Source organism: Cetorhinus maximus, chromosome 1 (assembly GCF_964194155.1).
Source record: "Cetorhinus maximus chromosome 1, sCetMax3.hap1.1, whole genome shotgun sequence".
In the NCBI taxonomy this organism is placed as follows: domain Eukaryota; kingdom Metazoa; phylum Chordata; class Chondrichthyes; order Lamniformes; family Cetorhinidae; genus Cetorhinus; species Cetorhinus maximus.
This window is the reverse complement of record NC_135879.1, coordinates 128907101-129483816: the sequence shown is the minus strand read 5'-3', so window position 1 is coordinate 129483816 and position 576716 is coordinate 128907101. Positions and strand designations below refer to the sequence as shown.

The 576716-nt window shown below is 43.4% G+C and overlaps 2 protein-coding genes across 7 annotated transcripts; both read right to left on the bottom strand.

The window, feature by feature from the left end:
* Positions 1–201589: 201589 nt before the first annotated feature.
* On the bottom strand, positions 201590–476496 carry tbc1d1 (TBC1 (tre-2/USP6, BUB2, cdc16) domain family, member 1). 6 transcript variants are annotated; one of them, XM_078546134.1, is made up of 21 exons: positions 475880–476496; positions 377000–377521; positions 361725–361814; positions 356013–356117; positions 347608–347740; positions 343698–343789; positions 342523–342633; positions 342087–342218; positions 335652–335741; positions 331330–331592; positions 328725–328883; positions 325195–325299; positions 319214–319353; positions 282273–282455; positions 271019–271180; positions 257477–257635; positions 219746–219990; positions 216998–217157; positions 216460–216629; positions 206472–206645; positions 201590–205164 (listed from the first exon to the last, which is right to left on the bottom strand). In XM_078546134.1, the coding sequence occupies exons 1-21, from the start codon at positions 476294–476296 to the stop codon at positions 204955–204957; spliced, it is 3822 nt and encodes a 1273-aa protein (XP_078402260.1). In that variant the 5' UTR covers positions 476297–476496; the 3' UTR covers positions 201590–204954. The 6 variants fall into 6 exon arrangements, with proteins under 6 accessions (XP_078402260.1, XP_078402263.1, XP_078402267.1 ...); XM_078546137.1 differs by lacking the exon at positions 475880–476496 and adding an exon at positions 427525–427694; XM_078546141.1 differs by lacking the exon at positions 475880–476496 and adding an exon at positions 398332–398689.
* A 20022-nt stretch (positions 476497–496518) lies between these two features.
* pgm2 (phosphoglucomutase 2) lies at positions 496519–576508 on the bottom strand. The gene is made up of 14 exons (XM_078546133.1): positions 576404–576508; positions 563203–563370; positions 559724–559830; positions 556523–556607; positions 542290–542373; positions 537575–537768; positions 534863–535052; positions 531073–531170; positions 525280–525460; positions 518040–518133; positions 516949–517078; positions 514123–514312; positions 512196–512329; positions 496519–498546 (listed from the first exon to the last, which is right to left on the bottom strand). The coding sequence occupies exons 1-14, from the start codon at positions 576458–576460 to the stop codon at positions 498444–498446; spliced, it is 1815 nt and encodes a 604-aa protein (XP_078402259.1). The 5' UTR covers positions 576461–576508; the 3' UTR covers positions 496519–498443.
* Positions 576509–576716: the final 208 nt, after the last annotated feature.

Below are 576716 nucleotides of genomic sequence, written 5' to 3'. Positions count from 1 at the left end.
GAAATGAAACCATGGTGAACCTATCAGTGATTGAGGCGACATAGCGCCCTCTGCTCACGAACGCTCCTACATAGTCCCTCACTGTGTTGCCTCAGAGGAAGTGGAGGCAGACTGCTCACCTCTGCTGCTATATGGCATTGAGGAGTGTGGTGGCTTGCCTCATTGTGCACGAATCCAATGAGGGACATCTCAGGCTCCATTTCTGCAGGGGCAACTGTTGTCACTGGGACACGTACAGCAGATGGGGGCTCTGGCGCAGCAGTCACCCATTCCAGAAACCATTGTGCCACCAGTGTGTCCTGTTAGGGGAATGCAGCTCCTCATGTATTCCATGGATGTCAGTGCTCATACTCTGAGTGGACTGCTTCAGGCTACTGAGTGAATCTTGTACCCTTTGCAGGGAGTTGCCTTGCTCTTGTCTCCACTCCGAGTGATGCTGCATGTGTCTCTCCATAAAATTGGCCATTCTCCAGTGGCTGGGGTTCATGCATTCAAGCCCCCAAGACAAGATCAAGCTCATCGCCGCAATGGACATCCAGCATTCGCCACCTGATGGACAACTCCAGAAGCTTGCCATCTGCCTCGGACTCAACATGGTCCTGGTCTCCAGCAGTCCCCCAACTGCCGGCGTCCTGGCACTCTCTGCCTCTGCCAGCTCCTCATGTGAGTGTGATGTGCCCTCATTACTGTGCACTAGCAACTGATCCGACACACTATTGCCCATCGATGTGCCTGTGTCTGCTCTGGTGCTTGGTTCAGAGAGAGGATGTGACGCAGGTGCCTCTGTCGGCGGCTCCTCCTCAGAAGCCAAAGGAGGGTCCTCGGGGTCTCTCTGGCGTCATGAGGATGTCATTTCTGAGGGAGGAAGAGACTATGTCAGTTGATTACATTATAACAAAATGACTGTGCAAGCACGACGGTTGCTTGCCACAATGGAGAACTGCCTCACCTAGGCATTGTGATTGGGCGAGCAATGTGGACTCTTGGTTTGAACTTCTAATTGGAGATGGCACAACCCTTCATCATTTACACACGCCCCCAGTCCCTCACCTGTTCACTGGATTCTCACCTTCCTCTGAGACCCCTGCCTCTCTGCGACCTGTATACCTTGCTCCATGCTTGCATTCCATGTCCAGGGCATCCATCTCAAACTTGGAAAGTATGAGCAGGCTGGGCAACCCACCACCCATTCATATGTGCTCCAGCTCTTGAAAAAAGTGAATTCATTAGTGCACCCTTTACCTGCTACATCATACCAGCCTCACCCTCCACCCCACCCCAAGGACAGCCAACTTGAGTTGCCTGTTAGATGGGCACACCTCACCCTTCTACACATCCAAGGCAAGTGGGCACATCTCCCAGCCTTGGCATGCACAGGGATATGTGCCATTTGACACTCTGGTCTGTAAGGAGCTGAACAGCTTCCTCCTCATGCGCATTGAATGATTAAATTGCACTTGCTTTCTGTCTCTACCCCACCCTCCCCATGATACTTCTTTGCTGCTGATTTGTAGATGCCCCCCTCCTTTTGCTGGGAGAGCACAGATGCAACAAGTCATCTGACTGATTCAATTTTTAATTTCATCCACGTGATTTCAGGCATTTTATGGTGAGAAGGCTCTCGTGTGCAGAATGTGCAGTATTCTTTTCTCTTTTCAGTCCAACACCACCACTGTATTTTAAGGCATGGTATAATGCGAGGGTTTGTGTGGAGCAAGAGGCATTTTGGGAATAGGCCTGAACTTCCTCGGCGTGGTAATCGGAGTCAGATTGCCACTCCATTCCTACTGTCTTACCCCAAATTTTTTGGATCCAGTCTTCCCGACCATTCCGGCTCAGGTCATGCAAGATCCGGGTAGCACAGTGTGTCCCTGGGGCCCGGCGTTAAGGACAGCTCCCTCAGGTGCAAGGAGTCCTGTCCCCTTTTTTATGGCACTAGCTGCTGTCAAACAGGTAAGTTAAAGGTCCAGCCAAGCTTAAAGGTCATTAACAGGCCAGGGATAAGGTAAGTGTATAAGACAAGTGGATAGGAATAGAGGCGAGGGAGTGGATTTGGGGGGGGGGGGGGGGCGTGGTTTATGGGGTGTGGGTCGGGTTGGGCTGTGTCTCAGGGTGGGAGGTCTTGTTGGGTCGGGTCTTGGGGGGAGGGTTGGGTCGGGTCAGGCCAGGTTGGTTCTCTGGGGCTGGGGGTGGGCGGCGCGGTCAGGCCTCAGCGGTGGGTTGGGGGGGATTCGTAGGCTCAGGTCAGGCCTCGGGGGCAGGTGGTGGTTGGGTCAGGTCTGATCAACTATGGGGTGGGGTGGGCAGTCAGGTCGGGTTGGGGCAGAGGGTTAGGTCATTCCTTGGTGGGGTGGGGGGGTGAATGTGGTGAAAGTTGGGAATTGGGAGTCGGGCCTTGATGTGGAATCCCAATGAGGGGGGAGTCCTGATTGGCGGGGGGTGGGGGGGTGGAGGAGGAGTCCTTTGGATGCGGAGAATCCCTTTGGGGGGGATTCCCATGAGGAGGGGGGTGGAGCCTGCAAACCATGGGGAGAGGGGATTCCTGTTCTGGGGGTGAGATTCGCGGGTGGAATCTCATGGGGGAGGGGGTCCTGTGGGGGTTGGGTGTCTTCGTGGGGGTGGGGGAGTCCATGGTGGGGTATCGGTCCTGTCTGTACAATAGTTACTCAGAAGTTAGAAGTGGTTTTAATCCTTCTAACTTTTTCTGGGTAATCATTGATGTAACACAGTCAGAACCATCCGAAGTTTGTGATTTAAATCATATTTTCAGATGGTTCCCAGTTCAGGACAATTTCCCAGGGCAAGTTTTGCACTTCTCAGGCAATTGCCATGCAACCCTTCCCTGGGAACCTCCGGGGTTGGGAGGATTCTCCGCACATCTTTGGGCCACCCCCCAGATACAGCACCCTGGAGCTCGGAAGTTACGGCTCTTACTAAATGCCACATTCATCTCATTATTTACACTGTGAAGGGATTGCAGATATGGAAGTGAGTAATGCTTCAAGCATTCCTACAGGAATAAGTACACCATTGGTGAGTTCGCTGACTTTGGTCAACATAGTCAAATTATTGCCCTAAACCACAGAGTGGTTGGCTGCCTGAACCATCTCCTGCTTGCATCACCCCTCTACTGGTGTACCTTCCCTTCCATGAAGAAGCATCAGCCCCTCTTTGCCTTTATCTCAATCAATAGAACATCCGCGGAAGTGTCTGGAAAACCCAGGGGCTCCTGCCACAGTGGAAGCATCTGCTGCCCCTCCTTCCACCATTTCAAACCTCCAGCTCACTCTCTCTCCTGGAGGTGCTTCTTGTTTTTTGTAAATGCTGGAGTAAAATTGCATTTCCCCTTCCTCCCAATCCCAGCAGCGATAAGGAACTCGGGGGCAGAAAAACCATGTCAGACCCATCCTGTAGGCCAAATGAGGCCCAGCCAGGAAGATTCAGTTGGTTTCTGGCTGTCATGTGGGCAGGTGGAGGAAAAGCCAGCGCAGATTTTAAAATTGACCCAGAACTTCTTCACTGTAAAAATTCCAGCTGAGTCCCTGAACTATGCTGTTTGTGAACAGGGACTTTGAACTTCCAAGCCTGATAACACTGTTATCCATTAAAAATAGATTAAAGGCCATTGTAACTTAATGGTTAAATACTATGAGTGATGAGCAATTATCCATAGATCACACTGGTACCTTGTATCTCTTTATTTATCTGTTTAATTTTTCCCTTTTACATCTTTTCTCCTAGAGATGTTACACTTGTTGGGCATGTGTCCACAGGCCATTTGCTGATATTTTGCAAAAGGTACCCCTCCCTCTCTGTTACCCAAGGGACTAAGTTATACTGCAGGGAACATCAGAGCTGGATTGTTTGTGTCCTTTCCAATGACCATATCTGTAGGGTCCATGGACAGTAACTTGAACGCTATCTAATGTTCCACTTCCTAACTCAGTGTTGTTGGCATCACTGACAGTGCTAGATGCCAACCCAGCTGATGTTAGTTGATGCAGCACAGACTATGGACCTGTAAACTTTGATCTTGCTGCTCTGTTTAATTCAGTGACTTATTGCCTTCATTAGCTGCGCTATTGTCGCAGCATAGTGGGGATAATTTTAACCTAAAACACCAGTGAGTTGGGGTAGAATGCCAGTTTTACAACTGCCTGATATTAGCCTCCATTCATTTCAATGGGGGGTGAAATTGGACAGGGTATGAAACCAGGTCTGCACCCAGACTTATCAGTTTCCCGACAAGCTGATAAGTTAAAATTGGCCCCATTCTTCAGGGGCTGACATAATGGCGTGAAAATTCCTATAGACCCATATTTGGTGGGAGGCCCCCAGCCTGTCTGCAATTTGGCCTCGTTTATAATATTTGGGGCAAGCCTTGCACAGGGCAGTTTCCATTTTAAGAGGATGAATGTTAATCCGTTTGCCTCACTGGTAATGACCCAAAGGTAAGTCCCTGGAGAGGAAGTGGTGTGGCAATCGGCAAGAGTGACCAGGAGTACGGTGGAGTTGGTGGAACTCCCCTGTTCTTCTTGGCTGCGCAGCACGACTTTTACAATTTCAGAGAGAAACTTAGGTGCCAACACAAGCTCCACTAGTCGCTATCTAATTTCCCAGATGGTGCACAGGCATTTGACACCTCATTTACATATGTAAGGGGCCTACTGCCTGTTTCAGGTGGCCCTGGAAAAATAACTGCAGCCAATGGTGGCATAGCAGTATTGTCACTGGACTAGTAATCCAGAGACCCAGAGTAATGCTCTGCGGACTGGGGTTGAAATCCCACCATGCCAGATCTGGAATTAATGCTTGATAATGACCTTGAAACTATTGCCAATTGTCATAAAAGCCCATCTGGTTCACTAATGTCCTTTAGGGAAGGAAATCTGCTGTCCTTACCTGGTCTGGCCTACATGTGACTCCAGATCCACAGCAATGTGGTTGACTCTTAAATGCCCTCTGAACAAGGGCAATTAGGGATTGGCAATAAATGCTGGTCTAGCCAGCAACACCCACATCCCATGAACAATAAAACATAATATCGAGGCGGAAGCCTTGCACATGAAATGTTTGGTTGCCAAAATTGGTCCTTGTTGCACCCCATTTTGGGGGTGGGTGGTGCAAATAATTGTACTGCCTTGTGGATTCCTCAGGAGAATTGAAGTCTAAGGGAGCAAACCTTGTCAAAAATTCTGGAATGGAGCCCAAAGGCAGACTGATATCTAAATATGTCATCTTTCTGGGAAATCCTGCAACCAAGCTGGTTCCAAACATAATGCTTTGCAATACCTTTGAACTAACCTGGGGGTTCCTGATTTTTGGGCAGCCTGGGTTTCACTCTTTTTTGCCAAGGGCTGCGCCCTGGAGAGGACACCCCAATTTAACTACAGAGCACTAACACCACACAGGGGCACAGCAGTTACTAGTGATAAGCCCAGCTCAGCTGGTGTGGGGAACCAGTGCTATGGGCAGACTCCGATGCTGGATTATACTGGTCAGCCACAGCCCACCTCAAGATGAGCAACCCCCGACTAATAAGGTGCTGACCTACCACAGTTCGTCTGCGTCAATGGGTGTTTGGAACTTAGAGTCTCTGCTCAACAAGCAGACAAAATCGATTGCACCAGGCAAACAAACAAAAGGAAAGAAAGATGCCAACACTTTGATTGCCAAGCTGGGACATCAGGACCACGTGCATGGGACTGACAGATGACTTGAAACTGGTTAATAACAGGGACAAGACTGCTGTGATCAACATGGAACTTGATAGGCTGACCATTGACACAGCTTCGCTACATGAGACTAGGCTCGCTGAGCATGGATTACATAAAGAAAAATGTTACATGTTCATCTGGCAGGGGAAGCGTTCAGAGGAAGCACGTGAGCAACTCGCTGTTCTCAATGGTAGGATCCACCCCCCCAACAAATGGTTTAGAATGTGTCTCTCTACTCACCTCTCAACCCAAACAGGGTTAGTTAACCTCATGAGTATCTATGCTCCAATGCTGTTCTCCGCTACAGAGACGAAAGACCAGTTCTATGAGGAGCTTGACACTGCTACCAGCAGAATCCCTAGGTCAGACCATCTTTACCTACTGGGGGATTTCAATGCAAGAGTGGGTATGGACCATGAGGTATGACCATTCTGCATTGGGCATCATGGCTGGCAATGATAAACGAGGTTGGACAGAGACTACTTGAGCTTTTCTGCTGCTAGGAGCTTTATTTAACTAACGCCTTCTTTCAGAACAAACCATGCCACAAGGTGTCCTGGAGACATCCAGGATCAGGCCATCAGCACCAGCTGGATCTGATCATTGACATGACTGTCTGAGCAGCATTCTCCACACATGCAGCTACCATAGCACTGGCTGTGTTACAGATCACTCCCTGGTGTGCACCTTTGAACCTTTGAAGTTTTTTATTCAAAGGAGAAATGCCATTCTGATATCAATGTCAGCCATAATGCCTGCCCAGATAAAAACCAATTGCTCCTTGACTTGATTGAACAGGCACTCTCCGCCATACCCACACAGAGTGCAGAAATGAAATGTAACATGCTTTGAGACACCATCTACAAATCCGCACCCTCAACATATGGGGAACAAGAGCGGAGAAATGCTGGCTGGTTCACAGCTGACATCACTGCAATGGAACCTGTCATTGAAGCTAAGCAGTCCACTCTCGTTAATTACAGGAGAGATCCGAGCAAGAAAACTCTGAATGCACTAAGAGTCACTCAAAGTAAAGTCTAACAGACTGCTCGGTGATGCACCGATGACTACTGGGTACAACTCTGCCAGAATATCCAGATGTCCTTCAGCACAGGGATTGCTAGGGGCATTTGTGAAGGGATCAAAAAGTTCCATCAACAGGTCTATCAGCAAAGAAAATGGCTCCACTGAAAACAAAGGCAGGGGAGGTCACACCCGACTATAAAAACAGCTACAGACATGGGTGAAACACCACTTTGAATTGTACTCTAGGAAGAACACTGTCACCGAGGAAGGTTTAGACACCACAGAAAACCTGCCTGTCATGGCAGAGCTAGATTGAGAACTCACAGTGCAGGAGCTTAGCAAAGCTATTGACTCACTTGCCATGAGCAAAACTCCAGGTCCTGAAGCTGTACTGCCCGAACTCATCAAGCATGATGCTCGTGCAGCACCTGCATGGACTGGTGCAGGTTCACCTCTGCTGGAGGGAGGGAACAATGCCCAGGGTACGCGTGGGGCAAAAACTGTGACCCTGTACAAGAACAAGGATGACCCCAGTGATTGCAACAATATCCAGGCATCCCTGTTGAGCAGCATGGGTAAAGTGTTTGCCCATGTTACTCTTGTCAGACTCCAGATCCTGGCTGAACATATCTATCCTGAATCCCAGTGTAGTTTCATAATTGGAAGATCTATAACTGATATGATCTTCTCAGTTACAAGAGCTACAAGTGAATGTGTGAACAAAGGAGACCAGTATATATGGTCTTCATCAATCTCGCCAATGCATTTGGACATGTGAGCAGAGACACTCTATTTGAGCTGCTGCAGAAAATTGGCTGTCCTCCAAAGCTGCTCAATGTGGCCTTCACTTTCCGCTGCTCAATGTGGCCTTCTCTTTCTATGACAACATGATGGGTAAGGTCAGCTATGATGGGGCAACATTGGAGATTGTAAACAGTGTGAGTGGAGAGGCAATCGGGAGTGTGAAAACAGCGTGGGAGGAGAGGCAGTCGGGAGATTGAAAACAGCATGAGAGGAGGGGCAGTCGGGAGTGTGAAAACCGTGTGAGAGGAGAGGCAGTGTTACCTTCCGGGGCAAGAGGAGTTGGACCTGTGTGGGAGCACCCTTCCTGAGCTGCTCGGTGGGTTTGATAAAAGTGTGAGAGTGACATCATAGGAAAGTTGTGAGTTGATTGGTTCTTGAGCAGCTTCTGTAGGGACTGTTTCAACCCCAGTAATTTTGAAAAATGTAAATTTCTAAACAAGCACGTTGAATGTAAGCATTTATAGACATAGGAGAGGGAGCTGACTTGTGAGTAAGGGTGAAGAATTTCTACTTTCTACTAATCTCCAGTTTATAGTTAATAGTACATGAGTAAGTTTAAAGTAAGTTAAAGTAAGTAAAAGTAACTAAAGTCATTTAAAAGTTTAAGGTTAAGGCATGGCAGGACAGCTTAGCCAAGCGGAATGCCCGTCCTGTGGCATGTGGGGAGTTGTGGACACTTCTCGTGACCCAGACAAGCCCATGTGAGGGAAGTGTTACCGGCTGCACAAGCTTGAGTTCTGCGTTTCAGAGCTTGAGCAGCAGCTGGAGTCACTGAGGTGCATCCATGAGGCAGAGAATTACGTGAATAGCACGTTCAAAGAGTTGGTCACACTAGGCCAAGCAGGCAGATAGGGAAATGGTGACTGCCAGGCAGTCTAAGAGAAACAGGCAGGTAGTGCAGGAGCCCCCAGAGGTCCCGCTCACTAACCAGTTTTCCATTCTGGATATCGGTGAGGGCGATGGATCCTTGGAGGAGTGCAGCAAGAGCCAAGCCCATGGCACCACAGGAGGGGAGGAAGAAGAGCAGAAGGGCAGCAGTAATAGGGGATTCTTTAGTTAGGGGGGCAGAAAGGCGATTCTGTGGCTGTCAACATGACTCCAGGGTGGCTTGTTGCCTCCCTGGTGCCAAGGTCAAGGATGTCACAGAACGGCTGCAGGACATTTTTGTGGGGGAGGGCGAACAGCCAAAGGTCGTGGTTCACATTGGTACTAATGACAAAGGTAGGAAGGAGGATGTGGTCCTGCAATCGGAATTTAGAGAGCTAGGTAGTAAATTAGCAAGCAGGACCTCTAAAGTAGTAATCTCCAAATTAATCCCAGTGCCATGTACAAGTGAGTACAGAAATAGGAAGATAAAACAGATGAATGCATGGCTGGAAAGATGGTGCAGGAGGGCTTTAGATTCCTGGGGCACTGGGGCTGGCTCTGGGGGAGATGGCATCTGTACAAGCAGGACGGGTTGCATCTGAACAGAGACAGGACTGAGTTCCTTGCGGGTCATTTCGCTAGTGCTAGGGTTTAAACTAACTCAGCAGGGTGCATGGAATGCTTGGAGAGGCAGATAGCACTAAAATAAAGAATAGTAAGTTAATAGATGGAGCCAGAGTGAGGGAGCAAGCAATGAAGTCTAAATCAGGGTTACACTGCATGCATGTGAATGCATGGAGTATAGTTAATAAAATTGAGGAGTTACAGGCATAGGTTGCCTTGTCGGATTATGATGTTGTGGTGATAATGGAGACCTGGCTTAAGGAAGGGCAGACCTGGGTATTAAATATTCCTGGTTACAAGATATTCAGAAAATATAGGAAAGGGAAAAAAGGAGGCGGGGTGGCGTTTTTGGTTAAGGGCAGTATTGCAATACTGGAGAAAGAGGATGTGTCAGAGGATTCAATGACAGAATCAATTTGACTAGGGCTAAGGAATAAGATGGGTGCAATTACATTGCTCTGTGTAATATATAGACCACCAGCTAGTGGGAAGGATATAGAGGAACAAATCTACAAGGAAATTATAGAGAGGTATAAACATTGTAGGACAACATTTTTAGCTCGGTGAGCAGGCGCGCGCCCGACCTTCTCGAGCGTAAAATGACACATGTTGGTGTCAGGCGATTGCCTGACGTCAACGTGCAGTTGCACGATATTTCGTTAAGCAAATGCGCGCTGGAGTTGGCAGTGTGCCCTCCAACAATTAAAAGGCCTGTTAAGGACATTACCAAGGTTATTAAATTAAATTTTTCGCTGCCCGTCCAACCTTATGGTTGGCAGGCAGGCAAAAAGGCCAAGCGGCCTTTGCACTTTTTAGGAAACCTCATCCAAGGGCGGGAAAATCGTGTATAATTATGTAGTAATTATGGGTTTATTTAGTGTGTAATAATGATACTTGTCAGGAAAGATCACATGAGAGTACTATAAGAGAGTACCTGTGCCAAAGAACGCCTCAGAGCTCAAATCATTCCTAGGAATGATCAACTATTATAGGCAGTTCTTACCCAATTTCTCTACAGTGCTGGCCCCCCTATATTCTCTACTCAAAAAGAACCAACATTGGTCTTGGGAGGTATCATGAAGAGATATTAATGCCTATAGTGTCATTAGAAATTATTTTTAAAATGGAATTGTAGTGGTGTAGTGACAGTGTGTGTCTTAATTGAATTAAAGCCAGCTAGTCTGGGTGCTTTGATGTATAGAAAGAAGTGGGTTTGAAATGGTAATTAGCTAAACACAGGGAAGTTTAGAAATGTAGGTGTCAAGGGGGAAATTTGCATTTTTAAATAAACCATTCAAAAGAATGTGTGAAACTTTGCACCTAGCTAGAAGACGCCAAGGAATGTGTTTATTTTTTTCAGTTTACTAATAAAATTGGCAGAATAGGAAGATATTATTATTAAGAGAGGTAAAATTAAAACACCTAGTAATACAATGGAAAATTTACATTCAAAGGAAAAGCTAGGAATAAACAAAAAGGAGTTTGTGTGTAAGTCAGAGGCATTGAAGGTCTAACCAGCTTGTAAACCTACAACTGTGTCTGCAAAGGAACCAAATTGCAAGGAACCTCATTTTGAATTCATAAGGTCGAATGTCTTTGCCCGGTGTCTGTTTAAAGTCTATGGGTTACTGTTGCCTTGGTGGGGATTTACCTGGAGTGATTAAATTTGGGGATTTGTTTAAAAGTTATTATGGTAGCAATTTTTAGACATATGTATGTGTTTAATTTGTTGTAAATTAATAAATGTTTAATTTAGTTTAATATAAAAAACCTCTTGAGGCTCAGTGGTCTTATTCCTGAAATCAGAGCTGCATCTCAAACATACCAATTGAAAATGAAGGTTATGACAGTTATTTCAAGCTTCCCTCTGAGATTTAAACAACTCAGCCTTTACCAACAACTGTGTCATAACAGAGCTGCCCCAGAATGAAGCTTTCTTACAGGTGAAATCATTGTTGCACTCTATTAGTGCATTATGACCAGACTCAAGATTGGTGCCAACATGTGACGCATCTCCCTACAGAGTGGGCGCAGTGCTCTCCCATTGGATGGACGACGGGATGGAATGGCCAATAGGTTATATATAATGGACACTCACCACAGTGGACAAAGGATACTTGTCTGTCCATCATTATTGGTGTCAAGAAATTTCACCAGTACGTACAGGGCTGCCATTTTACAATCGTTTCAGGCCACAAACCACGGTTAGGTTTGTTTAGTGAGGAAAAGGCTACACCACCCATAGCCTCAGCAAGAATACAATGATGGGTCTTAATTATGGCAGCATATGGATACACTTTTGTACCTAGGCCTGGCAACCAAATCACAAACGCCGATGCCCTTAGTTGTTTGCCTTCACTAGAAAATGATGAGCACATCCCGGTTCCACAGGGACTTGTTTTACTGTTAAATCTCTTAGGGCAGGATTTTGCCCTTGGTGGGGATACTTGGCAAGGGCAGGTGGGGGCAGTCGGGAAACCAACCACCACCCGCGATCAGCGCACTGCGATTTTATGCGGGTGGGCCAGTTAAGGCTCGCCCTGCATGGATCACGAGCAGCAGCGCTGAGTGCTGCCTGTGAGGCTGGGGGAAAGAGGGCAAGCTGAGCCTAGTGTGCAGTTTGCACATGCGTGAGAAAGAACGTTTCAATCTCCCTGATGCTAAGAGCTGCATCAGGGAAATTGAAGTGCTGTGTAATAAAAAATGAAGAGAATAAAAAGTTAATAAAACATGTCTCCTCTTGTGACTCTGTCACATGAGCTGGGGCATATTTTTAATTCAAAAATAAAGTTTTTATTTAATGCTTATTTGCTTTAGGAAACCTCATCCTGCTCGTGGATGAGATTTCCTAAAAAATGTAAAGGCTGCTCAGCCTTTTCGCCTGCCCACCGCAAGGTTGGACGGGCAGCGTAAATTTGAATTTAATTATATTGTTAATGGCCTTAATAGGCCTTTTAATTATCAGGAAAGGGAAGGGAGCCACTTTAAGTTGAACAACAAAGTGCCCACCCTGGAATTTCCTGAACGAAGATCATAGCGTGCAGCTATCTATGGTGGCCAAGGATGGACAGAGAGTATGATAAAGCATTGTGGGCAATGTCAGCAACTACAAATGTTGCCAGTGACAGCTCTGTTATACCCATGGGAGTAGCCAGGTAGATCCTGGGTACAGTTACACATTGACTACATTGGACTTTTCCTGGGAACAATGTTTCTGCTCATTGTTGATGCCCATTCAAAATGGTTGGGAATATATGAGGTGACGTCACCAACATCGGGCACTACAATTGAGAAATTACGTCAAAGTTTTGTCATTCACGGACTACCAGAAGTAATTGTTTCTACTAATGGCATGGCATTTACGAGTGCTGAGTTTCAATGGTTTATCAACCTCAACGGTATCACTCATGTGAAAACTGCACCATATCACCCTTCCTCAAACGGACTGGCCAAAAGGACGGTTCAAATGTTCAAGACAGGCATGAAAAAGCTAACTGGCAACCAAGCTAGCACACTTTCTTTTTCATTATAGGACTACCCCACATGCAACAACAGGTGTCACACCTGCGGAGTTATTGATGAAATACCGTCTCAGGATGAGATTGAGCTTAATAAAGCTGAATTTAGAGAGGAAGGTGGAAAGGAATCAGGGAAGCCAGAAAACCAGACATGACTGCCATAGTCGTGAGAGGAAATTTACTGTGGGAGAGCTGGTATACGTGCAAAACTTCGGGGAAGGACCAAAGTGTTTATCGGGTGAAATAAGTGCAGTGACTGGACCTCTATCTTACCACGTAGAGGTGAAGGCCAGATTATCCATAAACATGTGGACCATTTAAGGAAGAGAAAGACAAATCATCAAAATATGGTTCCACCAGTGACCATGACCGGGTCTGCCTTTTCTGTTGAAAATACTCAACCCAGGACTGACATGTCTGAAGTTCCTGTAAGAGTTGAGGGTACAGAAATGCAAGTGCCCACCGAAGCACCTGGTATTCAGGCAACTCTGGAAAAGGAGGTTCCTGACAAAGAATCTGAAGTGATAGAGCTGCGACGTTCCACACGTACCAGGGAACCACCTGAAAGATTGAGCTTGTAAATTCCTTACCCTGTGTAAATATTATGTTGTCTTGAAAAATATGTATTTGTAAATATGATATGTTTATATATGAAATGATAGCCAAGTTAATGGGGGAGGAATGTATTAATTATGGGTTTATTTAGTGTGTAATGTACCTTTAAGAATAATACTTGTTAGGAAAGATCACATGATCAGTAGTAACCAATAGGAGAGTAGCGTGGGCTACCTCAGCAGACAGTGTAGAGATAGAGTTGGAGTTGAAAGCACACGTGTAATTGCTGCTGAGTATATTGTAAATAAACTTAACGTTTCCACTTAAGAAGTGTCTGCAGTTCAACTCTATTACTAATAGTACAACTTGGCCACACTACAACACCAACTAACTTGCTGGAGTTTTTTGAAGAGGTAACAGAGATTCTTGGTGAGGGCAAGGCCATTGATGTGGTGTATATGGACTTCCAAAAGGCACTCAATACAGTGCCACAGAACAGACCTGTGGGGTAAGTTATAGATCATGGAATAAAAGGGACAGTAGCAACATGGATACAAAATTGGCTGAGGGATAGGAAAGAGAAAGTAATGGTTAATGGGTATTTTTTGGGCTGGAAGAAGGTTTGTAGTGGAGTTCCCCAGAGGTCAGTATTGGGACACTTGCTTTTCTAGATCTAGATCTTGGTGTGCAGAGGACAATTTCAAAGATTGCGGATGACACAAAACTTGGGAGAATTGTAAACTGTGAGGAGGACAGTGTAGAACTTCAAAAGGACATTGACACATTGATGGAGTGGGCAGATAGGTGGCAGATTAAGTTCATTGCAGAGAAGTGTGAGGTGGTACACTTTTGGTGCAAAAAACATGGAGAGACAGTATAAAATAAAGGATTCATTTCTAAAGGGTGTGCAGGAGCAGAGAGACCTGGGTGTATATGTACATAAGTCATTAATGGTGGCAGGGCAGGTAGAGAGCTGTTTCTAAAGCATACAGTATTCTAGGCCTCATTAATAGGGGCATAGAATACAAGAGCAAGGAGGTTATGATGAACTTATATAGGACACAGGTTAAACCTCAGTTGGAGTATTGTGTACAGTTCTGGGCCCCACGTTATAGGAAGGATATGAACGCATTGGAGAGAGTGCAGAAGAGGTTTACGAGAATGGCTCCAGGGATGAGACATTTCAGTTATGAGGAAAGGTTAGAGAAGCTGGGACTGTTTTCCCTGGAGAGGAGGAGGCTAAGTTGATAGAAGTTTTCAAAATAATGAGAGGTCTGGACAGAGTAGATAGGGAGAAAGTGTTCCCACTCGTAAATGGATCGAGAACCAGAGGGCACAGTTTTAAAGTGTTTTGCAAAAGAAGCAAATGTGAGGTGAGAAAAAACTTTTTCACACAGCGAGTAATCAGAGTTTGGAATGCACTGCCTGGAAGTGTGGTGGAGGCAGGTTCAATGGAAACATTCATGAGGGCATTGGATGATTATTTAAATAGAAACAACGTGCAGGGTTACAGGGAAAAGGCAGGAGATTGGCATTAAGTTAAAATGCTCAGAGAGCGGGTGCAGACACGATGGGCTGAATGGCCTCCTTCTACACCGTAACGATTCTGTGAAACCTTTGAAATCTGCAGTGGGGTCACACATGGTGGTGGTCTGACACCAACACATTTTGGCATATTCTTCTCTTTGCTGCTGTAACATGCCTTAAGGTCATCAACAGAGAGTGTCTATTTACATACCAGAACTGACCGAGAAGCTGTTTAGCCCTTGTTCACCTGAGATCCAAGACAAGCATGTGGCAAGTCCTCATCAGAGAGTTGCTCTATGCTGATGTTGCTGCATTAACATTCCATACCGAGAAACACCTGCAGTGGCAAATGAACAGACTCTGTCCCTCGAGTAAAGAGTTTGGTTAGACCATCATCAGCAGGAAGACAAAGATCATGGTCCAAGATGTTGCCATACTGCAATCTCTCAGCAATGACAATATAGCGCTGGAGGTTGTTGATAGCTTCACATATCTGGGCTCCACAATCACCTGCAATCTGTCACTTGATGCTGAAATCAATGCACATATCACAAATACTGCAGCTGGTATATCCAAGCAAGAGTTTAGAACAACAGCAACTTGACTGAGGACACCAAGCTGTGAGTTTACCAAGCCCACATCCTCAGTGCTCTCCTCTACAGTGGTGAGACCTGGACAAGATATGCTAGGCAGGAGAAAAGGATGAACGGTTTCCACCTTTGCTTACTCAGACATATCCTTGGCATCTCTTGGTCACCAACTCAGGGTTCCTGGAGCATGCTAATTCCATCAACGTACACCCATTGCCAACAGTGTCTGCGATGGCTCGGCCATGTTCATTGGATGGATGATGACTCATGTGAAAATGTCACACGAGATGGGACATGTTAATGAAATACACAAAAACTTTATTACACATTTTAATTCTGATATCAAACCTCATCCTGCCACTGGATGAGGTTTGTCAAAAAATCACTTACCTGCCTGCTTGTTGGGCCCATGCGCCGACCCGAAGTTCGCACGGGCCCCTCAAAATCCTGGTCGATTGGTGAGTTAATAGCCTTAACGAGGCCTTTAATTAATGGTGGGCGCGCGTCCCGCTGCATAGCGCGCCCGCCAACCTAACTATGGCGATGCCGTGCGCTAACGTCGGGACACTCGCGCGACCTCAGCGTGCGACATTTTCAGTGCTGGCGTGCGGGCTCCGCCACCCGCACGCCAGCCAGAAGATTCTGCCCTATGGGTTATTGTTGCCTTGGGGAATATTACCTGGGAGTGATTAATTTGGGGATTTGTTTAATAGTTATTATGGTAGTAATTTGTAGACATGTGTATGTGTTTAATCTCTTGTTAAATTAATAAATGTTTATTTTAATTTATATAAAAACCTTTGGAGGCTTGGTGGTTTCATTTCTAATTCAAAACTGCATCTCATTCACCAATTGAAAATATAGGTTATGACAATTGTTTAAAGTTTCTCTCTGGGATTTTAAATAACTCAGCCTTTACCAACTGCTGTGTCATAACAGTTCTCAATTTCTGTTGTTTTGTTTCTTTTTGTTGGCTTTCTGACTTTGAAGACGTGTCCATACGGTTTGTAACTAATCTCCATTCTCTGGGCTAACTCTGGACACCTTCTTGTTAACAAATCCAGGAATGCACTATAACTGCTAACCGCTCAGCAGTCCGACCACATACCATGCTCCAGGTGAGCCCAATTCATCATTGTAAATGCTTTCTTAACATTACACCTTAACTGCTTGGGTCACTCTCAATAGGCTTCACCTAACATATGGATAAACAGAGTAACTTGATTCAAATACATATTGCTGCTTCATGTACATCCTAACTAAGTTCTGTTGAAGGATCATGAGGACTTGAAACGTTAACTGTACTCTTCTCCGCCGATGCTGCCAAATCTGCTGAGTTTTTCCAGGTATTTCTGTTTCTGTTTTTGTTTTGGATTTCCAGCATCCGCAGTTTTTTGTTTTTATATTTTATATATATATATATATATATTTTTCCATATATTGCTGCATCGAGATGGGGGCAGCTTACCTTGAAGAGATTGTTGTAGCAGACAGTCTCTTCATTTTGTACAATGTTTCTTTTACCGCAGTAGGTATCCTTAAAGGAAATGTTTAATCTGCACATGTGCAATTAAATGAAAATCAGGAGAAATAAATAAAATGCAACAGAATCAATATTGCCAAATTCAAAATGACCCTTGTTAGTTTCTCCAGAGTCTATACAGATCACTGATAGGAAAACCACTTTGCTGATGTATTGTGGAGTCAGATTAGAATAAATGGCTTTCCATGAAGATGAAAACCATGGCCATTTCCACCTGCAAGTTAATGTGCCTTGATTTGTGGTGTGCACTGCCTCTGCTGGCATAAATGCCACTTTCTCTTTAGGTAAAATTCACTGATCCTGGGTTAACAGTGAGAAGGGCCACGTCCAAAGAGAGCACAGGTTGGAATTAGGGCTACAATATTACAGCACTGAGTCTCCAACCCGCATTCTCTTTCACCATGACTCCCCACTGGAGCGCAGTGTCAGAGAGCTTGCCAATATATTCACATTTTGCCATTGATTTTGGAGATGTTGGGAATGGCAAATTGAAAATGAAGCAGGTTTTAGCCTGGCAGTTAATAGCACTGGGAGACCAGCATTCATGGATTGACTTGCGTGTGGACAGTGTTTAATTAGAAAGCAAATTCACAGATCCAATTTGTTGTGGGTCTATAGGCCCGATTTTAACTTTCCCTGCCAGTGAAAACCAGAGTTGGGAGATGGGAGGGGCTTAGTTAAAAAGAGAGTAGTGTCTTATTCCTATAGTCTCACTTACTTCCTACCATGCCTAATGTTAACCTGCTCTTTTGTGTAGATGGTCAAGCAGGACACCTGCAGGAAAGCACCAGGATTTTGCTTTAAATATGCAGATATCATTGGGACCAGACCTGAGGTATTAGTTGGAGACTGCCAGGGCCACTCAGCTCCTGACCTCATTACAACCTTGGTTCAAGCATGGACAAAAGAGCTGACCTCCCGAGGTGAGGTGAGAGTGACTGTCCTTGACATCAAGACCGCATTTGACCAAGTGTGGCATCAAGGAGCCCTAGCAAAACTGGAGTCAATGGGAATCAGGGGGAAAACTCCCTGCTGGTTGGAGTCATTCCTAGCACAAAGGAAGATGGTTGTGGTTGTTGGAGGTCAGTCAACTCCTGGACATCACTGCAGCAGTTCCTCTGGGTAGTGTCCTAGGCCCAACCATCTTCAGCTGCTTCATCAATGACCTTCGATCCATCATAAGGTCAGAAGTGGGGATGTTCACTGATGAATGCACAATGTTCAGCACCATTTGCAACTCCTCAGATATTGAAGCAGTCCATGTCCAAACGGAACAAGACCTGGACAATATCCAAGAGAGCTAAGAGGATGGATCATGAGCCAGAAGGGGCCTAGGCAGGTATGTTTTACAATGTTATCTTAGTTTTCCTTTAAGATGAAGTGAAGGCAAAATGCTCCTGCAGGCCTTACATGGAAACCTTGAGCTCCCTGCCATGGAGTCCTTCCTCCACCTTCTCCTAATCATGTTGGAAACCCTGTTCCCCACTTCCCTGGGCCCCTGGCTGCGGCCTGGTGCTGCTGATTTCCCTCTCCGCCTATTGGCCAGATAGTGGAATGAGCTGGACCCAGAGATTTATGAAAGTGAGGCCCAGCCATTGAGATCTTGCTCCCGGACCTAGCTGGTGAATCATCCACTTGAGGATTAGCTGGCATAAACCATACCAACCCTCCCTTAAAAAATTGGAACCAATTATTCTGTCACTGAGATAAGGGAGCTTGATTAATTATTTCACATGGGGCGAAGTCTTGACAATTGCTGCTTAGTGTGGTATCAAATCAGATAGAAAGAATGAGGGAGAGAAAAAGTAAACAAAACTCCAGCTGGCTAGCCTGTTTCTTTCTTCAGAAAATTATTGTGGAATTTGCTAATCAAATTCTACTGAAACAACTCTCCAAAACAATGGTAGGAGGGAGACATGGAACAGCCAGCACCATTAGCATAACAAATGTAAGAACTAAAACCATCTTTAGAACTTCAATCATCTGCTCTTGACCATAAAACTAGAGGGGTAACAGCTAATGAAAGCTCTTGCTTCAGATTGAATAAGACTTAATGCACCCCTGCCATCCCCTAAAGCCTATCCACAATCTACAAGGCACAAGTCAGGAGTGTGATGGAATACCCTTCACCTGCCTGGATGAGTGCAGCTCCCACAACACTCAAGTAGCTTAACATCATCCAGGACAAAGCAGCCTGCTTGATTGGCACCACATCCACAAATATTCACTCCCTCCACCAGCGGCACACAGTAGCAGTAGTGTGTACCATCTACAAGATGCACCACAGGAATTCACCTTGGACAGTACCTTCCAAACCCACAATCACTACCATCTAGAAGGACAAGGGCAGCAGTTAGATGGGAACACCACCAACTGGAAGTTCCTCTCCAAGTCACTCACCATCCTGACTTGGAAATATATCACCGTTCCTTACTGTAGCTGGGTCAAAATCCTGTCTCTCCCTTCTTAACAGCACATGGTTGAAGAAGGCAGCTCACCACCATCTTCTCAAGGGCAACTAGGGGCGCACAATAAATTCTGACCCAGCCAGCGAAGCCTACATCCCGCGAATGAATAAAAAAAAGTGTTTAGGGGTCTCGCAGGATGCCAAGCTGGCCCTGGCGAAGCGGGTGCTGGGGATTGAAAGGCCAATGGGGGGAGGGTACCTGAGGGGTTAAAACCTCTGATGGGCCTATGGGAACCCGTTAAGGAGGGACAGCCAGTCCTCAGCTGGCCGCTTGGCATGGGCCTCTCCTGGGATGAGGCCTTTAAGTGGAAATTAATTGCCCAGTTAAGGGCCTCAATTGGCCCACTGGCAGGCTGGCCACCGTACGCACTGGCCCCCCCTCCCACCCCACCGCCACTAGTAGAGTTGCAGGGGTGGGCCGCGAGCTAAGCCACCTGCTGGATTTAACAAGTCCTACCTGCCTTCAAACACGCAGGCAGGGGAGCATAACTTTCAGCCTATTATCTGGTCAGTATCACATTGTTGTTTTGGGGATCTTGCTGTGTGAAAATTGGCTGCCACATTTCCTACATCATGCCAGTGACTGCATTTCAAAAGTACCTGATTGCCTTTGAGATGTTTGAGAGGTGCCATGCAAATACAAATCTCTAAGTCTCTCTGGGGAAATGATTTGTATTTTTACCTCAGAACTTTATCACTTTGAAATTTACCTTTCTCTCTAAGCTATTATACGGACATCTTTCATGGCCAGGCTGGATAATTGGTTTGTCTCTCTCTCTCTCTCTCTCTCTTTGCTTCTGGTGTGGAGGCACCTTTCACTCAGCATACCCCTAACACCAGAGTTCAGGACACCATTTAGTCTTTCTCCAGGGCTGTGAATTCCTGATGTCAAGTGTAGTTGATTGCCAAACTTAAACTTACTGCCCTGCACAAGGTTTATCGCTGTAGAGACTTGGGGTGGGGGGCAGGGGCCAAAATTTAATAAGACCTACTGGTGGATCAGGATAATCCCGATTACCCTGATGGAAGTGATACAGACAGCAGGCAAACTTCATGCTGCCTGCTCATCTCCATGATTATGGTTTGCAGGTGGGCAGTAAATGCGCTGCTGTGTACAGGCCAGGTTCATGTGAACCGACACTTCTTAAAGTCAACCTGCACCTTTAAAGCGGAGGTGATTTGTCTGCAGCGGGAGCTGGAAGTGGCTGGAAAGGACTTTCTGAGAATAAATGGAGCAGCAGGAAGGGCTCATATCTTCCCAGATGCCACACTGGAGGTCTTAGTGCTGGAGATGGAAAGGAGGAGATGAGGGATCAACTTTCCACAGGGGACCTGGAGGCCTTGCAGCCAGACATTGTGAAGGTAATGGGAGCAGGTAGCCACAGTGTCCAATGCCAGAAGTCTGGCCCTGAGGTCCTGGATATATTGACAGGAAATGTTCAATGACCTCACATGAGTAGTCACGGTCAGTGAATGCATCTTCAAAAGTCATATCGTACTAACCACACCACAAAACTCACATATTGCTCAGAGCACAACATCCTCATTACTCACTTATCAGCCATCTCTAGCAATCACAACTTATGCCTAACATTCATATGCTCCCACCTCACTCCCACACTCTTACCACTGCTGCAAACCTCACATTCATATGACAGCTTCTACATATTTCCAGCTATTCAACTATGACAGGCACATTACCCAAACACGTTGCAACATACTCATTGACACACCTCCCTCTCTCTTGCAGGACAAGGCAACATATAACAGGATGAGACAGTGACGAATTAGCCTGTCCTGACCACCTTGGAGCAGACAATGCTCAGCATTATTAGCTAAGCCGTCAATGAGCCCATGGCAACCAGGGTCATTTAAGACATCCTGAGGGATCTTATCTTGACAGGGTGGATGTGGAGAGGATGTTTCCTCTAGAACGAGGGGTCGCTGTTTAAAAGTAAGGGGTCACCCATTTAATACGGAGATGAGACAAATTTTTTTCTCTCAGAGGGTCATGAGTCTTTGGAATCCTCTTCCTGAAAAGGTGGTGGAAGTAGAACCTTTGAATAATTTTAAGGTAGAGGTGGATAAATTTTTGGTAAGCAAGGGGGTGATAGGTTATCGGGGGTGGGCAGGATGCAGATTTGAGATTACTATCAGATCAGCCAAGATCTTATTGAATGGTGGACAGACTCGAAGGGCCAAATGGTCTCCCCCTGCTCCGAGTTCATATGTCTGTATGCTTGTATGGTGGTATGTTTCTACCTTATGCACCTTCTGAAATCCCACTTCGACCTCATCTCACAATCTGGTATGATGTACAAACTGTAGATGGTGTGACCAAGTATTTCTTGCTTTCCCCCACAACCCGTCCCTCAGCCTTTGGGTATATATACTTTCAGATACCGCCCGGCCAGCCAGTACGTCTGAGGATGAAGGCCCGGGCAGACCTCTGAGGTAAAAACACCAACATTTCAGTCACAACCTCCAGCTTTAACACTGAACTTAGAGAGGAGTAAAGAAGCAGGACCTGCATGTGATGACTTACTGAGCACAAGTGGGCAAAATCACAGATTAGTTCTGCTGCACTCAGATGATGGGGCAGAGTAGAGGAAAAGCATGTTGAAATACTGAACGCACGGTCAGCTGTGCATGTTTATGAGAAGGTGTTTTGACGAGGTCAAAATAGGCAGGCTTAGATGCTGACTGATGTCACAATCTGCCCACTCTACATACATGCAGTGCACACAGAGAACGCTCGCACTATTGCCCTTCAAAATTCAGCGATTAGTGCAGACTGCACTAGAAATGGGCGTCAGCAGAATCCCTGCTGTTTTTATCACCATTCCACCTCCATGGAGTTGGAACTTGATTGAAACCTATAAAATCCTGAGGGACATCGATGGGGTGAGAGTGAAGAGGATGTTTCCTTTTGTGGGTGAATCTAGAACCAGGGGTCACTGTTTAAAAATAAGAGGCCACTCATTTAAGACGGAGATGAGGAGAATTTTTTTCTCTCAGAGGGTAGTGAGTCTTTGGAACTCTCTTCCTCAAAAGGTGGTAGAAGCAGAGTCTTTGAATATTTTAAGGCAGAGGGAGATAGATTCATGAGTAACATGTGGGTTAACGGTTATTGGGGGTAGGCAGGAATGTGGGGTTGAGATTATAATCAGATCAGCCATGATCCTATTGAATGGCAGTGCAGGCTCAAGGGCTGAGTGGTCTACTCCTGCTCCTAATTTGTATGTTCGTATGTAACCAGCAGCTCTAAGGAACCACACTTCACGGCCTTACTTTTGCATGGGACACAGATCAGCTGCTAGAACTAATATCTTCCTGATGGTTTTCTGAATTCACTAAGCTGGATTCAGTTCAGCGACATGACTGGTGCAAGCACACATGAAGCAAGATCATCATTCCGCCAGCACAATGACACACAGATATGCCATGAGTCAGTGCAATGACTTCCTCATATGCATAAAGCAGCAGATTGGTAGCACCATTTTATGGTTTCAGAGCCAATCAGTGCGGAGGTTGGAACCAGTTGACTGTAAAAATGAAACACTCACTCAGACCCAAACAGAAGGTAAAGATGTTGAATAACTCAGTGTCAGGAGCCAGGATTGAGGCTGCACCATCCAGACTGTGTCACATTGCGCTGCTACTAAAAGATTCTTTGTAAACCATGCTATCACTTCCAAAACAAAACTTGGAGGAGATCAACATGCCAAAATACTTTAATGGTTTCTAAGGAAAAGGCTATTAGTTAGGATTAGATTTTCCCATTAGCTGCGGGACCCTGAGTAAGGACCAAATGGGGGTCTCAAACCAGCACTTGCCAGCGGTGAGACCAGGGTCGCAATCTTCTAATTGGCCACTTCTGCGCTCAAGGCTGTCAATGTTGCCAGGCCAGTCAGAGGGAGATGTGGGTGTGGCTGAGGCAGGTTGGAGAACCATGAGGGCACCACAACATGGAGGCACCCTCGTACGTGTGCATTTAAAGGTAAAGTTATTATGGACAAGGCTGTTAGTGGAGGGGAAACTCCTCCAGTTGCATCATTTGGGCCGGAGGCTCTGCCTTTCCTCCGGTCGACCCCTCTCTTTGGAGGATGACCCTGCAGGGAGGCCACCTCCATGGAGATGGTGCCCTCTGCATATGGCTGAGGGGCTGCTCCACCGGTGGGAATATGGCAGTGTGCCAACAAATTCAGACCTAATTGGGTTTGTAATTAGCTTAATTGGCTGCCTGCCTTCATGGTGCGGGCGGCCGATCCTGGTTCCATGAAAACTTCCATGGTGATGTGAAGGCTTCAGGGAGAGATCCCAACTCGGCTCCCCCTATTTTCCTGGCCAACCCCCACCTCCAAGCTTGCCACCAAGAGGCTGGGAAATTCAGCCCTTTTTGTCAGAAGTACTTGTAGATGCCAAAACTATATTAAAAAATTGTTGGATCCAGTGCCCTGGTTTGGACTGGTAATCATTCTTTCATGAGGTTCACTGAGTCATCAAAACTTCAAATCTGGAGCACTGGGTGCTGACAAATTTCAAATTAATCCATATGTCTTACTCCCACATGTTGATGAAAGGATCGCGCGCTTCTTCTCCTCCCCCGCGATGTCGCTCGTCCGGAAGAAGAACACGAGGCTTTCAACATAATGAGACCAGTTGTCCGAGGTTGGATCGAAAGACTCAACTCTTCCAAATTGCGGCATGCTCTGAGGGGATTGCTTCAACGACTAGGAAGGAAATTTGTCTTTACTTACAACTTCTGTGCAAGTACAGCCCGATTTCGGTTCTTCTGATTTCCTTCATTCTTTCCTGCTTTTTACCTCATCCTTTCATGTCTTTTCTTGCTTTTTACTCTCATCACCAGTTTGTTGGATCCAGTGCCCTGGTTTGTTTCAGGGCTAAAGGATCCGGGTTACACACTTGTTTCAGGGTGACCGAGTTGGTACAGAGATAGAGAAGATCAGTAAATCGTTCTTAGAAGAAACACATTCTGTTTATTTACAAAAGGAACTCAGCAGCTACACTTGTGTGCTTACAACTCAAAACTCTGTCGTTACTCTTCAGGCTGTACACAATATTACTGACTACAGAGGTAACCTGCGCTACTTTACCATTGGGTTTCAAGATCATGTGATCTTACATTACAGCCTTTGTCTAAAAGATATATTACACAACAGATTACAACAAAAAATCATTTGATTTGGTGTTCAGAGTGAGGACAGAGGGCGTCACTTCATACATCACATATTATCCCCCAGATAATTTACTGCACATTTATAGAATCCCCTCCAACCAGAAGTCAGTCCATTGAAACCAAAGAAGTGAAAACCATGTGCATTCACCAATGGGCAGACAATCCATTCCTCTAGATGAAATTTTGAAGAAGTCATTCTTGGATGTGGATGTTGCTGGCATGCCCAGCATTTATTACCCATCCCTAATTGTGTTTGAGAAGATGGTGGTGAACTGTGGTCTTGAATCACCATTGTCCATTAGGTAGAAGTACACCCACAGTGCTGCTAGGTAGGGAGTCCCAGAATTTTAACCCAGCAATGATGGAGGAACAATTTATCCCATTGTGTTCATTTCTTGTGGTGGTGATGGTGACATGGGCTCTGGCTACCTGGAATATGGTTTTTAAAAAATATCTCCTACTTTTTAAGTATGTAGATAGTAGCTTTGAGGGTCCACCTAAAAATTAGTGAGCAGGTTGTCCATAGAAAAGGTTTTGATCAGTCTAAGCTTCAGCTTCAATGTAGACAAAACACTGCATTTCATTATATTGATAATGTTTCATATATGGCTGCAGGACAAGATTTATAAAAACATGTGGCTTGTGTAAGGAGTAATATGAAAGGTGTTTCATCATACCAAACAAAAGATGCATTACATGCAAAGTGACCTCACAAAGAAGTTTCAGGATTTATTCCACCTGTAAAAGCGCAGTTGTCTTGGAGTATTCCTTGCCTCAAGGAACTTTTGACTTCAAACTGTAAATGTAAGCCAGCAACTCATGAACAGGATTGTGGCTTGGTTGGTAGGCCCTTGGCAGAACCCAAACTGAACGTCAGTGAGCAGCTTGATAGCACTGTCGATGACAATTTCCATTGCTTTGCTGATGACGGAGAGTAGACCGATGGGGTGATAACTGACCGGGTTGGATTTGTCCTGCTTTTTGTGAACAGGGCATACCTGGGCAATTTCCCACATTACTGGGTAGATGCCAGTGTTGTAGCTGTACTGGAACATCTTGGTTAGGGGCACAGCTAGTTCTGGTGCACAATTCTTCAGTATATAGCCAGAAGTTGTCAGGGCCCATAGTCTTTGCAGTAACCAATGCTTTCAGCCATTTCTTGACATTATGTTTTGAAGAAGAATTATCGCTGGAGTCCTGGCCAATATCAATCCCTCATTTCAACATCATAAAAAAGAAAGAGATTATCTCATTATCAAATTGCTGGTTGTAGAAGTTTGCTGTGTGAAAACTGGCTGACGTTTGCCTGCAGCACAACAATAACTACACCTCAAAAGTCATTGACCTGAAACTTTGGGTGGAATTTTCCATTTTGGAGACTAAGCGCATGGTGGGCAGGTTACCCGGGCTGTTCGGAATGCCAGGAACTCGTACCTGATTTCACTCTTGGAGGCTCATTAATTATGCACTGGCGACTAGCTCTCCGAATCACATGAAGGGGCGGGGACTGATTCATCTGCCCTGTTGTTCCTAATGGGGTCGAAGGTCTTGGTGCAAGATTTAAATTCTCCCTAGCCCAGCTATGTGGAGGCAACGTTTTGATATGGCTACGCCCAAGAAAAAAGCTGCACCAAGGTTCAGCAATGACTCCCTTGAGGCCCATGCAGTCCGCTAGCACTGGGATGTCCTCTACCCGAGGAATGGTTCCAGGAGGCCATCAGCCTCACCTTGCCGGCCTGGGAGGTGGTTGTAAGGGAGGTCAACTCGTCAGGCACCCGCCCAAGAAATGCCATCCAGTGCAGGAAGAGGATGAATGACCTTATCTGCTAAGCCAGGGTAAGTCAACCTTCTCCTCACTCCAATCTCACACCCTCATAATGGCATCATGCACTCAAAGGATTACACTGCTCAGGGCTCCCACACAATATTTGCAGGGGAAATATCAGCACTGATTGTCTCACGGACACTTTAACATCACCAGCATCTCCTCTATCATGCAGCACTGACTCCATCCTCAGCCCTTTCTGGGGAGGGCTCACCACACACAACAGATATGCCTGCTTCCCAACCTCTGCTCCCTATCCCTTCTCATCACGTTCCATCCATTTGTCTTCATGCAGGCCAAACTAGCCCAGAACAAGAGGGAAAGATCCCAGAGGGGAGGAAGGATGACCAATATCCAGGAGCTCTCCAAATTCAAGGTGGATGCCGCTGAGCTGGTAGGGGAGGACAGGGATTGCTCCTGTGGGGGAGGCGAGATTGACTTCTCCCAGCAAGCTAGTATGAATGACCCCTCCATAAATTGGTCACATCCTGACATTCACAGTGAGCGACATGCGATGTTGTATTCAGCCTGTTCATGAACTAAATCTATCGTCTCTCTCCTCTTACTGACAGACCAGCGCAGTCAACATAAGCCCCAGCACCCAGGCCATCTCAAAGGTGGATGATGAGGATCCATTTGGAGAATACCCGTTACTGCATTCACCTGCACCCTCTACCAGCTCAGAGCCACACACCTCGGTGGCTCATTGTCCTAGGTTAGGCTCAGGGCCACTTTCTGGAGAAGAATTCACTGACCCATCTCGATAGCAGTCGGACACAGTGACAGCCCAGGTCTCTGGCACTCGGAGAACTGCTGGAGATCAGGCACCCGCTGAGTCCGGGTCAGATGATGAGCCTTTGGAAGTAGCCATCTCTCACGTGCTGGAGATGCAAAGACAGATGGCAGAAAATCAGGTAGAATTGCGAGAGGCAGTCAGCAGACCAGAGCAAAGGATGGAGGAGTCGGTCTGCATTCTGTCTGATGTCATTGCTCCGACATGCAACTGCCTCGTGGCCTCCATGGGAAGGGTGGCGACCGCAATGGAAGCCTTGGTCCAGAAGATCCTGCCGCATTTGTGCTCAGACCTTCACTCCATTGCTATAGGCATTAGTGGGATCCATCAGTGGCTAGGTGAGGGGTGGAGGTTGTACTTTGACCTCCCCCCAGGAGGCCCTTCTCCTCAGGGAGTCAGGCAGGGGTCTTCAGGCACTAATAGGCAGTAGGACCAGCAGCTGGAGACCATGGAGCCATCCACCCAGGTGACTCCTAGAGTGTCCAGCCGACTCCAGTCCCCTCTGCCTGTGAATTCATCAGCTCCAGCTATACAGGTCAAGGAGGGTGCACCTGCCCCATAGAGGGAGACCCAAAGCAAGCTGGAGCCCTCCAGGTCTCGGCACTCTAGAGGACGCCTGCCAAAGTCATCAAAAACAATAGGCTGTAGCAGTCAGCAGGCTGCCTCCACCTCTGCTGCGGATGTCAGGGATGCACCAAGATGTAGCGGTAGGGTTAGAAAAATTAAGACACTTTGACATCTCTTCTGGGTCACAGGTGTTCAATCACTGTATATGTCATGCACCTTTGTAAATAGATTTGGCGTTCATGAGAATGGTCTTGTTAAATGAAAACATTGTGCATTTGCAGCTATGTGCCCTCTGATTGTGAGGGTGAGTGTGGTGACTTGACGGAGCAGGCAGGTTTCATCAAGAAACAATTAACTTTATTACAGAAAGATTTACAGGTGCTTTCACCTCGATCAGGACTCTGGTCCGCGACTCCGGACTGCCCGTGCTAAATGCTCACTGGTTGGATCCCCCACAGTACATCACATGACCTCCGATTGACAGAAGGGAGGGACTATACCCCCAGTTACCACATTTCCTCCCCCTTTAGTTTTTTACAATTTCTATTTGCAAGAAAACATTTGAACAATCCAACAACATGTATACAATTTCAGGTGATTATAAATCCAGTCTCTGAGGTGCTCTTCTTATGTGGCTAGAGCAGCGTAGCTCTACCACTGGAGGTTCCTGAACGGGATGAACAGGGTCTGGAACTGCACTATGAGACACATCATCAGAACTTGGCAGTTCAGGGTTTAACAATTCTTCAGAGACATTTGGCATGTCTATTCTAGGTCGATCAGACACCTCAGGAATTGATGGTTCGACATTAATCGCAGGTGGATCAGTTAATTGTTGGAATGTCTCTCTGGCACGAACATGATCTATGTGCTTTCGGAGTATTCTATCTCCCAATTGTACTTGGTAAGATAGTGGACCAGTCTCTGAGACAATGGCTCCAGGAGCCCACTGGGTCTACTGCCGAAATTCCGTACATATATCATGTCGCCTATGCTGAAAGTGAGAGCTCTACAGTATATGTCATGTTTAAATTTCTGATTACTCTGGTTCTGCGCCACCTTCCCTGTAAGTTTGGAAACATGAACCAATAGTCAAATGTGGCGATGTATGATAACTGAAAAGAAACCAGGAAAGTCAAGATTCCAGAGTGCCTTCCGATAGATTTTTCATACCAGGCTTAAGAGTTAGCACTGCCCACTGTTATGGCCCAGAGGTTGGTAAAGCTGTGTTGTTTAAAAACCCCAGAGAGAAGCTTAAAACAACTATATTTCATAACCTATATTTTAAGTGGTATGTTTGAGATGCAACTCTAAATTCAGGAATCAGACCACCAGTTCTCGAGAGGTTTTATATTAAACTAAATGAAACATTTTATTAAGTTACAACATATTAAACACATACACATGGCTACAAATTACTACTAACAAATCCCTAAACTCATCTCCATTAAGGCAACAGCAACCCATAGACTTAACCAGACACCAGGCAAAGCATTTTCACCTTACGGATTCAAAATGAGGTTCTTTTCACTTTGGTTCCTTTGGAGACAGTTGGAGGCTTACAGCTGCTTTGATATTACATTGCCTCTGCCCTGCACACACAAAAACTGCTATTGGTTATATCCAGCACATCTCATTGAATGTAAATTATCATTGTATCACCAGCCTCTTTGAACTTCACCTCTTCTAACAATAAAAATCCTTTCATAGTACCAGTTTTATTAGGAATATAAACATTGATTGGTCTCTGCTAGCTAGGTGCCAAATTTTACCCCACTTCTTGAATACTCTGTTTAAAAAGTGCAAATGTACTCTACCTCTCTTACATCTCAAAACTAGTACACATCAAAGCACCCAGACTAGCTGGCTTTAATCCAATTAAGACACACCCACAGACTAAACCTCTATTTTGAAAGAAAAATATTTTCCAATAATATTATATACATTAATATCTTCATGACACCCACTCAGCTAGGCCATTCAGAGGAGGATGGTAAGGGGTTATTTTAATATGTTGGATTCCATTCAGATCCATAAATTTCTGAAACTCTGATAGAAATTGTGCCATTATCTGAAACAACAACTTCAGGTATGCCATGTATGTTGAAACTGTGACATAGCTTTTCTGTAGTTGCATTTGACTATTATAGTTGGTGAGTTGACTTCATATACATCCATCCATTTGAAATGTGCAACTATAATTAGCAAGAACATGGTACCCAAGAATGGTCCTATGTAATCGATATGTAATTGAATTCAGGATCGACCAGGCCACCCCCACGGATGCAGGGGAGCCGGAACAGGCAACCTTTGTTGTTGCTGACAGTGGAGACAGTGCTTGACCAAGTTTACAATATCTCCATCAATGCCTGGCCACTAAAAATAGCTTCACGTAAGTATTTTCATTTTTGATATGCCTGGATGGGCACTATGGAGTTCTTTCTAGAGCGGCTCTCTGCCTTGTGGTGGGACCACCACTCTTGACCCCCCACAACAAAATCATGCCTTGGCAGCTCAATTCTTGACAATGTCTGACATGGAATTCTTCAGATACAGGCAAGTTTGGCCATCCTTTTAAGATTCTGACTTTCGATAATGTTGGATCTCTTTTCATCCAATTTCTAATTTGTTTCACACACACAGAGAAAGAATCTAAGAAATTCAATAATAACAGTACTTCCTGTGGAATGGTGATATGCACAATACTGTCTGGCAACGGGACATGACTTAATGCATCTGCATTTGCAATGTGTAGGCCAGTACGGTACGTAAAGGTAAACTCATATGCAGATAATGTCGAAGCCTATCATTGTACCCTTGCTGATGCTATTGGTGGGATGGCCTTATCCTTGCTGAATGAAATCATTGGTGGTTTATGTTCTGACACAATGGTGAAATGTCATCCATGTAGGTACTGGTGGAATTTCTTCACCCTGAGTACCACTGATAAATCTTTCTTTTCTAGCTGGGAATAACCCTTCTCAGCTGTGGAGAGGATTCTCGAGACATAGCCAATGGGCCTTTCTGATCCATTTTCCATTCTGTGTGATAACACAGCTGCCACTCCATAGGAAGAAGCGTCACACATTAATACCAGCTCTTTCGACAGGTCGTAGTGTACCAACAGACATGATGAATACAGCAATTCTTTTGCTTTCATGAAGGCTTCTTCCTGTTGTGACCCCAAGACCAACAGTGGTTCTTTTTCAATAACGACTGTAAGGGTGCCAACACAGTCAATAGATTTGGTAAGAAGCGGCTATAGTAATTGATCATGCCCAAGAAGGACTTGAGTTCTGTTACATTGGATGGTGATGGCGCATCTTTTATTGCCCAAACTTTATCTTCTACTAGATGCAGTCCCATTGCATCCACCCAGTGGCCTAGATAAGTCATTTCTGGTGCCTGAAATGTGCACTTGTCCTTCTTTAACCATATGGCTTTCATGAACCTTCTTAGCACCTCCTCCAGGTTGGTCAAGTGTTCTCTCTCGGTTAACCCTGTGGTGAGGACATCATATAGATATACAATTACTCATGGGAGTCCTTGCAAAAGGCTCTCCATTGTTCTCTGGAAGATAGTGCATGCCGACAAGACCCCAAAGGGTAGACGGGACCGTTCCCTCTGTACACCTTGTTTCACTCCTCCATCACCCCCAACACCTCATCCCCCTCCCACAGCACCTTCCCATGCAATCGCAGAAGGTGCAACACCTGTCCCTTTACCTCCTCCCTCCTCACCGTCCAAGGCCCCAAACACTCCTTTCAGGTGAAGCAGCATTTCACTTGCACCTCCTTCAATTTAGTCTACTGCATTTGCTGCTCCCAATGCGGTCTCCTCTACATTGGAGAGACCAAACGCAGACTGGATGACCACTTTGCAGAACAACTTCTGTCCGCAAGCATGACCCAGACCTTCCTGTCGCTTGCCATTTCAACACACCACCCTGCTCTTATGCCCACATGTCCATCCTTGGCCTGCTGCAATGTTCCAGTGAAGCCCAGTACGAACTGGAGGAACAGCACCTGTCCAGTAAGGCACTTTACAGCCTTCTGGGCTTACATTGAGTTCAACAACTTCAGACCATGAACGCTCTCTTCCATCTTTACTCCTTTTTTAATCCAATTTTTATTTGTTTACGTTTATTAAATTTTATTTAATTTTTTATTTATTTGTTCATTTTTATAATCGTTTTTCCCCAACCACCCCTCCGCCCCAAAGGGCCACCTGTCACTTGTTTCTATGTTGTGCTTTCACAAAGTGCTGCCCCTTGTTCTGCTATTAACACCTTCTGTTTACCTTTATGCCACTACTAGCACCTTCTTCACTCTCTACTGTAACATTAACTTCGTTTGTCGTGTGTCCATGACGTCTTTGTCAATCTTTCCTTAGCTGTCACTTATCCCTGACCTTCTATCTTGCTCCACCTTTTTTTAAATAGTATAAAATCCATCAAATTTCCACTTCACTTCAGCTCTGAAGAAGAGTCATATGGACTCGAAATATTAACTCTGTTTCTCGCTCCACAGATGCTGCCAGACCTGCTGAGTTTTTCCAGCATTTTCTGTTTTTATTTCAGATTTCCAACATCCGCAGTATTTTGTTTTTATATTATATTAGTACTAATAAAGACACTTGTGTGTATTAATGGTTATGTTCTCCCTCGGTGTGCTATCCAGCTCTAGTTGCTGGTAAACGTGGCTCATATCCAATTTCGTATAGGACTTACCTCCAGCCAGTTTGGCATATAAGTCATCTATCCTTGGGATAGGGCACTTGTCTAGTTTGGCTGCCTTATTTACGGTCAATTTTTAGTCTCCACAGATACATATGGTGCAGTCGGGCTTAACCATTAGAACTATGGGCGCAGCCCATTCCAAGAATTGAACAGGTTGGATAATGGCTGGGCTTTTCTAGCCGGCACAGCTCCGCATCAACCTTTCCTTTCATGTATAAGGCACAGGTCTTGCCTTAAAGAAGTGAGGTGTCGCCTATGGCTCCACCTGTATCTTGGCCTGCATGCCTTTTAACTTCCCTTGTTCATCCCGAAAAACCACATTGTATTTTCTTAGAAGTTCCGGAACTCCATCTGATTTGAGGTGAAATGCCTCAGACCAGTTGGGTTTAATTTTCTGTAGCCACTCTCGGCCTGAAAGACTGGGTCCTTCCCCTTTCACAATTATTACAGGCAGCTGAGCTGTCTGTCGCTTGTAAGAGACTGGGACTGTGGCAATGCTCTTTATCTGAATGGATTCTCCCGTGTGTGTCCTTAATTTAGCGATTGTCCGCTTCAGGCTTATTGGCTGCCTTCCTACATTAAGGTACCTGAAGGTGTGCTCTCCACTATTGTGGTCAAGGCACCCATGTCCACTTCCATTTTCAGTGGCTTCTCATTAACTTGTAATGTTACAGTAATAGGTTTGGTCTTCCCTGCAGTCACATTATTTATATAAGGAGTAAATGTCAGGAGCAGCAGATTCAGCCATTGTTGTACCCATCACTCCTATCCTGTTTGTTTGTTGTTTTGCAGATTGCTTTCACTTTGTCCAGTGTTGCCTAGCCACATGACCCTTTTTATGACAGTAACGGCATTCTGCCTCTATGAATTTACAGGTATCTGCTCCGTGGTCACCCCCACATCTATAGCAATTTTGTCTTGAAGTGACTCCTGAAGCGTTTCTGCTGGGCTTTTTCATGTTTCTCAAGCGGACATTGAATCACGCTTCACAGGTCTGGCTTTTGCGCCATGCTTTGTGGCAGGTTCCCGCCCAACATGAAGTACGGCACCATTATCCATGTGTTGCAAAGCCTGCGAGTCTTTCGCAGCACATTCCATTGTGAGGGAGATTTCTAGGATGCGCTTAAAGTTGATGTCGACCTCGGCGAGTAAGCGGCACTGAATGGCGTCGTCCTTAATTCCACAAATCAATCGGACCCGCAGTAAATCATTTTAAGTGTCCCCAAAGTCGCAGTACCTGTTAACTGCTTGAGGTTCGCACCATAATTTGCAATGGACTCCCCGGGGCCCTAACTCTTGAACTGAATTTAAAACACTGCATTATTATGGATGCCGTCGGCTGGTAGTGTGCTTTCAAGAAGTCCACTAATTCATGATAGGACTTAGAATTGGGCACATTCAGGGCCATCAGGTTACGAATGAGGTTGTGTGTTTTACTGATAGATACACTCAAGGGGATTGCTTTCTGCTTTTCTTTCACTGTAATCTTGTTTGCTACGGAGTAAAATCCGAGGCGCTCTACATACTGGCTCCAGTCTTCCACAGTCACATCATAAGGCTCAATTCAGCTGAAGTGTGGGTCGACTGGTGGGTAGTTTCTTTTTCAAAATTCGATGTACTCACAGTAACAGGGCAAGGCGTAGAGTCAGAGCTGATTTTACCATCGTCACCAATTGTGTTGACTCGACAGAGCAGACAGGTTTCATCAAGAAACGGTTAACTTAATTACAGAGAGATTTACAGGTGCCTTTACCTCAACCAGGACTCTTGTCAGGAAACTCCATTTCCTCCCCCCCCACCGCCACTGGATTGCCCGCGCTAAGTGCTCACTGGTTGCAGCCCTGCAGTACATCACGTGAGCCCCGATTGACAGAATAGAGGGACTATACCCTCAGTTACCACAGTGAACCATGCTCCCACTCAGTGATCTCCTCCCTTTGTGAATCTTACATTCATGTGATGTGCAGCTAACTTATTGTAGTTACTTGACCCTTGTGCTATGTCAGGGAGATGTGTCAAACTCTTTAGTGGAAGTGTTTGCAAAATGCTCCTTACAAGACAGCATGGAGTTGGGTGTGCTCACTAGCCTTGGAGGGTTAGCTGGTAATTGCTGTCTTCATTGGAAGTGCCAAAGCACAAGACCTGCAGTCATGATGCTCTCTCCAACCATGTGTGCATCTCAGTGTCTGTTAAACATTTCTCATTGAGGTGGCAACAAATGCATACTTTGATGCAGCATTTACATTATTGTGCTGACTTTCGCTCTCCAGAACACACAGATACGGGGTTCGCCGCTGACTTTTCCAAAGATTAGGGCCTGGTGAATCATGAGGGTTAATGGTGCAAGTCCAAATGCTGAACTTGCTCACGATGATACTGGTTGTAAAGGCCTTTCAGTGCACTGGCATTGCACTAAGGGACAGAAAGAATGTGGCCATGTCCTGTTGCCTGGACCTTACTCCTCCTGGAATCTTGTGGCTCTAAGTGTGGCATGGGCACGTCTTCCACATTGTGCTTCTTCGATGGCGTCCTCACCTGGAAGCTGACCCTTATCTCCGTCTTCAGGTATCTGCCCTTCCTGCTCTTTCCTGCTGTTTCTCTATCAGTCAGCTGCTGTCAGACCTGCTGAGTATTCACAACAACAACAATTTGTTTTTATATAGCATCTTTAACGTACCTGCAGAGGCTGCGGCTGATGAAACCTGTGAGGCGGCCTCGGACTGCAGCAGAGTGATGATATAATGAAGCTCATGCAGCAGCTCGCAACTTGGTGGAGCAGACAATCAAGATACTGAGGATGTGGTTCCGGTACTTGGACTGGTCTGGCGGTGCCCTGCAGTACAGTCGGCAGAGAGTGTCACGCATCATTGTCATCTGCTGCACCCTTTACAACCTGGTGCTCCAACGGGGAGACAAGCTGACTGAGCAGGAGATGGATGAGCTGGAGGTCTCCTTGATGAGAAGGACAGCAGCGGGGGTGAGGGTGAGGGGGTCCTTGGTGGTGGCGATGACGGAGATGAGGCTCTCGCACTGGCCAGACGAGGCAGGCAGGCTTGGGAGGCCCTCATAGCTGCCAGATTTGTGGAGGATGATGACGAAATGCAGTGAGGTGTCTCCATAGATCCTCACATCGCAGTTGTGAATGTTTGACTCCAGTCTGGCTTATGGCAGCGCCAAAAGCTTCTGTGATAATGCTCCTGTCATGGAGATGCAGTGGAGGCCCTAATTGTCACTCGACTGCAGGAGGATGATGACAACATGCAGTGATGATACTCCATGAATTTTCACATAGCCCCTGAGGATATCTGACTCCTCTCTGGCCGAGGGCAGATCGCTTGCGCTCCATGATCAGGGCCATCTCAGAGACGCAGCCATGAAACATCAGATGCATCTGATGCTGTGTCCGCCTTCAGCACCTCAGCCCTTCAAGAGCTGGTGCACAGCATCACTGGTCGCAGATGCTGAAGAGATGGGGGCTGAGAGCACACAGAGAGTATGAGAGAACTTTGTGAAGCCTGCCCACTACATTCTAGCAGAAATGACCAGCACCACGGAGGTGCAGGTATCAGTAATGTGTCCAGTGTGTGTGAGGCTGGACCATCAATTTGGTCTGAAGGCTGCACAGAGCACAGGGAAGAGGCCCTGGACTGAGACACCTGCCTTTATCTTGTGCAGAAAGGTTCCACATCTGAGTGACAAGAACACTGCTCATCAGAACAAGGAGCCGTAGGCAGGGAGACATTCTTAGGAGTTTATTGACGATAGTGGCCAGTATGTACAGTGATCAACACAAGTGTCCAGACTGTGCAAATACTTTTCCTTAACTGCCCTAACCCTGGTGCTCCCCAGGCATCTGCAACGGAGGTGGAGGTAGCCTGCTGACTGTGACACCCTGTCTGTGATGACTTTGGCGGGCGTCCTTAGCAGGGCCGAGACTTGGAGGGCCCTGGCCTGCTTTCGGGGTCCTGCTGTGTGGCAGTGGCGCCCACCTCAGCCTGTGAAACTGAATCTGCGGAGGTCACAGGAAGAGGGGATTCAGATGAGCCAGCACTCCCAGAGTCACCTGGATAGATGGCCCCGGAGTGTGCACCTGCTGATCCTCCTCCCTGTGGGTGCCCGAGGGCCCCTGGCTGACCCCATGAGCGGAAGGGGTAGCTGGAGTGAGATCGAGCTGCCCAACACCCATCTCGCATACACACTGTTGGAGGCCAAATATGGCATCAGCGATGGAGTTGAGCCCGGGCAGCAGTACAGGGGTGACATCCTGGACCGTGGTCTCCATGGATGCCACCATCCTACCAGTGTTGGTAGGTACATTGCAACGCCAGGCGCTATCACCTCAGAGTGAAGGCAGACAGACTCCTCCATCATGCCTTGCAATCTGAGGAGTGCAGAGGACATCCCTTCCTGATGTTCCCGAGCTTGCCTTTGCAGCTCCAGCAACTGTGACATGACCGAGTCCAGAGGTTCGTCATCTGACTCGGACTCAACATGTTCCTGGTCTCCAGCAGCCCTCCGAGTGCCAGGGACCTGGGAAGACCCTGCCGCTGCCTGCTGTGGATCAGACTGTGCATTGTGCTCACCAGCATGTGATCCTGTGCCTATTCTAGAGCTAGGTCCCACCGAGATGTGTGTCACTGCACTGGTGGAAGCACTGTGACAGGACTTCAGGGAGGGTGCCTTCAGATTCCTCTTCAAAGGTTTCCTCGGGGCTTGATTGGAGGCCCTGGGTCATGGGCTCTGTCGGCTGTTTGGCAGATGTGCCTGCAAAAGCAAGGGGAGATAATTAGTGCATGGCAGTAGCCTGTGAAAGAGGACACATCACTCATAGCATGGTTGTCTGATGGACATTGCACTGCTGGATCCTCACATGGTAGAGCAGAGCTGTCACCGTCAGCACAGGACCGATCCAGATTGTGGCCATCCAGCCTGATGGCTCTGTTTTCAAAGTCTGCGAGGACCTTGATTTCAGGCATTCCGGCCTGTGACCTCTCCCACTTGTAGTGTGCCAGGTAGTCCTGCATGGATAGAGATGGAGAAAGTGTAAGCAGGACACCTGCCGGACAAGATGATAGATGTGCCTGGCCTGGCGGGTGGTGAGTGGTCCCATGGACGGGATGAGGACAATGACGGTGAGTGTGAGAGAGTGAAAGTTGATGTCCCTTGAACTGGTAGCAAGTGAGTGTGGGCCCTGTGGATGTGTGATGGGTTTGGGAGTGTGTGAGTTGAGAGTGATGAAAAGAGTGACTCACCCTAGCGGAACGGAGGAGATCATCTATCCTTTTGCAGCAGTGGGTGGCAGTCCTCTTCTGAAGGGCATTGGCACTGGCCATCACTGCCACTACCCCCCAAGTCAGATTGGACACATTGCTGCCCATCCTGCGGCCGGAGTAGAGGTACAGGACATCCTGGCGGGCCTCCACATTGTCCAGCAGTCACTCGAGGGACCCGTCTTTAAACCGGGGCACTGTGGTCTATTTTTCTTTGCTGGCCATGTCTCCCAGGCAGTGGTGGTGAGCTGGTAGCGATGAGCGGTGTGCTGGTGGCTGCATTTTAAACATGGTGGCCGGTGTGATGCAATGGTGGGGTGATGGCAGGAGGGCGAATGAGAGCCCTTCTGCCATGGAAACAGCGTGTTTCCCGGGAATACATAAATAATGAGGTGGGACAATACAGCATGAAAACCCACCATCACAGCCAGCCTACCACACTTCGTGCAAATCTGGGAAAATTCCACCCGATATCTCCTTTGCTCTTTCTGACAATAATACTTGCCAATATCCTTTTAGCAAGTCAACCTTTGTGATAAATTTTGGTTGTTCCATTTTCTCAATACAATCTTCCAACTGTGGTTTAGTATAGGAATATGCTTTTGTCACCGCATTCAACTTGTGATAGCCCACACACTATCTTTGTGTTCAATCCAGTTTGGGTACCAGTACAATAGATGAGCTCCAGTTACTGCAACTAGGCTCAATGACATCATTTTGAAGCATGAAATCAATTTCTTTCTGTACTTATGATAATTTTGCCAGATTTGATCTATAAGAATGTTCCCTTATTGAAGATGAAACTTGTACAGACACATCATGTGTAGCTAAATCTGTCTTTCCCAACCTATTCACACAAATAGGTTTGTGTGACTGCAATAGCTTTTCCAAAACACTTTGACACTTGTTTGGAACTCAATATTTCATTTACATTTTCAAGCACCCCCTCATTATCCAATTTGATTAGAGGAAAATCAATTTCAGGGTCCTGCACTTCTACCTCTTTCTCATCATCCACCATCACTAATATCTCTTTTTGTTCCTATTCCTGTCAAAGTACTTTTTAAGCATATTGACATGACACACCCTCTGCTTCTTTCTTCTACCTGGAGTATTTATTAAATAATTTACTTCACTTAATTTCTTTTCAACCCTGTAAGGTCCACTAAACCTTGCATTTAATGAATCACCTAGTACTGGTAACAAAACTGGCACTGTCTCTCCAGAAACAAAACTGTGAGCTGTCGCTTTCTTGTCTGCCTTCATTTTCATTACTTGCTGTGATATCTTTAAATGTTCCCTAGGTAACTCATATGCTCTGTTCAATCCTTCCCTGAAATTTGATAATTCAGGAGAGTAGATTCTGAATTTTGACCCACCAATTTCTCATAAATCAATTTCAGTGGTCTCCTTACCTCATGACCGTAAACTAATTCAAAAGGACTAAAACCAGTCAATACATTAGCAGTATCTCTAATAGCAAATAACAAGAATGGAATTCCTCCATCCCAATCCTGTGGATAACCCTGACAGTATGCTGTCATCATAGTTTTTAAAATTTGATGCCATCTTTCCAAAGCCCCTTGTGACTCAGAATAATAAGCTGTTGACTTAAACTGTTTTATCCCCAAACTGTTCATTACTTCCTTAAACAGCTGTGATAGGAAATTTGACCCCTAATCTGATTGTATTTCCTTAGGTAAACCATATCTTGTAAAAAAATTTAGTGAACTCCTCCACAATCTTCTTAGTTGTAGTAATTCTTAAAGGTATCACTTCAGGAAACCTGGTAGGCACAACCATTGTTGTCAGTAAGTACTGATTTCCACTTTTAGTCTGAGGGAGGTATCCTACACAAGCAGTCATGGCCATTAATATTAGGGGCATCAAGGAATATGGAGAGAAAGCGGAAATGTGGCTTTGAGAGAGAGAACCAGCCATGATCATATTGAATGGTGGAGCAGGCTCGAAGGTCTGAATGGCCTACTCCTGCTCCTAGTTTCTATGTTTCTATCTTTCTAGTAAAAGGTTCTTCAAATGCTGGTATTGGGGGTCAAAGGTACCAGCTTAATGATTGCTTGTTCTTTTCCTGTTACCTGAAATGTGTGACATGTCTTACGGAATTCGACTACATCCCTATGCAATCCTGGTCAAAAAAAAATACCTCTGTATCTTTTCCTGTGTTATGTACCTCCCTCCAGCATCTATTTGCTGAAACATGATCTGGCCTCCATTTTCTCATTAAAATACCAACCTTAAAGTAATAACACACTGTAATACATTTTGCTTCTGTTCCTGAATAAGCTTTCTGATATAACTGTTTTAATTGCAAATCATTTTTCTGTAACTCCACTAAGCTCCTTGAGTTAAGCACTTCAGCTGAATTGTAGTGGAGTATTTCCTCCTGAGCAATGTTATCAAACACAATGCCAGCTAATTAGATTTTGACACCTTCTTCTTGCCTTTGAACTGCCTGCTCTTCTTGTTTTTCTTGTTTTAACCTATGTGCCTGTGGTCTCGTTACCACACAATCTGGAAACAATCCAGGATGCTCCTTTTGTAACACCTGTGTTGAAAACACTTCTACAGGCTGGTCAACTACCCTAGGCATCAGCCAAATCTGTGACACAGCTATATCATTACCCAAAATAAATTGAACCCTTGCAATGGGCAATTTTTCTGCTAATCCAACAATAAGTTCACCTGTCCTCCATTTGCTCTTTAAGTTTACCTTCTACAATGAAATATGTTTAGCATCTCCATGAACCTCACTTATTATCACCAGTTCCTGCAATACTCCCTTTGAACAACAAATATCACTATCCCACAACATTAAGGATTGACTAGCCCTATGATAAAAACAAAAAACTACTGTGGATGCTGGAAATCCAGAACAAAAACAGAATTACCTGGAAAAACTCAGCAGGTCTGGCAGCATCGGCAGAGAAGAAAAGAGTTGACGTTTCGAGTCCTCATGACCCTTCAGCAGAACTGAGTAAAGTTAGGAGAGGGGTGAAATATAAGCTGGTTTAAGGTGGGGGGAGAGAAGTTGGGGGGGCGGGGTGGTAGTAGGGACAAGCAAGCAGTGATAGGAGCAGATAATCAAAAGATGTCACAGACAAAAGAACAAAGATGTGTTAAAGGTGATGATATTATCTAAGAGAATGTGCTAATTAAGAATGGATGGCAGGACACTCAGGTACAGCTCTAGTGGGGGTGGGGTGGAAAGACTGACAGGGCATTACAGATTTAAAAATAATGGAAATAGGTGGGAAAAGAAAAATCTATATAAATTATTGGAAAAAACAAAAGGGAGGGAGAAGAAACGGAAAGGGGGTGGGGATGGGGGAGGGAGTTCAAGATCTTGTTCCTTTGTCTGTGACATCTTTTGATTATCTGCTCCTATCACTGTTTGCTTGTCCCTACTATCACCCCGCCCCCCCAACTTCTCTCCCCCCACCTTAAACCAGCTTATATTTCACCCCTCTCCTAACTTTACTCAGTTCTGCTGAAGGGTCATGAGGACTCGAAACGTCAACTCTTTTCTTCTCCGCCGATGCTGCCAGACCTGCTGAGTTTTTCCAGGTAATTCTGTTTTTTTTGACTAGCCCTATGTCTCTTAAAATTCTAACATCTTTACCTACTCCACCCTATACACATAGAAAGACTTTCCCATCACACACAAAGTCTTTAAACATTTCTGCAGCCTGGTCATTAGAATTCTCTTGGGTAAACTGTGAACACATTCCCACTTCTTTATCTATCACTGATTCTCCCCATTTTACTTGTACACAAACCACTGGTTTCTCCTGTGCTTGAACCTCAGAACCCAAATACTTTTACTTCCAGGACTTATCTGCATCCAATAATTCCAACAGATTTTGCCTGCAACTTCCAACACACTGACTTTGTGTGCCCCACTTTATTGCAATGAAAACACCTCAATTTTCAAATGTAACTCCTACCCTCAGCACCTTCCTTTTCAGTCTGAGAAAAAAAAGGTTTAGCTCTAAGAACTAACTCATAATCATCAGCTATCTCTGCTGCTTGCCTTACAGAATCAACCTTCTGTTCCACTACATCAGTTTCCATGACCGAAGGGATTGAGTCTTTAAACTCTTCCAAACGAATTACTTCCCTAAGAGCTGCATATGTTGTCTCAATTTTATTGCCCGTATCCACCGGTCTCTCAAATTTAATATAAGTTTGCCCAGGCTGTTTTGTCATGTTCCTAAATTTCTGACTTTATCCTTCAGGAACCACCTCATATGCACTCAAAATAGCCTTTTTCATCACATCATAATTCACCAATACCTCTTCAGATAGCGAAGCATATTTCATGTGTTCTACCCACCAACTTAAACTGTAACAAGAATATCCAATACTCCTGTGGCCATTTCAACTGTTTAGCTATCTTCACAGATGAAATAAAGAATGCTTCAATATCTTTTCCCTCAAACTTTGGAACAGCTTGTACAAATTTAAACATTTCTCCACTGGGTTCTATATTGGGGATAAGTCCTTCCTCATCTCCTGGCATCTCTTTTTTAGCTGCCAACATTTTCAGTTGAAATTCTTTCATTCTCTTTCCTCCTTCTCGATCTCCACAATTTCTAACTCCTTTTCCTGTTTTCTTTCTCACTCCTGACTTTCTGCCTGTTCCCTTTTGAATGCCCTGTCTCTTTCCTTTGCTTCTAATTCCAGTTTTCTCTCTTCCTTGCTTGTTGAAGTTCAAGCTTCTTCATTTCTAACAGAAGTCTCACTACCTCCAGCTGTGACTCACTAGTGTCAGGTAGCACTTCCAACTTTAAATGCTGTGCTATACCTTTAATTATATCTGATTTCCTAGCCCCACAGGTAACCCCAATTATAAATTACCTGCTAAGTCTGTTAATTTACTCTTGGTTTCTTTTTGTAACCCAACCAGAATTATATCTTCTACTTCCAAAAAAGATTTAGCCATGGATACAGCCATTTTTGCAGTCTCAACACCTCTAAAATACCTCACCAACTCCTGAATTCAAAGTGCTTCTCATACTCATAACCTTAAGATTCAACAATTCCAATCCAATCATGGAATTACAAATATTATCCCACCACCAGCCCCAGTTGTTGTGACACAGCAGTTAGTAAAAGCTGAGTTGTTTAAATCCCAGAGGTAAACGTGAACAACTACCATAGCCTATATTTCAGTTGGTATGCTTGAGATGCAGCTCTGAATTCAGGAATAAGACCACCAAGCCTTGAAAGGTTTTTTTATACAAAACTAAATTAAACAGATGTAGCAACTCAAGCCTGGATATCTATGAGGCGTTGTGGGCCATCAGCAGCAGCAGAATTGTATTCAAACATAACCTGTAACCTTATTGCCCAGCATATCCCCCACTCTAACATTACCATCAAGCCAGGGGATCAACCCTGGTTCAATGAAGTGTGCAGGAGGGCATATCAGGAGCAGTACCAGATATACCTAAAAACGAGGTGTCAACCTAGTGAAGCTATAACACAGGACTACTTGCAGCCAAACAGCAAGTGATAGACAGAGCTAAGCAATCCCACAACAAATGGATCAGATCTAAGCTCTGCAATCCTGCCGCAATCAGTCATGGTGGTGGACAATTAAACAACTCACCGGAGGAGGAGGCTCCACAAACATCCGCATCCTCAATGGTGGAGGAGCCCAGCAAATCCATGCAAAAGATAAGGCTGAAGCATTTGCTACAATCTTCAGCCAGAAGTGCCAAGTAGATGATCCATCTCGGCTTCCTCCGGAGGTTCCCAGCATCTCAGATGCATAGTCTTCAGCCAATTCAATTCACCTCATGTGATATCAAGAAACTGCTGAAGGCACTGGATACTGCAAAGGCTATGGGCTGTGAGAATACTCGGCAATAGTAGTGAAGAATTGTGCTCTAGAAATTGCCGCATCCCTAGCCAAGCTGTTCCAGTACAGCTACAATATTGGCATCTACCCGGATATGTGTGAAATTGCCCAGGTATGTCCTGTACACAAAAAAATGCAGGACAAATCCAACCAGGCCAATTACTGCCCCATCAGTCTACTCTCCATCATCAGTAAAGTAATGGAAGGCGCCATCAACAGTGCTATCAAGTGGCACTTGCTTAGCAATAACCTGCTCACTGATGCCCAGTTTGGGTTCCGCCAGGGCCACTCAACTCCTGACCTTATTACAGTCTTGGTTCAAACACAGACAAAAGAGCTGTACTCCCGAGGTGAGGTGAGAGTGACTGCCAGCGAAGCTCACCTCCGATGAATGAATAAAAAAAAGATCCCTGAAGAGAGTAGCCTTTTGAGTGCATGATGCCATAATGACAGTTAAATATTGGAGGGTTTTGAAGGATGACTGACCCTGGAGGAACAGATGAGATCATTCATCCTCTTCCTACACTGGATGAGACTTCGGGTGCGGTTGCCAGGTGGGCTGACCTGCTCCGTGACGGCCTCCCAAGCCGGAGAGGTGAAGCTGCTGTGCTTCCTGCAGCCATCCCTGGGATAGGGCACTTGCCTGGACCCCTCTGATCAAGGCCTGGAAGCCTGGTGCGTGAAGCGGGCACTGCCTTCTTGTTCAGGCTCTCGGCCTTCCTCTTCTGGCTGCCAGACATCCCTGGTTGGCTGGAGAGAGTGAGATTGTTTGTTGGACTGACCTTTAAATATGGTGCCCAGCCCTCACCATCTTGAGGCCACCTGCACAGATCAACATGTATCGCCACGCACACCCTGGGACACCCTCCTTCTCCAGCACAGCTCTCATCCTGCAGGCTCTACCTTTGCCTGAGGCCACTTCTCCCGCTTCCCCAAGAAAGACCTTGCTCTGCAGCCATTGAAAAACCACCCACATATGGCCGATCTGGTAGGTAGAGACCTACCTGTGTGCCCCCCTAAAAGTGATGTGGTGCTGTCGGTGAAGCCTGGCACTGATGACTGCGAGGGCTGACCGAAACAGGGTAGGCAAACAAACCATGAAGCACCCAGCAAAGTGCAGCCAGCCAGGTCGCTATGTGCCGTTGGGAAAACAGGCCGACGTGGGCAGACGATCCAATGGAGGAGTGGTGGGGATGGGTCCGGTGGGCTGGCCTTATAATGACATGTTGATGTATTACAATGAGGCTCCCGATGTCCGATGGCAGGAAATGTGGCCCACCATCAGAGGACTGGGTGAACGATCGCAAACTGCTCGTGAAACCAATTGTGCCATATTGTCGCCTCACGCTACCGAACACGCCCGACACCGGCAGGCACGGTAAATCCCGGTTATTGAAGCTGTTTGTAAACTGACTGCGCTTTCCACTCAAAAGCAGGTTGAAGTGCAGGAAGCTCAAAAGGTGTGAAGGTCTGAGAACTAGTACAGCAAGGAATTAACTGCAGCAATGCAATTTGGCAACCAGATTGAGGTTAATTACTTCTTGCTTGTGAAACCATCTGGGGTGGGGTCAATCACACAATAGCAATTTTCAGACTTGATCCTCCAAATAAACATTTTTACTTGTGTTTAAACATTGTATTTAACAGTTGTATTTCAGTCAAAATAAATCCACAACACACATCTTCAATTTAAAATGTAAAACGCTAATTTTCATTGTTTTCCTAACATTATTACTTTAACCTTCTCATATCCTGGGGGTAAAATCTTATATTGAAATGAACATTAAACTACTGATCTTATTTTCATGCACATTCAAAATATTGATTCATGTAATTGGTTATGAACTCTGAAATGCCAATGTTTTTCTTGATAATCCCAAATATCCAGAAATATTCTCATCCTCAATAATGGGGGAGCCCAGCACGTCAGTGCAAAAGACAAGGCTGAAGCATTTGCTACAATCTTCAGCCAGAGGTGCTGAGTGGTTGATCCATCTCGGCCTCCTCTGGAAGTCCCCAGCATCACAGATGCCAGTCTTCAGCCAATTCGATTCACTCCACCTGATATCAAGAAACAGCTGAAGGCACTGGATACTGCAAAGGCTATGGGCCCTGACAATATTCCGGCAATACTACTGAAGACTTGTGCTCTAGAACATGCCGCGCCCCTAGCCAAGCTGTTCCTGTACAGCTACAACACTGGCATCTACCCAGATATGTGGAAAATTGCCCAGGTGTGCCCTGTACACAAAAAGCAGGATAAATCCAACCCGGCCAATTACCGCCCCATCAGCCTAATCTTGTTCATCAGTGAAGTAATGGAAGGGATCATCAACAGTGCTGTCAAGCTGCACTTGCTTAGCAACAACCTGCTCACTGATGCCCAGTTTGGATTCCGCCAGGGCCACTCAGCTCCAGTCCTCATTACAGTCTTGGTTCAAACATGGACAAAAGAGCTGAACTTCCGAGGTGAGGTGAGACTGACTGCCCTTGACATCGAGGCAGCATTTGACCGAGTGTGACATCAAGGAGATCTAGCAAAACTGGAGTCAATGGGGATCAGAGGGAAAACTCTCTGCTGGTTGGATACAAACCTAGCACAAAGGAAGATGGTTGTGGTTGTTGGAGGCCAGTCATCTCAGCTCCAGGACATCACTGCAGGAGTTCTTCAGGGTAGTGCCCTCAGCCCAACCATCTTCAACTGCTTCACCAATGACCTTCCTTCCATCATAAGATCAGAAGTGGGGTTTTTCACTGATGATTGCACAATGTTCAGCACCATTCTTGACTCCTCAGATACTGAAGCAGTCTATTTCCAAATGCAGCAAGACCTGGACAATACCCAGGCTTGGGCTGACAAGTGGCAAGTAACATTCATGTCAGACAATGGCCATCTCCAACAAGAGAGAATCTAACCATCGCCCCTTGATGTTTAATGGCATTACCATCACTGAATCCCCCACTATCAACATCCTGGGGGTTACCATTGACCAGAAACTGAACTGCACTAGCCATATAAATACTGTGGCTACAAGAGCAGGCCAGAGTCCAGGAATCGTGCGACAAGTAACTCAGCTCCTGACTCCCCAAGGCCTGTCCACCATTTACAAGGCAAAAGTAAGGAGTGTGATGGAATACTCCCCACTTGCCTGGATGAGTGCAGCTCCCACAACACTCAAGAAGCTTGACAGCGTCCAGGACAAAGAAGCCCGCTGGATTGACACCACATCCACAAACATTCACTCCCTCCACCACTGATGCACAGTAGCAGCAGTGTATACCATCTACAAGATGCATTGCAGGAATTCACCAAGGAGTCCTTCAACAGCACCTTCCAAACCCACAACCATTTAGAAGGACAAGGTCAGCAGATAGATGGGAACACCACCACCTGCACGTTCCCTTCCAAGACACACACCATCCTGACTTGGAAATATATTGCCGTTCCTTCACTGTCGCTGGGTCAAAATCCTGGAACTCCCTTCCTAACAGCACTGTGGGTGTACCTACACCACATGGACTGCGACGGTTCAAGAAGGCAGCTCACCACCACCACCTTCTCAAGGGCAACTAGGGATGGGCAATAAATGCTGGCCCAGCCAGCGAAGCCTACAATCTGTGAGTGACTGAAAATAGAAATAAGTAACTAGGGAGTGTCCTCATAATTTGCATTACCAATTCTCTGCAGTCTGAGCTGGCACATTGGAGACGATGATGAATTTGTTTGAATATATAATATATCTGATCTTATCAGTAAGGGAATCAAGGTTATGGGGAAAAGGCAGGAATGTGGAGTTGAGGATAATCAGTTCAGCCATGATCTCATTGAATGGTGGAGCAGGCTCAATGGGCGGAATGGTCTACTTCTGCTCCTACATCTTATGGTTTTATGGTCTTATATGTCTGTCTTTGTCGAGAGGAGGCTAAATATGGAAAATGGTTCCTTTTTTCAAGGATCTCGCTGTCAATTTTAATCAACAGGGAGAATTGTGTGTTTTACTATTGGCTTGGAAGAAGAACTTCGTTTTCTGCGTGTGTAAGACTCATTTTCTCATCACTTCAGAGAAGGAGTCAACAATACCTGGAGCTCAGTTTCTGAGTGAGTCATCTGTATACTGAAGCTCTTTGACTGAGGCTTTTGTTTCTGGATTGAAGGCGGAGTAGGCTGAACAGTTTTCTGTCCATTTTATAATTTGTTTCGACCGGCGCCCCGGGATAGGTTCACCCAACTTGTTGTGATCCTGGACGAGGTACCCCAAATTCTTACGCTCCCGGCTGAGGAGGGATGAACTGGCTCCCTTCTTTATTCAAGCCCCTCGGTTGGTCACAACAAGGTTAATTTAAAAAGGATCCATTCCATCATGGATACCTTTTTCCAGTCCAAATGTATTTATGTTTTAAAAGATGCCAATTTAACTAGGCTTTCTTGAGTCAAAGAAAGAGTGAGTTTATTCGTTACTAAACGCGAGAAAAAATAATAACAATGCAACACATATACACACAGATTAGAAATGAGAAATTGAGTCCTAAAATAAAAGTTAAAAAGATATACAAATCAGTCTTTGGCATCATGAAGAGATATTAATGTCTATAATTTTATTGGAAATTATTTTTAAATTGGAATTGTAGTAGGGTCTGTGTCCATGTGTGCGTCTGTGTGTGTCTTAATTAGATTAAAGCCAACTAGTCTGGGTGCTTTGAAGTATAGTAGTTTTCAGATGTTAATTAGATAAACATAAGGAAGTTAAAAGGCAAAGTGTAAATTTGCATTTGTTGAATAAAGCATTCAAGAGTAGGAGTAAAATCTTGCACCTGGTTGGGAGATGCCAAGCAGTGTGTTTATATTACTAACATAATTAATGGGATGAAAATGTTACTAGAATATATGACGTTAAAAGCCTAGGATACCATGGAACATTTACATTCAAAGGAAAAGCTGGGTATAAACAGAAAACAGTTTGTGTGTGAGTCAGAGGCATTTAAGATCTAACCAGCCTGTAAGGCTACAACTGTGTCTGCAAAGGAAGCAAATTGAAAAGAACCTCATTTTGAATTCTTAAGGTCAAATTTACTTTGCCTGGTGTCTGTTTAAAGTTTATGGGTTACTATTGCCTGGGTGGAGATTTACCTGGGAGTGATTAATTTGGGGATTTGTTTAAAAGTTACAATGGTAGTAATTTGTAGACAAGTATGTGTCCAATTTGTTGTAAATTAATACATTTTTAAAATATACATTTCATGGGATGTGGGCTTTGATGGCTGAGCCAGCATTTATTGCCCATCCATAATTGCCCTTGAGAAGGTGGTAGTGAGCTGCCTTCTTGAACTGCTGCAGTCCATGCGGTGTAGGTACACACACAGTGCTGTTAGGGAGGGAGTTCCATGATTTTGACCCAGCGACAGGGAAGGAACAGCAATATATTTCCAAGTCAGGATGATGAGTGACTTGGAGGGGAACTTCAAGGTGGTGGTATTCCCATCTATCTGCTGCCTTTGTCCTTCTAGATGGTAGTGGTTGTGGACGGTGCTGTTGAAGGAGCCTTGGTGAATTCCTACAGTGCATCTTGTAGATCTTGTAGATGGTATACACTGCTGCTACTGTGCTTGGTGGTGGAGGGAGTGGATATTTGTGGATGTGGTGCCAGTTAAGCAGGCTTCTTTGTTCTGGACGGTGTCAAGCTTCTTGAGTGTTGTGGGAGATGCACTCATCCAGGCTAGTATTCCATCACACTCCTGACTTGTGCCTTGTAGATGATGGACAGGCTTTGGGGAGTCAGGAGGTGAGCTACTTGTTGCAGGATTCCTAGCCTCTGACCTGCTCTTCCAGCCACAGTATTTCTATGGCTAGTCCAGTTCAGTTTCCGGTCAATGGTAACCCCCAGGGTGATAGTAGGGGATTCAGTGAGGGTAATGCCATTGAACATCAAGGGGCGATGATTGGATTCTCTCTTGTTGGAGATGGTCATTTCCTGGCACTTGTGTGGCACGAATGTTACTTGCCACTTGTCAGCCCAAGCCTGGATATTGTCCAGATCTTGCTTCATTTGGACATAGACTGCTTCACTATATGAGGAGTCACGAATGGTGCTGAGCATTGCGCAATCATTTAGTGAACATCCCTACTTCTGACCTTTCTGACCTTATGATAGAAAGAAGGTCATTGATGAAGCAACTGAAGATGTTTGGGCCGAGGACATTACCCTGAGGAACTCCTGCAGTGATGTCCTGGAGCTGAGATGACTGACCTCCAACAATCACAACCATCTTACTTTGTGTTAGGTATGACTCCAACCAGTAGAAAGCTTTCCCCCTGAATCCCATTGACTCCAGTTTTGCCAGGGCTCCTTGATGCCACACTCGGTCAAATGTTGCTTTGATGTCAAAGGCAGTCACTCTCACCTCACCTCGGGAGTTCAGCTTTTTTGTCCATGTTTGGACCAAGGCTGTAATGAGATCAGGAGCTGAGTGGACCTGGTGGAACCCAAAGTGGGCATCAGTGAGCAGGTTATTGCTAAGCAGGTGCTGCTTGATAGCACTGTTGATGATCTCTTCCATTACTTCACTGATGAACAAGATTAGGCTGATGGGGCGGCAATTGGCCGGGTTGGATTTGTCCTGTTTTTTGTGTACAGGGCACACCTGGGCAATTTTCCACATATCTGGGTAGATGCCAGTGTTGTAGCTGTACAGGAACAGCTTGGCTAGGGGCGCGGCATGTTCTAGAGCACAAGTCTTCAGTAGTATTGCCGGAATATTGTCAGGGCCCATAGCCTTTGCAGTATCCAGTGCCTTCAGCTGTTTCTTGATATCAGGTGGAGTGAATCGAATTGGCTGAAGACTGGCATCTGTGATGCTGGGGACTTCCAGAGGAGGCCGAGATGGATCATCCACTCAGCACCTCTGGCTGAAGATTGTAGCAAATGCTTCAGCCTTGTCTTTTGCACTGATGTGCTGGGCTCCCCCATTATTGAGGATGAGGATATTTCTGGATATTTGGGATTATCAAGAAAAACATTGGAATTTTCAGAGTTCATAACCAATTACATGAATCAATATTTTGAATGTGCATGAAAATAAGAACAGTAGTTTAATGTTCATTTCAATATAAGATTTTACCCTCAGGATATGAGAAGGTTAAAGTAATAATGTTAGGAAAACAATGAAAATTAGCGTTATACATTTCAAATTGAAGATGTGTGTTGTGGATTTATTTTGACTGAAATACAACTGTTAAATACAATGTTTAAACACAAGTAAAAATGTTTATTTGGAGGATCAAGTCTGAAAACTGCTATTGTGTGATTGACCCCACCCCAGATGGTTTCACAAGCAAGAAGTAATTAACCTCAATCTGGTTGCCAAATTGCATTGCTGCAGTTAATTCCTTGCTGTACTAGTTCTCAGACCTTCACACCTTTTGAGCTTCCTGCACTTCAACCTGCTTTTGAGTGGAAAGCGCAGTCAGTTTACAAACAGCTTCAATAACCGGGATTTACCGTGCCTGCCAGTGTCAGGCGTGTTCGGTGGCGTGAGACGACAATATGGCGCAATCGGTTTCACGAGCAGTTTGCGATCGTTCACCCAGTCCTCTGATGGTGGGCCACATTTCCTGCCATCGGACATCGGGAGCCTCATTGTAATACATCAGCATGTCATTATAAGGCCAGCCCACCGGACCCATCCCCACCACCCCACCACTGGATCGTCTGCCCAAGTCGGACTGTTTTCCTAACGGCACATAGCGACCTGGCTGGCTGCACTTTGCTGGGTGCTTCATTATTTGTTTGCCTACCCTGTTTCGGTCAGCACTCGCAGTCATCAGCGCCAGGCTTCACCGACAGCACCACATCAATTTTAGGGGGGCACACGGGTAGGTCTCTACCTACCAGATCGGCCATATGTGGGTGGCTATTCAATGGCTGCAGAGCAAGGTCTTTCTTGGGGAAGCGGGAGAAGTGGCCTCAGGCAAAGGTAGAGCCTGCAGGATGAGAGCTGTGCTGGGGAAGGAGGGTGTCCCAGGGTGTGTGGGAGGGGGTGGATACATGTTGATCTGTGCAAGTGGCCTCAAGTTGGCGAGTGCTGAGGAGGCAGTCTCCAGAGGAGATAAGGCCAGATGGACATGTTAGGGTATGTATGTGAGAATGGGTGGTGAATGGGTGAGTTGGCAGTGAATGAGGTGTCAGTGAATGTGTGATGGGCTTGAGTGTGTGAGGTTAGAGTGATGAAATGGTTGCCATACCCTGGCTGCATGGATGAGATCATTCATCCTCTATCCGCATTGGATGGCCAACCTCTTCTGTACAGCATTGGCACTGATCACCACTGCCATTGTCGAGCAAGCCAGAGTGGTAATGTAGCATCCCTTTCTGCGGCCAGAGAGAGGGTGGAGGGCATCACAGCGGGCTTCCATGGCATCCAAAAGGCATTCAAGGACTGCAATGTCTTGCCTTTTAGGGCTATGTCTTCTTTGCTGCAGTCCTGGGCTGGAAGCACTCTGCCCGACTGTACTTTAAATGTGGTGCCTGGAGTGATGAAGCGGTGAGGTGATGGCGTGGTGGGCGAATGACAGCCTGCCCACCATAGAAAGAGCATGGTTCCTGGGAATGCATAAGTAATGAGGCGGATTTGGGGTGACACGGCATGAAAACCCACCATTGCGGCCAACGGGTAAAACCTAATTTTACCAGCTCGCCACCGCACTTAGTGCAAATCTGGGCTGATTCTGCCATTGTTCCTTCATAGGTACAATGACATTGACGGTGGCCTTCTGCTTTTGGTAATGCCTACACTCCTTTTTACAAACGAGTTCAGGCAGTCCATGATATTATTAGATAATGAAAATCAGGCAGACATCAATATTGCTAAGTGACAATTTTAAGCATTTAAGAATATGCTTGACCAAATTCATCACAGGCTGCTAGAACCATGAATGGTAATATTCTGTTTTCAGAGGTGTGATGCCTCTCAGCCTGCTGATGGGGACCAAATGTAGCAGGCACTGTACTTAATCAGAAGATCCAGGGTGTTGTTTCTAATGACCTGGAATTTGTGGTTAGAAGTGAAGTGACGGTGCTCATTACCAACCTTGAAAGAAGCTGCCCACAAAGATCTAGCGAGCGATGTGGGGCGGATTTCACCTTGTTCTCCATTAATTTCATTCTGGGATCAGCTTTAGGGGATCTCTGGCATTCAGCAACAGTGATGTCAGGCTAAGCAGTCAAACACAGAGATAAAAACAAAAAGCTAAAAGCTACTGCGGATGCTGGAAATCCAAAACAAAAACAGAATTACCTGGAAAAACTCAGCAGGTCTGGCAGCATCGGTGGAGAAGAAATCAGTTAACGTTTCGAGTCCTCATGACCCTTCGGCAGAACTGAGTATAGTTAGGAGAGGGGTGAAATATAAGCTGGTCTAAGGTTGGGGGGCGGGGGGAGAGAGAAGTTGTGGGTGGGGTGATTGTGGGGATAAGCAAGCAGTGATAGGAGCAGATAATTAAAAGATGTCACAGACAAAAGGATCAAAGAGGTGTTGAAGGTGGTGATATTATCTAAGAAAAGTGCTAATTAAGAATGGAAGGCAGGATACTCAAGGTACAGCTCTAGTGGGGGTGGGGTGGAAAGACTAACAAAGTTTTAGTTTTAGATTTAAAAATAATGGAAATAGGTGGGAAAAGAAGAATCTATATAAATTATTGAAAAAAAAAAGGGAGGGAGGAAAAACGGGGTGGGGATGGGGGGAGGGGGAGTTTAAGAGCTAAAGTTGTTGAATTCAATATTCAGCCCAGAAGGCTGTAAAGTGCCTAGTTGGAAGATGAGGTGCTGTTCCTCCAGTTTGCGTTGGGCTTCACTGGAACAATGCAGCAAGCCAAGGACAGACATGTGGGCAAAAGAACAGGGTGGAGTGTTAAAATGGCAAGCGACAGGGAGGTTTGGGTCTTTCTTGCGGACAGACCGCAGGTGTTCTGCAAAGCGGTCACCCAGTTTGCGTTTGGTCTCTCCAATGTAGAGGAGACCGCATTGGGAGCAACAAATGCAGTAGACTAAGTTAGGGGAAATGCAAGTGAAATGCTGCTTCACTTGAAAGGAGTGTTTGGGCCCTTGGACGGTGAGGAGAGAGGAAGTGAAGGGGCAGGTGTTGCATCTTCTGCGTGGGCATGGGGAGGTGCCATAAGTGGGGGTTGAGGAGTAGGGGGTGATGGAGGAGTGGACCAGGGTGTCCCGGAAGGAACGATCCCTATGGAATGCCGCCAGGGGGGGTGAAGGGAAGATGTGTTTGGTGGTGGCATCATGCTGGAGTTGGTGGAAATGGCGGAGGATGATCCTTTGAATGCGGAGGCTGGTGGGGTGATAAGTGAGGACAAGGGGGACCCTATCATGTTTCTGGGAAGGAGGAGAAGGCATGAGGGCGGATGCGCGGGATATGGGCCGGACACAATTGAGGGCCCTGTCAACGACTGTGGGTGGAAAACCTCGGTTAAGGAAGAAGGAGGACATGTCAGAGGAGCTGTTTTTGAAGGTAGCGTCATCAGAACAGATGCGACGGAGGTGAAGGAACTGAGAGAATGGGATGGAGTCCTTACAGGAAGCGGGGTGTGAGGAGCTGTAGTCGAGGTAGCTATGGGAGTCGGTAGGCTTGTAATGGATATTGGTGGACAGTCTATCATCAGAAATTGAGACAGAGAGGTCAAGGAAGGGAAGAGAAGTGTCAGAGATGGACCATGTGAAAATGATGGAGGGGTGGAGATTGGAAGCAAAATTTCCAGGAAGCAAAATTAATAAATTTTTCCAGGTCCCGATGAGAGCATGAAGCAGCACCGAAGTAATCATCGATGTACCGGAGAAAGAGTTGTGGGAAGGGGCCGGAGTAGGACTGGAACAAAGAATGTTCCAGATACCCCATAAAGAGACAGGCATAGCTGGGGCCCATGCGGGTACCCATAGCCACACCTTTTATTTGGAGGAAGTGAGAGGAGTTAAAGGAGAAATTGTTCAGTGTGAGAACAAGTTCAGCCAGACGGAGGAGAGTAGTGGTGCATGGGGATTGTTCGGGCCTCTGTTCAAGGAAGAAGCTAAGGGCCCTCAGACCATCCTGGTGGGGAATGGAGGTGTAGAGGGATTGGACATCGATAGTGAAGAGGAAGCGGTTGGGGCCAGGGAACTGGAAATTGTTGATGTGACGTAAGGTGTCAGAGGATGTAGGTGGGAAGGGACTGGACAAGGGGAGAGAGAAGGGCGTCAAGATAACGAGAAATGAGTTCCGTGGGGCAGGAACAGGCTGACACGATCGGTCTGCCAGGACAGTTCTGTTTGTGGATTTTGGGTACGAGGTAGAAGCGGGCCGTCCGAGGTTGGGCGACTATCAAGTTGTAAGCTGTGGGAGGAAGATCTCCAGAGGAGATGAGGTCAGTGACAGCCCTGGAAACAATGGCTTGATGTTCTGTGGTGGGGTCATGGTCCAGGGAGAGGTAGGAGGAAATGTCTGCGAGTCGACGCTTAGCCTCCATGAGGTAGAGGTCAATGCGCCAGACAACAACAGTACCACCCTTGTCAGCGGGTTTGATGACAATGTTGGGGTTGGACCTGAGAGAACGGAGTGCAGTAAGTTCAGAGAGAGACAGATTAGAATGGGTGAGAGGAGCAGAGAAATTGAGATGGCTAATGTCACGCCGACAGTTCTCAATGAAAAGATCAAGAGAAGGTAAGAATCCAGAGGGAGGGGTCCAGGTGGAGGGAGAATATTGGAGGTGGGTAAAAGGATCCGTTGAACGGGGAGAGGACTCCTGCCCAAAGAAGTGAGCATGGTGAACACAGTGAAGCCCAACGCAAACTGGAGGAACAGCACCTCATCTTCCGACTAGGCACTTTACAGCCTTCCGGGCTGAATATTGAATTCAACAACTTTAGATCTTAAACTCCCCCTCCCCCCATCCCCACCCCGTTTTTCCCCCCTCCCTTTTTTTTTTCAATAATTTATATAGATTCTTCTTTTCCCACCTATTTCCATTATTTTTAAATCTAAAACTAAAACTTTGTTAGTCTTTCCACCCCACCCCCACTAGAGCTGTACCTTGAGTATCCTGCCTTCCATTCTTAATTAGCACTTTTCTTAGATAATATCACCACCTTCAACACCTCTTTGATCCTTTTGTCTGTGACATCTTTTAATTATCTGCTCCTATCACTGCTTGCTTATCCCCACAATCACCCCACCCTCAACTTCTCTCCCCCCCCGCCCCCCAACCTTAGACCAGCTTATATTTCACCCCTCTCCTAACTATACTCAGTTCTGCCGAAGGGTCATGAGGACTCGAAACGTTAACTGATTTCTTCTCCACCGATGCTGCCAGACCTGCTGAGTTTTTCCAGGTAATTCTGTTTTTGTTAAGCAGTCAAACACATGATTGAATTCTGACAGGCAGCACAGCAGGAAGTAGCAAGCTGATTTTATTGTTATGGTGAATGTGATTGTGCTATTGTTCACTTTTTATAATGTTACAGAAAGCGAAATAATGATTTGAACATGCACATGGGATTCAGGTAGAAACTGAAATATCATAAAGAAGCTTAAAAAAAAATTACTATTTTAAAAATCTATGGACTTTTTATCACGAAATGGAGAAATTTGACATTCCACAAATGTAAACTAGTTTTTCAGGCCCAGAGAAGTTGGTTGGAATTTCACATTACTGGGAGCAGCCTGGGAGGTGGAGGGGTGTAAAATTGAATAGAATGGCAGCAGCAGCCAAAAGTTGCTGTCAGATTCACAAAATCAACTTCCACCACCATCTCAGGTAGAGCATTCTAATTCCTAATCACTCTCTGGGGAGAATTCTCCATAAATGTGACTGTGCGTTGGCAGGAAGTGCCCAATCCACCAACCAAAATGGCAGTAACTCACACTTGACTCTACACTTGGAGGCTCATTAATTATGCTGAGGTGCGTATTGGCCTGAATCATTCGGCAGGTCGGGAGTTGATTCTTGCGGCTGCTGTCAACTGGTGGGTTTGCAGGTCCGGGCACCATATTTACAGGTCAGTCCAACAAACAATCTCACTCTCTCCAGCCAACCAGGGATGTCTGGCAGCCAGAAGAGGAAGGCCGAGAGCCTGAACAGAAAGGCAGTGCCCGCTTCACGTACCAGGCCTTCCAGGCCTTGATCAGAGGGGTCCAGGTGCACAGGCAAGTGCCCTATCCCAGGGATGGCTGCAGGAAGCACAGCAGCTTCACCTCTCCGGCTTGGGAGGCCATCACGGAGCAGGTCAGCCCACCTGGCAACCGCACCCGAAGTCTCATCCAGTGTAAGAAGCAGATGAATGATCTCATCTGTTCCTCCAGGGTCAGTCATCCTTCAAAACCCTCCAATATTTAACTCTCATTATGGCATCCTGCAGTCAAAAGGCTAGTCTCTTCAGGGATCTTTTTTTTATTCATTCATGGGAGGTGAGTTTTGTTGGCTGGGCCAGCATTTATTGCCCATTCCTAATTGCCCTTGAGAAGGTGGCGGTGCGCTACCTTCTTGAACTACTACAGTCCATGTGGTGTGGGTACACCCACAAGTGCTGTTAGGAAGGGAGTTCCAGGATTTTGACCCAGTGACAGTGAAGGAATGGTGATATATTTCCAAGTCAGTGTGGTGAGTGACTTGGAGGGGAATTTCGAGGTGGTGGTGTTCCCATCTACTGCTGCCCTTTCCCTTCTAGATGGTAATGGTCGTGGGTTTGGAAGGTGCTGCTGATGGAGCCATGGTGAATTCCTGCCATGCATCTTGTAGATGGCACACACTACTGTTACTGTGTGTCGGTGGTGGAGGGAGTGAATGTTTGTGGATGTGGTGCCAATCAAGCGGACTGCTTTGTCCTGGATGGTGTCAAGCTTCCTGAGTGTTGTTGGAGCTGCACTCATCCAGATAAGTGGGGAATATTCCATCACACTCCTGACTTATGCCTTGTAGATGGTGGATAAGCTTTGGGGAGTCAGGAGGTGAGTTACTTGTCACACGATTCCAAGCCTCTGACCTGCTCTTGTAGCCACAGTATTTATATGACTAGTCCAGTTCAGTTTCTGGTCAATGGTAACCCCCAGGATGTTGATAGTGGGGGATTCAGTGATGGTAATGCCATTGATCATCAAGGGACGACGGTTAGATTCTCTCTTGTTGGAGATGGTCATTGCCTGACACTTGTGTGGTGCAAATGTTATTTGCCACTTGTCAGCCCAAGCCTGGATATTGTCCAGATCTTGCTTCATTTAGACATGGACTGCTTCAGTATCTGAGGAGTCATAAATGGTGCTGAACATTGTGCAATCATCAGCGAACATCCCCACTTCTGACCTTATGATGGAAGGAAGGTCATTGATGAAGCAGCTGAAATGGTTGGACCTAGGACACTACCCTGAGGGTCTCGCGCAACCATTAACAGGGGACACATATCAACACTCGTTCTCTCACCGAGACTTTCACATCACCACCATCCCGTCTGTCATGCTTCTCACATTCCATCCTCTGGCCCTCTGGGGAGGGCTCACCACACACAGGAGACATACATCTCACCCAACCTCTGCTCCATCCCTTCTCATCATGTGCCTTTCTTTCTTCTTCAGACAGGCCCAAGCTAGCGCACAACAGGCACTAGAGAGCACAGACCAGGGGAGGGATAGCCAACACCATCGTCCTCACTGAGTTCTGAGTCACCCTTTAATAGTGCTAATGAAGCCATTGATGACTTTCATCACAAGGAGGTATTTCAACAGAGCAGTGTTCATCACAACAAGACTGTTGCAGTGCTATGGCGGGTATGTTCCAGTCACCTCAAAGTTACCAGTGAACTGAGGTCCGACTTGTGCATGCCACCCTTTTTCAAACAGGTTTGGGACCGACGTGATTTCCCGCTGGCGTGACGGAAGATTGGAAGGCGTGGCAAGATTCCGGCATGCAGCTGTTTTAATGAGCATTCATGACATGTTAATGAATGCAAATGGGATTCGCGTCACTAGTCGGCGGGATAACCAATCTGTCAGGAGAATTGCAACTTATTTCTATGATGGCAGGTTAGCTGCTTTTTGCCTGTTGCTGGATTCTGCATTCCCACCTGCCATGAAGCCTGCTGTGGCTGGGCTGGGAGAATTCCGGCCTCTGAGTAGGAAATAAAGTTCTCAGCTCCTCTCTAGGTCTTTTGCCAATGATTTCAAACCAGGATCTCATGTCATAGGCCCATTCACCAGAGGGAAAGGATTTTCCATACCTGGCCTCTTCCTTTCTCTGTAATCTGCCCTTGGCCTACAATCCCCTGAGTTCTCTGCACTTCAATTCTGCGCTCTTGGGCATTCCAAATTTCAATTGCTCCATCATTGGCAACCATGCCTTCAGCTGCCTAGGTATAAAGCTCTGGAATTACCTCACTAAATCTCTCCCCCCTCAATCTCTCTCTCTTCCTTTATGATGCTTCATAAAACCTACCTCTGTGGCTAGGGTTTTGACCACCTGTCCTAATATCTCCTTATGTGGCACGGTCTTGAATTTTGTTTGATAATGCTCCTATAAAGCACCTTGGGATGTTTTATGATATTAAAGGTTCTATATAAATACAAGTTGTTGCTCAAAATTATGTTTTTGAAGACTTTCCCTAAACTACCAAAATGCAACACCCTGCTTCTACCACACCATGAGAAAGATTTTGTAGGATTTTTGTTACTTTTTACAAGGCAAAAACAAATTGAATTTATTGTAGTAAATGTGAAATGTCCCAAGGTGCTCCACAGGAATATAATTAGACAGAAATTGTCACCGAGCCAAGGAAGGCTAAAGACACTGGATGCTGCAAAAGTTATGGACCCTGACAATATCCCGGCAGTAGTGCTGAAGACAACTGCTCCAGAACTAGCTGTATCCCTATAGCTAAGCTGTTCCAATACAGCTACAACACTAGCATCTACTTGACAAAGTGGAAAATTGCTCAGGCATGTCTTGTCCACAAAAAGCAGGACAAATCCAATCCAGTCAATAACCATCTCATCAGTTTACTCTTGATAGTCACAGGAAAGAGATGGTAGATATGATCAACAGTACTATCAAGTGGTACTTACCCAGCAATAACCTGCTCACTGACACTCAGCTTGGGTTTCGCCAGGGCCATTCAGCTCCTGACCTCATTACAGCCTTGGTCCAAACATGGACAAAAGAGCTGAACTCAAGAGGCAAGGTGAGAGTGACTGTCCTTAACATCAAGGCAGCATTTGACCGAGTGTGACATCAAGGAGCCCTAGCAAATTTGAAGTCAATGAGAATCAGTGGGGAATGTCTCCACTGGATGGAGCCATACCTAGCACAAAGGAAGATGGTTGTGGTTGTTGGAGGCCAATCATCTCAATGCCAGGACATCACCGCAGGAGTTCCTCAGGGTAGTGTCCTAGGCACAACCATCTTCAGCTGCTTCATCAATGACCTTCCTCCACCATAAGGTCAGAAGTGGGGATGTTCGCTGATGATTGCACAATGTTCAGCACCATTTGCAACTCCTCAGGTACTGAAGCAGCCCATGCCCATATGCAGCAAGGCCTGGACAATACACAGGCTTGGGCTGATAAGTGGCAAGTAACATTCATGCCATCCTTTTTCCCATATACAAGATGCACTACAGCAACTCACCAAGGCTCCTTAGACAGCACCTTGCAAGCCTGCAACCTCTACCACCTAGAAGGACAAGGACAGCAGACACATGGGAACACCATCACCTGCAAGCTCCCCTCCAAGCCACACACCATCCTGACTTGGAATTATATCATCATTTCTTCATTCTCACTGGGATAAGATCCTGGAATTCCCTTCCTAACATGCACTGTAGGTCTAACTTCACCCGATGAATTGCAGAGGTTCACAAAGATGGCTGAGCACCACCTCCTCAAGGGTAATTAGAGATGGGTAACAAATGCTGGCCTAGCCAGCGATGCCCACATCCTATGAAAGAGAAAGGAATTAAGACAGATGGCTAAAAGCTTGTTTAAAGCAAGATTGAGATAGAGGGAGAGAGATGAAAGGATGAGGAGCAAACCTTATCAAGAGTCTATTTTCTTGGTTGTACATGTCATTCCAGGTCAGGTAATAAGAAGCTTGACTAGTGTGGGATTTTTCTGTTCATAATTTGAAATGAGCAAACGTGCCAAAAATTATCACAACCTTGATGTCTGGAAAAAGGATGAACAACGATGATGCAAATGATTCAGTTTAAAACAGGAGAATTAAACATAACAATAGTCTACTAGCTAGACTTTAGCGATGTAACAGATTACAAAGTACCAGAATTACAATCCTGTCAGATATCTCTTTCTTCTCCAGGCCTCTCAGTTTCGATAATGCAACCTGATGCATTCAAACCAGTATCTCCACAAACTGGAAATGACATGAAGGGCAGGACTGGGCGCATTTCTCATGCCCTATCACTGCATTCCAAACTCTCTTAAGTGTCTGTTTATGCTGCATGCAATTCAATTTAAGCAAGCTTTTGTTAGCTACAGCATAACCTTGCATAATACACTTTAGGATCTGGTGTCACCTTATTCAGCATATGTTCATTTCCATAGGCCAAGAAGATCTACAGTTGTGATAAAATACCTTATCAAAATTTATAGAAACAAAGAAAAAACCATTTTGTCTTACTATATAAAATGGTAAATTCAGAATAAGTAGAAACTGGGATTAGAACTGTTGGTGGGGGGTGGGGTGGGGGGGGTCATGTAAATAAAAAGGAGGATTGCCAAGTAATTTCAGTAAATAATCAAGAGTTTCAACTCTCATGCAATCAATTTTATAGCCCTTCAAGGAGGATTATTTTGGAGTAATTAGGTGTGCTTCTGAGCAGGGAGATCTTCTAAGAATTGGTAGACAAGCTTCATTTTGTAGATAAAGTAGAGAACACATTCCAAAAAAAGCATGGGATGGAAAAATCAATAGGATCTGGAGATCGGCGCAAAAAAGGTATAGGTTCCAAAAGCTTAAGGATTATAACCTGTGCAGCCAGAAAATCCAGTGCCTGGCTCCATGGGGATAGGCATTTACTCTAGTCATTCCCATCCCACCCCAACCCCTCAGTGTTGTTCCTCTTTGTTGTATCAAAAATGTTTTGTTACACATTTTGTCCAAGTCCAGGCTGTTTGCCTGACCTGGACTCTCCTTTCCCACCTACCACCAGTGGAGCCCACTTATGCCCATCTGCTACTCCCCGTCTCACAAAATACACCGCTGCCATCAGTGTGCTGGGTTCCAACTGTACCACAACTATGGGACATCCAGTGTAGGGAGGCCCTGATGGCATTTGCTTTGCAAGGGGCAGACAGAGGTTCTGCCCCTTAGGCCTGTCAAAACAGTGGAGTACCTGTTATTTTCTAGTGGGTTCAGTTTATCTGTCGCTACATTTAGAGCAAATAAATTGGTGGAACCATTGTGCGCTTGCAAGACCTCAGGAACAAAAAAGTGAAAATACTGTTTTGGCAAAAAGGGAGCAGGTAGCTCTGTCAAAGAACCAGGCACGATGAGCTGAATGGCTTCCTCTTGTGTTGTCAGATTCTATGTCATATTGAAAACCTCCATTCCCCAGCTTCTGATTGTCCATCTATTAAAAATCATGAACAGAAAATCAGAACTAGGATGGGAGTGCGCAATTTCTTGATAAGTGGGCCAGCAGCACTGAGGCAGAAAATCTCTCCCAAAAATTCCACAGCTCCAATGTAAAACAGCCTGTCTGAATGATTATCCACCACCTGGCAGCATGGGAATATAACCTGCCTAGTATCACATGGCTATCATTACCGTCAAATAGGCCTATGAAATGTAAAACAAAATAAAAACAGAATTACCTGGAAAAACTCAGCAAGTCTGGCAGCATCGGCGGAGAAGAAATCAGTCAACGTTTCGAGCCCTCATGGCCCTTCAGCAGAACTGAAGCATAGTTTCAACAAGGGAGAAATATAAATTGGTTTAAGGTGGGTGGGGGGGGAAGAGACACATTGAGGGTGTGGTGTGAGCAGATAATCAAAAGATGTCAGAGACAAAAGGGTCAAAGAGGTGTTGAAGGTGGTGGTCTTTGTCTGAGAAAAGTGCTAATTAAGAATGCAAGACAGGATATTCAAAGTACAGCTCTAGTGGGGGTGGGGTGGAAAGACTAAAGGTTTTAGTTTTAGATTTAAAAATAATGGAAATAGGTGGGGAAAGAAGAATCTATATAAATTATTGAAAAAAAAGGCGGGTGGGGGGGGGAAAAGAAACGGGGTGGGGATGGGGGGAGGGGGAGTTTAAGATCTAAAGTTGTTGAATTCAATATTCAGCCCGGAAGGCTGTAAAGTGCCTAGTCGGAAGATGAGGTGCTGTTCCTCCAGTTTGCGTTGGGCTTCACTGGAACAATGCAGCAAGCCAAGGACAGACATGTGGGCAAGAGAACAGGGTGGAGTGTTAAAATGGCAAGCGACAGGGAGGTTTGGGTTTTTCTTGCGGACAGACCGCAGGTGTTCCGCAAAATGGTCGCCCAGTTTGCGTTTGGTCTCTCCAATGTAGAGGAGACCGCATTGGCAGCAACGAATGCAGTAGACTAAGTTAGGGGAAATGCAAGTGAAATGCTGCTTCACTTGAAAGGAGTGTTTGGGCCCTTGGACGGTGAGGAGAGAGGAAGTGAAGGGGCAGGTGTTGCATCTTCTACGTGGGCATGGGGAGGTGCCATAAGTGGGGGTTGAGGAGTAGGGGGTGATGGAGGAGTGGACCAGGGTGTCCCGGAGGGAACGATCCCTATGGAATGCCGTCAAGGGGGGTGAAGGGAAGATGTGTTTGGTGGTGGCATCATGCTGGAGTTGGTGGAAATGGCGGAGGATGATCCTTTGAATGCGGAGGCTGGTGGGGTGATAAGTGAGGACAAGGGGGACCCTATCATGTTTCTGGGAAGGAGGAGAAGGCGTGAGGGAGGATGCGCGGGATATGGGCCGGACACGGTTGAGGGCCCTGTCAACGACCGTGGATGGAAAACCTCGGTTAAGGAAGAAGGAGGACATGTCAGAGGAGCTGTTTTTGAAGGTAGCGTCATCAGAACAGATGCGACGGAGGCGAAGGAACTGAGAGAATGGGATGGAGTCTTTACAGGAAGCGGGGTGTGAGGAGCTGTAGTCGAGGTAGCTGTGGGAGTCGGTAGGCTTGTAATGGATATTGGTGGACAGTCTATCATCAGAAATTGAGACAGAGAGGTCAAGGAAGGGAAGAGAAGTGTCAGAGATGGACCATGTGAAGATGATGGAGGGGTGGAGATTGGAAGCAAAATTAATAAATTTTTCCAGGTCCCGATGAGAGCATGAAGCAGCACCGAAGTAATCATCGATGTACCGGAGAAAGAGTTGTGGGAGGGGGCCGGAGTAGGACTGGAACAAGGAATGTTCCACATACCCCATAAAGAGATAGGCATAGCTGGGGCCCATGCGGGTACCCATAGCCACACCTTTTATTTGGAGGAAGTGAGAGGAGTTAAAGGAGAAATTGTTCAGCGTGTCTACTGCATTCGTTGCTCCCAATGCGGTCTCCTCTACATTGGAGAGACCAAACGCAAACTGGGCGACCGTTTTGCGGAACACCTGCGGTCTGTCCGCAAGAAAGACCCAAACCTCCCTGTCGCTTGCCATTTTAACACTCCACCCTGTTCTCTTGCCCACATGTCTGTCCTTGGCTTGCTGCATTGTTCCAGTGAAGCCCAACGCAAACTGGAGGAACAGCACCTCATCTTCCGACTAGGCACTTTACAGCCTTCTGGGCTGAATATTGAATTCAACAACTTTAGATCTTAAACTCCCCCTCCCCCCATCCCCACCCCGTTTCTTTTCCCCCCCCCACCCGCCTTTTTTTTCAATAATTTATATAGATTCTTCTTTCCCCACCTATTTCCATTATTTTTAAATCTAAAACTAAAACCTTTAGTCTTTCCACCCCACCCCCACTAGAGCTGTACTTTGAATATCCTGTCTTGCATTCTTAATTAGCACTTTTCTCAGACAAAGACCACCACCTTCAACACCTCTTTGACCCTTTTGTCTCTGACATCTTTTGATTATCTGCTCACACCACACCCTCAATGTGTCTCTTCCCCCCCACCCACCTTAAACCAATTTATATTTCTCCCTTGTTGAAACTATGCTTCAGTTCTGCTGAAGGGCCATGAGGGCTCGAAACGTTGACTGATTTCTTCTCCACCGATGCTGCCAGACTTGCTGAGTTTTTCCAGGTAATTCTGTTTTTATTTTGTTTTGGTTTTCCAGCATCCGCAGTAGCTTTTAGCTTTTTGTTTTTATCTATGAAATGTAGAAGGCTGATTCTATACCACACCCCCCTCGACCCCCCACCCATTGGTGTTTATAGGAAAGGCATGGTAAGAGTTTGTGGGTTGTACATCCATGGTTCTCCTTTGTGTGTTTCCTGAGAGCTTTAGTCCCAACTGGGTATTTGGGAGAATATTATTAGCACTGGGATGTCTGAAGGAGGGAAATTGAGGGAGATGTATTTTAAATGGTGCAAATTTGTGATACCCAGGTGTTGAATAACTCCAAGGGTCCCCACAATTGTCCACTGTAACTTCAGCATTTATGACATTTCGCTGGATTTCTGTGGATCATACAAAAAGTTATGTCATACATTGGGGAGAAATCCCCATTGAAATTCAACCCTATTGTTTGGCACAATTCCAGGACTGCTTCCTAATGCAGGGCAGCATCAGGTCCAGGGTGCCATAGGAGGACTGACCTTTTGACATTCGAGCTCTAAAGGATATTCTGGCTCATATTTCAGCATTTGTTACCTTTGTCTTTGCTGTCTTTTTCATTCTCGCAATTAGGTATAGGACTCAGCCACATGTGGTTAAAAACAACCTTTATTTATCACGAAGTCATTTCATTTTGAGTTGATTCCATTACAAAAGTTCAAAAAGTGGCATACAAAATAGGAACATAGGAACAGGAATTGACCATTCAACTCCCCAAATCTGCTCCACCATTCAATTAGATCAAGCAGATCTCTACCTCAATTCCATTTACCCATCTTTACTGCATACCATAAGTGCCGAGTTCAAACAGACCTCATTTTTGCATTTTTGTAGTAAGGGCCTTACCCTGCAGTGTGGGGGCCATGAATTTATGGAGGAGATGTAAATGCTCATAAAGGTGGATAGGATATGTGTAACAATCAAAATTTCAATTTATTCAAATCACAAACCCTTTAAAAATTAAAAAACCTGCCTGTGTCAGTGAAAATTTAAAAAGCACAATCTATGAAATTATTTAAATTCTCAGCCTTTTAAAATTTGACAAAATATAGCCTACCTGTGTCAGTAACAGTTGAAACTAATCTGTTTTAGCAGTTACAATAGCTATTTGTTGACATTACCCCAAAGGTTATGACTATGTCATTATTAATGGTTGGCTGCTTTCCACAGCCTACAATTATCCCAGCAGGGAGTTTAAATTCATGGTTTGATTGACAGCTCAAAGAGGTTATTAAAGGATTAGCTGTCTTTAACGTGGGGTTACGAATATAAGACTTTTTGTGTTGAATAAAGGATTAAGTACTTGAGGGGCTTTCAAAGTTTGAATGAGCTTTCATGAATTGGAGTGTTTGTTGATTATGGTGAAAGCTTTAATGGATATTTAGATTTTTATGTTATTTCAACATGGCTCCTGAGGTCTGACCATGATGGATACTGGGTGAGTTGGCATGGATGCTGTCAGGGCAAAGGACAGTGAGTGGGGGGGAATGAGCTGGCATTAAGTTGGCATGGAGGCTATTAGGAGCAATGTGGGGTGAGTGGGAGGAATGAGTAGGCATTTATGGTATGAGAGGCCATGGTGTGGGTAGGGGCCCATGGGTTGGCATGAAGACTATAAGGGCCCATGGGGGTTGGGTGGGGAGCATGAGTTGGCATGGGTAGGACATGGGGAGTGAGTAGGGCAGTGATGGGGTGTAAGGAATGATGGCTAGAGGGCCTAATATTTAACAAAGCAACCAGGCTGAAGTCCCAACGAACTGAGGTGGGCCTTTGAACTAGCCCACCTTAGCACTGGGGAGCCCAAATGGATGCTTCAAATCTGCGTCCGTGGGTGGTGGGCCCAACTCCATCCCACATGCCCTCCCACCCAACCCCCCACCCCGCACCTATCAAAAAGTGCGCCATTTGGGACACTTCCTCCCAGGAATTTTCACAACTCAAGCTACCCGCCTCAGGAGTGAAAATGCGGCCTTTTGTGTCCTCTTCACCACTTGCTTTCCTACCTATCTTTGTGACATCAGCAAATTTAGCAACCACGCTCTCGGTCCCTTCATCAAATTCATTAATATAGGTTGTAAATAGTAGAGGTCCCTGTGGCACTCCACTGGTTACAGCTTGCCAACCTGAAAAGGACCACTTTAAACTGAGACTCTCCATCCTGTTAGCCAACCAAACCTCTATCCATGTTAATATGTTGATGCCAGAACACGATGAACTGTAGTAACCTTTAATGTGACACCTTATCAAATGTCATTTAGAAATCCAAATACACCACATCTACTTGTTTCCCATTATCCACCCTGCTTGTTACTTCCTCAAAGAACTAGTCAAACATGACTTCAAACTGCTTCTATGGGCAGCGGACATATGACTGCAGAGCATACTGCCCCTCCTACCCCTCCCCAGAATGAAAATTTGGCCATTTGGGACTGTTTCTCCCTAAGAAGGTGCAGCAAAACAGGAAATTTTCTGACTCTGCACGTCTGCCTCAGGAGCAAAGATCCGGGCCTTACTGTCTGTTTTCATATTTCTAGTTAGCTGTCTCTCATACTCTAATTTCTCCCTCTTTTATTTTAAGTCATTCCTTGTTGGTACCTAAAATTTGTCCAATGTTAAGACCTACCACTACTCTTGCATTTTCCTTCAATTTGATACTATCCTTAACATCCTTAGTTACCCACAGAGTCTTCTTTTCTCAATGGAATATATATCTCTTCCTTAACCAGAATCTATCAATCTCAGTCTTGACAGATCTAATTGTCCCAGTATCCAAAATGTCTTGCCTCATATTGTGGTTTGCTTTGGGAAGAATCCCAGCAGATTGAGGCAAACTAGTGTCAACCACCATGGCTGCCAGCAAGGAAATTATAGGGGGCAGGAGGATTGCCATTGTGGAGGGTGAGGATCCCGGGATGGTAGTTGTCCAGATTATTTTTTGTGAGGCCCAGATGAACACTATATGGTGGTAATGAGGAAGGTTTTAAACCTTATTTTTTCTATCATCTCCCTAGTGCCAATGTAGGAATTTTACAACAGGGTTTTAGCCCTGGTGGAGTGAAGGGGGCCATTGAATGAACAATATGTTTAAATTTCCAATACGCACTGGCATCAGGTGCAGTCGGGAAGCTCTCCTCTGGGAGTGTTAACTTGCAAAATTGGGAAGCTCAATCTGGCAAGGTACATTGCAACATATCAACTCACTGGTTTGATGTTAATGAGGATGTCTGTTCGCAGCCGGTGTGGAATATCTGCTGGCTAGCTCCACTGGTCAATCTCCCAGAAGTCAAAATCATGCCACATCTCTCTATGTATACATTTGTGTAATTTTTTGCTTTAGTTTTAGATGATCAGCTTTCACAGTTATATTTTATTTGTAAGGAGAGACACACGGATAACAGTGAGACAAAATATACAAGTTATGAAATGGAGGCTGTACAAATGTTGCAAGTAGGTGAAAAGAGATTAATGGATTAATTGAAGTTGCAAATTCATCACATAATAATGATTTCATGGGGCTGTTTTGGTGGTTACTATTGGATGCAACATAACACAACAGAGAACAACACAATACAATATATAATTAGGCCTACTTTAACCGACTTATCTCCTAATTTAGCTAGCCTCCACGTTGAATTAGGAACGGTCATTATTTCACAGGCAGAATCAGCTCAGGCACTGCCCTTTTGAGGGATGTAGTTATCCACAAATTCAAGCAGGTGGTGTTTTTTATCCTGCCATTGGTGGCAGACTTTGCCCAATTGTTGATCACATCAATGAAAAATGCAATCACTGTTCATTGGTTTCTGTTTATTAATGAGCAGTTATAAGTTCCTGTCCTTATTTGGGACATGCTGGAGGAGATAGCCAACTGTGAGCAAAATAGATATGAAATGGGCAGGATATCAATAACACCTACATAATGCAGTAGATGAGATACCTGCGCCATTTTTGGATTTGTGCCTCATTACCATAAGATGGAAATGCTATCAGTGCTATTCACATTGGTTGTTGCTAATTTGTTCATTTCTGGAGAGTGGGTGGATGGGAATTCAGGCAATGACGATGCCATTTAAAGGCAAACTGCAATACTTAAAGGCAGGTGGGGGGGGTGCCCCTTTATTGTCCTGTATGCTTCTGAATCAAAACCTGAACTTGGAACAGACAACTCTCAATTTGAGTTCTGCAAGAGTTTTTTTGATTTTTGGACAACCCAGTGTTAGTCCTTGTTGTCCTGAGACCCTGTTTCTGGTTGATGGAAGAAAGCAAAGAGCTGCCTCAGGGAGATGAACGGTTTTCAAAATGAAAAATAAAGATGTTAAAAATGTCATAAAACATGTCTCCTCATGTGACTCTGTCACATGAGCAAGGACATGTTATTAGATAAATTTAAAAATTTTTATTTTATTTTTATTTGCTGTTGGAAACCTCATCCCGCACGTGGATGAGGTTTCCAAAAAAATGCAAAGGCCGCTTGGCCTTTTCGCCTGCCCGTCAACCATAAAGTTGGATGGGCAGCAAAAAGTTTCTTCTAATGACCAAAATATCGCGTGAATGCATGATGACATCAGGACGCTCGTCCGACATCATTGCATATCAATTTACGTTTGGCCAGGTCAGGCACCCGCCCACCGAACTAAAAATTCAGTTCCATGTTACATCCATCTTCTTACTTGATGTAATTATACACAAAGATTGGTAAAATAATAATGTGGGTTCTTTATTCGAGGATAAGACTATATACATATAGATTTACTAGTAAGCTTAGTATAGTACATCTGATCTCTCCCCTGCTGGTTGCAGTCTGACTACAAATCATGGAACTACTACATCATAATCATATCCTGTAGATGTGGCATTGGCTGACAGTGGTTAAGATACACTCCTTTAAAGGTATTTGTACATCATATCACACCACCACCACCTTTTTTCTTAACTAAAGGTTTTGCTTTAAAGAATCAAACTATTTAAATGACACAAAACAAAATAACATTGTGTCTGAGTGTACTTTAACATCAAGGAATACATTTACAAGTCCCTGAAATGTATCAGTGGTTTGCTTATCCATCCAGCTTTAGTTATGGTGATCTTTGCTGGAGGCTTCCGTACATTTTCAGAATGTTGGTTAGGGATGCTTTGTTTGTGTTGTGTCTGGTTCGCAATAGGACTACTTGATGTTTTTGGCGATGGTGTTGTTCTGATTTTGCATTTGTTTTGTCACACTCTCATGCTGATTGATGTTCATACTTGATACAACCTTGGTTCTGGGCATATGCTGATGATTTCTGCTGGATGCCAGATGCCATCAGTTGCGTGTTGTATTTGAACTTTCTGTCCAGTGTCCAAGTTGGGTAATTCGTTACCCGCACGCTGGTCAGAGACAACTTTCATCTTCCCCTGTTTTTCAATTAATGCATCACATACTCCTTGGGGCATCAATGAGTGATGACTGGAGGGGTTTTTCTGCACTTGTCTACTGAATAGTAATTACTTATTGGTTCCACAGTATGAAGTTTACAAGTTTGCAATGGGTATATGTATACAGTTCAAATTGTGCTACCCAGGCTGCTGGTTGATGATCTGCATTGCAAAGTTAGGTGATCTCCTTCCTGTGTAAGCACAAGGTTTTCAATGGTTCTCCTTGTGGTCTCTGGTGCTTGCCATTGTCTTGACAATACCATGAAAGGTCACGAGGGATAGATCCTTGCACGCCAATAGGCCTGCAATCAGTGGACCTGTGGTGTCCACAGTACAAAACATCTGAGGTGAACAGGGTGAGATTTTGTAGCGACACTTGAGTGTAATGGATCCCAGGGACAGAATCTCAGAGCCATTGTATGTGGTGAGTTTGGTGTTCGTTGGTCGAATCATCACTTACCACTCCTGTGGGTACATACAATTCAGTGTACGAAGTGGAAGGATGTTTGCACTTTTAATGGTGTCCAGTTTTTTGCATATATGTTATGCTGACCCTTCATCTATGGGCATATAATCTGGACAGTGGCAAAGGCTTCTCTTGGTGCCACTGTGCCAATACATTGCTTGATGTTCACCATATTGAATGTCTGCATCTTTGTGTGTTGATGGTCTGGTCATCCTCATCATCTGACCATGTAGCTTAGTTAGACATTTCGTGGATCTTTTCTTGATGCTGTCTGGTAGGTGCTCTTGGTTGTTTGGAATGTTGTACCTGTCTGGCCTCTGGTGTCCCGTGATGTTGAACCACTTGTTTTGGCCTTTGCTTTCTGCCTTGGTGCTTCCAATGTTTTCTGGTGCCACATGCCTTGCATACAGCATTAAAAGGTTGGCAATTTCTGGTAGCATGCATGAAGCCGCATTGCTTACTAGGCTTGCCTGTGTTGGCTTTCGGACGATGGTAGATGAATTGCACATAGCCTGTAGACTCTGTCTACCCAGTCGTATGGCTTCATACTTGCATCTGCTTTGTAGTAGTGCTTCCACAGTGTAACCTTTGGGTTGGTCATGATGTCTTTTTGGAACACTTCCATTGGGGTAGATGCTATCACAAGCTCAATTATTCTGTGGGCAAGCTCAGCTGCAATTGCGATCACACCCCTTGTCTCTGCATCTACTTATGAATTGATCAATGCTCTCTGTCAATTGTTGCCTAAAAGACACAAATTCCAGTTAGTGTATTCTGAAGTTGGGCTTTACTCATTATTGATCTTCAAGTGTTGACCATATTTTATCTGGATTTTTAAGATGGCTGTCGTACAGACCTGATGTGTTCAGTCTGTGGAAGCCTTCGTTGCCTATAGTAATTTTACTTTTATGGTTTGTTTATCTGGTTTGAAAATATTGAGGTCCAGAAAACACAGTTCATTGCCGGAACAAAGTAAACTCAGATAGGAGATCCGTTGCCTTCCAATTGAGTGGTGGAAAATTTGTGGCGAGCTTATTGTTTTTTCCAGGATTTTTAATGCTATCTAAAGCTTTTGACAGCAATGCAAGTTTCCTCCAGCTCTTTTAGAATTAATCTAACTCTGAGTTGCAGTACCTTAAGTGGCCCCTGCCTTAGCTGGTCATAGGCTGCTGCTTCACTGCAATGGTGAAGCTGTTCAGCTTTTTCTTATTTTTCCTGGGTTTAGCTCTGGCAGAAAAACAGTTCTGATTGTAATTCTCCCCTACATCAGTGTTCAGTTTCCTGACAAGTGTCATGAATCATGTGTTCAGCTCCTCAAGCAGCCAGTCTGATACCTGATGGTCAGAGGGGGTGTATTGAAGGCTGGCACAGGATAAAAACATTATGACAACTGCCAGGAAACTGGGCACTTACCTTGTGCCTGTCATTCATCAACTGCAGATTCAGTGAATGGAAGTCTTTCCAGTTCATGTGCACTCTGTTGTCTCTGTGGAACTGCATGGGTGCAGTTTATTACGGCCTATGGCCCTGGAGGAAGCCTGACATCCTGTTTTCCTGTGTTGCAGCCTTCACAAGGAAAGAAATGAAGTTGTTTGCTTTGGTAAAATGCCCATCCGTGACCTGCTTGATGCAGAAATGCACTGCAAATTGACTATTGTTTACTATCTCACCTGTTGCAGCCTGAAATGTTCCTGAGGTATAGAAATTCAGGAAGACAGTCATCTTGAGAGTCAGTGAAATTTGTTACCTGACGCTGGGCTGCAATTGGTGCTGGAACAGGTGACATAACTCAGTCACAGCCTTCCTCATAAAGCAGAACCACCGGACCCATGGTTCCTCAAATGACTGGAGGTTAGATGTTTTGGTCCTGTAAACTCATGTGGGGTAAGGCCTCCTACAGCCTCCCTTCCTTTGCCATCTGCTCCCTGCAGCCTCAGGTCTCAGCACTCTGTTTTGCTGCTCTTCCTCTTCATCGTCTTCCAGCCCATGATGGCAGACTGAGCAAAACACTTGTGATTCCAGGGGAAGATTATGTCGAGGTTGTCCCTAGATCCGAACTATAATTGGACACAATTATTTTAATCAATTGCAGTGTCCAACACAACCTGAAATGAGTATATAAGTCCATTAATAGTCTAAAATGACTAGGACTTACCTAACTGTGACAGAAAACCGCTTTAAAGAATATTGCATAGGAACCGTCCTGATGGTTCCTGTCCAGGATGCAGGTTTTAGAATGAGAAAAATCTAATGCTCAGAGAGTCGAATGAAGCAGAGGGACCCTTAACTAGGTAGAGGAATGTCATTCACTTATATTTATTAGGTACGCTTATGTTTTGGCTGGGCACCCTGGGTAACTAAAACATATCCAACTCAAAATGACATCAGCTCCACACATCAGTTGCTGAAATCACCATACAAATTGCAGAGGCATAACACCCCTTTAGTAATGGTAAATGTGTGGCTTTCAGTTGAGAACCACCCAGCCCTGGCACTGTGAAGAAGCATTGTTGATATACTTGAGTTTTACTGAGGTTTCAGATCAAAAAAGTTCAAGTTCCATTTGCTTTCAAAATTTGTGCTGACCCACTTGATCCTTATCAATGACTGAAGCCACAATGTCTGTCACATGCTATAGATCTGAAGGCTACAGGCTCAACATGCAAGTTCAATATGATTGACTAAATAATTGGAAAGAAATTTCCATCATCATCATGTTAAAGATTAGTATGGCTTTGCACATTGAGACCTTGAGATCCAGCTTAATAAATCAATCTTCCTCTTCCAGATCTGAGACTTTCCCCCTGTATACAATCTCCTTCAGAATTAGCTTTTATTTTGATTCTTTTGTCTACTGCAAACTGTCTTCTTAAAACACTCTCCCATCACCTTCACACTCACCTCCATCAAGTGCAAGGAGAACAGAGAATCCGTTGTCATAAAGGTTGAGACCACCCAATCAGCTGTTAATTTTTCTCTCTGCTCAGGTCCTGTCCTCCTCTCCTTCAAGTCTGCTGACATCACCCCTCTCCACAAAAAACAATTGTTGACTCCTCTATTCCTGCAAACTACAGCCACATCTCCAACCTTCCATTCCTCTCCAAGGTCCTTGAATATGCCCAACTTTCCCAAAACTCCAATTTTGAATCTCTCCAATCATTTCTCTGCCCCTATCACAGTGCTAAAATGACTCTTATTAAAGTCACAAATGACATCCTATGCGACTGTGATAAAGTTAACCTTTCCCTCCTCACCCTTCTCAACCTGTCTGCAGCCTTTAACATAATTGACCACAGCATCCTCATCCAATGGCTCTCCAATGCCATTCAGTTGGACGGGGCTGCTTTCACCTGGTTCCATTCTTATCTATTTGTAGCCAGCGAATCCCCTGTAATGGTTTCTCTTCCTGCTCTCACACCTCTAGCGTCCTCCAAGAATCTATCCTTAATCCCCTCCTATTTCTCATCTACGGGTTTGGCAACATCATCCTAGAACACAGCATCAGTTTCCTTATGTGCGCTGATGACACCCAGTTCAACTCCACCACAACCTCTCTTGACCCCTTTGCTGTCTCTAAATTGTCACACTGCCTGTCCAACATACAGAAGCGGCAAGCATTTCCTCCACTACATATTGGGATGACCGGAGCCCCACTCCAAACACTGTTCCCTAGGCACCAATTCTATTCTTCTCCCTGGCTACTATCTGAGACTGAATCAGACTATTTGACACTTTGGTATCACTTTTGACCCCAAAGTGAGCTTCCAAACACATTTCCATGCCATCATGAAGACCACTTATTCCCACCTATGAGGATGATGGAGGTGGAGGCGAAGAATGTTTTCAAAAGGAAATTGAATGGGCACCTGGGTTGCACACTACGTTGCAGTGAAAGAGTCAGGAAATGAGACTTACTGGACTGCTCCACAGGGAGTTGACATGGACTCATTGGGCCGAATGGCCTTCTTCTGTGCATAATGACTCTGACTCACTATGACTCTAGATAGACATATCTGCCAGCTAGTGAGTTTCAGTGGTTCCTATTAGCATCTTTTCTAAGATTTGTAACAAGTCTAAGCAATCTCTTTTAGAGAGTTGTGGTATTATTTTATTTAGATAAGATTTATTATTTCCTGGATGAACCCAAAAGAAGCTGAATTATGCACAAGGTGATGACTTGTGATTAATGTGATCTTGTGCTAACATAGGTTCCTTTTTAAGCTCTTGGATTTTCTTACTGTCACTACTGCCATGCCCATCAAACTCTAATTCAGAAAAGAACTTCTGACAGAGTTAACCAACCAAAGCTGACATGCACCTTTACTGTTTGGCATGACTCTTGAACAAGAGTCAAGGTTCTGGCAGTCACTTTCAAACAATATTACTGGTCTTCAGGAAAGCCTCAATATTTACTGGGTCATAATGTGAGCAGATTGTTTTTCCACACAGTCATCACCTCAAGTCATGAAGCTAATATGGTAAATAAATACTGCTGGGTAAAAGGCCCTCTCTAAGTTAATTGCGAGTTCACATAGCTACTATTTCTGCCTATTATCCAACATTTGGTGCTAGCAAGTACACTTAGACCTCAGGCTTTGCTTTTGAACTTATAGATTGTGTAACCTTAACCTACTTATCATTTCACTTGCCATTGTTTAACATAAAGGGTTAATGAAACAATGCATTCATACCAGACCCACCTCATTTGGAATGAAAACAGCATCGTTCATAAGCCCCATCTTTGTTTTGTCTCCAACGCATCTCACATTTCTTCCACTGAAAATGTTCCTCATAATTGTAAAAGTATCGGTTGCGTGAATTGGAAATTAATCTTTTATGTAAATAGCATGAAGGAGCTTTGTGAATAGAGACAATTGTTTTTTCCCCCTAGAAACAACGCTTTAGGTAAAACTATCACCAAGCATTAATTAGCAAACTGTGTGGCAATCTATTTCCTTACAATACTTCCTGGCAGAACAATATTTTTAAAAATTCATTCTGGGGATATGGGTGCTTCCAGCAAGGTCAGCAGTTATTTCCCATTCTGAGGTCCCCTTGAGAAGGTGGCAGTGAGCCATTTTTTTGCACTGTTGCAGCCCATGTTGTGAATGTGCTCCCACAATGTTGTTAGGCAGCGTATCCCAGAATTTGACACAGCAATGGTGAAGGAATGCTGATTTAAAAAGAAGTAGGGATGGTTTGTGAATTGAAGAGGAACTTGGAAATGATGATGTTCCCAACACCTGCTGCCTTTGTCCTGCTAGGTCAGGGGTTGGCAACTTGTGCCTCTTTAAGAACTCGTGTGTGGCTCAAGATCTTGTGCAATTTGTGAACTTCTTAAAGAGGTTAACTGTCAATGTTTGGAGTGGCATGCAAAAATGAAAGATGTTAACATTTATGAGCCTAAGTAAACGTTGTTTAATTATCTCAGTAAACCTGAATGAGTTGATGATTATTAAATAATTTGTTTTGTTTTTTTAACTCTTTCAGAGTCGACCAATTAAGCTAAACTAGCAAAATGAGGGATAAAATAAACACAGGCCCTAAATTAGGCAAAACCAAAGACAAAATTTAAAGGAAACTTACAAACATCAAACCAAAATGCGATTAGGGGGTCGATAAAACACCCCAGTCCCCGTGGTGCCCACCGAGCACGGAAAGCACCGCGTGCTCCCTCTCCAGGGACACCCGGCCACAAACGTACCTGCGGAAGAGGGGCAGATGTTTTGTTTTTTTACATTCTGTTAGTAGCAGAAGTGTTAACCAGTCTTTAATTCAAAGTAGGAAAAGATTCAATGATTTCATATTTTTTATCAAGATGAATGTTACCACCAACCCTTAGGTCAGCCCTCTGGGTATTCACCCTTCAGGTGACACACCATCTGAAGAGACTCACGGTGCATGCTGCTCCTGAACATGTGAGGGGTTTATGCCTAGGGCACTTACTGACCCCTCAGAATGATGCAGAGCCCTGGTGCTGCTGGGGACATGTAACCAATGAAACAAGCAGCTTCTAATTAATTGGAACAGATGCGATTGACCACAGAGGCCGACAAATCCTTATATCACTCTTTGATGCCCATGCAGGAGAAATGGACATTTAAAAAATTCATTTACAGGATGTGGGCATCGCTAGCTAGGCCAGCATTTATTGCCCATCCCTAATTGCCCTTGAGAAGGTGGTGGTGAGCTGCCTCCTTGAACCGCTGCAATCCATGTGGTGTAGGTACACCCACAGTGCTGTTAGGATGGGAGTTCCAGCATTTTGACCCAGCGTCACTGAAGGAACGGCAATATATTTCCAAGTCAGGATGGCAAGTGGTTTGGAGGGGAACTTGCAGATGGTGGTGTTCCCATCTATCTGCTGCCCTTGCCCTTCTAGATGGTAGCGGTTGTGGGTTTAGAAGGTGCAATGTGAGGAGCCTTGGTGAAGTCCTGCAGTGCATCTTATAGATGGTACACACTGCTGCTACTGTGCATTGGTGGTGGAACAAATTAATGTTTGTGGAAGGAATGCCAATCAATCCGGCTGCTTTGTCCTGTTAGATATAATCCCCAGGAAAGGGTGCTGATGGAGAGGTGCTGTGCTTTGAAATGATCACACCAATGGGGGAATCAGGTAATGGAAATAATTAGGTTATCATGGACGAGGAGGAAATTGGCTCTGGTGAAATGGGCACTCATGGTGGAAATAGTGATTACAGAGGGAAATGCATTGCTTAAGCAGGTGCAGTGTACTCCATCCTATCTGATAGCATGTCAAACACTGAGTTGCATTGAGCACTGCTGGGTCTCCTACATTCCTACATTAGCTCTCATTCTGTCTTCTTGTGTCTCCTCCAGGTGCAGACGTCCATCCCACAGCACCATCTTCTTCTCCCTCCACCACCCCAGAAGACCAGCACAGACCCAAAGAACATCATCACATATTACAAGCGCACTGCTCATCAGCACAGATACTCTCACCTCGGTGGGTCCTGGCGCAAGTTTATATAGGGTGGCACTGGGTGAAACATGGCACTAGCATGCAGGAGGAGGTGCCAGAGGCAGCCATGTTGGTTTCACACAGAGGAGGGAGAACAGATAAATCTGCTCAGTTGGGCACAGATGCAGGGGCAAAGATGTCACTGGAATGGAGCCTGTACCTATAACAGCCACAGGAGATGTGCTCCCACATTCGGAGCCCCTTAGATTCAGAACTGGGAATGCCATTGAACATCAAGAGGCAATGGGTAGGTTGTCTCTTGTTGAAGATGCTCATTGCAATTCAATTCAATTCAATCTCAATTCATCGTCTGAATGAAAATTAATTTTGGGTATAATTGTTCATTCATTTAAAAATTACATAAAAATGAATAATAATAATCAAAAGAAAGAAAATTACCCTACTTTAATTTTAATTAAAAAATGTTATAAAATATTGCGCTGCATTTAAATAATCAGTCAGTGAGTCCCACCCTGAGTTCACATCCTCATCCATACATCAAACTCCTTTTAAGAGCTTTTACAGAGAAGGGCACAAACAAGTTCAGAAGCTGACTTGTCCTGCACCAGGGGATTGTGGCCTTTTCCCTGGATGTATCCAACAGTAATACTGAGACAAGGGTGATTCTCATTGTTCATGAGACTTTACTTTCATCAAAATTCTTCAAGAGCAGATTTCATGAAGAAAGATCTACTCATCAATACCCTTCCTGCCTGGTTCAATAATCTCTGTACACATAAAGAAGCTGCTTTCCTAAGACAACAGCACCAGGCAAGGTATCCAAAAAGGGTAGCACTCTCAACTCCAGCCGTACATAAGAGTTTCATGGTTGTGGGGTCTACCCAAAAGGATTTTATCTTTCTGAGATAGTATAATCATGTTTGTCTTTGACCACCACATCTCTACACTGTTATCACAATTCAACTTATCATCTACTTTGATACTTAGATACTTGTAGCTGGTGGCTTTTTCAATATCTATATCATGAATCTTAACTGGAGCAATATCATTAACTGTTTCTTATAGTCAATAACTAGCTCTTTCATCTTGTTTTCATTCAGTTTAACAGAATTGTCATTGCACCATTTTATGAACCTCACCACCAAGTTCCTATAGTTTCCTTCATTATTCCTGATGAGACCCACAAGTGCCGTATCATGAGCATACTTCAGGATCATTATGTCATCATACTCTGATCCACAATCATTCTTAACCAGGATGAAAAGTAAAGCTGACAGTACACAGCCCTGAGGAAATCCAGCAGTTGTTAACACGAGCTCTGAGTAGATCCCAGAAACGAACACCCGTTGTGTCCTTTTGTGAAGGAAATCACTCATCCAAAGTAGGAGAGTAAGATTAATGTCAAAGTCTTTCAATTTCTCAATAAGTTTGAACAGTTGCATGGCATTAAAAGCTGAAGAGAAATCAACAAAGGTAACACAAGCATAGTTGCCTAATCTATCCATGTGCTGTTGGGTCATATGGACCAAGGTCAGAACAGCATCGTCCATTTACTTATGAGGTTGATAGGAAAACTGTAACTGATCTAGAGAGAATCTAAAAGACGCTTCGACACAATGAGCTCAAAACGCTTTTTGACTATCAATGTAAGGTAATCATTCAGCTTAGCAGGCCGTGACTTCTTAGCAACTAGAACAATGATGGCTGATTTCCAAAAGCAAGGAAGAGTCTGCACATCAAACAAGTTATGAAAGAGAGCAAGGAACTGCCAACTGATGAGCACATTCCTTAAGAATTTTTCCACTGATTTGATCTGGACGTATGCTTTTTGTGGATTCACTCACTTGAATTGCTTCTCTACCTCACATTTGTTGATAGTGATTCATGAAGACTGTGGCAGAATCAGAGTTCCTCAAATTCATCATTTTCAAACCAGCTAAAAATGTTCAATTCATTTGCAACTTCACCATGATTGTTTGTGGACAAAAAGGGGTTATTTCTTTCATTCGATGTGAAGCCTGATATTTTATGCATAAACTTCCATCTCTGGGACTATTGGTCCTAAAACAATTATTCAGCTTGTCTCAATACACTTCTTTTGCATTTTAACTTCATTTCTCAACTTGATTTTTAGTTCACCAAGTTTGTCTTTCTCCCCAACACTAAATGCAATTTGTCTTTCCTTCGTTATTATTTTCAAGTCCTTTGTAATGCATGGTTTCTCTTTCGGATAGATCTTAAATTGTTTTAGTTTGGACATGAAGCTGTTCACAAAAGATAATATGATAATTTATAGTATCTGTGGTCCTATTTATATCATCATCTTCCATAAAAATATCCCAATTCGTGTTATCAAAGCAAGTTTGCAGACCTTGAATGGTCACCTTATTCCCAAACTTTAACAACATTCCTGACAGGTTTGATTGTTTTCGGTTTTTGTCAGTATTTAGGGAAAAGATGCACAACATTATGATCTGAATCTCCAATCCTTGGTCAAATCAGAGACTTGTAAGAGTCAGGAATGGAGCAAAAATATTGATCCAGTATCTTGTCCATACGAGTTGGCTTGTCAACATGCCTAGGGCAGAATTTCACCCTTGTCAGGCAGGGTTGGCAGGGGTGGTCGGGAAGTCGATCGCTGCCCGTGATCAGGGCCGGGAGGCAATTTCACGCTGTCGGGCCAATTAAGGCCTGCCCAGCATGAAACACGAGTGGCAGTGCTTAGTGATGCCTGTGTGGGGTGAGGGTGGGGGGAGTGCAAGCCTGGCGAGTGTGACATTCGTGCATGCACACAGCACGTGCTTCATAACCGGCCTCAGGGAGATGAAGTGTTATAAAACAAAATAATAAAGAAAATAAAAATGTAATGAAACATGTCTGCTCATGTGACTCTGTCACATGAGCAGGGACATATTATTAATTAAATTTTAAAACTTTTATTTTTATTTGCTTTTGGAAACTCATACCACCCGAGGATGAGGTTTCCAAAAAATTGGCCTCTTTGTCTGCCCGCCAACCGTAAGGTTGGATGGGCAGCGAAAAATTTAAGTCAACTGATTATTTAGTGGCCTTAACAGGCCTTTTAATTGTCCACGGGTGCATACCGAAGTTGAAGCAAGCCGACCGACAATTAATATGACTGAGCTATCGCGCAACTGCGCATTGACATCGGCACGCTTGGCCAATGTCAACTCGCGACATTTCACGTTCAAGCGGGTCGGGTGTGCGCCCGCCCACTGAGGTAAAAATGTTGTCCCTAGTGCAGTTACAGAGAGTGTCCCTCAAATCCAAGTCACGGTGATTAATATCACCTAGGATGACCTTCGATGAATCTGGAAAGGGAGCAGCCTTTCTTTGGACTGTTTCATAAATGACTCCTGTCACCTCCTTCGCTTTAGTATCTGGTGGAATATATGACAGAATAATGTGTAGTTGATTGAATTCAATGCGGCAGAAGGGTCTAAAAGCCACACACAGTAGTTCAAGTTAGCAAGGCAAATACGTTTCTTAACCTGAAAATTTCAGCACCTACGTTTATTCACAAACATACATACCCACTCCCCATTATTTATTTGTAGTAGCAGAGGATCCGTCCTTGTGTACTAGATCAAATCTATCAATATCAATTGCATTGCCTGGAACGTCCGAAGTTAACCAGGTTTTGGTGAAACAGAGCGCACTTGACTCCCTGAATTCTGACAAAAATCTTGTGCGGGTCTGAATCATCAGCCTTATTTCTCATTGACCTTACGTGACTAAGGGATTTTACCAAACAATATTATCTTTATCTGAAAGCGCAAGATGATAAACACTTTACTGCTGCCAGTTTGAAGATATACGTTCTCAACTATTCCTTAGTATACCTCCTAGTTGAAAGCAAAGGTTGAATAATGCAGATGAAATGGCATTACTAACTGTAGCAGAACATTCTTCATTCTTGAAATGAAATTCAGCCCTCATTCACAAAGATCCATCCTCGTCTTTATTTATATATTTGTTCATGGGATGTGGGCTTTGCTGACTAGGCCAGCATTATTGCCCATCACTAATTGCCCTTGAAAAGGTGGTGGCCAGCCACTGTTTTGAACTGCTGCAGCCCAGGTGTTGTAGGAACACTCCCAGTGCTGTTAGGGAGGGAGTTCCAGGATTTTGACCCAGCAACAGTGATGAAACAGCGACATGCTTCCATGTCAGGATGATCAGTGGCTTTGAGGGGAACTTCCAAGTGGTGGTGTGCCCATGTATCTGTTGCCCTTGTCCTTCTAGGTGGTAGAGGTCGCGAGTTTGGAAGGTGCTGTCTAAGGAGCCTACGTGGGTGCTGCAGTGAATCTTATAGCTAGATGGTACACACTGCTGCCACTGTGCTTTGGTGGTGGAGGGAGTGAATGTTTATGGTGGTGGATGGGGTGCCAATCAAGCTGCTGCATTGTCCTGAATGGTGTTGAGCCATCACACTCCTGACTTGTGTCTTGTGGACAGGCTTTGAGGAATCAGGAGGTGAGTTACTCTCTGCAGGATTCCCAGTCTCTGACCTGTTCTTGTAGTAACAGCGTTTATATGGCTGGCCCAGTTCAGTTTCTATTCAGTGGTAACCCCCAGGATGTTGATAGTGGGGGATTCAGCAATGGTAATGCTGTTAAATGTCAAGGGGAGATGGCTTAATTCACTCTTGTTGGAGATTGTCATTGCCCAGCACTTGTGTGGTGTGAATGTTACTTGCCACTTGTCAGCCCAAGCCTGAACATTGTCCAGGTATTGCTGCATATGGACATGGACTACTTCAGTATCTGAGGAATCGTGAATGGTGCTGATCATTAAGCAATCATCTGCGAACTTTCCACTTTTGACCTTATGACAGAAGGAAGGTTGTTGATGAAACAGCTGAAGATGGTTGAGTCTAACAAAGATATATCCCAGTGAGGAAAAAGGATTCAAGGAGGGGATAAACCAACCATGGTTAACCAAGAAAGGTAAGGATAGTATCAAATTAAAAGAAAAGACATACAATGTGGCGAAGATTAGTGGCAAGCCAGCGGATTTGGAAAGTTTTAAAACTAACAAAGGATGACCAAAAAAAAATGAAGAGGGAGAAAATAAACTTTGAGGGTAAACTAGCAAGTAATATAAAAATGGACAGTAAGAATTTCTTTAAATATATAAAAAGGAAGAGAGAGACCAAAGTGAACATAGGCCCCTTAGAGAATGAGGCTGGGGAAATAATAATGGGGAACCAGGAAATGGAAGAGGAGTTGAATAAATAGTTTGCTTCAGTCTTCACAGTGGAAGACACTAATAGCATTCCAAAAATACTAAATAATCAAGGGGGAAAAGAGGGGGAGGAAATAAATACAATAACTATCACTAGAGAAAAAGTACCAAGGAAATTAATGGCGTTAAAGGACAATAAGTCCCCTGGGCATGATGGATTGCATCCTAGGATATTAAAGGGTATAGCCACAGAGGTAATGGATGCGCTGATAGTAATCTTCCAAGAATCCTTAGATTCTGGAAAAGTCCCAGTGGATTAGAAAACTGTCCCTATTCAAAAAGGGAGGGAGACAAAAAACAGGTAACTATAGGCCAGTTAACTAACATCCGTCATTGGGAAAATGTTAGCATCTATTATAAAGGATGTAATAGCAGAACATTTAGAATTACATAATCAATCAGAGTCAGCATGGTTTCATGAAGGGGAATCATGCCTGACAAATTTATTAGAATTCTTTGAGGAGGTAACTAGCAGGATAGATAAAGGGGAACCAGTAGATGTAATATATTTGGATTTCCAAAAGGCTATCTATAAGGTACCGAACATAAGACTACTTAATAAGATAAGAGCCCATGGTGTTGGGGGTACTACATTAGCATGGATAGAGGATAGGCTAACTAATAGAAGACAAAGAGTTGAGATATGGAGGGCATTTTCAGGATAGCAACCTGTAACTAGTGGAGTGTCACGGGGATCAATGCTAGGGCCACAATTATTTACAATATATATTAATGACTTGGATGAGGGAAGTGAATCTACTATCGCCAAATTTGCAGATGATACAAAAATAGGTGGGAAGGCAAGTGGTGCGGATGACACAAGGAGTCTACAGGGGGATATAGTCAGGTTAAGTGAGGGGGCAAAAAAGTGGCAGATGGAATAGAATGTGGGAAAATGTGAGTTTATGCAATTTGGCGGAAGGATTGAGGAGCTGAATATTATTTAAATAAAGAAAGACTGCAGAATGCTGTAGCACAGAGAGACTTGGGAGTTCTTGTGGATTAATCCCAAAAAGCTAACATACAAGTTCAACAGGGAATAGGGAAGGCAAATGGGATGTTGGCCTTTATTTCAAAGGGAATGGAATATGGAAGTCATGCTAAAACTATACAAGGCACTAGATAGACCACACCTAGAATACTGTGAACAGTCTGGTCCCCTTATCTAAGGAAAGATATACTAGCCTTGGAGGCAGTCCAGAGAAGGTTCACTAGGTTGATGCCAGGTATGGAGGGATTTTCGTATGAGGAGAGGTTGAGTAGGTTGGGCCTGTACTCATTGGAATTTAGAAGAATGCAAGGTGACCTTATTGAGACATATAAGATTCTTAGGGAGCTTGACAGGGTTGATGCTGAGAGGTTGTTTCTCCTTGTGGGAGAGTCTAGGACCAGAGGGCATAATCTCTGAGTAAGAGGTCATCCATTTAAAACAGAGATGAGGAGGAATTTCTTCTCTCAGAGGGTAGTTAATCTGAGGAATTCTTTACTGCAGAGGGCTGTAGAAGCTGGGTTATTAGCTACATTCAAGGTGGAGATGGACAGATTTTTAATCAGTAAGGGAATCAAGTTATGGGGAAAAGGCAGGAAAGTGGAGTTGAGAATTATCAGATCAGCCATGATCTCATTGAATGGCGGAGCAGACTCGATGGGCCAAATGGCCTACTTCTGCTCCTATGCCTTATGGACTTATGATCTTAGAACAGTACCCTCAGGAACTCTTGCAGTGATATACTGGAACTAAGATGATTGGCCTCCAACAAACACAACCATCTTCCTTTGTGCTAGGCATGACTCCAACCAGTGGAGAGTTTTCCCCCTGATTTCCATTGGCTTCAGTTTTGCTAAGGCTCCTTGATGCCACACTCGGTCAAAAACTCCTTTGATGTCAAGGGCAGTCACTCTCACCTCACCTAGGAAGTTCAGCTCTTTTGTTCGTGCTTGGACCAAGGCTGTAATGAGGTCAGGAGCTGAATGTTCCTGGCGTAATCAAAACTGGGCATCAGTGAGCAGATTATTGCTGAATAAGTGCCGCTTGATGGCACTGTTAATGACACCTTCCATCGCTTTACTGATGATTGAGAGTAGACTGATAGGGCGGTAATTGGCCTGGTTGGATTTGTCCTGCTTTTTGTGTACAGGACATACCTGACAATTTTCCACATTGCTGGTATATGCCAGTGTTGTAGCGGTACTGGAACAGCTTGACTAGGGGCACGGCAAGTTCTGGAGGAAAAATCTTCCGTACTATTGCTGGAATGTTGTCAGGGCCAATAACCTTTGCAGTATACAGTGCCTTCAACTGTTTCTTGATATCATGTGGAGTGAATTGAATTGGCTGAAGACTGACATCTGTGATGCTGTAGACCTCAGGAGAGCCTGAGGTGGATCATCCACTCGGCACTTCTGGCTGAAGATAGCTGAAAATGCTTTAGCCTTATCTTTTGCACTGATGTGCTGTGTTCCCTCATTGCAGAGGCTGGGATATTTGTGGAGGCTCCTCCTCCTATTAGTCTACCACCATTGACAACTGGGTTTGGCATGATAGTAGAGCTTAGATCTGAGCTGTTCGCTGTGGAATTGCTTAGCTCTGTCTATCACATGCTGCTTCCACTGTTTGGCACGCTAGTAGTCCTGTGTTGTAACTTCACCAGGTTGACACCTCATTTTTGGGTATGCCTGGTGCTGCTAATGACATACCCTCCTGCACTTTTCTTTGAACCAGTGTTTATCCTCCATCTTAAAAGCAAAATACTGCAGATGCTGGAAATCTGATTATGGAGTTCTGATGAAGAGTCATACAGACTCGAAACGTTAACTCTGTCTTCCCCTCCACAGATGCTGTCAGACCTGCTGAGCTTTTCCAGCTATTTTTGTTTTTATTTGTCCTCCATCTTGATGGTAATAGTAGAGTGGGGGATATACTGGGCCATGAGGCTACAGATTATGGCTGATGACAATTCTACTGCTGCTAATGGCCCAATGCGTCTCATGGATGCCCAGTTTTGAACTGCGAGATTTGTTTGCAATCTATCCCATCTAGCACATTGGTAATGCCACACAAAATGATGGAGGGTATCCTCAATGCAAAGACAGGACTTCATCTCCACAAGGACTGTGTGGTGGTCACGCCTACCAAGACTTTCATGGAGAGATGCATTTGTGACGGACAGATTGGTCAGGATGAGGTCAAGTAGTTTTGTCCCTGTTGTTGGTTCCTTCATCACCTGCCACAAACCCAGCCTAGCAGCTATGTCCTTTAGGACTCAGCCAGATTGGTCAATAGTGGTGCTACCGAGCCACTCTTGGTGATGGACATTGAATTCCCCACACAGAGTGCTATCAGTGTTATCACTTTAGTAGGAAAAACAGAAATGCAGAGTATTTTTTAAATGGGGAGAGATTGGGGAGTTTTGATGGCCAAAGGGACCTGGGTGTTCTTGTTCACTGAGTCATGAAAGCTAATATGCAGGTGCAACTAGCAATTAGGAAAGCAAATGGTATGTTAGCCTTTATTGTAAATATAAGAAACACAAGAAATAGGAACAGGAGTAGGCCATTCGGCCCCTCGAGCCTGCCCCGCCATTCAATAAGATCATGGCTGATCTGCGTGTGTTTCGAATTCCACATTCCCATCTAACTTGATGAAACCATACCTGGAGTATTGTGTTCAGTTTTGGTCTCCTTACTTGAGGAATGTCACAAAGCTATCAGATTTTTTGTAATATTATTGTGGGATATTGTAAAGTAGGCTTTTAGGTGTGCGTGTGGTTCTGCCTGTGCGACTGATTTAATTAAATTAGAGATGGATAGACTGCAAGGTTGAAATTATCAAAAGAGTTAGGTGAAGAAAGGGCATTTTAAATGCAAATGAGTGAGCTAGGGTAAAGTCTCAGCAGATAGGGTGTGAATGAAATTTGTATTTTAAGATAAGTGTAGAGGTGTTTGGTTTTCAAAGAGACATGATAAGGTTTTTACGACTGGCAAGATAAATAAGGTAAGGTTATTATGTTGATTTTTCCCAAAAGTGCTGGTCATAATGACACCATTAAAGATTTTTATATTTCAGAAAAGTAAGGTCCAAAGACATGAGGGAACAATGGGATTTACAGACTTTAGAGGAAGAAATATATTTAAAGAAGGATGGAAGGCTGTATGAGGTGTGGCCGTGTGAGATCTGAGAGGTACACTGTGTGAAACAGTCTTGTGGAAAAGCCACTAGCCACTTTGCAGAAGTCTGCAGTTCCAGTAATCAAAGTTGTGTTAAAAGCCTCTGGAATTCTACTATCAAGTGGATGCCTGTGGTAACCTTTCTCGATTGTTTCTATAAATTTAAAATCTACTTTGGACTGTTGCCTTAAAGAGGGTGTGTTGTTGGGAACCTGGTTACTTAGGAATTTTGGTAATTGTTATAATATTAAGTAACTGTGTAACTATAATCTTGTGTATGTGTTTTATTCTTTTCTTTTGTTAATAAATGTTTTAATTTAACTTTTAAAATCTCTAAAGGTGTTAGTGGACTCACTACTTCTGAATTCAGTGTGCAATCCTTCTCGAAATAAATACAAATTGCAAATCCATTGGGATAGCGTGGCTAAATTAACCTTGTGGATTTGGTCAGCTTGGCAAATACCACCTGCCATATCATAAGAGGGAGGATATACTGGCCATAGAGGGAGTGTAACGAAAGTTCACCAGATTACTCCCTGGGATAGTGGAATTGTCCTTGGACGTGAGATTGAGGAGACTGGGCCTGTATTCTCTAGAGTTTAGAAGAATGAGAGATGATCTCAATAAAGGGTACAAAATTCTTACAGGGCTCAACATGGTAAATGCAGGAAGGATATTTCTCCCGGTTGGGGCATCTAGAACCAGGGCACACAGTCTCAGAATAAGAGGTAGGCCATTTAGGTCTGAGATGAGGAGGAATCTCTTCAGTCAGAAGGTGGTGAAACTTTGGAATTCTCTACCCCAGAGGGCTGCGGAAGCTCAGTCATTGAGTATTTCCAAAGCAGAGGTTGATAGACTTCTAGATACCAATGACATCAAGGGATGCTAGTCAGTGACAATGCCACAATGCCACCATACCCCATTATAAGAGTTGAAGAACAAATTTGGTAGTGAAGTGCTGTAAATTTAAAACAATTTAGCTCACTCTGGACACCAAGAGGTCGTAAAGAAGCAGTCATTGTCAGCAACAGAATGAGAAGCGAAAATATCGAGTTAGAAATATTGGACATTAATGAATAGACAAATACCATCCCAGACACCTTTACCTTACAGTTACACATAAACTCCTTTTAAATTTCCCAGTGAGGTTTAATAAGAATTGTCTTACCTTCTGTGGTTAAGGAATGTTGGCAAAACGCCCCCTTAAATTTGGCAATGTATGAATGCTTCAGGAGTGATCTGTTCAATTAGTGTAACCAAATAAAGAATGAATTAAATAAAGGATATGTCAATGCTTTGAAGTTAGCAATGACAGCTGTTTTGAAAGTCTGAAAGACTCATAACTCAAGGTCATTTCAGGTATATGGAAGTCGATTTATGCCTTCACAGCCTGGGTGGTAATCCCGGGGGTCTGCCTAAGAAGAAGAAAAGTTATCTGGTGGAACAGATCACTCAAACATTGTAAAACACGCCTGATTTTCATTGTAGGTGGTGAAGATGAAAATGTACACAGTAGTCTGACCCATGGATTCCATATTGCCACCTAGCAACCAGCAATGCCTCCATTTTATTCAGGTGCTGACTATGTGAGGCAGAACACAGTCAATCCAGCAGCTGACAATGGGGTCTATCACCCACTGCGCCTCAACATCTCGGAATTCCCTTCCAAAATCCCTCCATCTTGCCATAATGTGTAGAAATTTGACTTGATACCAGAAATGCATTACTATAATTAATAATATTAAAAAGTGAATTAGTTGACCCTGCCAGTTCTCTCTGGACGTATTGTTTCTTCATGTTTTTCTTATTAGTCTCAGCAGTAAATAGACATTGGCTATCCCAAACAACCTTAGAGGGATCTAGTTTGAAATAATTAGTAACAATAAATAACAAATAATGACAAGAACAATTGAGATTTTTAAAATTCTCATCTTTGTTTTCAAATTGCTTCATTCCTCCCTAACTATGTAATCTCCACTAGCCCTACAACCCTCTGAGGTATTAGCACTCCTCTACTTCTGGACACTTGAGATCCTCGATTTTAATTGCTCCACCAATGGTGGCCATGTCTTCGGCTGCCAATGCCCTAAGCTTTGGAATTCCCTCATTAAACCTTTCCACCCCAATACTTCTCTTAATCACACCCTCCATGGCCCAGCATCTGTTCCCTTGCTCTCTGTGACATATGGGCATAGAGTACAAAGGCAAAGAAGTTAAGATAAACCTGTATAAAACATTGGTTCACTCTCAACTGGAGTATTGAGTCCAGTTTGAGACACCAATTTTAGGAAGGATGTGAAGGCATTAAAGAAGGAGCAGAAAAGGTTCATGAAAATTGTTCCAGGAATGAGGAACTCCTGTTACTTAGAAAGATTGGAGAAGGAGATTTAGCCAAGGTATTCAAATCATGAGGGGACTGGACAGAGTAGATAGGGAGAAACTGTTCCAATTGGTGGAAGGGTTGAGAACTAAAGGTCACAGATTTAAGGTAATTGGTAAAAGAAGCAATGATGACATGAGGTAACCTTTTTACCCAGGGAGAGGTTAGGACCTGCGCTGCCTGAGAGTGTGGTGGACGCAGATTCAATCATGGCATTCAAGAGGGAATTTGATCATTGGGCGGAATTTCCCATGCCCATTGGCGCCGGGCATGTTCAGTGGCGTGAGCGGACAATATGGTGAGGAGGCGAAAAGTCGGTTTCACGACGTCGTGAAACCAGTTTGCAACCATCTGCTCAGCCCGTCGATGGTGGGCTGCGTTTCCTGCCTTTGGACATCGGGAACCTCATTGTGATACATCTGCATATTATTATAAGGTTAGCCCACATAAGTTGATCTGTGCAAGTGGCCTGAAGATGGGGAGAGCTGAGGAAACAGCCTCCAGAGGAGATGAGAGGGTGTGTGTGAAAGAGTGAGTGTTGACGTCCCTTGATCTGGCAGTGAGTGAAAGGCCAGTGCATGTGTGATGGGCTTGAGTGTCTGAGTTTAGAGTTATGAGATGGTTGCCTTAACCTGGTGGCATGGCTGAGATCATTCGTCCTCCATCTGCATTGGATGGCCAACCACCTCTGTGCAGCATTGGCACTGATTACCACTGCCATCGCCTACCAAGCCAGAGTACTAATGCTGCTGTTCCTCCTGTGCCCAGAGCGGGGGTAGAGGGCATCACAACGGACCTCCACAACATCCAAAAGGCGCTTGACGGATGCATCACTAAACCTGGGGCCCATGTCTTATTTGCAGAAGTCCTGGGCTGGAAGCACTGAGAGGTGTGTGCGCATCTGGACTTCAAATATGGCACCTGGTGTGATGAAGCGGTGAGGTGATAGCATGGCGGGCGAATCGGAGCCTCCCCACATCGAAACGGCAGGATTAGGACGATTTGGCATGAGAAGCATCCACTACCACACTTAGTGCAAATCTGGGACAGTTCCACCCATTATCTGAAAAGGAAACATTTTCAAAGCTGGGGGTAAAGGCAGGGGAGTGGCACTAGGCGAATTGTTGCTGCAGACAGCCTGCACAGACACAGTGGGCTGAATGGCCTCCTTGTGGGTTGTAACCATTCTAAGATTCTATGATTCTTTCTGATTTGTATGCAGCTCCTTTGGGTGTTGCTGACAGCAATCAGCCTGTCACCTATCTCCTTGCAGACATTTTGGACCACTCTTTTCTGAAAAGGCTCCCATACTGTAAAAGAGAACTACCTGAGGAAGCACTCCTTTATTGTGCTGGAAACAGTCTGAGTTGCAGCCTAGAATGTGGAAATCTGGGCATGCATGGACAAGAACCTTTGGAATACTTAAGACTTAATCCCTTTCCCTTGGCTTGTAGGTAAGGTTGCAGTCATTAAATTTCTGTCAGTATTGAGCCCTCCTGCAGGCAGTCCACTCCGCTGAAGGATTCTGCACAAATTAACTACTTGATGCTACTACTGATTATGAAAGAAAATTGGGTGGGATCTCTCATGTCTAAGAAATTGCAAATACCTGCTAAAGCTTTGGCAATTTGCAATTTAACTCACACACAGAACAAAGCCCACATCCAGTTCTTATCATCCAAGATACTCCTCTCGGACTTGAAGCATTGTGAGATAGCACCTGGCAGTCTACCTGGCTCAACGTTGACCCAAATGAATTTCGAGGTCAACCTCGTGTAAGTATTTTTGCTGGTGTCCTGATGGTGCTTTGGCAGCTCAGCACAAGGCAGAGAAATGGGTTGGATTAGGCGGCAATTGGCTGTTGTTGCAACATTGCAATGCCTACAGCAGCTCAATGGGGCAGGTTTCACTCTCACTCTTTCCCAGAGAAAGATTTCGATTAGCGATATTATGTAGGTCATTGCTCACTACGATCAGGTATTTTCAGCAGCCTTTTAAATTTTCTTGTAACGTTGCCTAGCAAAACTAGTTGTCTGTTAGTTGATGGTGTAAATAATGTCCAGCAAGGCTGATAATGATGTGAAATGTGAAATTAGATGTTGCCCTGTCATTATGGTCTCCTTTCAAGGCACTTGCTCAGATGTCAGCAATTACTTCTTGTGTCCAGTAAAAGTGATGTCCAAAACCAAAATGGATATGAAGGTGATTAGGATTGTTGCCAAATTCTTCACTTCACAATTCCAGTGTTGCTGGGACACAAAGGAAATAAACCTGCCTCCTGTCCCCTCTCGTCCTCTTTGAAACCTATTGAGGGAAGTGAGTTATTCTAAATGGTGAAAAGCTAGAAACAGTGGTGGTCCAAAGAGATATGTGGGTCTATGTACTTAGATTATTAAAATGTCATGAACAGGTACAGAAAATAATCAAAAAGGCAAATGGAATACTGGCCTTTATATCTGAAGACTCAAGGGGAGTCATGCTTCACTTATACAAAATCCTGGTTAGACCATACCTGGAGTACTGGGAGCTCTGGGCACCTCACATTAGGAAGGATTTATTGGCCTTGGAGGGAGTGCAGCATAGATTTACCAGAATGACACCTGACTTCCAAGGGTTAAATTACAGGAGAGATTACATAAACTAAGGTGTGTTCCTTGGAATTTAGAAGGTTGAATGGTGATTTGATCAAAGTTTTCAAGATATTAAAGGGAACAGACAGGGTAGATAAAGAGAAACTATTTCTGCTGGTTGGGGAGACTCGAACTTGGGGGGCATAGTCTAAAAATTAGAGCCAGACTTTTCAGGAGTGAAATTAGGAAACACTTGTACCTACAAAGGGTGGTAAAAATTGGAACTCTCTTCCACAAATAGCAACTGATGCTATGGATTTAGGTTACGGATCAGCCATGACCTCATTGAATGGACCAGGATCGAGGGATTAAATGACCTACTCCTGTTATGTTTCTATGTTGGCCTAGGAAAGGTGCCTCGGGTCTGTATAGCCTATGAGGTGGGCATAGCTTTTTTATAGGATTACATGCTGTCTTCTGAGAGTCACTGATCCCTGAGGCCCCGACGTTACTTTTACTGCTATTCCTCTTCGGCCACCCAGAAAAGACTGGCAATAATCACACCTATTATTGGAGAAAATTGAGGGTTGGATGATTGGAGAAAGGTTTCTGAGGTAAAGTGAGGTAAAAAGTATCTGAGAAATAATGTGGAAGTTGGAGGTGGAAGGGATGGAAGTTATGTTAAACCTTCTCAGGGCCCTAGGCCCCATCTGGAGTACTGCATTAAGTCCTAGGCACTGCATCAAAAAGAAGAGGGCTTCTAGCACAAATTCACCAGAACGATACTGAAGTTAAAAGGTTTAAATTATGAGGAGAGGTTTCACAGGCTTGTATTCCCTTGAATGTAGAAGATTAGGAGGTGATGTAATTGAGATTTTAAGGTGACCAAAGGAGTTCATAAAAAAACAAAAAATGCTGGAAAAACTCAACAGGTCTGGCAGCATCTGTGGAGAGAAAGGCAAGGTTCACGTTTCAAGTATCTCAAAACGTTAACTCTGTCTTTCCCTCCACAGATGCTGTCAGACCTGCTGAGTTTTTCCAGCATTTTTTGTTTTTGTTTCAGATTTCCAGCCTCTGCAGTATTTTGCCTTTATTATAAAGGAGTTGATAGGGTGGATAGAGAGAAAATATTTCCCCTTGGTGGGTGTGTCCAGCACCAGGGGGCATAATCTTAAAATTAGAGCGTATACAATATCAGTGAGTCTGTGAGTCATCAACAATGTTTCCTCTAAACTGTGCATGTGCAGAGCCATTAAGGTACTGTGCAGGTCACTCACAATCCATCCTTTTTAAGATGCTGTATGTACACGATGCCATAATAAAAATTTAAAGGCACAGCACATCAAAATAAATAGACTATGTAACAAAGAACATTTAGAGATTATTGGTCACCAATCCTACCAGGCTTTGCTGGTGGTTCAAGCTGGTTGTGTCATTCATTTCCACTTGTTAAAATCATGTTGCAGGGCTGATTACATCATTGTACCATGACTTCTGAACATAAAGTAGGTCCCGGCCGCCTGGAGGGGATCCCCTCTCTTCTGACTTTTCTGAGAAGTAAAAGTGCCGATAGGTGGTAACATGCTGAGAATGCAATGTCAATGACCTCCATCCAGCATTTCTATCACCTTCCTACTATGTTCACAAATGCATGATCTATATTGGAATCCATTCTACCATTGAAAGCCATTTTCCAAATTTTTTGGCACTCAAGCTCAAATTTTAACCCAGTCTGCTCAGTCAACTGAACCTACGTCAAGAAAGCTGATCCTTGGAAATTGGCTAGTGCAGTCATGGGATGGGCAAGAGTCCAAGAGGAATAACCCACTCCCTACATCTAATTCAGAAGATCATCAAATACTCAAAGCAAAGGTTTCACGCTGTCTCAGGTCTCTATCCCAGGCAGCTCTAGATAGAAGGCTTAAGTTCCCTAGAACTTGTATCAATTGCACACAAAACTCCTAAAGCCTGAACTGGCATAGCTGAAGAATGTCCAAATTCTTGGAGATCTGTGACTTGTCTATAGGCATCCCAATTCAATTTCCACCAAATGTTTCTTCACACCCAACAGCCAGTAGACTTAGCTTTTGATTTGGGGAATGCCTGATAATGTTACCTTGCCTTTGGTTCTCCCTTTAGGCATTCATTACGCAAAACAAAACAGAAACATTTCACAAAAGGATGTGATGTATTAATTGAGCTTTTAATTAGGTGAAATGGCCCGTATATGATGCATGGCTTTTGAATACACTCACAAAGAGCAGTTAATGAAGTTTCATAAAGTTATGACTGTTTTTTTCAGGAATTTGTACCTGATTTGCATATTTATGTGTTTTCTATTGCTTAATTATGTGGCAGAGCAGTTTCAACATGCACACTGTGATATTCAGATATGCACTTAACAGATGCCTTTTTGGAGTAGAAGCAGCTCAAATTGTTGTTCTTGCTCTACAAGAAATGGGTAATGGTCCTGACTGTTTATTTGATGCCACCCACAAGCATTCCTTTGCTAGAAGCTGACTTGCCTGCCTGGTGTTTCCAACTTTTCTCTGTTTCTGGTTTCAGATTTCCAGCGCTTCCATCTTTTGCTTTCTATTTCAAAAATTATTCCTTGCCTGCCCCTGCTGCTGTTGCTCTCAGACTTGGAGTGGTTCAGACAGCGTTAATTGGTGACCAATGATCTCTTGAGCAAACGTGACACCTGTTAGCTGTTGTGTACAATTGTGGCTGATTTTGCTGATGCCTCCTGGAAATATTGTTTCTTTCTATGAGCAGTAAGCTGCATTTGTCTGCATTAAATTTGATCTACAATTCTGCTCACACACTTATTTTGTAGCCCATTTTGTAAATTCCTGAACAAAAACAAAAATACCTGGAAAAACTCAGCAGGTCTGGCAGCATCTGTGGAAGGGAGCACAGTTAACGTTTCGGCTCCGCATGACTCTTCAACAGAACTAAGGAAAAATAGAAAAGGGGTGAAATATAAGCTGGTTTAAGGGATGGTGGGGTGGGGGGGAGGGGGTGGGACAAGAAGAGCTGGATAGAGGGCCAGTGATAGGTGGAGATAGCCAAAAGATGTCACAGACAAAAGGTCAAAGAGGTGTTGAAGGTGGTGATATTATCTAAAGGAATGTGCTAATTAAGGGTGGAAAGCAGGACGAGCAAGGTACAGATAGTCCTTGTGCGGGTGGGGTAGGGTGGGGTGGGGTGAAGGAATCGAAAAAGGCTGAAAGGTAGAGATAAAACAATCGATGGAAATACATTTAAAAATAATGGAAATAGGTGGGAAAAGAAAAATCTATATAAATTATTGGAAAAAACAAAAAGGAGGGGGAAAATCAGAAAGGGGGTGGGGATGGAGGAGAGAGTTCATGATCTAAAATTGTTGAATTCAATATTCAGTCCGGAAGGCTGTAAAGCGCCTAGTCGGAAGATGAGGTGCTATTCCTCCAGGTTGCGTTGAGCTTCACTCAAATAATGCAGCAAGCCAAGGACGGACATGTGGGCATGAGAGCAGGGTGGAGTGTTGAAATGGCAAGCGACAGGGAGGTCTGGGTAATGCTTGTGGACAGACCGAAGGTGTTCTGCAAAGCGGTCACCCAGGCTGCGTTTGGTCTCTCCGATGTAGAGGAAACCGCATTGGGAGCAACGAATGCAGTAGACTAAGTTGAGGGAAGTGCAAGTGAAATGCTGCTTCACTTGAAATGAGTGTTTGGGCCCTTGGGTGGTGAGGAAAGGAGAAGTAAAGGGGCAGGTGTTGCATCTTCTGCGGTTGCATGGGAAGGTACCATGGCGGGGGGTTGAGGTGTAGGGGGTGATGGACGAGTGGACCAGGGTGTCACAGAGGGAACGATCCCTATGGAATGCCGCCAGGGGGGGTGAAGGGAAGATGTGTTTGGTGGTGGCATCATGCTGGAGTTGGCGGAAATGGCGGAGGATGATCCTTTGAATGCAGAGGCTGGTGGGGTGATAAGTGAGCTGATAAATGATAACTGAACTCCCTCTTGCAAATCTACAGTATTTCAAATTTGACCACTTTGCAGTGAGTTTCTGAATCCCAGGTCATTAATGTAAAATAGAAAGAGTGTGGTTGTGAAGATGGCAATCAGTACTTCATCCCATCCCCGACATAACTCTTCCTAATGAGCACAAATTGCTTTCAACCCTTCAGCCAGTTATTTATTCATTTCCGGAGTTTGCCCTGAATTTCCACAGTTCTTGAATTAAATTAGTCGTTTATGTGAAACTTTGTCCTTTTGGAAGTCTAAATATATAGGGGCCTGAATTTAATAGTGCCCTATAGCAGGGGCAGAATAGTAGGCAGCAATGTTCAATCTAAGTTGCGTTGGTGTGCAGCCTTGCAGGGAATAACAGACTGTGTACAAGCAACACTCACTTCAAAATGCAGGCATGCACAGCAATATTAAAGGGAATGTGCAGTATAACAGGCAGGGCACGCACAGCAAGCAAAAATTAGAAAGAACATTGTTTGGCAGGTTTACTCCAGGAGATGACCTTCCTAAATTAATCTTGGGTCCCATTGGAATAAATCTGGCAAGTTGTGGGCACCAATTGGTGTCCTGGCTCAGATCACCCATTCATTATCCCCTTTGGGTATAGGCCGAGCTGGCTTGTGGGTTAATTCATTGACAAGAAATGGAAGGAGAAATGGGCCAGCAGCAACCCAGTAGTGTTTCTGTGGAGGCATACCTGCTCCTCTGGGTCCCACATTAAAGTACCTTTTAAAAACTTTTGGGGGGTCATTTTCCCAGCATCCTGGATGCAGGTTTGGAGACGAGGCGGCCAGAAAAATGGCGAAAAAATATGTCAGACTGTCTCTGACTGTTCCCGTCTTCTTGCACTTCTACCAGAGAAGGCTTCTGCGCAGTGGTGGCAACCTGTCGGGCAGCAGCAGAAAGCAAAATAAGGTCACCAAGGAGGTAATCAATGGGAATTTTCGCTACCTTTCCAATCTTCCCAGAGGGAAATAGGACCCTCCTCCCATTGTGCAGGGCTCAGCAGCTCACTGGATGAGAGTCCAAAGTGGGAGGTCCCAGCTGCTTGGTATTTTCATACAATCAGACCTTTGCTTGCTGAAAGTAGAAAGGCAGTGATGATCCCCAGGCACAGGCCTGTCATTGCAGCATCTCTCTGGATTCTGCTGCCAATCGGTGTGATCTGGTCAAAGAAAAGCCATGAGGTGCTTTTGCCTCCCTTTCCTCATGTTGCTCCCACTTGTCTCAGTCACTGTAGCTGCACTCCCACTGCAGCTACAGTGAAGGCTGCCAGCCTTTCTCGCATCTCGGTTCCAGATTGGCACTCCCACCTCCCCATCCTGCCTGCTGTCCCAGAGTTCTCCTGCTACAGTGAATGGGATGGGGACCTGAAAATGGTCCTGACACCGGAATATTAAAAATGAGACAGAGTTCAGGTAAAATAGAGGAAAGTTGAATGGCGTGGAGTGGGATATTTAGCACAGGGCTGGGACATAAGTCCTGCGGCCCATACAAAAAATTCTGAAGTAGGGCCAGGATGGAAGGCCTGAGGCAGAACCTTTATTGTGTGTTCAAGCAGTCCATGCCCAAATGCAGCAAGACCTGGACAATATCCAGGCTTGGGCTGACAAGTGGCAAGTAACATTCATGCCACACAAATGTCAGGCGGTGACCATCTCCAACAAAAGGGAATATAACCATTGCTCCTTGATGTTCAATGGCATTACCATCACTGAATCCCCCACTATCAACATCCTGGGGGTTATCATTGACCAGAACAGAACTGGACCAGCCATATAAATACTGTGGCTATAAGAGCAGGTCAGAGGCTGGGAATCGTGTGACGGGTAACTCACCTCCAGACACCCCAAAGCCTGTCCACCATCTACAAGGCTCAAGTAAGGAGTATGATAGATACCCTCACTTGCCTGAATGAGTGCAGCTGCAACACACTCAAGAAACTTGACACTATTCAGCACAAAGCAGCCCGCTTGATTGGCACCACATCCACAAACATTCACTCCCTCCACCACCGATGCACAGTGGCAGCTGTATGTACCATCTACAAGATGCACTACAGAAACTCACCAAGGCTCCTTAGACATCATCTTCTAAACCCATGACCACTACCATCTAGAAGATCATGGGCAGCAGAGGCATGGGAACACCACCACCTGGAAGTTCCCCTCCAAGCTACTGGCCATCCTGACTTGGCAATATATCGCCGTTCCTTCACTGTCACTGGGTCAAAGCCCTGGACTCCCTCCCTAACAGCACTGTGGGTGCACCTACACCACATGGACTGCAGCGGTTCAAGAAAGCAGCTCACCACCACCTTCTCAAGGGCAATTAAGGATGGGCAATAAATGCTGGCCCAGCCAGCGAAGCCCACATCTCATGAATGAACGAAAAAAAATCACAAGCATGGTGGGGGAAAGTTTGGAGCGGAGCCAGGTGGGGCAGTGATGTAACTCGAAAGCAGAAACTGGAGCAACAAACTGGTCGGGATGCAAAATGTGAGATGGTGATGGCAAAACTGCTGGAGCCAGGACAAGGCCTACAATCCAAGGCAGCATCAGAGGGACAGAAAAGTTGATTGTATGAGTCTGAGGAACGAACTGCTGCCAATTGAAAGAGAATAATAGAAATGCGGGAAGAAATTTTAAAAAACTTAGAATCATGTGAAGATTAAATTTGCAGGAAATTCCAAAGCAGAGTCTGCAGCAGCTACAGAAAAAACATAATATTGGCTAAACAGCTGACAGGTGAAAGCAGGAACTATATATCACTATAATAATAATAATAATACCACTGCCTGCTGGATGGAGTCCCAGAACTGCATTGTAGTGGGTGGGTGCTGGAGTGTTTCATCAATTGTATTTTAATTTGGTTTAAGTCTCCTTTAAATTTGCAGTTGAAGTTGCAGATTATTGGTGATGCCCCTTTAAGAAGGGGCACTTGTTGCATTTTTAATTGATAACGTCTGTCAAGCATTAAAATAAAAGAGGTAGAAACCAATCCGGTTGGAAACCGTCCCCCTAGTTTACATTTTCCTATCAAGTTTTGTTTTGGTGCTGTACATTAGTGGTGCCTCAGTGGCAAATTAAGCCAGAGAGTTGAAATATTAGGTTGTTATGGAGAGACCTGTTTATTTTTCCTCACTACACCTTTTGATAGTGGCTAATGGTGGAGGTGCATTCCAAACAAAGAACCAAGTAATGTCAGTTTGCACATGAACTAAACCAGAATATTGAAACCTTTGGTATTTCACATTAGAATCTGTAAATAGAGCCATTAAGAATCACAGCCTTGCCTCTTGCAATTTTTTTTTATTATTCATTCACGGATGTGGGCTTCACTGGCTGGGCCAGCATTTTTATTGCCCATCCCTAGTTGCCCATGAGAAGGTGGTGGTGAGCTGCCTTCTTGAACCGCTGCAGTCCATGTGCTGTAGGTACACCCACAGTGCTGTTAGGAAGGGGATTCCTGGATTTTGACCCAGTGACAGTGAAGGAATGGTGATATATTTCCAAGTCAGGATGGTGAGTGACTTGGAGGGGAACCTCCAGGTGGTGGTGTTCCCATCTAACTGCTGCCCTTGTCCTTCTAGATGGTAGTGGTTGTGGGTTTGGAAGGTTCTGTCTAAGGAGCCTTGGTGAGTTCCTGAAGAGCATCTTGTAGATGGCACACACTGCTGCTACTGTTCGCCAGTGGTGGAGGGAGTGAATGTTTGTGGATGTGGTGCCAATCAAGCGGGCTGCTTTGTCCTGGACAGTGTCAAGCTTTTGTAGCCACAGTATTTATATGACTAGTCCAGTTCAGTTTCTGGTCAATGGTAACCCCAGGATCTTGATAGTGAGGGATTCAGTAATGGTAATGCCATTGCATATCAAGGGGTGATGGTTGGAATCTCTCTTGTTGAAGATGGTCATTGCCTGACACTTGTGTTGCGTGAATGTTACTTACCACTTGTCAGCCCAAGCCTGGATATTGTCCAGGTCTTGCTGCATTAGGACATGGACTGCTTCAGTATCTGAGAGTCGCGAATGGTGCTGAACATCGTGCAATCATCAGTGAACATCCCCGCTTCTGACCTTATGATGGAAGGAAGGTCATTGATGAAACAGGTGAAGATGGTTGGGCCTAGGACACTACCCTGAGGAACTCTTGCAGTGATGTCCTGGAGCTGAGATGACTGTCCTCCAACAACCACAACTACCTTCCTTTGTGCTAGGTATGACTCCAATCTCCCTGATTCCCATTGACTCCAGTTTTGCTAGGGCTCCTTGATGCTACAGTCTGTCAAATGCTGCCTTGCTGTCAAGGGCAGTCACTCTCACCTTGCCTCGGGAGTTCAGCTCTTTTGTCCATGTTTGAACCAAGGCTGTAATGAGGCCAGGGGCTGAGTGGCCCTGGCAGAACCCAAACTGGGCATCAGTGAGCAGGTTATTGCTAAGCAAGTGCCGCTTGATAGCACTGTTGATGACACCTTCCATTACTTTACTGATGATGGAGAGTAGGCTGATGGGGCAGTAATTGGCCGGGTTGGATTTGTCCTGCTTTTTGTGTACAGGACATGCCTGGGCATTTTTCAATATTGCTGTAAATGAATAAATTTTTAAAAAACTCATGAAGCAAAGTTTTTGCCCCTAACTATTTTGGATTCCTGGCCACATGCAATGCAATTTATTACTCAGTCATTTGCAGGTAATTAAGGGAACTTTCTAGTCACACAAGTTCTGGAAAACCTCATTGTATTTCCGTTGTTGAATGGCCTTTTCAACTTCGCTCAGGACCGGGGTAGCGCCAAGGCTGAGCCAGACAGGCTATCAAGGAATGGAATTGAGGGCAAAAAGCCATCTGACAGCTAAAAGACAATAAAGCAGATGGAATCGCTCCCAAAATTCTGAAACACAGCAGAGATACACTCCTGACATGGCCACATTGCCTCATATTCCTCATGCAGGAAGAGAAGTGCATGTCAGGGGACCACAGGGACCCTGTGATCATGTCTATATTCAAGAAGGGAATCAAGCCTGATTGCAGTAACCACAGAGGAGTGTTCCTACTGTCTGCCACAGGGAAGATCATTGCAAGGATACATCTCAATCGCCTTATCTCAGTGGCTGAAGAAGCCCTTCTAGACTGCCAATGTAGTTTGCCCCCAATTGAGAGGCAACATGGACATGATCTTCACTATGCAGCAAATTCAAGTTAAGTGCAAGAAACAGCACCAACTGTTGTATCTGGCTTTCTTCAACCTTGTGAAAGCTTTTGACTGTCGAACGTGGTGGCTTATGGAGTATCCTCCTCAAATTTGGCTGCCCTCAGAAATTTGTCACTAACCTCTGCATACTTTACAATGGCATGCAAGCCAAGACCCTCACAAATGGAACCCCACAGATCATACCTCTGTGAAGACTGGCGTCAAACAAGGCTGCCTCATTGCACCAAACCTCATCTTTATCTTCCTCACTGCAATACTGCACCTCACTTCCAGCAAATTATCCAGAGGCATGGAGGTAATCTAAGAACAGATGGGAAACTGTTCAACCTACTCTGCCTTCAACCCAAAACCAAAATCGCTCCAACCTCAGTCATTGAGCTTCAGTGTGCAGGTGACACTTGTTTGTGCACTCACTCAGAAACTGAGGCCCGGGTCATTGTCGACTCCTTCTCAAAGCCATTGAGAAAATGGATCTTTCACTGAACATCCAGAAAACTAAGGTCTTCTTCCAACCAGCTCCCACATCACAACACCTCCCCTTGTTGATTTAGATCAATGGCAAGATCCTGGACAAAGTGTACCATTTTCCATATCTTGGTAACTTCCTCTCAAAGCAGGCAGATGTGGGCAACAAAATTCATCATCACCTCTAATGTGCCAGCTCAGCATTAGGCTAACTGAGGAAAAGAATATTTGAGGACAAGGATCTTAAACCTCAGCTTAAGTCCACAGTTTACTGGACCCTAGGAATCGCTGCGCTCCTATATGCTTTGGAGACTTGGACAACCTCCAAGCACTGGAGAGGCACCATTAACAGAGCCTTCACAAGATTCTCCAAATCTACTGACAAGAAAGGTGGAACAACTGCAGCGTCCACTTCCCACATGCCTACCATCGGGACACTAATCACACAAAAGCAGCTCCACTGGGTGGGGCATGTTGTTTGTATGCCTGAAGCCAAACTCCCAAAGTAACTGTTCTAACCGGGACTTGGTCGCAGCAGGAGATTCCTAGGACGACAGCTGAAAAGCTTTAGGGATGTCCTCAAAGCATCCCTAAAGAGATCAAACATTCCCGCTGACTGATGGGAGTCCCTGGTTTGTGACCAATCAAAATGGAGAAGGTATATTCCAGTAGGCATCGAACACATCAAGAGACTTTGTTGGGAGCACACAGAAGCCGAGGGGCATCGGAGGGAGCACACAAACCTCCAAACACCTCCCCTCAAGCACCACCAGCCCCACATGTGGCAGAGTCTGTAGATCACATATTGGATTTATCAGCATCTCAGAACCCATCGAACTGGAGTGGAAGCAAATCACCCTCATACCCAAGGGACTGCTTAAGAAGAGACCTCATTGTAATTGGGATAGAGATGTATGGGTGAGAATGGGGAAGTGACGAGAAGAAGGATTGGTTTGTACACTGAAGTTGATACAAGAGGCTGACAATTCTTACCCTGAGGTCACTCAACAAATTAACTCCATACCCACTTGATTCAAATCTTACAATTTGTCTCAATTACCCTGGATTTCAACAAAACAGACTTATATATTTCAGTCCACCAGCATAGACAAGGTTTGGAGTGACTTAGCAAAGCATCTCTTGAGAATCTTGCCCTCTTTGAAATGTCCAGTGACTAAGTTCTGAGAATGTACTTTCCCCGGCCTCTTTTTCACTACGTCCTGAAACCAGAGATCTCTTCACTCCCTGTGAGCATCAACCATTTAAGTTCAACCAAAATAAATAGAATTAAAATCTGGTCTTAAGTTCTAAAGCATCCCTGGAATCATCTTGGAATAATAATGGATGTAAGTGAATATTTGAAATCTGGTGATCATAATGTTCTGACATTCAGGATAGAAATGCGGGAAGAACCAAAAAGAAGGCAATTAAAATACAAAGGTAACAAAATTCAGGGTAATGTGGTGCCCTTATTTTCAGTGTTCAAGGTGTTATTTCAGGTCTAAAATGGGGTTCGTGTTGTGTGCACACACTGCTGGTACAGGGGCTGGGAGTGTGTGCTGGGGGTAAGCAGAGTAGGCCGATTGTGACATCAGTCAGCGTGTAATGCTAATTAGACACGTACTAGCGGTGCTATTTTCATCATCTGCAATAGATTGACTGAAATATTTCTGTCTGCTGGTGAAAAGAACCCTCATACTCGAATGAATTTACAAAGAAACTTTGACATTTTGCCAAGGATTTTCCTGATAGCATTGTTAAATGGCAGGGTGGGTTTTTCACCTGGCCTCATGATATTGCAGGCATCTGACAGCACTTCTCCTTGCAAGAGCGTCATTCAATAAAAGAAAGACTTGTATTTATCTTACACCTTTCATGACCACAGGACACCCCAAAGAGCTTTAAAGCCATTGAAGTACTTTTGAAGTGTAGCCACAGTTGTAGGAAATGCAATAGCCAATTTTTGTACAGCAAGCTCCCATAAACAGCAATATGATACTGACCAGCTAATCTGTTTTTGTGATGTTGATTGAGGGATAAATATTGTCCAGGACACCAGGGAGAGCTCCTCTGTCAGCCTCTCAGAAGGATGTAAAAGATCCCATGACACCATATTAAAGAAGAGCAGAGTCTCTGAAAGGCTGACAGGGCCTTAGTTTGATATCTCCTCTGAAGGACAGCATCTCCAACAGTGCAGCACTAATTAGTACTGCACTGGAGAGAACTTAGATTTGTGTGCTCAAGTTTTGTGTGGGACTTGAACCCCAAAGCTTCTGACTCAGAGGTGAGAGTGCTAGCAACATAGCCACAGTTGAGAGGAAACTATTTCAGTGAGCATCACATTCCTGACTGGGCTTCTTCCCAATTGCAATTGAAACTGGGGCAAGGTGCCAGGAGTTAAAAGACTACAATAACTAAAATAGCTATATGTGCTGCAGGTGACTCAGAACAGGGGAAGAGAGAGAGCGACAGCTGGAGGTATAAGTAAACATTGAAAAGCAATGGCAGGAGGAGAAGCACCATCGGGAATCCTATAATGATCAGGGCCTCAAGAATCTCAGGAGCAGTGAAGATAGTGCTGACGGCAGTAACAACCAGAATGCAAATGCCATTTGCCATCCAGACAGTTATGCTCCAGAATAGGATCTTTGTGCTGTCCTGGAGGGAATAGGTGCTGGTGGTCAGTTCCAACTCTACAATCCTACAGCTTCTTAGTGCCAGAAAACATTTTAATGATCTCACCAGGCTAGCCAAGGGAATGAAGGCATAAAATAAAAACAGAAAATTTTGGAAATATCTGCAGCTCTGGCAACATTGTGGAAAGAAAAACAGAGGGCAGAATTTTACAGTCCCCCGTTGGTGGGTTCACAGGTCGGGGGGGCCTAAAATTCTTCAGATGGCCTTCCCACTGCCCTCCCAGCCACCTCAACCTGTCCATAATTTTACAGGGGAATGGGTATGGCCTAGGCTGGCCCATCCACCCTTGCCCCAACTAAGGTCATGGGCAATTAATGACCACTTATGGGCCATTTTCTGTGTTGTGGTGTGGGAGTCCCTTGACGGGTCTCACTTAGGCTCGGAGCCATACTCTGGACGTAACAGGAATGAGTGACTCAATACAAAATAATGCGTGAAAATAACAATTTTTATTAAACAATTATTAGTGATAAATAAAGGAAAGAAAGATAACTTTATTAAAAAGAAAGAAAGGAAGAAAAAACACTTTGTATATATATTAAAAGAAAGGAAGAAGACAACTTTATTGTAGTACAAATAGTAACCCCAAATTGGTCCATTCAAGACAGTTCGGCAAAATGGTAAAACCCCAAATTAGCCTGTTCAAGACTAATCCTACAATCCCTTAAATCCTACAATTCCCCTTGGTTCATCCATCACCAAGTCTCAGAATAACTTTGCATGACAGTGGGCTCTTCAGTCAGTCACTCTGTCGACATCCCTTCCTCCGTAGGCTTCAGCGGGTGACAATTCCACTCCAGCTGCAGCCTCGAACATTGGATGCTGTGCCCCTTTAAGTCCAATTTCAGGCTCCATTCCAGTCTTCCAATGCTTCCATCCAGACTTTCTCAAAACAAGAGTCTGGCAACAATGAATCCTTATCAAACTCTTCTCACAGGCATTGCAAGACTTTGCAGTATTCAGGCTGTTTACTTATCTCTTTGATGGTGTCTTCCACCTGCTATCAATCAGGTTACACTGTCCATCAATCAAATTCCATCTCCTGATACCACACTATAGTTTGTCATGAAGAGATATTAATGTATATAATGTTATTGGAAATTATTTTTTTGAAAATAGAGGTTTAGTCTGAGTGTGAGTTAATTAGATTAAAGCCAGCTAGTCTGGGTATAGTATAGTGATGTATAGTAGTTTAGAGATGTAAGCAGTAAGGTAAAGGATACCTTTGCATTTTGTTGAATAGAGTATTCAAGAGTGGGAATAAAATCTTGCAGCTAGCTAGGAGACACCAAGCAATGTTTATATTACTAATAAAATTGGTACAATGAAAGGGGTTCAAAGGGCCTGGTGAAAATGAGAATTTACATTCAAAGGGGAAGACTGGGTATAACAGAAAAGAGTTTGTGTATCGTCAGAGGTATGTAAGATCTAAGAATCTGTAAGCCTACAACTGTCTGTAAATGAACCAAGTTGAAAGGAACCTCATTTTGAATGCGTAAGGTGAAAATCCTTTGCCTGGTGTCTGTTTAAGCCTATTAGTTATTGTTGCCTTAGTGGAGATTAATTTGGGAAATTGTAAAAACTAATGATAGTAGTAATTTGTAGCCATGTGTATGTGTTTAATTTGTTGTAAATTAATAAATGTTTCATTTAGTTTGATATAAAACCTCTCGAGAACTGGTGATCTTATTCCTGAATTTAGAGCTGCAACTCAAAACATACCAATTGAAAATATAGTTTATGACAGTTGTTTAAAACTTTCCTCTGGGATTTTAAATAACTCAGCCTTTATCAGCTGCTGTGTCATGACAGTTTACCACCCCATGTGCAAGGTTATCCATTGTCCTGGCTTGTAGTTCAGGGGTCATCAAATGCAGTCAGAATTGATTCCTGTTAAACAATAGAAAACAACTTTTATTTTAGCAAATTTAGCACAAAAAGGAAAAAAAAACAGTGGTTTAGACAAAACTGATGGATGAGTAACTTGCATCAGGCCCCTGAGTAGGAATAAGGAAGAAACTCTGCAGCCCCCAGGCAAACAGTTTGGTGGAGGCAGTGGGAGATGGCAAAGCTGGAAGTGAGGAAATTTATTGGGTTTTTTTGTATAATGATGGGTGCTTTGAAGACATTAAGTCTTTCCAGTCTGCAGCATTCTGAGGGTTTGAAAGACCTCCTGCTATTGCTAACTTCTAATTCACAAATGTCAATATTGAAATGGAGCCTGTGTTCATTTCAGTCAACCTCCAAGGACATGTAAAAAAAGGCAGCAACCAATTTAGCAGTGGCCCAGATGCACATACTTCGAGCAAGGACCTGTGCCCTTCTAAATTGGTTACCATTATGCCTGTCTTACATTTGGAATTACATTTGTAATGATGTTGAATTTACACCCCATAGATATTTATAGCAAAGACAAAGCGCATTTATAGCCTATCGCTTTAATCTTTGCTAGATTTTTGATCGAGGAAAACCCACAGCCCTAGCCTCGCATAACTCCTGCTTCAAATATTTAACTACTATTCCTTTAGAAGGTGCAATGGTCTTTGCCTTAACCATTCTCTGTGGCAAAGACTCCCATGTTCTAATAAGCCACTGCATAAAGGAATTACATCTAGCCTCTCTACTCACTCCCTTTGTGATAATTTTTAATTTGTTACTAAAATCTCAAATGGAGAAAATAGTATTTCCCTGATCATTCTATCAAAACCCTTCATAATTTTTAAAACCTCTATTAAACTCTACACAAAAATGGTTGCAGTATCTCAAATGGTTCCTCACAATAGAATTGGTCATTGCTGGTGTCATCCTATTAATCATTCAATGTCTTTGCTAAAATGGCGTCCAAAGAAATTTCTTATGAATACAATTAATGTCTTTAACACACATACTGCACAGCATGATTTCAACTCCTTCAACATGCCTTCCTCTTTAACCAACTGTATATTAAAGAGAATCTGTCTTCTTGAAGAAAGTGGAAAACTTTTGCCATATGGCAATCCATGTTAGAGTATGCTATCACGTTACAAAAACATTGTTGCATTCTTTGGGTATGATTGTAATACCAGTGAAAATTATCAGAAGCTATTTGGCACAAAAACAAAAACTGCTGGAAAAACTCAGCAGGTTTCACAGCATCTGTGGAGAGGAAGACAGGGTTAACGTTTCGAGTCCGTATGACTGTTCATCAGAAGCTATTTGGCTCTTCATTCTGAAATCAAACATTTAAAATCCTTTTGAAAATACAGGCATTTTCCAATAAAGTTTAATAAACATCAAATTCTTAGTCTCTTTTTTAGAAGCCTGTGGGGACTGCAATAACAAAGCACTATAGACCCAATCTTTGTTCAGTTGGATCCGTTCTTCCTTCTCCAAAGGAATGGAGAAGTTGTTTGATTATTCATTGTATGTGGGTATCACTGGCTAGGCCAGCATTTATTGCCTACCTCTTATTGCCCTTGTTCAGAGGGCATTTAAGAGTCAACCACATTGCTGTGGGCCTGGAGTCACATGTAGACCAGAACAGGTAAGGATGGCAGATTTCCTTCCCTAAAGGACATTAGTGAACCCATTGGTTTTTGTGACAATCAACAATTATTTCATGGTTGTCATTAGACCTTTAATTCCGTCTGCTGTGGTGGGATCATTACTCTGGGCCACCTGGTATACTAGTGCAGTGACAATACCACTATGCCACTGCCTTCCACTTCCCTGTTGCTTTTGCTTTAATCCAGTCTTTTCCAAAGAATCAAACCTTGATCTTATTTGCTTTTGTTTCCCTAGCAACTTGGAAACGGTACAACAGTACTTGACGGTTAGGTGCCTCTCATTCATTAATAGCCTAATAAGTGAATGTACATTACATTTGTGCCAGCATTGCACAAGACTTATCTTGCTTACTCCCTCTTACCTGAAAAAATGCAATCTTCTTCATAATGTTGCATTAATTTGCACTAGAAAAAAGCATTTGATATCACATAAAAGCTCATTTTAGTGGCTTATTTTATTGAACTTGTCATTATGAAAACTGGTATTATGGGCACAATCCATGTTCGGGGTGGTGTACAGTTCAAGGGATCTATTGAAGCAATGGTTGCTGTCACTCTGGGCCCTTGTTGCTGGTGTAAGCAGATGGCAATTGCTATGTTATTTCTCCTGGATTCTGCCAATCTATTTATGTTTAAAATACAATGTTGAAAGGTCCTGGACCTGAAATATAAACTCTGTTTTTTTTCTCCACAACGCTGTCTAACCTGCAGAGTATTTCCAGCATTTTCTGCTTTTAGTTCAGGGGCAGAATTTTGCCCTCGTCAGGTTGGCTCGGCAGGGGCGGGCGGGAGCGGTTGGGAAGCCGACCTCCAATCAGGGCTGGACCATGATTTCACACTGGTGAGCCAATTAAGGCCTGCTCAGCGTGAAACGTGCGCGGCAGCGTTCAGCACTGCCCGAGTGAGGAGGAGGGGAGGAGGATGAGCGCACGAGTTCGTGCATGCACACTAATGCACGCAAGAAAATCTCTCTGAGCACAGAGCTGCCTCAGGGAGATGAAGATATTTTTAAAAATAAAGAATTTTAAGGTGTTAAAAAACATGCCCCCTCATGTGACTCAATTGTGGACTCTGTCACATGAGCAGGGATATGTTAGAGATAAGTATGAAAATGGATTTTTTTTAATGATGGATCGAAACCTCATCCTGCCCGTGGATGAGGTTTTGCTAAAAATGCAAAGGCCGCTTGGCCTTTTCGCCTGCATTCATTAATAATAATAAATGAATGTACATTACATTTGTGCCAGCATTGCACAAGACTTATCTTGCTTACTCCCTCTTACCCGAAAAAATGCAATCTTCTTTATAATGTTGCATTAATTTGCACTAGAAAAAAGCATTTGATATCACATAAAAGCTCATTTTAGTGGCTTATTTTAATGAACTTGTCATTATGAAAACTGGTATCATGGGCACAATCCATGTTCGGGGTGGTGCACAGTTCAAGGGATCTATTGAAGCAATGGTTGCTGTCACTCTGGGCCCTTGTTGCCCAAAATATCGCGCAAGTGTGCGATGACGTCGGGACGCTCGCCTGACGTCGTCACGCGTCATTTTACGTTCGTTCAGGTCAGGTACGCGCTCGCCCAACAAGCTAAAAATTCTGGCCCAGGTTTCCAGCATCCACAGTATTTTGCATTTACATTATGGTTTCATTCACTGCCACTTCCCTTCCAGAAATGCCCACCTTGAAGAAGTTCTGCTCTACTCTCCAATAGGTCTCTTCTACCTGGTTCACTTTCATTACTTTCTAGTTTCCTTCTCATATTTGATCAGATATCTGTAAAAATCTGCTTTCACAGCCACATCTCCCTCCAGTTCCAACATTTTTTCCAACTGAAATTTCACCCTTCATATTTCAGATCCGCCCAGGATTACAGATAAATGAATAAACGAATATACAAATTAGGAGCAGGAGTAGGCATTCGGCCCCTGGCGCCTGTTCCATCATTCAATAAGGGCATGACTGGCCCAATTGTGGCCTCAGTGCCGCTTTTCTGCATAGCCCCTATACCTTTTGACTCACTTGTTAGTGAACAGGGGATGGAGGTGTAGAGGGAGTTGGTGTCCATGATGAAGAAGGATGGTTTGGGCCAAGAAAGGGAAACTGTTGAAGTGGTGTTGGGCATCAGGAGAGTCATGAATGGAGGATGGAAGACACTGGACAAGGGGAGAAAAAAATAGAGCTGAGATAGAAAGAAATTAGTTCAGTTGGGCAGGAACAGGCCAAAACAATGTGTCTGCTAGGTCAGTCCTGTTTGTGGATTTTGAGAAGAAGCTAGAAGCCATTTGGGTTTGGAGACGATGAGGTTGGAGGCTGCGGAGGGAAGATCCTCAGCGAAGGTGAAGTCAGTGACACCCTGGAAATGATGGCTTAATGCTTGGTAATGGGGTCATGTTCCAAGAGGAGGTAGGAGGAAGTATCAGAGAGTTGGCATTTGGCCTCTACTAAACCAGACAACAACGCCCCTACCCTTGTCAGCAGGTTTAATTATAATGTTAGTGTTGAGTCTGAAAGAACAGAATGTTGCCAGTTCAGAGAGAGACAGGTTAGAATGAGTGAGGGGAGCAGAAAAATTGAGACTGCTGATGTTGTACCAGCAGTTCTCAATGAAAAGACCATGCGAAGGTAAGAGGTGAGAGGGCGGGGTTCAGGTGGGGGAAGAGTATTGGAGGCAGGGAAAAGAGTACACTGAGCAGACAGGAGACTCCTGACCTAAGAAATGGATGTGGAGACGGAGGCAACTGAAGGGAATGCTCAGTGTTGTGCTGAACTTGACATTCATTGAGGTGGGGATGTAACAGGATGAAGCTGAGAGCTTTGTTGAGGATTGTCATTCAGAGTCAGAGAGGTCAGAGGGCATTGTGAACACACGGCAAGAGATGAGATTGGAAGGTGTGATGTCAGAGGGAAAAGGGGAAGAAGGATCCAGTGGTGCATTGGTAACCATTAATTGCTTAAGACTGCAATCCTTCACCCCTGAAAGGAAGATAAAAAGCTCGAAAGGCAAAAAGACTGCAGTCCCCAGGTTTACTGACACATCCCTCAAGCACTTTTTGGACACCGTGGAGGCCCACTGTGATGTCCTCTACCTCCGCTCTGGGCACAGGAGGGGCAGCTACATTACCACTCCAGCTTGGTAGGCGATGGCAGTGGTGATCAGTACCAATGCTACACTGAAGAGGTTGGCCATCCAATGCAGATGGGGGGTGAATGATCTTATCCATGCAGCCAGGGTATGGCAACCACCTCATCACTCTAAACTCACACACTCAAGTCCAACACACATGCATTGGCATCTCACTCACTGCCAGCTCAAGGGACATCACCACTCACTCTTTCGCACACGCTCTCACATCTCCATCTGGCCTCATCTGCTCTGGAGACTGCTTCCTCAGCCCTCACCATCTTGAGGCCACTTGCACCGATCAACTTGTGCCCCCACACAGACACTGGGATACCCTCCGTCCCCAGTACATCCCTCACCCCGCAGCCTCTTCCCTTGCCTGAGGCCACTTCTCCCCCTTCCCCAGACAAGCCCTAGCCCTGCAGCCATCCAAAGCCTTATGGCTGGTCTGGTAACTGAGCCCCCCTAAAAGTGATGTGGTGCTGTTTGCGAAGCCTAGCGCTGATGACTGCAAGTGCTGCCCGAAGCAAGGTAGGCAAACAAATCTCAAAGTCCCGAGCAAAGTGCAGCCTGCCAATTGCATGTCACTTACACGCTGTTGTGAAACGTTGGCATGATGGCAGATGATCCAATGTGAGGGATGTATTACAATAAGGTTCCTGACATCCGATGGCGGGAGACACGACCTGCCATTGTCAGACTGAGCGGACGATCGCAAACTGGTTTCATGACATTGTGAAACTGATTTTTGGCCTGCTCGCCATATTGCTGGCTCATGCCATCGAATATGCTCGACACTGGCGGGCACAGAAAATTTCACCCAAAGCGTACCATTCCGCAAAGATTAGCAACTGGTCAGAAGATTGGAGAGAATATGAAAAACAGGAAAGAATGACTAAAAGAATGGTAAAGAGGGCAAAATTAGAGTATGAGGGGAAGCTAGCTAGAAATATAAAAACAGATAGTAAGAGTTTCTACAGGTATTTTAAAGGAAAGGAGTAACTAAGGTCCTCCAGAGGGTGGGTTTCGGGAATTAATAATGGAAAATAAGGAAATGACAGATGAATTGAACAGGTATTTATCATCTGTCTTCACTGTATAAAACATCCCAGAAATAATTGTGAATAAGGAGGTGAAAGGGAGAGAGGAACATAGAACAATTACAATCACCAGGGAAAGGGTACTGAGGAAGCTGACAAGATCATTATTACTTCTAAAAGATAATAAAGGATGAGAAAAGTTTTATTGACATGTCCCCTCATGTGGCACTGTCACATGAGCTGGGACATGTCAATTACTTTTATTAAAAACGTAATACAAATTTTAAATCCCTCATGTAACCTTATCCCACCCATGGATGAGGTTCCATGTTTTTTCTGAAGGCTGCCTGGGCTCTTCACCTGCCTGCCAACCTTAAGGTTGGACGGGGCAGGTCCATTAATCATTTTAATTACTTTTTTAATGGCCTTAATAGGCCATTGATAGGTCGGCGGGGGCACAGCCAGGTCGGTTGCATGCCCACCGAACTGAAAATCTAAATGACGTGGGGTGAGATTGGGACGCACGCCTGATGTCACCCCGCGTCATTTTACACGTTGGCGAGTGGGCCCCACCTGTGCTCGCCGCCCGGAACATGCTGCCCCTAGATTCTGGAAAGATCTTATCAGATTGGAAAAAGCAAATGTAACCCCTTTGTTCAAGAAAGGAGGAAGACAGAAAACAAGAAACAATAGGCCAGTTAGCTTAATATCTGTCATAGGGAAAATGCTGGAAGCTATTATTAAGGAGGTTATAGTTGGGCACTTAGAAAATCTCAAAGCATTCAGGTAGCGTCAATATGGTTTCGTGAAAGACAAATGGGATTTGACTAATTTATTAGAGTTCCTTGAGGAGGTAACATGCAACATGGTTCAAGGGGAATCTTTAGATGTGGTGTACTATGATTTCTAAAACGCATTTGACAAGGTGCCACGTCAAACATTACTGCACAAAATAAGTGCACATGGTGTAGGTGGTAACATATTATCATGGGTAGAGGATTGGTCAGCTCACAGGAAATAGGGTTGGAATAAATGGGTCAGTTTTGAGTTGGCAGAATGTAATGAGTGGAGTGCCACAGGGATCAGTGCTGCGGCCTCAACTATTTACCTTCTATATCAATGATTTGGATGTAGGGACCGAATGAATAGTTACTAAATTTGCTGATGATAGGTAGGAAAGTAAGTTTGAAGAGAGCATAAGGAGTTTGCAAAGGGACATAGATAGGTTAAGTGAGTGGGCAAATATTGGCAGATGGAGGAGTATCATGTGAAATTTGTCCACTTTAGCAGGAAAAATAGAAAAGCAGCATATTCTCTAAATGGAGAGAGATTGCAGAACTAAGGTACAGAGTGATTTGAGTATACTGGTACATGAATCACAAAATGTTAGTATGCAGGTACAGTAAATGACTAGGAAGGCAAATGGAGTGTTGTTTAATTTTATATTCCTTTCCACTTGCAATAAACAAGTTTTGTTACAGTTATGTAGGGCATTGGAGTGACCACATCTAGATTACTGTGTACTGTTTTGGTCACCATGTTGCATTAGAAGTAGTTCAGAGGAGGTTCACTCAACTGATTCCTGGGATGAGGGAGTTATCTTATGAGGAAAGGTTGGACAGGTTGGGCCTGTGTCCATTGGAGTTTAGAAGAATGAGAGGCAATTATATTGAAACATGTAAGATCATGAAGGGGCTTGACAGTGTTGGTGCTGAGAACTAGGGAACACAGTTTAAAAATAAGGGATCTCCCATTTAAGACGGAGATGAGGAGAATTTTTTTCTCTCAGAGGGTCGTTAGTATGTGGAACACGCCTCTCCAAGACAGAAATGGAGGTAGAGTCTTTGAATATTTTTAGGGCAGAAGTAGATAGATTCTTGACGAACAAGGGAGTCAAAGGGTATCGGCAGTTGGGCAGGAAAGTGGCATTTAGGCCACAATCAGATCAGCCATGATCTTATTCAATGGTGAAGCAGGCTCAAGGGACTGAATGGCCTACTCCTGTTCCTAATTCATATGTTCGTAGGTGTATACAACAAACAATTCCATACAAACAAGGAGTAAAATATCTGCAGATACTGGCTATCCAAAGCAGAAACAAAAATTGCCATAAGCATTCGGTCAGCCTAACAGTGTCTGTGGTGAGAGAATGATGAGTTAACAAAGGGCGTGGGCCCTCCTTCGAAAGTGAAAAGTATGAAGAGCACAGGTACATTATTACATTCAGAAAAAGAGAGGGGAATATATATATATATGTGTGTGTGAAATATAAAAAGAAGAACCATCATGGAATAGTGTAACAGAATGCAATAATCTCAGTAAAACCTTAAAGAAACAGGCAAAATATAGTGAAACAGTATTGAAAAAAACAAAGATACATAAGATAAAAGAAAACACAAATAAATAAATAAAATGAGTTATAAAGTGCTAAATTGAAAAATGGGAAGTAGTTAAAAGGCAGAAGTGATAGTAGCTCATGATAATGAAGCAATAAAGAAAAGAGATAAAAACAAATAACAGAGATTGAGACATAAAGAGTTTGTAAATAGCTGAAGGAGGTGTTGAATGCGAGGCAGGTAGAAATGGAGAATGAAGAATTGACAAGTAAGGGCAGACTCCAGCATGTCAAGAGCATAGGAGATTAAAAAAAGAGCAGGTCAATACCAAGGGCATAGACTGCCTTAGGGCATGGAGTTCCAATGGATTTCCATCACAATATCTCCCAACCCCCAGCAAAACTGGTACACTCACCCCTACATCACTCAGCACATGAAAATGGGACATGGACTTGAAGTGGCATGAGGCAGGAAGCTGGGGTTGCATTTGTGGCCAGAAGAGAGGGACTTTGCCCAATATTATGTAAACATTTTGTCACCCTGCCAGAAAGGAGACTTTACTGTAAACAGCAAATTCAGTATACTGAGCTGGAACAGACGAACAAGGAGAAAGAGTAGGCCACAAACAAAAACAGGAAATGCTGGAAAGACTCAGCAGGTCGAGCAGCATCTGTGGAGAGAGAAACAGAGTTAACGTTTCGAGTCCGTATGACCCTTCTTCAGAGCTGAAGAGAAGGCCATTCGGCCCCTTGAGCCTGCTCCGCCATTCAATAAAATCATGGCTGATCTGCTAGTGACCTCAAATCTGCACCCCGCCTACCCCCGATAACCTATCACCCCCTTGCTTACCAAGAATCTATCCACCTCTGCCTTAAAAATGTTCAAAGGCTCTGCTTCCACCACCTTTTGAGGAAGAGAGTTCCAAAGAATCACGGCCCTCTGAGAGTATCACTAAGGCCCCTGGAAGGAGTGCTTGGATAGTGGTGTGGGTGGAGTTGAATAGGCTAGTGTACTGTGCAATGCACCACAGGCTGCTGGATAATCACAGGGAGGAGGATGGCACTATAGGTGAGAATAGGGTTGCCAACCCTCCCAGAAAGATTGGGGGTCTACTGGAATCGGTAGCAATCTCCCAGTGGCCAAAGAAAGCATTCAGTGAGATTGGAATGCTGTTTTCTCAGCAAAAATGTTGTGTCTTTCCAGGATTCTCTGTTCCTGATAAGAGTATCACATGGACAAATCCTCCAGCTCAATTTGCAGCACGCTGCATATACTGCAGTTGTGCACAGAAACACACAACATTCCCTCCCAAGTAGGAATGATTTCTTCAATGAGTCTCAGTTACAGGTGTGCATGTGCCTTGATTGCATATTGGGGAGTTCTGTCTGTATTACAAAACAGACAGGTTTTAGTTTTGGCTATTTTAGATTTACTGTGCAAAAAATAAAATCTTTGCCACCCATTTTTTACTTTCCACTTTTAATGTTTTCGGGGAGCTTTGACTTTAGCAAGGTTCCTTTGCGTGCAGATGTGAAGGACTTAAGAGAGGAAGTAAAAAAAAACAGAATCACATAAAAAATGTTCAAAAAAACGACTCCCTGTTTTAGTTTTGTAGCCCTGGACATACTAGAGAGGTGAAGTACAGGAAAAAAAGGCCATTTTTCTGGCAAGGGGCAGGAAGTCCTCAAGTATGAGCCACCATAGGGAATGGGAGAATGTGACAAGGAGGATCAATACTCAGAATGTGGCTCCCAGGACATGACAATGGCGCCAGGAGAAATTTAATGGCCTTACGCGGATGATCAAAGAGAGTGAATGCATCCATACATTACATCTCAGACCAATCACACACCTATCTCTCACACTGCTCAATGCATCACATCACTCTCATCACTCACCCAGGAACAGTCCCTGACACTCACTGCCCACCCCTAACGTATTATAACTTACGCACACACATCTTCCAATCATGTTAGCCATGCACACTCCTTTTCACGTCTCTGCAAACTTACAGCTATTCAGTTATGGCAGACACATCACATGACCACATTGACACTCGGTGCTGAAAATTCCCTGCCTACGAATTGGAGAAGGGGGAGTTGGTAAATCGTGGGAAACCGGTTCGGTATTGCTCCCTGAAATCTTTCCAATGTCCGAGTGAATTACCCAAGAGCAGTCTGGCAGCAAGGACGGGAACCTGCTGGCTGGCAGTTAAGGGGGGGACCATTAACAGTGATTTTGCAAGGGGAATTGAAATTCACTGAAGTTGCGGGAGTCCCAAAAAGCTTCAACAGCTCAAAGGAGGCGAGAGCACAGCAGGAGATCATTGTTACCTGAAACTGATAGACATTTAGTTGTACAGGGTCTCCAAGCAGCAAGGCTCAGCTGGCTGCCATTGGAAGGCAGTCCAAAGGACCAGCAGTGGAGCCCTTTTTTTTCATTCATTCAAGGGAAGTGGGTGTCGCTGGCTAGGCCAGCATTTATTGCCCATCCCTAATTGCCCTTCAGAAGGTGGTTATGAGCTGCCTTCTTGATCCGCTGCAGTCCATGTGGTGTAGGCACACCCACAGTGCTGTTAGGAAGGGAGTTTCAGGATTTTGACCCAGCGACAGTGAAGGAACAGCTATATATTTCCAAGTCAGGATTGTGAGTGGCTTGGAGGGAAACTTGCAGTTGGTGGTGTCCCCATACATCTGCTGCCCTTATCCTTCTAGGTGGTAGTGGTTGTGGGTTTAGAAGGTACTGTCTAAGGAGCCTTGGTGAGTTCCTGCAGTGCATCTTGTAGATGGTACACACTGCTGCTACTGTGTGTCGGTGGTGGAGGAAGTGAATGTTTGTGGATGTGGTGCCAGTCAAGTGGACTGCTTTGTCCTGGACAGCATCCAGCTTCTTCAGTGTTGTAGGAACCGCACTCATCCAAGCAAGTGGAGAGTATTCCATCACACTCCTGACTTGAGCCTTGTAGATTGTGGACAGGCTTTGGGGAGTCAGGAGGTGAATTACTCATTGCAGGATTCCTAGCCTCTGACCCTCTCTTGTAGCCACAGTATTTATATGACTAGGCCAGTTCAGTTTCTGATCAATGGTAACCCCCAGGATGTGTAGTGAGGAATTCAGTGATGGTAATGCCATTGAATGTCAAGGGACAATAGTTAGATTCTCTCTTGCTGGAGCTGGTCATTGCCTGGCACTTGTATGGCGCGAATGTTATTTGCCATTTGTCAGTCCAAGCCTGGATGTTGCCCATTTGGAAATGGACTGCTTCAGTATCTGAGGAGTCGCAAATGGTAATGAACATTGTGCAATCATCACATCCCCACTTCTGACCTTGTGATGGAAGGAAGGTCATTGATGAAGTAGCTGAAGATGGTTGGGCTGAGGACACTACCCTGAGGAACTCCTGGAACTGTGTTCTGGAGCTGAGATGACTGACTTCCAACAACGACAACCATCTTCCTTTGTGCTAGGTATGACTCTGACCAGCAGAGACTTTGCCGCCTGATTCCCATTGGCTCCAGTTTTGCTAGGGCGCCTTGATGCCATACTTGGTCAAATGCAGTTTTAATGTCAAGGGCAGTCACTCTCAGCTCACCTCTGCACCATTTCCCACAGTGGCCTCAAGGAGATCGTCCACAGGATAAAGGGTACCTAAGCCATCGAGCCAGTGGCACCCAGTGATGCTGAGGCCATCCTGGATGCTGGTAAGTTGCTGCCATATGCATCTTCTCCACTTACTCCACACCCTCATCCGGAAAGGTGGCAAGAGATGGTAACTACCAATGGAGTGTCCATGGACCTTTTGCTTTCCTTCCATCATCACTCTTCTGTCACCTCTACCACCCTCTTATGCTTTTGTGTTTGGATAGTCAATAACTGTCAGTTGCTCAGCCACTGCAGCCTCAAGCAGAAAGGCAGGGGGAAGAAGAGACCTCTGAGGAAGGAGTACCGTCATTTGGTTTTGCCTTGCGGCCACCAGCTCAGATATTGACACTGCACGAACGTTGGAGGCGAGTTTAGAGTCAGGACCCTCTGCATGTTGGGGAAGGTCATTTCAACTGATGCAACCTCTCAAAATAGGGCCCGTCCCACTTTTTCCAGTTGTATGCGGTGGATGTGGTCTCCTCCCTTCCTCCTTCTCTGCCATCTTCCTCCTTCCAAGGTGGCCTCTGTGCTCAGGGCTCTCAGAATTGCAAAGTACAACCATTAACAAGGACACCTTCTTGGATGCATACTGCAGAGATTCTCCTGGGCGTCCTAAGCAGTGAAATCTTTGCTTTAGGAAACCATTGCCTTGCTCCACAGTGCTGGGTGGCTTCATGATTTTCACTGAATGCCCTCTGACCTCCCGTAGTGAGGCATGTGTGGAGTGGGTAGCCCTTATCACCAAGCTACCATCCTGTGGCGTGCCTTGCAAGCCGAAGGATGTTCGGTAATGTCAACTGTAGCAGGATAAAAACATGGTGCTTGCTGCCAGAATAGCAAGCATTCATTGAAAGGAATTTCTTGGTGTGGCCATGCCTCAATTGTTCATTGAGTGATTATCCTTGTAGTTGTGGTGTTGCTCCCTGTTGACGCGGGGAGCATATTGCACCATCTGGAAGTCACCATCCTGGAGAATCCATGCGTCCTTTCATCTTGATCTTCCCTCATCAGGGAGATGAGAATGAAGACCCATCTCTTCCTGTCAAGTACTTCTGCCACCTCTCTGATACTTCTGTGAATGGCAAACTGACACACGTTGCTGATATCACCTGCTCCCACCTAGATGGATCCCTTTACATTGGAAGAAAGGTGAAGGTGATTTGCACAGCCAGAGAGAGTCATCTTCACCTTGGTTTAAGGCTCCAGGTCTTCATGAAGGAGGTGACATAACTCCATCAGTATATCCTTTGTGAAGCACAGTCTCCTCAGGCACTGCTACTGATTCTCCCAATCTAAACTGGTGCTCCCAGAAAAGCCTCTTGGGACAGGGCCACCTGCCCCTCCCTCACGGAGAGATTCCTCTCTCTGCCTCCTCCTCTTCATGTCTTGCTCATGTTGCAGAGCAAGGGACACTGTTACTAATGCTTGCATACTTCTGTAAAGATAATGTTAGTTCTTCCCTCTTGTGGTCAGCAAATACCTCCATATTGCTCTAGCAACTCACTACAGTGTTCCCACAAACTTTGCCTCAGCACAAGTAAGACAAAAGCACTAATAAAGCAAAATACTCAGAGAATCTGGCATATCTGTGGAGAGAGAAACAAAGTTAATGGCTGGAATTCTCAGGGTAGCTTGAGGATGGCCATGGAAGCAGGAAGGCTCACAAAATGGTGTGGGAAGGTATCAGGAGTGTCTAATGCCATTTTGTCAATGGCAGGAAAGTTTGTTGATTGGCTGCCCACTGGAAGCCTAATTGAGCCAGTTAAATGACCAATTAAAAGCCACTTCTTACCACTGTGGGCATTTTGCCCACATCAGGAAGGCCCATTGTCATGTGGGGTGATCGCTGGGTGAAACCTGGAGGCCTCCCAGCAGGCTCTGGGCTGGCCCTCCTTTGTGAGCACTCCATGGCCCACTGAGGGGTCCCCCGGTGGCAATGGCAGCCCCTGTACCTAAGTCTCCTAGCACAGGACATACCCACACCTTCCTCTATCTTAATTTCAACATTTGTAGAGCACCTTCATCAGCGCTTTCCCACATCAGTGATACTTATGAGCTCTGTAATAAGGTTAGTTATTTGTACTTGTATAGCTACACTCACAGGAGGTTCTGCTAACATTCATTTCATTCCAGTCTGGGTTTGCATCTGAGAGAACAGGGTGCCAACCCACTGTATGAGACAATTGCTACAATTGGTGCATTTTTATACTTAGCATTTGCACTTTCTGTGAATTTTTTCTTGAGAACACTTCAACAACAACAGTTTATTCCTAACTAAGGCAAGTCTCAGTGGGTGCTATGGCAGATCATTAAAGATTTCTGTCACTTGCAGTTAGTTACAAAAAGGGACAGTTTATATTTTATAGACCTAGTCACTCATCAGGTTGGATGTAGAGCAACGCTCCATTTGTGTCTCTGCACCAGAGTAGAAGTAAGTCCTAGGCCAGGATTTCCCAGTCATTGGGCGGGCTCGATGGGGGCGAGTGGGAGTGGCCACAAATCAGGCCACCGCCCACGATCGGGCTGCGACTGCCATTTCACTCTGGTTGGCCAATTAATGGCCAGTCAGTGTGAAACGCATGCTGCAGCACTCAGCGCTGCCTGGGGTGGGTGGGGGGTTGGCGGAGGAGGGTGAGCGCGGAACTTCTCACATGCGGCGGGTGTGCGCAGTAAAAGCTCCCTGAGGAGACAGAGCTGCCTCAGGCAGCTGAAAATAAAAAATTAAGAATTTAAAAATGTTAATAACATGTCCCCTCATGTGACATTAGTTTGAAAGATTTTTACTTTTTTAAATCACTGATCGAAACCTCATCCCGCTCGTGGATGAGGTTTTGCAAAAAAATCCAAAGGCCGCTTGGCCTTTTCTCCTGCCCGCCAACCATAAGGTCGGGACGCTCGCCCGACGTGATCGCGTGTCATTTTATGCTCATTCAGGTCTGATGCACGACCACCCAATGAGCGCAATATTCTACCCCTAATGTTTCAGTCTGAAATTTTAACATTTTCCCTACTTTCTTTTCATTTATTCATGGGATTTGAGCATTGCTGGCAAGGCCCATATATGTTGCCCATCCTTAATTGCCCTTGAGAAGGTGGTGGTAAGTTTTCATCTTGAGCTACTGCAGTCTATGTGGTGTCGGTATACCCACAATGCTGTTAGAAAGAGAGTTCCAGGTTTTTGACCCAACAACAGTGAAAGAGCAGTGATATATTTCCAAGTCAGGCTGTGTGACTTGGAAGGGAAGTTGCAGGTGTTGGCGTTTCCATCCGTCTGGTACACTTGTTCTTTTAAGTAGTAGAGATCATGGCTATCAAAGGTGCCTTGGCTTTTGAACAACTTGGCTAAGAGCATGGCTAGTTTTATGCCTTGGACATATGCAAAGATGATACACCAGGTTCTATGTATGCCAGAGTTTTATTCAATGCTTTAAAATGTCTGTTCTCATGCCTTCAACAGCTTGCTTCAATTTTGTTTCTTTTTCTCAGTTCTCACACCCAGGTTTAACTAACCATACACAGAGAACAGGCAGCAGATGCCAGGCACACATAATCAAGCACCGAGCAATTGAATACTACATCTTTTCTCCCTTGTAAAACTAAAGACCTTATTTTAAATTAAACCATCCTAGACAACAACCATATGTTCATCAAATCATTTCTTAGAGTTCAGATTGCCCATTTTCTCAGAAATAACCTTTGAGGTTTGAAGGTCTCTGGTGACAGACGATGCTGAGATCTACGAATTTGTGGCTGTGGTTCTGCTTATCGACTCGATATGATGGATGATCAACATCACAGTCACTCATCAGAAAAGGGAATGTATCCCTCTGTCCTCAAAGTATCCTGGTCCACTCTCTACAAGTGTCTCACATTCCACTTTGTGTTGTCATCCAACAGGTAAGCGTTAGTACCGAGCAACCATTTGATCTGTTTTGGTCCTGATACAGATGATGTAAGTTTGTGGTCATGATCTGGTCGCTTGATGCAAAGCAAATCTCTAACTTCAAATTGTGGTTCTCTTGCACGTGTTCACTTGTCAAAATAGGCTTTTGCTTTACTTTGCCACGTTGCGATTTCTTCTGCTTTCACTCTGATTTTCTTGTTGGTTGGCAGTGATGGCTTAAGGATGATCAGCTGCATGCGAAAGTTATCACCTTTCGTAAGTTCAGCCAGTGTCTTTCCAGTCAGAGAGTATGGGATGGATCGATATGTGTGAAGGAGGATGTGAATGGATTGTTAAACGTTTTCCCTTCTGACATACTAGCATTCAGACTGCCCTTTATCACCCTGCTGTATCATTCAACACCACCATTTGATTGTGGTGATGGTGGTGATGGTGATGAATTCTATAGCTTGCTATGAACTGATTAGAAACAAACTGCGGTTTGTTTCTGTCTATAGCGATATACCTGTCTATAGCGATAGTCTCCGGAAAAACCCATTTGGTGAATAATTTGTCTAAAATGTCAATGAATGAAGTGGTGGTTTTGGAACGCATGGTAGCAATTTCCGGTCATTTGCTGTATAGATCATGAACAGCGAGTGAAAACATTGACTGCTAGGGACTGCTTGCATTTCTCCAAAAATATCAACTTGGAGTTAAAGCCATGGTTTTGTTGGCCATGGGGCTGGTTGTAGAGGTGTGGGACACAGTTTAACAGATTTTTCACTGAGTATAGAAGCAACAAAGTTTCCAACAAACTCTTCTGTGCGGCAATCTATTGCTGGCCACCAGACTGCTTCACAAGATCATTGTTTTTTCTTAAAAACACCAAGATGTCCTTCATGGCCAAGATACAATGCATGTTGCTGTAGCATTTCGGGATAACCACTCGAATTATGCATGCAATACAGTCAGCAAACAATGCAAATTCATTGCATACTCAGTACTATGGTACCAATTCTTTCTCTATTTTGCGAGGCCACTCAGTTCCAAGGTACAAGCTTCCTTTCTGCAGTACGCTGTCTGTCACCGATTCTGCCTTCAACTCCTCTTGCATAACAAGATTCATGATCACGTGTGAAATCACCATGATCACATAGTCTTCGATGTCACAAGTTGCTTTGTTATGGCTAACATTGTCTGCCATAGTAGTATGGCTAAACATGTCACTACTCGGTTGTGTGAATCTGCAAGATTCTCGACCTCGAAGTTGTATTGATGAAGACGATCTGACCATCTCTAGATGTGTAGAGGTTGATGATCATATTCTGACATGGTTAACAATGTAGTCAGTGTTTGCTGATCGGTGCAGAGAGTGAACTTTCTACCATAGAGATACATGTGCCAGTGTTCATGTGCGTAGATGCAGGCTAGTGCTTCCCACTCTCCAGTAGGTTATTTGCGTTCAGTTTCTGACAATGGGTGTGATACATAAGCGATTGGCTGTTTCCTACCTTCAATGTACTGAGTGTTCAGCTCCAATTGCATTTCCTGATGCATCTATTGTGATAGACATTTCCATGCAAGGACTGGCGGAGATGCTATCTTCAACTTTAACATATCAAACACTGTTTACTGTGCCATTATCCATTCCCATTGTGCATCTTTGCACAGGAGCTTCCAAAGAGTGATTTCTGCATCCTTATGGATGAATTTGTGATAAAAGTTGGTAGTACCGAGGAACAATGCTGACTCTTTCAAGTAGACGGAGTCAGAAGCAGATGAATGGCTTTGATATTGTTGTGTGTAGGCTTTACTCCAGCTGCTGTCACTCTGCATCCTAGAAAGTCAATCTTGCATGCTGTGAACATGCATTTGTCCTTGTTGAGCATCAAATTCTGTCATATGCGAGTTAAGTGAGCACCACTGATAACTGCTGATCATCTTCTGCTTTGTCCCTTCCATGGACAATGATGTCATCAAGTAAGTTGCGGTCCCCTCAATGTCTGACAAGACTGAAGGAATGATTTTCTAGAAGGTACTAGATGAACTTAGTCCATAGGGCATTCTTAGGTACTGAAACACACCATCCAGAGTAACAAAATCTGTAAGATATCAGCTTTTGTCTGCTAGTAATATCTGTTGATAGCTTCATCTTATTTCGAACTTCATGAAGACTGTGGAGTCATGAAATGACACTGATAGTTCTAATATCATAGAAAATGGACACTTTTCTGGATCTATTGACCACTTTAAGATCAATGCATTAAGTTCACCATTCATGAGTCACGCAATGACTAGGTTCAATATCCATGGCGATGAGTCAATTCACTCAATCATACTGTCTGTTTCTAATCATTTCAGCTCCTGGGACACTTTGGCACAGATTGCAACCATCTCAAATTTTGCCAAACTGGTGGAATTAATGTGTCGATGCAAAGAGTATGGCAGTACCTCTTAATCTCCCCAAATCCATTAAATAAGAAAGTGTATGTATAAGGATGTTTGCCTAGCGAACTGGAACTGTGATCATTCCCATAACTGGAATAATTGAATTGTCATAAGCTTGAAGGGTGCCTGTTGCAGGAATGAGAGAAAGTTGCAAAAAAAAAGAACTGATGTCGTGTTTGTCACCCATTATAGATACTTTCATGTTAACATCGATGAGAAGCAACACTGAGATGTCTGCAATCTCGACTGAGCATTCCTTAAAATGACCTAGTGCTATACTACACTTTACTGTGCCACACCTCTCAGGAAAGGGTCCTCCTTGTGTTGAACTGATGAAGTCTTCTTCTTCAGCCTGCACATCTTTGCAAAATGATTCTACTTTAAGCACGAGTTACAGTTTTTCCGTCGAGCCTCCCATGGTGTTATGCATCCACCACTGACGCACAGTGGCAGGAGTGTGTATAATCCAGAAGACGCACTGCAGGAATTCACCAAGGCTCTTTAGACATCACCTTCCAAACCCGTGACCAGCCATCTAGAAGGACAAGGGCAGCAGACAGATGTGAACACCACCATCTGGAAGTTCCCCTGCAAGCCACTCACCATCCTGCCTTGGAAATATATCGCCATTTCTTCACTGTCACTGGGCCAAAATCCTGGAACCCCCTCCCTGTCAGGAAGATATAATAATTCTCATAATATTATTGGAGTTTATTGCAAAATAGAGTAATAGTGGGATGTGTCTATATATGTGTGTGTGTGTGTGTGTCTGTCTGTGTGTGTGTCTGTGTGTCATAGTTGAATTAGTCTTGGTGCTTTGATGTAAGAAGAGAAGTTAGGTTTGAAATGTTAATTAGGTAAACATGGGGAAGTTTAGAAACGTAGGCGTCAAGGGAACATTTGCATTTTTAAATAAACCAGACTAAATTGTTTTCAAAAGAGGGAGTGAAATAAGTCACCAGGTGAAGTTTAGAAACAGTGGTCAGGATTTTTCAGTTGGCGTGTGGGGACAGGTCCAATACAGCAGCACATAAAATGATAAGCGATGACATCGGGTGTGCGTCCTGACATCATCGCGCTGTCTCGCGATGTTTCGTTTGGCAGGCGTGCACCGGAGTCGGCTTGACGCCCGCCGATAACTGATAGGCCTATTATGGCCATTAACAAATTAATTAATGTCATTGTTTATGCTGCCCGTCCAACCTTAAGGCTGGCGGGCAGGTGAAAAGGCCCAGCAGCCTTCGCGTTTTTAGGAAACCTCATCCATGAGTAGGATCAGGTTTCCTAAAGCTTTTACTACTTAAATAATAATTTTATATGAAGAATGAAAACACGTCTCACCTCATGTGATACAGTCACATGAGGGGACATGTCTCATTAAATTTTTAATTTCTGTAAAAATGTTTTCACAAACCACTTCAGTCTCCCTGAGGCAGCTCCGTGCCTGAGGGAGATTGAAACACTCTTTCACGCACATGCACGAAAGAGCGCTGGCCACGACTCTCCCTCCTCTCTTTGCTCGCACAGGTAGTGCTAAGCGCTAAGGATTGTGTCTTACCCTGGGCGGACATTAATTGGCCCACCCGCATAAAATGGCGGCAAAGAACCAATCGCGGGCAGCAGTTGGCTCGATGACTGCCCCCGCCCGCTCCCACTGAGCCTGCCCGACGTGGGAAAAATTCAGGCCAGTGTGTTTATTTTTCCCAAAGATTACAGGTAAAAATGAGTGCTATGAGAGAGTCTTATTATCAGGAAGATAAAGTCCAAAATACATAGTGAAACAATGTGCATTGAAAGAGGGAAATATGTATAAAGGAGAGAAGACTGTTTGTAAGGGAAGGCATTTTTTAAGATCTTACAAGTGTGCAAAAGCCTTCAGCATCTATGCCTCAAGCTGCTGTCCTCAAGGACTGAAGTTAAGAAAGCTTACTTTGAATTTGACTTGTTCAGGGTATCATGTTTATTTGCCTGGGTCTTTTAAAATTTAAGTGTCTTACTGTTGCCTTAACGAAAGTGTAACTGTGAGTTATATTGATTAGGGGATTTAGAAATTATCATTGTAGTAATTTGTGGATCTATGTATGTATTTAAAATCATTTCTCTTATTCATAAATGTTTAATCCAGTTTTGTAAAAACCGATAAGACTTGGTGGTCTTATTCCTACTGAATTCAAGGCATGCATCTCGGAATTTATATAAATTGAAAATTAGTTGTGACCGTTGTTTCAAGTTTCCCTCTGGGATTTGAACAGGCCAGCATTTACCATCTGCTGTGCCATAACATTCCCTAACAGCATGGTGGGTATACCTACACCACATGGATTGCAGCAGTTCAAGAAGGCAGCTCACCACCACCTTCTCAAGGGCAATTAGGGATGGGCAATAAATGCTGGCCTAGCCAGCAATATTCACATCTCATGAACAAATAAAAAAATCCACAATTTGGGTACAGCTTTAAGGGTATCTGACTATGATGGGCTCTCTGGCATACCTGGTGGAACGTATATCATTAAGTCATCACACTTTTCTTTAGCCTGAAGTATTTTTCAAGGGCACTCACCATGCAAACATGTCATCTGTGAACTGCTCGGATACTCCCTGGATTTTTGCTCTGAGACTAGGTATGAGTATTATCTCCTTGTGCATCACTGCTACCTGAGGACCATCCATACCTGTTATAACCAAATAGATCTTTGAACGCCAAAATTCATCAATTCCAAGGCTTGGGTGGATCTTCCAGTGAAAAGGAAATGTGCTGAAGCTGGTAAATTTAATTAATCTCCACCATCCTCATTGCCTGTTGCTGTGTTTTATGCCCTGGGGATTTATCTAATGCTTATTCAATGTTTTAAAATATCTGTTCTCATGCTTCTGTCTGCTTGCTTCAGTTTTGTTTCTTTTTCTCAGTCCACCACACCCTGGCTTAACTAATCCCATACAGGGAACCAAGAGCAGATACCAGACACACATATTCAAACACCGAACAATTCAACAACAAACACTACAACTAGTTCTGGAGAACATTTCTTCAGCACTACAGCCAGGGTGTTGTTGGGACCCATAGCCTTTGCTGTATCCTGTGTACTCAGCCATTTCCTGATATCATCTAGAGATTACACATTGTGGTGGAATATTTTTCGTTACTTGGTAGTACAGAACTTGAACATTGCCGAAAAAAGGGATACTTTTTGTTAAAGCTTTTCATCTTACACTCATCAGGACAATTCACAAGAAAATACCAATGTCAGCAGAAACAACATATTTATGCTGTATGAGAAGATAGTGCTGATTGGTAGAGATGTTGCCATGGAGAATGCACCAGTTGATGGTGACTGACAGTTAACTGCCAAGCATTGTTTTGAGTTTAAACCAGGCAGCTTGACTCTAATTGGTCAAGAACATTGCCCTGGGGAATGAACCAGCAAATAGCTGTCACTTATTTTGCTTAGCTGAAACAGGCACAATGTGTGTACATGTTCTTCCTGTCTACGAAGAACAGGGCCCTGTGTGTTAACATATGTAGCTTCCAGTACACACAAATGCATCACACTGCAAGCCTGACTGACAATCTTAAATTGGTTGCCAGCATACAACACACTGTCCAACATTAGGTGTGATTCCGCGATTGGACAATATTTGACAAATAATCCTCAGTGTGCTAAGAATTACGTTCACAACCAATTTAACATTGTCAGTTGGGCTTGCAGTGTGACACTGTTCTTTGCAGACAGAAGAACACGTACACACATTGCGCCTGTTTCAGCTAAACAAAATAAGTGACAGCCATTTGCTGGTTCATTCCCCAGGGCAATGTCTCAACCAATCAAAGTCAAGCTGCCTGGTTTAAATTTTAAACAATGCTTTGCAGTTAACTGTTAGTCACCATAAACTGGTGCATTCTCCATGACAATGCTTCTACTAATCAGAATCCACTTGCCAAACAATCATCACCCTCTTCTCATACAGTATAAATATGTTGTTTCCCCTGACATTGGTATTTTGTTGTGCTTTGTCCTAATGAGTGCAAGACAAAAATTTTCGACAAAAAATGCCTCTTTTTACAGGAATATAATTCTGCTGCTGCTGATAGCCCACAGTGCCTCACAGATGCTCATTTTTGAGCTGCTAGATCTGTTCTGATTCTATCCCATTTAGCACAATGGTAGTGCCACACAACATGATGGCGCATGTGCTCAGTTTGAGGGCGATGCTTCATATCCACAAGTATTGTGTATTGGCCAGTCCTACCAATACTGTCATGGACAGATACATGTACAACAGGTAGAGTGGTGAGGACAAGGTCAGGTAGATGTTTCCTTTGCGCTGGTTCTCTCTCCGCCTGCCGCAGGCCCAATCTGGCAGGTATGACCTTCAGGACTCGGCCAGCTCAGTCAGTGGTACTGCTGAGTCACTCTTGATGATAGGCATTGAAGTCCCCCAACCAGAGTACTTTTGGTGCCTCACTACCTTCAATGCTTCTCCCAAGTGGTGTTCAACATGGAACAGCCCTGATTCATCTGTTGACAGAGGGCGGTAGGTGGTAATCAACAAGAGGTTTCCTTGTCCATGTTTGACCTGATGCCATGAGACTTCATGGGGTCTGGAGTCAATATTGATGACTCCTAGGGGCACTCTCTTATGACTGTATACCACTGTGCTGCCACTTCTGGACATACCTAGGGTTGGTGATGGATGAGTCTGGAATATTGACTGTAGGGTATGATTCAGCAAGTAAGACTATGTTAGGCTGAAGCTTGACTAGTTTATAGGACAGCTGTCCCAATTTTGGCACACGGCCTCAGATGTTAGCAAGGAAGACTTTACAGTGTTGACTGGACATGGTGTGTTTTTGTTGTTCCTGGTGCCTAGGTCAATGCCACGTGGTCTGTCTGTTTTTATTCTTATTCAACTTTTCTGTAGGGGATTGGTACAGCTGACTGGCTTGCTAGGCCATTTCAGAGGGCAATTAAGGGCCATTTATATTGCCATCGTCTGGAGTCAATAAGTAGACCAGACCAGGTAATAATGGCAGATTACCTTCCATGTAGGGCACTAGTTTTTATGAAAATCCAGTGGTCACCATTACTGAGACTAGCTTTTCACTCTAGATTTATTAAGTTTAAATTGCCCCAGCTGCCAGGGTAGTATTTGAGCTCATGTCTCCAGCCGATTAGTCCAAGCCTCTGGATTACTAGTTCAGTAACAGTACTATGATGCTACCATTCCCATTTGCCATCCTGTGAACTTTCAAAGTCACATTGCCAATTTAGTGCCAGTTAATACATTTGTGGCAGTTTTATGCTTTGGATAAATTTGGACTTGGGATTTTTTATTTTAAATGGGCACTTACATGAAGCAAGCATGGGTAATCAGCATCTCTTCAGTTTGGGCAGAATACAGTTCCCAGCTCCAATATCAAACTGCTTGTCTCAAGAATTCAGAGATCATGTCTTCACTTGTTCTTCAAATATTTGCACTTGTCTTGCAACTTTTTTTGAGCAATGGGGTGTTTGCACATACATTCAGGCTATTATTGTTTTCAGAGAAGACCACATTGTGAAAAGGTCAGCTTATATGCCTCACTTAGCAAAACAAATGCTTGCCACATTATTTTCCATTGAGAAATTGAGACGTTGTACCAAAGGTTGCAATGCAAGGCTGTACTGGAAAGAAAATAACATTACAGAAGAGAATCATAGAACCATAGAACCATAGAAAAGTTACAGCACAGAAGGAGGCCATTCAGCCCATATTGTCCATGCAAGCCCGAGGACACCCAGGCGCCCTTTCTAATCCCACCTTCCTGCACCCAGCCCATAGCCCTGCAGCTTACAGAACTTAAGTGCAGATACAGGTACTTTTTAAAAGAGTTTAAAGTTTCTGCCTCTACCACCAACTTGGGCAGCGAATTCCAGACACCCACTACCCTCTGCGTAAAAAAGTTCTTCCTCATGTCCCCCCTGCACCTTCAAATCAGGGAGTAGTGATCAGGTAACTCAAAATTGAATTTAAAGCCCCAAACGCTTAGGAAAAAGAGAAACCTGAGGAAAGCCATAAGCTCCATACTTGTGAAGGAGTACTATACAGTCATGTGCATCAGGACAGAATGCAATTGTGTGCAACACCATGATGACAAAAGTTGTACGTTTAAGTCCTAACTTGCACCAAATCCTGTTACTCCATCTCGCCTCTCCTCACAGACCTACATTGGGTCTTGGTTAAGCAATGCCTCAATTTTAAACTCTCATCCTTGTTTTTAAATCCCTCCAATGCCTCTCCCCATCCCACCTCTGTAACCTCCTCCAGCTGCACAACCCACTGTGATTTTATGCTCATGTAAGTCTGGTCTCTTGAACATCCCTGATCTTATTTGCTCCACCAGGGCCAGAATTCTATGTCCCACGGGCGGGCGCGCGCCTGATCTGTCCAGTTCCAACGTCATCGCACACTCGCGCGTGATATCTCACTAGGCGGGCACACGCGGCAATTGGAAGCGTGCCCACCAACAATTACGCGGGCAATTAAGCCCATTAAGGAGGCAATTGAAAGCAAGTTTTTGCAGCCCGTCCACTTTTACAGTTGGTGGACGGGCCAATTGGCCAGGCGGCCTTTACATTTTCACTCAAATCTCGATCCAGGGCGGGATGAAATCTCCAAGGGTAAATAAAATAAAAAGAGACATCTGGGGATTGTTTTTTTATGAGGTATGCTTTTAGGTACTTGATTGTGCTGCATGGACTTATTTTGCAGCATTTTTGTTGTTTCATTTATTCTGTGGAGGTCTGCATCTGTCTCACTGGAAGCGTTCACCAGCACCCGCAGTGACACTGGTGCCCGCCCTCTTCCCACCCCCACCAACAGTGCTGGGCCTTTCTCAGTGTGCGTTTCACCCTGGCTGGCCGGTATTTGGCCAGCCAGCGTGAAATCGCGGTCACGGGTCGATCACGGTTGGGGGCTCATTTTCCCGGACCCACCAATCGCACGCGCCCAACAAGTGAAAAATTCAGGCCCAGAGTTCAGCTGCCAAGGCCCTGTACTTTGGAATTCCCTCCCTAATTTCTCTGTCTTTCTACCTTTCTTTCCTCCTTTAAGACACTCCTTGAAACCTACTTCTTTGACTAAGCTTTTGGTCATCTGGCCTAATATCTCCTTATGGACTCAGTGTAATATTTTGTTATTAATGCCACTGTGAAGTGCCTTGAAGGGCTTTATTACCTTAAAGGTGTTAAATGAATATGACTTGTTGCTGTTGCTCTTCTTCTGTTAGAGCGAACAAATGCCTGGCCTTCTCCCAAAGAGATAATCCCTTCTAGCAAAACCTTCAACCTGATTTACAGGTACTCCATCAACATTCTGGCAGTCACATACAGACCCCAAGCCCTGACAACCTGCCATAAATTGTCCAGGCAAATCAGTTTTATGTGTTCTTAAAATTTCCCCTTGCTGGTTTGTCCTGTTTGGATCTTGTTCTCCTTTGTCCTGGAAAGGGCTATGCTTATTTTTTTTTTAGCTCCATGTTAAATAAATCTTAAACCAGAAAATCAGGACCTGATGATACCAACAACTGAAGATGTATGCAAGTTAACAGGGATGTGGGCAAGGTGGGGATAATGTGAAGAATGCCGAGTTTTGAAGGTCATTTTACTTCAGGTTACTATCAAAGATATTGAGGAGATGGCAATGCCTACCTGTCTACCTGCACCTGTCTACCTTGACGATCCTCTTGAGGTCATTCCATTTCTTCTGGCACTGCTGCTGCTGGTACTACTTCTGTCAAGCACCCTCTGCCCTGTTTATCCACCCACAGACTTACAACCACATCGGGGAGGCAACATCTTTCTCCTGCGCTTCCTACAGCCAATATTTCCACATACTTCTTGGCCAAGCAGCTTGCACTGCTTCTTCCAGCTGTACAGCCAGGAACAGTTCTAGTCATGAAAAGCCCGCCAGCAATGATTGCTGTAATTTCCAATACACAGATACATTTGCACCCAGCAGATAGAACAATTGCCGCCACTGAAAAAAACAGAGGGAGGCAATCAGCAACCTCCAAAAAAACCAGCCAGCCAAAAAAACAGTGAGATTGTTTTTCAACCACTTTTAATCCTTCCAGGAAATAGGCAGGCCGATTTTTAAAAAAAACATCTGCCTGTGGCCATCTAAACCCACCTGATGTGATTTTTAGGTGAGCCCATTAAAGTGCTGCCGACATTTCCCTGAAACAGTGGTGAGTCTAATAATTTGTGTCTGAGTGCTCGAAGTCCTCTTTGCAATTTTCAGTACCATCGAGTGCACATTCTTCCCATTGGTGCTAAACCTTGAGTGGCCTAACCAGCATGTTATAAACCGGTCAACAGATGATGCTCGCACAATGGTCATTAAAAGTTTTGCTTTGCATTTTGGTGGAGCCAGAAGGGGCTCCGGAGGCATCACTTCCCCACCACAACCCACGCACCCCACCCCCCAAAACCCCCCTAAGCACCTCCCACCATCCCACCACCAAGATTGGCAAACAGGCTTTCACTGCGCCCTCAGCAGCTCGGCAACCTAATACAAACAAGGCCTGAAACTGAGAATAGTTCTGGCCTCGCGCTACTGGTACCTGGCAAATGTCGAAAATCACCCCTGTTGCTTCAAGCCTGCAAAATTTGGAGCAGTGCAAACATTTCCTCAGCAGAGGGGAGTGTAATCAGTGACAGGACATCATTGTAGATCGCCCACTTCTAGGAACTTCCTGAAGCTAGAAATAGGACCCATGAGAGTGTTTCCAGCAGATTGTACTTTTACTCTGCTTCACTTGCCGTCTGCTTGGCTGCAAAGGCCTGACCATTATTAACTTTGAGCTCTCAGGGCAGATGAAAAACATTCAGCCATTAGTCTCAGGCACATGTTTCTGTTGACAGGCCCAAAATTTGTGGCTCCCTGTGGCATGGGGAACATGCCAGTTGCCTGGAGGCAGCCTCCCAGTGGCAGATTGGGAAGCCAGTGCTGCATGCAGGCTTTGAGGCCCTCCGTGTCTGCCTGGTCACAGGCTGCCCACTGGACGAGTTTCTCCTTCATGATGGTGGCACAGCAGCATAATTTAATCGTCTTAAATGTTGTCAGAGGGCACATCACGATGGAGGCACCCTCCCTTTTCCTTACCTGAAATGGCAGGCTGCAGCTCCTTCTGTGCTGGAGAGTCTCCTATTGGCCTCTTAAATCTTCAAGAGCCTCCCCCTCCCCGGCCAGCAACTGATTAATTTAGGGAAAATCACTACCAGGTATTGCATAATATAGGGTACTCTACCCATTTGGCCACAACGTCAAGTCCCAACTCAAAACCAAAAATCCTGCGGCTGATAATTATCCAATGATCTCTGCTGGACATGAGCATGTGCGAGTATTAAATAAGAGATAAATCAGACTTGGCTGTAGTCACATAGCCTACCAACATTCACTATTAATTCTTGCGTAGATACTTGGGTTGAGAGCAGAAAGTGAACACTTTCAATGATAAAGGATCAACTCTTTTAGAAGAAGAGATCAGGGAAGAAAATTGTCAAGAAAAAGAGGTAGATTTGCAAAGAGTTTAGCCTGTGTTCAGCTCAAACCATCAGGAATACCATATAGGCATTTTTGCCTGTTGTGTATTTCAGATAATTTCCCAAATTATGAGGTCCTGACCCTCTATGGGATCTCTCCTGATCTCCTAGCCTGACTTGGGTGGAACACCCAGAGAAACAGAGCAAACAGGCATTTACATCATTTCTCTATGGATCTCCCTCCGGAGCTCTGGTGGGAGATCAGGAAAACTCCAGGGACATTCAGTGCACAAATCTACATAAGTTTAATTATTCCACCAAAGAAAACTGGTTTCTTTCACCTACAAATAAAGAAAACAATTGTCAGGATGCCACATGTTGGCTCTGAGACAATCAGTTGTGAAGCAAGATAAATTGTTAGTGTTTTGGATATTAGTTCTTGTTTTGAAGTCACGCCTAGCAACTAGATTTATGTAATATCAACTACCGATATTATTTAAAACGCTTATAATGTAAATTCTTCATTATGCATTTTTGCCTTATCCATGAACATGAAAGTCATCCAAGGTATGCACATGGTCCCCTGAGAGTCTTAAAGCTTCTCATAGATACCTTGAACCCTAGGAATCATATTACTTAGTTCAAGATTATGTTGGAAGAAATATACAGGTGAAATGTTGTTACACTTGTGCTTGAGCTTATGTTCGCTATCTTCTTAGGATGTTAGTTCTCGACACCAAAAATCCACAGGCGAGGATCATAGTAACAATTCACTGGTTTCCACCATCCTGGCTGGACCATTGCCAAGGTTCCATCTTCCCCTCTGGTTCAGCTGGCGCACTTGGTCACACAAGGCATACCTGCGCTAGCCATACACCTGGTCCTATTGAAGGTCAAAGGTGTGAGAATTCTGATGTTAAAGACCCCCAGCCTTTGCTTGTCCTATTCCCTTATGGCAGTTACCTCATAAGGGAAGGGTAGAGGCTCAACCTCTACAAGGCCATACTGGAAATTTTCCTGCAAGGTTGGTACCCAATGTATTCAGGTGTTGACCTAGAAATTAATTGGCTGGAGTACACTGGAACAGCCGTGGATATTTGAAGCTCCTGTCGAAGACCTGTTGTCGCAACCAGACATTGCTTGCAGACAAGGAAAAATCGTCTATCTCTTTAAACTTTTTTCCATCTTTTTCCATTCTCTCATTCTTTCTATGTCTTTCTCTATCATTTTGTTTTGAGTTTTAAATCAGTGCTGGATGAATGGGATGATCAGGTTGTCCACCCAGGGAAATGTGCGAGAATGCACATTAATATGGTCAGGCTCCACTAGCCTCTGATTAGGTGAACTATCCACAAGTGTTTGAGTGTGACCGAGCATCTCCCAAAGTCTGTCCACCGTCTACAAGGCACAAGTCAGGAGTGTGATGGAATGCTCTCCACTTGCCTGGATGAATGCAGCTCCAACAACACTTAAGACACTTGGCACAATCCAGGGCAAAGCAGCCTGCTTGATTGGCACCACATCCACCATCTCAATATTCACTCACTCCAGCACCGATGCACAGTGGCAGCATATATACCATCTACAAGATGCACTGCATCAACTCAACAAAACTCCTTTGACAGCACCTTCCAAACCTGCGACATTTACCACCTAGAAGGACAAGGGCAGCAGATACATGGGAACTTCAACTACATATCACTCCACCTGGTATTCTAATTAGCAACGTACATAAAACCTGCCCTCCACCTCACTGCACTATTACCAGCTGCTATTACTCTTACAGAAAGCACATACAACATATTGTCCTCAGTTGGTTGCAGTGGAAATGCATGCTGTCTTCCTGTAATTTGCTGCTACTTTCCTACTTTATAACACCTCCCGATCCACAGCATGTTTCTTGGTTCACATTATACATACCACACAGCAACATCATAATGCCAAACACAAATGCTTAAACACCCATACACCAATTAGCTACTTTTCTTGCTGCAAGTCAGGAAGATGCACAATAACCCAGAAAGGAGGAGGAGGGGGGCCAGGTGGATTCCCATTTACCTTCAGATCTCAATAGCCATGGAACAGAAAGCTCTTTCCTTCTTTCTGTCCTCAGTGGGAAGGACCTTCAGGTGCTCAGCAAACTGATGACACGTTGCCAATCCATTGGCCTAAGGTTCCTAAACCACTGCTACCTAATCCTATAACTATTGCAACAATTCATTGGCCAGTCTGAAGACAGATTTCCATGGGAGGGCCCAAACTATATACTGAAACACTTGCATTTATACAGCACCTTTCACCTTCAGGATGTCCCAAAGCACTTCACTGCCAATGAGGAACTGTTTGAAATGTAGTCACTGTTATAATTTAGGAAATGTAACAGCCAAGTTGCACCCAGCAAGCTCCCACAAATAGTAGTGTGATAATCAACCACATGATTGGTTTTTTGATGTTTATTGAGGGTTAAATATTGGGGCAGAGTACCAAGGATAACTCCCCTGCTCTTCATCAAAATAGTGCCATTGAACATTTTATGTCCAGCTGAGAGGAAAGTTGGGCCTCGCTTTTCACTACTTCCAGGCTCCAATATCCCCATATCCGCAGTATTCTCCTAAACCCTAAAAATACCCAAGAGTTTGTGTGTTATGCGTTATCGTGAGTTATGGATTTAACTTGCGCTCCAGAGCAAGCCAAGCCCTTGCCAAGCTGTACCAGTACAGCTACAAAGCTTGCATCTACCCGACAAGGTGGAATATTGCCCAGGTATTTCTTGTCCACAAGAAGCAGGATAGATCTAACCCGCCAATTACTGCCGCATCAGTCTACTCTCAATAATCAGCAAAGTGATAGAAAGTGTCATCGACTGTGCTATCAAGCAGTACTTACTCAGCAATAACCTGCTTACTGATGCTCAGTTTGAGTTTTGGCAGGGCCACTCAGCTCCTGACTTCATTATGGTCTTCATCCAAACATGGACAAAAGATTTGAGGTGAGAGTGACTGCCCTTGACCTCAAGGCAGCATTTGACTGTGTGTGGCATCAAGAAGCCCTAGAAAAATTGAAGTCAATGGGTATCAGGGAGAAAAGTCTCCACGTGGTTGCAGTCATACCTAGCGCAAAGGAAGATGGTTGTGGTTGTTGGAGATCAAACATCTCAGTCCCGGAACATCATTGCAGGAGTTCCTCAGGGTCGTGCCCTATAGGCCCAACCATTTTCAGATGCTTCATCAATGATCTTCCCTCCATCATAAGGTCAGAAATGGAGGTGTTCAGCACCATTAGTGAGTCCTCAGATACTGAAGCAGTCCATGTCCATATGCAGCAAGACCTGGACAACATTCAGGCTTAAGCTGATAAGTGGCGAGTAACATTAACACCACACAAGTTCCAGGCAATGACCATCTCAAACAAGACAGAATATAATCATCTCCCCTCAACATTCAATGACATTACTATCACTGATACCCCCAATATAACTATCCTGGGGGCTACCATTGATCAGAAACTTAACTGGACCAGCATTGTAAATACTGTGGCTACAAAAGCAGGTCAGATGCTAGGAATCCTGTGGCAAGTAACTCACCTCCTGGCACCCCAAAGGCTGTCCGCCATCTACAAGGCACAAGTCAGGAGTGTGATGGAATACTCTCCACTTACCTGGAAAAGTGCAGCTCCAACGAAACTCCAGAAGCTCAACAACATTCAGACAAAGTAGCCTGCTTAACCAGCATCACCAATTTAAACTTTCAATCCCTCCACCACCAGTGCACAGTGGCAGCATGTGCACTATATACAAGATGCACTGCAGCAACTCACCATAGCTCTTCCGATTGCATCTTCATAACCTCTACCACCTAGAAGGACAACGGCAGCAGGTGCATGGGAATGCCACCACCCGCAAGTTCCCCTCCAAGCCACACACCATCCTGACTTGGAATTATATCACTATTCCTTAACTGTCTCTGGGTCACTGGAACTCCCTCCCTAACAACACTGTGGATGTACCTACTCCACATGGACTGCAGCGGTTCAAGAAGGCAGCTCACCATCACCTTCTAAAAGGGCAAATAGGGATGGGCAATAAATGCTGGCCCAGCCAGCAAAACCCACACTCTATGAAAGAATAAAAAAACATTCAATACATCTTGCAATTTATGGGTTAAGACCAGAAAATGTAACCATAAAAGCTGTTGGACAGATGTGTAAAGAAAAATCAACAGTTTCACTTTTGTCCTTCAGTCAAGTGGACCTGTCAGCTGTGTCTAGTCTGATTTGCATATGGGTCCCACATTTTGCGGTTGAGTCTTTAAGGCCCTCAGAAATACTAAGAATAGCTAAGCAGAGTCATACAAAACGTTCAGGAGCTGTTCGCTGTTACTCAGTTGCTACTGTTCAAAATGCAGCAGGCTGCTACCATGCATAACAGTCCCTATATTGCAGGACACCCGCACCCTTTGCCAACTAGTCCCTGCATCTGAAGGACTGTTCAAAATTAGGTCAGAGTTGCGGTGATCAGCAGGAGAGTACGGGTGGCAGCATTAGTCAGGTAACTAATGGACACCCCTTATTGGCAAGCAGCCATCCAGGCACTGACTGGTCCTGCTGGAAGAGCAGACCATTGCAGCATGGTAACATCATGGCACATCCCCAGAAACATGCATACATCCACATGATTCCCATGACATGATCATTGGTGTTCTGATGGTTTATAGAACTAAATCCCTTCTTGTGTAGGAATTAAGTGCAGGGGAAGGAAGCACTAAATAAATTAACCAAAGGATGAAAGCAAAGGAGCAATAAGAGAAAATGTGGGAATCCAAGGAGTTTAATTCAAGGGGGCTTGTCTTTGTCTTTTTTTTGCACCTGAGGTCTTTTTTTCTTATTTCAAACAACATTTAAATGTTAAAGTTACATGAGGATGGACCTCGTGCATTCTAGAAGCTGTAAAATGTTTGCCTTACTGGTCCAGGTTCTAGGTGGTTTTCACCTGTAACCTGGCCAATACGCCCAAGGTTGAAGCGGTTAGCCTTTGTGAGCAGTTTGCTGTGCATCAAAACATTATGGCGGAGAAAGTTTTCTAGCTGAGTTAATAGAGAAGCCCATGCTGGGGTTTGGAGTAGGAGAGGAGATCTATCTAGAGGAGGAGGAAGCTCTCTGTTCAAAAGAGAGCTGAGAATTGGGGGTCAATTAATTGGGCAGGAGCATTCATCACTGGTATTCACCAAGTTTCTCTCCTTTGGAAAGAGATGGTGTGAAGACTCAAGGGGTGGCTGCAATGGGTGAGGATGTGCCATGTTATGGATATTATATGTGGAATTAGATCACTGGTTAGGCACAATCTGATTGAATGGTGTGGAATAGGCTCAAGGGGCAGTGCATGTTTCCATGCACTGAAGCAGAGAAAAAGAGAAAGAATATCAGGCAAGTTATGGCATTAGGGGATTCGATCATTTGGCCTACAGAAAGAACTCTAAGCAACACAGGACACAGAAAATTAATGGTATATTGCCACCCAGATGAGGATCTGATGTCTCAGGTTGACAGGGGGAGCAGGTGAGGAATCAATTGTCATACATGTGGGAACGAATAACATAGATAGAAATAGAGCAGAGGACATTTGTGTTTCATTTTGGGCAGTAGGAGCAAAATTAAGAGAAAAAAACTCAAGTTTAGTATTTTTGGAAATGCTACCCAGCCATGCACTCGTGAAGAGTGACAGAGGCTAATTAGACAATCCAACATGTGGCTAAAGCTTTGGTATATGGGCTGAATTTTCACCTCAGCATGCAGGCGCGTGTCTGGCACACCCAAGTGTGAAATAGCGTGCAATGATGTTGGGCGAGTGTCCCAACGTCATTGTGTACTCGCGTGATATTTCGATCAGAGGGCGCATACTGGAGTCGGCAGCGTGCCCACCAACAATTAAGAGGGCTGTTAAGCCATGAATAAATTATTTAAAGTGAATTTTTCCCTGCCCGTCCAGCCTTACGGTTGGCAGGTGGGCGAAAAGGCCAAGCAGCCTTTGCTGGATTGTGGATTTTTGAGGAAACCTCATCCACAGGTGGGATGAGGTTTCCAATATTAATTAAAAATAAAAAAGAAAATTTTAAATCTCATTTCTAGCATGTCCCTGTTCAGAGCCACATGAGGGGATATGTTTTCCTCTTTATTAAAAACTTTATTTTTCATGTGAAAAATCTTCAGCTCCCTGAGGCAGCTCTGTGCCTTTTGGGAGCTTTCTGCGAGTACACACGTGCACACGCACTGACTTACATGCTCCCCCTCCTCCCACCCCCCACCCAGGCAGCGCTCAGTGTTGCAGCATGCGATTCACGCTGGCTGGCCGTTAATTGGGCCGCGGGCGGCGGACAGTTGTGCGGCCGCTCCCGGGCCCACCTTCCGTGCCCGCCCAACAAGGAGAAAATCGACCCCATGGAGTCAGAGTTCCAGTTTCTCAAACAATGGAACACCTTCTGCCTAAGCGGAATGAAAAGGCTGCATCTCAGTAAATGGGTGGGGAGGGGGGGATGCAGTGGGGTGGAGCTATTGACGCAGAAATAGAGCCCATCAAGGCTATCCTACTGGACAATGGCTATCCTGATCAGATCATTGTTCACTCAGTATCGTGCAAACTTGCAAATGGGCCAAAGATCACCACTTTCGGGCATGAAAAGTGCCTGGAAAGATGAAGTATTTCAAAAATTTGAACAAGTTAAGCAAGCCGTTCCACGGTCCTACTATGCAATGCTATGTGAGTGATCCTTTCCATTAGTAGAATGCTGCCGTCAGTCCAAAAAGATGTTCTGTCTACCACACAATTGAGCAACATAATGTATGAATTTCAGTGTCAGTGCAATGCCAGGTAGGTAGGCCATACATCCCAATGATTGGCTAATCAAATCAAATAGCATGTTCCTTTGGTTGTTCATAATAGGCAGAGTACAGACCGTACTCAACTAGCTAGCACTTGCAAAGCCCAAAACAAAACGTCTATTGTTAGATGTAATTCCAGGAATCCTGAGTGCGATAATAGCTACACTAACAATCAATTTAAGATGATCAGTCGAGATTGTAACGTGACTTATTTTCACTTGCTAGAAGCAACATACATTAATATGCAGTGACTCGTTCTCTGCAAAACAAAAGGAATATATTCAAGACTTGCGCCTTTTTTGAATTACTTGGGAGCTTGGTGAGCCAAAATATCCCTGTTGCTTTTTCCATGGCCATGCCTCGGCAAATCAGAGTCAACTTGCCAACCAATCAGCATCCTTTTCTCCTATAGTATAAATTGTTGTGATTGTTTAAAATTTGGCATTCTTGCATTTGTCCTCATAAATGCAAGATGATAAGTTTCAGCAACATGTCTCTCTTTTCAGCAAAACAAAGTTTAATAAGTCTAATTTAAGTGAATAAATGAGATAAATAAAGCAATGACATTAATAAGATAAATACAACAGGTAAAATTAAATTGGAACCGTGCTTGCATTGATACAAGAATCTGACAAATACGATGTGCGATCTGGAATGCCTAGCAGGTGTTGATAAATTGGACATCATTAACAACATAGACACATGCTGGAATACTTCCAGTCAATGAGATACATGTCTCATATGGAGAAAAGGAGGTGGTGCGGCAGAATATATAAATGAGACATAAGTAAGGGAGGACATCAAAATAGGGCAGACACTTTGGCTAGAATTGATAGATGTTGATAGATAATAATAGAGTTGAACTATTACTGGGATTATTCTGTAGACTCCCAGGCCAGGGCGATAGCCTCAGTTTGGAACTGAAGGATGAAATAAGGAAGGTGACAGGTAAAAAATTTAAACCTATCAGAAACTGACCAGAACAATAATGTTTCTACAGATAAGACATGAAAAGGATTTTGAGAGTTAATGGAAGACTGTTTTATGACTCAGTTTATAAAAGAGCCAACAAATTGAAAAATATCCCCTTAGCTATAAGCAATCTGGACATTCAAAACTCCAACATAAAGATGAGTAAGGTTTTAAGTACCAGTGACCAAAATATAATTCTTATGTTACTGAAGCCCAAATGAAACTGTCAAATTTTATGGGTCCAATTTTATGCACTTGAGAAGTCTTGTGAAAGTGAACCTAAAAGGTGTAAATATGGCCAAGAGAATGAACATACGAACATACAAATTAGAAGCAGGAGTAGGCCACTTGGACCCTTGAGCCTGCTCTGCCATTCAATAAGATCATGGCTGATCTGATTGTAACCTCAACCCCACATTCCTGCCTACCCCTGATAACCTTTCAACCCCTTGTTGTATCTAGCTGTGCCTTAAAAATATTCAAAGACTCTGCTTCCACTGCCTTTCGAGAAAGAGGTTACCAAAAACTCACAACCCTCTGAAAGAAAAAAAATTATCCTCATCTCTGTCTTAATTGAGCGACCTCTTATTTTTAAACAAAATGGAGGAACTAGTGCCTTCAAAGAGGTGATTCTGAATGCAATGGCTAATGTGCAACCTTAGGGACCAAGGGACCAAGCTTAAAGACACTTCTGTCTAGTTGGACGGAGCAACTAAGCAACTCAAAGAGGAAAAAATGCAATTAAGGCCATGAAGAAAAATGGCACCAAATTAAGATGGATTCAATACCAAAGAATGCTTGGAATGTAAAAACAGCATCAAAATGGTAAATAAAATTTTCAAATTGCACCTATTGATGAGGGTAATCAGAATAATTGAGGAAATGGAGATCTTGGTTTCTGAAGTTTGATTATATAAGTTGAGAGGTGATATGATTGCTTTTTTAGGCTTCTAAAGGGACTAGATAATGTAGACCATGATAAGTTGCTTCACATTTTCCAGAACAGTAGAACCAGAACACAAGAATGCAAAATATAACAGCAGGAGTAGACCATTTGGCCCATCAAGCCTCCTTCACCATTCAATACGATCATGGCTGATCTTGGGCTCCAACTTCACTTTTCTGCCCGCCCCCATAACCCTTGATTCCCTGAGAGACCAAAAATCTGTCTGTCCCAGCCTTAAATATAGTCAATGATGGAGCATTCACAACCCTCTGGGGCAGAGAATTCCAAAGAATTCCTAAATGATCAACTCCTTTTTCTGAGACTGTGCCCCCGTGATCTAGATTCCCCAACCGGAGGCAACAACCTCCGAGTGTTTACCTGAGAAATCCCTTCAGAATCTTATTTGTTTCAATGAGATCACCTCTCATCCTTCCCTGCTAGAAGCAGGTAAATTCAAAACTATTTTGCGGAAGCCCTGTGAGTAAATGTAACTTAACTTTCTGGTCAGGAAACCCAGGAAATCGGGTGCAATGCTGTTTTTCCACCTCATCCAATATAATTCTTCATTGATTTAAATAGACAGCAAAATCAGGACAGGCATAAAATCAGCATTTCAACCGGTGTCATCACTTTCCTGATGCTGTGTTAGGTTAAAATTGCCCCTTTTATCTCAGTGAGTGAATGGCAAACCTATGAGTGAGGCTTCCTAGACAAATAATGGAAACATAGGAGTTGATTTATTCAAATGCAAATTAGGCATATTTCTTTCAGAAAGTGAAATTTGAGATACAATGTATAGGTAATTTGAGAGGGTTGTGGATGATCCATTGATAATTTGAGACATGATATATTGTAAGTTCAGCATCTTTAGGAGGAACAGGTAACTTTGGACTGATGTTTTCCAAAATTTCCACCACTGGAAGATTCATTGCCTTAAGCCTGGGTCTGTTGCAGAGCAATTAATAGACATTGATTACCATGATTAGTCAACAACTCCAATATCGTTTTATCGTATGGCTATCAGGGAGGTAGAAAATTAACTAAATGGACCTCGGTCTTTCTCGTCTGGCAATTCCTATGTAAAAACATAAGAAATAGGGGTAAGAATAGACCAAATGGCCCGTTGAGCCTGCCCCACCATTCAATATGATATGGCTGATCTTGGGCTTCAACTCCATTTTCCAGCCTGCTCCCCATACCCCTTAATTCCCTGGCAGACCAAAAATCTGTATGCCCCAGCCTTAAATGTATTCAACAATGGATCATCCACAACCCTCTGGGGTAGAGAATTCCAAAAATTTACAACCCGTTGAGTGAAGTAATTTCTCCTCATCTCAGTCCTAAATGATCAGCCCCTAATCCTGAGACAGAGCTCCTGTGTTTTAGGTTCCCCGACCAGAGGAAACATTTTTTCTCAGCGTCCAACCAATCAAGCCCCTTCAGAATTTTGCAGGTTACAATGAGATCGCCTCTCATTTTTCTAAATTCCAGAGAATATAAGCCCAAGTTACTCAGCCTCTCATCATAGGGCAACCCCCCTCATCCCAGGGGCCAATTTAGTGAACCTTCGCTGCACTGCCTCCAATGCAAGTATATCCTTCCTTTAATATGGAGACCGAAACTGTACACAGTACTCCAGATGCGGTCTCACCAAAACCCCATACAACTTAGCAAGGCTTCTTTATTCTTGTACTCCAATCACATTGCAACATACTATTTGCCTTCCTGATTGTTTGCTGCACCTGAATGCTAACTTTCTGTGTTCCTTGTACAAGCATACCCAGGTCTCTTTGAAAACCAACACTTACAAGTTTCTCACAGTTTAAAAATCGTTCTGCTCTTTTATTCATACGAACAACGTGAATAATTTCACGCTTCCCTATATTTTCTTCCCTATACTTCCCTATATTTCACACTTCACCCCATCTGCCATCTTGTTGCCCAGTCACTTAATCTGTCTATATCTCTTTGCAGCTTTTTCATGTGCTCCCCACAGCTTACCTTTCCAACTATCTTGGTATCATCAGCAAACATAGATACATTACTCTCTGGGCGGAATCATCCCTGATTTGCACTAAGTGCAGTAGCGGGCAGGTAAAATGACGTTTACCCGCCCGCTACCTAGTTTTCATTCCAAACCCACCACATTATGCATTCCCGGGAAACACGCCATTTCCATGGCGGGTGGGCTCTCATTCTCCCACCACACCATCACCTTGCTGCTTCATCAAGCTGGGCGCCATATTTAAAGTCCAGCCACGCGCACACTTCTTAGTCCTTCCTGCCCATGACTACAGTGAGGAAGATGTCCACGAAAGGCAAAAAGACTGTAGCCCCCAGGTTTAATGATGCATCACTGGAAGCCAGTTGGAGACCATGGAGGCTCACCGTGATGTCCTCTACCATCTCGCTGACCGCAGAATGGGCAGCGACATCACCAATCCAGCATGACAGGCGATGATTAGTGCCAATGCTGCACGGAAGAGGGTGGCCATCCATTGCAGATAGAGGATAAATGATCCTATCCATGCAGCCAGGGTGAGGCAAACATCTAATCACTCTTAACTCACACACTTAAGCTCATCACACATTCACTGGCATCTCACTCACTGCCAGCTCAAGGGACATCACCACCCATTCTCACACACATGCCCCAACATGTCCATCGGGCCTCATCTCCTCTGGAGACTGCCTTCTCAGCACTCACCATCTTGAGGCCACTTGCACAGATCAGCATGTGCCCCCACACACACCCACACACACACACACCCACACTCCTTCCCCAGTACAGCTGTCGTCCTGCAGCCTCTTCCCTTGCCTGAGGCCACTTCTCCCCCTTCCCCAAGCAAGACCTAGCCCTGCAGCCATTGAAAAGCCACCCGAATTTGACTGATCTGGTAGGTAGAGACCTACCTGTAAGCCCCCCTAAAAGTGATGTGGTGCTGTCTGTGAAGCCTGGCGCTGGTGACAGCGAGTGCTGACTGAAACAAAGTAGGGAAACAAATCTTGAAGTCCCGAGCGAAGTGCAGCCCACCAGGTGCATGTCATTTATGTACTGCTGTGAAACACATCGGCATGTTTTCCCACCGGCGTGGGCAGACGATCCAGCTGGGGGGGATGCATCTGGCCAGTTAGCCTTATAATGATATGCTGATATATTACAATGAGGTTCCCAACGTCCGGTGGCGGGAAATGTGGCCCACCATTAGCAGGCAGAGCGGACGATCACAAACTGGTTTCACATGAAGCTGATCGCGCAATATTGTCCGCTCACACCACCAAACACACCCGACGCTGGCGGGCACAGAATGTATTGCCCAGGTGAGATTTACCCAACAATGTCCTGTACATGTATGCCCATATTCATCACTATAATTAAATTTGTTGCAACGCGAAAAGATAAAGAAAGATATGTGTAGTGGACAATAAAAATGAGGGTTTGAAGAAAAGCCCAATTAATAACTTTGACCTACCTGAGTGTTCACATCTGCTGACTGGCTTGGTTTGTGCTTCCAGCATTTTCTGCTTTTGTTTAATAAACACTAGTTGTTTTTGATACATTATATTCCTTATTGCTGCTGTCCTTGAAATGACAACAGGATTCCATAATTCATGGCGTAGATATCCTAAGAAGATAAGCCCTCGTTATTTAAATTTTTCTTTGCGCCCTTTCATATTAAAAAAAATCAGGCACTTGACATCTTGTTACTGAATTTTAGAATGTATATGTTAAGTGATTCATTATTCCATGGGCCACATTAAAGGATTTGCTACTATATCATATTTGATTGGCATCTCTTCATTGCCATCAATAAAACTGTGTATTGAGAAATGACACATTTTAAAACTGTCTATTCCAACAATTTTACCAGCAATTTGTACATTACAAATAAAAATGGTAATTTTAAAAAGGGAATTCTCAACAAATAAAGCACTGTATCTTATGGTCATTTCTGAAATGTTTCAAATTCACAGTTTTCCCTAACTCAGGCTGCAGGGTAGACCATTTAGGACTGAGATGAAGAGAAACTTCTTCACTCAGGGGGTGGTGAACCTATGAAATTCTCCACCACAGAAGGCTGTGCAGGCCAAGTCCCTGAATATTTTTAGGAAGGAAATGGATCTCTGGACTCTAAAGGCGTGAATGGGTATCGGAAGAGAGCAGGAGTGCAGCATTGAGATAGAGGATCAGCCATGATCATATTGAATGGCAGAGCAAGCTTGAAGGGCTGAATGACCTACTCCTGCTCCTATTTTCCATGTTTCTGTGTTTAGAGATGATAAAATTAAACAAACTGGTTATACTGTGGAACAAGTTGTTTTGATTCACAGTAGTTTTTTGCAAAGAGATATTTGCCTCAGGTACCAATTGGTTTTAATGATACATTCTCATACTTATGCTGCTATTGACTGACAGCATGTAATGATGAGTAATAACTAAAAACAAAATGTATATTAATAATACACCAGGTATACCTAAAAATGCGGTGACAACCTGGTGAAGCATAAACAGCAAGTGATAGACAGAGCTAAGTGATCCCACAACCAATGGATCAGATCTAAGTTCTGCTGTCCTGTCACATCCAGTTGTGAATGGTGGTGGACAATTAAACAACTCACTGGAGGAGGAGGCTCCATAAATACCCCCATTCTCAATGATGGAAACATAGAAGCTAGGAGCAGGAGTAGGCCATTCAGCCCTTCGAGCCTGCTCCACCATTCATTATGATCATGGCTGATCAAACAACTCCATAGCCTGCTCCCGCTTTCTCCCCCTATCCTTTGATCCCTTTTGCCCCAAGAGCTATATCTAATCCCGTCTTGAAAACACATAATGTTTTGGCCTCAACTACTTTCTGTGGTAGTGAATTCCACAGGCTCACCACTCTCTGGGTGAAGAAATTTCTTCTCATCTCAGTCCTAAATGGTCTACCCCGTATCCTCAAACTGTGACCCCTGGTTCTGGACTCCCCCACCATCGGGAACATCCTTCCTGCATCTACCCTGTCTAGTCCTGTTAGAATTTTATAGGTTTCTATGACATCCCCACTCATTCTTCTGAACTCCAGCGCATATAATCTTAACCGACTCAATCTCTCTTCATATGTCAGTCCCACCATCCCAGGAATCAGTCTGGTAAGCCTTCGCTGCACTCCATCTATAGCAAGAACATCCTTCCTCAGATAAGGAGACTAAAACTGCACAAAATATTCCAGGTGTAGGCTTACCAAGGCCCTGTTTAATTGCAGCAAGACATCCTTGCTCCTGTACTCGAATCCTCTCGCTATGAAGGCCAACATACTATTTGCCTTCTTTACCACCTGCTGCACCTGCATGCTTACCTTCAGCGACTGGTGTATGAGGACATCCAGGTCTCATTGCACATTCCCCTCTCTCAATTTATAGCCTTTCAGATAATAATCTGCCTTCCTATTTTTGCTACCAATGCGGATAACCTCAAATTTATCCACATTATGCTGCATCTGCCATGTATTTGCCCACTCACTCAGCTTTTCCAAATCACACTGAAGCATCTCTGCATCCTCCTCACAGTTCACCCTCCCACCCAGCTTTGTGTCATCTGCAAATTTGGAGATATTACATTTAGTTCCCTCATCTAAATCATTAATATATATTGTGAATAGCTGGGGTCCCAGCACCAATCCCTGCGGTATCCCACTAGTCACTGCCTGCCATTCGGAAAAAGTCCCGTTTATTCCTACTCTTTGTTTCCTGTCTGCCAACCAATTTTCTATCCATCTCAATACACTACCCCCAATCCCATACACTTTAATTTTACACGCCAATCTCTTATGTGGGACTTTGTCGAAAGCCTTCTGAAAGTCCAAATAAACCACATCCACTGGCTCCCCCTCATCAACTCTACTAGTTATATCCTCGAAAAATCCCAGTAGATTTGTCAAGCATGATTTTCCTTTCGTAAATCCATGCTGACCCTGTCTGATTCTGCCACTGTTTTCCAAGTGCTCAGCTATTAAATCTTTTATAATGGACTCTAGAATTTTCCCCACTACCGACGTCAGGCTGACTGGTCAATAATTCCCTGTTTCTCTCTACCTCCCTTTTTAAATAGTGGGGTTACATTAGCTACCCTCCAATCTGAAGGAACTGTTCCAGAGTCTATAGAATCTCGGAAGATGACCAGCAAAGCATCCACTATTTCTAGGGCCACTTCCTTATGTACTCTGGGATGTAGATTATCAGGCCCCGGGGATTTATTGGCCTTCAATCCCATCAATTTCCCCAACACCATTTCCCTATTAATACTGATTTCTTTCAGTTCCACCCTCTCACTAAACACTGTGTTCCCCAACATTTCTGGGATGTTATTTGTGTCTTCCTTTGTGAGGACAGAACCAAAGTATGCATTTAGTTGGTCAGCCATTTCTTTGTTCCCCATTATAAATTCCCCTGTTTCTGATTGTAAGGAACCTACATTTGTCCTCACCAATCTTTTTCTCTTCACATACCTACAGAAACTTTTACAGTCAATTTTTATGCTCCCCACAAGTTTACTCTCGTATTCAATTTTCCCCTTCTTAATCAATCCCTAGGTCCTCCTTTGCTGAATTCTAAACTGATCCCAATCCTCAGGTCTGTTGTTTTTTTCTGGCCAATTTGTATGCCTCTTCCTTGGATCTAATATTATCTCTAATTTCCCTTGTAAACCATGGTTTGGTCACCTTTCCTGTTTTACTTTTGTGCCAGACAGGAATAAACAATTGTTGCAGTTCATCCATGCGCTCTTTGAATGTTTGCCATTGCCTATCCACCGTCATCCCTTTAAGTAACGTTTCTCAATCCATCATAGCTAACTCGCGCCTCATACCATCGTAGTTTCCTTTATTAAGATTCAGGGCCCTGGTCTCAAAATCAACTATGTCACTTTCCATCTTGATGAAGAATTCTATCATATTATGGTGACTCATCCCCAAGGGGCCTCACACAACTAAGTTGCCAATTGTTCCTTTCACAATACCCAGTCTAGGATGGCCTGTTCTCTAGTTGGTTCCTCAACGTATTGGTCCAGAAAACCATCCCGTATACACTCCAGGAATTCCTCCTCTATGGTATTGTTACTAATTTGATTTGCCCAATCTATATGCAGGTTAAAGTCATCCATAATTACAGATGTTCCTTTATTGCATGCATCTCTAATTTCCTGTTTAATGCCATTCCCAACATCACCACTACAGTTTGGGGGTCTATATACAACCCCCACTAACGTTTTTTGCCCCTTAGTGTTTCTCAGCGCTACCCATACAGATTCCACATCGTCGGAGCTAATATCTTTCCTAACTATTGCCTTAATTTCCTCTTTAACCAGCAATGCAACTCCACCACCTTTTCCTTTTTGTCTGTCCTTCATAAATACTGAATACCCCTGGATGTTCAGTTCCCATCCCTGGTCACCCTGCAGCCATGTCTCCGTAATCCCAACTATATCATGCCTGTTTACATCTATTTGCATGATTAATTCATCCACTTCATTGCAAATGCTCCTCGCATTAAGGCACAAAGCCTTAAGGCTTGTCTTTTTAACATTACTTGTCCCGTTCCCTCTATTTTTCACTGAGGCCCTGTTTGATGCTTGCCCTTGATTTCTCTGCCTATCACTTTTCTTATTCCCCTTTCTGTCTTGTTCTTGTCCCTGATTCCCCCTCCTCTGACTCCTTGCATAGGTTCCCATCCCCCTGCCATTTTAGTTTAAACCGTCCCCAACCACTCTAGCAAATATTCCCCCTAGGACATCAGTCCCGGTCCTGCCCAGGTGTAACCCGTCCAGTTTGTACTGGTCCCCCCTCCCCCAGAACTGGTCCCAGTGTCCCAGGAATCTGAAACCCTCCCCCTCACACCATCACTTCAGCCACGTATTCATCCGATATATCCTGCGATTTCTACTCTGACTAGCATTTGGCACTGGTAGTAATCCTGAGATCACTACCTTTGAGGTCCTATTTTTCAACTTATTTCCTAACTCCCTATATTCTGCTTTTAGGATCTTTTTTTACCTATGTCGTTTGTACCAATATGTACCACGACCACTGGCTGTTCACCCTCCCCCTTCAGAATGTCCTGTAGCCGCTCTGAGACATCCTTGACCCTAGCACCAGGGAGGCAACATACCATCCTGGAGTCTCGTTTGCAGCCACAGAAATGCCTATCTATTCCCCTTACAATTAAATCCCCTATAACTATTGTATTTCCATACTTTTTACTCCTCCCCTGTGCAGCAGGGCCAACTGTGGTGCAACGAATTTGGCTGTTGCTGCTTTCCCTGAGAGGCCATTCCCCTCAACAGTATCCAAAGCGGTATATCTGTTTTGCAGGGGAATAGCCACAAGAGATTCCTGCACTGCCTGCCTAGTCCTCTTGCTCTACCTGGTGGTCACCCGTTCCCTTCCTGCCTGTGGACTCTTAGCCTGCGGTGTGACCACCTCTCTATACATGCTATCCACGATATTCTCCGCCTTGCAGATGCTCCACAGTGTCCCCAACCGCCGCTCCAGCTCCGAAACCCGGGCTTCCAGGAGCTGCAGCTGGAGACACTTCCCACACACATGCTGGCCCTGGGCACTGGAAATGTTCACAGCTTCCCACATAGAGCAGGAGGAGCACACTATGGCTTTGAGCTCTCCTGTCGTGACTTACCCCTTTAAATTAAATTAAACCTTTTGGAAGATACTTAACATCAGATAATATCAATTACTCTAGGGTCCTTCTTCCCTGCTCCTCCTTGTTACAGAATATAGCCCTTACAAACGATGAACCACAAAATAAGACCTTAAAAACTATAAGTGATAAAAGTAGTAAATACTTACCCGACCATACTCACGGTACTCAAAGGATCACCTCATTCCCTCCTCACCGAACTCCCTCAGTCACCAAATTCCAACTTAAGCACTCTACTGCAGCCCAAAGCAACACTCTAGTGCAGAAAAAGTCAGCACTATAAGATGGCCTGTTTTTATACTCTCTGAATCTAGCCTCTGAAAACCTGATTAAACCAGTTACCTAATTGACTAGTTGTAGCTGCAAGCAGAGCCTGTATGAACCCTGTTTTAAAGCTGGCCTAAAACTCATCTTCTTCTAACCAAAACGGCAAATTTGAGTTAATTACTAAATTAAAGAAAGACTAGACTTTAGAAAGAAATTAACCCTTAAATTCTCTCAGTCACCAAGCTCCAAATTAAGAACTCTGCTGCAGCCTAAAGCAGCACTCTAGTGCAGACAAAGGAGTGCAGTGCATAGAGGAGCCCAGCATAGCAGTGCTAAAGATAAGGCTGAAGCATTCGCAACAATCTTCAGCCAGAAGTGCCGAGGGGATGATCCATCTCGGCTTCCTCCGGTGGTGCCCAGCATCACAGATGCCAGTCTTCAGCCAATTCGATTCACTCCATGCGATAGCAAGAAACGGCTGAAGGCACTGGATATTGCAAAGGCTAAAGGCACTGACAATATTCCGGCAATACTACTGAAGACTTGTGCTCCAGAACTTGCCACACCCCTAGCTAAGCTGTTCCAGTACAACTACAATACTGGCATCTACCTGGCTATGTGGAAAATTGCCAAGGCATGTCCTGTACACAGAAAGCAGGACAAATCCAACCTGGCCAATTACCGCCCCATCAGTCTATTTTCGATCATCAATAAAGTAATGGAAGGGATCATCAACAGTGCTATCAAGCGGCACTTGCTTAGCAATAACCTGCTCACTGATGCCCAGTTTGGGTTCCACCAGGGCCACTCAGCTCCTGACCTCATTACAACCTTGGTTCAAACATGGACAAAAGAGCTGAACTCCCGAGGTGAGGTGAGAGTGACTGCCCTTGACTTCAAGGCAGCATTTGACTGAGTGTGGCATCATGGAGCCCTAGCAAAACTGGAGTCAATGGGAATCAGGGAGAAAACTCTCCACTGATTGGAGTCATCCCTAGCACAAAGGAAGATTGTTGTGGTTGTTGGAGGTCAGTCATCTCAGCTCCAGGACATCAATGGTGGAGTTCCTCAGGGTAGTGTCCTAAGCCCAACCATCTTCAGCTACTTCATCAATGGCCTCCTTTCCATTATAAGGTCAGAAGTGGGGATGTTCGCTGATGATTGGACAATGTTCAACACCATTCACAACTCCTCAGATACTGAAGCAGTCCATGTCCAAATGCAGCAAAATCTGGACAATATCCAGGCTTGGGCTGACAAGTGGCAAGTAACATTCCCACCACACACGTGTCAGGCAATGACCATCTCCAACATGAGAGAATCCAACCATCACCCCTTGATGTTCAATAGTATTACCATCACTGAGTCCCCCACTATCAGCATCCTGGGGCTTACCATTGATCAGAAACTGAACTGGACTAGCCATATAAATACTATGGCTACAAAAGTAGGTCAGAGGCTAGGAATCGTGGAACAAGTAACTCACTTCCTGACTCCTCAAAGCCTATCCACCATCTACAAGGCATAAGTCAGGAATGTGATGGAATACTCCCCACTTGTCTGGATGAGTGCAGCTCCTACAACACTGAAGAAGCTGGACACTGTCCAGGACAAAGCAGTCCACTTGATTGGCACCACATCCACAAACTTTCACTCCCTCCACCACTGACGCACAGTAGCAGCAGTGTGTACCATCTACAAGGTGCACTGCAGGAATTCACCAAGGTTCCTTAGACAGCACCTTCCAAACCCATGACCACTGCCACCTAGAAGGACATGGGAAGCAGATAGATGGGAACACCACCACCTGGAAATTCCCCTCCAAGTCACTCACCATCCTGACTTGGGACTATATCGCCATTCCTTCACTTTTGCTGAGTCTAAATCCTGGAACTCACTCCCTAACAGCACTGTGGCTATACCTACACCACATGGACTGCAGCAGTTTAAGAAGGCAGTTCAACACCACCTTCTCAAGGACAATTAGGGATGGACAATAAATTCTGGCCTAGCCAGCAATGCCTACATCCTGTGAACGAATTTTTAAAAAATCACAACTCATACCTAACATTCATAGCTTCACCTCACCCTTACACACTGAGCACAGCTGCTAGCCTCTCAGCCACATCTCACAGCTTGCACACACTTCTTGCAATTGAACCATGACAGTCACATCAGCCAAACTGTTTGCACCACACTCATCGATACACTTCCCTCCTACTTGCAGGGTAAAGTAACATGCAAACCTGCATGTCCTTACCCCCATGAATAAGACAGTGCTGTAATCATGCTATGACTCCATGAGGATGGGTTGTGCACCAGAGTCATGTGCTAGATGTTCAGCGGATATCCCTTGTTACCCAGTAGCTACCATCTGGTTTCTTGTGGTAGCTCAAATACTAATGGTACTACGCACGGGCGCATAATAAAGGATTCATGACTGCTACCAGGACATTCACCTGCATGTCGCATTGAGTGCATATCCAGGAAATGGAAACCTTTCTGTTTGAGGTATATCTCTGCATTTAGCCCCCAAACTCATGTGTGTGTAGTCAATAGCATCTTGCACCACAGGAACATAGAATGATTACGGCACAGAAAGAGGCTATTTGGCCTATCGTGTCTCTGCTAGCTCACTGCTGGAGCAATTCACCTAGTGCCACTCCCTTGCTTTTCCCTCTTACCTTGCACATTTTACTTCTTCAGTTAATGAATTCCCTCCTGAATGCCTTTATTGAACCTGCCTCCACTACACTCTCAGGCAGCATATTCCAGATCCTAACCACTCGCTGCACCAAAAAGTTTTTCCTCATGTCGCCGTTGCTTCTTTTGCCAATTACCTTAAATCAGTGTCCTCTTGTTCTCAATCCTTCTGCCAGTGGGAATAGATTCTCCCTATCTACGCTGTCTAGGCTCCTCACAATTTTGAATACCTCTGTCAAATCTCCTCTCCACTTCTCTTCTCCAAGGAAAACAGTCCCAACTTCTCCAGTCTATCTTCATAACTGAAGTTCCTTTTCCCTGGAAACCTTCTCATGAATCTTTTCTGCACGCTCTCTAATGCTTTCACATCTTTCCTAGAGTGTAGCGCCCAGAACTGGACGCAATACTTCAATTGAGGTTGACCTCACATAACCTCCTTGCTCTTGCACTCTATGCCCCTATTAATAAAGCCTAGGTAAAGATACTGTATACTTTATTAACTGTGCCCTCAACCTGCCTGCCAACTTCAAATATGTACATAAATACCCAGAATTGTGCCCTTTATTTTATATTGTCTCTCTGAGCAGGATTTTCCCTTCGTTGGGCAGGCAAGGCGGGCGGGCACAGGAACAGCCACGAAATGAACCACTGGCTGCAATCGGGCCAAAATGCGATTTCACACTGGCTGGACAATTAACCAACCCAAGGACCTGGCATCAGTGCCACAAGATGTCTAATGGCCTCACACGGTAGCAAAAGTTAGCGGTGCATCTTCACCTGACATCTCCTGCCCACCACAACACCAGCCTCTTAAAGTGCTCAATAGGGGAGGTGATGACATAGTGGTATTGTCACTGACTAGAATTCCAGAGACCCAGGGTAATGCTCTGGGGAACCAGGTTCGAATCCCACCACGACAGATGGTGAAATTTGAATCCAATAAAAATCTGGAATTATAAGTCTGATGATGACCATGAAACCATTGCTGATTGTCACAAAAGCCCATCTGCTGTCCTTACCTGGCCAACATCTGACCATAGCAAAGTGGTTGACTCTTAAATGCTCTGGGAAAGGCAATAAATGCTGGCCTAACCAGTGGCACCCATATCCCATGAACAAATAATAAAACAAATGCACCAATGTTAATTGGCCAGCAAGTGTGAAATTGCAGGCAGTGGTCTGTTTTGCAGCCACTCCCACTCACCTCTGCTGAGCCTGCCCGGCAACCAGAAAATACTGGCTCATGTTAATAGATAACATCACTTAGAAGTAAACTGTTGATAAGTGAAAGAAGTGGGTTAGAGAGGTGGTCCCGCTGAGGTGGATGAAAGAATTAAGGACTTGCATTTATACAGCGTGACCTCAGAATGTCCCAAAACACTTTTCATCCAATGTGAATTATGCTGTTATTGTACTAATGAGCACACACATATTTCCTTGATGGTCGAGAGACATACATACATAATAAAGGCCCAAAACTTGCAATCAGATTTGTGTCCACTCTGACCAGACAGAAAAGACCCACTTAACCTGTATACCTTGAAAAGGCTCCGACTTCCAATGAAAGATCCTGCAAAACTCACTCAGCGCAGGAATCACCTCAGATGGCAGCAGAGAGAATCTGCACAGAAGCCATGCCCCCTTTTTACAGCACTAGCTGTCATATTCTGATAAGTACTTTAAGGTCTCCAAGCTTCTCAGTGCATTAGTGAATGAGTATGTGAGTGAAATTGTGAGTGAAAGTGTGAGTGAAATTGTGAGAGAAAGTGTGAGTGAATGGGTGAGTGAAAGGGTGAGTGAATGGCTATGTAATTTGGGTGGGAAAGTTGGTAAGAGGTTAAGGTGGAAGCTGGGTAGGGTGGCAGCTTGGTAGGTGGCAGCTGGGTAGGTTGTCAGCTGGGTGAGGTGGATGAGGTTGGTAAGGTGGGTGAATGAGTAGGTGGGTCAGGGAGTAGTCTGGTCGGTTCGGGATTTTGGTGGGAGAGTTGGGTGGCGGGAGCTAGTCAGGTCAGGAGGTTGGTGGGAAGTCACATGGTGGGGCTATTCAGGTTGGGTTGGTAGTATTGGAGTGGAGTTGGGTGGTGGGGGCTAGTCAGGTTGGGTCAGGGGGAATCAGGCAATTCGACGGAGTTGGGACTAGTCAGGTCAGGACTGGGGGGAATTGTGGGGATCAGGGGGGTCAAGGGAGAGTCAGGGGTGTCATTTATATAGTTACCTAGGAGTTAGACTAGGACTTTTCTGTCTAACATTTCCTGAGTAACTATCGAGGTAAGTAAATTGGAACTGTCTGGTCTCCAACTCCAACTCAGATTTGGAGAGTCTCTCGGAGGATCCCAGGGGGAAGGGGAATTGCCCATTGGAAGTTCAAACTTCCCAGGCAATTCCTATGGAATCAATGCGTTGGAGCTTCTGCAGGGTCCCGAAGTGCATCTAAGGGATACGTCTGGTCTCCAATGATCCGGAGACTAGAAAACCTGGGCCAAAAACAGGAATACTAGAAATTATCAGCAGGTCAGTCAGCACCTGTGGAGAGAGAAACAGACCTGTAACATTAACTCTGTTTTTCTCTCTCTGCTGTCATACATTGAGTGAACCAAATGCTGCTCCTCCCTTACCTTATCGCACCCACCCCACCACCCCAGTCCGTTTCTGAAGTATGTAGACTGAACTGTCTTTCTATCAGATAACATTGGGCATGTCTCATCAATCTTGTTAACATACTTCTTGAAAAATTTCTACAGTAGGACCATCTGTAGCAAGCAACCAGACCAGGCTGCAAGAAAGGAAGACTTTATGCTCCAAGACATCCTGGAAGAAATTGAACCAAAAATGTACAGTCTCCTGGGCCTGTCAGTAATTCAGTCAGGAAGATCACTCATGCCACCTCAAGAGAGTCGGCACTGGCACTGAGTGCCATCTGCCCCAATAATGGGATTACCAACCATTGCTGAAAGAAACAAAAACAGAAAATGCTGGAAAAATTCAGTAGGTCTAACAGTATCTGTGGAGGGAGAAACAGAGTTAATGTTTCGAGTCCATATGACTCTTCTTCAGAGCTCTGAAGAAGAATCATATGGACTAGAAACGTTAACTCTGGGTTAGACCTGCTGAGTTTTTCTGGCATTTTTTGTTTTTGTTGCAGATTTCCAGCATCCGCAGCATTTTGCTGAAAGGTCAACAGCCCCACCCTTGGTTCAGCAGACCTTTCATCCTCTTAAAGAAAGAAAGACAGGGTGGGCTGGGGGAGAGAGGGTAAGATAAAGAGAGGGGGAACAGACTGGAGTGATATGTGCTACTTTTCAATTATCTGCATTAAATCTCATCTGCCACGTACTTTTCTGTCCACTTATTATTTTATCCAACTCACTCTGTGCTTTCTGAGTTGCATCCTTTAATTCCACTGCCTCTTGTAATTTGGTATCACTGGCAGAGCTAGCTACTTTGCATTGATTTTCTGATTCCAAGGTATCGTGCAAATTAAAAACATTCGTGGTACCAGCACCAAACTGTGAGGTACCCCACTCAAACCTTCCCCCACACATACTTTCCTCACTTCAACTTAACTCCTTTTCTGAGTAGCTGCTTTCTACCCTTCAGCAATTTCCTACACACACCATGAATCCCTAACACTATGGGGCTGGTTTTTAACTTGGGTCCAGGCAGATCAGCCATTTGATGTAGTATCCACTAGATTTTCAATTCAATTAATACCCATCAAAATTGAAAATCAGGCGTCTTTGATAATGGGTGGTGATTGGCAACGCCATTTCACACCGGGTCGACAAATTGAGAATGTACCTTTGGAGCTTAACTAACAGCCTTTTATGTTAAACTTTGTCAAATGCCTTTTGGACATCTCAAAACATTATGTCATAGGGCTTTCTATAATCCACCTAGATTATCATTTCCTCAAAGAAGTCAAGGATGTTGGCCAGGCATCATTCCATGCTGATTGCTGTTAACAAGATTATTATTGTAGAGATAAACCTAAACTTTACTCCTGAAATTACCATAGATTGCAGCATAAAAGTCAACCTTTGAAGCATCAAAATATCCTTCCAAAAACGGGGATCAACTAATACACCGAGTATAAAATGTGAACTGCCGGTATTGGCATAGGTCGCTGCCGTTTTGAAATTTGAAAAGAAAACATAGGACCAGTAATTCAGATTAAATGAATGTGCCATGTTTCATTGAATTAATTCATTCTACAAAGATACCTTTAACTACAATCAAAACAATTTAAAAACTGTCAAGTTTCCAACACAAAGAATTCATCGAATTCATTCTGAGTCATTTTGGCTATGACACCATTATAAGGATCCCATTATGGATCAGTGCTGCAGCAAGGTAATTTGGTGTTAGTGAGAAAACTGATGCGAGAATGGAAGAAGAAGGAATCCACCCTGAAGAAGATGTCCAAGGTCAAAGGCGCCATGAAAACAGGAAGCAGCCACTGGCCGGACCTTGAGGAGCGTGTATTGGAATGGGTCCTCGAAAATTGTCAGAATTGTTAAATTGCCACCAGAAATGCAATGCCTAATTAATCATTTAAGAAATCAAACCCTAAGTCCAAGATTTCAGAACAACACCTAGTTGGTGTAGCCACTTTATGGGACAAAAATGTCTCGTGTTGTGGCAGAAGACCAAGATTGCTCAGAGACTACCAAAGGACCTCTGCCAAAATTACCAGTTTGCAGCAATTCACCATCAGACAGCAGCAAAAACAGCAGTGCCTATTATGTCACATAAGCAAAATGGATGAAACACCAATGAATTTCAATATGCCCAGCAGCCAAACTGTGAAAGCAGTTCTACTGAACATCACAGGACAGGAGAAGACAAGATTCACGATGGTATTGGCCTGCATGGCCGAGGGAATAGAATTAAAGCCTATGGTAATTTTCAAAAATAAAACCATACCAAACATCAAGTTCCCTGTGGGAGTTTTTGTGCATTACCATGCCAACGGTTGGATGGATGAGGATGGAGTGAAGTTGTGGATTGATAATGTGTTTAATAGGTGTCCCAATGGACTACGCAGAGAATGCAGCTCATTAGTATGGGACATGTTCAGATCTCATACAACTGATGAGATCAAGAGGTATCTGCAAAGAAATAACGCCTAAACTGCAGTTATACCAGGTGATCTCATGTCCATAATTCAACCTTTGGGTGTTTGCCTTAACAATTCAAGGATCATGTTCATGCCAAATGCAATAGGTGGATGGTTGATGGGGAAACAACCTTCAGAAAGAGAGGAAATATGTGTGTTGCCGCACCACTCCCCACCCCCCCCACCCCCACCACCCCCCCCCCCCCCCACCCCCCACCCACCCTCCTGTGATTTCATCATCAAATTATGGGATGCTATTGATGCACAAACTGTCATCAGGTCATCCAAAAAGTGCGGAATATCCAATTTAATGGATGGAGAGGATGATGATTTGCTATGGAGGGATGATTCTGTCCTGTGATGTTCAGTAGAACTGCTTTCACAGCTTGGCTGCTGAGCATATTGAAATTCATTGGTGTTTCATCCATTTTGCCGATGTGACATAATAGGCACTGCTGTTTTTGCCGCTGTCTGATGGTGAATTGCTGCAAACTGGTAATTTTGGCAGAGGTCCTTTGGTAGTCTCCGAGCAATCTTGATCTTCTGCCACAACACGAGACATTTCTGTCTCATAAAGTGGCTACACCAACTAGGCGTTGCTCTGAAATCTTGGACTCAGGGTTTGATTTCTTAAGTGATTAACAAATGTTATGACTTTTAGCTCGAAACCAGCTTTGTACTTCAGTCTTTTCACCAGAGGACCCATTTCTGTTCGTTGTTTGTCATGTGCAATCTGCTCTGTGTGGCCAAGTCTTGAATTCCCGCTCACCTCCTTGACAACACAGCCTGTATTGCCTGCTGGATTCCGTGCGTCGACTTATAAGGTAAGTAGAACGTGCATTTCTGAAGTGTAAAACTGAGGTCGACTCCAAATGCGAATATAGCATTTCTTAGCAGAAAAGGGGGTCAACTTACATGCTGAGTGTTAGTCTAAAGATGATTTTTGGCACCGATAAAGTGGGATCGTCAAATGCCAGGCAGACTTGTATGACGCGTAATTCCATTATTTTACATGAAATTGAGGTAAAACAATGTGTTGTCTTTGCCAGTGTCTGTTTTGTCTCCCTTTTGAATATGGGCATCACATTAGCCTGTTTTGGACTCATTAGTGTCCACTGATTCATTGAAATGATTGTCAGTGTCTCACCAATCTCTTCCTTAATGTCTCTCAACATGCTGAGGTAAAAGCCATCTGTCACCTAGGACTTAGTTTTGAGCCCTTTTAGCCCATCTAGTACAGGGAATGGTGGCATCATGGCTATATTACTGGACTAATTATCCAGAAAAATGAATTCAAATCTCACCATGGCATGGGACTTAAACTTCAATTAATTAGTAAATCTGGAATTAAAAGCTAGTATCCATGTAACTACCAGTTGTTCTGAAAACCCATCTGATTCACTATGTACTTTATGGAAGAAAATCTGTCATCATCCTTACCTGGTCTGGCCCATATGTGACCCACAGCAATGTTGTTGACTCTAAACTGCTCTCTGAAATGGCCTCAGAGGCAATAAATGCAGTCCTAACCAGCAATGCCCACAACCCATGAACAAATAGAGAAAATCTTCATCTCATTTTTACTGACGTTGCTGGTTTTGCTTAAGTTGTCTTCATCTGAAAAGAGCACATCCCTTGTGAATACTTGGAGGAAGTAATCATTCAGAATGTTTATTTGGTTTCAAGCCTGTTTGCATCTTTTAATGTTTCCAGCTCTTCCCTGACATCTCTCTTGTAGTACTGAATCATGCTCTGCTATTGAATTATGCCAGAGCTGCGTTTCTCTATATTCCTCTTTGGACCCTTGATCAAGCTTTTAACATGTTTCTGTGTTTGCTTATTGTCATCTCAGTGAACCCATTCACTTTATACCTGCAGGATTTGTAGAGGTTGTTTTCCCTCTTTATTTTACTTTTAATTTGTTCTGTTAACTTGTTTGCTTTCGCATGCTATTTGCTTCTGTCTCCTCACCCTCTACTAGCCACTCCACCCCACCCCACCCCACTCCACTCCATCTTAAAATAGGGCTATTTTTGTTCTATTCATTTAGGAGTACAAATTACTTCAGATATTATACAATGATATCTCGAAATGAAGTTATTTCCTAAAGGCACACATTGTTCGGTATATACTTTTTTGCTGTTCTTTCATATTTGGAGAAAATTGTTGTTCTTAGATGCAAAAATGTCAGCATGCCTTTTGTAATATTCTCCTCATTGTTTCTGAGGGATATGCAGGCCTAGATTTTTGAATTGGCTTTAATATATTGCTGGTATTAACTCGTTTGAAATTATTTTGTCAATGCCAGCATTAAACATAACACTATCAGATTTAAGTAATATTAAAAAATTGGTTGAAATTTCTTTCTTAACACACTGATTAATGTTCTCCCATCCAATTCTTGTGTATGTTAAGTTAACAAAGCATTAACATGTCTATAATAAATGGATTACAACTTGAAATACTGCACAATTGAATGTCAACCTTATTTAAAGACTGGTGCGAAGATTAATAGAGGTAAGAAACAACTCTTAAATCAACAAGGTTTATAATTTTTTTGACACTAAGCCAATGTTTCCATAGAAATACATTATATTTTGTCAGTATTCCTCAGTCGTGCCAATTTTTTTTATAACAGCAGCTTCTATAATCTTGTCTGTGTTCTATAAAGAACCTACTAATAGGTTGCCAGGAATTTCTATACAGATGTGAAAGGTAGCACATTTTGCTGTTAAGTTGAAACTAAATCAAATTAATGAGACAGAAGTTAATTACATTGCACGCTTTATGACAACAACAAACAATAACAATTTGTATTTATATGGCACCTTTAACATAGTAAAATGTTCCAAGGTGCTTCACAGGAGGGTTATCAAACAAAATTTGACACCAAACCACATCAGGAGATATTAGGCCAGATGGTCAAAGAGGTATGGTTTAAGGAACATTATAAAGATTTTTTTTATGCCTGCTACAGCAGCTTAACAATGGATTCCTGTTTTAAAGGGATATTTTTATGAACAGCTCAGATGTGGAATGAAGGCTGGAAAACACAATATCTATCTGGCGTGTCTTCTCCCAAATTAAAATATTGGTTTTGGCAGGTGACCTGAAAGTCAGCCTAGTATTCCTTCAGAGGGACAGAGTCCAGGAAATGGGAAATGGGCCCAGGAGAGCATGAGGGCCCATATTGAGCTGAAGAGCAGCCATTGCAGTATTAAAAACAAAATATATCCAAAATCCTCATTCTCCCTGAGGGTCACGAGGCTCTCAGCACTGAATCAGAATAAGAGGAAGCAGAGCATTCATGATTGCCATTGAGCAATTACATTTCTAAAGGAATGTAGCAGCTGAGATCATATGATTCTCAAGGACTATTCAGATTTAATTGCAAAGGCAACTAAAATGCAACATTTCTTCAAATCTCAAAATTTTCAATAATAGTGATTGCATAAATATATGCTACCATAGATTTTAATGTGAAAGCATCAAATTAGAACAAATTACGTGGATAACTTTAGATTTAAACATATCTGGTTCTATATTAATAATATAGAAATTATTCATCATAAACATATCCAATTGTAAATATAATAATGTGTGTAGCATTTTCATATTTCACCTACTTGGGCTGGAAGGGATCTACATTTAATTTGTATTATGCTGTTGTTATGAAGTTAGACTCAGTTCACAAAGTATTAGCTCCCCCACAGTGACAGAAGCTATGTGGGATAGCTTTTAGGAAAATTGTTTGAATACTAACCATCCCAAAATTGTGTTTTCTTGTATACCATATCAATTTGAGATGAAGGAAGTTGTTCACAATTTCCACCTAAGTTACTCAGAGTGCCTTAAGAGTGTAAACCCATGAAACCGGGAGGTATCACACCATTAATCTTCAGATTGAGATCTCAAAATGAGGGCGCTAGTTGAATTTCGGTGGGCGAATTCCAAGAAGTTTCAAAAGATCTGAGGTAAGTCCGGGGGGGGGGGGGGGGGTAAAACTCCAAGAAGTATGACTAATGGGAAACAAAGCAGCAGATTAGCGTGTGGGGGGTTGGTTTCAAATTCATAGAAAATTATGAAAAAACTGAAAAGAAAGGAGAGCCCAGGAGAGGCTATTAAAGCCCCCAGAACACAAAATAGGACAGAGTGTTTGGAAAGGGCTAGGAATCTAACTTCAAGCACATCAGATAAAGGGACGACAATGAGAAAGGGGACGGGAAATACAGGACTGAAGGTTTTGTATCTGAATGCACGCAGTATACGAAATAAGGTAAATGAGCTTGTGGCGCAGATTGAAATTGGCAAGTATGATGTGGTGGGCATCACGGAGACATGGCTGCAAGGGGATCAGGACTGGGAGCTAAATATCCAAGGATGTACATCCTATCGAAAAGATAGGCAGGTTGGCAGAGGAGGTGGGGTTGCTTTGTTAGTAAGAAATGAAATTAAATCGATAGCAAGAAATGACGTAGGGTCAGATGATGTAGAATCTGTGTGGGTAGAGTTGAGGAACCGCAAAGGTAAAAAAACCATAATGGGAGTTATGTACAGGCCTCCGAACAGTAGTCAGGATGTGGGGCACAAGATACACCAGGAGATAGAAAAGGTGTGTAAATAAGTCAAGGTTACAGTGATCATGGGGGATTTCAATATGCAGGTAGACTGGGAAAATCAGGTTGGTAGTAGATCCCAAGAAAAGGAATTTGTGGAATGTCTACGAGATGGCTTTTTGGAGCAGCTTGCGGTGGAGCCCACTAGGGAACAGGCAATTCTAGATTTAGTGATGTGCAATGAGGCAAATTTGATAAGGGAGCTTAAGTTGAAGGAACCTTTAGGAGGAAATGACCATAATTTGATAGAATTTACCCTGCAATTTGAGAGGAAAAAGCTGGAATCAGATGTAACGGTATTACAGTTGAATAAAGGCAGCTACAGAGGCATGAGGGAGGAGCTGGCCAAAATTGACTGGGAGATGAGCCTAGCAGGAAAGACAGTGGAACACCAATGGCAGGAGTTTCTGGGAGTAATTTGGGAAACACAGCAAAAATTTATCCCTAGGAAGAAGAAGCATGCTAAAGGAAGGACGAGGCAACCATGGCTGACAAGGGAAGTCAGGGACAGCATAAAAGCTAAAGAGAAAGCATACAATGCGGCGAAGAGCAGTGGGAAACCAGGGGATTGGGAAGCCTACAAAGACCAACAGAGGACAACTAAAAAAGAAATAAGGAAGGAGAAGATTAAATATGAGGGTAAACTAGCCAGTAATATAAAAGAAGATTGCAAGAGTTTTTTTAGATATATAAAGGGTAAGAGAGAGGCAAAAGTGGACATTGGGCTGCTGGAAAATGACGCTGGAGAAGTAGTAGTGGGGAACAAAGAAATGGCAGAGGAACTGAATAGGTACTTTGTGTCAGTCTTCACGGTGGAAGACACGAGTAACATCCCCAAAGTTCAAGAGAGTCGGGGGGCAGAGGTGAGTATGGTGGCCATTACCAAGGAGAAGGGGCTAGGAAAACTGAAAGGTCTGAAGGTGGATAAATCACTTGGACCAGATGGATTACACCCCAGAGTTCTGAAGGAGATAGCTGAAGAGATAGTGGAGGCATTAGTGGTGATCTTTCAGGAATCACTGGAGTCAGGGAGGGTCCCAGAGGACTGGAAAATCGCTAATGTAACCCCCCTGTTTAAGAAAGGAGTGAGGCAAAAGACAGGAAATTACAGGCCAATTAGCCTGACCTTGGTCGTTGGTAAGATTTTAGAGTCCATTATTAAGGATGAGATTTCAGAATACTTGGAAATGCATGATAAAATAGGGCAAAGTCAGCATGGTTTCATCAAGGGGAGGTCATGCCTGACAAATCTGTTAGAATTCTTTGAGGAGGTAATGAGTAGGTTAGACAAAGGAGAGCCAATGGATGTTATCTACTTGGACTTCCAGAAGGCCTTTGACAAGGTGCCACACAGGAGGCTGCTCAGTAAGATAAGAGCCCATGGTTTTAGTGGCAAGGTACTAGCATGGATTGAAGATTGGCTGTCTGGCAGGAGGCAGAGAGTGGGGATAAGGGGGTCCTTCTCAGGATGGCGGCCAGTGACTAGTGGAGTTCCACAGGGGTCAGTGTTGGGACCACAACTTTTCACTTTATACATTAATGATCTAGATGAAGGAACAGAGGGCATCCTGGCTAAGTTTGCAGATGATACAAAGATAGGTGGAGGGACAGGTAGTATTGAGGAGGCGGGGAGGCTGCAGAAGGATTTGGACAGGTTAGGAGAATGGGCAAAGAAGTGGCAGATGGAATACAACGTGGGGAAGTGTGAGGTTATGCACTTTGGTAGGAAGAATAGAGGCATAGACTATTTACTAAATGGGGAGATAATTCAGAAATCTGGAGTGCAAAGGGACTTGGGAGTCCTAGTCCAGGATTCTCTTAAGGTTAACTTGCAGGTTGAGTCGGTAGTTAGGAAGGCAAATGCAATGTTGGCATTTATTTCGAGAGGACTAGAATATAAAAGCAGGGATGTGCTGCTGAGGCTTTATAAGGCTCTGGTCAGACCACATTTAGAATATTGTGAGCAATTTTGGGCCCCGTATCTCAGGAAGGATGTGCTGTCCCTGGAGAAGGTTCAGAGGACGTTCACGAGAACGATCTTAGGGATGAAAGGCTTAACATATGAGGAACGTTTGAGGACTCTGGGTCTATATTCGATGGAGTTTAGAAGGATGAGGGCGGATCTGATTGAAACTTACAGAATACTGAAAGGCCTGGATAGAGTGACGTGGGGAAGATGTTTCCATTAGTAGGAGAGACTAGGAACCAAGAGCACAGCCTCAGAATAAAGGGAAGACCTTTTAGAACAGAGATGAGGAGAAACTTCTTTAGCCAGAGAGTGGTGAATCTATGGAATTCATTGCCACAGAAGGCTGTGGAGGCCAGGTCATTGAGTGTATTTAAGACCGAGATAGATAGGTTCTTGATTGGTAAGGGGGTCAAAGGTTACGGGGAGAAGGCGGGAGGATGGGATTGAGAAACATATCAGCCATGATTTAATGGTGGAGCAGACTCGATGGGCCGAATGGCCTAATTTCTGCTCCTATGTCTTATGGTCTGCTGATAAGTATTTTAATAGATTTTCATCAAATTTTCCTGCACTGTTTATACACCACTAGTGCACTGAAAACAGTGAGGAAACTCATCCTTAATGGGTTGGATGGAATGCACAAAGTGGTAATAAAGGAAATTCTGGGACTGAAATTGGATAAGATCCAAAAATAAGCATGGGGATCGAGATGTGCAATTAACATGCTTCCATTCAATGCGATGCAGGCAGCAAGCAAATGTTATGCTCCATACACATAGCATTCATTGCAGTATGCAGCCAGCATGAAGCGCATTGTTAAGTGCTTGCACACCTGAGGAGGGGGCACCAGCTCTTGAGAGGCTAGCATAAGTTCAAACTAGCCTGTGTTACTTAAAGGGGTGCAGCATTTTGGCTGGAGCAGGTGCTGGAATTGATTGCAGAAGTGACTGGGACCTGGGAAAGACAATGGAATGGCACAACATTGCAGAGAGTGAGCTCCAAGGCTCTCCTACATAAGGCTGGTGCAGGAGGTTAATGGGAGGGCACAGATCCTCTATCCACAGTGGACCTCCTGGCCCTCCAGACAAATTCTGATTGGAATGTCAGGAGCGTAGCCATGAGGGCCTGGATGTAGCGTCAAAATTTCAATGACCTCACATGAGTGATCAAGGGTTAGCGAATGTATCTTCAAATGCCATATTCCACCAAATGCACCACTAGCCTCACATGCTCACACCCACACTCCCATCACTCATCTACCAACAATGAGGCGCGAGTGACTGCCTTTGACATCAAGGCACCATTTGACCAAGGTGTGGCATCAAGGAATCCTAGCAAAACTGGAGTCAAAGGGAGTCAGGGAGAAAACTCTCCGCTGTTTGGAGTCATACCCAGCACAAAGGAAGATGGTTGTGGTTGTTGGAGGTCAGTCATCTCAGTTCCAGGACATCACCACAGGAGTTCCTCAGGGCCCAACCATCTTCATCTGATTCATCAATGATCTTCCTTCCATCATAAAGTCAGAAGTGGGGATGTTCACTGATGATTGCTCAATGTTCAGGACCATTCGTGACTCCTCAGATACTGAAACAATTCATGTCCAAATGCAGCAATATCCCGGTTTGGGCTGACAAGTGGCAAGTAACATACATGCCACACAAGTGTCAGGCAGTGACCATCTCCAAAAAGAGAGATTCCAACCATTGTCCCTTGACATTCAATGGCATTACCATTGCTGAATCCCCCACTATCAACATCCTAGGGGTTACCATTGACCAAAAACTGAACTGGACTAGCCATATAAATACTGTGGCTACAAGAGCAGGTCAGAGGCTAGGAATCCTGCGGCAAGTAACCCATCTCCTGACTCCACAAATCATGTCCACCATCTACAAGGCACAAGTCAGGAGTGCGTTGGAATACTCCCCACTTGCCTGAATGAGTGCAGCTCCAACAACACAGAAGAAGCTGGGACACCATGCAGGACAAAGCAGCTGCTTGATTGGCACCAGGTCCACAAATATCCACTCCCTCGACGCAGAATAGCAGCAGTGTGTACCATTACAAGATGTACTGCAGGAATTCACCAAGGCTCCTTAGACAGCGCCTTCTAAACCCACGACCACTACCATCTAGAAGGACAAAGGCAGCAGATAGATGGGAACACCACCACCTTCCAAGTCACTCACTATCCTGAATTGGAAATATATCGCCATTCCTTCACTGTCGCTGGGTCAAAATCCTGGAACTCCCTCCCTAACAGCACTGTGGATGTACCTACACCACATGGACTGCAGCAGTTCAAGAAGGCAGCTCACTACCACCTTCTCAACAGCAACTAGGGATGGCAACAAATGCTGGCCTAGCCAGCGATGCCTACATCCTGTGAATTAATTTTTTAAAAGTCACAACTCATACCTAACATTCATAGCTTCACCTCACCCTCACACACCGAGCACAGCTTCTCAACTCCCAGCAGATCCTCAGCCTGCTATCTGACATAATGATGGTGTGACCATGAACCGCTTGCTTTCCACTCCATCCCCTTTTCCCCCACATCACCTTTCTGAATTCCTCTGTTTTTAGACGCCCAAGAACTTCCACTTGCCCATCTACAGCCGCCCCAGGAAGAGGAGAGGTCTCCACTTGATCTGACATCCAGTGAGCTCAGATACTGGTACTGCACCTATCTTGGAGCTAATACAGAGCTGAAGTCTGCGCATGGTGAGCAATTTGGGCACAAGTGGCCTATAGCCAGGCTAGGGTTAAAGAATCGTTCGACTGCGCATTGACGTCGGGACGCTCGCCTGACGTCAACAAGTGTCATTTTACACTCAAGCTGGATGCCCTCCCATTTGACCAAGGTGGCCTGGATGGAGGTCGCAGTGTAGGTTAGCACCCAAGGGGCCCAGCACAAAAATGCCCAACAGTTCAGGGAGAGGACGAATCATCTGCTGCGCTCCACCAGGGTACGTGGCACCATCTACTCACTGCAAAATGACACTTATCAGGGCGTCAGGCAGTGTAAGTGTGTGAGTGCACAGGGATGTCAAACAGAAGTTTGGGTTGCAGCACTCAGCAGCAGATGGGACACCTGCACTGAACATGTGTCAGCCACTTCATGATCTCAATCGTATATGAGTTGCAGGAAAACCTGCTTCTTAAACACTTAATGGGGAGGGCCAGCAGCTGCTCCTCAACTGTTCATGCACCCAGTTGGATGACAATTAATCCTTCTGTCTTTCTGCAGGAGAAGAACGCCCACAAAAACGGGGAGTGATTCCAGACCGGAGGCAGAATTCCAGACATTGGCGTCCTCACCCTGTATGAGGAGCAGGCCATCGAGCTAGCTGGACAGAAGAAGGAATGTACGTGTGCTGAAGGCGAGATAGGACTGCCCCAGGAAGCCAGTGAAGATGCCTCCAGTCTGCAGTTGCCAGCTGCGTCCACAGATTGCAGATTGAGGCATTTAATTAAGGAGCCTGATTTGTCTATCACCGAATCTTTCTTGGCTCTATTCCAGGAGCAAGAAAGGGGGTGGGGATGTCGGAGGGGGAGGAGAGGACACCAACCCAAATCACCCACCAAATCAGCCCCAACCCCATCTCTGAGGATGTTGCCTCAGAAGCCTCAGAGGATGCACCGTCATGGCATTCACCTGCACCCTCCACCACTGCAGTTACACTCGCCTCGGTGGGTGCACATTCTACAGTAGGCTCAGGGTCACAATCTGGTGAGCACATCACTGAAATGGGCCCACAGCTGTCGGAGGCAGTGACAGATGAGGTCTCTGACACTCAGAGCGCTGCTGGAGGCCAGGCCCCTGCCCAGCCCCATTCAGGTGACGAGCCTCTGGAGTCAGCCCTAAGAGACATGTTGGAGATACAGAGACAGGCAGGAGAGCATCAAGCTGAGTTGCTAGAGGCCATGTGCAGACTGGACCCAAGGCTGGAGGAGTCCGTCCACATTCTGCCTGCTGTCATGGCTCCGACATGTGAGTGCTTGGCTGCCTCCATGGAAAGGGGACACTACAAAAGCTTCCATTGTGCCTAACAAGGGAATTTCTAACCCTGTTTATATTTTGTGTCAACTTCTACTCACCTACTGCAGAGTAATGTCACTGCTGGTGAAAAGAATAGTTGTCCACTTTTTGCATCCAATGCACTCCATCAAGCATCATGACACAGAACAAGACATACCATTGTCTTGCACAAGCAGGAAAACCCACCCTGTGAAAAATTGCGTTGGGTATGTGAAAACTTTTAAAACAACTGATAAAGGACATTAAAGTCCATCTGCAGCACTGTGTGTACTCTTTGAATAAACATGAATGTTTGACAGAAAAACATAAACAAGTCTTGTGCTGCTGCTGCTATAATTCTGCTCAAGAATAATGTGCTGTTCTTCAGCTTTGCATTATTGTTACTTTATTTGTTTTGCCTACTTTACTTCTATAGCGAAAAATGTAGTTTTTCTTTGGAATCATTTGCATATCGGTGTTTAGTTAAGAGATCAACTTTCTGCCTGAGCAAATCTTGAATTCCAAGAATAAATCAAAAGCCAAGTAACTAATCGCACGCAAACTATTGAAACTGATAGAATAGTAGATGAAAAGCAGAAGCCATAAAATTGGACCTTATAGTACTGGTGCATAGACTCTTAAATGGCACTCCCAATAGGAACAATGTCCTGAAACAATTCATCTTGAGAAAATGTTGGTCCATAATCAGTAATTTTCCATTCATTTTTAATTGTTTCAATTACAAAACATTCTGTGATGATACTTTAAAAGAAGTTCTTCAGCTGCAAAGTGCTTTGGCACATCTTGCAATTTCTTTCTTCCTGTAATTCAGCATTTACCTTCAGCATCACCGCTTCCTGTGCCAATTTCACATTATTGACCACAGCTGCATATAAGTAGAAACCTAGAAACCAATTAACTTAATAATTCAAACTAGTTAAATTAATTAGTTTTAAAAAATTAACAATGGACTCAGTGAACTAATTACTGGCGCATTCTCCATGGCTATGCCTCTACCAATCAAAGTCCACTTGCCAACCAATCAGCACTCTCTTCTCATACCCTATAACGTTGTTGCTTCCCCTGACATTGGTATTCTTGCAATTGTCCTGATGAGTGCAAGATGAAAAGCTTCAACAAAACATCTTTTTTCAGCAAGACTCAAGTTCTGGACTACCAAACAACTATTTGTAAAACAAGGTTGCATGTTTGTGGTCGACTTCTTGCTACTTGAGTTATGTCCAAGCTGTCAGTGACTTCATTGTCTTCGTGGGTCCTCTCATTACTGGAGAGCCTGATGTGGGATCATCATGGATTTTCATCGAACTGGCACTTCATGTTGCCATTATTGGGGGAACTTCTGCAGCTGCCTCACCTCTGGCCTTTCTCTGTGCACATTGGATGTTGGGGAGTTTGACCGCGATGGTCCTCGAAATATACTGAACCAAATTTCAGCACTTGCCTCTACATGGATTGGACGGCTGCAGTGTTTCCCCAAGAAAGATAATCTGCAAAGCAGAAGGTTGCAAGGCTTTTTGAGACTGACCTTGCATTGTTTGTACTGACCACCTTGATGTAGTTTACACTGACACAGTTCCCCATAGAAGGACCATCACCTACGATCAATCCCTAAAGATAACAAAATTATCATTATGGGAGATTTCAATGCCAGAGTTGAACATGTCCACATCACACTGGGCAGGCTCCTTGGTTAACATGGAGTTTTAAAGGAAAACTCAACTGTAACTCTCCTCCTTCTGTTGTGTGCCAAGCACGACCTTATCATAACCAATACCATGTTCAGCTTGAAAGGAAAATACAAGAGAGCTGGGCAACGCCCATGATTTAAGGACTGGCATCTCCTTGACTATGGCTTATCAGGCAGAAGGAAAAGGCTGGCATAAAGTTAACTCGTGCTATGTGAAGAGGCGTCTGCTGGACAGACGACTACCTGATCCGCACCAAAGTCAATCTAAAGATCCAGCCAAAGCATTGTAATTCAACTTGTCAGGTGTGGCCAAAGTTAGATGTCAAACTCTTCAAGAACCCTACCATTGCCTTAGATTTTGCTACAGCTTGACATCACTCTGCAGTTTGATCTTACTCCCCAATTGACGTAGAAGATGAATTGAAAACAGCTCCAGTACTCAAGACTTCAGTAGCTGTCCTGGGATACTGCAAGAGCAAGCACAAAGGCTGGTTTGATGAGGATGATGAAAACATTTCCCATCTTCTCAAACTGAAACAACTCACACACGCGAGTCTTCTAGCAGCCCCACAGTCAACAACCAAACATCAAGTCTATAAAAATTTAAACACAAGCTCCAGCATGCTTTAAAAGAAATGCAGAATGACTGGTGGAATGTTGTTTTTTTTTAGTTCATTCATGGGATGTGGGCATACCTGCCTAGGTCAGCATTTATTGCCCATCCCTAATTGCCCTTGTTCAGGGGGCAGTTACGAGTCAACCACATTGCTGTGGGTCTGGAGTCACATGCAGGCCAGACCATGTAAGGACGGCAGATTTCCTTCCCTAAAGGACATTAGTGAACCAGATGGGTTTTTACAATAATCGACAATGATTTCATGGTCATCATTAGACTTCTAATTCCAGATTTTTATTAAATTCAAATTCCACCATCTGCTGTGGCGGGATTCAAACCCAGGTCCCCAGAGTCTCTGGATTATTAGCCTAGTGACAATATCCTTGACTATGGCAGAAGGAAAAGGCTGGCATCAAGATAACTTGTGCTAAAAGCTGATGAACTACAACATCTCACTGAGAGGCATGATCCATGTTTTTACAATGTGCTGCAGACTTTATATGGCCCATAAACCACAACATTTGCTCTTATCTTAACAACTGATGGAAATGAGCCAATCGCTGATAAGTCAGCTGTAACGGAAAGGTGACGTGAGCACATTGCCCAATTCCTCAACAGAGAAAACGAGGTTACATAGAGTTGGCAGTGCAGGAGGCATGCTGTACCTACAGTACGTTTGTGAGAGCTGTATGACTCCAGGCAACCACATTTAAAATAGGTCTCTGTAATTAGATGAATTGTGACTCCGAGTTGTTGAGCTGGACTCTGAAATGCAGACATTGAGATGCATCAGAGCGGGAGAATTATTTGGACAAGGAAACCTCCTGCTGAATACTCTCAATCATCAGCAAAGTGATGGAAGGCAACATAGGCAATGCGATCAAGCTGAACTTAATCACCAATAATCTGCTAAGCAATGATCAGTTTGGGTTCCACCAGGGACAGTCGGCTCCAGATCTCAATACAGATCTCATGTTGGTCCGAACAGGAACAAAACAGCTGTATTTCAGAGGTGAGGTTAGAGTGACTTCTCTTTACATCAAGGCAGCATCTGACCAGGCGTGTCATCAAGAAGTCCTATTGAAATTGAAGTCAATGGGAATCAGAAGGAAAACTCTCTACTGGATGGTACGGAACAAGAAAGATGGCTGTTGTTCTGAGATTGGGTCCTCCTATCTTGGACTCTAGGCATGTTAGTTGGTTAGTCGACGGACTGCAGTCATACTCTGGTATCTGCTTAACACTTGTTTATTAGTACTACATCTAAACAGGTTACAGAGGAGGCATGTTGCTCCTAGGCATGGTGTTCCAGAGTCTTTCTTGAGAGTCTAACAAATGACTGACTGATGTCAGTGGTACGTCAACATCTACATCATATATTAGCATATCCCATCTGTTAACGCTTTATACGACATGTCCCCCAAATATACTATCCTACTTTCAACAACAGCATGGAAATATGAGAGGAATTGTCCCAGATTTGCACTAAGTGCAGTAGCAGGCATGGAATCATTTACCCGCCAGCCGCAATGGCGGATTTTCACTCCATACTGTCCCCTCCCCAGCATGTCCCACCTCATTAATAATACATTCACAGGAAACACACTGGATTGCTGGTGGGCTTGGATTTTCCCACCACACCATTACCTCAGCGCTTCCTTGCTCTGGGCACCATCTTTAAAGCACATCAGAGCGCAGCCTACTTCATGTCTACAGACCAGGGTTGCTCCAGGCAACAGATGACCCTGAAAGCAAATGTGACGGCAGCCCTTTCTCTGGGGTGCCTGCTGGATGTGGTGGAAAGCCAAGGTGAGCTCCTCTACCCCAGCTCTGGCCCCAAGAGGTCTACCAGAGTCATCAATCCAGCCTGAGAGGTGGTGACAGTGGCGGTCAGTGCCAAAGGGGCACAGAGGAGGTCCAGCATCCAGTGTAGGAAGAGGGTGAATGCTCTCACCCATTCCACCAGGGTAAGTTAACCACCTCATCACTCTCAACACACACTTCCAAAACCATAACACATCCACAGGCATCTCACACCTCAAGACACAACACAATTAACTCTCATAAATACCCTCACATCTCCATCAGACTCATATCCTCTGGAGCTCATGTCCTCATCCTGTCCATGGCTCCACTCAACACACAAACATTGCACGCAGTGCCATGGGCCTGCTCACACTCTCTCCATCTGTTTTCATGCAGGAGAAGCTAGCTCACAGCAGGATGGAGAGGTCGCAGACCAGGGGTCTAGTGGCCCACATTGGGCCCCTCACTCACTCTGAGGAGCGTGCCATTGTACTGTCTGGTGAGGATGTGGACCGTGCCTGCGGTGACAGTGAGGTCAGCAGCGAACATCCCCGTGAGAACTCTGCACCAGATCACCCCACTCTCAACAAAATGAGAGTGCTCTCTCTTTTATTTTTGACTCTGCTGCCATGCACTAATTATCTCTATTTCGGTTCACAGGGAGATCTCCCAAATGATCGAGACCCTCAGCCAGCCAATCCCTCAGCTCCATTCAGGTCTTCACCTTCAGCGAAGAGGACACCTCCTCCATTGAAGAGCTAAAAATAAGCAGCCTCGAAGACCCATCACAGCGCTTACCCACATCCTCCTCCAGTGCAGAGGTGGGACCTAGGCCTAGAGCAGGCTCAGGTTCGCAATCTGGTGGTCACCGCATGGAGACATGTCCGCAGCAGGAGGAGGCAGGTTCAGCCAAGATCCCCAGCATGCGGAGGACAGCTGGGGAAGAGGAATCTATGAGGTCCGAGTCTCTGGATTTGGACTTCCAACTTTTCATGGAGAGTCAGCCAATGGTGGGGAACGTCATGAAGGGCTGTTGGAAATCCTCAACAGGGTGGTACGCGAGTCAGAAGAGTGTGTCCACTTGCTCTCTGATGAAGTGGTGCCCATATCTGTGGGCATGGAGGTCTCCAGCGGAAGGATGGTGGATGCCATGGAGACCTTGGTCCAGCAAAGCGCGGAGGTGTGCGCAGACCTGCACTCGGGCCCTCGGATACCCAAAGGGAGGAGGAGTGGCAGCTGGACACCCCTGGATCATCCACTCAGGAATCTCAGAGGTTGTCTGCTACCTCTGAGTCCCCTTTGCCTGTGACCCCCTCAACTTCATTCTCTGTCACCGCAGAGGGAGCAGCTGCCCCACAGGAGGACAGCTAAAGCAAGCTGGGGCCCACAATGCCTTGGGTTTCCTGAGGACCCAGGCCAAAGTCATAAGAGGCAACATGGCCAACCATTGCACAGGCTGTCTCCACCTCTGCGGATGTCAGGGCAGCACCTAGAAGAAGTGATAGGCCTCGAAAAGTTAAGAAATTCCGATCAAAAGTGGTTGCACGGTTGACATCTTGTCACTTTATAACCAGAAAATACATTCAATTTCACTGAAAATTTGTCATGTTGTCTTTCAGCTTCATTTACAGGCTTCACGCAGCCAGACCACAAGTGATTCTAGAGGAAGAAGTGTGTTTGTGGCAGGGCCTTTCGGAGCCTCGTGCAAGCACTCTCCCACGCACACGGAGCCTTCATCCATCACACTCATCTCACTGTTCCGAGCATTTTCAATGCTGCCTGCTGGGGTTCTCTTTCAGTTGTCCATCTGAGCTGACCTGCATCTCCGCCCACCCACTGAGCACACTCCCATACAGCACCTGTGCCTGTCTAACACGAGGCGCCGCCCACTTTTGATTTGCACAGCTTGGTATTCGTAAAGCTTTTGATTACCTCTCCCATCCTATCCCCTCCTCCAGTCACCCATGTCCTTTCCCCCATCATAGTTGACCCCTCCCATCATCACTTTTGACCTCCCCACCGTTACTCTACAACCCGATCCCTTGTCATTCTAGGATGTCCAGGCGAAAGTATAAGTTCCCTACCTTCCTGAAAATCCCACCCCCATCTACATTGACCTCTCTGACCTCCTCCTTCCCACCCCCAGGGTCCATGTTTGCCTCCATGTCCCCACCATCCACCCTCGCTGCCAGTACCAAGGCACCCTCACCCTCCCACCCTACCAGCTTCCTCTATCCCCTCTCAGACTCACCGTTCCCTCCTATTACGCCCACCCTCAGTTCACTCCCCAGGAAGCAGTCATTGACTCCACAGACCCCTCCCTTGCACATTCACCTGGACATTCCACCCCCACTTTACTCCTTCCTCCACATTTACTCCTTCCTCCACATTTACTCCCTCCTCCCTCTGACCACCCTCCTCTCCCAAATACCTTCCCCCCCTCCAAACTCCCTCCTCTCCCCTCCACCCCCCCAGCACCCCCTCCCCAGCCAGACACTTTCCTCCCTCTGAACTTCCTCCTCCACCCGGGCACCTTTCCCCCTCCAAACTCCCTCCTTCCCTGGGGCATCTTACCGCTTTTGAACTCCCTCCCTTGCACCTTCCTCCCCCTTACACCTATCTCCCCACTTGCACCATTCTCCGCCGCTACTCCCTCCTCTGCCCAGACACCCTCTTTTCCCCTCCTAACCTCATCCCGCCAACACCTTTGGCCCCTCCCCCATCAAACTCACTGCCCACACCTTCCTCCCCACCCTCTCCTGGCCTCACCCCCTTCCCCTGATACACCTTCTTCTCCACTCACACCGAGATCTTCCTCTCCCCCCGGCCTTCACCGATTATCCGTACCAGCTCATGGCAAAGTCCGTGAAGTTCCAAAGCCTCAGCGAAATTGAAGCTCCCGCATGAACACCTCCCACCTTCTGAGAGCTGCTTCACAGCTGAGCCATGTGCTTGAGGCTCCACCCATCATGCGATGCATGTGTTCCTCGAGGGGCCGGTAGCTGTAGATCTCCAGCATCTTCTTCTCCTCGGATGTCCACGATCTGAGCAAGGCCCTGAATGTAAGTTCCAACTTCTGCACGTCACGCTTGTCCAGACGTGTTCTGGGCTGGCATAACAGTAAATCAGGTGTTGCAGGATGATTCCAGTCAGGCCTTACTTTGCATCTCATAAGCGGGAAGCAAATTGGGATAACGCCAGCCTCCAATGCGATTTGCGATCCGCCATGGTAGACAGCATCGGATGATCCCACTGTAATTTCACACTGGCGTGAAACTGATTTCTGCCCCTCCCGCCAAATTCTACCCCCCCCACACCCCCCCGCCACCCGACATGATGCCTGCCGCCAACAGGAGCGGAAAATTCTGGCCTTATGTCTTTAACTATTTATATTATATTTCTGTAACTTCCCTTCTACAACTACAGATTCTACCCAACTCCAACCCCTACTCGTCCCCTCCCCAAGTCACAGTCCTGGGGGATTCAATCTCCCTCAGTATTCTCAGCCCTTAGGGAAGACGCCCTGGAGACATGAGAGCTTCCTTCTGCATCTGGTTGGACATCATCATGTGCAGAATAGGAGAGCACTTTATCAGCATTGCTGTCAGCATAGCTAGGAAGCTGAGTGTAGGTTTCAGGATGACTGAACTGCAAGGACAACAAGGACTTTTCAACAAAAGATTGATCCAAGCGAGTAGACTGAAGAGAATTGATCTTTGGACCCTCTGGGATTAGGAGAGAAGAACTCAGGACTTCCTGAAGAAGCTGTTGCTCCATCGAAGCACATAGGGAAAGACCTTCAGAAGAGGAATGATCTTCAAATTCAGGGAAGACTGTCACAGCTGCATCACCCGCTGCTATAACGATGACTGAAAAGGCATTGAAGATCTGAGATTTCAATGAACTTACGCGATGAAGGAGAAAAAACAATATACTTCAATACTGTCAGGAAATGAAGGAGAGATGATTTCTGAATGATTTTTCAGGAGAACTGTCTACTTTCTGTAAGCAGTGGTAAGAGAGTCGCACCTCCCTGTACGAGGTCGCTCCACTATGGGTAACGGGGAGAATTGCTGTGAGTCTGGAGACAAGACAGCATCACCTACTGTAATGAGAGGAATTTTCTGCAGACAATTAACTCTGGGACAAGGTTGCTGTTTGAGATTCTGCAGCTTCAGAAGTGTTGAAGATTCTGCTGCAGCCTCTGTGCTGACCTCCAGCTCTGGAGGGAAGAAGTCTTTCAACTGGGACTGAAGTATGGGTGACAATTGATTTTCACCCTTTAGCAGTGTGATTCTCTATGGACTCTAACCTGGACTCAGGCAAAGCATTCCCTCTGGAAGACTCTTCAGGACAACTGGAGATAGGCTAGGGAATACATTGGTAGGTTCAATGGGACAAAGCTCTGAATGCTGCTTAGCCACTAGGATCAAGCTGACTCCTCTAAAAAGACAACAGAGACTTCATAGAGTGCATTTATCAACTGGAAAGACAAATCATCCTCTAGGACCTCAACCTCCAATAGCTCACTCAGTGCTGCTGGGGCTTCTTCCTCATCACTTCCTTCTAAGATGAGCCAATTCAAGTCCAGCAGGTCTTCATGGGGATGGTCACCGTCTGCTGCAGTGCCTTCTGTATCCACCGCCTCTGGCCTAACTTGACAAAGAACTGAGACATCCATAACTTCAATCTCTGCCTGGGGTCTAGTGGATAATTACTCTATGAAAGAAAGGAACTTACAACAGTTTGTATAAACTTCCTCAGCGTCTGAAGGCTGAAGTTCCACTACTTCTAAATAAAAGGTTGAAGGTTGTTGCATGAAAGAACATAAGGAATAGGAGCAGGAGTAGGCCATTCAGCCCTTCGGGCCTGCTCCGCCATTCAATGAGTCATGGCTGATCCTCTACTTCAACACCATTTTGCTCTACTCTCCTTGTATCCTGTGATGTTTTTAATATGCACACATCTTTCGATCTCTGTCTTGAACATTCTCAATGACTGAGCCTCCACAGCCCTCTGGGGTAGAGAATTCTAAAGATTCACCACCCTCTGAGTGAAGAAACTCCTCCTCATCTTAGTCCTGAATGGCCTATCCCTTATTCTGAGACGGTGTCCCCTAGCTGTGGTTGTTGGAGGTCAGTCATCTCAGCTCCAGGACATCACTGCAGGGGTTCCACAGAGTAGTGTCCTAGGCCCAGCCATCTTCAGCTGCTTCATCAATGACCTTCCTTCCATCATAAGGTCAGAAGTGGGGATGTTCGCTGATGATTGCACAATGTTCAGCACCATTCGCGACTCCTCAGATACTGAAGCAGTCCATGTCTAAATGCAGCAAGACCTGGACAATATCCAGGCTTGGGCTGACAAGTGAAAAGTAACTCTTGCACCACACAAGTGCCAGGCAGTGGCCATCTCCAATAAGAGAGAATCTAACCATCGTCCCTTGACGTTTAATGGGATTACCATCACTGAATCCCCCACTATCAACATCCTGGGGGTTACCATTGACTGGAAACTGAACGGCACTGGCCATATAGTTACTGTAGCTACAAGAGCAGGTCAGAGGCTGGGAATCCTGTAAAAGGTAACTCACCTCCTGACTCCCCAAAGCCTGTCCACCATCTACAAGGCACAAGTCAGGAGTGTGATGGAATACTCCCCACTTGCCTGGATGAATGTAGCTTCCACAACACTCAAGAAGCTGGATACCATCCAGGACAAAGCAGCCCACTTTATTGGCACCACATTCACAAACATTCATCCCTTCCACCACCGACAGACAGTAACAGTAGTGTGTGCCATCTACAAGATGCACTGCAGGAATTCACCAAGGCTCCTTAGACAGCACCTTCCAAGCCCACAACCACTACCATCTAGAAGGACAAGGGCAGCAGATAGATGGGAACACCACCACCTGGAAGTTCCCCTCCAAGTCACACACCATCCTGACTTGGAAATATATCATCGTTCCTTCACTGTCGCTGGGTCAAAATCCTGGAACTCCCTTCCTAACAGCACTGTGGGTGTACCTACACCACATGGACTGCAGCGGTTCAAGAAGGCAGCTCACCACCACCTTCTCAAGAGCAACTCTGGATGGGCAATAAATGCTGGCCTAGCCAACGAAGCCCACATCCCATGAATGAAAATTCCAGACACCCCAGCCAGGCAAAGCATCCTTCCTGCACCTAACCTGTCGAGCCCTGTAAGAATTTTGTATGTTTGAATGCAATCACTTCTCATTCTTCTAAACTTCAGAGATTAAAGACACAGGCTGGGGCTGGGGTTTTCTGCTGCCGTTTGTGGCAGACAGGAGCGGAAAATATCACAAGAAGGCCAAAAACCATTTTTGTGGCATTGTAAAACCAGTTTGCAATTGTGCAATGCAGCCTTCAATGGCGGGACGCATTTCCCACAATCACACGTCCGGTACATGATTTCAATATATTTGCATCTCATGATAAGGACTCCTCATCGGAATCATCTCCGCACAATGGATCACCAGGGCACGTCGGCTTGCAATTAGAACGACGTGTTTCACAACAGTATATAAGTGTCATGTACTTGGCGACCTGCACTTCTGTCATGACTTCAAGGTTCGTTTGCCTACCTTGTATTGCACAGTGCTCCTGGTATTCAGCGCCAGGCTTCACAGGCAGCATCACAGCTTTCAGGGAGGTATCACAGGCAAGTCCAGACTAGCAATAAGGCTTTTAATGGGCTGCAGGGTTAGTACTGCAATGGGGAAGGTGGGGTGGGAAACTGGCCTGAGGCATGGGAAGAGGCTGCAGGGTTAGGGCTGTACCGGGGGGGTACGAGTGGGGAAGGTTGCACTCAGACACATGACTGGGGGAAGGATGCAGGGGGATTGTTCGTGTCCTCAGTGTCAGGATGGAGAGAAAGTCTGTTACAGAATGACTGAAGCCGCTTGGTGCCAGAATGGGAGGAGTGCTGAATGGGGAAGCGTTTCAGTTTACACTGTTGAGTTTGCAAAGACTGTCCTTGTCCCAGTCCAGGGATGGGGAGGGCAAGTTAGTCCAGTCTGAGTCGTTTGCAGCATGTTGTGCACCAGGCATTGTGGTAACATCACGCGCCATGGTCAGTGGGGTTTCTGGCATCATACTGGGCAAGCTCAGTCAGGCGAGGCAATTGCAGCCTACAGATGGGGAAAAGGCATTGTGGGGGGATCCGAGGGTGTGGGGGTGGGGGTGTACATTTTTAACTGTGCAAGTGGCCTCAAGATGGGGAAGAGTGAGGTCCACACAGGGCATCGGCACATCCACTTCAAAATGTTCAGGGGATAACAATTACAATGGGACCAAGTAATAGAGGGGAGGATGGAGTGGTCTGGAGAGGGAAACCTGAACATTAAACTCCTCTGGGATGATGGGAGGGGTTTCCACTCTCTCACAGGGAGGGTCAAAGCTGGTCTGGCAGTGAGAGCTCAGCACCACCATCTTCCAACCTGCAGCGACGGCGCAGTACAAAATTCAAATGTGGAAAAACTCTGCTGGTGAGAGCTCTGAGGGCAGATTGGAGGGTAGGTACATACACTGGGTGGGGAAGGGGGGCTGATTAAAGGGGCACCCAACTGAACTGTTAATTCCCAAATGAGAGAGGCACAACTGAGACATGTTAGGAGCCTTTCAATAACAATGCAAGGAATCAAGAAAGTAAAACAATGATACGCATTCATACGAGACTAATCCTGCAAAGTGGCACTAATCAATCTCCTTGTTTTAACCCATTGTTCACAGAGGGGAAATTCCCTAGAGCAATAGCCAACTCCAGAGCAATCAGGCGACTAGACAAGCTTCAGAAGCATGTTAGAATCGTGGCGCTGTAAGGTTCACAGAAGAGAAGCCTCCAGAACTCACTTAACTGAGTTACCTGGACAACCTTGGTGGGCAGGCGAAGAGCCCAGGCGGCCTTTGCAATTTTCATGAAACCTCATCCATGGGCGGGATGAGGTTTCATGAAGGGTTTATTAATTAAATAAAAATTTTTGAAAAAATTCATTGACATGTCCCAGCTCATGTGACACTATCACACGAAGGGACATGTTTTAAAAGTTTTTTTTCCTTTATTTAAAATTTGAAACCTTAAACTGATCTCCCTGAGACACCGCCGTGCCTCAGGGAGATTTCTGTGCTCTTTCGCGCGCATGCACGAAAGAACGCAGGGAACCACTCAGGGAATCACCCCCCTGCCCACACAGGGAGCGCTCAGCGCTTCCGGGTGCATGTCACAATGGGCAGGCATTAATTAGCCCGTAAAATGGCGGCGCATCCCCAATCAGGGCGCAGATTGGGTTCACGCCCGCCCCCGCACAAGCTCCCCAACAGGGGGAAATTTCTGCCCATAGGAACATAGGAGCAGTAGGCCATTCAGCCCCCCGAACCTGCTCCGACATTCAACCAGATCATGGCTGATCTTCTATCTCAACAGCATTTCCCTGCACTATCCCTGTGTCTCTTGATGTCATTGGTCTAGAAATCTATCGATCTCTGTTTTGAATATGCTCAACGAATGAACCTCCACAGCCCTCTGGAGTAGGGAATTCCAAAGATTCACCAGCCTCTGAGTGAAGAAAATACTCTTCATCTCGGTCCTAAATGGCCTACCTCTTATTCTGAGACTGTGTTCCCTGGTTTTAGACCCCCCAGCCAGAGGAAACATCCTTCCTGCATCTACCCTTCCGAGCCCTGTAAGAATTTTGTATGTCTCAATGAGGGTGTCTATGACTGAGACGAGGAGAAATTTCTTCGTTTAGTGGATTGTGAATCTTAGGAATTCTCTAGCCCAGAGGGCTGTGGATGGTCAGATGATCAGTATATTCAAGACTGAGATTGTTTATGAGTTTTGGGCACTAAGGGAATGAGGGTATATGGGGATAGGGTAGGAAAGTGGACTTGAGGTAGAAGTTTAGCCATGATCTTATTGAATGGTGGAGCAGGCTTGAGGTGTCATTTAGTCTACTCTACTTTCTTATATTCCTATGTTCTTAATGATATCAGCGCAGATCAGCAGTAGCACTCCTGTTTCTGTTGAAAAGCTTTGAGCTTGATCCCCCTTAGAAAGACTTGCATGTATAATTTAAAGTGACACTCCAGTGCAGTACAAAGGGTTGCTGTATCGTTCAGCTCTGCCTTTTGGCTTAATGGGCTAATTACACAGATAGACTGATGTATTGATTTTGGTTCTGGCGACCCAGGGGTTGCGAGGTCCAATTCTACCGTTTAGTCAATTTAGTAACTTGTACGCTACCTCCAGGTAAATAACTATGAAAGCTGCAGGATATCCATAAAAACCCAACTGGTTCCCTCAGGTTGCTAAAGGAAGGGAGTTTGCCACCCTATCTGGTCTGAACTATGTGTGATTCTACTCCCATATTATCTGGTTAACTGTAGGCTCTGAAGTGACCTAACAAGTCATAGCAATAGTTGACATTGCTATATGCACATGATATATCAGCCGACATCCCAACCCCTTTGATCACCTATCCTGTTCAGGATAGATCCAACGGAGATGGGGTTTGATGGCAGTGACCTTCAGCATTAACCCTGGACCCCGTGAGTCTTTTGGTTTTTAAGTCAAAGTCCATGAAACTGCCTATTTTCCCCCACTCCCAACTCAACTGACATCCCTTGAACGAAGGTCTCAGGGAATCAAGATACAGATTGCACTCTCAGCGACCACACCAAGATTGGCTCAGGAGTAGCACAACAGGATGAATCCTGAAGACATAGCCTGGGTCTTGTAAGTTGGTAACTGATTCTGATACGTAGGAGTGACCATGAAGTGTTTCTATGAAGACAAAACCTCATTTCCTCCATCAGGGAATGTGGTCGTATTACTGTGCAAAGTGGGAGAGGCTGGGACAGGTCCGGTAGTCCAAAACCCTGACTACTAGCAGTAGCAACAGATGTACATATTGTCACAATCTGCAGTCTTATGATCCAGCACAAGCATCACTCCTCAATTCCCATCAGGTCAGGAGATCAACCTTGATTTAATAGCAAGTGTCGAAGGGCATTCCAGAAAGAACACATTAGAATGAAGTACCAGGCTAGCGAGGTTACAATATAAGGCTATCTTCCTGGTGTCAAGAGCAGCAGACTATAAACAGCACAAACAAACAATGGATCAGAGTAAAACACTGTCGCCATACTATAGCCAGCTGAGAATTTTTTATTTTTTAAAATTCATTCACGGGATGTGGGCTTCGCTGGCTGGGCCAGCATTTATTGCCCATCCAGAGTTGCCCATGAGGAGGTGGTGGTGAGCTGCCTTCTTGAACCGCTGCAGTCCATGTGGCATAGGTAGACCCACAGTGCTGTTAGGGAGTTCCAGGATTTTGACCCAGCGACAGTGAAGGAACGGCAATATATTTCTAAGTCTGCATGGTGAGTGACTTGGAAAGGAACTTCCAGGTGGTGGTGTTCCCATCTATCTGCTGCCCTTGTCCTTCTAGATGGTAGTGGTCATGGGTTTGGAAGGTGCTGTCGAAAGAGCCTTGGTGAATTCCTGCAGGGTATCTTGTAGATGGAACACACTGCTGCTACTGTGCATCGGTGATGGATGAAGTGAATGTTTGTGGATGTGGTGCCAATCAAGTGGGCTGCTTTGTCCTGGATGGTGTCAAGCTTCTTGAATGTTGTGGGTGCTCCACTAATCCATGCCATTCCATCACACTCCTGACTTGTGCCTTGTAGATGGTGGACAGGCTTTGGAGAGTCAGGAGGTGAGTTACTCGTCGCAGGATCCCTAGTCTCTGACCTGCTCTTGTAGCCACAGTATTTATATGGCTAGTCCAGTTCAGTTTCTGGTCAATGGTAACCCCCAGAATGTTGATAGTGGGGGATTCAGTGATAGAAATCCCACTGAAAGTCATGGGGTGATGGTTAGATTCTCTCTTGTTGGAGATGGTCATTGCCTGACACTTGTGCGGTGTGAATGTTACTTGCCACTTGTCAGCCCAAGTCTGGATATTGTCCAGGTCTTGCTGCATTTGGTCATGGACTGCTTCAGTATCTGAGGAGTCACAAATGGTGCTGAACATTGTGCAATCATCAGCGAACATCCCCACTTCTGACCTTATGATGGAAGGAAGGTCATCAATGAAGCAGCTGAAGATGGCTGGGCCTAGGACACTGCCCAGAAGAACTCCTGCAGTGATGTCCTGGAGCTGAGATGACTGACCTTCAACAACCATAACCATCTTCCTTTGTGCTATGTATGACTCCAACCAGTGGAGAGTTTTCCTCCGAGTCCCACTGACTCCAGTTTTTCTAGGGCTCCGTGGTGCCACAATCAGTCAAATGCAGCCTTGATTTCAAGGGCAGTCACTCTCATCTCATCTCGGGAGTTCAGCTGTTTTGTCCATGTTTGATAAAAGGCTGTAATGAAGTCAGGAGCTGAGTGGCCCTGGCGGAACCCAACCTGGCAGTGTACAATGAGGTAAGTAAAAGGAAAAGGCTCCATGAACATCAGTGACTATAGAGCGTACTACTTTAGTGCAGGAGACAAGGTTAAAGACTTTGCAAGTGTCTTCAGCCAACAGGACCAAGGAGGCAGTTCTGATTGGCTTCCTTCCAAGTTAATTATCATAAATGTCAATGTTCAATCAATTTGGTTCACTTCATGGTGAGATTAAGAAGCAGGTGAATTCACTGGACACAATGGAGTCACCATCTTGGTTATGGTGTTGAGGATTTCTAAGCTAGCTGCATTCCTAATCACACTATTCCAGTACCACTTTGACACTGATATTTTACTCCGTTGTCACTTTATCATAGCAAAACATCCCCATGCCATGCACCTCGGTTGCAGATCCGACTGCAACAGCGAACAAAGCTTCTCCAGTGGTTCCTGACTGAAGTGGAGTTTCCTGAGACAGAGCTTCTGAGAAAGGTCTCCAAAAGTGTAGCTGGATCTACAGATCCTGCTGGCTGACTAGTGATGCAATGGTCTGGGCTCTCCCCTGGTGCTGTAAAGGTAAGAGACTTTCTTTATTTCCTCCCATTGCTCCTCTCTCTAATTCAAATAGAATGATCTTCAAAAGCAATACAGAATGTCGTGGAAGTTTCCTGAGAATAATAGTGACCTTGTTATTTCAGTATTTGAAATAAGTCCCAAGATATAGCCAAGAGTCTCCACAAGCCATCTGGGTCAAGCAGCATCCCATCAAATACTTCCACCTTGTTGAACAGGTCTAGGTTTTGCACACTAAAGCTGACCTTCGAGTGTTGATGGGGAAGTTGAAGTCTCAGAATATGATGGTGGTGTCATCCAGGCCCAACTCCGTCATTTGAATCTGGCTACCACTGAAGCAGCCGCCGCTTCTTCAGCAGAAACCCAGTCGACATTGGGCTCATCAAAAACTCTGGGTCCTTCAAAGGCATTATTACCAAATTACACCCTCCCTCCATCCAGGAACTGCAGGCCCTTTGCAGTAGTTCTTGAAGCTTTTGAAAAAAGAACCACGAGAACTCTACAATAAAACAATGCAGATTGAAATCTGTTGAACATCTGTCTCGCTAAATTTTCTCTCGTGGGAATCATTCCATTCTGTAAATGAAAATCACTTTTTGACACTTATTCCATGAACAGATTGTTCCATGAGTTTGCGAGTGAACAACAACTGTTCTTTAAGGAATGTATTTCCAAGCGGTGCGCAGCAGTTCTGACAGTTCTGATTCATTCTGATTGGATAGCCCGGTTGCAATTGTGCTGAATGGATTGCTAAGCAAACAAAGGCTCCTTTACTTTACATACAGATGATTGGTTAGATTGGTTTCCCCCTTTTATAAATGGTTTATAAACTGATCCAAATTACCTGGTGGTTAACACATTTCCCAAAGTTTTGTACCAGATTAGGCAGAATGAAATTGCAATAAGAAGTAAACCTCTAATTACCTTTAGTATTTATCTCTGTCAGGAAAGTCATAGATCACTTTCAGTCGCTTACAATATAAGTGACAGAGTAGAAATTCTGATCCATGTTGTTCCTGTATGAATGTTTAGTACGCACTGAATTTCTCTCTATTATTCTCGGGTAACTGATTAGACAACACAGACCAGAGTTTGGTATGCATTTGGATTGTGTTCTGTATTCTGCTCAATTGCCGTTAAATCACCTTTGCTCTGTCACTTCCGCTTAATTCCCATTCTCGATGACCCTATTCATCCTTCTGCAGGTATACTGAATCTGTTGGCGTGCACAAATGAGACCACTGTTCACTTCTGCTGGACATTTGGGTTAAGTAATGGTGTCTCACATTGGGTTCCCCATGACCCCTTAGCTCTCTATTTTCCACAGGGATTCCTTTAGCAGCGTGGTTACTGATACCTCCTCAAACTCCTCCTGGAGTCACTCGCCCTCCACACCAGCAGTAACTTTGCGGCTTTGTCAATTTTACTATGATAGCTAGCGACAATAAACAACTACTATCGGCAATAATTTCAAAAACATTATTTTGAGATAATATTGTTTGCAAAACTCAGCTACCTACAGCTGGTGGAATGCATCAGGCTTGGAGGATTGTTTTCCTGGTGTCAGCTAACTAAATTGAAATGTAATAAATATGCGAATAACTGAAAAACCACAAAATCTTAGTGTCACAGAATGAATATATACATTTTGATAAGATTTGTAACCGTTACTAAGATTCGATGGTCTCCGACTCTCATTGTTGGAATGGGTTATCTAAATTTAAAATCTCAGTTCGAACAGACGTTAGGTGAAAAATAACAGTAAAAAAATAACTACAGAAACAAAATATTCTGCCATAAAAATCAGTACAAATCAACCACATAGGCCTGTTTATGAACTGGTTACTATTAATCCAACTCGTTTCAAGTTTATTTACTTTTAAATGTTGTACCTTTGAGCGGGAGACTCAGACATTGAAATCATGATTATTTAAACCACTTGGGAGGGAAATTGAAGAAATAGATATATTTTTTAAAAGAAAAGCAAGTGTTGAAAATATACAGCAGGTCTACAAACATCTGAAAAGGCAAAAGGCATGTTACTATCTAGCGTTGACATTCAATGGCATTACTATTGCTGAATCCTCTGCTTTCAGCATCCTGGGGGTTACCATTGACTTGAAACTGAACTGGACTAGCCATATAAATACTGTGGTTACAAGAGCAGGTCAGAGGCTAGGAATCCTGTGGCAAATAACTCCTCTTCAAAGCCTGTCCACCATCTACAAGGCACAAGTCAGGAATGTGATGGAATATTCCCCACTTGCATGGATGAGTGCAACTCCCATTACACTCAAGAAGCTTGACATCATCCAGGACAAAGCTTGATTGGCACCCCATCCACAAACATTCACTCCCTCCATCACTGATGAACAGTGGCAGCAGTGTGTACCATCTACAAAATGCACTGCAGGAACTCACCATGGATCCTTAGACTGCACCTTCCAAACCCATGACCACTACCATCTAGGACAGGGCAGCAAACATAGGGGAACACCACCGCCTGCCTGTAAGTTCCCCTCCAAGTCACACACCTTGCTGACTTGGAAACATATCGCCATTCCTTCACTATCGCTGGGTCAAAATCCTGGAACTCTCCCTAACAGCACTGTGGGTGTACATGCACTGGTAGTAATCTTTCAAGAATCCTTAGATTCTGGATAAGTCCCAGAGGATTTGAAAACTACCAATGTAACACTCTTATTCAAAAAGGGAGGGAGACAAAAAACAGGTAATTACAGGCCAGTCAGCTTAACATCCTTCATTGGGAAAATGTTACAGTCTATTATAAAGGATACAATAGCAGAGCATTTAGAAATGCATAATATAATCAAGCAGAGTCAGCACGGCTTCATGAAGGGGAAATCAAGACTGACAAATTTATTAGAATTGTTTGAGGAGGTAACAAGCAAGATAGATAAAGAGGAACCAGTAGTTGTAATATATTTGGATTTCGAAAAGGCTTTCGATAAGGTACCGCACATAAGGCTACTTAACAAGAGCCCATGATATTGGAGGTAGTATATTAGCATGGATAGAGGATTGGCTAACGCTTAGAAGACAGAGAGTTGGGATACGGGGAGGGGGGGCATTTTCAGGATGGTAACCTGTAACTAGTGGAATGCCACAGGGATCAGTGCTGGGGCCACAATTATTGACAATATATATTAATGACTTAGATGAGGGAAATTAATGTAGTATTGCCAAGTTTGCAGATGACACAAAAATAGGTGGAAAGGCAAGTGGTGAGGATGACACGAAAAGCCTACAGAGGGATAAAGACAGGTTAAGTGAGTGGGCGAAAACTTGGTAGATGGAATGTAATGTGGGAAAATGTGAGGTTATGCACTTTGGCAGGAAGAATAGAGAAGCTGAATATTATTTAAATGGAGAAAGACTGAAGAAAGCTGCAGCACAAAGGGATTTGGGGGTCCTCATGCATGAATCTCAAAAGGCTAACATACAAGTTTAGTAGGTAACAGGGAAGGCGAATGGAATGTTGGCCTTTATTTCAAAGGGAATGGAGTATAAACATAGGGAAGTCTTGCTAAAACTATACAAGGCACTAGTTAGACCACACCCAGAATACTGTGAATAATTTTAGTCCCCTTATCTAAGGAAAGATATACTGGCATTGGAGGCAGTCCAGAGAAGGTTCACTAGGTTGATCCTGGGTATGGAAGGATTTTCTTTTGAGGAGAGGTTGAGTAGATTGGGCCTGTACTCATTGGAGTTTAGAAGAATGAGAGGCGGCCTTATTGAAACATATAAGATTCTTAGGGGTCTTGACAGGGTAGATGCTGAGAGGTTGTTTCCCCTTGTGGGACCATCTAGGATCAGAGGGCATAATCTCAGAGTAAGGGGTTGCCCATTTAAAACAGAGATGAGGAGGAATTTCTTCTCTCAGAGGGTTGTTAATCTGTGGAATTCTTTACCACAGAGGGCTGTAGAGTCTGGGTCATTAAGTATATTCAAGGCTGAGATAGACAGATTTTTAATCAATAAGGGAATTAAGGGTTATGGAGAAAAGGCAGGAAAGTGGAGTTGAGGATTATCAGATCAGCCATGATCTCATTGAATGGCGGAGCTGACTCGATGGGCCGAATGGCCTACTTTTGCTCCTACGTCTTATGGTCTTATCCAGCAGTTCAAGAAGACAGCTCACCATCATCTTTTCAAGGGCAGTTAGGGAAGGGCAATAAATGCTTGCCTAGCCAGCGAGGCCCAAATCCCATGTATGAATAAAGAACAATATTTACGTGACTGGTCCAATTAAGTTCCTGACGAATGGTAAAGCTCCCAGATGTTGATAGTGGGGGATTCAGCAATAGTAAAGCCATTGAATGATGAGGGGAGGTGGTTAGATGCTCTCTTGTTGTAGATGATCACTGCCCGGCACTTGTGCAGCCTGAATGTTACATATTAGCCCAAGGCTGAATGCTGTCCAGATCTTCCTGCATACAGACACAGACTGCTTCAGTATCTGAGGAGTTACAAAAGCATTGAGTGTCCATCCTGCTGGGACTGGTGGCTGGACAAGGGAGGATGCTTCCTTTGCCAATTAGAGGTCCCAGCCCCCTCCCTCTGTGCACCCCAAGTTATTCGTCCCCTTGTTTTCCCTCCCCCAGTGGCCTCTCCTCCCCAGCCTCCACTCCCTTCCTCAGGGCCTGCCATCCTGGCCCTGGCGAGAACCTGAGTCACTTTACACTCCAGTTTCCTGTTGCAGCCCCAGTAATGGTCACTGCTCGATGGCCATTAAATAGCTGTGAGGTGAAGCAGCCAAGCGGAGACAAACTTGCCCTTAACATTTACACTGGAGGGGGGTGAGAAGCAGGCACCCTGGCCCAGAGTAAAATTCAGTCCCACCTCTGGAATAAAGGAATTCAGCTCCTTTATCCATATTTTGACCATTTTAGAGAATGGTGCTGTAAAGGTGCTGATACACGTGGTAAGACAATAGAGGGTTGCTGTGCATCCTCCCATGAGAAAAACCATTGAAGAAGCAAGATAGGAAACAGCTGACAGAATTATTTACTCATTGCAATGGCCACACCTGACTGCAGAAATGAAGACAACGCCTCTGAGGAATGATGCCTCATCATACTATTCCACTATCCGGAGAGCTGTTTACTAGGCATGCCTGAAAAAAGGGATTGAAATTTTCCTCTGGCATTATCTCCCCTTCAGGCCTGTGGCCAACACAGCCAATGGGGGTGAGGTTGGTCTTGGGTTTTAGTGATAAACAGATGATAATAATTGGCAGCTTATTTTATACCCCACCTATTTTTTATAAAACACCATTAGAGTCAATGAAAAAACTGTTTTTTCACCTGGTAACTTCTGTGTGACCACATTGCAAAATAGCATGCAATCATTTCCACAAATTGAAATAATAACCAAAGAACTACAACCTGATTAGATTTTGCTTATAAACAAACCCCTTAATCAAAAATAGGTCACCTCTTTTTGAAACCAGCAGCTAGCTATAGGAAGATTTGAGTATTTGTCTCACTTTACTCCACGCAAAGACAAAACAACTCTTTTCTTCTAGAGTTTCATTTTAATTTCAATATATATTCATCTATATAAAATTCATATAAAAGTATAATAAAAATGTTATGGTTTGAAAAAAAAATGAAGCTTTGCTGTGCTCCAGCCCTACAACTCAGACACGATAGAGTAGGAGATAAAAAATGAGGGGGTGGGGTAGCACTAATGGTTAAATAATCAATTCCAGTTGTGAGAAGGGATGATATATTAAATGGGTCAACAAACGAGGCTTTATGGATTGAGCTTAGAAATAAAAAAGGGGCAGTCACACTACTGGGAGTATACTACAGACCCCCAAATAGTGAAAGGGAGATAGAAGAACAAATATGTAGGCAAATTTCTGCTTGTAAGAACAAGAGGGCAATAATAGTAGGAGACTTCAACTATCCTAATATCAACTGGGATTCAACAATATAAGGGGCACTGAGGGAGAAAAATTCATGCAGTGTGTCCAGGAAAATATTTTCAACCAATTAGTGACAAACTCAACGAGAGGAGATGCAATTCTAGACCTAGTCTTGGGGAACAAAGAAGGGCAAGTGGGTGAAGTGAACAGTTGGCGACCATATTGGGGATAGTGATCACAAATCAGTCAGATTTAGAATTACCATGGAAAAGGACTGAGATAAGGCTGGAATAAAAGTCTTGAACTGGGGGAAGGCAAATTTTGCAGAAATGAGAGGGGACTTGGCTGTGGTGGACTGGACAGCACTGCTGGAGGATAAAACAGTGGAAAACCAGTGGGAAGCACTAAAAATCAAGATCCTAATTGTACAAAGTAGACATGTCCCCTACAAAAATAAGAGTGGTACTGCCAAATCTAGACCTCCCTGGTTGTCTAGAGGAATACGGGGGAAGATCAAACAGAAAAAGAAAGCGTACGATAGGCATAAAGAACTAAGCACTGCAGATAGCCTAGATGAATATAGGAAGTGCAGGGACGAAGTAAAAAAGGAAATAAGGAAATCAAAGAGAGGGCATGAAAAAAGATTAGCAAGTAAAGTTAAAGATAACCCAGAGATGTTTTACCAATACATTAATGCTAAAAGGTTAGTTAAGGAAAAAGTGGGACATATCAGAGATGAAGATGGAAACTTGTGTGTAGATGCAGGGGCTGTGGGAAGGGTTTTGAATTAATATTTTGTCTCCATGTTTACAAAGGAAAGGAAAGGGAGGATGTAGGTATAGAAGTCCAGGAGGAACACTGCGAGATATTGGATGGGATAGTCATAAAGAGAGAGGAAGTACTCGAAGGGTTGAAATCCTTGAAAGTTGATAAGTCACCAGGGCCAGATGGATTGTTTCTGAGGCTGCTGAAGGAAGTCAGGGAGGAGATAGCAGATGCTCTGAGGATGATTTTCTAATATTCACTAGATACAGGGGAGGTACCGGAGGACTGGAGAAACGCAAATGTAGTTCCATTGTTTAAAAAGGGATCAAAGGAAATGCTAAACAATTATAGGCCAGTTAGTCTTACATAGGTGGTGAGCAAATTAGTAGAATCAACCCTGAGAGATAGGATTAACTGTCATGTGGAAAGGCATGGACTAGTCAGGGATGGTCAGCATGGATTTGTTAAAGGAAGGTCTTGCCTCACAAATTTGATTAAATTCTTTGAGAAAGTGACAAGAAGGGTTGATGAAGGTAGTGCAGTGGATGTTGTGTACATGGATTTTAGCAAGGCATTTGACAAGGTTCCACATGGTAGATTGGTCAGGAAAATAAAAGCCCATGGGATTCAGGGTAATGTGGCAAACTGGATAAAAGGTTGGCTTTGTAACAGGAAACAAAGGGTAATGGTCGATGGATGCCTTTGTGAATGGAAAGTTGTCTCAAGTGGTGTTCCACAGGGCTCAGTGTTGGGACCCTTGCTGTTTGTGTTATATATTAACGATTGGGACGTGAACGTGGGGGGCACGATTGGGAAATTTGCAGATGACACAAAGATTGGCCGAATAGTGGATAGTGTAGAGGATAGCCATAACCTCCAAAACGATATAGATGGGTTGGTGGAGTGGGTGGTAAAGTGGCAGATGGATTTTAACATAGAGAAGTGTGAGGTCATACATTTAGGGAGGTCAAACAGTTACAGGGATTACAAAATAAATGGGAATATACTAAGAGGGGTAGATGAAGTGAGAGATCTTGGCGTACAAGTACACAGGTCCCTGAAGGCAGCAGTTCAAGTGGACAAGGTTGTAAAGAAGGCATATGGAATGCTCTCTTTCACTGGCAAAGGTATAGAATATAAAAGTAAGGATATAATGTTGGAATTGTATAAAACACTGGTGAGGCCACAACTGGAGTATTGTGTGCAGTTCTGGTCACCACATTACAGGAAGGATGTAATAGCTCTGGAGAGAGTGCAGAGGAGGTTTACAAGAATGTTGCCAGGGTTAGAAAAGTGTAACTACGAGGAGAGATTGGATAGGTTGGGGTTATTTTCCTTAGAACAAAGAAGGCTGAGAGGTGACTTGATTGAGGTGTACAAAATTATGAGGGGAATAGATAGAGTGGACAGGATAAAATTGTTTCCCTTGATGGAGAATTCTAGAACGAGGTGACATAGATTCAAGATAAGTGGCAGAAGGTGTAGGGGGAACATGAGGAAGAACTTTTTTACGCAGAGGGTAATGGGTGTCTGGAATTCACTGCCCAAGTTGGTGGTAGAGGCAGAAACTTTAAACTCTTTTAAAAAGTACCTGGATCTGCACCTAAAGTGCTGTAAGCTGCAGGGCTATGGGCCAGGTGCAGGAAGGTGGGATTGGAAAGGGCACCTGGGTGTCCTCAAGTTGGCATGGACAATATGGGCTGAATGGCCTCCTTCTGTGCTGTAACTTTTCAATGGTTCTATGGTTCTAACTCTCCAAGATCTCTGCACTCCTCCAATTCTGCCCACTTATGCATTTCCAATTTTAATTGCGTCACCATGCCGTTAACTGCCTAGGCCCTAAGCTTTGGAATTCCCTCCATAAGCCTGTGTTCTCTCTACCTCTCTCTTCATTAAACCCTTCCTCTTTAACCAAGCTTTTGGCCTCTAGTCCCAACATTACCCCTTGTGGCTTGGTATCAGATTTGGTTTGATAAGGCTCCTCTAAAGTACCTTGGGCCATTTTACTATGTTAAAAGTGCTATATAAATGCAAGTTATTGTTATGTTACACTCTCATTTACTTGGGTTAAGTATGCTTAATGAAGGTTGTAATTCTGTGTAAACAAGAATGGAAACTGGGAACTAACAATGTGCAGATTTATGCGATGACCTGGGATCTTTGTAATGAAATTATTTTTCAGCCTCTTCTCACATGATGATTGTTGGCATGACAGAACAGTTCCCATCCATCAAAATCTACAGGCTTAGTTTCATAATATATAAAAATATGATAAACAACACCCACGAAATCAACACGAGCTCTTGGCAAATCTAGAATTGCATAAGCATCTCCATCAAGGAAGAATTAACTTTCTTTCATGTGACTTACCTGAAGCGAAAATGCTAATCCTAACACAAAACATAGTTTGTTGGCATAGCAACTTCTATGCAATAACATTATACAAAATGAGAAATTATTGTTGTTGAATATTGTGAGATATTATCTGCATATTTAGGAGCACAGAAACAGATTCCATAACAACAAATCAGCTTATAAGTGTGCCCCACCCTCCTTCACCTAATGCTCCACCATCAGCTACAGAACATTTGGTCATTACAACCCTGCACTCCTTAAATAAAAACAGAAAATGCAGGAAAAACTCAGCAGGTCTGGCAGCATTTGTGGAGAGAGAAATAGAGTTAATGTTTCAAGTCCGCATGACCCTTCTTCAGAAGAAGCGTCTGAAAAAGATTCATACGGACTCGAAATGTTAATTCTGTTTCTCTCTCCACAGATGTGGCCAGACCTGCTGAGTTTTTCCAGCCTTTTCTGCTTTTATTTCAGATTTCCAGCATCCGCAGTATTTTGCTTTTACCTGCACTCCTTAAACGCCTTTGCCCTGCTTCTTCATTCTCCACCTTTAGGAGCCTCCTTACAATCTATTTGCTTTGACCTCACCTTTAGTCATCTCCTCTAACTTTTATCTTGATTTCTATGTAGCATCTGATTTCCTCCTTTCTCATGAAGTACAGTGGGATGCTATCGCTGTGTTAGAAGGATCACACAAGTTACTTGTTCCATTTGCAGTCCAGGCACATATCAGACGCTGGCCATAAAGGATAGCCATACAAATGTGCTGAATTTACTGTCCATTTGAATTAGTAGATGGAAATCAGGTGGATGATATAATGGGCATGAAATCTTTCATACTCAATATTTCAATACAGTATGCACTTTTGTGATGTTCCATACTCTGAGTGCAAGAGCAGAAACTCTACTATAAGTATGAGCTGCTGTTAATTAATAAAACTCTTTGTCTGTCTCAAATGGGCATTGGTGTTTTCACATTAGCTGAGAACTGCGACTCCAATGGAGAAAGCTGGGTTGTCAGATGGCAAGATGCACATTGCATGTGAGCAGGTTATGGAGGTTGGCACAGCAGTGGACAGTCCGCATCAGAGGATACAGGACCTTCCAAGCTCTGCTCTGCAGGATGCATGTATTAAGCCTGCAGGGGTCATCCACAAAGAGGACAATTCTGGAGAAGCAACAGGAAATGTGTGAGGTTCTGTTGGCATTTCCAAAGGTAGTACACACCATTGGAAAGAAATTGGAGGAATCCATCACTACCATGAGTGCCATGGTGTCTCAGGCATTTACATTGTTAATCTTCATAGAAAGAGTGAAAAGGGTGACGATGTAATGAAAGGATTTTGACTCTAGGAATGATTCGTGTCATGGTTGGGGGTGGGGGCAGGAGGTTTAGCAGTGGCGTGCCATATGCATTCATATGCTCAGGTTACCTGAAGGGTGGCTGTATGTGGACGTTGTGAGCTTCTCTTTGAGCCAGATGAGAAGCTAGAGGGACCTGGCCTCCTTCTCTTCCAAGAATACAGTGTGGTCTGCACCTTGCTCTTCCTGTAGTTCCAGTCCACTCCGCAGCAGCATGTTGTGCGAAGCACAGCATACCAGTATCATTCTGGACACACTTGCATAACATACTGAAGGGTGTCCCTAGATCTGTCCAGGCACCCGATTCAGATTTACAACAACCAATGGCTTGCTCAATGACCACACTTGTGTTCATCTGACTCATTATATCTTTTCTCTACATCAATGATGGATTTCTCCCAGATATCATCAGAAAGGCTCTTAGAGGATATCCCATGTCACCAAGAAGCCAGCTGCTAATTCTGTGTTGAGGTGCAACAATCTGTGGGAGATATGATTGGCACATTATATAGGAATCATGGCAGCTTCCTACGTATTTTGTACAGACATGCATGAAAACCTTTTGGTGGTCACATACCAGTTGAATATTAATTGAGTGGAATCCCCTCTGATTGACAAAGACTGCTGGTTGGTGTGAGGCAACTCGTGTGCAGTCTAACTCCCTGAGCTTGTGAGAATCGATTCTAGAACCAGCGATTCTATCCCCCTTCCTGGCGACAGTTTCAAGTTGAACAAGACTGCTCACGCTCCTGTGCTATTTGACCTTGAACTGACCTATCAACCCCATATCCTGTCCATCATCTTCTACCTCTGTAATAACACCCCTCTCTGTTCCTGCCTCAATCCACTTGTTCTTCATCCTCAACAATTGGTAATTATATGCTTCTAGCCTATCCCATCCTTTCATAACCTTAAACATTTCTATTATACCACCCTACAAACTGCATTATTTTAACTATAAACCAACTTATTTTTTAAAGTCTTCATACTTGTATTTCTTCATACCTGGCAGCATCCTACTGAATGGGGTACTATATATTCCCAAAAGTCCAAACATAATTCCTATAGTGTGGAAACCAGGAATGCAGCCTCAGTGAGGTCCCTATGGTTTTACAGAGGCTCATCATTTTCTCTTGACTTTTATATCCTATACCTAGAGATAAAATTCAGCATTTAAGAAAAGATTCAAATCTGTGAGATACTGCTTTTAATGTTATTAGCCTGTACCCCAAGTACCTCTACTCTTTCACAAGATCAAGCCTAGCTCCATTCAAAGTATAATCAAAGTGCATCACCTCACATTTACTGAAGGTCTCATCTGGTCCTTCCCTGCATTTCCTAGAAGCCCTGCGTTGCTCAAGGTCAGTGTTATAGTTCAGCCTCTTCATAGAATGCCCTTCTCAGCCAGTCATGTGGAACATGCAACTATTTTACTGGTAATCTTAGGAGGAGATTATATTCGAGTCAAGTACAGCAGATTAATCTTGCCTAACCTTATCCTTATCTGAATCCATCCCTCCCCTTGGCTGTCTGAAATCCTCACCTATGCTATTGCTACCTCACGCTATGACTATTTCAGCGCATTCCTTGGCTGATCTCCCACATTTTACCCATTGTAAACTTGAGGTCATCCAAAACTCTGTTGTCCTTGCCTTTACTCAAGTCCTGTTCTCCCATCACCCCTACTCTCAATGATCTACATTGGTTCCCGGTCAATCAATGTCTTGAGTTTAAAATTCTCATCCTTTCTTTTGAATCGCTCCATGGCCTAGACACCTCCATATCTCTGTAACCTCCTCCAGCCCCACAACCCTCCGAGATATCTGTACTTTTCCAATTCTGGCCTCTTGAGCATCCCCAATCATCATTACTCCACCATTGTGGCCATGCCTTCAGTTACCTATACCTCAAGTTCTGGAATTCACTCCCTACTTCTCTCCATATCCTTTCAGATATTACTTAAAACCTATTCCTGTGACCAAACTTTTGGCCACCTGACCTAATATCTTACGTGGCCCAGAGTCATACTTAGTTGTAAAATTCCTATGAAGCACTGTGGGATGCTTTATTACATTAAAGGCGCTATATAATTATAAGTTTTGTTGCTACATGGCTCAGTGGCAAATTTGAAGTGCCCTGTGACTTTTCATTATGCTTAAGATGCCATATAAATACAAGTTATTGTTGTTGTTAATGTGCATTTTTGTCAGTAATGGGAGAACATTAGTTATAACTAATGCAGAATTTAAAATCTTTCAAAAAATTTACCATTGCGGGATGAAAATTCACAAACGTGCAGTCTTGTTAAGAAAGTTCTTTGAAGTGTTAATTACAAAGTTACATTTAATGTAGGGAGAAGAAAAGAGTTCGGTTGCCAGGCATATCTTTACAAAAAGCCGAATGGGACAGCATCAGTTTAATTCAGAATTCATTTAAAAACTGCAGATTTTTAATATCGTTTTAAGAAATGTATGACAAGCTAGATAATACAGCAAGTGAAAAATGACTTCGTGTTGGGACTATGGTGACCCTTAGTTTAAGGTAATAACTTGTGGTTTCTCACATTTGAAACAATGTTTATCTTGTTGAAATCAAGATTAAATACTAAAAGCACCAACTATCAATAAAGAGCTGAAGTAGACTGAATTGAGCTGAATTTAAAATATTAGAAACTGGACTACTTTTGGTTCAAATTCAACTACTCCCCTTTTGAAAAAAATACAGCTGTGCAGAACCACAAAACATTCCACTACACACAGGTAATGCAATGTTACGTGCCCTAACATTATGCCATCTATGACTCAAGAAACAATGAATTAATTGGAGTGGGAAAAGCAATGTGCAATTATTTAATGGATCCCAGGTGATTAGGGGAGATCAAAAGGGAAAGCTGAAAAGTTTTCTTGCATGTATAATGGATCTGACACCTAGGGATCTAGTTTCAAAGGGAGATGGAACATTAATCAAGCAACTGATAACTGGCGAGACGCACACAAGAAGCACAGACAACACATCTATGTGAACATATTAAATATTACCATTCAGAATTTCGAGGGACCCCCCCCACCCACCCCCAAGAAGCTACTAGATCCGTTCTTAATGGTTTAAACGAGTACAACACAGTTAAAACAAACTTCGCAAAATTACAGAGGAAACCCCCCATTTTGGGGAAGTTCCCAAAAGGTTGCTTCCATCAGCTCTTTTTAAAATCAGTAAAAGCAGGTACAGAAGTTGATCACTTCTCCACACCTTGGAGATGTTGGCGGTCAAATTGGTGTACATCAGTAACACAAAAGGAATAGCAGAATCTGTTAATAGAGTGAGATGATGTAAGGTGGGAGGAGGCTCACGTGGAGCATTAACACTAGTACAGATTTGTTGAGCTGAATGGACTGTTTCTATGCAGTTCACTGTGAATCAGCAGCCCACTGCACTCCATTTTCTATTCTGTTCACTCAATAGTTGCTGGTTCACTATGAGCGAATTTTAGCTCCATTTATTTTATTGTTCAGTAGCAGTAGGGGACACTCCAAAGAAAGAAACTTTCAAAGCACCAAGTAGAGAATTTAGCCTACCTTCCCTCTCCAATAGGATTGCTGCTAGAAGAGGGAAAGGACTTCTCCCTATCCAACTGACACAGCACCGAGCCCAGGGAAACTTCCTCACACAACTTAATTTAAATCTATGAAGTGAGCTTCCTGCTGTATTATCACCTCTGACTGGAAGCTCACTATTAGGATGCAACAGAGATCATGGCGGGGAGGAAAGAGTGGGGGAAGGATGGTTTTTGGGTGATAGCAAATCTTAAAAGGGCCAGAGTTCAGAAGTGATTTTGTGAAGAAGAAATGGAAATCATTGTAATAACATATCAGAGGCCTGCTGCAAGTTATTTGAACTCCCAGGCCTTTGAAGATGACAGTGGAAGCAGTGAGGACCCAAATTAGACTGAGGAGGGTGCCCTGTGTGGGATGGAGTGTAAGAAGGCTGCCCAAAGGTCATACCCTGGCACTGTGGGAAGAGGTAAGGATCACCTCCAGGACTGCTCATGCACAGCAACTCATTGTGGCAACACATTTCATGACCTTATTAGTTCAGGCAAGAAAAGCCAGCCATATACAACGATATACTCTACTAAACATTTGTCATTAATATGCAGGAGATACCGGAAGTCCTCAACAGCCTCAGCTTTTATCTGCAAGCACTCCTAACATTTTCAGCCTCTGACATATGGACCTTACTAAATACCTCACATAATACATAATTCCTTGCTTCATATACTTATCTTCATCCCTCCTTTTGGTCTATCTGTTGATATGTGTGTTTGACTGCATCTCATGGCAAAAAGGGGCATTCTCATTCTTTCCATTATTCTTAAAGAACACAGCCCAACATGTGAGAGATTGGCCACAGATGGTAGACCCACAAGCTCCATACTCTTATTTCGATGAGAAGGAAGCATTAGAGTTCCCTCGGGAAGCAGACAGGGAGGGCTCTTGGTAACAGGAAGCTGCAAGGATTCGTTATGACATTCTGCTTTTCTCATTCCTATGCAATTGGGCCACACATAAGTCAGGAAGAATGGGTGCAAATGAGGCAAGGATCAATTTGTGGCTCTAGACCGAGGTTTCTTCTTTTGGACTTTTGGGGTGAAGCTTCCACCCATCCTTGAAGCAGGAAGAGGCAGGGGCCTTTTAACAAATCTATAGCTTATTTCTAGAGTGGAAAGGGGAGTTCCAACGCCCACCTTACACAGCAACCTCCACCAGATCTGTCAAAATGCTTCCTTAGGTGTACTCCATGAACATGGGCAACTTCCACTGGCTGGCTAACAAGGGCTAAACGGCTAACCCCAGCTCCCAGATCACACACTGTCTATTGGGATCAGCAGCAGAGATTCACTGTGAATACATCCCAGTCCTTATGCAGCGTCTATTTTGGGGATCCAAGACTTACGAATGAAACAAAAAACAAAAAATTTACAGTGATTCAAATCAGTTTATTGATTAAATTTTCAAACTTGAAAACAGGAACAGTGTTTCATTACAGTTCTGCACATGCCCAGTTCCTTTAGTGCATCCTTTTTTCCACCTGCCCTACCCATAGAATTTCGCACAGGGACATGTTTGCCACGATTCACAGACATAATGTAATAATAATTACTACTAAAAAATCAGCAGCAATATTCCACTCTTAAATGCTGTAGCCCAAACAGACATACTATACAAAAGGAGCAAGTGTTGGTAAATTTGAAATGGCAGTGTAAACATTCTGTAATTGTCAAGCTCTTTCGCTAGATCTGTACCAGGGTAGAAACAGAGGACTATTCTCAACGTTGAACTACAGTTAAATTTAAGCATGGCACTGCAGACCCAGCAGTGGGAGAGATGCACATACCAGCCATTTCTGAATTTCACAGTTGCATCACTTGACCCGTTATCAATCGATCCAAATCAGACCCAAATCAATTTTATTCAGAGACCAGCGGGCACCTTCACGTTACATTTAAAGTCTCACACTACTGCTCGTGATTTAACTGCTGATAAACAGCAACAGTCCTCGACTAGCTTACGGCACATAGCTAGTGATAAAGAAACTGGATCAAGTCTGAACATGAACTGTTGTGAGCCATCAACAAAGAAACTCACTGAAGGGATAAATATAAAAAAAAAAACACTTTTGTGGCAACCTGTTTAATGTGCACCATACATCTTGGCTCACTCTCATTATGTAACATTACAACTGAGGAATCAGAATTATATGAAGAAGGCACATGGACATGTAAAACACAATTAATTACGCTGGTGTTCAAATACATCACAATCACAAAATCGGAATGCTGTCCAACACCTGTATTGCCCCTTGCTTTTAGGGAGCTGGTTCAGGTAATGATAGTAATAATTTTTATAATCTCTGGTCTATTTTCCAATTTTAATGTTATATATCTCCTCTGAAGACCCATTCTTAGTTGAAAAATAAAACTATGCAGGTGGGTTCCGTACCAGCTCAATTGATATAATTGATTGGCTAGATTGCGACATTATTCACCTTTTATCTGGAACAGTTCAAAAGAGTGTTAAAATGATGAATAGACAAGAAAATGTGACTTGACATTTCCCTCTTTAATTCTGGAGTTCTTTAGTGAAGGGTGAAAAAAAATTGCAAGAAGGACAGACATCAATCCATTTCAACATATTTAAGCTGGCACAGTTTTATTTAATGTTGAGTATCCTCGCCAAAGGCTTCTTATCCATTTTGTTATGTGTCTCCAATACAAGTAATTGGGCTTAAATGCATTGAAATGATGGTTTTAAATTCATGAAATACATCAGCTGATGGATACAGTGTTGTTCAATTGGATTCCCAAATCTATTGAGCAAACCTTCTGTTGGTGTGTATTTTCATTCTCTTCACATTCACTGGTTATCCACAGTGTACCTTCGACATTTAATCAATTGTCAAGCACTGTTAAACTGCATCAATGTAATTATGCACTTCACTGTTAACTGAAATTCCCAATAAATGGCAAGTCAATTAAAAAATACTGTCACCTTTGGTGTTTTGCACTGGGTACAAGAATGTCACAGGATGTAAATGCTAATGCAGGTTTTTGTTGTAAGCAAGACAAAAGTAAAAGGCTCTAGTTTCCATACAACTATGGTTAACATTTTCTCCATTTACCTAGCCACTTTCTATTCACATAATGGTGATATATTGACACTGTCAAAACATGGATAATAAGCCGCTTTCCATAATACTACACATTATCAACTGTGGTATACAATTATCATAAAAATACTACTTAATTTGAATTGCAATTTTTACTTGCCCATATTCTTATTTTTGTATTAACATTTGTCACTGCCTTTGGAGGTACTTCAAGTTCTTTTTGTAACAGAATGCATTTAATATTAATTTAACTAGAAATACAAAAATCAGCTAATAATGCCCATTTGACATGTCTCACTTTTACTAATTCCCTTTATCTTCCTGACCTCTTTACTGGTAAACTAGAAATGTGTATTTCAATGATTCACCAAGAATACTATTTTACTTAGAACCATACAGTGCTGTGTAATTGTTTTGTGGAGTGGTGTTCAGAGGTGTGTGGAAAGAGCATAAATGCCAACAGCTTTTGTTTGAATTATTAATTTCTTTTATTCCTTCATTACGTTTCTGTCCAGCCATACCATGCAAATTTGGGAATGATGCAAGTGAGAGATGAGAAACCAAAGCACCGTGATCCTAACAATTCTTTTTGGTAGATTCTTTAAAATGGTTTAAAAAAAGGGTGTAATTTTTTCCTGTGAGATACAAAGATTTAAAGTGAAGCCAGCAGCTGTAACATGATGGGTGATATAATCGTCATTACACACATGCGCGTTGACATTTACACCCCAGACTCATGGGGGTAGCAGAGCTGTAAAAGGGAGAAAATGAACAATTTGCAGTGATAATAAAACACTAATACTGGAGTAGAACTGCTGGGCACACTACTATACAAGCTGTTTAATGGCTCCAGAAACAAGTTCGCATAGTACCCTATTAGCACAAATTCAAATACCCCGTCTCCACACTTTTAATTTCTTCGCAATGCAATATTTGCACAATAGCAGAAATCCGATCTCTCCTTGCTTCTCAGTTTTTTTCTGTCTTCTGCCCTGTGATGTGATTGTTCTACATTAATTGAGCCACAGTAGGTTAGGCCAACGCACTTTGTTATTTGTCCAAATGTTTATCTATCTAGCTTAATTACAAATAATACAAACCAAAAGTACAGAAATGCTTTTGTACGGAAGGTAAAAATGAAATACTGCTCGCCTATGAAAACACTGCTTGCAGAAAGTGAATTATGGAAAGAAAACCACAATGCCCAATTAATGGCAAAAGAAACTTTAGAGTAGATTTGTTAAACCATTATCACCTGAAATGTTGAAATGGAGTGAACACCTAGGAAGTAATCCTCTAGTTCAAAAGGTTCAAACATTAACAAGACACTGCAAGTATATGGTTCCCTCTAAACTGTGGCTGTATACAACATACTATGGATACTATAACTTCAAACACTGTATCCAAATCCCGTGGTTAAGAATTGGTCTATATAAAAACCAGAGCGTAACCATTAGATATAAATAAATTCACATGATTCTTGGAGAAAGGAATCTTCTGTTGATCTGTCTTTGACAGTAGGTGATAATGCAGTAATTCATTTTAGAACCACATTGCTGGACACTGTTGTGCCTTTGACTAGACCCAAATAAGGATATTTTGCTTGGTGCGATACAACCAGAGAATTCCACTGGTTTAACTAATTACATTTTTTTTCTCTTTATGTAAAGTGCATCAAATTTTACAATCATTTTCTTGTGCTTCAGAAAATGTTCTGTTATCAGCATGTTCAGTACTGGGAACCTGCTTTTGAAATTCTTTGACTGTAGCCAGAAGTGCAGCTCTTTCCAGCTCGAGTGTACAGATGGCTTGCTTTAACTTCCCTTCATTGGACAGCAAGGTTTTAACTGTGGCTTCCAGGCTCTCAATTTTTGTATGAGCGACCTTTATAAAAAAAAGAAAGGCTTGCATTTGTATAATAGCTTTCAAAACCTCTGGACATCCAAAAGCATTTTACAGCCAAAAAAAATAGTTTTTGAATAACAGTAACTACTGTAATGTAGGGAAACGTGACAGCTGATTTATAGACTTGGTCCCACAAATGACAAGATAAATGACCAGATAATCCACTAGTGAGGGACAATCCACTAGTGAGGGACAATCCGCTAGTGAGGGATAAGTGTTGGTCAGGGAACCTGGAACAACAGTTCTGTTTAAGGGTCATGAGGACTCGAAACATCAACTCTTTTCTTCTCCGCCAATGCTGTCAGACCTGCTGAGTTTTTCCAGGTAATTCTGTTTTTGAACCAGGAACACTTCTCTGCTCTGCTTTGAAATGGTGTCTTGGATATTTTACAGGCACAGGAGAGGGAAGACAGGGCCTCAGTTTCAAATCTCACCAAAATGTCAGCATGTGCTTAGGTTTCTAGCATGAGACTTGAATATAGGAACGAACAATAGTAGGTTATTCACCTCCATAAGTTGTTACACCATGCAATGGTGGTCAGTATCAGAACTTTATTTACCTTTAAAAAAAAAATTCATTCACAGGATGTGGGCTTTGCCTTCTTGAATACAATTTGAGTGCCTTGCTAGACCACTTCCGAGGGCAGTTAAGTGTCAACCACACTACTGTGGGTTTGGAGTTGCGTAAGGACGGCAGATTTCCTTCCCAAAATGACATTAGTGAAACAGGTGCGTTTTCACAACAATCCAGTAGTTCTGTGGTCCCCATTACTGATTTTGGCTTTTTATCCCAGGTTTAATTAATTAACTGAATTAAAATTCCTCATCTGCCATTGTGGGATTTGATAATGCTTCTTGATCATTAGTCCAGGCCTCTAGATTACTAGTCTAGCTACCATCCCCTAGCAATGTTACTTGACCCGTGATACTAATACCCAACAAAAATCTATTGATTGCAGTACTGAAAATTTCCATTGGCCGTGTATCCACAGCCTATTGATTCCTAGAATCATTCAGAATCCCCAGAGAAGGCAGGCACATAAGTCTTCTACAGCTAGCCATTAGAATGTATACAACAGCAACCAGATGCAATCTCTCCAGCTCTCCCTGCAGATAATTGCATCACCAGCTTGTATCTTTTCAAATGACAGGGTTGAAACTGGGAATTTAAGATGTGCAGGAAAGCATCCTATTTTTCAGTATATTGCACTACTGGACTGCCACAGTATTAATAATATTAGAACTGCACATTTATTAACAATTTGTTCAAAGTCCACACTTCATACCTCAAGTTCCTCCAATAGATCACTGTTTTGCTTGCGTAAGCTGTTATTGTTTTTTTCTAATTTTTCTAATCGCTCATTTTCACTCATGGCAGAAGAGTCCATTAGCTCATCCTGAAGAACGTGGTACTCAACCTCATAGGCCTGCAATTGTTTGGAGAGGTCCATCTCAAACACCTAGACACATCATCAATGGTTAACTTTTAATATATTAATGAAGATTCCTTTACAGTGCTCTTTTATTGAGCTACCCACTTAACAAATTGTTTCATTTCTTTTGTACCTTTCACCCCTAACTTACACAAACATACAGCTGAAATATTCAGACATAACTCCAATTAATATTCAAAGTGACTCTTATGCAAAAAGGTTTGGATAATTAAAGCACTGGTTATATATTCTTTATATGCAAATAATTTGAACTGAGCCAGAGACATTGAATGTGAGACTCCCATTTAATAACCTTATTAAAATAATTAAAAATGAAAACCCCCAAATAAGCAACATAAATGTCACTGTAAAATCAGTTTCTTTCCAATCTAATGTCCCAAAGGTTAGGAATTGATTCAGAGGAAGGCAACAGATCACCTGATGACAGAAACTTGTACTGGAAAACTCATCCCTTAATTTCCCTTTCCCCATTAGTTTTACAAAAAGAAGTTTGGTTCAAAAAGACCTGACCTGTTTCCATGCTTAAAGGTAAATTTGCAACAAAAGAGACATAACTTTTAAATCAGATTCATTACCTCTGCCATTGAAGGTGGGCGGCGGTAATATTTTCGCCCTTATTTGTTCATCTGTTTGTAAACAATATATCTCAAAACCTAATAGGCAGGTTCAGCAAAATTTGGTGCCCAAGGAAGGACCAATTAGTTTTTGGCAAAGGTACAGATCCAGATCCTGGAATTTTTTTAAAGGATCTGTCAACATTGGGAGATAGGGTGAGTTAACGTTTTTTTAGAATGTTGTGAGCTGTGATTATTTAGAATGTTGTGGATTGTCTCAACTGCTGTGGTGCAATTTGTCACAGCTGTCAAAATGTGAGCAGAGCTTTCAGAGCAGGTTGTTGGATATGGATTGGCAGTTCATGAGAAGATGGCTGATGGAGCCCGGACTTAAAGGGAAGTCTGGGATTTTGGATGGGCCTGGCTGGTAGACCCCATGGAGAGGTGTGTGTATGATCTTGGGTGGGGGAGGGGGTGCTGCCAATGGACACAGGCGACCCCTAAAGGAGGTACCCCCCAACCTCCTGCCCGGCAGCAGCTGGCACAGTGAAAGGATCGCCAGCCTTGCCTCTTAAATTTGGATCTTATCTGAAAAATGTTTGGGGTAATTTTAATTAAGCTTCTAGCAGACACAAGCCCCATAAATAGCAATTTCAGTCAAAGAACGCAAATGGGTGTAGGAAATGGAAAAAAATCAATGTGGAAACAACAGCGCTCCTCTTATGTTGAGGGCAATTGACATTATTGGGATAAGTAAAGAGAAATTTGAGCGATATCTAACCAACCAGGTGTGAAAAGCAGAAAGGCCACAGAAAGTGCTGTCAAAATAACAGTGAGACTGATGGCACTTGCTATTATTTAAATAAACATGCCACAGCAACTTCAGGTGAAGGCAAATTTGTGATTAAATAAAAGATCAAAAAGTTGCTGTCAGAGATGCACCACTCCACCATCACAAAAGCAGTATCTTGCTATCTAACTCCCCATTCCAATGCACTGAGGGGCATGAAGTTCCTGTACTTGCATAATAGATATGAAATTTGATAAAATTAACAAGTTAATTTAAAGTCACATCAAATCTAAGTGCTCTATTAATGATGTGATACTGTTAATTACTACAGTCAGCCTCTCTGGCACTGAAAATTAACTATTACAAAATGTGGAGGTCTCATTCCTTCAAGTTTTAATTAATGTTGGAGATTTTAAAAGTAATGGCATAAATCTTCCGATCAGCATCGGAACCCCTGTTTCCAATCCTGATCAAACAAAAATCTACCCACTTACCTTCCTCTAATTTTTATGGCTAATCTTCCGAAGGAGAATCCTGCAAAACTCACTCAGTGCAGGAAACCTCAGAGGGAGTAGCGAAGAGAATCTGTACAGAAGCCATGCCCATTTTGGCACTGGCTGGTGATTTCTGGTAAGTGAGAATTTAAATGTCCCCAAGCTTCTCATTGTATGAGTGAATGGGTGAATGTGTAGGTATGCATGTTGGTAGGGTGGGTGAGGGCACAGGGTGATAGCTGGGGCAGGTGGTAAGATCAGATCAGGGAGGAGTTGGGGACTCAGGTGGTGGAGGCCAGTCAGGTTGGGTCGGGCGGAAGTCAGTCGGGGGGGGGGGGGGGGGGGGGGGGGGGTGAGACACAGTGGTCAAGGGGAGCATGGGGGGCAGTCAGGTAGTGGGGGCTTGTCAGATTGGGTCAGGGAGGGGACAGGGGTGAGGTGTGGGTGGGGAGTCGGTTTTATAATTACCCAGGAGCTAGACTAGGATTTTTCTGTCTAACATTTCTTGGATGACTATCCAGGTAAGTAAATCAGAACGGTCCTCAGTCTTCGACCCTACCTCAGAGTTGAAGACCTTTTTGGAGAGTCCCGGGCAGCAGGGAAATTGCCCATTGGAAGTTCAAACATCTCAGGCAATTCCCACGGGGTCAGTGCATCAGGGGCTTCTGAGGAGTCCTGAAGTGCATCTCTGCTTTTATGTTCAGTCTCCGATGATCTGGGAACCGGAAGATCAAGGCCATTTTTTCCTACTTTTTCTCTGTCTTATTTCTAATCTCTTTAGCCGATTTTTTTTCCTTCTCTTTATTCTCGTTCTGTGCCTTATCTGACATTGAATGCACCCAGTCTAAGGGCAGAATTTAATCCATGGCATGCAATTCCCAAAGGTGGATCTGAAGTGGGCACCATTTCTGCTTTCTTGTCAGGGGCCTGTGCCCACGTGATTTATGTGAAAATTTAAAGGGATGGCGGTGGGCACAGGAAACACATGCAATTACATGGCATGTGCCCACAATCCAGACTCCAGGTCTCAGCAACTCCTGGAGACTCCACCTCTGGGGACAATGACACCAGTGTCCCAGAGGACGCACCCTCATCTGCCTCTCCTGCACCCTCCACCACCTGGATCGCAGAGGGGCTGTGTTCAGAGTTGGGTCCACATTCTTACGAGCATGGCACAGACACATTCCAGCAGCTGAGGGAGGGTGTGGCAGCAGATGTCCCAGTCACTCCGAGGAGGAACAGGCCTCCGCTGACCTTCATGCTGATGGAAGAGCCTCTGGTCACAGCCAAAGAAGCCTGCCGGAAATGCAGGTTAGGAGGACATATGGGCAGGCGGAGATGATAGGAGTTATGCATAACTTTGCACAGATTATGGAGGAATCCACGCACACCATGAGTTCTGCCATGTCTCAAGCATATGAGGATACGAGTTCCTCCATGGAGAGGCTGGTGACCACCAGAGAGCCAGGTCAAGCAACTGACCCCTATGCGCCCTGACCTGAACTCTGTCACTCTAGCCCAGAGCACAAAAACAGTAAAAACTGGGAAATAAGAGTACTGGTCCAAACTGTTTTTTTCTTCTAGGAGCTCTGGGCTCAGCAGCTAGGCGAGAGGGAGACGAGGCACCTTGACCTCCATCCAGCTGCCCCTTCCCCTCAGGAAGGTAGGTGCCACTGTGCACACAGATGAAGGAGGAGCATGTGCCAATTGCCCGGGGGCTTCCTCCCAGAACAGCCACAGGGTGAGTGGCCTCTTCTCATCCTCTCTGCCATTGAGCCCATTGCCTCCAGTAGGCATGTTTGAGGAGGTTTCCCCTGCATCTGTGTAGAATTGTTCCATTAGGATGGAGCTCTCACCAAGTCCCAGACCTCCAGAGGATACATGCCCAAGTCATTGCAGGCAATGATGCATCACACTGCAGCCTGCCTCCACCTCAGCTACTGATGTTGGGGTCACACCAAGATGGAGTGATAGGAAAAGAAAAGTTAAGAATTTATGAGAGCACCACAGTGGCACAGGTGTTTTTATAAAATTCACTGTCACATGTAAACTTTGCACAATGTATTCTTTTCACATCATTCATGTGCACCTCATTTTTTTTGGATTTGCTTAGTCACAGACACAGCTATACAGTCATGCCCCATGGTTGGCATTCACTGAAGACTGCAGGGGAATGTTAGCTATCCCCTCTATTGTGGTAGAGGCTATGGTGTGTTTTTACAACCAGTCTTTACTTAATGGTCATGTGCATGTCCATTTTGATGTTCACCAGTTTCCGGGATGTAGAGGAACATGCGGGCTCTGCAGACAATTCAATATATACAGTGTCAAGGAGACTGTTTGAGATTATGTTCCACAGGGACAACTGAACTGCTTTGTGTGAAGTCAACAACCTGTAACGATGGAGCAGGTTCTGAGATCTTGGTCATGACAGGCCGCTTTATGTATGCCTACTGGCACATCAGTTTTCCTGGGTAACAGCCTTCCATAGCGAGTGCGTGTAACAGAGATCCACTCCACTTGCTACTCTAGGCGGTAGACAACATAGTTTCAGGGTAGCACCTTGAGTGGGGTGAGGGGGGTAGGCTGGCAGCGGTTGGTAGATATCCTGAGCAGGCAAACCTGTGTCAGCAATGGGAGAATTGTCATGCAGGTCCTTCAATCTTGGGCGAATCTCCCATATATGAGATTGCACCTGGCATCCCTAGCATGTCTTTCCATGGCCCTAGCATTTAGTAGAGGTTCATACACATACATGTCCTCTTCCTGAGGCTCATCCAACTCATCCTCATCTGAGGAGGCGCGTTGCCAACATTTGATGATGCCTCTGGTGGAGCTGCAGGCTGCATTCTAGCACTCTTCTGCTGCGCTGTGGGAAAACCTCACTGGTGTCATCAGTCAGGCCTGGAGGGGACAGCCCTTATCACCCAGGATCCAGTTGTGAATGTGGACAGGGGCTTCGAAAAGCTCAGCAAGCTATGAGCTCTGCAAATGTCTGAGTCATGAAAGCTCCCTGGGAGACAAGCACGGACCTGCATGATTCTTCGCCTGTGGCTGCAAACTGGCAGGACGTAAGCAAGTGGGTGATAGGTTATCGGGGGTAGGCAGGATGCAGATTTGAGGCTACCATCACGATCTTATCGAATGGCACAGCAAGCTCGAGGGGCAGAATGGCCTACTCCTGCTCCTTGTTTGTATGTTTAGAGTGGAATCCCTTGTGCTTCACATGCGCTGCTGGCAGTTCCCAGGGAGCTCTAATGGCTACTTAAGTGCAGTCAACTACCCTTGCGTGATAGAAAAATGAGCGATAGCCTCGATGCCCACTGTCCTGGCTGCTTGTCTGCTATCATCTGTGGTGAACCTGATGAACTCATTGGCATGATGGAAGAGGGCACTGGTCACCTCTTTGATGCACCTGTGTGGCAGCCTAAGAAATGCCACACATGTCGCTGTGGAGCCCTGGAAGGAGCTGGTGGCAAAAACGCTCAGCGCCGCAGTCATTTTAAGGACCGCAGGTGTGGGGTTGCCACCAAATTCACATGGCTGCAGGTCTTGGCAAACTTTGGTGACCACTTCCTGGAACAGCCTTGGGTGTCTCTGGCATTGCCACTCTGGCATCTGGAGGTAGTTTGTCCATGTCCTGAAAACATGCTGCCATGCCAGTGGCCTCCTTCTTTGATATCTCCTGACCACCCTCCCCCTCTGGCGCTGCCTGTTACTGGCCTTGCAGCCTCAGTTGTTGACCGGCGAGAGCCCTTCTTTGTTGCATCCTCTCCTCCTGCCACTGAGGTTATAGGGATATTGGGTGTATGAGACTTATAGGTATTCAACCAAGTAAACAGTGTGAAGAAGGCAGACAGTGATATGAGAACCTACATCGCCATAGGTTTCATCCATACAGCTGCTGAGCGGTGAGATTTTCTACTCCTTTTTAAAATTAAAAAAAAACGTATTCCTTTATGGGATATGGGCATCGCTGGCCAGGCATTTATTGCCCATCCCTAATTGCCCTTGAGGAGGTAGTGGTGAGCTGCCTTCATGAACCGCTGCAGTCCATGTGGTGTAGGTACACCCACAGTGCTGTTAGGCAGGGAGTTCCAGGGTTTTAACCCAGCAACAGTGAAGGAACGGCGATAAATTTCCAAGTCAGGATGGTGAGTGACTTGGAGGGGAACCCTCAGGTGGTGGTGTTCCCACCTATCTGCTGCCCTTATCATTCTAGATGGTAGTGGTCATGGGTTTGGAAGGTGTTGTCTAAGCAGCCTTGGTCAGTTCCTGCACTGCATTTTCTGTGTCCACACCCAAAACTCCACCCACCTCACACTGGCTTTCTTCCACTTAGATCTATAATGCTGCCAGCTACAAGTGAGTTTTTGGACATGGCCAGTAATTATGTGCAAGTGATCCTCACATTGCAACCCATGACCCTCCCAACATCACTGTGTACCTTCCCTCTAAAACCCTTGATCCCACCCCCCATTACACTGGATCCTGTCATCTTGGAAGTAGACTTACCATCCTCCCCCCTGAGCCTAGCCCCATTCCCATCAAGTTTACTCCTCTGTTCCTGGACCCTCCCTGTATCATCCTTAGAGTTAGATCCCGTGACCCTACCCTATGAGATCTTTGAATATTTCTACCTCAGACTGGATCCACATCGCCACCACATCGAAATCTCTGTGACTGTGAATGTGCCTCTGCCAGCCAGCACCCTGAGTTTCACCCACACGATCTAACTTTGGACAGTACAGAGCCTGACCTTTAGGCCCCTCATTCCACTTATTCTTCACACTCTGCCTCCGCCAGCACCCCCGACCACACCCAAGAAACCAGGCTCTTCCCATTGCACAATTCCATGCCAACCTCATCCTCTGTCCTCCCTCGAAGGTCCCTTCCAGTTCTCCACAACCCTGCCAGAAACCCCAGCTGTACAAAGCTGACTGGTACACGCTACTTTTAAACAAATGGAAACTGGGTGCCACCAGTTTCACGTGTGTTGCTGACAAACTTGAAGGCAGGGCTTATTATCCTAAAACCTTTTGAAATTCGTGACATGCAAATGTCTTACAAGTAGAAACCCGCCAGGGGACAGAGACCCGAGACGCCACTGCCACATCACCGACTTAATTTTTCAGTCTGAACTCACTATCGGAATTTTGAAATTTCAGCTCCCACATAACTAATTTCCCCCCGTCGCCACGTTTGCTGTTCCTGGATTCATCATTAAATTTGGCCCTTCCGTGTTCAGACCATGGGCTGTTAATTTCAGAACACTTCAATCTGCTTGGTTAAAGGAGGTACACAGTTGTTTCCCCAGCAGAGGGCACCATGCCAGTGTCAACTTCCACTTCCAGCAACTTCCAGGGAAAAATATCATGGCATCAAGCAGGGCAAGGAAAAGTCTATTTAATGGCAGGTGCCTTTCACTGACTGGTTGAAGGAAGTTTTGGGCCATTATAGTTCGTTCTCCAAGACTAATTTTCGTCACAGGAGTAAAAAAATATTCACACTTTACTTTTGAACTCTCTAAGTTACTATTAATAAACAATGTGCCTCACCTCCAAGCAACCCATGGCAATATACAGAACTGTGAAACCTGAGCTGCAAGTTTCATGTAGTCCAGAACACAGCATGTTCTCATCAAACCATGGTTGAAAAGAGTACGTAAAATTATACAATAAGTTGCAGGAGTATTGGGACTGGGGGAGAAATGAGTAAAAATACAGCCAACACAAAGCTACAATAGCAAATTATAAACAAGTATTTGTGTTTTTATAAACAAAACTTGGGAAGAAATCTATGAAATGTTCAGAAAGGATATACAGCTTTAAATCAGGCTGCCTCCTACAACTAGCAGTGTTTTGCAGAAGAACAGATCTGAAGGTTGCAATCACACTGAATGCCACACCCCAATGCTCTAAAGTAAAAGCAGACCACCCTGTACATGCTGATCGGGCAATCAATTGCTTGTGGTACAAATGTTTTTTCCTGCTCCTTCTTAAATATGTTTGTTGTATTTATTTTCACTAATGTTCAACCCTGTGTAACTAGCAAACTCACAGGATGTTAGATACATGCCACTTGGTTTAACATTTTTTCACTGAATGCAGGACTTCCTTTCCAGCAGGGACACCAAAGGCCAAATGCCTTCCATCTATGATGTAAACTCCTGTCATTCTCCCATTTAGTTAGGCATGACATTTCTCTTCCCCTCCCTGCTTTTAGGCCCCTAGTAATGTTACCCTCAAACCAGAACCTGGAAGGTGAAGAACAAAAGGTTAAGGTGACTTTCCTTATGATTTTCCCTACTTCCCTACGGTAAAGCAGTCAGCCACCACCTACTGCTTCCACATAGAAAGGGTGAATTCAGGAACTGCCCACATCACAAAGCTAACCCAGTTCTTACCAGTCTATTGCTGCACATGCTGCTGCACTTAATCAAAAGCAAAAAATATTTTAAAATCAAGAACGGTTCTTTCATCAGGCAAGTAGCACTGTTTCAAGAGGATATATCAGTAGCCAGGGATGACAGGAAGTCCCTTCCTGGATTCTTTCTAACCAATGTGGAATAAATGTCGATTAAGCTGCAACATGTTCCTACTGATGCTAGCATTACATTGACTCATACCATACAACCTTGGGAGAAATAAACAACTTTCCAGTGCAGTACTGAGGGAATGCTGCATTATCAGAGGTGCAGTATTTCAGATGAGACATTTAAACCGAGGTCCTGTCTGCCCTCTCAGGTGGTTGTAAAAAATCCTATGGCACTATTTCAAAGGAGAGCAGAGCAGTTATCCCTGGTGCCCTGGCCAATATTTATCCCTCAATCAACATCACAAAAACAGATTATCTGATCATTATCATATTGCTTTTTTTAGGAGCTTGCTGTGTGCAACTTGGCTGCTGTGTTTCCTACATTACAACAGTGACTACACATCAAAAGTACTTCATTAGTTCTAAAGCATCTTGAGACATCAAGTGGTCATGAAAGACGCTAAATAAATGCAAGTCTTTCTTTTCAGGTCTGAGGAGCAGCAGGCCCTTGATGCCTCCTACAGCTTGTTGCTAATGCCAGTCTAGCCTGATTCTCCAGCAGAAGCTGGGAACCTGCCTTCAGTATGCAAATAGCCTTGGGGTCAGAAATTCAGTAATCTCTGTAGCAGATGGAAGTTTTACCCCACCAGAAATGGCCCCAACCCCACCCCACCCCCGCTGTCAGATAGCTGAGACCAGAGAGTCAGAGAAAGAGAGACTGTTTTATGTGGGAATTTTATTCTTGTTGCATTCCCTACTCCTGCTAATAATACCTGGCCAGCCTGACACAGGAGAGCAGGATTTTCCCCGTAAGCTTCGAGACCCAGCATATGGTTCAAATGAGGGTCAGGAGCTGCACTATGGGGAAAACAGTTAGACGAGTGATTTTCCCCAAATTGGCCAATTAGTGACCAGGCAGCAGGCTCACCAGCCTAGGCCCATGAAGCTGGAGGGTCAATAGAAGGCCAATAATTGGTCAGTCGAACAGCTTTTCTTCTCCTTTCCTCCACATCTCCAATATTTTTATAACTAGCAAACAGACTTGTTCAAAGAAAATGGAAAAACTGTTTTAAAAAAAATATACCCGTGTGATTTTTCTCCTGGGTTGTTGACAGCAGTGTCCCAGGGATTGATCTTTAATTCCTTGAGACTCAGGGACAATCCTGAAACATTGTTAACCTGATGCTAACGTTAACTGGACTTGACATTTTTTTTACCCAAAAGGAGGCATCCTGAGAGTTTACAAGTTACACAGAATTGAACTCATAGCCATTTGATCGAGGTATTATCTGCTGTTGGCTGCTAGTGGATCCCACAACCAACTGCATCTCTTAACTGTACACTGCACATACTCTCTGGGGAAGGGTGGAGTGCGAGAGAATCTAGAACAAAATGCACAAAACAAGAATTACATTATAGCATCATCCAAGTAATTAAGTCGATACCTGATTAATAGTTTTTTCCATCTGCACTAGTCCAAGGTTGGGTAGAGTGCACTTTATAAAGTCAATTATTGATTCCAGACTCTCATGTTGTAGAATTAGTGGCTTGTGGCTTCTCAGTAGGCTCAGGGCTACCTTAAAGATGACCTCTGACCCTTGAAGGAAGATCATATCTACAAAGCAAACATGAAAACGTGCTCAAAAAAAGCAATTAGGATAGAAATTGTTCTATTTTTCTATGACATTCTGCTTAAGGCTTCCTACTTGAAACAATTAGGGAGAGTGAAATTAAAGAATTAAAAAGGGTGTTACAAATCTTTTACTCTAAAGTAAAGGTGAAGAACAATAGTCTACATGAAATCACTTGGCTCAGATTATTGCTCAAGATTGACAGCTTCACACCAGCACCACTTCACATTTTGGCAGAATTTAATTAGGGCTGTGACTTTTTTTCTTGTTTAAACCACTAAATTCCAGAAACAGCCACGTGTTTTGCCTTTTAATACAGTAAGTTGCAACAAAAATGAACAATAACATTTACCAAAGACTCGGGCCACAAAACCCAAAGGAAACTGAGAAGCAAACACTGTGAGAAACCATGGGGCAGCATAAAGGCTGGGGCTAATTTCATTCTCCTCAAAGTGGCAGTAGAGATCTCGGTGATAGTCGTGGAGGAGTCGTGAAAGTTGGTACATCTGTATCTGTAAATCCCAAATAAGAACATTTTAATGAATGATAATACATAGTAAATGCACTTTTAAGTAGCTTATCTAACTCTGTGAAAGGTACAGTGAAGTTAAAGGCCTTGAAAATGCACAAAAGTTCTACTAGTCTCCTGCTCCGCCTCCTTCACTGGCAGAGGTCCGAGGTAAAGTATTTAGGCCTTGTCAGTGGTTTCTCAGGAGAGTCCACCGACCTCTCCCTGGAGATTTAGTAGAAGACTGCTAGACCCACAGAATTTCAGAGCCAAATTTGGTTCGATACCAGGTACAAACTGCGACGCAGACCTGAACTTCCCTTTCCTCCGCTATTTAATCAAGGATGCATGATTATTAGCGCTATCAGCTCCCACACCCCACGCACACATGCTCACTACTTTGATAATATGTAACACTGTTTACCGTCAAAGGTTCATGAACATGGCCAGAATTATCGGGTCGGCAAGCGGTGGCGGGGCCCACTCGCCAACACGTAAAATGATGCGGGGTGATGTCGGGCGGCCATCCCAACACCACCGCGCGTCATTTAGATTTTCAGTTCGGCGGGCGCGCAGCCGAGTCGGTGCACACCTACCAAACTGTCAAAGGCCTGTTAAAAACTAATTGAACTAATAAAATGAGCTGCCTGTCCAAACTTAAGGTTGGCGGGCAGGTGAAGAGCCCATGCAGCCTTCGCATTTTTCATGGAACCTCATCCATGGGCAGGTTTCATGAAGTGTTCATAAATTGAATAAAAATTTTTATAAAAATTCATTGACATGTTCCAGCTCATGTGGCACTGTCACATGGGGGGACATGTTTTAAATTTTTTTCTTTTCTTTATTTAAACTTTTAAAACTTAAACTAATCTCCCTGAGGCACCTCTGTGCCTCAGGGAGATTTCTGTGCTCTTTCGCGCAAGAGCGCAGGCACCGACTAAGGGAACCCCCCCCCCTCTGCCTGCACAGGGAACGCTCAGCGCTTCTGGGCGCGCCTTAATTGGCCCGTCCACATAGAGTGGCGGCGTGGACCTGATCGGGGGTGATCGCTCCTGCACAAACCCCCCAACGGGGGGAAAATTCTCCCCATGGTGTTGCCTGTTGTTAGGGATAGCAGCATGACATCATGAGAAGGGGAGTGTGTCATGTGATCCTGGGTGGCGGGGGGGGTTACCATTGACCAGGAACTGAACTGAACTAGCCATATAAATACTATGGTTACAACAGCAGGTCAGAGGGTAGGAATCCTGCAGTGAGTAACCCACCCCCTGACTCCCCAAAGCCTGTCCACCATCTACAAAGCACAAGTCAGGAGTGTGATGGAATACTCCCCACTTGCCTGGATGAGTGCAGCTCCCACAACACTCAAGAAGCTGGACACCGTCCAGGACAAAGAAGCCTGTTTGATTGACACCCCATCCACAAACATTCACTCCCTCCACCGCCGACGCACGGTAGCAGCAGTGTGCACCATCTACAAGATGCACTGCAGGAACTCACGTAGTCTCCTTAGATAGCACCTTCCAAACCTATGACCACTATCATCTGGAAGGACAAGGGCAGGAAACAGCATCACCTGGACGTTCCCCACCAAGCCACTCACCAAACTATATTGCTGTTCCTTCACTATTGTTGGGTCAAATTCCTGGAATTCCCTTCCTAACAGACTGTGGATGTACCTACACCACATGGACTGCAGCAGTTCAAGGCGGCAGCTCACCACCACCTTTTGTACACTACCCAAAACTATACACAATACTCCAGGTGCGGTGTCACCAATGCCCTGTGCAGCTGGAGGAAGACTTCCTTACTTTTATACTCCATGCTCTTGTAATAAAGGCCAACATTCCACTTGCCTTCCTAATTGCTTGCTGTACCTGCACGCTAACTTCTTGAGATTCATGTACAAGGGCACAATGTCCAGGACATAGCAGCTCATTTGATTAGCACCCCATCCACCACCTTAAACATTCACTCCCTCCACCACCAATGCACAGTGGCAGCAGTGTGTACCACCTACAAGCATCCAAGGCACCTTCGACAACAGCTTCTAAAACCGCGACCTTCACCACCAAGAAGGACAAGGACAGCAGATGCACTGGGAACATCACCTGCCAGTTTCCCTTCAATTCACACAGCATCCAAACTTGTAACTATATCGCTGTTCCTTCACTGTCGCTGGGTCAAAATCCTAGAACTCCCTCCCTAACAGCACTGTGGGTGTACCTACACCACATGGACTGCAACGGTGCAAGAAGGCAGCTCACCACCACCTTCTCAGGAGCAACTAGGGATGGGCAATAAATGCTGGCCTAGCCAGCAACGCCCACATCCCTTGAAAGAAGTTTTAAAAATCCCTTACCAAAGTTACAAATGTCATTCTCTGTAACTGTTGTGCGTTATCTATCCTGATTGTGAGAATTTGATGATCTAACTAAATGTTAGAATGTAAAATGATCAACTTGAACCGATTTATTAAAATTAAACAGTTATACAGTTATCTATAAAACAGAGAGCAACTTTCAGTCTCTCAATTATTAAAATATTAATTCAGACTAGTATTCAAGAATTATTACAATGTAACATCTGTACCTGTAGAATAATCATGTCTGGTCGATATTGCTTCCTCAAGCCCATATCATACATGAGAAACTTCAGCATATGAAAAGCATCTTCTTCACTCATGTGTAGCAGTAAGATTCCTGCTACAAAGCTAAGGCCCTGGCAATAGCCCACCTCCTGATCCAGCAGAGAGTAGGCTTTCAAGAGATTATAGAGAGAGAGCTGGCCAGCACCCAATGGAGTAGTAAAATAGGGATGTGTCGGAAATGTACGACCTGTAAAACAAGACAGTTTAATATGTAAAGAAAAGAATATTTTCCATAACCTTGCAATCACTACACTGAGAAATTATATTCGCTTTAAAAGAATGAGAATTATTTAACATGACACATCTGAAAAAAAAAACTAGTGAAATTGATCAAACAAACGCATAATTTACACAAATATTGCATTGCTGCTCTTCTTATTCTTTCATGGGATGTGGGCATTGCTGGCAATGCCAGTATATGTTGCCCATCCCTAATTGCCCTTGAACAGAACGCCTTGCTAGGCCATTTCAGAAAGGGTAGTTAAGAGTCAAGCACACTGCTGTGGATCTGCAGTCACATGTAGGCCAGGCCAGGTAATGATGGCAAATTTCCCTCCCTAAAGGGCATTATTGAACCAGATTGGTTTTATGGCAATCAATGATAGTTTCATGGTCACTAGCTTTCAATTCCAGAGTTGTTATTGATGAATTTAAATTCCACCAGCTGCCACGATGGGATTTGAACCCATGCCCCCAAAGCATTAGCCTGGACCTCTGGATTACACCATTGTCTCCCCTTAGCTGCATTAAGTGTTACATTAGTAGAATATTTCATAATTTCATTAATTGATTTATGTTAACTGTTTGGCGACAGAACACACAAGTCGGTAAAAATTCCTACATCTTTCCAGTCAAAACTTAGGGTTAGCCTTCTCAAAACATTAGGAAGGCTTCTTTAACAATTGTAGGCTCTTCCCAAGGTCAAAAAGTTATTAAGGAACATTTACCCTCTCAAATCACATTGGCAGTCGATACTCCCACTACTCAGCACTGCCCAAAATAAAACCCTGTGCCGCACTGTCCGACATAAAACCCTGTACCGCCCTGTCCAGCATAAAACCCTGTACCGCCCTGTCCAGCATAAAACCCTGTACCGCCCTGTCCAGCATAAAACCCTGTACCACCCTGTCCAACATAAAACCCCGTACCGCCCTGTCCAACATAAAACCCCGTACCGCCCTGTCCAACATAAAACCCCGTACCGCCCTGTCCAACATAAAACCCCGTACCGCCCTGTCCAACATAAAACCCCGTACCGCCCTGTCCAACATAAAACCCCGTACCATTTCAGCCCTGCTGAAAAATACCCATTACAGATCTGCCGAAATAATGCCCATTACAGCCCTGCCCAAAATAAAATCCATTACACCATCCAAATTAAGGGAATTGACTTTCATTGACTTGCTCAGCACAGACCTTTTTATTGGTCATGTGTTTTGCTGTTGGATCAACTTGTTCCTTCTCGAGGCCTGTTTTTATGCGTTGAGGCAGTTCAGCGAATCAGTGTAACCCGAGTATGCTGACACCTGGTGCTGGAAGTTCCAATCTATTCACACTGTGCAGCTCCTGTTATTGGTAATCTAGTTTCATTTTACATTTCAGCAGATGTATTATTAGATTGGTGGTGTTGATGGGAAATACAGCAGTACCACTGGACAAATTAAATGTTTATATTTTGTCCCCCTTTCTTAACCCCATACAGCAGAATAGAAATTATGCATTGTCAGCAGCCAACATTCCTAATGTTGATGAACTGTGAAGCCAACGATGTACTAACCCATGATTATGGAATCAGCGTTTAACAGGCAGAAAGTTTAGAACTTAGTGGCAGTGTAAATGCACAGTGTGTAAAACAAACTGGTTGGTCAGTTTGTTGTTGCTTTCCACCCAAGCTAAAAGCTTCTGAGTTATTCAGCTCATACTGTAAACAAGCTTTCATTCTGGATTCACATCTGAGTTCTTTGGTGAAGTTGACAACACAAGAGAACATGTTAAACAAAGATAATTATATACTCAAAAGCTTAAATGCAAAACCTCCTGGCACTCCACACGAGAGACAAAGAGGGAGGAGTAGGAACAAGGAATTTCTTTAAGTAGTTCAAAAAAGGAAGGTAACACCAAAGGTAATTAAACACCTTTCAATTGTTCATTCTCAACATACAAATCATCTATATAGCAGAGGGAAGCAGATTCGATTTTATGGTGACCTTCAATAACGAAAAGAAACAAGATTTTCTCACAATCCCATCAGAGAAGATCAAGATGTAATGATTCAGCTATTGCATTACAAGGGGAGTGAAGGGTGTGAACAATAAATGGGTACATCTGAAAGGAGTTGACGAATGTAGTTTGCAATTATGAGCAAAAGAGTGGATAGTGTTAGATGGTGAGGGTAAGAGGTCATTGGAATGAAAGAGAAATAAAAGAGACTGGATGTTGCCGGGTCTTAAGGAGTTGAGTTACAGGGAAAGATTAAACAGGTTAGGACTTTATTCCTTGGAGCATAGAAGAATGAGGGGAGATTTGATAGAAGTTTACAAAATTATGACAGAGTAAATGCGAGTAGGCTCTTTCCACTTAGATTAGGAGAGATAAACACGAGAGGCTTTAGGGTGAAAGGGAAAGGTTTAGGGGGAATATTAGGGGGAACTTCTTCACTCAGAGAGTGGTGAGAGTGTGGAACGAGCTACCATCTGACGTGGTAAATGCGGGCTCACTCTTAAGTTTTAAGAATAAATTGGATAGACACATGGATGGGAGAGGTCTGGAGGGTTATGGACTAGGTGCAGGTCAATGGGACTAGCGGAATAATATTTCGGCACAGACTAGACGGGCCGAATGGCCTGTTTTCTGTGCTGTAGTGTTCTATGGTTCTAATAGCATCCTTGTGAACCCAAGTTAATGGAAAAATTCAAAAAATGAAACATCACCTAAGATACAGTAACTGGAAGGTAATTAGACAGCTATAAGCATAGCTTTTGCTGTAAGGCCGTTGTACGATCTTCAATTTTTCAGTACCTAGATTACATTGCCATTAACTCAACTAAAAGGAAAGACTTACATTTATATCGTGCTTTTCACATCACTTTAAAGTCAATTAAGTACTTTTGAAGTGTAGTCACCGTTGAAATGTAGGACTACTTATGTGACTATATTGTCCCACCACTGTCTTTACAAGTCTTTTGAATCTGATTTCCAACCAACTCACCCACAGTACTCTGGTCAAAGTAATCAACTTTCTGCATGACAGTGATAGTAGTCCTTCATTCTTCTGCAACATCTTTGTTACCTTTAACACTATTGACCACTCATTATCTTCACTGCCTCTCCTCCATGGTGGAGCTCTATGGCACTTTTGGATGAGATGTTAAACAAGTCCGATCGCCCTCTCAAGTGGACCTAAAAGATCCCAGGGCATCATTTCAAAGAAGATTAGGGGAGTTATCTTTGCTTTCCTAACAAGTATTTCTCCCTCAAGCAACACTACCAAAGCAGTTTATTCTAGTCATTATAAAAATGCCAGTTTGAGAGAGTTTGCTGTGCGCAACCTGGCTGCCTTGTTACCTACATTACAAGTGATGACACTTCACAAATACTTCATTGTTGTAAAGCACTATGGGGTGCTTGATGGTCATCAAAGGCATTGTATAAATGCAAGCTTTTCTTTTACTTTGCTTTTCTGGGGCTCTATCTCTAACTGCCCAAATGCAGCCAATACATCTTAATCTCCCTCCAAACCACACATCATCCTGACTTGGAAATATATCACCGTTCCTTCACTGCTGCTGGGTCAAAATTCTGGAAGTCCCTCCCTAACAGCACTGTGGGTGTACCTACACTACATGGACTGCAGCAGTTCAAGAAGGCAGCTCACCGTCACCTTCTCAAGGGCAATTAGGTATTGATAATAACTGCTGGCCCAGCAAGCGACACCCACATCCCATGAAGGAATAAATAGAAAAACAGTTTCCTCTGGCTGAGGAATCTAAAACACAGGGTCACAATCTCAGAATAAGAAGGCTGGCCATTGAGGACTGAGAGGAGGAGAAATTTCTTCAGAGGACTGTGAATTTTTGGAATTCTCTACCCCAGAGAGCTGTGGATGCTTAGTAATTGAGTATATTCAAGACACAGGTCAACAGATGTTTGGGTAGGAAGAGAATTAAGAGATATGGGGATAAAGCGGGAAAGTGGAATTCAGGCAGATCAGCCATGATCTTGTGAATGGCATGGCAGGCTTGAAGAGCCAAATGACCTGAGTCAGTTCCTATTTCTTATGTTCCTATATTCTGGAACCAACATGACTTAGTTAATAACCTGATGGTGCATGAACACTTATCAAATATTTATCTACCAAAACTTGATCAAGTTCAATAGAGTGTTTGGAAGGGAGAAATGTAAAACAGTTGCTAAGATTCTAGATTTAGGAAAAGCTGACTTCAATAGGATGAGCCAGACTGTCCAGACTAACTGGGCCAAACTGTTAATGGGTAAAATGACAGTGGGAGGTGTTCAAAAAAAAAATCTTAACATGATACAAAGCCAGTTCAGAACACTAAAGGGCAACAGTTCTACATGCCAAAAAAAAAGCCATGGACAACTAAAAAGAGGTAAGAGATAACATAAAATCAAAAGAGAACACAAAAAATGCAAGAAGTAGCAGAGATTCTGGGAAATGTGAAAGATACAAAATGCAACAAAGGATGAAAAAACAGATAGCAAGAGCTACAAAAATGGAGTATGGAAAGAAGTTTGCAAGGGATATTAAAATCAACACAAACATTTTTACAATTACATTAGGAAAAGGAGAGTGGTCTGAAGAAAAGTGCCCCCTTGAAAACTGATAACAACGATGGTATCAATGAAAATAAGGAAATGGTGGGCATGCTGAATAATTACTTTGCAGCAGTATTCACCATAGAGGAAGAGGATAGCATGCTAAGAAACTACTATTAAATCAAAGGCAGGGACTCCACAAAATTAATGCAGGCAAGATAATAGTAATGGAGAAATTAATGGCATTAAAGAGCAACATATCCTCAGCACCAGATGATTTCCATTCCAGGGTTTTTAAAGCAGTACTGTAGAATCGAAATCCCCTCCAACTGGGAAATTTATGGAACATAATTTCAAATCCACGGACATGTTTTGACCTCATGATTGGAACTAAAAGATAAGCTGCAGTCAGCAGTACAGGACTCAGCAGCAAGGGGTTAATTTGGACATTTAGTGAAAACACAGTGATTCATCAAAAGGGTTTGGACATTAAATAATGCGATCAAGAAGTCACAAAAGACATATCATCAAGACAATACATTCAAGGAATTAGTCCACCACCGCAGACAGTAATACTGGAAAAGGGTCATTCAAACCTTCATTAACTTTGGAGCCAGGTGCTGTTACTGTGCCACCTCAAACAGCAGGAGAATTGCTCATACAATGAGAACTGATAATATCTGCCTGGATACATCTTCCATGGCAAACCCTGTATTGTTTCAACCAGCTGGAACTGATGACCTTTGTCTGGACTTTGCATGGAATCAACTAAATGGACATTGGAACAACACAAAATATGTTTGGACATGTCTGAGTTAAATTACTATAAAAGCAGAGCAGATCTGAGCATCTGGACTGCAGTTGGAAGAAGGGTCAAGTTTGGTCACCTTGACTCAGGCCAACAGTCAAACACCGGACAGACCAGTCATGTTGGGGATTGTAAGTTTCAGCCAAATCATAGTGATATTGATCTGAGAGTTTTGTGAAGGTTTGGGGTGAAAACTTGGTGTTTTTTTTGCTGGTACTTTGTAACTTGTTTCAGCCATATCTTGGTGATATTGGTCTGAGTTTTTTTCCTTAAGGTTTCAGGACAGGACGTGGTGTTTTGCCTTTGGTTTTGTAAGTTTTAACCGAGATGTGGTGAATTTGTGTTGGGGACTGGGAATAGGTTGTTTTAAATTTTGGGTTTTGTACTGTGGGGTTGTGGGTGATTCAATAAATCAGTTGTGAATTATCAGAAGAAACTTGTCTCACTGGTCATTCTGTTCAAGCCATACACTTGTGAATCTGGTGTCACAAACTTGAGTGTGGGGAGGGTCTCTGAGGGAAAAGGGGAACACCTACAGTACCTATAAATTCCAAAGTTCCCTCGATGCAGGAATTATTCCTCTAGATCAGAAAATTGTAGTTGTCACTCAGCTATTTAAGAAAGGAGCAGAGGGAAACCAGGGAATTATGGGCCAGTTAACCTGACATCTGCAGTCAGGTATTTAGGTCCCGATTAGGGACCTAAAAGGGAATTTACACATGGACGAAGGGGCAATGACTGAGATATTAAATGAATACTTTACATCCATCTTTACCAAGGAGGTAGATGCTATCCAGGCCATGGTGTCAGACAAGGAAACTCTGTCAATAAAAAGGTTCAAGATTGACAAAGAGGAAGTGTTGAATAGGCTGTTAGTTCTTAAAGTTGTCAAGGCACCTGAACCGGATGAGATGCATCCAAGGATATTGAAAGAAGTAAGAGTAGAAATTGCAGGGGCACTGGCTATAATCTTTCAGACTTTCCTAGACTCAGGGGAGGTGCCAGAGGACTGAAGAATTGCAAACATTATACCCTTGTTCAAAAAAGGTTGTAAGGATAAGCCCAGCAATTACAGACCAGTCAGTTTAACATCAGTGGTGGGCAAGATTCTAGAAATAATTATTTGGGAATAGAATTAATAGTCACATAGAAAAATATGGGTTGATAAGGAAGAGCCAGCATGGGATTCTAAAGGGGAAATCATGTTTAACTAACTTGCTGGAGTTTTTTGAAGAGGTAACAGAAAAGGTCGATGGAGTAGTGCTGTTGATGTAGTGTACATGGACTTTCAAAAGGTATTTGACACAGGGCCACACAACAGACTTGAGAAAGGTTATTGCTCATGGAATAAAAGGGACAATATCAATGTGGATACAAACTTGGCTGAAAAATGGGAAGCAGAGAGTAATGGTCAATGGATATTTCTCGGGCTGGAGGAAGGTTTGTAGTGGAGCTCCCCAGGGGTCAGTATTGGGACCCTTGCTTTTCCTGATATATATTAATGATCTAGATCTTGGTGTGCAGGGGACAATTTCAAAGTTTGCGGATGATACGAAGCTTGGGAGTGTTGCGAACTGCAAGGAGGACGGTGTGGAACTTCAAAAGGACATAGACAACTTGGTGGAGTGGGCAGATAGGTGGCAGATGAAGTTCAATGTAGAGAAGTGTGAAGTAATGCATTTTGGTAGGAAGAACATGGGCAGGCAATATAAAAGAAGGGGTGAAATTTTGAAGGGGGTGCAGGAGCAGAAAGACTTGGGTGTATAAATGCATAGATCATTGAAGGTGGCAGGACAGGTGGAGAGAGCAGTTAATAAAGCAGAGTGTCCTGGGCTTTATTAATAAGGGCATAGAATACAAGAGCAGGGAGGTTATGCTGAATTTATATATGACACTCGTTAGACCTCAGCTGGAATATTGTGCACAGTTCTGGGCACCATATTATAGGAAGGGTGTGAACACATTGGAGAGAGTGCAGGAGAGGTTTACAAGAATGGTTCTAGGGATGAGAAACTTCAGCTATGAAGATAGATTGGAGAGTTTGGGACTGTTCTCCTTGGAGGGAAGAAGGCTAAGAGGAGATTTGATAGAGATGTTTAAAATCATGAGGGGGCTGGGCAGAGCAGATAGGGAGAAGCTGTTCCCACTTGTAAAAGGATCAAGAATGAGAGGGCACAAATTTAAAGTGATTTGCAAAAGAAGCAAATATGACATGAGAAAAAACTTTTTCACACAACGAGTGGCTCGGGTCTGGAATACACTGCCTGGAAATGGTGTGGAGGCAGGTTCAATCGAGGCATTCAGGAGGGCATTAGATGATTGTTTCTATTCAAATAATGTGCAAGGGTGTGGGGAAAAGGCAGGGCAATGGGCACTAGGTCATAATGCTCATTTGGAGAGCCGGTGCAGACATGATGGGCCCAATGGCCTCCTTCTGTGCCGTTAAAATTCTGTGATTCTGTGATAGTCTGTCTATAATTAAAGATTGGGTGACTGAACACCTTGAAAATTTTCATCTGATCAAAAACAACAAGCTTGGATTTGTAAAGGGCAAGTCATGCTCAACAAGCCTGATTGAATTTTTTGAAGAGGTGACTAAAGGTGGTGGTCAGGGAATGTCTATGTATGATATTTATATGGACTTCCAGAAGACATTTGATAAAGACTCTCATAAGAGACCGTTAGCTAAAGTTGAAGCTCATGGAATTGAAGGAAAGTTGCTGATGTAATTAGGAAATTGATTGAGCAGAGGAAGACTAAGAGTAGGGGTAATGGGCAGGTACTCTAGTTGGCAAGATGTGACTGGTGATGTCTCGCAGGATCTATGTTGGGGTTTCAAATATTCACCGTGTTAATGAATAACTTAGATGATGAAAAAGAAAGCCACATATTGAAATCTGCTGATGACACAAGGTGGGTTGGGGGTGGTGGGGGGGTGCAGATTGTAAGCAGTGTGTAGGGAAGTGTAAAATTACTAAGAGAATAGCATAAATGCATTTAAGGGGAAACTGGACAAGCATAGGAGAGAGGAAGGAATAGATTTATGATGGTAGATTTAGTTGAAAAAAGATGGAAGGAGGCTCAAGTAGAGCATAAACATCTGCACGGACTAGTTGGAGGAAGTGGTGGTGGCGCAGTTGTCACTTGTAACCCAGAGACCTAGGGTAATGCTCAGGGTGAAATTTTGAATTCAATAAAAAATCTCATGATGACCATTGTTGATTGCCGTAAAAACCCATCTGGTTCACTGAGGCCTTTTAGGGAAGGAAATCTACTGTCATAACCTGTCACACTCTTAAATGCCTCTGAAATGGCCTAGAAAGCCACTCAGTTCTGAAGGGCAATTAGGAATTAGCAATAAATGCTGGTCTAGCCAGTGACAGCCCCATCCCATGAATGAATAATATGGAATATTGACTGGTTAAGTGAATGGGCAAAACAATGGGTTTCAATGTAGACAAATGCGAGGTCATCCACTTTGGAACTATAAAGGTTGGCACAGAGTGCAAAAGGCTAGAAACAGTGGAGGTATAATGAATGGCCCAGGCTAATGCTCTGGGGACACATCTATGAATCCCAGCACACCAGCTAGTGGAATTTAAATTCTCAGTAATAGTGACCATGAAACCTTTGTTGATTGTCATAAAAACTCATTTGGTTCACTAATCTCCTTTAGGGAAGGAAATCTGCCCTGACATGTGACTCCAGACACACAGTAATGTTGCTGACTCTTAAATGCCCTCTGAAATACGTACATACGTACCTATATATGCAATAGAAGAAGTAGGCTATTCGGTCCCTAGAGCCTGCTCTAACATTCAATAAAATCATGGCTGATCTGTTTGTGCTTTGAATTCCACATTTCCATCTACCCCTGATAACTTTTGATTCCCTTGCCTAACAAGAATCTATCTAGCTTTGCCTTAAAAATATTCAATGACCCTGCCTCCACTGTCTTCGGGAGCAGAGAATTCCAAAGTTGCACAACCCTCAGAAAAAAATTTCTCATCTCTGTCCTATAAGGGCAACTCCTAATTTTAAAACAGTGCTCCCTTGTTCTGGACTCACCCACAAGAGGAAACATCCTTTTCGTGTCCACCTTGTCAATACTATTCAGGATCTTATATACTTCAATCAAATCACCCCTCACTCCTATAAACTCCAGTGAACTAGCCCAGTCTGTCCAACCTTTCCTCATAAGACAACCCACTCATTCCAGGTATTAATCTAGCAAACCTCCTCTGAACTGCCACCAACGCATTTACATCCTGCCTTAAATAAGGAGACCAAAACTGCACACAGTGTTCAAGATGCAGTCTCATCAATGCTCTGTATAAATGAAGCATAACATCCTTACTTAGGGCCATCTGCCACCAGCTTGTTTCCCTTAATGTCCCCATTAGCACATCCTTTAGATAATATCACCACCATCAACACCCCTTTGTCCTTTTGTCTATGACATCTTTGGCAGTCTCTTCTTGGCCTCCACCTATGACTGGCCCCCTATCGAGCTCTCCTGTCCCACCCACTTCTACCAGCTTATATTTCATCTCATTTCTTTATGTCTTAGTTCTGATGAAGGGTCATACAGACTCGAAACGTCAACTGTATCCCTCTCTGCAGATGCTGTCAGACCTACTGAGTTTTTCCAGGTATTTTTGTTTTTGTTCTAAGATTTCCAGCATCTGCAGTATTTTGCTTTTATCCTTACTTTTCTGTTCAATTCCTCTCATAATAAAGGATAACATTCCATTAGCCTTCTTAATTATACGCTGTGCCTGTATACTAACTTTTTGTGGCTCATGCACCAGAACACCTAGATCCCTCTGCACCTCGGAATTCTACAGCCATTCTCCATTTAAGTAATACTCTGCTTTTTTGTTCTTTCTGCCAAAGTGAACAAATTAACATTTTCCTCCATTTGCCAGATCTTTGCTCACTCACTCAATCTATCTCTATCCATCTGCAAGCTCCTTATGTCCTCATCACAACATACTTTCCTACCCATCTTTCTGTCATCTTCAAATTCAGCTATCATGCCTTCACTCCCCTCATCTAAGTGATTGATATAAATTGTAAAAAGTTGAGGTCCCAGCACAAGCCACTGTGGGACTTCACTCATCACATCCTGCCAATCAGAAAAAGGCCCATTTATGCATGCTTTCTGTTTTCTGCCAGCCAGGCAATCTTCTATCCATGCTAATATGTCACCCCCTACACCATGAGCTTTTATTTTCCACAATAACCGTTGATGAGGCACATTATCAAATGCCTTCTGGAAATCCAAGTACAGTATGTCTACAGGCTCCCCTTTATCCATCGGTGCAGTGTTACTCCTTCAAAGAACTCCAATAAATTGGTTAAACATGATTTCCCTTTCACAAAACCATGCTGACTCTTCCCAATTACCTTGAGTTTTTCCAAGTGCCCAGCTATAGCCCACTTAATGTCCGATTCTAACAATTTCATCATGACAGACGTCAAACTAGCTGGCCTATAGTTTCCTGTTTTCTGCCTCCCTCCCTTCTTGAATGGAGGGGTTATATTTGCCACTTTGCAGTCTGATGAAACCTTTCCAGAATCTAGCCAATTTTAGAAAATTAACACTGGTAGGAGTGAACCTCACTAGCCATCTCTTTTAAGACCTTAGAATGAAGTCCACCAGGACCCGGAGACTTGTCAGCTGCAGCTCCATCAGTTTGCTCAGTACCGCTTCCCAGTGATTGTAATTTCACCAAGTTCCTCTCTCCCTTCTATCTCTTGATTTACAGCTATTTCTGGAATGTTTTTTGCCTATGAAATGGCCTAGCAAGTCACTCAGTTGTACCAAACCGATATAAAGACTACAAAATGCAATGAAGCCAGACGGATCACGCGGTATCAGGAACGACAACAGCAACCCAGCCCTGTCAATCCTCCTTACTAATAGCTCTTCCAAATTTGGTTTGTGCCAAATTTGGGAGCGCTGTCCCACAGACTGGTGAAGCAACAGCCTGACATTGTCTACATGGCATGATTCCGTGAGTATGACTATGTCCCAGACTTCACCATCACTATCCCTGGATGTGTCCTGTCCCACCGACAGGACAGGCCCAACAGAGTGGCTGCACAGTGGTGTACAGTCGAGAAGGAGTTGCCCTGGGAGTTCTCAACATCAATTCTGGAACCCATTAAGTCACATGGCATCAGGCTAAACAATGGCAAGGAAACCTCCTGCTGACTGCCACCTACTGCCCACCCCGCCACCCCCACCTCAGTTGATGAATCAGTACTCCTCCATGTTGAACACCATGTGGAGGAAATACTCCTAAAGGACATAGCTGTTAGACTGAGTCTGTGGTGGGTGGTGAGGGAACCAACGAGAGGGGAAAAATATACTTGACCTCGTCCTCACCAATCTATCTGCTGCAGATACATCTGCCCATGACAGTATTGGTAGGAGTGAACCACATTGTGGAGACGAAGTCCCATCTTCACATTGAGGATACCCTCCATCGTGTTGTGTGGCACTACCACCCTGCTAAATGGGATAGATTTCGAGCAGATCTAGCAACTCAAAACTGGGCATCCATGAGATGCTGTGGGCCATCAGCAGCAGCAGAATTGTATACAACCACAATCTGCAACCTCATGGTCTGGCATATCCCCCACTCTGCCATTACCTCTGAGCTGGGAACATCCTGTTTCAATGAAGATTGCAGAAGGGTATGCCAGGAGCAGCACCAGGCCTACCTAAAAATGAGGTGTCAGCCTGGTGAAGCTACAACACAGGACTACATGCTTGCCAAACAGTGAAAGCAGTGAACGATAGACAGAGCTAAGCGATCCCATAGCCAATGGATCAGATCTAAACTCTGCAGTACTGCCACATCCAGTCATGAATGGTGGTGGACAATTAAACAACTCACAGGAAGAGGGGGCTCCACAAATATGATGGGGGAGTCCAGCACATCAGTTCAAAAGAAAAGACTGAAGCATTTGCAACAATCTTCAGCCAGAAGTGCTGAGCGAATGATCCATCTCAGCCTCTCCTGAGGTCCCCAGTATCACAGGTGCCAGTCTTCCGCCAATTCGATCCACTCCACGTGATATCAAGAAACGGCTGAAGGCACTGGATACTGCAAAGGTTATGGGCCCTGACAACATTCCAACAATAGTACTGAAGACTTGTGCTCCTGAACTAGATGTACCCTTCCCAATGCTGTCCCAGTACAGCTATAATATGGGCATATACCCGGCAATGTGGAAAACTGCCCAGCTATGTCCTGTACACAAAAAGCAGAACAAATCCAATTACCACCCTATCAGTCTACTCTCAACTACCAGCAAAGTGATGTAAGGGATCGTCGACACTGCTATGAAGTGGCACTTACCCAGCAATAACCTGGGCCAGGATTTTCCGCCTACCGCGGGACCAGAAATTCCCGCCTGAAGTCAGCAGTCCTTTTGCTGGTCTGTCAAATCTTCCGTTCCGCCCTAGACGATTCCCAACATGGGTGGGACTGGAAAATCTTGGCCCTGCTCACTGACACTAAGTTTGGGTTCCGCCAGGGCCACTCAGCTTCTTACCTTATTAAGGCCTTGGGCCAAACATTGACAAAAGAGCATAACTCAAGAGGTGAGGTGACAGTGACAGCCTTTGCCGTCAAGGCTGCATTTGACCAAGTGTGGCATTTTATTTATTCATGCAGGGGATGTGGGCTTCACTGGCTGGGCCAGCATTTATTGCCCGTCCCTGGTTGCCCTTGAGAACATGATGGTGGGCTGCCTTCTTGAACCACTGCAGTCCATGTCATGTAGATACACCCACAGTGTTGTTAGGAATGGTTCCAGGATTTTGACCCAGCAACAGTGAAGGAATGGCGATATATTTCCAAGTCAGGATGGTGAGTGACTTGGAGGGGAACTTCCAGGCGGTGGTGTTCCCACCTATCTGCTGCCCTTGTCCTTCTAGATAGTAGTGGTTATGGGTTTGGAAGTTGCTGTCTAAGGAGCCTTGGTGAGTTCCTGCAGTGCATCTTGTAGATGGTACACACTGCTGCTAGTGTGTGTCAGCATTGGAGGGAGTGAATGTTTGTAGTTGTGGTGTCAATCAAGCACGCTGCTTGATTGGCACAAATCCACATGTCCTGGGCGGTATCAAGCTTCTCGAGTGTTGTGGGAGCTGCACTCATCCAGGCCAGTGGGGAGTATTGCATTACACTCCTGACTTGTGCCTTGTAGATGGTGGACAGGCATCAAGGCACCCCAGCAAAACTGGAGTCAATGGGTATCAGGGAGAAAACCCTCCATTGTTTGGAGTCATACCTAGCACAAAGGAAGATGGTTGTGGTTATTGGAGGTCAATCATCTCAGCTCCAGGACATCATTGCAGGAGTTCCTCAGGGTCGTGTCCTCGGCCTAACCATCTTCAGCTGCTTCATCAATGACCTTCCTTCCATCGTAAGGTCAGAAGTGGGAACAATCGCTGATGACTGCACAATGTTCAGCACCATTTGTGACTCCTCAGATTCTGAAGCAGTTCGTGCCCATGTGTAGTAAGACTTGTCAGCCCAAGCCTCAATATTGTACAAATGGCAAGGAGCATTCATGTCATACAAGTACTAGGCAATTGACCATCGCCAGCGAGAGAATCCAACCATCTCCCCTTGACATTCGATGGCATTGTCATCGCTGAATCCCCCACTATCAACATCCTGGATATTACCATTGACCAGAAACTGAACTGGACAATCCATATAACTATGGCTATAAGAGCAGGTCAGAGACTGGGAATACTGCAGAGTGTAACTCACCTCCTGACTCCCCAAAGCCTGTCTACCATCTACAAGGCACAAGTCAGGAGTCTGATGGAATAATCCCCACTTGCCTGGATGAGTGCAGCTCCAACAGCACTCAAAAAGCTTACACCATCCAGGACAAAGCAACCCTCTCGATTGGCACCCTATCCACCACCTTCAACATCTATCCCCTCCACCATCGACACACAGTGGCAGCAGTGTCTTACCATCACCAAGGTTCCTTCAACAGCACCTTTTAAACCCACAACCTCTGTCACAAATGGACAGCAAATGCATGGGCACACCACCACCTGCAAATTCCCCTCCAAGCTACACACCATCCTGACTTGGAACTATATCACCATTCCTCCACTGACCCTGAAACTCCCTTCCTAACAGCACTGTGGGTGTACCTACACCACATGGACTGCAGTGGTTCAAGAAGGCAGCTCACCACCACTTTCTCAAAATAAATGCTGGCCAAACCATGCGACGCCCACATCCCTTGAAAGAATAAAGAAAAAGGTTAAGTGGCGGCCTGATCTATGTTTTCAGAACATTAAGGGGAACAGACAGTGTAGATAGAGAGAAACCTTTTCTGTAGTGGCTTGGGGGTGGTAGCTGGAAGTCTAGGACTAGGGGTTTTAATCAAAAAATTTGAGCCAGGCCTTTAAAAACAAATGTGACAATGGATAAAAAAAAAGGATTATTTACAGCTTTTATGTCCCCTGCATTGAATACCCAACTCACTCGTGAGATTTATGAAGGTCCACTTAAGTAAGATATAGGAATGGCAAAAATATCCACCACGAATCAACACCTTCAGGGCAGTAAAGGAACAAGTGGGGAAAGAATGTTGTTCACATTGATGATTCAAACTGAAAATGTTCTACGTTTCAATAAATCTCATTTCTTAACCAATATATCAATTAACTCATTACAATATAACACATTTATTGTCAAGGCTGCACCCACTCAGTTGAAATACATCTCACCAGCAGCTTAAAATGAAAATAGCATCAAATGGTGGGCACTAATTTGGAAAAGACCCTAAACTCGTCATGGCTTTCATTCTAAAGATGTCCTTGGAAGTTAAGCAACGTGTGTGTCACTAACAAGTAACATGCATGAATATTTGGGATAGGTGTAGAAAGACAGAGAGAGAGAGACAGACAGATGGAATATACATGGAAATAGTGTGGAGCAAACGTAAATAAAAGAGTAAGTGTGACAAATTAGTCTTAACAAAGGTGCAAACACATTCAGTTGTTTCTGTACTGGTGTGAACTCCACCTTAACCACGAAATACCAAATGTACAGAGGGTCGTGACAAATGACTTATACAAAAGGGCTCTTTTAAAGCAGCAGCCTCATGAGATAAGCCCAGGTTTAACTGTTCAACAATTTTCTCTCCTCTCCAAAAAAAAACACATGTAGTTAAAACATTGACCTGTGGTCAGTCTCTGAGCTTATTTAAGAATCAGCTTACAACTTTGGGAAGTCTTTGAGGGAACTTCACTTCAGGAATAAAATTTAGTTAAAAATGATAAATGCACTTTAAAGTGAACATGTTAATTATAGTCTATTCCGATCTTTCAAACTAGCGCTATTACCAATCTACTGTGCACCTGTCGATGACAGCACTGGCAGGAATGATCAGACAGTCCTTGTAGAAACCAAATGCCCGGTGCAGGCATGTTTTCAAAATCCTAGTTCCGGATGTTGTCTCAGGATCCCAATGCCTTCAGGACAGTTTGAAATTTTCAAAGTGCTGGCAGGGGGGAAGAAGCAGGGAAACCTATTCACCTCCAGTTAATGTCCCATTAAGTTCCTCCAGGAGAAAGGGTGGAGAGGGAAATGGAGAGGTTAAAGGATGGCGCTCTAGAGAGTAGAGCTGAGATTAATTTTGACTCTACTGTCTACAAAGGGAAGGGTGTGCACATGAAGCCAGAATTAGTGTGTCAAAGAGTTCAAAGGTAATGCAAGGCTGGAGGAGGTTACACAGATCGAGTGGGACCAAGCATTTCAAGATGTTTTGAAAACTTGCTGCGTCGGAGTAGAAAGATTCAATGTAGGTCATGCAACTGATGGGCGGATAAGGATATGGCAGCTGAGCTTTATATAGGTGGGGAGACAGGAAAGGTAAAATGATAGCATTAGGGAAATCAGACATACAGGTGATAAAGGCAGAGATATTGTGGAGGCGTAAGACAGCCAACTTGGTGATGGATAGGAATTTGAAGCTCAGTTCCAGGTTGAACAGCTGATTAATATTTCAAACAAACTGGTATAGTCTGTGCAGGAACAGAATCACATAAGGTCAGTAGCCGAATAGAAGGGATGAAACCGCAAGGACCAGCTGGCAACAACCTAGGCACCAGAAACAGCAATGGCAAACTCAGTCCCGTTGACCCTGCAAAGTCCTCCTTACTAACATCTGGGGTCTAGTGCCAAAATTGGGAGAACTGTCTCATAGACTAGTCAAGCAACAGCCTGACATAGTCATCCTCACAGAATCACACCTTACAGATCATGTCCCAAGCGCCACCATTACCATCCCTGGGTATGTCCTGTTCCACTGGCAGGAGACACCCAGCAGGGGTGTCAACACATTGGTATCAAGTCGGGAGGGAGTTGCCCTGGGAGTCCTCAATATTGACTCTGGACTCCATGGCATCAGGCCAAACATGGGCAAGAAAACTTCCTGCTAATTAGCAGGTACTGCACCCTCTCAGCTGATGAATCAGTGCTCCTCCATGTTGAACACCACTTGGAGGAAGCACTGAGGGTGGCAAGGGCACAGAACGTACTCTGGGTGGGGGACTTCAATATCCATCACCAAGAGTGGCTCAGTAGCACCAATACTGACTGAGCTGGCCGAGTCCTAAAGGACTTAGCTGCTAGACTGGGTGTGTAGCAGGTAGTGAGGGAACCAACAAGAGGGTAAAGCATACTTGCCCTCATCCCCACCAACCTGCCTGCCACAGATGCATCTGTCCATGACAGTATCAGTAGGAGTGACCACCGCACAGACCGCGTGGAGACGAAGTTCCGCCTTCACATTGAGGATACCCTCCATTGTGTTTTGTGACACTACCACCGTGCTAAATGGAATAGATTTCGAACAGATCTAGCAACTCAAGACTGGGCATCCATGAGGCGCTGTGGGCCATCAGCAGCAGAATTGTATTCAACCACAACCTGTAGCTTCTTGACTGGACATATCCCCCACATTACCACCAAGCCAGGTGATCAACCCTGGTTCAATGAAGAGTACAGGAGGGCATGCCAGGAGCAGCACAAGACATACTTAAAATGAAGTGTCAACCTGGTGAATCTACAACGCAGGGCTACTTGCATGCCAAACAGCAAGTGATAGACAGAGCTAAGCGATTCCACAACCAACTGATCAGATCTAAGCTCTGCAGCAATGCACATCCAGCCATGAATGGTGGTGGTCAATTAAACAACTCACTGGAAGAGGAGGCGGCTCCACAAATATCCTCATCCTCAATCATGGGGCAAGCCCAGCACATTAGTGCAAAAGATAAGGTTAAAGCATTTGCAACAATCTTCAGTCAGGAATGCCGAGTGGATGATTCATCTCGGCCTCCTCTGGAGGCCCCCAGCATCACAGATGCCAGTCTTCAGCCAATTCGATTCACTCTAGGTGATATCAAGAAACAGCTGAAGGCACTGGGTACTGCAGAGGCTATGGGCCCTGAAAATATTCCAACAATAGTACTGAAGGCTTGTGCTCCAGAACTTGCCGCGTCCCTAGCCAAGCTGTTCCAGTGCAGCTACAACACTGGCATCTACGCGGCAATGTGGAAAATTGCCCAGGTATGTCCTGTACACAAATGGCAGAATAAATCCAACTTGGTCAATTACCACCCCATCAGTTACTCTCAATCATCAGTAAAGTGATGGAAGGGGTCATCAACAGTGCTATCAAGTGGCACTTGCTTAGCACTGACACTACGTTTGGGTTCTGCCAGAGTCACTCAGCTCCTGACCTCATTACAGCCTTGGTTCAAATGTGGACAAAAGAGCTGAACTCCACAGGTGAGGTGAGAGTGACTGCCCTTGACATTAAGGCAGCATTTGACCAAGTGTGGCATCAGGAGCCCTAGCAAAATTGGAGTCAATGGGGATCAGGGGGAAAACTCTCCACTGGATGGAGTCATACCTAGCACAAAGGAAGACGGTTGTGGTTGTTGGAGGTCAATCATCTCAGTTCCAGGACATCACTGCAGGAGTTCCTCAGGGTAGTGTCCTAGCACCAACCATCTTTAGCTGCTTCATCAATGACCTTCCTTCCATGATAATGTCAGAAGTTGGAATGCTCGCTGATGATTGCACAAACTGAACTAGCCATATAAATACTGTGGCTACAAGAGGCTGGGAATCCTGGGCGAATAACTCCTCTCCTGACTCCCCAAAGCCTGTCCACCATTTACAAGGCACAAGTCAGGAGTGTGATGGAAAACTCTTCAATTGCCTGGATGAGTGCAGCTCCAACAACACTCAAGAAGCTTGACACCATCCAGGACAAAGCAGACTGCTTAATTAGCACCCCAGCCAGGAACATTCATTCCCTCCACCACCGACGCATAGTGGCAGCAGTGTGTACCATCTACAAGATGCATTGCAGAAACTGACCAAGGCTCCTTATACAGCACCTTCCAAACCCATGACCACTATCATCTAGAAGCACTAGGACAGAAGACACATGGGAAAAGCCACCACCTGTAAGTTCCCCTCCAAGACACCATCCTAACTTGGAAATACATCGCTGTTCCTTTACTGACACTGGGTCAAAATCCTGGAACTCCCTCCCTAACAGCACTGTGGGTGTACCTACACCACATGGACTGCAGCGTTTCATGAAGGCAACTCACCACCACCTTCCCAAAGGCAATTAGGGATGGGCAATAAATGCTGGCCTAGCCAGCGATGCCCACATACCATGAATGAATTTTTAAAAATTCAGAGAATGTCATTAGGCTGATTCCTGAGATGAAGGGGCTGCTTTATGAAGAAAGGTTGAGCTGTTTGGGCCTATACTCATTGGAATTCAGAAAAGTGAAATGTGATCTTATTGAAACACATAAGAGATAATGAGGAGCTTGACAAGGGAGTTGAGTGTTATGGGGAACAGGCAGGAACGTGTACTTGAGACTGAGATCAAATCAGCCATGATTTTATTGAATGGCAGAGCAGGCACCAGGGCACGCATGGTTGACTTCTGCTCCTATTTCTTATGATACCTGGAATTTCTGTCAGAGATCAGTACAACTTTGGAGAAACAGCATAAAAGGCAAAAAATGGCTGTTTACACTAGTTCTCCAGACATTCTGATAATCTCCCAAAACTATAGCAGAAAATCCAGACAACACCCCTCATGGAAATTCAGAGCTTGGGTGCTTTTGAACAGTTGAGCACAAGAGGTAGGAAGTGACAACATGTATGATGACTATAAAGTGCAGTCTCTACAAAAGGATATGACTGCTCAGCTTTAACTGCATAGAGCAAATCACTTGATAATCAATATATTGGTCAATTAATTAGATTTTGACATGGAAATTTAAATAGTCCACTAAGATATCCAATTCTTTGCACACAGTAGGAGGCTGAGTTGTTATGGTGCATAAAACCACAGGCTCCAATCTAAAAGCAGCCTGTGGTCAACGTTACACCCTCTATTGCTTAACAACTATAATGATAAACAAATACATATTGGGGACAATCCAGAACACCAAGCTGTAACAGTGTAAAGGGACTTTTGCTTTCCTCTCCGAGAAGTAGGCGATGCAATAGATAAATTTTATTTCAACAGTGTTGATAATGAAGAACCCGACTCCCCTCACGACCCTGTTTGATTAGTTTAGGTACTCCTGAAAACAACAGGGATGCAAAACTGCTGGCCACATTTTCCACCGGTTATACTTTCCACCATTAGTCCTGCCCAAACCTCATGACCCTCCCAAGTACAATCTTAGTCTCATTGTCTACTGCTCCAGCACCTACATTTTCTTTGAGCACCTCAGCTTTTTCATCTCTAGGATCTTTCTTACAGCCCTCACTGTTTACTGCCTCTTGGTGTAAGGCCATCAATTTCCATGCTTAGATGTCACTTCTCCCACCTCCACCCTCCTCCTTGCTCACTAGGCCAAACATCCCCATTATGGCTCTGAATTGTGTTTCTTTTAGTTTCTCCCCTATCTATCCCCTTTCACCAGTTCATTCACCACATGTACTCTCAGCTCCCTGAAGCCCAATCTGGTCACTTAACTTCCCCTTTCTGGCCAACATGCTATGGTGAATAGTTCCCTCCCCGCAGAGACTGACCCCCTCTCCTTCAAAACACTATCATGCCTTGCTCAAAAAAAAACTACCCTGACTGTTTGTCAGCTACTGACTCTTCTCCAAATTTCCTTTCCTCTCCATAGTTCTTGAAAATTGTCTTCTAGATCCATGCAATTTGAATTTTTCCAATTGATAAGATCATATGAAATAGGAGTAGCACGCCACTTGTGCTGTCTGGCCTGCTCCACCATTCAAAAGGATGGTGGCTGACCTGATTGTAGCCTTAACTTTACTTTGCTACCTGACCCTTAACTCCCTTGTCAATCAGAAATCTGTGTAATTTGAATATATTCAATGCCCCAGCCTCCACTGCTCTCTGTGGAGGAGAACTCCAAAGACAAACAGCCCTATGAGAGAAGAAATCCTCAACATCTCCAACTTAAATGGGGGATCCCTTATTTTTAAACTGTGCCCCCAGTTCTAGATTGTCCCACGAGTGGAAACATCCTCCCGCCATCTACCCTGTCAAGCTAGCTCAGAATCTGATTTGTTTCAATAAGATCTCTCAATCTTCTAAACTATAAACCTGCTCAACATTTCCTCTTAAGACAACCACTTCATCCCAGGGATCAGCCTAGTCGGCCTTCTATGAGCCACTACCAATGTAAGTATATCCCCCCTTAAGTAGGATGACCAAAACTATACACAATACTCCAGCTGCGGATTCACCAATGCCCTGTACAGCTGGAGGAAGATTTCCCTACTTTTATACTCCATGCTCTTGTAACAAAGGCTAACATTCCATTTGCCTTCCTAATTATTTGCTGTACCTGCATACTAACTTTTTTTGACTCATGTACAAGGACACAATGTTCAGGACATAGCAGCCCACTTGATTGGCACCCCATCAGCTACCTTAAACATTCACTCCTTCCACACCGATGCACAGCGGAAGCAGTGTGTACCATCTACAAGATGCACTGCAGGAATTCACTAAGGCTCCTTTGACAGACCTGCGAAAGTCACAACCTCTACCACCTAGAAGGACAAGGGTAGCATGGGAACACCACCACCTGCAAGTTCCCTTCCAAGCCACACACCATCCTGACTTGGAAATATATCACCATTCCTTCACTGTTGCTGGGTCACAATCCTAGAACTCCCTTCCTAACAGCACTGTGGGTGTACCTCCACCACATGGACCGCAGCAGTTTAAGAAGGCAGCTCATCACCACCTTCTCAAGGGCAATTAGGAATGGGCAATAAATGCTGGCCCAGCCAGCGAAGCCCACATCCCATGAAAGAGGGAAAAAAACACCCAGATCCTGCAATCTCTCTTCATTTAAATGATACTCTGCTTTTCTAAAAGCAAAATATTGCTGATGTTGGAAATCTGAAACAAAAACAGAAAATGCTGGAAAAAAACTCAGCAGGTCTAGCAGCATCTGTGGAGAGAGAAACAGAGACAATGTTTCGAGTCCGTATGACCCTACTTCAGAGTGAAGAAGGGCCATGCGCACTTGAAATGTTAACTCTGTTTCTCTCTCCACGGATGCTGCTAGACCTGCTGAGTTTCTCCAGCAGTTTCTGTTTTTGTCTCTGCTTTTCTATCCTTCCTACCAAAGTGGACAACCTCTCACTTTCCCACATTGATCCCATCTGCCAAACTTTTGCCCATTCACTTAATCTGTCTATATCCCTTTGCAAATGCTTTGTATCCCCGTAACTTGATCGCCTGCCTGTCTTTGTATCATCAGTAAATTTAGCTACAATACAGAATGACCCTTTATTGAAGTCATTAACATAGATCGTAAATAGTTAAGGCCCCAGCACTGATCCCTTCTGCACTCCACTAGTTAGTTAACAACCTGAAAATGACTCATTTATCCTAACTCTTAGTTTCCTGTTAGTTAGCCAATTCTCTATCATGCTAATGTATCACCCTCATCAGCATGAGCTTTTATCCTGTGTAGTAACCTTTTATGTGGCATATTATCAAATGTCTTTTGGAAATCCAAATATACTACATCTGCTAGTTCCCCTTTAGCTACCCTGCTTGTTACATCGTCAAAGAATTCCAATAAATTTATCAAACATAAATTTCTCTTTCATTAAACCATGTTGATTGTGCCTGATTGCATTATGATTTTCTAAATATCCTGCTACTACTTCCTCAAGGATAGATTCTAACATTTTCCCACAACAGGTGTTAGATTAACTGGCCTATAATTTCCTGCTTTCTGTCTTTTATCTAGAAGAGTGGTTTACGGTTTTCCCATTTTATGGTTTTCCAATCAGCTGAGACCTTTCCAGAGTCTGCAGCCACTTATTTAAGACTTTAGGCCATCAGGTCCAGAGGAGTAATAAGCCTTTAGTCCATAGTTTTCCTAGCACTTTTTCCTCTAGTGATCATGTTTGTCTTAAGTTTCACCCTCCCATTTGTCTTTTGATTTTCTACTTTTCTTGGGATGCTTTCTGTGTCTTCTATTGTGAAGAGAGATACAAAATACTTGTTCAAAGTCACTGCCATTTCTTTGTTTCCTATTATTAATTCCCCAGTTTCATCTTCTAAGGGGCCAACGCTTACTTTAGCTCCTTTCTTCCTTTTTTATATATCTGTAGAGGCTTTTAATGTTTGTTTTCATATTTCTTTCTAGTTTTCTCTCATCATTATTTCTCCCTCTTTTAAGTCATCCTATGCTGGTTTCTAAAATTTTCCAAATCTTCTGGCCTACCACTAATCTTTGCAGCATTGTACAACTTATCTTTCAATTTGATGTCATCCTTAACTTCCTTAGTTAGCTATAGATGGTGCATCCTTCTCATAACGTCTTTCTTTCTCAATAATATATCTTTAATGAGAGTTATGTAATACCATCTTAGATGTTTGCTACTGCTTCTCGACCATCTTACCCATTAGCCTTTTTTCTCATTCCACTTTAGCGGACTGTCTTCATATCCTTGCCTTTAATTAAATTTGAGACACTTGTCTCAGACCCAAATTTCTCACCCTCAAACTGAATGTGAACTTCTGTTATAGCCCTTCAAATGGCATCAAAGCAGCCATAGCGAATGACAGGAAATATATTCTTTGTGGCTATGACTGCATTATCCCTACTTGATCTCTCTGGAGCCTATAGCATGTTCTACATACCGTTTTCTTTGAACACCTATCTTTTATTGTATAGCTCATGGTATTGCCCTTACTTGGTTCCATTCTTACCCAATTGTGGATAGGACATCTCTACCAATGGTTTCTTTTTCAGTCCAGCATTGTTAGATCAAAGCATTAATTGCCTCTTCTTTCTCATTTAGACACTGCTCTTGGATGACATTATCTGCAGTCAAGAAGTCCATTACCACATCTCAGTTGTTGACTTGCCACTACCACATATCAACTCCTCCACAGCATCCATCCTCCCAGAATGTTACATTCCTGGGTAAGCTGTACCTTAACTTCTTTCAAATAAACGTTAGGATGTCTTTGGCAATTTTCCTCTTTGTCCTGCGGCACAAATTTTGGGCTTCAGCAGAGAGATCAAAACCACAGTATTCTCAACCTTGAAAGAAGTTTCTGATTTCATATCCTTTTCAGTATAGAACTGTTTACTCTTGCAAATCTCCTGACTCCTGACATTTAAGCTCATAGGCCATTAAAATGCCTTGACATCTCCAGATGCTATGGTCTCAATTTTAACCCCTGGTGCAGTGAGAATGGTACATGGCAAGGGTTGAGATTAGGCCAAGATCACTCCATGCCCACTGATGCCATTTTGTCTTTGTCAACTTTGAAGTCAGCCATGGTTTACATTACAGGTCACAGGTTGAATCCAATTGGCCTGAGCTAGGGAAACCAGCTTGGACATAACTGAACTTATCACATCTGGGTTAAGAAGGAAAATAAAGTTAGGCTTCTAACTGTGCATGACAGAATGAGAGGAGTTGCATTTGTAAAGGAGGTTTTGACATTACATAAGAATCATCTCATCTTTGCAATCAATGAGATCTGTTATGATAAGAGATGGTAAATGCTGAACTGTTCAAACCCCAGAGGGAAACTTGAAATAACCGTCACAACTAACTTTCAATGTGTATGTTTTGAGATGCGGGCTTTGAATTCAGTAATGATAAGACCACTGTGTCTTGAGAGGTTTTCATGAAAATAATTTAAACATTTATTAGTAAAAGAAAAGATTGCAAGTACATACATATGGCTACAAACTACTGCTACATTAACTTTTAAATCCGAGTTAATCTGATTCCCAGCTACATCTCCATTAAGGCAACAGTAAAACACACAGATTTTAAAAAACCCAGGCCAAAATTTTCTGTTTGGTGGGCAGGTGGAGCAGGAGTGATCGGAGCCGTGCCATCATGTGAGCGCAGACGGGCCAATTAAGGCCCGCCCAGCGCATTTCCAACTCCTGTGGATTTATGGGAATGTGCGGGCTGCGGCAGGCGTGCACAGACCACCGGGTACAATGGCAACCTGGCAGTCTATTTAAAAGAAGGCCTGGCAGCCTCCTGTAGGCTGCTCACAATGGCCACCTGGAGATCCAACCGCAGGGCTCAGCAGGGCACTCTGGAGGGCAGGGCAGAGGAGCAGGGCAGGCTGAAGGGTCTGCCACAGGAGCAGGGCAGGCTGCAGGGTAGGCCAGCAGGGGGCCAATGTGCCCCTCGCTTCCAGATGAATGCCTTGTTGCCCTCCTCGAGGAGATGGCAGCACGGCAGGAGGTGCTGGTCCCCCAGGGTGGGAGGAGGAGGCCCCCCCACATGAACAAACGTGCCTGGGAGGAGGTGGCGGAGGTGGTGAGCTCCCGCGACGTGGTGCGGTGCACCTGGATCCAATGCTGTATGTGCTTCAACGATTTGTTGCACTCTGGAAGGGCGAGTACCATGTTGGCATTGGGCATTTAACCCAGCAGGTAGCCTCAGCCTTTGAGGCCACCCCCACAAAGTCTTACTGTTGTGGCTGCATTGAATCATGTTGGGTATTTCTCGTCTGCTGGGTGGGCAAGCAGATAGTGCCCATGCCTACATCAGCCTGAGTGGTTCATGAGGAGATGGATTCTCCCCCGCACCATGTGTTGCTCTTAGTTGCACATGACTAGTCTGGGGGCAACCTGCAGGAGATGCAGCTAGGCGCATACTCAGAACTCCAACACATGTCCTATTCACGGTGATCAAGGTCTCATAGCCAAGAGCCTCTGCTGCCCTCGACGCCGCACCTAGTTGCGCCTCCTTGCCAAGACCGTGTGTCTCCTAAAGTGATGGATGCAGAATGTGTCCATGGTGGCTGTTGGAGGCGGGGGGGTGGGGGGGGGCGTTGAGAACAGGCGTACTATCTTTGTGTGACTGATCAGCAGTAGCATGGAGAGGAGGCACTGGAGGCCCGATATGGGCCACTGTGGTTGGGGTGTGGCGTGCGTGTGCAGAGTCCATGTGCGATTAGCCCCAATGAATGGTCTTCTCTGTTTTTCAGGAGAAGAATGCTCACAATGTCTCTGAGCGTTTGCGGACTGGAGGCGGCCAGGCCCAGCTGATGATTTTAAGCCGACTCGAGCAGGAGGCGCTGGAGCTTGAGAGGCACCATGTGCCCAGGTCCACTGGTATCAATGAGGCTGGGATGGAATGGCCTGGAATTTAAGGTCCACAGTGACATCCGCTCTGTCTTCCCACCATCCAAAGCACTGTTGACTATTTGAATAGTTATTGTTGCAACATTGCTCATTCACAGACTGATAGAGTCAGACATGAGGGTCATAGACAAAGGTCCCTCAGCCCTTTGAAGATGCACGTGTCAACCACCTTCCAAAGTCACCTTATCCCATTTCTGACCACTATCCCCATGGCCTTGTGTGCCATGGCATTGTAACTGAACATCCAAATACTTATTACATGTTAGGAGGGTTTCTGCATCCACCTTTCAGCCAGTGCGTCCCCCATTACTGTGTGCAAAAGTTCCTCAACACCTCACCTGTCAACCTCATGCCCCTTACCTTAAATCAATGCTACCAGGTAACTCATCCCTCTGCCAAGGGGAAAAGTTCCTTTCTGTCGACCCAATCTATGCCCCTCAATGTTATAAAGCTCAATAATGTCACCCCTCAATCTCCTCTGCTCCAGGGGAAATAACCCCAGTCTATGCTATGTCTCCTCATAACTCCAACGCTCCAGGCCAGCATGCATCCTGGTCAATGACCTCTGCACTCTCTCCACTCAAATCACATCCCTCCCCTGAAGCACATATCACAACTGCACACAGAACTATAGCTGTGGCCTAGGCAGCATTTTCTGCACTTGCAACATGACCTCCCTGTTCCTATATTCTATTCCTTGGCTAATAAAGGTAAGTATGCCATTTACCTTCTTAAATGCCTTATGTACCTGTCCCATTATCTTAACGGGCCTGTCGATATGCACAGCAAGGTCCCTCTGATCCTCCTTACTTTCCACGGTCCTACCATTCCTTGTGTATTCCCGTACCTTGTTTCTCCTGCCCAACTGCATCACCTCTCACTTATCCACAGAACATTCCATTTGGCATTCTTTAGGCAATCTGACCAGCCCATCTGTACCCGCCTGTAATGTTAGGGTCTCCTCCTGACTATTTGCCACCCCATCAATATTCGTCCCCATAGGTTCTGGAATGTTGAGCGGAAAATGAGCCGGGGGAAAGGGATGAAATGTGTCACTGTGTGCATGCTAACTGATCCACTGTCCTTGCTGTTAATTTCAGCATCATCAGAGCCTGTCCACCAGGAGCAATTGCAGATGCCCCCTCTCACACCTGAGGGTCCTCAACTGTCATCTGCATCACACTATTTCTGCGAGGCAGGCACCAGCGCAGATACTAGCATATCGGTGGGAATTGCAACATCGGCTAGTGTCCCGGGGCACAGTGGAGGGGGCACTTCACAATCGCTGGAGGAACTGGCAGAGACAGAGAGAGCCGATGGCGCCAACAGCCGGAGGACTGCAGGGGACCAGGCATATGCTCAGTCGGATGATGTGCCTCTGGAGTCATCTGCGACTCAGCAGGTGCAGGAAATGTGGCCGGGTATGTGGGAGCATCTGGGGGAGATACATGAGACTATGCTTGTCTTGGTGTCTGTGGTGGAGGAGTCCGCGCGGAGCATCAGTGGTGCTATGTGCCTCATGTCAGAGCGTCAAGCTTCATCCATGGAGAGAGTGGCGACTCTTGTGGAGAGGGGCTTCCAGGAAAACAAGCAGCTTCTCCTGGGGTTACGCTGAGACCTGCAAGCCCTCACAGCGCCAGTGGCCACAGCTGGTCATTGCTAATGTGGGAGATGGTGTGGGCTTCAAGCTTCCCAGCTCATTGCCCATCCATTGATGGTGAGCAGGGGAGTCTGGGGCAACTTCACGACAGCAGAGCAGTTGCCTCTCATATCTGCGGGCTCCTCTCTCGGCGTTCCAGATGAGGCCAACAGCTGCTCCGCCCCTCTCCCAGTGATTGCTTCATCGGGGCTGCGACGACTGGGGAGATGCCAACTATGGACCTGACAGCTCCCTCCCAGGTGGGCCCAGCACAGGCTCCAAGGGCCAGAGGACGGCCACCAACGTCAGCGAGGCCAACAGGACAGCAGAGTCAGCAGGCTGTCTCAGGTGCCACTACGAGCAACGGGGCAGCACCAAGACGTAGCACCCGGAAACAAAAGCATAAAGCACCTTAGGCACACCACGGGTTTATCACTGGTGCTTTTGTGTTGGCTCGAGATTAGGGAATTTTTATTTGTTTATGGTTGAAAAACGTTTTGGTTTGATTTTGTGTGACCTAATGATGGAGAAAATTAAAACCAGATGTGTTACCAAGGCTGAGGGTGGCTCCTTTGTTCTGCATTTGTATGTTTTACATACATGTCATAAGTGTTTGAATGGACATTGAGGTTTATGTCCAAAGCCCTTAGCTGCAGCTGATGAAGTGGCAGATTTAGCACTTAAGTGCCACGTATGGAAGTGCCAGGCAAGGCTGGTCCTCCTGATCCATTTGTGTGGAGCTAGCTGAAGGTTCATTGGATTAAAGTCTCCTGGGTGTCCCTGCCTCCCTGGTGTAGTCCTGGACCAGCGTTTAGCCCCTCATCATTACCCTGTGCTTCCTCATCCTGAGAATCAGTGCTGGACTCATCATGTGCAGCTGCATCCACTGCGTCAACGTCTTCATCGTCCACTGTGTCCCCCCTTTCCAGCGCAAGACTGTGCAGAGCGCAGCATGCAACCACTATCACCAAGACACGATCTGGGGGCTACTGGAGTGTGCACCCTGAGTGGTCCAGGCATCGGAAGCGCATCTTGAGAAGACCGATGGTTCTCTCCACCACAGCCCTTGTGGAGGCGTGGCTCCTATTGTACCGCTGCTCAGCTTCTGTTCTTGGATGGCGGAGAGGCATCATGAGCCACCTTCTGAGGGGATAGCCCTTGCCACCAGGCAGCCATCCAATCAGCCGAGCCGGAGCACTGAAGAGCCCTGGCGCCTGGGGGTGACTGAGGATGTAGGCGCCATGGGAGCTACCTGGGTACCTTGCAGAGACTTGCAGAATCTGCATCCTGTGGTCACACACTATCTACACGTTCATGGAGTGGAAGCCCTTCTTGTTGACGAAGGCACCGGGCTCACCTGCTGGCACCTTGATGGCCACATGTGTACAGTCTATAGCACCCTGGACGTGGAGGACGTCAGCAATGGCCACAAAGCCTCTGGCTCGCTGTGCCTGACTTACCTGGTTGCAGCGGAAGTGGATGAAGGTTAATGCCCGTCTGAACAGAGCGTCTGTAACCTGCTTGACACAAGTGTGCACAGCTGATTGGGAGACACCGCAAAGATCACCCACCGAGCCCTGGAAGGAGCCAGAGGCATAGAAGTGGAGGGCAACTGTGACCTTCAGAGCTGCTGGCATGGGGTGGCCTCCCACACAGTTAGGAGAGATCTCAGGGCCAATCATCTGATAGATATATTTCACTGTCCCCCCTGACAGTTGGAGCCTCCTTCGGCACTGCATATTGAGTCATATTGAGGTAGCTGCTTCGCCGCCTGTATACCCTGGCAGCAGGGTGGTGGCATCTTCTGCAGCCCCTTCCACCTTGGGCTACCTCTTGGCCCTGCGCCCCTTGTGCCTGTGCCTATAGTCCCAAAGGTGGCTCCCCTGGAGGCTGAATGTGCACTCCTGGCCTCCTCCTTATTCTAGCCCTTCCTTCTCCTCAGAGGAGCTACCTCCAGTGGACATGTCGGTACCCATACCCAGACTAAAGGGAAGCCTCCAGAAAGCTGCAGGCTCGATAAAGATTACTGACTGCAGAGTGCTGAAGGTTAAAAGTACACAGAAAGCTGCTGGAATTTGTTCTGAACTGCTACAGATCACACAGGCAAGTTTAAAAAACTTTCTGCAATAAATACTCTCAGACCAGATTGACAACCCCACTGAGCCCTCTTATCCTGCCCGTGGATGAGTTTTATTAAAAATTCTCTTACCCGCCTGAGCTGAAGATCGCACGGGCGCCTGAAAATTGGCGTCGATCACCGATTTAAGGGCCTTAACTAGCCCTTTAATTAATGGCGGGCATGCGTCGAACTTCATCGCGCGCACACCCAGCGAAATATCACAATGGCACACGGTGATGTCGGGACGCTTGCCCGACGTCGCCACGCGTCATTTTACGCACCCTGAAAATTCTGCCCCCAAGCAAAGTAGATGATTCCTTGAACAGCCAAATTCAAAGCGAGTTCTCTTAACTTAAATCCCTGGAGGCAGCAGTTTGGTACGTACAGGCTGAGGGGCTTTCACACTTGTTGAATTTTAGACTGCCCTCCCTTAAACACAGCCTTCTCTCCTTTATATATATTTTCCCCTTTGAATGCAAATTCCCATTGTTTCACTATGTCTCTGAACTTTACATCGCTATTCATAAAAATTTATCATAGTACCAACTTTACCAATAATCGTTGGGAAAAATAAACACACTGTTTCATAACTTCTGCAGGTTAGGTATAATATTTCACACTTTCTTTTGAACTCAAGCTAGTCTAATTTATTTACAAATGCAAATGCCCCTTTACACCTTACATTCTAACCCTCCACTCATGTCTGCCCCTCCACTCATGTCTGCCTATTTAGCATTGCAAACCTAACCTCTCTTCTGTTACATCAAAGCTTTCAGACCAGCTGCCTTTAATCCAATTAAGTCTCTCACACACACATAGGCACATCTCGCTATTATTCTATTTTACAATAAATTCCAATAACATTATGGAAATTATTATATCTTCCTGACATCTACACAGCCTTCAACAGTACATATGCAAATTCAAATTAATAAGCACTTCTATTAAATTGTAGATTTTCATCATTGTTGGTTTTGAATCTTGAAGGATTGATACGTATTTGCAATATGTGCCCAGCAATCACATGCGGAGATACTTAATTGCAGGACTGTTGTCTTATTAATTATACTCAAATTTAACAATAAACCACAGAACCAGCAACAGATTTTAAGATCTGCATCTGAAAAACATACAAATATTTTGTCAGCACAGGCTGTCCAATATGAATAAAACTGCATATTTCAACAATCTTTACGAAGATTCTTGAAAAAAAGACTTATGGTAGGAGTACCACTGCAACTTTGATCTGCCAGTTAGGTGTGTAATGCCAAACACCCACATGTGACTCAATTGATATTCTCTACCAAAAAAGCAAGCTTTGCACTGTCCAGCAGTAAGTTTTAACAATTCCTTTTGAAACAGTCACCTGAATCTCAGCCAAGTATGCTGGTTTAGCTCAAGTTACAGGTCAGGGAACTCGAGCTGTACACTCCTCCCTTTCCTTGCCCACAATATGACCTTGTTTCTATAGCAGCACACATTGCAGGGGCAGGCACAACTCAGCAATCTATATATAGCACCATACCGGAGTACTGAGGGACACTAAGTTTATTATAAAAAGGTACATTTTCCCAATTCTAATGAAATTGAACTTTTTTTAAAAATAAACTTCAAAGGCTGTACCCAACTGATACTAAAACACAGCAGCTCAGCCACTGCCAGATTCATCCTGGTTTGTCACTGTGAGAACAGAAAGCTGGGCCAGCTCTTTACACTGATCAGTTTGGCAACAACTCGAGAAGAAACTGGAAACAGCCCCTCTCCACAAGACGATGCATTAAGAGTTGGTGATTATTAATTATTAGATAGACTCACATTCCTATTTGGCATCAGGCACATTGCTGGGGAATAAATCATTTTCTAACTTGGGAATTCAGCATTAAATTAAACGCTGCCAGATTTGGCAATACATAGCAAAATACTGACTAAGGTTTCCTTTATTTGGCCAACATGGATGAGTGCAGCGCCAATAGCACTTAAGAATCACACCATCCAGGACAACGCAGCCCGCTTGATCACCAGTCCAACCACCACCTTAAACATTCACTGCCTCCACCACCAGTGCATAGTGGCAGCAGTGTGCATCATCTACAAGATGCACTGCAGAAACTCACCAAGCCTCCTTCAGCAGCACCTTCCAAGCCTACGAACTCTGCCACCTAGTAGGACAAGGGCAACAGATATATGGGAACATCACCACCGCAAGTTCCCTTCCAAGTCACTCACCAGCCTACCATGAAAATGTATCACTGCTCCTTCATTGTCGCCAGTTCAAAATCCTGGAACTCCCTCTCTAACAGCACTGCAGGCGCACATTCACCATTCGGATTGCAGTGGTTCAAGATGGCAGTGCACCACCACCACCTTTTTTAGGGGGAATCAATGACTGGCAATAAATGCTGGTCTTGCCAGCGACCTCCATGAATGGAAAAAAAGCTTCAACTGCAGCCCCCTTGGTGGGGCTCATATCTTCCCCCATTTCTGAGACAATTCTAGTGAGAGACTGGGCATATCTATGCTGACATTACATGAAGACCTGACTGATGGCTATATGTGGGAAATCAAAACTTGGGAATTTCCCCCCTCCCCCTTATGTTGATATCCTTGTAAGGGCAGGCAGTAGTCATACAGGAAGCTTGGGCTCACAACCTGGGAAGCAATGCCTTGGCAGAGAACATTGCTACTCAGGTGAAATCTCACCCACATCATATTGGGTGTCCATCGTGTAACCATTTTGAGACCTCTATCTTTTACCACTTTGATACAAACTGCAAATACTGGAACTCTGGGCATGAAAAAATATCGGCAAGCAAAATCAAGGAAAATCCAAAGATATTTTATAAGTACATAAACAGCAAGAGGTAATAGTGAAAGAGGCATAACTTGTATGTGGAAGTGCATGATGTGGGTAAGGTTTACAATGAATGGTTTGCCCCTGTCTTCACAAAAGAGGGGGCTGACTATGGCGTTGCAGTTGAGGAAGAGTGGGAAATATTGGATGTAATAAACATTGTAAGAGAAGAAATATTAAAGGGTTCAAAATCTTTGAAAGTAAATAATTAGTCAGGCCCAGATGAAAACATATCTCAGGTTGTTAAAAGGCAGCAAGGGAGGAAATTGCGGAAGTTCAGATCATTATATTTCAATCTTCCCTGGCTTCAGGAGTGGTGCCAGAGGATTGAATGATTGCCAAATTTGTACTTTGGGAAGAAGGTATAATTTGAGGAATTATAGTTTAGTTAACATAGCTTTGGCCACGGGCAAATTATTGAAATCAATTCTGAGGAACAGAATATACTTTCATTTAGAAAGGCACAAGTTAATCAAAGAAAGTCAATGTGGATTTTTTAAGGGAAGGACAGGACTGACCAACTTAAATTTTATGAGGAAGTGACAAGCAAGGGTTAATGAGGACAGTGCGACGGATGTGGTCTAATTAGGTTTTAGCAAGCTTTTTGACAAGGTCCCTCGTGGCAAGCTGGTCCAAAAATTAAAAACCCGTGGGGTCCAAGGGAGAGTGGCAAATTGGATCCAAAACTGGCTCAGTTGCAAGGAGTAACGAGTAATGGCTGACGGGTGTTTTTGCGACTGGAGGGTTGTTACCAGTGGGGCCCCACAGGGATCAGTTGTCCGTTGTTTGCTTTTTGTAGTTTATATTAATGATTTAGACTGTAATGTAGGGAGCATTTTAAAGAGTTTGTAGATGATCTAAATATTGGCTGTGTCGTTAACAGTGAGGAGGAATGCATTAGACTGCAGAAAGATATAGATGTACTGGTCAGTTGGGCAGACAAGTGGAAAATGGAATTCAATCCAGAGAAGTGTGATGCAATGCATTTTGGGAGGTGCAACAAGGCAAGGGATGACAATCGATTGAAGGACAACAAGTAGTATGGAGGAAGAGAGACCTTGAGGTGGATGCCCACAGATCCTGAAAAGGGAGAAGAACAGGTCAATAAGGTGGTTAAGGCGGCATATGGGCATTCTTTTCTTTATTGGCCAAGGTGCAGAATATAAAAGCAGGGAGGTTACGCTAGAACTGTATGAATATGAACAACAGTTAGAACATAGCTTGAGTATTGCATACAGTTCTGGTCACCACAATACAGGAAATATGTGATCGCACTGGAAAAGGAACTGAGGAGATTTACAAGGATGTTGTCAGAACTGAAACATTTTAGCTATGAGGAAAGATTGGATAGGGTGAGGTTGTTTTCCTTGCAAAGAGAAGGCTGAGGAGTGACTTAACAGTGATGACCTATTTACCTTAGCTGAAGGGTCAAAAACACAGGTGCATAGATTTAAAGTAATTGGTAGAAGGATTAGAAGGGAGATAAGGAAACATTTAATCACCCAGAGGGTGGTAGAACTGGAGCTCGCTACCCTAAAGGGTGGTAGAGGCAGAAACTCTCACCATCTTTAAAAAGTACTTGGATGTCTACTTGAAGAGCCATGGCCTGCAGGTCCATGGACCAAGCGCAGGAAGGTTGGATTAGGCTGGGTATCTCTTTGTTGACTGACATGGACACGATGGGTTGAATGGCCTCCTTCTATGTCATAATTTTTCCATGATTTATCTTGCTGAATCCTTAACTTCCAAATTAGAATACCATCCTCTCCTTATTAGGCTTGCCTATCTATAATCCTTGTTAGAGGTAAAAGGGTTTGTGAAAATAACAGAAACTGCTTAAGATAAAGCAGCTGAAGAGAAAAAGAAAACATTAAATTTTGGGTGGGCCCTTCATCAAACACTGTTTCAAGATAAGAGAAGCCCCATGATGACCCCACCCTTTATTTTCTTCCTTGCTGTGGGGAAGCACCTGCCCTCCAATTCATGCTTCCTCATAACAGCTACAACTGAGACTAGAATCTCATCATGGGGTGAACCATGAGCATGAACCACATCCTATTATGTGGCACTGTGATGATATCATTTATTGCTGCACAGCATAGGCTCAATCATGCCTTCTTGATACCAATCATTGCATTGGTAAAATTTACATTTGTATTGTTTAAATGTCAAATAGGAAGAACAACAGACTAATGAACACAACTGAGCACAGAATATCATCATTGCCAACTTTACTGCTATGAAACCAATATCTATCTTAACTCCATATTTGCAATGATGTAGGAGATTATTTGGTGTCTGTTTGCTTCAATTTTTCCTTTTTCTGCTACAATTTTGATCTTTCTCCCCCACAGTGTATTAACATTGGTTTCAATAACTGACAGCATGCAAATCTACAACAGGAGCTTTAGTTAGCAATTTTCCTGCAGCAAAACTTCCCAAGCAGAAGATCCTCCTGACTCAATGTCCATGATGCCAAGGCTTGAACTTGATATGACTTTTTAGCCCAATTTTCTCCTCAGATTGATAGCACAGATGATTAAAATCTTAAATTAGACTTGCTAGCAAAGCGCATCAGCACACACAAAAAAGTTCAGATTTCTATAGAAACAATGCAATGAATTAATAGAACATGCACGTCAAGGGGCTGAGGAATTCACTGATAAACATACAGCCTTAGGCATCACAATTGAAACCGGCTCTGTCCCTGCATGCCCAGTTTAATTGGTGATGGTGGTGGTGGGGCAGTGATAGATTGTATGAGACAAAACATGAAATTTAGTGCAAAAATATTTGTGCAGGAATTCAAACATTAGCAAACCTTGCTCCATATTGTGATTTAATTTCAAATAACATGAAGTTTCAACTTGGTTTTAATTTCCTTTGTAAAACATTTTGGTCTTCTATTAAACTCTTAAACTTTAGAACCATGGTTACAGTAGAGATCGAAAGTTCCTTATCATCTACACTCAAATATCTGCCATACTTGGAGTAGAATTTCATTTCATTGGCACGCCACTTAGGTTATTTTCTCTTGCCAATGCTATTATAACTGCTCTGTTTTAGGCTCTTTTGACTAACATGAGAAGATGTACTTGCATTTGTAATGGCTGTCTATAAGTGGCACTTGGGCCTCAGGGGAACAGAACACTCTCAAAACTCTATGGCCAGAATTTTACGCCTCGTGGGCTGGCGCACACCTGCCCCGAACAGGCATGAAATCGCAAGAGATGACTCAGGTGAATGTCCCGACATCATCGTGCACTTGCGCAATATTTCACTCGGTGGGCGCACGCACAAGTCAGAAGAGTGCCCGCCGACAATTAAGAGGGCAATTAAGCCCATTAATGGCACAATTGTCAGTGATTTTTTTGTGACCCGTCCACCTTACAGTTGACAAACGGGGCAATTGGCCAGGTGGTCTTTACATTTTTGATGAAACCTCATCCAACATCAGGAGGGCATCTTCGCTAGGATTTAAAATAAAAAGAAATGCCTGGGGACCTTTTTTTTTAAAATGAGGTATGCTTGATTGTGCTGCATGGACATTTTTTGCAGCATCTTTGGGCTTTCTTTTATAAGTTGGAGGTCTGCAGCTCCCTGAGGCAGCTATCTGCCTTCAGGGAGCTCAGTGGAAGCGCTCACCAGCACCCGCGGTGACATCGGCACCCCCGCCCTCTTCCTGCCCCCACTGGCAGTGCTGAACCTTTCTCCAGGTGTGTTTCACGCTGGCTGGCTGTTAACTGGCCAGCCAGCGTAAGATCGCAGTTGTGGGCTGATCGGAGGTGGAAGCGCACTTCGTTTCCGCTTCCCGTCCCGCCAATCGCGTGCACCCGACGAGCGCAAAATTCAGGCCTATCAGTATTTTGTCAGTAGCGTGGTGCTTGGGAATAATCTGTAAAACCATGGAAAGCGTCTCATCGTGTGTGTGCTAGTTATTTGCTATACCAATGTAAAACTAACATTAATCTCCTGTTTGCTCATAATTAAAGTCAATCGTGACCAATAAGTGTAAATAAAACATGCATAGTTCTGGTCTTCCACTCCATGGAGGTCTGCATACCAAAAGCATTCACCAGTTCCACCCTGTGTACAATGTCAGCTATGAGAGCCACAGTTTTTTTCATGTTCCTCTTTACAAAACATATGAAAATTGATGGACAGGAAAAGACCACATAATCTCCTGGGAAAGAAAGGAACACAGGGCCAATAAAACAAAGAAAAAAAGAGACCCTGAAAAATTTATTTCTGACCTCCTAAGGCAATCAAAACCAATCCAGGAGCTCATATCGCCAATGTGTACATAACTGTTAATCCACTTACCTTCTACAAGATGCAATGTCTGTCCCAGTCAAGAACCAATCCAACTCCCTCTTAAAGACACGCAAAGTCAGCACACAACACACAAACTGAGAAAGCATTCCAGAGGTTCCCTACTCGCTGGGAAAAGAAAAATCGCCTGATATATAGTGTATTCCTACTACTGCATAGTTTAACTGCATGAACCCTGGTCTTCCCATCTGTCAAAATGAAATAATCTATCGATAGGCATGCAATCTAGCCTTTCATTATCTTAATATACCTCCATCAGATCACGTCTCAGTCTACAGTATGCTAAAAGTAAGCGGGCCCAGATCTTTAAGCCTATCTGAATGGCCAGAACCGCAAGAAGAAAGAAAAGGTTACTTGGTGCTGATTATACCTGGTTAATTTAGGAAACTGCCGGTAGCTATGAATGAAGCGAACACTTACCAAGATCAATAAGTATTGCGTGCTGGTGAGACGTTAACTGCTTTAACAGTTCTTCATATGGAGTGTCCTTTGGCTGTTGTTTTACAGGTAACTGATACCTCAGCTGGTGCTGTTCTGCTAGAAGTTTCCATATTTCACCACGATGCTGACGAGGTACACCTGTATACAGATTTTTAAAATTTTCTTTATAAAAATGTTAATGTTAATTCAGCCAAATAGTCTTTAATTCTGAAATCAGGACTTGGTACAATGCTGAGAATTCGAATCAGTAATAAATCACTGATTTAATGAAACGTGCTGAATTTGGAAGTCTCTTCAGTATTGAAACCATTGTTCATGCAAAAGCCTCCACTGGGGCTTAGTTTGGAGAATGCATGTTGGAGGATTGGTTAAAGCATTGCTTTTAAGGGATTATACATTTAGGCAAATTGCAATTTTCAAACCATTCTGCAAATTAGAAGGATTTACAATGAGGTTTTTAAAATTCTTTCATGGGTTTTGGGTGTTGCCCATCCCTAATTGCCCTTGAGAAAGTGATGGTAAGCTGCCGCCTTGAATCGCTACAGTCCATGTGGTGAAGCATTTTACTTATGGACAAAACTTTATGGTTCTTACCTACTGGCTAATATTTCTGACCAAATTTAATAAAGAAACTTGGAAATAAAGAACTGTATCACTTTGTTCTGATGTTGAGTGAGACACCACCCCTTCATTATCACTGATGCCATGGTCCAGCCAATTCAGCTCACTCTGCATTACATTAATTGGCAACGTTTACCTGGCGCACAGGAAAGACTCTGGGCTCTCGACAACATTCCACTCATACTGCTGGAAAATTTGCACACTAGATTTACCACTTCCCTAGTCAACCAGCAGAACTATTACACGGGCAATGTAGACAATTGATATGTAAAATAGCTATGTCCTTCAAAATGTGCCAGAAATGGTATTAAAAGGGAGGGAGAACAGCATTTGGAACGAGAGTATAAAACTGTAAATTTGCTAACTTCAGTTTCCAACTGGAATAATTTAACGGTTAAAAAAGCAAAGTTCCAATTTGCCTCTCCCCAAGTTAGATCCCATGCTTTAAAAACCTTTAAATCCTTCTTCAGGCTTTGACAGTTTATTTTCCCCAACACAACTGTAGGAATGTTTGACATACCTGTCTTTTAACTTACATGATCATTGTCACTACTGTTTTTCAAATGTCACAAGCATATATTTAGGGCTCAGTTTTGAGTTGGCAGTGTTTCTGGGGCTATCAGCCTTTTTGAAGCTTTTGACCTGTCTTTTTCAGTGTCCTAGATGGACATGTTGGCTAACCAACCAAAATGACACTACATATTAAAAGTCAATTTAAGTTTTTTTTTCATACAATTTTGCTGACAATTGCGTGAAAGCTGCATTGGGAACTGGAAGCACTGAAAGACCAATATAAAAACGGCTAAAGAGCAACTGTGCAGTAGGAAAGTCATATTTCCATAACTTAAACACATATTCTAACATCCCTAGTTCAGCAAGAGATGACTCATTCTGTATTCAAACTCTTACACAAAAAAGAATGAGCAATGACTTTAAATGTGGTGACATAACTAAAAGTGATAGTGCTTGACCACCACCAATCCGCCGTTTGATACAGGCTCAGTAGGTGACTTTATATTTAGCCAGGGTATATGGAAAGCAATAGCTAACTGACCTGCGTGCACCACTCTCCCACATTTATACCACTATGTACCTTCAATTGCCTGCAGTAACAACTTAGAAAACAGCAAGGACAGGATAGGAGCTCCAGTTCAATTTTTAAAAAAACTTCCTTCAATTTCAAAAAGATCAGAGAACAAGCCAAAGCAGTTTCTTCTGCAGCACACTAGAATGCTCACATCAAAAATGGAACAAAGTAGGCTAGATGATTTTTATTTCCAAGTGAAACTGCACATTTGTTCCCCTTGTAATTTGAAGCACACTTTAGAATTTTGCTTCATCTTCAATCGCATTAAATATTCTGGGCAAGCTGTCTCCTGATTTATTTGGCATTTTGTTAACTAATAGACTCAAATTTAACAATTGACTAAGTCTTGTTTTAAGGCAGGAGGCACTCAATAAGCAAAACACCTACAGAGAAATTTTCTTAGGTCTTTGCCCAGTACACTGGATCACCAGTGCTTGGCAAGCATCCTGTGTGTCCAACATCCAACTGGCATAAGTCTGCACATGGATTTGTATGGATGTTGCTGGGTCTGGGCAGTAGAGAGATACAAAGAGTAGGGACGCAGTGAAGCCGTCCCAAACACTTTTTCATTTTTGCCCAACCCAGATCTACTGAAAAATTGTTAGTGCAGGGGTAGGGTGGCAAGGCCAGAGTGGTGCAGGGAGAACATCCAGGCTAGAGTTTTTCAATATAACATTGCAGGCTGTTAGAAGGATCAACATACAGTGCTTCCGAACAGAGGCTGATACTTTTGCTTGTGTTGAGAAGTTCTTATGGCAATCAGACCTTTGTTGGACAGATACTTTGAATTATGGGCAGAATCTTCTGCCTGTCGGGTTGCACGGGTAGCATTGAGAATTAGTTTATTAATGGTCTTAACAGGCCTTTGACAGTTTGGTGGGCGCGCAGCCGCCTCCGGCGCACGCTCACCGAACGGAAGGTCGGAATGATGTGCAGTGACGTCAGGATGCACACCCAATGTCACCGCACGTCATTTTACATGTTGGCGTGCGGGGCCCACCGTTTCTGCCCTATGTTTTACACTAAACAATCAAAGGGGAAAATAAATACAAGCAGGTAACACAGCTAGTACACTAGATCCACTATCAGCTATATACAACTGTCAAGTGTCTAACTCATTACATGCAAGACAAGGATTACTTGTAAAATGCTTTTGCATAACAACATTTATAGTAAGTAGATTTGCATCTATAACAAAACTGGAATGCAAACAAGTTTAAAGCTGGGATTCCAAAGTCACAATATATTCATAATCACAATTAATTTAAACTTGCTGTTCCCAATAATAGAGGTAGCCTTTTACAACAACAGGGGGAAAAAAAACACATTTAAACAGTTTTTCCATGGGTTAGATCTTTATGAGAAGCAATGACAGGGTATAGGTTGTGGCAACAATGGAATTGATATCAACACCTTACCTGGCTCAAGTACACGATTTACATTTGGATACAGCAACCAAAATGTGCACACACCCCCTTTTTTTAATCTGACGATCTGAGCGTCCCACTGTGGAGAAGTGGGAACTTCATTAACATGTTTAAATTGGGCTCCCAGAGTGAAATTTAGAGCTGGATTTAAAATTTACAGTTGCTCTGGGTTCAGGGAATCTGGCAGTGAAAAGGAGATGGGAGTTGCTGGATTCACAAGGTAAGTCTACTTCTTTTGACTAGGAAGAACCATACTTGCCCTGGACCCTCAAAGGCACCTTGGCCTCTCTCTGTGCAATCTTTGAACCCTTTCTCTCTCTCTCTTTCCTGCACTCCCCACCTGATGACCTACCACAATCTCTGATCTTCGTCAATTACACGTTAGTATTTTGCCACGAATGTGTCTCAGCATGCTTAAAATTTTATGATAAACAAATGGCCACACATTGTAATACAGAAATCTCCTTGAATAACCTGAAGGTACAAAAGGCCATTTGGAACATACATTTTCAGGATTTCATCCGCTCAGCATAAATTCAGTTACGTCCTATCCTCAGCACATAATATTCCACTGAAAGTTTCCCATGGTTTTTAGCCACCAATTTGGATCCACAAGAAAGCTAATTCTGCTTATGTGCTCACATGTAATGCTTCACACTGCTGGATCTTTAAACATGATCTGCATTTTTCTACCCAGATACATGTTGCAATTCAGGTGATTTTTAAAAAAAGACTAAAAATCCGCAACACTGCCTCTGTGGTGGCACTGACAGAGTTAATTTAGTGACTACCATTAGCGAGGAACAGCCGCACACTCCTGGGGAAGAATTTTACGTCCCACGGACGGGCGCGCGCCCAACATGATCAGGCATAAAATCGCACAAGATGGCATCGGGCGAGCGTCCCGATGTCATCGCGCACTCATGTGATATTTCACTCAGTGGGTGTGCACGGGAATCAGAAGCACGCCTGCCGACAATTAAGCAGGCAATTAAGCCCATTAATGGTGCAATTGTCTGCGATTATTCGTGGCCCATCCTACCTTACGGTTGGCGGACGGGTGAATCAGCCAGGCGTCCTTTACATTTTTCATCAAACCTCATCCAAGGGTGGGATGAAATATCCATTAGGAAATATAATAAAAATAAATATCTGGGGACGTCATTTTTATGATGTAAGCTTTCACGTGCTTGATTGTGATACATGGACATTGTTTTTGCAGCTTTCATTATTTGCAGGTCTGCAGCTCTCTGAGGCAGCTGTCTACCTTCAGGGAGCTGTCTTGCAGCGCTCACCCATGCCCGTGGTGATGTCATCACCTGACCTCTTCCTGCCCTCACCCCAGCAGCGCTGAGCTTTTCAGCGCACATTTCACGCTGGCCGGCTGTTAATTGGACAGCCAGCTTTAAGAAGGGAGTGAGGCAAAAGACGGGAAATTACAGGCCGATTAGCCTGACCTCGGTCGTTGGTAAGATTTTAGAGTCCATTATTAAGGATGAGATTTCAGAATACTTGGAAGTGCATGATAAAATAGGGCAAAGTCAGCATGGTTTCATCAAGGGGAGGTCATGCCTGACAAATCTGTTAGAATTCTTTGAGGAGGTAACGAGTAGGTTAGACAAAGGAGAGCCAATGGATGTTAACTACTTGGACTTCCAGAAGGCCTTTGACAAGGTGCCGCACAGGAGGCTACTCAGTAAGATAAGAGCCCATGGTGTTAGAGGCAACGTACTAGCATGGATTGAAGATTGGCTGTCTGGCAGGAGGCAGAGAGTGGGGATAAGGGGGTCCTTCTCAGAATGGCGGCCGGTGACTAGTGGAGTTCCACAGGGGTCAGTGTTGGGACCACAACTTTTCACTTTATATATTAATGATCTAGATGAAGGAACTGAGGGCATCCTGGCTAAGTTTGCAGATGACACAAAGATAGGTGGAGGGACAGGTAGTATTGAGGAGGCGGGGAGGCTGCAGAAGGATTTGGACAGGTTAGGAGAATGGGCAAAGAAGTGGCAGATGGAATACAACGTGGGGAAGTGTGAGGTCATGCACTTTGGTAGGAAGAATAGAGGCATAGACTATTTTCTAAATGGGGAGAGAATTCAGAAGTCTGGAGTGCAAAGGGACTTGGGAGTCCTAGTCCAGGATTCTCTTAAGGTCAACTTGCAGGTTGAGTCGGTAGTTAGGAAGGCAAATGCAATGTTGGCATTTATTTCGAGAGGACTAGAATATAAAAGCAGGGATGTGCTGCTGAGGCTTATTAAGGCTCTGGTCAGACCACACTTAGAATATTGTGAGCAATTTTGGGCCCCGTATCTCAGGAAGGATGTGCTGGCCCTGGAGAGGGTCCAGAGGAGGTTCACAAGAATGATCCCAGGAATGAAAGGCTTAACATATGAGGAACGTTTGAGGGCTCTGGGTCTATACTCGATGGAGTTTAGAAGGATGAGGGGGGATCTGATTGAAACGTACAGAATACTGAAAGGCCTGGACAGAGTGGACGTGGGGAAGATGTTCCCATTAGTAGGAGAGACTAGGACCCAAGGGCACAGCCTCAGAGTAAAGGGAAGACCTTTTAGAACAGAGATGAGGAGAAACTTCTTTAGCCAGAGAGTGGTGAATCTATGGAATTCATTGCCACAGAAGGCTGTGGAGGCCAGGTCATTGAGTGTATTTAAGACCGAGATAGATAGGTTCTTGATTGGTAAGGGGATCAAAGGTTACGGGGAGAAGGCGGGAGAATGGGGTTGAGAACCTTATCAGCCATGATTGAATGGCGGAGCAGACTCAATGGGCCGAATGGCCTAATTTCTGCTCCTATGTCTTATGGGATTCCCGGCCACTCCCGGGACTGCCGATCACGAACGCCTAACGATCGAAAAATTCAGGCCCTGACATCTCACACGGTGAGTTTCTGATCTTGGAGTAAGTGGATAGGACTTTCCTCAAGCACACATGATCTCCATGTTGTGGACCTTATTGAGTCCAGGAGAAAGATATAGTTAGTTTCCCTTGCAATCTGTTCAACAAAACAACAATTTTCCATCTTGTCAAAAGCGACAAGTGAGCAGTGATCTAAAATGTAAAGTGAAAAAGTGATGGACACAATTTTAAAATTCCTTGTGGTGGTGTTCAGGTATAACATCAATTTCTGTTTCCTACAGGGTGTGGCACCTAGGCCAAATCCATTGAAAGAAAACTTGACCATTCGTGAATGAATGTGCCGTTGTGTCAATATACATAATGGGCTGGTTTCAATGACCAAAGTAATCATAGTTATGGTCGATCGTGCTGATCCAGAACCATGGGTGCAGCAGAGTAACTACCAGCATTTTTTGATTGAACTGTCCATCCAGGTGATTAAAAGCAGTCAGATTTCATGTTTAGTGTCCAAGTACTGCCACCCAGTACTGCAATCCACCATTGTTGAAACGGAGAAATTAAACTTCTAATCTGCAAATAAACCATGTGCAACATGCAAGTCACTGAGGGGAGGAATGGTGGAAGACCATGGCACTATTCTTCAGCTTTGACTTGTGGAAACACTTGGCTGAAGGAATCCTACGTTGCTGACTTGTAATCATTTTAATGAGGCTGAGGTTAGCAAAGTTAGTGGGTACCAGTACAGTCTTTGTGGCTCTCGTTTTCCCATATCAATATCGCCTTTCACTCTGCAGCGGTTGCAGGTTCAAGCACCGAATGCCAACTTACTAACCATGTAGGCAACAAATTTCAGTATTGCTGCCGCTAAATATGATGACACGTTGCTACCACAGCTTTATCACCCCACTTTCAACAAGAAATCAGGTTTTATAAGTCAATTTTAGTTTAGCTGAACTTAACTCCATCTTCTCAGCACATCCCACAATTCCCTCTCCTTGCAGGGGCGTATATGTTTTCAAATCCCTCCATGGCCTTGCCCCTGCCTATCTCTAATCTCCTCCAGCCCTATAAACCCCCAAGATATTTGTGCTCCTCCAATTCCAGCCTTCTGCATATCCAGATTTTAATTCTTCCACCACTGGCAGCACTGCCTTCAGCTCCTTAGCCCAAGGTTTCAAATTCCATCCTTAAACTTCCCAGCATCTCCATGCCACTTTAAGACACACCTGAAAACCCATCTCTTTGGCTATCTGTCCAAATTTCTCCTTAAGTGACTCGGTGTGAAATTTTGTTTAATAATAGACACCCTAGGATATTTTACTATGTTCAAGATACTATATAAATGCAAGTTTTTCTTGTTGGTTGCTGCTGTTTCTATTTGTAGTAATTACTGCAATAGCCTCCCTGATAGGAACAGCTTCATGCTCCTTTAGTGAAACTGTTCTATCTGAAATTCTCCCAAATTACATCCCTTAACATTTTGAATCTTTCTTCTGTTATGAATGAAGATTTAAAAAATTAAAAAGCATTATAAAAAAGCTCTTCTATAGGAGATGCCTATCAGATTAAAGAAGCTTGACCAGCAACTTGTGTCCATTTGGTGGTCACTCTACATCAGTTGTTCTAAATTTAAATACACATTAAAAATAAAAATTATGAAGTGCTTAACAACTCCTTTAAAGCACTTACAATTATTTTCACATGCTGCATACACAGGACAATAACATATTTCAGATACTGTAGATGATAAGGAGCAACCACACCAACTCTAACAGGCTGGTAGTGGGTTCACACCCTGTGTGTGCAGAAGAATGTTGTTGAGATGGGGATGTAATAACAAACAAAAATTTTTACTCTGATGTTGAAAATCAATGTAGTTAAATTTCCATGAGATTGCTTGATTCTGTAAATACAAGGTATTTACTATCCTCCTTTCATCACCACCCTCATCCTAAACACAGAATCACACAGTGCAGAAGAGGCCCTTTGGCCTATCGAGTCTGTGCCGACACGTGAGAAACACCTGACCTACCTACATAATCCCACTTACCAGTACTTGGCCCACACCCCTCCACATTAAACATACGCTTCAAACTCCCAGCACCAACAGTAATCCTGTATGTTGGAACATTGACATATCGAGAAGGATGTGTCCAATGGTCACCATTCAGGCTCCCCCTGCGCATGGGCTGGATTTTACACTCCCTGGCCGGCAGGTTTGAAGGCGTTGGGGGGGTTGGGGGTGAAATCTCATAAAACCAGCACATTGTCTGCCAGCCGCCAACCCCGACCCATCTCAACTTTTAAGGGGGGCAGTGGATGCTTTCGGCAGCCCACCTGCCCTTGAGCCTATTTAGGCTCTTAAGAGGCCAATTAATAGCCACTTGAGGCCTCATCCCCCCCCACCTCAATTTTACTCATGGGAACAGGCCCAGCAGATTTAACTGTGTGGGCTGGCGTCGGGCAAGGGCCGTTCTTGCTGGTCTCCCCTCCCGCACCCCCCACCCTATCCACCAGGTCATCCTTCCTCCTTTACCTCTCCCCGCCCCCCTCAGCCTCTCAAACCCGGTCCCCCCACCCTCCTCACCAGGGCCTGCCAGTGTGGCCCCAGCAATACTGCAGACTTACCTTATGCTGGGGCTCCTCTTCATGGGCACTGCCTGTAGTCCCAACAGTGGACAATGCTCTCGCCTGGGACTGCTGAGATTACAGAGTTGCCGGTCAGCTCCCTAAGGAGGGACCTCCTCCCAAGCTAGAGGCGAAAATCTCACCTTAAAGCAATTAACTGTGCTCCCAGTGTTAACACTGCTGAGGGGCAGTCATCGTTATGGTGGGCGGACTTGCCACTGACTTTTCAGCTGGACAGTCGGGGACCACAGTGCCCAATAAAATCCAGCCCCATGTGTGTGCATGAAACAATGGAGCTTAGCTTTGCACATATATTGATTAGGAGCCACAGCTTGCTGCTTAAATTAATATCAACTGTGCTTTGCAGAATTCTTAATTGATTGAGACTCCACAGTAATGAGCTGAACTATCGCTCTTAAAGTCTCAAGTGGTAAACTCCATGGAACTAAGTGGTTCTGACCAGAATAGTCTGTGGTTTTTTTCCCTTCTGTGTGTTCAGTTTACAAACCAGGGCAGAGGTGAAGACATGAAAATGGGTCCTAAGCTGAAAGAAAACCACTGTTGATCGCTATTCAGCAGTCTCTACTTGGATTGTATGCATGTAGGTGTTGGGGAGATGTTAGATTCTGCTGCTGTTCCTGCATCTCCAGTTAGTCTCCCAACACTACTGAAGGCTGACCACTTGGGTAAGATATAGAAGAATTACCATCACCTCTGGAATCATACCTCAGAATAAGTCATCATCTTTGAGAGCTGATAATTAAGAAGAAAGTCAAGGTGCTGTCTTACAATCTTCACTTTGAAGATCTCACACACCCGGCTGGAACTTGAATGAATCACTGAAACTTGATTTGTCTTTGTGAATGTTAGCACTGTTAGCATTTTGTAAATGCACACATGCTTTTTAGGGAACCCTGAATTTGAATTTGTCTCATTTATATTACACATAGTACCACTTCCAAAACCTCCTACGTACGTACCCATTTCTGCTTCTAGTGATTAAACCACCCATTTTACTGCAGCGTCATTTCACCAAAAGGTAGAGGTTTCAGCTAAAGAATCTGGCTGCTGCCAGCCTGATTACCTTAGATCCTCTGCTCTCTCTCCTGAACAGCACTGCCACTCCTTCAATGGCAAGAGACTGGGTAAATAGAAGAAAATGAAACTTTGGCAAAAGGAAAAATGCTTGCATGGCATGCTAATTATTGCATAAGCAACTGTGGAATTTTTAAAACTTATTTTATATTTTCCCAGTTTCATACAATTAAGTTGAGCGGCTGTGACTTTCGTATGTCCTCCAACTACCATTCGAGTAGGAAATGAAGGGCTGAAACAAACATCCAGTTAAGCTGGCAGTCACAAACTTTTTTTTGGCTACAATTGTCTTGACTTTCACTCCTGCCATTGTTCAGTCCAGCAAGAATGCAAAGTAAAAGTCTGCTGTTAATTTTTGGAAACCTGGTGGATATCAGTTAGGACAGGTTTTTTAGGAATTGTATCATATCAAGGGGCAAACAACAATTGCACGTAGACTTAGCTTCCTGTTTGCTATTATATATGAGGTAGCAACATGCTGTTGATTCAGGAATCAGTGCAGCAGGTGCTTTGAATGAAACTAGTTTTCTCTACAAGGGTCTTGAACAGTTTCATTAAAGCGCAAAAATGGGGCACCTATCATGTGGGAGCGTTGTGGAAGAAGACACATTCAATTAAAAATATAATTGATGACAAGAAACAGCAAGGGATAATTGCTCCAATGTTAGAACAAAATGCAAAACAATTTTGCTCCACTGCAGCTTTGACTACTTTTATATCTGACTTTCACCGCTCCCCACCCAATTAACCTAAAGCCATAGAAACAGATAACAAAGCTGATCATGTGCATTCCTCCCCCATCTTTTGTGCACAGTTCAGATGGTGCCAGTTCCACTGAGATACATATATAGTAATTCCTGCCAGTCTCCCTTGTTCTGCTGAAGATGCCAATTCCTGCTTGGTACAATTCAATAGGCATTGGCAGTCCTCCCGCACCTCATTTTGGCGGCCACTCTTTTTAGCCAGTGACTGTCGGCAAGCTATTTGGCCACAGATGGCATCAGAGTCAAATCACCTCCTGTCTTCAGTTAACATTCACACACACTTTCAATAAGTGGAAAGCAGAGATGTGATGAAACAGGGTTGATCCACATTTCCAAATTAGAACACACAAATTATGCTGCACCCTCTCATGGGACAGAATTTTGCCCTCGTCGGGCAGGCACGGCAGGCAGGCCCCGGGAGTGGTTGCGAAGCCAACTGCCGCCCGCAATCGGGCCCCGACATGGATTTCATGCTGGCTGGCCAATTAACGGCCAGCCAGCGTGAAACGCGCGCTGCAGCACTGCCAGGATGGGGGCAGGAGGAGCGCAAGCATGGAATTGTGCACATGCACAGGGGTGCGCTCAGTGAGAGCTCCCTAAGGCACAGAGCTGCCTCAGGGAGCTGAAGGATTTTAACAATAAAAACAAATATTAAAAATAATGAAAACATGTCCCCTCATGTGACTCTATCACATGAGCAGGGACATGTTAAATATGAATGTCGGAAGTTTTCATTTTTTTTCAATCACTGGTCGAAAACTCATCCTGCCCGTGGATGAGGTTTCGCCAAAAATGCAAAGGCCACTTGGTCTTTTTGCCCGCCCGCCAACCAAACGGTTGGATGGGCAACAAAAAATTCGAGTCAATTGGGTTCTTAAGGGCCATAATAAGCTGCTTAATTAATGGTGGGTGCAGGTCTGACTCCCATACCGGCCCACCAAGTGAAATATTATGTGGGTGCGCAATGATGTCGGGCGAACGTCATTTTACGCTCGTTCGGTTCAGGCGCACACCCACCTGACGAGAGTAAAATTCTGCTCACGGTGGTAGTGAAATCAGGGTTCTACAACTTTTAAAAATGAAGGTGCAGCCATCTTAGTGGACGCTTGTTGATAGTTTCAATCAAATGCTACAGGATGGCTGGCATGTGAAATGGAAGACAGTCACACAGATTTAGTAGCATGTGACAGAGATTGGGGTGGAACGGAGTGTGAGGTAATATGCTTGGGGAAGCTAACAAAGCAAAAGAATATACAATAAATGGTAGGATACTAAGAAGTGTAAAAGGAAAAGAGGGACTTTGGAGTTCATGTCCACAGATCCCTGAAATTGGCTGGACAGGTAGATAAGTTGGTCAAGGCGGCCAACGGGATACTTACCTTTATTAGGCTAGGCTCAGAATATAAGAGCAGGAAGGTTGAAACTGTATGAAATACTACTTATGCCACAGCTGGAGTGTTGCATGTAGTTCTGGTCTCTGCACAATAGGAAAGATGTGATTGCACTGAAGAGTGTACTGAAGTTATACAAGGATGTTGCCTGGACTGGAAAATTTTAGCTTTGAGGAAAGGTTGGGTAGGGTTAGGGTTATTTTCTTTGGAACAGAGAAGGCTGAGGGAAGTCTGAGTTGAAGTGTATAAAATTACGAGAGTCTAGCTGGAGTGGATAGGAAGGACCAATTCCTCTTGATTGAGGGATCCATAACCAGGGGGTATAGATTTAGGGCAGGAAGTTTATATGGGATTTGAGGGAAAAACCTTTTGACCCAGAGGGCGGTGAGGATTTGGGGCTCACTGCCTGAAAGGGTGGTAGAGGTGGAAACACTCGTGCATTTCAAAAGTACTTGGCCACGGATCAAGAGCTGGAAAGTGGGATTTGGCCAAATGGCTACGTGTCGGCCGAGGTGAACATGATGGGCCCAATGGCCTCCTTCCGTGCTGTATTTTTCCACCTGGCTGTTGTTTTGCCCGACCTGGGGCTGCCCAATCTGGGTATCAGATGATGTCTGAAATGGCAAAAGCTCTACTTCCCTAGCACTGGTAACCCTCACTTTGATGATCAATACCTTTAAATAAGAAAAAAGACCTGCATGCTCGAATCACTGCAGCAAGACAGTCTTCCATAGTACCGGAAAGCCACAGAAACAGAAAATGCTGGGAAAACTCAGCAGGTCTGACAGCATCTTTGGAGAGAGAAACAGAGTTGATTTTTTGAGTCCATATGACCGTTCTTCAGAGCCACAGTTAGCTCCATTTCAAACTCCCAAAAAAAGGACGGTCTCAAAATGCTTTATGTGCCATTCAAAATATGGATATGCATCAGCCAGTGTTAAGCATCATCCTGCATTCTAAGTAGCCCATAATACTTTCAATATCATTCAACAATAAACCTTAGGCATACTACATCCCTTTCTCTGCAGCTATTTAGCTCACAGGAGATATGTATAGGCTTATGGAAGCTGCCTTTGTGCAGTGAACATGAGTAAAGAAGTTGGGAGAGGGTTTATTGTCATTTGCAACATACAGCCATTGGATTTGTTTGAAGAATTCCAGTGCCTTCCTGAGATCCAGCATTGCTGTGGACTGGATGTGGAATTTAAATACTGCTTTGACAAAAACAATGAAATCACTCTTGCCAGAGTCCAAGAGGGAATTTTAAGAATAGGAAACTTTTTTCTCTTCATTGACAGTATTAGCCTCACTGCACTGTAGGGAGACACTAAAATTCTGCGTCCCCACCTGGTAACGAGGCGTGGCACTGGTCCTCAATAAATGAACTTGATGCCAGGAAATATGCCAGGATGAACGATACAAGAGGTGATTAGAACTTCTGCTCCAAAGATCTGAAGATATTGTGGCAAAAAGGAATGTCATCAAGTTTATATTCCCACGATCCTTAAATTGTATCAGAATTTGGTACCATTTAGGTGATTCCAACAGAAACCTCATTATTCAGGTCAAATAATGGAACTTATTTCATTGATCATTAATATGTTAAGTAATACATGTTGGCCACTCACCTTGGCCCATGGCCGCATGAATATTCTCCATATCAAATTTAACCGTTGACCTTGCAGGCACATTGAGCATCTTCTCCCAAACCAGAGTCACTTCTTTTAGACACAGAGTGATTTCTTCGTAATCCAGCTTCAAGCGTTTGTTCTGCAGGTCGCTTTCTGAAGCTAGAAGGCAGAAGAAAAATATTTTAAACATTTCATTGGAAACCATTTTAAGAGTACCCAGAAACATTCTGGGAGTAACTTCTGCCATATGGACTGGAGCAAGAAATCTTCCTTTACACTCTGCTACAATCTATACACCAGGACTGACTGATAGCCAGACTACAAAATGAACAAATTCTCAAATAAAATTTGAGAGCAGGCAAAGAGAGTCACTCCCCAAAAACTACTAGAAAACTGGCAATTTAACTGTTTAATCAGTGCTACCCATTTCCCGCCATAACAAATTATGTGTTTGGATGTATTGATATCTGTTTTTGCAATAGACACTGGCCCCAGAATTCCTGTGCACTCTACCAGAACGATTTGAGAAAGAGCTCTGTGGAAGCAAGAGACCAGTCACGTTGGGCCACACCCGTTTCCAACACTTTCCATATTGACTTGTGGCCTGGGCAGGAGTCTGAGTTCTTGGAAGCAAGGCGCCACCAAAAATGCATCTGAAATGACACCTGCACCTGCCTGTCCAATGCAGACCATTCCGTTCAAAAGGGTTCAAGATGACAGATCAGTCGGTTGAGTCCTTCTGACCAGCTTTATCTGTGGACTTTTCAAGCAATAGATTAGTGTGAAACTGATCCCCAACTTGTTTTGATCCTAAATGGAATTAGGTAGTTGTTCCTACCTATATAAAGAGGTCACATTTATCTCGAAGCTTGTGGCAGCTAGATCAAAACTGAAAACTCGACTACATCAGAAGTACCTCATTCTCATACTGTTAACACTCTGATATACAAGAGAAATTTTATGCACCTGGGCGACCGCTCACTGGCAGCAAAATAATAAATTCAGGTGTCATCAGCTCATGAATTTCAAGCAATAAATTGCTGGTATTAGGTTCATAAAATTCACTCAAAAGCAAAATATTGCAAATGCTGGAAATCTGAAGTAAAAAGCAGAAAACACTGAAAATACTCTGATCAGGCAACATCTGTTGAGATGGAAGCAGGATTAATATTTCAGGTCAATGACCTTTCATCAGAACTGAAAACCTGTTACATTTCTAACTTTTTTCAAGCAAGTACAGAGGCACGGAAAGGGGAAAAGAACAAAAGGGAAGATTTGGGAAGGGTGGAAGGCAGGAGACAGTAAACGACAAAAAGGTTGATGCTGCAAGATAAAATGCAGCAAAAAAACAATAGATGGGTCTCGAGGAGGTAAAAACAACAACAGCAGAATCACTGCCAACAGCTGCCAGTTGAAGAAATAGGGACAGGGGGTTATGATCTGGAAATGAACATTTTAGACAGAAGGTTGTAGAGTGCCTAATTAAAAGATGAGGTGCTATTTCTCAAGCTTGTGCTGAGATAATGTTGAATGCTGGATGCTCAGGTTCATGCTTGTGGAGGTCTTCTGCAAAGTGGTCACTCAATCTACATTTGGTCTACTCAATGACAACACAACGTGAGTAGCGAGTACTAAATTGTGCATGTTAAATTTATTTTAAAATTCTCTCTATAATCATTGCTTTGAGTAATTAATTTGCGAGATCAAGGCATTGCTTGTACATGAGTCATCAGTGTCATACACAAAAGCACATCACTAACGAGTTGAACTATGATTGAGGGCTGCCTAAGACATGTTTTTTTTTAAAAAATTCGTTCATGGAATGTGGGCACCTTAATTGCCTTGTTCAGAAGGCATTTAAGAGTCAACCAGTCATATGTAGGCCAGACCAGGTAAGACTTAAACTGCTTTATCCCCAAACTGTTCATTACTTCCTTAAACAGCTGTGACATGAAATTTGTCCCCTGATTTGATTGTATTTCCTTAGGTAAACCATACCTTGTAAAAAAATTTGGTTAACTCCTCCACAATCTTCTTAGTTGTAATATTTCTTAAAGGTATCACTTCAGGAAACCTGGTAGGCACATGAAGAACCTTTTACTGGGGTCATGATTGTTTGTGTAGGACATCCATACAATCCTGGCCAAAGAAAACACCTCTGTATCTTTTCCTGTGTTTTCCTAATTCTTAAACGTCCCCCCATTGGAATTTCATGAGCAATCCTCAACATCTCATTTCTATACCCAACTGGGATAACAATCTGATGCACATCACTGCAGCTTTCATTTGCTGAGCCATGATCCAGCCTCCATTTGCTCATTAAAATATTACCCTTAAGGTAATAACAATCTGGAATACATTTTGCCTCTGTTTCTGAGTAAGCTGCCCATATAACTATCATTTTTCTGTAACTCCACCAATCTCATTGAATTAAACACTTCATCTGAATTGTCCTGTAGTCTTTCTTCTTGAACAATGTTATCAAACACAGTTCCAGCTAATTAGATTTCGACACCTTCTTCTTGCCTTTGAACTGCCTGCCCATCTTGTTTTTCTTGTTTCAATCTATGAGCCTGCGATCGCGTTACCACACAATCTGCAAACAATCCAGGATGCTCTCTCTAACACCTCTGTTGAAACCAATTCTACAGGTTGCTCAACTACCATAGGCATCACCCAAATCTGTGCCCCAGTTATATCATTACCCAAAATAAATTGAACCCCTGCAATGGGCAATTTTTCCACTACTCCAACAATAACTTCACCTATCTTCCATTTAATTATCTTCCACAAAAGGATAAATTTAGCATCTCCATGAACCTCATTTATTATCACCTGCTCCTGTAATGCTCCTCCTGAACAACAAATGTCACTATCCCAGAACTTTAAAGGATTGACTAGCCCCTGTCTCTCTTAAAATTTTAACATCTTTACCTACTCCACCCTATACACATGGAAAGACTTTCCTTTCACGCACAAAGCCTTTAAACATTTCTACAACTTGCCCCTCAGAACTCCCTTGGGTAAATTGTAAACAGATTCCCACTTCTTTACCTATCACTGATTGTTCCTGCTTTACCTGTACACACACCACTGGCTTTTCCTGTGCCTGAACCTCAGAACCCACAGTATTTTTATTTCCAGGGCTTTTCTGCACCTCAATAATTCCAACAGATTTCCCCTGCAATTTCCAACACACTGATTCATATGCCCCATTTTATTACAATGAGAACACCTCAATTTCCGAATGTCACTCCTACCCTCAACACCTTCCTTTTTATTCTGAGAAAAAACTTCCTGGGAATTCCCAGCCACTCCTCCTCTTCCCAGATGACCTACCTTCCTTTCACCTTCCCATTTTGTCCTTTTTGGATTTAAAATGGTGACGGAAAAAAGGTTTAGCTCTGTGCATTTACTCATAATCATCAGCTATCTCTGCTGCTTGCTTTACAGTTTGAACCCTCTGTTCCTCCACATGAGTTCTCACAGTCGAAGGTATTGAATCTTTAAATTCTTCCAAAATAATTACCTCTCTAAGAGCTATATATGTTGTCTCTATTTTTAACGCCCATATCCACCGGTCGAAATTACTTTATTTTACACTCTCGAACTCTATATAAGTTTGCCCAGGCTATTTTCTCATATTCCTAAATTTCTGCCTTCCTCAGGAACCAACTCATATACACTCAAAATAGCCTTTTTCACCACATCATAATTCACTGATACCTCTTCAGATAGCGCTCTACAAACCAACCTGGATTGCAACAACAATGTCCAGTACTCCTCTGGCCATTTCATCTATTTAGCTATCTTCTCAAATCAAATAAGGAAAGCTTCAACATCTCTTTCCTCAAATTTTGGAAGAGTTTGTACAAATCTAAAAATCTCCCCACTGGGTTTCAGATTAAAGGTTTTTTCATCATCAGAACCCTCCTCAGAATCAGAGATCTCTTTTTTCCAATCGTTTAAGCAGATATTCTCTTTCTCTTTCTTTATCTCTTTCCCTTGCCTATCTTTCTTTATCCTTCTCTCTCGCCTGAAATTCTAGTTCTAGCTTCCTTTCTCTCTCCTGCCTTTCTGCTTGCTTCCTTTCAAATGCCCTGTCTCTTTCCTTTGCTTCTAATTCAAGTTTTTTCAGTTCCTTTGCTTGTTCAAGTTCAAGCGTCTTCATTTGTAACTGAAGCCTCACTACCTCCAGTTATGACTCACTAGTGTCAGGTAGCACTTCCTACTGTAGATGCTGTGCTATAGCTTTAATTAGATCTGCTTTCTTCATCCCTACAGGTAACCCTAATTTTAACTTATCTGCCAACTCTGTTAACTTATTCTTGGATACTTTTTGTAACTGAGAGTTATATCTTCTACCCCTAGACAATTGCCGCCCCACCACTAACAAAAAACCTCACCAACGCTGGACTTCAAAGTGCTTCTCGTACTCATAACCTATAAGATTCACCAATTCCAAATAAATCAAGGAATTTCAAATATTATCCTGAATGAGGCCCCAATTGTTATGACACAGCAGTTGGTAAAGGCCGAGTTGTTTAAATCCCAATGGGAAACTTGAAACAACTGTCATAACCTATATTTTCAATTGGTATGTTTGAGATTCAGCTCTGAATTCAGGATAAGGACCACCGGACCTCAAGAGGTTTTTATACACAACTAAATTAAATGTATTATTTAACAAATTAAACACATACACGTCTACAAATTACTATCATGATAACTTTTAAACAAATCTCCAAATTAATCACTCCCAGGTAAATCTCCACCAAGGCAACAGTAACCCATAGACTTTAAAAAGACACCAGGCAAAGCGCATTTGACCTTACAAATTCAAAATGAGATCCCTTGCAATTTGGTTCCTTTGCAGACACAGTTGTAGGCTTACAGGCTAGTTGGATCTTAAATACTTCTGCCTCACACTCACACAAACTCCTTTCTGTTTATACCTAGCTTTTTCTTTAAACGTATTTTGTTTTTTTTTAATCACCAGGCTTTTAATGTTACATCTCCTAACAAAAATATCCTTTCATTCCACCTATTTTATTAGTAAGCTGAAAAAAAGTAAACACATTGCTCGGCATCTTCTAGGTAGGTGCAAGATTTTACTCTCACTCTTGAATGTTTTATTCAACAAATACAAATTTACACTTTACCTTCTGTCTTCCTTACATTTATCTAATTGACATCTCAAAACTACTATACATCAAAGCACCCAGGCTAGCTGCCTTTAATCCAATTAAGACACACACAGACACAGACCCCGCTAGAATTCCATTTTAAAAATAATTTCCAATAACATTATAGACATTAATATCTCTTCACGACACCATGAAAGAATAAGGGAAAAAAAACATGAGGGTTAAACTCAGCCCATATTTAAACTATATTTAATGGAGTCATGAACAGAATAGGAACCATTTAACATATGTGCTGCACCTAACTAGCAAATCAAGTTTTGAAGTGTAGGTGTTGGTTGAGAATATTTTAGATGTGTCATAATTTTCATAGTCTGTAAGTGATATACTCCAGAATGGGTGAATGCAATTCAGTGGACCTCAGTTAATGGTAGCATTCCTTTACAGGATACTTTAAAGTTATTTTTTGTCCCTTTCCATGCTCTTTGATCAACCTTCACATAAACAGCCACCTCCAAACAAGTGGGCAGGCAGCAGGTCTTCTAGAAGCAGCTATAAATGTGCCCAACTACAAGGATATGTTTGGCCTTCTCTCAACACTTCTTCACAGGCACAATTGAGATGGATAACTCATCTTCCGAGAGGTTGAGAAGAAAACCACATCTCACCATTTCTTTAAATTTATACATAAATTTCTGTGCTCTTCCAAAATATTTTGCCTCCCAGTAAAGCTGATTAAATTCAGCTCTAACATACCTTAAATGAAATTCAGAAAAGCCTCCTTTACTGTACTGAGGGGAACTAATTTCCCAAATCAGCTATTTTTACCCCTGTCCAAGTGTGACAGGAGGGAAAGGCTGCTGCTCATGCACCAGGAAGGAGGAGGGGGGGAGGCAGGACAACCAAGTATTACCCTGTGGGAGGGACATGGGATATCATACCTCAACATGACGGAGAACCAGTGTCCAAAGTGACTGAGGCTAAACCATGAAGTGGCGACTTATGTCACATGGTCCAGCAGCAACTTAAGCCATAATCCAACGACCCTCAAGCCCTGCCAGTGGCTGTGAAGGTAACCAGCGCTCTCAACCTCTATGCCTCAGGATCTTTCCAGGGGTCATCAGGAGACCTGTCTGGTATATCCCAGCCAGTAGCATACAGCTGCATTAAGGCTGTAACTAATGTTCTGTTTGCTCACAATTTCCCTGTAGATCTGGCACCTCAGATGCAAAGAGCCAATGCCTTTTCCCAATTAGAAAGCTTCCCTCAGGTGCAGGGTGTTATTGATTGCACCCGTGCTGCTAAAAAGACACCACCTCAACGTGCGGACACCTTTATGAACTGGAAGTCCTTCCACTCAATCAATGTGCAGGTGGTTTGTGACCACCGCAAGGTCTTCCTTCGTGTGTTTGCAAGGTTTCCTGGCAGCTTCCATGACTCTTTCATACTAACGAGTTCCCAGCCCCTTCAGCTACTTCAACCACCAATGCAGATTCATGGCTGGCTCCTAGGGGACAAGGACTAACCCTGAAGAGCTTGGATAGTGACCCCCTTTAGGAGCCCACAAATGGAGGCAGAGCACCATATAACAGCAGCCATGTCATCACCTGGAGTACCACCAAGCGGGCCATTGGCATTTTAAAGATGCGCTTTAGGTGCCTCGATTGCTCAGGTGGAGCTCTGCAATGTGCCCCAACCAGGATTAGTCGTGGTGGGCTGCATGCTGCACAACATAGCACAGCAGGGGGACATACCAATCTATGATGGTGATGCCAATGGGCAGTGCTCCAAGCTCTGAGGAGGAGGATGATGAGAAGGTGGAGGAAACTCCTGTTTCATCTGAAGATTCCGAAACAGATGAGGATGAAGAGGCTGCCAATGGTAGAGTAGCTGGGAGGTATGGCCATGCATCCCGGGCTGACTCTGTGTAGGAGGGGATCATCGCCAGATGGGCCCTTGGGCAAAATAGATTCTCATAATGTCCTCCTATCCCACAATTGCCATCAGTCAGTCCCTGGTGACATACTTCCACCTACAGAATCTTGTACAATGACTCCAGAATTACTCAAGGGACTGCCCATCCCCCACAAGGGAGAGAATAAACATCAATGAGTTGGACTCAGTCACACTCACTTGGCTGAAACCCTCACCATTATAACATGGGCCTCATCATGTTACAAAGAAACATGGTAAGTCTTTCACAACCTGGCCCCCTCACAGGAAGGTCAATGACTGTAAATGAAGGGCCCGTGATGCCAAATTGTCCATAATCAAACCATGCCTACGATGCTGAGAGTGACATGGCATCAGAATTCAAATACATGCTGATTGGATTGTACATTGTAGCATACACGCAAAATAAGGCGCAGGGTGAGCCCATAACTGTGTAACAACAGCTCTTTGAAAGAACCTGCGCGCTATCCATTCCAGCCAATGGTCTAGTTTCTGATGTGGGCGCCGCATACAACATTCCTGGTTTCCATATACCTCTGCTTCCTGCACAAAGCACATCCTGTGACACTGGGAATTTAAATGTAACCAAAGTAGCGGGCACAGCAGACAACCAATTTTACCTGCATGATACATGGCCTCTCGAGCTGTGATGCCTGCACCAAGGCAATGGGTAACACTGCAGGGTGGATGAATGCCTTGCCCCCAGCTCTCATGCTTGACATGCACCTGCTGCCAGTATCTGTTCACAGAGTCTGATCACTGACCCTCCCTTAAAGTCAAGCGTGGATGGACAATGAAAGATACCAGGAGCATCTCAGTGCTTGAGCCTTTGAATACTGGAATCTTATGTGATACAGCAGAGAAAGACGAAGTCCTCCAAAGCATCACAAATCAGCTGACAATCCTGATCCCACTGACAGCACAGCGAGATGGACCTCAGTATGTCGCTCTCATTATTAGTGGTAAGAAAGGCCTCCATAATGTTACCATTTTTCTGAGCTCTCTAGTGTACAAACACACGCCAAGACATGTATTAGTGTAAGTAAATATATTGAAGAAGAGCTCAAATGTGATATATACAATGTGAAATGTGTAACCATGGCGAACCCATTAGTGCTCTAGGCGAGAGAGTGTCCTTTGCTTTCGCACACTCCTATGAAATGCCCCCTTGTTGCCTTGGAGGAAGTGGGGGCAGGCTGCTCATTTCTCTGTCTAAACAGCAATGAGGAATGTGTTGGCCTGCCTTGTTGTGCAGGCACCTGTTGGGAACCTCTTTCAACCTGCAGCCTCTGCATTTCCGCATGGGCAGCTGTGGTCACTGGCACTTGTGGAGCAGACAAGGGCTCTGGTGGTGGGGCTGGGGAGGTGGAAGAAAATGAGGGTGCTAAGAAACCCTCAGTGACTTCACCCTCTAGAATGACCTGCACAGCCCTGGTTTGGCTTTCAGGTGGTGTTGATGGGGCTGGCTGCTGGTGCACAGCAGTTGTCCATTCCAGCAACCACTATGCCAACTGTACCACCATCCTGTTCAGGGAATGCAGCTCCTCATGTATTCATTGGATGTCAACGCTCATGCGCCAAGCAAGCTGATCCAGGTTACTGGGGGAGACTTGCACCTTTTCCTGGCCAAGACGCTGCTCTTACCTCCACACCGAGTGCTGCTGCATGTGTCTCTCCCTCCATGAGATTGGCCAATCGCTCATGGTCAGAGGTCATGTGGATGAGCACCCAATGTGATGCTCAAAATGGCGATGGACTCCTGCATTCACAGTCTTAGGGCTCCTATTGCTTCACGGAATTCTGCCAGATGTCCACACATCTGCTGCCGATTATGTAGACACTGTGCCCCGAAAGGTGACTCCTGAGGCTCCACATTCCTGCCCACTTTAGGCATCATCGTGATTTTCCTCCCTCCTCCGAGGAGGACTGTACTCAGATGTCTATGACACTGGCATCACCTCCTGCACTCTGATGCGGTGACTTTCACCCTGTGCCAGTGACTCCAAACGCGTGGTACATCTCTCTGAAGTACTTGTATCGGAGTTGGCAGAGTGTGGGCTAGTATAATGTGACACTAACTCCTCAGACATCTCTTCCTCTTCCTGATGCCTGAGGGATGATCTGGCCCGGGGTGGGTTATGGGAGGGGGTCAGTGAGGGAGCAGAGCTGGGACCTGTGTCAGGCACAAAGGGAGTTATTTAGGTGTATGCATGACTGCATTATATCTCTACCAGGTAATGGTCACAAGACAATGTTTTCCACTCCATGTTTTCAATGGTCCAGTACTGTACACTTTGATTAGGCAGCACAATGACAATTCTCCCTTTGGGAAAGCCCATCATGGATCATCCATTCCACGGTCAGCTAGTAGTTTGACAACACTTACAGCTTGGACACTCACCTGACAAGTTAGTGACATCTCCTCCAAGGCACAGGGACTTCACCATTGATGACCTACCTCTCAAATGGGGCTTTCAGAAGGCCCGCTTTTTATATTCTCCCGAGTTGCATAACCCACGCCAAGCCCACCTCCAAACCATCCCTACTTCTAAGGTTTCCCGCCCTCATCCATTCTCCCCCCACCCCGAAAATCAGAAGTTCGGGCAGCCATTTTTAAAGGTTGGGTTTGTGAAGCTGGGAATCCTCCCATCTCTGCGCACCCAACCTAGGAGCAAAAATCTGGGCCTTTGTGTTTTTTTATACTTAGTATTGTGTTATTGTAAAAATAAATGGTATAATAGACAATATCTTTCCTAATAGGCCAGAAGGTGAGACTAGAGTCAGAGAAAGCAAATAATATTGGAAATTAATCAGAATCTGGAGGTTACATAGTCTCCAATTGCCTGGGTGAGTGCAGCTCGATTGACACGCAAGAAGCCCAACACCATCCAGGACAAAACAGCCTGCTTGATTGGCACCCCATCCACCAACTTTAAAACATTCACTCCCTCCACCACCAACAGATAGGGGCAGCAGTGTGTACCATCTACAAGATGCACTGCAGGAATTCACCAAGGCAGCACCTCCCAAACCCATGACCACTACTATCTAGAAGGACAAGGGCAGCAGATAGATAGGAACACCATCACCTGGAAGTTCCCCTCCAAGCCACTCACCATCCTGACTTGGAAATATAATCGCCATTCCTTCACTGTCGCTGGGTCAAAATCCTGGAACTCCCTCCCTAACAGCACTGTGGGTGTACCTACACCACATGGACTGCAGCGGTTCAAGAAGGCAGCTCATCACCACTTTCTCAAGGGCAACTAGGTGTCAGCAGTAAATGTTGGTCTAGCCAATGATGCCCATATGGAAAAAAAAAGGGCATAATTCAACTATTTCTGGGTATAACATGTGATTGACATCATTACTTAAAGAACTGAAGCAATACATAAAAAAAGAACAAAAGTATGATCCATCTGCAAATTTAACAACTGACACCCTTAGATACCATAAACCAAATTTTATACGAAAGGACTTATTTAAAAAGATTTCTACAAAGTTGTACACATATTCAGTCCTATCAAATTATGCAATGTAAAACCGTTCCTTTTCCTAATCACGTCTCGCCAATGTTCCCTCTTGTGCAAAAAACCTGGAAGTTACTGCGCAAGCTGTGCACAAATTGTCCTCTTCAAGATTTTGAGTGTTGTGCTAAAGCAAATTAGCAGCATCACACACTTAAATGAATGAGACACACACAACAAAAAGAAAATGACAGAGGACATTGCATCTCACTACAACATTACTCAGTCATCCGGACATTGATCTGGTGCTCATGGCCTGAACTAAATCTGGAGTCTCAGGGCCCTTTGCCATTTGTCTTCTGGAATGGATGTCAGATACAAACTTAAAAGTTACAAATCTGTTTTAAGATGATCCTCTTGCTAGGTAACAATGGATTTTCGATTGTTTACTCTCTATTCCATCCATACCTGAAGCAAGAGTTTCTCTACATTTCTAGATTAGTGACCCATCTTGCCCCTCCACAATAAATGTTCCAATCTAACAGTTGAATAAGTGCAAAAAAGAAACATGCTACACCTTAGCACTTGACCTTAAACCCTGTCCATGAGCTTTCTTTCACAAACAGAAGTGGTGTATTGCAATGGTTCGGAGATATTAGGAAGTGCAATCATCAAAATTCCACAAACCTTGTAGTTTCTGGTTTTCTTTTTCCATCCTCAGAAGCAGTATCTGTTGGAGAATTGCCTTCCTCCATAAATCTCGGAGCTCCCCTGATGTACGCTTCCTTTCCTCTGCAACTGCCCCCAGGTAACTGTCACATGTTGCTGCCAAAGATGCTCTTGAGGTAACCTCTCCTGCATCTGAATGATCTACAGAGACAGTCATTAAAATAATGTTATCTTCTTCTAAAAAAACAATCACAGTGCTGCAACTTCCCAATGGTTCAACTAGTTAAATGTGAATTCAGCTAAATTGGACCAACCAAGGTTTCAGGTGTGACCTCCAGTTCAATTCAAGTTAGCTGATCCTAATCAAGCTGTAACAATTTGTCTTAGGATCTGATGGGGTCATACCATACCATGAATGAGCACATTCAAAGCAAGAAGAAAGCTAAAAAGAGCAAAAGAACGTTCTTCCCAAAATAAAAGTAAATTTTTCGAAATCCAGATAAGAATTTTTAATTTGATTGAATCTAATGGATTGAATTATTGGGCATCCCTACTTGCACCCATTTCTAGGATATTAGATAACTGCCTCAACTACTAAGAAACCAGCTCTTAACTTTTTATATATCGAAGTTTCAAAGGTAAAAGATAGAAATGCAATAAAAGGCTAGAATAACGAGTTCATAATCTTCTGAAAAAAAATTACAGCAGATATATTGATGCCCTAGTGGATGAAAGCTTCAACATGCTTGCAGTATAGGTTTAATTCCCAGTCTGTCCTTAATTGGTTCATCTCAGCCAGGACAGAAGGTGAGTCACTTCAATCAGCCACAACGTACCAGAAATAAAAACCATGGCCTGCCACTCCTAATCACTATCAAGTGACCCCTGCTCAAACTACATGCACATGAAAGTCAGGAGAGGTGACTCTGCTGTGATAGCCCTTTCGCTTCAAATGTCTGTTGATCTTCACCATGATTACGTGTTGAGGAATGGCCAACTGGGTGAGGGCTGCTAGTATCATGGACCCTATCTCGAACAAGACTCTTCAACTTCAGGGGAAGTGGCAAAAGTTGGGAGGGATAACATAAAAAACAATCCACACATTATCATTGAATAATATAGCACAGTAAGAGGCCATTCTGCCCATTACTGTGCCAGTTCTTTGAAAGAGCTAAACAATTAGTGCTACTCCACTGCTCTTTCTCCAGAGCACTGTAAGGTTTTCCTCTTCAAGTATTTTTTCAATTCCCTTCTGAAAGTTACCAGTGAATCTGCTTCTGCCGCCCTTTCAGGCAACGTATTCCAGATCTGAATACTTGCTGTGTCAAAAAACAAATTCTCATCTCCCCTCTGGTTCTTTAGTCAATTATCTTAAATTTGTGCCCCTGGTTGCCAGTGACAAGAGTATATTCTCATTCTATGAAAACTCTTCATAGTTTTGAACACCTCTATTAAATGTCACTTCAACATTTTCTGTCCCGAAGAGAACAATCCCAGCTTCTAATCTCTCTATATAACTGATATTTTTTCAACATTCCAGCAAATCTTCACTGCACCAAAGCCTTCACATCCTTTCTGAAGTGAGTGCCCAGAATTAGACAAAACTACAGCTGAGGCCTACTTAGTGATTTCTAAAGGTTTAACATAACTTGCTTATTTTGCTACTCTTTTAAAAAGTCTTGCATTTATGTAGTGCCCTTCATGACCACTGGGTGTCCCAAAGTGCTTTACAGCCAAGGCAGTACTTCCTGAAGTGCAGGGGCTTTTGTAATGTAGGAAGCCCCTATCAATAAAGTCAAGGATCCTATGTTTTTTTTTTAAATGGCCTTAGCAGCTTGTCCTATCTCCTTCAAAGATCATTAACAGGTCATTGCCAGAGTGGGGATCCTCTAAAAAAAATTATAGTTTCAATTGCCTTACACAGAAGTCTAAATACAAATCATTTTTATTTCCGAGTTAAAAACAAACTGAACCCAACATCAACAATGGCAACTTGCTTTTATGTAGCACTTTTATTAAAGCATCCTAAGGCACTTTGCAGAAGTATAATTAGACAGAAATTGACCCGAGCCAAAAAAGGAAACATTTGAGGCCAAAGTGATCAAAAGTAGTCAAAGAGCCAACTTTTACAGAGGGTCTTAAAGTAGGAGTGAGGAGAAGATATTGTGACATTTAGGAAGGGAATTCAAAACGTTTATGGCCTAGTTAGCTGAACTTACATCCTAAGAATGGTGAGGTGAAGAAAGGGGGAGATGGACAAGAGACAAGAGTGAGGGGAGCATGAAGTTCTTAAAGCCCTGTAAGGGCTAGAAGTGGTTACAGAGATAAGAATGAATGAGGCCATAGAGGAAACTAAACATGAACATGGGGTGAGGATTTCAAAATGGAGGCACTTGGGGACCAAGAGTTAAATGTAGGTCAACATTTTATTTGAGAATAAATACAATTAAAGTTCTGAAAAATCTTGGCACAGATTACTTCCAAAGACAACACAGGTGATATTATACTGAACTTCTGAGTTAATTCCAATTTTAAAGTGAACTGTCAAGATGAAGCCAAAAGTATCGAATTATACCATATGTGGGAGTTTGTTGGAGGGGTGGATGCCTTATGTCAGACCCCTATTTCTGAGGGATGTAAACAATGGATGTTGTAACAGTCTTACAAGTGGATTATTTTGTACTAATATGATGCATATTAAATGCAGAGTCCAAATAAAAGTTTTAAATCAATCGAAGACCACACAGCCTAACCTGCTTAGTTGCATTTTTTAAAGTTCTTGCACTTAAGAATCATTGTTTGGTTTTTATTTGAATATTAGAACAATCAGCATTACAGAGATGTCAGTAGTAGGAGCTTCCAAACCATACACAGCTATAAAAACAAAAAACTACTGCAGATGCTGGAAATCCAAAACAAAAACAGAATTACCTGGAAAAATTCAGCAGGTCTGGCAGCATCGGTGGAGAAGAAAAGAGTCGACGTTTCGAGTCCACATGACCTTTCAACAGAACTATAATATATATATCAACTATAGTTCAGTTCTGTTGAAGGGTCATGTGGACTCGAAACGTCGACTCTTTTCTTCTCCACCGATGCTGCCAGACCTGCTGAGTTTTTCCAGGTAATTCTGTTTTTGTTTCATACACAGCTATAGTTGCTGTGACACATTCAGTAATCACAAGGTTTGCTCCTTAGCAAAAAAGCTGAAGCTAGACACATTATTTTACATAGATATTTTTCATGTTATAGCTTGTATGAGAAGGGTTGGACTGTTAAAAAGAAATCAAAAGATTGCATTTTTAATTTTAAATGAGTACACACAGTTTAGGACTACATTTAACTCCTTCTCAACCAGTTTTTGTTCCTGGAAGAATAACTCTTTGCTTTAAAACAAGCATAAACAGTTATAAATCAGTGCTTCCTACATAAACTGGTGCTAAGTGAAACTGGCAGGAGTTGCTCACAATCTACCAAGTCACTCCCACGCTGTATTGATGTGTCAGGGCATAAATAATAAAACTACACATAAAATCCTCTGCAAAGCATAAAGTTACAATCTAATGATAATATCAAGGTTGCAATTTAAAACAAACAATTTTAATACTACTGCCTTACTGAAAAACAGTCTTCCCTTTGTGAGTAATTATCCTGTAACATTATCCAGTCTCAGTATTTTGATATACTATGATATTGAAACCATAGACCAGTCACACTACCTCATTATCTGCATTCACATGAATCAAAAATCTATTTGCTCATTTTTGCTGACTCAACATTGAACATTAACACTATATTCAAATACACAGATTAGTACTGTAGCAACTCCATGTAAAATCACTGAAGATTTTACAAAGAACTCCAGGCTTGACTTTGATAAAGCTGACAACAGTGCCACCTGTAGGCGATGGTATCAGGCATAATCCAAACCCACCAACATTTCCCTTATGTTGGTAATAATTTACAAATGAGTGTAGTGTCTACCAAGTGCCTCAGAATTCTCACAATATCAGTAATACTGAGAAATGTTTGTCGAATATATACTATATCCAACCTACTGGTGGCTAGTGGTGTCCTGTGAACTAGATTGTGGTAGAGCTTTAAAGCTGATGTCAAACAATTAAAAAAGCTCTCACTGCAAGATTTTTTGACATCAAGTTAACTACACATTGCTTGTTAATATTTGAACACCTGGTAAGCATCACAAGTAGGATCACTCCAATTACTACATTAAGGTGCCTGATTACCTCCTTTACTTGATTATTGTGGGTCTGCACTGAGTGCTGCTGAGTCTGGTGAGTGAGGGAGTTTTGAGGGTTAATTTCACTCTAAAGTCTAGTTTTACCTTTAATTTAGCAATCAATTAAACATTACTCTTAAGTTAACAGAAGTTAAGTTTATTCCAGCCTTAAACAGGAATATACAAGCTCTCTGAAAGCAGCTGCAACTAGTTAATTCGTTGGTTTTCAGGGCTTAACTTATTTGATTTTCAGAAAGTATAAAAACAGAGGATCCTCAGTGCTGCTTGGTCGATACTGAGTGCTGCTTTTAATGCACAAGAGTATCAAGCTGGGAGTTTGGTGAAGAAAGGAACTATAAATTAAGAAAAATAAATGTATTTAATTAACACAATACAGATGGCAGGACAGGTGATGTACCATAACTACAGCGTGCAGGAGATCCTGGATGCAGAGAGTGTCCGTGGCTTGAGGAGTTTCAGCTCAGAGTTAATGAGCTGAAGGTTGCAGGCATTGTGACTCATCAGGGAGGAGGAAAGTTATCTGGACAGTTTGTCCCAGGAGGCAGTCACACCTCTTAGGTCAGCATCATCTGATTTAGTCAGTGGTCAGGTACATGAGGATGTGACTGTGAGGCAGGCAGGTAAGAGGATCAGGAAGGTGGGAGTGAAGGAGCCTCAGTCCTTGCAACTGAGCAACAAGTCTGAGGTTCTTGCAGTTTGTATGGAGAAGCACGAGGGCTGCAGTGTGGATGCACAGGCTGACCATGGCAAAGGAAGCCATTCAAGTGGGGGTGTTAAAAAGCAATGTGGTGGCAGTAGGGGACAGTATAGGCAGGGGGATAGACATTGTTCTCTGCAGCCGAGAGCGAGAATCCAGAAGGCTGTGTTGTCTGCTCAGTGTCTGGGTTCAGGACAGTTGCTCAGGGCTGGAGAGAAACTTGGGAGGATCCAGTCATCGTGGTCCATGTAGGTATCAACAACATAGGTAGAACTAGGAAAGAGGCTCCGCATAAAGACTATGAGGAGCTAGGTACTAAATTAAAAAGCAGAGGTAATAATCTCTGGATTATTACCTGAGCCACCTGCAAATTAGCAAAGGTAAATAAAATTAGAGAAATGAATGTGTGGTTCAAAGACTGTTGTGGGAGAAGTGGGTTCCGGTTTATGGGGCACTGTCACCGGTACTTGGAAAAATGGGGGCTGTACCAATGGGACGGTCTGCACCTGAACAATGTTCTAGTGAGTCACATGACTAGGGAAGTAGAGAGGATTTTAAACTAAATAGTAAGGGCATAGGACCAAATTTAGAAAGGTGTGATAAATAAAAGAATAGAGACAAGGCAAGAAAGAAAGGTATCAAAATGGGAAATGATAAACAGACCGTGGCAGGAAGGGATAATCAGTACAAATCTAAGAGTAAATTAACAGATAAGGCTAAAGGTTACAAAAATAATAAAAGGACAAAAGTTAAGGCTCTGTATCTGAACATAGCATTTGAAACAAAACAGATGAATTGATAGCAGAAATACCATCTGACAGCCACTGCAGAGACATGGCTGCAGAATGGATTGGGATCTGAATATTGAAGGGTACATGACATATAGGAAGGACAGGAAGTTAGGAAAAGGTGGAGGGATGGCTCTGTTAATTAATGATGGTATTAGCACAATACAGAGGGATGAACTAAATTCAGGAAATCCAAGCAGTTTCAGTAGAGATGATTAATGATAAAGGTGAAGGCACTTGTGGGAGTGATGCACAGGTCCCATAACAGTAACCCAGCGGTAGGCAGAAATAATGGGAGCTTGTCAGAAAGATACAGCAATAATCGTGGGGGATTTTAATCTACATTTAGAGTGGAAAAAAATCAGATGAGCAAAGGTAGCCTAGATGAGGAATTCATCGAATGTTTTTGAGATAGTTTCTTAGAACAGCACATTCTGGCACCAACTAGAGAGCAGGCCATACTGGACCTGGTATTGTGCAACAAGATGGGATTAATTAATGACCTCAGTGAAGGCACCCCTAGGTAGCAGCGATCATAATATGATTGAATTTTACATTCAGTTTGAGGGAGAGAAGAGTGGGTATAAAATTAGTTTTTTTAAACTTAAATAAGGGCAATTATGAGGGCATGAAAGCAGAGCTAGTTAAAGAGAAATGGCAAATGAGGTTAAGGGATAGGTCAATAGAGATGCAGTGGCAGACATTTAAGGGGATAGTTCAGAAAATACAGAATTCCAATGAGACAGAAAAATTCCAAGGGGAGAACCCATCATCCGTGGTTAACTAAAAAAATGAAAGACAGTATCAAACTTAAAGAAAAAGCATATAATTGCACAAAGATGGGTGGCAAGCCAGAAGATTGGACAGAATATATAAAATAGCAAAGAATGACAAAAAGATTAATCAGGATGGAAAAAATCAGAGTACAAGAGAAAGCTAGCCAGAAATATAAAAACAGTTAGTAAGAGTTTCTATAGATATTTTAAAAAAGAGTTAAAGTGAGCATTGGTCCTATAGAAAATGAGTCTGGGGAATTAATAATGGAAAATAAGGAGACGGCAGATGAACTGAACAGGTATTTTGCATCAGTCCTCACTATAGAGGATACAAGTGACATCCCGGGAATTGAAGGGAGGGGGGAACTCAAGCAAACTATAATCAACATAGAAGAGGTACTGAGCAAATTGTTGGAGCTGTGAGATGGCAGGTTCCTGGGTCTTGACAGACTTCATCCTAGGGTTTAAAAGAAGTGGCTAGAGAGAAGATTGATGCGTTGGTTTTAATTTTCCAAAATTCCCTAGATTCGAGGAAGGTTCCATTAGATTGGAAAATAGTGAATGCAACTCTGTTATTCAAAAATGGAGGGAGAAAGAAAGCAGGAAACTACAGGCCAATTAGCTTAACATCTGATATAGAGAAAATGTTAGAAGCTATTATTAAAAACATTATAGCAGGGCACTCAGATAATTTCAAGATAATCAGGCAGAGTCAACATGGTTTTGTGAAGGAGAAATCATCTTTAATCAATTTATTGGAGTTCTTTGAAGGAGTCACATGTGCTGTGGATAAAGGGGAACTGGTAGATGTACTGTAGTTTGATTTCCAGAGGCATTGGATAAGGTGCCACATCAAAGGTTATCATGGAAAATAAAAGCTCATGGTGTCAGGGGTAACACATTGGCATGGACAGAAGATTAGCTAGATAACAGGAAACAGATTAGGCATAAATGGGTCATTTTCTAGTTGGCAAGATGTAACGAGTGGTATGCTACAGGGATCAGTGCTCGGGCCTCAATTTATTACAATTTATATAAATGACTTGGATGGTACGGTTGCTAAATTTGCTGATGACACAAAGATAGGTAGGAAAGTCAGTTGTGAAGAGGACATAAGGAGGCTACAAAGTGACATAGATAGATTAAGTGAGTGGGCAAAGTTCTGGCGAACGGAGTATAATGTGGGAAAACATGAAACCGTCCATTTTGACAGGAAGAATAAAAAGGAGGAGAAATTTTTTTCTCTGAGAGTAACAAGTCTTTGAAACTTTCTTCCTCAAAAGGTGGTGGAAGCAGAGTCTTTTTCTATTTTTCAAGGCAGAGATAGATAGGTTCTTGATTAGCAAGGAGGTGAAAGGTTATCGGGAGTAGGCAAGAACATGTAATTAAGGTTACAATCAGATCAGCCATGATCTTATTGAATGGTGGAAAAGGCTCGAGGGACAAACTCCTGCTCTTAATTTGTATGTTCATATTCAAGTTGAAACAGAATCAAGAACATTACCTGCAGTTTAGAATAAGAATTGCTTTGAGTCAATTTGCCTAAGCCAGTCATTTTCCCAGTTTTCCATGTACTATAATGAAGTAACAAAGTGGATTAATGACGGTAGAGTAGTTGATGTTGTGTATGTGGACTTTCAAAAGGCTTTTGACAAAATAAGATATAATATGATAAAAACAAAAAGCTAAAAGCTACTGCGGATGCTGGAAATCCAAAACTAAAACAGAATTACCTGGAAAAACTCAGCAGGTCTGGCAGCATCGGCGGAGAAGAAATCAGTTAACGTTTCGAGCCTTCATGGCCCTTCGGCAGAACTGAAGCATAGTTAGAAGAAGGGAGAAATATAAATTGGTTTAAGGTGGGTGGGTGGGGGGGAGAGAGAGACATTGAGGGTGTGGTGATTGTGGAGATGAGCAGATAATCAAAAGATGTCACAGACAAAAGGGTCAAAGAGGTGTTTTGTCTGAGAAAAGTGCTAATTAAGAATGGAAGACAGGATATTCAAAGTACAGCTCTAGTGGGGGTGGGGTGGAAAGGCTAACAAGGTTTTAGTTTTAGATTTAAAAATAATGGAAATAGGTGGGGAAAGAAGAATCTATATAAATTATTGAAAAAAAAGCGGGGGGTTGGGGGGGAGGGGAAGAAACGGGGTGGGGATGGGGGGAGGGGGAGTTTAAGATCTAAAGTTGTTGAATTCAATATTCAGCCCGGAAGGCTGTAAAGTGCCTAGTTGGAAGATGAGGTGCTGTTCCTCCAGTTTGCGTTGGGCTTCACTGGAACAATGCAGCAAGCCAAGGACAGACATGTGGGCAAGAGAGCAGGGTGGAGTGTTAAAATGGCAAGCGACAGGGAGGTTTGGGTCTTTCTTGCGGACAGACCGCAGGTGTTCCGCAAAACGGTCGCCCAGTTTGCGTTTGGTCCCTCCAATGTAGAGGAGACCGCATTGGGAGCAACAAATGCAGTAGACTAAGTTAGGGGAAATGCAAGTGAAATGCTGCTTCACTTGAAAGGAGTGTTTGGGCCCTTGGACGGTGAGGAGAGAGGAAGTGAAGGGGCAGGTGTTGCATCTTCTGCGTGGGCATGGGGAGGTGCCATAAGTGGGGGTTGAGGAGTAGGGGGTGATGGGGGAGTGGACCAGGGTGTCCCGGAGGGAACGATCCCTACGGAATGCCGTCAGGGGGGGTGAAGGGAAGATGTGTTTGGTGGTGGCATCATGCTGGAGTTGGCGGAAATGGCGGAGGATGATCCTTTGAATGCGGAGGCTGGTGGGGTGATAAGTGAGGACAAGTGGGACCCTATCATGTTTCTGGGAAGGAGGAGAAGGCGTGAGGCTTCAACAACTCATCGACTCCAACACCCATCTGGGACCCTCCACCCCTGCTTGTCCCTCCGTCCTCACCCCATCTTCCAATCCCAGCCCCAGCCGCGTATTCACTATACCCCCTGACCTTCCCCTCTCCGACGCTGAACGTTCAGTGCTCAGCAAAGGACTTAGTTTCATACCCTTCTCCGTGCTCACTTCTTTGGGCAGGAGTCCTCTCCCCGTTCAATGGATCCTTTTACCCACCTCCAATATTCTCCCTCCACTTGGACCCCTCCCTCTGGATTCTTACCTTCTCTTGATCTTTTCATTGAGAACTGTCGGCGTGACATTAGCCGTCTCAATATCTCTGCTCCTCTCACCCATTCTAATCTGTCTCTCTCTGAACTCACTGCACTCCGTTCTCTCAGGTCCAACCCCAACATTGTCATCAAACCCGCTGACAAGGGTGGTACTATTGTTGTCTGGCGCATTGACCTCTACCTCGCGGAGGCTGAGCGTCAACTCGCAGACATTTCCTCCTACCTCTCCCTGGACCATGACCCCACCACAGAACATCAAGCCATTGTTTCCAGGACTGTCACTGACCTCATCTCCTCTGGAGATCTTCCTCCCACAGCTTCCAACTTGATAGTCGACCAACCTCGGACGGCCCGCTTCTACCTCCTACCCAAAATGCACAAACAGAACTGTCCTGGCAGACCGATCGTGTCAGCCTGTTCCTGCCCCACGGAACTCATTTCTCGTTATCTTGACTCCCTTCTCTCTCCCCTTGTCCAGTCCCTTCCCACCTACATCCGTGATTCCTCTGACACCTTACGTCACATCAACAATTTCCAGTTCCCTGGCCCCAACCGCTTCCTCTTCACCATGGATGTCCAATCCCTCTACACCTCCATCCCCCACCAGGATGATCTGAGGGCCCTTAGCTTCTTCCTTGAACAGAGGCCCCAACAATCCCCATCCACCACTACTCTCCTCCGTCTGGCTGAACTTGTTCTCACACTGAACAATTTCTCCTTTAACTCCTCTCACTTCCTCCAAATAAAAGGTGTGGCTATGGGTACCCGCATGGGCCCCAGCTATGCCTGTCTCTTTATGGGGTATGTGGAACATTCCTTGTTCCAGTCCTACTCCTTTCCCCTCCCACAACTCTTTCTCCGGTACATCGATGATTACTTCGGTGCTGCTTCATGCTCTCGTCGGGACCTGGAAAAATTTACTAATTTTGCTCCCAATCTCCACCCCTCCATCATCTTCACATGGTCCATCTCTGACACTTCTCTTCCCTTCCTTGACCTCTCTGTCTCAATTTCTGATGATAGACTGTCCACCAATATCCATTACAAGCCTACCGACTCCCACAGCTACCTCGACTACAGCTCCTCACACCCCGCTTCTTGTAAAGACTCCATCCCATTCTCTCAGTTCCTTCGCCTCCGTCGCATCTGTTCTGATGACGCTACCTTCAAAAACAGCTCCTCTGACATGTCCTCCTTCTTCATTAACCGAGGTTTTCCATCCACGGTCGTTGACAGGGCCCTCAACCATGTCCGGCCCATATCCCGCGCATCCTCCCTCACTCCTTCTCCTCCTTCCCAGAAACATGATAGGGTCCCCCTTGTCCTCACTTATCACCCCACCAGCCTCCGCATTCAAAGGATCATCCTCCGCCATTTCCGCCAACTCCAGCATGATGCCACCACCAAACACATCTTCCCTTCACCCCCCCTGACGGCATTCCATAGGGATCGTTCCCTCCGGGACACCCTGGTCCACTCCCCCATCACCCCCTACTCCTCAACCCCCACTTATGGCACCTCCCCATGCCCACGCAGAAGATGCAACACCTGCCCCTTCACTTCCTCTCTCCTCACCGTCCAAGGGCCCAAACACTCCTTTCAAGTGAAGCAGCATTTCACTTGCATTTCCCCTAACTTAGTCTACTGCATTCGTTGCTCCCAATACGGTCTCCTCTACATTGGAGAGACCAAACGCAAACTGGGCGACCGTTTTGCGGAACACCTGCGGTCTGTCCGCAAGAAAGACCCAAACCTCCCTGTCGCTTGCCATTTTAACACTCCACCCTGTTCTCTTGCCCACATGTCTGTCCTTGGCTTGCTGCATTGTTCCAGTGAAGCCCAACGCAAACTGGAGGAACAGCACCTCATCTTCCGACTAGGCACTTTACAGCCTTCCGGGCTGAATATTGAATTCAACAACTTTAGATCTTAAACTCCCCCTCCCCCCATCCCCACCCCGTTTCTTCCCCCCCCCCAACCCCCCGCTTTTTTTTCAATAATTTATACAGATTCTTCTTTCCCCACCTATTTCCATTATTTTTAAATCTAAAACTAAAACCTTGTTAGCCTTTCCACCCCACCCCCACTAGAGCTGTACTTTGAATATCCTGTCTTCCATTCTTAATTAGCACTTTTCTCAGACAAAACACCTCTTTGACCCTTTTGTCTGTGACATCTTTTGATTATCTGCTCATCTCCACAATCACCACACCCTCAATGTCTCTCTCTCTCTCTCTCTCTCTCCCCCCCCCCCCCACCCACCTTAAACCAATTTATATTTCTCCCTTCTTCTAACTATGCTTCAGTTCTGCCGAAGGGCCATGAAGGCTCGAAACGTTAACTGATTTCTTCTCCACCGATGCTGCCAGACCTGCTGAGTTTTTCCAGGTAATTCTGTTTTTGTTTAAGATATAATATGACTCATCAGCAAAAATGAGATAAATGGAGAGTAGCAATGTGGATACCAAATTGGCTAAGGGACAGAAAGCAGGAAGTAGTGCTAAACCATTGTTTTTCAGGTTGGAGGAAGTATAGAGTAATGTTCTCCAGGGTTCAGTATTAGGACTACTGTTCTTTTTGATATATATTAACGATTGGGACTTGGGTCTATTCAGTCATCAACAGTTAACAAAAACAAAAGATCTCAAGGCACACATTTAGAAAGCTGAAGTGTGAAGATAACACTCTTATATTATCAGGAAAGAGAAATACTTTGTCTGCGCTGAATACGACTTTTCAAAAATTTGTAATCATTAATGGGGTACACTTCTAAATTGTTTTTCTATTTGAGAAAATGGTAAGTCAAAAGCACAAGCAATTATGTTTTTCAAATTATGTGACTGTCACAAGATGTGAGACACATTTGCAAATTGGTAAAAACTACAAATTGATGGGGTGCAATATTTGCCTCATTTAAACAAAAAAGATGAGTTAAAATCGACTTTTTGTACTGCACATTCTAAAATGTTTTTAAAAAGATAGGTCAAGATTGCAGACCTACATAAATTTCCACTAATGCTTTGTTCAATTCGTAAGGTTTCACACCTGTAAAGCACGGTTTAAATGAAATGTATCTGAAAATTAGTGCAAACGGGAACTTTAGCAACGTTCAAAGGCAATTCAGTCATCGATTGTCAAAAACAAAAGAACTTCACACTTTACTGGGAGGTTCTGCTAAGTTGCAACTGGCAGATGAAAGGGTTAACACCCACAGAAAACACAGCCCTTTTTGCTGCTTTGCACGCCCTTAAGCCACAACTTAATGTGGCATTGGGTTTATACCTCAAGAAATAATTCATTTTTAAAAAGATGCCAAACTTTCCATAATCCCACATTACAGCTTTAGAGAAACAAACCACCAGTATTAGATATAACCAGTTTTTCTTTACATTGACCATCCGGATAAACTCGTTCCGACAATGGCTCAGGTGCATACTTGGATAATTAATTGTAGACCAATCAGAAAAATACAAATATATTGCAATTTGTCTCCATGCTGAAACGCTGAGTCAAAGTGGCTGAACAGCTCAAAGAAATGGACCACGTGTAACAGATATCAACTATAGTTTTATTCTAATTTAATTAAGTGCATCCAATTTCATTTGTTATATTATTAAACCACTTAACCATTGTGGTGAATGACAAGGTTACGGTCCCTATTTCCTTTGGTTTCAGTGGGTGGGGTAAGAGAGAAAAAACATTTTACATGAAAAATAAATGTATATAATAACTTTGTTTTTATTCTTGACATTTTTTTCAATATTTTAACCTTTTTTTACCAGTTGTTAAAGCTACAATTTCTATTGGTGAATATTTTGCAGTTGATTTCCCTTTTGAAGCACTGTTTGCTAAATTTAGGTCTGCTATTTTAATTCCGTAAAGATAACATATGTGAATTAAATACAAATGCAGAAATCATTGTACTACAGTGGAAAGTTACCTGTCCCACAGATTCATTTATCCTATCTGAAAGCTGTAACAACAGAATTGAATTCAGGAATTTTCTGAAGGAGCTTGGCAATGACAGTATCAGTTGCATTTTGCAGTTGCAGATTTTCAGTTATCCTGTAGTGCAAGCTTTGTATTGCGCAGTAAGATACATGGAGACATGGATAGAATTTTGACCCACCCAAAGCTCTTTAAACCACAAAAATGTCATAAGACCTGCACAGAAATGCATACTGTGGAGCCTTGTTTACAAATTCCAAGGTTGACAGCAGCCAAATAATTGAACATCTTTAATTGATTTAGGTGCAATAGATAAGCAACAATTCTGTCACATTCAGGTTGTGCAGTAGCAATCATTTTCATAAAAATAAAAGTTTGCATTTATATCGCACCTTTAACTTCGAAGAGAGGCCTTGGTTGCCTCGTTTTGGGAAAGCCTGTTGCACCTTGTGCCACTGAGGCATTTAACTAGACAGCAGCGGGCCTTCCATTGGGATCAAGGACCCTGGGTTGGAAGTCCCGCCCATCAAAAGCTGCGGGCCAATCAGATGCCAGCAGCTCTTCTGTACTCTGCAATGCCACCAGGGAGGGACTGAGGCACAGGTGAGTGATGGTGGGTGGGGTAGGGATCACCGGGGGAGTGTGGATCAGCAGCAAGAGGCTTTCAGTGGGGCCATGTAATTCCCGAAGCTGGGTCCCTTGATCAGGCACTGAGTGCTTTTGAACACATTTATATTGCACCTTTAACTTAGAAAAAGAGAGCCCTACATTGCCTCTTTTAGGGAAGGATGGCTGCATTTTGTGCCACTCAGGCACTTGACCAGATTCAACCACAATCCAGGTTGCATGCTGAGCTTCTGACTCCCATGTCCTCTCAAACAAAGAATGCCTACTTCTACCTCTGGAACATTACCTGTCTTCACCTCATCTGAACTCTTTGTCACCTCCGGACTCAACTATTCTAATATGTTCCTGGCCAGTTTCCCATCCTCCACACTTTGTAAACTATAGCTCAACAAAACCTTGCTGCTTATATCCTATGCCTCACCAAGTTCCCCCTCACCCATGGGTCCTGTCCTCACTGACTGGCATTGCCTACTGGTACTCAAATGGTCTCATCACCCCCTATCTCTTTGACATCGCACAACCCTGTAACCCACCACTTCCCTTCTACCCTAAAGCTGTTCCTAAGATCCAGCCTTGTACATCTTCCCCATCACCCACATTGGAGGCTGATGATCAGTGTTCGAGCCTCTCTGCTCTAAACCCCTCTGTTTAACCACCTTCCTCTTCTCCTTTAAGAGAGAGTTTCAAACCCTCCCCTTTGACCAAGCTTTTGATCGCCCTTTCTAATAGCTTCTTCTTTGGCTCAATGTCCATCTTTTCATTACACATCTTTGAAGAGTTTAGGGATGTTTTTCTAAGTTAAGGTTGAGACCCCCATTGTCTCAACAGGATTTCACCCATTGTGTGTACTAGAGCCACAATATGGATGAGAATTGGCTCAGAGAACAAGGTTCCTTCTTTGGAAAAATATTTATGAACCCACTGATAATTTATTTTCTGCTAACAGCTAACAACTTGCCATTTTAGGATTTCAACTCGACTTCAGGATTGTGAGGCTGATTGTACAATCACTACAGTATTCTAAAAGCAGATTTTTAAGCATCTGCAGTATTTTTAAACAAAAAAATTTGAAAATATGCAGCAGGTCTGGCATTAGCTGAGGAGAGCAAAGCAGAGAACGGTCATCGAGCTGAAACATTAACTCTGTTTCTCTCTCTCCACAGATGCTGCCAGACTTCTGAGCATTTTCCATTTTTTACTACGGCATTGTAACCAGTATTGGAAATGTATTGACTGCATGGTGGCAGGTAAAAGAAAATTGCATTTATATATATCTAAAAGCATTCGTCAATCAATGAATTAATTTTTTAAAAATACAGTCTCACCATTATTGCTATGTAGACAAACACAGAAGTCAATTTCTGCACAGAAAGGTCCCACAAACAACAAATGTGATAAATAGCTAATATATTTTTGCAGCAGTGGTTGAGAAACAACTGCTAGTTCAGCGAGCTCCTTCTCAGTGATATCATCTGCAAGAATGAGGTCAGCTTCCATTTATATAATAATACCACATAAATTTACCTCCGTCACATCTCTTTATGCTGTCAGACTGCCTGACTAATATCAATTCGTGTTCAAGTCAAAATTATCTCCAACTGCGTGTTGGGATGAATGAAAACATCATTTTCAAACTTCTTGCTTAAACTCCACTTTTGTTCCTGACTTCTTCCCAAGCAAGACACTCCAGCTGAAACAAACCACATAAAGCTTTGGCACCCTGCTTGACCCAGACATGAGCTTGAAATCTTATATCCTATTCATCACCAAGGTCATTATTACTTCCACCTCCATAACTATTTCCTCCCTCCACTCCAACCTCAGTTTCACCAAAACCCTGATCCACAGCCTTCTCTATAGATAGGGAGCAGTGGAATTTCCAGAGTTCTTCCAATCCCCTTAAGATTGGTAGAATTTCTGGACTGACAACATAAGCGGCCTTATTCTTATTAAATGTTATTTCCTTGGGGCTCCTAGTGTTCAACAGGAATTTCCCTAATATCCTCTCATTTTTAATCTTCAATAAACTTGTTCTATATTCAGCCACTTACAGCCTGAGCCACACTAAGCCCAGTTTGGTCCATAGTTGAATGTCACTTGCCTCCTGTTCCCCAATGGTTTGAAACCCACCCACATCTTTAATATTTTCATGATTTTGGCCCACCCTACTTTTTGCAACCTCATCCAGTCTCACCTGCCTTTGTGTGTCCTCTAATCCTCTGGCTTTGGCCTTCTCTCTCCCTGTCCCCTGCCAATGGTGGGAGGCTCAAATCTCTAGAGCTGTCCCCCTCGAAACATCTCCACCTTTAAAAACCCTCGCAAAACAAGTCTTATTGACCAAATTTTAGATCAGGTCTCCTAGCTGACACACTTTGGCTTTGTGCATGTGACTTTATCCCTTTTTTCTTCTTTTTGCTGCACCCTTCTGTGAAACATTTTGGGGTGTTTTCCATACTAAAGGTGCTACTGAGATGCTAGTCATCATTATCTTGCAACAAAAGAAGGATTCATAGCTTACCCTTTGGACTGAGGGCTCAATTGTGGGAAAAGGTTTTGCATTGGTCATAAGAAAAAAGAAGTATCTGAAGCGAGCTCAAGTTGCAACAACAAAAGTTAAGACTTAAAACTAATTGGCACTAAGATGCACCACGGTACTGGATTAGCAGTATCAGAAGTATTCAATCAATATGAAGCTGTTAATAAATGATCAAGAAGCCATGTCCAAAACATTTTCAAGCATTGCCAATGTTTCATGTTTCCTGTTTTGTCATGAACAACTGCACGGCACTTTTATGTCACATTTTCTTTCACAAGGGCCTCACTGCGGCTCCCATAAGACCCTGACCCCAAAATCAGATGAGCAATTCACCTGGTGCCATTCTCCTGCCTTCTTCCTATAATGTGCAGGCTGTTCTTCCAAAATCTATCTCTACAGAGCCAAGAATTAGGCAACTCTGTTGTTTGCTGCAATCTATTTTCTAGATTTAATACACTCTTGTGCTATACTATCCTACTTGCATTGGATTGGCAGACATTAAACACAGGTCAGACTTCACCTAACAAATCAATTAGTTGTTTGTAATTAAATAGAAATATGAAATATAAAAGATTGGCAAAATACCAAGAATTATAACATAAACTATGAGGAAAACTAGACAATGTATTACACTGAGAAAAAGTATCTTCGATTGTATACATAAATAGAAAAACATCCAATTCCAAAGTGGTGAAAGGCCAGAAGGATCCAGGGATGTCTGGAGGTGGCAAGACAGGTTCAGAAATTGATTAATAAGCCATACAGGATCCTGGACTTTATAAACTGAGAGATGAAAGAGTACAAAGCAAATAAGTTTTGATGAACCTTTATAAAAAACTGGCTTGGCCTCAAATACTGTGCCCAATTCTCTGTCCACATTTTAGGGAGGATGTGAAGGCATTAGAGTGCAGAACAGATTTACGAGAATGGTTCCAGGGATGAGAGACTTCGGTTTCGAGGGCAGGTTGGGTGGAGCTAGGGCTGCTCTCCTTAACAGAAGAGCAGTTTGAGGGAAGATTTGATAGAAGTGTTAATGGGGGGGATGGGCAGAGTAGATAGGGAGAAAGCAATGTTCTCATTGGTGGGAGGATTGAGAATCAGAGGGCACAGATTTAAAGGTAATTGACAAAAAGACCACAGGCGACATGAGGAAAAACCTTTTTTTACGCAGTGAGTTGTTAGAATCTGGAATGTACTGTCCAAGAATGTGGTGGAGGGCGATTTAAATATAGCTTTGAAAAGGGATTTGGATAATTGTCTGGAAAGAAAAATTGCAGAGTTACAGGGAAAAGGCAGGGGAGTTGGACTAGCTTGAGTTGGACGTTCAGAGAGCTGACATGGACATGACAGGCTGAATGGCCTCCTTCTGTGTTGTAACTATTCTATGAAATTCTTTGATACTTGATGGAAAAAGTTGTCTCTGGAAAATTCCTCCTATTTTATTCTGGAACCAATTTTGGTACTAGTTTCATTTTTAAATTGCAAACAACACCATACAAAGGAAGAAACTCCCTCTTTTATGCAAATAATATTACAGTCATATTGTTAGGCAAACCTATTATATTCAAATATTATGCTCGACAGTCACCTATATAGAAAAAATGAAAACATATTAAGCAATCTCAAGCTCAGCAGGTCATCTGTCAATTTCTCACAGAAATAAGCACAGAACAAAAAGCTCAAAACTAACCCTCTCAGCACTGTACTAGTCAGTCTTTCTATGCCTTTTTCTATTTAGTAGCATCTTCTTGTTGTCAAGTCAATTTTCAGACAATCTATTCTTTATTGCTATTCTTACAAAGATACCAAATCAAATCTTAAAATTTCTCATAGAAACACCAAATTAGCCCTCATTTTCTAAACTGTGTTTAAAGCAGTATAAAATCCAGTGGTTTCACTGCAGACATCACACTAAGGGCAGAATTTTACGTCCCGTGGATGGGTACACCTGATCAGGTGTAAAATCACGCGAGATGACGTCGGGCGAGCATCCCAATGCCATCGCGCACTTGCACGATATTTCGCTTGGTGGGCGTGCGTGGCAGTCGGAAGCACGCCCACTAACAACTAAGCGGGCAATTAGGCCCATTAATGGCGCAATTCTCTGCGATTTTTCGTGGCCCGTCCAACCTTACGGTTGGCGGACGGGCCAGGCAGCCTTTACATTTTTGATGAAACCTCATCCAAGGGCGGGATGAAATTCTCCATTAGAAAAGTAAAATAAAAAGAAATATCTGGGGAGAGCATTTTTATGAAGTATGCTTTCAGGGGCTTGATTGTGCTGCATGAACATTTTTTTTTTTTGCAGCTTTATTTTATTGTTTGCAGGTCTGCATCTTCCCGAGGCAGTGTCTGCTTTCAAGGAGCTGTCTTGAAGTGCCCGTGGTGATGTCATCAGCCGCCCTCCCCACCTCGACAGTGCTGAGCTTTACGGCGCGCTTTTCACGCTGGCTGGCTGTTAATTGGCCAGCCAGCATGAAATCATGGTCAGGGGCCTGTATCCCGACCACTTCCGGGCCCGCCGATCGCACACGCCCAACGAGGGAAAAATTCAGGCCTAAGAGTCAAAACTGTATTTCTTTTCCATCAATTACCTGAACATTGAATAATTGAGAAGAGATTCTTCCAATCCTCAGATTTTGGACGATCATCCATGTACATGAAAAAGAGTCTTTTCTGGGACAGTTTATGTACCCAAAAAAATCCCTAACAGGCGTTACTAATTAAGTTATTTGTTTGACTGCTTTTGATGATAAATGTTCTCATTTCTAATACCAAGTGCAATTTACAGTTAACTCAGTATCAGATTCATATTTGAATTGATGTAAATTATTGTAGGAGTTTTCTTTGAAAACACATCCCTCAAAAGAAGAAAAAAATGACATGTTTATATACACATTTGCAGAGACTGAAGCAGTCATCTGATCAAGCAAAAGGTAATTTCTGATAGCCAGGTGAATTAGTAGATACTTAAGAAGAGCGAAAGTACAAATAGAGAAGCTGCTAATCTAGGCAAGCCCTTTCTCAATTTACATCCAACCCGCTATCTAGTTACAATTCACTAGGGTGGAGTGCACACTATAAACCACAGAACAAACTGAATTGAACGTAAGTAAACAGGATAGAAATAACTAGTTCAAGGAACAAAATTTCAGTTCTTAAATATAGGCCTTTTCACCACTGCATTCCAGAGGCCGCTCATTTAGGTTGTAGTTTCCCTTCAAGTCAACGATCCGAGAACAGTGATGTCTTCATTTAAGAAACAACTTCAGTTACTTTCAGCATGTCAATATCGAAAACAAACACAAAACCAGCAACATGGATCATAAGATGTGTAATACAGTAATCATAACGGAAAAATTTTGGTAAATTACAAAACTGTATTTCGGCAAGTACTTTCCCTTAACAAGTATTCGTGCCTCGAGTACCAGTACTTGTTTCCTTATGGGCCTTTTGTTGATGATCAGCTTTTATTTCAACATTCATTATTTTCAAGAAAGCTATTCAAAGGAATGTTGAATATAATTGATTTATGCAAAAATTTCTTCAGTGTAAATTAAGGACTGTCTCACTGAATTTAGAACATAGAGTCAAACAACTGAATATCCAGTGCTGGAAACAGACAATCACAGAATCATTTACTTTTCTGTAAACCAGTTGTGAATGGTGGTGGACAATTAAACAACTCACTGGAGGAGGCAGCTCCACAAATATTTCCATCCTCAAATGAAGAGGGAGCCCAGCACCTCAATGCAAAAGATAAGGCTGAGCATTTGAAACAATCTTCAGCCGGAAGTGCTGAATGGATGATCCATCTCGGCCTCCTACGACGTTCCCCAGCAACACAGATGCAAGTGTTCAGCTAATTCGATTCACTCCATGTGATATCAAGAAACAACCAAAGACATTGGATACTGCAAAGGCTATGGGCAATAGCACTGAAGATTTGTACTTCAGAACAGACCACACACGCAGCTAAGCTGTTCCAGTATAGCTACAACACTAACATCTAAAATCTACCCAGCAATGTGGAATATTACCCATGTACACAAAAAGGTCAAATCCAACCCAGCCAATTACCACCCATTCAGCCTACTTTCAATCATCAGTAAAGTAATGGAAGGGGGTCATAAACAGCGCTGTCAAGCGGCATGTGCTCAATGACGCTCAGTTTGGGTTCCACCAGGGTCACTCAGCTCCTGACCTCATTACAGCTTTGGATCAAACATGGACAAAAGAGCTGAACTCCCGAGGTGAGAGTGACTGCCCTTGACATCAAGGCTGCATTTGACTGAGTGTGGCATCAAGGGGCCCTAGCAAAACTGGAGTCAATGGGAATCAGGGGGAAAACTCTCTGCTGATTGGAGTCATGCCTAGCACAAAGGAGGATGGTTGTGGTTGTTGGAGGTTAATCATCTCAGTTCCTTGAACACTGCAGGAGTTCCTCAGGGTAGTGTCCTCGGCCCAACCATCTTCAGCTGCTTCATCAACGACCTTCCTTCCATCATAAGGTCAGAAATGGGGATGATCGCTGATGATTGCACAATGTTCAGCACCATTCGCAACTCCTCAGACACTGAAGCAGTCCATGTCCAAATGCAGCAAGACCTGGGACAATATCCAGTCTTGGGCTGACAAGTGGCAAGTAACATTCACGCCACACAAGTGGCAGACAATGACCATGTCTAACAAGAGAGAATCTAACCATCGCCCATTGACATTCAATGGCAATACCATTGCTGAATCCCCTGCTATCAACATTCTGGGGGTTACCATTGACTACAAACTGAACTGGACTAGCCATATGAATACTGTGACTAAAGAGCAGGTCAGAGACTAGGAATCCTGTGGCAAGTAACTCACCTCCTGACTCCCCAAAGCTGTCCACAATCTACAAAGCACAAGTCAGGAGTGTGATGGAATACTCTCCACTTGCCTGGATGGGTAGAGCTCCAACAACACTCAAGAGGCTCAACATCATCCAGGACAAAACAGCCCACTTGATTGGCACCCCATCCATCACCTTCAACATTCACTCCCTCCACCAGTGGCAACTGTGTGTACCATCTACAAGATGCACTGCAGTAATGACCAAGGCTCCTTAGACGCACCTTCCAAACCTGCGAACTCTGCCACCTAGAAGGACAAGGTCAGCTGACTCATGGGAACACCACAACCTGGACGCTGCCCTCCAAGCCACTAACCATCCTGACTTGGAATTATATTGCTGTTCCTTCACTGTTGCTGGGTCAGAATCCTGGAACTTCCTTCCTAACAACACTGTGTTCCTACAAGACATGAAGGCATTATACTCAAGGGCAATTAGGAAAGAGCAGTAAATGCTGGCCTAACCAGTGCCACACACATCACATGAATGAATAAAACAAAAAAAAATCACTAAATATTCAAAATACAACCACAGAAGGATAACAGCACATACAATAGCACCGTTGCAATTTGTGACAGCAGTTGTGAAGATCATCCCAATCAGCAAGGTATAATCTCTTTGGCAACTGAAGTAATCCTGACAAAGCAGGTAGTACAGCGAAAGCATGTTGAATGGAGCCAACAGTTGTAGTGCAAATATGCTGGTCTCTCACTTATTCACCAGCTATCCTGGTGGGGAGACAGCTTATTAAATGAGTGCTGGCATTTCCCAGATTTCTTTGTCCATAAGTAAAAAAAAAACATGAGTGTTTGCTTTCTTGGAAATAAGATGATATCATAAATTTTCAATATGGGAGGCATACACATCTAATGCGCAAGGTTAGATTTTCTGTGGAGGCAGCGACAGGAGGAGGAGATGGTGGAGAAAGGGGAAAGGGAAGAGAACTTTTTGCTGGCTTTGTAGCCTTACGTCTCTTCCGCTCCTCTATGCAGTGAGTTTTACTATCACAAAATCTACAGGAACCGTTAACAATCCAATACCACCCACACCTCACCCTCCCCACCCCCAACCAACTTCTATGAGTCTAAACAGCAAATGCCAGACGGCTACTCAACTTTGGGGACATCATAGCCACACCCGATCCTGTCCTAAACTGATGTGCACGTATGTGCATGTTCAAGTAAGAAAAAAATACAAACACTCATTAGCAATGACAAAACCCTGGCAACTAATCCTTCTTAATCCAGGAGTGTTGTGACAAACTAAAGAACCATATTTACTGCCTGGCTGCGAATAACGAATTCAGTGCAGATTGGGAATGGAATCAGAGACCTTCTGCACAGGCTTAATTCACACCGAATGCTACATTTACAGGCGCTGGCAGAGCTACATAACTGTCTTTCATAGCAGTCAAAATAATATTGCTAAAATAGAAACATTCTGCTGTATATCTCTTTAATGAAAGATTACAATCATAGAAATGTTTTGTATATATTTCAATATTAAAAACAAAACACAGACATTCCTCATGCTACAATGCAACCTCAACAGTGGAGGGGTTAGAAAGGGCACTAAGCGCTGTGGGACTTTTAATCTTTCACCAAACCCATTCAAATGAGCATCAACCCCTTCCTAGCAACAAGAACAGGAAAAATCTTCCCAGGTCCATTCAGTTTCTCAAATGTAAATTGAGACTTCTGCAGATTCATTCACTGCTCAAGAATTTCTTTTTCAACTTCCAAGTAAATCCCTGCCATCTGTGGGCCACTGTAGCGACATTGTTGTATGAAAAAAGCCAAACCCATTTTCCAGGAAAGCTGCCCAACCCATGGCAGATCATTGCTCAATAAATCTCACTATTGTGAATAGAAACTGCTTGTTGCAGGTTAGTTAACTCTATAAATTCTGGTCCTCTTCCACCTTAACATACAAAATGCGTGAGACAGGAAAAGATCAACAGCTCCATCTAGCCCATACAGTGGTGATGCCTTATGCATAACAGTAAAGAAACTCCCAGCCCAACCAGAGCTATGTAAGCTCCTGGGAAAGGCAAATAACCAGATTAAAAACAAAGCCAAATGGGAAAAATTTCCTTTGAGTCCCTTAGGCAATCAAACTAGGCCAGAAGATCACTTTGACCCTGCTTTATATTACAGGGTACTTACCTCTTGTAGATGATCTCTTCTCCAACCAGAATTGGGTTCAGATCTCTCTTGTAGGATAGAACTAGGGTGTGTTTGGGGAAATTTTTTTTCAGCAGTATGGTTTAGGGTTACAAGTTCTGCAAGGAGACCTAGGTTGGGCAGCCTAGTTGTCTTTTTCCAGAGAATAGTACTTCATTGGAACAGGTTTCTGGGCTGTGCAGTGAATGCAGATTTTTTTTTTATTCATTCACGGGATGTGGGCTTCACTGGCTGGGCCAGCATTTATTGCCCATCCCCACTGTCATCTTCTCAAGGGCAACTAGGGATGGCAGCACCTGCCATGCTGCAGCCACTGAGATAGCACTATGTAGGTGCATTAGGACATGCAGAGGCAGCTCCAAGACAGGCCACTCAGGAGATCCACAATGGTGAATAGTGCAGTTGTGTGTGTATTATCGAAAGTGTTGTTGGATAATGTTATGGAAATGTGCTTTGTTGGTAGCTTTAATTTCAGGATTTTGGCAGAGAGGACGCTATGATAGTACATGGAAAATAAAGTGAAAGGTGGAGAATTATGTAGCAACTGAGATATGGGGATGAGATGTCAGGGGAACCAGAATTGGAATATTCATTCATAGACAGACAACCCTAAGCAAAGGAGTCCTGGATGGTTTGGTCTGTGACATTCCTGGTGGTTGCACGGCTCTCATCGTAGGTCCAGTGTCCATACTTTGTTGGTTGGCAAAGGGGAGACATGAGCCAGGTGTAGAGTGGCCATCCCAAAGATGGCAGGTACACCTGACTGGTGCAGGATGAATGCACTCTGGCTGGACATGGTCAGATACTACCTTGCGGTCTCCCTGTTAACATGGGGGGCCCACAGAGCCACGGTTGTGCACTAGCTTGCACTCTACACCATTTGAAATCCTGCCAAGATAGCAAAGCCATATGTTAATTCTTCCTCCTCCTCTTTGGTTAGTGTAATCACAATGGAGTCCTCTCACTTTTTCTACTGGAGCTCTGTCGTCTCCCTGATGCAGCGATGGATGGCGAACTGTGACATGTTGCTAATGTTGCCTTCTGCAGCCTAGAAGGAATCATTGGCTTAGAAAATTTAGGGCCACAGTGATCTGGACTGTCACTGGCGGCGATGTAGCTGCACAACAGGGTGAGGACAAGTTAGGTTGTAGGAGGTGAGACAATTCGGTGACCACCTCCTTGGTGAAAGGTAGTCACCTCAAACACTGCCCTCGCTGAGGTAGAGATAGGGGAAGTGCTCCCTCAGGACTCTTGGTGGTTTCGGCCTTCTACTGAGAGCTCTTTCCTCCTCCCTCCGCACACTGCTTCTCCTCTCTGCTGCCTTTCCTTCAGTTCGAGGCCATGCTACAGCCAGAGAGGGATTGTAAACACAGCCCACATTACTGAAGTAGACTTTCTTCCCACAGCTCCAGGCCTTCCAGCTCCCCTGAATTCCTTGTCAAAATTGAGCACCACTCGCTTGTAAATCCAAAAGGTTTGCAAAACCCCTCCAATAACACACAACACAATACTTCCACTAACTCTGCAGCAGCAAAAAAAGTCAAAAGCACCTCACGTAAAGCTTGCATATTTAGCCCTTTAAATAGCACTAGTTAGTTGGGGTGGGGGGTGTCATTTGTCCAGCTGAAGGCATGTTGATCTGGGAGTGTTTAAAAGAGGACAATAATAGGTTCTGCAAGTTCCAAAATAGCAGATGGTGTGCCAAACTGGTGCTAGGGGCTGTTTGATATCATACTCCACCTGCATGCTTTTTGCTCACGCTGGTCCCCTTACAGTCACAGAAGCGTGCCAACTAGCATTTGAGTTTCAGGCATCAGTAGTGCCAGTACCAGTGGCATTATGGAGCTGGTTTTTGAGGCTCCCAACTCTAAAAAAAACAAGATGTGGGCAAAGGGATCACATTGTATGTGTCCGTTCTTTAATGATCCTTGGGTGGGTGTCACCTGGGCTGTCAGCCTAATCTATTTCAGATTCTCCATTCTGTCTAAGACTATGTAGCCTTATCGATGTTATTAATAATTCTACTATTAACAGGAAAACAGTGTTGTGGTTGAGCATTGTCTATAAGATTATGAACTGATGCAGAATACCTGTTTATTATTCTGCCGTACACTTTTAATCTGTAATTTTTTTCAATTGCTCAACACAATCTTCAATGATTCTTTGGCTCCTAATGTAGCTAAAAAAAATGCTTCTCCCACATGTCACAATTTTCCAGTATCCTCTTTTCCAATGACACTTTAACTGATCCAACAAAGCTTTCACTTCCCACAATTGTTCACATTACCAGTCTTTGTCTTTCCTGAGAATTATCCGCTTTTAATCAATGAAAATATTTTTGTTCAATTCTTTTGTCTTTGTACATTGTACAATATTACGTTTTTAAAATTCTTGTGAATGAAACTGCTGATACTCTCAGGAGTATCTCAGTAGATAGCACCAGCCTTCATTGTATAGTTGCAGCAACTCTCTGCTTGAGCCCTCACTCATCATTTTGGGGCCCCCCTGTCATTTGGGGATCCTGTGCCATAGCACGGTGTGTTTCATTGGGGAAGGGTGATTCTCACACATGCTGCTTGCCCTCAGTGTGAACCAAGGTTTAAAATTTAGGGGAAATGGTGGCACAGTGGCAATGTCACTGGATTAGTAATCCATTTGCGCCACATAAGTGCCAGGCAATGACCATTTCCAACAAGAGAATCTAACCATCGTCCCTTAGTGTTCAATGGCATTACCATTGCTGAATCTCCCACGATCAACATCCTGGGGGTTACCATTGACTGGAAACTAAACTGGACTAGCCATATGAATACTGTGGCTACAAGGGCAGGTCAGAGGCTAGGAATCTGCAGCAAGGAACTCACTGCCTGCCTCCCCAAAGCCTGTCCACCATTTACAAGGCACAAGTCAGGAGTGTGATGAAACACTCTCCGCTTGCCTGGATGAGTGCAGCTTCAACAACACTCAAGAAATTTGACACCATCCAGGACAAAGTAGCCCACCTGATTAGCACCCCATCCACAAACATTCACTCCCTCCACCACCGATGCAGTGGCAGTAGTGTGTACCATCTACAAGATGCACTGCAGGAATTCACCAGGGCTCCCTACCAAACGCATGACCGCTGCCACCTAGAAGGACAACAGCAGCAGACCATAGAGTCAGAGTTATACAGCACAGAAACAGGCCCTTCGATCCTTTGGCTCCTAATGTAGCTAAAAAAATGTTTCTCCTACATGTCACAATTTTCCACTATCCTCTTTTCCAATGACATTTTAACTGATCCAACGAAGCTTTCCTTCCCACAAAGGATCAACCAAATTGTGTCCGTGCTGGCCATCACGCACCTAAATATTCTAATCCCATTTTCCAGCACTTGGCCGGTAGCCCTGTGTGCTATGGCGCTTCGAGTGCTCATCTAAATACTTCTTAAATATTGTGAGGGTTCCCGCCTCTACCACCCCCTCAGGCAGTGTTCCAGATTCTACCCACCCTTTGGGTGAAAAAGTTTCCTCAAATCCCCTCTAAACCTCTTGCCCCTTACCTTAAATCTATGCCCTCTGCTTATTGACACCTATTTCTATCTACCCTATCTATGCCCCTCATAACTTTGTATACTTCTATCAGGTTCCCCCTCAGCCTTCTCTGCTCTAAGGATAACAACCCTAACCTAACCAGTCTCTCTTCATAGCTGAAACTCTCCAGCCCAAGCAACACCCTGGTGAATCTCCTCTGCACCCTCTCCAGTGCAATCATATCCTTCCTATCATGTGGCGACTACAGCTGCACACAGTACTCCAGGTGTGGCCTAACTAGCATTTTGTACAGCTCCAACATAACCTCCTTGGTCTTATATTCTATGCCTCGGCTAATAAAGGCAAGTATCCCATATGCCTTCTTAACCACCTTATCTACCTATGCTGCTGCCTTCAGGGACCTATGAATATGTACACCAAGGTCCCTCTGATCCTCTGTACTTTCTAGGGTCCTACCATTCATTGTGTATTCCCTTGCCGCGTTAGTCCTCCCAAAATGCATCACCTCACACTTTTCAGGATTAAATTCCATTTGCCACTGCTCTGCCCATCGTACCAGCCCATCTATATCGTCCATATGGGAACACCACCACCTGGAGGTTCCCCTCCAAATCACTCACCATCCTGACTTGGAAATGTATCATCGTTCCTTCACTGTCGCTGGGTCAAAATCCTGGAACTCCCTTCCTAACAGCAATGTGGGTGTATCTACACCACAGGGACTGCAGTAGTTCAAGAAGGCAGCTCACCACCACCTTCTCAGGGGCAATTAGGGATGGGCAATAAATGCTGGCCTAGCCAGCAATGTCCTCATCCCATGAATGAATTTTTAAAAAATCCAGAGGCCCAGGCAAATGCTCTGGGGTCATAGGTTCAAATCCCATCATAGCAGCTGCTGGAATTTAAATTCAATTAATAAATCTGGAATATAAAGCTAGACTTAGTAATGATGACCATGACAACTATCATCAATTGTCGTAAAGACCTATCTGGTTCACTAATGTCCTTTAGGGAAGGAAATTTGCCATCCTTACCTGGTCTGGCCTCCATGTGACTTCAGATCCACAATAATGTGGCTGACTCTTAACTGCCCTCTGAAATGTTCAGTTTAACGGCAATTAGGAATGGGCAACAAATGCTGATTTTGTCAGTGACACCTACATCCCATGAAAGAATAAAGAAAAATGCCACCACTGCAACCTTTGCAGAGGCATAAAATAAAATGGCACTTACATATCTTCCTGTCCAAACATAAACAGTACGCACTTCATAAAGCTTACTGAGGAAGGAACAGCATGCCCATGGAGAAAAAAAACACTGCTACAATTAGTCCTGCTTTCGTACAGTTTGCCTACAAACCTTAAGCTACATGCAGGGATTACCTGAGCAAGAGATAGACATTAGGCAGAAAATGTGGGTTTAAATAGTTCTAGACAAAACAGGTACTCAAAAGGGGTGAAGTTCAGTTGTAACTTCCCGAATATGCTCCCCCTGCAAATTCAACCCCCTAAGATTGCACTCATCGGGGTATCTGTGGATTACAACTGAAAGCCTAGTTTAACAAAAGAATGCTGTAAGATACACTGCACAGAGAGTATTTCTCCTACATTAGCACTTATCAGCTACTTCTTTCATTAGTATTTAGTTTACTGCCTTCAAGCAGGTGAAAGGGAAACAGGTACTTGTGCTCACACACTATTATCCCCCAACAGAAAATAAGACTACTGCCACCAAGAGGTTACAAGTAAAACAACTTCTGCAACAACCGACTGACTTTCCGTGGATGAGGCTGCATTTACTGCAATGCACTCGTCCCATCATTGGTTAAAACCAGAGAAGTTTGCATGACTACACAATGTCATACGGGTAAAAGTTAAAACCTGCTCTTTCCTTGGTACATAATTTCTACTTTGGCATATTAGAAGAGGAGAGAAAATGCTGGGAATATACAGCTAGGTCCATCAGACTTTCATGCTCCTTACACCAAAGGTCATGCAAGATCTTAAAATACTCATCCTTGTTTTCAAATATCGCCATGGTGTTATGATCTTGACACAGAGCAGCAACGGTTTTAGTTTTTTTTAGGAATCCGAAAACCCAGGTATTTACTAAAAGAATGAAGCCAAGAGGGTTCACCATTTAAAGAATTTTACTACACAAAATCAAAGAGCATGAACTATAATAATTACACTCCCTCATTAACAGTCAGTTACATTAAAGACAATAAAATACAATGAGCACAAATAATTATTCTTCAAATCAAATGTCTTAACTTTTTTTTATTCATTCACGGCACGGGCTTCGCTGGCTGGGCCAGCATTTATTGCCCATCCCTAGTTGCCCTTGAGAAGGTGGTGGTGAGCTGCCTTCTTGAACCGCTGCAGTCCATGTGGTGTAAGTACACCCACAGTGCTGTTAGGAAGGGAGTTCCAGGATTTTGACCCACCGACAGTGAAGGAATGCCAATATATTTCCAAGGCAGGATGGTGAGTGACTTGGAGGAGAACATCCAGGTGGTGGGGTTCCCATCTATCTGCTGCCCTTGTCCTTCTAGGTGGTAGTGGTCATGGGTTTCGAAGGTGCTGTCGAAGGGGCCTTGGTGAATTCCTGCAGTGCATCTTGTAGATGGTACACACTGCTGCTACTGTGCGTCGGTAGTAGAGGGAATAAATGTTTGTGGATGTGGTGCTAATCAAGCTGGCTGCTTTGTCCTGGACAATGTCCAGCTTCTTGAGTGTTGTGAGAGCTGCACTCATCCAGGCAAGTGGGGTGTATTCCATCACACTCCTGACTTGTGCCTTGTAGATGGTGGAGGCTTTGAGAGTCAGGAAGTGAGTTACTCGTCACAGGATTCCTAGCCTCTGACCTGCTCTTGTAGCCACAGTATTTATATGGCTAGTCCAGTTCAGTTTCTGGTCAATGGTAACCCCCAGGATGTTGATCGTGGGGGATTGAATGATGGTAATGCCATTGATCAGCAAGGGGTGATTGTTAGATTCTCTCTGCTTGGAGATGGTCATTGCCTGACACTTGTGTGGAACGAATGTTACTTGCCACTTGTCAGCCCAAGCCTGGATATTGTCCAGGTCTTGCTGCATTTGGACATGGACTGCTTCAGTATCTAAGAAGCTGTGAATGGTGCTGAACATTGTGCAATCATCAGTGAACATCCCCATTTCGGACCTTATGATAGAAGGAAGGTCATTAATGAAGCAGCTGAAGATGGTTGGGCCGAGGACACTACCCTGAGGAACTCCTACGGTGATGTCCTGGAGCAGAGATGACTGACCTCCAACAACCACAACCATCTTCCTTTGTGCTAGGTATGACTCCAACCAATGGAGTTTTCCCCTTGATTCCCATCGGCTCCATAGAAACATAGAAACTAGGAGCAGGAGAAGGCCATTTGGCTCTTCGAGCCTCCTCTGCCATTCATTATGATCATGGCTGATCATTCAACTCAATAGCCTGCTCCCGCTTTCTCCCCATATCCTTTGATCCCTATCGCCCCAAAGGCAATATATAACTCCGTCTTGAAAACATGCAATGTCTTGGCCTCAACTACTTTCTGTGGTAGCGTATTCCACAGGCTCACCACTCTCTGGGTGAAGAAATTTCTCCTCATCTCAGTCCTAAATGGTCTACCCCGTATTCTTGGGCTGTGACCCCTGGTTCTGGACTCCCACACCACCGGGAACATCCTTCCTGCACCTACCCTGTCTAGTCCTGTTAGAATTTTATAGGTTTCTGTGACATCCCCTCCCCTCATTCTTCTGAACTCCAGCGAATATAATCCTAACCGGCTCAATCTCTCCTCATATGTCAGTCCCACCATCTCAGGGATCAGTCTGGTAAACCTTCGCTGCACTTCATCTATGGCAAGTACATCCTTCCTCAGATCAGGAGACCAAAACTGCACACAATATTCCAGGTATGGTCTCACCAAGGCCCTGTATAATTGCAGCAAGACATCCCTTCTCCTGTACTCGAATCCTCTCGCTATGAAGGCCAACATACCATTTGCCTTCTTTACCGCCTGCTGCACCTGCATGCTTACCTTCAGCGACTGGTGTACGAGGACACCCAGGTCTTGTTGCACATTCCCTTCTCTCAATTTGTAGCCGTTCAGATAATAATCTGTCTTCCTATTTTTGCTACCAAAACGGATAACCTCACATTTATCGACATTATACTGTATCTGCCATGCAATCACTCAGCTTGTCCAAATCATACTGAAGCATCTCTGCATCCTCCTCACAGTTCACCCTCCCACCCAGCTTTGTGTCATCTGCAAATGTGGAGATATTACATTTAGTTCCCTCATCTAAATCGTTAATATATTTTGTGAATAGCTTGGGTCGCAGCACCGATTCCTGCGGTACCCCACTAATCATTGCCTGCAATTCGGAAAAAGACCCGTTTATTCGTATTCTTTGTTTCCTGTCTGCCAACCAGTTCTCTAAATACGCTATCACCAATCCCATGTGCTTTAATTTTACACGCCAATCTCTTATGTGGGACTTTGTCGAAAGCCTTCTGAAAGTCCAAATAAGCCACATCCACTGGCTCCCCCTCATCAACTCTACTAGTTACATCCTCAAAAATTTCCAGTAGATTTGTCAAGCATGATTTCCCTTTCGTAAATCCATGCTGACTCTGTCCGATTCTGCCACTGTTTTCCAAGTGCTCAGCTATTAAATCTTTTATAATGGACTCTAGAATTTTCCCCACTACTGATGTCAGGCTGACTGGTCTATAATTCCCTGTTTCTCTCTATCTCTCTTTTTAAATAGTGGGGCTACATTAGCTACCCTCCAATCTGTAGGAACTGTTCCAGAGTTTATAGAATCTTGGAAGATGACCAGCAAAGCATCCACTATTTCTAGGGCCACTTCCTTATGTACTCTGGGATGTAGATTATCAGGCCCCGGGGATTTATTGGCCTTCAATCCCATCAATTTCTCCAACACCATTTCCCTACTAATACTGATTTCTTTCAGTTCCTCCCTCTCACGAAACCCTGTGTTCCCCAACATTTCTGGGATGTTATTAGTGTCCTCCTTTGTGAAGACAGAACCAAAGTATGTATTTAGTTGGTCAGCAATTTCTTTGTTCCCCATTATAAATTCCCCTGTATCTGATTGTAAGGGACCTACATTTGTCTTCATCAATTTTTTTCTCTTCACATACCTATAGAAACTTTTACAGTCAGTTTTTATGTTCCCTGCAAGCTTACTCTCGTACTCTATTTTCCCCTTCTTAATCAATTCCTAGGTCCTCCTTTGCTGAATTCTAAACTGATCCCAATCCTCAGGTCTGTTGTTTTTTCTGGCCAATTTGTATGCCTCTTCCTTGGATCTAATACTGCCTCTAATTTCCCCTGTAAGCCATGGTTTGGCCACCTTTCCTGTTTTAACTCCAGTTGACTTGGATAATTGGTGATTCCAGTTTTACTAGGGCTCCTTGATGCCACACTTGGTCAAGTGCAGCTCACTCCTCACCTCAGGAGTTCAGCTTTTTTGTCCATGTTTGAACCAAGGCTGTAATGAGGTCAGGAGCTGAGTGGCCCTAGCAGAACCCAAACTGGGCATCAGTGAGCAGGTTATTGCTAAGCAAGTGCCACTTGATAGCACTGTTGATGACCCCTTCCATCACTTTACTGATGACCGAGAGTAGACTGAAGGGGTAGTAATTGGCTGGGTTGGATTTGTCTTTCTTTTTGTGTACAGGACATACCTGGGCAATTTTCCACATAGCCAGGTAGATGGCAGTGTTGTAGCTGTACTGGAACAGCTTGGCTAAGGGCACGGCAAGTTCTGGAGCCCAAGTCTTCAGTACTATTGCCGGGCTATTGTCAGAGTCCATAGTCTTTGCAGTGTCCAGTGCCTTTCAGCAGTTTCTTGATATCACGTGGAGTGAATCGAATTGGCTGAAGGCTGGCATCTGTGATGCTGGAGACCTCCGGAGGAGGCCAAGATGGATCATCCACTCGGCACTTCTGGCTGAAGATTGTTGCAAATGCTTCAGCCTTACCTTTTGCACTGATGTGTTGGGCGCCTCCATCATTGAGGATGAGGATATTTGTGGAGGCTCCTCCTTCTACAACTGAATGGCTTGCTAGGCCATTTCAGGAGGGCATTTAAGTCTTGTTTAATTGTCCACCACCATTCACGACTGGATATGGCAGGGCTGCAGAGCTTAGATCTGATCCATTGGTTGTGAAATCACTTAGCTCTATCTATAACTTGCTGCTTATGCTGTTTGACACGCAAGTAGTCCTGTGTCATAGCTTCACCAGTTGACACCTCATTTTTAGGTATACCTGGTGCTGCTCCTGGCATGCTCTTTTACACTCTTCATTGAACTAGGGTTGATGGTAATGGTAGAGTGAGGGATATGCCAGGCCATGAGGTTACAGGTTGTGTTCAAGTACAATTCTGCTTCTGCTGTTGGCCCACATTGCCTCATGGATGCCCAGTCTTGAGTTGCTGGATCTGTTCGAAATCTATCCCATTTAGCACAGTGGTAGTGCCACACAACACAACGGAGGGTATCCTCAGTGTGAAGGTGAGACTTCGTCTCCGCAATGACTACGCGGTGGTCACTCCTACCAATACTATCATGGACAGATGCATCTGCGGGAGGCAGATTAGTGAGGATGAGGTCAAGTATGTTTTTCCCTCTTGTTGGTCTCCTCGCCACATGCCGCAGACTCAGTCTAGCAGCTATGTCATTTAGGACTCAGCCAGTAGTGATGCTACCGAGTCACTCTTGGTGATGGACATTGAAGTCCCCTACCCAGAGTACATTCTGCGCCCTTCCCCCCTCAGTGTTTCCTCCAACATGGAGGAGCACTGATTCTTCAGTTGAGGAAGGGCGGTATGTGACAAACAGCAGTAAGTTTCTTTGCGCATGTTTGACTTGATGCCATGAGACTTCATGGGGTCTGGAGTAGATGTTGAGGACTCCCAGGGTAACTCCCTCCCGACTGTATACCACTGGGCTGCCACCCCTGCTGGGTCTGTCCTGCCGGTGGGGCAGGACATAGCCAGGGATGGTGGTGGTGGTGTCTGGGACATTATCTGTAAGGTATGATTCCGTGAGGATGACTAAGTCAGGCTGTTGCTTGACTAGTCTGTGAGACAGCTTTCCCAATTTTGGCACTAGCCCCCAGATGTTAGTAAGGAGGACTTTGCAGGGTCGACAGGGCTGCAACTGCCGTCGTTGTTTCCAGTGCCTAGGTCGATGACGGGTGGTCCGTCTGGTTTCATTCCTTTTTTGTGACTTTGTAGTGGTTTGTTATAACTGAGTGGCTTGTTAGGCCATTTCAGAGGGCATTTAAGAGTCAATCACATTGCTGGGGTCTGGGGTCACATGAAGGCCAGACCAGATAAGGACGACAGATTTCCTTCCCTAAAGGACATTACTGAACCAGATGGGTTTTTACAGCAATCAACATTAGACTTTTAATTCCAGATTTTATTGAATTCAAATTCTACCATCTGCTGTGGCAGGATTCGAACCCTGGTCCCCAGAGCATTACCCTGGATCTCTGGATTACTAGTCCAACCACAATAGCACTACACCATTGCCAGCTTCACTTTCCTTCTATGCCCATTAGACTTACAGACCAGAACCCAAAGTCAGATAATTACCAAAGCTTGGAAGATTAATCGCTTGGTCTGAGTATGGTGTCAATGAATCATATACCGGCTCAGATTTCTTGAGCCTTCTGTTTACTTCCACCAAGGTTGTCCTTTCAAATCTCCTCCAACCATCCTAAGGTTGCAAACTCCCTGTTCAACATGACGTTTTAAACTCTCCTGGTTCTAATATTCTTTAACAATGGGGTTTTTAATCTAAAAGTCCCTCTCTTTTTCTCTGCCTCTTTCTCCAGCTTAGCTATACCAGAAATTCCACTTGTTAGTAAAATCCTTCAGTTACCTTCAAGAAGGTTGCTCACTACCACCTTGTCAGTGGCAACTAGGGATGGGCAATAAATGCTAGCCCAGCCAGCGAAGCCCACATCGCATGAATGAGTATATAAAAAAACCAAGAATTTAAAAACTTTTTTAGCCAGCATCCAGAATTTCAACCAAATTGTGCTGGAAGAGATGTTTCCTTTGCTCCAGCTTGTTCTAAACTCTCAAACTAAACTGCATGTACCGAACCGAAAACCAACCCGAGGAACCTACTCACCCCTATAATTAACTTGTTGCCCCTTTTTTTCCTGTTGTTCATCTCCCAGGCAACCTGAGCCCATGATCATTCACTGGAACCCAGCTTTTTTTTAAACCAGAAATCAGATCCTAATTCTTAATGGGACAACCTCCCACATAAGATACAGATTTTCCCCACAAAAACACATGGGCCATCACAACAGCCTCACTCCTCCCTATCTCTGCAATCTCCACCAGCCCCACAACCCTCTGAGATATCTGCACTCCTTTAATTTTGGCCTCGTGTGCATCCCCAATTTTTAGTTGCCTAAGCCCCAAATTTAAGAAGCTTTTTAAAACCTACCTCTTTGACTATGCGTTTGATGATTGGCTCTAATGTCTCACGTGACCCAATGTCAGATATTGTTCAACCAAGTTCCTGTGAAGGACCTTGGGGTGTTTCACTACATTAAAGGTGCTACAGAAGTACAAGTTGTGGTTGCAGCATTTGAAAGACGAAAAGACAGTTAATATTTTGGGGTATAAAAGTTTTGTCAGGGCTTGAAACTGGGAGTTAAATATCATGATGATGGTGGGTTGACTGGGCAAGTATAAAGAAAACAATGGGAAAAGGGAAAGAGCCTGGTGTGCTCACTCCTATCACAAAGAACCAGTTCATGCATTTAATTGCCTGACTTCCAACAGTTAAAGTCTTTTTAAAAAAAAAACAAGTTCACACTTTTGAGTACAGTGGGAAAAATTAGAACCAAACTTCATTAATAGCCACAACAAGGCAGATGCCAAAGGCACTGATGAAAGGCAAACCATAGAACTTAAAGTTTACTGAGATGAAGACTTATATACCCAGAGAGCACAATCTTCTAAGCTATTCCTTACTTTTACTCTGCCCATGAAACAAGAGATGGAAAATCCACATCTGAAGCCCCCAGGTCATGTTGGCTTCAGTATCCTTAATGCTCAGGGTTGGGAGAGTGGAGGTTGTTGGGGGGTGGGGAAGGAAAAAAGATCAATCAGCATTCCTGCTCAGTTGCTATTCCTAGATGTCTGCTGGAACATGAGTGTGGATGCTTGCTGAAATCTGGGCCAGGTTCATCTGTGATGCAACTGCCTCATCTATAATCAAGTCATCTGCTGACTCTCATCTCGGTTCACATTTGGATGAGTTACTGAACAGCTGCTATTCCCTTGGGAGTTGTACCCGTTTTGTGGCAGAGGAGAGAGGACTGGATAGGGGGAACAACAAAACTGTGAACGGTAATGATTTTTAGTCACCATTTTTCAACTGCATGTGATCTTCGTCTAGGAAGCAACTTGTCTCAATACATTGTTCTGTAAAAATGTCACCAACCACCTTTAACTCTCTTAAAGTTACAAAGAACGTTGCTGGACTAACAAGTATTGACCTCATGTCTTACCATCATGTCTGCAGGGGGATTCGCAACCTTTCTGTGGTGAAGCCACACGAAGAAAGATCTGCTGTCGCCAGGACTGCCGACGGCTACGTACCAAATTCCCATTACTCCCTCTGCCTGGGCTCGGCCTGGATTCATAGTCACTGTGGTAAGAAAATACCAAGAAAGTCAACTGCAATCCATTAACCCAGTCTGTAATATTAAAAGTTGTCATGACCAAGTTCAGTTAATTTTCCTTTTATGAAAAATTAACTCAATAAATGACTACAAAAATGTCAGATTTAAGTGCAGGTTGAATGGTTGTTTTCATTTCAATGTGTTGAACCTTCTGATGAGCATATGAAACTTAAAGCTACATGCATTCTAATACCAAATATTACAATAGTCTCAACATACTTAAAAAAATTCAAAGACTAGGATTGAACCGTGCTTTATCCACCTGTTACCATTTTGTGGAACATTTGTAAATGCAAGCCATGTTCATGATAGCATTAGGGAAACTGTGCCTGTGAGTTAGTTAGCTTAGCCCTGTCAGGAAATTGAAGTAACAATTCAAGTAATATAGGCATTAGTCCAGGCCGCATTAGAATCAATACAATGCATACACATTGGTATCTTAACGATTAGGCTCACTAAACACTCCTAACAGAACTCCTAAATCAAGCAAACACCAACATTCAAGATCAGAGGAAAAAAGGTGATTCTTCAACTGTCCAATATTCATAAAATGTAGGAGCAATTAAGACAACCTGAAATTCCTCCCAGGAATAGAACCAGAGCTGTATAAGTACTTAAGTGATACAACTGAAATTTTATCTATAAAGATGCACTTCCATTATGCAATGATTTGAAAACCCACAGGACTAAGTTTTTCAAAATAAAAGCAACATTTTCTTCCATTTACTTCTGTGTCATATGGCATGGAAACTCTTAATCATGATGATTAATGCGTGTTCAGTAGTTCCTTGTTGGCAAGAAAGCATCAGCACTTAACCAATTATTCCTTTACCCTCAATCCCATCCCTGGCCAATTTTGATCTTCGCAAAAGATGACAACCTTAGTTTATTTCCATGTTTATACAGCGGACCTTAACTTTCTTCATTCCTATTATCCACATTCTCCAATATCTGTAAATATTTCCCTAAAAGTAGAGAGAGTGAATTGGGAGGCCAACAGGCACTGGGGGGTGGGCGATAAAAAAATCATCCAAACCCTATTTCATCACATCTGAAAAAGAGTGAAAGAGGGCACATTTTTCAATGAAGTGCCTGAAATGACAATAGCATAAAATTAAAATAAACCAATTAAAGGTAATTTTAATCCTGTACGATGAGGCATCAGTGATCTTCGAATTTCCAATAGTGAAGACCCCGTTCACTGCCACCAGCCAGGTTTTATGCTAAAGTTGACTGCATTAATGCTATAAACCTCAACACCCAGGAATCAAGCACAGAGCAAAACCAAAACCTAAATAATACTACAACACGTGACTAAGATGTGATTCCTGATGCTCCTTTACTGCTTCCAGATATTGAAGAAAGCAAAGGAATATTAGCAACTTGCAGAGTTACCCCTCTGACAGCTGTGTGATTGACAGGCTTTACTACATCTGTACTCAAATGGATCCTTGTTTTTGCCTCCTGAATTACTTCACTGTAAATACAGTTTTATAAAAAATCAGACTCTGGGCTACTTTTATCTCTATCAACACCTCTGTCAATGAACAAATGATGAATTTGCCTCACATAGTTCCAGGAAGCAAATGAGGAGGGTAGGAATAGACAATACTTTACTGTATATAACCATCCTGGAAAATCCATGAGAGAGAGAGAGAGAGGGGATACTAAACAAAGTCAGCCACAAAGAAAAAGATGATAACCACAGCTGCCTGGTGTACTTCTATCATTTATTGTTAGTTACAAAGTTGAGTAATAGTTTCAAATAAAATTTCAGTAGCTAACATAAAAATATTGACAGTGAAGTTATATGGTACAAAATTAGGTTGGATTTGTAGTGTAAACCATTTTTAAGCTCGTAGTGCTCCTGAATCCAAAGCAATCTCTTCTAGCAAATGAAGTTGGGGCCAATACTGTGGGAGGATTAATTTTTCTTTAATGATTTGAAGAAAAAAAAAAATTACGCTTAGGATATGGGTGTTGCTGCCAAGGCTGGAATTTATTACCCAACCCTAGTTTCCACAACTCAGTGGCTTCCTAAGGCACTGAAGCAGGCAATTAAAGGTTAACCACATTGATATGGGACTAAAGACTGATGTGAGCCAGATCAGGTAAGGGCAGCAGAGTTCCTAAAGGGTATTACAGAATCACAGAATTTTAATGGCACAGGAGGAGGCCTTTTGGCCTATCATGTCTGCAACGGCTCTCCAAATAAGCATTATGACCTGGTGCCATGCGTTGACTAGTTCTGTTTTTAACAGCAATCTGATAGGCTCATGGTCACTTCTACTGACAACAGCTTTTACTGTCAGATTTTTTTTAAAAACTGAATTCAGATTCTCAAATTGCCCGGGTGGATTTGGACTCTGCGTTCTGCATGATGTCATATTCGTCAACACCTCCCCCTGTCGATTAAGATAAACGGCAAGATCCTGGAAAACATGGGCCATTTTGCATGTCTTAGGAGCCTCCTCTTGACAAAGGCAGACATAGACAACAAAATTCATCATCACCTCCAATGTGCCAGCTCAGCTTACAGCTAATTGAGGAGAGGAGAATTTGAGGACCATGATCTCAAACCTGAGACTAAAGTCACGTTTGCCAGGCAGCAGTGATCCCCGTGCTCTTTTATGCTTCAGACATTTGGACAATCTGCAGCAGACACCTCAAAGCACTGGAGAAGTACCACCAGTGGTGCTTTCACAAGATCCTCCAAATCCAGCGGCAAGCAGGCAGTCGAACAGCAACATCCTCTCCCAAGCCAAAATGTCCAGCATTGAGGCACTAAACTCAAAACCAACTCTGCTGGGCAGGACATGTCATTCATATGCCTGACACCGGATTCCCAACTGCTCTACTCGGAACTTGGTTGTGGCAGGAGACTCTCAGGAGGACACCTGAGACGCATTAGGGATGTCCTCAAAGCCCCCCTGAAGACGTCAAACATTCCCGCCAACTCATGAGAGTCCCTGGCTTATGATTGACCAAATTGGAGAAGGTTTATTCGGGAAAGCACAGAACACATTAAAAGACTTTGTTGGAAACATGCAGAAACAAAGTCGGAGCATCAGAGAGAGCGCACAAACCTCCCAACAATTCATCCACTTGAACCTCCAAGCACCACCTACCCCACATGTGGCAGAATCTACAGAGTACAGATTGGAATAATCAGACATTTCGAAGCCAATCAAACCAGAGTGGAAGCAAGTTATCTTTGAACATGAAGGACTGCCTAAGATGGATATTCATCCCAGTGAACTTCCCGTTTCCCCCCGCATGATTCATGTATGCCAGTTTTGCCATCTATTTCATTTTTTTGTTAATCCACAGTCAAATATATTTAGTCTGATCTTAAGAATGCATTGTCCTGCTTGTCCAACATCACTTTATGAGGTGTTCCATTTTTCTTGTATTGAAATGCTGATGAACACTACACTCCTCCAATCATTTGTTTAGATTCATCCTTTGAATTTGGCTCTTCTAAAATTATAAACCTGGTTCCTAGCTTTTGATACATCTGGATTCCAGGCCATTTTAAACTTGATTATTTTGTTGCCACTGCCCTGCAATTGATCACTTGATCTAATAATGTTCCATTGACCTTAAAACTCCAGTCACTTTTGTTGATCTCGGAGTCCCTGGACTTTGCTCGCTTTTGCCATGACCCTTTTTTCAAGTTTATGGATCAACTAGCAGTTTTATCATCTCGTCTTCCTTTATATGTGGCTGGCTTTCTGCTTTCTGAACATTCTGCAGCAAACACACTTCATAGTTCGCATTTCAATTTTACTTTTGTCAGATTCTGCCCTTTTAGTTTCCTTTCATTGGTTTGCACTTTTCACTCCCCTTAATTGTCTCTAGTATTTGCTTTTTGATTTTAATGCTCACTGATGTTCGCTTGATTTTTGCACACTCTGGAAAGCCTGTTAAATTCTGGCTTGCCTGGTTCATTGGCTGTCGCATCCACATGATCTCTTGCAGTTTACATCCTCTCATCCCATTATGGATTTGCTTTCCAGCTGCCATCCATTTATGATCGTCACTACTGCCCTTCACGTAAAGTTTGTTGGTACTCCTTTTGTTTATCCAAGTGTTGAACTCACATGCTGTTCTTGAAGCTATACAACGGAGCCTTCCAATGGTGAAGTAATTTGTTGCTTTACAATGGACCTCACGTTAATTTCGTTCCAATGTTGATAATTCGCAATGGAGTCAGTCTTCAAATTTATCGATGCTTGATCCATTTGTGCATCTGGATGCTTTTAGATTTTTCTTTTAATCCAGTCATGATGAATCCTTCCACTGAAGTAGTCATACAGTCAACTAAAACTCAGGTTTCAACTGAAAAGTCCTACTCATCGAAAAGGAAGTCATGTTTCAAAAGGGGACTGGATTTTCAATCATCTGTGCGGTTGGAGGTGGGGGGGGGTGGTGTGTGTGGACATTCTTTGAAAATAGCGCTCCCGGAAGGCCTGTCAGTTTTCTGATGCCACCAGCATGCGCAGCAATTCTCAAAGTGAGAGCAGGGAGCCGACAGTCCGCTGCCTCCATTTATCAGCCTGTTAAGCTCTTGAAGAGCTTGTTTACAGTCTGGAGAGGGACAGAAAGAAATTTTCAAAGCTCAGAAGGGGAAGGGCAAATGTTCTACGGCACATTAGTACACAACTGTAAGCAGCCACTATTTATTGTTGCTGCTGATTTAAAATTTTGATTTAAAAAAAAAGGAAAATCCTAACTCAGGTACTCAAGAGGAGGAACAAAGTTACCATCGCTTGAGATGAGCTGTTCCAGAGTGCAACTGACAGTTTGGGCACTTGTTTGGAAGGTGAAGCTGCTGGTCCTCTACTCACTCGTCTGCCTGCTCTGTTCTGCAAAGCAACAGCAAGCCCAAGTCATGGTTGCTGCCTGCCTCCAAAATTTTCCCTCCAGAGCCAGTTCCCGCCTCAGGCCCAATTAGGGGCTTTACATGTAAAAAGAGCTTTGTTTTAGTGACACAGATACAGCGCAGGGCTAGGACCCAGAAATGATCTGGGAACCCCTGATTGAAAATCCAGTTTAGGGAGTCTGTCCATATAGCCATCAATTTCTATGCTGAAGACGTCAAATCGAAATTGTTCGTTTACCTTCGAGTCTGTGCCCCTTGGTAAAGAAAGGATGAAATAAGAACATTTTACCTTTCACTGCAATCGTTTTAGAAATGGAGAGTCAGAAACACGACACCACGTAATACCACTGCTTTTAAATGATTCACTCTGGGGAATTTGAACAATCTAATGTTTATCAGAGTTTGGGGAAAAACACAGTCCAGCAATGGGGACAATAGAGTAGTAATTAAATTACAGGACTAGTAATGCAAAAAACTGGACTAATAATCCAGAAAATACAAATTCAGTTTCATCCATGGTTTAATAAAAAATGGAAATAAAAAGTTGCTATCAGTAACAACGATCATTAAATCTGCTAGCTTGCCCTACAATCCCAACCGGTTCACAAGTATCCTTGAGGGAAACAAACCTGTTGACCCTGCCCTCTGGCTTCTTAGTGACCAATCCCTCACTAGCTGCACTCCGTTGTATAAAACTGCAGCGGTCCAGAAGGTGATGGAGCTCACCACCACCTTCTCAATGACTGCCAGCCTCATCGGCAATGCCCACATCCCAAGAATGCGTTAAAAAATTCTTAATTAGAATCTTCACAAATTGACACATTAAAAGAATTAAATATACAATATATAATATAAATTGCAGTTTATTAGGTTAAAAATGACTCTGCAAAAGCGAAGAAAGCTACCAATACACGATTCCTACCTTTTGGTGCTGTGGCTGTGAGCTACAGGAACCAGAAATTTTAGAAAGTTTGGAGTAGAGGTTGAAGATGGAAGCCTTGCTCGTAGGCCGCTAAGCTGAGAAGCACTGACAGCAGTTTTGAAAACAAAAAGGTTTACTAGAAAACAGTTTACTGGAGATCAGCATCAGAAGACTTACAGAGACATCCCTTAGCAAAATATTATATGAAAATTTTTTTTTGGCGATACAAGGTATAATTGAAACTCAACATGAACTGGTTATCAATTTTCGCTTACTCAAAAATCCCAGAATAGAATCAATTTTGCACGGAACAAATGAGTTATTGAAATTCTGATGAGCAAAAGCAAAAGAGAGTTTTTCTCAGTTTGGATAGCAAAAGCCAAAGCCTAGGCTTCCCAGGATCCCAATGAAGCTCTCTACCGCCACAAATTTCCCATCTGAAGCCAAATATCTATCCTCACTTGGTGGCTAAATGTTGTCAATTTTTGGGCACCTGATTCTGAACTGCATTTAGCACTGAGTGGTGATATCAACAGGAAGTTGCCGAACAGAAGCCAAGCATTCCTCACATGGAATAAATTACAAGTATTAAAGGCTATTGCACACTTGCAAGTCATCAGTTTGACTGGTGTAGGAACTAGATGCCAGGCAGAAGCCTGGCAAATGTAATTTATTTTATGGGGGTGGGTTGGGGGGAGAGAAATGCAGATTTGGACAGATGACCAAGAATAACAAGATGGAATCAAATAAAAATGTGGCACAATATGCAAGAATCATGGATTATCTGGCTTGTGCTTCATTACCAAGCATCAGAGGCCATCTCATCAGATGCCGAGATGATCTGTTCGAGCCTCTGCCCACTGCACACATCGCCATCGTGGACTCGCTGTGCTGGGTGTTTTCAAGTCCTGGGGTCAGTCTAGATGCACCTCTTGCGACCAGGCATGCCTCGTTGGCCACAGGTAGTGATAAGATACAGCTGGGGTTCAGCAAGGAATTGAGGCCTGGAAGTGAACGCCATATTATAAGAAAAACTTCAACGTTTCCCCTTTTACAATGAGTGACCCAGGGCCACCCTCAACTTATTACCAGAAACGAAAGGCCAAAAGAGGGAATCCCGTAACCTCTGGTCCACCTACTGCTTCTGGACTTTCTGGTCTCATGCAAATGGCGAGTGCCCATATACACTCATATTGCTGTGAGCCTCATCATTGATGTTATAATTAAGGGGCTTCCTCCTATTCCTGAGGGACGCGCCCGCTTGAAATCATTCATTATAGTGGGATGCAGTCACCACCACCATCCTAACCCCGTGAATTTTTGGGATCCAGCTTCTAATTGAAAACCAGACACTTTGAGCTTGTAAACACTTTGCAAAACTTCTAAAGTGTTAGTGTTTGTTTCATTTTTGTGACAATCAAAAAACAATTTAAACACAGGACATAATCACGGAATTTAGAAAGCTTGCTATTTCGCAAAGCCTAGTACAATACGAAGCTATTTTCTTTTTGCAAGGGATGTTTTGAAACACACACTGGAGTTCAGATTCATGCAAGTAAAGATCATTGACAATCAGGAACATGCAAATAGAGAAGGACAGAGTCAAAAAAGCACAGCAGTGACTTTCTTCCACATCAGTGCTGCAAATCCTGATAAAGGACAAGTTGGAACAAACCAAGAAACTACTCGTGGGTACTTAAATAGAGGAGATTAAAAAGTTTCCATAAACTAAACCTTACAAAATTAATTACCTGTCACTAGATAGAAAAATGGAGAGGATGGAGAATATTTCTCCACAAAGCAGATTGACTGCTTTTAAGATCTAATCTTCCAAAATGAGCAATGCATGCATTAGTCAACTAAAAGTAAATTCTTTGAAATTGATGCTGTACATAAGTGGTTGAGGGGTAGGAAGAATAAACCTCATCATCAGATATGTAATATGCCTCTATTGTTCAACAACTCTTCAAACAACTGCAAAAATTCCAAAAGGTACTAACATTTTTTTCTGCAGATATTTAAATAATGATGCCTTGACAGTGTCAGCTTTAGCCGCTGCTTATTTCTCCATAACTGGCAATAATATTTCATTTGATTGCTCCTGAACACTCAATTATTACAGAATCCACTAGAACTGATATTTTGTAATCAGAGGCCTCAGAAACTTGAAATTAGAAAACATCTCTCAACTGGTTTGAACGCGTCGATCATGTTTTTCCATTAGAAACTTAAGTTAGTTAAGAATTGAATTAAGTTTCATCCATACTATTTATGGACCACTGATGATCAAGAGTGGTTAATTGTGTATTTTTGCAGTCGTATGTTTCAATCTCATTATTTCAATATACAAGATTTCCACAGATGGTGCAAAGGGACAGTAACAAAAGCAGGCAGGCACAGACTTAATCCCCATTCCACCAAGCTCCCAGTCTCAGCAATGTTATGATGAGATAACATGGAGTATTGGTCAGCTGGAGAAAATACTGAATCTGGGCAGAGTTTCCTATCATGTTTTTTTATAAACAGTATCTTTTGTGGTTCAGGGAGAAACTATCACTTCAGAGCACCCTGTATTAACATCAAGCGATACCAGGTCAGTTATAGCAAAGCTTCCTCTGCTTTGTCTAAATGCCGTATTTAAACACCAACCTTAAAAGAATACATATTGAACCATGGTGAATCTTTTCATTTCCAGGACTAGCCAACCTTATAGCCTGACTGAACTAATCATTTGTATCAGTTTGATCCTAACTGTGTCTAGTTTTCCATTCTGGCCGTTTGCTTACAGACTGAGCCTGTTACAAAATTGAGACTGTCCAAATTTCTTTGAAATTTGGAAAAGGACATTTAAAGGTAACAGAGAGCATTGTATCCAACCAGCTTGACCTAGGTTTAATCTCGAGTGCAAGAGAGGACAGGGACCTAAATTCTCCAAGTACATGCTGGTACCTCACCAACAGTAAGCCTGCATAGGAAAATTAAAGCAAGCCCACAATTGGCTCAAATGTACTCGGGACAGACAAGGTACCTTGTCACCCATGCAGATTTAGCAAATTACCCTACGTGCTAATGTGTCACCCTACCCTTTTTCACAACTGGAATCAAACAAACAGAAAAAGGTGGGGGGTAGGGAGGGCTGGATGGGCAAAACAAACAATTGAAAAAATAAACTGAGTCAGAGAAACTGTTTGCAATGGTCCATGATTAGAGAGAGAAGCAACATTATGTGTGTGTGTGTGTGTGTGGGGGGGGGTTGCATTCTATGCTAACATGATTAAAAATAAAACATCCTGTTTTTATTCAATAATCTCGCAGCCACAACAATAAATGAGTGCTTAACGCTAACTCCATAACTGCCCTACATGCTCTGACATGCCTTGTATTTGTATGTCACCTAGTTATTTAGCTCCTGCAGTAAGTAGGTGGCACATCCAATCATGCCATGGACATGGCACAGCAGACCACACCATCACACAGCAGGCAAAGCATTGCTCAGTCATGCCTCCATATCTGGAAACAAATTGTCTCACCTTTTTTTCAATATCAGCCCACCATCCCTTGCACTGGAACTAGTCTTCAAATACTTAAAAAAATTTGGAGTGGAGGTTGAAGACCGCAGGTGATCTACAGACTTGTGCAACATGGACTGCGGCGATTTACCATGAGTGTTACCATTTGATACATCCAGGCTACGTATCCAAGCAAACAGGAGAGACAAAGACAAGTGGCCAGAATCAGAAAATAAAACATCACATTTTCTTTAAAATGTTTAACAAGTAGTAATGTAGGTGTTGTAGAATCTTTGCAGTTCTGGAAATGTTCTCAAAATAAGCATTCAAGTAAACAAAAGTGGTAATTAAGGAACATTTATTAACATAGTTTGCTAAGAGGCACATGCGCTCCTTGTTAATACAAAAGAGGCTGGACTAATGGCCTAGCCTGGAAATTTGGCTGTACTCATCCCATAACAGATGCAGTATACCAGACTTAATGGTATAAGGTGCCCTGAGCCTGCACAATTGGATTTGATGTCTAAGGGATATACTTAACTACTAAGATTCTATCTTCTCTTAGATCTCCTTGCCGTATGGAAGGCTCAAGGCGTGCCTCTGTTATGTTGCACTCTTATGGGGTTATGCCAGCCAAATTTCCAAGTCAGGCCATTGGGTAGCCTGTGTGCCCTCCTAGAGCTGTCGTGCCACCCCTCCCCCCCCTCAACCAGAGGGCACTAAACTGGGAATGGGAAGGAGGAAACAAGAGCCTTTATAATTAAGAGAGCTGCAGTGTCTTTGAAAAGATTAATTCCGGTAAAATTGGAACCGGCCCACAAAAATAACTCCTGTGGGAGCTTCTACTATTTACTTTTATCCTTTTGCATCAGGCTCTTCTCAAGTCCTCTCACTATGTTCATCAGCAGAGCCCAAGCCACAGATTTCTCTACAGACATTCACAGAGAGAAGTTTCCTTCTCTCCCCCTAAAACAGAAGGCTTCATCTTTGCTTAATATCTCACCAAACTGAAGGGGTAGAAACCCGAGGCTGCTCTGAAACTCAGTGTTCTACTAACTTACCCACAGCTCTATTTCACAGCTGGATTTTTAGATGGACCATGTAGAGCATTTCAGAAGAAATTCACTTTTCATATCACTATAATTCTAATTGCAGCCAGTTCCATCTAGGCGCTGTGTGATGACCTCCCTCCTACCATATTAAATACAGTTAACTAGGTCATGGATCCTAATTTCATTCCAATTCAACTGCACATTAACATCCCCTCTCCATCAACAATATACATTTATATGGTGGCATTAACACACAAAACTTCCCAAAACATGCAATTGTTTACTGGTATGAGGAATGGAATGCTAAGCCAAGCGTAAGGTTTAAGAGGGATGTTTGAAGCCTTGGGCAAAAGATTTTTTGAAACAAAAGAAACGTAGAGAGTTGGCAGAGTTTGGGGAGGTAGTATCAAAAGACAAGCATCCAGGTTTCTCACAACTCTGCAGCTAATGACGGGATGGAAGGATTCACAGGATTCATAAGGAGTCTGTGTAGATTTGAGGATGAAAGTAAAAACGATTGGGTCTGTGTGCAGGACAGTTTCCAGGATAAGTGTATTTTGGAAAGTTGGAGGTTATGAAGCATGGATGGGAAAGAACAGCAGAGAAGACATTGTAATTATCCAGGCTGGATGTGACAAAAACATGGGATTAGGCTTTCAGCAGCAGTGAGGTTAAGGTAGAGGCTGAAGTGAGTAATGTTGTAGAGGCAGAGGTAAGACATCTTGGTGCTGGAGAGGATACAGAGCTTGACGCTCAGTTCACAAGTCAAGCAGGATGTCAAAGTTGTGGAATATCTTATTGAAGCTGAATGGGAGGTCAGGCGGAGGGAGGGGGAGGGAGAGGGTGTTGAAATCACTGTCAAGGGGGTAGGGCTGATGGCTAAGAGTGAAAGTTTTGCATTCTTTATGTTCAGCCAGAGAAAGATTTAACTCAAGCAAATACTTGGCAAAGAAAGGTCATGACAGATAGGAAGGATCAGCCAGAGCCCATGCCACACAGCACATCATTCATGGGTTAGTTTAATTGTTTCTGATGCCTTTAGCAGACAATCTGTCACAAAAAAACTTCAATGGTTGGGAGAAAAAAATCTAAATCTCAGAATTTGGGGAAAAAATGCAGATCACTATCTAGACTATGTTTGTTTCAATGAGCGCCAATGACTCACATCACTCCAGTTTTAACAGACCCAAGTTTGCTTAGGGCACAACAATTTTGCCTGCCATGCCCCTCAAAACGTGCCTCAGCACTGGAGGCAGTTTCACAGAAGAACAGGGACTGGCAGCTCATTCTGTCCACCTTCACTAAAGGTTCGAAATGGAGGCAAGGGATCTTGCAGTGGAACAGAAATAGAATACTTTGAGAAGATTTCAAGGTTCTGTTTGGTCAGTTTTACAAGAAAAATTTGCTAGGTTGGTTCATCATAGACTATACTCTTTACGAAGTAACAGTTAACTTAAGGAACACAACAGTAATAGCTCTTTCAGTTAAAAATTGTCACTTCCATAGAAGACAAGATCTCAAATGAAAAGATTATAAAGAAATGGATGTTGTCTATAAAGTATACCAAATCTTACTTTTGTTTATGTGGTGTGTCTGTGCTCACTGAGTGATACCTCATCAGTTTTGGCTTGGGAAAGGATGGGGTCTCGTCCAGAGTCTGCTGTGGCTGTTCAACACTGGAAGGCATGTGACTGAAGGTATTGGCCCGTCGTCTAAATACTGGTTCAGTTGATTCAATGCTGTTATCTAGGTCTTGCAACAAATCTCCTGTAGAACCATGAGACTTCACAGGACTAATAGAAGGTGCCTGGTCATCACTTTCATCCGAACATGTATTCTGTGTGGACATGAGTAATTAATTTCAATTAATACAGGGTTATCACCCAGCCACCTCATCTTTGGCACACTTCTTCTCTTCCATTTAAAAAAATGTTTAAATATTTTTCTTTTCCAGGTGACTTTGATTACTTTTTCTTTTAGTTCCCCTTGGCCCCCACCCCCTGAACCACACATCCATCTTCAGCTGGGAGTGCAATTGTCTGGGGTATTGTGCGCTCCACAACCATCATTCCTCATGTCTTACCGGAGGGGGGAGATAAAACACCAATGCAAATAGGAGAATGCCTGTTGTCCCTGTAAATAATGATTAGCTAACAATGATGCATTGTCAGAGATCATATTCCAAAGCCACAGAAAGGCATTCTCTGAAACAACTTCTTAATAGCAGAGAAATAAAACTCTCATTTTTCACTATCAGGAATCCCAGCTGCCTGTTTAATTGGGGCAAGATGAGTAATGTCAGGCTAAGGAAGATAAATGTTGCTGTTGGATTACACACCATCTAGTGGCTCAATAAGAACCTGTATAATTCTCCCAAATAAGGCAAGCCAAAGACAAAAACTCACTTAAGACTTCAGCCTCAAACTTTTGGATGAAGCACTGATCAAAATCAGAACATTTGATTCAAACATATTGGTTTGGCGGTTGTTCTGGACATTCTTCCGCCTTTAGTTCATCACCTCAAATTAACCACCAGCAATCACCCTGATAGACGTATACCCACCAGTGTGCCTAACCAGCATTACACATGTGACCTCCAGACAACCCATGTTAGAGAGGAGGACACAACCCATGTTTTAGAAGACATACTTATGCTGTTTTTCCACAGTTCCAAGTGGACATCTACAAAATATATCACATTTATGCCATGCACTCCTTATCTGGCCATCATTACCATAACACAAAGTCACTCCTCAGCTATACACTTCTACCATCAGTTGGAGTTTCTTAAGCTCCAGACCTTAGAACCAACAGCAGCAATATTCAAACTCCCTCACTGCCAATACTCCAAACCTTCCTCCTGGATGATGACAGTTTTGGAAAAGAAATTTTGTAACAGTTTCTCCTTTTATTTTTCTCTGCCCCCCTCACCCTGTGTGCGTGTTTTAGAGGTTTATTCTGCAGATGTTCTCACCATTTCCCCTCATACCTGTATACGTTGACCACTTGATATAGTTTCATTAGCTTCAAAAGCAGTAGATCTCCACGCCAATACTCAAGCATCAATGCATTGAGGAAAATCCACTGTGTTATGACTTTCCATGGGCAATGTGCCAAAGGATCACGACCATGAGGATTTCACCATTATATTTAATGGAAACCCAAGTGCAATTAACATCCTCTAGCTATTAAAGATAAGAGGGTTGCAACATTTACATTTTAGTAGACTTTAAAGTAACAGAAGCCCACAAGAGAGATCCAAGTGCGGTTAGCATGATCAAAGCAGATCCCTGTCTTGCTTCAAACCACTTAATTTCAATTACATCTTTTTAATATGAAATATCAGAAAGGTCAGTACATTACAAATTTAAAACAGAACTGTTAGCTGCCCTTCTGAATAGAATTAGTACCATTGTTAAGTGGAAAGTGGAACAATGAGACACAGAGTTGGGTTTTAGGGTAGGTGACTTTCAATTAAGCACACTAATAAAGTTGATTGCACCTACAATTCTCTTATGGTTTTTGTAACGTTGATACACGTGAACCTGCAACATCATACTAAACTGTTTGATATACAACCTAGTACCAAAAGCCATCAACTCACCAGAATGCCTAATATTGTGATCTTAAAATATGAGATGTACCTGAATGATAACATTGATTAAAACAACTTCCATTTATATATGGCCCAAGACACTTAGCAGGAGTGTTATCAAACAAAATGTGATGAGAAGTCACAAAAGGAGATAATAATACAGATGACCGAAATCTTGGCCCAAGAGGTAGATTTTAAGGAGCATCTTAAAGGAGAAAAAAGAGCTAAAGATGCGGAGAATTTTAGGGAGGTAATTCCAGAGTTTAGGACATTGGCTGCTGAAGGCATGGCTGAAAATGGTGAAACGATCAAAATTGAGGATGTACAAGAGGCAAGAATTGGAGTGCAGATATTTTGGTAGACTGCAGGGCTGGAGGAGATTATACAACTAGGGAGGTTGTGGGAGAATTTGAAAATTTTATAATTGAGGTGTTGCTTAACCAGGAGCCAACAGCGAACACAAGGGTAGTGGGTGAACAGGATGAAGTGTAAGTTTAGGATACTGGCAGCAGAGTTTTGAGTGAACTCAAGTTTAGGGAGGGTGGAAAATAAGAGGCTGGCAAGGAGAGCATTTAATAGCTGGGTTTAGAGGTTACAAAGGCATGGAAGAGGCTTTCAGCAGTAGCAGACCCAAGGCAGTGTCAGAGATGGATGATGCTACAGAGATCGAAGAAGCTGTTTTTTTGTGATGGATGGATGTGTGATCAGAAGCTCCTCTCAGGGTCAAATTGGATGGCAGGTTTCGAGATCAGGTTCAGCCTCAGACACTGGCCAGGCAGAAAGACAGGGTCTGTGGCGAGTTAGTGGAGTTTGTGGCAGGGGCCAAAGACAACGGCTCCGGTCTTTCCTTTATTTAGTTGGAGGAAATTTCTGTTCATTCAGTACCTGGATTTTGGATAAGTAGTCTGGCAAATCAGAGGGAGTGGATGAGTAGCGAGAGGTGGTAGTGAGGTAGAGCTGGGTGTCATCAGTGCACACGTGGAATCTGATGTGTTTTTGGATGATGTTGCCGAGGGGCAATATGAAGATGAGAAATAGGAAGGGGCCAGGGGGAGATGCTTGGGGGGTTCAAATGTAGCTGTTGTAGGAGTGGGAAGAGAAACCATTGCAGGTGCTTTTCTGCCTTCCATTGGACCATTAAAATTTGAACCAGGTGAGCGCTGTTCCACCCAGCTAGAGGACAAGTGGAAATATGCTGGAGGAGGATGATTTGGTCAACCGTGGTCAATGGCCACAGACAGGTCAAGAAGGACAAAGAGGAATAGTTTACCATTGTCACAGTTAAATAGGATATCATCTTTTACTTTTTTTTTTTAAGGACTGTTTCAGTTCTGTGGCTGGGACGAAAACCTAATTGGAAAGTTTTAAATTTGGAGTTGTGGGAAAGAAGGGCACGGATTTGGAAGGCAACAGCACATTCAGGGGCATGGGAGAGAAAAGGGAGGTTGGAATTGGAGTGGTAGTTTGCAACGATGAAGAGGTCTAGGGTGGGCTCTTTGTGATGAGAGCAGATTTGAAAAGGAAGAGGACCCAAGGAAAGGGAACTGTTAACAATGTCAGACAACATGACAGACAGGAAGGAAATATGGGCGGTCAATAGTTTAATGGGAATAAGGCCAAGAGACCATTAATAATATAATTCCTAATGAGTGTGACCGGATTATGTTGAACTGAAATGTTACAAACTTCTTGGAATAATAAAAAGGGCTGCTGGCATTTTCAACTTCCCTGTTTGAATCATGTGTTTCCACATGATGGTGATGTCCAAGACAAGGTTTCTTGGGGAGAAAAATATCCAAATAAGGTTGCAGTCTTGGTTAAAAGATCCTGAAGAGGACTACAATTTCAGATTGTTTGAAGTGTTGGGATTATCTACCGACTATTACCCTTCACCAGACGCACTCCCTGTTGACCCCACCACCCTGTAGTTTAAGTAGAAACAACTGACTGCATTTTCCACCTTTTAATGAAGTGGGCAAAAAAAGTGGGCATGCTGCAAAAAAAAGTTAAGGTACAAGTACTTTTGCTAACCAAAGCGATCCACACAAAATGCTCCATTTTATTGCAGTCACTGTTCTGTGTGATTATTATAGAGCTGCCAATATTGACATCAAACCATCTTCATTTGGAGCTCTGCTGCAAGTTTTATTTAAAGCTTCAGCCATACTGCATTTCTCCTGGATATTTGCTGTATAAATTGAGTTACATCTTCCATAATGTTTTACAATGATGGAAAGTACATCAGTAAGCAAACTAAGTACCCAAACCCATGCAATGTAGATTTATGGGCAGATAACTCACCTTGACTAGACTAGAACTTGATAGACTCAAAGTTGTTTTTTCAGACACTGTACTTTCAGCACATGCTTGGCTCTTGAGCCTGGACCCTCCCTGCAAGAGCAAAATGCAAAGTAGTTACAATAGAAATTCTACTTTTCTACAAATATAGGCATAAATCTGCATCAGGTTAATTTGAACTTCATAAAATCTGTAGCTCTGTACAAAGCTCAAAATAACAAGTCATATATTACATAGAGATTACTGATGATCTATTTTGTCATGGGAAGAGCACATTAAGTTCATATCCCTGTAGTGAAGTTCTTGGTTTTGGCCATCCCATCAGAGGACACCATGCAACAGTGGCCACATGCTCCTCCACACTGACAGGAAATGGAAAAGGTCCTCTCATATATCTCTTACTAGATCACTGAAGAGAGGTAACACTAGAGGCTTTCAAGCTGGATCTAGGAAAGGAAACGTCATTATTGCCACTTGGCTTCCTGCAAAAGATGACAGCATAAGTAACGACCTTAGCCATCCTTGGAAACTGAAAGCTGAGTTCAAATACCTGCTTTAAATCCTGTGTGATGCACTGCCTATCACTGTTGAGCCAGAATATTAAACAGGAATACAGCACTCTGCCAGGTCGTAGCTGTGAATGGGGCATAGTGAAATAAAACAGCAAGGGAGAATTTAGCATGTAATACAAAGGAAGAGCCCTCCATAAATAAACCTATTGTTGTCAGTCAATTGCAGATGGACGAAGGGCAGTAGGAGGGAAATCCACAGCCTAGATCAAACTACAGACAGAATTTAATCCAGCCCGTTGCAGCAGGAAGCTTGGTGGCCGAGTCCACTTCATCGCAGGAGAGGCTGTGTGCTTATCTGCCAGTGGCGGGAAAACCTCCTGCGATTAAGTCAGATGTAGGAAGGGGACAATGCAAGAAACTCGCCCACTTGCAGGAGGATCTGAAACAGGCTTATTCATGAGCTAATTGACACCAATTATCCCCGAGTCCACCAGAATGTAGTAGTGCCGAAGGGATTAAACGGGAGTCACGCTGCTTTCCCATGCCTCCCGAAGGCTGCCCAGCAAACCCTGTTGGGTTTGCCAGCAGCTTACTGGAGGGCGATCCCTCATGGTCAGGCACTCAGTGCCCAATTGAAGGACCCGGCAAAAGGACTGGGGGAAATTGCCAAAAGCCATCCCCATGTCCTTGGCTCTGAGCCCCCTGCCCAATACACCCCCACAACCTCCTCCCCATGACCCTCATCCCACCCACTTGTGTCCAGGGATCCAATGGCAATCCTTGGTGAAGTCCCTGCACCATTACCAGCAGCAGCCACTGCTCCTGGTGGCACTGCCAGCAATGAAGAGCTGCCAACCTCCAATTGGCCAGCAGCTCTCAGTTGGTGGGATTTCCACTCCAGAGTGCTAAATCCCAGGGAAGGCCCGGCACTGGCCAGTTAAATGCCTGAGAGGCACTTAATTTGGTCAGGCCTCCCCAACAGATGTGAAGCAACATTCTCACCAGTTTTACAGCCAGTGGGTTGAAACCCCCATCGCCAACATTAAATCCGGCCCTACATTGTTTAATTGAGTACAGAAGCCAACAGAAGCACTAAGAGGAAGACCTGGGACAGGGGGAAAAGGTGGAGGGAAAATTAAAGTTATATTGAAAGCTTTTCGCCTCTTGTAGAATCTTCACATCAGAGGCAACTTGTCACACTTATGTACTTGTTAACTTAAAAGCTTTTGATCAGTCAATTCCTGCCAGAGTCACTCCCACAAACATTTCATGCTGATCAACTCAAATGAATTAAACATTCATCAGCCTATGAAAAAGCACATTTTTCAAAATAGTATCAGATAATATTGCAATCTTGAGACTAGTTTACAAAACCAATGATGCATTTATAAAACACCATTTCTGCCAAAATCTGAATATCTCCTTGTAGAATGCTCCCCAAACAGCATGCAGTTTTGTCTTTGTTACTGGTGAGTAGTCAATTATTGTGCTGAATTACTAATTCAATTCCTGTAGGTGGCAGTATTCTACCATTCCCTCCCCCCCTCAAAAAAAAAATCAGTACCTGCGCTGCGAGAAGCTCTTAAATCTTGGTCAAAAAATTTGGTTGGATAAGTCTGATTTAAATGAAGCAAATCTGACAGATTGGTAGTAACGTTAGGTCTGCTACTTTGTATGAAGTAAAAAAGGAAATAAGGGAATCAAAGAGAGGACATGAAGAAAGATTAGCAAGTAAAGTTAAAGATAACCCAAAGATGTTTTACCAATACATTAATGCTAAAAGGTTAGTTCAGGAAAAAGTGGGACCTATCAGAGATGAAGATGGAAACCTGTGTGTAGATGCAGAGGCTGTGGGAAGGGTTTTAAATGAATACTTTGTCTCCGTGTTTACAAAGGAAAGGGAGGATGTAGATATAGTAGTCCAGGAGGAACACTGCGGGATATTGTACGGGATAGTCATAAGGAGAGAGGAAGTACTCGAAGGATTGAAATCCTTGAAAGTTGATAAGTCACCAGGGCCAGATGGATTGTTTCCGAGGCTGCTGAAGGAAGTCAGGGAGGAGATAGCAGATGCTCTGAGGATGATTTTCCAATTTTCACTAGATACATGGGAGGTACCAGAGGACTGGAGAAATGCAAACATAGTTCCATTGTTTAAAAAGGGATCAAAGGAAATGCCAAACAATTATAGGCCAGTTAGTCTTACATCTGTGGTGAGCAAATTAGTAGAATCAATCCTGAGAGATAGGATTAACTGTCATGTGGAAAGGCATGGACTAGTCAGTGATGGTCAGCATGGATTTATTAAAAAGTCTTGACTCACAAATTTGATTGAATTCTTTGAGGAAGTGACAAGAAGGGTTGATGAAAGTAGTGCAGTGGGTGTTGTGTACATGGATTTTAGCAAGGCATTTGACAAGGTCCCACATGGCAGATTGGTCAGGAAAGTAAAAGCCCATGGGATTCAGGGTAATGTGGCAAACTGGATAAAAGGTTGGCTTTGTAACAGGAAACAAAGGGTAATGGTCGATGGATGCCCTTGCGAATGGAAAGTTGTCTCAAGTGGTGTTCCACAGGGCTCGGTGTTGGGACCCTTGCTGTTTGTGTTATATATTAATGATTGGGACGTGAACGTGGGGGACACGATTGGGAAATTTGCAGATGACACAAAGATTGGCCGAGTAGTGGATAGTGTAGAGGACAGCCATAATCTCCAAAACGATATAGATGGGTTGGTGGAGTGGGCGGTAAAGTGGCAGATGGATTTTAACATAGACAAGTGTGAGGTCATACATTTAGGGAGGTCAAACAGTTACAGGGATTACAAAATAAATTGGAATATACTAAGAGGGGTAGATGAAGTGAGAGATCTTGGAGTACAAGTACACAGGTCCCTGAAGGCAGCAGTTCAAGTGGACAAGGTTGTAAAGAAGGCATATGGAATACTCTCCTTCACTGGCAGAGGTATAGAATATAAAAGTAAGGATATAATGTTGGAATTGTATAAAACACTGGTGAGGCCACAACTGGAGTATTGTGTGCAGTTCTGGCCACATTACAGGAAGGATGTAATAGCTCTGGAGAGAGTGCAGAGGAGGTTTACAAGAATGTTGCCAGGGTTAGAAAAGTGTAGCTACGAGGAGAGATTGGATAGGTTGGGGTTATTTTCCTTAGAACAAAGAAGGCTGAGAGGTGACTTGATTGAGGTGTACAAAATTATGAGGGGAATAGACAGAGTGGACAGGATAAAATTGTTTCCCTTGGTGAAGAATTCTAGAACCAGGGGACATAGATTCAAGGTAAGTGGCAGAAGGTGTAGGGGGAACATGAGGAAGAACTTTTTTATGCAGGAGGGTAGTGGGTGTCTGGAATTCGCTGCCCAAGTTGGTGGTAGAGGCAGAAACTCTAAGCTCTTTTAAAAAGTACCTGGATCTGCACCTTAAGTGCTGTAATTGCAGGGTTATGGGCCGGGTGCAGGAAGGTGGGATTAGAAAGGGCACCTGAGTGTCCTCAGGCTGGCATGGACAAGATGGGCCGAATGGCCTCCTTCTGTGCTGTAACTTTTCTATGGTTCTATGGTATCTGTCCTTCATTCCCTTTTTCAGTGGGAAAATGACTTGCAAGTATTAAAGTCACAAGCCCACCATCATTTTGTTGCTGCCAGACCCTTCCTGCAAGATAAGTGAAATGATTCAACATCTATCAGAATTAACTAAAATGCAAAACCTCCTTTCTGTAGCAACAGCTGCTAATTTTTCCCTCATTAATTTACTCCCTTCCTCTCCGGAAAGAGCACAGCATAGCACAACCCAAACTGACCCTATCTAACATTTGCAAATCACTGTACAGAGATCAGAAGATCTTTATCAATTTGATCAAACATGGGATCTTAACCACATCTGCAAAGGAATAGGCATGACCTCCCTGTGAACCAAGGATGTAGAACTGTTAGCATATTGGGCTGAATGCAGAACAGCTCTAAGCCCGCAGGCTGAAGAAGTTGGGTTTAGTCCATTGTCTGCTGCTCCATATGCAAAATAAAAATGCTGCACATGTTGGGAATGTGAAATAGAGGTGAACAAAGTCAAAAGAGACAAACGGAAAGAGAGCGGAGCAGAACTTCAAGGTGTGTATTCCTGAAAGAAAAGTGGCAGTGAATTAAACACTAATACAAAAGCAAAATACTGCAGATCTGTCAGGCAGAAATGTAGAGAGAGAAAGTTAATGATGACCCTTCTTTTCCAGCTTTTTCTGTTTTCATTTCATTTCATATATAGTTGTTAATAAACACTGTTTAATAACAGCAATCTGGTTGGGGGTTTATACAGCTTCTATGAAAACAGTTTAGGAGTTTACAACGATTTGCCTTCTTCAAGATATTTTACTTCCAACCAAAAAACATTAAATGAAACTAAAGAGGGGATTTGTGAACCATTGATGATAATTGGAAGGGAGAGCAATGGACAGTGATGAGGCACTGGCAGACTGATGGATATACAACAAGGATCACCAATCAGACTCAGACATCTACAATCCCATTAATTGTACTTTATCCTGTGCAAAATAATGGTATTGATTATCTGCCATAACCATGAGGATTACCTGTACACTAACAAACAAATGTAAACAACAGCTGTTGCGTGTTTTGAAGGGGAAAATTCTGCCTGACTAACTTCTTTGATTTCTTTGAGAAAGTGACAAAACATTGATTTGGGGATCACTACTGCTTCTTAGTTAACATCAATAAATTGGACTCAGGTGAATTTGAATTGGCCAGATTGGAAGATGGTACCAAACTAGCAAGGGAGAGTGATTTGAAGCTTGCAGCTCAGGAATTAGAATAAACTGGATAAAATGTGTAAGTGGTTGAACAATAGCAGATGACATGTAATACAAATGAGTGTAAAGGGCGCACAAATTACCAATATAATTATTCCATGGATGGTGTTGAAAACAACGTAGGGCCCCTAACAGACATATCAACACTAAGTCCAACCAATTCAGCAATCAAAACAGGCAAGAGAATATTTAAATAAAAACAGTACTGGAAAAACTCAGCGGGTCTGGCAGCATCTGCGGAGAGAGAAACAGAGTTAACGTTTAGAGTCCAATATGACTACTTCAGAATGAGACATATTGGATGCAAAATGTTAACTCTGTTTCTCTCTCCACAGACGTGGACAGACTTGCTGAGCTTTTCCAGCACATTTGTGTTTTTATTTTAGATCTCTGGCACCTGCAGTATTTTGCTTTTATATTAGAATATTCAAATTCAAGGTTCTAACAGTAGAATAATAAAGCAGACATAAATGCAATCAAATTGTACAGTGCTGTAGTCAGACCACAGCTTGAATGCTGCATCTAGTTCTGGCCACTGAGACCAAGAGAAGATACTCAATTGTTGGCCACAGTGCAAAGAGCTACATGATTAATTTCTGGTTTCAAGGGTCTGGGTTATGAGGAACGACTGGTGCAAACTGGTGTTTTTCAACTTTGAAAAGAGGCACCTGAGGGCTGGTCTTAGAAATCTGTAAGACACTAAGTGGTATGAAGAAGGCAGATCCAGAAAATAACTTTCAATTAGTACAGGAGGAGATGCCACAGGTTCAAATTTGTAAATGGTAAATTTAGGGCTGCTGACAGGAAGCTCTTCATCTAGAGAGTGATGAATGTTTAAAATGGACTTCCAGGTTGAATTCTGAAGGCAAAAACCTTGGGAACTTCTCAGAATCACTTGGATGTTGCAATGAGAGGGATGCAAGTCATTCTATATGGATGAACTAAGACAAGTCAAAATGTCTTTCCACATTGAGGAGTATTTTAATTTGGTGATTAACAGGCATAATTAACTTGCAGAGGTGAGCTCTTCATAATCACATCAACACATTCCAAGTAAGTTTTCCGTAAGCAACAACAGGATACTCACCATTGATAAAATATTCTCCAGTGATTCTGCCAATGATTTTTTAGCCTTGATTTTGAAGTGGTCCAGTCTGAAGCGGCCTGAGAGGGATTGTTGTTCATTCAGATTTGAAGGCTGTGAGCAGCTTTGTGATGTCTGAAAAATAAAATACAAGGTCAGCGAAAACCACAAATTTTGATCCAGGGCAATCATTCCAAAGAGAACAGGATACAAAATGAATAAGTCCAACTTCTCAGCAACTTAAAATGAGGCATCCCAGAATGAACATTAGCTCACAGTGAAGAGAAATAGTTTGCTCTCTTCACAGAAAAAAATCAAAGCACTGATTCATGAAACGAAGCCACTGTGTTGGACACACAATACTTGGATTTGTTATTTTGTATTTAGCAACAAAGCAGTTTTAAGGAGTTTGACGCCCGAGATTAGGAGGACCTTGTACCTGCTTTGCGTCTCCATTGTGGATATGCAGCTTCTGTTTCTCTTCATACAACTGCCGCAGCATTGATAGAACCAGTTCATTTTCCTCCAATTCATTTTTTGGTTTCATTTTCTATGAGCAGACATTAGTTTTGATGAAATATTTTCAAATAATCGCAATCTACAATCTTCTCAACTGTTCAAAAATGGTTAAGACACTAAAGGGGTAAAAGCAACAGGTCATTCTTTCAGATCCATGTAAAGAGCAAGCGAGATGACCTAGTTATTTAAAATGCTGCATTGCTTCAGACAACATTTCCTCATTCCTCTTGACTTGACACAGAGTCCATATCCCGGGCATGCACACAGATAGTAGGAAGAGATCGGTAAGAAGAACTTTTGCAAGGTCAAAACAGTTGAGATTGCCCAAGTCTTGTCATGATCCATTGTATGGGCATTGTCATTATTTTACAATGGGAAGCCAGGCAGGAAATTGTTGAAATAGTGAAGTTCTGGGGGCAACAAGCATGGATGAGGATTTCAGCAACTTATGGGGTAAGATGGATATTAGAGGATGGGGCCTGAATCTCCACTCTAAGTTAAATAGAAAGATGGAGGTTGCAAATAATCTGATGCAGCCTTCAACAGTGAACAGGGAGGGGATGGGGTCAGTGCCACATAATGGCGTTATTCAAGATAGTAGAGTGTTGTGAGGCTCGTGAGTGTTGCTGACTCCTTTTACATTGCTTGCATTGATTTTCATTAAAGCTTTTGGAGCTAATGCCTTATGCATCTCTTGTTGAGAAACTAGTAGCTTTGGGAGTTCAAAGCCACTTTTTAAACTTACTCTCAGACTTTCATGTACCTTTTAAAAATATCAAACCTCTCTCTCTCTCAAAGGTGGATTGAGGCAAGGCTATACCATTACCACCCATACAGTTTGAGGTCTTCACTGATGATGCATTAAATGGTACCAGAACACTGCAGCGGGTAAGCCCACCACCATTTTAAGGGAAGTTAGTTCTGGGCAATAAATGCTGGCCTTGCTCACAATGCCCACACCCCATAAATGAGTTTAAAGAAGTTAAAAATGTAACAGTAAAACACACATCCTTTTCTTTTGCAGTTCTCACATCAACACTGAAAAGTCTAACGTTTATGTTTCACATTTGTTTAATAACTAGGACTTAAAATTACCTGAACCCCCTCGAAGATTGATCCTTGATCTTTGTTGTTAAATGTTGACAAGTGTTTCTGAATTTCCACTTTTGCTTTTGAAGGGTGGAGGCCTAGCAGAAAGTAAAAAAAATGAATCTTAATCATTAGAGTGCAACTGAATAGTTTTCTAGCACTGAATTCTCTCTTATTGAGACGGTGAAAAGACTTCTGTAAAATGTTATACGCCTTCTTTCAACATGATTTTATCCTTTGTACCCAACTCAACTCCCACTCAGATGAATGAGCTGTTATTCCAGGTAGAGCAGTAAGTAGAAATAAGAGGGTTTTTAAGAAATTATTTTCTGGGATGTGGGCATCGCTGGCAAGGCCAGCACTTGTTGCCCATCCTTAATTGCCCTTGAACTGAGAGGGGTTGTTAAATGTCAATCACGTTGCTGTGGGTCTGGAGTCACATGTAGGCCAGGCTGAGTAAGGACTGCTGATTTCCTTTCCTGAAGGGCATTAGTGAACCAGATGGATTTTTACAACAATCAATGTTAGTTGTCAGGGTCACCATTACTGAGACTAGCTTTATATTCCAGAGTTATCAATTGAATTTAAATTCCACCAGCTTCCTTGATGGGATTTGAACCCACATCCTCAAAGCATTAACCTGGGCCTCTGGATTACTAGTCCAGTGACTTAACAGTATGACCTGAATTTTTCAGATGGCAGGGTGTTGATTCCCGCCATCTGAAGAGTAGGTGGGGAATACATCCCTGCCGACTCCGAGTGCCCTGCAGCCATTTCATGCTCAAACAAGCGTTAAGTGGCTACAGACAGGACTTCTTCCCCTCACTCAGGAGGAAGTCCCACCTGAGTGAGCTGCTGGCCAATCTGATTGGCCAGTAGATCTCCAGTCCCTGCACCAACAGCGCTCCAGTGGACAGAAGAGGAATTTCAGGAGGACGTTGGAGCCTAAGACTGGAGTGCGGAGACCCAGGTCAATTCAAGCGGTCTCAGGGTGGGGTGAATAGGGAATGCCTGGGGAGGGGGGTAGTGGGTAAAGAGGGAAATCGGGGGAGAGGCTTGGGGTGGTGTGGTGGAGGGAGGTCCAGAGGCCGCCAGACCTTAAGAGCAGGGTGCCTGGCTTCAGGAGGAGTCTTCACACCTCCAACCACAGCTCCCGCTACTTCCCGTCTGAAATGTGACCGTGTAGATTTTTGGCCTTCCCCTACGCCAGCTCAAACCTCCTGCCAGCCTAGAAATTGAGGCCGGATGGGAAACGGCCCAAAAGTGGCCAATATTGGGCCTCAACTGAGGCAAGGGCAGGCTTCCAGTCCAAGGACTTACCCACCCCAGCGAAAATCATGGGACCCCAGAGAGTATCCCAGCCCTTCAATTTCACACTCCCCCCTTGCATAAAAATCCGCCAGTGATAGAAAGTAAAATTCTGGCCCAATTCACCGTCTCCCTAAATTATTGGTAAGGCAACAACTGTATGTATGCCAATTATAGAGTCAGATACATTGGAGGACTTAATTTAACCCAGCTACAGAAAGAGACCACAAGGTGTATTCATGTTTCAGGTCTTTCCATGGAGATAGTGGGCGCATTGGCTATAATATTCCAAAATTCCCTGGATTTTGGAAAGGTTCCGGTGGATTGGAAAAATGCTAATATAACGCCCTTATTCAAAAAGGGGGGATGCAGAAAGTAGGAAACTATAGACCAGTCAGGTTAACGTCGGTCGTTGGGAAATTGTTGGAATCCATTATTAAGGAAGTAGTAATGGGGCATTTGGAAAGTCAAAATGCAATCCATCAGAGTCAGCATGGTTTTATGTAGAGTAAATCGTGTTTGACTAATTTGCTAGAGTTCTTTGAAGATGTGACAAGCAAAGTGAATAATGGGGATCCTGTAGATGTAGTATATCAGGACTTCCAGAAGGCTTTTGATAAAGTGCCGCACAAAAGATTAATACACAAGATAAGATCACATGGAGTTAAGGGTAATATATTAGCTTGGATAGAGGATTGGCTAACCAACAGAAAGCAGAGAGTCGGGATAAATGGGTCTTTTTCTGGACGGCAAGCTGTAACTAGTGGGGTGCCACAGGGTTCAGTCCTTGGGCCTCAACTATTTACAATCTATATTAATGACTTGGATTCAGGGATAGAAGGTACTATAGCTAAATTTGCAGATGACACCAAAATAGGTGGGAAAGTAAGTTGCAATGAAGAAATAAGAAATTTACAAATGGATATGGACAGGTTAGGTGAATGGGCCAAAATGTGGCAGATGGAGTTTAACGTGGATAAGTGTGAGGTTATCCATTTTAGTCAGAAGAATAAAACGGCAACTTATTATTTAAATGGAGAGAAACTTCAGAATGCTTCAGTGCAGAGGGATCTGGGTGTCCTCATGCACAAATCGCTGAAAGCTAGTATGCAGGTACAGCAGGTAAGGAATAAGGAATAGAGTGTAAAAATAGGGAAGTGTTGTTGCAATTGTACAAGGCATTGGTGAGACCGTGCCTGGAATACTGTGCACAGTATTCCCCTTACTTGAGGAAGGATGTCGTTGCATTGGAGGCGGTTCAGTAGATTGATTCCAGAGATGCGGGGCTTGTCTTATGAGGAGAGATTGAGCAGTTTAGGCCTATACTCGCTAGAGTTTAGGAGGATGAGAGGGGATCTAATTGAGGTATATAAGATGCTAAAGAGGATAGACAAAGTAGACGTGGAGCGGATGTTTCCCCTTGTGGGGCATTCTAGAATGAGAGGCCATAGTTTTAGGCTAAAGGGTGGTAGATTTAAATCAGAGATGAGGAGGAATTACTTTTTTCAAAGGGTCGTGAGTCTGTGGAATTCACTACCTCAGAGTGCAGTGGATGCCGGGAGGCTGAATAAATTTGAGGAGATGGACAGATTTTTAATTAGTAATGGGTTGAAAGGTTATGGGGAGAGGGCAGGAAATTGGAATTGAGGCCGAAATGAGATCAGCCATGATCGTAATGGATAGCAGGGCAGGCTCAAGGGGCTGATTTGCCTACACCTGCTCCTAGTTTTTAATGTTCTTATGTTTTCAGTTTTTACTATGTGCATTAAAATAAATATCGAAATGGCAGAAATGGTCATTAATTATATTAGTTATTGATCCTGTGATAGGCCCAGACCAGAGCCTATTCTCCACAAAACGTGATTCTCAACCTTCAACAACCAGATCTGTCCATAACCAAGAGTTAGTTTACACGATTGAGCAGTGCTGGCTGGGAAAACATAGAAACATGGAAAATAGAAGCAGGAGTAGGTCATTCGGCCCTTTGAGCTTGCTCCACCATTCAAATGGCTGATCCTCTACCTCAACGCCATTCCTTAAAAAAAGGAAAGTTTAATTATCGCTTGTGGCTCCAATTGAAAGAAAGCCTTTGAAGACTGATCCCATGGGGTTGGCCCACAATATGATTCACCTCTTTACAGCTTGACCCTGCCATCTATTTTAGTCATTGAGTTGCCTCTGGCTGTGCATTTTTCTGCCAGCTTTAGGTGGGAACTGGGGTGTTCGGGTTTAAATGAGGTCTGGGATTTAAAATAGCCTAGGCCTCATTCTTGAAGTGGCGGGCAAACTTTCTACTCACCTCCGGACCTACCCAGAGTTATTATTAGGATCAATATCTTGTTAAAAATATAATAAACGGCTGTCTGGCAATGTTTGGTGAAGCCCAGAAGACCTGACTTAACTAAGAACCATGAAAACAAAACATTGAGAAAGCAATTGTTATTTTTGGGCGGAGAAGTGCTTTGTCCCGCCCTTATCAAATGGAAGTGGTACAGAGCGTGAGACACATGGATACAACATATATGTGGTGGGGCCATTGCACAGCAGCAGTTGCAGAGGGGGAAAAAAACAGGAAATCAAAAATGAAGGTGGTTTTTAAATACACTACCCTCTATCTTTTCACACAACTTGTGAAGGCAATTCATTGGACATCCCTCACACAGCTGAGCTTGGACCTTCATGTTTTGATGGACAGCAGCTGCAGTGAATGCTTGCTTCAATGTCAACATAATTTCATCGACCTGTGGGAGAAAGAATGGTAGCTGCTTTCAGTGGAAAAATGGAAATTCAGATCCACATTGTTTCATTAATTGGGTAGAATGAGAATAATGTAAAAATAGCTTAATCCTTCTGGAGCCTCTTAGGTCATAAATTATTTATTATGGAAAGCCATCAGAATAAACATTTTAATAGAGTAGTAATTAAAACTGGTGATCAACAGATGCCCATTCAAAAGTTCTGGCCACCAGTTGTGAGGAGTGCAATACATTTATCCCCCTTTCCTATATTTCATGCATCAAACTGAATAACTTACTCTATGTAAATGCAGAGAGGTCACAGTGGTTTACACACTTCAGGCTGCATTTTCCTCCACTATCACAACCGGAAAGTGGCCCATATAGCAGTGGAAAGTAAAAGGAAATCAGTGAGGCCTACTGCCCAACTCCTGCCTCTTCCGCCACTGCAGTTGGTTTCCATCCTTTCCCTGCCACAGACATCTTGACTCCCCAACCGCATTCAAAGAGGGGGGTGTGGGGGGTCAGCCCCCACCCCCCGGCCGAGAACCTGGCTGATTTCCCCACCTTCTGCCTCTATTGGCACAACCGCCAAGAACCACCAAAGGAAGGGTGGTAGTTAGGCCCTTAATAAGTGACATTGGTTCTCCTCTCTCTCTGATGCAGCACTAGCCTATTTCCCCAGTCTACAGTAGCAGGTCCACTTAGTGTGGCAGGGTTCCTGCTCTCCGTATTTAATGACCCCAGGGTCTACAGTGGAATCAAAGCTACAAGCAGTGGTCCCTCCCCCCCAACTCTCCTCAAAAACACCATCCAGTGTCAAACCAGCTCCAGAAGAAAATTCAGCCCCCTATGTTTAAAGTTTGCTTACATAATGGACACTTTACTCCACAAAGAAGTGGCACAGTATCACTTCCTTTTGAATGTAACACTCCTTCCTCGTCTCCCCTCCCATCCTTGATCACATGTTGCTCCAATTTTAATGCTCAGCCAGAGTCAGCCCTCAGCTCTACAGTCACAAGATGTTCTGGGGCAAATTTTCCCCTCGAGGCACCTGACAGGTGCTCTGCATTGGATATCCACTGCACCTGTTGCTAAGCTGATCCAGCAAAATTCCCTGGACCAGGTCTTTGGAAGTTGCAGGGCTGGTTCCTGGCCCCTCAATCTACTGGTTGTTGCGGGAATCCCAAAATGTCCAATGAAGGTGCTGTGGTTGGATGGGGTGTTGATTTTTTTTTTTCCTGCCTCCCACCTCACTTTCTTATGATTTGGCCCTTGAGAGAGGGGAAAGGCAGTACTCAAATTTGCCTGAAATGAAGCTGTACCCCCAAGTATCTTCAGGCTGATCCCAGATCCCCTGTTGACCCTCCAGTCTCCAGAGGGCCACAGCGCAACTCCTGCATCCTTGGAGCTCTCCGTTTAGGTGTCTCAAGGGCCAAATAATAAGAAAGTGAGGTGGGAGTCAGGAAAAAAAAATCAACACCCCATCCAACTTGATCTGCATCAACAATCTGAGCAGAAACCTGTTGCAGGTTCAGGCTCAGTCACACTGAATTGGGAAGTCCTAGAATAATGCTGTTACCCATTGTGAAAAACAAGACAAGTAGAGCGCTGTTACAAAGCGAAATACTGGAAACCTCAATCACCCCCTAACAATCTGTCCCTTCCTTCCATACATCTCTATGAAAGCGCAGGATATCCAACACTTGACCATCTTCACGTCCAAGGCCCCCAAATTCTCTTTTGCAGGTGAAAGGGTGATTTACACATACTTCTTTCAATTTAATATATTGTATTCACTGCTCACAATGTGGCTGCTCTTCACTGGGAAGACCAAACGCAGATTGGCAGGTTTTGTGGAACACCTCCGTCCAGTCCACAAGCATGTCCCCGAGCTTCCGGTAATTTTGCCCCATAACTTCCGATCTCTGGGTGGTCGTACCCAGAAGATGCGGTGGGGGAACTCCACGGCAACCGCACCCCCCCAACCCCATTCCCTCCCCAACCCCACCCCATCCCCCTCCCACCCCAACCCCCACCCCATCCCCCTCCCACCCCAACCCCCACCCCATCCCCAAACCCAACCCCCCCCAACCCCATCCCCCCCACCACCCCAACCCCATTCCCCCACCCCCACCCTATCCCCCCACCCCAACCCCATTCCCCAACCCCCCCACCCCAACCCCATTCCCCAACCCCCCCACCCCAACCCAACCCTATTCCCCCACCCCCACCCCAAACCAACCCTATTCCCCCACCCCCCACCCCAACCCAACCCTATTCCCCCACCCCAACCCCATCCCCCCACCCCAACCTCATCCCCCCAAGCTCCAGAAGTCCCCACGCAAAGACTGCACACGAATTGCCCAGGAAATTCAAAATCCAATGGGTAATTAAGCTGCATTGCGATACTCCGATTTAAATTGGAGACTTTGGATAGTTCTGACTGTCCTACCAGAATAGCTACCCAGAAAATATTAGAAGAATTAAAACCACTTCTAACTCCTAGGTAATTATAGTACTGACCAGTGACTACTATTCTGACCCTCCAACAACCCTCCCAAATCTCCAACGACCCTCCTGCCCCCACACACGCCCCAACTACCCTCCCGAGCCCCCGACTACACCCTAGCCCCCACTACCCTCCTAACCCCCACTGAGCAATCCTAATCCCTAACTGACCACCTGATCTCCCCCTACTCATCCTACCACCCCCTGCAACTGACCACCCGAACACCTGACACAACCTACCCCCACAATGACCACCCGTTCCCCCCTGACTAACTAGCAGACACCTCCCCACTGATCACCAACACCACCACCCCGCCTCTTGTAGCGCTCCAATGAAGCTTAACATACGCTCGAGGAGCAGCACCTCATTTTTCAATTCGGCACTTTACAGCCTTCTGGACCCAAATGGAGTTCAATAATTTCAGCTCATAATCTCGGGCCCCACTTGGTTTCCTTTTCTTTGTATGTTTCAGTCTGACTCTCAGTTTTGCTTTCGGATGGCAACTGTTCATCATTCTGCATTTCACACCTTCCCTAGACACATCTTTTGCTCCTTTACTTTACTCATTACCCCTCCCGTTGGCCTTGCGCCCTTTTGTCATTTAATCTCTTCTCTCTTATACCCCATCACAGACCTTCCCTTTTGCTCTTTTTCATCATCTTGGGAAAGACACACGTTTTCCAAAATGATATTGTTTTGCTTCATTCGGTGCTTAGAAAATCTCGGATCAATAAACGTGACCAAGGTTCGAGATTGCACAGCGGCAGTGAGCGAGCTCACCAACAGCAACAAACCCAGCCCAGGTCAACAGAGCAGAAGCACAGTTCTGAGCCGCTGTTGCGCTGCAGACTCAGTTCGTACACTGAACTGTTGGCTTCTGCAAACGGTGTTAGTGTGGAGCACGCAGCTCTGGCAGTTTGTGCCATAAGTATGGGCACGAGATGAAGACAGTTAAATGTCAACATTTCAAACACATCTCAGTTTGAGTTGATCTGTTGGTGAGATAGACAGACGGAGCTTTCTGTATCCAAGCTGAGATTTGTCTACCAGTTAAAGGCACTGGTTAAATTATTCATATACTGGATTGGGAGGGCAATCCGAGGACTTTTATAAAGTTTACTGTCACATCATATGCAGCTGTTGCCAGGTTTGATGCACTATTAACTCAGTCAGTGCAGTGGGAAGCATTGTTTTATTTGTTTTCTTCTGATCTTGGGACATTGAACATAACTAGTGTTGGAAGCCAGAATAAAACATTTTAAAAGTCCCCAAGGTGGTTGTTGCAGGGAGTGAAAGGAGAAACCAAAAAGAAATAAATATCAAAAAATTGAAAACAAAAACAGAATTACCTGGAAAAACTCAGCAGGTCTGGCAACATCGGCGGAGAAGAAAAGAGTTGACGTTTCGAGTCCTCATGACCCTTCGGCAGAACAGAGTGTTCTTGTTTTGGATTTCCAGCATCCGCAGTAGTTTTTTGTTTTTATCAAAAAATTGAATCTGGGGAATGCGCGGCCAAGGGGAGTGGGGTGAGATGGCGGGGTGGATGACAATTTGGGCAAATGAAGAAGCTCATTCACTCCCGCCATACCACCAGCTTTGTGTGACATCACATCCACCAATGTCTCTAGGAATATGTCCAGCCCAAGTTGGCAACCCAACCAGAAGGTGGCAGTGCAGGCAAACAGCAAAGAGTTGGTAGTCAATATTGATGCATTCCAAAGCAAATTCGATCAATTTATTTCAGAAAATAGCATCTTGTGATGCAGCTTCTGAGTAATCTGAGACACGATATTTAGTAAACAGAGCAATGCTTTGGGCTATAGATCCAAAGTCACTTTTTCTGACAATTTTCAAAAAATGATGTTGGATCTGTGGTTCCAAAACTTTCCAAAACTGCGATTTTCCTTACATCATGCCTGCAGACCAACTGATACAGATTGATTACAATGAATTGTCAACAACTCCTAATATCGTTGTATTATATAACTACCTGTATGGTGGAAGGCAAATTAGATGTACTTTGGTCTTTTAAAAAAAATCAAGCACCCCCCCATAATCCTTTAACAGCCACTTCAATGAGAAGAGTATCGCCTCATTTCCCTGAGGCTCTAGCAACAAAGTCCCAGCCAACTTGTTCTAACCTCCCATTAAATACAGCTTTTTATAACTGAGTGCGCTGGAGCTAGAGAGTGAACGAAGCAGAGCCCATAGCTACAATCCTTAAGTACAGTGGACATCAATGGATTTGGTTTCAGTGTGGAGAATGCACAGTAATAGAACATATACCAAGTTAGTATGTACAATTTGAAAAAAGACCAGAATCCTTCCAGCATTGAAGACAGCAACATACGCAGGAGAGAGCCAGAGAGCGAACTTGGTTGGAGAACGCACAGGAGACAGTGAGGATATAAAGAGTTAGCAGGGCTTGGTGCCTACATTTACCCAGGATAAAGGCCGAGAGCGAACCTGGTTGTAGAACGCACACGAGACAGTGACTTCAGCTTCAGCTTTAGAATGCCGGGTTTGAAGATTTTAAAAAATGTAGACTGGCATCACAGGAAAACCATAAGTTCATGGGTTGGTGAGAAAATGTTGTAAATTAGAAAAGCATATTATCTTTAAAGAAGTAGGTACTTATTTTTAAGTAAGAAACACTCGGAACAGGGTAGTAAAATTAAGTCAGGGCCAGTAAAATAAAGTAATATAAGAAAACCAAAGTCCATTAAAGTTACTGTAAGGGAAGTAAAGTTAACTCATGGTAGAGCATGGTCATGTGGAATGTGTGTCCTGTAATATTTGAGAAGTCACGTACACTGCTGGTGTCCCACATGACCACACGTGCAGTAAGTGCTGTCAGCTGCATAAACTTGGGCTCTGGGTTTCAGAGCTTGAGCAGCAGCTGGAGTCACTATGGTGCATCCACAAGGTTAAAAGCTACGTGGATAGCACATTCAAGAGAGGTGGTCACACTGCAGGCTAGGAGCATGCAGACAGAAAGGGAATGGGTGAACACCAGGCAGCCCAAGAGAACCAGGAAGGTAGTGCAGAAGTCCCCTAGGGTCCCGCTCGCTAATCGGTTTTCCGTTTTGGATACTGCTGAGGGCAGTTGATTCCTCAGAGGAGTGGAGTCAGAGCCAAATTTGTGGCACCACGGGTGGCTCGGCTATACAGGAGGGGAGGAAGAAGAGTGAAAGAGCAATAGTGATAGGGGATTCATTAGTTAGGGGAACAGACAGAAGACATGGTTCGGGCACAGTCAAGGTATATTCCGTCAAAAGGGAAAGGTAGGGCAAACACATCCAGAGCACCCTGGATGAAAAAGGAGATACAAATTAAAATAAAGAAGAAAAAAAGTGTGCTTATGACAGGTGTCAGGTAGAAAGTACAACTGAGAACCAAGTAGAATACAGAAGGTTCAGAGGGAAGGTGAAAAAGCAAATAAGAGAAGCGAAGAGGGATTAGGAGAAACGACTGGTAGCCAAAATAAAGGGGAATCCCAAAGTCTTACTATTTACAGAAGAGGGCGGTAAAAGGAGGAGTAGGGCTGATAATGGACCAAAAAGGAGATTTAGACATGGAGGCAGGGGACATGGCTGAGGTGTTAAGTGATTATTTTGCATCTGTCCTTACCAAGGAAGCAGATGCTACTGAGGTCACGGTGACAGAGGAGGAAACTCTATCACTAGAAGGTTTAAAAATTGATAAGGAGGAAGTGTTAGATAAACTGTTGGTACTTAAGGTTGACAAGACACTGGGACCGGATGAGATACAATCAAGGGTTTTGGAGGAAGTAAGAGTGGAAATTGCAAGGGCATTGGCCATAGTCTTTCAGTCTTTCCTAGACTCAGGGAAGGTACCAGAGGACTGAAGAATTGCAAACATTACGCCCTTGTTCAAAAAAAGGTTGTAAGGATAAGCCCAGCAACTACAGACCAGTCAGTTTAACTTCAGTGGTGGGGAAGCTTCTAGAGACAATTATTCAGGATAGAATTAGTAATCACATGGAAAAATATAGGTTGATAAGGAAGAGCCAGCATGGATTTCTAAAGGGGAAACAGAGTTTAACTAACTTGCTGGAGTTTTCTGAAGTGGTGACAGAGAGGGTTGATGAGAGTAATGCTGTTCATGTGGTGTACATGGACTTTCAAAAGGCATTCGATACAATACCACACAACAGACTTGTGGGAAAAGTTATTGCTCATGGAATAAAAGGAGCATGTGGCAATGCGGATACAAAATTGGCTGAGTAATAGGAAACAGAGGGCAAAGGTCAATGGACATTTTTCAGGCGGGAGGAAGGTTTGTAGTGGAGTTCTCCAGGGGTCACTATGGGATCCTTGCTTTTCCTGATATATATTAATCATCTAGATCTTGGTGTGCAGGGGACAGTTTCAAAGTTTGCGGATGATACAAAACCTGGAAGCATTTTAAATTGTGAGACTGACAGTTTAGAACTTCAAAAGGACATAGACAACTTGCTGGAGTGGGCAGATGAAGTTCAACGTGGAGAAGTGTGAGGTGATTCATTTTTATAGGAAGAACATGGAGAGACAATATAAAATAAGGGGTACAATTCTTAAGGGGGTGCTGGAGCAGAGGGACCTGGGTGTATATGTGCATAGATCATTAAAGGTGGCAGAACAGGTGGAGAGAACAGTTAATAAAGCATACAGTATCCTTGGCTTTATTAATAGGGACATAGAGTACAAGAGCAAGGAGGTTATGCTGAGCTTATATGAGACACTAGTTAGACCTCGGCTGGAGTACTGTGTACAATTCTGGGTGCTGCACTATAGGAAGGATGTGATCGCATTGGAGAGACTGCAGAAGAGGTTTACAAGAATGGTTCCAGGGATGAGAAACTTGAGTTTTGAAGATAGATTGGAGAGGTTGGGACTGTTCTCCTTGGAGAGGAGAAGGCTAAGAGGAGATTTGACAGAGGTGTTCAAAATCATGAGGGGGCTGGATAGAGTAGATAGGGAGAAACTGTTCCTGCTCATAAAAGGATCAAAAACGAGAGGGCACAGATTTAAAGTGATTTGCAAAAGAAGCAAATGTGATGTGAGAAAAAACTTATTCACACAGCAAGTGGTTCGAGTCTGGAATGCACTGCCTGGAAGTGTGGTGGAGGCAGGTTCAATCGAAGCATTCAAGAGGGCATTAGATCATTATTTGAATAGAAGCAATGTGCAAGGGTACAGGGAAAAGGCAGGAAAATGGCACTAAGTCATCATGTTCATTTGGAGGGCCGGTGCAAACATGATGGGCTGAACGGCCACCTTCTGCACTCTAACAATTCTGTGATTCTGTGAATAAATACCAGCATAGGACAGGACAAAAATCCCAAAAATGCTTTTCAAGAACAGAAAAGGTGAATTTCCAATTTAATAGAATCTGGGTAATATTCTAACTTCAATTTTAACAATCTTCAAAACTTTACACATGAGCAACATTATTGGGCTTTGAAGAAAACTATTTTGTGCTGAAGGTGTGAATGGTGATTAGAGAATGAAACATGCTTTCACCTCAAGCATTTAGTTGGTGCCGATCACCCCCAGCCCAGGTGTAGAGTGAAGCTGGCTAACTCTGTCAAATAGTGTAACTCAGAAAATGAACCCACATTGACCCCAGAACAACATTTAAAATATTCAAAAAGGGATCAGTGGAATGTAACCCACATATTAGATACATTTATTTATTGCACCCTTAAGGCCTGGGCAAATACAGTCTTTGTAATTTCACATCAGAAGTTTGGTATTCACTCACCAAGGCTTCATTTGTACACTGAAACACATAGCAGACAAAATGGCAGCTTCCACTGTCTGGACTCTCCCTGCAGATGAATCCAAAGTGATCCACATACTTAATTCCCTATTTATGGAAGAGGAGAACATTAGTTCATCATTTATTAAATTATTTTGCAACACAATTAAAAATTGATCCATCAAGTATACAGCTTGCACCTTTGCACAAGATTGTTACAACGTGCAAGAACTATTGAGTAACTGAAATTTTACTCACTGACCACAAGCAGGAATATTAAGGGATGCGGGGAATGAGTCAAATGGAATTGGATTAGATTGTTCACATGGGGGGAAAAAAAATAACTGGCACACAGTCAATGAGTCAGTTGGCTTATTTCTGTGGGGTATCGTTCTCGGACAGAGCTTAGATTTGAGGTCTTCATGAACCTATCCAAATTGATCTGTTCAGGGTTTATGGTTCATGAAAAATTAACAGTTTCTGAAATAACTTAAGTAATTCCTGTAAAATGAAGTATGAAAGTAATACCTATTTTTGTTAACTGAGAAAACCAGAGGGGATAACTTACATGAGTGACAGTGACCTCATGGTAGTGAACCCAACTTTACCAAATACTGGAATTGGATATTTGGTTATTGTCTGTAAGTTACATACAGCACCCATATATATCCACAAATTTCACCTCTCCATACCTATGCTGGACAGGTTGTATCCAAAGGACAGTCGAATACACATATCTGAGCTGTGGATCCAGCCATTCTGGACAGCAGTCAGGGACACCACAATGAAGGATCTAACTCTGTCTCCTGCCCCTGCCCTCGAGAGTGAAGACTCACCTGCAACGTGCAGACTAGCACAGCTCTTGCTATTAACTGCAAGAAGCTGCATGTCCCACAGTAGCAGAATGCAGGCCTTCACACAATGAACAGTTACATACGAACAAGGAGCAGGAGGTGGCCATTCAGCCCCTTGAGCCTATTCCACCATTTAATAACCTCAAATCTGCATCCCATCTACCCTGATAACCGACCATCCCCTTGCTTACCAAGAATCTATTCACCTCTGCCTTATAAATATTCAAAGACTCTGCTTCCACTGCCTTTTCAGGAAGAGAGTGCCAAAGACTCACGGCCCTCAGAGAAAAGATTTTGCCTCATCTCCATTTTAAATGGGCGTCCCCTTATTTTTAAACAATGAGCCATCGTTCTACAAGAGGAAACATCCTTTCCACATCTGCCCTGGCAAGACCCCTCAGGATCTTCCATGTGTCAATCAAGTCACCTCTTACTCTTCTAAACTCCAGTGGATACAAGCTTAGTCTGTCCAACCTTTCCTCATAAGACAACCTGCCCCTTCAAGCTATTAGTCCGGTAAACCTTCTCTGAACTGCTTTCAACGCATTTATATCCTTCCTTAAATAAGGTGACCAATACAGTATACAGTACTCCAGGTGTGGTCTCACTAATTCTCTGTATAATTGAAGCACAACCTCCCTACTTTTGTATTCAATTCCCCTCGCAATAAATGATAAAATTCTGTTAGTTTTCCTAATTTCTTGCTGTACCTGCATACTAGCCTTTTGCCATTCATGCATGAAGACACCCTCTGCATCTCGGAGCTCTGCAATCTCTCATCATTTAAATAGTAAGCTTCATTTTTATTCTTCCTGGACAAAATGGACAATTGCACATTTTTCCACACTATACTCCATTTGCCAGATCTTTGCCCATTCACTTAACCTATCTATATCTTTTTGTAGTCTCCTCATGTCCTCTTCACAACTTACTTTCCTACCTATCTTTGTGTCATCAGCAAATTTGGCAACCATCCCATCCACCCCTTCAGCCAAGTCACTTATGTAAACTGTAAACAGCTGAGGTCCCAGCACTGATCCCTAAGGCATACCACTCGTTACAACTTGCCAACTTGAAAAAGGTTCACTTATGCCTTCTCTGCTTCTTGTTAGCCAGCCAATCTTCTATCCAATGCCAACATGTTACCCCCTAAACCATGAGCTTTTATTTTCTGCAATAACCTTTGATGTGGCACATTATCAAATGCCTTCTGGAAATCCAAGTACAGTACATCCACGAGTTCCCCTTTATCCACAGCATGTTAATTCCTCAAAGAACTCAAATAAGTTGGTCAAACATGATTTCCCTTTCACAAAACCAAGCTGACTCTGCCTGATTACCTTGAACTTATCTAAGTGCCTTGCTATAGTTTCATTAATAATAGCTTCTAACATTTTCCTTATGACAGATGTTATGCTAACTGGCCTATAGTTTCCCACTTTCTGTTTCCCTTTTTGAATAACGGGCCAGAATTTTACATCCCGTGGGCAGACGCGGACTTTACATTTTTGATGAAACTTCATCCAAGGGTGGGATGAAATCTCCGTTAGGATTTAAAATAAAAAGAAATATCTGGGGACTGTTTGTTTTTATGAGGTAAGCTCTCAGGTGCTTGATTGTGCTGCATGGACATTTTTTGTAGCATTTCTGAGCTTTCTTTTATTATTTGGAGGTCTGCAGCTCCCTGAGAAATTTGTCTGCCTTTTGGGAACTCAGTGGAAGTGCTCACTAGCACTGCAGTGACTTTGCGCCCGCCCTCTTCCTGCCCCCACCGGCAGTGCTGAGCCTTTCTCTGGGTGTGATTCACACTGACTGGCCGTTAATAGCCAGTGTGAAATTGTGGTCGGGGGCCGATCATAGGCGGAAACGCATTTCGTGTCCCTTTCCGGGCCCACCAATCGTGTGCGCCCAACGAATGTAAGATTCAAGCCATGGAGTTACATTTGCTATTTTGCAATCTAATGGGACCTTCTAGGGAATTTTGCAAAGTTGAAACTAATGCATCAACTATCTCACTAGCCACTTCTTTGAAGACCCTAGGATGAAGTCCATCAGGACCCGAGCATTTGTCAGCCTACAGCTCCAACAATTTACTCAGTACCATTTCTCTGGTGATTGTAATTTTCCCTGAGTTCTTCCCTCCCTTCCATTTCCTGATCTATAGCTGCTTCTGGGATGCTGCTTGTATCCTCTATAGTGAAGACTGATGCAAAATATCTATTCAATTCATCTGCCATTTCCTTGTTTTCCATTATCAGTTCTCCAGACTCACTTTCTATAGGACCAATGCTCACTTTGTTAACTCATTTCTTTTTAAAAATATTTATAGAAACTCTTACTATCTGGTTTTATATTTCTGACTAGCTTTCTATCGTTCTCTAATTTTATCCTCCTTGTGAATCTTTCAGTCATCCTTTGCTGTTCCTTATATTCTGTCCAATCTTCTGGCCTTCCACCTACCTTTGCAAAATTATAAACTTTTTCTTTAAGTTTGATACTAATTTTAACCTTCCTAGTTAACTACAGATCGTGTGCCCATCCCTTGGACTTTTTCTTACACGTTGGAATGCATCTATTCTGTATATTCTGAAATATCCCCTCAAATGTTTGCCACTGCATCTCTATTGACCTATCCCTAACCTAATTTTCCAATTCACTTTAGCCAGCTCTGCTTTCATGTCCTCATGATTGCCCTTATTTAAGTTTAAAAACATAGTCTCAGACCCACTCCTGTCTCCCTCATGCTTGAATTTTACATTCAGTTTATTATGGTTGCTGCTACCTAGGGGCATCTTCACTATGAAGTCATTAATTAATCCTATCTTGTTACACTATATCAGGTCTAGTCTGGCCTGCTCTCTGGCTCGATCCAGAAGATGCTGTTCAAAGAAACTATCCCGGAAACAATCCATGAACTCTCTTATCTAGGCTACCTTTGCCCATCTGATTTTTCCAGTCTATAAGTAGATCAAAATCTCCCATGATTATCGCTGTGTCTTTCTGACAAGCTCCTATTATTTCTACCTTTATGCTCCATCCTATCATGTGGTTATTATTAGGGGGCCTGCAGCTGCAAGGGAAATATTCTAATCCCTCTCAGTCACACCAGTGAACTTCCCACCAATCCCCAATTCCCGAATCCCTTCTCAAAAGGAGTATCCAGACCAACAATGGTGGTCCATTCATAGACTCAGGCAATGATCCCACCAGAATGCCAAATCTGTCAGTGAAAGGCTACTCGTAACTATAAATGACAACTGAGTTCTGAAAATTCAACATGAAGACAACCAAATCAATAGATTTCAAATGACTGGGTGGTTTAAGCTCTTTGTGCTTACAATATCAATCAAGGATTGACGCATTCAACTTTTTGTGTCTATTTGACTACTTTGCCTCTGTAAGCAAGATATAAAAGGTGCTGGAATTAGCAACGCTGGAGTTCAGGTGAACTTACTTCTGGTACTTCTTTTGTTGTAGTCGTACAAACACTAGAGAATGGGAAGCCTTTTGGAATCAGGTTGAACAATGCAAAACACATTACAGATTAGCAACTCATAAATCCAAGATTCAAAATAGCAAAAGCAAAATATGCTGATGCTCAAAATTCAAAATAAAGAACAGAAAATGCTGGAAGTACTCAGCACATCAGGCAGCATCCATGGAAAGAGAAACAAGTTGATGACCTTTCATTAGAACTGGGAAAAGTTAGAAATGTAATGGCTTTTGAGGGGGCTAGAGTGGAAAAAGAACAAATGGAAAGGTCTGTTATAGGATGGAAGACAGGAGCGATTAAATGGCAAAAGAGTTGATGGCGCAAGGCCAAAATTGGACAAGGGAGAAAAAAGTTGAAATAGGAAGAAATCTATTCAATGGGGCAATAACAAGCTGGAACGATGGCCGGGATTTTGCAGCCCCTCACGCCATCAGGATCTTCCGGCCCTGCTAATGTGAACAGAGATTTCAATGGCTTGCTGGTGGCCACACCACGGGGGGAACCCACCACTGGAGGTCGGGGGGGAAAACCGGTTGGAGGGGGGCTATAAAATCCCAGTCAATAGGTCTACCAGGGCAGCTCTGTTTGTTGATCTTGGGAAGGAGGTCAAAGTGGATTTTTTTGGGGGGCTGGGGGACAAAGGTTGAAGGCTGTGGAGGGAAGAGGGTTGACCCAGCACTACCATCATTTTGTTATTTAATCTTTCCCATCTTCCACCCTCTTGCTTCTTTCAACCCTTCACCTACTTTTTCCACTTGTGTTAAGCCTATTACATATTTAACTTTTCCCAATTCTGGTGAATGGTCATTAACCCGAAACTCTGTTTCTTACTCTACACATTCAAAATGGTAATGTGATTTCAATTTGGGAAGATTGATCACAAACTTCAATGTATGAATTGAAAATAGAGTGGTAGGAAAAGGAAAGCTGTCAAGTATCTGCTGTAGAAAATAAGATTAAATTAAATTAAATCAAATTAAATAAAGTAAAATCAAAACCTCAGCATCCAAAATAAAACTATAGTTTATATTGTTTTTGTTTAGGGCAAGACAGTCTGTTCTCTCCATCCATCAGTCCCCCAGGAGACACAGCAATTGAAACCAATGGAACAGGCAGCCTCCACACTTTCACAGATTCAAACTGGCCACTATGTGTTTGGGTTAAGGAACTGCAGCCCAAACTCACACTGCCACCATTCCTAACTTCCAAACTCCTAATTTTCAGTGTGATAAAAAGTTACAAAATTAAAATACTTTTATGGTTCAAACATTTAACATTCAAAAAATCCTTCAGATCAAGGCAGAGAAATGAAGTCACATGACCGTTACAAGTATGTCAGTTGGAGATGATAGATAGCTTTATACTAACCTGAGAGCAGAAGGAGATTTCTTTGAAATTTTTCTCAATTGTCACCTTCTTTGTGTCAGGACTTATGAGGTAAACTTCAGACTGGCCAATCTGAAAGAGAGAACACGTTTTTGTTGAAAATAAAAGTAAAAGAAAACAAATTCAGTTATACCAGTTCTGGGCCACAAAGTAGAGTTGCCTGGGATATTTATGTTGATGTGCATCATCAAATAAAAAAAGACTTAGATTTATATAGTGCCTTTCGTGACCACTGGACAGCCCAATGTGCTTTCGCAGTGTAGTAATGTAGGAAATGCAGCAGCCAAATTGTGCACAGCAAGCTTCCGCAAACTGTAATGCAATATGTCCTGATGATCTTGATTGAGGGATAAATGTTGGCCAAGACACTAAAGATAGTTGCCCTGCATTTCTTCAAAATCATGTCTTTTACATCCACCTGCAAGGTAGACAGGGCTGCGATTTAACGGGTCATCCAAAGAATTGCACCCCCAACAATGCAGCATTCCCTCAGTACTGCACTGAGTGTCAGACGTGATCTATCACTTTTACTTGAAGCTGCTACGTGCACGTTGCCAAAACGTTGTGGGAGGATGTTGCAATGCTACCAGGCTGAATTACAAGATGCATAGATGGCATCAGGATCAAGTTCTGTTATTGTCAACTCCCGTTATGCTCAACTCCCAGTCATAGACAACACTTTGGCTGCAAGTGAGGAGCTAGCTGGATGAAAGAAAAGGCGTCAAATAAGCAAAGTGTAAAAGAAAGAAATTTACCTACATAACCTCATAGGGGTAAAGCAGTAGGTACAGCACTATTGGTGTACCCGCATACATGAACTGTAGCTATTCAAGAAGGCAACTCACCACCGCCTTCTCAAGAGCAATTTGGGATGGGCAATAAATGCTGGCTTAGCCAGCAAAGCTCACATCCTGTGAACGAATAAAAGAAAGACATAAAACAAACAACCACATGGTTAAAATAAAAGGAGTTTACTGATCTCTTTGAATTCAGAATTGGCATTAAAGGATTTATTAATGCATGTTATATGTGTGTTTGTGCATGTATGTATATAAAAAAAACTGAACATGAAGCTCATTATTTCTGATTAAGATTCTACTTCAAACCATGGAGTGAATGAATCGGGTAGTTTACAACAGTGGATAACATTGTACCTGTGGTTCAATTCAATTTCCACAAAGAATAATAAGATTCTACAAACTCAAAACCCCAATTTGTATCAGTTTGGCTGCTTGAGTACATGATGCATTACGTCAGGCCCTTTCAATAGTCAAGTGACTGGGAATGTGTGCAGTGCAGTATCATGCAAAGCAGATCAAAGGTCAATAAACGGCTGGTTCAGATTTGCAATCTTTGATTTTATCTTTAACTGACAAGCACTTAGTCAACTATGCTGCTGTAAGAATTGAAGCAATATCTTAATCTCCTACATTTGAAAGGATTCCAACAAGTAGATTTAGTGCCACAGGATAAAGGCCATTTCCCAGTTCCTCTAATGAGTTGTGCAGTCATAATCAGCACTGCTTAGTCATGACTGCACTTCATTTTTTTTATAAAGCTGACTTTTTGCATTTATTTCCTCAATTTATATTAATACAACATGTGCCATTGTTGATGTACAACGAGTCATCTTCAACCTCCTTCCTGTTCCTCGTCTACTCATAAAACACATGATTTTCATTTCCCAATCTTCTTTGATAAACTGATAGATCCAACAAATGATTTGGACCCAATTTCCCATTGCAAAAGGGAAAAAGAAAATAGAAGTGTAAAATGCAAAGATTATTTTGCAAGTTCTTCCATGCTGCAAACAAAAAAATCAGTACTTCATAGACTTTTGCAACCATAGATTGGCATGTTTGAAGAGAACATCTGAGATAATAAATTGAATTCATTGGTCCCGATTGAATGAAATCCATTTTACTGATTGCTACTACTATTCTCCCAAGGACAAACTTTAAAGAACAAAAAGTTGTGGAATGACAGAATGATACTGCGCAGGAGAGGCTGCCTTATGGCCCACTGTGCCCCCATGAGTTCTTTTAAGAGTTAGCCAATTAACCCCACTCCCCAGCTCTTTGCCAATAGCTTTGCAATGCCCTTCCTTCAAGCATTTATCCAGTTCCCTTTTGATTTTACCATGGAATCTCCTTCCACCACCCTTTCATGCAATGTATTCCTGATCTTAGCAAGACAGAGCATAATTTTCTTTGCCCCCATCTTCTGCTTCTTTTGTCAATTTTATTAAATCTATGCGCTCGGTACCAACATTGTACCACTGGAAACAGATTCTCATGTACTCCATCAAAGCCCTTAATGCTTCTGAACACCTCTATAATCTCCCTTTAATCTTCTCTGCTCCAAGGAGGACAGTCCTAGTTTTACTATTCCCACACCCTTAGAAGCACGCCAACAAATCTCCTCTGCACTCTCTCCAAGAACTTGACACTCTCCTAAACGTGGTGCTTAGAACTGAACACAGTACTCCAGCTGGGTCTAACCAGTGTTTTATTACAGTCAAGCATAACTTTCTTGCTTTGTACTCCATGCCTCTATTTTTAAAGCCAAAGATCCCCATGTGCCCTGTGTTAAGAATTAAGGATTTACCTGGACTCCATTTCCCACGGACACAATTTTGGGACATACGCGGAGAGCGGCAGGGAGACAGGCTATGCATGCTCTGTTCTAGTTTTTTTTTTAGTTAAAGGGCTTGGGCATCCGGCATATCGGGAGTGCGCCTGCATGGCGTGAAAACAACGATCACGGGATTCCAGTTTTGGGTGCCATAACAAGGAGTCCCGGGATCGAGAGATGGAATCCAGGAAAAGAACCCAGAGAGACAAGATCCAGAGAGGGAGACCATTGGGGAAGGAGCCACTGGGAGGAGGCCACCAGTAGGAACAATTGGGGATAGAAACCATTGAGGAGAGGAACAACAGTAAAGGCTCCAAGCAGCAAAAGTGTTGCTGTTGGCAGGCTCCAGGTGGTGAGGGCTCAGGAGAAGCCCTGGAGAGTGAAAAGGCAGGAGAAGGTTGGTGAAACCTTGCTGTGGTCCATTGGGACAAAGGTAACCTTTTAGAGTAGTGAGTTCTGCTCCATGTGGCTGAAGAGGTGGAGTCCTGCCCATGAGTCGGTGCTGGAGTGCAGCCTTAGGAAGCCAGTGGAACAGTTTAATCTCTTCTCCTGAGACTATCAGGAGGTGAGCAGTTGTTGAGGCAGCCAGAATCAGAACGACATTTGGAGGGAGTTGAGGCTATTGCTTCAAAATTGAAGACTTGCAATCCTTCGTGAGGGAGACAGAGTTTTAATGAGATTGTGTAATTCACAATGGATACTGATGTCTGGGTGGGTTTCTGAGAAATCCTTGGGATCTGTCTGGGTCACATCTTCCATTTATTATGCAGTAGAGCTTGCCAGAATTTGCCATTTAATTCACATGTAGCTCATGTCAATTCTGAATGTTAGAGGGTAAGATAATCAGAAAAGTAAAACAACTTACAATATCTTTGTAGAGTAAAATTTATTTTGTTTGTTTAAAACCGTGAAATCTTGTGGCTTATTCTCCAAGTAAGTACCTGGAATTTCAAATTTGTCTATTTTAAACGAAAAGTTACTGGTCCCTAACCATATCACAACACTTGTTAACAGCCTGCTCAGCCGGTCCTGCCACCACCAAACTTGTGCAAGTGCATCTCCAGGTAAGTGTCCCTGCATCCGGAATAGAGTATAAAAGTAGGGAAGTGTTGTTGCAACTGTACAAGGCATTGGTGAGACCACACCTGGAGTACTGTGCACAGTTTTGGTCCCCTTATTTGAGGGGGAATGTAGTGACATTGGAGGTTCAGAGGAGGTTCACTAGATTGATTCCAGAGATGCAGGGCTTGTCTTATGAGGAGAGATTGAGCAGTTTATGCCTATACTTGCTAGAGTTTAGAAGGATGACAGGAGATCCAATTGAGGTATATAAGATGCTAAAGGGGATAGACAAAGGAGTCGTGGAACGGATGTTTCCCCTTGTGGGGCATTCTAGAATGAGGGGCCATAGTTTTAGGCTAAAGGGTGGTATATTTAAATCAGAGATGAGGAGGAATTACTTTTCTCAAAGGGTCGTGAATCTGTGTAATTCACTACCTCAGAGTGTAGTAGATGCCAGGACGCTGAATAAATTTAAGGAGGAGATTTTTAATTAGTAACAGGTTGAAAGGTTATGGGGAGAGTGCGGGAAATTAGAGTTGAGGCCGAAATGAGATCAGCCATGATCGTATTGAATGGCGGGGCAGGCTCGAGGGGCTGAATTGCCTACTCCTGCTCCTAGTTCTTATGCTCTTACGTTCTTTAAAACTCGACCATATAATTTATAATAAAAACAGAAAATGCTGGATAAACTCAGCAGGTCTGGTAGCATTTGTGGAGAGAGAAACTGAGTTAACATTGAGTCCATATGACTCTTCCTCTCCTCAATCTTCCTTCCCAAAGCACATTTTGAACATGAACTACCTTACAGCAGAACTGTAGCACTTCTGGTAGAACTCCCGTGCACATAATCACCTTATTAACCAAAAACAAGACAGCAGCTAAAAACAAAATATGGTCTTGGACAATTGCGGTTCCTGTTCTCTCTTGGTGATTCAAAAAGATGAACACCATCCAACGCTCCTACCTGGCTAGTCAAGTTAATACTAAATGAGCTCACTATGGAGCTGCACTTTATGAAGGTGATTTGATACATTATCTGATTCTTTTGTAACTGAAACTTCTAGGCCTTGTTATTGACTCCCTTAGTCCCCCCAGTGAAAGACCAGAGAGGGTCATGGTGGGGGAGGGTGGTGATTAAAAATGGGGAACTCACCCCTAATCTGCTGTGACTGCATGGGCTGCCATTTTTACTTTGGCCGGTTAGGTGGAGTGCAAGTGTCCCACCGTCAGGATATTTCATCATCATATGTCAATCAGGATGTCTCAGTGCAACTGGGAGCTTGATTTAAATAAAACAGTTGCTGCTTAGGTCTCCCACAGCTTGGGAAAGCCAGCAATGAAAGGGAGGTGGGAGATGCTCGTCAAGAATTAAGAGCCTTTTACCGAATTCTCACCCAACCCACAGCCACTCAAGACTTCAGCCTCTCCTTTGGCACTTAAGGCCTCTCTTCGCTCACCTCCCCAAACCCTCATCTCTGGCCTTCCCTGCTCCCGACTGTTGGGACCTTGCCCAAGCTGTTAGCTTTCCTACGCTGAACGTTCAGTGCTCAGCAAAGGACTTAGCTTCATACCCTTACGTCCTCATCTAAATGAATTTCGGGCTCGGCATGATGCTGAACTCTTCTTCCGCCGCCTTCGTCTCCGTGCTCACTTCTTTGTGCAGGAGTCCTCTCCCCGTTCAACGGATCCTTTTACCCACCTCCAATATTCTCCCTCCACCTGGACCCCTCCCTCTGGATTACTATCTTTTCTTGATCTTTTCATTGAGAACTGTCGGCGTGAAATTAGTCATTTCAATTTCTCTGCTCCTCTCACCCACTCTAATCTGTCTCTCTCTGAACTTGCCGCACTCCGTTCTCTCAGGTCCAACCCTGACATTGTCATCAAACCCGCTGACAAGGGTGGTGCTGTTGTTGTCTGGCGCACTGACCTCTACCTTGCAGAGGCTGAGCGTCAACTCGCAGACACTTCCTCCTACCTCCCCCTGGACCATGACCCCACCACTGAAGATCAAGCCATTGTTTCCAGGACTGTTACTGACCTCATCTCCTCTGGAGATCTTCCTTCCACAGCTTCCAACCTGAACGTCTCCCAACCTTGGACTGCCCGCTTCTAATTCCTACCCACAAACAGGACTGTCCCGGCAGACCGATCGTGTCAGCCTGTTCCTGCCCCACGGAACTCATTTCTTGCTATCTTGACTCCATTCTCTCTCCCCTTGTCCAGTCTCTTCCCACCTACATCCGTGATTCCTCTGACACCCTACATCATATCAACAATTTCCAGTTCCCTGGCCCCAACCGCCTCCTCTTCACCATGGACGTCCAATCCCTCTACACCTCCATCCCCCACCGGAATGGTCTGATGGCTCTCTGCTTCTTCCTCGAACAGAGGCCCGAACAATCCCCATCCACCACTACTCTCCTCCGTCTGGCTGAACTTGTTCTCACACTGAACAATTTCTCCTTTAACTCCTCTCACTTCCTCCAAATAAAAGGTGTGCTATGGGTACCCGCATGGGCCCCAGCTATGCCTGTCTCTTTATGGGGTATGTGGAACATTCCTTGTTCCAGTCCTACTCCGGCCCTCTCCAACAACTCTTTCTCCAGTACATCAATGATTACTTCGGTGCTGCTTCATGCTCTCGTCGGGACCTGGAAAAATTTATTAATTTTGCTTCCAATCTCCACCCCTCCATCATTTTCACATGGTCCATCTCTGACACTTCCCTTCCCTTCCTTGACCTCTGTCTCAATTTCTGGTGATAGACTGTCCACCAATATCCATTACAAGCCTACCGACTCCCACAGCTACCTCGACTACAGCTCCTCACACCCCGCTTCCTGTAAGGACTCCATCCCATTCTCTCAGTTCCTTCGCCTCCGTCGCATCTGCTCGGATGATGCCACTTTCCAAAACAGTTCCTCTGACATGTCTTCCTTCTTCCTTAACCGAGGTTTTCCACCCACGGTGGTTGACAGGGCCCTCAACCGTGTCCGACCCATCTCCCACAAATCCGCCCTCACACCTTCCTCTCCCTCCCAGAACCATGATAGGATCCCCCTTGTCCTCACTTATGACCCCACCAGCCTCCGCATTCAAAGGATCATCCTCCGCCATTTCCGCCAACTCCAGCATGATGCCACCACCAAACACATCTTCCCTTCACCCCCTCGGCGGCTTTCCGCAGGGATTGTTCCCTCCGGGACACCCTGGTCCACTCCTCCATCACCCCCTACACCTCAACCCCCTCCCACGGCACCTTCCCATGCAACCGCAGAAGGTGCAACACCTGCCCCTTCACGTCCCCTCTCCTCACCATCCAAGGGCCCAAACACTCCTTTCAAGTGAAGCAGCATTTCACTTGCACTTCCCTCAATTTAGTCTACTGCATTCGTTGCTCCCAATGCAGTTTCCTCTACATTGGAGAGACAAAACGCAGACTGGGTGACCGCTTTGCAGAACACCTTCGGTCTGTCCGCAAGCATTACCCAGACCTCCCTGTCGCTTGCCATTTCAACACTCCACCCTGCTCTCATGCCCACATGTCCATCCTTGGCCTGCTGCATTGTTCCAGTGAAGCTCAACGCAAACTGGAGGAACAGCACCTCATCTTCCGACTAGGCACTTTACAGCCTTCCGGACTGAATATTGAGTTCAACAATTTTAGATCATGAACTCTCTCCTCTATCCCCACCCCTTTTCCGATCCCCCCACCCTTTTTTTCCTTAATAATTTATATAGATTTTTCTTTTCCCACCTATTTCCATTATTTTTAAATGAATTTCCATCCATTGTTTTATCTCTACCTTTTAGCCTTTGTCGATTCCTTCACCCCACCCCACCCCCACTAGGGCTATCTGTACCTTGCTTGTCCTGCTTTCTACCCTTAATTAGCACATTCCTTAGATAATATCACCACCTTCAACACCTCTTTGTCCCTTTGTCTGTGACATCTTTTGGTTATCTCCACCTATCACTGGCCCTCTATCCAGCTCTACTTGTCCCACCCCCCCCCCGCCGCCAACCATAAACCAGCTTATATTTCACCTCTCTTCTATTTTTACTTAGTTCTGTTGAAGGGTCATTCGGACTCGAAACATTAACTGTATTCCTCTCCGCAGATGCTGCCAGACCTGCTGAGTTTTTCCAGGTATTTTTGTTTTTGTTTTGGATTTCCAGCATCCGCAGTTTTTTGCTTTAATGTTGGCTTTCCTAGGAGGTGTCTGATCAGCCCAATATTTGGCCAGCTGCCAGATGGGCCACAGACAAATAAAATTATAATGAGGCCTAGCCATTAAATTCTTCAGGGCATCCATGTCCCTGGCAAAAATGAGGAGAGGATACAGGCTTGAACAGATAGTTCATTGTGGAAGATTTGGAGTGGTAGTGGGAGTGACAGGATTATAGGAGGTGGAAGGGTGGAGGAATACCATGGGTCCAAGAAAACGCACAGTGACTGGGGGAGGGGATTTGAAAGGAGTCACTAAGGGCGATATTTTCCCCAGAACTCCCCCACCCCAACTGCAGCTGTTGGTTGCTCCTTTTCCTGGCATATCGCACCGTGTGATTGCACACTCCCACCCAAATGAAAGAAAAGAAAAAACAAAGAGTAAAGTGAATGGAGCAGATGAAAAACAGAGTTTGTGAGAACGAAAGGAACAGAAAAAAAAAAGAGGCTGACAGAGATGAAGAGAGATTGAGAGAGAGAAGAAGGGGCCACTGGCTGGGAATTCTGTGGCGAGTGATTCACTTCCTGATTGCCGAAAGCATGTCCATTATGCACAAGTCAGGAATGTGATGGAATACTCTCCACTTGCCTGGATGAGTGCAGTTCAACAAAACACCCTGATATGAAATATCTCTCACCATTCCTTCACTGTCACTGGGTCAAAATCTTAGAACTTCTTCCATAACAGCACTGTGGGTGTACCTACACCACATGGACTGCAGCGGTTCAAGAAGGCAGCTCACCACCGCCTTCTCAAAGGCAAACTAGGGGTGGGAAATAAATACCAGCAATGCCCAAATCCCACAAACAAGTTTAAAAAGGCAGCAACACAAAGATACCATATTCTCCAACTTACTAAGATATCAACTCGTTTTATCCATTTATCCACAGCTATTATGTAATCAAGCCATTCAGAGCAGGTTCAGGCTCTGTTGTGATGTCCTCCGTTCCTGAATCATAGAAATTTACAGCACATACAGCACATTTAGAGCCCGTTCAGTCCATCATATCTGTGTCAGCCATTGTCCAATAGCCTACCAACTTTCTATCCACCTCAGAGGTAATACTTGATCCTAGCTGAATATTTGGCCTCAGCATTCTCACATAGCGGAGATGGGTTCTCTGGCCTTCACAAGGGGCTGACGTTCACTGAGGTGGGATGGAGAGGAGGCAGTTCCTGTAGCCAAGCACGGAGTGCCTGCCGCAGCAGATGGAAGCAGGCAGCCTCCACACTGATTGTAAAAATTGTATTCATTTTACTTCAGGCTGTTCAAGTATTTACATAAACCCTGGCCCTGAACAAAAAAACCTGTGTCAACCACATTGCCAATCTGAGAGCACCAGACTCTGGGCTCACTTGATAATGAAAAGATGCCAAGGCTGGCAAGAGAGAGGGTACAGAGTCAAAGAAACAACATAGCCCAAATTTTCCAGCTCCTTCCACTCCTCTTCACAAAAGTGGGACAGTCTATACCGGAACCATGCTGGGGCTGGTGTTCTAGAGAGCCGCACAACGAGGGAAGTAGAGAGGGCTTTAAACTAAATAGTGGGGGCAAGGAATCAATTTTGGGAACATGTAGGTAATCGAAGAGTAGAGACAAGGCAAGAGAGAAAGATACCAATATGGGAAATGATAAACAGAACATGAGAGGAAGGGACAGAGAGTACAAATCTAAAAGAAAATCAGCAGATAAGGCTAGATGGTATAAAAAAAAAGGGCAAAACTAAAGGTTCTGTATCTAAATGCAATAGCATTTGAAACAAAACAGATGAACTGATAGTGCAAATAGAAATAAATAAGTATGATCCAATAGCAATTACAAAGTCATGGCTACAGGATGATATAGATTGGGACCTGAATGTTGAAGCGTACATGACATTTAGGAAGGACAAGAAGCTAGGAGAAGGTGGAGGGATGGCTCTGTTAATTAATGATGTTATTAACACGTTATGTGGTTGACTCTTAAATGCCCTCTGAAATGGCCTAGCAAGCCACTCAGTTGTAACAAACCGCTAGAAAATTGAAAAAAAGGAATGAAACCAGACAGACCACCCGGCATCGACCTAGGCACTGGAAACGACAACGGCAATCGCAGCCCTGGCGACCCTGCAAAGCCCTCCTTACTAACATCTGGGGGCTAGTGCCAAAATTGGGAGAGCTGTCTCACAGACTAGTCCATCAACAGCCTGACATAGTCATCTTCACGGAATCACACCTTACAGATAATGTCCCAGACACCACCATCACCATCCCTCGGTACATGCTGTCCCACCAGCAGGACAGACCAGCAGAGGTGGCACAGCGGTATACAGTCAGGAGGGAGTTGCCCTGGGAGTCCTCAACATCAACTCTGGACCCCATGAAGTCTCATGGCATCAGGTCAAACATGGGCAAGGAAACCTCCAGCTGATTACCACGTACCGCACTCCCTCAGCTGATGGATCAGTGCTCCTCCATGTTGAACACCACTTGGAGGAAGCACTGAGGGTAGCAAGAGCGCAGAATGTACTCTGGGTAGGGGACTTCAATGTCCATCACCAAGAGTGGCTCGATAGCACCACTACTGACCGAGCCCTAAATGACATAGCTGCTAGACTGGGTCTGCGACAAGTGGTGAGGGAACCAACAAAAGGGAAAAACATACTTGACCTCATCCTCACCAACCTGCCTGCCGCAGATGCATCTGCCCATGACAGCTTCGGCAGGAGTGACCACCGCACAGTCACTGTGGAGACGAAGTCCCGCCTTCACATTGAGGATACCCTCATCATGTTGTGTGGCACTACCATAGTGCTAAATGAAGGATCAAGGTTCCTTAGGCAGCAGATTCATGGGAAGACCACCACCTAGAAGTTCCCCTCCAAGTCACTCACAATCCTGTGGGCTTCGCTGGTTGGGCCAGCATTTATTGCTCATCCCCAGTTGCCCTTGAGAAGGTGGTGGTGAGCTGCAGTCCATGTGGTGAGGGACAGCGCGCGAGAGAGAGTGACAACAAGGTGGGGTGGGGTGGGGTGGGATGGGGTGTGGTGGGGTGGGGAGAGAAGAGAGATAGCAGGAAACTACAGGCCAGTTAGCTTAACATCTGTCATAGGGAAAATGTTAGAAGCGATTACCAAGGATGTTATAGCAGGGCGCTTAGAGAAATTCATGGTAATCAGGCAGAGTCAACATGGTTTTGTGAAAGGGAAACCATGTTTAACCAATTTATTGGAGTTCTTAGAAGGAGTCACATGTGCTGTGGATAAAGGAGAACCATTGGATGTACTGGGCCCTCAACTTTTTACAATTTAGATAAATGGCTTGGAAGAAAGGACTGATGGGAATTGATTACAAAACTAGGGGATTATGCTTCAGTTATACAGGGCACTGATGAGACCACATCTGTAGTACTGTGTACAGTACAGGTGTCCTTATTTAAGAAAGGATATAAATGCAATAGATGTAGTTCAGAGAAGGTGTACTCAACTAACTCCAGGAGTGGGTGGGTTGTCTTATGAGGAAAGGTTGGACAGGTTAGGCTTGTATCAACTGGAGTTTAGAAGAGTAAGAGGCGACTTGATTGAAACCTTTAAGATCCTGAAGGGTCTTGACAGGGTGGACTGGAGCGGATGTTTTGTGAAGTGGGAGAATCTAGAACTAGGGGCCATGGTTTAAAAATAAAGGGGTCGCTCATTTAAGACAGAGATGAGAATTTTTTTTTCTGAGGGTTGAGTATCTTTGGAACTCTCTTCCTCGAAAAGCAGGGGAAACAAAGTTCTTGAATATTTTTAAGGCAGAGCTAGATAGATTCTTGATAAACAAGGGGATGAAAGGTTATTGGGAGCAGGGAGGTGTGTGCGGTTGAGGTTTTAATCAGATCAGCCATGATCTTATTGTATGGCGGAGCAGGCTCAAGGGACCGAGTGGTTTATCCCTGCTTGTAATTCGTATATTCATAGGTTTTTGAAAAAAAAATTAGGCTATGGCCTTGGCTCACAGATAAATAATAGCTACTATGCTTACCACAGATGTGGATAACCTCCCACAGAAGACAGCACCTACAGATTAGGAGGTAAGAAAATGAAAGAGCAGAGGACAAAAAGAGCTGAAATTTAGGAAGGGGTCAGCCAGTGTCAAAAGATGCCATGAAATGCACAGCCCAGGAGGCAGGGGTGGAGCAGTTTTTTTTTCAAAAAACTACCAGTGAGAACGACAGCTGGTGCACTATGTAACAATTCTAACATGTGGCATGCTCTGGTTTGGGCCAATGAACCAGTCAAGAGTTTGTCTGCAGTTCATACAGCCATGCTTCAAGCACACATCAGTGTCAAACTCTTTCTTTTCAATGCCAGTATAACTCTGGAGTGCAGGATCTAGTGCTGCATCACCACAAACATTGCCAATAGGTGTTTGAAAATGATCTGTTTTTCTGTGGCTTCAATGGTTTGATGCAAAGTCTGCATCATTCAATCGGAATAACCTTTTGTCAGGTTTATACAAAAGCATTTTATTCTTTCTCCCCAGACGTGTATAGAAGTCTCTCATAGCTATGGTCTACTCACCATCTGACACTGACAGCAAAATTATAAAGTGGGAAGAGGTCAGGGAGAGATTTAGAATGAATGGGGTAAGACTGTACTGTCCTGAACCATCAGCCTGATATTTACGAAGAAAGAATACATCACCATGCATTAACTTCCGAAATATTACGCCAAATCATATATCCACCCATAAACCTTAAACAGCAATGAAGAGGTATAAAATTATTCTGGGTTTGAGCACAAGCCAAACACATTCCAATGATTTCTTGTCTGTTAAACTGCAATAACTGCCAGATTATTGGCACGCACACCTTTCACAAAAATATTCTCAATCAGGAACAAATTTTAAAGTGTGAGATGGAGTGATCATTGAACAATCAGAAATTGGTGACAATATTGAAGGAAACCGATCAAAATGAGTTTTACATTTTCTCAGTCAAATTTCCATTCCTTTCAGATCATCTTTCCTTTGGTTATCTTTACATTTTGATGTGATTTTGTAAATGTCTATTGCCATTCTATGTTGAATGCCAACCATTTTTCATACAGTTTCCTAGCCTTTCAAATCTTCCTCTTTTTTCATATTTTTCCTCCGAATCATTAGCCATTTCATTCTATGCCTCCTCTACGTGTTCTAATCTTGTTATTCATCGATGGACTTTACTTCTGGTCTGAATATTTCTCTTCATCCAGCACCTTTGCCATTCAATTAATCTGGATAACATCGTATTTGTTCCTTTTGAAATTTGCTAAAAAAAGGTTTTCTAATCTGCATTTTTTTGATTCTGCTTTTTTTAAATTATGTAGTTTGATGATGAATTCAATAATGTGAGAATTAATTGGCCTTAAATATCTTCCTTCAGGTTACCTATTTATCCCACAGCCGGTGTGGCAGCATCTGTAGACAGAGAAACAGGATTAACATTTCAGGTCTTGACTTTTCATCAGAAGGAGTTCTGACGAAAGGTTATGACCCAAAACGTTAACTCTATTTCTCTCTCTACAGATGTTGCCAGATCTGCTCGAGTATTTCCAGAATTTTCTGTTTTCAGATTTTCAGCATCTGCACTGTTTTGCTTCTGTACCTATTTATCGCTGTTGATTACCCAGAACCAGCTTTACATAAATCTGAACTATTGAACAAGTGTGGGTGGCTTCTAGTATTTAGAAAGTAAGTTACCTTCAACTAGCCCAACAATGGCCATTTGGCATTCATCTCCAACCGATTAAAAAAATAGAAAAGAGTTGCATTATTATAACGCCCATTATTCATAGTAGCAAAGAAGAGAGTGGTTGCAGGACTCTTCACTTAGGGATAGATGGGTTTCTCTGATGCTGTGGAAGCTAATGAGATCTCCAATACACAAAAGCTGGGAACTGAACCTTAGAAAATAAGAAACAGGAGCAGGGGTAGACCACATGACTTATAGTCTACTTCACCATTTAGCACGATCATGGCTGACCTACGACTTCAATTCTACCTTCCTGCTCACTCCCCATATCCCTGGATTCTCTGAGAGACCAAAAACCCATCTACCCCAGCCTTAAATGTATTCAATGATAGAGCATCCACAACCTTCTGGGGTAGAGAATTCCAAAGATTCACAACCCTTTGAGTGAAGAATTTCTCATCTTAGTCCAAATGATCGGCCTCATTTTCAGATACTGTGTCCCTGTGTTCTGGATTTCCCAGCTAGGGGACACAGCCTCTCCATGTCTACCCTGTCCAGCCCCTTCAGAATTTGTATGTTTTAATGAGATTTTTTAAAAATTATTCGTTCATGGGATGTCGGCGTCGCTGGCTAAGCCGGCATTTATTTCCCATTCCTAATTGCCCTTGTTCAAAGAGCATTTTAAGAGTCAACCACATTACTGTCAGTCTGGATAAGGTAAGATTTCCTTCCCTAAAGGACATTAGTGAACCAGATGGGTGTCTACGACAACCAACAAAAGTTTCATGGTTATCAGATTTTTAATTCCAGATTTTTATTGAATTCAAATTTTACCATCTGCCATGGTAGGATTCGAACCCAGGACCCCAAAGCATTACCCTGGGCCACTAGAATACCAGTCCAGTGCCTCCCACTTCTCACTCTTCTAAACTCCAGAGAATATAGGCCCAATTTACACAACCTCTCATCTTAGGACAACCCTCTCATCCCAGAAACCAACCTAGTAAACCTTCATTGTAATGGCTCCAATGCAAGTAGATTTTTCCTTAAATATGGCGGAGATCAAAACTGCTCCACCAGTTCGTCAGATATGGCTGAGCTGCTACCAACGCCCCCAGCACTTCAAACAGGACCAGTTGCCGCACACATGGGACATGCCAGGCAGGGGTGGCAGGACACTAATCCAACACCCTCCTCACCCCACCGCCCCCCTCCCCAATTTTTCTAGCATCTGCTAGGCAGGTCCGGCCTTACAGCAGCCAGCCTGCACTGTGCAGCCTGCCAACGTAACAGATCCTAGGATTAGGACATTCCTCCAATCAATGAAAAGGGATCTCAGAAATGCAACAAACTTTAGGAAATCCAGTGAACAGAAAATAAACAGAAACAAGGTCCCACTGGCAGGGCCCCCGAATTAGGATGTTCCCAGTTGAGGACAAGAAAAGGAGAAAGAAGAAAGGAGGAAGGATATAGCCAATCTTGGAATATTTGGCTCATTTGGTTTACTGTATGTACAACGGTCATTTTGAAAATAAAGACACCTGATACAGGTCCCTTCGGTGTCCCTAATTTCCAGGATTCACTGTAGTTTAAGGTGAAGAGTTACAGCAGAACTGATCAAATCAACTAGACCTTACCGTAAACAGCATGGTCCTATTTGCTTTCATGTTTGTTGGCTGCACAATATTTGGTGCACTAACAGCACGTTTCCGGGCTTCTAGTAAACCACCACTCTTTGCTCCATCATAGTCTGAGCCGCTGCTCATGTCAAGTGAGCCACTTTTCCCCAGAATACTCTGTGACTGTGTAGCTGCATCCTGAATAGTCAGTTTAGGAACAGATTTGTTCCTCTTTTGCACTAATGGTGTTGGCAATTTGGAACTTAAGAACCATGAATTCTCAGTCTGTGGTCTTTCCGTTCGTTTCTGCCCTGCTCCTCCTTTTCTTCCGTCCTTGTCGTGTTCTTGGAGGTGGTTAAATTTTTCGATACATTCATCAATTAGTGCTGGAGGAGCTTTCTTGTGTGCCACTGTCACCTTCCCGACGAATAGGACCTCATACTTCTGAGCAAAGGAATCGTCATCATGCACGCGGATTTGCGTCTCTTCCTGCCGTACTGGCTTCCCAGCCTGACGGATAGTATTGATGATCTCAGGAACCTGAGGAACCAAGAGAGAAAGATTCAGAACTGCTACTTTAAAGCAAGATAAGAAGCTGCCAAGTTACCATTGCAAGATCCAGATCTACGATCGACCAATGGCATAAGCACTTAAAACCCTCTACGTGTCTCTATTAAACATTTTGTCCAAATCTGGCTCTTCGAAAGCTTTCCTTCACTTTGTCAAATTCATGTTCACTGACTGCAACCATCTCCTTTTCACTCTGCATGTTACATTTCTCCAAAACACCCTCCCTGACCAGAATGGGCCCTGAAGCCTCTGCTGCTTCCTCGAGCAATGCCCCATACAGTCTCTATCAATCACCACACTCCTTCATTTAGCTAAATTTCATTTCACTTTCAATATTTTTTTCTTTTAACTCCACTAATTTCTTCCAGCTAAAATATCTTTCTTTGGTTAGAAGAACTCCATTTGTTGCCAAAGTGAATAACCTCAGACTTCCCCACATTTTGCTCCATCTGTCACCTTGTTGCCCACTCCCTTAATCTGTCTATATCTCTTTACAGCTTCTCTGCATCCTCCTGACAGTTTATATTCCCACCTAGCTTTGTATCATCAGCAAACCTAGATACATTACTTTCTGCCTCTTCGCCTAAATAGCTGAGACCCTAGCATTGATCCTTGTGGGACTCCACTATTCACTGCCTGCCAATCTGAAAATGTTGCTTACGCCCACTATCTGCTTTCTTTCCATTAGCCAATCTTCTATCCATGCTAATATATTACCCCCAATTCTGTACAGTCTTATTGTGCCTATTAACCTTTTGCATGGCATCTTATTGAATGCCTTTCAGGAATTCAAGTCTATTACATCTACTTGTTTCCCTTTCTCTACCCTCCAAGTTACATCCTCAAAAAACTCCAATAGGGACTGAACATACAGACTGTTCTTCAGTTTAGTCACTATAAATGGCACAAAATTCCCAAAGTAGATTCAGCGACTATGTGTGAATAAAGGAGGAATTTTGTATTATGCATCCAGTCATAAAACATTGATGCATAAATTTGAGAAGAAAACCATTCCTTTTCCAATCCATTCCAGATATGGCACTGTAGCAGAAGTGCCAGTAAAAGCAATACACCATTGATGTAATAACCCCCTCTATCCCAGCACACGTGACTAGTGTATGTACAATCTACGGGATACACTGAAGGAACTTACCTATGCTTACACTAACAGCACCTCACTCTCCTGTAATGTCTAGCACCATGAAAGTTAAAAGCAGCAATCTTATTGGAACGCCAACATCTGCCAGTCCCACATCATTCTGACTTGGACATATATTGCCATTCATTCATCATCAACATTGTGCAATTCCCCATCCAACACCATTCCAGAGGCACCACCACTACTATGAGGAGTGCAGCGGTCCAAGGAGAGGAGCCACCCGCCACCTTTGCAGGGATGTGGCAATAAATGCAGCCTTACCAGCGTGACCTACATCCCAAGAACAATTTGTCTTTTAAAAAAGCAAGTTCCCTGGCCTTTCCATACACCCACCCCTCTCCAACAACAAATTACAAGGTTTATTGCCTTTCTCAGATTTCAATTCACAATCTCTTGGCTGTTCACCCGGTAATGTAACCACTACATTATTATGCCTATTTGTGCACTTGAGACTGTAATTAAATCCTCTGCAGCAGACTTGGGGAAACGTCACTGTAGAACTATAGGATCATGTGTCAATGTGTGTATGACTACATTTTATACCAGCTTCTTAAGCAGACAAAAGTACAAATGATCCAAAGATCAGCTTTATTAAGAGGTGGAGGGCTGGGTTGGGCAATCTGTTGTTCAGCTGCATGAACAGGGAATAACAGCAGAGCAAGGAAGTCCAATAATGCAAGTACACATCATAAGTCATTTGCCTTTTGTTGCTTATTGATTGAGACACATTATTGAATGATCGGCAGAAGAGATCTTATGCATGGTTGCTTTGATGCTGTCACCAGTGGTCCAAATGTAACCCAATATAAATAGGAAGAATTCAGAACATCAGACAGCTGCAGTGCATTGCCAGATAGAAGTGGTTCTACAATAGGAAATGGTATTAGCTCAAGAAGTTAAGTACTGAGGACTTGATTCCTTACTTTAGGCCACAAATGTATTTCACTGTAACACACCCTAAGGTTCCTTGCCCTGGAGGATTTCAATGGAAAAACACTACAGAGGGCACTGTGGCCCTATTAATGTGGTGGCAGGGTAGTTTCAATTTTAACACTGCATTTTTAGCTGCTGTGAAACCAAATTACTACACATGCCACTTTATGGGACGCAAAAATCTAACTGTAGACTAAACTTGCCCTGTTTACTGATTAAGGAATTGGGAGACAAAATAAAGTTCCTAAGGTTCCAGATCTGACTTTTAGGGCTGGAGCACAACCTAAAATGCCCACCTGATTCACACAATGGTATTTTTGCTATGAATAGAACACCTCCCCTCTCAAGAGTCTACAAGTCTTGCTGGGATCATGTTCCAGGTTGATGGCTGCTCTCCAAATTGTAATGGAACTGTTTGTTCTTCACATGAAAGCACAGGAAAATTAGTGAATGGGAGGCGGGGGGAGGAGAGGAAAACCACAGCTACACCAGAATCCATCACCCAATGTCCACAAACACACATTTTGAGCAGGAGTCACTGACAAGTAATTAGGATGCAGAACCCTATTCTATTTCTCCCTCGCTGACCCAGGGATATTGAAGCCAATTACAATTTCCCTTGTATTACCCTAACTAAGATTAGCCAACTCAGCAGAGGCCAGGAATTAAACTTGGTTTTTTTCTGGTTTACATGGATTGATTCTACACTGGTAAGTTCATTTTCCCATTAGGTCGTTAAGAGAGCACAGGAGTCTATCTCAAAAGTGAGCCATTATTCTGTTGGTAACACACACACTCAGGGGCAAGCATTATTTTTTGTTTAGCATTCTGTTGACAATTGACACATATTGCATGCTACAGACAGGAAAATAACACAGCAGGGAATTGTAATACCAAGCAACAAGAGAAAGGGGCTCATTCTTCACGATTGGCTAAACTCCAGGTTTGCAGGTCATAACCATGAGAAAGTGCGATTCAGGAGTTAAATTTTGGTGTAATGTCAAACTCCCTTCTATCCAGGCTTTAAGCAAAGTCCCACTTGCTGAAAACTGCCAGCCAATCAGAGACTGACAGCTCTTCTGTACTCAGCAACACCAGAGAAGAGGAGGAGTCACAGAATCACAGAATGGTTACGGTGTAGAAGGAGGTGATTCGGCCCATCGTGTCTGCACTGGCTCTCTGAGCATTTTAACTTAGTGCCAATCTCCTGCCTTTTCCCCCTAACCCTGCATATTGTTTCTATTTAAATAATCATCTGGTGCCCTCTTGAATGCCTCAATTAAACCTGCCTCCACATACTTCCAGACAGTGCATTCCAAACCCTAACTACTCGCTGTGTGTCATGCTGGACCCAAAACGTTAACTGTTTCTCTCTCCACAGGTGCTGCCAGACCTGGTGAGTTTTTCCAGCACTTTGTTTCTATTTGGGACAGACATTTTACTGTTTGAAATAGTAGTCACTCATTTTTAATGAGAAAATAATTCATTTTGCATCAACTCAAATAATGTATGATATTTTTAATATTCTTCTCCTCCCATATGTGACATGGCAACCCTTTCCGAATTAGACATAGAATGCAGAACTCCGATGCTAAACAATTCAAAGGTCATGGCTGCCACACTCACCTAGTGAAATGATAATGGATACTCTTTCTAGAATCAAAATAAAGAGAGAAAAAGTCATTTGGCCCAAAGATAATCTCTTCAGTTTACTAAATCTACTGTGGTGTCTAATAACAGCAATAATTTACCTCAATTGATATTTTTTTGCAAATTTGCAGTCTGAATAAAGGATATTTTTCTGATGCAAGTTTACTTATCACTCCTTTGCATTTATGCCTTCTTGCTTGCTGTACATGAAATAATTATCTTGCGTTCACCATATATAACGGTTAATATTTATTGTGGATCATAGTGAGTCAGAGAACATGTTGTTTCATGAAAATAATATAGAGGGTTTTATATATGTTTATCTTCCAAAGCATTACTCACGTACATAAAAGAAGTTTCGGACTGTAACTGTTTATTTGTTTCTTTCCCACTCCAATCCTTGGTACGTTTTGTTTTTATTTTTCATTTTCCTACTATATATCTTAGTCTCTATGGCTAATGCAAATGTTTCTCATCATGGCATCTATCCCTCCTCCCCATTCTTGGTCTATAAACCATTTAGCAACTAGTTACTTCCCATTGTTCACTCTATGGCTGCAGATAGTTTTCACACATATTGCTTTAGCAACATATTGAATTTTTACATCTTACATTTAGTAAAGCCAGGGCATGGAGCAAGATAACCCATCAATGTGTAGCAGGGTGTACATGTCTGGCAGTACTTAAAAAAGAGTGGTGTGGCTTTAGAAGGATCAGAGATCAGGTTGCTTAATGTCTACAACAGCCAATTGAACAATTTGACTGGGTCAGTGGTTGCTGGTGCTTCTTTAATGCAACTTTATATAACCTTCGTGTGCATTTGATTGGGTCAAATGTGCAAAACACTTAACAGATGACCAATCAATTTGAAGCCCGTGAAGTATCTAACCAAAAAATCTTAAATACAGACTCAAGCATGGAACCCCTGAATCAATTATTTCAATTTTAGATTGAAATCCCAGTTACCAAAAGTAACAATGTCTTTAGATACCTTATCTCAAATTGTCATTATCTGCCCAGGGATTTTTTTCAGCAGACCCCAGATGTTATTTCCATTGTATCCATTTTATTATTTCTCCTTTCTCCTAACTATACTCAGTTCTGCCGAAGGGTCGTGAAGGCTCGAAACGTTAACTGATTTCTTCTCCACCGATGCTGCCAGACCTGCTGAGTTTTTCCAGGTAATTCTGTTTTTGTTATTATTTCTCTTGTTTATCATAGGGGAGGCAATGGTGTAGTGGTGTTGTCACTGGACTAGTAATCCAGAGACCCAGGGTAATGCTCTGGGGACCTGGGTTCGAATCCCACCACAACAGATTGAATTTTAAAAAAGGAATTAAAAGTCTAATGATGACCATGAAACGATTGTCCATTGTTGTAAAAACCCAACTGGTTCACTAATGCCCTTTAGGGAAGGAAATCTGCCGTCCTTACCTGGTCTGGCCTACATGTGACTCCAGACCCACAGCAAAGTGGTTGACACCTAGCCAGTGACACCCACATCCCATGAATGAATAATAATAAAAAAATTCTTGATTCTTAAATTTCTAAATTCTCCTAAACATAGATTTCCATCTTTACGACCTGTCTTTCTTCTCTTCATGAACAGCTTATACTTTGAAGTCCATCCAATTTTTAGTTGAGCTGTAATATTGTCGTTCCTATATCTGTTCTGAATATATTGGGTTGTCTCAGTTTAACTACGGTGACTGTCCCTCCTGAACATATCAGATCAGATTGTGACAGGAAGTTGGGGAAAAGATTAGGAGTGAGATTAGCGAGGGGATGCAGCATTAATAAAAATGTTGGATGAGAAGCAGAAGGCTTAGCTGCAATAAATATTGAGAAATATATTAAGGAAGAAGGGAAACGTAAGAGGCTAAGAGGTAGTGTGAAATTAAATTGCAGTTGTTGAAGGGGAAGAAGATTAATAATTATGGAGGGATACATTATATAGGAGCTAAAATGGAGTCCCAGGCATTACACCATGGCCCCGAGGTTTACAGGGAGATAAGGAGAATGTGGGTGGTGCTCGAGGAATAGCTGATAAGGCCAGGGACATGGATCTCCTGACCATTTCACAGCACATCCTCACTATAATATTTTGTTCCAACAGTTGGCCTAGTGGGAAAACCACTGCCAGCAGCTCACAGCCAGGAATTCTTGGGGACAGTTCCTGGCAACTGAGAGCCAGGGATTGGGACTTGAAGGGGAAAAGGAAGAGAAGCAATCAGGAGGTAGGGAGCCTGGCAGAGGGAAGAAAGTTACCGTGATCAGGAGAGGGGAGGCTCACTTAATCCCAAGTGGATTGTACATTGATCTAGCTAGGTCTGTGGTGGAAAGCTGAAGTGCCCATCTTTCCCCCACCCTCCATGTGATACTGAGCTTTTTGTTCCAATAGTATACGAAAATACATTCCAAAACATTTCAAACTGAATACTACAGAAAGTGCAATAGAATTCAACTTCTCTCCAAACAGCATGAAGTGCCTTGATACAATTTCAATACTCTTGATACTTACAATGTACATTCCATGTCAGGCATGTAACATGAAGCATTCTACAGAAATTTCAGCCCCTCAGCGTACTACAGTTGAAAAGCCTTGAACAGTGGCCTTTCCCCATTGTGCCTCTGTGGTGGTTGTCCCAAGCTTTAGTGCCCCCTTCAGCATGTAGTCCTGGACCTTGGAATGTGCCAGTCTGCAACACTCAGTGTATGGCAATTCTTTGCACTGGAAGACCAGCAAGTTTCAAACAGACCAAAATGCGTCTTTCACCAAGTTGATGGTCCTCCAGCCGCAGTTGATGTTTATCGCCTTGCGGGTTCCTGGGAACAACCCGAACAGCACAGGGTCTTACATCACAGAGCTGCTCGGGATGAACTTCGACAAAAAATACTGCATCACTCCAGACCCTTCTTTGCAAAGGTACATTCCAGAAGGTGGTGAACAGTGCTCTCTTCCCCACCACAGCCACCTCAAGGGCAACATGCAGAGGGGGCTGGACTCCAGGCATGTAAGAAGGATCTTGGTGGTTCTTTGAAAGTTCTGGCGATGAGGCATTCTGCGAAAAGACAGTCTACTCAGAGAACCATACAACAGGATCTACTATATCCTTCTCCCGCAGGGCCTTGAGGACGTTACGTGCTGCATAAGGTGCTTTTCTGCATAAACTTTTCCACGAGTGTTCCACGGCAATGTGGCCAGACATATCCTTCATAACACCGCAGACATGTAGAACCTCAGCACTTAATGACACTTGGTGTTTGCATATCGAGGGTCTATGCACACCTTGATGCAGCCGCACACTGAGCTTCTGCCATGTCAAAGCATTATTACAGTAACACTACTGCAATGGGTTGCAAATACTGGCATGTAACAGTGGAATGTAGCACTCCACCTTCTGGTAGACCTGTCTCTACCGTTTTAAAATGGAGTTACAGGCTGGAGCCCAGTGAACCCAAGTATGACTTTCAACCTGCCTTAGGGGCTCGGACATCATAATAATTGATATGAGGCATGATGATGCTCAAATTCTTAAAAGACACTGCTCAGCTGCCATAAAATGGGTCCGTGGCTTTGCCCACTCCGTTCACATTGGCCTACTTATGGCATTAATTTTTCTCGTAAATACACGGATATCTCTGCATTAAAAAAGTGCTCAGAAAATACTCTGTTTGACAGGGTGCCAACATTCTATTGGTTTGGAATTTCTCAGATTAACTACAGTGACTGTCCCTCTTGAACATATGAGAGAGTTAAAGCTGATCTCTGCTTGCTAATCAAATGCTGCTGTCTCCGACTGTGATTGCTCTATTCAAATAGCTGTGTGATTGATGCAAGAAGACACAGTGCATTTAAAGTCTCCCGTGTAGTGACCACCGACAAAATGAAGAAATCCGGGTCCAAATGGCCAGCTGATGCACCAGTGATCTTAATTAACTTCTGATGGTGGCGAGGCCACAGCGCAGAAGTAACATGATAACAAACACAGGAAATTAAAATACTATACTCAATGGCAGATCATAGAAAATAATTTTACTTCATGACAAAAGTTACCAATTCCCCATGCTACTGTTGCACCAGAGGGTGCCGATGAAAGTATGCCACTTGTACCCGCTCTCCATTTACCTATAATGCTATTGCAACCTTTTGCAGAGACTGGTTAGTGACCTCTGCTATGGTTACTGCCAACATGCCAGATAGCCAAACACCAAGTAAAAGTACTAATGAATCACAAAATTCATGGGATGGTATGGGGGAGAATAGATTCAGCTCCCTTATATCAACTGCAGCAATTCCAAACAATTCCACTCTTTCTCAGCCCCCTCCTGCCTTAGATGTAAAGAAAAATCATCTGGATTATTATTCTCGTCAGTTTTTCTATCCTCAAGTCTCTGACTCCTTGTAGGCTACAATTCTATGAGTACCCTTGACTAGCTAACTGAAGCTGCTAATTTTATATGCAAACATATCAGCATATCAAAAGATTCCTGTAGTTGCAAATTCTGATATTCATCTGCAGCTCACACAACAGCAATTCCAACAGGCATAGTGGTCGGAAATGGGAATCATGGTGATTTCCCATCATCCTGGCCAGAGGCATTAGGACCAGCACCCCAACTATTATCTCAGAGAAGACTTTGCTCTGGTCAAGAAAAAAAACAGGGATCTTCCTATTCTGGAAGGTTTGGCTACTAATTGGATAAAGCTACTAGTGGACTTCACAAATGGATGTTAAGATGAAACAAAAAAATCATTTGTATTACCTGCATTATCATATTTCATTTAATGCTGAGGCCACGTTCTCCTTCTCCACCATCATCTCTTCCCTAATGGTTAACTTTAAGGCTTCGAAAAAATGCTAAATAAAGTTTTCCCATCTGCCTCGTGAATGCATGGAGTTTTGATTGTTTTTTGTTTAATTCATAATTAATTTAATGAGTACTAATTATCAGTGCCAATCAGAATTTTTGCTCTATTGATGTGAATTTTTCAAGTTTGACAATAAGAGACCACAATAGACAAAAAAACACCTCCAATTATGTTACTATCATGTCATATTTGACAGTTTTGGATAGTGTTTGCTTTCTGACTTTAATATGACATGATAGTTACATTAATAGATTTTTTTTTGTCTATTAGAATTGGATAGGGTTGGTTTCTGATTTTGTTTCAAATCTCCAACAAAGTCTACCTCCATCCATATAATAGTTCTTCTATCACTGAAACCCTTATACATGGCAGTCACCGAGGTTTAACTACTCCAATCCTCTTTGCTGGCTCCTGTCCTCCTTCCAATGTGTCCAGAACATGGTCATCCATAACTGTTCTCATTCACTCACCATGCTCCCCGTTGCAGGTCTACGTGAACTCCCTGTTCCATAATGCAAATTTAAAATCATTTTCCTCATCTACAATTGCATTCAGTGTCTCATCCCGCCTATCTTGGCCGACTCCTTCAGTATTATATTTCCTTCCAATCACTTCTTGCATTTGATTCTAGTCTTCTGTGTATCCTCCTTCCTCACTTCCATTTGCGTTTGAACCTTCAGCAACATTAGCCCAACTCTCTGGAGCTCCCCAAGTCCATCTACTCCTCCTTTCCTATTTCTCTCACCGCTTCAAAGCTTATTTTGTCAGTCAAGCTTTCCATCAAACCTCTTAAAACCTTCTTTCCTGGCTTGCCACCCATTTTCCCTGTTTATTTGTGAAATTCAGGTTTGGTAAATGCTTTTCAATAATAGTTAGGATTACTTTGTCAATTCAGCATTTAAAAAAAAAAAATTCTTTTGAGTTATCAACAGTCACAGATTGCAACTCTTTTGAGTACAATCACAGTTCTTGGTTTCCGGGAGTGGGACATGAACCCACAACCCTCTGATTCAAAGGCGAGGGTGCTATGAACTGAGCCACAGCTGACACTTCCAATTCAGCATTTTAAACTCTTTCGAGTTATCAACAGTCACAGATTGCAACTCGTTCGAGTACAATCACAGTTCTTGGTTTCCGGGAGTGGGACATGAACCCACAACCCTCTGATTCAAAGGCGAGGGTGCTATGAACTGAGCCACAGCTGACACCTCCAATTCAGCATTTTAAACTCTTTCGAGTTATCAACAGTCACAGATTGCAACTCGTTCGAGTACAATCACAGTTCTTGGTTTCCGGGAGTGGGACATGAACCCACAACCCTCTGATTCAAAGGCGAGGGTGCTATGAACTGAGCCACAGCTGACACCTCCAATTCAGCATTTTTAAAAAAAATTCTTTCGCGTTATCAACAGTCACAGATTGCAACTCTTTCGAGTACAATCACAGTTCTTGGTTTCCGGGAGTGGGACATGAACCCACAACCCTCTGATTCAAAGGCGAGGGTGCTATGAACTGAGCCACAGCTGACACCTCCAATTCAGCATTTTAATTTTTATGATTTATGTGCATTTATTTACACATTACAAACATGAACTTCCTAATCACACAACCACAGCTTTACTCTCTTACCATAGAGCTCTTTCGAGTTACCAACAGTCACAGATTGCAACTTCTTTCGAGTACAATCACAGTTCTTGGTTTTCCAGGAGTGGGACATGAACTCACAACCCTCTGATTCAAAGGCGAGGGTGCTATGAACTGAGCCACAGCTGACACCTCCAATTCAGCATTTTAAACTCTTTCGACTTATCAACAGTCTCAGATTGCAACTTCTTTCGAGTATAATCACAGTTCTTGGTTTTCCAGGAGTGGGACATGAACCCACAACCCTCTGATTCAAAGGCGAGGGTGCTATGAACTGAGCCACAGCCGACACCTCTTACAATCACAGTTCTTGGTTTCCGGGAGTGGGACATGAACCCACAACCCTCTGATTCAAAGGCGAGGGTGCTATGAACCGAGCCACAGCTGACACCCAAAGTAGTAACTCTTTCGAGTTATCAACAGTCACAGAATGTAACTCTTTTCGAGTACATTCACAGTTCTTGGTTTCCGGGAGTGGGACATGAACCCACAACCTTCTGATTCAAAGGCGAGGGTGCTATGAACTGAGCCACAGCTGACACCTCCAATTCAGCATTTTAATTTTTACGATTTATGTGCATTTATTTACACATTACAAACATGAACTTCCTAATCACACAACCACAGCTTTACTCTCTTACCATAGAGCTCTTTCGAGTTACCAACAGTCACAGATTGCAACTTCTTTCGAGTACAATCACAGTTCTTGGTTTTCCAGGAGTGGGACTTGAACCCACAACCCTCTGATTCAAAGGCGAGGGTGCTATGAACTGAGCCACAGCTGACACTTCCAATTCAGCATTTTAAAAAATTCTTTCAAGTTAGCAACAGTCACAGATTGCAACTCTTTCGAGTACAATCACAGTTCTTGGTTTCCGGGAGTGGGACATGAACCCACAACCCTCTGATTCAAAGGCGAGGGTGCTGTGAACTGAGCCACAGCTGACACCTCCAATTCAGCATTTTAATGAGAACATGGCCACAATTGACACTAATTAGTGTTGTTAAGCACTTGGCAGTTCTCTACTTGGCTACTTTAAAGCCTAGAGACCAATAATTAAGAGATACAGCCCACTTTAAAATACTTTATTATTGCCTATTACCATCGTTCTTTAAAGCAGGCTATTTAACTGAAACCTCTGTGGTGTATAAGATGATGTACTTCAGCTTCAGGATGACTCATCTTTTTGCACCCAATCTCCACATGCCCGCTGTTTACTTTTGCCAATATTTCAAGATCAAAACAATGACATCAAATTGAAGAGGAGAAAAAAAAAAATTACTGTACGCATGTCCTTTACAAGTATTAAATGACATGTCAGGCTCCTTTCAAATTCTTTACTTAATCTTCAACAGGTTGAAAGCACACATTTATCCCTCGACTTTAAAAGCTTTGCTCCAAACAAGGTTACATACAAACATATCAAACTGTGTTGCACTAAACTACCCAGGGATGGTGAGGTCAGTTGTGGAACCTCCGCTGTGATGCCGCTCAGATGGACCAGCACCGTATCTAGACTTCCCTAACGCATATTGTTTGCACGAACCAGGACAATTGTCTTGTGTGGTGAACATCCGGTGTGGGCTGGTTTCACATGATGGCAAGGATATGAGAAGGCAGCAAAAAACCACAAGCTTGCCAATCCTTCTGTACGCGATTAGCAATTCTAGGGTCCAAGAAGAAAAAGCTATTTCAGCCAGCTCCTGCCTGAAACAGCCCAAAGTGTTTCAACTGCACTTAAATGACGTAAAAAATGTTCTGATCATCTTCCAGGTCCAATACTGCTCCTACCACTGGTTTGAAGTGCACCAGGAGAAATTGGGAATAGACTTTGCCAGATGTACCTCAAGTTCAAGTGATTTTGAATTGCTTGGCCAGCTTGATAATTTATTATTTGTCATTGAAGCATTGAAAGTACACCGAGTGGGCTTTGGAGATTTTGTTGTTAAAGAAACAGCCACCGCTGGTATAAAAAAAAAATTCTGTACACTGTTGCACACAACTTGCTGTCACTATTGAGTGATTACTGAATCGGAGGACATGCTCTTTCCTGACATTCAGGCGCAATATTTAAAATAGCTGAACCTCAAAATATGATTCGGTTTAAGAGACTTCAAGTCAGCGATAAGGGTGAAAGGTAAAGCAATCAGGCCATAGGAAAACTGACCCAACATTCTGCCAGAGTGAAGGCAAACACTTTGGCTTTTTTAAAAATATTCATTTGAGGACATCTTCTCAAGGTGAACAGGAAGATTTTGTTTAGAGTTTCCTTTCTGTTGTCTTGTACTTTGGAAATTCTCAGCCAGGTTAGTTGCATTTAGGGAACCTTGCTATAATATTATTAGAATTAAGCACAAACATACAAAGGTTGCTTGTAAACATGGCAGGCCATATATCAAGTTCCAGTAAAGCTTATCAGCATCGTGGAGCCACTGTTCAAAGTATAAATAGGATATTCCTGTACAACTTCCCTATGTAGGTTAACCTTGATCTAATTGACAAAATAACTGCAGCCAGTCAAATCAAGAAGGTAACAAAATTAGATGTGTTCAATATTCATGACCAAAAATGAAGAAACCAACAAGTATGTAAAATCTCTAAAATGCGGGTTAGATATAAATCATGAGGTTAATGCAGCCTAACTAAGTGAAACACAAAGGCTTCAAAATAAACTTGGGCTGTCTCAAATGAATCCTCATCACAAAGATGCTCAGTGTGTGTTATAAATTGGCTATGTAGCTTAGTGGCAGCATGCTCAACAAAGGCAAACTGAAATTCTGACAGACAGATGGTGTTCTCCAAGGGGATAGTGGTGGTGTCCAGGTATATTTTTGGAACAGAGAAGCTTTACCCAGCATATACCTCTGTCACTATCTGACAAAAGAAATGCTCAACACCACCGAGTTGGGAAGTTTTGAATTCAAGTCTCAATATAAGATTACCACATATGCTAGATTGACCAATGTAGTACTGAGGGAGTGCTGCCTTGTCGGATGCACTCTTTTAGATGAGACACTAATCGGAGGCCCCATCACATCCTTCAGGTGGATCCAAAAGATCCTGTGACAGTTTTCAAAGGAGTCGGAGAGTCCTCCTAGTGTCCTGGCCAACATTCATCCTTCAGCTACCACCACCACAAGAGATTATCTGGTCACTTGGGGCTTAGATTTAACCACTCATCTAAAACAGCAGCATTCCCTCAGTAATGCTTGGATGTGCTCAAGTCAGACCTAAATCATGACTTTCTGACTCAGAGGCAAGAGTGTTATTGCCAAGACAGAGCTGACACTATTGGACCGTCCTAGTATTAATGCAGCAGGAAAGCTTGACATTCAAATAAAAGAACTGGTTCCTGGAATCACGAACTAATTTGAACATTTAGGAAGTGGAATCCCTTTGTGTTAATCAAAAGAAGGTTAGCAGTTTGGACACGTGGTAAATATTGGTGTTAATTGTTTATGAATCATATTTAATTATATGCAGGTGGAGGGCATTAATTGTGGTTTCACTTCAGCTGATATAAAAAGACACTCGCTGAAAGCGAACGGGGGAGGGGCGGAAGGGCGCTGAGTTAGGAGGTGTTTGCTTGTAATGTTACATTCTGTAAATAAACTTTCGATTGAGCAAAGATTGGCTCCAGTACTATCCTTCCCCTATTGGCATTATTGAATCTTACAATCAACACCAAACTCATTGGAAAATCTTCTATTCAGTAGAAACTGGCTGCATATTTGTTTATCTCTTTCCAAAGCTTGGTCAAGTCAGCGGCCCTAATAGCCAGGACATGAGGTGACTCACCTTAAGTTAGTATGGCCCGACTGGCAGGGCAGAAGTAACCCAGTCACATGTTGGAATATGGCTGTGGAATAAAACCTGAAGGCTCCACGATTGCAAGCATCATCCAAGCTGCAGAACTGGGCATTAATTCCAGTTACAACAGAAATTCTGCAGCACTCCAGAGCTGAAGGACTGAATGAAAGCTTCCTACTTGATAACTCCAGAGATAGATTCAGGAAAACGCATCCGGGTCTCCGCACACTGTTGGCAGGATATTGGCAGGAGGTCTGCCCCTTCAACGGTGCTATCTTTCAAGACATTCTTCCTCTGAAACTATCTGCTTCTTTCTCCTCTTCCTCCAAGATACATGCCCGGATTTTGCAGCAGTAATAACAGAAAAACTGTCAATCTTCGCTGTCATTACTCCTCAAAAACAGAAAGCACCTTCTGGAGTTGCTGTCAGTGAATCTATGTATATTATGTGCTGTTCAAGTCCCCCTCATCTACCATCGATAAGAAATCACTGACCTGATGAGAACTTCCACTTTTACACTAAAACTCCTGAAAAAGTTATGCCTTGTTAATGAGGTATAACTGGGTTTTTTAATAGTATACAAGGTCATCACTGCTACTGAAGAACCTCTGACCCTGGAAAACTAAATCTTATATTTGCAAGATATCGGATTGTTCCAATCTCATAAAAATTCCAAGTTCAATATAAATTTTTAAGGAGTTTCTTTATTTCTAATGTGGCCCAGTCATTTACTCTGCTCTATGTATAATTTTTTTTTTAAAAGTGCGGAATAATCAGTGGTTTTGACTTTGTGGATTGGTGTCTGCGAGAATACTCCAATGCCGCCTATCCTGCTTGGTGATATCATTGTTGCTGTATGCTGGAGATCCCCTTGCTTGATTGCCACCAAGTTCAAATTGACAACAAGGAAGGGGAAATCCACACACCAAAGATTGCTAGAATTTTGGGAGGCAGCTGACCACAAAATCCAGACCGTATGAAAAAAATGGATCCTCATTTTGCAGCCTTTTAACAATTTGCTCCACAGGCACGCTACAGAAGGGTAAAGCTCATAATATCAAGGTTAATTTGGGATGCATTATAAAATGGGGCAGTAGCCTCCATCCATCATTAAACCCTCCCCAGTCCTGTTTCTTAGTTGAACTTTACGGCAGTTGTTTCTTTGCAAACACAATGATCTTTTCATCTGGCACACTGAACTTTGGAGTAAGGAGGTGATATTGGTCATTTCTCCTGATTTTTAAAAAGCAAATAAACCACTAAAAGATTTGAAGCTACAATGTCCCATAGTTGGGCCAAAGTATGCAGCTGACAATACAGCTGTTTACATTGTAGATCCAATGTTCATATTAGATATAACCTTCTGCGCCAACCACCCACGCATGTCCATTAACCAGATAAACTGGAATTCACAGTTCAAGAATTAAGCAGTCTAAAAAAAACCATAAATCACAATTGATCTTTGAAATCGTTGAAGTCTCAAAAAATCCTCCAAAAACGGGAGACAACTTATACACCGAGTGTGGGTGTAGGTGGTTGCCACTTTGAAATGTGAAAAAAAAAATAACGCCAGAGAGTCAAATCAATGTGACAGGTATTATTGAATTAAATATGTCTATAAGAATACCTGCAACGGTAATCAAAAGTTGATTTAACCTAAAATAAATACTTTGCATTTCTGGTGACAATGCAACCATTCTTAATGATTTTCAAGAGCCCATTCCAATACACGCTTCTCAAGGTCAGGCCAGTGGCTGGTCCCTGTTCTCATGGTGCATTTAGTCTTGGGCATCTCCTTCAGGGCAGATTCTTTCTTCTTCCATTCTCACATCAGATTTTCCACTATCACCAAATTCCCTCACTGCAGCACGGTTATATAACAAATCAGCAAATGTTACGACTTTTAGCTTGAAATCTTTTTTGCCAGGGGACCCATTTCTGTTAGTCATTCACCATGCACAGTCTGCTCTGTGTGGGTGTGTCTTAAACTATTGCACATCTTGGCAACACGGTTCATATCGCCTGGTCGATCTTATGCACCGACTTATAAAGGGGGGTAAAACATACATTTCTGAGATGAAAAATTAAGGCTGACTCCTAATGACAGTACAGGATTTCTTAGCAGGTGGGGGGGAGGGGTGGGGAGGAAGGAGGGGGAGGGAGAGGGGCGGGAGTGGCAGGGTTGACTTATAGGCTGAGTATAGGCCTAAACATTAACTTTGGGGCTGAAAAATAGGGTTGTCTTATATGCCAGGTAGACTTATACGTCATGATCTATGGTAAAATCTGTAATGTTTATCTGGAGGTACAACTTTTAACAAAAGTTAGTTATATTTTCTTAATGTCGCAATGATTATTAGATTCCATGCTACTATCAAGGTTAACTATTAAATCTCTTACCTCAAAATTTATTTTCACTTGTGGCTGTCAAAAAAAAATTAGCTCCATTATGACAAAAGAAGCTAGGACAGCCTTTGAGCTGCATGTCGTAGCCAAGATGAATTTTATACTCTGAACAGGCCCTGGCTCCCAGAAAATGCTCTCTTCCCCAAAAATAGGTTTCACACAGTGACAAACCTGGAGAGAGAGAGAACAGTTTTCCCTTCAAAATTAATGCCATCCTTCTGCTTTACACCATCACAATAATGACCTCCGCCCTCGTCCCCCAAGCTGCAACTTTCAGCAATGTTGGAATACATGCACACTTCCCAATCTGCCCACTGTATACTCAAGCTTTCTTTCTCTTCTGAAGGGAAGGACTCTCTTGCTGCATTTTGAATTGCTACTGACCCCAGTTATGTCAGGTACCAGTTCTCTGGTACTTTACTCGGGTAGCCATTGATTAGCAAGCCTTGTCAATCAGTGATCAGGATGCTATTCTACAACAAGGAAATACCACAGAAAATCCCAATTTTGATCTCACTGAACATCCACATATGTAAACTTCTGATGGAAGTGGCTGGATAGTAAACAGAGTAGGAAAACTGGATAATTTCCCCCTCCCTAATCCAAGGGCACTGAGGCTAATTGTAACATTCCTCCTGCCACCCTGGCCATGATCAGCTCAAGCAGAAGGCAAATCTGGTCCATATAGCTCAGCTACTCACTGAGTAAAACAGCCTGAGCCATTGGGAGAGCCTCATTAAACAAAGGTGGGAAAGATCAACACTAGATTTATGTATCCAAATAAGATTGTACCTGTAAAAGGTACTCCACTTAACAGTTTCAATATATAAAAGGAGGCTGCCTCGGTCAGGATCAAGGCATTTTGTACTTGCTAAATAGATAGCAATAGGCCGCTGTTCTGTACTCACTCTAGATTGCCATGGCAATTCAGCGATACTGCGCTGTGCATGCCCCAGGAGCCACACTTCACATTGTTCCAGAAAATAAAGTTTACTATAGAGAAACTAAAGGACAGCAAAATCAAAAGCAATGTGCTCAATTTTATGAATGTGCTCTGCTGGTGTGGAATATCACTCAGCAGGAAGTGCCCGGCGGGAAACTGCAGACATGCTGTCCATTTTAGGTGGACAGAAAATCACAGATATACGCATTTGTAAAACTTACCAAAATGTCTTCTGACATCCAGGTAAGCATCAAGACACCCCAAAGCTCAATTTAAAAGAATCAAAAGCATCCAATAAATAATTATCAAATAAACTGCCAATGTTTTGACTGGTTAAATACGATATGACACGATTATAGTTGTGGCATCAGAATTAGAGGTTGATGGGAGCACAGGATGTGGGACAGCTGTTTCATTAAATCAGTTAGCACAGCCCACACAACTCTGTCAGGGTCCACGCTGATTCACCAAGCCTTTGCAAGCAGATTCCACAGGCACTGCCATTTCTTCAATATTCCTACAGCATATGGTACAAAACATTATACAATTTTGCGCACAGTAGCTGAAAAATATGTTACCGATGAAGAAAATGAAAGATGCTCCTTGTGATTTTATACACTGTTGCATGCCGCACCAGCTGGAATTTCATTCAGACTAAAATATGATCCCCCATGTTTAGTTTGGTAAACATCCAACCAAATCCAAGCTAAGTTTAATTTCACATACTCTCTCTCAAGTTCCCAGAAGTGCAGCCCCCAGAACCAGCAATGGAATACTGCCAGCCATTTTCTGATCAGCAGCTGAACATTTAACCTGCCCTGACAAGTTAGAGATTCCATGGCCTAGACAAAAATGAGGATCGCAAACTGCAGCTTTCAGAACAAGTAAACATGAAGCGTTGTTCAATATCGCCAATTCTGTGGAATTTGATACTTATACCACATCTCTAGAGGAGTAATAAAATGATTGGGTATGTGTCAGAATGGAGACATTTAGAGAGAGGTGACCGAACGCTTGGTTAAAGATATGGATTTTAAACACCCAAAACATATTTTTCAAATATCAAAACATAGGCAGAGGTTTTCCCTTGTAAAAAAAAGTGTGCACACCTCTCATCTCATTAACTCAATTCAATTTTTGTTTAGTTATGTTCCTGTGAAGCCATTTGGGATATACATTCAAGACAATACAGTAAAGTCCCACCATTTGCGGGGGCTATGTTCCCACAAAAGCTCGCAAACCATCGGAATCGTGAACGATGAACATACTTTACAATGGGAGTCAATTAGATAGGTTCCAGCCATCCTAAAATTTTACATGTATAAAGGATCAAAGGCAACAAAAACTGTTCTTAATAAATTTAAAAGAGAAATGTACTGGAGAACTTGTTTAATGAAACTATAAAACAAGAAAAATGTAAGATGTGTCGCATTTACAGTACTTTACTTGAAAGTGGAGATGGACTGTGGTTAGGGATCAAATCGCAGCAACAATGAACACCCACTTGCAAACAATGGCAGATGTCACACACACACTGCGCACTTCCTACTGTAGGATATACATCGTGGACACCTTTTTTTTAAAAAAAAGCTTTATTTAGGCAGTGTTTCTTTCTTTTCCTGGCATTATCTAAAGATGGCTTCTATTTTTTATTTTTAAAGCCGCAGATAAGTGAACATTTGGGCCCGCAATGGGTGAACTGATGTACAAAGACTTTTGCGTGGATAAGCGAATTTGCAAAAGAGGCAGTCGTGAATGGCAGGACTTTACTGTATATAAATACAAGTTGGTGTCCCCAGTGCTGCTTTTGTCTTTATATGTCTGAAATACCTTTTGTAATTTCCTGTTCATTTCTACCCTTTAAGTATTTGGTAGTTAAATTGAGTCAGTGCACTGTTTTCCGGCCAACATCAGAAACTGCCATTATGCAAAATTGCAAAGAAGATCCAATCTTTCACCTCCAGTGTTGAAACATCGAGCATTCTACACTCCTCTTCCAGCTTAAATTGATAACGTAATCCAACACAGTCATGCGCAATAACATGAAAAGCTATAACGAAATAGATTTTCAAGTCAAATAATCTTTAGACCCACACTGGCTCCACCAATCTCAATACCTTCTACATCTCTCTCAAAGCCTCATTCCTTCCCACTTATGCAAAGACTTCCTGCCTTACATTCCAGCTCAGACCCTTTGCTCATATTTAGGCTAGAGTGCTTCTCACTCCCTCTCTACAACCCCACCCCCCACACTATTCAATTTAGTGGCGAAGTCTTCAATCATTACCACCCTGCAGTTTGAAACTATTCTGATCTCCTCACTACATTTCTCTCCAAATACAAAAGATTTCTCAGAGTCTTGGTCCTTCTAATTTTCCAAACTCTCCAATGAAACACCTTGGGACATTTTGGTTCATTTAAAGTGCTCTAACACTAAGCAAAATTTCATGATTTATTTTCTGTTGGGGGCACTAATCTTTAATTGATAAGCAATTTAAGGGCACAGTGATTCTTTTTTAAAAATGGCACTGCATCTCAAATGTTCAGAGGTATAGGGAAGGAGTACATTTGTTTCTGGATATGTGTCGATGCCCTTCTTGGCCACCCACTGTGAATGCCCAATACTCAAAGTCCAGTGTCCAGCTGGCCTAGTTCATGGCAGGAACTGAGCAGAACTAGTGTCTATATAATAGACACATATAGAAATATGCAGTAATACACAGATAGACGTAATGCACATATAATTATAAAATAGACATATGAAATACATATAATATATATCAAATGCATATTAAAGAAGTGTATACATCAACTTTGCAGAGTACTAAAACAGAGTCAATAGCAGTAAAGTAAGAAGTAACAAAGTGGCTTAAATGGATTTTAAAAAAATATTTAAATGTTTAACCAAAGCTAGTTTCAGTTCAAATCCAAAATCAGAGCATGAACTGAAAAACTAAAATGTATTTTAACAACGTATTTTAATTCAAAACAATCTTAGTTCAGCTTCAAGCCTCAATTTAGAAGACTTATTGTAGGAAAAGTTCAAAAGCAGCTCAAACAAAACTGATTACTGTAAGTACCGCACAGGGACAATCATTCCAGGCTCACAGAAGTGTACCTTCTACACCTGGTTAGGTTGCTCACTTATTTTGCACCTTGTGGGATTAGTGTCCAACCTTAATTCCATAAGAGACAATACAAAGTCTAGACAGACTCCAAGGAAAGTAGGCTTTAAAAAGCATTAAAAAGGTCAGTGACACAGCTCTAATACATGACAGCTCGGCATGTCCACAACAAGTTAAGCAAAGAGATATTTACTTAACAGTAGAGAAAATGATAAATGTTTTATAAAGAGCTTACCTTCGCCACCCAGCTGAACAATGGTGACATTCCCTTGTAAATTGTGTCGATAAACGTACACCTTTAGCTACATTGATTGAGAAATAAGTGTGGAGCTGACTTTCCTTTCAAACTTACACTAACCATAAAATGCCTGTAGCCCACAAAGCAGTTTGCACAGATCCCAGCTTTCACTATGTGTGAGGTCATCATCCTGCCTCCCCACCCTCCCCTTTCACAATCAGACTTTCAGTAGCCTTTTAAGCTGCACTTTGGAGAGAGAATGTGTTTAGGCCTGAGAGAAAACACCCGCCCACATCGAGCAACTCAACCAACAAGAGCGCTCTGCACATAGCCAGGAAGCTTGTGAAATGTGGAAGTTCTTGCTTGACAGCCTTGTGTAAATATATGACGGCAGATGCAATTCAGAGAGATCTGCAGATAAATACTGCTGCACTTTCACACGGTACTGAGAGTCCAGAACCTGATCATCAACCTGTAAAATACTTCCGAGGAAGGGAAATTAAATCCTAGGTCCTGCTATGGAGAAATCTTTAGGAAAGGAGGCAGGCAAGGTTTAGATCATCCAGGGCAAAAGAATTTAAACAAAATATGCCTGAACTTGTACATCTTATCAAATTGAAGGAACTTTGCCTTCTGATTATCGTGTCTCTCCCTCTAGACGATATTTGTTTTTTTAAATTGCCAGAACAGCCATGCTGCAATTTCTCTGGCCGGGATTTACCCTCCGAGCCCAAGTCCCATGACGGGGCTGGAAGTCAGAAGGACTCCCACTGTAAAACGTAGTGAGTAAACTTGACAAACTGCGCAATGTCGAGCTCATTAATTATAGGTTTGATGCCAATTACGCGCCAGGGTGAGCAGGAAGTCACGTACCTGCCGTCATGTCCGAGTGCCATATTTAAAAGGCACCCCGACATTCATTCACGCATCACGCAAGGACTCTGCAAAACAGACGTGTCGCCCAGGAAGCAGCAGACACCGGCTCCAGCAACACCTCACTGGAGACTCTACTGCAGGCCTTGGAGGACAGGAGGGACGGCCTCTTTCACAGTGATGGGAGGAGGAGGCCCACCCAACCCACCACACCTGCCTGGGAGGAGGTTGCAGAGGAGGACTACCCTGCAGTGCTCTACTCCCCATACTCACCTCAGTGAATGGGTACTGGGACGTGGGCATCAATTGCAGGGCCAGCATCGGAGCTGATCATACATAAAAGCCCTTCGCAAGGTGCTGGGCTGTTGTCTCATAGCCCTGCTGCAGTCCATGTGGTCTGCTGGTAGGGAAGCAACTGCAGGATCACTGACCCAGCCACACTGAAAGCACAGGTTATTTTGGGGTGGGGGGGGGAGGGGGGGGGAATGGTATGGAATGGTTGGCATAGAGGGAAACTTGCAGATGCCACAGATGCCATGCCTCTGTGGTCCTTGTCCTTCCAGCTGCTAGAGCTCACAGGTCTGGAGGGTGCTGCCAAAGTACCCTTGGGGTCGAGCAGCTGTGTGCCATATGAAAGATGCACGCAGTTGCCAATGGATCAGTGGTGGAGGGATTCAATGTTGAGGGTGCAGGGTGGGGTGTCAATTAAGTGGCCTGCATTGTTCTGCACTGTCTCCAGCTTCCTCAGTGCTGTTGGAGCTACACTTATCCAGGCATGTGGACTGTACTCCCTCAAACACCCCACCTGTGCCTTGCACATGGTGGACAGGCTTTGAGGACTCACAAAGTCACTCATCAGGCACTGAATTAGTTGCACGTGACCGGCATCAGAGGTGCTCATAGACCATCTTCTATCTTTATGCAGGAGAAAACAGCGCACAACAGACCGAGAGGGAGAAGATGGGAGGGGGCAAGCCAGAAATCCGGCCCTCACACAGTATGAATAGCCGGGTGCCGAGCTGGCAGGGGAGGAACATGACTGTGCCTGTGATGAAAGCGAGGTCTGCATCCCTCAGCCATCCAGTGAGGAAGCATGCGTAATCTTTGCGACTGGAAACTTGAGGGTGAAGCTCTGTGCAATATAGGAAGCAGCCCATGCAGTTCTCTCCTCCTTCCATTACAGGTGGCAGCAGGAAGAGGGCAAGGCCAGACCCTGTGCCTGAAATCAGCCCCAGACCGCAGAGGGCCTTAGTAAAGGATGATGAATTCTCACTTGTAAAGCCATCACACATTTACCTGCACCCTCTACCATCCTCTACCAGGGACATTCGCCACAGTGGGTCATTGATCTACTATAGGCTGGGCCTCACACTCTGGTGGTCTGCAACAGGATGAGACAGTGACAACCAAGGTCTCTGCCACTTGGACGACTGCTGGAGAAGAGGCCTCTGCTAAGTCCGAGTCTGATGACGAGTCCATGAGAGCGGTCATGGACAAGATGCAGTGAGATGCAGGGAACATCAGGCAGAAGTGTCAGAGGCCTGCGACAGAGTAACACGTGAGACAGAGGAGTCTCTCTACTCTGATTTTGTGGCTCCAACGTGTGCACATCGAGGTCTCCATGGGGAGGATGCCAGATGCCACGGAGAGCCTGGTCCAGCAGAATGCCCAGTTTCTGCCGGGGATGTGCTCAGCCCTGCACTGCATCGCTGTAGCCATGGTTGAGCTTTTGTGGTGGCTACACAAGAGTGGATGGGGCACCTCAACTTCCCCACTGGGAATCAGAGGGGGCCCCTCAGCACCCAAAGGTGGAGGGCAAAAAGTGCGTCAGGCTGACACCCCTGGGGCCTCCACCCAGGGTTCTCCAAAGGTGTCCAGGCGTTCCAAGTCTCCACTGCCTGTGACCCCATCAGCTCCAGTCTCTGGGACCACTGAGAGTGCACCCACCCCAGAGCAGGAAACCCAAAGGCTGGGCCCTCCAGAGGATGTCCACCAAAGTCATCAGAGACAGAGTATAGTGGTCAGCAGGCTGTCTCCACCTCTGCTGTGAATGTCAGAAAGGCACCTAGACGTAGTGGCTGGGCAAGGAAAATTAAGAAATTCTAAGTTCACTGTAATAGCACGGAGGCACAAGCCTTGTAAATATAGTTGTTTCAACTTTGTAAATACATGATTCATTGCACTCTACAGAGGTCTGCTGGGTTTTTCTTTCTGCTGCTTGTGTTAATGCCTGTGCACATGGTGGACAGGCTTTGAGGACTTGTTCTGCTACCTGTTAATGCCTCACCCCCTCAAACCTTTGCAAGGGACCGAGCCAGGCTGGGTCCGTCCTCCTGAATCACGCCTGCACATGAAGGCATCATTCTTTGTCAAGGCCTTTGCAAGCCATGTGTGAGAAGCCTCCCACGTACACTGTTCTCTTTCCCTCCACTGCCTTTGAGGCTATGGAAAGACCTTTCCCTTGTCAGGACAGCTGAAGGTTCCCCTTCAGTTGTCCAGTTGACCTGACCTTCAGCTCCACCCACCCGATGACCCTCCTCCCAACCAGCATTTCCTGAGCTAGGCATCGAGGGTGTGGATTCAATGCTGTGCTCAGCATCAGGATAGTATGCGTGAGCTTTCAGACTGTATCCAACAACTTCTACCCTCCTTCTAGAACACACACCCTCCCCCCCCAACCCCCGGTGTTACCTTCACCCTCCCATCTGTCACCCTTGAACGCGCTCCCCCCACCAAACCCCATCACCCTGCAGCCCACCGCCCTTCAACTGTCTTCAACTGCCTTTCTTTCCCCAATGATCCCACACCTAGCACAATCCCCAAAGCCACCCTTATCCTGCCCACCCCAGGATCTGTGTACATCTCCACGTCCCCTCCAAACACCCAAACCAGCCCTTCACCCGCCACAGACGAACCCTCACCCTACCACATCCCACCGCTACCCTAACAGTTATTGTGTCCTCCCACCACCAGTACCCTTAGTTTGACTCCACAATTCCTCCATCGACACCAGAGACCCCTCCCTCTGAACCCGCCCACCCCTCACAGACCCCTGGTTTCCCAGGGCCCCTGCAATACTGCTGCCCATTCCCACCCCACCTGCACAGTTCCATGGTTCCATCTACCCCTCCCGGCCCTCCCTACCACCCCCTCACCGTGTCCCAGCATCCCCCTCATATCTCCGTCCGTCATCCCCGTCCCCCACCTCCCCCCCCACCCCACTCCTGCTCATCGTACAGCGGACCAGGCTGTGATTTACAGCTAAGTCCTCGCCATCTCAATGCCGTGTTGGTCCAGTCATGTTTCGGGCCGGTGTGAAATCCCGCTGGATGATACGCTGGGGTTGGCGAGGGGGGTGGGGGGGTGCTCTTTAAATTCTATTAATTATATGCTGAACAGGTTCCCAACGTCCTTTGGTGGGAATGGTGACCGGCCATTACCTCACCACCACGGTCAGGACCATAAGTTCCTGCCATCAATTCCTGCTGTCGAGAACCCAACTTTTTTTCATCCTGTCACATTCTCCGCCCCATTGGGCAGGGTGGAAAATTCCCGCCTTTCTGACATGGGAACAATGGGTCACAGTGACAGATGCAAAAAGAAACCTCTGGGTTCGGCCCCAAGGTCAGTACGTGAAGCTGGGTCAAACAAGTGGCCAGAACCACGTAGTCAGGTTACCCTCTTCTAATCACTAACCTGTGGTTCCTGCTAAAAATGTGCCAGTCTTTGGACAGACCCAGGCTCAGTCATGAATTCTTCACCTTTGCTCTATACAAATTGCTTTGTCCTGGATGGTGTCAAGCTTCTTAAGTGTTGTTGGAGCTGCACTCATCCTGACAAGTGGAGAGTATTCCATCACACCCGACTTGTGCCTTGTAGATGGTGGACAGGCTTTAGGGAGTCAGGAGGTGAATTACTCGCCACTCGATTCCTAGCCTCTGACCTGCTCTTGTAGCCACAGTATTTATCTCACTAATCCAGTTCACTTTCTGGTCAATGGTAACCCCCAGGATGTTGATTCAGTGATGGTAATGCCATTGAATGTCACGGTTAGATTTTCTCTTGTTGGAGACGGTCATTGGCTGGCACTTGTGGCACAGATGTTACTTGCCACTTGTCAACCCAAGCCTGGGTATTGTCCAGGTCTTGCTGCATTTGGACATGGACTGCTTCAGTACCCGAGGAGTCACATATTGACCAAAATGGCCTCACTCCATTCTGTTAGCTCATCTGAACCAAAGTCATGGTAGAACAGTGATAATCCACATCAACACCATTGGTTTGGAAGTGGTTGGGAAATGGTGGCCAAGAACCCAGCATACAGCCAGCATTTGTTATTCTAGTCGCTAACCAGTAACTCCTGGTCAGCCAGGATTAGGCTCAGCTGAGCTGCCTGAACATTTGAAAAGTCCTCAGGCACCCAGCTCAGCTCACATTTGAAGAATGTCCACTAACTTATAGTCCATGAAAGTATGGGCATAAAATGACACTTACATGCTCCTTGGGTAAGGTGTCATGTTTGCCCAACAACTAAATCACTGCCTTCTGAAAGGGAAGGGACATGAGGAGAAAATCAGGAGAGATTTTATGTAAATACTAATAGATTTCTACAATATTGCTCATGATAGAGCAGAGGTTACACTGTTTCATCCTATGCAATGTACAATACAGTATAATTTTCAGGACAATTGATCTGTAGCAATGTAGTCAAAGTACATTTTATTACACAGTATTCTGGGAACTCTGGCAATATATTCAGCTTGAATTGTATCCATACTTCCACAGATACAGCAAAGCTGTGACCTTGATTATCATGTCTGTGTAGCTATGAATTCTCTTCCCCTTAGCAGAATGCCAAGATATTCAAGGTTGCAGTTAGGTAGAATGGTGCTGACATGTCACAGGAGGGGGTCAGGGAGTGGGGGGAGGGGAAGTTTATACGGGTTGATATTCCTATGGTCCAGAGCATGCTAGGCAAGGAATGGGTCCAGAAAAGGGGCCTTTCATAAGAGAGTACTAGGAGTACTATCTTGCGAATCTGGAAGTGGTGGCGGAGGGGGGCGGGGGACATATTAATAGATTTATTGTCTCTCTTGGGGCAGAGAAGAGTTGAAGGGAGAAAAGGGCAAAACAGTGATCAGACATAAACAAGATGACCAGGAGTCTCTTATTCGGGCAGAAGGCCTGAATGTCACAGTGCTCAGGTGGTCAGTGGGTTTGAAAACAGTGTTACCTACGAGCTGAGAGGACAGAACTGCAGTGAGTTACATTGGAAGAATGATCCAGAAATAAAGATAAGGAAGCGGATTAAAAATAGGAAGTTTAAGTGTGATAGACAAGAAAGGAACTCAAGGAAGTGCTACATTCACAGGTAACAGGCACTGGATAAGAGGCTCTTAAAGCAAAACGAGAGATTGTCTGTGGATGATGTGCTGTTTCATGCAAGGTAAACACCACTGCCTTTTCTTCCCGAAAAATCTTCTTTTTAAAAACGTAGGACTAAAGAGCTGGGCAGATATGGCAGAAATGTGTAGGTGTAGTGGGAAGTTGAAGGATAATTATGTTTTGGAGGTGTCACAGCAGTGAGAGTGATGAATTGTGGTGGTTGTGACAGGAAAGCTGCACTACTGTGTTGAACAGTGCAAAACTGTCCCAGCTGGGGGGTAGAAGAGGGGGTATCAGAAACTGAAAGGAAGAATTACTTACAATTGGTGGAAAGGATTGAGAGGACTTGGGAGTATTCGGAGGAGTATCCGAGTATGGGCCAGGATTATGAAGAGGGTCTTAGGGGTCCATGTGTATTTAATAGTGGAAAGGTACATTAGTACCTGGGTTGTATAAAGAGGAGAAAAGCAGGTAGCATAGAGGGAGAGAAACTACTTAGCGTCTTCCTCTCTCCCACCCCCAACTCTTACATTTCAGTTCAACTCTTGAATTTTCTTTCAATTCTTTATTCTCTCCTTTTTGGTTCTAATTTTGTCCCCTAGATTTTTGTTGCAGTGTCACTGTGGTGTGAGCTTTTATCTTGCAATGTTTGGTGTCAGTGAAGCAACTCTTTTTCTAAACTTTTTTTTTGCTCATTCACTTTGCTGAGTCTTTTCCTGCCTCTTTGAGGTTTCCCGTGTAATGAATTTTCTCACAATACACCACAAAAATTTAAATGTTAATAAACGTTGCCCTGAATGGCAGGTTAAAGACTGAAATGGGGATAGTGTATGAAATGAAAAGCCTCACTGAAGCAGGTAACAAACCATTACAAAGTCACAACTCCCTCCCTAACAGCACTGTGGGCGTACCTACGCTACATGGACTGCAGCAGTTCAAGAAGGCAACTCACCACCACCTTCTCAAGGGCAATTAGGGATGGGTAATAAATGCCAGCCAGCAAAACCCACATCACATGAATGAATTAAAAAAAAGGTCGCACCACAACAATTGGATTCTGAGAATTTCACTTTTAAAACACTTGCTCTTAACTACATTAAAAAAGTCATTTTCTTCGACAGCAGCAACCAAACCCTCAATCTCAAATCACCTAGAACAAAAGCAGCAGATGCATGGGAACACCATTACCTCCAAGTCACACACCATCCTGACTTGGAAATATATCATCGTCCCTTCATCATTACTGGATCAAAATCCTGGAATGTCCCACCTAATAGCACTGTGAGAGTACATTCACCACACAAACTCCAACAGTTCCAGGCAGTGGCTCACCACCAACCTTCTCAATTAGGGCTGGGGTATAAATGCTGCTCCTGCCAGGAACACCCACATGTGACGAATTAACAAAAAGAAAATAAGATAATACATCATAAAATATCTAAATGAAAACACTTTAGGATTTACAGCAGATCAATTTATAATTCGGAAAATGTCTGGATTGCTAAGAGCTGCTTGCCTGCAGTTCACAGAGAAGGAGCTGGATCTGGAAGACAAGTGTTCTGAGGATCACAGTCATAACAAACCACAAAGCTAAAAATAAAAAAAATCAGCTTGAGGTATGAAAGACATAAAAATACCAAGTTTAAATGTGACAGACAAGTACGACAGACAGACATGAAGAAAACAACACGACAGGAAGTGTGCACTCACTCGACCCAAGATTTCTAAAATATTTTTAAATAGATTTGAGTGTATTTGTTAGTGATTTGTCAATTTGCTGAAAACCTATGCCAAAATAAATTACAGGATTTGGTAAATAGAATTTATTGAAGCTAGAAAGGAAATCAAATGTTTAATGCAAACAAATGTTTAATTTGCATGATTGATGATACTTTAACATAAGTGGATAATCATCAGCATACTCTGGTTCAGTTTACAATATGTCAACAGCAAGTACTCCGATCAGCAAGAAATTGAGCCACCTTCTTTCACAGGAAAAGCTAATGCAAAAAAAAAGCTTCAAAACTAACAACAAGCTAATTGCAAATTTGTGCCTTATTCATTTATGTGCATATGGCCACCCAGATTATTACCACACAAGATAATAGTAGTTCTCTTGCTGACCACTGAATGAGTGATCACTTAGTACCATGAAGACAGGCTTTAAATTTCAAAAGGAGAACATTTTAGCATTAAAATTGTTTTCAATAGCAGGGACAGCCTTAAGCTCAGTTGGCTAGATGGCTATGGTGTAGTTCAGAATAACGCGAACAGCACGGGTTCGATTCCTGCCACCAATGGGCCAAGCACCTGCCTTCAGGCAGAGTACTCAAAAGAATGAAATTGTTTTCAATACCATTACTTGGACTAGCCAAACATCAAACATGATGTTAAAACATATACAATCAATCTGAAATCGCTCTCTCCAAATTCTAGTCCTTTTCTTCAAAATTGAGAACATAAAAGGATAAAAACAGGAGGTTAAAATTTGCAATTTAGATTAAGAGTAGGTGACTTCCCAGGAATGCGCCAGCTAGTGTTTCTTTAAAAGAAAGCTGCTGTGGTCTGAAACTGCTTTCAGAGAAAAGATAAGAGTTATTTCAAGAAGTTTTCCTGACAAGCATCTCAGTACATTCATTCAACAGCGATATTTTGGGAAGCAGTTGCTTTGGAATAGGGTGGGAAAAAGGCAAGAATTTCCATTGAGAATGTGTTTACTTTAATGCTTTGGAGACTTCTACCACAGCTAAAATTGTAGTAAGATGAAAAATAATTATTTACGCAATTGTCTTTCTACAATATATTAAACATGCAATATATAACTCCCTTCCACTGGGAGACTAATTTTAAAACCAGATTCACAGTTGTTGCCAAACTTGATTAAATCAGGAACACGATTAACAGTGTAGTAGGCTGTTAAATTCAGTCAGAGGCACTTTCTATTTTTATCTACCCACAAATGTAAGCATCTCCGACCTTAGATTTACTATGAAAGCAGTTTTCAATCCAGCAACACTAAAGAGCTCGCAATAGGGGTTTCTGAAATTAAATCATAGCCACAGTATTTATATGGCTAGACCAGTTCAGTTTCTAGTCAATGGTAACCCCCAGGATGTTGATAGTGGGGGATTCAGTGATGGTAATGCTAGTGAACATCAAGGGGCAATGGTTGGATTCTTTCTTGTTGGAGATTGTCATTGCCTGACACTTGTGTGACACGAATGTCACTTGCCACTTGTCAGCCCAAGCCTGGATATTGTCCAGGTCTTGCTGCATTTGGACATGGATTGCTTCAGTATCTGAAGAGTCGAGAGTGGTGCTGGACATTGTGCAATCATCAGTGAACATCCTCACTTCTGACCTTATGATGGAAGGGAGGTCATTGATGAAGCAGTTGAAGATGTTTGGGCCTAGGACACTACCCTGAGGAACTCCTGCAGTGATGTCCTGGAGCTGAGATGACTGACCTCCAACAACCACAACCATCTTCCTTTGTGCTAGGTATGACTCCAACCAGCGGAGAGTTTTCCCCCTGATTCCCATTGACTCCAGTTTTGCTAGGGCTCCTTGATGGCCACACACAGTCAAATGCTGTCTTGATGTCAAGGGCAGTCACTCACCTCGGGAGTTCAGTTCTGTTGTGGAGTATTTTAAACCAACACTCAACACAGGCTCTTTCGTTCAAACGTCAAGCAGCCTTTATTTTTACACCGGTGAGAAGACAATCGCTACTGGTAAACCAGGAGACTTCTGCAAGAATACAGAATTTCAGACAGTTTATATACTATTCTTATTGATTTACAATCACAGTGCCACCTGCAGCAGAACTGATACCATTGAGAAGGATTGGAATTTAGGACATTACAACAACGACAATGGATAACCACTATTACGTAATCTAAATAAGAAATGAAGGGGGCAACTGTCACAGCCAAATGGCCCCCAGACAACATCCATTCACCCCTGTCATGGAAGGAGAGATATCTTTTACATAAAGATCAACTTTGGAGCCAGGTACAGCTTATCTTGGTAGGATCCAATGTTTTCAGTTGTGGAAATATCAGCTCTGAGCAGGTCTGTCCAGAACAGACTTGCTGGATCGAAGTGGGTGCTGAACACCAATCATCCAGCAAGATGTCCTCAGGAGATGTGTCTGTAATACTCTATAAGCTTAACATCCAGGAACCATTTTAACCCCATAATTGCTGTAGAGCTTAATAGCCCCACTTCAACTCTTTTGTCCATGTTTGAACCAAGGCTGTAATGAGGTCAGGAGCTGAGTGGCCCTGACAGAACCCAAACTGAGCATCAGTGAGCAGGTTATTGCTAAGCAAGTGACACTTGACAGCACTGTTGATGACCTCTTTCACTACTTTACTGATGATGGAGCGTAGATGGATAGGGCAGTAATTGGCTGGGTTGGATTTGTCTTGCTTTTTGTGTACAGGACATACCTGGGCAATTTTCCACATTGCTGGGTTGATGCCAGTGTTGTAGCTGTACTGGAACAGCTTGGCCAGAGGCACGGCAAGTTCTGGAGCACAAGTCTTCAGTACTATTGTTGGAATATTGTCAGGGACCACAGCCTTTGCAGTATCCAGTGTCTTCAGCCATTTCTTGATATCACGTGGGGTGAATCGAATTGGCTGAAGACTGGCATCTGTGATGCTGGGGACCTCCGGAGGCCAAGATGGATTATCCACTCAGCACTTCTGGCTGAAGATTGTTGCAAATGCTCCAGCCTTATCTTTCGTACTGCTGTGCTGGGCTCCTCACCATTGAGGATGGGGATATTTGTGGAGCCTCCTCCTCCAGTGAGTTGTTTAATTTTCCACCAGCACCATTCACGACTGGATGTGGCAGGACTGCAGAGCTTAGATCTGATCCATTGGTTGTGGGATCGCTTAGCTCAGTCTATCACTTGCTGCTTATGCTGTTTGGCACGCAAATAGTCTTGTGTTATGTGGTAATCAGCAGGAGGTTTCCTTGCCCATGTTTGACCTGATGCCATGAAACTTCATGGGGTCTGGAGTCGATGTTGAGGACTCCCAGGATAACTCCCTCCTGACTATATACCACTGTCCCACCACCTCTGCTGGTCTGTCCTGATGATGGGACAGGACATACCCAGGAATGGTGATGGTGATGATCCTAAATGACCTAGACTGGGTCTGTGGCAGGTAGTGAGGGAAACAACAAGAGGGAAAAACATACTTGATCTCATCCTAATCAACCTGCCTGCCGCAGATGCATCTGTCCATGTTAGTATTGGCAGGAGTGACCACCGCACAGTTGTTGTGGAGACAAAGTCCTGCTTTCACATTGAAGAAACCTTACATCGTGTTGTGTGGCACCACCATTGTGCTACATGGAATAGATTTTGAACACATCTTGCAACTGTCTGCAACTTACATTATCTGTAAGGTATGATTCCATGTGGATGACTACGTCAGGCTGTTGCTTGACTAGTCTGTGAGACAGCTCTCTCAATTTTGGCACTAGCCCCCGGATGTTAGTAAGGAGGACTTGCAGGGTCGACAGGGCTGTGATTGCCGTTGTCGTTTCCAGCGCCTAGGTCGATGCCGGGTGGTCCGTCCGGTTTCATTCTTTTTTTGTGACTTTGTAGCGGTTTGTTACAACTGAGTGGCTTGTTAGGCCATTTCAGAGGGCATTTAAGAGTCAACCACATTGCTGTGGGTCTGGAGTCACATGTAGGCCAGACCAAGCGAGGATGACAGATTTCCTTCCCTAAAGGGCATTACTGAACCAGATGGGTTTTTACAAAGTTGACAATGGTTTCATGGTCATTGTTAGACTTTTAATTCCAGATTTTAACCAGCGAAGGTGCTGGAATTGGTGGTAAAGGAAGAAAGATATGGTAGGGGCTGAAAGACTGGCTGTCTTTCCAATGTGTAATCAGAGGCAAGTGCTCATACAGTACTGAATGTTGGGCAAGCAAGCTGACAACGGAGATGCAGTGGAGGGGTCAGGAGAGGACCTGGTGAAGAGGAGTTGAGTCAGCAGCTGGATGTCACTAAGGGGCAGAATAGGAAGAGGTCTTGGGAGACTTCAGAAGTAACAGTGTAGGGAGTAGTAAAATAAGCTATTGCAAGAGATTGACTAGATACAAGTAGAACTATGCAAGGGCAATCCCAGTCAGATGCGTGATGGGTGAGAGGCATTGGAGAAGGATGCTCAGGCCGACCGCGTCAAAGGGCAGGATTTTCCGCCCCCACCAGGATTGTCCAGTCCCGTCGAAAGTCAATGGGCTTTTGGCTGGGCTGACACAACTGGGCCGAAAATCCTGGCCAAAGTCTGGAGAAAGATCAAAAATGACAAAAAAGAACAGCTCAACTTGTTCACAGGCACACAGGATGTCAGCTGCAACCTTTGTTAGGTCTGTTTCAATTCTGTGACTAGGACAAAGTCCTGCTTGGAGAGATTCAAACATGGAATTGTGGAAAAGATGGGCAATTATTTTGGAGTTGATGACAGGTTCATTGACATTAGAGGGAATGGACATTGCAAATAGGGATAAAAACAAAAAGCTAAAAGCTACTGCGGATGCTGGAAATCCAAAACAAAAACAGAATTACCTGGAAAAACTCAGCAGGTCTGGCAGCATCGGTGGAGAAGAAATCAGTTAACGTTTCGAGTCCTCATGACCCTTCGGCAGAACTGAGTATAGTTAGGAGAGGGGTGAAATATAAGCTGGTTTAAGGTGGGGGGGGCAGGGGGAGAGAGAAGTTGAGGGTGGGGTGATTGTGGGGATAAGCAAGCAGTGATAGGAGCAGATAATCAAAAGATGTCACAGACAAAAGGATCAAAGAGGTGTTGAAGGTGGTGATATTATCTAAGAAAATGTGCTGATTAAGAATGGAAGGCAGGATACTCAAGGTACAGCTCTAGTGGGGGTGGGGTGGAAAGACTAACAAAGTTTTAGTTTTAGATTTAAAAATAATGGAAATAGGTGGAAAAAGAAGAATCTATATAAATTATTGGGGAAAAAAAGGGGGAGGGGGGAGAAACGGGGTGGGGATGGGGGGAGGGGGAGTTTAAGATCTAAAGTTGTTGAATTCAATATTCAGCCCGGAAGGCTATAAAGTGCCTAGTCGGAAGATGAGGTGCTGTTCCTCCAGTTTGCGTTGGGCTTCACTGGAACAATGCAGCAAGCCAAGGACAGACATGTGGGCAAGAGAACAGGGTGGAGTGTTAAAATGGCAAGCGACAGGGAGGTTTGGGTCTTTCTTGCGGACAGACCGCAGGTGTTCCGCAAAGCGGTCGCCCAGTTTGCGTTTGGTCTCTCCAATGTAGAGGAGACCGCATTGGGAGCAACGAATGCAGTAGACCAAGTTAGGGGAAATGCAAGTGAAATGCTGCTTCACTTGAAAGGAGTGTTTGGGCCCTTGGACGGTGAGGAGAGAGGAAGTGAAGGGGCAGGTGTTGCATCTTCTGCGTGGGCATGGGGAGGTGCCATAGGTGGGGGTTGAGGAGTAGGGGGTGATGGAGGAGTGGACCAGGGTGTCCTGGAGGGAACGATCCCTACGGAATGCCACCGGGGGGGTGAAGGGAAGATGTGCTACCGACTCCCACAGCTACCTCGACTACAGCTCCTCACACCCCGCGTCCTGTAAGGACTCCATCCCATTCTCTCAGTTCCTTCGCCTCCGTCGCATCTGTCCGGATGACGCTACCTTCAAAAACAGCTCCTCTGACATGTCCTCCTTCTTCCTTAACCGAGGTTTTCCACCCACGGTCGTTGACAGGGCCCTCAACCGTGTCCGGCCCATATCCCGCGCATCCGCCCTCACGCCTTCTCCTCCTTCCCAGAAACATGATAGGGTCCCCCTTGTCCTCACTTATCACCCCACCAGCCTCCGTATTCAAAGGATCATCCTCCGCCATTTCCGCCAACTCCAGCATGATGCCACCACCAAACACATCTTCCCTTCACCCCCCCTGGCGGCATTCCGTAGGGATCGTTCCCTCCGGGACACCCTTTGATCCTCTTTGGGATCGTTCCCTCCGGAACACCTCTTTGATCCTTCTGTCTGTGACATCTTTTGATTATCTGCTCCTATCACTGCTTGCTTATCCCCACAATCACCCCACCCTCAACTTCTCTCTCCCCCCGCCCCCCCACCTTAGACCAGCTTATATTTCACCTCTCTCCTAACTATACTCAGTTCTGCCGAAGGGTCATGAGGACTCGAAACGTTAACTGATTTCTTCTCCACCATTGCAAATAGGGAGATAGTTTGCAAGCACGGAGGGGCGAAGGGTGGAATTTTTGAGGAAAGATGTGATGATGAAAGTGGGAAGGGAATGAATATAAGGCATGTCGTATGGAGTGAGAAGGAGGAGGCCCATGTGGAGAATAAACACTGACAGAGACATGTTGGGCCAAATGGACCATTTTTGAGCTGTAAAGCTCTATAAAATGAGCTCTTCTCATTTGTTGTTTTAGCGTCTCTCAGTGGAAGATGGAAGAGTAGCTGGATCTATTCAACACGATCTGATGCATTACATAGGCACTACAACTAGGGCAAATTAGCTGCTTTCCTACCAACTTCAAAGATCATGGCCAGAATTTTCTGCTCATTGGGTGGGCGCGCGCAAAACCTGACTGGGCATAAAATGACGTGCCATGTTGTTGGGTGAGCATCCCAATGTCATCACGTACTTGCGCAATATTTCGGTCAGTGAGCGCACTCAGGAGTCGGCAGCATGCCCGCCAACAATTACAGGCCTATTAAGGCCATTAATAATCTAATTGAATTAAATTTTTTGCTGCATGTCCAATCTTACAGTTGGCGGGCAGGTGAAAAGGCCAAGCGGCCTTTGGATTTTTTGCAAAACCTCATCCATAGGGAGGACAAGGTTTCGATCCATCATTAGAAAAAAATTTTAAAATTTTCAAACTAATTTCTAATATGTTCCTGCTCAAGTGACAGAGTCACATGAGGGGACAGTTTTTTTTGGTTTTCAACATCTTCATCTCCCTGAGGCAGTTCTGTGCCCCAGAGCTTTTACTGTGCGCACTTACCTGCATGCATGAAGTTCCCCACTTGCGCTCCTCCTTCCGCCCCCCCCACCCCTTGCCACAGAGAGTGCTGAACGCTGCAGCACATGTTTCACGCTGGGCGGGCCTTAATTGGCCCACCAAGGTGAAATCGTGGTCTGACCCCAATCATGGCTTCCCAACTGCTCCCACTCTCCTGTCGGACAAGGGAAAAATCCTGGCCCATGTTGCTGGCAAAGTCATTTGTGTCAGCCATGGCTCAACTGGAAGCACTTTCACCTTTGTGTCAGAAAACTATGGGTTTAAGTCCCACTCCAGGCACTTGAGCATGAAAATCTAAGATAACACTCCAGTTAAGTTCTGAGCGACAGCAACAGCACTGTTAGAGATGCAATCTTTCGGATGAGACATTAATCCAAGGCCCTATCCACCCTCTCAGGAGGCTCTAAAGGATCCTATCACACTATTTGAAAACTGCAGGGGAGTTATTGCTGGTGTCTTCAACAATATTTATCCCTCAGTCAACATCATAAAAACAGATCGTCTAGTCATTATTACATTATTGTTTGTGGGAGTTTACTGTGCACGAATTGGTTGCTGGGCTTCCTACATTACAACAGTGACTACACTTCAAAAGTACTTAGTCGGCTGTAAAGTGCTGTGGGACATCTGAAAGTTGTGAAAGATGCTATTGTTAGGAAATAGAGATAGGTTAAGTGAGTTATGAGTATTTGGGTGTGTTAAACATTAAAGATATACCTTACTCTTAGGTTTAAATTTATTTCTGTATTTGTATTAAGGAATGGAGAAGTTGAGTTTTAGTTTCACTTCAAAAAGATGCCTACATTTTAATGAAGATTTTATGACTCTTGATGGGAGCAAACCAAACAAGGTTAAAAACTGTGGATGCCTGTTGCTAGGCAACAGCAAAGAGGGAGGCCCCACCCACCCACACACACAGAGATGGAGAAAACTAAAAAAAAACAGTTTGAGTTTAGTTGGAAGCAGTTGCCAGTAGATGCAGCCGAGAAGGGACAGATAGCCAGTCCCAAACCAAAGTTCAGTTGAAGCCAGGACTTCAGAGAGGCTGGACAGCAGAGGGACAGAAAGCAAGTGCCAAACTGAAGTTGAAGCCAGCTTCCAGGGGAAGCTGGACCCAGGAGAAGGAACTGCAGAAGCAGGTTCCAGAGACTAAAGAAGAAAGTCCCCACATCTAGGGGCGTGGAACAGGGAAGATCCAAGAGGACAGTCTAGTCAAAGGACAAGGACAGGAATCTGGAAAAGGTTCTGTTCTGTGGAAGTGAAAGTAAGGAGCAAAGGGGAAGACTCCAAAGAGAAGAAAGCTGCAGGAAGCAGACTTTAAGCCAAAGTGGCTAGCGAGAAGCTAAGAGATCCAAGGGGACAGCTGAAGGTCTGTAACTCTTTACCATGGGCATGTGTAGCAGTGATGTTCTGTTGGCCGAGTCTGAGAGAGAGTGTGGAAGAAAGCTTGAATGCACATGGTGACGCATGGGAGAGGAACATCAGAAGGAGTGTTTGAAATCCTGGAGCTGGACCACTGTGGACGGTCTGAGAGAAAGCGTTGTTTGGGAGAAGATTTCAAAGCAAGTTCTTTGAGAGTGGAGATTGGAAACACTCGTGTGACAGAGAGACTTCAGGGAGATCAGCTGGCTCACTGTGTGGCAAGCATCTGGGGGGAGTTGATGAGAGATCCATAGCATCTGTCTGGGATGGCATCTGTCACTTGGTTTTAAGAGTGTGGTGTGCCTGACTACAGGTCACCTATTGATTTACAAGGACTGTAAACTCCAAGAGTATAAAATAGCACAAGCTATCATTTTGTTGTGGGTGAAGGAGTATTGCAATATAGTCTATCTTTTCCAGTTTAAAAAATGTTTTATTATTTTGCTAAAAGTTCATCAGCTGATTCCTGTGACTCTGTTCAGCAGCCACTCTCCACGTATCTAAACCAAAAACAAAAAGTTTTGATCTATCAGGGTGGGTTTCACCCCAAGATCTGGCTTGTCCAGTAGTAACATCAGCTGGAATCGTTAACACTATTAAATTATTTAAAAATGCAAGTCTTTTTCTGGAGGTGAGGGGGAACAGGACAGGAGAAAAAGGTTTGCAGAGATTGTTGTAGCGGAGCAAAAAAGCAGTCGTGGGTTTGGAAGGTGTTGTCTAAAGAGGTTTGGCGAGTTCCTGCAGTGCATCTTGTAGATGGTACACGCTGCTAGCATTGTGTACGGTGGAGGGCGTAAATGTTTGTGGATGGGGTGCCAATCAAGCAGGTTGCTTTGCCCTGGATGGTGTCCAGCTTCTTGAGTGTTGTTGGAGCTGCACTCATCAAGGCAAGTGGAGAGTATTCCATCACACTCCTGACTTGTGTTTTGTAGGTGGTAGACAGGCTTTGGGGAGTCAGGAGGTGAGTTACTCGCCACAGGATTCCTAGCTTCTTACTTGCTTTTGTAGCTACAGTATTTATATGGCTAGTCCAGTTCAGTTTCTGGTCAACGGTAACCCTCAGGATGTCAAAAGCGGGGGATTCAGTGATGGTAAAGCCATTGAATATCAGGGGTGACAGATTCTCTTTTGTTTGAGATGGTCATTGCCTAGTACTTGTGCCAAAGCCTGGATATTGTCCAGATCTTGCTGCATTTGGACATGGACTGCTTCTGTATCTGAGGAGTTGCAAATGGTGCTGAACTTTGTGCAATCATCAGCGAACATCCCCACTTCTGACCTTATGTTGGAAGGAAGGTCATTGATGAAGCACCTGAAGATGGCTGGGCCTAGGACACTACCCTGAGGAACTCCTGCAGTGATGTCCTGGAGCTAAGATGACTGACCTCCAACAACCACAACCATCATCTTTTGTGCTAGGTATGACTCCAACCAGTGGAGAGTTTTCCCCCTGATTCCCGTTGACTCCAGTTTTGCTAGGACTCCTTGATGCCACACTCGGTCAAATGCTGCCTTGATGTCGAGGGCAGTCACTCTCACTTCACCTTGGGAATTCAGCTCTTTTGTCCATGTTTGAACCAAGGGCAGGAGCTGAGTGGCTCTGGCAGAACGCAAACTGAACATCGGTGAGCTGGTTATTGCTAAGCAAGTGCCACTTGATAGCACTGCTGATGACCCCTTCCATCACTTTACTGATGATTGAGAGTAGACTGGTGCAGCAGTAATTGGCCGGGTTGGATTTGCCCTGCTTTGTGTACAAGACATACCTGGGCAATTTTCCACATAGCCGGGTAGATGCCAATGTCGTAGCTGTGCTGGAACAGCTTGGCTAGGGGCGCGGCAAGTTCTAGAGCACAAGTCTTCAGTACTATTGCCGGAATGTTGTCAGGGCCCATAGCCTTTGCAATATCCAGTGCCTTCAGCCATTTCTTGATATCATATGTAGTGAATCGAATTGGCTGAATACTGGCATCTGTGAAGCTCCCATCACATGCTCCCATGATTTACGTGTTGCTCCCATCACAGATGCCAGTCTTCAGCTAATTCAATTCACTCCACATGTTACTAAACAAACAAAACAACACTTGTTGGAAAAGTACTGATTTGCCAAAAAGTGATTATTATTTGCATGTTACCCTAAAAAAGTGAGGGAATAATTTCATATAGCCCATTTACTTTTCCAGGAACATGGTCTTTGAAGTCTTTGGTCCAGCAGCTCAGTGGCACTAGTTGCAGCGCTGGTTTACTGCATAAAATCTTCTTAAATAGATCCAGCTACTCTTCCATCATCCATTGGTAGAGGTTAAAACTGGCAACCAATAGAGTGCAAGCATATAATTAGCAATGAAGTGGGCCAAATTAATCTGAATTGTCCTAACACTACTATGAACTATCTGCATTGTACAGAGTCAAGTTTCTAATGGAGATAGTGATTAATGCACCCTGCCACCTGACTTTCTTTATAATCTCAGAATAGCATTTTTACCTCTCGTGGAGCAGCAAGCTTAGACAAACACGTAGAAGGTTTACTAAAACGGAAACATAAATCAACCACTGGGCACTTTCTTTTCTCCGTGACAGAGAAATAGCTTCGCCTCTTGCAGCTCAGAATCTCATTCACCACAAGATCACTGTTCTGTGTTCTAAGGCTGATGCCAACATTGTTCAGTACAGATAAGCATTCGTCAAGTGCTGCATGTTGTTCAGATAAATTCCAGGCCATGTGCATAAATAGCAATTTATTTATATGTAATTCTTTAAAATTACCAATTCTTGCAAAATAATAAAAATTGTCCGAAGGACACACACACGAAACCCCGGTTTTGGATCCAGTGACTCATAGGAGATAGCATGGTTTGACTAAAAGTCCCACGACAGTTGGGATTGCATATCGTAAATACAGGTATAATATTAACATCCTCACCACAATGTAGTTGTCACTTTAATAACTATCAATGCTGCTCAGTTCAATGCTCACTCTTCTGCCTCCCCAACAAATATTGTTTCACTTCAACATAATGGAAATTTTCAGCAGTGTTATGCCATTATTTATTAATTCAAAAAGCTTCCCTCTGCAAAATGCCTTTCATCACCATTTCTTTAGATCTAACGGTCAGAAGGTTTTGTTTTTAAAAATGCTGTTTGTTTCCTGTAGAGGAAGCACACTGCTTTCCCCAGCTCTTTACTATAAATTCAATATATACAAAATATCCTTAGGGAGTCTTTGTCGTCAAAATAACAAGAGACCCATTTTCTATATAATTCACCTTAGACACTTAGCTCTATGTCCAATGGTTTATCAAATATCCAACAACTTGCATTTATGTAGTGCTCTACCGCAGGGACAAAGGACAAGGGAGTGCTTTTGAGGCATCCAAGAGGGCATTAGATGATTATTTGAATATAAAGAATGTGCAGGGGTACGTGGAAAGGCAAGGGAATGGCACTAGGTCATAACGTTCATTTGGAGAGCCGGTGCAGACATGGTGGGCCGAATGGCCTCCCGTGCTGTTAAAATTCTGTGATTTGCAATAGGGAGGAAAAAGAGAATAGAAAAATGGAGAGGCTACAAAAGGTGAACTTGATGGTTTGGGTTCAGGAGGAATGCTTTGAAAGCAGGGAGAGAGTCTGCAAGGAAGTGAGGCATAGGAAGAGAATCTCGGGGTCATGAGCAATGGCAGAACAAGTGCCCATCAACATGACAGTGGAGGAAGCATGGGAAGAAGAGATGCCCACATTACTTGAGTAGAGGGTACATGGAGGAACATATTCAGTTGGAACAATTACCCAGTTCTCAACAACAGGCTATTTCACAATGCATTGAGTGCATCTGGGGCAATAGACTGACATGAACCAAAGCATGATCCAGCTGAAGTTTGGAGAGTGGAAAAATAGATTTGGAAACTGATCCCTTGCTTCTGGTAACAGCACCCAGGGGTAATAGCTTAAAGAGGAGTACAAGAATGGACTCCAGATGCTGTCCATGTGATTGTTGGATAACACAGAGTTTTAAAGGTGGGTTTCTTGAGAAAGGAAGTGTTAATGCAATTTCTGAAGAATGGAGACATTACTATGAGACACAAATAGTAATTATCAATAAATCCAGAATATGACCCCATAATCAAGGAGAAATCAAGAACAGTATGCACTGCTCTATAATAGATATGGCCATTAATTGTAACATTTTGAAACTCATAAATTTGGCACCCAACTTTCCAAGCTGCACTTACAAGTATAAAAAAGGAACTCTCCATAACCGTAAGGTCTGCAGATTCATAAAGCACAATTTTGATCAATCCACAGTTGATGGTAATGCCTTCAGCTACTGGAGTCCTTGGCTCTGGTGCTCTTTCCCTTAGCCTCTATGCCTCTCTTTTGTCCAAGACACTCTTTAAAACCTACCCCTTCGATCAAACTTTTGGTCAATTGCCCTATTATCTGCCTAGGTTTCTCAGTGTGAAACTTTGCTTTATGACATATCTGTGAAGTGCTTTGGGATGTTTTACTATGTTAAAATTGCTAAATAAATACAGGTTGTTGTTGATTTTAAATCTGCCATGGGTTTTAGGTTTCCTTGTGGGCCAAACAGACACAAGGAAATCTTGGGCATCACCTGCTCCTTAACTAAAACACCTACTGCTAAAATATCCCGGCTCATACTTTTCAAGACTCTCCGATTTTTCTTTTAACTCAGACATATGATTCTAGGGAGCGGCCCTTCTCTACAACAACTCCATCATTTCCTGTTTCTTGACAACCAGGAATGGATGCAGCAGCCTTCAAGGTGTAGTCTTGTCAGTGCACTAATACACTTCGCTCAAAGTTTCCTCTGACTTGCGTTCTACTGTTTTGGTTACGTAGTTGAGCATCTTATAATATTTTTTGATTGCAGTTGAACATGTTTTGTATTGAGCCTTCTAAGACTTCAAGATCGACTCTAAGACTTCAAGATGTCTTTCAGCTTCATCTCCAGCAATTTCAACCACATTCATGTGGTATAGGTAGCATCTGTTTTTCATTTCTATGTATAGCACTTTAAACTTGTCTGCAGTAAATTTCACTTGTCATCATTCTATCTACTAGCACACTTTGTCCAAATCATTGTAATTTCTGAACTGCATCGTCTTATTCTACTCTCCCCTCCAAGTTTGCTACCATCTGCAAATTTGACTGCTTTCACCGAGTTTCTGAATCCAGTTCATTCATGCAAATGTGATGTGAACTGAGAGATAATGGTGTCAGCCTTGCAGTGGTAGCACTCTCATACTAAACAAGAGCAGCAAGGGTTTGAGCCTCGTTCCAAAGAAGTGAACGCACTATCTAGATTGAATGCTACACTGTCGAAGGTGCCTACTTTCAGGTGAGACATTAAACGGAGGCCTATCTCTCATTCAGATAAAAGTAAAAGATCCTATGCCATTGGTCAAAGAAAAAGCAGGGATGTCCTTCTGGCATCCTGACCAACATTTATTTCTCAATCAGCATCACCAAAACAGATTAGCTAATCATTAACTTCATTGCTGTTTGTGGGACCTTGCTATGCACAAGTTAGCAATCACATTTCCCTACGTTACATTAGTGACTACTGTTTAAAAGAAATTCATGAGCTATGAAGCACTTTGGAATTCATCAATGGAACCATTCTTTCTCTCAATATGTTTGCATTAAAACTGTTGGTATTGATTTGCAGTATATTTAACTTCCATGGACACTGCCAATAAAGTGTGCGCACTTGAAGGATGAGCCCAGTCAGGCTGTTTAACTGTGGAAAGATATCATAGTTAAACCTAAATATAAAAGCAAAAAACTACTGCGGATGCTGGAAATCCAAAACAAAAACAGAATTACCTGGAAAAACTCAGCAGGTCTGGCAGCATCGGTGGAGAAGAAAAGAGTCGACGTTTCGAGTCCTCACGACCCTTCAACAGAACTGAGTATAGTTAGGAGAGGGGTGAAATATAAGCTGGTTTAAGGTAGGGGGGGGGGGGGGAGTTGGGGTGGTGGGGGGGGGTGGCTGTAGGGACAAGCAAGCAGTGATAGGAGCAAATAATCGAATAATTATTATAATAATTATTATTATTAGTCACTAAGGATAAGATTGCTCTTCTTTACCACAGAAACAAATTGTAGCCCTCAATTACTGCCCAGTTGTGTTCAGCTAAATCAGCACTTGGCAGGGATTAAATGTGGTATCTTCTGGTCTGCAGGGATGAGCACGAAATAAAAGATTTGCACAATCATCTTCAAATAATTATTATAATCAAATAATTCGCTTTGCAGAACACCTGCGGTCTGTCCGCAAGAAAGACCCAAACCTCCCTGTCGCTTGCCATTTTAACACTCCACCCTGTTCTCTTGCCCACATGTCTGTCCTTGGCTTGCTGCATTGTTCCAGTGAAGCCCAACGCAAACTGGAGGAACAGCATCTCATCTTCCGACTAGGCACTTTACAGCCTTCCGGGCTGAATATTGAATTCAACAACTTTAGATCTTAAACTCCCCCTCCCCTCATCCCCACCCCGCTTCTTCCCCCTCCCTTTCGTTTTTTTCAATAGTTTATATAGATTTTTCTTTTCCCACCTATTTCCATTATTTTAAAATCTACAACTAATAAATACCTTGTCAGTCTTTCCATCCCACCCCCACTAGAGCTGTACCTTGAGTGTCCTGCCATCCATTCTTAATTAGCACATTTTCTTAGATAATATCACCACCTTCAACACCTCTTTGATCCTTTTGTCTGTGACATCTTTTGATTATCTGCTCCTATCACTGCTTGCTTGTCCCTACAACACCCCCCCCATCAACTTCTCTCTCTCCCCCACCCCCCCCCCCCAACCTTAAACCAGCTTATATTTCACCCCTCTCCTAACTATACTCAGTTCTGTTGAAGGGTCGTGAGGACTCAAAACGTCGACTCTTTTCTTCTCCACCGATGCTGCCAGACCTGCTGAGTTTTTCCAGGTAATTCTGTTATAGTTAAACCTAAACCCATTTTCAGCCAATGGCTACAGATATAATCACTTCCAATAGGAATCAGTCTCAGTTCCTGATTGCTCGCCACTAAGGATAAGATTGCCCTTCTTTACCACAGAAACAAATTGTAGCCCTCAATTACTGCCCAGTTGTGTTCAGCTAAATCAGCACTTGGCAGGGATTAAATGTGGTATCTTCTGGTCTGTAGGGATGAGCACGAAATAAAAGGTTTGCACAATCATCTTCAAATAATTAACACTATCTGGAATTTGCAAATTATAGAGTCATAAGAGTTTTACACCACGGAAAGACGCCCTTCGGCCCATCGTGTCCCCAGTCATCAAGCCCCTATCTACTCTAATCCCATTTTAAAGCACTTGGTCCATAGCCCTGTATGCTATGGCATTTCAAATGTTCATCTAAATACCTCTTAAATATGTTGTGAGAGTTCCTGCCTCTACCACCCTTCCAGGCAGTGAGTTCCAGGTACCCCCACCCTCTGGGTGAACAAATTTTCCTCAAATCCCCTCCAAACCTCCTGCCCCTTACCTTAAATCTATGTCCCCTGGTTATTGACCATATCTACCTGTCCTGCTGCCTGCAAGGATCTATGGACATGCACATCAAGGTCCCTATGATCCTCTGTACTTCCTACGGTCCTACCAGTCATCGTGTATTCCCTTGCCTTGTTAGTCCTCCCAAAATGCATCACTGCACACTTTTCAGGATTAAATTCCATTTGCCACTGTTCTGTCCATCTGACTAGCCCATCTATATCGTCCTGTAATCTAATGCTTTCCTCCTCGCTATTTACCACCACCAATTTTCATGTCACCTGCGAACTTACTGATCGTACCCCCTACATTCATGTTTAGATCATTAATGTAAACTATAAACAGCAAGGGACCCAGCACCCAGCCCTGCGGTACACCACTGGACACAGGCTTCCAATCATAAAAACAATCTTCGACCATCACCCTCTGCCTCCTGTCATGAATCCAATTTTGGGTTCAGTTTGCCAAATTGCCATGGATCTCATACGCTATTATCTTCTTGACCAGTCTCCCATCCGGGACCTTGTCAAAAGCCTTACTGAAGTTCACGTAGACACACATCAACTGCACTACCCTCATCTACACGCCTAGTCACCTCCTTGAAAAGTTCAATCAAATTTGTTAGACATGATCTCCCCCCGACAAAGCCATGCTGACTATCCCTGATTAATCCTTGCCCCTCTAAGTGGAAATTAATTCTGTCTCTCAGAACTTTGTCCAAAAGTTTCCCTATCAGTGATGTTAGACTCACTGGCCTATAGTTCCCTGGTCTGTCCCTACCACCGTTCTTGAATAATGGTACCATATTTGCTGTCCTCCAGTCCTCTGGCACCTCTCCTGTGGCCAGAGAGGATTTGAAAATTAATGTCAGGGCCCCTGCAATCTCCTCCCTTGCCTCCCACAGCAGCCTGGGATACATCTCATCTGGGCCTGGGGATCTATCCACTTTTAAGCCCACTAAAAACACTAATACTTCCTCTCTCTCAATGCTAATTTGTTCAAGTATATCACAGTCCTGCTCCCTGATTTCTATGCCTACATCGTCCTTCTCTATAGTGAATACAGATGCAAAGTATTCATTTAAAACCTCTCCTACGTCTTCCGGCTCCTCACAGATTGCCACTTTGGTCCCTAATGGGCCCTACTCTTTCCCTGGATATCCTCTTGCCCCTGATATTCTTATAAAACACCTTTGGATCTTCCTTTATTTTACCCGCCAGTGTTTTTTCATGCCTCCCCTCTTTACTCTCCTAATTTCTTTTTTAAGTAACTCCCTGTGCTTTCTATACCCCTCTATGGCTTCCACTATTTTGAGCCCTTGCTATCTACCATAAGCTTCCCTTTTTTCCCTTATCCAATCCTGTACATCCCTTGACATCCAGGGTTCTCCGGACTTGTTAGTCCCACCCTTCACCTTTACGGAAACATGTTAGCCGTGCACTCTCACTATTTCCTTTTTGAATGACTCCCACTGCTCTGATCTAGATTTTCCTACAAGTAGCTGCTCCCAGTCCACTTTGGCCAGATCCTGTCTTATATTAAAATTGGCCTTCCCCCAATTCAAAACCTTTATTTCCGGTTCATCTTTGTCCTTTTCCATAACTACCTTAAATCTTACTGAGTTATGGTCACTATCACCGAAATGCTCCCCCCCTGACACTTCTACCACTTGCCCAGCTACGTTTCCTAAAATTAGGTCCAGCACTACACCCTCTCTTGTAGGACTTTCTACATGCCGGCTTAAAAAGCTCTCCTGGATACATTTTAAGAATCTGGGGCTATTTCTGGTACTTTTATTTTCAAAATCATTTGAAATTTAGTTGCAACTTGTCTGGCATGCTCAAATAAAAATATTACTTTTGCATCTAATTCAAAGAATTGATCCAAAAGTGATAAGCATTCTCCAATCCTTTCGCCTTTGTGGTTCACATAGATGCATACAATGGAGCCCACCAACCACACAACGTTTTAATCAACTGTTACCATTAACATACATACATAGATAGCAACCTTTGCATATGAAAAGACTTTGTTGTTCTGAATTAGGAATCATTTATCAACGAGGTAACAATGCTGAGAACAGTCCCTTCGAAAACAGGTCCACCCAATTCAAACTAGACAAACCAATATGTAAGGAGTCGTGGGCTGATTGAGAGCGCACATAGGCTGCAGTTTGAACATGCTAGGGGAATGCCATTCTTCACATTGAGAGAGCACATAGGCTGCAGTTTGAACATGCTAGGGGAATGCCATTCCTCACATTAGTACCATCACTCAATGTTCTGATACTTGGACACAATAACAATAATAGCTTATATTTATCTAGCACCATTAATGTATGAAAACACCCCAAAGCACTTCACAGGAGGGTTATCAAACAAAATTTGACACCAAACCATGTAAGGAAATATTAGGACAGGTGACCAAAAGTTTGGTCAGAGGTAGGTTTTAAGAAATGTCTTAAGGGATGAAAGAGAGACAGAGGGATGAAGAGGTTTCGGGAAGAAATTCCAGAGCTTGGGGCCTAGACAGCTGAAGGCATGGCCACCAACAGTGGAGTGATTAAAATCAGGATACTCAAGAGACCAGAAATGGAGAAGCAGAGATAATCGTTGAGGATTTTAGTGTGAGAGGAGATTACAGAGATAGGAAGTGGCAAGATCATGGAGGGATCTGTAAACCAGGATGAGAATTTTAAAATGGAAGTGTTGCCTTATTGGGAGCCAATATCGACCAGCAAGCACATGGGTGATGAATGAATGGGAATTGATGTGATCACAGGACATGGGGAGCATAGTTTTGGATTATCTCAAATTTATAGATGGTAGAGGGTTGGAGCCCAGATTGGACTGAGTTGGAATCATCAAGTTTAGAGGCAACAAAGACTTCAGCAGATGAACTGAAGGAGGGGTGATGTTGAGGAGTACTACAGAGGTGGAAATAGGTGATCTTGGTGATCAGGAGCTCACCTCAGCATCAATTATGGCACCATCATAGTGAACAGTCTAGTTTGGCCTCAAACAGTTGCCAGGGTGAGGGATGAAGTCAGGGGCTGGAGAATAGACTTTTTGGTGGGGGGATTGAAAACAATGGATTTGCTCTTCCTAATATTTAGTTGGGAGGAAATTTTTGTTCATCTAGTGTTGGATGTCGGCGAGCAGTCTGATAATTTAGGGACAGTGGTGGGGTTGAGAGAGGTGGTGATGAAGTAGAGTTGGGTGTCATCTTTATACGTGTGGAAATTAACACCCTGTTTCCAGGTGATCTTGCAGCATGTAATTACATCTCTTCACTCACCCAGTTAAAGGGGCACTTAGCGCTATCAGAGGGCAGCAGCACTTACAGAACTGCACCTGAGGACAAGTCATTGCATTCAGGAGAGAAGTATTAAAATGATCTGAAGCAGGGGCAGGAGAGAAAAAAAGAACAAGAATGAACTGCAAATGTAAGAAATTAAGCAAAAGTCGAAGATGCTGGAAACACACAAGTTAGTTAGCAGTGATGAGGCGGGTCAGTATTTACACCATGTCTTTCACCATAACAATTACGTGTGTTAATAAAGCACCTTTAAAACATCCTAAGGTGCTTCAGAGGATAACAAAATTTGACACTGAGCTACAGAAGGAATTATTAGGGCAAACAAACAAAAGTTTGGTCAACGAGGTAGATTTTAAGCAGCACCTTAAAGGAGGAGAGAGGTAAAGATAGAAGAGGTTTAAGAGGGAATTCCAAAGTTTATGGCCTTGGCAGCTAAACGCAAGGCCACCAATGGAGGAGCAATTAAAACTGGCAATGTGCAAGAGGCCAAGATTAGAGAATTAAGAGTCATACGGACTCGAAACGTTAACTGTAATCTTCTGCGCAGATGCTGTCAGACTTCCTGAGTTTTTCCAGCTATTTTTGTTTTTGTTAAAGAATTACAGGGCTGGAGTTCTGAAGAAAGGCATAGTCTGAAATATTGACTCATTTGTTCTCCCCACATCTAACTCACCTGTTATGTTTGCTGGTTCCCATAAGTTAGAAATAATCACACTTTATACTCAAGATGCTTGCGCTTCAAGTGTATTTCTTTCAGCTCTCCGCATGGCTGGTGGACTGATATATTGTTACTTGGCACATGTGGCACCCCATGATATATGTTCACATCTCAATTAGTTCCTGGCTCTTTACAAATAATCTAACGCCTGTACTGTGTATCCAATGTGTTGTGCTAAGGGAACCTAGAGCTCAGTTCTGTAACCTCACAGAGCACAGATTGCAACTGATGTATACAGGTTTGCACTGTATGTGTTTGTATTCTATGCACAAATTTAAACAAGGGTGCGTACAAACATCAGTAATAAGCTCACACACAAGACAATGTTAATGACAACACTGACATCTCCCACATATATTACAAACAGAAATTTTAGCAGACCTAGTGACAACCAATAAAAAGAACATTTAAGTAATTTGAATCTACTTAGAATTTCTGGTTTACATATGGTCAACATTAACATGCTGTAATCGGCAAATCTTTCTAAACTCGGGTCCCTCTATCCCTGCACAAATTAACAAGTAAAATCCAACAATTTTTAAATTATATCCTATATAACAATGTGTCATAATACCACAGAACATCATCCTTTGACATGAGCACCAATTTACTTCTCTGCCCTAATTCCACGAGACTATACTGTGTGACTTAATTTGCACTTTACTCCTGAACACTGCTTTTCAAGCGTACGGTACTTATGCCCTTTGTTTCAGTACAATGCATTTACATTGCTACACATTACCATGTTGCTAGTTGTAGCGGTCAGATTTTTACAATAGGCATTAATCTCAAAGCCATTTAACACTCAGCTGCCTTCAATTGATAAAGAACATACTTAAACCCCTTAAGGTTAAAACTAGTTCAAAAACAATTACGTATACCTTGATTTCTTTCTCATATCCAACATCCAACTTAAGAAAGTTTAGTTTCTGCAGCCTTGCCTTCATGACTGACCTCCTGTAAAAACAAGCCGCTCCAAGCCCCTGAATGTACTCTCGCTCACTAGCATCACACCCTGCAGTCTCATGCAATCAAATGACATTCTTACTGACCCCTAACCTGAGGCAATTTTCTGTTGATTCTAAGCAGCAGGATACTGGCTCTAAACTGCAACTTCCTACTTGACTGTTGGATTCGGCATTCGGCTTAAACTGCCTGGCTTTCCTCTTAACTCTTTCACTGCTGGAATTAAATTTTCTTAAAATTTTCCCACATGCTTCAGAAGTGAAAAAAACAAAGAAAGCGAGATGTGCAGAAACACAGTTCTACAAAGATAGTAAAAAAGATAATTAAAAAGGCAAAGAGGATTGGCAATAGTGGCATAGAACTTAAAAACAACAAAGAAGCTATGTTAAAACTTGGACAAGTCACTGGTTAAGTTACAGTTTGAATATCCATGCAGTCCTGGGCATTCCTTAATGGAGAACATGTCAGCTTTATTAGAAAGATAGGACAAAGATTCAACATAATATTACCAGGAGTGAGAGGGCATAGTTAGTAAGAAAGGCTTGAAAATGTGATTTTTAACATTGGAAGAGAAGTTAAGTTAGATCCAACAGAAATTTACCAATGAAAAGTTTAGAGAGATTAAGTAGTGAAAAAAATGTTTTGACTGGTTGGCAAATACTAACCAGGGGGAATAAAGTCAGGATTATCATAGAAGAATGAAGAGGCAAATGAAAAGAGGGTTCTTAGATTATAGAATATCTTACCAATGGTGGCTACAGAAACAGGAAATACAACATACATTTCCATAATTAAGAAAAACCATACAAATTTAAAAGTATAGTAAATATATCAAAAGAAGAATTTCTCAACAGAAAATGCATCTCAGCACTCACTGCGGTCTAAGTTCATCTTGGCCAACAGCGCAGAACAGGTGATAGCGAATCAGCAGGCTGTTTTACATTAAAACCAATTTTCTTTTCCAGTGACTTCAATGGGGGAAAAAGGGAAAGTGTAAAACAGATTGCGAATTTGCAATTGCCAATTTTGCTCTTCTGGAAATACATATTTATACCTAAATATTTTATCAGCTTCTTTCTTGCAATATCAAATATCATTGGGAGAAAAAACCATGGGTGGGGGAAGGGCAAGAATCATTGCATAAGCCAGGAATGCAGCCTGGACCACTCAGTGAAACCCACATGCACTCTTCCATAGCATTGTATACTCGTACAGGCCACCGACCTTGGGCTTCAACAAGTAAGATCCCAAGGGACATGTAGAAGCCCTAGTGCTGTAAGTTCCCCACCTCCTCCTACACCATTGACAACATAAGGAGTGAGCAGAGGCCCTCCACTTTTCATTTGACATTTTCCTCCTTAATGCTCTGGATGTTATTGAGGTACAGTTTCAAAGATGCCAGCAGACCCCTGGTATCTTGCCTAAGTAGCCATTCTTCATGATTAAGCCTGGATTGTCAGTGCTTGCAGAATATTTGACTGTGTGACATAGAATTGCTGAGTCAAATCTTGGCCTCACCTTGGAGATGCTGAAGCCAGGCATGTCACCTTTATCAATGAGGGGAAGTGTAAATGAGGATGAGGTTTTTGGTCTGCTGGAAGCAGTGGAAGTTGATGAGGGCTGTTGGGTTAGGAGAACAAAAGATATGGGGCTCTTGGTGAATTGGATTTATGCAATGTAGCAATCAGGAAGATGGTTAGGAGAGTATTAAAATCTTGAATCTAGAGCTGATGAAGGCTTGGAAGAAGGTTTCAGAAGCCTTCAAAATGAGGAGGAACAGAGGAGACAATATTATAGATGTCTAGGTGATGAACTACGGTTTGAAGCTTAGATCAGGATCAAATAAGCCAAGTTTATGCATCATCGATTCAGCCCATCCAACAGTTATGGGCAGAATCAAGGCCTAAGTTGCAATGTTTCTGTGAGAAACCAAACAATTTGCCTTTTATTTTTCTATAACTTGATATTGGACAGCCTGATAGCACTTACTGTGTCAATGGTTGGCAGTGAGGTAAAGGATGCTGACTCCATGCTTACAATAATGTTGCCAAGAAGCTTCATGTAGATGAGTGATGGAAAGGACCAAGAATGAAACATTTTGAATGCTGACTTATTGTTACATGCAGGTCAATAATGGAAACTTAGTTAGAACTGGGAGTGATTCCAAAGGTCACTTTATAATTATATTTCTATTGTGTGTCTAACTAGAGTGCAGCTAAAATTGTTGGTATATTACTCATAGCCTTTGAACATTGGAAAAAAAGCAAACTACTTTTTTTCTATTTTTGAGGGAGTGATATAATTGTGGACAGGATCCTTTTTTTCTGGGTGTATGAGAGTGAATTATACATGTAACTGTGAGTGTTTAATTATGTAAAAGGATTTCTGTTGTGTTTCCAGTGGTTATTGTGGCAGAGAGGGGCAGCTCCAAGGAAATTCCCAGCATATATGTGCATATATGTCTGTGAGTGACTGTGTTTGTGAGAGAGAGAGAGAGAGTGATTGTTACGTCTACATGTAACACAGGACTTGTACTGTATTCTTTTTACAATAAAATGAAAATCCAGAAAAACAGTTAGTTAGAAAGATTAGAATTACTTTAAATAGTACAATTTATCTTTGTGTAATGATACAAAAACAAATATGCCATGCTTCCACACGTTAGTGGGTCATCTTGCTTGAAGAAAGCAAAAGATTTTTAACTGTTCTGCCAGCATTTCTAACCTCTTAGTCTCAACAAAAACCTTGCAATTTTCCCTGTAAACTAGCCGCTTGTGCAGCATCCTGTTACAAAAATCCCAAGCTTCGGACTTGTGTCCCAGTTTCTGTCACAGACAAAAAAGGAATCAAACTCTTTCCAATGCAATGATCTATTCCAGAAACAAGCTAACAATTGTTAATATATACACTCAATGAGGAAACATCAAAGCTAGTTTATCAGCATCTTAACCATCCATCATCTCAGGCCCCTTTTTTCAAATTAACTTATTAAGTGTTAAAACGCAACCTTTAATGTTTCTCTTTTTTCAAATTCTGACAATGAAAACAGTCAAAAAGATCTCAGAACATGACATCGACAAATGGCAAAAGATCATTTAATTTCTTTGTACTCTGGAAAACCAAAGTATGTATTTATAATGGTCCATAAATTCTGACAATTCATTGACAACCCGGTAATTAAATTCTATTAAGATTACTTGTATTTTCAAATTATGGTCATGTTCATCATCTGTGCCCCAGATGTTCAGAATTGCAAACACCCAATATTTTGAGATTCAGGTATGCTCTACTTTCTTCAGACAGGAGCTCAACCTTGTCATTGGCAACACTGTTGAGTAGAATGTTTACCAGATTGCTATTTTAAGTTTACAAGTTGCAAATTCCTGTTGATACAGTCAGTTTAAAAGAAGCTGTGTAGCAGTTTGTTTATCGCAATGTTTTAAGGTTGGATTCTCCTTAAGCAAGATGAGAGGCAGAAGTAAAACATGTATCTGTTGTTTGTATTCATGGAGAAGTATTATTATTCTAAGCTTATCAAAACTTCGTAGAGTATAAAATGATGATCACATTACATAAAAGATCAAACCAAGCATGCCAGATACCAGTTTAGCATAACTTCCCTACTTTTCAATTCTATCCCTCTAGAAATAATACTAAACTTGTATCTGGTTGCCATATATAAAAAAAATACAGAGGCACTGGAGAGGGAGCAGAGATGGTTCACAAGCACAAAATGCATATCAGGAAAGGGTTGACAGGCTGAGTCTCTTTTTGCTTGGTAAAAGAAGGCTGAAAGGTGACCTAATAGAGATCTTTAAAATTATGAAAAATTTTGATAGCATGGATACAGAGAGAATGCTGGAGGGAAGAGCATAACTAGAGACCATCAACATAAGCTAGTCACCAAGAAATCCGATAGGGAATTCAAAAGAAACTTCTTTACGTAAAGTGATATGAATGTGGAATTCACTACCAAAGGGAGCGGCTGAAGTGAATGGTATGGAGGCATTTAAAGGGAAGATGGTTAAGATGATCAATTTAGATGAGGGTAGATGGGAGGAGGCTTGAGCGGAGCATGAACACCAGTATGGACCGGTTAGGTCGAATGGCCTGTTTCCGTGCCATTTATCCTAAGTAACCCTATGTGGTGAGTGGGTCAACAGGATGCTGGACGTTATATTGAATACAAAACCTGAAATGAAAGCTCACAAAACATTTTACATTATGTAGAAATGCCTTATGCAGTAGAGAAGTTTTTTTTAAGTCAATCCTTTTGTTCCACTCTCCTCCACTCTTAAAAACTACTGGTTCTTTTCAGATGGGCACCCACAGCTCTCCAGTACCTTGCACTAAGGCAGGCATCAGCAACTATTTTTACCTGAAGAGACTTTTTCTAAAAAATGCTGAAAATAAAAACTATTGGGAGCTACAAGACAAAAAAAAGGCATTTATAAACCGAATACTTGGAATATTGAATTTATGAATCAATAGAAAAAAAAATCAACATTAAAATAGACCTAACTCTGAATTATTGTGTTTTGTTGACTTTCTTTACTATAATTTTGTCATTAAATTCACCTTTAAAACAAATATTAATTCAAGATGTCCAAAATTTTTTGGGCTATTGATTCAGAATAATTTAGCATCTCAGCTATATTAGAAACAATAATTGTCACAACCATACGAACTGTTCTTTTTAATTCATTCGCTTCGCTGGCTGGGCCAGCATTTATTGCCCATACCCAGTTGCCCTTGAGAAGGTGGTAATGAGCTGCCTTCTTGAATCGTTGCAGTCCATGTGGTGTAGGTACACCCACAATGCTGGTAGGGAGGGAGTCCCTGGACTTTGACCCAGCAGCAGTGAAGGAACGGTGATATATTTCCAAGTCAGGATGGTGAGTGGCTTGGAGGTGAACTTCCAGGTGGTGGTGTTCCCATCTATCTGCTGCCCTTGTCCTTCTAGATGGTAGTGGTCGTGGGTTTGGAAGGTGCTGTCTAAGGGGCCTTGGTGAATTCCTGCAGTACATCTTGTAGATGGTACACACTGCTGCCGCAGTGCGTCGATGGTGGAGGGAGTGAATGTTTGTGGGTGTGGTGCCAATCAAGCCAATCCTGGACGGCGTCAAGCTTCTTGAGTGTTGTGGGAGCTGCACTCATCCAAGCAAGTGGAGAATATTCCATCACACTCCTGTCTTGTGCCTTGTAGATGGTGTACAGGCTTTGGGGAGTCAGGAGGTGAGTTACTCATCACAGGATTCCTAGCCTCTGACCTGGTCTTGTAGCTACAGTATTTATATGGCTAGTCCAGTTCAGTTTCTGGCCAATGGTAACCCCCAGGATGTTGATAGTGGGGTATTCAGTGATGGTGATGCCTTTGAATATCAAGGGGCAATGGTTGGATTTTCTGTTGTTGGAGATGGTCATTGCCTGACACTTGTGGCGCAAATGTAACTTGCCACTTGTCAGCCCAAGCCTGGGTATTGTCCAGGTCTTGATGCATTTGGACATGGACTGCTTCAGTATCTGAGGAGTCAAGAATGGTGCTGAACATTGTGCGAACATCCCCACTTCTGACCTTATGATGGAAGGAAAGTCATTGATGAAGCAGCTGAAGATGGTTGGGCCGAGGACACTACCCTGAGGAACTCCCGCAGTGATGTCCTGGAGCTGAGATGACTGACCTCCAACAACCACAACCATCTTCCTTCGTGCTAGGTATAACTCCAACCAGTGGAGAGTTTTCCTCCTGATTCCCATTGACTACAGTTTTGCTAGGGCTCCTTGATGCCACACGGTCAAACGCTGCCTTGATGTTAAGGGCAGTCACTCTCACCTCACCTTGGGAGTTCAGCTCTTTTATCCATGTTTGAACCAAGGCTATGATGAGGTCAGGAGCTGAGTGGCCCTGGCAGAACCCAAACTGGGCATCAGTGAGCAGGTTATTGCTAAGCAAGTGCCACTTGACAGCACTGTTGATGACCCCTTCAGCCGCTTCTTGATATCACGTGGAGTGAATCAAATTGCCTGAAGACTGGCATCTGTGACGCTGGGGACCTCTGGAAGAAGCTGCGATGGATCATCCGCTCGGCATTTCTGGCTGAAGATTGTAGCAAATGTTTCAGCCTTATCTTTTGCACTGATGTGCTGGGCTCCTCCATCATTGAGGATGGGGATATTTGTGAAGTCTCCTCCTCCAGTGAGTTGGTTAATTGTCCACCACCATTCACAACTGGATGTGGCAGGACTGCAGAGCTTAGATCTGATCTGTTTGTTGTGGGATCATTTAGCTCTGTCCATCACTTGATGTTTATGTCTTTTTGGCACGCAAGTAGTCCTGTGTTATAGCTTCACCAGGTTTTTCCTCGAACCAAAAGCACAATCTATAACCATTGTGTAGCCCTACCACTCAAACAGATTTATTTAGAGCACGATGGTGTTTCTCATTAAAATAATCATTTAAAACTGCAATATGCACCATAATAATAAAACAATAAAAACATAGCCCTTACTTTTCTTGACTTGAATTTTTTAAGCTTTTTTCATGTTTTTGTGATCCAACTGGAAAAGGTTGGAAGTCGCAAGTAAGATACTAAAGAGCAGCATGCAGCCCCAGAGCCACAGGCTGCAGACCCCTGCCTTAGTAGATGCTCTTTGTTTATGTGCAAAGACAAAGATTATTGGCAACAATTCAACAATAGGGGGAAAAGCATCAGAACCCAACTCTTTTCTTTCACAATGTTCACATACATGCCAATTCCAATAAGGATGTGGATGTCATACTATGGAAAAATATTACCACAGTTGAGCACTAACTCTTGGATCTTACAAATGAGGAATCAGGATTAAGACCAGAAGTTACCACATCAAGGGAGAATATGACTAGAGGTAAACATATTGACTATTTTCGCAATATTTTAAGGGACAACTGAATGAATTTGCTGTCGGAAAAGAGAGCTTCAATTACCAAACTGCAGCTAAGGAATTTGGGTGCACGGGTCAGCAGAGCGTTTTTGTGTTGTTGCTCCTATGGATCTGGCACACAATGCAGGCACAGTAAAGAAAGCTAAAACTAACAGGGCTCCTTCGGTTTGAAGCATTCTGAATAATGCTCCATTTATATTACAGGTCCACTTTGTGTTATCCATGGGGTATAATTTGGTAATGATGAAGTCTTAGCAGTCTGTAACCAGGTTCTCAAAGGTCAAAGCTCCTTGAAGTCACCCACCATGGCCATCTCATGTGTCCTTAATGGATGTTCAACAGCCTCCCACCAACTAAGCTGTAGCCTCTGAGAAGTCATGGCGTAGAAACACAGGGACACACACAGGAGAGGCATTAGTGCTTTGGGTTGGTCGTTGCATATGCATGATTCACATAACTATTTGTCAAATCAAGACTGGAGTCTTTCAGAGTGGTGAAGTAAAATGTTTTAAAACAGAAAATGCTGGAAACAAGTATTTTGCTTGGTATAGCTGTTGATCTTCAGAATCTTATTGAAGTAACAGAGCCACCCATAAAGTTGTACTGTTTGAGGGCATTAATGTGGTGCATGTCAGGGCTGCATCATTTGGAAGGAGAGACTGATGGTGCTCTGGGGAGGGTAGGGAGAGCTCAGAAGAATCTCTCCTCAATAATTTACTTGGGAAGTGACCACTGCTGCTGGTCCATGCTCTTCCTCTGCATCCTGTGGTTCCTCGTTCCTTTTTCACCTTTCACATAAATTCTTCCTTCTCCTGCAGCTCCAAGACAACTCTGCTTTGTATAGCAAGGTTGTGGAATATGCAGAAAATGATTACAAATCTCGACATTTGCTCTGAGCTGTACTGACAGACTCCTCCTGAACTGTCCAGACAGCAGAACCTTTTCATTTCAGGATGTCAATGATATGCTCAATCAGAACTCTTGTTGCTAAATGACCCTCATTAAATCAGCACTCTATGGGTAGAATTTTCCGCTTGGCATGCAGGCATGCACCCAACGCTATGAAGCGTGAAATTGTGCACGATGATGTTGGGTAAGCGCTCCAAAGTCATCACGCACTCCTGCGATATTTTGGTCGGCGGGCAAGCGCAAGAGTTGGCAGTGCACCCACCAACAATGAGGAGGCCTATTTAGGCCATTAAAGCGATTTTTCGCTGCCATCCAACATTACAGGTGGTGGGCGGGCGAATCTGCCAGGCGGACTTTGCCTTTTTGATGAAACCTCATCCAAAGGCGGGATGAGGTTTCCGCTATTAATTTAAAAATCTAAAAATATTTGGACAGAATTCTTATCATCTATATATTTATGTGAGTGAATCTGATGTGTGGACATTTTTTTTTCTGCAGTTTCAAGTCTTTATTGATTAGTTAAAAATCTTCAGCTCCCTGAGGCAGCTCTCCACCTTTAGGGAGCTTTCATTGCGCACCCCCCCCGGTGCCTGTGCAGACTTCAGCGCTTGCCCTCCTCCCGCCCCCACCCTGGCAGCGCTGAGTCTTTCAGCGTGCCTTTCACTATGGCCAGCCAGTGTGAAATCACAGCCGCGGGCTGATCGCGGTCCATTCCCCGGCCGCTCTAGGGCCCGCCGATCGCGGCTGCCCGCCGACACAAAAACTCTACCCCATGTCTATGCCTGGGTTCCTGAGAGGAGCCATGAGACACTTGGTGAGGGGATACCCTAGAGCCAGCCGATCACCTCATAGTCTCACTGAAATGGGGAGGGGGTTGGGTGGAGGTAATTGAGGACCCACACTGTCGTAAAGTACCATGACAATTGCCAGGAAACTGGGTGCAGACCTGCATGACTCTGCCTGTTATCACAAGCAGGTTGAACATTGAGTGAATGGAAACCCATCCTGTTGAGAAACAATGCTGATTTCTGATAGGAAGGACACCAGACCAATTGTGCAGTCTATGATGTCCTGCCTCTATGGGAATCCAGCAATGTGGGCAAACCTCAGCGCTCATTCATTGTGGACACCTTGTAAATAGAGCATCAGTATCTTATCAGATTGCCGTGTGCAGTGCAAACTGCCTGGTGTCACTGACACAAAAGCAATTTGGTAGGTGCCAAGAGAGTGAAAGTTTAGAGCCACAGTGAGCTTCACTGCAGCACAGACTCAGACTCCAATTTTCACACCAGCAGGTGGCACAGGTAAATGCACAGTCACCTTACACATTACTGTGCTATGAGGTTCAGCTATGATGCATGGTTCCTGAAAGCCCACATGCTGGAAGTTCCCCTATGCTTTTCCCTCCTTCAGTCTCTTCTTGCGGCCTATGCAAGTCTTTGTTGCCTGCCTTGCTGCTTCACTACCCCAAGGTCAGGAGCCCCATCTGGTGGCACATTGAAAACTCAGCAAATTTAACACTTGTGAGTTTAACCAACCACTGCAGATTTAATTTTCTGTACATTTAGCAGTGTGTTAGGTAAATTTTATGAATTGTACTCGCAGCGGGTGAGGCTCTGCGCCAGGAGTGAGCATTAATAGAATTTACTCAAATGTAATAGTCTATTGTCATTTAAATGAGTTTTGCAAGGTCTTATTCTTATAATGTCCTTGTTCAGGTGTAAAGATGTACATGGCTCAGGAAGCCTGTGAGCTAATTCACAAACTAGAATTGAAAGAAGTTGTTCCTTGGGCCCATTTGATTTTATATCTTCAGTAAAACAAAACAACCCTATCTCTGTTCTTGCTATTTCTTAAAGCAGCCTTTCTAGAATCTGTTCCAGCTGTTCATTTCTATTAGTTTGATTTCATTCAATTACCAGGATGGTAGCAGGCAAATTACATGAGCTTTGGTCTTTTATCATCTAATTTACAACAGAAGTGACAATCAGGTGAGATGTGAAACCAATTCGCAATTACACTGTTATACCATGTTACAATTAAACCTCTTTGTGTTTGATTGAGGCACTAGTCAATTAAGAAAGATTATGAAAAAACACAATTACGATATTCTCTATAATGTAGTTTCTGATTTTTATTTGATGAAGCTACAGGGCTGTGTTAATAGACTTCTAACAAATACAAATGTCACCATGCTGCACAAAGGCTTGTTCCCACAGCAACAGTGATGTTAACACCCAGATAAAAGAACTGCTGCTTTTCGTTGCGGTATCTGTTGAATTATGTACTCTCACACATAGACTTACTTATACTTTCAATCGGAGTAATTTTAGTAGAATGATTTACATATTCTGGCACTTTAAAGATAAACTACCCCCAATTCTAGAATTTGTGTGTCGCAGGCACATTCAGCCCTCAAGCTAAACTAAAGTGCTATTTCATCATGTTAACAGTGAAGGTTCTGATTCACTAGTTTGCTCACAGAATTATGCAGTGTTGCATTTTGTAATGTGGAGATTCACAGTTAGGCAAATCTGAATTCGTTACAGGAAACATCACATGACGTCTGCCGGTCACCACACAATTCCTCTCAGCCAGGAGATCAGGATGGGAAGGCCATCACTTTCTCCATAGATTACATTGATGCTGCTTTTTGATTAACGAACAAGGAGCAGAATTCAAACGGTGATGTCTGATTCTGTCCATTTCTCTCCTCCGCACTACCACCAACTGTGGAGAGCTCACAAGGTTCACGCCAGTAAAGTCATCTGATCCCACAATTCAGCCAGGTGCTTTTCTGGATATATCTGTCCCAGTTAGCACAGAAAGAGCAATAAGTATTTTGGCTTCACAGGCACCATAATAGAAAGGTGGGGACTATAGACAACTGGGCTCTGCCTTTAACCTTTCTCTTACTATCTTGACAGATACACAAATGTAAATACAGGCATGACTAGATGCATGGAATGTTAACACAATCCTCAGACCAAAAAATAGCTGGTGTTTCGAATTTTGCCATATAATGCTGCTGTTCTCTGTCTCGGAATCAAGGTCAAATCTCATTTGGAGCTGTAATCATTGTTAGGTAGTCAACGTCAGAGAACAGATGACAAGCAGGCTGACAGAAAGGTGCTTATATTCTTTTACACATCAATAATTCCTTCTACAAATGAAGGGACTAGAATGTTAGTTCCTGGTATGCCTTGTGGTTCCTAGAAGCTCAAAATAATCACACTTATAAACTCAAATGCAAGAGCTTTCTTCGAATGCATTTCTCAAATAATACCATGAGATGTGGAATGATACACTGTTGCTCGGCACCCAGACTGTAGTGAATGATGTGGCACTATGGATAGTTATGTACAGTAAAGTCCAACCTTTTGCAACTTATTTGTTCACATTTTCACTTACTCGTGCTTTGTACTTTGTACACCGCATTGCCCATCGCGTGAGCAATACTCACTTATCCGCGTTTTCTTCTCCCTCTTTCCTCTTTCCCCAGGGAGATGGCAGCCATAACAGGGCAGAGACTGGAATGGTTGCAGCTGAAGTGCAGCCCAAACGAAGAAATTAACCTGGAAAATCTAGGTCCAGAGCTACAAAAATGGCTCTCTTCAGTTTTGAAATCTTCACTGATGTATTGCTCAGAGGCTTCCCCATCTGTCGTATACAGGTACTTTAACACAACTTGCTGTAGTGTATGCTGCCCTCACTTTGCTGGAACCTATCCAATTGAGTTCCATTGAAAAGCATGTTCATCGTTCACAATTTCGCCGTTTGTGAGGTTTCACTGGAACGTAACCCCCCGCTAATGGCTGGACTTTACCATATACATATGCATAAACATATAGTTCCTAAATCATATAGGAATAATATAATAATACAACAGCTTCCTAGGTTTGTACGGTGTAACCCAACAGCAAATGACACTGTTTGACACTTTTTTCTGATAATCAAGATCGACAGCTCACGATTTCTCACTCTCATTTTTCCTCTCATACTCTCAGGTGCCAAGAATCGTCCAGGACTTTGTCCAGATGACCATTTTCCACCTAGGTCCCTGAGTTAGTGTGAACACTAAGGGGAGATTTTAACACTCACCCCCCCGCCACACCCCGACCACTGCCACCACTCCCTCCCCTCTACATCCACCATAGGAGGGGCAGGAGGGAGTCTTGAGGTGCTAAAATTTCAACCATCTGGAACCTGATGCCCATCCAGCTCAAACACACACATTTTTACATTTTAACAGGTGGGATGCCGGGAGGCGGGTTAGCCATTTAAATATGTTAATGAGGCTGTATGCCTCAATTTTTTAAGAATTTGCAGATTTCACAGCAGCGAGCTGGGTCTCCCAATGCTTGGGAAACGAGAAAGGCCAAGTGCAGCAGCTAAATGTTTTTCCAGCAATGTTTGTGGGCCAGGAGGAGCAGAGTGCTTCCCTCCACCACGTGCCTCATGTTAACCTGTTTCCCTCCCTGCCATCTGCTGACCCCTACTCACAAACTGTCTCCGTCTCCTCCTGACCACCCCACCTCACTCCAACCTTCACCATCTCCGCCTCCTGCTTCTTAACCCGACTGGCTACCAGTCAGGAAACGGAGGGAAAAATGTAAATGAACTTGAGCCATTAAATTTGTCAGAACCTCCAAGCTACTCACTGTCGCTGGGTCGAAATCCTGGAACTCCCTCCCTAACAGCACTGCGGTTGTACCCACACCACATGGACTGCAACGGCTCACGAAGGCAGCTCAACACCACCTTTTCAAGCGCAATTAGAGATTGGCAATAAATGCTGACCTAGCTAGCGATGCCCACATCCCATGAACGAATAATAAAAAGAATTCCAGCTTTTCTGACCGCTACCCACCCCCTTAAATATTGGTGCCGCCTCCAAGGTTTGTGTCCAAATCAATGTAATGGAGCCATATTTACAGCCAAGGACAGCATGCGTAAGGCTGGACCAGCCCCTGCTGCCACAGACCTAACACCAGTGAAAAAGGAGGGACTGGAAAATGGGACCAGCGGCTGAATTTCCGCCAGTTCCATCTCTTTTACCCCCAGAGACAGGCCAACAAACACAGCACACAAGATCCTCATCCTGCAGACAGTGAGGTCTGCAAAATTTTGAATGACAATTCTCTCACAACCATCAAGCGTGACCTTTTTTTGGAAACAAGCTACTCTCCAGCGGCCCAACGCAGGCTTCAATGCTAATCTTCTACCAAGTATGGGAGTGGGGGAGGCAGCTCCACAAACTGGCACAAACAGTTTGCAATTTAAATGCTAGTTGGTGCTTAAACTAAGTACGATCTAAAAAGACTTGTTGGTAAGAAAGGTGATTTAGAGACAAGCAGCTCTGTTCGAATCATTTTTATTTGATTGCCTCCTTCTGTGTTGTAAAATTTCATGGGGTAGAATTTCCAAGTGAGTTCATCGAAACTCTCATGTAACCTTTTTTTACTTCGTGGGCATCGCTGGCAAGGCCAGCATTTGTTGCCCATTCCTAACTGCCCTTGGACTGAGTGGCTTGCTAGGTCATTTCAGAGGGTAGTTGAAAGTCAAGCACATTGCTGTGGGCCTGGACTCACATGGAGGCCAGACCAGGTAAGGACAGCAGATTTCCTTCCCTAAAAGGCTTTAGTAAACCAGGGGTTTGTGCAACAATTAATTATAGCTGCCATGGTCATCATTATTGAGACAAGCTTTATATTCTACAATTGTTTATTAATTGAATTTAAATTCCACCAGCTGCCATGATGGGATTTGAATCCATGTCCCCGCAGGGCCTCAGGATTACTAGTCCAGTGACATTCCCACCACATCATCACCTCCACTGCCTCCCTTTGGCAGGAAAACAGTAGAACTCCCACAGAAATTGAGTGAACAGGTGTGTATGCCATTTCTCCACGTTTTCAGCCACAGTTATGGTAGAAAAGTGGAAGAATCCCCACAGAAATTACTGGTGTATGATTTTACTTACCACAGAAATGGAAGCCTCAGGCTCCAGAGAATCATTTTAACAGAAATCAATTCATCAAAATGGTGAATGGAATGTTCACCTTCATAACGAAAGGGCTCGAAAGCAAAAAGGAGCACAATGTGCTACAGTTATACAAAGTTCAGGTCAGACCACATCTGGAGCACTGTCTCCAGTTCTGGACACGGCACCTTAGAAAGGATAGGGTGAGCTTGGAAACAGTGAAGCACAGATTCACTTCGAGCCTCCATGGATTAAATTTTGAGAAGAGATTTGTATTCCTGCAATACGAGAGCTTAAGGAGTGAACTGATTAAAGTTTTTAAATATTTTGAAAGGAATCAATAGGTTATAAAGAGAGAAACATCTGCACATTTTCAGGGCCATAACCTTAAAATCAGGGCCAGGCCACACAGGAGAGAAGATAGGAAACACTTCTTCATGCAAAGGGAGGTAGTCATGTGGAACCCTCTTCCATAAATTAGCAATAGATGTGAGCCCAATTAATAATTTTAAACCTGAGATCAATAGATTTTTGCCTGACAAGGGTATGAAAGAACAAACAGCCAAGGCAAATGGATGGATCAACATACAAATCAGCCATGATCTCACTGAAAGGCAGAACAGGCTCAAGAGGCTAAATTGCCTAATCCTGTTCCTATGCTATATAGAATTAAGCAGGAAGCACATTGTTACAGCGTTAAACTATTGTAAGAAGCCTTAGATTAGGGAGGGGCAAATTAGCTGGGTTCCCACTCCTGCCCTGTGTTCCCTGATGGATAGCCTGAGAGAGATTTTCGGGCAGAGACAGCATCGGGCTGTCCTAGGTGATTAGCTAAAAGACCATATAGCCGAACAATATTCATGGTCAAGCTTCAGAGAGGAGGCAGGCCCATGGGAGAGAGGTATAGAGGTATCAGAAGATGATATTATCTGTGGAACACAACTTCAACTCAGAAGCAATGCTTTTAAGAGAGGGGGGCTGGAAGTTGGTTACAAAAGACTTATTCCATGTCATCTGCCTGGATCAGATTCAATATTGGATTTTAAAGGTTAAAAACAATCTAGAAACTCACTATGCCGGCTAGTCCCTCATTAATTAGGACTTAATTATACATTTGATATGTTGGAAATTTGTGTTTGTATTGTAAATATTCAGCTTTAAACACACGCTATAATTATCATTAATAGCGATGTATCATAGGTCCTTAAAATGTATTTAAAAATCATATGTTATCCAACAAAGTCAGACCTGACTTAATTGACTAATGTTTACAACTATAGGTGACCTTGTAATTGTTTGTTGCGTAGAGATTTTAAAGCATATAATACTGCTGAATTAAACCAGCTGTGGCAGTAAGTACCTCACATTCTGTGGGAGTTCTCATAGAAACATAAGATCCGTAAATTATATTACAAACATACTAATTTATTGAAAAAATATAGAACAAATCAAGATAGACTTGTATTTAATCCGTTACCTTGTTAGGCTAGGTTTGAGCAGAAACAGGCTTCTACTTAAAGCAGTTGTTAGAGATGTAAGGACAAAACAAGTTACAGCAAGTTCCAAAAGGTCTGACATCCTCCAATTGAAACTCCAAATGAAACATTTTCAGGCCAGAAGTTTTGTACACCGTCTGTCCATTTCTTATCTACTACCAAATATAAAGCACAAGTGGGATCATTTTGAAAGAAAAACAGAAGGGACTGGATTTTATGTGCGTGCTGCTCACCAATACCCCTCCCCGCCTTGGAGGAATAGTTGGTTCCAAACTGACTGACTTTAAAAAAGGTTACCCCACAGTGATGACACATTGGGAGCAGCCTAAATAAGCTGAGGGTTGGACTTCCACCCCTCAGTGCAGGAAGTCCCACCCTCGAGAGCTGCTGGCCAATCTGACTGGCTGGAAACTCTAGTAGTCCCAGCAGCGCCAAAGTCAGAGATAAAAACAAAAATAAAAACAAAAAACTGCGGATCCCCACCCCCTTTCCGTTTCTTCCCCCTCCCTTTTGTTTTTTCCAATAATTTATATAGATTTTTCTTTTCCCACCTATTTCCATTATTTTTAAATCTATACCTTTTATGCCCTTTTAGTCTTATTTCACCCCACCCCCACTAGAGCTATCTGTACCTTGCGTGTCCTGCTATCCATTCTTAATTAGCACATTCTTTTAGATAATATCACCACCTTCAACACCTCTTTGTTCTTTTGTCTGTGACGTCTTTTGGTTATCTGCTCCTATCACTGCTTGCTTGTCCCCAGAACCACCCCACCCCCTTCTCTCTCTCCCCTCCCCCCACCACCCCAAACCAGCTTATATTTCACCCCTCTCCTATTTTTACTTAGTTCTGTTGAAGGGTCATGAGGACTCGAAACGTCAACTTTGTTCTTCTCCGCCGACGCTGCCAGCGCCAAAACTCAGTAGTGGGTGCTGCTGGAACTGCAAGCAGTCCCACAAAGATTAACGATGGACACCAGACCCTGCTTTGAGGGCAGGGAGAGATTGGGTATTCTGAGGAGGAGAGCAAGGGGATGTGGGGGAGAGCAAGGGGAGGTGGGGAAGAGCAAGGGGAGGTGGGGGAGCAACATCTCAGGGAGGTGCTCCCGATGTGCACAGGTCATGGTCTCAATGATGTACCCCCTTCCCGTCTTTTCACCAAAGTTGTTAAACAGCCTGAACTCTCACCTGCCTGCCATTGCCCAGCATATTATGACAGTGGAGGCTGAATGAGGGCCTTATGCGGACAACAATTGGCCACTTAAGGACCTCAATAGGCCTAAGAGTAGGCAGATGAATGGGCACCTTACCCATCCTCCCAGGTTAGGGGCGGGTGGGATGGTGATGGGCCAGCTACCCAACATATTTTACTTGCTGAAAACACACCCGGCGGGGGCTTTAAAATCCACCCCAAAGTTTTGGAAATACTCAGCAGGTCTGGCAGCATCTGCAGAGAGAGAAACAAAGTTAATGTTTCAAGTCGAATATGTCTCTTCTTTGGAACTGCCAAACTTCGGTGTTCTGAGGAAGAGTCATATTGGACTCAAAACGTTAACTCTGTTTCTCTCTCCACAGATGCTGCCAAACCTGAGTATTCCCAACACTTTCTGTTTTCATTTTGGATTTCCAGCATCCATAGTATTTTGCTTTTATTTTAGGGTTATTTTAGACTCTGGGTAATAATGTGAAATGGGAAACATTGATTCTGTCTCCCTTGATGCAACGTTCCTGATTTTTTGAAAATCAGGAGCTATGTATAACAGGTCGATGTCACCTTTTAGACAATCACCCAAAGTCAAAATCACACCTCAGGATTATTGCTAACTGGCGAACAACAATGATATAAGTCTTCACAATTGTGTGACATTATGGTGCAACAATGTCTGATTGTTTCACTATTTTGCAAGATGGAAGTGGAATTGTGTAAGATGCATTTAGTACTCTTCTGATGCTTCTTCTCCAGCTCTGCGCATCTGTATTTCAGTTCTACATTGTACCTGGCAGTGCCGCAGCATTAGAAAACACAACTGGACAGACAAAAAGGCAGAAGCTCCTTGGAGATCAGCATCCTGATGGACCTCAGCAGCAGGGACTTCATGCCACTTCTAGACATTTCACTCCATTAGGGGATCCCAGGGTCTTAAACACCACTTTCGAGGACCTGATGCCACTCCTCCCAGGAAGTGATTCTAAGTTATGGCAGACAAGATGCAAAATTTTCTGGGACCTGGGCTACACATTTGCTCCCACTTGAATGGAGAAGCAGTGAACCAACCACAGGCCCAGTGGGGGCAGTGGGAGGGAAGCACTGGTCTGGACAGTAAGGCATCAGTAGGCCTCATCATCCACCTGTTCCATCACTGTCCACTAGGATCCCCGCAATAAAAGTCCCAGCTATCAACTCCTGGAGAACTTGTGACTGAGACGGAAAATGTTTGGAGTTCTGCCCATTTCAAAATGATCTGTCTGACTGGGTATGTAACATCATACCTCACAGTTTATTCAGGACATTCTACTGGGTTCATGCATGTGTCCAGATGGTCCTGTTTGCCTGAGGTTGCAGGGTTTCATATTTCAACTGAGTATCAATGAATCTCCTCACATGTATGGCCCAACATTTGAGTGCCTTCTGTCTAAAACATAACTAATAGCATTTCCTGAAGTCAGTAAAATGCTGCCCTTTTTGATCAGAAAGACAATGACAAGTAGCCTTAGGGCAGTTAATGCCGGAATCTCTCATTTGTAGTATTTTCCTCAAACCAAGGCTTTTAGAGACATTTCAGTCTCCAGCACTCCGAGCAATAGGATTTTATGATGTTCCAATTTGGATGGTGAATGTAATTTTCACTTTTTTGTCAGGCATAGCGGTGAATCAGAGGCTCGATATGCAAATTATTTTTCAAGGTCTAGTTCTGGAACGATAGCGTTACTAGGTTAGTCACTGAGTGTGTAAGCAACAATCTGCTGCCATATTCTAATATACTCCTAATTATACTGTGGTGTCAAGAGGAGGCAAGAATGATTTGGAAAGTTGTGGTCAGCATGCTGTATGTGCAGCAAAAAAAAAATGTATATGTTGCATTATTAACTCAAATCTTCTCAAAGCTCTTCATACAATGAGTTACATGTCAAGGGTAGTGAATGATAGCCAGGTAAACATGGCAGTCATTCCGTACTAGCGATGACCCAGGTGGAAAATCTGACAGTGCTTCAGTTTTAATGCTGTAATCACAAGGTGACATATCTAAAGCACAACACTTTCTCAGCATGTCTTTCAGAAACAGTCAATATGACAAAAGTAGAATATTGAGTAGTCTACACTAAAATTAACAAACCAGCAAGTTAAAGGTAAGAAATAAAAACAGAATGCTGTAAATATTCAACAGGCCATGCAGCATCTGTGGAGGAAGAAGCATTACAGGTCAATGACTTTTCATCAAACTGGGGAAAGTTAGAAATGTAATAGGTCTTCTCCTCTAGCAATGCCAAGTTAAAAGTAAGGTTTATTTTGCACTTCAAAGCAATTTAGGATGACAAACAGAATAATGTTTATTTTTCAGTCACTAAAGGCACAGAAGTGGATCAAGCACTGGGAGCTGCAAGATCTGGCTCAGATCCATGCAGCCAGACCTATGTCACTCAAATGCTAACAGCAATCATCCAACAGGCTTTTTAAACTGATATAAAATGGTCTCATTGTAAAGGAGGCACAGGTTCACTAATTACAATTATGCTGGCTGAAAGGACTGCAACCCAATTTTTCCAGGCACAACGGCAGCTGAGACCTGTTTTACACAGGATTTATGGCAATAACAGTGGGCCGGCTGCGCCAGGAACAGTTGTGCACACACACTCACGCACACCGCTTCCGCATGCACGATTTCTCCCACCACTGACACATTGTTATGTGCCCCGCTCGTCAGCCAATGCCAGTACTGGTTTGCACCTGCACTTCTTCCACCACCACCTCTCACCTCCTGTCCACCGCTGGCTCTCTCCCCCCCCACCACCACCTCTCACCTCCTGTCCACCGCTGGCTCTCTCCCCCCACCACCACCTCTTGCCTCCTGTCCACCGCTGGCTCTCTCCCCCCACCACCACCTCTTGCCTCCTGTCCACTGCTGCCCCTCTCCCTCCCCTGCCCTGAGCCCAAGCCAGCCCTCTCAGTTAGACTGGCTACCCAGAGGCTCATTGAGACGTGAAATCATTCACCTTTTGAAAGGGGGGGGGGGGGGTGGGGTGGGGTGGGGCGGGGGGGGAGCCAAAAACAAACAGGAATGAATAAAACTGTGTGTCAGCAAAATAAAGCTCATTGTGTTAAATGCTGCAAGATTTCTTTTTTTTAATTTTATCAGTTAACATGGCAAGCAGTTTTCATTCAGTTACTGTCTTCAGTGCTGACGTGGAAATGGCATTAATGGTCCCAGTCTTGTTATTAAATCTTTGAACAAGTTCTGGGAGTTGCTGGCTGCAGTTTCTGTCGCTGGATTTGACGTCACAGGCCATTAAATTAGATGCACAGGAAGTGAAACCTCTGCAATTACAGCATCACCAAACTTAGCCACTTACTAATGTATTCATTCTGCTGGTCCACACAAATAACAATGCTTTTCCAATGGCAGGACTGTTTATTTTGAGTAACTAACACTGCCTTTTGGGAGGTAGCACAGCACGTGCGGTGTAATAGTTGCTGGAAGCCCTGGAGAGTGTGAGTGTTTTCTGGGCCGGGGGGTGGCGGGGGGAGGGCAGTCCTCTCCTGACAGACACAAGCTTGAGAACCTGAGTTACACGAAGGGAAACAGTTGCTTAAAAATGTTTGTGAGGAGTGCCACAGCACATCGGCCTGTCTCACAAAAATAATGGGCAGGGTTTTATGTCCCGGGGGCGGGCACGGGCACGCCTGTCCCGATTGGGCATAAAATCATGCGCGATGACATCCGGCAAGCGTCCCGACATCATCGCGCACTCTCGCGATCTTTCGGTTGGCGGGTGCGTGCCCGCCGACAATTAAAAGGCCTATTAAAGACCTTAAGCAAATAATTAATTTGTATTTTTCGCTGCCCGCTCAACCATTCAGTTGGCGGGCGGGCAAATCGACCAGGCAGCCTTTGCATTTTTTACGAAACTTCATCCACAGGCGGGATGAGATTTCCAACAGTAAGTAAAAAGCCAGAAAAAAATTTTCAACTTCATTTTAAACATGTCCCTCTTCATGTGACTGAGTCACACGTGGGGACATGTTTACATCATTTCTAAAGTCTTTATTTACCTTTGTACAATCCTTCAGTTCCCTGAGGGCAGCTCTGTGCCTTCAGGGAGCTTTCAGCATGCCCCACCCTGCGCATGCACAGACTTCCACACTCGCCCCCCCCCCACCCCCACCCCGGCAGCGCTGAACATTTCAGTGCGCCTTTCATCCTGGCTGTTAATTCCTGCCCAATGGGTGCATAAGCGTGGCTTAAGGCAGGAATCTTATATCAGGTTTAAATAATGGTTATAAACTACTCAAGCATTGCTACTTCTATTTTGGTGTGATTTGAACCCTTTGGTCAGATTACCATGCTGTTACACTAAAAATGACCACACCTAAATGATTTATTATGTTCTCACAATCAGACACCAGCACATCATGGTCCCTCTGTCCCCTGGCTAGAAGGTCAGTGTGGAGCCTGCCCAGGGGAGTACAGCTGTCCCATTATCATTTGACGGTCAATTGGCTGTTAATAGACTGGAGGCGAGATTTCCATCTCTCAGAGGCAGGAGCGGTGGCCAATGCTGGATTACAAGCAGTCCCCAATGGCGATCATTGCTGGGGACGGACACCAAGGTAAGTGGGGGGAATTACACCAAGGTCAAGCTAGCAGACCCTGGCGAAGGGATCAGGGAAGTGGATGCACAAGGTTTGAGAGGCCGCAGTGAGGAGGGTAAAGCAGGAGGTGTGATCCTAATCTTGGGGCGTGGGGGGGTGCCTCCGATGGCTACAGGGAATCCGCAAAGGAGGTTCTGCCTTCTTGCCTGACACCAGCCACGCAGCTAAAGCTGTGGGGGTTCCCATATGGTGTGGGATTACCCATCCCCACCGCGGGTAAAACAGCGCCACTTGCGGGGAGAGCCCCTTCCAATTTACCAGCAGGAGAGCGTTAAATCCAGCCCCATGTAAATTTTCTCATTACTTCATATTCAGCTTAACTAGTTTCAAAAGTTCAAAGCTCTCACCAACATGTCAGTGTATTTATTTATTGAATAAACACTGCAACAGCCAGATTAAGAATTTTTGTTGTCCGGCTCCCCTTCATACAACACTGCATCCACATTTCATTAAAACACAAGCCTGTAGTACAACCCATGAGGAAACAGACCAGTAGAATGTTCACACACTGCCTTAATATTAAAGAAAATCACCTCACATTTGCAAAGCTGAAAATTAATCTGCTTAATTTTGGCAGGCCCCGACATTTGCTTGGGGTCCCAATTCTTTGCCTGGGGTCAATAGACCTCTGTGTTTAACCACCTGTAACTAAAAAACAAGTCCTCCAATCCTGACACTTTTTTGAATATCCCAAAGTATTTAGTAAAACTCAATGTGTAGCATGCTGATTGTCTAAAAGCTTGGCCTCACATGTTGACAGCATGTGACCCTGCATTCAGCTAGTCCATGGTGTAGATTTTCAGGCCACAATATGCCATACCACTGCAAAAACAATTACTATAATAAACCCTTCAGAGCAATGAGAATAGCTAATACGTTCCAGTTGAAATAGATGTAACATGAACTAGATTGAACCAAATGGCCTTCCACATTTGTACTAAACTTGGTGATATGGCATAAATGAAAAGGTAAACGTCTCCTTCTGAGTATTGAGAATTCTTGTTATTTATCATCAATAAAGCATATTATAATTGTGGATTAGATGCTCTTTTATACGTTTGGACCTTTCACATAGCATGATTTAGGCTGAGTACTGTTACTGCATTGCTGCTTTACATAGAGCAGACAAGCTCTTAACTCTTGGTCAGATAACCTCCAGTACCCTCCAGAACAGACTTGTCCAGAATACGAGCCACGAGCCGGCGCCCCTCTTTATGGCCCCCTGGAGCCAGTTTTCAAAATCCCAGTAAAACATGTTAAGCTTGAATGGGAGATTCGGCATGGAGCTGCTCCTCCAATCACACGCCGTTTCTCTCCCACATTTGCTCCTGATAGGCTCACTAGCAAATGTGGGAAAGAAACAATTTGTGATTGGAGGAACAGAGGACACCAGCTGCAGTGTGTTTGGAGGCCAAGGAGCCCAGGAACAAAGAGCCGACGAATGGAGAGCTGAGGGCCAGGGAGTCGACCAATGGAGAGCTGAGGGCTGGGGAGACGACGAATGGAGAGCTGAGGGCCAGGGAGTCGACCAATGGAGAGCTGAGGGCTGGGGAGACGACGAATGGAGAGCTGAGGGCCAGGGAGACGATGAATGGAGAGCTGAGGGCCGGGGAGTCGACCAATGGAGAGCTGAGGGCTGGGGAGACGACGAATGGAGAGCTGAGGGCCGGGGAGACGACGAATGGAGAGCTGAGGGCCAGGGAGATGACGAATGGAGAGCTGAGGGCCAGGGAGACGACCAATGGAGAGCTGAGGGCCGGGGAGACGACCAATGGAGAGCTGAGGGCCGAGGAGACGACGAATGGAGAGCTAAGGGCCGGGGAGCCGACGAATGGAGAGCTGAGGGCCAGGGAGACGACCAATGGAGAGCTGAGGGCCGGGGAGACGACGAATGGAGAGCTAAGGGCCGGGGAGCCGACGAATGGAGAGCTGAGGGCCAGGGAGACGACGACCAGGGAGCCGACGAGCAGGGAGCTGGGGGCCAGGGAGCTGACGACCGGGGAGCGGACGAGCGGGGAGGTGAGGGCCAGGGAGCTGATCACTGGGGAGCCAACGAGTGGGGTACCAACGAACAGAGAGCTGAAGGCCAGGGAGCTGACAAACAGGGGGATGATGAGTGGGTAGCTGAGGGCTGGGGAGATGACGAGCAGGGAGCTGAGGGCCGGGAAGTGGACGAACAGGGGGCTGAGGGCTGGGGAGACGACGAGCAGGGAGCTGAGGGCCGGGAAGTGGACCAACAGGGGGCTGAGGGCTGGGGAGACGACGAGCAGGGAGCTGAGGGCCGAGAAGTGGACGAACAGGGGGCTGAGGGCTGGGAAGACGACAAGCAGAGGTGCCGGGAAGCGGGGACCAGGCGTCCAGAGTGGGACACGAAGCAGTGGGAGTGGTGCCCACTGGGTTCCGAGTAGCTGAGTGGCTGGAGACTGTGTGAGAGAGTGTGTGAGATGGTGAGAGAGAGTGTGTCTGTGGCAAGGTGGGGGAAGAGTGTGGGGGTGAGAGTGTCAGGGGGGAAGAGTGTGAGGGGGAGAGGGTGTGAGGGGGTGCATGCATAGAGAAAGGGAATGTGAGGGGGAGAGAGAGAATGTGAGAGGTGAGAGAGGGAGAGGGTGTGAAGGGAGGGAGAGTGTGAGGACGGGGAGGGTCTGAGGAGGAGGGTGTGAGGGAGAGAGGGTGTGCGAGGGGGAAAGGGTGAGGGTGTGAAGGGGAGACAAAGAGGCTGTGAATGGGAGAGGAGGTGGGTGTGGGGGAGAGGGGGAGGGTGTGAGGACTGAGATGAAGGAGAACATGAGGGGTGAGAGGAAAGAGAGGGAGTGTTTTTTGGGGAAAGAGTGAGTCCATAAGTCTGGCTCACTCCCAGTATCAAGGTTCACATTCACCCTCATCCGGACGCGCACACACACACACACAAACACGCACACACAAACACACACACACACGCACACACAAACGCACACACACAAACACGCACACACACACACACACGCACACAAACATGCACACACAAACACACACACACACACGCACACACACGCACACACACAAACGCACACGCACACACGCACACACACCAGCATGTACTCTCATCCACTCTTCACAGGGGAGTGAGTGCGCACCCTGACACTGGAAGTGAACCAGACACACACACTCATCCTATTACACACATTTATTACTCATTTTTTTCTTTTACTTCGCAAGTTGTTACATTTAATCTTTTCTTTAAATCCATGTGTAAAGTTGCGCCGACCTTTATCTTTCCAAAATTTACTCATCAGTCCCTCCAGTGAGAAAAATGTGGAAATGTGGCCTCTCAGAATCTGATTTGCGTGCTTTTGGTGTCCTTTAAATATCTCAGGATAAAGTTTCAACAGCTATCTCTGAGGTTCCTGTTGCTGTTGCACATCAGCGATAGATAAAAGGAGAAGAGTTTAGCTGACAGTAAGAATACAAAGTAAGTAACACTGCTGACATTTGATCTCAGAACTTTTTCTGATCACGCTTCGGTTTCGAATTTCCTGCCCGGAATCCATGCAGTACAAGCTGCCTGGCAACAGATGTATAATTGGAAGTCAGATATCACATCATTGCTTACAATTAATTTGCTCTCAGACAACTCAGCAAATGTGAAGGCATTTGCAAGTTATTGCAGCGCGATGACAAAATCACAAGTTCACAGTTATGAAACTTTGCAAGTGGTATTCGATCCACCCACACTTGACAAGATTAAATAATCACTGCTGGCTCTTTGATATTTGCCCTTTTGGTTATTTTGCAGATCTTTGAAAGTTCCATTCTCTCTGTTGCAACATTAGTGCTGCAAAATGTCACAATATGACCTTACAGTAATCTCATTTCATATTCTAGAAGAATTGCATTCAATCTTGATGGGCACTTTTTTAGGCTTGGCTCTACTGAAATTGCTAAGAACAAAGTGTGTAGTTACAACTCTGATGAGAATGAATTTATTTTTGAACTTTTCATTGTTCTTAGTTTCAATTTGTCTTCATTAAAATGCCATACCAAATAAACAGAAAAAGGGTCATAGTTATCAAAGACCAACCATGACACTCTCAGACATCACTGCCCGAGCTCCTAAAGGGGCAGAATTTTACACTCACCCTCCAGCCTGTTTTCAGGTTGGGTAGGGCCCGTAAAACTTCCCAAGTGGCTTTCCCGCTGCCCTCCCACTCACCTCCAGCCTGTCTTTAATTTTGCATGGGGCGGGCCTGGCCTAGGGTGATCCAAATGAGGTCCTGAAGAGGCCAATTATTGACCACTTAAGGGTTGCTTACCACCCAGCCTCAAGGTGGGGAAGTGGGTCACTCAAGAGCCCTCTTTCCACATCAGACACCTCCACACCACCCCCCAAAGTCTGCCCCCTACAGGTGTTCCCTCCCCACCCCAGCCTCTGCATCAAGACCTTCACTGCCAGAGGAGGTGGTGGAAGCAGGTACAATAGTGGTATTTAAGAGGCAGCTTGACAAATTCATGAATAGGATGGGAATAGAGGGATATGGACCCCGGAAGTGCAAAATGTTTTAGTTGACGGGCAATATGATCGGTGCAGGCTTGGAGGGCCGAAGGGCCTGTTCCTGTGCTGTACTTTTCTTTGTTCTATAAAGACCTCAACCACCTCTTCCCAACACCCCCAAGGCCTCACTTGCCCTCTCTCACCTGCACTTACCTGGTCCTGGAGTCTGGGACATAGAATCTGGGGACTTTTGTATTCCCAGTCCTGGCCACTGCTGCTGCTGTCGCTGCTGGGAATACAGAGCTGCCAGCAGCTCTCTCGTGACTTCCACCTGGGTGAGGGGCACCTCCAGCCAATACCACTCCTTAAATGGCAGTGGGCCTGCTGAGATCGGCGGATATGCATTTCCCACTGACTCTTTGGGTAACAGGGCAGGAAAGTGCCATCTGAAAAATCCTGCCCATGCTGACATCTCAAGGCCGACTGTCTTCAGCAATTTCATTAATGACTTTCTCACCATCAATGTTTTAGGAGTGAGGTTGTTTGCTGATGGTTCTACAGTCTTCAGCTTCATTCACAAACCCTTTCAATATTCACAAAGCCTTTCATTCTCATCTCAGAGAGAAGCAGGCGAATGCATATGCGGTTTTACCAAGATTACAGACTTCCTCATTGTACAGGCTGCCACTGACTGCAAGTGCATCACTTTGCTTGGTTCTGCCAGGGTCACTTGGCTTCAGACCTCATTGCATCCTTGGTCCAAACCTGAGCAGGACAGCTGAATTCCAGAGGTGAGATAAGTGTGAATGTCCTTGATATCAAGGCAGCATTTGAGTGTGCCATCAAGGAAACCTAGCAAAATTGCAGTCACACGGAATCAGGGGGAAAATTTTTCCCTTGTTGGAGTCATACCTAGCGCAAAGGAAGATGGTTGTGATTATTGGAGGTCAATCATCTCAGCCCTAGCACAACACTGCAGGAGTTCCTCAGGGTAGTGTCTTAGGCCCAACCATCTTCAGCTGCTTCATCAATGACCTTCCCTCCATCATAAGGTCAGAAGTGGGGGTGTTCGCTGATGATTGCACAGTGTTCAGCATCATTCCAACTCTTCAGATAATAAAGAAGTCTGTCCCAACATGCAGCTAGACCTGGATAACATTCAGACTTGGGCTGATAAGCAGCAAGTAACATTTGCACAATTTAAGTGCTAGGCAATGACCCTGGTCCAACAAGGGAGAATCTAATCATCTCCCTTGACTTTCAATGGAACCAACATCATTGAATCCCCCACTATCAACATCCTGGGGGGTTACCATTGACCAGAAAGTGAACTGGACTAGCCATATCAATGTGGCTACTGCAGCAGGTCAGAGGCTGGAAGCCAGTGGTGAGTAACTCATCTCCTGACTCCATCATCTACAAGGCAGAAGTCAGGAGTGTGATGGAATACTTTCCACTTGCCTGGTTGAGTGCAGCTCCAACAATACTCAAGAAGCTCGACATGATCCAGGACAAAGCAGCCCACTTGATCGACACCCCATTCACCACTTTAAACATTCAATCTCTTGACCACTGATGCACAGTGGCAGCAGTGTGTACCATCTACAAGATGCACTGCAGGAATTCACCAAAACTCCTTCAATGGCTCCTTCTGCAACCTTTCCTACATAGAAGGAAAAGGGCAGCACATGCATGCAAACACCACTAACTGCAAGCTCCCCTCCAAGTTGCACAGCATCTTGACTTGGAACTATATCACTGTTCCCTCACTGTCACTGGATCAAAATCCTGGAACTCCCTTCCCAGCAGCACTATGGGTGTACCTACACCACATGGACTGTAGCAGTTCAAGGAAGCGTCTTCTCAAGGGCAATTAGGGATGAATAATAAGTGCTGGCCTAGCCATCGACACTCACATCCAGTGAACAAATACAAAAATGAAATTTCAATGCAATAAAACCATGCAAGCAGGAACTATGTCTTCTACCTGTGACATGCCTTAAACCAACCTGAACATCTCTTTCCAACGAGCATTCTTTTCCAGACGGAAACATTTGAAATATTAGTGCAGGTGGTGTGACTGAACCCATTGGTGGAGGATAAGGATCATGCGGTAGGTCTGCTCACCACATTTTCCGTTGTTGTTTGCTCTAAGGCACTTGGAAGCCCAGAAAATATAGTCCCAGACTGTTATTCCTCTGAAAATATAATTACTGTTTATTATGATAGCAGGAAAATGAATGCCAAAGCATTCTTGTTTTCTGTTTGCTTTCTTCCCTGAAGGTACTGTTAAAGTGCCCCAGGTGCTGGATGTCCTGCCTAGAGTAGCTCCTCTAAGGTGGCATAGTGGTATTATCACTGCCTAGTTTTCCAGAGAGCCAGGGTAATGGTCTGGGGACCTGGGTTTGAATCCCACCAAGGCAGATAGTGGAATTTGAATTTAATAAAAATCTGTTTTTAAAAAAGCACGACACTCATGAAACCATTGTCGATTGTTGTAAAAACCCATCTGGTTCACTAATGTCCTTTAGGGAAGGGAATCTGTCGTCCTTACCTGGTCTGGCCTACAAGTGACTCTAGACCCACAGCAATGTGGTTGACTCTTAAATGCCCTCTGAGCAAGAGCAATTAGGGATGGGCAATAAATGCTGGCCTTGCCAGCGACACCAACACCCCATGAACGAATAAAAAAAAGTCACTTTTCAATCATGTGTGAGTGTCAGCAGGCAATTCAACTCCCAGGTGCATCAAAACCGAGACCAATCCTGTTTGCACCTAAACATACGAGCAGCAGTCACTGAGGATCAGCCAGAAACCTGACTGATTTTTGTAGCACAGCAGCACAAAGAGCTGTGCTAATGTACGTGGGACTAAGGACCTTCGTGGTTCTGTTCCTTGGCGGACACTGAATGATCAGGGAAAATGCAAAAGTATTCAAAAACTATTAAAAGGATATTAGTCCCGCTTAGTACTACACTTGCATACAAATAAACTACTAAATAACAACTTTAAGTGGTGTTTGCATGCTGAGAATTTATGACTGGAGATGCTAAATCTATCTACAATATTCTTAGTGGAGTTTCTGAAATAGTTTGCTATTAAAAGTAAAAGGGTAAAAGTACATAACAGTGTTGGCAAAAATAGACTGAGAATGTGGGACTCAACATCACGTGATCAAATATCAGCTCACTGACCTCATTGATCACCTATTTACCAGAATCCCTTCTGACGCCGAGTTTAACTTAAATCCAATGTCCTTTCCATCACTAAGCCCACCGAGTTCTATTCTCAGCATCACCCACCCACTTCTGACTGTACATTGACATGAATCTCCCTCATGCATGCTAATGTCACCTCCAAGATCCACTTTTCTAGCATTCACCTCATGGGCCTGCTGTGCTCCACACTACGTAAATCCTAATTCATTCAAAACCTAAACCATGATCCTATCTCCATTTCCTTATTACTGTCTTCATCTAAGTCCTCTAATGTCCTGAATTCAAAACCCTCGGTGGCCCTGCACTCAGAACCTCAATAACCTCCTCCAGCCCCAAGTACCAGTTCTCCACTCAAGTAAATCTTTGCATTCTTCATCCCTCTCCTCCTCCTTAATGACACCTTTTTGTATTCAATCACAAAATGTGGGCTTCACTGGCTGGGCCAGCATTTATTGTCCATCCTTCGTTGCCCTTGGCCCATCATTCTGGAATTGCATTCCCTTAATTAGTTTCTTTATCTCTTCCCTTCTTCAAAAGCTGCCCCAAAATCTACCCTTTTAACTATGCTCAGTCACTTCCCCCTCCTCCTCCTCTCTTGCTAGGTACCTATTTATTCACCTCCCTGAAGAACCTTCGATCATTTGCCTACATTAGTGATGCTATATAAAATATGGTTTGTTATTATTGTTGGTAAAGCTTAATTGCTCTAGTCAATCAGCTCAAGTTGTCAGTTTCATTAAATTCAATGCTTCAACAATCCAAACTACCTCTTGGAGTTCTAGCAATGCTCTTCTATTCAGCTCTAGGCTAGTGATCAATACACCATGAGTCATATGATTTCCATATGTCACAGCTAACACAGCCAAGTGAATCTGAACACCCAGAGAACTCAGGCACTAGATTTCATTTATTTGATTGACGGAACAACCAGGGGCATTAGGGGTTTGGTTTGTTAGCACAGAATTCAATTATTTCTAACCAACTTGAGTTTATCCCAGGATTTCCTCAGTAAAACAATATATATTAGAGCGTAAGTAGATGTAAATCTTAGTCATAGAGAATTATGGATTCCATTTTCAGTACCATCCCGTTATTTAACATGGCTATACATATGTAATACAAATGCTATATTAAACAAATATTAACTGCAATGAGCTAAAATGATAAACTATTATCTTACAACTTACAGAAGCAAGCACGAGTGTAGTATTATGATTGATGATAACATCAAAAGGCTAAAAGTCACTTATATTATTATTGTAACAACAGATTACCTGAAGTTACTCCCCCTTTAAGATATTGTTTTACATAAGGAGAATGGTGATTATGTTACTGGATTAATAATGATCTAGAGACATGGGACGGAAATTTCACCCTGAGATGGAGGCTGGTTTGGAGGCAGGCATGATGGCAATTTCTTGTTACCGGCCAGCGTGTTGATCTGCCGGTATGTTCCTATCTCTGGCATATTTCTAGGGAGCTAGCTTCTGGGGGAGTGACAGCTACCCACCCGCCAGTGCTGGGTAGCCAACTAGGTCAATTAAAGTGTCAATTGGGGGCACTCTTCACATGCCATCTGGGTTTTTGAAATGGGGATGAGACTCCGATGTGGCTGGAGACTATAGATGGCATGGCGGCAGCCTCCCCATGCAAGGCCAGGGGTTGGCCAGAAGCGCATCCTGCAAAGCAGCCCAGCATGGATCCACTGGACTATGAGGGCCACAGCTACAGCCGCTGGCTGTCCAGTGGAGTGCTTTCACCAATGCTGTGATGACCTGGCAACCATGGCCATAATTCGTAACATTTACATGCCTTCATCATGACATGCCCTTGTGGTTGCTCCACCTACAGCAGCAGCCCCACCTACAGCAGCAGCACACACCTCTCCTGGCAGGACTGCTGGCCACACAGAGCCTTGGGCGCTCCCATTGTCCCATACAGATGTGGAGCCCATCCACCATCCTTAATTGGATATTGCTCCTGGAGGCAGCCTCTTAATTAGCTGCTCCCTCGAAAGCCTCCTCCAGGGCCCTGCCCACAGCCATTACTAAGTTCATGACATGGAATTCAGTTCAGTATCAGAATCGGGACCTTGGAACTAAAACTCAAATCCTGTCAGAGCTGCTGGATAATTTCAATTCGGTTGATTAAATGTATCTGGAATAAAAAAGCTAGTATCAATAATAGTGACCATGATACTGCCAGATTGTGATTAAAAAACCCATCAGGTTCACTAATGTCCTTTAGGAAAGAAATTTATGTCTTTGACCTATCTCTGGCTGCCCTCTGAAACAGCCTAGTAGCCATCAGCCATCAGCTATAAAAAGGTGTAAGAAAAATTAAACTGGATGGACCACTCGGCATAGATCTATGCATCAGATTCAGATATGAGAAAGTTGTCAACCCCAGTGTTGTGTGGTACTACCACCATGCTAAATGGGATAGATTCAGAACAGGTCTAGTAACTCAAAACTGAGCATCCATCAGGTGCTGTGGACCATCAGCAGCAGCAGAATCATATTCAATCATATCTGTATCCTCATGGCCTTGCATATTCTTCACTCTATCTTTACCATCAAGCCAGGGGATCAACCCCGGTTCAATGACAGCAGTGTAGAAGAGCATACCAGGAGCAGCACCAGGCATTTCTCAACATGAGCTGTCAGTACAATACAGTGTGATATGTGGTAGGGTGGGAGGAGAGAAATGCAGGCTGTGTGACACACACATTTCAAAATTGGAAATACAAGCATTATAAACAATGAACTCTGTGTCTAAACAGCCGAGCGATCTACAACCAATGGATCAAATCAAACGCTGAAGCACAACTAATCAACTAACAGAAGAGGAAACTCTGTGACTATCCCCACCTTTAATGTTGGTAGTGAGTGAGTGAAAAACACATGGCTGAAGTATTCTTCAACAGAAAAACAAATCTCCAATGAGAAAAGTCTAAACACCTCTCCTTGACATTCAACTGTATTGCTCTTGTTGAAATGCCCAACATCAACAACCTAGAAACATAGAAAATTTACATTACCGAAGGAGGCCCTTCAGCCCATTGTGGCCATGCTGGTCAAGAAAGAGCTCTCCAACCTAATCCTGCTCTCCAGCATATAGTCCATTGCCATGTAGGTAACAGCACTTAAAAGTAGATGAGTGTAGCTCCAACAGCACTCAAGAAGCTTGATACCATTCAGGACAAAGCAGCCCGCTTGATCGGCAGCCCTTCCACAAACATTCACTCCCTCCATCACCAACGAACAGTGGCAGCTGTGTGTATCATCTACAAGATGCACTGTAGAAACTCACAAAGGCTTCTCAGACAGCACATTCCAAACCCACAACCAGTACCATCTAGAAGGAAAACGGCAGCAGATAGATGGGAACACCCCCACCTGCAATTTCCCCTCCAAGCCACTCACCATCCTGACTTGGAAATATATTGGTGTTCCTTCACTGTCGCTGGGTCAAAATCCTGGAACTTCCTCCCTAACCTACACCACATGGACTGCAGTAGCTCAAGAAGACGGCTCACCACCACCTTCTCAAGGGCAACTAGGGGTGGGCAATAAATGCCAGAGACATCCACATCCCATTAATGAATTTTAAAAAGTAGATATCCGGATATGTCTTGAATGTGAACAGGATTTCTGCCTCTCCCACCCTTTCAGGCAGTGAGTTACAGACCCCACCAACCTCTGGGACTGCTCACTCCACTAAGCTGTGGGGAATTCTCACCCCACAAATTATATTCGCAACTCGGCTGATGACCGAGCCCCAATGCCTTCTTAGCCATCTTACCCACCTAATCTGCTGCCTTCAGGGATCTGTTGACAGGTACTTCAAGGTCCCTCTGTTCCTCTACACTTTTCAGAATCCTACAATTTATTGTGCATTCCTTTCCTTGTTGCCCTCCCCAAATGTATTAACTCACAGTTCTCTGGATTGAACCCCATTTACCATTTGACCAGTCCATTGATATCTTCCTGCAGTCAACAGCTTTCCTCCTCACTATCAACCAGATGGTCAATTTTAGTATCATTTGCAAACTTTTTAATTATGCCCCCCACATTTAAAAGTCAACCATTGATATACCACAAACAAGTACTGAGCCTAGCGGAACCCCACTGGATACTGCTTTCCAGACACAAAATCCCTTGTTAATCATTACCTTTTGCTTCCTGCCACTGAGTAACATTTGGATCCAACTTGCCACTTGCTCTTGGGTCCCTTGGGTTTTTACTTTTCTGACCAATCTGCTGTGTGGTACCTTGTCAAAAGCCTTACTAAGATCCATGCACACTACATCAAACACGATACTGACATTGACCCTCTTTGTTACCTCCGTTCACAAATCCTGCTTACCGTGCTGGTTTACAAATATATGAACATACAAATTAAGAACAGGAGTAGTCCATTCAGCCCCTCGAGCCTGCTCCACCATTTGATAAAATCATAACTGATTGTGGCCTCAACTTTATTTTCCTGTCCCTCCCCTATAATTTTTGACTCCTTTGTTAGTCAATAATCTACCTAACTCAGCCTTTGAAATATTCAAAACCTTGCCTCCGCTGCTCTCTGGGAATTCCACATACTAACAACCCTCTCCTCATCTCCATTGTAAGGGAGACCTCTTATTTTTAAACTGTGTCCCCTAGTTCTAGTCTCTCCCACAAGGGGAAACATCCTTTCCGCCTCCACCCTGTCAAATCCCTTCAGGGTCTTATACGTTTTAGTAAGATCACCACGCATTCTTCTAATCTCCAATGGATACAGGCCCAGCCTGTTCAACCTTTCCTCATAAGATAGTCCCTTCATCCCAGGAATCAGTCAAGTGAACCTTCTCTGACTCTTTCTAATGTAGTTATATTCTTTCTTAAGAAAGGAGACCAAAATTATACACAGTACTCCAGATGTGGTCTCACAACTGTAGCAAAACTTCCCTACTCTTACACTCAAATCCTCTTGCAATAATCACCAACATTCTATTTGCTATACCTGTATTCTACTTTCTTGTGCTTCTTGTGCCAGACATCCAGCTCCCTCTGTAATGCAGAGTTGAGCAATCTCTCTTAATTTAAATAATATGCTACTTTTCTATTGTTCCTGCCAATATGGACAAGGTTACATTTAGCAATTTTTTGCCTCCTCACTTAACCTAGCTAAATTCTTTTGTAGACCCTTTATGTCCTCCTCATAATTCACTTTCCTACCTATTTTGTGTCATCAGCAAATTTACCATACATTCGGTCCCTTCATCCAAGCCATTTATATAGAATGTAAACAGATAAGGAGACTCAAGGCAGCAGTGTTCATAACATGATTGAATTTCACATTCAGTTTGAATGCAAAACCAACCGTGGTTAACTAAGGAAGTTAAAGATAAACACACTCAAGAAAAGTACAGCAATAGAGAATAATGCACTTTTACAATTCCTTACAATTCCTCACAAAAAGAATAGTTCACAATTCACAATATTGCCCTGTTCTAGAAACCAGGTGTTGCAGACTTGATGGAAAAAAAATGTCTTCACTCCTAAAGTGCAGTTTTGATAAGTTCAACAGCTGAAGTCATGTGCCAAAGTGGTTTTCAGGATTCTCTTGAAGAGATGGACTTGCTACAGGTTATGAAGTTAATTTCTTGTAGTCTCATTAGCAGCAAGTCAGTTTGCTGTATTGAAGGGCCCAAAAAGCAACAGGTTTGGAGACCTTGTGATGCTACAGTCTCTGGTTCTTAAGGCATAAATGTTTCTGCCCTTTCTGTTGTTGCCGTGTCTTTCTGCAGATACCACTTAAAGACTAAAAGGGAAACCAACAACCTACCATGTGGCTTTTCATAGTTCCTTTTTCCAAATATGGTGTTGGTCTTAGGTTGGCTAGCCACAACCTGGTTTATTATTTTGAAGACATTCATCCTGAGTGGGGTTGAGACAATCACCGTCTTTGTTTCAGAAAGACCCATTCAATTCAGGAATGTCTCTAGGGTGGTCTTAAGATATGGGTGGTTGACACCTCTTAGACTGGAATATATCTTTTAGTCCTCGTGAGACAGGGTGGCAGTTTTTGAATTCAAAGATCAGGCCAGATGACCTTCAGTGGCCATCTTTTGCAGCACATTTTGTCCGTTTTAAAACAAAAGTCAGTTCCAAAAGATTCCATGTTGAGTAAAGCATGCCTTTGTTGGGTATGACAATCTTCAGCCAGAAACACGTGGTGCATGATCATTCCGTGCCTCCTCCTAAGGTCCTTACCATAATAGATGTCAGTCTTCAGCCAAACTGACTCACTCAATGTGATACCAGAAAACGACTGAAGGCACTGGATACTGCAAAAGCTAAGGGCCCTGAAAACATCCTGGCTGCAGTAGTGAAAACTAATGCTCCAAAACCAGCTGCCCCTTGGCCATACTGTTCCAGTACAACTACAACCCTGGTATCTATGCAACAATATGGAAACTAACTCAGGTAGTCCACAATAAGCTGGACAAATCTAATGCTGCCGATTAGCACTTCATCAATCTATGCTCAAGCATCAGCAAAGGGATGGAAGGTGTCACCGACAGTGCTATCAAGCGACTTTTACTTTGCAAGGACTTGAACACTGACACTCAGTTTTGGTTACACCAGGGTCACTTGGCTCCTGACCTCTTTACAGCCTTGGCCCAAACATGAACAAAAGAGCTGAAATCCAAAGCTGAGGTGAGAGTGTCTACACTTGACATTAAGGAAACATTTGATCAAATGTGGCATCAAGGAGGCTTAGTAAAATTGGGAGTTAATGGGAACCAGGAAAGAAATTCTCCACTGGTCAGAGCCCTACCTAGCACAAAGGAAGACGGTTGTGTTTTTTTATTCATTCATGGGATGTGGGCGTTGCTGGCAAGGCCAGCATTTATTGCCCATTCCTAATTACCCTTGACAAGTTGGTGGTGAGCTGCCTTCTTGAGCCACTGCTGTCCATGTGGTGTAGGTACAGCCACAGTGCTGTTAGGAAGGGAGTTCCAGGATTTTGACCCAGTGGCAGTGAAGGAACGGCGATATTGTTCCAAGTCAGGATGGTGTGTGATGTGGAGGAGAATTTGCAGGTGGTGGTGACCCATGCATCTGCTGTCCTTGTCCTTCTAGGTGGTAGAGTTTGCAGATTTGGAAGGCGCGGCCTAAGGAGCCTTGGTGAGTTCCTGCAGTACATCTTGTAGATGGTACACATTGCTGCGACTGTGCATCAGTATTGGAGAGAGTAATGCTTAAAGTGGTGCATGGGTGCCAATCAAGCAGGCTGCTTTGTCCTGGATGGTGTTGAGCTTCTTGAGTGTTGTTAGAGTTGCACTCGTCCAGGCAAGTGGGGAGTATTCCATCACACTTCTGACTTGTTCCTTGTAGATGGTGAACAGGCTTTGGAGAGTCAGGAGGTGAGTTAATCTCCACAGAATTCCCAGCCTCTGACCTGCTCTTGTAGCCACAGTATTTATGTTGCTAGTCCAATTCCGTTTCTGGTCAATGGTACCCCCTTGGATTTTGATAGTGGGGGATTCAGTGGTGGCAATGCTATTGAATGTCAAACAGCAAAAGTTAGATTCTCTCTTTTTGAAGATGATCATTGCCTAGCACTTTAGTGGCGTGAATGTTACTTGCCACTTTTCAGCCCAAGCCTAGATATTGTCCAGGTCTTGCTGCATTTGGACACAGACTGCTTCAGTATCTGAGGAATCACAAATGGTGCTGAACATTGTGCAGTCATCAGCAAACACCCTGGCTTCTTACCATATGATGGAGGGAGGTCATTGATGATGCATATGAAGATTGTTGCAGGTCAATCAACTCAACCCCAGGACATCACTGCAGGGGCTCCTCAGGGTACTGTCCTAGGCCCAACCATCTTCAGCTGCTTCATCAGTGACAATCCCTCCAACATAAGGTCAGAAGAACATAAGATATTCTCCGATGATTACACAATGGTCAGTAACATTTAGGAAAGTCCATGCTTGTTTGTGGAAAAACCTGGACAACATTCAAGCATGGGCTGATAAGCTGTAAGTAATTTTCATGTCATACAAGTGTCAGGCAATGACCATCTCCAACAAGAGAGCATCTAACCTTCTCCCCTTGATATTCAATGGATTTACCATGGCTGCATCCCCTACTTATCAACATCCTCGGGATTAGCACTGACCAGAAACTGAACTAGACCAACCATTTAAATATGTGGCTACATGAGCTTGACAGAGGCTGGGAATTCTGTGGTGAGTTACTCACCTCCTGACTCCCCAAACTCCCCTGTTCACCATCCATAAGGCACAAGTAAGGAGTGTCGTGGAATACTCTCCATTTCCCTGGATGAGTGCAGCTCCAACAACACTCAAGAAGCTTGACATCATCCAAGACAAGGCACCACATCCACCACCTTAAATATTCATTACCTCCACGATCTGGAGCACAGTGGGTAGAGTGTGTAGTGTATAAAAGATGCACTGCAGCAACTTGCCAAGGTTTCTCTGACAGCATCTTCCAAACCCATGATCTTTATATCCTAGAAGGACAAGAGCAATAGAAAGACACATAGGAGCACCACCTTTTGCAAGTTCCCTTCCGTGTTGCACAGCACTTAGAACTATGTTGCCGTTCCTTCATTGTCGCTGGGTGAAAAATCCTGGAACTCCCCCCCTAACAGCACTTTGGGTGTACCTACACCACGTGGACTGCAGCGGTTCAAGAAGGTGGCTTACCACCACCTTCTCAAGGGCAATTAGGGATGGGCAATAAAGCTGGCCTAGCCAGTGACGCCCACACCCCAAGAACAGTTTTAAAATAAATGTGCATCACAAACAATAATAATATTTCTCAATTATATATCACAATAAGGTGTTCAAGCTGTGTCTGTGACAGTCTATAGTGTCAGAGGGAATTGATTATGACATTTAAGCTTAGTATCTCTAACTGCTTGTATCATATTTTGTTGTCCAAGATTAATTTAATTAATATTTTGGAATGTGATTTACACAGGGAACCAGTGTTCAGCTTTTATTAGTTTTGTAAAATGCAGACAAGTCGCTGACTATCCTGGTTCAACACCTCCTGACCCATTGCTCTCAGAAATCTGATTTGTTTTGTTCACTGGTTTGAACTGCAGGTAAAAATCATGGGCTAGTAGGTGCAGAGGCAGAAAATGCTGACCCAAGACCCTTGCTATCATGCACAAAGACCATATGTTTCATTCTCCTTTATTTACAATTATACCTCGCTTTCCTGTCAAATGAAGTGCGACAGGAGCTGAAACAAATATGTTCCCATCATGACACCTGTTGACCTCCTACAGTAATTAATCATAGGACAGGCCAAATATGACAACATACAACAATACCACAATAGAAGGCATATATGTCAATGTTGGCATAAAAATAGCCCTCTTCAGGGTCTCAGGCAAAGAAAGCCCATCAAAACTGTCAGCATCAATCAGGAGCAATTCCCTGCAGAGAAGGCTGACATTCTATCTGATGTGAAAGCAGATACCATGTGCTTGCACAAGACATGGAGAGACAACAGCATAAATATCCCTGGCATGCACTTTGCTGCAAACATCAAAAGCAACATCTATGGCAGCACAATACTTGCGCGTGACAAAAGACTGATCAAAAACACTGCTATGAAACATCATGCTACAATGGAATTTATCATGGTTAAACTTAACCAAGTAATAGTATTGGTATTTGCAAATGCCTAAGCAAACCCTTGACTTGTCCCTGCATGGAAAGTCATGTTTTATCTTAGGCAACTTCAACAGACACAATGCCATCTGAAAATATTCCAACAATGATTATAATGGAGAGGAAATTGAGAAGTAAGCTGCAATAGACACTCTATCCTGTGCTACAATCCCTTCCAAAGTGCACAGAGAACCTGAGGGTACAATTCAGATCTAGATTTATTACCTCTGTCAATGCAGAAAACTTCAGAAAGAAAGAATGGCATTGCTCCCGAGATCACTGCAGAGGTCATTGCAAATAACAATTGAGGCTCCAGTTCAGCACATTAAAACAAAGTAACAATCGAGATTCAGCTTCAGAAGGGATGACAAAGAATGCATTACTGTTGAATTGGATAAACTTACCTGTAATACTCCCTTCACGTATGAGCACTGTGGAGAATCTGTCTCCCCGGTGCAGAAGACTCACCAAAAGCACATCCCCAGTGGTCAGACATTATTGGAAGGTTTTAAACACCCTCCCTGCTGCCCCCACCAATATCACCCACGCACTAGCTGCATCAATGGCAGCAGGTTTGTGTTGCATTCCCTCCATGGTGTCACACCATTCCACACATCTCCCCAGACACCAGCATTTCGACTTGCTTGAATTCAGGCATGGAAAGGTCATCCACACTAGAGGACTGTGAGCCTAATTTAAACAGCACAGTCATCAATGGGACACATAAGCCTGATTGGCGCCCACACAATCAACAAGGATCCAAGCCACAGGAGGCCCAGGTTAATGTAACAAAAATGACGTTAAGGTTTCTTGTGAGCCATGAGAGACAATGCTGCTCCTCCTGGCCCCACAAGATACCTTGTGTCTTACCTGCTCCAGGCTCCCCTCCTTCCCCTGATAATGGACATGGTGGCGAAATCCAGGCTAACATGGGTTCAAATCCCACCACGGCAGGTGATGGAATTTAAATTCCATTAACTAATAAATCTGGAATTGATTACGGTGACCATGAAACTATCATCAACTTTCATAAAAATCCATCTGGTTCACAGGCCGGTCAGACGCTACATTTTAAGACTACCCCCGCCTTCAAACATGCCAATGGGGGACCGTAAAATTTCACCCTAAGAATCAACTTCAGATGTGAATATAGAGAGTAGGGCAAACACTTTGAACACTGTCTAATAGAGTGTCCTCTGTCAACATCCCTCTGTCTAATACAGTGCCCTCTGTCAACATCCCTCTGTCTAATACAGTGCCCTCTGTCAACATCCCTCTGCCTAATACAGTGCCCTCTGTCAACATCCCTCTGTCTAATACAGTGCCCTCTGTCAACATCCCTCTGCCTAATACAGTGCCCTCTGTCAACATCCCTCTGTCTAATGCAGTGCCCTCTGTCAATATCCCTGTCTAATACAGTGCCCTCTGTCATCATCCCTCTATCTAATATAGTGCCCTCTGTCAATATCCCTCTGTCTAATACAGTGCCCTCTGTCAACATCCCTATCTAATACAGTGCCCTCTGTCAAAATCCCTCTGTCTAATAGTGCCCTCTGTCAACATCCCTCTGTCTAATACAGTGCCCTCTGTCAACATCCCTCTGTCTAATACAGTGCCCTCTGTCAACATCCCTCTGTCTAATACAGTGCCCTCTGTCAACATCCCTCTGTCTAATACAGTGCCCTCTGTCAACATCTCATGCTCCCAGGGAGCTACATGAAATAAATGACAACAGTGAGCCTTGGATGTGGTTTTGGAGAGACAAGTTATGATGATGACACTGTGTGAATGTACAGCAAAATTCACTGGTCATCATGAGCAAGAAGCAGAAAATCTACAAATGCTGGATATCTGACAAAAACAGAAAGTAGCTTTTAGGTTGAAAGCAGTGTTCAACGTGTAAAATGTTGCCTAACTTGTGTTCTCTCAACAGATGTTGTCTGAACTGCTGAGTGTTTGAGTAGTTCTGTTTTGTTTCACTTGTTGTAATTATAGAAACTAAGGTAATGGAATCATAAACCTGAAAGAGAAATCTCTTGCTCCGCAATCAAGTTCATATTTTCCCTTGTCCCATCAGTCCCCATTAAGCCTATTTATATATATTATCTGTGACGTATTTCCAATCTCATGTAGTGAGCATTTCCTGATGTCCCACTTTCATCATCATACTTTGTGGTCTGGATTGAAGTAGAACATCAGCAAATCAAAATTGCAAAGATGGAAAACAAGAAGTTAAAGAAAGGGAGTGGCTAAAAACTGATAATCATAAGTAACTGGGGCTGACAAAACAAGACAATGTGAAAGACTAATCACAGAAAATACAAATAAAATTAATTGTACTGAAATCTTTCAGTTTTTTTTCACTATCTGGCTGTTATTTTTGTCATTAATAGAATTCTTTAATAGCCAAAATAAAATAAAACCATCAAAAATTAAATATTTAATTCTTTGCATGAAGAAGTTTAGCTCTGGAGTTGTCCTTTTTTATGTTTCTACTCTCAAAATCCTAGGCTTGTACTAATTCATCATAAACTTCCTCAAGGGTTCTCCTTATGTCTGGCCATTGTTTCTGATGGTATTATTTCTCTGGGGTTTCCACTTATTTTCCACCAAAGTTACAACAGGAGATCAGGAAAACCCTTGCCCCAATAATACTGTCAAAGTGGTAACATTATTAACACCTACAGCCTGCACAGGTACTCAGGAAGCATCAGTGGCACTTAGTTAGCACAAGTTTATGCTCAGTAGCTAACAACATCATTTCTGTTATTTTTCAGAATTATTTGAGGAAAAGCTAGAGGTCACCTTTCAAAACTTTATTCGGGTCAAGTGCACTTAACTGTGTTTTTTAAAAAGTGAATGCAAGTAATTGAGAGAAAACCAAAGTTAAAACAGTGATCCATTTTAAATGTAACACTGCTGATTACACAACCGCTGCTGCTTTTGCTTGTATTCAAATGATAAATGCTCTATATATTTCAGAAAGTATATCAAGCTAAGAAACAGGGAGAATGGAAAGGAGACAGACACAAGCAGGAGTAAAATATTATGAGCTGGAAGGATGAATACAGAATCCTGAGCTGAGCAGATCCACTCGTCGCAGATTAATTTATATGAAGGGACCTTATTTGTATATGTAACAAACTTAATGCCTACTTTAATAAAATAAAAGAAAAAGACTGCAGATGCTGGAAATCTGAAATAAAAACACAAAATGCTGGAAAAAACTCAGCAGGTCTGACAGTATCTGTGAAGAGAGAAACAGAGTTAATGGGCTGAATTTTTCCCCCTGACGGTGGGGGGGAAGTTGAAGGACGGGCGCGCACAGGCACGCTTCCAAGCAGCGCCTACTTTAGGGGGTTGCCAGGAAAAATGATCTGACCCAATTTCACTCAGACATTTTTCAGCTCTCTTGTGGCCTAGGAGGTTGTTCCCTGAAACTAGACTTTGTTACGCCTGTTTAATGCCTGTAAATTGGGTGCAATTTCCACCCCACAGTACTTTCCCAACTAATTTAAACTCTTAAATAAAAATAAATTAAATTCTGAAACGTTCTCAGGCAAACAGAAAAGCTTTGGCTAACTTCACATGTCTTCAGTTGAGAGCTAGAAAATATTCCAATCAGTAACACGAGTGCGACAGAGAAAAACATACATCCAGGGACCAACCAGAAAACACTGAATTCAATGCTTTCAGAAATTTCTTAGAAACTTACAAGCCAACACTTTCAGACCTCGGACCCTATCCACCTTCCCAATGTTACCAGATCTGTGACGCTCCCTCACAATACTATAAACTAGAATGGTAGGGGGATGGGAGCCTGAGCAGGGAGACAGAGGAGGGGGTAACAAGGATAGAAACAAAAGACAAAAAAGTAAGAAGCAAAAGTGGAAGACAGAAAAGAGAAGGGTGAAAAACAAATGGGGTCATAGTGCAAAATAAAACTAAGATGACTAACACGATTAAAAAGACAAGTCTAAAGGCATTGTATCTTAATGCGTGGAGCATTTGCAATAAGGTAGATAAATTAACAGCGCAAATAGATATAAACGGTTATGATAGAGTTGCAATTACAGAGACATGGCTGCAGGGTGACCAAGGATTGGAACTGAGCATCCAGGTGTATTCAATATTTAGGAAGGACAGACAAATAGGGAAAGTAGGTGCGGTAGCATTGTTAGTAAAGGAGGAAATCAATGCAATAGCGAGGAAGGATATTGGCTCAGAAAATCATGATGTGGAATCTATTTGGGTGGAGATAAGAAACACCAAGGGGCAGAAAACATTGGCAGGAGTTGTCTATAGGCCCCCAAACATTAATGGAGATGTAGGAGAAGGCATTAAGCAGGAAATTAGAGACAAATGCAATAAGAGTGTAATCATGGGTGACCTTAATCTACGTACAGATTGGATATACCAAACTAGCAATAATATTGTGGAGGAGGATTTCCTGGAGTGTGTACGTGATTTTTTTTAGACCAACGTGTTGAGGAGCCAACTAGAGAACAGGCTATCCTAGACTGGGTATTGCGCAATGAGGAAGGATAAATTCACAATCTTGTGTGGGGTCCCTTGGGGAAGAGTGACTATAAAATGATGGAATTGTTCATGAGGATGGAGAATGAAGAAGTTGAATCCTAAACTAGGGTCCTGAATCTAAATAAAAGGAGCTACAAAGGTATGAGGTGCAGGTTGGCAATGATGGATTGGGGAACCTTACTAAAGAGGTTGACAGTGGATAGAAAATGACTAATATTTAAGGAACGTATGCATGAATTACAACAATTATTCATTCCTGTCAGGTGCAAAATTACAACAGGAAAGGTGGCTCAACCATGGCTTACAAAAGAAATTAGGGATATTATTAGATCCAAAGAGGAGACATAAAATTTGCCAGAAAAAGCAGCAAGCCTGAGGATTGGGAGCAGTTTAGGATTCAGCAAAAGTGGACAAAAAGATTGATCAAGAAGGGGAAAATGGAGTATGAGAGTAAACTTTCAAGGAACATAAATACTGACTGTAAAAGCTTTTATAAATATGTGAAGAGAAAAAGATTAGCGAAGACAAATGTAGGTCCCTTACAGTCAGAAACGGGGAAAATTATAATGGGGAACAAAGAAACTGCAGAAGAATTGAATACATGTTTTGATTCTGCCTTCCAAAAGAGGACACAAATAATTTCCCAGAAATGTTAGGGAACCAAGAGTCCAGTGAGAGGGAGGAATTGAAGAAATCAGTATTAGTAAAAAAAATGGTGTGAGAAATTAATGGGGTTAAAGGCTGAACAATCCCCAGGGCCTGATAATCTACATCCCAGAGTACTATAGGAAGTGGCACAGGAAATATTGGATGCATTGGTGGTCATCTTCCAAAATTCTATAGACCCTGGAGCAGCTCCTACAAATTGGAGGGTGGCAAATGTAACCCCACTATTTAAAAAAAGAGGGAGAGAAAAAACGGAGAATTACAGACTAGTTAGCCTAAGATCAGTAGTGGGGAAAATGCTAGAGTCTATTATAAAAGACGTGGTAACAGAACACTTGGAAAGCATTAAAGGGATTAGACAAAGTCAGCATGAGTTTATGAAAGGGAAATTATGCTTAACTAATATACTGGAGTTTTTTAAGGATGTAAGTAGTAGAATAGATAAGGGAGATGTGGTGTATTTGGATGTCAAGAAGGCTTTTGGCAAGGCCCCATGCAAGAGGCTAGTGGGCAAAATTAAAGCACATGGGATTGGAGGTAATATACTGGCATGGATTGAGAATTGGTTGACAGACCAGAAACAGAGAATGGGAATAAATGGGTCTTTTTCCAGGTGGCAGGCAGTGACTAGTGGTGTACTGCAGGGATCAGTGCTTGGGCCCCAGCTATTCACAATATATATAAATGACTTGGATGAGGGAACCAAATGCAATATTTCCAAGTTTGCTGATGACACAAAACTGGGCGGGATTGTGAGTTGTGAGGAGGATGCAAGGTGGCTTCAGGGTGATTTAGACAAGTTGTGTGTGTGGGCAAACACATGGAAGATGCAGTATAACATGGATAAATGTGACGTTATACACTTCAGTATGAAAAACAAAGGCAGGGTATTATTTAACTGGTGATATATTGGGGAATGTAGATGTACAAAGGGATCTGGGTGTCCTTGTACACAGGTCAATGAAAGTAAATAGGCAGGTCCAACAAGCAATTAGGTAGGGAAATGGCATGTTGGCCTTCATTGCAAGAGGATTTGAGTTCAGAAGTAGGGATGTCTTACCGCAAAATAATGCGGTATACAGGGCCTTGGTGAGACCACACCTGGAGTAATGTGTGCAGTTTTGGTCTCCCTACCTAAGAAAGGATATACTTGCCATAGATGGAGTACAGCGAAGGTTCACTAGGCTGATATCAGGGATGGCAGGGCTGTCGTATGAGGAGAGATTGGTTCGATTGGGCCTGTATTCACTAGAGTTTAGAAGAGTGAGAGGGAATCTGATTGAAACATACAAAATTCTAACAGGGCTAGACAGACTGGATGCAGGGAAGATGTTTCCCATGGTTGGGGAGTCTAGAACCAGGGGCCACAGTCTCAGGATATGGGGCAGGCAATTTAAAACTGAGATGAGGAAAACTTTCTTCACTCAGAGGGTGGTCAACCTGTGGAATTCTCTACCACAGAAGGCTGTGGAGGCTTCACTGAGTATATTCAAGAAAGAAAGTAATACATTTTTGGATATTAGGGGCATCAAATGGTATGGAAGGAAAGTGGGAATGTGGCATTGAGATAGAGGATCAGCCATGATCATACTGAATGGTGGAGCAGGCTCGAAGAGCCGAATGGCCTACTCCTGCTCCCAGTTTCTATGTTTCTATGCTGCTAGCACCCCTAACTCCATCCCCAGGCTCCTCCAGTGCTCCTCCGGACCAATTAATTCCCTCTCCCATTCCAGTTCACAATAGCTAGAATTCACTAAAGTCCAGAGTTCACCTTCCCCATTACCACTAATTTTCAGGTTCCCCTTCCATTATTCTGCCCTAGCCCAGGCTCCTACCACCATGATGATGCCAGACTTAAGGATGTGCCAATCCCCAGTAACGCCACCACAGTGCTGCGAAGCTCCAGTACTATTATAGTTTTGCCAAGCCCTAGGACCATCTCCCATTACTGCTTTGTCCAGTCATTTTCTTCACTACTTTTGATTACAAGATATCTACCTTAAACTGGTACATCTTGTGCAACTGTATAACCTCAACTTTGAAAATAGCAAGGGATTAAAAATTAAATAAAATAGGTAATGAAATTTATTTTTAAAAAGGCACACAAATGCCACTAATTTATGGTTTTCAGAATCATGGTGTTCAATCCTCAAAATACAACTAAAAATCTTAGAATAAAAACTGGATGGGTTTTAAGGCATAATGAATCAGTGACCTTAACATCATGACCTACATGATATAAAACTCCTCTCATTATAGGACAGTGTATTTTGCAACTTGTCTTGAGTAATGCCACAGGAGATCTCCTCGTCTATATATGTGTTGTGTCTATCTCACATCTGTCACAGTTCAGACATCACAGTTCAAATATCTCACTTAACACATCACACTTTGAGTGTCAAAGGTATAAAAATAGAAACAAAGTCATTTCCTGCTGTTTTCTTTCATTCTGCACTGATAATCTGCCTATCTCCAAGGCTGGATTTAAAAATAGCTGCAAAATCTACCAAAACATTCTCAACCCATTGGCCTCAGGTTTTGCACCAGTTTAGACTACATCTCCATAGGGAATACCTGCACAGTGATCTTAAAGGGATGAGTCACACTAATAACAACTAAACAAAAAAAAAATTGTTTCAGATTTCCAGCATCCGCATTATTTTGCTTTTAACTTTTTAATCAAAAAAAATTAGACTGTTGAATTATATATTCAAAACAATAGCATATAAGTCAGAGAAAATCATGTGCAGGCTGTACAATGCTCTTGTCAGCCCACACCTTATGAAGTATCTAGTTCTGGTCACCAAGCACTTGAGGCATCTCAGAGAAGAGACACAGATCGATCCTTAGTGGCACTGGATTGAGGTATGAAGAATGACAAGAGGAACATGGGCTTTTCAAGTTTAAAAAGGGGCAACGTGGCAAAAAGGGGCAGACTTTTCCATTTAGTTTACAATCGTGTACATCCCAACCTTCTCGGTATGTACAGGATTGTAAACTAAATGGATAAGTCTGGTCCAGAAGATTACACCAAACCAAATTGTAAAACTGGGACAAGGGGTCACGAGTTCTAAACAGCAGAAGGCAAAATTAGGAGCACTTTCAGGAAGTTTTGTTTCATGCAAGAGTGATCAATGCATGAAACAGAATCCAGTGTTGATCAGTGGACGTGAAACCCTAGCATTATTTAAGAAGTTATGTCACAACAGGGGAAAGTTAGTGTCTTTCTGAATAGATAAACTAAAATCGGTCAATTGACTGTATTTTCCTTCTTTACCTTGTGATCACAAGCATGCTCCAGGCCCCAGACTAATGATGAGCAATGTCTTAGGAAATGGGCAAGTAATATTAAAAAAAAAGACAGAGCGTATAACAAAACCCCATCCTGAAAGTTATTTGCACTTTGCTGCCTTGGTTAGTTGCTATGCTACTTGCCTCATAATAAAGTGCAAGGTGCCTTTCTCTATATAAACTGTTGCAGTCATTCTCTTGTGTTTGAATTATATAGTAAACAACTATTAAATAAAATTTTCAGGCTAGAGGAAGCAAAAATAACCATAGTTATTTGTCTGCAAGAAATAGAAAGCTAATATAATGGTTTTCCAGCAAGGGGCAAGCAAGCTCATTTTTAAATTAATCCATCGGTTGTGATGCAGTGCTGCTGCTATCGTGCCAAGGCCAGCAATCTGCAAACAGGGAAACCACAGAATTTCCGACCCTGGACTTGACCCCATTTTCCAGGTATGCAATAGTGCAATGATGAAAGGTGACATATCCAACCGCTGTGCTGATCAGTCTATCATATTCTGAAAATAATTAGCTCAAAGGCCTCAAACAAATCAAATAATCCATACCTAGCATCTTAAAGTGCTTTGGAGGGTCACGCGCATTTGATAAGCAAGGCAGTTAAGTGAATCCTATCAGATCTCTGGACCAATGTTTTTAAACTGATGAAATATTTAGCTAACTTAAACCAATTGTAAAGTAGCAATATTAGAAAGTTGAAACTGTTTCACCGGCAGAGCAATTTTAACTGCATCGAACAAAAGCAGGATGAGGCTTCAGTGGAGTTTTGTAGAGCGACTGTCCCAGTCAGTAGCAGTGCCTCCAAATAAACAAGAACAACCACACACTGAACGTCCTCCTTCCTTTGGTAATATTATTCTCTTTGGTGACCGTAACTGAAATTCAGACATACACACACGAAGCAAGCAATGGCATCTGTATTAAACGGGAACCCATGAAGGATATTATGAAATAGTCTTCACTTAACTATCTGAAAATCCAAACGACTCGTTAAAATACTGCACACTCGCTGTTTTGCAGTGTGTCTGCTTAAAGGAAGTTTCCCATTATGAGCAATATTTACAACACTCAGTTAGCTTCAATTAAAACTTGTGCATTTTATTGCACTTTACATTACATTTCTGTATGTTTCTATGTTACAAGTACACATGCAATGGGGGGACAGGGGGGTAAATGACAGCGGAAGTCTTACCAGAGTGTGATCAGACGCCCTAAAGACGAAGCAGAGACTGTGTTCTGGTTGCTGTGCAGCTTGGTTCTTGGTCAGATAGGCGAAGTAGTTGGGCTCGCTGCTGTTGTGGAGCAGTTTGTGGATGTGTTGTGCCCGGTGCTGGAACACTGTGCTGGAGAGGCTCTGCTCGGGGTGGCTGCCGGTGGCGGCCACACAGCGTACCCAGCCCTGCCACACCTGCAGGCGGACCCGCCGGCTCCCCGAGCCCCGGGCGCTCCGTCTCCGCACCTCAGCCACCACCCAGGGCAGCATGGGCATGGTGGTGAGCTGGTGAACCGCCAGCGAGCCCACCAGCTGCAGGCTGAAGCGCTGGCCCTTGCCCCCCTGCCCGAGGCTCGGATCGGCGGCGCTGCTGTCCACCCGCCTCTCCATCTCCATCTCAGTCACACTCAAACCCCCAGCGCTGACAGTCTGCCCGGGCTCATCCCGGAGAGGACAGACACAAGCATCGCTTGCCTTCGCAGCCAGCTCCGCCTGACTGTGGCTGCAGAGTCAGAGGGCGCCGGATCCAACCCATTCTCCGACTGACATCCGCCCACATCATGCAGCTCACCTTCCAAATGTACAAAAATCACCCCCCCGTGCAGTGCAAAGCTGCTGAAGTTTCACCGCAACCTCGCCTTCAGAAATTGCAAATGCATCTGCATTTTCTTTGCTTTGCATTCAGGCAAATGCCTGGCTGATGTCTGCTTGGGATCTGTCATAAAGTAGGTTGGCCAAGTCTGCATTTAGGGTATATTCAGAGTCAGAACACGGCAGGGAGAAGGGATGTGAAATTCTCCATTGCTTGAACCACAGACAGAAAATGTGTCTAGCTTTGGATTCTATATTTTAGGAAGTATACCAAGGCCATGAAGAGGACATAATGTTGGGGGTGAAAGGGATCAGTTAATAGGAGAGACTGGAGGAACTCCATTGGAATAGAGGAGATTAAAAGAGTCGATCAAAATTATGAAAGATCTTGATAAGATCCGTAGAAAAAAAACTTTCTCCAGGCCAGTGGATTGGTGAGGAGAGAGCACAAACTTAAGATCAACATTAAAAAAAATAAAGAGAAAGCTTGACTGTTTCTTTACACTGATGTTAGATCAGGAAATATTCTATCAGGGCTTGCATTTATCTAGCACCTTTAAAGTAGTAAAATGTGTCAGGGTGCTTCACAGGAGCATAATAAGACAAAGATTGACATTCAGCCACAGCTGACATTAGGACCTCTGGCCAAGGGGGTATGTTTTATGAAGAGTCTTAAAGGGAGAGAGATATGGAGTCCGAAAGGTTCAGGGCGAGAATTCCAGAGCTTGGAACCTTTAAATGGGGTCAGCAATGTACAATATTGATGCCTTATTCCATGAAGCAAGCAGTACAATTAACACTGGCTTCCACTATTTTATTTAAATTAGTGAGAGGAACCAATTTAGGGGCTTAGTTATGTCCAATTTCCATACCTGTGCCTGTACATGGGTTTAAACCAATTTTTGTACTCTGAACTTTTGGCGATGTGGTATTGGCCGCTCATTATACACATCACCCGATGCACACTGACTTTAATGGAAAGCTAAGGTATCACCCATTCTGCATCATTGTTGAAACTTAAAATGACTGTTGAATTTAATTCAATTCCAAACTTTTTGTGTCCAGTTTTCTACGTGCTTTCATGCAGTATTTTGTGCTCTTTCTTTTATTCTCCATAACAGCAAAGCATTTATTTTGCTTTGACAGAGTGAAGAAATATCAGATCCTTCAGGGATATTGCAAACTAAAATAGCATGAGAACCCAGTTGTAAAAGGAAGAAGGTTGTTGTAGATGAGTGTAAAGGAAGAACCAAAGCAGCATGACTGGTATTGTCGAAATCTGACAAATGTATGAGGCATGAACTAAGGGGAATTGTCAACAAGATTGTCTTTTGTGGGAAACAGAACTTAGTTGAACAATCCGAAAGCTGGAAATTCCAATTGTTCTTTAGCATTCTGCCAACTTGGATGTCTTTATGATGAAGGAATTTGAATCGGCATCTTGTAATTCATCATCATAGACTTAAATGAACTAATTAAGATAATAGAACATATTCATCAAAAAATTTCATAGAGATTCGGAGATGCAGATTTGCACAGTTTGACAGCAGATCACAGTTCAGATCTGGTTGGAAGTGACATATTTAATGTACAAAAGGAGGAAAGAGACAGCCAGAAATTTGCCAAGACATTGTTGAGTTTACAGGAGCTTTTAATACATTTACAAAACTTCAGTTGACAGCATGGACAACTGACAAAGAACTATGGCCATAGAATCATACAACACAGGCCATTCAGACAATTGTGCCTGTGTCAACTCTTTGAATGAATGACTCTCACTCCCCAAATCTTTCCCTTTATAGAGGTTATATTATATTCCTTAAGCTACCTACATACAGGGGGAAGATGGTGGCGCAGTGGTAATGTCACTGAAGGCCCAGGCTAATGCTCAGTGGACATTGGTTTAAATCCCATTATAGCAGGTTGTGGAATTAAAATTCTATTGATTAAATCTGGAATTGAAAACTATTCTCAGTAGTGGTGACCATGAAACTATTATTGATTGTTGTAAAAACCCATCTAGTTCACTAATGTCCTTTAGGGAAGGAAATCTGCCATCCTTGCCTGGTCTGGCCTACATGTGACTCCAGGCCGACAGCAATGTGGTTGACTCTTAACTGCCCTCTGAGATAGCCTAGTGAGCCATTTAGTTCAAGATCAATTAGGAAGGGGCAACAAATTCTGGCCTTGCCAGAGACACCTATGTCTCCTAAAAGAATAAAGTTAAAATGCCTGCAAAACTCAGAATAGAACACAGACCTTGCTGCAGATGCCCCAGACATCCAGAAAGCTTCTCGGTGCTGAAATTTAGATTTTGAGGCTCCCAGTGAGTCAAACAACAAGGTAGATGATTGGAGCACTTCCAAATGCAGGGTATCGTTGATGGACGAGCTAAGCTGACTCAGTATATGCACACGAGCCAAATACTTCAGCTCATTGAAGAAAATTACAAATTTTCACTGCTAAAAAATCACTAACAAACCAGTCTGAGTGTACTGTATAGGGAGGGAAAGAGCTGGATACGTAACAAGTTTAAAAAACTTTGGACTGTGTCATAACCAGCATGCTTGATTTCTTCCATCAAAGTGATCCAGTAATCAGCTTAAAAATGCCAATAGGGTAGAGGGTGTTGAAAAGATGCTGCTTGATAAAAAATATTTATTGGCTAGCAGTGTTGTCATGGTTTTCCTTTTATCAATTTATTTTATATCCATGATTATAACATTGGTAGTTTTTGGTTTATGAGTTATTGATTTTATTTTAAAGTATGAACTTTAGTATTTGATTGTGGTTTGCAATATCTATTCTAACCTTGTTAAAACAGCGAGACTTCAGGAGAGAGAGGTTAAAACAGACATTTCGGGACAGAGACTGTGGGTGGTACAGCTGTTCAGGAGAGGAGAAAGAAGTGTGGAAGGGCAATGGTGGTAGGGGATTCATTAGTGAGGGGAGTAGACAGGCGCTTCTGCGGCCGTAGATGTGACTCCAGGATGGTATGTTGCCTCCCGGGTGCCAGGGTCAAGGATGTCACTGAACAGCTGCAGGGCATTCTGAAGGGGGAGGGTGAACAGCCAGAGGTCCTGGTCCACGTTGGGACTAATGACATAGGAAGAAAGAGAAATGAGGTCCTGCGAGCAAACTTTAGGGAGTTAGGTAGGAATTTTAAAATCAGGACTTCAAAGGTAGTAATCTCTGGATTACTCCCATTGCCACACAGCAGTGGGTATAGGAACAGAAGGATAGAGTAGATGAATGTGTGGCTGGAGAGATGGTGCAGGAGGAAGGGTTTTAAATTCCTGGGGCATTGGGACTGTTTCTGGGGGAGGTGGGACCTGTACAAGTTGGACGGGTTACACCTGAACAGGAACGAGACCAACATCCTCGTGGGGAAGTTTGCCAATGCTGTTGGGGCCAATTTAAACTAAATTGGCAGGGGAATGGGATCCTGAAAAGTAGTCCAAAGGGGAGAGAAGCCAAGATGGAATTGAAAGTTAAAACGCTAGTGAGTGAGTCTGGAAGGCAGGGGAAACATAGGCTAGATAAGAAAGAAGTGAGTTTAGCAAGGCTAAATGGAATATATTTTAATGCAAAGAGTCTGAGGAATAAACCAGACAAGCTGAGGGCACAATAGGCATGTGGGAGTAAGATATCATAGCTATGACCAAGACTTGGCTAAAAAGGGCAGGATTGGCAGCTCAACATTCCTGGTCATAGGGTATTCAGACAAGATAGAGAGGGGATAGATGGGAGGGGGAGTCACAATATTGATCAAGGAATCCAATTATAGCAGTGAGGAGGGATGATATCTTGGAAGGATTGTCAAATTAGGCCATATGGGTCGAAGCAAAAAACACAAAAGGGGAAAACATGCTGTTGGGTGTGTACTATAGGCCACCAAACAGTCAGGGAGAAATAAAGGATCAAATATGTAATCAAATTTCAGAGATGTGCAAGAATAATAAGGCAGTAATAGTAGGGGATTTTAACTAACTAAATATTAACAGGGACAGTTTTAGTGTGCAAGGTAGGGAGGGAGCAAAATTCGTAAGGGAGGGGGCAGTTCTGGACCTAATATTCAGAAATGAGTCTGGGCAGGTAGAAGGCGTATCAGTAGAGGATCATTTTGGAGATGGTGACCACAACTCAGTTAAATTTATGATAGTTATGGCAAAGGATAAGGTTGGACCGGGAATAAAAATTCTAAACTACGGAAAGGCTAATTTTACTAAGATGAGATATGATTTGGCCCATGACTGGGAGCAGCTACTTGCAGATAAAACTGTGTCAGAACAGTGGGAGGCATTCAAGGAAGAAATAGGGAGAGTACAGGGCAAATATGTTCCCGAAAAGACAAAGTGGGGGACCAAGTCCGGAGAACCCTGAATGTCAAGGGACGTAAAGGTCAGGATTAAGAGAAAAAGAGAAGCTTATGGCAGATACTGAGGGCTCAAGATGGCAGAGCCCCTAGAGGAGTATAAAAACTGCAAGGGGGATCTTAAAAAGGAAATTAGGAAAGCTGAGAAAGTGCATGAGAAAGCATTGGTGGGTAGAATAAAGGAAAACCCAAAGGAGTTTTTTAAATATATGAAGAGCAAGAGAATAACTAGGCAAAGAGTAGGGCCAATTAGGAACCATAGAGGTAATGTGTGTGGGGACCCGGAAAACGTGGGTACAGTCCTCAATGAATACTTTGTGTCGGTCTTCACAATGGAAAAGGACAACACAGGTATAGACATCCGGGTGGAGGACTATGAAATATTAGAGTAAATGAACATAGAGAGAGAGGAGGTACTAGCGGGTTTAGCAGCCTTAAAAGTGGATAAATCCGCAGGCCCGAATGAGATGTATATCTGGCTGTTGAGGGAGGCAAGGGAAGAAATATCAGGGGCCCTGGCAGTAATTTTCAAATCCTCTCTGGCCACAGGTGAGGTGCCAGAGGACTGCTAACATTGTCCCATTATTCAAAAAGGGAGGAAGGGATAGACCAGGAAATTACAGGCCAGTCAGTCTAACCTCAGTGGTGGGGAAGTTACTAGAAGCAATTCTTGGAGAGGCTTAATCAGGGATAGTCAGCATGGGTTTGTCAAGGAAAGGTCGTGTTTGACAAATTTGATCAAATTTTTTGAGGAGGTAACCAGGAATGTTGATGAGGGTATTGCATTCGATGTGGTCGACATGGACTTTAGCAAGGCTTTTGATAAGGCCCTATATGGCAGGTTGGTCAAGAAAGTGAGAACCCATGGGATCCAAGACAAAGTGGCACGTTGGATCCACAATTGGCTGAGAGGCAGGAAGCAGAGGGCGATGGAAGAGGGTGGCTAGAAGTCTGTTTCTAGTGGGGTTCCACAGGGCTCAATTATGGGATCCTTGCTGTTTGTGGTGTACATAAACGATTTTGAAAAAGAACGCAGGAGGAGCTGGGAGTTGGAAAAGAGTGCGAGAGGAGCCAGGAGTTGATAAAGAGCGTGAGAGGAGCCGGGAGTTGATAAAGAGCGCGAGAGGAGCCGGGAGTTGATAAAGAGCGCGAGAGGAGCCGGGAGTTGATAAAGAGCGCGAGAGGAGCCGGGAGTTGATAAAGAGCGCGAGAGGAGCCGGGAGTTGATAAAGAGCGCGAGAGGAGCCGGGAGTTGATAAAGAGCGCGAGAGGAGCCGGGAGTTGATAAAGAGCGCGAGAGGAGCCGGGAGTTGATAAAGAGCGCGAGAGGAGCCGGGAGTTGATAAAGAGCGCGAGAGGAGCCGGGAGTTGATAAAGAGCGCGAGAGGAGCCGGGAGTTGATAAAGAGCGCGAGAGGAGCCGGGAGTTGATAAAGAGCGCGAGAGGAGCCGGGAGTTGATAAAGAGCGCGAGAGGAGCCGGGAGTTGATAAAGAGCGCGAGAGGAGCCGGGAGTTGATAAAGAGCGCGAGAGGAGCCGGGAGTTGATAAAGAGCATGAGAGGAGCCAGGAGTTGATAAAAAGTGTGAGAGGAGCCAGGAGTTGATAAAGAGCGCAAGAGGAGCCAGGAGTTGATAAAGAGTGCGAGAGGAGCCCGGAGTTGAGAAAGAGTGCGAGAGGAGCCAGGAGTTTAAGAAAAGCACTTGGAGGGTGGACCTACGTGAGAAGGGCCGTGGCAGCAGGAGATAAAAACCAGCGGCACAGAGCCCCTTCGAACTGTTTCTACCTGTCAGAGCTGAAGTGTGATATCACAGGAAAACAGGTAGGTGATTGGTAGGTAACTTGTCTGTGTCTCTTTTGATTGGCCAAGTGGTTTAAATCAAGAGACCTTATTACAGCTGAAGAGTACAGTTAAGAAATTCACTTAAAATATTTAACATCCAAATTAATTAATTAAATAGAATGGAAATGGCTGGACAGGCGATGTGTTGCAGCTGTAGTATGTGGGGCCTGGTGGATGCCGGTGCGAACCACGGTGACCACATCTGCAGCAAGTGATATGGCTGCTCGAGGAACTTCGGCTCAGAGTTGATGAGCTGGAATCTGAGCTGTGGACACTGCGACACATCAGGGAGGGGGAGAGTTACTTGACACTATTTCAGGAACAGTTACACCCCTTTGATTAATTACGTCAAATTTGGACCATGGTCAGGAACAGAAGGGTGTGACTGCATGTGAGGCTGGTATGGGGATCCAGAATTTAGCTTTGGAGGAGCCTCAGCCAGTGCCCTTGTCCAATAGGTATGAGGTTCCCAGTGTGGACGAGGCCACAGACTGCAGGGAGGATGAGTGAACTGACCACAGCACCAAGGTACAGAACGTCATTCAAGTTGGCGAACAGAAATGTAGCAGTAATAGGGGATAGCATAGTTAGGGAATAAATACTGTTCTCTGCAGCAAAGACAGAGAGTCCCAAAGGCTGTGTTGCCTACCTGGTGCCAAGGTTAAAGAGGTCTCTTCTGGGCTGGAGAGGTACTTGGAGTGGGGGCGGGGTGGAAGGATCCAGTTGTCGTGGTCCATGTAGGTACCAACGACATAGGTAGGACTAGGAAAGAGGTTCTGCTGAGGGCCTACGAGCAGCTCAGGGATAAATTAAAAAGAACCACAAAGGTAATAATCTCTGGATTACTACCTGAGCCACATGCAAACTGGCACAGGGTAAATAAGATTAGCGAGGTAAATGCGTGGCTCAAAGATTGGTGTGGGAGAAATGGGTTCCGATTCATGGGGCACTGACACCAATACTGGAGAAGGAGAGAGCTGTTCCACTGGGACAGGCTTCATTTGAACCATGCTGGAACCAGTGTCCTGGTTAATTGTATAACTGGGGTTGTAGATAAGACTTTAATTAGTGGTGGGTGGAGGGTTCAATTAAAGGGAAGCTTAAAAAATCAAAAAGAAATGAGAGAGCAGAGATGCAGGGTAGTGAAGAGCAAATGATAATCAAAGTGTAGCAGGAAGTGGCAGAAAATATAAACAGAAGAGTGAGCAGAAATTAGAACCAGAATGAGTAAGGATGGTAAAAAGTCAAAGCTTAAGGCTCTTTATCTAAATGCACACAGCATTTGTAACAAGGGGAGGTGATGGCATTGTGGCATTGTCACTAGACTGGTATTGCAGAGACCCAGGGTAATGCTCTGGGAACCCAGGTTCACCATAGCAGATGGTGAAATTTGAATTCAATATTAAAAAAGTCTGATGATGACCATGAAACCATTGCCAATTGTTGTAAAAACCCATCTGGTTCACTAATGTCCTTTAGGGAAGGAAATCTGCTGTCCTCTGGCCTACACGTGACTCCAAACCCACCGCAATGTGGTTGACCCTTAAGAGCCCTCTGAAGAAGGGCAATTAGGGATGGGTAATAAATGCTGACCTAGCCAGCAGTGCCCACATCTCATGAACGAATAAAGAAAAAAAAAGATAGATGAATTGACGGCACAAATAGAAATAAATAAATATGACCTGATTTACCTGATTACAGGGATATGGTTGCAGGGTGACCAAGACTAAGAAATCAATATTCAAGGGATTTGACATTCCAGAAAAATAGGCAAAAAGGAAAATGAGGTGGGGTAGCTTTGTTAATAAAGGAAGGTATCAGTGTGATGGTGAGTGGTGATATAGGTGCAATAGATCGTGATGTGGAATCAGTTTGGGTGGAAATAAGGAATAGCAAGGGGAAGAAGTCACAGGTGGGAGTTGTCTATAGGTCCCCGAAGAGTTGCCTCACTGTAGAACAAAGTATAAATCAGGAAATTATGGAGGCGTGTAAGAAGGGTGCTACAATCATCATGGATGATTTTAATCTGCATATTGACTGGACAAATCAGATTGGCAGGGGTAACATGGAAGACGAATTTGTTGAGTGCATCAGGGATTGTTTCTTAGAACAATACATTGCAGAACCTACCCAGGAATAGGCTAATTTAGATCTAGTAATGTGTAATGAGGTAGGATTAATAAGAGATCTCATAGTTAATGATCCTCTAGGGTGTAGCGATTACAACAGAGTATAGTTTCAATTCAGTTTCAGGGTGAGCAACTCGGGTCTCAAACCAGTGTCCTCAACTTAAAATAAGGGCAATTACAGAGGTACAAAGAAAGAGTTGTCTAAAGCAGGCTGGGAAAATAGGCTAAGGGGAAGGTCAGTGGATGAGCAGTGGCAGACATTTAAGCAGATATTTCAGAACACTCAGCAAAAATTTATCCCGGTCAAAAAGAAGGATTTGATAAAAAGGATGCACCACCCGCGGTTGACAAAGGTGGTCAAGGAGAGTATCCAATCAAAAACTAAGGTATACAAAGCGGCAATAACTAGTGGTAGGCCTGAGGATTGGGAATTTTTTAGGAACAGCAGCGGATGATTAAAAAGTTAATAAAGAAGGAGAAAATTGATTATGAAAGTAAATTGGCAAGAAATATAAAAACAAACAGCAAGAGCTTCTTCGGTATATAAAGAGAGAGTGGCTAAAGTGAACGTGGGACCCTTAGAGGATGCGACTGGAGAATTGATAGAGTCATAGAGGTCTACAGCGCGTAGAAAGGCCCTTTAGCCCATTGAGTCTGTGCCGGTCAAACAAATACCTAACTATTCTAATCCCATTTTCCAGCACTAGGCCCATAGCCTTGTATGCCATGGCATCACAAATCCACATCCAAATACTTCTTAAATGTTATGAGGGTTTCTGCCTCAACCCATTCAGGCAGAGAGTTTCAGGTTCCCACCACCCTCTGAGTGAAAAAATTCTTCCTCACATCCCCTTTAAACCTCCTGCCCCTTACCTTAACTCTATGCCCCCTAGTTCTTGATCCCTCCACCAAGGGGAAAAATTCCTTCCTGTCTACCCTATCTATGCCCCTCATAATTTTATACGCCTCAATCATGTCCCCTCCCCTCAATATCCACTGCTCTGGGGAAAATAACCCCAGTCTATCCAATCTCTCCTCATAACTAAAACTCTCCAGCCCAGGCAACATCCTAGTAAATCTCCTCTGCACTCTCTCTAGTGCAATCACATCCTTTCTATAATGCAGATTCCAGAACTGCACACAATACTCTAGTTGTGGCCTAACCAGCGTTTTATACAGTTCCAGCATAACCTCCCTGCCCTTATATTCTATGCCTCGGCTAATAAAGGCAAGTATCCCATATGCCTTCTTAACCACCTTATCTACCTGTTCCGCTACCTTAAGGGACTGGTGGACATGCACACCAAGATCCATCTGATCCTCGGTACTTCCCAGGGTCCTACCATTAATCGTGTATTCCCGTGCCTTGTTTGTCCTGCCCAAGTGCATCACCTCACACTTATCCGGATTAAATTCCATTTGCCACTGATAGGCCCATCTGACCAGCCCGTCTATATCCTCCTGTAATCTAAGGCTATCCTCCTCACTATTTACCACCCCACCAATTTTCGTGTCATCTTCAAACTTACCGAACAACCCTTCTACATTCAATTTTAAATCGTTTATATATACCACAAACAGCAACGGACTCAACACCGATCCCTGTGGAACACCGCTGGACACAGGCATCCAGTCACAAAAACACCCCTCGACCATCACCCTCTGCTTCCTGCCACTCAGCCAATTCTGGATCAAATTTGCCAAATTGCCTTGGATCCCAGGTGCTCTTACCTTCATTATCAGTCTCCCATGCGGGACCTTATCAAAAGCCTTGCTGAAGTCCGAGTAGACGATGTCAAATGCATTGCCCTCATCTACACACCTGGTCACCTCTTTGAAAAATTCAATCAAATTGGTCAGACATGACCTCCCCTAACAAAACCATGCAGACTGTCCTTGATTAATCCCTGTCTCTCCAAGCATAGATTAATTCTGTCCCTCCAATAGTTTCCCCACCACTGAGGTTAGACTCACTGGCCTGTGCTTCCCTGGTTTATCCCTTCCTCCCTTCTTGAATAAAGGCACCACATTGGCTGTCCTCCAGTCCTCTGGCACCTCTCCTGTAGCCAGAGAGGTATTGAAAATAATTGCCTGCTATCACCTCCCTTGCCTCACTCAACAGCCTGGGATACATTTTATCCGGGCCTGGAGATTTATCTACTTTTAAGCCTGCCAGACCACTTAGAACCTCCTCCCTTTCTATGCTAATTTCTTTAATTATAATTTAATTTTATTGATAACGGGGAACAGGGAAATGGCAGATAATTTAAACCAATATTTTGCATCAGCCTTCACGGTGGAGGACACTATTAACATCCCAAAGTTATCAGATAAGCAAGGAGTTAATGGGAGGAAAGATCTTGTAACAGTCTCGATCACGAGGGACAAACTATTTGACAAACAAATGGGGCTAAAGGCAGACAAGTCGCCAGGACCTGATGGCCTGCATCCTAGGATTTTAAAGGAAGTGGCTGCAGAGATAATGGAGGCATTGGTCGAAATGTTCCGGAACTCGCTGCATTCCAGGAGGGTCCAAACAGATTGGAAAACCGTTAATGTGACACCCCTGTTCAAGGAGGGAGGAAGACAAAAAGCAGGAAACTGTAGGCCAGTCAGCCTAACATCTGCCGTTGCGAAAATGCTAGAGTCCATTATTAAGGAAGAAATAGAGGATATTTAGAAAAGATAAACACAATCAAACAGAGTCAACATGATTTTGTGAAAGGGGAAACATGTTTGACAAATTTGCTGAAGTTCTTTGAGTATATAACAAGCAGAGTTGATAGGGGGGGACCAGTAGATGTAGTGTATTTGGATTTCCAGAAGGCATTTAATAAGGTGCCACGGAAAAGGTTATTGCACAAGATATCTGCTCACGATGTTGGGGGTAATGTATTAGCACGGATTGAGGATTGGTTACCACACAGAAGACAAAGAATCGGAATTAATGGATCTTTTTAAAGTTGGAAAGACGTGTGGAGTGCCACAAGGATCAGTCCTAGGGCCTCAATTATTTACTATCTAGCAGAGTGTAATGTATCCAAATTTGATGACACTACAAAAATAGGTGGGAGGGCATGTTATGATGAGGACATAAAGTACCTGCAAGGGGATATAGATAGGTTGAGTGAGTGGGCAAAAACTTGGCAGATGGAGTTTAATGTAGGAAAGTGAGAGATCATGCACTTTGGTTGGAAGAATCAAAAGGCAGACTATTATCTAAATGGAGAGAGACTCCAAAAAAGTGCAGCACAGAGGGATCTGGGTGTTCTTATGCATGAAACACAGAAAGTTAGCATGCAGGTGCAGCAAGTAATTAAGAAGGTAAATGGAATTTTGGCCTGTATTGCTAGGGGGTTGGAGTTTAAAAATAGGGAAATCTTGTTACAACTGTACAGGGTGTTGCTAAGGCTGCACCCGGAATACTGTGTACAGTTTTGGTCCCGTATTTAAAAAAGGATATACTGACATTGGAGGCAGTTCAAAAGAGATTCACTAGGCTGATTCCTGGGATGAAATGGTTAACTTATCAAGAACTGCTAAACAGGTTAGGCCTTTATTCATTAGAGTTTAGAAGAATGAGGGGTGTACTTATTGAAACGTACAAGGTTCTGAGGGGGCTTGAAGGGTAGATGGTGAGATGATGTTTCCACTATTGGGGGAATCTCGAACTACGGGACATAGTTACAGGATAAGGGGACATTCATTTAGAACTGAGATGCAAAGGAATTTCTTCTCTCAGAGGGTAGTGAATGTCTGGAATTCTCTACCTAAGAGAGTTGTGGAGGCTAGATCACTGAAAGTATTTAAAGGGGAGGTAGATAGATTTTTGAAATATCGGAGAGTTGAGGGCTTTGAGGAGCTGCCATGAAAGGAGTTGAGGCCTGGGGCAGATCAGTCATGATCTTAATAAATGGCGGGGCAGGCTTGAGGGGCCGAATGGCCTACTCCTCCTATTTCTTATGTTCTTAAATGTAGGGGTCATGATCAAGAAGTTCACGGATGACACGAAAATTGGTAGGGTGATAAATAGTGAGGAGGATAGCTGTAAACTGCAGGAGGATATCACTGGACTAGTCAGGTGGGCAAAGCAGTGGGAAATGGCATTCAATACAGAAAAGTGTGAGGTAAAGCACTTGGGAGGGCTAACAAGGTAGGGGATTACACTATGAATGGTAGGACCCTGTAAAGTAAAGAGGATCAGAGGGCCCTTGGTATGCATATTCACAGATCCCTGAAGGTAGCAGGGCAGGTAGATAAGGTGGTTAAGAAGGCATATGAGATACTTGCCTTTATTAGCCGAGGCATAGAATACAGGGGCAGGGAGGTTACTGTAAAAACGCTGGTTAGGCCACAACTGGAGTACTGTGTGCAGTTCTGGTTACCACATTATAGGAAGGATGTGGTTGCAGTGGAGAGGGGCAGAGGAGATTTACCAGGATGCTACCTGGGCTGGAGGGCCTGTGCTATGAGGAAAGATTGGATAGGCTAGGGTTGTTTTCCATGGAGCAGTGAAGGTTGAGAAGGGACCTGATAGAGGTGTATAAGATTATGAGGGGTATAGATAGGAGGGATAGGAAGGCATTTTTTCCATTAGTAGAGAGGTCAATACCCAGGGGGCATAGATTTAAGGTAAGAGGTAGAAGGCTAAGAGGGGAGTTGAGGAGAAATGTTTTCACCCAGAGGGTGGTAAGAGGCTGGAACTCACTGCCTGAAAGGATGATTGAGTCAGAAACTCTCATAACATTTAAGAAGTATTTAGATATTCACTTGTGTTGTCATAGCCTCCAGGGCTATGGGCCGAATGGCCTCCTTGTGTGCTGTAAACATCTCTGAGTCTATCTGATTTAAGGAAATGCTATGACCAATTTCAACTGACAAATTTTCTCCCCCTTTCACATTAAAAGTGCATTGCTTTGAAATAGCTTGTTCTGAATTAAACCAGAAGACATCATTTTATATATGATTTAAGCATTTTCCAGAACGTATATCCCGGTCACTCTAGGAACACCTACCAGGGTGTGCTGGGGGGAAAGGAGGGTAGCATTTGGGCAGTATTACATATAAATTTAAATTGACTGTTTGCACTGACAGAACTGCATAGTCCCATGACTTTTGTGGAAGAAAATTCATAGTTCCAAGCAAAGATTGTCCACATTGATGACAAATGAATTGCAAAGATGGCCAGGAATATAATTCCAGGCGTGCAAAATATAAGCAGACAATTGCTAGTGGAATAACCTTCCATCAAAAGCTTTGCTGGGCACCTCTGTTCAGTCCACAAACATAATCCTGAGCTGCAGTAATTTGCCACTTTAATTCTCCCACTCTGCACTGCTCTATGAAGCTCAACAAAAGTCAAAGAGCACCGCCTCATCTTTTGATTAGGCCCTTCACAGCCTTCTGGGTTCAACAACTTTAGATTATAACCACCATTCCAATTTTCTCAGACAGCGGGTCCTGATAATGCTACTGCTGTGACTATTTACACCTGCTCTGTTTTTGTTTATTTTTAAACAAAAAACAAAAACAAAAAGATAGGTTCATCACCTATCTTTTATTTATTTATTGTATCATTACCTCTCCCTCTTACCTTTTTGCTAGTGAGTATAGAAATAGGAGGATAGAACTGACGAATAGCTGCCTGGAGAGATGGTGCAGGAGGAAATTTTAGATTCCTGGGATATTGAGACTGGTTCTGGGAAAGTTAAGAACAGTACAGGCCATACAGAACCGGGACCAAGTTCCTGACAGGGCAATTTGCTGGTGCTGTTAGAGGATTTAAACTAATTTGGCAGTGGGGTGGGAACCAGGATACAGCAAGATAAAAGAGAAACAAGGATAACGGATTGTGTTAGTCAGATAGCAGTAGAATGAGAAATAATGAGATATTAGGTAGGGTCAGACTAAGAGAATACAAGATCATCTAAATTAGGTTTGCAGTTTGTGTGTATAAATACATGAAGCACGGTAAATAAGAATGATGAGCTGGAGGTGCAAAAACCATATGGGAATAGGACGTTGTGACAATAATGGAGACCTAGCTCAAAAAGTAGCAGAACTGGTTACCAAATATTCCTGGATACAATGTGTTCAGGAAAGATAGGGAAGGAAGGAAAGGAGGAAGGGTGACAATGTTGATTAAGTAGAACTTTACCATACTGGAGAGAGAGAGAGGATGTCCAGGAGTAGCCAAGGACAGAATCTATGTAGTTAGAGTTAAGAATACTGCAAAGGCCATGGGCCCTGACAATAGTCCAGCAATCGTACTGAAGACTTCTGTTCAAGAACTTACCACACCGCTAGCCAAGCTGTCCCAGTACAACTACAACACTGGCATCTACCCAGCAATGTGGAAAATTGCCCAGGTATGTCCTGTACACCAAAAGCCGGACAAATCCAACCCCGCCAATTACCGCCCCATCAACCTACTCTCCATCATCAGTAGTGGAAGGAGTTATCAGCAGTTCAATCAAGCAGCACTTGCTTAGCAATAACCTGCTCACTGATGCTCAGTTTGGGTTCCACCAGGTTCACTCAGCTTCTAACCTCATTACAGACTTGGTTCAAACATGGATAAAAGAGCTGAACTCCAAAGGTGATGTAGAGTGACTGCCCTTGACATCAAGGCAGCATTTGACTGAGTGTGGCATCAAGGAGTCCTAGAAAAATTGGAGTCAACAGGAATCAGGGAAAACTCTCCGCTGGTTGGAGTCATACCTAGCACAAAGGAAGATGGTTGTGGTTGTTGGAGGCCAATCATCTCAATTCCAGGACATCACAGCAGGAGTTTCACAGGGTAGTGTCCTAGGCCCAACCATCTTCAGCTGCTTCATCAATGACCTTCCTTCCATCATAAGGTCAGAAGTGGGGATGTTTGCTGATGATTGCACAATGTCCAGCTCCATTCTCCACTCCTCAGATGCTGAAGCAGTTCATGTCTAAGTGCAGCAAGACCTGGACAATATCCAGGCTTGGACTGACAAGTGCAAGTAACATTCATGCCACACAAGTGCCAGGTAATGATCACCTCCAAGAAGACATTCTTGACATTCAATGGCATTACCATCACTGAATCCCCAACTATCAACATCCTGGGGGGTTACCATTGACTAGAAACTGAACTGGACTAGCCATATACTGTGGCTACAAGAGCAGATCAGAAGCTGGGAATTCTGTGGCGAGTAACTCACCTCCTCACTCCAAAAGCCTGTCCACCATCTACAAGGCACAAGTCAGGAGTGTGATGGAATACTCTAAACTTGCCTGGATGAGTGCAGCTCCCACAACACTCAAGAAGCTTGACACCGTGCAGGACAAAGTAGCCCACTTGATTGGCACCCCTTCCACAAACATTCACTCCCTCCACCACCGACGCACAGTAGCAGCAGTGTGTACCATCCACAAGATGCACGGCAGAAACTCACCAAGGCTCCTCAGGCAGCAACTTTCAAACCCACGACCACTACAATCTCTAAGGACAGGGGCTGCAGATAGATGGGAGCACCACCACCACCTGGAAGTTCCCCTCCCAGTCACTCACCACCCTGACTTGGAAATATATCGCCGTTCCTTCCCTGTCGCTGAGTCAAAATCCTGGAACCTCCTCCCTAACAGCATTGTGGGTGTACCTACAGCACAGGGACTGCAGCAGTTCAAGGATGCAGCTCACCACCACCTTCTCAAGGGCAACTAGGGATGGGCAATAAATGCTGGCCTAGTCAGCGACACCCACAACCCACAACCCACATCCCGTAAGTGAATTTTTAAAAATCGCAGCGCCATTACACTACTGGGTGTACTGTATTGGCCACGGGCTAGTGGGATTGATATGGTGGAGCAAATTTGCTGGGAAATTTAAGAGTTGCAAAAAATATGCAGTCATGATAATAGTTCAATAACACTAATATAAACTAGGATATTAATTATGTAAAGGGCAGAGGGGGAAAGAGATTCTGAAGTGTGTTCAGGGTAACTTTCTTGATAAATATATTGCCATCCCAAAAAGGAAGGAGGTATTCCTGGATCTGGTACTGGAAAAAGAGGTGCAACAAGTAGGTCATGTCAGTAAGGGAACATTTAGGGAACTGTGATCGTCATATCATAAAGTTTAGATTTGTTATGGAAAATGACAAAAAGCAATCTAGAGTAATTGAAGGAGGGCTAATTTCACTGAGAATGGATCTGTCCCAGGTAAATTAGGAGATGGTCTGGGTACAGTTGAGGTGCATTCCAATGAGGGGAAAAGATAGGGCAAACCAAGCCAGAGCTCCCTCATTAACAAGATAGAGAGAGTAAGCCCTGGATTTTTGTTCCCGAGTTGGATAGCTTGAGTAAGGAAACTTCCCAACTTGCTGCCTCAGGAGAAAGTGCCTCGAATGGAGGGTTCTTTGCTCTGGGGCATGCTGGGGCAAGATGAAGTCTGGCCCGCTGCCCCAGATGCAAATTGGAGGCAGTCACAGGGGTTGCCAAGTGCCAGGCAGGCTGTTTAAAAGGTCCACCTTGGATCTCTGGGACTTCATCCTAATTATTTGCTTCTATATTAGGCCTTATAGCCCTCACAGCCCCTCACCATCCGTGTCAACTCATGCCAAGCTATGCTCCCCACTCAGCTCCATGGCCCCAATGCCAGCTTAGTGCCAACCCATCACCCCCAAATTCACCACCCTTTGCTTTTACATCCTCCATGCTAACTCACTCAGTACCCATCATGGGCAGATCTCAGGAACCATGTTGAGATGAAATAAAATAAAGCTCTAAATATCTATTACATGCCTTTATTATATATAAAAACTCTCCCATTCATGAAAGCCTATTTAATACATTTCAATCCCAAGTATTTAATTGCTAATCAAACAAGCAGTCGTATTCATAACCCCACAAAGAAAGCTAATTCTTTAATAAACCTCTGAGCTGTCAAACTGTGAACTTACACTGCCCCGCACCACCCCTCAATTGTAATAATAGGTTGTGGGAAGCTAAGTATTAATAATGCTATGATGATAGCATTGAGTTATGTCAACAAACAGCTATTGAAACTGCTGGAAAATATTTCTGCAACTGTCAGACACAGGCAGGCTGTTTTTTTCAAACAAATTTTAAAGGGTTGGCCATTTAAATAAATTGACAGCTCGAGTTTTTTCAACACATTTGAGAGTCAGGCAGGTTTTTTTGTTTTAAAGGGTTCGCCATTTAAATAGCTTGATAGCTTTACATATCTTATCCGCCCTTTAGGAGCATCTATGACTACTCTAAAGATTTGTGACTGTGGGATAAGACCCTTGCTGCAGCAAAAATGGTGTGTGTTTGAACTCAGCATTGAGTTCAAATGGCCCTGCTGAGTTCAGGTTTCCCACATGAGAGTCATATACTGGCCCACTCACCCCCGCTGGCAAAAATGATTTTTGCCAGATACAAAGGGCAGGAGTTCCAGATCCAGGGTCCATACACCATTTTGGGTATGCGTAGAATCTGGATGACTCTGAAAGTCCAGACCCCAGATGAAGCAAGAAGTGGCATATGACAGATATCAGGTTGCTAATACAAGAAAGAACCAGGCTGAATATAAAAAGTTCAGAGGGGAAGTGAGAAAGGAAATAAAAGAGAGAGCACGAAAAGATGCTGTCTGCTAACTTAAAAGGAAATCCAAAAGTCTTCAATAGGCATATAAATAATAAAGGATAGTAGTAGTGGTGGGGTCAATCAGGGCCCAAAAAGGAGACCTATGCATGGAGGCAGAGGGCAAGGCTGAGGTACTACATGAGAACTTTGCATCTGTCTTTACCAAGGAAGAAGATACTGCCAAAGTCACAGTGAAAACCAAGGTAGCTGAGACACTGAATGAACTAAAAATTGATAGAGGTATTAGAAAGGCTGACTGTACCTGAAATTGATAAGTCTCCAGGACCGGATGGGATGCGTCTGATCACTCACCTTCAGGAAGATGACTGGACAGACGGACCTGCAGGAGATGCTCATGGAGTAGGGAGAAGATAAATACAGCCCGGGGAGTGTGGCCTACATCACTCAGCTTCAGGAAGAGGAGCGGAGAGGCAGACCTGTGGGAGATGCTCACAGAGCGGAGAGAAAAGCTTCCAAGAATCCAGGAACGCGGTGAGTTTAAAAAAAGTGAACAGTGACATCACAGGAAAGCCCTAAGTTGATTGACTGATGAGTAACTGCTGTTACGGAGGGTGTGGAAATTGGAAATTAGAAAAAAACGTAAAGTTTTAAATAATCGTTAAATAGCTAAATGTGTTAAGTATTAGTCGGATTTATCAGTACTAGTAAGGTCTATCACAGTTGTAAGGTGTATTAAGTTAACACCAAGTAAAATAAAATAAAGTTAATATAAGTAAACCAAAGTCAAATAAAGGCAGCTTGGTTGCGTTGAATGCGTATCCTGTTATATGTTGGAAGCCATGGACGCTACCTGTAACTTAGACGACCACATGTGCAGGAAGCATCACCAGCTGCAGAAACTTGAGCTCTGGGTTTCAGAGCTTGTGTGACAGCTAGAGTCACTGTGGTGCATCCGCGAGGCTGACAGCTACATGGATACCATGTTCAGAGAAGCTGTCACACCACAGGCTAGGAACATGGAGGAAGAAAGGGAATGGGTGACAGTCAGGCAGTTCAAGAGAATCAGACAGGTAGTGGAGCCCCGAAGTCCCGCTCGCTAATCGGTTTTCTGTTTTGGATAATGGTGAGGGTGTTGGTTCCTCACAGTCAGGGCCAAGTTCATGGCACCACTGGTGGCTCAGCTGTACAAGAGGGGAGGAAGAAGATGGGAAGAGCAAGTAACAGGTGTTTCTATGGCTGTAGATGTGACTCCAGGATTTATCTGTAATATGTGGGAAGTCGTGGAAAACTCACACTCACAGGAAACGTCTCATTTACCCACATCCAATAAGCTTAGGTGCAGATTGGCAAGAGCAAATACTTTAGGATCCCCTCTACCCCAACAATTTAATGGTACTTATTGGAATATAGCCAACTATATCTCAGTGCCATGCAGAATACTGGTAAGCTTCTAACTGCTTATCCAGTTAGGACAACTCTATCCATTAAGGCTCTAGTTTACAATATTGTCTGTAGTTTTGGAAAGATTCCCAGCCCCAATGACTAATCTATTCCCATCATGCTCAATTTATCCACCATGATTGATGCTCAATGATCATTGGTGCCTCCAAGAATCACAGACCTACTGGTGCAGGTAACAGTCTACCCCAATCTGCTGCACTGGGTTATCTTCATTACACATGTATTGCATCCTGAGTCACTGCAACCCTCAAAGTGATTGTGCTCATCTTCTCTCCCCACACCCCTTCCTAAGAGGACAATTGCTAATAGCCATCATTTACAGTAACACTGCACATGGAAGAATAACAGTTGCCCCTGTGGATGCGAACAATGTGAGAGTTTGAAGATGTACCAGGTAGAAAAATTTATCCTCAAAGGAAATATCTGATAAAGTAATTTAAGCTTTCTGACCATAGGTCAACAGGAATTGGGCCTTATAGCATAGCTTTTAAGTATGGAGTAGTATCGGTATTTGTAACATCCAGGTAGATTGCAGTTTCCTTTCAGGGCTGCAAAGTGAATAGTTTGTTAACTGGTAGATACAAGTGCATGGCAATGATTTGCAGTTGACTAAAAAAAAATAAATCCAACTAAATATGCTGAGTGTATAATTTCCACTGTGTAAGTAGTTTATTTAACAATGACCAAGAATTAACATTTTCTTTTAAAAATAAGAGGAAAGCTGTTGTGTTGTCACACAGAAGAGCTACACTTGCTCTTCTGGAAATCAGTAATGGTATAATTTTTTTACCATAAATCTAATCTTATTGGATTAAAATAACTTAAAAGATCTTTCTGAAAACATGCAATAGTGATGGCTGTTATTCCAGGAGGTTTAATATTTACAGGAAAATTAGATACTTAGCTCAAGGTAATTTTTGCATCCTTTAATGTTCAGGCACAGTATATGAAATTTTGAATTCCCACAATTTCTATGAATGGAATGTATTTGCACCTAGCTGTATTATGATGAAAGTAAACAACAACATCGTGTCATGACTTCTTACAGTTGTGAAAAAGTTCTAGTTACCAATTGTGATAATTTTATTAAACTACCCATCCTATTGTGTCAGATGGTTGTATGGATGTTGGATCGTTAATGCTAAAAGGTGTAGATCAACTGCTGAAATCTAGATTCACAGCTTTCTTCAAATATAAAGACAGGCTTATAACTGAAAAATATAACATTGATATTAAACATGTACAGTGGAATTTAAATCAAGTCATATGATAGCTTGAGCAGTACTAATGTATGCGATATTGATTATATATGTATATATACACAAAATGTCTTTTTGGTTGAACTAAATGGAATATAGCAGAATGTGTCACTTTAATGCAAAATTAAAGCAGCAGCAGAGAGCACATAGTACAGAATTTTCAGAGACCATTCTGATACATAGTGTACAGATGTGTGAAATTCAACTTCAAAGCTTCACAGCAACCACTCAAGGTAAAATGTACTTTAAGAATTTAAGCTAAGTATATCTTCCTCGGTCACAATGTTTAAAAGCTGGAGTTTTAAGCAATTCAAAAAATAAGCAAGAGTCCCTGCTCATAAGTATATTAATCTGTCAAATAAAGCTGCAGTCACACACATATTACATATAAAACAACTCCTGTAGCAAGTTAATAAGCGCAATGATGTTAGAGGAAAAGCGCGCTGTTCAAAATATCTCCAAATTCCAACTTGATAACATAATTGTTATCTATCAAAATATATATTTACCTCCCTGCCCAATAGAGGTCCATCATTGTGTCCTGTAGCTATTTTAGATCCTGCAGTGGGATCAATTATAGATGGGGCAAACAGAGAGCTAATCAGAACTACTCACATTGGAAATATGGCTAACATAGCTGTACGAAAGTGTGAAGGTTCTGAAGAAGAGACATATTGGACTCGAAATGTTAACTCTGTTTCTCTCTCCACAGATGCTGCTAGACCTGAGCTTTTCCAGCACTTTGTTTTTGTTTCACATTTCCAGATCTGTAGTATTTTATTTTTATATGTATGAAAGTGTTTTTTCCTATTCCCCACCCTCACAACGACCTCCAAGGTAAGCTGCTTATAGCGCTCAACCACTGAAAAGGCAGATTCCATTAAATTAATGGAGAATATTTGAAGTCTTCATTCCTCACAAATCATCACAAAGAAAATTCAATAGTATTTTTTGAGAACTATTAAAAACATGTTATTGTATTTTGTAGACAGGCACTGGAGTTTACCTTGAACAGGTTTTTTTGCCCCTTAAATGTTAAGAGAAACGTATACTGCATTCCCTAAAAGCTGTAAATCACTCAGTTGTAGAGGGAATCCTCACCAGCCTCCTTTATCACTTCCACTCCCAAATAAAACCTCAATTATTGTACAAGATGAGGAGATATTTATTGTCTCTCAAGACCTAAGCAACACGGCAAATTCTTCTAAACATAAAACTACATGTACTTCAATATTATAGGCACAGCTAGAAACCGTTAACACTGTGTGCTACCAAAACTGATTGGCTTAAACTTCAGAAATCATTTCAGGTGGATTGAGATGTAAGGCCATTTTTATCTGGTTGGAAGAAATGTTCTACTAATGCATTGACCAAGTCATTGAGCTCCTCCTTCAGCTTTTCAAAGTCACTGGGAAAAGAGGTAACAATGAGTACATGTGTGCTATAAAGAAACTTAACAATCACAGAGGAGTAACAATACATTTTACATTCTTAAATTTGATTATTCAGTAGAAAATAGGTGAACATGTTATTTATGTTTGAGTAACAACTACAGTTTTATTAATATTCAGCATATTTAGATGCTTAATGGAAAATAATCAAATTGAAATATACACATATCACAAGTAGTATAGTAATTAATTCCTCAGATGGCTACCTTGACTCTTTTCTGCCCTCCTTATTCCAGATATTTCAGCTTCTGTATCTTAAGCTACCATCAAATGAATCTTAGCACTCATATGACTAAAGAGAATATTCACTTCAGTTTTGACAGCCAGCTTAACTTAAAACATTTTTCTCTAGATCTCTCCTGTGCCTTCTGTACGATAGTGCCATGGTCAGTTTGTTCATTCACCCTGCTGACTTTTCCTTCATCTGCACAGTCAGCAAGAACCTCACCTTGTCACAGTCACATCCCCCTGTCCATGAGCACTAATCAAGTCACAGGATAAAATGTAATTTAACTATTTATAAACATTTTACTTCCTGCTTCCTCTTAAATTTAAACACCTATTTGAGTGGAGCATTTGTTCCTTCAATGTTAGAATTCAACTACAGTAAATTGGAAATGACAGCCTATCTTGTTTGGATGAGTTGTAGGTTTGCTGCCAGAACTTGCCATCACATGTGAGCAAGACTACAGTTAAGATGACAAATTATAATTTTCCACACTGCATGAAGCTGCCCCAGTCACTGCGACTACATACAAATTTTGAATGCAAGTGCAGATGGGTGGGCCACTGCCCAACAAGACTAGCGAAGTAAGGCAATCCTCTATAAATGAAAAGTACTGCATTATTCCGGCCAGACTCTCTGTCAAAACTTAGTAATCCATATTTACTATTAAAAACAAAAAACTACTGCGGATGCTGGAAATCCAAAACAAAAACAGAATTACCTGGAAAAACTCAGCAGGTCTGGCAGCATCGGCGGAGAAGAAAAGAGTTGACGTTTCGAGTCCTCATGACCCTTCAACAGAACTGAGCAATATCAGGAGAAGGGTGAAATATAAGCTGGTTTAAGGTTGGGGGGGGGGGGGGGGGGTGCGGCGGCGGTGTGGGGGGAGAGAAGTTGCAGTGGGGGGGTGGGTGGTTGTAGGGACAAGCAAGCAGTGATAGGAGCAGATAATCAAAAGATGTTACAGACTATGTTTGTAGATGGGTGCCAATCGAGCAGGCTCCTTTGTCCTGGATGGTGTCAGGCTGCTTGAGTGTTGTTGGGGCTACACTCTTCCAGGCAAGTGGACAGTATTCCACCACACTCCTGACTTATGCCCTGTGGATGGTGGACAGACTTTGGGGAGTCAGGAGGTGAGTTACACACCATAGGATTCCTAGTCTCTGACCTGCTCTTGTAGCCAAAGTATCTATATGGCTAGTCCACTTCAGTTTCTGGTCAATGGTAACCCCCAAGATGTTGATAGTGGAGGATTCAGTGATGGTAATACCATTGAATGTCAAGGGGCAATGGCGAGTTTCTCTCTTGTTGGAGGTGGTCATTGCCTGGCACTTGCATGGTGCGAATATTACTTGCCACTTGTCGGCACAGGCCTGGATATTGTCCAGGTCTTGTTGCATTTGGACATGGGCTGCTTCAGTATCTGAGGGGTCGCAAATGGTGCTGGACATTGTGCAATCATCAGTGAACATCCCCACTTCTGACCTTATGTTGGAATGAAGGTCATTGATGGAGCAACTGAAGATGGTTGGGCCTAGGACACTACCCTGAGGAACTCCTGTAGTGATGTCCTAGAACTGAGATGATTGACCTCCAACAACCACAACCATCTTCCTTTGTGCTAGGTATGACTCACATTAGACAGAACAACAACTCTGTAAAAATAAAATGCTTCGCTGTGCTGCGTCTGGTTCGTTTGTCAGTCACCTCAAATCTGTGTCCTCTGGTTACTGATGCTTCTGTCACTGGAAACAGCTTTTCCTTATTTCCTCTGTCAAAATCCTTCACGATTTTGAACATATCTATCTAATCTCATCTTAATGTTCTCCGCTCTAAGCGGAATAACCCCAGTTTGCATAGTCTTTCCACATTAACTGAAATCCCTCATCCAGGGTACCAGTTTAGTAAATCTCTCGGTACCCACTCTATCCTTTCTAAAATGTGATACCCAGAATTGAACCAAATGTCCCAGCTGAGACCAAACCAGTGTTTTATAAAGGTTGAGCATAACTTTTTAGTTCATTTCTCTACTTATAAATGCAAAGATCCCTTTTTTTTCTGCAAAATATTTGTGTGCATACATCCCCAGGTCTCCAGAGTTTAAAATGTTATTTAGTTTAGATTGTCTCTCCTCTTTCCTCCTACCAAAATATAACTTCACATTTCCCTCTGTTAAATTTCAGTCTGCCCATTTCCCAAGTCTGTTTTTATTTTTCTGAAGTCTGTCATAATCCTCTTCGTTGTTTACTACATTTCTGGGTTTTGCGTCATCTGTGAATTTTGAAATTATGTTCCGTATACCCAAGTCTGGGTCATTAATCCATCTAAAAAGGAGCAGTGATCCTAATACCAATCCTGGTAAAATACTGCAGTATACTTCCCTCTAGTTTGAAGAACAACTGTTTACTACTGCTCTTTCGGTCTCTTGACCAATTTTGTATCTGCACTGCCTCTGTTCCTTTAATCCTGTGGGCTTTAATTGTGCTAATAAGTCTATTGTATGATACTTTATCAAACACTATTTTGAAAGTCCATATACACATCAACCACATTGCAATCTTCAACTCTCATAGCTACTCAAAGAACTTAATCAAGTTCATCAAACACGATTTGATGTCAGCCACTAAACTGTTCTCATACTACACTCTACCCCTTGTTCGCTGTTTTAGATCTCCACTGTACTTTCTGTATTCAGCTTTGTTCTCTACTATATTCTTAACGATACATTTGTCATAAGCATCTTCTTTCCATTTCATTTTAATCTCTATGGGCGGGATTTGCCGATGGGCATTGTCATGGGCGGGACCGGAAAATTTGGAGAGTTGTCAATTCTTAATGGCTTTCCAAATTTTCCTGGGCCATCCGTGATGATACCCGGCAGTGTCAGGGCTGGAAAATCCCGCCCTATATCTTTAGCCATTCAGGAACCTCTAGGCTTTAGATGCCTTTCCTTTCTCCCTCATGGGAACATGCCTATTCCTTAGCCGAGTCACTTCCACTTTGAAAGACTCTCATTCTTCAATTACTGTTGCCTATCAATTTTTGATTCCAATTCACATGAGCTAAATCCCTTTTCAACTCACTGAAATTATCTCTCCTTCAACTTAGTATTTTATACTTGATTGTTCCTTGTCTTTTTCCATAACTATACTAAATCTAAGATCACTGTTTCCCCAAATGTTTCCCACTGAAACATCCTCCATTTGCCCTTCATTCACCAAAACGAGATCCAGCAAAGCTTCCTTCCTCATTGGGCTGGAAACATACTGATCAAGAAAGTTCCCTTGTACACAGTTCAGGAATTCCTCCCCCACTTTGCCCTTTAGCCTAATAAAGACTAGGCCATAAAGAGTGTAATGCAGACCCCATTTTCATACTCCGTAGTCTTTCATCCTTCTGTAATTTGATCCTTTATCTCCTTCGTACTAGTTGGTAGACTACATTACACACCCAGTAGAATAGCTCCTCTATTATTCCTTAATTTTAACCAAAAATATTCTGACACCTCGACTACATCATTACTGTCTAATACTATAATAGCTCCTTTGACCAGTACTGACATCCCATCCTCACCATCACCACCACTCCAGCCCCCAGTCATTTATTCCTTCTCCATCTCTTCTGAATATCCTAAAGCCCGGAAGATTAAGTTCTCAGTCCTCCCCTTTGATGCAAGTCTCACTTTTTGCCACTATATCATAGTCCCATTTGGAGACTTTTGCCTGTAGCTCACCAATGTTATGTAGCATTTTAAAAAATTAATTCACAGGATGTGGGCTTCGCTGGCTGGGCCAGCATTTATTGCCCATCCCTAGTTGCCCTTGAGAAGGTGGTGGTGAGCTGTCTTTTTGAACCACTGCAGTCCATGTGCTATGTGCATTAATGCAAATGCGCTCCAAACCCATCTTAGACTGCCACACTTCCCAATCTGATCCCTCCTATTTCTGTGCTAATCTTCCTCATGTGTTATTGGTGTCTCAGTCCTCTACTTGCTACTCCTCTCTGATCCATACCGGCGCCCAACTCCTAAGTTATTGTAAACCCTCCCCTATAGCTCTAGTTAACTTCCCCACTCCCCACCAGAATATTGGTTCCAGGTCCATTTAGGTACAACCCTTCCATCTTCAACAGGTCCCCTCTCGTCCCCAAGAACTTAAAGTCCTCCCTCCTGCACCATTTCTCCAGCCGCACATTATCCTGTTTTACTCAACTCTCACCAGCATGTGACACTGGCGGTATTCCAGAGATTGCCACCTTTCAGATCCTGCTCTAATTTCCTCCCGAGCTTTTGAAACACTGAGTGCAGGACCTCAATCCTTTTCCTTCAGTATCATTGGTTCCCACATGGCCAGTGTTCCTGCTCCCCTCTCAAAACATCCTGCAGCTTCTCCATGATGTTCCTTACCCTGGTATGGGGGGGCAACAAACAATATGGGACTCATGCTGGCAGATGCAAAAACACTTGCCTGTCCCATTGAATCCCCTATGACTACTGCATTTCTACACTTTGCTGTGCCCCTCCCTGTGCAGCCATTTGTTTCACACATTTGACACAAATAGAAACAAGGAGCTGACGTTGATGAGAAACTGAAGACAAGCTGCTCAGGGCAAATTAAGGAGACACTTTCCTTCCTCTCCCTTACAAAGTACTGACCTCATCTACCAAAATGAGGAAGTCGGAAATCCAGATCTTCAAATTGAAACTACTTCCTTTTTATGTTTCCTATAATGTTATTTTAAAGACAATTATATTGCCAAGTTAGAATCAATCAGCATTCCAACCTACCGTGTAATTTTGAAAACTCTTTTACAAAGTAGGGAAAATTAAACTAAACCTCAAATGTGGGTGGCTTTTTTTTAATTCATTCATGGAAATGTGGGCGTCGTTGGCTCGGCCAGCATTTATTGCCCATCCCTAATTGCCCTTGTTCAGAGGGAATTTTAAAAGAGTCAACCGCATTGCTGTGGGTCTGGAGTTACATGTAGGCAAGACCAGGTAAGGACAGCATATTTCCTTCCTTAAAAGGACATTAGCGAACCATCTGGGTTTTTATAACAATCGGCAATGGTTTCATGGTCATCATCAGAATTTTAATTGCAGACTTTTATTGAATTCAAATTTCATCATCTGCTGTGGTATGATTCAAACCCAGGTCCCCAGAGCATTACCCTGGGTCTCTGGAACACTAGTCCAGCGACAATACCACTATGCCACCGCCTCCCCATCTTGCTTCAGAGTCAGCTCTGAAACTACATGAAAATAACAGAATTTCAAAATAGTTCAGAAGCAGAACAAACTTGCATTCAGAAACCAATTCCAGGGATTTTCTAGGCTCTCTGAAAACGGTGCCCTGGAGCTGGAAGGGGTTGGAGGTGAAACATTGTGTGGGGTGGTGCTGGAATGGACTTCTAGCATCATCACACTGGGTCCAGATTTTTCCAGCTGCAGGCAGCAAGTCAGGTGTGAACTTTTGGAAAAAGGGCATTTAAGAGCTATTTAAGATAATTAAATTTATAATTCAATGGTATTTTACAAGCCCATTCAAATTTTTTGGCAAGTGCACAGGCACAATGGGGCATCAGAGCCCCAGCAAGTTTATCAGGTTGGCAAGTGAAGTCATTGCCACATTTGGCAGCCATGCAGTAAGACAGTTCACCTTCACCGGAAGGCTGAGGCAGTGCGGCCAAAGCAATTTGCATCAGGTGTCAGGACTTTGAGGTCAAGTCTCCATCTTGCTGCTGACACACGGATGCATTGAGAGGTGGTGAGTTTGGAGGAAGTATCTGGAAGAGTGACCCTTCAGACCAGCAGTGCCCACCTGTCATGGGCATTGTCCAATCAGAAGGTAGGTCCTTAAGCGAGCAGGAGAACCTGAGAGAGAGGGAAGGAGGTGCAGACACAGGGATCAGGGCAGCAGCAACCGCATGTGCAGCTCCAGGATGGGGAAGGATGGCAGGTCGCAGAGGGGACCGCAAGCAACTGCCAGCGCAGAGGAAGTGGTACCCTGTATCAAGGGTGTACAGGCAGAGGATGAGCTATCTTCAGATATTGTATGTCACCAAAGACCACATCAGTCCTGAGAGACTGTTGCAGACCTTTGTGCTATGATGGCGAATGAATTGAGACCCAGTGCAAATAGTGGTCACCTGATGTCAGTGCCAGTGAAGACTACCACGTCCCTTAATTTATACACCTCCAGTTCATTCAGGGGTCTACCAGAGACCTATCTGGCATCTCTCAATCAGCAGCACATCAATGCATCAAGGTGATGACCAATACCCTCTTCAGGAAGGTCAGCCAATACATCTATTGTTGCACTGATCTGGACAGTCAGTCTGAGAGAGCCACAGGATTTGGGGTCATTGCTAGGTTCCCCCGCATGCAAGATATGATAGACTACACGCATGTGGCCATCAGCAGCCTTCATTAAAAGAAAGGACTTCCACTCCATCAATGTGCAACTGGTCTGTGACCACCACCAGCAGATCCTGCAGCTGTACACTCATCACCCTGGAAGCAGCCACAACACCTGCATACACAGGCACTCCCAGGTGCCTGAGCTGCTCACTTTGAAGATTAGATTCTTAACGACAAGGCTATCCACCAAAGAGATGGCTGCTGACTCCAGTGAGGAATCCTGGAATGGAAGCAGAGGAGAAATACAACATTAGCTACACGGTGACCCGAGCCACCAGCGAGCAGAGGATACGTCTCCTGAAGATGAGATTCAGGTATCTGGATTGTTCTGGTGGAGCACTTCAATGTGTCCTATCAGGGGTCTCAGGCACTTTGCGCAATCTAGCACTGCAGAGGGGGAAGGGGCTGACCAATGAGGATTTAGTGAAGCGTGAGGCATCCTCAGACAAAGACAATGACGAAGAAGCTGATGACCAGCCGCAGCATCAGGAAAGACATGAGGGACCATGTGGAGGGACCAATGAGATAGGGGCAAGGGAGGCTCAGGAGGCACTCATACAGACACGATTCAGATGGCCCTCCTCGCATCATGTTTCCAGCCAAATAAAGGTTCACCTTCATCCTCCACTATTACCATTCCCTCGTTTTCAAACACAGGCTCCCTTATCCCGTCACCTAGTGTTTCTGGACAGTCAAAAAGACAACCATGCTTGTCATGGCCTCTCCCAAACAGCCCCGGCCTGAGCCATGCTACTCCTGCGCTTCCATGTAACATTTCCATTTTTTGTTGCAGGCCGAGAAAACAATTAATCTCTTTATTACAAACATCGGCACACAGAAGCAAAACATCTTAATGATGTACTTACCCATGAAGCCCAAGTGCATCTAACATGTTTTCTTAATTCTTTTACAAGCGCTCCCCCTTCACTACCAGCTGAGATGGACACATGCTGCTGATGTTACTGCCCCTGGGCCTTGGATGACTTTGGCAGCTGTGCTGTCTGCCTGACACTTGGAGAGCCTCATTATGCTGAGGGAATCCTGCAGGATCCTCCTTTGTCATCATGGCAACTGGAGGCACTGGGGTCACTGGCAGAGAGGCTGAGGAGCCACTGTCCACATGTGAAGCACCCGAGGGGAGAACCGAAATGTAGTGGACAGCCACTCCTCCTCCCTCACAAGCTACATTTATATCTCCCTCCTCACCTGAGATGGACAAGAAGCTGGGGGAGATTTCCAAATCTCACCCCCCACTCTCGCCTTGGTACCTTGAGCTCATGTTGAGGGGGATGATATGCAGGTCAGTGCAAATCCCTGGCATTCACTGACTAGCCTGCTGGATCTGGCTCTCCATGAGGTTTGGCAACTGCTCAATGGAGGAGGCCATGCGCGTAGACAGAAGGGAAATGGCAGTACTCAGCTTGGATGGACTCCTCCATCGCCCAAACCAGGGTGCACATACCCACTGAAATATCTGCCAAATTTTCTTGCATCTCATGCTGAACTTCCAGCATCTTGTATCTTACCGATAACTCCAAAAGCCTGACATCAGGCTGGGGCTCAGCATGGGCCTACCTCCAACATTCTTCTGGCGGTCAGTGGCATCAGCTGTCACATCCTCCGATAGTTGATCAGGTGTGGTTGTGGTGCTTCAAACAAGCTGTGACCCTGGGCATAGTTTTCCGTGCCCATTGGCATTTGGTGTGTTCGGTGGCATGAGCGGACAATATGGCGAGAAGGTCAAAAATCAGTTTCACAACGTCATGAAACCAGTTTGCGATCTTCCGCTCTGCTCGTCAATGGCAGGCCACGTTTCCCGCCGTAGGACTTCGGGGACTTCATTGTAATACATCTGCATATAATTATAAACCCAGCTCACCGGAATCATCCCCCCCGCTGGATCATCTGAGCACGTCGGTGGTTCACAACTGTACATGAGCAATGTGCACTTCGCTCGGCACTTCAAGGTTTGTTTGCCTACCTTGCTTTGGGCACCACTCACGGTCATCAGCGCCAGGCTTCGAGGCAGCACCACATTATGGGCAGGTCTCTACCAGACCAGCCATAAGGTGGGGGTGGCTTGTCAACAGCTGCAGGGCTAGGGCTTGCTTAGGAAAGAGGCAGGAGTGGCCTCAGGCAAGGGAAGAAAGAGGCTGCAGGGAGAGGGCTGTACTGGGGAAGGAGGGTATCCCAGGGTGTGTGTGGGGCCATAGATTGATCTGTGCAAGTGGCCGCAAGATGATGAGGGCAGAGGAGGCAGTCTACAGAGGATATGAGGCCAGATGGAGATGTGAGGGTGTGTGTGAGGGAGTGAGCGATGTCCCTTGAACTGGCAGTGAGTGAGATGCCAGTGCATATGTGATGGGCTCGAGTGTGAGAGTTTAGAGTGATGTGATGGTTGCCTTATCTTGGCGGCATGGATGAGATCATTTGTCCTCTATCTGCATTGGATGGCCAACCTCTTCTGTGCAGTATTGGCACTGATCATCACTGCCATCGCCTAACAAGCTGGAATGGTAAAGTTGCTGCCCCTCCCACTGCCAGAGTGGGGGTAGAGGACATCAGAACGGGCCTCCGCAGCGTCCAAAAGACACTCAGTGGACATGTCACTAAACCCGGGGACTGCACCCTTCCTGCCTTTCGGGGCCATGTCTTCTGTGCAGCAGTGCTGGGCTGGAAGCACTGAGGGATGTGTGCGTGGCTGCACTTTAAATGTGGCGCCTGGTGTGAAGCAGCAGCAAGGTGACGTTATGGCAGGAAATCGGAGCCCACCCACCATCGAAACAGGACAATATGGCGTGAGAAGCCGCCATTGCAGCCAGTAGGTTCTTTTTCCCACCCGCTACCCCACTTAGTGCAAATCTGGGATGATTCCATTCCCTGAATCTACTTGTGAAAGTATACCCACCAGCATGAAAACATATGCACTGCTAGAAGGTGCAGGGGGATGATGCGACAATGCATCCACTAAGGTCGTCTTCTCTTCCTCGGAGGTGGACAACTGTCCCCCAAGGCAGCAGCTCTCTGTTCTTATGATTGACATGTGTGAGGGAATAGAAGGAGTAAAGAGTTTTGTTCTTCCAAACAAGAAGTCCAGAACTGGCTGGAGTTCAAATCAATCTATGTACGGTTGAGGACATAGGAATACCATCACTCGCGCCTGCTCAAGAGGATACACATTCCCTTGTGACTGTAGTGAGAGAGTACAGATACTGGGGAGGGACAGCCCACCATGTCGCTGACAATGGAGTGAGGCTGCATCTTCTATGAAAGGAATGGACGCAGCCCAACCAAAGGGTTTGAGCCTGGCAGTGACCCTCGCAAGGTCACTCCAGATTGGCTCAATGCCACACTTGCCTGTGGGTTCAGAGTCAACAGCTAGGGTGGCAGCTGCTTAGGCATTGTGCCTGCGCTTGTGGGGCACCTCAATAGTACTTCATTGGCCATAAAGTGCTTTGGGGCATCCTAAGTTTGTGAAAGACACTACAGAAACCCAAGTCTTTTTTTCTTCAATTCCACAGGCTTCAACTTTAGCCATCAATTTTTTGATAGATTATCTTCTGGAAGTCCATATAAATAACGTCCACAGACATTCCCCTGTCCACTACTTTTAATGACCTCTTTGAAAAATTCAATCCAGTTCACGGGGAAATTACCTGCCCTTTACAAATCCATGCTGAGTGTCTCTGATCAGTTTAAAATGTTCAAGCTTCTCAGTCTCGCAATCCTTAATTATAGACTCTCAATTTCCAGACAGCAGATGTTTAAGACCAACTGGTTTGTAATTTCCTGGTTTCCCCCACTCTCATTTCTCAAATAGTGAACTTTGGAAGATTATAGTTAGGGCACCTGCAATGTCTCACTTACTTCTTATAAAAACCTGGTCCTAGGAATTTGTCACTTTTTGCAATTGTTTAATTCCTTATTGTTATTTTGCTTCTATTAATTTGGATGAGTCCCTTACTCTGATTCAATATTAGTTTTTTGGGATGTCTAGCATGCTGACCTCTCCCTCAACTAGAAATGCCGACTCCAAGTAACTATTCAGCCTGTCCATCACTATAATCAGTTTTCAAGCGATCCCTAATATAATTCCAAAAAGTTTTTGTGATGATTTTTATATCCCATGTGAGTTTCTTTTCAAACTTCCTTTTCGTTGTGCCTACTATCTGTATTGTGACCTTATATTCATTGTGTCTTTCGCAGTCACCAGGATCTGCGCTTTTTTGTGTTTTTGTAGGAGTCTTTCTTCCATTTGACTTTGTCTCTGATCTCCTCATTGTTTATGGCTGTCGTTTTTGGCAAGTAAAGTTCTTGCCTCTTAATGGTTTTGACTGTTTCTGTATCACATTAAATTCTTTTTAAACACCTCCCACTGATCTTCTGTTGTCTCACCCATTAGCAGATTTGCTAAGATTTATTGAAATCAGCCTTACCAAAATATAGAATCTTAGCAGTACGTTCAAGATTCTCCCATTCAGACACAACTTTGAACTTGATTATGTTATCGCTATTAGATAAATATTCATGAACCATTAGGCTGTTAACTAGATCTGGCTCATTGCAAAGTCTAACATGACATGCCCTCTTGTTTGTTCTAAGGCATATTCATGCAGAAAATTATCCCAGACACAAGAAATTCACCACCTTTTTGATGTGTGCTGGTGTGCTTAGCCAATCTATATGAAAGTTAAAATCCCCTATTAAAACCATTCTGGCTTTGCTACATGCTTTTCTAATCTCTGCATTTATACAATCTACCACTTCATTGCTGCTACCAGGGATACTATACACAACTCTCACTACATTTTAAATCCTTTAGCATTTCTTAATTCTACCCATAAAGTCCCCACAGCCTGCTCATTATATTATCCCTTATATCCTCTTTTACTGTTGATTCATATCAGGACTCATTGACAAATATTCCAGTTATAGGCACAAACACTGAGAAAACGATGGTTAAAGCTGAAATCCCATCCATATAATTTTGTTCAAGATAGACTCAAACCAAAACCAATTCTCGATAGAACACAATTCACCTTTTATGATGGTTACGAAACTTGCTTAGTGGGACTCTCCAAAAAAGATACGCAGAATCTCGCAAAAAATAAGTCTCCGCCTCCGTTTTTCATTATTTCTCTTTCTGGCTCTCTCCTCATTCACTTGTTTATCATTATTTATGTTACCCTCCCCCTTTCTGGTTTCTTAAATGTCCTCATTTTCATCTATCGCATCACATTTCGTTTCTCCCCTCACCAACTTTCATCTTTATCCTAGCTCACTTTCCTGTAATTTCTCCTCTTACTCTTCAAGTGGCCTCTGTTTACTTTAACAGTTCCATTTTCATCTTAATTTTTAAGCATTGGTGCCACCTAAAGGGGAGCAGCATGAAGGGGTAAGTTAGCTAGATTTCACAGCCAGATTTTCAGAACAAAACAGGAAGCTGGGAGCAGGGCTGTGATTCAGAGAGAGAGGAGCATAGCAATGGTGGGAAATGAACAGGTACAGGTTTGTCAAATGTTGGTGGAAACATTTCGGACAGTCCAAGGTTGTGGTTGAACCAACAGTGCTCGTCAACAAAGTCCTTGCAACCATCATGCAGGGGAGAAAAATATTAAAAGACACAGCCCAAGAACAAAGGCTTGGATGTGGTAAGAGCGGGGAAATGTTATCAGATGATTATAGAAGCACTTAAATGTCTAGCTTCTCTGGGACGATTCACAGAATTCTGCAAATCATCTTTCTATCTGAGTCATAGCCTTGCTCCTGCTTCCTGTTTTGTTTTGAAAATCTGGTTAACTGCGAGATCCAGTTAGCTGACTCGTTCATGCTGCTCCACTTTAGGCTCCAATGCTATAAAAAGTATGATAATTGCTGAGTAGTCTTTGGTCAAATATAATTTACCAAAAATCTCTTCACAACAACTAGGTCTTTCTGAACTATTCAATATTTACAAAATTAGTCCGTGCAAAGCTTGCAACCTTGTAGGGAGGTTAAATGTACTTTATCCATTTCTTAAAAGTTAATCAATAAGAAAACAAATGCAGACTTTGCCGAAAGCCTAGTGGATAAAAGACAGCTAAATCAATTAATACTGGTGTACAAAAATGGAAAATGTCGAAAATGGACATCAAGTTATCTTTTGCCAAAGTTAATGGGCAGAATTTTCTGCCTACCGGGCAGGCAGGCCCGACCCAATCTCCGGCGGGCGGGGAGCCAATCCCCGCTGGAGAAGCAGGCCCCGCCGCCATTTTAAGTGGGCAGGCCAATTAAGGCCCGTCCAGCATGACGCCCGGCGGGAAGCGCTATGCGCTTCCTGTGCGGGCGGGGGGATTCCCCAAATGCAAGAGTGCGCTCTTTTGTGCATGTGCACGAAAGAGCGCACATCTTCCTGAGGCTAAGTGCTGCCTCAGGGAGATCGCTGAAAGTAGTGCAAACATTAAAAATAGAAAAATTAAAAAATCCTTAACGTGTCCCCCTCATGTGACAATGTCACACGAGATGGGACATGTTAATAAATTTCACTAAAACTTTATTAAAGTTTTTTAAACCCTACATGAAACCTCATTCCACCAGTGGATGAGGTTTCATGTTTTTTCAGAAGCCCACTGGGGCTCCTGGCCTGCCCACCAGCCTCAAGGTTGGACGAGCAGGTCCTTTAATTGTTTAAATGATCCTGTCAATGGCCTCAATTGGCCATTGACAGGTCGGCGGGTCCGCAGCTGATTTTGCTGTGCCCCTGCCTTCCTGCCCCCTGCTCGCTGACAGCAAAATTCAGCCCAATGTTTCAGGTGTAGGCTTTGACAGATTTGTTGTATATTTCCAGCACTTTGTGTCTCATTTTCTCTCTCCAAATTTCCAGCATTCGCAGTCTACCAATTCTTTAAATATTTCTGACAATCAGAAATCAGTTAAAAGAAACAATATTGCTACTTTAAAACTTTAAACTAATAAAATGTTACCTATTTCCAGGCGGTGCACATATCTCTGTATAATATTTAATTTTAGGCTCTGTCCCACTAGTTCTCAGTGTGGCTACACATCCATTCTTGAATGTGAAAGTGATCATTTGGCTGCTTCTACTGGTTGGAAGCACCTAAAATACAGATAGGCAAACAGTTACTAAAATTCCTTAGGACCAAACAGAAAATCCCAGGCTACAAAGAATTTTATTTTACATACTTAAACACACACACTTCTACACTGTATGTTTTCAAAGCAGGCTCTTTGGTCCTGATGAACCATCTCAGTTCATGTGATTTCTATCATTTTTTCAAACTGTTAGTTTACTAGAATGTTATTCTGTGGTAATTTATAAAAATATTTTCTACAATAGCACTGTTTTCCTTTGGCAGCTGATGGAAGTTAAAACAGAGTTACACAGGAAGGTATCAATATTTACACATAGAAGTTTGGAAACCTCATCCGTATAACATTACAAAATTAAATAGACATCTCTTCTATGTAAGTCACCTTTACAAGTTGTTCAAAAAGCATTAGAAGCTATTTAAAAGGCTTTGCTGTTAGCTGATTAAAAGTTATCGCCAGGGTACACTTCCCTAAAAAAGAACTATGAATTGTTCATTAGCATGTAAAATTTAGCATTACAGGCAGTCCTTGGAATTACGACGCAATCGGTTCCTGAACATCGCGCCTTAAGTCGAAATGTCATAATTCAGAATCGATTTTCCACAAGAATAATTTTATAAATGGGGGATTGGCTCCTGAACCAAGGCCCAATACCCTATTTTCACCAAAATAACCCAGAATTTTGCACTTAATCAATTATAGACGAGCAACATTAATGTATTTATGTTGTAAATAGCAATCATATTAAATTGAAAAAAATCACATAATAAGGTAAAAGTATTTACCGAAATATAGTACAGTACTATACTAATGACATCGGGACAGCAACTGAGCATCTTGAGTCAGGGAGATGGGCAGCGCAGAACGCTGATGAGCACATATGAACACAGAAACATAGAAAATAGGAGCAGGAGGAGGTCATTCGGCCTTTCGAGCCTGCTCCACCATTCAATGTGATCATGGCTGATCCTCTATCTCAACGCTGTACTCCTGCGCTCTCCCCATGCCCCTTAATGGCTTTAGAGTGCAAAAATCTATTTTGTTCTTAAATATATTCAGTGACTTGGCCTCCACAGCCTTCTGTGGTACAGAATTCCATAGATTCACTGCCCTCTGAGTGAAGAAGTTTCTCATCTCAGTCCTAAATGGTCTTCCCTGAATCCTAAGATTGTGACCCATTGTTCTAGACACCCCGTCAGAGGAAACATCATTCCTGCATCTAGACTGTCTATCCCTGTCAGAATTTTAGATATTTCAATGAGATCTCCTCGTATTCTTCTAAACTCCTGTGAATACAGGCCAAGTCAGCCCAATCTCTCCTCATACAACAATCTTGCCATCCCAGGAATCAGTCTGGTGAACCTTTGTTGCACTCCCTCTATGGCAAGTGTATCCTTTCTTAGGTAAGGAAACCAAAACTGCACACAAAACCCCAGGTGTGGTCTCACCAAGGCCCTGTACACTGCAGTAAGACATTCTTGCTCCTGAACTCCAGTCCTCTCGCAATGAAGGCCAACACACCATTTGCCTTCTTAGCAGCTAGCTGCACCTGCATGCTTGCTTCCAGTGATTGGCGTATAAGGACATCTGGACTTGTTTGCTGGAGTGGCGTCAAAGTTGAAACCAACTGGGAAAGTCAAAACACAGTGTCAATTTCTAAACTTCGTAAGTGCCGTTCATCGTAACTCAAATATCATTAGGTCAAGGACTGCCTGTGCTGTAAATTTTTAAGTATCGCTGGCTCCCTCTGCAGGTGAATCTTAAAACTATTGGAAGTGAATTTAAGGTTACTTCACTTACAGCCTTTTTGTCTGGTTGGCTGCTATCGTAGCCAGTGGTTAAATCTCGAATGTCAGAAATTTCAAACTTCCCACAGGTTTTTGGGTATTGGTTTGTTTCATTATACTTTCGTAAATTCTGGAATAATCTATCAATTGTCTCAGGATTATGGCAGATGAAGTATGAAGCCTTAGAGAGATGATAGCCATATCTAGATAAACAAAAAGATAATTAAAAACTTATATAAATAGCAACACTGTTATTTCACACAGTCAAGTGTCAAATTACACCCACAGTAACTTGAAATGCAGCAGCACATGTTCCTAATAGTGCAACATTCATGACTTGCCATTTAGCACCATGTAATCTCATATGTCAACATCTCGCATCATCTAGCACAAGGACCTAAGAAATAGGAGCAGGAATGGGCCATTCAATAAGATCATGACTGATCTAATTGTGGCCTTAACTCCACTTTCCTGCCTACCCCCCATTTACTCTCAACTTCCCTGTAGATCAAAATCAGTCTATCTCAGCCCAACCATCTTCAACTGCTTCGTCAAAGGGTTTCCATCTCCCACCAGAGGAAGGGATGTTCGCTGATGATTGCAGTGTTCAGTGCCATCTGTAATTCCTCAGGTACTGAGGCAGTCCTTGCCTGCATGAAGCAAGACCTGGACATAAAGGTCAGAAGGGGAGATTTTTGCAGACGACTGCACAATGTTCTGCACCATTTGCGACTCCTCAGATACTGAAGCAATCCGTGCCCACGTACAAGACAACCTGGACAACATTCAGGTTTGAACTGATAAGCAGCAAGTAACATTCGTGCCACACAAGTGCCAAGCAACGACCATCTTCCCTTGATATTCAATAGCATTACCATTGCTGAATCCTCCACTATCAACAACCTATGGGTTACCATTGACCAGAAACTGAACAGGACTAGCCATATAAATACTGTGGCTACAAGAGCAGGTCAGAGACTAGGAATCCTGCAGTGAATAACTCACCTCTTGACTCCCCAAAGCCTATCCACCATCTACAAGGCACAAGTCAGGAGTGTGATGGAATACTCCCCACTTGCCTGGATGACTGCAGCTCCCACAACACTGAAGAAGCTTGACACCATCCAGGGCAAAGCAGCTTGCTTGATTGGCATCCCACCTACCACCTTAAACATTCACATCCTCCACCACGGATGCACAGTAGCAGCAGTGTGCACTATCTACAAGATGCACTGCAGCATTTCACCAACCCTCCTTCAACATCACCTTCCAAACCACAACCTCCAGCACCTAGAAAACAAGGGCAGCAGGCATGTGGGAATCCCAGCATCGACAAGTTATCTCATGCCCGCTCTCACAATCCTGACTTGCTCCTTGACTGCTGCTGGATCAAAATCCGGAAGCTGCCTCACAAACAGCATAGTGGGGGTAGTACACCACGAGGACGTCAGCGGTTCAAAAAGGTGGTTCACCACCACCTTTTTAAGGAAAATTAGGGATAGATAACAAATGATGGCCTTGTCAGGGTTGCTCGTATCTCTTGAACGAATAAAGATAGATGTTACTTTAGATTTATTATTTGGCCACCCAGCAGCAATCTATGCCAAGCTAAGAGTGACTGAACAACTGGTTCTAGTAGTTACTGTGTAGCTAGAAGACAAAAACAAATTTCTGAATGTCTTGGTTTGTATATTGACTTAAGATCAAGATCCTATGCAAACGAAACATTTCTAAAAAAGGATTATACCTAACATCCAACTTGAACTAAACAAACTTGGGCCAGAATATTGCCGTCAGCGTGTGGGGGTGGACCCGACACGCCTACGTGCAAAATGACGTAGGGCATGTGTCCCTGCATCATCACGCGTCATTTAGATATTTCGCTTGGCAGGCGCACGCTAGTCGCGGCTGCGGCCTTCCGAACTGTCAACAGCCTATTGAGGCCATTAAAAAACCAATTAAACTTGTTAGCAACGCTGCCCGTCCAACCTTAAGGTTAACGAGCAGGTGAAGGGCCCAAGCGGCCTTTGCATTTTTCAAGAAACCTCATCCACAGGTGGGATGAGGTTTCCTGAAGGTTTTATAAAATAATTAATTAAATTTTGCACAATTCACAAACATGTCCCAACTCATGTGACACTGTCACATGATGGGACATGTTTAAATCATATTTTTCCTTCTTTATTAAAAAAATTTACCATCAACTTAATCAGCTGCCTCAGGGAGATTGCTGTGTGAAAGAGCAGAGGCCCCGACTCTCTCTCCCTCCCCACCGCCCGCACAGGTAGCGCTGAGCGCTGCCTGCTGTGCGTCACGCTGGATGGGCCAATTAAGGGCGGGTCCACATAAAATGACAGCGCACAGCCGATTGCGGGCGGCGATCGGCTCCGCGCCCGCCCCCACCCAGCCTGCCCGACATAGGTAAGATGCAGCCCTTGGTGTGTAACATACATATAAATCTCATGTAATAATGTAAACTTGTAAAATGGTGAGAAAATCTTGGAGTACAATGCAGGAATATATTGAACCACTTCTCCAATTTTCTTGAACCATTTCAATATTATGTTTTTATAGAGATCTCCATTACTCTTAAACATATATAATAAAATCTGGGAAGGCAAGAAGGGGTCAGTGTAAAACACACAGAAGAGACTTTCAAAATTGTAAAACTATTAAAAATTTACATAATTCAATATTTATTTTACAGTAGGATAATAGAAAGTCACTCCAAGTAGTGAACAAGTTAAGGGCAGTCTCCAGGTCATGAAGGCAGAAGCCAAGTTCACAGTTGAGCTCAAAGTAAAATGAAAGGAACATATATAAAAGATGCACTACTTACTCTTCATAAATTGCTTTGAGATTCTGGGACAGAGTGGTATTCTTAGTTGCCAAATAGCTGGCCAGTTCTGCAACAATAGCAGCAGCACTAACACCATCTTTATCTAGGACAAATTCAGTCGACATATATCCTACATTTTGCACAAAAAAAAAATCTTTTATTTTGCTCACACTTCTTACAAAACACCCACTTTTAAAGCAAGATTAGATTCAAATACAAATGATCTCTGTTAAAGCAGAGTCTGCCACCTTTACAAGTTTAAAGTTGTGGCTGTCAGGTTGCCAGAAAATGGGAGAGCTTGGAATAAAAGAAAATGACATATGCTGAATGTCAAATAAAAACAGGACATGTACATCTGTGATTCGATCCAACAATAAGAAAAAGGTTATTTGGGTTTAACACTTTAAATTAGAACTCTCAGCACTGAGTTTTAATAAAAGATTACATCTGAAATATTAATTGAATTTTCTCTGGAAGAACTAGTTACACTGCATATCGATTCAAAACTTCTCTCTTCATCAATATGAACATTAATGTTTAAATAAACTACATTAGCTGTCGACAAGCTACCATCAAGTTCATCTGAAAAAAACAATTTTCCTCAAAATAGTCAATAATGTGGCAGCAATTCTTTCAGTATTGGGGTGGGAGGACATAAAAGACAAACCTTTTATTTAATATTGAACGAGCTGCCTAGGCAATTCTCAAGTACTTCATTATCAATGCTTTTATGATAACACTTCGTAGTTGAAGAACAGTACTAATAGTCAATACGATAGAATTTAAGCTGCACAATTATTAGACATATGAAATAGAAGATTCTATTTGCCTTACACAATACAAGTCATCAGTATTCTTCTGCCACAAAGATATTCCCAATGTTTACTGATAACCTTGTAGTTATATGAACCCACCTCATTCATTGTAAAACCATCTCAACTATACCCCACCTCCCAAAATTGCACAGTTGTCAAAGATTGACCATTTTTTTGATGGAATATATTGTTTTCACGTCAGAATTGCAGGAGAAGCTCAGTATTTTTAAAAAATAGTAAGTAGTAAACAAAAAAAGTGGTTAATAACAGTCTCACCAATTGCTTCCTCAAAGGCAAAAAGCACTGTATTGCCCTTATCTATAAGTTCTTTAGCTTTGTTTCCCATCCATTTGAAGCCTGTTAAGGTTTCCTAAAAGAAAAGACATAATCTTAATCTATCGCTCTTGGAATCACACTACTGCCAGTGGTAAATAAAAACTGTTTCTCTCATTTACAATTAGTCTTTTTTTCATTTTGGGATGTAGGAAGGGGTGGGGGAGAAAGGAACACTATTCTTCGGCATTCTATTTTAGTCATATCAATCTGCAGTCTGGAATTGTCCAGGCCCTAAACATTTCTGTGAATACAATCAGTGCCAAACAGAGTACCCGACTGTGGCACAGCAGTCTTTCTTTTAGTTATGTGCCAAGGCTAATTAAATTGGCTCTAATGAAAAAAAACAACTTAAAAATGTCAATCAAAACTAAGGTCTAAATACAGAAATACAACATCAGCACTTTAGTAAACTGGTATGCCACAACTGATTCATTTTTTGCTATTAGATTTTTTTTTAATTTAAGAGGAAAAAGTAGACAGAGCAGCTAACTAACTCTTAAAGGAACTGCACAATGATTATAATCCTGTTTTACTTCTCAGCATTAAATGTTAAGGACCAAAGAAATATATGAATGGAGAACAGCCGAATAGATGTTATGTTGGAAGTAGTGGTACAGTGCTCCAAGAGATTAATGAATAGAATATCTTAATATAAAGTACGGTTGCAACATTATAATGGTACTGTCAATGGCACGTATTATTGAAATTCATAACCACCGTTACCAGGCCACAGTGCAGTACTCCTTTCTTTGGAGAGTAGCAGACATGTTGGCAACTGTTAATAAGGATAATTCTCCAACAGAAAATCAATTGCCATTCTAAATAGCTTTGGAAAAAATGTTTCTTAAAAAAATTCTCCCACAAGGGGAGTCCAGTGCAGAAATGGTCGACAACACAGGAGATTGGCCTCTGTTGTGTGTAGTAGGGTGATTAAATGGCATAACATTAAGCGATTGACACTAAGCACCTGAACAGCACAAAATAAACCCAAAACAAAAGACTGCCTCTTGTAATCTATCCCCAAGGCAATGCGGCACACCTGGGATATCCCAGATAGAGATTTCCACTAATTAACTTCAATTCCCAATTTTCATCTGAAAAGTATATGGATACTTTAAAACTTAAAAATAAACATTGTCTATCCAATGCTTTCTCACCTTTCTTTGATCTGGGACCCACATGAATAATTTAAACCCTTTATGGAGACAGCTGTAATCCTACCAGATTTATAGGTTCCATTCTGAAGCTACTGCTTATTGTTTATTCATTTCAAACCTCTGACTCTGACACCTTAAGTAAACATGGATTATCCTTCGAATGGTAAATATCTTAGGGGTGTTTACCAACTTCTAAAACTCAGTTTTTTCCCCCATTTATCTTACATTTAATGCTTTAAACCCAAGCTAAACATTAAGCTAAACAGCGCGAGAAGGGGGGAGCAGGTAAAACAGTGTGAGGGGGGCAGCAGATAAAACAGCGCGAGAGGGGTGAGCAGATAAAACAGTGCAAGAGGGGGGAGCAGATAAAACAGCGTGAGAGGGGGGAGCCGATAAAACAGCGCGAGAGGGGGGAGCCGATAAAACAGCGCAAGAGGGGGGGAGCCGATAAAACAGCGCAAGAGGGGGGAGCAGATAAAACAGCGTGAGAGGGGGGAGCCGATAAAACAGCGCGAGAGGGGGGAGCCGATAAAACAGCGCGAGAGGGGGGAGCAGATAAAACAGCGCAAGAGTCCTGGGGAGACTCGGGGCAGAAAGCGGCGCGAGGAGGTCATGATTCAAAAAGTGACGGGACGCAGGGGAGGTAGCTGATTGGCAAGTAGGGTCAGGTGAGTACCTGACTTTTTCTACTAATTAAACTGCTGCAGTCCATTAGCTTAAACAAAATAAGGTGAGGACTTTGGACTGTAGTGGGAATATTTGGAGTGGAATAAGGCCCCTAACGTAATTAGTATTCTTTAAAGGGAGTAACTAACGAGCTTAATCTAAAAGGAAGTCATGGCAGCAGAGCTCACACCTGTGATATGCTCCTACTGCACTATGTGGGAAGCGATGGACAGTGTCCCTGGTGACTATGTGTGCAGGAAGTGTATCCAGCCACAGCTACTGGCTAACTGCATTTCGGAGCTGGAGCTGCGAGTGGATTCACTGAGGAACATCCACGATGCTGAGATTATCGTGGACAGCACGTTCAGTGAGGTGGTCACACCGCAGGTAAAGACTGAACAGGCAGAGAGGGGGTGGGTGATCACCAGGCAGAGTAGAGGGAGGCAGGAAGTACAAAACTCCCCTGTGGTTGTCCCCCTCTCTAACAGATATACCATTTTGGATATTGTTGGGGGAGATGACTTCTCAAGGGAAAGCAGCAGGAGCCATGTCCATGGCTCTGCTGCACAAGAGGGGAAGAAAAAGAGCGGCAGAGCTATAGTGATAGGGGATTCAATAGTAAAGGGAACAGGCAGACATTTCTGCAGCCGCAAAAGAGACTCCAGGACAGTATGTTGCCTCCCTGGTGCCAGGGTCAAGGGTGTCTCGGAGAGACTGCAGGGCATTCTGAAGGGGGGGTGAACAGCCAGTGGTCATGGTACACATTGGTACTAACAACATAGGTTAAAAAAAGGGATGAGCCCCATAAGCTGAATATAGGGAGTTAGGCAGTAAATTAAAAGGTAGGACTTCAAAGGTAGTAATCTCAGGATTACTACCAGTGCCACGTGCTAGCAAGAGTAGAAATAACAAGACATATCAGATTAATACTTGGCTGAAGAAATGCTGTAGGGGGAGGAATTCAGATTCCTGGGACATTGGGACCGGTTCTGGGGAAGGTGAGACCAGTACAAACTGGACAGGTTGCATCTGGACAGGACTGGGATCAATGTCCCCGGGGCGGTGTTTGCTAGTGCGGTTGGGGAGGGTTTAAACTTGAATGGCAGGGGGATGGGAACTGAGCAGGGAGACAGAGGAGGGGGAAACAAGGATAGAAACAAAAGAAAGAAAAGTAAGAAGCAAAAATGGAAGGCAAAAAAAAAAAATGGCGAAAAACAAATGCGGTCATAGTGCAAAATAAAGCTAAGGTGAATAACAAGGTTAAAAAGACAAGTCTAAAGGCATTGTATCTTAATGGCGGAGCATTCGCAATAAAGTAGATAAATTAACAGCGCAAATAGATATAAACGGTTATGATATAGTTGCAATTACGGAGACATGGCTGCAGGATGACCAAGGATGGGAACTGTTCATCCATGGGTATTCAATATTTAGGAAGGACAGAAAAATAGGGAAAGGAGGTGGGGTAGCATTGTTAGTAAAGGAGGAAATCAGTGCAATAGTGAGGAAGGATAATCATGATGTGGAATCTGTTTGGGTGGAGATAAGAAACACCAAGGGGCAGAAAACGTTGGCAAGAGTTGTCTATAGGCCCCCAAACAGTAATGGAGATGTAAGAAAAGGCATTAAGCAGGAAATTAGAGATGCATGCAATAAGGGTACAACTGTAATCATGGGTGACTTTAATCTACATATAGATTGGACATTCCAAGCTAGCAATAATACTGTGGAGGAGGATTTCCTGGAGTGTGTGCGTGATGGCTTTTTAGGCTACCCTAGGCTGATATTGTGCAATGAGAAAGGATTACTTAACAATCTTGTTGTGCAAGATTCCCTTGGGGAAATGATAGAATTGTTCACTAAGATGGAAAGTGAAGATGTTGCATCCGAAACTAGGGTTCTGAAGCTAAATAAAGGGAACTATGCGGGTATGAGGTACGAGTTGGCAATGATGGATTGGGGAACCTTACTAAAAGGGTTGACAGTGGATATGCAATGGCTAATATTTAAGGAATGCATGTATAAATTACAACAGCTATTCATTCCTGCCTGGCGCAAAAATAAAACAGGAAAGGTGGCTCAACCATGGCTTACAAAAGAAATTAGGGATAGCATTAGATCCAAAGAGGAGACAAAAAATTACTAGAAAAAGCAGCAAGCCTGAAGATTGGGAGCAGTTTAGAATTCAGCAAAAGTGGCCAAAAAGATTGATCAAGAAGGGAAAATGGAGTATGAGAGTAAACTTGCAAGGAACATAAAAGTTGACTGTAAAAGCTTTTATAAATATGTGAAGAGAAAAAGATTAGCAAAGTCAAACGTAGGTCCCTTACAGTCAGAAACAGGGGAAAATTATAATGGGAAACAAAGAAATGGCAGAAAAATTGAACACATATTTTGGTTCCGTCTTCATAAAAGAGGACACAAATAATTTCCCAGAAATGTTAGGGAACTAAGGGTATGGTGAGAGGGAGGAATTGAAGAAAATCAGTATTAGTAAAAAAATGGTGTTAGGGAAATTAATGGGGTTAAAGGCTGAAAAATCCCCAGGGCCTGATAATTTACATCCCAGAGTACTAAAGGAAGTGGCACAGGAAATATTGGATGCATTGGTGGTCATCTTCCAAAATTCTATAGATTCTGGAGCAGTTCCTACAGATTGGCGGGTGGCAAACGTAACTCCAATATTTAAAAAAGGAGAAAGAGAAAAAACGGAGAATTACAGACCAGTTAGTCTAACATCAGTAGTGGGGAAAATGCTAGAGTCTATTATAAAAGACGTGGTAACAGGACACTTAGAAAGCATTAAAGGGATTACACAAAGTCAGCATGGATTTTTAAAAGGGAATTCATGCATAGCTAATCTACTGGAGTTTTTTGAGGATGTAACTAGTAGAATAGATAAGGAAGAAGCAGCAGATGTGGTGTATTTGGATTTCAAGAAGGCTTTTGATAGGTTCCCACATAAGAGGCCAGTGGGCAAAATTAAAGCACATGGGATTGGGGGTAATATACTGGCATGGATTGAGAATTGGTTGACGGACCAGATACAGGGAGTGGGAATAAATGAGTCTTTTACCAGGTGGCAAGTGATGGCTAGTGATGTACCTCAGGGATCAGTGCTTGTGTCCCAGCTATTCACGATATATATAAATGACTTGGATTAAGGAACAAAATTTCCATGTTTGCTGATGACTCAAAACTGGGTGGGGTTGTGAGGAGGATGCAAGGTGGCTTCAGGGAGATTTAGACAAGCTGTGTGTGTGGGCAGCACATGGCAGATGCAGTATAACGTGGATAAACGTTAAGTTATACATTTCGGTGTGAAAAACAGAAAGGCAGAGTATTATTTAAATGGTGACATATTGGGAGATGTGGACGTACAAATGGATCTGGGTGTCCTTGTACACAGTCAATGAAAGTAAATAGGCAGGTGCAGCAAGCAATTAGGAAGGCAAATGGTATGTTGGCCTTCATTGCAAGAGGATTGGAGTTCAGAAGTAGGGATGTCTTACTGCAGTTATACAGGGCCTTGATGAGACCACATCTGCAGTATTGCGTCTCCCTAACCTAAGAAAGGATATACTTGCCATAGATGGAGTGCAGCGAAGGTTCACTAGGCTGATACTGGGGATGGCAAGACTGTCGTATGAGGAGACATTGGTTCAACTGGGCCTGTATTCACCAGAGTTTAGAAGAATAAGAAGGGATCTGATTGAAAAGTATAAAATTCTAACAGGGCTAGACAGGCTAGATGCAGGGAGGATGTTTCCCCTGGCTGGGGAGCTAGAACCAGGGGCCACAGTCTCAGGATATGGGGCAGGCCATTTAGAACTGAGATGAGGAAAACTTTCTTCACTCAGGGGTGGTCAACCTGTGGAATTCTCTACCACAGAAGGCTGTGGAGGCCAGGTCACTGAGTATATTCAAGAAAGAAATTGATAATTTTTTTGATATTAGGGGCATCAAAGGGTATGGAGAGAAAGTGGGAATATGGCGTTGAGATAGAGGATCAGCCATGATCATATTGCATGGTGGAGCAGGTTCGAAGGGCCAAATAGCCTACTCCTGCTCCTAGTTTCTATGTTATATTCCTACAACATATGAATCATGAACTCAGACATATTTGCAATACATATTTGTTTTGTCTCTGCAATTTTGTGCAACAGTTTGGTATCAAGTACTGACACTCTACAACACTTTAAATGGCTAGTGGCAAGAGTGAATGAAAATATTACACACTGCCAAAAAAACCCAATAACCCAGATATACTAATGTAAATGTAATTAATACCATTAGAGTTTCATCCATGGGTTCATGAGTTTAGCTAGAGCAGCCGAGCTATTAGGCCTGGGATCGTCCGGTCCTGACAAAGCTAATGGAGGTTTCAATGACTCACCACATTTGCCACAGGGGAACCTGACGCAGCAGGGCTGGAAACCTTGGCCATTAAAACTGGAAGCTTCCTGGTTTGATCCTCAGTTTGACTTGAGTTGCCAGTTTGTTATAACAGTAACAAGGTTTTAAAATATTTTCGGGGAAAGGAAAGATACTGCACATGACCAAGAATTTTCCTGATGGTCAAAAATGAAGCAAAACATGATCTGAAAAGTATAATCGTTGGGCCTACATCTGTAGTGGGCAAAGTCTAATAGACGTGATCACTCATTAGCAGAGCACAAAGACTATACAGAAATCTGAAAGGGATTAAGAAGCAATAGAAAACTGCAGCATGCCCTTAGATTATTGAACTATGGACAAAGGCTGTCCAGTACCTATAAATAACTTCCATATTCACAAATTTCCACAAGTAACATTTTTAAAGATTAAGTCCAGTTGTATGATGACAATGGCTCTTTAACTTATATGAAATGATAAATGGGAAAAGTCTTGGTTTTTGCTTGGGTAGTAACTCGTGTAGTTCTGGGACCTCTAAATTTTCCTCTATTCAAAGGGAGAAAACACAATATTCTAAATGTTGCTAATACCAACGACACAACCTGGTGACAAATGCAATAAAGGTAATCTGCATTCAACAAGATCTAGACACAGAATCTATTAAAAAAAGTCGGATGTAAAGTATAAAATTTTCACTGAAGTTAACAGATAATGTGAAACTGTTGTCTAGAAAGGGTACTTCTGCACAACCTTTCCTCGGAGGCCTGGAGCAGAAATTCACGGGCCCCTGCCATTGGATTTGCAGGTTGTGGGGCATAAATTCACTGTGTGGCCATCACGCCGCGTAACTTACCTGACAGAAATGTCATATGGATCGGGCAAGGCACAGGATGGCCTGCCCACCCTCGCCCCAGCTGATGCACAGCTAATAGCTAATTGTTAAGTCAAAACGACAAGCATACCTCAAAATGGAATCCTTCTTTTAGTGCAATTGCTCGGAGGATTTTTGAAGAGACTGTGCTGGACAGCATATATACTTTTTTCAGACAACTGGATTCCGGATTTTGCTTCTTCCAGCAAGTAAAAATCCACCAGCCCAACAAGGCACCTAATTCGTTCCCTGAAAATACTTTCCATTCCCCACTAGGAGCAAAAAGAGAAAACATTTTGAGAATTGAACATTTTATTGAATACTAAAAGCATAATTAAATTATTTTGATACACAAAGAAAATTTTAAGCCCCATCCATGAGAAGCATCCCTATAAATGTAACAGTGTTGTTACATACTCTAATATGATGTTAGATTTGGCACAACGGTGGAACCTACATGAATGGGGCTGCAAAAAAAAGACACCTGGCAAAAAAAAAAAGTTCTTAAGGCACTCAAATAACTTCTATGGCTAAATATGTCAGAGGCTCTTTGGGAAAAAAAATGGACACCCCAAATTATGAACTGTAGACAGACAGTGTTCAATACACCAAGCTCTTTAATAGTCTAAAACATGCGATACCCCCTGTTGCATAACCGCTGTATCTAAAACTTTCACTGGATCGGGATCACTGGGACTTCCCCTTTCTGCTACTTCATTTTCGCTCTTAAATGCTCACAAGGCCAGTGCATGAATGGTCAATCCAAGGCAGGTTTTGTAAAAAGAAACAGCTTTTACGGAATGCTCTTTACCACCATGTATGAATGCTAGCACATCTCTACCCTGGGAATACAGCAGTTTCTCCGCTATTATGGATGCTAGGTAATTAACTGTTCATTCTACAGGAATTTTTTACTATACTTATAATGGTAATTTTGAAATTAAGGACACCTGCAAAATTTGATAGCTGATGCCCTAAGGTGTCTGTAATTTACAGGTATCATTGTACTTCCAAAAATAACCCAGAGCAGAATTTTACAATCGGCATGCGGGGGCGGGCCCAACATGCCGGAATGTAAAATGATGCGCGATGATGTCGGGTGTGCACCCCAATGTCATCACGCTGTCTCGCTATATTTTGTTCGGCGGGCACACGCTGGAGTCGGCTGTGCGCCCGCCAATAATTGGTAGGCCTATTAAGGCCATTAAACAGATAATTAACCTGAATTGTAAGTTGCCCATCCAACCTAACAGTTGGCGGGCAGGTGAAAAGGCCAAGCGGCCTTTACATTTTTTAGGAAATTTCATCCACGAGCGGGATGAGGTTTCCTAAAGCTATTACAAATGAAATAAAAACTTTCTTTGAAAAATAAAAACATGTCCAGTCACATAAGGGGACATGTTTCATTAAATTTCTCATGTCTTTATTTATTTTGTTATAAAGCGCTTCAATCTCCCTGAGGCAGCTCCGGGCAGCTCCCTCCACCCCCTGCCCGCACACCGCTCGTGATCCACACAGGGTGGGCTTTAATTGGCCCGCCCTCGTGAAATCGCGGTGCCGAGCCGATCAGGGGTGATGACTGCCCCCCGCCCGCTCCCACCGAGCCTCCTGACCAATGAAAAATCCTGGCCCCAGTCTTAACTTATAACAAAGTTAATTTTAAGCAATTATGAAAAGTTTCTGTTTTTCTTCCTTTGGATGCAAATACAATTATATTCCAGATAAAAGGGCCCAGGAAGGCAGATTGCACAGGGGTATGTGCATAGCCAATCCCACATGAAACTAACTGCTTTGATCATGTTTTGGGTAAAACCCAGAGGGGACATATGATGCAAGAAACACAAATACAATTTACATATTACAATCACCAACAAGCTGGAAGAGTGTCCTACAGTCAGCATCGCGGTGAAGCAGTCTGGGAAGAGTGTCCTGCAGTCAGCTGTTGTTGAAGATAACAAGAGTGACAGTGCAAGAGAGTGGTGGAGAGCTCCTCTAAGGGACCAACATTTACTTTAGCTATTCTCTTCCTTTTCACATACTTGTAAAAGCTCTTAGTGCTTGTTTTTATATTTCGTGCTAGTTTACTCTCATTCTAATTTCTCCCTCTTTATTACTTTTCTAGTCACCCTTTGCTGGTTTCTAAAATATTCCCAATCTTCAGGCCTACTGCTAATCTTTGCAGCATTGAACACCTTTTCTTTCAATTTGACATCATCCTTAAAGCTCATTAGTTCACCACAGACGGTTCATCCTTAGAGTTTTTCTTTCTCAATGGAATGTATCTTTGTTGAGAATTAGAAAATACCTCCTTAAATGTCTGCCACTGCTTCTCTGTTTTCACAGTCCACTTTAGCCAATTCTGACTTCATACATTTGGAATTGCCTTTACTTAAGTTTAGAAATTAGTTTCAGCCCCAAGTTTCTCACTCTCAAATGAATGTGAAATTCTAGCATATTATGATCACACTTCCCTAGAAGGTTCAGCTGCTAAAAATGTAAGCTTTAGCTAAACTGGTATTACAACATTTTGTTTACATTAAGGGGAATGTGGAAGTTTTGCTTTGAAATGTGAATACAAAGATTAAACACTGTTAAACTCAATAGCCCACTCAATCCTGATGTTTGGATAAATTATTGTTTCAATCCAAGTAATTTAATGGAAACAACCGCTAGAGTGATAAAGAAATTCAAACTAGACAAGTCAATGACTAGAAAATTATCGAAATCAAAGGCAGCTATTTATAACACTCATCCTGAATGAAAAGTTTTAAATGATTCTGTATCAACTTTGTCAGTTATAAGCTCTCAGCAACTTCTTAAATTGTCATAGCTCTATACATTAGACAGATGCAGATGAGATTTTTTGGTCGGTTGTGTCTAACGCACACAGAAGTCAGTTATTATTCAGCGTTTTTAAAACAAGCCACTGAGAATGCCAGACAAATGACAGTTTCTGTTTGCCTTCAAATGGAATATCAACTCTGACTATAGAAATACACCATAGTATTGTTGAAAAAAGACATGTCTAAGCTTTTCGTCTTGCGCTCAGCAGGACATTCGCAAGAGTACCAATAAGGGGAAGACAACAATCTATACTGTATGAGAAGACTGCTGATTGGTTGGCAAATGGCATTGCCATGGAGAATACACCACTGATGGTGACTGACAGTTAACTGCCAAGCATTGTTTGAAATTTAAAATAAGCAGTTTGAACCTGATTGGTCAAGGTTTGCCCTGAGGAATGAGTCAGCGAATGGCTGTCACTTATTTTGTTTAGCTGAAACAGGCACAATGCATGTACATATTCTTTCTGTCTGCAAAGAACAAGGCCCTATGTATAAATATATGTAGTTTCCAGTACACACAAATGCGCCATACTGCAAGCCTGACTGACAATCTTAAATTGGTTGTCAGCGTAATTCTTAGCACATTGAGGATCGTTCAGCAAATGTCATCCAATCGCAGAATCACATCTAATGTTGGACACTGTTTTGAGTTTTGCAAGCACAGGCTGTTTGGGTACGGTCTGTACCCTGCCCATTGTGAACAGCAGCTGGGACATGGTGTTTGATATGATCCGCCAGTCTTTAGTATAGCCTATCAAGCAGCATGTCCCAGTCACTGTTCGCAAAGGGTAGGGTGCTGACCGTACCCAAACAGTCCATGCTTGCAAAACTCAAAAACAGTGTCCAGCATTAGATGTGATTCAGTGACTGGATGACATTTGCTGAATAATCCTCAGTGTGCTAAGAATTACACTGACAACCAATTTAAGATTGTCAGTTGGTCTCGCAGTGTGGTGCATTTGCATGTACTGGAAGCTACATATATTAATACACAGGGCCCTGTTCTTTGCAAACAGAAATAACATGTACGTACATTGCACCTGTTTCACCTAAACAAAATAAGTGACAGCCATTTGCTGACTCATTCTCAGGGCAATGCCTTGACTAATCAGGGTCAAGCTGCCTGGCTTAAATTTCAAACAATGCTTGGCAGTTAACTGTCAGTTGCCATCAGTGATGCATGCTCTATGGCAACATCACTTGCCAACCAATCAACACTCTCTTCAAATACGGTGTAAATTGTTGTCTTCCCCTTATATTGGTATTCTTGCGAGTGTCCTGATGAGTGCAAGACAAAAAGCTTAAGACATATCTCTTTTTTCAGCAATACTCAAGTTCTGTATGACCAAACGCCTATTTAAATATACCTTACCTAGCCAAATTTAGAGTTTAATCAATAGTTTGCAAGCAGTAAAAATTTAGAACTCATAGAAAATTGCTGGAGTTTTGCTAGCAAAAAGTCAAGTAGCATAGCTGCAGAGCACAGAAAAGCTTCCAGCTGATTTTCCAACGAGGGTCACTTTACTTCTTTGAAAATCTCTGCAATCTAATCCCCAAAGATTCCTCGTGTCAGATCTGCCCCTCCATGTTTCAGTGTTGCAAAAGCTGCCTTCTGCTAGTGCCCTGGAGTAGTATGGATTTACCTGGTTCAGGTACCTTACTATTCTTCCTTAGAGGGTTGTCTTTGTTCCAAAATTCTCTACCCTGAAGCTAATTGCTGAGACTCTATTGCTCTTCCCTCCCCATACTAGACAAGAGTTATCAGTTGGCTATGAAGCAACTGACTAGCTAGCATGGATTTGAGCCCTCAGTGGATGCCAAGAACATAAGTGATATGATAATTATCAGCAGAACCTAAATGAAATGTGTGAATGTACTGCCACAATTCTCCCGACCTTAGCAGGGACACAACAAAGAGTGGTTCCCTGAGGCAGAGTTGCAGAGCTTCAACAGCAGTCATTTACCTTTGTAACCCAAACACACTAAGTAACAAATCCCAGATACATAAGCACAATGGTAGAAGGATTAGGACACACAGATTAATGTTTGGACAAGTGATACCAGGGAGGGGGGGTGAGGAAGAACTTTTTTTAACCTAGCGAATGCGAATGACCTAGAACTCACTGCCTACAGGAGTGAAGAAGGAAGCAGAGACAATCAATAATTCCTCAAGGAAATTGTATAGGAACTAAGGGAAATCAATTTGCAAAGCTATGGGAATAGAGCAGGGAAATGGGACTGACTGGATTGCTCTACAGAGAGCCTGGACCTGATGGACCGAATGGTCTCCTTCTGTGCAGTATTGACTCTATGACCTCATACCTAACTTCCAGCTATTGTTTTTCCATCGGACATTATTTCAAGTATAAGAATTTCTTAACCAGCCATATGATGGGTATCAACATTTATGACTCAGATATAATTAGTAACATGCCAGCAACCTTGCTGTTCTAAACATTCAAGTTCAATGGGCTATACCGAGCTTACTCTATCCCCATTACTTAATCCAAATCCTCAAAGAAGGCTGACAACTCCAGGGTCCTCAGCGATGATCAGCATATTTTACAACTTTCCCCTTTATTGAAAGAAATCCGCCCAATAAACTGGTCCTGAATATGGGCTGAAGAAAACTCTTTTATGGACTGCCTAGGAATTCTTACTCATGAATGAGAACAGTTTGGACATGTCTTATATGACATAAAATATTCTGCTGCATTAAATGGCTAACAATTTGGAATCCCACCTTTGTCCCATAAAAAACACAAATCTGGACAAGCAGTATGCTTCTTATCCTTTCATTCCTGCACTGTCAACCCGTGGATTGACAAGTAATAACTGATTTATAGCTGCCTACACTCTGTGATGCATGTCAGAAACCACCCGTCTACAACAAAGACACCCCATACTGAAGGTTCTGAAACTCTCAAATTTTATTTGAAACTCTTAGAACTTAGGGAACTCATATGCATCGGAAAAGTGCTTGCACCTTACAAAATGCTTGCAAAATTCAATGGAGAGTTGACGTATTTACTGCATACCTCTCTTGCTTCTCAGCTACAGCAAGCCGATCAGCATCGGGGTCATTTGCTAAAATGACTGTGGCTCCCTCCTTGTCAGCCAGGGCAAAAGATAAATTCTGGAAAAATTAGAAGTTATACTTAATGGAGTATTTCAAATACAAGTAAAAAAAACTAACACAATTCAGTTGGCCTGCTTCCTCCAAGTAATGTGGATAATAGATCTAACAGCAAGTTTATTGTTACACAATATAAACAGTAGAGCTCCAAAGAGACTTGGGGACCAGGTACACAAATCATTAAAATAATCAAAAAGGCTAATGAAATGTTGACTCATTTATCTAGAGGACTAGATACAAGGGGTGGAAGTCATGCTTCAGCTACACAAAGCCTGGAATATTGTGAACAGTTTTGGGCAGGGTAGGAAGGATGTATTGGCCTCAGAGGGACTGCAATGAAGATTTACCAGAATGATACCTGGGCTCCAGGGGTTAAGCTTTGAGGGGATATTACACAAACTAGGGTGGTAATTCCTGGAATTCAAAGTTAAAAGGGTGATTTGATTCAACTTTTCAAGGTATTAATGGGAATTGTTAGAGGTAGATAGAGAGAAACTATTTCTGCTAATTCGGGAAACTAAGGCTAGCAGACATAACCTAAAAATTAGAGCCAGATTGTTCAATCAGAATTGTCCCGCTCAGCTCCTCAACAGAGGGGAGGTGTTGGAGGAAGATGGTATGGCTGACCATGTTAAAAGCTTTAGAGAGATGAAGAAGGGCATGGAGGCATGGTGCACATGTTATAGTCACGGAGAATGTAATTTGTAACTTTCATTAGAACTGTTTCAGGGGTGAAAACTTCGTGATTCAAACATGGAGTTGAGGGAAAATGGGCAGATTTGGGAGGAAAACGCATGATCAAGGACTTTAAATGAGGGAAAAGAGGTTGATGTTGTGGTGGTAATTTGCAAGAACAGAAGTTTTAAGGGTTAGTATTTTAAGGAAGAGTGCAACAAAGGTTCACTAAATTAATTCCTGGGATGGAAGGATTGTCCTATGCGGAGCAACTAAATAGACTGGGCCTTTATTCTCTAGAGTTTAGAAGAATGAGAGGTGATCTCATTCAAACATACAAAATTCTTTCAGAGCTCGACAGGGTAGATGCAGGAAGAACGTTTCCCCTGGCTGAGGTGTCTAGAACCAGGGGACACAGTCTTGCAATAAGAGGCAGGTCATTTAGGACTGAGATGAGGAGGAATCAACCTTATATTCCATATCCCACCTTCTTGCCCACTCAGTGGTGAACCTTTGGAATTCTCTGCCCCCAGAGGGCTGTGGAGGCTCAGTCATTAAATATATTCAATACTGAGATTGATAGTTTTCTACATATTAAAAACATCTATAGATATGGGGATAGTGCAGGAAAATGGTGTTGAAGTAGATGATCAGCCATAACCTCACTTAATAACGAGCGAGTTCGAAGGGCTGAATGGCCTACTCTTGCTCCTATTTCATTTTTTTTATGTCAAGATAGAAGTTTTGAAAAGGAATAGTACTGTTCCCAAGAGGGGACAATTTACAATGTCAGTTAGCGTGAAGGTTAGAAAGGAAGCTGAGTGGTTAATAATTTTGTGGCTATGGGCTCAAGATAGCAGAAGGTGGACCTCATGGACAAGATGATCTTGAGAGGGGAGGAGCTGCAGAAATACATGGGCGAGAGCATGGAGGAACCTTAAGAAAAATTGAGGATGAGTGGGTAAGCGGGTGAGGGTCAGGGGGCCCTCACACATCTCCAGAACTACACCGATGTTTCAGTGAATGGAGGTGGCCTTTTAATCTGGCTGCCTCGACAACAGCCTGCTTCCATCTCCACCTCTGGCAGCAGGCCTGACTCCAGCCCATCTCCAACTCCCCGCCATGAAAATAGTATGGGTGGTTACTGCCACTCATGAGGCAGGATTCCAACACTGGGAAAATTCCCTACTCTCAATTCCTAAATCCAAGATAAAAATCTGAAACACTGGTTGCAAATGGATAACTGAGGTTAACTGAATGGGCAAGAGGCCGGGATATAGAATATAAGGTTGATTTTGATCAACCTTAAAATGAGGTTATTCACTTTGTTTCAGAGAATAGAAACTCAGACAGAATTTAATGCTCCCTGGAGGTGGGCTGGGAGACGAGGTGAGGGAGGAGGCCATATAATCAAGCAGCAAGCTATGGGGTGGAGACCCTGCCAACTTCCCGACTCTGCCAATCAAGTCACTTAAGAGCCTCAGCCTACTGTTGTTAGTATCCTACCAGTGGCAGCTGGGGGCCATGCCATGTGGGCAACCTGCCAGGTAGACTCTGGCAACCATGCAAGACAGCCTGCTTGGGGGAAGTCCCTCCTATTTGTGCAGCTCGTGCCCAATGACAGATCTGCTGCTGGCAAGGGCTGCCCACGTGGGAAGACGCCGCCTGCCCTTTAAACAGACACCTCTCTGTATTCTTCGGAGTTCGGAAGAATGAGAGGTGATCTCATTGACACACACAGATTCTGAGGGGGCCTGGCAAGATGAGAGGCTTTTACCCCCGGCTGGCAAGGAGTCTTGTAGGGTAAAGGGGATAGCCAATTAGGACCGAGATGTGGTGAAATTTCTTCACTCAGAGGGTTATGAATCTTTGGAATTCTGTACCAGAGAGGGCTGTGGATGTTCAGTCATTAACTATATTCAAGGTTGTGTTCAACAGATTTTTGGACTCTTAAGTGAATCGAGGGAAGTGGGGAATGGGCAGGAAAATGGGATTTAAGTAGGTGGTCAGCCATGAATGGTGGAGCAGGGTCAGGAGCTGCATGGTCTACTCCTGCTCCTATTTCTTAGTTTTTTTACCTGCGCTTGTCAGGGACCAGAAACAGGCGGCAGGACACCAAATTTAGAAGTCAAAAGTTCCAAGGAATTCAAAACCCAGTTGGTTATAAGTTTTAAAAAAACCTGCTTAATTTGGTAAAAATGCTACTACAGATAAAAATGTACCTTTATACTATCACATTATCTCAACTACTCTGCAATAAAGCTGATAAATAATTAAGTAAATATAAAAACGAGTTTTATTCAGACTCTGGCCTCAACATTTTTCACTGTTTGAGCTCCACTTGTTTCACCAAAAATACTCAAACCGTAAATCTTGAAACTTCAGAATTTATATATTGCATGCCTATGAAGGCAGAAAGGATGCTGCTGGAAGAATTATTTGCTGTATTACATTTTTGGTTCTGATGCACCTTGGAAAGTGAAAATCAAAAATAAGATTGAATATTCAGTATCACAGGAGGTTGTCATCAAATTTTTTTTTTAATTACCTCACCTTTTTTCCAATCCTCAAAAGAGTGAGCATAAAAGCTTATTAATTAAATAACTAAGACTGGATAATCAGAGTATTGTTACAGATCTCTGGCAAAGCTTTCCGTGTGTGCATTTAAGGCAATTACAGCTACTGCATCTCTGCTCCAGATTTGTGTTTACAATGGATTAAAATTCAATGCAAAACTTAATTAAAATCATTTTACATTGGGTATGATGGGGTGTTAATGCCACCAGCTCCTAACACGTGCAGCTGTCAGTAATTCCACAGTAATTACAGTTGGCTACCAGTAGGGTACATTTTTTTTAATGTTGGGCTTCCCAATGCCTAGAATTAGTAAATCTAGAAATCTTACTCAGGGGTTATTTTCAGCTATGGAATATGCAACAGGAATCAATAGCATCAATACCCCACGAAAACCAAAATAAATCAGCTTTGACAGCAGCTTATACATCAACACTCCTTACCAGTACATCTTTGCCTTCTTCTGGATTTGGATATTTGACAGTTGGAAACTCTGGATCAGGATCTTTCTGCTCTGGAACTGCAAGGGGAGGGGTGAAGCTGAATGCTTTGAGAGCTGCTTGCACAAACTCATGTCCAACTCCATGCACGGATGTGTGTACAAATTTAAGTTTAGTTTCCTTATTTATATCCCTAGATAAAGAAATAAAGTGAAGTCAGATCAGAAAACAATATTGTCTCTAGCACAGGCAATTGAAAGCAATGATGTTTTAGAATAAAATCAATTACAAAAACTTGAAATGAATATCAACAATAAAACATAGCAAATATTTATTTGAAATAACTTACTGGAAATGTATGAGAATTAGTACGCCTTTGAAACCTGTGCTGTTTTGAGTGGTCATCTGCTTTGATATCAGTGATACACTGATAATTAAACTCCACAACAAATATCCATTGCCACAATGCATCAAATGACAAATTTAAGATCACAGCTTTTCCACACTTTGATAACAACAACAACTTGCATTGACATAACACCTTTAAAATTAGAAAAAACATTTCAGAGGTTGAGATAAAGGAGAAGAAAATCATAGGGGTAACCAAATGTCTAAGGGCAGAATTTTACAATCCTGCCAAAGTCAATGGACTTTTGCAAGGCTCGCTTCATTTTATAGCACGGCCCCCAACCACAACAAGGCCATAAAATTCTGCCCCAAGTGTTGGATGGGCATTGGACATGGTGAGGCAGAAATATTTAGTGAGGGAATTTCAGAACAGGCAGCCTAGATGGCTGAAGGCACAGGTGATGATGGTGGGCAAGGAGAAGGGGAATGCACAAAGGGCCAGAGTCAGGGAGAAGAGTTTGGGGGTTGTAGGTGGGTTTAGGGCCACAGGCTAGAAGAACAGGCAGCCTAGATGGCTGAAGGCACAGGTGATGATGGTGGGCAAGGAGAAGGGGAATGCACAAAGGGCCAGAGTCAGGGAGAAGAGTTTGGGGGTTGTGGGTGGGTTTAGGGCCACAGGCTACAGAGATAGGGATGGGCAAAGACATGGACGAGGATGAGAATTTTAATTCTGAGGCATTGTGGGATAGTGCTCCAATAATGGTCCGCAAGAACAGGGGTGACAGGAAAGCTGGACTTAGTGCAGGGCAAGATACAGGTAACAGAATACTGGGTGAGCTGAAGTTTACAGACATGAAAGACAGGAGAGCATTGGAATAGTTGAATCTGGAAGAGAAAAACATATGTTTGAGTGTTTCAGCAACAGATATGTTGAAGCAGGTGTGGAGGGAGGTGATGCGAATCAGTACTAAGAGTACTTAGTTTCTGGTAGGTGGCAGGAGCCTGAGCAACTCAGTTTAATAATATTTAACCAGAAGAAACTGCAGCTCATCCAAGACAGGATATTGGAAAATCACACAGAATCAGGAGGTGGACGTCGTTAGCATACATGTGGAAGCTGACCCCATATCCTCAGGTAACTTTGTTAAGGGCAGGGTGTGGATAAGCAAGAGGAGAAGACTAAGGAAAGATCCAGTGGTAATTGTATGGAAGCAAGAAAAGAAACCTTTGCTGGAGATTAGATAGGCAAGAGTGGAGCCCAATGGGGACAAAGGGTGGCAGTCTGCAAGAGCTTTGAAGAAGGCTTTGCGAAAGTGATAGAGACAGTATATGAGATGGATGCTATTTGCAGTTTTACCTAACACAGGAACCAGGAATAGAAGTTGGGTTGCCAGTTGTTCAACGGTAATGGGGCTAAGGGAGCAGGAAGTGGTCTCATGGACAAGGTAACTTTAGCAGGAGGAGAGATGGGAAGAAAGTGGAGACAAGACAAAGTACTTTTCCTTGGTAAAGTCAAAGCTGACACAACAGATACACACGCCAACACAAATACTTAAGCGGGGTGGGAGGGGTGGCTGGCAGAGTGGAAGTGGAAGAAGAGGGGAAGGAAGAGGAAAACAGTCTTCTCCATGGTTTTACTGCACTGGTGCTTAATTCACAAAGCAGTTATTAAACATTGTATGCACATTTAGGACCAAGCTTCAAACATAGGTCTGGGCTATTTATACTGCAGCAATCTTGACATTTTGGCCCCTTTCAAAATGAAGTCATTAGGTTGTAATTGCTGAATCCAAGTGTTGAATTTTCTGAAAAAAAAAGCTACCGAGACAAACTTATTTCATTAGTGTTTAACTGTACAACAATAAAGAGTAAATCATCATTCAGAATTACTATTTTGGTGGGATGCAGGAAGTGCATGGATAAGAAAGCATGTAATTCTGTATCTTTAAGTGCCATATTTGCATAAAAGTCATTTTTTTTCCATACAATGTTCTTGATGAATCACACGTTAACCAAATTAAAGCAAAGTGCAAGATAAACAGAAAATGTTGGTAATGCTCAGCAAGCCAGGCAGCATCTATGGAGAGAAAAAGAGTTAACATTTGAAACATTATCTCTCTCCACAGATATTGCCTGGCCTGCTGTGTATTTCCAGCATTTTCTGGTTATATTTCTGATTTTCAGCATCCACAGTATGTTGCCACTGTAAAGGTATAATAGGGTTCCAGATAAAAGTGAGGTCTAACAAGCAGCTCAGGTCAGCTTTTGGTGACAGAAGACCAAATATGTGATCAAATGAAAGTAGAAAAAGATTGCATGAACCAGTTTGCTACAGAAATCAAATACTAAGTACATCTGGTCACTGACCTGTGAAAGCAATGCTTCTGTAGACACTCAAGATATTTATTTTTCATATTTTCAAAAGGATCTTTAATGAGTGAACTGCAGTCAACAAGCTTGTCATTCCAGGACTCTGACCATGGCTCCAAATTCTTATCAATGGCCTCTGCGATTTCTCGATCGTGAGGTTCAACAATCTGAGCTCCATTATCCCAGTAAACCTAAATATTATCAAACAAGCCATTGTGGTTACAGTATATACAGATTTAAGCTAATGTTTGAACAACCCATGACAAAATTCACCTGCATATAGTCTAAAAATAAATATTTTAAATTAATGCAAAAAACATTGAGTTGAAGACACTCAGACCGATCACCGAAACAAGTATGAAAAATGCTGTCAATTGTGGATTACCAATACTTTTCCTGAAGTTCTTTGAGCCAAACATGTATTCAGTTTGGAACAAAATGCTGTACTACTTAATTCAAGTTAAACCATGGTGATTTAAATGCTTCAATTACTTCTAAGAAAATAAAGTGCGAGATCAAGGGGCAAAAAGCACTATTCCCATTTCCCATTCACACTTGATCTGCCACAAGTAATTAATTTATTGAATTGGCTGTTAGCCTGCAAAGCCTGCTATCTTGAAAGGCTGCTTAAAGAATTTATTAAGTGAAGATGGAATTTCCTCCAGGCTTGGCAGTTAGCACACATGTAAATCAAAAGTGCTCAAATATTCTTATACTTCTGCATTACAATAAAGTTGACAAAAATCAAACCAATTTTACAAAAAGGTATTATCAGGAGGCAACTTTATCCATCATCCACAGTAATAAAGAAATAAGCATTGCCATTTTAACATCCCAAGGATATGATGACGGATGAGCTTTTTGTTTTAAAACATGGCTATTGGGCAAAGCTCTGCATTGACAACACATGTTTCAAAATAAAGAAAGCCACTATGTATTTGATCCACTTTTATGTTATGATCACTTTTCTGAAGACGCCTGTCAGCTTTTCTAACTATAAATATGAGGGAATTAAGAAGACAGATGTACTTTTCTCAGAGTTAGCTGAGCTAACAAACAAAATAGGGCAAATGCAAACTATTCAAAATCAAGAACTTCTGGAATAGAATAACCACTGAGTACAGCGAAATCAAATGTTACTCAAGAAACAAAGTACATGCAGATTTGGTGCTGAATGCATTGCCTTAAATGATATTGCAAACACAAGATAAAGTAGGACCCATAATGATTTTGTAAATCTACAACAGCCTTCTACATTGAATAAGACCATGCACTCTGTCATAAACGTGTAACTGAGATATTATAGATGTTAAAAAGCTAATCTTCCTTTTTAAATGGACACAAGAAGCCTTAAGGATGGCTGCTATAAGTCACCTTTCTTTGACTGCAATGTTGTCAAGCTTCCGAAAGGCTCTGAGTGGATTACAAGCAGATATACCCAGATATGAAAAGACTTCTGAAATGTAATGAATCCCCAAGCAGACAATGGCTTTCCCTGGAGGTCTGAATAGTTCTTTCCTATCCCCTCATACATGGCAGAATGGGAACCATTCAAGTCAATGGCTGAGATATTTGTAAGGTTAGTTACCTCGGCTAAAAGACTATGCCCAAGGCTAAGCCAATGCCTAATATGGGAGCATGGTTCGACAGTTTGCGATAGCAACCATTTTAAGTATTAAAACTGTATAAAGGCAGGCTGCAAACAGCCATTGTGTGTGTAGAACCCCAGAAAGAATTCTAAGAAACAACCTTAGAAAGGGTTCTTGGCCAAGGGACGACAGAGTTATTTCTTTGAAGAATCAACTGCTTTTCCTGCCGAAAAAAGACTAGGCAACTTGCAAGTGCCATAACTGCAAAATTAGCGAGGCCTTCTTGCTCTCCCAAAAACCTGCTAACCTGCTGAATTCACCTGGGAGAGGCAAGCACCGACTGGTCGATTGCAAAGGCCATTGCAGTAGCTAAACCGAACCTCAGTTTTGAGCCACTTCACTTCAGAAAGGAAGGAGTTCAAACAACGGGCCCCAATGATATCTCATAAAGATGAGATTTCAAATCACTCTCTAAGTATCTTTTCTTTTATGTGCATTTTAATCTTTGTATCTGTATTTTTTAGCTAATAACTATTATTTTTCACCTAACTTGCAAAAACTAATCTATCCTGTTTAAGACTAAAGCTTGTCTGCTGGGTTAATTTTACACTGAATCATTCAAATTAAATAGGGGCTATGGACACACAAGGACACGGGTAGGCGCGGACACACTCATTCTTAGCTCACAGGCTACTTTAAGGAAACGCCTTTTACACAGCTGTGACAACACAAAATTGGATTCCAAAGCACAGTCAGCTTTACACAACAAGTTAAACAGACTGGAAGACCCGATAGTCCAGCAGTTTTAAATTAGGCTTCCAGGAATTGTATAAGACTCATGCATCCTCTATAATGTTAAAGTAGCTTAGGAAAACAAAAGATAAACTGAGCAAATTGAAAAAACCTGCAAAATATTCAAAGAGAAAGGAAGAACAAAAGTTGAGGAGAAAGAGGAAGGTTAGGAAAACATCTGGACTTTGAGTAAAAATAAATCAACTGCATATTTTTAAGTATTCATTGAATTTGGAAAAATAAATGTACCTTAAATGCCCAACTCAGGAAATGGTCCTAACTCCAGGAGAAATTTCATACAGGATTTCACCAAAATTATATTATTATAATTTAATTTATGAAAATACATCTTCTACAAGGAATTTTTAAATCCAGTTACAATATATCCGTAGTTTACAAACAGGAAATTAAATAGCACTAAAATGATCTTGAGATATTACTCTATCGTTTGTTGTTCTAACCAGGATATTAAAGAGGAATCAGTTTCCCCCATCTGCTCTGAGGTGGATGTACAAGATCACAGGCTAGATTCTCCATTTAGGGTTGGGATCAAATGCAGGTCTTGACCCCATGCCATATTGGGAATTGACACCTGACAAGAATTTCATAGGATTGGTGGCTCACCATTGTTGGCAGGCTCCTGGTGCGGGAGCGCCAATAGGCATGACAGCAGTGAAAGAGCTGCAGCCTGCCATTGCATGTAAGAGAGAGAGAAAAATATCATTTCAAGATGGAGGTGCCCTCTCAGTTCTTAAAAATTCATAAAGTAGCCAATTTACATGAATTTTAAATTTATAAAAGAAAAAATGGTTAAAGCTGCCAGACTGCCTTTGTGGAAGGTGGGCTTGCAGCCACAGCTGTGCTGATTTTCCCATCATCGGTTGCGGGAGAAGGGCAGGGGGTGGATTTAGAAGCAATCCAGAGTGCTGTGCCCCCCATTCCCCACCCCAACCAACCTCCCCCAATCTGCTACAGGGAGCTGCAGAAGGCCTGTCTGCCAGCTGGAAACTTTCAGCCAGCACAAGAGGGGTGCCTTAATAGCTCTCTTAACTGGCTCAATAGGCTTTCTGCCACCTGCAGGCGGGTAGCCATTCCAGACCCGACCTGCCTCCTGGGAAATGGCAAGGTGTCTCGACCGTGCTAAGAGCCAGCACACGGGCCAGCAGAGGGAATTCCGGGCTCAGCCACCTCTGTTCCTATCCTATCTCACCACACAAATTATGCCCCACTATTTTGAAGAGGAGCAAGGGAAGTTATGCCTGGTGTTCTGGCCAATATTTACCCCTCAATCAACATTACTAAAAACTGAACACTTGTTTATTATCACAATGTTCTTTCTGGAATCTTGAAGTGGGTAATTGGCTGCCATGCTTCCTACAATAGTGATGGCACTTAGAAGTGTGAAGTGTTTTGGGAAATCCTTACGTTATGAAAATTTTTTTGCACCAAATGGTGCATCTCAAATTCAATCTTAAGGCTGTACAAGTGTAGTATTTGCATTCTAAAGGTAGGACTTTGGAATTGAGATGGCTGATGATGTTCATAACTGAATTAATTACCAAGCATCTTCAGACATTGATATGAAGTGGTACATGCTTAAACTGCTACACTTGAATACTTGAGGATTTTGTTGTACACTGTTAATATTTAATTTGAAGTTACAAAGCAATATTTCAGGAAACCAGGGCTGATTTTATTACAAGCATAAAATCTCTCTTGAAAGAAAAAAACATTTGTATGTCACCTTGTGTCTTCAGTATATTCCAAAGCACTTAACATGTAAGTTGGTTACTTTTGAACTCATTATGTACATAACCGCAGAAGTGAATTGGAATCCAGTAATTTCCCACAGAAAACAAAAGTGATGAATGATCAGTGAAACTGTTTTTGTTAATGGTGTTGGCCAAAGAACTCTTTGCTCTTATTCATTAGGACTGCTTAAATTCCATCTCCGAACACTATGTTGCCAACTTGTAACGCAGTGCTAAAACATGAACTGAGCTGACCTCGTAATATGAGGGAAAAGCTTATTCCGCTGCCAGTGTACATGGGACCCGAGGAGCCACATGAAGAAAGAAATGCACAACTATATTTTAATGCTGTGCATTACCTCCATTTTCACAAACAACCTCACCAATCCTTACTGCAATTCACTGTGTCCTTGCAATCTATTTCCCATACTATTGCAGTTTAATCATTGTATACACTCAATATTTACATTAACTATTTAAAATGGAAGGAGGAGAATTAAATTGGTTTGTCAACTAACACTGCCTATAAATTTGGGTCATAAAATAGTCAAAAGTACTGCATAAAAGATTGCATTATTACCTTATAACCATTATCTTGCTTGGGGTTGTGAGATGCTGTTATCATGATTCCTGCACACAGTTTCAGCTGGGACACAGTAAATGGCTACAAAGACAAAAGGTTGACGAGAAATAGGCACATTTAATTACAAGTTGGACAATATTCAATGCAATTAATCAGACTGCAAGAAAAAAAATCAACTGGCTTGGTTCTTAAAAATCATTGCATATGGAATTCTCCACATGTAAATCAATGACTAACATGTCTATTGAATATACACCCACAAGTGCAAATACAGAGATAAAAACAAAAAACTGCGGATGCTGGAAATCCAAAACGAAACGTCAACTCTTTTCTTCTCCGCCGATGCTGCCAGACCTGCTGAGTTTTTCCAGGTAATTCTGTTTTTGTAGTGCAAATACAGGTGTCAGCACAGAATGCCAATGGCTGAGACTGAATTTTGTTACATTATGTAAATATTGGCTGGGATCTTGCAGTCAGTGGCAAAGCGGAGGCATTCACCACCGACCACATGGAAGAGCCCAACCCTATTTTACCGTAGGTTGCAGCAGGAACTTGCTCTCCTAGCTGTAGCGTGGGTCTAACGACGAAATGATTGGAGAAGCCTAGCTGCATGGTATATTCCTGGCAGAGCCACATCCCCTTTTAATATCACAAACTGAAGACACACCCTTTGCAATCTGTGTTCAGCTCAATGACAGGTAAGTTTTTCTTGCTTCTTTCTAATTTTTATTTGATGCAGTTTTAATTACAGTTTCCCCACCTCTGCATCTTGGGCGCCATCCCCACCTCTCTGGTCCCCACTCCCCCTCGGCACCCTCCCACCCCCAGACATCGGTGAGACTGAGGAACTAGAGTGGAGAGGTATGCGCACAGGTTTGGAGTGTTTTCACGCTCTTGTTGGTTTAAAGCTACAAAAACCAACGTAAAAAGTGCTGCAAGTTCTGAGCAATCAGCCCAAGTTTCTGGCTGACGGGTCCTGGAGGAAACATCAGTGTCTGGAGCCCATTCAGGTGCATCCCAACTTCCAATGTGAGCGTAAGTGGGCTCCCCAGAAGTTATGGTGCGGTTGCAGACCTCAATTGCGGCGAGGCTCTCAGTTTTCGCAGGCGATTTGGGACTGTACGACCCAGGCCATTGATTTTTTTGATTATTGATTATTGACAATAGATGCCTTCAAGTAAATTTTAAGACTGAATATCAAGAAAAATGGCAACCTAGTTTCTTTCTGTTGCTGGACAAACCCTGCTGTGGAATGTCTCCGACAACAGGAAGAAAAGCCGGCTGTGGTTCTGGGTGCCTCCTGCTTAAAATCTCATTTGTGCTATCCCCACTCAGAGATACAGGGAGGATGGCAGACTTACCACTGTTACTTGGTGCACTCACAGCCCAACTCAACATCTCTTTCTACTGAGTGACAACAATGCCAGTACTATTTAATAATTCATAGATAAAATATTCCATTAATGATTTTCCTCCATAGCTCATGCCCTTGCTTTTAGGATCAATCTTATTGCTTATTAATAACTTGCATTTATATAATGCACTTTATCATAGTAAAACATCCCAAGGTGCTTCACAGGAGGGTTAAACACAATTTACCACCAAGTTACATAATTAGGGTATTTGGGACAGGCAAGGAAAAGTTTGGTCAAACCATTCAAAACATTCAGGAGTGTCTTAAAGGATAGGTTAAGGGAGACAAGCCCAGAGCATATGGCCTTGATAGCTGAAGGAACGGCTGCCAATGATGGGGGTGTTGGAAATCAGGGATACACGTAAGGCCAGAATTGGAAGAGTGGATGAATCCTAGAGGGCGCTACAGAAGGTTACAGAGACGGGGCGGGGGAGGGGGCAAGGGCATGGAGGGATTTGAACGCAAGGGTGAGAATTTTAAATTTGATGCACTGCCAGAGCAGGGGCCAATGTAAATCAGCGAGCAGGGGTGATGGGTGAACAGGACTTGGTGCAGGTTAGGATGTGCTGAATTTAGGAAAAGTGAAAGTTGTAAGGCCGGCTGCAACAGCACTAGAATAGTTGAGTCTGGAGATGACAAAATCACAGATAAATGCTTCAGCAGCAGATGAGCTGAGACAGGGGTGGAAATAGGCAATATTACAGAGATGGAAATAGGTCTTGGAGATGGAGAGGTGTTATGAAAACTATACTTACCTCAAGAGTTGAGAGTGGAGGTCAGGAACTTTAACATCCGCCAGACCTTGGAGCTTTTGTGCATATGCAGACTGGGATTGGGCTGCACATGCATAGTTCTACATTTTTGCGATCTGTGGGTCCAGTGTGCCTGTGCAAGAAGGAAAGCAGCACGAAAACCTGGGTCAGGTGACCGGGAGTGGAGCACCATCAAGAAAAAAGAAATCCCAGGATGGAGACAGGGAGAGGATTCCAAAGGGGAGAGGGTACAGGGAGAGGTCCCAAAAGGAAATTCCCAAAGAGGGGACCGGGACAGGAAAATGTCCCAGCTCAGTTAAAAAGAGAGAAACATGCTCTAAACAAGAAAAGGATTGCAGGGAGCAGACTTTAAGTGAAATAGGTAGCCAAAGGTTGATGACTCCGTGCTGCGGGCCTTTAGGGCAAAGGTACCCCTTTGGAGCAGTAGTGTTCTGCTTGGCAAGGCCAAAGGTCTGAAATTGTGCACGTGCATTGGCGCTTGAATCGCACTCAGGAATCCAGGGGAACGGAATCTTTGGAGGTGAGATTGAAACCCTGCAAGGTGGGCCGTTGTTGATGTCATCCGTGTTGGAGTGACTTTTGGAGAGGATTTCAAGGTAAGATCTTAGAAGGTGAAGGATGGAATCTCTCCTGAGAGAAACAGAGTTTCCGTGAGATTGGCTGACTCAGTGTTATCTGGGTGGGTTGTTGAGAAACCCATGGACTCTGTTTTGGTCGCCTCTGCCAATTATTGTGCAGTGTTCTACCACAGTTGGCTTGTTATTCACATGTACCTCATACTTACCCTGATTGTTAGAGTATAAGATAGATATTGTAAATTGTTTGATCTTTCTGACCCCGTACAGTAAAGTTTATTTTTGTTTGTTCAAAACCCTTGGAATCTTGTGGCTTTCTTCACTGAGCAAGTGTTTTAAATCGCAAACTTTGTCTACTTGAAACAAAACACTATTGGTCCCTAATTGGATCTAACCAACAATTTGGGGGTCTGGCCAAGGATCATAATAGAGGGTATGGGGTTAGAAACTCAGCACAGGATGCAGAAGCTGCAAACAGCCTATTTCAGGCTCAGAGTGGCCAGGGAGGAAAATGGAACTGGTGGCTAAGGAACAGATTTTGTGGCAGGGACCAAAGACAATGGTCTTCAGTCTCCCTAAAATTTAATATGAAATTTCTGCTCATCTCATAATGGATGTTAGATAAGCATCACGATAAGTCAGAGGCAGTTGAAGGGTTGAGAGTTGGTGTTGTCAGCGTACATCTGGAATCTGACACCTGAGAGCTTTTGCATGTTAATGCGGAGGGCCAGCAGGTAGATGAGAAGTAGGAAGGAGGCCAAGGATAGATCCTCGAGTGGCCCCAGAGGTAACTGTGCAAAAGCAGGAAGAGAAGTCATTGCAGGAGATTCTCTGGCCATGGGTGCACAGTCATAATGGGGCCAGACAACAGCAGTCCCAGTAATCTGGACAATAGAGGAGAAACATGGAGGAAGAGTACTCTTCTCTGTACCCCACCCAGTGTAAGCACCTTTTGAAGTTTGGCAATCACAACTGTAGAGTACCCAAATGACCTCTGCATAGCACTAAAATGTAACTGCTCAATGTAAATAAGACTTTAAAAGCAAATGACAATACAATGTTTGTCAAGAAATATCCAACTTTACCAGACAAAACACTGTCATTTAAGCTTCCAATAACAGCAACAGGATGCATGACTAATTAAACTGGGGAAGTTGGTAATGATCACAAGGCAATAAGCCAATGAAGGGGATTCACATGATATAAATCATGGAGGAGCACATGTAGTCATTTTCTGAATTAGTCAACAAAATTAAAGCCTTGAAATTCCTGCAGGATTCTAGCACTATGGTATCCTATACATTGAGAATGTTAGATGACTGTTTATCTTTTTAGACACTTATTCTAATAGGAAAACATTAATTGTAAGTGAATAGTTATTGATCAGAGATTGCAAATGTTATAGTGAGAACATCAGATTCCATCATCAATATGGTCCTTTTTAACTCATTTGTACGTACAAGTCAAGAAACAAATTGATAATTGCTGTCCTGCTGTTCATTTAGGAGTTTGAGTAATGCTTTTTATTTGCCATTATTCATTGCTGTGTGCAAAGCCTTGATCTGAACATTTCACAAAAATTATGGTCAATAAAAGATCCAGCATCCTGGTAGCTGTTTTGATATATTGACATTATTGATGCATCTTATTTTACTCCAACAGTCATAATTGAATTTCTCCAAAGTGGGGCTCAATTACTGGGTGGTGCCTGAGCTATGATGGGGCAGAGGCAGAGGTAGATTGTTTGTTTTGTTCATGGGATGTGGACAGCGCTGACAAGCATTTATTGCCCATTCCTAATTACCCTTGAAAAGGTTTTTGTGAGCCACCTACTTGAACCACTGCAGTCAATTTGGTGTAGGTATACCCCAGTGTGCTGTTATATCAGGAGTTCCAGGATTATGACCCAGTGACAGTAAAGGAATGGTAATATAGTTCGAGTCAGGATGGTACGCGATTTTGTGAGGAATTTGCAGGAAGCAGTGTTCCCATGCATTTGTTGCCCTTGTTCTTCTAGGTGATAGAGGTCATGTGTTTGAAAGGTGCTGTAAAAAGGAGTTTTGGCAAGTTGCTGCAGTGCATCCTGTAAATGGTACAAACTGCTGTACAGGAAGGGAGTGAATGGTTAAGGTGTGCATGGGGTGCCAATCAAGCTGGCTGCTTTGTGCTGGATGGTGTTGAGCTTCAAGTGTTGTTAGAGCACTCAACCAGGCAAATGGGGAGTATTCCACCGCACTACTGACTTGTGACTTATAGACGATGGATAGGCTTTGGAGGTCAGGACATGAGGTACTCACCACAGAATTCCAAGTCTCTGGCCTGCTCTTGCAGCCACATTATTTATGAGGCTGGTCCAGTTAAGTTTCTGGTAAATGGTAACCCGCAGGAAGTTGATGGTGGGAGGTTTAACAATGGTAATGCCATCAGGTATCAAGGGGAGATGGTTGGATTCCCCCTTATTCAAGATGGTCATTGCCTGGTACAAATGTGGCATGAATGTTACTTGCCACTTATCAGCCCAATCCTGAATGTTGTCCAAATCTTGCTACATGCAGGTATGTGAGAAATTATGAGTGAAACTGAACATTGTGCAATCATCAGTGAAAATCCCCACACTTCTGACCTTCTGATGTTGGGAATGTCATTGATGAAGTGGCTGAAAATGGATGAGCCTAGGATGCCACCCTGAGGAACTCTCCTACAGTGATGTCCTGAAAGTGAAATGATTAACCTCCAGCAACCACAACCATTTGCCTTCATGCTAGATATGACTCTAGCCAATAGTGAGTCATGCTAACATACATACATATGAATATACAAATTAGGAGGAGTAGGCCACTCGACCCCTTGAGCCTATGCCACCTGATCTGAACTGGCGGTAACCTCAACTCCACATTCCCACCTACCGATAACCTTTCACCCTCTTATTAATCAAGAATCTATCCAGCTCTGCTTTAAAAATATTCAAAGACCCTGCTTCCACTGCCTTTTCAGGAAGAAAGTTCCAAAGACTCACGACCCTCAAAGAAAATTCATCTCTGTCTTAAATGAGTTACCTCTTATTTTTAAACAGTGACCCCCTAAATCTAGATTCTCCCAAAAGAGGAAACATCCTCTCCATATCCGCCCTGTCAAGGTCCCCCGGAATCTTAAAGGTTTCAATCAAGTCGCCTCTTACTCCAGTGGATACAAACCTAACCTATGTCTAACCTTTCCTCATAAGGCAACCCACCCATTCTTGATATTAGTTTAGTAAACCTTTTCTGAACTACCTCTAATGCATTTAGATACTTAAATAAGGAGACCAATACTGTACATAGTACTCCAGATGTGGTCTCACCAATGCCCTGTACAACTGAAGCATAACCTCCCTAATTTTGCATTCAATTCCCCTCGCAATGAACAATAACATTCTATTAGCTTTCCTAATGGCTTGCCGTACCTGCATACTAGTCTTTTGTGATTCATGCACTAGGACACCCAGATCCCCCTGAATTTCAGAGCTCTGCAATCTCTCACCATTTAGCTAATATGCTTCTTTTTCACTCTTCCTGCCAAAATGGACAATTTCACATTTTCCCACATTATGCTCCATTTGCCAGATCTTTGCCCATTCACTTTGCCTACCTATATTGTTTTGTAGCCTCCTTATGTCCTCTTCACAACTTACTTTCCCTCCTATCTTTATGTTATCAGCAAATTTGGCAACCATACTCTCGAGCCCTTCATCCAAGTTATTTATATAAATTGTAAAAAGTTGAGGCCTCAGCACTGATCCTTGTGGCACACTGCTCGTTATATCATTGCCAACCAGAAAAAGACCCATTTAAGCCAACTCTGTTTCTTGTTACCTAGCCAATCTTCTATCCATGCCAATATGTTACCCCCTATACCATGAGCTTCTATTTTCTGCAAAAACCTTTTATGTGGCACCTTATCAAATGCCTTCTAGAAATCCATGTACAGTACAAGCACTGGTCCCCCTTCATCTGCAGCACATGTGACCTTCAAAGAACTCCAATAAATTGGTTAGACATTATTTCCCTCAGGCAAAGTCAATGTGATTTTGTAAGAGTCCTTTGAAGTTTTCTAAGTGCCCTGCTATAACATCTTTAATAATAGCTTCTAACATTTTCCTTATGACAGATGTTAAGCTAACTGGTCTGTAGTTTCCTGTTTTCTGTCTCCCCCCTTTTTTTGAATAAAGGAATTACATTTGCTATTTTCCAATCTAATGGAACTTTCCCCAAATCCAGGGATTTTAGAAAATTAAAACCAATGCATCAACTATTTCACTAGCCATTTCTTTCAAGACTCTATGATGAATGAAGTCCATCAGGGCCCAGGGATTTGTCAGCCTGTAGCTCCAACAAGTTGCTAAATACCACTGTCCTGGTGATTGTAATTTTCCTGAGTTCATCCCTCCCTTCCATTTCCTGATTTACAGCTATTTCTGGGATGTTACTTGTATCTTCTATAGTGGAGACAGCTGCAAAATACCTGTTCAATTCATCTGCCATCTCCTTACTTTCCATTATTAATTTCCCAGACTCATTTGCCAAAGCACCAATGCTCACTTTATTAACTCATTTCTTACTTAAATATCTATAGAAACTCGTACTATCCGTCTTTATATAGTTCTCTCCCTGATTCACATTGATTTCAATTTTGTTAGGGTTGCATAATGCCATACTTTGTCAAATGCTGCCTTGATGTCAAGTCATTCTCACTTCACCTCTGGAATTCAACTCTCTTGTCTATGTTTGGACCAAGGCTGTAATAAGGTCTGTAGCTGAGGGATCTGGGTCGAACCTTAACTGAGCATCAGTGAGTAGCTTACTGGTCAGAAGTTGAGCAACTCCCCAAGACTCGTTCAATAGCACCTTCCAAACCTGCGACTTCTAACACCTAGAAGGACAAGGGCAGCAGATGTAGGGAATACCACCACCTGCGAGTTCCCCTCTAAGCCACGCACCACTCTGACTTGGAACTATATCGCCGTTCCTTCAGTGATGTTGGGTCAAAATCCTGGAACTCCCCTCCCTAACAGCACGGTGGATGTACCACACCACATGGACTGCAGCGGTTCAAGGCAGCAGCTCACCACTACCTTCTCAACGGCAATTAGGGATGGCAATAAATGCTGACTTAATTAGTGACGCCCACATCCATGAAATAATAAAAAAATGCCACTTCATCACACTATCAAGGACACCTTCCATCACTTTAAAGATGATTGAAAGTAGGCTGTTGGTAATAGGCCAGATTGGATTTGTCCTGCTTTTTGTTGACAGGACATGACGGGGCAATTTTTAACGCCGTCAGGTAGATGCCAGTGTTGAAGCTGTACTGGAACAGCTTGGCTTGGGGCGTGACTAGTTCTAGAGCAGGAATCTTCATCACTACAGCTGGGAAGTTGTCTTGAACCTTTGCTGTGACCAGCACACTCAGTCATTTCTTGTCTTTTGCACTGACATGCTGGGCTCTGCCAACATTGAGAATAGGGGTGTTTGTGGAACCTGCTCTTCTGATTAGTTGTTCAATTGTCCATCACCATTCATGTGGCAGAACTGCAAAGCTTTGATCTGATCTGGTGTGGGATCACTTAGCTCCAACTATATATAATATGCTGTGTCTGCTGTTTAGCATATACATTGGCCTGTGTTGTAGCTTCACCAACTTGGAAGACATTTTACCTTAAGTCTGTTGCTGCTCTTGGCATGCTCTTCTACATTCCTCATTGAACCAGGGTTGGTCACGTGGTTCGATAGTAACAGTAATATGATGAATATGCCCAGACCATGATGTTACTGACTGTGGTTGAATATAATTCTGCTGCCGCTGATGGGTCACAGCGTGTTCTGGATGCCCAGTTTTGAGCTAAAATTTGCTGTTCATATTTCAACCAGACATGCAAGTCAGAAGTTAGAATTAAGGACTTTTCTGGGCTTAAACTCAAAGATGACATGATGCTTTTATTGTCTTTCTCTCCCTCAAAAAGTATTTTAAGCTGATTAGGTGATGACATATTTGCAGGGTTGCAGTTAGGAAGAAGCCCTGGGGCAGAAAATGAACAAGAGGGGAGCAGAATGAAATGCGTTGGTTCCCGTCCCATCATGTACATTTCTTTTTAATTTTACGAATAATTTTTCCCAGTGGGGCTGAATTTTGGGTTATAACCAGGAGGTGCAAAGGATATAGTCCTTTCTACTCTAGCATTCTATGAGTTCAAAGCTCCTCAGGTTCAGACAGGAGAGGATACGTTATGCACTGAGGTGAATTTTAGTCTGGTCCTAGAGTAAATAAAAATGCTCCTCAGACTCTACCAATATGAGGGAACTATACCTTTCATCATGGCTTTTTGCCATGAACCGAGACTAACCCTACATTCCTCCTCACAAGCTGTTGCATTTAAGATCGCTTTTTCAAGTAACTATATTTCTCCTTTGCAAACCAATGAACCAGTGAGTGCAAGTACATCTTTTAAAAGAATTTCATATTAACCACCCTCTTTTTTCTTCTAACTTCTCCTTAATTTTTTTTCTTTAAATGTGAACTCCCTCAGTACAACCTCAAACAATGCAAACAAACTATAGTGGACACCTTCATAATCTTGAAGTTCCTGGCAGGTAATACTGATTTTTTTCAGTCACACTACAAAAGTCATATGTTTTCTAATTTTTTCTCTGCTCCTCCATCTTTGCTAAAATTCGAATGAATCTACAATACTTATTTATTGTTCTTCTCATAACAGCTTAAATCTACTCTAGCTACAAGTATAACATCACCCTTTGACCATTGTATTTGATCTATCTAGATACAGAATCAAATATTATGCCACATTTTTAACCCGTGTAATTGCACATTAACGTTGTTTTGTTTCTCAACTTCATTTTAAAACGTCCATTTGAATGTGTACTTCCTTCCCTTGCACTTACTTTTGAAATATATTACTTCACATTTCCCTACATTAAACTGCATCTCCCACCTACCTGCTCTCCAAATGGTCACTTTTGTGACCAGTCTGCCATGTGGAACCTTATTAAAAGCCTTGCTAACATCCATAAAAACTACATCCAAGCATATCCAAGTTCTCTTGCAACATATCACAGTCCTTTTTACAATTTTCCATATTCTAAAATTTGGCATTTTTAGTATGTCAAGGCATTCCTTCAGTTACTAATTTCAGATCATCCATGCATCTGTTGTCAATAAGAGGTCCCAAAGATTCATGTGAACCACTTGTCATTCCAGTGTAAGCAAAGCCCTTTATCTATAACTCACTTTTTACCCTACAAGCAGCTATCAAAATCCATGTTGCGTCCCAATTCATTAAGAGCTCAGCAAGTGGTTCCATTTTCAGACATTTTCACTGTTATTTTAATTTGAATGCATGGCAAGGGAAGCTTCTGACAGAAGCTGAGGGCTCAGTACTGCAGACAATTTAAGAGCATAAAAAGTGTGGTGCAAAATTAAAAAGAAAATTAGGAAAGAGAGTGAGAAAAGAGATCAGCAAATAAAATAAAGGAAAACACAAAGGACAACTTTATAAACACTTAAAGAACAAGAGGATAACTGAAGAAAGAGTAGGGTCTATTCGAGACCATAAGAGTAACCTGTGTTAGGAGGCAGAGGACGTGGGTATGGTTCTTAAAGAAAATGTAGTATCTGTTTTTATAAAAGAGAGGGGTGATATGAACATTTTACACAGGGAGGAGAAGTATGAAATATTAGATTAAATTAACATAGTGAGAGAGAAAATAAGAAAGGTTTTAACATATTTGGAAGTGGATACATCCCCATGCCTGAATGAAATGCATCACAGGCTGATAAGGGGAGAAAGAGAAGAAATAACGGCGGCTCTGACCATTATTTGCAATCCTCTCTGGCTACAGGCATGGGGCCAGAGGACTGTTAACTTTGTACAATTAAAAAGGGAGAAAGGGGCAGACCGATTAATTACAAGCCAATCAACTTAACCTCAATGGTGGGTAAACTATGAAAAAAGTCCTGAGTGATAGGATAAATCTTCATCTAGAAAAACACAAATTAATCAAAGATAGTACCGATTTATTAAGAGAAGGTTGTGTCTGACTAACATGATCGAATTTTTTGGGGAGGGAACAAGGATGGTCCTGCATTTGATGTAGTCTTTATGGATTTTAGCAAGGCTTTTGGTAAGGTCCCACATAGCAGACTGGTCACAAAAGTGAAAACCCAAGGGGTCTAAGGGAAAACTGGCAAGTTGGATCCAAAATTGATTCAGAGGCAGGAAGCAAAGGGTAATGGTTGATAGGTGCTTTTGTGGCTGGAAGGCTGTTTCTTGTGAAGTTCTGCAGAACTCAATTATTTGGATTTGAATATAGCAGGTATGATTAAGAAGTTTGCAGATGATACAAAAATTGGCTGTGTGGTTGATAGTGAAGAAGAAAGCTGTGGAAGGGTATCAATGGACTAGTCAGGTAGGCAGAAAAGTAGCAAATGGAGTTTAATCCAGAGAAGTGTGAAGTAATGCATTTGGGGAAAATTAACAAGGCAAGGGAATATACAATAAATGGTAGGATACAGATAGGTAGAGAGGAACCTTGGAATACATGTCCACAGATCCTTGAAAGGTGCCTGGACAGGCAGATAAGATGGTGAAGGAGGAACATGGGATATTTGCCTTTAATAGCTGAGGCACAGAATATAAGGGCAGGGAGGTTATGCTTGAACTGTGTAAAACATTAGTTAGGCCACAGATGGAGTACTGCGTGCAGTTCTGGTCACCAGACTATGTGTGACTGCACTAGAAAAGGGACAGAGGAGATTTACAAGCATGCTCCCTGGACTGGAGAATTTTAGTTATCTGGAAAGATTGGATAGGTAGGGCTGTATCATTTGGAACAGAGGCTGCTAAGGGATGAAATAATTAAGTGTATAAAATTATGAGGGGTTTAGATAGAGTGGATAGGAAGGACCCACTCCTCTTGGTTGAGGGGTTCATAACCAGGGGCCATAAATTTAAGATAAGTAGTCGGCAGTTTAGAGGGGATTTGAGGGGAAATATTTTCACCCAGATGGTGTGTTGGGGATCTGGAACTCAGTGCCTAAAAGGATGGGAGAGGTAGAAACCTTTATAACCTTTAAAAAGTAATTTGAAATGCACTTGGGGTGCCACAACCTACAAGGCGAAGGACCATGAGATCCAAAAGGAGAATAAGCTGGATGGCTACTTGTTGGCCGGCACAGACAAGATGGACCAAATGGCCTTCTTCCATGCTGTACATTTCTGATTCTATGATGCTAAAGGTTGTAAGATCAGGACACAACAGGAAGGCAGCTGGATCAGAAAGGGGTAAGTTACTGGTTTCCACTTGGCTGGGATAGTTAAAATCGGGGCTATTATAACTATGCTATCCATGCAATAAACAAGAAAGCATGGGCCAAAAGGATGAAGTGAATACTAATAAGTCACAAGAATTGTCAAGATTTCCTCCAACTAAAAATCAGGGGAAAAATGTTGTTTTTGTCAGCTCCACTGTCTTGTTACCAAGCTTCAAATCCCCAGAAGAAACTGATTGTCTAAATCCATGAGAGACCAGGTTAGCCAAACAGAAGCCCTACGGGCTGCTGTGCTATATATAATCCTTCACACATATCAGTGAGCAATCAGAGGAACTGATTGCTGTCTGCATTTGGTCCTCAAGTTAGTCAAAAAAAGGTTTCCTTCATCCAGGAACTTACGAATAATCATTAGAGAGAAAATATATCGTAAGCTATTGCTGCTTGAGGCTTTCTACGATCATCTACTTGATCCTATAAAGAAATGATCCCCTTTAAAATGAAGCTCCATAAATTGTAGATCTGGTAAAGAGTACAAGATTTTTAGCACATCGGTGAAGCAAATACCATGGGCTGGAGATTTAAGCTCCATTAAGGAAAAATTGGTGATAGACAAAGTGATTAACATGAGTTAATCAATAATTCAGAACCAATAATTAATTGAATGAGTACATTTTTCCAAAAAATTGAGAAATCAAGATGAAGGGCCATTTCAGGGCATCATTTTGTGATGCCAAACTAATTAGTGTCAGTGTGGGGTCATACACCAATACAACTGGTTGGATTTTACAGACTACCCACGGGAGAGAAAACAGGTGAGTGGACGCTTAAATTAGAGCACTGTGTCATCCTACCCCACCACAATTTTACGGGCAGCGGGGGAAGCATCAGGTGAGCCTGTGACCCAATTGAGGCTCGTAAGAGAGCAATTAATGTCCAATTACAGGCCTCATCCCACCACTGCTCTGATTTAAATGGGCAGTGGGGGAGGCCTGTGCCCAACACGTAGCCTGGCAGGTTTAACTCTGAAGGCTGCTGGTCAGTGAAAGCTGGGGAGGGGGGTTTGCCTACTTCCCAGGCCCCCTGTGCCAATCGGAGGCCTCCACCTGGAGTTTTGCCTCCTCAGGTCCACCCTCCCCCATGCACTGTACAACATGTTCCCTGCCATGCCCCACAGCAGGGCCTGCCAACCTGACCTTGGTGAGATCCCAAACTTATCTGGGTTTTGGAGCCTTTGGGCCTTTTGCAATACTGGCAGCGGCCACTGATCCTGGTGTGGCAGAGAGCTGCTGGCCTCTGATTATCTGGAAGCTCAACATGGCCTGACTTCCTCCTGGAGACAGATGGAAGTCCTGTCTCAAACTCAAAAAGGGCCATCCTCTGAAAGATTAAAGCGGGGAAAGCCGGTCAAGTGAAGACGGGTCACCCCCGAACATTGAAGCTGGGGTGTGGGGAGCCCGCCCTCAGCGTGCAATCCAGCTCTACATATTATTATCCCAAGCATCAACACAAATTTAAATCTCGAGGCTCAGCAGACTCTCCATGATTGGCTTCGAGATTTAAACAAGCCTCCCAAAGCATGTTTCCCAGAATGGAATGGTATTCAATGAGCCTACACATTTTAAAAAGTGGATTCTGGGATTAACCTTTACCAGCTTGGAATTCAAGGTTTCTGCTGAATTTCTGCAATTTGGTAGGAAACAAATAACTATGCAATGCTGGTAGATGGTAGATGGGTATCCTGAGTTTCGGTGCAAGGAGTTCATGGCTAATGTGTTCAATAAACAAAACTTTATCAGAGTTGAAAATTCAAAGAAGTATCATATTATACTAAAACAATGTAAAATTCACTTCAGCTGAATTCAGATTGCTGCAGGATTTTGTACAATAAAATGGGAAAAGTTTATTCTGCAAATACTTAAAAGCATTTGCCCTGACAGGACAACAGCAAATTTTTATTTGTACGTTAAGTTAAACAACCAAGGAAAAAATAATTTTATTATTAAGAAAACACAGGCAGAAAAAGTATTTTCAAGTTATTACATTCATTCAAACTTTACATGTCCAGAAAGAATTTGGTGGTATCACATAAAAGATATTGAAGAAATACTGTAAGTCACATGCATGAAAGAGTTGGCACATACCACAAATGGAGTTGGTGTAATCTGAGAGAAGAGATGTACAGGAATTCCCTGGCTAACCAGGACAGTGGCGGCAAATCGGGCAAATCTGTAAATCACAGAAGAAATAGGCTAACTCCAAAATTTGTGAAGGAGCAAAATATACATTTTAGATTAATGCTAATCTTTAATTCAAAGTTATTTTAAACCCTTTTATCAAATGCTAATGTCTACTTGTAAACTTGCCTCTTTGTACCAACAGACAAGATCCTTTCAAAAATTCCTTCAAAAGTAATTTTATGCATCGTGAAAGTTATTTTTCTAGCAAACAATTTAAAAGGAATCAAAAATCACAATTTACTGTCATCAGCAGGTCATACTGATATTTCTTTACTGTGTCCAAATCCTATTTCATTCCATCCCATTATAAGACCATGAAAAATTGGATCAGTTTAACAATTAACCGAACCAGTTGGAAAACTAAGTAAGTGACAGCATTCTTTTCTCAACAGTCAAATAAGTGAGAAAAGCATCGTCAGGAAGGTATAATAATTCTCATAGTGTTATTGGAATTTATTGTAAAATAGAGTAATAGTGGGATAGTGTGTGTGTGCGTGCGCGTGCATAAGATTTAATTGAATTAGTCTGGTGCTTTGATCTAAGAGGAGAGGTTAGGTTTGAAATGTTAATTAGGTAAACATGGGGAAGTTTAAAAGCACAGGTGTCAAGGGAATATTTGCATTTTTAAATAAATCAATTAGATTGTTTTCAAAGGAGCGGTGAAATGTGTCACCTAGCCAGCTGAAGTTTAGAAACAATGTGGTTATTCTTCCCAACAATTACTGGTAAAACTTAGCGCTATGAGAGGGTTTTATTATCAGCGAGATAAAGTCCAAAGACATAGTGAAACAATGGGTATTTGCATTCAAAGAGCAAGATATGTGTAAAGAAGAGAAGACTGTAAGGGAAGGCACTTTTAAGATCTTAACAAAAGTGTAACTGGGAGTTAGATTGAGTAGGGGATTTAGAAGTTATCATAGTAGTAATTTATAGATCTATGCATGTATTTAAAACTATTTCTCATTAATAAATGTTTAATTTAGTTTTATAAAAACCTATAAAACTTGGTGGTCTTATTACTACTGCATTCAAGGCACGCATCTCGAAATTTATACAAATTGAAAATTGGTTGTGACAGTTATTTCAAGTTTCCCTCTGGGATTTGAACAACTCAGCATTTACCATCGCCTGTGTCATAACAAGCATTAACCTGACCTAAATAATAAGTACTCATGAAGAATTTAAAAGACACATAGAAAATACATATAAAAATATACTGGTTGAGTTTCTACTTTGGACATAATCGGCAATCCAAACTCAAATTCTGAAATGAAGTTATTGTCCAAGTTTCTTCTCAATATCAATTTGCATAATCACAAACATAAAATATTCCATCTAGTGGCACAGCTGGGCAGCATTTTAGAACATAATTGTTTATTCTTTCTCCTCCTTTCCTGATGCATTGAAAGATATTCCAAACCTGGTACAGTTTTATTACAATAGCTGAAAATGGGTTTACTACAAGAAAGTGTTTAGATCATCAGCTGTTATCCTATTTTAAAAAACTAAAAATGGCTAAAAACTACAAAGAGCCATTTACTAGTTTAGTTGGTGTACACTAGTGGGTTTTAGTACATAAAATTATTTTAATATTTAAAAACTTTTTTAAAAAGTCCCTATTACTGCCCATATGCCTATATAAAAGCTCAATTTTAAGGACATCCTCAAAGGGCCGCAGACAGGCGCAAACAGCAAAAAGGCGGCATGATAATTAATTCAATCAGGGGGCATGGCCAGTTCTGTGAGTAGGACCAGCTTCAGCTTGATATTTTTTAAACCAGCAAAAAGATCACGGAAAGTCGATTTGCACGTGAAATTCCTCAATCTTTTGCATTGGTCTGGCCAGTTTCTGGTGAACTTCATGGAAACGGTACCACAAAGTTTAGATGAAAAATTCATAATGTGGCCCACAGCATGCTGAAATTTCAGGGTCCCGCCTGTTCGGTAATGAGATCTAATCCTTCACTCCAACCTGGCACAAATATACATTTCAAGGGATTACATGCAGCAGAGGGCTTCTTAAATTGTAAAGTTATTTCTGGTATGGAATACTTATCTGTATGATAAGCAAAAAAAAATTAAGTAATCGTAGTGGACAGACCCATCTAAGTAGACTTTATGCATAATGACAAAACTAAATTATAAATCTATAATAAATTATAAACAGAACACCTTCGGTCTGTCCGCAAGCATTACCCAGACCTCCTTGTCGCTTGCCATTTCAACACTCCACCCTGCTCTCATGCCCACATGTCCGTCCTTGGCTTGCTGCATTGTTCCAGTGAAGCTCAACGCAAACTGGAGGAACAGCACCTCATCTTCCGACTAGGCACTTTACAGCCTTCTGGACTGAATATCGAGTTCAACAATTTTAGATCACGAACTCTCTCCTCCATCCCCACCCCCTTTCCGATTTTCCCCCTCCTTGTTTTTTCCAATAATTTATATAGATTTTTCTTTTCCCACCTACTTCCATTATTTTTGTGTATTTCCATCCATTGTTTTATCTCTACCTTTTAGCCTATTTCGATCCTTTCCCCCCCACCCCACCCCCACTAGGGCTATCTGTACCTTGCTCGTCCTGCTTTCTACCCTTAATTAGCACATTACTTTAGATAATATCACCACCTTCAACACCTCTTTGTCCTTTTGTCTGTGACATCTTTTGGTTATCTCCACCTATCACTGGCCCTCTATCTAGCTCTTCTTGTCCCACCGCCACCCCCACCCCTTTAAACCAACTTATATTTCACCTCTCTTCTATTTTTACTTAGTTCTGTTGAAGGGTCATTCGGACTCGAAACGTTAACTGTGCTCCTATCTGCAGATGCTGCCAGACCTGCTGAGTTTTTCCAGGTATTTTTGTTTTTGTTTTGGATTTCCAGCATCTGCAGTTTTTTGCTTTTAAATTATAAATCTACTCATTTATTAATAGTTTTGTTAATAAATTAAACATCTTTCACTCGTGCGCAGTTCAAGCAGTGCAGAACGTATTCACAATACTGTGTGTTTTCTGTATAGTCACAATTCCACCAAGACCTAAAAACTGTTTAAATATCTGATTGCTTATCAGGTTCCTCTCCCTCAGTTCCAAATAAACTCCACCTTTTGCTGCTGCTTCCACTGGGAGGGTGAGCACGTGCATCAAACCCAATCACAACACCTCTGTCTTTTACATCTGGAAACGATTTTTCCAGACATCTACACAAACCCTAAAGAAGCAAAGAAAAATTCAAACCAAAATTAATGCAATTCTTTTCAAGTTTTATTTTAGAAATAAAATAACACACTTAGAGGTGATTTATATGCTTGGGATTGGACTCATATTGCACAGGGAGAAGAGTTTGTTCCAATAGGCCGCCTGTATTCAACATTTAACTTCTGTTTTCTTTTTGTAGATATATGTGTTCTAGTGTAGGGGGTTACAAATATGTAATTTCATGAATCATATGTTTTAGGAGTGTAACTTTTAGTTTGGAGACTGAAATGTTTAAATGTAAGTAAATGAAAACCCCTGGTGAGAAGCTGGTAAAGAAATCTAAAGTAATTGCAATTCAAAGGGTTGCCTGTATTTATTTAATAATCAGAGTTGGAAGTGGGAAAACATTAAACAATGGGTGGCCCTTTTGAATTTCTTGGTGGAGATGAGATGTCTACAGTTGTCTTCATAAGGGGTTTAAATTATTCATATGGTTTTCCAGAACAAAGCGAATGTTTGGGAATTGTAGGTGATTTGTTGAATCTCTATCTGAGACATCCCAGGTACGCATGTTGCCATGGGGATAGATCGCAGGGAAGTTTTTTTGGTTTTGGGTTTATCAATATGCTCTCACACAGAAACAGGCAGTTGGAGCCTGGGAAGAGCTTTGAGACAAGCAGAAAAAGAAATCTGCCAGGAGTAGAGGGTTATGCGAAACGAAGGGTGTTGTCTGATTTCGGAGCCACTGAGCAAGAAAGTAGTCAGACCTATGCCTAAGCTGGGGTGTCCACAATCATGAGGTGCTTAAATAAAGAAGGAAGGATGCTAGTGGAAAGACCGCAAGAAATCTCAGACTTCAGAGAATAGTAGACACACTGAGGAGAATCAAAGTGAATTCCTGAGAGCTGTGGTACACCTTGGTTTGGTCCCAGAAGGTGAAGGAGCCTTTAAGATCCTGCAAAGTACAGAGGAACTCTTGGATGAAATTAAAAGTGGAACGGGAAGTGTCCTGTTGAGATTCTTGGGTTTAAAGAATAAGTGTTTAGGAAATATAGTACTAAGTTATTAGTACTTGCTTTAACTCTTATATAGTTAAAGGTTCTTTGTTTAAAATGTGAAATTTTGTGGTGTAACTCTTTCAGTTAATAACTGGGAGTTTGAATTTCTTTTTAAAAGTTACTGGTCTCCCTCGAGATCACAACAATGTCTGCTAAAAATTAGTTCCACATGTAATATGTTAAATTCAATTGGAATAATATAGAGATGGCAAAATACATTCTTGGCAATATTTCAGAACTTAAAAACTTTAGTCACAGTTGAAGTTTATAATACCATATTCTTAATTTCAAAGGAGCACTGCACAGCACAAATTTAATAACTTCATCCTTGGTGTCTACTTAAGAGGCCAAAAGTAAAATGATCTCTTTATTTTTGCCTTCTCAATGTACTTACCTTCATTTTTTGATCCACAGCTTATTGTTGCAGCAAACAGACAACTCTGCTCACTTAACACACTTTTCCCATTGTCATTTTTAACTGCTCCTCAAAGCTCCTCTTTTGGGTTTCCCACTAAATCTCCCAGTCATCCTGCTCCTCTGATGTATGAAGCTGGTTGCATGCAGCTCCATGTTAAACATCACTACTTGCTCCCTGCTGTAGGGTTATTCTATTCTCTCTGAATCAATAAGTTGGTTTCACTTTGTATGTAGCTTCATGAACAACTGGGATAGGTGATTTGTGCACATCTATTAACAGGGAGAGGGACTCAAAAGATACATAGAAGAGGTAGAACATGAGAGCAGGTAGAAGCTGTGATGAAATGGAGAGACCAGAAGCAAAAAAGCGAGTAGTTGAGGACTAGAGGTGTAAGATGGGTGGGAGAGGAAAGAATGAGTTGACAATTACCTAGTAGTTTGCTCTTAACAAATTAATTCTTCAAATTCTGCCTTGATTCTCTCGGGCAGATAGCTACATTGTTTTGTGGACATTAGGTTTAGAACATTTAAATAAACAATTGGTCCTCAAAATGTTAGGTACACTGCTGACTAAACAGACACTTAGCAGCCAGCAACAGCAAATTACCTATAGCACAGAGATAAAAACAAAAAACTAAAAAACTACTGCGGATGCTGGAAATCCAAAACAAAAACAGAATTACCTGGAAAAACTCAGCAGGTCTGGCAGCATCGGTGGAGAAGAAAAGAGTCGACGTTTCGAGTCCACATGACCCTTCAACAGAACTGGGATATGATATACTCCAGTTCTGTTGAAGGGTCATGTGGACTCGAAATGTCGACTCTTTTCTTCTCCACCGATGCTGCCAGACCTGCTGAGTTTTTCCAGGTAATTCTGTTTTTGTTTTAGCTATAGCACAGCTTGGTCGTAAAATCAAGTTCATTAATACTAATGTAACAATGTGCTATTCTTTCTTAAGCATAGCTTCAGACAATTCCATTTCCCACAAAGTATCCATTGGTAAAGCAGAGTTGCCAATTTGTGGCAATTTCCAAGATTTTAGTTAACTTGGCCATTTAGTAGCTATTCGAGTAGAGAAAAAAGGGATGGAAAAGTGAGAAAAGAAAATGCATGGCTATAGAATCCCAAGTATTTCCTTAAGCACTGTGCATCCAATAATTTACTTCCTGAAGTGCAGCCACTGATAACTAATACCCAGTCAACAAGGTCAATAAACATTGGGCTGTAACTTCCTCAGAGTGGCAATCAGTGTCGGATTGCCACTCTGTGCCCACCTACCTATGCCAAATTTCTTCCGTGCCTGTCTCACCTGGCCTACCAACTCAGGCCAGGCAAGATCCAGGCAGCGCAGCTGTGTCTGAAATCCAGCACTGTCGCATTGAAAGAGGACATACCCCTTTTTTTGTGGCACTAGCTGCCATAAAGCAGGTAAGTTTAACGGTCCCATCGAAATTGACAGGCCAAGGAGAAGGTAAGTGAAAAGGATTGAGGGATGGGGGATGTTTGGACATTGGGATGGAGTGGGGGGATGAGTCGGACATCAGAAAGGGGTAATAATCTGCATAATTTTGCATTAGTTATAATTTTGCATCAGTACAGTTTAAAACTAATGTCTTATCTCTTATCTTGCACATATCTAGCTCCATTAGAAAGCCATCTGAACTGAGGTAGGCCAGTAAACTCCAAGCTCCTCATACATTGCGCTGTCTCCCCATCACTGAAATAAGCTCTATTCTTTGCCAGGATATCAGATGGTACACTTTAAAACATATGAACTTTTTCACATTTAAGGGAAGAGGAATATCCCAGATGTAGTCATCCTTGCCCTACAAACTGACAGATTAGCTGCTCGTAAAACAACTTTCATGAAAATATGTAGTTCTTGAATCACGCTCACACATCAACTTACTTGTGTTGTCTGAATAATTGTCAGGTCATTCATGTGAGAAAATCCTGGTCCCATGATTGACCGCAACCCCGCTGTTCCAAACATCATCCTTGACCCAAAACATTCTTGCAGCCGTTCAATGTCCCCATCACAATTCAGCTGCCTGACTTCTGCCAATGTCTTAGGATTCTATAAAAGCAAAGATTAGTAAAACTTCAAAAGCTTGCTAGGCAAGCTATACTTTTTAACTCATTATAAACAGCTGTCACATTCTTGCTGTGAATCATAGCTGAATATATAACATTGCTAATTCTTGATAAAAAGTTAACATTCCTTCCAAATCTTGCTGCCAAAGCAAGAATTGAAAGACTGACATTAGTAACATACAACAACATCACATAACACATACATCAGCAGAAAAGGACAGAATTGTAAAAAGGTGACAGCACAGGAGGATGCCATTCAGATTGTTGAGCCTGTGCGGGCTCTCTGCAAGAGCAATTTAGCTCGCCCCACTCCCCTGCTCCTTCTCCATCAGTCTGTGCATTCCAGATCAGAACCACTCGCTGCATAAAAAAGCTTTTCCTCCTGTTGCCTATGGTCCTTTTACCAATCATCTTAAATCTGTACTCTCTAGTTCTTGATTTTCCAACAATGGGAGCAGTTTCTCCCTATCTAATCTGACCAGGCCCCTCATGATTAAGAAAACCTCTATCAAATCTCTTCTCAACCTTCTCTTCTCCAAGGAGAACAACCATAGCTTCCCCAACTTATTCATATAGCTTAAGTCCCTGGCTCATTTTCATGTGTGCTCTGCCCAAAGGCAGGTCTTGGCTCATTGTCTGCTGATTCATCCTGAGCTGTCTACTTGGAAATTTTTGACAGTGGCGGTTTGCCATTAACCTTCCACTCTTTAGCTGCAGGACGAGGAGGCAAGTCCCAAGTCTACCTCAGCTGGAACGGCAATTGAATCCACATTGTTGCCTGATGCTGAGCCACATGTGAGCCATCAAGCAAACTGTGCTTACTGGCCCCCTATGACCCTCACCACTGGAAACAGAAAATAGGAGCAGGAGTAAGCCATTCGGTCCTTTGAGCCTGCTCTGTCATTCAATATGATCATGGCTGATCCTCTATCTCAACGCCATGCTCCCGCTCTCTCCCCATATGCCTTGGCGCCTTTTGAGTTTAGAAATCTATTTCCTTAAATATATTTGGCGACTTGGCCTCCATAGCCTTCTGTGGTAGAGAATTTCACAGGTTCACCACCCTCTGAGTGAAGACGTTTCTCCTCATCTCAGTCCTAAATGGCCTACCCCGTGCCCTGAGACTGTGACCCCTTATTCTAGGCCCCCCAGCCTGAGAAAACACCATCCCTGCAACCAGTCTGTCCATCACTGTCAGAATTTTATACGTTTCAATGACATCCCCTCTCGTTCTTCTATACTCCAGTGAATACAGGACCGGTTGACCTAATCTCTCCTCATATGACAATTCTGCCATCCCAGGAATCAGTCTGGTGAACCTTCACTGCACTCCCCCTACGGCAAGTATATCTTTTCTTAGGTAAGGAGACCAAAACTGCACAAAATACTCCAGATGTGGTCTCACAAAGGCCCTGTACAGCTGCGGTAAGCCATCCTTGCTCAAATCCAGTACTCAAATCCTCTCACAATGAAGGCCAACATGCCATTTGCCTTCTTAACTGCTTGCTGCACCTGCATGCTTGCTTTCAGTGACTGGGTGTCAGCTGTGGCTCAGTTCATAGCACCCTCGCCTTTGAGTCAGAAGGTTGTTGGTTCATGTCCCACTCCCGGAAAAAAAAAAGTCAAAGAACTGTGAATGTACTCGAAAGAGTTACATGGTAAAAGGGTGAACTCTGAAAGAGTTACACCCAGGTCCCTTTGTATATCAACATTTTCCAACCAATCACCACTTAAATAATGCTCTACCATTCTGTTTTTCCTATCAAAGTGGATAACTTCGCACTTATCCATGTTATACTGCATCTGCCATGTATTTGCCCACTCGCTCAACCTGTCTAAAATCGCCTTGAAGCCTCTTAACATTCTCCTCATCACTCACATTCCCACCAAGTTTCATGTCATCAGCAAAGTTGGAAAAATTACATTTGGTTCCTTCATCCAAATCATTGACGAATATTGTGAATAGCTGGGGCTCAAGCACTGATTCCTGCGGTACCCCACCAGTCACCTCCTGCCACGCCGAAAAAGACCCATTTATTTCCTATTTTCTGTTTCCCATCTGCTAAGCAGTTTTCAACCCATGCCAATATGTTACCCCCAATCCCATGTATTTTAATCTTACACACCAATCTCTTTTTTTTTAATTCATTCACGGGATGTGGGCTTCACTGGCTGGGACAGCATTTTATTGCCCATTCCTAGTTGCCCTTGAGAAGGTGGTGGTGAGCTGCCTTCTTGAACTGCTGCAGTCCATGTGGTGTAGGTACACACACAGTGCTGTTAGGAAGGGAGTTCCAGGATTTTGACCCAGCAACAGTGAAGGAACGGCGATATATTTCCAAGTCAGGCTGGTGAGTAACTTGGAGGGGAACTTCCAGGTGGTGCTGTTCCCATCTATCTGCTGCCCTTGTCCACCTAGACGGTAGTGGTCGTGAGTTTGGAAGGTACTGTCTCAGGAGCCTTGGTGAATCTCTGCAGTGCACCTTGTAGATGGTACACACTGCTGTTACTGTGCGTCAGTGGTGGAGGGAGTGAATGTTTGTGAATGTGGTGCCAATCAAGCGAGCTGCTTTGTCCTGGATGGTGTCAAGCTTCTTGAGTGTTGTGGGAGGTGCACTCATCCAGGTAAGTGGGGAGTATTCCATCACACTCCTGACTTGTGCCTTGTAGATGGTGGACAGGCTTTGGGAGTCAGGAAGCGAGTTACTCATCGCACTATTCCTAGCCTCTGACCTGCTCTTGAAGCAGTGTTTACATGGCTAGTTCAGTTCAGCTTCTGGTCAATGCTAACCCCCAAGATGTTGACAGTGGGGGATTCAGTGATGATAATGCCAAAGAACATCAAGGGACGATGGCTGGATTCTTTCTTGTTGGAGATGGTCATTGCCTGACACTTGTGTGGCGCGAATGTTACTTGCCACTTGTCAGCTCAAGCCTGGATATTGTCCAGGTCTTGCTGTATTTGGACAAGGACTACTTCAGTATCTGAGGAGCCGTGAATGGTGCTAAACATCGTGCAATCATCAGTGAACATCCCCACTTATGACGGAAGGAAGGTCATTGATGAAGCAGCTGAAGATGGTTGGGCTGAGGAACTCCTGCAGTGATGTCCTGGAGCTGAGATGACTGACCTCTAACAACCACAACCATCTTCCTTTGTGCTAGGTATGACTCCAACCAGTGGAGAGTTTTCCCCCTGATTCCCATTGGCTCCAGTTTTGCTAGGGCCCCTTGATGCCACACTCTGTCAAATGCGGCCTTGATGTCAAGGGCAGTCACTCTTAGCTCACCTCGGGAATTCAGCTCTTATGTCCACGTTTGAACCAAGGCTGTAATGAGGTCAAGAGCTGCGTGTCCCTGGCGGAAGCCAAATTGGGCATCAGTGAGCAGGTTATTGCTAAGCAAGTGCTGCTTCATAGCACTGTTGATGATCCCTTCCATTACTTTACTGATGATCGAGGGTAGGCTGATGGAGCGGTAATTGGCCGGGTTGGATTTATCCTGCTTTTTGAGTACAGGACATACCTGGGCAATTTTCCACATAGCTGAGCAGATGCACATGTTGTAGCCAACAGCTTAGCTAGAGGTGGGGCAAGTTCTTGAGCACAAGTCTTCAGTACTATTGCCGGAATATTGTCAGGCCCCATAACCTTTGCAGTATCCATTGCCTTCAGCCGTTTCTTGATATCACATGGAGTGAATCAAATTGGCTGAAGACTGGCATCTGCGATGATGGGGGGATCACCTACTCGGCACTTCTGGCTGAAGATTGTAGCAACTGCCCAGTCTTGAGTTGCTAGATCTGTTTGAAATCTATCCCGTTTAGCACGGTGGTAGTGCCACACAACACAATGGACAAAATTTCGCCTTCACATTGAGGATACCCTCAATGTGAAGGCGAAATTTTGTCTCCACAATGACTGTGCGGTGGTCACTCCAATTGATGCTGTCATGGACAGATGCATCTGCAGCAGGCAGGTTGGTGAGGATGAGGTCAAGTATGTTTTTCCCTCTTGTTGGTTCCCTCACCACCTGCCACAGACCCGGTCTAGCAGCTATGTCATTTAGGACTCAGCGAGCTTGATCAGTAGTGGTGCTACCGAGCCACTCTTGGTGATGGTCATTGAAATCAGGCAAGATTTTACCTCCTTGCCACCCTCAGTGCTTCCTCCAAGTGGTGTTCAACATGAAGCAGCACTGATTCATCAACTGAGGGAGGGCGGTACGTGGTAATCAGCAAGAGGTTTCCTTGCCCATGTTTGACCTAATGCCACAAGACTTCATGGGGTCCAGAGTTGATGTTGAGGACTCCCAGGGTAACTCCCTCCCGACTGTATACCACTGTGCCGCCACCTCTGCTGGGCCTGTCCTGCCGGTGGAACAGGACATACCCAGGGATGGTGTCTGGGACATTATTTGTAAGGTACGATTCTGAGAGTATGACTATGTCAGGCTGATGCTTGACTAATCTGTGAGACAGCTCTCCCAATTTTGGCTCTAGCCCCCAGATGTTAGTAAGGAGGACTTTGCAGGGTCGACAGGGCTGCGATTGCCGTTGTCATTTCCGATGTCTAGGTCGATGCTGGGTGGTCCGTCTGGTTTCATTCGTTTTTTGTGACTTTGTAGCTGTTTGTTACAACTGAGTGGCTTGCTAGGCCATTTCAGAGGGCATTTAAGAGTCAACCACATGTGACATGTAGGCTAGACCAGGTAAGGATGACAGATTTCCTTCCCTAAAGGGCATTAGTGAACTCGATAGCTTTTTACAACAATCGACAATGGTGATAACAGGAGACTTGGAAAAGATCAGCTGGATTAGACATAATCAAAAACAGAATTACCTGGAAAAACTCAGCAGGTCTGGCAGCATCGGTGGAGAAGAAAAGAGTCGACGTTTCGAGTCCACATGACCCTTCAACAGAACTGGGATATACTCCAGTTCTGTTGAAGGGTCATGTGGACTCGAAACATCAACTATTTTCTTCTCCACCGATGCTGCCAGACCTGCTGAGTTTTTCCAGGTAATTCTGTTTTTGATTATGTCTAATCCAGCTGATCTTTTCCAAGTCTCCTGTTATCACATCCTTCTTAATAGACTATCGAATTTTCCCTGCCACTGACGTTAGGCTAACCAGTCTGTAATTCCCTGTTTCTCCCTCCCTCCTTTTTAAAATAATGAGGTTATATTTGCCACCTTCTGATCTGCCGGGGCTATCCCAAAATCTACAGGATTTTGGAAGATGACAACCAACGCATCCACTATTTCCATGGCCACCTCCTTTAGTACCTGGGATGTAGATTATCAGGCCCTGGGGGTTTATTGGCTCAGTCCCATTAAATTCTCCAGGACTATTTTTTTTCGTAAAACTAATTTCCTTCAATTCCTCCTCCTCACTAGACCCTTGGTTCCCTAGCATTTCTGGGAAGTTATTTGTGTCTTCCTCCATGAAGACAGAACTAAAGTAGTTGTTTAATTGCTCTGGCATTTCCTTGTTCCCCATTATAAATTCTCCCATTTTGTACTGTAAGGGACCTACATTTGTCTTCACTAACTTTTTTCTGTTTACTTACTTATAGAAGCTTATACTATCTGCTTCTATGTTCCTTGTGAGTTTACACTATTTTTCCCCTCTTGATCCACCTTTGCTGAATTCTAAACTGCTTCCAATCCTCAGGTTTGCTACTTTTTCCAGCAACTTTATATGACTCCTCTTTGAATCTAATACTGTCCTTAATTTTTTTTGTTAACCATGATTGAGCCACTTTTCCTGTTCTGCTTTTGCACCAGAATGGAATGTATTACTGTTGCAATGCATACATTTGTTCCTCAAATATTAGCCATTGCCTATCCACCGTAATGCCTTTAAATGAAGTTCCCCAATCTATCTTAGCCAACTCATGCCTCAAACCTTTGTAGTTTCCTTTGTTTAGATTTAGGGCCCTAGTTTCAGATCGGACTACATCACTTTCCATCCTAATGAAGAATTCTATCACGTTATGGCCACTGTTCCCTGAAGGACCCCGCACAACAAGATAATTAATTAATCTCTTCTCATTGTAAAGTACCAAACTAGAATAGCCATGAAATTGTTTTTGCACTCTCTCTAAAGCCTTTGCATCTTTCCTAAAGCGTTGTGCCCAGAATTGGAAACAATACGGCAGCTGAGGCCAAACCAGTATTTGACACAGGTTTTACATAGCTCCATTGCTTATGAACTTCATGCCTCTTACTTATAAAGCCCAGGATCCTGTCTGCCTGTTTCCCATTTTAGTGGCATGCCCTGCCATCTTCAACAATTTGTGCACACATATTCAAATGTGCCTCTATTTTTGCACCTCCTTTAGAATCCTATCCTTTAGTTTATAGGGTCGGTCTCTTCCTACCAAAAAGTATTGCTTAGCACTTCTCTACATTAAACTTCATCTGTCACATGTCTGCACACTCCACCGAACTGTCTACCTCCTCTTGAAGTCTATTACTATCCTCCTCAGAGTTCACAATACTTCCAAGTTTTGTGTCTTTGAAACATTTTGAAATTACGCCCTGTACACTGAAGTCAAGGTCATTAACATATATCACAAGAACACAAGAGTTTGGAGCAGGATTAGACTACATGGCCCGTCAAGCCTGCTCTGCCATTCAATATGACCATGGCTGATTTTAGGCTTCAATTCCATTTTCCCATCCAATCTCCATATCTCTTGATCCCGGAGACACCCCAAATTTGTCTATCCCAGCTTTAAGTATAGTCAACAATAGACAATAGAAGGCCCTAGTACTGACTCCTGGTCAACTCCACTTTATACCTTCCTCCAGTTTGAAAATAAATCATTCACCACTACTGTTTCCTGTCACTGACCTAACTTCACATCCATGCTGTCGCTGACCCTTTTATTCCATGGTTTCAACTTTGCTGACAAGTCTATTATGTGGCACTTCAAACAAATTTTGGAATTCCATATACACATCAACTAAATTACAATCATCAACCCTCACTGTTACCTCACCAATAGACTCAATCAAGTTAGCTAAACACAATTTGCCTTTAACAAATCCATGTTGGCTTTCCTTAATCGATCCAGACTTGTCTAAGTGATGGCAAATTTTGTCCCGGGATTATCGTTTAGAAAAACTTTCCCACCAGCAAGGGTTAAACTGAATGGCTTGCAGTTGCTGGGTTTATACTTACATCCTTTAAATGAATAAATGTGCAACATATACAATTCTGGATCATTCACTCAGCACTTCTGGCTGAAGATGGTTACAAATGTTTCAGCCTTGTCTTTACACTGCTGTGCTGGACTCTCCCATCATTGAGGATGGGATATTTGTGGAGAGACCCCCATTAATTTTCCACCATTATTCACGAATAGATGTGGCAGGAGTGCTGAGCTTTAATCTGATCTGTTGGCTGTGGGATTGCTTTGCCCTGTCTATTGCATACTGATTCTGCTGTTGAGCATACATGTAGTCCTGTGTTGAAATTTCATCAAGTTGGCACTTCATTTTTAGGTATGCCTAATGCTGCTCCTAGCATGCCCTCCTGCACTCTTCTTTCAGCCAGAGTTGATTCCCCAGCTTGATGGTAATGGTAGAGTGAGGCATATGACGGGCCATGAGGTTGCAGATTGTGGCTCAATACAATTCTGCTGCTGCTGATGGTCCACAGCACCTCATGAATGCCCAATTTTGAGTGGCCGAATTTGTTATGAATCTATCAATTTAGCACAGTGGTAGTGCCACACAACATGATGGAGGATATCCTCAATGTGCAGACAGAACTTTGTCTCAGCAAGGACATGTGGTGGTTACTCCTATTGATACTGGCATGGACAGATGCATCTGTGACAGGTAGATGTGAGGGCAAGATCAAGTAAGTTGACTCTCTCACCACCTGCCACAGGCGCATTTTAGCTGATATGAAGTATCCCGCCCAAAGTGCATTCTATGTCCTTGCTATCCTCAGTGTTTCTCCCAAGTTGTGTTCAACATGGAAGAGCGCTGATTCATCAGCTCAGGGAGAGCAGTACTTGGTAATCGGCAGGTTTCCTTGCCCAAGTTTGGCCTGATGCCATGAACCTTCACAGGGTCAAACTCAATGTTGAGGGCTCCAGGCCACTCCTTGCCAACTATATACCACTGTGTTGCCACCTCTGGTGGGTCTGTCTGATGATCGGAAAGTACTTTCCCAGGTATGATGGTGGAGGAGACTGGGATGTTGGCAGTAAGGTTTGACAATGAGAGGCTACTGCTTAACTAGTCTGTGGAACAGCTTTTCCTATTTTGAGACAAGTCCCCAGATATTAATGAGAAGGACTTTTGCAGGGTCAACAGGCTGGGATGTGTCTTTGTTGTTTCCGGTGCCTAGGTAGATGCAGGCTGGTCATCTGTTTTTATTCTTCTTTGACTTTTCTGTCGTATTTTGATACAACCGAGTGGCTTGCTAGGCCATTTCAGATGGCAGTTAAGAGTCAACCATATAGCTCTAGGTCTGGAGTCACATATAGGCCGGACCAGGTAAGGCTAGCAAGTTTCTTTCCGTAAAAGGGAAAGCCGTCATGAAAGCTGAGCTTTAGAGGACTGTTAGGTTTTAAAATGTTCCCTCTAATTTAAGGTGAAACAGTACCATCCCTCTTTTCAGAAGGTTAAGTCATGATAAATACTTCAGCTTGGAGATGTGCCCATATGATCTGGTTGCCATGGGTAGAGAAACTCAAACAGAAACCCCGTGAGTTGGAGGTGTCAAGTTTAACCCCTTTACATATTATCTCATAGAAAAGGGACAGCTGCTATTTGAAACACAGAGACAAGGGAGCCATTGCTGTGGGAAAGCAGATGAACTGTTTTGTGTTAACAGCCAAGCAGGATGCTTGTGAAAGTTTGTTTTCCATTCAGAAGGGAACAGAACAATTGGAGCTCTTGAAAATTTAAGGAACAGAGTTGCCAAGGTGTGCCTTGCTGATGGTAATTGGATCCCGAAAATTCAGACTGAGTGGAACAATTGTTGAAGAATATTGGAAGATTCTACCTGGTGTGGCGAGGAGAAATGAACATGGAGCAGAGCTGGGAGTCACTGTGAGACTGTTCCTTTAATGCTCTCTGCCAGAAGTATGACACCCAGTGAAAGGAGTTTTGTAAGGACTATTTCAGTTGTACTGGTTAGTTAATGCAAAAGTCCCTTTCTTAGTTTGATGTATTAGTTGCCTGTTAGTTAATGCTTGATCTGTGTTTATTTTAGTTTGTTCCAGTAAAAGTTAGAAAAAGTGAAATCTTGTCCTTTGGCTCTTTGTCGGTCGCTGGAAAATCAATGTCTTTTTAAAAAATTATTTGTCTCTACAGGGATCATAACAAAAGCAGACAGTTCAGATCGGTGGATTGATTGTAAAGACGTATGTATAGATTCACAATTTAACTTCTCATTCTTTCAAAAACAGTGAATCATGCAGCCAACAAATCTGTAGGCAACCAATCCGTCTCCAAGCACCTTAGCATCACTTACAAATATTAAGACATAACAAGTGTAGCTGGGATGACATTCAAAAAAAAGAGAGACAACCCTATCAAGCTAGTCCTACCCAAATAATAATGCAAACACACTTAATACTTATTCAACCATTAGCCACAATATCACCGGAGAGTGGCAACGAGATGAAGGTTTCAAGCCAATTCAAGAAAAACTCTTAGAAATCCTCCCCCACCCCCCAATTCCCTAAGATAATCAAGCCAGATTTCAGGACACCTACAACTCCTTAATCTCTACTAACTAGCAATATAAATGTTCTCTGAAGAATAGGCCAAGTTCCCTTTTAAACACACACCATCAAAATGATTTTCGATGCCTTTGAGGTAATCGCTACGTAAAGTAAGGATGCATCGCAAACTCTTCAATCTCTTCTTTGCTGCGACGCTTAAAGAAGCCACCAGTGATGTGCCTGCAGGCATCAACATTAAGTTCTATTCAGAGGAGCTCTTCAATCTCCCCAGGCTGCCTCCACCAAAATCACAGAGGCAGTAATCAGAGAGCTTCTGTATGCAGATGACTGTGCCCTAGCTGCCCACAACAAGACAGACATCCAGACTCTGGCAAACAAATTCTTGAGAGCTGCCAAAAACATTGCTCTCCAAATCGGTGTCTCCAAGACCAAAATTATGTTTCAGCCAGCACCAGGCACACACTATAAAGCACTAGCCATTGGTATCAATCTCAATGTTGTAGAAAAATTCTCATACCTTGGCAGTGTGCCCCCTAAGTAAGCCATTATTGAAGAAGGTATGCACACATCCAGCAAGCAAATTCTGCTTCCGGTCAACTCCATGAAAATGCCTGGAAGCAGCAAGCTATTAAGCTGAAGATTGAAATCAAACACTACTATGCTGTTGTCCTTACCACCTTGCTGCATGAAGCAAAATCCTGGGTCTGCTATAGGTGCCACAAAGATCTGGAACGCCTCCAAATCACACGATATTCATCATGAGAATTCAATGTCAGGACAAAAATCGCAAATAACGAGGTCCTTCATCCTTCTGGGCTCAACAGCATGGACACCACCCTCCAGAAAATTCAATTAGATTGGTAGGCCATATCTCCAGCATGGATGACTATAGATTCCCCAAGCAGATCTTCTGTGGGGAACTATTACAGGGCAAACTACATCAAGGTGGTCAGTACAAATGATGCAAGGACACCCTAAAAAGAGATCCTTATAAACCTCTGCATTGCAGATCACCTCTTGTGAAAACACTGCAGCTAAAAGACTCATGTGGAGGCAAGCACTGAAATTTGGTTCAGTATGTTTCGAGGACCATCTACACCAAACTCGCAGAATCTGACTTACCTAAAAGAAAGCCAGAGGTGGTGCTCCTGCAGATGTTCCCCTTAAACACCAACAATGGCAACATGAATTGCCCGTCCTGTGGACGTCCATGCCAATCCCACATCAGACTCCTCAGTTATGAGATGAAGACAATGAAATTGCTTGCAGCTTGGACATGCTCCAACAGCGAGGAGTATACCACCAAGTAGAAAACTGATTACTCCTGCACGTTTCAACACCTTGTTCCAGAGGTTGATAACTCAGCAAAAAGAAATACTTCCCAACAACTTTGCAGCAAAGTTTGTATGCATGTTGTCTAGTCCAGCCAGCCATTCACATTCTTCTAAAATAACATTTCCGGTTAGACTAGCTCTAGTTAAGAGGAGACAGTGGCGTAGTGATAATGTCACTGGACTAATTGTCCAGAGGTCCAGGCTAATGCGTTGGGTCACAGGTTCTAATACTCAATTAATAAATCTGGAATATAAAACTAATCTTAGCAATGGTGACCATGAAACTATCACCCATTGTCATAAAAATCCATCAGGTTTACTAATATCCTTTAGGGAAGGAAGTCTGCTGTCCTTACCTGGCCTGGCCTACATGTGACTCCAGATCCACAACAATGTGGTTGACTCAACTGCCCTGTAAGCCATTCTGATCAAGGGCAATTAGGGATGGCAATAAATACTTGCCTTGCCAGTAAAGCCCACATCCCATTTTATGCATTTTATGAACATAGTTGGAGTTTCCAAACTTCAAATGCATGACTTTAATGAACATTTGTCACGCACAGCCAATTTCCATTACTTGCCTATATGCAACCTATTAATTTTGCCCAAATTACTTCATCTATATCATCTTACACAAAAATGAAAGAATAGTTCAATTAATGCACTAACTACCTAATCAGTGATGGAGACGATAAACAGAAATAGCACTAAGAAGAGCATTGTGGAACTTAATTTGTGATCTTCCGCCATTCATAACAACCCTGCTGTTAATGAGATTTTAACCAATAATCTCATCAGCATAATATATGTCCTATGATCTCATATGATTTGTTTTAACCCAGTAGCTGTCTTTATAGTAAATAAACAGAAAATTCTGGAAAAACTCAGGAGGCCAGGCAGAATTTTATGGTACTTGACTGAGCACTTTTTGGAAATTGAGGCACACATCAACAGCATCCACCAATCGCTTTACTTTTTCAAAAGAATTCAATTAGGTTAGTAATAAGGTCTATTTAGTTTTCAGACGCTAAGCTGAAAATCTCCAGTACTTCCAAACTTGCAATGATAAACCAAATCATGTACTTATTTCCAGCTGTTTTCCTACAACTGATATCAAACGGAGATGATGATGTGGCATCATGGGTAAAGTTGGTGGGCAAGCATGGAACTCATTTCAGGGTGGGTGCTGGTCAGATTTGAAAATGGCTGGAAATGTCACCACTGATCAGAAAATTAACTGGATGAGCCATATAAATACCGCACTTACCAAAGTAGATCAGAGGGTTGGTAACTCACCTCTTGACTGCCCAGAGTCTAACTATCTACAAGGCACAAGTCAGAACAATGAGGGAAGTTCCCCTCCAAGCCACTCACTATGCTGACTTGGAAATATATCGCCGTTCCTTCACTGTCACTGGGTTAAAATCCTGGAATTCCCTGCCTAACAGCACTGTGGGCAAACCTACACCACATGGACTGCAGCGGTTCAAGAAGGCAGCTCACCACCACCTTCTCAAGGGCAATTAGGGATGGGCAATATAGCCAGCGACGCTCACATCCCATGAATGAATATAGAAAATGAGATAATACATTTTGGAAAGGGGAAAAAGAACAAGGAATGAGAGCATGCATTTAAATAAAACAGAGAATAGGGACATGTCCGAATGTAAGATTCTCTGAAAAGTGAGGTTGCAGGAAAACAAATCCATCAACATCATTCGCGTTTCAATGGCTGTCACAGTCCAATTAATTAGCGTCAATTAAAAATGCTGAGATCCATGTTAATTCCTGTCCAGAGGGGCGACAGGTACATTTCGCAGCTGGAAACACCAGCCAAAAACAGTCGCCAGATGCCCAGCTCCCGGCCGAGGGAGCGATGCCCCGGGCTTAGTACAGGAGAAGCAGCAGCGCCGCTTCTCACAGGAGCCGGAATCTCTCCCTCCCAGCTCCGGGCCTCAGCCTCCTCACCTTGTCCCATTCCAGCCACTGCACGATCGCCCGGTCCAGATCAACGGTCCCGGCCATTCCGACACCAACAGCCACTTCCAGCGAACTCCGCCCCCGACACCAAACAGAGCCAGCACCTCCACTATTGACCAATCAGAGGGAGAGTCTCCATTACTAACCAATCACAACCAGAGACTCCACTACTGACCAATCAGAGCCAGAATTTCTGCTACTGTCCAACCAGACTCAGAGCCTCCACTACTGACCAATCAAAGCCTCCACCACTGACCAATTACAGCTAGAGTTTCTATTATTGTCCAATCAGCGCCCGATC

What these genes read in the sequence shown, in the direction of transcription:
- tbc1d1 (XM_078546134.1), bottom strand. Translation starts at nt 476,296, where the DNA reads ATGGAGATGGAGAGGCGGGTGGACAGCAGCGCCGCCGATCCGAGCCTC. An exon ending in TGGAGAATATTTTATCAATG is followed by an intron (nt 335,742 to 342,086) that starts GTGAGTATCCTG and finishes TTGCTCTTGCAG; the next exon opens with GGAGGGTCCAGGCTCAAGAG. An exon ending in TTTTGTGGCCCGAGTCTTTG is followed by an intron (nt 216,630 to 216,997) that starts GTAAATGTTATT and finishes TTTGCTTTGTAG; the next exon opens with ATATGATCTTCCTTCAAGGG.
- pgm2 (XM_078546133.1), bottom strand. Translation starts at nt 576,460, where the DNA reads ATGGCCGGGACCGTTGATCTGGACCGGGCGATCGTGCAGTGGCTGGAA. An exon ending in AGTGGCTGGAATGGGACAAG is followed by an intron (nt 563,371 to 576,403) that starts GTGAGGAGGCTG and finishes TTGCTTTTATAG; the next exon opens with AATCCTAAGACATTGGCAGA. An exon ending in AAGAAGGATTCCATTTTGAG is followed by an intron (nt 518,134 to 525,279) that starts GTATGCTTGTCG and finishes CTTTTCTTTTAG; the next exon opens with GAAACCTTAACAGGCTTCAA.